The 462811-nt window shown below is 35.1% G+C and overlaps 33 protein-coding genes and 2 long non-coding RNA genes across 45 annotated transcripts; 20 read left to right on the forward strand and 15 right to left on the reverse strand.

Annotated features, from left to right (window-relative positions):
• The first annotated feature begins 2848 nt into the window (after window positions 1–2848).
• Window positions 2849–11968, forward strand: LOC123307385 (sensory neuron membrane protein 2-like). Its single transcript, XM_044889669.1, has 9 exons — window positions 2849–3172; window positions 5478–5635; window positions 5696–5837; window positions 6669–6929; window positions 7485–7699; window positions 10098–10294; window positions 10619–10737; window positions 10837–10962; window positions 11758–11968. Exons 1-9 carry the CDS (start codon window positions 3047–3049, stop codon window positions 11905–11907), a joined length of 1494 nt encoding a protein of 497 aa, XP_044745604.1. The 5' UTR covers window positions 2849–3046; the 3' UTR covers window positions 11908–11968.
• A 518-nt stretch (window positions 11969–12486) lies between these two features.
• LOC123312687 (oxysterol-binding protein-related protein 11) lies at window positions 12487–13595 on the reverse strand. Its single transcript, XM_044897172.1, has 3 exons — window positions 13414–13595; window positions 12980–13315; window positions 12487–12892 (listed from the first exon to the last, which is right to left on the reverse strand). Exons 1-3 carry the CDS (start codon window positions 13432–13434, stop codon window positions 12608–12610), a joined length of 642 nt encoding a protein of 213 aa, XP_044753107.1. The 5' UTR covers window positions 13435–13595; the 3' UTR covers window positions 12487–12607.
• Window positions 13596–14079: 484 nt separating this feature from the next.
• LOC123308629 (pyruvate dehydrogenase phosphatase regulatory subunit, mitochondrial) lies at window positions 14080–18768 on the forward strand. The gene is made up of 14 exons (XM_044891381.1): window positions 14080–14446; window positions 14560–14772; window positions 15261–15424; window positions 15478–15714; window positions 15809–15919; window positions 16101–16270; window positions 16397–16748; window positions 16893–17062; window positions 17142–17290; window positions 17368–17659; window positions 17709–17888; window positions 17949–18152; window positions 18246–18352; window positions 18566–18768. The coding sequence occupies exons 1-14, from the start codon at window positions 14214–14216 to the stop codon at window positions 18672–18674; spliced, it is 2691 nt and encodes an 896-aa protein (XP_044747316.1). The 5' UTR covers window positions 14080–14213; the 3' UTR covers window positions 18675–18768.
• LOC123307396 lies at window positions 18766–20082 on the reverse strand (the record flags this gene model as incomplete). The annotated part of the gene is made up of 1 exon (XM_044889681.1): window positions 18766–20082. A coding segment is annotated over one exon (1311 nt), but the record flags the coding sequence as incomplete, so codon positions are not given.
• Window positions 20083–20202: 120 nt separating this feature from the next.
• Window positions 20203–25336, forward strand: LOC123308606 (valine--tRNA ligase). 4 transcript variants are annotated; one of them, XM_044891343.1, is made up of 15 exons: window positions 20203–20475; window positions 20529–20702; window positions 20807–20934; window positions 21136–21300; window positions 21359–21560; window positions 21615–21805; window positions 21968–22190; window positions 22242–22586; window positions 23032–23055; window positions 23336–23634; window positions 23694–23990; window positions 24079–24319; window positions 24408–24735; window positions 24785–25065; window positions 25141–25336. In XM_044891343.1, the coding sequence occupies exons 1-15, from the start codon at window positions 20314–20316 to the stop codon at window positions 25243–25245; spliced, it is 3165 nt and encodes a 1054-aa protein (XP_044747278.1). In that variant the 5' UTR covers window positions 20203–20313; the 3' UTR covers window positions 25246–25336. The 4 variants fall into 4 exon arrangements, with proteins under 4 accessions (XP_044747278.1, XP_044747285.1, XP_044747295.1 ...); XM_044891350.1 differs by having other exon boundaries at window positions 20203–20472; XM_044891360.1 differs by lacking the exon at window positions 23032–23055 and having other exon boundaries at window positions 20204–20475.
• Window positions 25337–25588: 252 nt separating this feature from the next.
• LOC123314034 (prefoldin subunit 6) lies at window positions 25589–26354 on the reverse strand. The gene is made up of 2 exons (XM_044899149.1): window positions 26176–26354; window positions 25589–26122 (listed from the first exon to the last, which is right to left on the reverse strand). Exons 1-2 carry the CDS (start codon window positions 26237–26239, stop codon window positions 25806–25808), a joined length of 381 nt encoding a protein of 126 aa, XP_044755084.1. The 5' UTR covers window positions 26240–26354; the 3' UTR covers window positions 25589–25805.
• Window positions 26355–39074: 12720 nt separating this feature from the next.
• On the forward strand, window positions 39075–74353 carry LOC123319395 (dynein axonemal heavy chain 5). The gene is made up of 59 exons (XM_044906333.1): window positions 39075–39355; window positions 40735–40924; window positions 41006–41209; window positions 41533–41777; window positions 41892–41999; window positions 42293–42617; window positions 42689–42912; window positions 43628–43775; window positions 44027–44208; window positions 44286–44492; window positions 44547–44735; window positions 47461–47734; window positions 47794–48042; window positions 48093–48259; window positions 50474–50761; window positions 52798–53039; window positions 53217–53403; window positions 53481–53762; window positions 53911–54169; window positions 54420–54640; window positions 54817–55016; window positions 55102–55346; window positions 55503–55945; window positions 56158–56382; window positions 56442–56614; window positions 56921–57099; window positions 57908–58095; window positions 58304–58498; window positions 58681–58977; window positions 61003–61121; window positions 61175–61302; window positions 61381–61782; window positions 61838–62106; window positions 62165–62599; window positions 64260–64661; window positions 64768–64976; window positions 65029–65267; window positions 65543–65946; window positions 66010–66236; window positions 66292–66526; window positions 66585–66771; window positions 66944–67089; window positions 67165–67413; window positions 67470–67698; window positions 67763–67956; window positions 68698–68890; window positions 69078–69311; window positions 69423–69892; window positions 70246–70494; window positions 70571–70739; window positions 70932–71084; window positions 71196–71389; window positions 71957–72170; window positions 72280–72473; window positions 72685–72868; window positions 72925–73151; window positions 73211–73330; window positions 73709–73861; window positions 73929–74353. The coding sequence occupies exons 1-59, from the start codon at window positions 39101–39103 to the stop codon at window positions 74313–74315; spliced, it is 13806 nt and encodes a 4601-aa protein (XP_044762268.1). The 5' UTR covers window positions 39075–39100; the 3' UTR covers window positions 74316–74353.
• Window positions 74354–75342: 989 nt separating this feature from the next.
• On the forward strand, window positions 75343–76706 carry LOC123312812 (THO complex subunit 3). Its single transcript, XM_044897317.1, has 4 exons — window positions 75343–75624; window positions 75677–76038; window positions 76130–76291; window positions 76403–76706. The coding sequence occupies exons 1-4, from the start codon at window positions 75445–75447 to the stop codon at window positions 76659–76661; spliced, it is 963 nt and encodes a 320-aa protein (XP_044753252.1). The 5' UTR covers window positions 75343–75444; the 3' UTR covers window positions 76662–76706.
• Window positions 76707–77051: 345 nt separating this feature from the next.
• On the reverse strand, window positions 77052–86070 carry LOC123316752 (structural maintenance of chromosomes protein 4). Its single transcript, XM_044902971.1, has 18 exons — window positions 85706–86070; window positions 85457–85648; window positions 85228–85404; window positions 84873–85165; window positions 84129–84269; window positions 83856–84045; window positions 83624–83806; window positions 82627–82989; window positions 81058–81260; window positions 80784–80968; window positions 80335–80570; window positions 78960–79276; window positions 78711–78889; window positions 78513–78652; window positions 78281–78445; window positions 77918–78165; window positions 77679–77862; window positions 77052–77613 (listed from the first exon to the last, which is right to left on the reverse strand). The coding sequence occupies exons 1-18, from the start codon at window positions 85943–85945 to the stop codon at window positions 77092–77094; spliced, it is 4158 nt and encodes a 1385-aa protein (XP_044758906.1). The 5' UTR covers window positions 85946–86070; the 3' UTR covers window positions 77052–77091.
• A 275-nt stretch (window positions 86071–86345) lies between these two features.
• On the forward strand, window positions 86346–91622 carry LOC123310297 (ribosomal protein S6 kinase delta-1). The gene is made up of 2 exons (XM_044893766.1): window positions 86346–87133; window positions 89916–91622. Exons 1-2 carry the CDS (start codon window positions 86572–86574, stop codon window positions 91370–91372), a joined length of 2019 nt encoding a protein of 672 aa, XP_044749701.1. The 5' UTR covers window positions 86346–86571; the 3' UTR covers window positions 91373–91622.
• Window positions 91623–92352: 730 nt separating this feature from the next.
• On the forward strand, window positions 92353–93561 carry LOC123310317. Its single transcript, XM_044893784.1, has 3 exons — window positions 92353–92540; window positions 92599–92720; window positions 93006–93561. The coding sequence occupies exons 1-3, from the start codon at window positions 92475–92477 to the stop codon at window positions 93346–93348; spliced, it is 531 nt and encodes a 176-aa protein (XP_044749719.1). The 5' UTR covers window positions 92353–92474; the 3' UTR covers window positions 93349–93561.
• Window positions 93337–96376, reverse strand: LOC123310307 (beta-parvin). Its single transcript, XM_044893776.1, has 7 exons — window positions 95715–96376; window positions 94955–95149; window positions 94752–94841; window positions 94398–94669; window positions 94038–94337; window positions 93653–93896; window positions 93337–93597 (listed from the first exon to the last, which is right to left on the reverse strand). The coding sequence occupies exons 1-7, from the start codon at window positions 96328–96330 to the stop codon at window positions 93521–93523; spliced, it is 1794 nt and encodes a 597-aa protein (XP_044749711.1). The 5' UTR covers window positions 96331–96376; the 3' UTR covers window positions 93337–93520.
• Window positions 96377–96944: 568 nt separating this feature from the next.
• Window positions 96945–97982, forward strand: LOC123316625 (omega-amidase NIT2). The gene has a single exon (XM_044902801.1). The coding sequence runs from the start codon at window positions 96997–96999 to the stop codon at window positions 97909–97911; it is 915 nt and encodes a 304-aa protein (XP_044758736.1). The 5' UTR covers window positions 96945–96996; the 3' UTR covers window positions 97912–97982.
• LOC123316615 lies at window positions 97983–101919 on the reverse strand. The gene is made up of 8 exons (XM_044902789.1): window positions 101391–101919; window positions 101228–101332; window positions 100528–100720; window positions 100151–100430; window positions 99851–100021; window positions 99567–99769; window positions 99339–99512; window positions 97983–98237 (listed from the first exon to the last, which is right to left on the reverse strand). The coding sequence occupies exons 1-8, from the start codon at window positions 101668–101670 to the stop codon at window positions 98225–98227; spliced, it is 1419 nt and encodes a 472-aa protein (XP_044758724.1). The 5' UTR covers window positions 101671–101919; the 3' UTR covers window positions 97983–98224.
• Window positions 101920–102205: 286 nt separating this feature from the next.
• On the forward strand, window positions 102206–104784 carry LOC123317123 (acyl-coenzyme A diphosphatase FITM2). The gene has a single exon (XM_044903511.1). The coding sequence runs from the start codon at window positions 102334–102336 to the stop codon at window positions 103435–103437; it is 1104 nt and encodes a 367-aa protein (XP_044759446.1). The 5' UTR covers window positions 102206–102333; the 3' UTR covers window positions 103438–104784.
• Window positions 104785–105261: 477 nt separating this feature from the next.
• Window positions 105262–153914, reverse strand: LOC123321266 (protein furry). The gene is made up of 37 exons (XM_044908715.1): window positions 153609–153914; window positions 153386–153550; window positions 151359–151573; window positions 150779–150969; window positions 150454–150663; window positions 149980–150325; window positions 149625–149859; window positions 148653–149561; window positions 147485–148046; window positions 146680–146871; window positions 145823–145993; window positions 145397–145716; window positions 145077–145339; window positions 142103–142257; window positions 141890–142047; window positions 133101–133226; window positions 130808–130929; window positions 130657–130755; window positions 130404–130538; window positions 130082–130292; window positions 128467–128597; window positions 128275–128408; window positions 127893–128179; window positions 127696–127803; window positions 126369–126824; window positions 125675–126279; window positions 122488–122685; window positions 121518–121995; window positions 119557–119738; window positions 119352–119426; window positions 118399–118578; window positions 118219–118338; window positions 110807–110991; window positions 110155–110335; window positions 108072–108533; window positions 106452–106746; window positions 105262–105880 (listed from the first exon to the last, which is right to left on the reverse strand). The coding sequence occupies exons 1-37, from the start codon at window positions 153637–153639 to the stop codon at window positions 105762–105764; spliced, it is 9012 nt and encodes a 3003-aa protein (XP_044764650.1). The 5' UTR covers window positions 153640–153914; the 3' UTR covers window positions 105262–105761.
• Window positions 134624–137540, forward strand: LOC123321274 (neuropeptides capa receptor). Its single transcript, XM_044908728.1, has 5 exons — window positions 134624–134734; window positions 135512–135811; window positions 136559–136996; window positions 137123–137321; window positions 137474–137540. Exons 1-5 carry the CDS (start codon window positions 134651–134653, stop codon window positions 137536–137538), a joined length of 1086 nt encoding a protein of 361 aa, XP_044764663.1. The 5' UTR covers window positions 134624–134650; the 3' UTR covers window positions 137539–137540.
• A 1457-nt stretch (window positions 153915–155371) lies between the features above and the next one.
• LOC123309533 lies at window positions 155372–310406 on the forward strand. Of its 6 annotated transcripts, none has more exons than XM_044892717.1 (16): window positions 155380–155615; window positions 231224–231605; window positions 241116–241176; window positions 280845–281044; window positions 281335–281494; window positions 288748–288848; window positions 288907–289038; window positions 290616–290786; window positions 290975–291230; window positions 295650–295902; window positions 297856–298139; window positions 298201–298446; window positions 303860–304161; window positions 305216–305360; window positions 307307–307660; window positions 310075–310406. In XM_044892717.1, exons 3-16 carry the CDS (start codon window positions 241158–241160, stop codon window positions 310080–310082), a joined length of 2631 nt encoding a protein of 876 aa, XP_044748652.1. In that variant the 5' UTR covers window positions 155380–155615; window positions 231224–231605; window positions 241116–241157; the 3' UTR covers window positions 310083–310406. The 6 variants fall into 6 exon arrangements, with proteins under 6 accessions (XP_044748634.1, XP_044748639.1, XP_044748652.1 ...); XM_044892712.1 differs by lacking the exon at window positions 155380–155615 and adding an exon at window positions 181115–181524; XM_044892699.1 differs by lacking the exon at window positions 231224–231605 and having other exon boundaries at window positions 155372–155615.
• A 4197-nt stretch (window positions 310407–314603) lies between these two features.
• LOC123314056 (40S ribosomal protein S5) lies at window positions 314604–316652 on the reverse strand. The gene is made up of 5 exons (XM_044899169.1): window positions 316553–316652; window positions 316107–316239; window positions 315359–315580; window positions 314964–315179; window positions 314604–314723 (listed from the first exon to the last, which is right to left on the reverse strand). Exons 2-5 carry the CDS (start codon window positions 316230–316232, stop codon window positions 314655–314657), a joined length of 633 nt encoding a protein of 210 aa, XP_044755104.1. The 5' UTR covers window positions 316233–316239; window positions 316553–316652; the 3' UTR covers window positions 314604–314654.
• A 444-nt stretch (window positions 316653–317096) lies between these two features.
• LOC123314048 (nucleolar protein 58) lies at window positions 317097–319621 on the forward strand. The gene is made up of 3 exons (XM_044899164.1): window positions 317097–317270; window positions 317398–317474; window positions 317898–319621. Exons 1-3 carry the CDS (start codon window positions 317226–317228, stop codon window positions 319519–319521), a joined length of 1746 nt encoding a protein of 581 aa, XP_044755099.1. The 5' UTR covers window positions 317097–317225; the 3' UTR covers window positions 319522–319621.
• A 1332-nt stretch (window positions 319622–320953) lies between these two features.
• Window positions 320954–321769, forward strand: LOC123322686. Its single transcript, XR_006539199.1, has 3 exons — window positions 320954–321059; window positions 321495–321534; window positions 321733–321769. It is a non-coding gene; the product is annotated as an uncharacterized LOC123322686 (long non-coding RNA).
• A 982-nt stretch (window positions 321770–322751) lies between these two features.
• LOC123312373 lies at window positions 322752–324024 on the forward strand. Its single transcript, XM_044896764.1, has 3 exons — window positions 322752–322787; window positions 322992–323087; window positions 323145–324024. Exons 2-3 carry the CDS (start codon window positions 323057–323059, stop codon window positions 323840–323842), a joined length of 729 nt encoding a protein of 242 aa, XP_044752699.1. The 5' UTR covers window positions 322752–322787; window positions 322992–323056; the 3' UTR covers window positions 323843–324024.
• Window positions 324025–324633: 609 nt separating this feature from the next.
• On the forward strand, window positions 324634–339661 carry LOC123319494 (zinc finger protein 62 homolog). Its single transcript, XM_044906508.1, has 10 exons — window positions 324634–324845; window positions 324898–325477; window positions 326616–326780; window positions 327169–327403; window positions 327503–327793; window positions 328198–328448; window positions 328507–328704; window positions 328848–328889; window positions 328972–329010; window positions 339365–339661. The coding sequence occupies exons 1-10, from the start codon at window positions 324678–324680 to the stop codon at window positions 339439–339441; spliced, it is 2046 nt and encodes a 681-aa protein (XP_044762443.1). The 5' UTR covers window positions 324634–324677; the 3' UTR covers window positions 339442–339661.
• LOC123319501 (dynein intermediate chain 3, ciliary) lies at window positions 329938–338912 on the reverse strand. The gene is made up of 7 exons (XM_044906521.1): window positions 338667–338912; window positions 337654–337867; window positions 336810–337071; window positions 335671–335932; window positions 333658–334047; window positions 332353–332590; window positions 329938–330376 (listed from the first exon to the last, which is right to left on the reverse strand). Exons 1-7 carry the CDS (start codon window positions 338795–338797, stop codon window positions 330005–330007), a joined length of 1869 nt encoding a protein of 622 aa, XP_044762456.1. The 5' UTR covers window positions 338798–338912; the 3' UTR covers window positions 329938–330004.
• A 1226-nt stretch (window positions 339662–340887) lies between the features above and the next one.
• LOC123321975 lies at window positions 340888–341973 on the reverse strand. Its single transcript, XR_006539005.1, has 3 exons — window positions 341685–341973; window positions 341331–341615; window positions 340888–341273 (listed from the first exon to the last, which is right to left on the reverse strand). It is a non-coding gene; the product is annotated as an uncharacterized LOC123321975 (long non-coding RNA).
• A 40-nt stretch (window positions 341974–342013) lies between these two features.
• On the forward strand, window positions 342014–345171 carry LOC123321983 (negative elongation factor D). Its single transcript, XM_044909793.1, has 11 exons — window positions 342014–342225; window positions 342286–342508; window positions 342589–342806; window positions 342963–343112; window positions 343174–343304; window positions 343410–343597; window positions 343804–344056; window positions 344141–344351; window positions 344447–344587; window positions 344744–344873; window positions 345012–345171. The coding sequence occupies exons 1-11, from the start codon at window positions 342172–342174 to the stop codon at window positions 345044–345046; spliced, it is 1734 nt and encodes a 577-aa protein (XP_044765728.1). The 5' UTR covers window positions 342014–342171; the 3' UTR covers window positions 345047–345171.
• A 541-nt stretch (window positions 345172–345712) lies between these two features.
• LOC123316996 (vacuolar protein sorting-associated protein 8 homolog) lies at window positions 345713–352972 on the forward strand. The gene is made up of 12 exons (XM_044903329.1): window positions 345713–346128; window positions 346190–346384; window positions 346435–346631; window positions 346696–347014; window positions 347559–347985; window positions 348123–348411; window positions 348540–348759; window positions 349100–349315; window positions 349372–349602; window positions 349883–350494; window positions 350642–351086; window positions 352545–352972. The coding sequence occupies exons 1-12, from the start codon at window positions 346072–346074 to the stop codon at window positions 352832–352834; spliced, it is 3498 nt and encodes a 1165-aa protein (XP_044759264.1). The 5' UTR covers window positions 345713–346071; the 3' UTR covers window positions 352835–352972.
• A 634-nt stretch (window positions 352973–353606) lies between these two features.
• On the reverse strand, window positions 353607–357223 carry LOC123313464 (rho GTPase-activating protein 8-like). Its single transcript, XM_044898362.1, has 8 exons — window positions 357028–357223; window positions 356848–356964; window positions 356293–356575; window positions 355753–356070; window positions 355520–355698; window positions 355269–355466; window positions 354678–354784; window positions 353607–354519 (listed from the first exon to the last, which is right to left on the reverse strand). The coding sequence occupies exons 1-8, from the start codon at window positions 357059–357061 to the stop codon at window positions 354349–354351; spliced, it is 1407 nt and encodes a 468-aa protein (XP_044754297.1). The 5' UTR covers window positions 357062–357223; the 3' UTR covers window positions 353607–354348.
• A 213-nt stretch (window positions 357224–357436) lies between these two features.
• LOC123313474 (lipid droplet-regulating VLDL assembly factor AUP1-like) lies at window positions 357437–361119 on the forward strand. 2 transcript variants are annotated; one of them, XM_044898374.1, is made up of 6 exons: window positions 357437–357567; window positions 358822–358966; window positions 359018–359306; window positions 359400–359816; window positions 360338–360527; window positions 360640–361119. In XM_044898374.1, exons 2-6 carry the CDS (start codon window positions 358926–358928, stop codon window positions 360945–360947), a joined length of 1245 nt encoding a protein of 414 aa, XP_044754309.1. In that variant the 5' UTR covers window positions 357437–357567; window positions 358822–358925; the 3' UTR covers window positions 360948–361119. The 2 variants fall into 2 exon arrangements, with proteins under 2 accessions (XP_044754309.1, XP_044754318.1); XM_044898383.1 differs by lacking the exon at window positions 357437–357567 and having other exon boundaries at window positions 358814–358966.
• A 1367-nt stretch (window positions 361120–362486) lies between these two features.
• On the reverse strand, window positions 362487–374055 carry LOC123312426 (peptide methionine sulfoxide reductase). The gene is made up of 5 exons (XM_044896856.1): window positions 373835–374055; window positions 368361–368527; window positions 367949–368069; window positions 365889–366025; window positions 362487–362873 (listed from the first exon to the last, which is right to left on the reverse strand). The coding sequence occupies exons 2-5, from the start codon at window positions 368522–368524 to the stop codon at window positions 362639–362641; spliced, it is 657 nt and encodes a 218-aa protein (XP_044752791.1). The 5' UTR covers window positions 368525–368527; window positions 373835–374055; the 3' UTR covers window positions 362487–362638.
• A 2521-nt stretch (window positions 374056–376576) lies between these two features.
• LOC123309965 (laminin subunit gamma-1) lies at window positions 376577–423013 on the reverse strand. Of its 2 annotated transcripts, XM_044893284.1 has the most exons (13): window positions 422544–423013; window positions 411830–412094; window positions 406649–406766; window positions 406308–406491; window positions 400070–400379; window positions 383273–384114; window positions 381559–381790; window positions 381275–381484; window positions 379464–379766; window positions 379114–379405; window positions 377742–378994; window positions 377301–377671; window positions 376577–377185 (listed from the first exon to the last, which is right to left on the reverse strand). In XM_044893284.1, the coding sequence occupies exons 1-13, from the start codon at window positions 422673–422675 to the stop codon at window positions 376844–376846; spliced, it is 4854 nt and encodes a 1617-aa protein (XP_044749219.1). In that variant the 5' UTR covers window positions 422676–423013; the 3' UTR covers window positions 376577–376843. The 2 variants fall into 2 exon arrangements, with proteins under 2 accessions (XP_044749219.1, XP_044749228.1); XM_044893293.1 differs by lacking the exons at window positions 400070–400379; window positions 406308–406491; window positions 406649–406766; window positions 411830–412094; window positions 422544–423013 and adding an exon at window positions 392872–393081.
• On the forward strand, window positions 403243–403759 carry LOC123309978 (dynein light chain Tctex-type 1-like). The gene has a single exon (XM_044893305.1). It carries the CDS (start codon window positions 403328–403330, stop codon window positions 403652–403654), a length of 327 nt encoding a protein of 108 aa, XP_044749240.1. The 5' UTR covers window positions 403243–403327; the 3' UTR covers window positions 403655–403759.
• A 4464-nt stretch (window positions 423014–427477) lies between the features above and the next one.
• On the reverse strand, window positions 427478–456579 carry LOC123307402 (transmembrane channel-like protein 3). Its single transcript, XM_044889693.1, has 12 exons — window positions 456566–456579; window positions 447520–447653; window positions 444815–445007; window positions 444368–444614; window positions 443937–444125; window positions 437406–437644; window positions 434981–435172; window positions 434650–434898; window positions 434467–434536; window positions 428875–430509; window positions 428598–428817; window positions 427478–428244 (listed from the first exon to the last, which is right to left on the reverse strand). Exons 1-12 carry the CDS (start codon window positions 456577–456579, stop codon window positions 427478–427480), a joined length of 4149 nt encoding a protein of 1382 aa, XP_044745628.1.
• On the reverse strand, window positions 437955–443022 carry LOC123322737 (pancreatic lipase-related protein 2-like). The gene is made up of 4 exons (XM_044910730.1): window positions 442819–443022; window positions 441841–441989; window positions 438492–438938; window positions 437955–438252 (listed from the first exon to the last, which is right to left on the reverse strand). Exons 1-4 carry the CDS (start codon window positions 442959–442961, stop codon window positions 438011–438013), a joined length of 981 nt encoding a protein of 326 aa, XP_044766665.1. The 5' UTR covers window positions 442962–443022; the 3' UTR covers window positions 437955–438010.
• Window positions 456580–456893: 314 nt separating the features above from the next.
• Window positions 456894–462039, forward strand: LOC123307413 (procathepsin L-like). Its single transcript, XM_044889704.1, has 3 exons — window positions 456894–456908; window positions 457914–458246; window positions 461438–462039. Exons 1-3 carry the CDS (start codon window positions 456894–456896, stop codon window positions 461984–461986), a joined length of 897 nt encoding a protein of 298 aa, XP_044745639.1. The 3' UTR covers window positions 461987–462039.
• The last annotated feature ends 772 nt before the right edge of the window (window positions 462040–462811 follow it).

Consider the following 462811-nt stretch of genomic DNA (forward strand, 5'->3'; position numbering starts at 1 on the left):
GTTCGACTTGACCTTCATCCTCTTTTTGGGCTCATTGCCAACACTCCTCCAAATGGAACAACAACAGCAGATAGAGTTTCATACATTGAATTTGAGAACGTAGATCTAGTTCGCGTATACCTTCCAAAGATCATCCGTGATCGAAATAATTACCATGAAATATGGAAGGTCAATTCGGCCAAAATTCCCACAGTTTTCGACGCTAGGATACTCTCGTCTCTCGCCCGTGATCTAATTTGAATACGGTGCCGACGGCGTGAATTGAAAAGAAGAACACACCATTTAAAAATCTGTTACAGTCCATATAATTGAATGAGTAAAGGGAAAATTTATCTCTCTACGCCAAATTAAAAATAAATAAATTAATTTCCCGAAGATAAAAATGACTCGATAATGAGAATTATTAGTTCCCCTGCTGATAATATATTTTTAAGTGTTCCGTTCGGATCACTAAATATTCATTATCATATATCAAACCGACTAATGAACGCATTTGGACAGCTGATATATTGTTAGTTTCACAGTAAAACTGAACGTGCCTATAATTCAATAAATTAGGCTCGGTATTGGAGCTTGAAAGTTATTGAAGTGTCTACAAGTGTAACATGTAATTTGGGAAAAGACAGAAAATGATCTATGTGGCTCTGAAAGGTCCATCTATCCGACTCTGGGATGAACATAACGAATGAAATCAAAAACGAAACAATTATTTATCAGAAGATTAAAATTGAAATCGTTGCATTTGGTTTAACTTCAATACGATTTTTATATCTCCATCATCAGGGTCAGTTAGACAAGCTGCATAATTTAGGTATTCGATAGAATTGTCCTCCTACAACAAAACTTTCGCTATTTTTGCATGTTTTCTTTTTTTCATGGTGGCACTGGCAGATATATAATAGTTGGGGAGCCGACGATGCTAAATCGTGATTTACTCGATCGTCGTGAAGACCTAGTGGATTTTCAAGATTGGATAGATCTATTATATATACACTGCGCAAAAAAATCAACGCACATTATGGAAATCTCAAATTTATTCTACAACTGAAGGTGTTCTCAATGATAATTATTTTTATCAGAATTATGCATGCATATGTTTTCCACTTTCAACGGTTTTCTTCAATACAGATGTTTTTTCTCAGCAGGAATAAAAAAAGATGATATTATCAGATTTTGAATGTATTGGCTCCATTCTAAAATCAGTTGTTCTCGATCAATTCTAGTGATCAATAGTTTTTCTTTCGTTTGATTTTCTACATGCACTCGATCGGTATGCAACGCGAAACACGCAATTTGACCCAAGAGGAATGTGCCCAAGCGGTAGTTTTGTGAGAAGAAGGGTGGACATACACAAGAATTGCAGAAAGGTTTGGAGTTTCCTATACAAGTGTGTCCAGAATGTTGCAGCGATTCAGGGAGACAGGTATGAATGTCCGAAGACCAGGACAGGGTAGACCACGGGTAACAACTGCCATTCAAGTTACTTGAGAATTTCTTCGTTGAGACAACGGTTTGGAACCGCTCGCCTCCTTCAAATTCAGCTTGAGCAAACTCATGAGGTGCAAATTAGCACTCAGACAATAAGAAATCGCCTCAGAGAATATGATTTAAGGCCTCGCGTCGCGGCAAGAGGCCCAGCTCTTACCCCAGCCCATCGAAGGGCGCGTTTGGATTTTGCGAGAGAGCATATCCATTGGAAAAAGGCCGATTGGGAAAGAGTTCTCTTCACAGATGAGTCTAGAGTCTGCCTCTACCATTGTGGTAGACGTTCCCTTGTATACAGACGTCCACATGAAACATATACTCAGTGCAATTTCCTGAATACTACAGGTTTCGGGGGAGGCTCGATTATGGTATGGGGTGGAATATCTTTGACTGCTCGCACAGACCTAGTGGTCGTTGATAATGGAGCTATGAATGCTGATAAGTATATAAGGAACATTCTTGAAGAGCATGTAGTGCCATTTGCCCCATACATTGGTGAAAATTTCATTTTTATAGACGATAATGTCAGACCCCATCATGCGCGCATCGTTCAAAAGTACCTTAAAGAGGTTGAAGTCTCTCGAATGGAATGGCCAGCAAGAAGTCCAGATCTCAATCCGATTGAGCAGGTTTGGGACAACCTCAATAAAAGGCTGAGTAGTTCAGAAAATCATCCAGCTACTCTTAATGACTTAGGAATCCAACTCGGAGAAATCTGGGAAGGATTAGATCAGAACATTTTTAGATCACTCATTTTGAGTATGAACCGTCGTTGCCGAGCTGTAATTAACGCAAGGGGTGGAAATACCAAGTATTAAATCACTTATCAGCATTTCAGTATTTTGAAAATTGTTCATTTCTCTTCTTTCACATAAGATTCGGTGAAATCCTGAATTTTTCTTCCATTTAATGTGTCTTGTTTCGTTCAAAACCTTCCCGAGAGAACATAAAAAATAAGTTATAAAGTCAATGTAGAGTTAACTTTCATTTAAATTGAGATTTTCAGAATGTGCGTTAATTTTTTTGCGCAGTGTATCTTAATCTTACACGCTCGAGTATGTACAATGATCGTTTTATTTTTACTATTCTGACAGGCTGTCCTAGGGACTTTACCCTTATATTAATCTGACAAGCTTGAGTAAATCCTTAATTTCCCTCTTCTTGGGTTCCCCAACTATAAAGGGTGGCACCTTTTCAAATTAAGGATCCAGCAAATATGCAAGTTGGGAAAACTAAAATTTCTCAACTTTAATCAAGTCCTAATACTTTGGCGTTTCAGTATGAGGGCATGCTTGTTCAGCAATAGACTAATTGTGAACATCACTTTGTAGTCGAACGATAAACATACTGTACATGCAGATAAGAATCACACACTGAATCGAATCAAGTATATATAACAGAGCAACATATTAAATATGAGGAAGATCACTCCATATGATACCCAACGTCATCAGTATAATGATGATGTGTTTTTGATGACTGATCTAATTTTTGAACATGAACGAAATGGATTGTTCAATCGAAAGTTCGAGACCTCCTATGTGTATGCTATAATTAAATCATGAAGCTGATTGTGGAGAAAAAGACACTCTTGTATATCGTATTCGGCGGCTTATTTCTTATCATTTTAGGTGTCATTCTAGGTTTCAAAGTTCTGCCGAAAGTGGTCGAGAAAAAAGTTTGGGAGGTAGGTCAAAATGTTATACAGGCTGCCTATGAAAGATTTCTTTAGAAACTAACCTGTCCAGATTAACTGATTTCAGTTAACTGGTTGTTAAACTAAAAACTGAATTACCTGATTTTCACCAGGATGGATTCAACCACTACTTCTGTTAGTGTAGTGGTTAACTTTTTAAATAACCAATTAACTAAATAACTAATTCTAGTGAAAATCAGGTGTAATTGTTATTGTTCAATAAAGGATTTTCATCAAGTATCAGCCTCATCAATTTAATAACCGGTTAACACGTCAATATAGGTACTTTTCACATCGATGTGGGCATAAATTTTGAAATTTTATGGTATTTAGTTATAGAGACTCTGTATAATACATACATAAGTAGGTACTCAGAGTTCATTTTTGTATATCTCTGTTTTCAAGGAGAAATAAGTAGGATAAGTCTTAGTATTCAATAGTTTCATGAGGAGAGAGGTCAAAGAGAAGTATACCTACTACATGGTGTAAACAGTAAAATGAATAGTTACGAAAAACTTAAGGGGTGATTCCTTGTCAAAAAATATCGTGGATCTTACATATAATTTTTTTCAGCAGTCCCTGCTTAGACATAGGGTCCTGAAGATCCTCAGAAACAGAGAAACCCCTTGCAATTTCAGGGAAACAACATCAAAGTGTTTTTGATTGCCTTCTCATTACCATAGAACGTCTACACAACTCCATTTCTATCAGTTTTCCAGTATCTGAAAAAAAAACCAGGAAAAATTGCTTTTCAGGTACCATCTTCAGGGAGGTGTCTCTAAGCAGGGGCTGTTCAAAAACAGAAAAAAGCTGTATGGAAGATCCACTTTATTTTTGAACTGGAATCCCCCTCAATTTTTCTTCCAACTGTGTGTTCATTTACACTCAGTATACAGGGTATTTCCTAATAGAGTGTCATTATTTATAGGGGTGATTTTTGGGCCCATTTCAAGAAAATAACTTCATATGAACATATGTCCTAAAGGTCTTACATTTGAGATACAGGGTGGTAATGTTTTCAAAAATAAATCATTTATTATTAATATCTACAATACCACTTCAGATATTTTAATGAAACTCGTCATACATGTACTATGAATCAAGAGGCATTTCTTGATGTATCACTTTTTTTTAAATTTCCACTAGTGGCGTTCGTACGTAATTCGACCTGCGTATTTTGGCAGATTGATGGTACTCCACAGATTTTTCCTGAAATAAAAATTAGTTTTGAAATTTTCAATCAATTCTCATTGAAGTTGATCACTTGATTTTTTTCATTCCGATGCAGGGTTTTCGCTTATAAAAATAAAAAACGTTTCTCTGCATTGAAATCTTAGAACATATATTCTAAGATTGAAATGAATTTCATTATGTATGTAAGTAAGAAAGAATTGTTACTTATCGTAGTGAGCTGTGGCCAAGAATTTGATATTTCTGTTGTCAAGGCGGTTGTCATTATTTCGTGTAACAGTCTTTAAATTCAGTTCTTCTCGTCTTATTTATTTTTGAAAACTTCACCACCCTGTATCTCAAAAGGTAAGACGTTTAGGACATATGTTCATATGAAGTTTTTTTCTTAAATTGGGCCCAAAAATCACTCCCATAAATATTGACATTCAATTAGGAAACACCCTGTATTTGTGAAAGTTATCATTGAAAATTTACAACAGTTGCCAATCTCTGTTTTGATGAGGAAATAGATTCATCAAAAAGGGTGTTTCATTGAGCGTTTCAACTACTTGAACTATAGAAATAGGATATTAGGGTAATCTGAATAACACATTGCTATTAGATTTATTATGGGTTCACACTAATTTACAGAGATATTTCTTATCGATTGTACCTATTGGTCTCAGATTTTCCAACCATATTTTTTTTTATTTTTACCTATAAAACGTAACCATACAAGTCATATCGGATAAGGCATCAGCATTAAGGTAATTCCAGGTGTGTCTGTCCAAAAAAAATTATATGGATACCCAAAATATTAACCTAGCACGGTTTTGAATCTGAACGTTCCAATTTTTTGTTTCATTTAAAAATAGGGTAATAATTTTAATTTTTAGTTTTGCACTGACTATTTTTACTAGTTATACTACTAGACAAATTCAATTGCTATTAATTTATATAGCTAACTCCTTCTTAGAAATTCAAAGGAATTATTAAAAATCTTTCCTCCTTATTTTTCGTTATAGATTATCAATGCCATACTAAAAAAATACCACTTTATGAAAAAATTCCTGATAAAGATAAAATTTAACCTCTTCGTTGCTCATGCATAGAATTTTCTCCTCAGAATGTTGTTCTCCAAGAGAACACTGAGCAATGGGAAATGTTCAAAGAAATGCCTTTTCCGTTCACATTCAAGGTTTATTTTTTCCACGTGGAAAATCCCCAGGGTATATTGAGTGGAGAAAAACCAGTTTTATCTGAAAAAGGCCCATATATTTATGAGTGAGTAAAGAAAATGTAACTGCGAGCGTAGAACATATTTCATTCGTTTAATTTTTCCAGTTTATTCCACTGGAAAACAGATATTTCTTGGGAAGATGAATACATCTCTTACTACGAATGGTCTAATTTCATCTTCAATTCCAAAGCTTCTGGAAAGTTGAAAGACGATGATGAAGTAACAGTACTTAATGCACCCTATAATGTGAGTAAGACATTGAAAATTAGGAAGTATGGTTGATGTCTAAAATTTTTGGAAATGTACGTCCTTTATCAACAAATTTATATACAGGGTCTTTCTAAATTGGAGGTGCAAACGAAAAGAGGAGATTTTTTTAGTGATTCTAAGAACAAAAAATCTGATAAACATAATCAACTGAAATTTTGCATAAATATTATAATTGATAGTTCACGCCATGTGACATGTCAACTTCGATTGCAAATCTACAGGGTGATATTTTTTCTGTCCCTTGTTTTCCTCCATATTTGATTTTTTTTTGTGGGGCACTGTTTATTTGGCAAAATGTAGAAAGAAGCTTTGTTGTTATACTAAATTTTATGGTCTCTTGTAATTTCGTCGTATCGTCTACCGATTTCTTGAAAAAAAGATTGGAAAAATTCCCTCGAAATCCTCAGAAAAATCCAAATTGTCTTAAAAATTCAGTGCATAAATTTATTGTTAGTTTTTACACATCAAATTAAACTCGGTATTTCTAATGATGGATGTGTTTTCACAACTTGTTTTGATATCTACCTATCCAAAAATTCAAACTTTAACACCCTGTAGCTCGAAACGAAACGCTTGCGGATCCCATGTTTATATGGGACTTTTTTTCTTAAAATTACTTAAGGAATCTACCCCTCTTCGTTTGTACCTCCAATTTAGGAACACCCTATATAGTTTCGAATGAAATATATAGAATACCCAAGGAACTAAATGGATCTCAAAAAAATTAAAAAAATTCTGGTATGGATCATTATTCAATACATTGTCCTGCAAAAGTGAATATTGAAATGCTGTCAATTCCAATTTCAGGGTTTGTTCATCAATGTTGAAGAGATTTCTCCAAATGCACTAGAAGCAGTCAGTGGAGTTACTGAAGGCATATTTGGCGATAAAGACAGCCTTTTCGTTAAGGTCAAAGTGAAGGATTACTTATTTAACGGATTTCCAGTTTGCGAGGATCCGAGTAAAAAAGGATTTCTAATCGATACAGTGTGCAAACAGATGAAAGCTAGAGCAGGAAAAGGCTTAAGAATTGACGGCAACAGGTTACTAGCTGCCCAGCTACATCACGTGAGTTTTTCCGAAAAAGTTTCAAATTTCGGGGGTTGATCAGAGTTTCATATTAAATTGTTGTACAGGGTGTAAATGAATAGGTGGAAAAATATTCAAGGTTAAAAATCTTGTAGGCCTTTCGATTTCGAAATATTTTAAGAAACAAGGAGCGAGAAGGAAATTGAAAAAAAAAAGTTGTTCGCCTATAACTTCGAGGGGTAGAAAAGGTCACCTCTAAAATTTATTCAGCAAAACACATTTTCTTTTATTCAGTTTATACCATTCGCAATACAAGTTCGGGAAGTAAACACAAAAATACAAGTGATATTAAGTATATTTAATATTAGGTAATAATTGTTATGACAATCTTGATAATAATACATTCAATGCAATTTTCATTTATACGCTATTTAAATGTTCTGGTGAATAAATTAGGGGGTGAAATTATCTTTATAGTGCCAAACGTGATACAAACTATTTTTAGTGAATAGTCGCACCTACCTACTATCCTACAATCCTATTAGAAAGGTCAACTAGAACTAATTCTTATTCAAGATTCAATTTTTTTTTCAGAAAAATATGACACATCTAGGAAAGTTCACAATAAATTCTGGATCCAAGGAGAAGGAAAAAGTAGCCACTTTAACAAAACACGATGACAAACTTTACCTGGATACATGGAGAGGCGGAAATAAATCAGACTGCAATCAAATCAGAGGGGTAGTTTCTTTTCCTGCGTTCATAAAAAAAGAAATGAAATTCGATACTTTCAGTGAGGATATATGCAGGTAATATTATCGATTTTGGATGGTGGTTGGTGGTCTTCCTTCCAAATTTGCCCATAGTCATTCTGAAAAGAAAAATTTAAATTGGATATATTTTTTAGGGCCCCATTCAAAAATATTTTGAGTTCGAACTGAAAAGTTATTTTAATCAAAATGGAAATTTACACAGGGCATAAATGATTAGTTGCAGGTTACAGAAATATTTAAGGGGTACCTAATTCCTTGTCAAAAAGGAGTTCCCTAAAGACGGCATCTAAAAAGCAATTTCAAATTTTTTTATAAGCCAGAAAAGAATTGAAATTGAGCAAATATTCTATGGGAGTGAGATTAATAGTTATTTATGCAACAAATGAGTTAAACCTTCGAGCTTGAAGGTCGAGTAGCAGTTGAGTGCTGGCAAAACAAATTTGATTTGTTCGGTGCATAGAGACATGACAGAATTTATTTTACTCTTTAACCTTTGCGTACCGGGAAAACCATTTCCAGGGGCGGATGGGCTACCTCGAACCGGCCCGGGAATTTTCTTCCAGACCGGCCCACTTCAAGAACGAAAAAAGTACTTTTAAAGTGGGGGTTCAGTGGAGTAGCATCAGTTGCCATGAAAAAAAAATTTTGATGAGCAGCCCCTAAAGATGGCACCTTAAAAGCAATTTTCTAATGTTTTTTCACAATTCAGAAAACTGTCAAAAAATTGAGCAGTCATTTTGTGGGAGCGAGAAGGCGATGAAAAATTGGGCCATGTTCCCATATAATTGCAAGGGATATTAAAAAACACCTCTGTAATCGTTTCGTCAGAATTTTTTTTTCTTATTCATATAATACTTTCGAGAAATTAATTTTTGATTTCCTGCTTTAAGTGAAAGTTTTCACCTAGTTGGCGGATAGCATGCAGACATTCTAGGGAAACACCAAAAATTTTTGTATTGCTCAATTTGATTTTTGTCCGCTTTCTGGTTTCTAAGAAAAAAATTGAACATTTCTTTTCATATGAGTTCTTCAGGAAGCTGTATATAAACATGGGCTGCTCAAAAAAAAAAAATTATATGAAAGACCCACTGTTTTTCGACTATAAATCGACCCTTAAATTAACTACTCCTTTACAATCTGCATTATATTAGTTTTATATTTATTTCAATCCATTTTATTCAAAACAACTCTGAGAAAATAGAATCAACGGAAAATGTATCTATGTTGTCTATAGGTATGGTTGAAAAAATGAAAATTTTCAGATTTTCTCACATTTGACATCAAGTATTTTTTGAACCATACACAACATGGATGAATAGTTTCCAAATTTCGATTTCAAATTTTTTCAGGGTAATTTTGAATGAAATTGGTGGAATCTTTAATGAAAAAAAAAAGGTTAGAAATAGTCTCTATGTACCATTAATTTCTAAGCCAGTCGACACTGAAGAATTTTTACTAATTTGAAAAATGGTTTTTTAGTTTTTTACCATATTACCTTTCCATGATTATGTTAGATAGTTTTTTCGATATCATATTTTTATATACCTTGAAATATCATCATATTAATTATTCACTTCAAGATTTTGCTAAACGAATAAGGTGCAATCCAGTGACCCACTTACGTAAGACATCCACTGTACCTACATAAATTTTGAAGAGACACTTATACATATTATTCAAAACTTAAATAAAATCTATAAACTATTGATACTGCAACTAATTAAATGGACATTAAGCTAAACACGCCTAATGTTTCGTGATGTGGAAAACACAAAAATTTATAATAATGATAATTTCGACTGTAGAAACAAGAAAATTGAGTTGTAGGAGTTTTTTGTTGAGAAATAAGAATACTTATATAACTCGTTTCAGTGTAGATTATATAAGGAGCTATATCTCAAAGAAGAGACCTGTCCTGTCAGAAAATATATATTTCCTCAATAACCTTAACCTTTTTTAGGAGATTTCAAAATGGTACGAACTGACCAGACCTATGGCCCAACAATCGACCGGCCCACCGGGAATCTTCCCGGTTTCCCGGTGGTCCCATCCGCCCCTGACCATTTCTTTCCTGCGCTCTTTGAGAAATTGACTCTTTGCAACTTAAAATGCGTGCAGAAAAAGGGTTTAACGCGCACGATTGTGGAAAAAAAAATTTTTTTGTTGCGTTTCTCTGAAAGGCACTTTTTTTCAACAAATAATCTCCCCTTGAATTTTTTCGCAATTTTTCATTCTCACTTATATTCAATATTACTGATATAACGATAATATTGCAAAAAATCCATTTATAAGGATATGTATACCTACGGTGAGAAATCGAATTTTCACTTTTCAAATCCCTTCTCAATATTAGATGCTTGTATCATTACATCATTAGAGATGTTTATACCGGGTTGTTATTTTAGTTCTGTTTTATAATTTGTTTTCGTTTCAGAGTGATGACCCTTTCTTTCAACAAGACAGAAAGGGTGAAAGGAATTCAGGGCTACAAATTCACATTGATGAATAATTCGATGGATTCTTCAAAACGTAACGAAGGAAACTTCTGTTATTGTATAAACCGTACGCGCACATTGAATGGAGAATTCGGTTGTTTGAAAGATGGTGTGCTCGATTTGACAAACTGTATCGGTAAGAAATATCAAGTAACAGAAATGAAAAAATTTTGTTGATATAATGTTGAATAAGTTGATATTCAATTAGGTAGGGGAGTAGGGCAGGGCATTATTTTATCTTTAGGTTAACTATTTCATTAATTAAAAATGTTATCTTTCGTTTGTCATTTGTCAACAGAATTTTTGATCCCATACATTTCGAAATCCGCCAACTCAACAAATTATAGGAAATATTTTTTGATGATTTCATTCTGATGCTCATCAGAAATAATTGGTATTCTTTTTGTTTTAAATTGGAGCTTCTAGGACTGGATGAATTTTATATATCTTTAAATTTTAGGAACCCAGATTTTGTTGTCATTTCCTCATTTCTTGTACGCCGACAAAGAATATCAGAATAGTGTTGAGGGATTATCACCAAATGCCGATTCACATGAAACTTTCGTCACGTTAGAACCGGTGAGAAAAGAAGTTTTGAGTTAGGGATTTTTTTTAATCACGAGTTATCAACTCTGGTACCTATAGAAAATATGAAAAAATAATTTAAATGTTTTTTAGACATCTGGAGTCCCATTGAAAGTGGCTAAAAGAGTTCAATTCAACATGTTTCTACGTGCCATAGAAGATGTTCCAATGATAGAGAACCTGACCAATGCTCTTTTACCATTATTTTGGGTCGAAGAGGTAATATTTTGTAATGTGTTAAACATACTGTACCGAGTAGTTACGAAAGCATTAGGTATATAAAGAAGTCCCAAATCAAAAGTTACTCAAACTACTCTCTATCTCCTCGTATAGTGCGTCGATTTCTGGAAAAAAGTCGGAAACAGTAAATTGAAATAGAACAAATATTATAGTTATGGATGGTATTATGATAATGGTTGCATAGAGCAGAAAAGCAATTTGTCAAAAATATCTCACTAAACTCCACTTTGCTATTTGAATTTCCCGAAGAGCGCATCCTATGAAAATAGATATTAAATTAGAAAAAATCGGTCACTCCTCTACTTAAAATTGAGCCATCCCCACAGATTATGTACAGAGAAATAATAAATCTTTCAATTTTGGTAGGACATCGTGGGGGATTGTGGGATGCAGTAAATTTCAGTTGGGGCATCCTGTATAAAGATGACGTTATATAATTATGATGTTTTTTGGTGTAAAATGATTCAAATATGACTATTTTTCCAGAACGAATAAACGATATTTGTTGTTTTATACAAGCAAATAATTTTATTTTGATAAAGGCGGCCATGCCTTTCCATTAATTGTTTAGAGATATGGAGCTTTTAGAGTTTATGCGCTTTATGATTATTCATTGAAATCGGCATTGTCCATACTACTTATTTACTACTTCCCGCCTCCATATTAATTCATGTATGAACAAAACTATGAACGGTGGAGTGGTGGACCCCCATAAACATGATTTGATTAAAAAAAAATACAATACAATAATACCATTTCAATATTTTTTCACAGAGTTTGATTTTACCGGATAAGTATACTGATAAAATAAAAAAGGAACTTCTCAACAAACTTCTCATTCTGGAGATATTCAAATATACCCTCATCATCACAGGATTAGCAGCAGTATTGATACCTGGATTTCTATTGATATACCTGCGTTAAAAATATTGTAAAAAGTGGATTTTTCTCAACACTCAAGATTTGGGTAAACAAAATAATCAATTTGAACCAATCTCAAATCTCTTCGGTTATATACTGTGATAATTGCATATTACTTAGTTTATGTAGTAGAGTTAATTATTCTGGTTATAGAGGAATAAAGGAAAAATTATTCCCTGAATTCATTTTGTTTATTATTTACATGCCTTAATATATGAAGGTGTGATCTTTTTTATGATTATTGCCAGCCTTCATCAGTCCATGAATTTCGAAGTGACATGCATGCATGCTCGTGACAGAAACTACTTCTGTGGAGTTTTAATTGTAATTCATCGTGGGAAGCCTGATGATGGTATAATATGCTGATAGCTGAATTAAAGCACATTTCTAGAAGTTTTGAAGTAGTTTTCGACATCCAGTTGAAACGAAATGTATACCTACTGGCTATCATTACTACTTCAAGAAAAAGAAATAGTAGACAATTTCCCATAGGAAAAACTTCTTAGGCCTTTTTTCTAGAAAACCACTCATACAAAAGGAGTTGAACCATATGTGATAAAAAATAAGATAATATAAAGATAATTATGTGTACATCTAGGTTTATTTATATATCACTTAAACAGTAATTTCAATCAGATAATATTTTTCTATTTCATGAATTTATAATATTAGATTCAACTTAAATTAATAATTTAAATATACATTAGTCTTCATCTATGGCAAATCCAAGCCTTGCCTGCTGAGCATGTTGATTTCTCTGTAGAATATTCGAACACTGTATTAGGCAATGCAAAGCTGCAGCAGAAGTAGCTTTCAGAAGTAGAAGATTAGGGTCGATGTATAGTTTAGGACCAGCAGCCTCAATTGACCTGCATAAAGCTAAATCAGCTTGTTCTGTTTGATGTAACTGTGATCTAACACATCCCATTGCATCTAAAACTGCCAACTGTTCCCTAGGTGGTAATGGTTGGCTGTTCCCTGAACTCGACTGAAACAGTGACAATGTTCTAATTGAATAACATGACAACACATTATAATCTTAAATCCCTTTTTGAAAACTTGAAAAAATACATACCTTAGTGTGAGATTCAGCAACAGCTCTTAATCCATTAACCCACTCTTGTCGAGCTCTAGCATCTGCTGCTCTCAACTTGAGCATATCACCTGATGCACAATTGACAGTGAACGTTTTTGAATCTTCATCACTAGGACATATAACTGCTCCTGAAAGATGAACTGAACCCCTCGGTACTGAGCCATCTGGTTTTTCTCCTTCGCAAAGATAATAGTGTAGTAATCCTGCATTGGCATCAACCATAAAATATCTATATTGCCAGCCCTTCATCACATTGGTATATTTGTACAGTTGACCAGAGAACTGCCTCTGCTTAGTATGCAGATCCATCACAGACTAAAATAATTTCCTTAATTAGCGAAAAAAAACTTCAAATTTCATCATAAATATTCATCGACTATGAATCGACCTTTGTTGACAAACATGACCCTAACCTCAACTATTTTGTTATTCATTAATTGTGAAGTTCAAAGATTATCTGATCAGCAGTTAGCCCGTAGGTTTGAGTGCATGTTTATTTATATCTAATTAAGTCAGCAGAGTCAGCTTTGAGATGATTTCTAGGAATTCGGAAAAATTTTGCTTCATTACTCGCAGTGCTGCCAATCCACTAAAGCAGGTAGCATGATAGGACAGGGCACAGGTGAAATTATATAAATAATTTGGACGACTGATGAGCTATCTAGAATTTTTATTGAGAACTATATTTAATGTTTCATTATGAGCATCACAAGAATCTATAACAAATGTGATCACTATTACAGATTACTTTGTAAACAATATTACAGGATGCTTCTGAAATTTTACAGATTACTTCTTGTAGATATTACAGATTACTTCTAAATATTTTTGGAAGTAATCTGTAGTATTTTACAGAATACTACTTGAAGACATTACAGATTTCTTCTTAAACATTACAGATTACTTCTAGGAGAGATATTACAGATAACTTCTATAAAACTATTACAGATTACTTCTTGAACATTACAGATTACTTTTTGAATATTACAGATTACTTCCTGAACACTACAGATTTCTTCTTAGTTATAGTACAGATGTGACTCTATCTACAGGAGAAATAAAAAAGCTGCTCCCAGCGCATACGAAAATAATTATGAAACTGAAATAACCTAAAAATAGAACAGAAAATATAAGAAAATGTAAATAAATATTGAACATTTTCCTGCTCGAAAGATTTTTTCCACGAATTCATACGTTAACACGAATCAACACGATGTTACAGCGAAAATATTTGGTTAGCCATATCCACACTTTCTTAGAGAAATACTCAGCATCTTTTCCATCAGTTTTAATTGTGGATAAAAAACAGTTTTCCAAGTCTAGCGAAAGCATACCCAAACATGCAAGAGTCATTATATGTGGTGGAGGAGTGATGGGGGCATCTGTGGCATATCACTTAGCAACATTAGGATGGGGATATGAAACAATTCTTTTTGAAAAGAATAGGTTCGTCTGAGTCAAGGATTTTAGGATATTATCGTTATACTCACCATTATGTCTTTGATATTATTATCATCTATTACTAGATAATCCATTGATGCATTATCATTTTTGTATAGGGTTGGAGGAGGAACAACATGGAATACTTCTGGATTAGTTGGTGTTTTTAAACCAAGCCTTGCTCAAGTTAAACTTACTAGATCAAGCGTGGAGCTTTATAAGACCTTAAATTCAAAAGGATTACAAACTGGATGGAAACAGTGTGGTAGTCTGAATATTGCTAGGACCAAAGATAGGATGACCATGTTTCGAAGAATGAAAGCTCAATCTGTGTGAGATTTTTATTATGACATAGTTGAATATTAGCTAGAATTTAATGAAGTAGGTCTTGTTTGTGTTTATCACATTTAAGTAGGGTATTCCATATGAATGTCCTCTTTTAAGGAATATTCAGAAGTGAACACAACCTCCTTAAGTTGAGGGTTTATAGAATTTTTCTTCCTCTCATTTCATATTTACTGCACCCTTAATTTTTGAAGACTATATTTCATTAATGGATTGCTTCTCACTGGCAAAATGAAGTCGCAAATTATGTACTTATAACAAATAAAAGAATACTAGAAGAAATGCTCTAAATTCCGGCCAAAAAATTGCACACTTTTCTAGTTGCAATCAGATTAATTCAAGCTACTGAAAAGGTCTGAAGTTGATGATAATGTTTAATTTGTCTAAATGCAATCTACTGATACGACATATTATTATGATGAAATAAATATATATAAAATATTTTCCAATAGTTGATATAAACAATCTCAAACAGTTCATGGAATATTGATTGTGAGCTACTGACACCTGCTCAATGCAAGGAAAAATGTCCATTATTGTATGTAGACGATTTAGTTGGTGGCATATGGATACCAGAAGATGGAATAGGTGATCCGTATAAAGTTTGCACTTCACTCTTGGAAGAGGCTATAAAAATGGGTAATTCAAGATAGCAACAAATAAATATTGTGTCATCATTAAAATACTTTTAGGAGTTACAGTTGTTGAAAACTGTCCTGTAACAAAGGTTATTCAAGAAAATGATCGTGTTACGGGTGTGGAAATAGAAAATGGAAAAATCGATTGTGAATTTTTTGTCAATTGCTCTGGATTTTGGGCAAGAGAGGTTGGGCACTTATCTGAGCCTTATGTGAAAGTTCCATTACATGCTGTGGAGCATTACTATCTCCATACAAAATATGTTCCTGATTTGAATCCTTTGACTCCAGGTAACTATCTACTAAATATTCATTGTTGTTTCGTTTTTGTGCCTTTACAATTTTAATAATTTCTATATTTTTTTTTTTTTTAATATTATTCAAGTTGTCCGCGATCAAGATGGATATATTTACTTCAGAGAAAATAATGGTAGGTTATTAGCTGGTGGTTTTGAGCCTGTTGCCAATCCGGCTTTTGAGAATGGAACCATGCCAGGTACGACAATGTTTAATTTGTTATTAATGATAAATTGTTATCTCAAATATTGCAGTGGCAAATAATTATGTCTTGTAACACACTTATAATATCTAATGCATATCCAGAGAAGTATCATATCACTTGTTTACAAAAAAAATTATATTTTTAATTACAATAATAAGTAAAGTAAATTTTTCAGATAGCAAACAGAAAAGTATTTTGGAAGCGAATTGGGATCATTTTCATATCCTTTTAGAACAGTTATTACACAGAGTACCTTGCTTGGAAAATGTTGTGTTAGATCGCCTTTGTAACGAACCGGAAGCTTTCAGCCCAGATTGTAAATGGATAGTTGGAGAGTCACCTGAGGTAAAAACTTTATTCAAGAGAAAATTTTGTAGGGACTGATGATCATCAGTTCGAACTGTATCTATCTTCAACTATAGCAGTAATCACAAAACAGTTCCATATTATTATCAATTCTAATAATTTCAGATTCAGAATTATTATGTGGCCGCTGGAATGAAAACAGTAGGTATAGCTGCAGCGGGTGGAGTTGGTCAAGCAACTGCTGAGATGATTGTTTACAATGATACTGGTTTCGATATGTACGAGTTGGAAGTATCACGTTTCTTGGGATTGCACAACAACAGAAAATTCTTGAGAGATCGAGTTAGAGAAGTTCCAAGTTTACATTATGCGATAAACTTTCCCTTTCATGAGTTTGTTACTGGTAGAAATTTAAGAATGTCTCCTGTTTACCCCAAATTGAAAGAGGCTGGTGCCGTTTTCGGTCAAACAATGGGGTATGAACGACCAACCTGGTTCGAAGAACCACACTCGGAAGGTAATTTAGGTTTTTTATACGAGATGAAATCAGTACTTGTACAAATGACATTGATCCTGTATACTAATCTACCAAATATATAATGGTATACTAAATGCTAAAACATTGCGAACCATCTTTATTTGGGAACAAATTGTTTTTTAGAGGATGCATCAAATAAGTCAATTGAAGATTGGGCGACTGACTTTCAACTTGCATCAGCAAAAAGCTTTGGAAAACCACATTGGTTCGATAGAGTAGGACTGGAATATGCTTGTTGTAGAGAAGGAATTGGTTTGAGTGATTATTCTTCTTTTACCAAGATTGATTTATGGGTAAGTTTTCTTTGTTCGGTAGAAAACTTCACATGTTGAAATGCAATCGCATAACAAAACAAACAAATCTTGCTTCCAGTCTAAAGGAGATGAAGTAGTTGATGCTCTTCAATATATATGTTCCAATGATGTAAATGTTCCTGTTGGGAGTATTATTCACACAGGAATGCAAAACAAAAATGGAGGTTATGAGAATGATTGTTCTCTAGCTCGAATATCCGAGAATCGGTGAGTGTTACAAATAGTTTTAAAATATCCATACAATTGGCAATTTTTCTCAGAAAATTGAACAAAATATTTTATAGGTACATGATGATTGCACCAACAATTCAGCAGACTAGATGTAAGGTTTGGCTTCAGCGCCATCTACCAAGAAATGTAGCAATGTCGGATGTAACCAGTATGTTCACAGCCCTCTGTATAATGGGTCCATTTACACGAATTTTGCTATCTGAAATGACTGAAACAGATTTAAATCCAAAAAATTTCCCATTTTTCACACACAAAACATTAGACATTGGACTTGCTACTGGAGTTAGAACAATGAATTTAACGCATACTGGAGAACTCGGTTATGTTTTGTACATTCCCAATGAGGTAAAAATATCTCCAAAATTAGATTTAGTTTTCAATATGCATTTTCTAGTTTGCTCTTCATGTTTATACAAGTCTTGTTGAGGCTGGAAAAAAATATGGTCTTCGCCATGCGGGTTATTATGCGACAAGAGCTCTGCGAGTAGAAAAATTCTATGCCTTCTGGGGACAAGATTTGGATACTAGAACAACACCTTTGGAATGTGGGAGAGTTTGGCGTGTGAAATTTGATGTAAGTACTCATGTCCTCAGTGTTATTCAAGTTTTGCATTTTGTGTTTATGAATCAACAGAAAAATATAGATTTCATCGGGAGAGATGCCTTATTACGTCAAAGAGATGAGGGAATTGAGCGTAAATATGTGCAGCTAATTTTGGATGACGATTTTTGTTCCGATACTGATCTCTGGCCATGGGGAGGAGAGCCTATATACAGAAATGGAAAATTTGCTGGAACTTGTACTACTACTGGTTATGGGTATACCTTCAAGAAACAGGTAGGTACAAAATATATGTATAATAATAATTTTGGTTATAAATTTGAAAAAAAAAATTTATTTTGACTAAGAAATGTCTTATAAAAATTTCAGGTTTGCTTAGGGTTCATTCAAAATATTGGTCCAAATGGTGTACCACTGAAAGTCACTAATGATTATGTTATGAGTGGTGAATATGAAATTGACATTGCAGGAATAAAGTAAGTGATCAATTTTTAGTGTTTCAGTTCTGAATAAAAGTCGATAAAAATATTAATATTTCTCGATGCATACTAAAAACTGAATTACCCAATCCAAGTGAAAATCAGATACATAATTCAATTTTAGTTCAATTATAGATTTTCATCAAGTATCTGTCACATCAATTCGATATTCCTTCATTTCACTATTTGTACAATGATACATTTTTCTAGGTTTCCGGCAAAAGTGAATATTCACTCGCCAATTCTACCAACCAAATATCCAGATCAAGAGCGTGATGTTTATAGGGCAACAAGAAACAAGGATAAATTTGATGCTTAATCGTGATATTCCAATTATGCAATGTAAATACCAGTATTTTGAATAAGGTTGTAAATAGATCACTCAACAAATAAATAAAATAATTTTGAAATAATTTTCACACTTTATTAGGAAGTTCAGTTTTTGTACTGAACTGTATAATCACAGGCTTATTTTTTACAATCAGACCATTGATTTGTTCTAAAGCTTGTTCAGCCAACTGGGCATTTTCAATTTCTACAAAAGCTTGACCTTTCATTCGTCCTTTCAAAATATTGATAGCTTTTGCTTCGAAATTAAATGATTTAAAAAGTTGTTCCAGATCATAACTAGATAAAGAATGAATATTTTTTAAATATAATATCTTTGAAGGTGAACCTTTTGTATATTGTGCAAACTTAGGAATACTTCTTAATTCTTCTTCACTAAGTTTTTTACACTGAGTGAAGTCTATCAGGTCTTTCAGATTAACAATATTTCCATTTCTTATTGTATAACGATTTCCTGCATCCTGAGTTTTGGATACAGCTGTTTCTGAATTTCCATTCCTACTCAAAGTAGGGACCTTTAATGTTTTTTCTGCTTTCTCTACAATATGTTGCTCTTCCTTCAAATTTGTTCTTGATTCATCACATTTAATATCCCACTTTGAGTTTTTTGACAATGAAGGTTCAGATAGCTCAAAAGTTTGTTTTACTGTTGGTAACGTTATTGAAGATACTTTTTTACTTAGTGCTCTTAACCTCCTTTGAACCTTTTTTTGCAACTTTGTTATATTAATGTATTGATCAGATTCATTGTTTAGGGAGCTCATGAAATCTTTCAAAGACTCAATTGCATCACAAGGTTCCTCCATTCTTTTGTTATTGTTGAGAGCGAACTTCAACAAATTTGTTTCAACACTATTTGGTTTTATAGAAAGCATGCATTCAGTTTGAAGCTTACCTATAGTACTAACAGAAGGTTCTTCAATTTTATTTGTTGTCCTATACTTATGAAGAATGTCTTTAATAAACTCTAATCTTTTTTCTATCATTTCAATGTTCAAATTTTTATGTTTCATTTTGAGATTATCAATTCCTCCTTCATTATCCAAATAAAAATTTAAGTCGTCTTCACTTAAACCAGCTGCAGTGAACTCTTCCAATTTCTGTACATATTGAGATGTGTTTTCTAATTCATTGAGTGAACTTATTCCAGAAACATAATCATTAACTGATTTATATTGAACTGAGGACACGAATATCTTTTTACGATGTAGTTCGGTTTGCAAATTACTTTGTGTAGATAGTTGTTTTTCAAGCAGATGTTTGACTAATAAATCCCCATCACTCGTCAATTTTTCTGTTGGTTGCAGCTCATCAGTGGCATTTTTCCTTTTTCGACTCATTTTCGATAGAAAAGAAATGTGAATTCTAACAGCGGAGAATCAGCTGATGTAAACAAAACATACGAAATGTTTTCTGTGTTCTGTGATAAAAAACTTGGGTTAAGTTCAAACCATAGAGAACGATGTCATTTTGACATATCAGCATGCTGCAACTTGTGATGCAACTTGTGATTTTTGTGACGTCTCAAAAAATTTAAACGGAACTTCCACCAGTTCCACCATTGTCTTATTGAGAAAACTTGTGGCAGTCTATTACCAGATTTTTTCAAAATGAGCGAAAAAGTCGAAGTTATCAAAGAAAATGGGAATGTTGCCCCAATAAAAACCGAAAAACAGCTGGAGAAAGAGGCTAAGAAACAAGCAAAACTCGATAAATTGAAACAGAAACTGGAAAAGAAGCAAACTGTTGCCCCAAAAAAAGAAAGTGAGGTAGTATAAAATGCCGAAAGTTTATGAAAATATGCTAGAGTGGATTTCATTTTCAGAAAAAAGAAAAGAAAAAGGAATTTAAAGAAACTGCTGTATATACAGCGAATACTCCTGAGGGTACAAAGAAGAATGTTTCAGACCCATTACCGGATGCTTACAGCCCAAAATATGTTGAAGCAGCGTGGTACTCTTGGTGGGAGAAGAGCGGATTTTTCAAACCAGAATATGGAGTAAGAGAATATATTTTTCAATTGAGTTGGTAATGTTTTCTTGCTGTGTTGTAGGAATTATCGCTCTTGATTCGAGTTTCTAATTAAATCATTTTTGATTGCAGAAAAAGTCTATTAGTGACCCATCTCCTAAAGGAAAATTCATTATAATTATTCCTCCACCTAATGTAACTGGGACCTTACATTTGGGTCATGCTTTAACTAATTCAATTCAAGATTGTATTGTCAGATGGTATGTTTGTGTGCTAATATTACTGATGAATACACTAAGTATGAAATCAGATTGATTCTTAAAAGAAACAGAGTCACACTTAAAGTTTAACCAATCATGCAACATTCCCATTCCTTAGCTCATCAGTTTGATTTTATATTATTGTGTATCTTTGATGGCTCAGAAGAAAATTACACTAATAGATCATTCCAAATGTTTCAGGCATAGAATGAAAGGACAAATGACATTGTGGAACCCCGGTTGTGATCATGCTGGTATCGCTACACAGGTTGTAGTAGAAAAAAAATTGTGGAGAGAGGAGAAAAAAACCAGGCATGATGTTGGAAGAGAAGATTTTATGAAGAAAATTTGGAAATGGAAGCAAGAGTAAGTGATGTTACACTTCATTGATTTGACGTTTTTACATTCTTGTTATAATTTTCAGGAAAGGTGATAGAATTTATCACCAGTTGAAAAAAATGGGCTCCTCATATGATTGGGATAGAGCAGCTTTCACAATGGATCCTAAGTTATGCAAAGCTGTTGTAGAGGCTTTTGTTAGATTGCATGATGAGAATATCATCTACAGAGCTAATCGCCTTGTAAATTGGTCTTGCACTTTGAAATCTGCAATTTCAGATATTGAGGTAATTTTTCTGTTTACACTTCCATCAGTGTTTCATTTATCATGTTTCTTGTAGGTAGATAAAGTTGAAATTCCTGGTAGAACATTCCTTTCTGTGCCTGGTTATGCCAATAAAATTGAATTTGGAGTTATAATATCATTTGCTTATCCAGTGGAAGGTTCTGATGAAAAATTGGTTGTGGCAACAACTCGTATCGAAACCATGCTGGGAGATACTGCTGTTGCTGTTCACCCAGAAGATGAAAGGTAGATCTTAAAATTATATTTCAACATATGGAGAAACTAAAAGGGCTCTCTAGTCAGCTAGGGTGCACCCAGTGACTTTCCGGTCACTTAATTTTGTACAATCTAAAATAAGGAGTGGTTTGTTTCACATTTTATCCTTGTAACTCATGGTTTTCGATTCAGATACAAGCATCTTCATGGAAAATTTGTAGTTCATCCATTCTGTGATCGAAAAATTCCAATTGTTGTCGACTCTTATGTGGAAAAAGATTTTGGTACTGGAGCTGTTAAAATTACTCCCGCTCATGATCCTAACGATTACGAGGTTGGAAAAAGGCATAATTTACCTTTTATAACAATCTTCAATGATCAGGGCGATATATGCGGTGATTATGGAAAATTCACTGTAAGTGGTTGAATATCAATTTAAAAAATATTTCAATCTATGTAATTGAAGGGCATGAAACGTTTCGATGCTAGAAAAGCTATTTTGGAGGCATTGAAAGAGAAAGGTCTCTACGTAGAAACCAAAAACAATCCTATGGTAGTACCCATTTGCAGTAGAAGCAAAGACATTGTAGAGCCAATGTTGAAGCCACAATGGTATGTCAAATGTGAAGAAATGGCCAGAAAGGCTGTTGAAGCTGTTAACTCTGGGGAATTAAAGATAATTCCTGAAATGCATATAAAAACTTGGCACCATTGGATGGAGGGAATTCGGGATTGGTGTATTTCCAGACAGCTGTGGTGGGGACATAGAATACCAGCCTACAAAGTTACTTTCAAGACAAAGCCAGAAAACGTAAGTGACATAGACTTAATCGTAAAATTGAAAAATATTCACGCAATAACAAAATTATGAACAAATTTGTTGAGTGATTTGTCGCATTAGTTAATTCACGAAATGTTGGGTGAATAAGAGAAACATAATATACAGAGTGAGTAACAAGTAACACATAAAATTCATATCTTCAGTATTCACTATTTCGTAGAAAGGTACTCACTCGATCAGGTCAATTTTTTCTTCAAATTACACAATTTTCCATGTAGAAATTGAGAAGTTCCTCATGCACTGAGTAGAAGTCCCATAATTTGAAATAAAAATTTATCTGAGCATTTTTCTATAAAATAGTAAGTACTAGAGATATAAACTGGGTGAGTTACTTTCTACCCATTATAAAAAAAATTTTAAAATTATTTTTACCATTGAATCTTGAATTTTGCATTTATTGTCATTCATTTTGTAGTTGAATCTGGATGATTTCAGAGCGGTGAGTAACTAATAGAAGTCATATATGCACTCCTACAAACTTTTCCACACACACTTCCATTCAGAGTAGTTTGGGCTGAATAGCTTGAGTCTAAATTCACAAAATTTCTCAAGTTTTTCAAGAAACTGATGGTACTATTTCAAAACCTCACTAAAAAAAGATTTGTTGATTTTGACTACCTTACTTGTTAAACGTATGATAGAGCTTATCTCCCAAATGAAATTTTTCAATTCCATAAATTCCTTTGGATATTCAATATTGGAAAACGGTGAATTTTTAGGTAGGTGAAACGGAGATCTGGGTATCTGGTAGAACAGAACAGGAAGCTTTGGAAAAAGCTCAAACAAAATTCTCAACAACAGTGGACAACATAACACTGACCCAAGATGAAGATGTATTGGATACTTGGTTCTCATCTGCTCTATTTCCATTTTCAATATTTGGATGGCCTGATCAAACTGAGGATCTTAATGTGTTTTACCCCACGTCCTTATTGGAAACTGGACATGATATCTTATTTTTCTGGGTGGCAAGAATGGTTTTCTTCGGACAGAAATTACTGGGCAAGTTACCTTTCAAGTAAGACTTCAATTTAAACGAAAATTCTTTCGTCCCTTATGCATAATTTAAATTTTCAGGGAAGTGTATCTTCATCCAATCATAAGAGATGCGCACGGTCGAAAAATGAGCAAGTCCCTTGGAAACGTGATTGATCCAATGGATGTGATCCATGGCATCACTCTTGAAGGTCTGCACAATCAACTTGCTGATGGCAATTTGGACTCCAAGGAGGTAGAAAAGGCCAAAGCTGGTCAGAAACAAGATTTTCCTGAGGGTATTCCTGAATGTGGCACAGACGCATTGAGATTTGCCCTTTGTGCTATGTGCAGAGGACGTGATATAAACTTGGATATTCTCAGAGTGCAAGGATACAGGTATTGATTGAGATATTTATTATTCAGTCTTTATTAAATGGTCGAATTCAATGAAGGTATTTGTTTTCCACTGATTGATGTTTTGTAGGTTTTTCTGTAACAAAATTTGGAACGCAACTCGTTTCGCTTTGACCTACCTAGGAAATGATTTCGAAGCTCCTGAAAACAATTCATTAATAGGCAATGAAAGTCTTATGGATCTGTGGATTTTGAGTCGACTCTCAGCGGCTGCACATGATGCAAACAAAGGTTTTGAAATTTATGACTTTTCCCTGGTTACCAATTCCTGCTACAATGTGTGGCTGTATGAAATTTGTGATGTTTATTTGGTGAGTAGAAAAATAATTTATTGAACAACTTTGTGAATTTTTTCAGTTGAGAGCATTTATTAAAGTACAATTTTTTTCAATTCCTAAGGAATACCTGAAACCGGTGTTCACTGGAGGAGATGAAACTGCCAAAAAAACGGCCCGTGTCACACTTTACCGAGCATTAGAAGTAGCTCTCCGTTTGCTTTCACCTTTTATGCCTTTTATTACCGAAGAACTCTATCAAAGGTTACCCAGATCTTCTGCATCTGCGGAAAAAATTCCCAGCATTTGCATTGCTTCTTATCCTGAAGCGGAAGAATTGGGATGGAGACAAGTAGCTATTGAAGAAGATGTTGATTTCATTCAAAAAGTAGCCAAAGCTATCAGGTCGGCTAGAAGTGATTACAACTTGCCCAATAAAACGAAAACCGAAGGTAGTAATTCAAGATGGTTTTTGCATTTTCTAGTTCTTTGTTGTTACAGCTTATGTAAAATGCTCGGATCCTACAATTTCGAATATTGTAACGAAATACAATTTTCCCCTGTGTACTTTGTCCTACTGTTCGAAAATAGCAACTAATGAGGAGGTACCTGTTGGTTGCACTATTATAACTGTTTCCGACAAGTGTGAAGTGCATTTGTTGCTGAAAGGGCTCATTGAGCCTACTAAGGAAATAGCGAAAATTGAAAAGAAGATGCAAATTTTACAAGGAACTCAAACTTCTTTGGCAAAAGCTATGAGTGCTGCAGACTACTCTGCAAAGGTAAAATTCTGACACTTTTTCGCAGAATTTAAGTTTGTTGCATCCATTCATGACTTAATTATTAAAATTTCTTAGGTACCTGTGGAAGTCCAAGAAGCAAACTCTGAAAAGCTTTCTCAAACTAAAATTGAACTGGAGAGACTAGAAGTGGCACTTGGAAACTTGAGATTGATGGAATAAATGTGGACTAGATTCAAATAAGCTTAAATTTTTTAATTTATTGATTTATTTTAGATATGATTTTCAATAAATGCCAATTCTTATCAAAATACTCTGCAGTTTTATTTTTCATTCAAACAAGAGTTAAATATATACCAATTCAAATTTCTTTCACTCTTGCTGTTATCTTCTCATGCTGTTTTGATTATTCAAAGAGTTCAAAACAGTGAATAAAAAACTCTTATATCTCAGTTAAGCAGGAACTATCAAACCTAAATCTTCATTTATATGAAAAAAATACAGAAATGGAAATAGTGAATATTTTTCCATAAATAGATAATAAGGATTCAGAATAAGTCATAAATATCTGTTTATTTTTTATTATTATAAAGTTATTCACCTTTCCATGAAAAATGGAAAAGTTAAGAATACACAAATCATTTGCAGCAAATCATACTAAAAATAAATAATCTAACCAGCTTGAATTATTTAATTGAATGATGTGAATCAGGTAAGTTAGTGAACATTTTTTTAGATTTCTGGCTTAGTTGAAACATCCAGTAGAAATACTGATAATAATTTCAAGCTTGCATTGCAGCTTTAACGTGGGCCTGTTGAAGCTGATGTTGCAACTTATTCAGAGCTTCTCTGTGGGTATCCTGCTTCTTCTCGAAAGATGTAATAAGTTCATCAACTCGCTTCAATTCCTTCGATATATAGTCAATTCTTTTCGATACATTTTGTTTAGCTTCTGTTAGATCGGTTTTGAGTAGGACAGGTCCAACAGACTTGAAAACTTTGGCATCACTAGTCAAAATATTTAATTCATCTCTAACTATTTCATTTTCAGTCAATTGCCCCTCTAGTTGTTGTCGGGTTAGTGCGACCCTCTGTATTTCTGCAAAAATAATTCAGAATAATGGATCTGAATGAAACTCTTCATAAAGTTACCTTTTTGGGCAATCTTGAAGTTGTCCAATTCGGATTGAAATTTTCTTTGAATTTCTTCTAGCATTTTGCAGATTTAATTATAATATTGAAAAAGGTTGTGTATTTGATATTTAATTCCTATTGTTTTATATTACTTGTTGACCAGGTGTTCTGCAAAATTCAATAAATTGAGGTTATAGTTTTTTCAGTGGTTGGAACCACAGAAAATATATGAAGCTTGAATCTTCTTTGTTTCCCCTCTTCCTAGGGGGAAACTTTGGGCTCGCCCTTTGGACATGTACCCAGCATCCATTTTGAAATCCTTTTTGTGCCATTCACATATTAGTGTTCTGTGGTTTATTCGTAGCAAAAGTAAAGCTTCAAACAACGCAGAGCAGATGCCACTACAATCGTTTTAAAAATAATGAAAAAAATTTTGACTCAAATGAAACAGAATTTCTTTTGGAAAATAAAAATACTTTTTACCTAAAAATTCGTGGACAGATAATTATTAGAACCTATATTTCTTCGGTAATTCGAATTCTTTGAATGTTTTTTTTTTGTAGTTTTTGCCAATACTTATTTATGTTCGATTTATCCTCAAGTATTGAACTCTAAAAGACCTTCATCATGTGGGCCGATGATGATTTCATGAATTTATCCCTAAAAAAATTGTACGAGTAATTATAATTATAATTGTATAGCTCCCTTGATAGCAAATTATTATTTTTTCGAGTTCTTGGACACTTCCGAGAAGGATGAACGGATTATAATGAAATTTCGACTCCAATCGTGCTCGGTTAATTGCATTCGTCTTCTGTGAGAATGCAACTGCTTACTGCACGCGAAGTCTCTTGACAATGCGGAAAGTAATTTTCATTCAGAGGGTGAATCACGAAATGGTACGAAAGGGTTACTTCGCAATTTCTCATCATGGTCTTGAATGTGAATTTGAGTATACAATTCATACTACTCTTTTGGGCTTCGATCGATATACTATATTCGATTTTAAAACACTTCTAATTTTCCAAATTCAAGACATGGACATGCAGTATATAATAATTTGAAAAAAATTCAATTGTTTTTACTTGAGCTGAAGAACTACTTGAAATAATGATTCTTTTTCCCTATTCCGAATATTTCAGATTTCTATAACATAGACAGAGGATTAAAATGATTGATTGCCCGATGATTGAAATTTGTTGCGAAACTTTTCGTTCCACCACCCCAGCTCATTGATTTCGCTGAAATAATAAACATAACAAGCCTTTTCGAATTTCTGGCAGTCGGTCATAAATCTGCCTAATTATATGCATAACGCAAGCCATACTGGGTAGACATGTCAGCCAATCATTAAACCTTAATTTCTTGAGCCATTAAACCGACGATGAAATTCAAACTCTGATAAACTATAACCGAGCACGAAAAAGGATTCCATAAGAAGGACTAGGGACATATTGCGTGTTGCCTCATCATAAGCCACATTATCTATTGGAAAATTGAGGCAAACTACGCTCGGACGACATGCCCCGTTCTGTTCTCCATAAGTTATCCAATGCAGAATGTCATTCTATATTGAAATGCTTCCCATAACGCGGCTTCCTGTTCATCCGATATGTGCTCGGAAAATCAAAGAAAAACTCACGGAAATTGATAGTGACTACCTAGTCTGATCTGTGCCCGTTGAAAGTTACAGAGTATGGCTGACGACGAGGAGTTGAATAGGGTAAGTTTATCTTAATGTCGGTTTGTCGCGAATGTTTTACCCCTTGTTTGCATATTTATTATTATAATTATTGTAATTTTCCGTACGATAGGACCGCACAACATTTCTTCGGAAGGAAATGGCTCGTAATTCATGTTGACTGCCAGGAAAATTCACAACTCGATTTAGAAATCCTATGAAAACATTGAAAATTTAAGCAAGGGTTCGTTACTTTTCTCCAAATTAACCATCTCTTGACTGCCCATTTATGGTCCTGCAGACCCTCTGCGTCAAACAAGAAGTTGTAATAAGTGAGAAAATGGCTCTTGAAATTTGGATTTGGAATTTCATTTTGTACATGGAAGCAACTTCAGCTAGATCGGGACAAGAACCACGTGGCTCTTGTTCGTGAGCTTTTAGTAGTGAGGAACCTACAAATTACACTTTCTGTAATCTGTGGAGGAACCATTAGACTGAATTTCTGTCTCTCCGTGGACCACCAACTGTTTAGGGGGGGAATTAAGTAAATATGAAGGAATAAAAGATTGTTCTAGCTATCAATTTTAAATCAAACACGCATACAATCGCTCAAAACCAGCTCAATTTGAAAATATGTACAAGGTGGGCAAAATTCGATAGGATTGAAATTATTGAATGGAAGCTCTGTTACCGTAAGAACTAGGCAAGATGGAAGAGATGGTAATGGCCAAAACCGTTTCCCTCTATGTTTTCAAGATATAAGTAAAAACTCTTTTTTCGGATCTTTGATTTAGTGCTTCTATTACGTAAGATTACAGTGATATCGAAAAACGAATGTAACATTCTATAGAAACTTTTTTATCTAGAATTCGGTGGCGTAGAGATTTTTTCAGCCCGGCATATCAGTGATATAGTAGTTACTTTAATTTTTTTTTTAATATAAACCGTGTGTTTTTTTGCATATTCCAGCCCCATATTTTTTCTTAAAAATCGTAAAGACCGAACGGTTGCACCGATCTCCGATGAAATTTCGAAATTGATCACTAAAAGGGATGCTTTTTTAGATGTCATATAATAATCTACGATTATTTTTCTAGGAGATACGTGTGTCGAAAATTGTTTTTGGAAAAATTCCCAGAAAGATGGAGTCGGTTAAATATTCGTCAAGAACGAACGGTTGCACCGAGATTCATTCTTAGACGAATTGCACTTCTACAATGTGTATCACATCAAGCTCTAAGACAATTTTTCTGGAAGATGCGTGTCTCGAAAGTCAGTCAAAACTTCCTCAAAACCGAACGGTTGCACCGTGATGGATGAAATCTTGAAAGTTGCTCCTTCACAACATTTAGATCTACGATAATTTTGAGTTGATCCCAAAAAGATGGGATCAGTAAAAACTTCCTCAAGATCGGAGGATTGTGCCGAGATGGATGAAATTCTCAGATTTATTACAAGAGTTACTCTTTCAGAATATGTATCACATTTCTATTTAGGGTTACTTTTATTGAGATATAAACGACTCGAAATCTGACCTTCGGAAAATCCTGAAAAAGATGGGTTCACTTAAAAATTCGTTAAGACCGAACGGTTGCGACGAGATGGATGAAATTCTCAGATTTATTACTAAAAGAGTTGCTCTTTCAGAATATGTATCACATTTCCATCATCTGTTACTTTTATTGAGAGATAAACGACTCGAAATCTGACCTTCGAAAAATCCTGAAAAACATGAGTTCAGTTAAAAATTCGTCAAGACCGAACGGTTGCGTCGAAAAGGATAAAATTTTCAGATTTATAACAAGAAGAGTTGCTATTTGAGAATATGTATCACATTTTCTCTACGTTTACTTTTATTGAGAGATAAACGACTCGAAGGGTGACCTTCGAAAAATCCTGAAAAACATGAGTTCAATTAAAACTTCCTCAAGATCGAACGGTTGCGCCGAGATGGATGAAATTCTCAGATTTATTACTAAAAGAGTTGCTCTTTCAGAATATGTATCACATTTCCATCAACTGTTACTTTTATTGAGAGATAAACGACTCGAAATCTGACCTTCGAAAAATCCTGAAAAACATGGGTTCAATTAAAAATTCGTCAAGACCGAACGGTAGTGCCGTGATGGATGAAATCTTGAGATTTATAACTAGAGGAGTTGCTCTTTGAGAATATGTATCACATTTCCATCTACGGTTACTTTTATTGAGAGATAAACGACTCGAAAGGTGACCTTCGAAAAATCCTGAAAAACATGGGTTCAATTAAAAATTCGTCAAGACCGAACGGTAGTGCCGTGATGGATGAAATCTTGAGATTTATAACTAGAGGAGTTGCTCTTTGAGAATATATATCACATTTCCATCTACGGTTACTTTTATTGAGAGATAAAGGACTCGAAAGGTGACCTTCGAAAAATCCTGAAAAACATGGGTTCGGTTAAAAACTCGTCAAGACCGAACGGTAGTGCCATGATGGATGAAATCTTGAGATTTATAACTAGAAAAGTTGCTCTTTCAGAATATGTATCACATTTCCATCTACGGCTACTTTTATTAAGAGATAAAAGACTTGAAAGCTGAGATGGGTTCAGTTAAAAATTCGTCAAGACCTAACGGTTGTGCCGAGATGGATGAAATCTTGAGATTTATCACAAGAAGAGTGAAATTTCTTTACAAAATTACTTAACGAGCTTAGGTTAATACAACCACCTGCGAACATACAAGAGGTTTTTTTACATACCGTATCTCAGACGTCTCATATATGAGACGTCTGAGATACGGTATGTAAAAAATTGCTCTCCAAAACTCCCTGGTATAAATTTTCAGCAGTATGTTTTTTCTAGTTCGGCCAGAAGAAGTTCTAGTGGACGGTCTACGTCAAATACCACTAATCTATATTAATAAAAGAGGATCTATGGTTTACTTCAAAATGCTTTATTGTTCAAACGATCGCACCAAATTGGACAATTCTTTTTTTGTTGTGTTTATTATTGTTAGGGCAAGGTTTATATAACAAAATATTCCCAAAAAAAATTGTACAGAACAGAAAAAAAAGGCATTCCTTTTTCTTACGACCAATCGAGCAATCACGATGAGTTAGTTATTATTATCTACCCTAGAAATAATTTAAATGGCAAAACTAGGTATGCCGGGTCAGCTAGTATATCATATTGCTCCAAAATTTCAACTTCATAAGTCGAATGTAGTCATAATTTACCAGTGACAAATATAAAATATGAACGAATTAAAGAAATATGGATGTCGCAAAATGGTTCACAGTAAAGCCATGACTTTTAGTTAAGTTCTGGTCATTTAGATCCAAGTAAGTCATATGAATATTTCACTGTGAAAATTTTGTGGAGGTTACAATTTTTCTCCATGCTCGATTCCAAATATTTATTACTGGAAGTATTAATGAAAAATAAGTACTCTTCTCCGGTTTAGTTATGAACTGTTTTCATCGTAAATGATACTTGAATTCCCGCAACTCCAATAAACTGTTTCGATGCCGTTCAATGAGGAATCAAAATATTATTTTTCAATTCTGTCAATCTTAATTCGATTCTTATTCCGCTTCCCAATAAATCCTATACGCATTCCCGAATCGATTAAACTCTATCGGTTACCGAGGTAATAACACACCCCCGAAATGATATTCGATAAAAATCTGCAAATTTGATACCTTGTCGAGTGCCAATTTACCGAAATCAAGTAAAAGAAAATAATGGGGGAACAGCGCGATAATAGAAAGAAGAAATTATCAAGTAGGCTGATCCTTCTGGAGGGTATAAGAAGGTTGGCCATGCCCAGCAGATCTCTAAGCGAGGGTACCGTAATGGTGAGTCCTTTCTTTCAAGTTGAAAAATACAATACACTATAATTCAGTAGTGCGGAACCCACAAAATAGGAGACTACCTATAATATAAGACAAAGAACCCCGACATAAATAAGAATTAAACCTCTATGATTTTAGCATTGATTGAATGATATTTTAATCAACTTTTTCCCAATTATAAAAACTGTAATAGAGTTCTCTCAGTAAACACCTCACCCATCAATGGACTATAAATTTGATGATATGAAGAATCTTTTATATTGGACTAAACACAAAATTGTTGATATTTTCAAAATGACCTTTCCTGTTTTGCAACATAACATTTTCAACATTACCATAAACTACTTAATCAATGCTATCTTAAAGTAGGTACAGTGTATCCCGAATTGCTAGATAGGTGAAAACGTTGAGAGGAGTCATGGGCTCAATTTTCGTGAAAAGTCTATTTTACGATATCCTCATTTGTCTTGAAGATATAACCAAATTTCGATATTATGTCGATTTCGAAAGTTTGCCATAACTTCTTTATTTTCGAAAATATCTGAAAACGATAAAAACATTCTACAGGAATACGACATTACATTCAACTTTTTTTTATCTCTTGTACTGAGGGTAGAAAAAAAATAACTTCTTTATATTACATGCGGATCCTTTTTTGATCTCACGTTATACAAAAAAATATCTCTTCGAAAAAATATACATATCGATATATTACTTCTAAATACTCAAGGCACAATTACAATTTTAGTGAAATTCCCATTTTTGATAGAATTATATGAAACCATTGACCACAAAAATGTCCACTCCTAAGAAATCTCCATTTGATAGGAATTAAAACTTCATTTATCAGCTGAAACATCTATCACTTCAATAAAATCATGTACTTCATGTTACACTCAATCTGAATAAATATCGAGCAGAATTGCTGACCAGGCAATAGGAATATGCCTTCCCATCTAGTGGTTGTCTATATCCAGGGCAATGCATCTTTTTGGAAATAATCTACAGCAAAAAATTCACTTTTATACTGATTTTGCGTTGAAGTTGTAAATAATAAATTGACATATATATGCAGGGTGAGTCTTTGACTCGTACAAATATTTCAATAGTTGATTCTTGAGGTCAAAAGAAACAATTTTTTCCTACACCATTTTGTGATTCGGCCCTGATAAAAAGATATAGCCATTTTAAGTTTTTATAATGAGCTGTGCCACTGCTGGAAAAACAAAATTACCTTCAGAATAACTAGGTAAATCTGTGACACTACACATCTGTGGATCTTTTAAAAAGAGTTGAATTCGGTCAAAGTATCGAATTTCTCGAATTTCACAGGTAATCTTAATTTCTGAATATCTAATTTGTATCCCAATAATTGCTCCGAACTGATGTCACGTGATCTCGGGGAGCTGTACTTATCACCTGACGTGGCAAGGCGAAGCATCGGTTTTATATTCGTCTTATCAATGACTGGTATCCAAGCGCTATGTATTTTTTCTTCTGTACAAAGTACAAAAGCGGTTGGTTACTAGTGTCATATAACACTTTGTCCGCGTCACCCTGTATTTCTCATTCATATTTCTTGAAGAATAATTGTTTTCGCGTTCTTTAAGCAAGCTCTATACACGGTGTATTTGAAGATGAGCCTTTTTTTCAACAGAAGATAGAACTGCTCAAAATAAAGCGTTTCACCAAAAATATATACAAAACTTTCAAAATGACAAAGTTGAAAAGAAAATTGAAAATGATTACTGAAATAGATCCTTTGTTAGCTGAATTATCGCAAAGCAGTGGGAAAAAAGTGATCTACTGATTCGACCATGTGATTTCGTTTAGGATATTGGCTCGTTCCATATTTACGTGGTTAAGAAAATGGAAACTTAGGATTGCCGAATTGTTCTCATTATTTTTTAGTAACTCACACGATTTTATGAAATGGCTTATTTCGATAACAACTGACAGAAGAAACTTAGGACGCAAGTGAAAAAAATAAAATAATACTTCAAAATCTCACCAATAAAATTCGTCTAAATTATTCACGAATTTTTTCACAGTGGGCATCACAGTCTTCTTGTTCGAACATTCCAACAATCGTGGAAAAATGGGATGAAATGGAGAAACATAATAGCATTTTTTCAGCATAACTAACATAAGCACTTTCAAGAAACTGACTCGATTTTCTACATTATTTTTTTCACCCTGAATTGCACGATACAACAATTATGATTCTCTCAAAAGTGACCTGATGCATCTAATCCGATGAACTTGGTACTGAACCATTCATTGTCCAGCCATATGTCTATGTTTTGTTTCGTTTTTGTGATGCCGGTGTTACCTTCCACAGTCCCGTACTTGAAATTCAATGAAAAACTTCTAGGAATTGTATCTCACCCATCTGAGACTTATTTGGATGAGTTCTACCTTCTATAAAAAAGCCTCACCTTTGAAAACACCCTGTATATACCCTAAACATCAGTAACATCACCTCACAATAACTGAAAAGGGTTATCACCATTCTTGCCTGAAGCTGTCAATTGACTACCAAATTACTTTAGAGCAACAGATGAAAAAGCTTGAGAAAGCAATACACGATGAAATACTACTGAAAATGGAGCCTCATGATTTAGGAGAATTTTATAGTAAATTGTAAATTTTTTCTTTTTTTTCAAATTTTTCCGACACTATCTTCTTTTTGGTATTTGTAGTGATTAGAAATAAAGATGCTTCCTATTCTATTCTAAGCTTTTGAATTGAAAAGTCCCTCTACCTACTTTTGAAAATAATGAGATATTCTAAAACTGAGCTGAAGGTAGGGAAGCCCTGGTTAACATTACAGACTACGCCTAACGAAATGACACTATTACCATAGTAGATTTTCATCGTCCCTTGGCGCTTTTCCTTTCAAGCTTATTAGCAAATCACGTCATTGAATAGACATGGCCTAAGATGTCTAAAAATATGGTGTATGCACTCGTCAATTTTTGAATGGAATGACATTAGACCAAATCGAAAATAAGAGATTCGTTTCGTGGCGGCGCCACCATGTTCTATCCTTGTTCTATGAAAGAAAATCTAATGATACTCTCTCGCTTTATTTTGTTCTGCGTTTATATCGTTCACAGATTACAGTCATCTCTGTGTTCCTGATCCATCAAAGAATCAGCTGTTAACGAATATTTGTGATTTACACTTGTATTTTCGTTGTAAAAATGAATCTGCAGATATTTCAACACTATAGAAGGATTCGAGTACTCCTATTTTTCTTCAAGATAATTTTTGTTTGACAAATTGTATTCGTGAGGAAGGCAATTCAATATGATTTCAATAAAACACAGTTGATTGGCGAAATATTCAATATATTCAGTTGACTGAAACGCAATTTTCACTATACTTGTGAAGAATATTTGAAGAACAGACTCGAACAGATTAACATATTTCTGTTTCTATGCTCACAATTCACATTACGTATTTTCAATACAGTTCCTTTATTGCTTAAATATTGCTGAAGTTGCCATAAAACTGTTAGCTCTATCCGTCCCGAATGTTCATCTGATTTGGCTCTGCCTCAATTTCCAACAACAAAGGGTGATAGTCCAACAACACCGAATTCTTAGCTGTAGTTCTTGATTGTCCATACAGAAAACTGAACGACATGTTCAATAAATGAATATTGTACGACCTTTCTCGAAAGTAATACATTTTCATACACCAATAATCGCTTATAAATACAGCACATTCGCAAGTCGTAGGAATGCATTCAAATTATTTTCAAATATCATTTGACAACTGTCAATTCCTAAACGGCGCTACCTATAGTGGGAAAAACGAAACTTATCTCTTATTTTCGAAGCGGGAAAAACAAAATCTAATCAGTGCATACACCATGTTTTTAGACATCTTAACATGGCCAATTTGTTAACGTCAAAACCGCTAATCAGGATCTGGGCTAATTTCAGGGCACATAAACTTCACACATGCTTTAATAGATCTTGTTCGTTAGATGGTGCCAAGCAGAAACCTCGCGAGCTATTTACCCAAGAAAAAAATCATTTCCACCACGACCAGAATGGAAATAATTCTCGGGCTTGATACGTGGAACGCGAGCGTCGCGTGTTTTAATTTTCGGCAACTTTCAGTTGTGAGAGGTGTCTCTCTGAGTCGAGTGGAGATCTTTGATTTTTTCTGACTTATCGGGGTTTTACATGTGATGTTCGTATCTGGAATACCGATCCACTCGGATTCCGATAGTGATTTGGACGATTCCGATCTCGATCCTTTGGAGTTGCTTGCGGTGAGGAACCTATAATTACATAATTGGCTTTTGGTGACATAAAAAAAATGTACAGGGTGTAAATGAATAGTTGCGAAACACTTCAGGCCGTGATTAATTGTGTGGGTCTTTCATACAATTATTTTCTTCTTTATTTGAGTAGCCCCTGCTCAGATACAGCTCCCTGAATATGGCACCTGAAAAGCAATCATAAATTTAAGAGATTTAAAGATACCAGAAAACTGACTGAAATTGGGCGATAAGGAGATAAGGCAATCAAAAAAAATTTGTGGAGTTCCCTTCTATAGTTGCATTTATATTATACCTTTGAGAAGTTAGTTTTTGTTAGTTTGTTTCATTTTGAACCAATTAAGGTCTCCTGCAATTTTTGCTGTAAGAAATGGTTTTGAAAAAGAATTATTTTATCACAATCACATAGCATGAGTCGTATAGGGTGGAATCATCTTCGAACTTACATTTATTTAGTACGCTAATACCATGCTGAAATCATTGGGGAAAACAACACAACAAAAAAAAATTTTTGTATGATCTTCTCGCTAACAATTTCCACTCAATTTCAGTTTTCTAGTTTCTAACTGAGATATTTTAGACATCTTTTTTGTAACAATAAGAAAATTCAAAATTTTGTTCAAATATTTCAACAGTACATTCTTGAGGTCAAAAGAGGAAACACGTTTTTCCCCTACCATTTTTTCCGAATCAGCTTAGTTTAAAAGATACAGGCTGATGAAAACCATTAAAAAATGTTATTTTTATTTCGTTTTCGAATGGCTGAATGCAACTCTGTTTGAAAGATCCACAGATGTGTACTGTCATAGATTTAGCTCGTTATTCTGAAGGGAATGCAGGGAATGCATATAGATAGATCATTATGAAAACTTAGAATGGCTATATCTTTCTTATCAGAGCTGAATCGGAAAAAATGGTATTGGAAAAAAGTATTTCTTTTGAGCTGAAGAACCTTCTGCTAAAATATTCGTCCTGTTTAACACAATTTCTTGAAAAAAAGGCTTTGATGAGTCGGTGCCTATAATACGTTCACTACTGTTTTGAGTTTTCTCATTATGACCATTACGTACCATAAAAATATCAAAAATAGAACAAAGAATCCAACTGTTAAAACTAAGTTGTACGCTATCTAATGAATACTTGAATGTCTTATAAAATAAAAGTATTCTTCATACTTTCTCGATTCCGATGTTCAAAAAAAGTCCCGGTGAAATTTTAAAAATTGGGTACTTTGGCTGAATACAACTATGTTTAAAAGATCCACAGATGTGTACTCTAACAGATTTAGCTTACTATTGGAAGGTTAGTTAGAAGCTAATCTTGTTTTTCAAGGGGTGGCACAGCTCATTTAAAAATTTAAAATGGCTACATCTTCTTATCAGGGTCGAATCGAAAAAAGTTGTATGGGAAAAAAGTGTTTCTTTTGACCTCAAGAAACTACTATTGAAATATTTGTACGAGTCAAAGACTTGCCCTGTATTTCATAACTCAGATTAAAATTTTTTTTCATCTGACATTTGCTGAATTTGAAGATTTAATAGGCAGTTTTGGTTTTGTTTTTCCAGGTTCATAATGAAGGTACTACATTGAACATTTTACATTTTCCTGTTCTATATTTGTTAGTGGAACTCAAGGTGGCATGCATAAATGTTGCATGAATTTTCTCGGTTTCAAAATATACAGAAAGATATACAAGGTGAATCGGAAAAGTCAAGCTCTTCTTACTGCCCTTACTATATTCGGCATTGCGTAAATGATGTTATCAATGGAAGTTTGAGGAATGTTTTGCCACATGTCCGTCGAAGCATTGGCTGTGGTAATGTCTGCAGTGGGTCAGATAAGCGGTGTAATTGCTGTGGCATAGCAGAACAGACATGTTTAAAACAATTTTTGTCTATACTCTCGAGAGGCAGCGTGCCAATCCATTCGGTTAGTACCTTGCATTTACCCTTTTCTGGGACTATTTTTTTGGTCCTTGCATTTTTAGATAATATGTATCAAATTAGTAGGTATTCTTTGCTGCCTTTTAACGAAAAAGGGACTTTTGATATATCATCCCAAAATCAACCTGTTCTGAATAATTCAAGTTTAAAGACATGTTCGTCTTTCACGAGTTTTTCTTCAGCAAGGTGAAACAAGATTGACTCAGCATTATTCAGAATCACTACACTAGTGTGTGGTGAATGAACTCACAACACAGACTTGACATCATTTACTGAATAAATTGGAAGATTGATAAATGTTGGTGGTTCATCATGATAGAGGAGAAAAATTCCTTTTTTCCCACAATCTTTAATAGGTGTTGAAGACGAGTACAGTTTCGAGACTTTTGAAGTCATAAAAAGATACAAGCTACAATGTTATAATACTGAAAAATTTCTGTTATATAAAGACCTATCTTCTTAAATCAGGATTCGGCTGATTTTTAAGATAGGTCTTTATATGACAGACATTTTTCAGTATTATAATATTGTAGCTTGTATCTTTTTATGACTTGAAAATGAGACTGTTTTGAAAACTATATACTTAGTCGTCATTAACACAAAGATTGTGGAGCAAAAGGACTTTTTCTCCCCATTCATCATTTACTGAAGTAAATGATGATAAAGTTTTTTTTTTAACATAACTTCCGAAATGGTTTAACCTAATGAATTCAAATTCTGCATTTTGAGGGTACCAAGATAAGTTACCCACATATTTTTCTATCACACGTTGGATTTCCGTATCGAAAAATAAGAATGGAAAATTATAGGCATATATTTAGAAAATTATTGATAATTACAGAGAAGGAGGGAAGAATGCGAACGAAAAGCCAGGCGGGGGGAAATGGACCCCCGTCTGGAATTCACGTTCCAGATGCTGATGGACGCAACAGGCCTTCCAAGAAGCGAAATTATGGACCACGTTTTCGAAGGGGATATGGTGAGTTAACAGAATATCTTGTCTAGCTAGAGTTAGAAACGAAATTATGTATTTAGATATAATGTTTTTCTTTAGATTCTTGAAACAGAATGTTGTTTAATTTTTTGTGGTATTTATTGGTTCTCATCTGCTGAATGATACCTTTGTCGATTCTACCCCAATAATTTCACAGTTGGATGAAATCAATCAGCTCTTCTTGCCGCACATGAAGACAAAGTTGATGTGGTATTATCAAGACATGGAGGAGCTAGAAGTGGTACCTGTTGTTGACATAAATAAGCCGAGCACAAGTAGACAGCTGCAACCTAGTACTAGCAGAGCAGCACAGCAGATCGTTCAGCCAACTCTCAAAAAGAAACTCTTTCTAACGAATGGTTGGGACGCCCCTCTAATTGGCGTTTGTGTTTATATTTTTAGGACGAATACAAGCAAGCAACTACCGGAGGAAGGCTTTCAAAAGGTGAGTTTGGTTGATAGATGCCATTAAATATACGAGGATATATTGAAAAAAAACTTCTTAGCCTACTATAGAACCAAACAAAATTTCAATGTCAAAATATTTTATTACTCAGCATATTCTCCTCTCAATTGGATACCTACATTTATTACAGCGAACCTACAAAGTCTTTAGACCATTCAAAAAAAAATCCTCCACAGCTTTTATTACCTCCTTGTTGGAAGAAAATTTACGACTTTTTAAACTTTTTTTAGTTGAGGAAAGAGATGATAGTCGGATGGAGCCAAATCTGGTGAATAAGGTGAATTTTAGGGGGGGCCCTAAATCAAGAATTTTTTGCATGGCAACATGAGATTTGTGTACAGGGGCGCTGTCCTGCGGATAGCTTTCCGCGTCTTTTCTCTTTAATTTTTTCCCGTAGAGTGGTCAGTAATGTCGAAGTGTTATCTCTGGTTAATGTTCTACCCTTATCCAAAAAATCAATCATGATTACTCTATGGCAATCAAGCAATCCCAAAAAACTGAAGGAAGAATTTTTCCAGCAGATTTTTGGACACGAAAATTCTTATGTCTTGGAGAACCAGAGTGTCGCCATTCCATCGATTGTTGCTTTGTTTCTGGATCGTAGAAAAGTACCCAAGTCTCATCTATAGTAACAATTCGGTTTAAGAAGTCTACATCGTTTTCAAATCGAGCACAGATCGAACGCGATGCTTCTACCCTTGCACGCTTTTGGTCAACAGTCAAACATTTGGGTATCTATTTTGCAGCAATTTTTCTCATGTTCAAATTGACGTGAATTATATGATGAACGCGTTCGTATGAAATATTCAGTGCTTCAGATATCCGTTTTAGCCCAATTCGACGGTCTGATAAAATCATGTCATGAACTGCATCGATAATTTCGGGGACTGACACAGAAACTGGCCTTCCCGATCGGTCATCATCTTCAATAGAAAATTTACCTCTTTTGAAGCTTGCAGTCCAATTTTTCACGGTCGCATACGAATGACTTTGATCACCAAGGGTATTAAGCATATCTGCGTCAATCTGCTTACCTCTTAACCCTTTTAAATACAGGTACTTGATGATGGCTCGATACTCCAATTTTTGGATTTTCACAATTTCGGTGGACATTTTTTTCTTTTAATTTATTGCGTAACTCTGGTTTACTTTTTTAACCTCAAACTTCATACTGACACTTATAATGAGTTATAGTTCGTTGCTATGGTAACGCAATATTTTTTTATGCATTGAACTGGTCTAGGATAACTAGATATCAATACATCCTCGTACTCCCAGCTATTATGTCCAAAATCTTTCAGAATCTTTGTTGTTGTGAAGGGAAACATTTTTTCCTTCATCAAACGCGTTTCTTTCAGGATCTCTTTTGTGGCATAATCGATGCTCAAAAAATTGGTTTGGTCACTACCATCGAGCGTATCATCGAGCATATTTTCATGGAAGTTTTGGCCCACCCCCCACTGGATTGTGAAGACGATGCTGCGAGTTGTCCAATGGTGAAAAACCAACTTCTGCCTGCCTTGAGGTCATTCTGTAGCGCTTTGAAAGGTGTGCTAATATTTAAGCGAATATTCGAAACTAGAAAAAGTTTTGTGATTTCATTCGTTTATTACCTCATCCTCATTTCAGTTTGCGAGGAAGTATGCGGACAAGGTCCAGTTTTCGAAAAGGATTCTATCTCGCTTTGTAACATGAAAGACGACGAATTGAAAGAATGGACCACGAATCCTGAGAAACTGAACGAGCTTGAAGGAAGGGTAAAAGGTTGGATAAAAAGGCTAGCCGAGATTTTGAAGGAAAGTGAACAGATCAGAAGAGAAGACGATTCATCTGGTGAGCTTAATCTCATATGATCCAAAAGTGTTAAAATTTTCTTCAATATTCTGTTAAAAATCTATTGTGTCCCTGTTACAAGCGAGCAAGTTCACATTTATAGAGATTATTTTTGTTCACACAAAGTTATGCGGTTTTTTTTCAATATGGCGCCGTTTTGTGAGGTTAAGATCCGAATGATCAAAAGTCTTTCAGTTGTACTTTGTATACCATGAAATACAATTGAAATACCTGCAGACTCGACTTCAGATGATAAACTAGATGAGATAGACTACAAATAGACAACAAAATAGTTGGATTAGTCAATTTGGATTCTTTTCTAGGTCCTCAGGGAGAACTAGAGTATTGGAAAAAACGAGGGGCTCAATTCTCACAAATAGCTTCCCAGCTCTACACGGACGAAGTACAAGCAACGGTATTGTGTTTGAGAATTGCCAGGCTGAAAATATTGAAGGAATGGCATGACACCGACAAGAGGGTTACTTTCTGTTACAACGAAGCCAAGGATAACGCAAAATTCATCCAAGCGTTGGAAAAAAATTGCCATTCCTTATATCTCGACGATCCAGTTAGTATTTTAAAGAAATTTAATTATAGTCGAAATTAATTTTTAGACGATCCGAGGTTGAGGCTTAACAGCTTCAACACTGCACTCAAGTAATTCTCACGGTATTTCTTTCAGGTCAAGATGAGAGAATCAATTCTTGGATTACTTCAGACAGTCCGTCTGATATACAACGTTTCTCAGTTCTACAATACATCTGAAAGAACTTCTGCTCTGATGGTTAAGGTGAATTTTTTATAATATGTGTTATTTAACCACGGTATTAAATTATGCCACCCCCAAAAATCACTCCTGGAGCCGCCACTGATAATAGTTGCATCTTCAGGTGGGTGAAGGTAAACTGAATTATTTGGTACCAAACGAAAAGATATATAATCAAGCAATGATAGTTTCCAGAACAATCAGAGCAGTTACAGAGTAGGTAAAATATATTCCTCCCTGACATTCAGTTTACCTTCACTCATGATTCAAATGGCGAGGATAAAAAAATCATCGGAATAGGGATGTATATTTTTCAGATAACCAATCAAATGATCGAAACTTGCAAAGACTACATCACCTGCAGAGGTCAAGAAAGTATATGGTCACAAGACAAAGACGTTATGAGGGAGAAACTAACGCACTGCATCATGTTGAATAGGGTTTATCGAAAAACTTACACACTTGTTAAAAGCCAGCCTGTTCTACCCGGTCAGAAGCAATTCAATTTTTCCGAGAACTACGTATTTGGAAAGTTCGATGTGTTTTGTAGAAGACTAACAAGAATTATTGCAACTTTTAATTTGATAGAGGACTACACCTCTTTGTTCAAAAAGAGAATGGAAGGATTACTATTGGGAGATGGTGAGTATATCTGCTAGAAAAATGAAATCCAGAATCGATACAAAGTTCAAGTATATACCTACTTTTTTCAGCTTTAGAGGAAGTTGTTCAAAATTTCAACGAAATACAATCTACGATAATCAATAAAAAGTACGATTATCTAGACCAAAGAAACACAGATTTTGATAACGACTTCAAGGCGTTCTTGGCCAAAACTGACGAATTGAAGGAGCATCTGAGTGAAATGATTGAGAGCAATTTTGAAAGCGTTTGGGAAACACCGCAAGGAATAAAATTTCTTGTGAGATTCGAAAAAGTAAGACTGGATTTTTTCTCTAGTCCGAATGCAACTTATTTTTCTCTTGCCACAAATTTGAAATTCTCTTCTTCACTTTGTTAGCCATAAAGGTTCAAAATTTTATATGATAACATCAGAGTGAATAGGTTGAAACTTTTTTGGGTTTTCTCTTACATTTGAAAGTCAAGGAATAAAAAAAAATTTACCTATCTATTGTATTCCCACTCCTTGTGAAAATAGGAGCAATAGCAATATAAATGCTATTAAAAGTGAGAAAATCCGAACATATCTATATATCCTCAACCGACAATAATTACATGATGAATTGAAATAATACAAATACCCTAATACTAATAACAGTGTCTAAGGTCTAGAAGAAAAGAGTTTGAAGATGTTAAGTGAGAAAACCCATAAAAATGTCAAAAATTCATGATCCTCTCGAAATATCAATTGATCTTCACAAATATGCTGATGTCCTCGTAACAAAAAATGCTTCTCAACTCCCAGTTCAATGAAGACATTTTCAAATAGTACACTTTATGTTCGAGTAGATAAAAATCATGGAAATTCCAATCTAGGAATATCATGTTCAAAAACTAAAGAATATTACTGGAATCGAATTGATTCTTTTCAAAAACTGATCAGTATTAAGCCTTTTCACAACAAAACTAATGTGATTTTGTAATCAATTTTTTATTGTAAAAAATTCTGACATTTCTTTTATTTATAAAAGGTGAGCGAAAAAATTCCTTTAGCGAAAATGGAAGATAAGTACGAAAGAATTCTGAAATATTGCGAGAAAGAAGTTGATCGAATTATAAAAATGTATAGAAAGGAAAAGGATGATCCACCCCTCCCATGTATGTTTCCTCCAATTGCAGGTGAGGATGGTTTTTATTTTCTTTTTTTTTAATTTTTACTCGGTTCTTTAAATAAAGGTTAATTTTTATGTTCACCTCATTGTAAACTTTTGAGACTACTAATGAAGGCATTTATTACTTCAACCCACTGAGAAATAATGCTATTTCAGCGTTTATTTACTTTCCTTGCTTCGTTCAGTATTTCGTTGGCCTCTCTGTGAAAAGCTATAGCTTTTTCAACCTACTATTCATTCACAATTCTGTTTATGCAGGACGCATCAAATGGGCTCGATCGTTAAAGAGCCACCTAGAAGAGCTCTTGACCAGTGTGACCAGTCACAATATACTGAAGAATCTACCAGCAACTCAAGAATTATCGAGAAGATACAACCAAGCTGAACAAACATTGAAGTCCTATGAAACAGACATGGTGGCAATATGGATGAATCAACAAGTGAGTGGCTTCTGTACCCTAAATGTCATTTTGTTCAACACTGTAATTATGTAAAGCTTCTTATTCAATTTTTCAAGGTGTGGGAAGTGGACAACTGCCTAAAAAGGAAACTAATAGCCGTGTGTCCCGAGCAACAAAAGCTGAAAGTCAACATGCATAACTCCATACCCCTCTTGATAAGAGAATCCGATCTCATGGCGAAGATGAGTTTACCCATACCCATAGTAGCGCTCACTCTGTACTCTAAAAAGGATTATTTCGCATCCATCCAGGATTCGTTGCAGGTTGTTCTTGTGAGGTCAATATGAAGCAGAAATTTCCAGGGTTTGTTTTTTCAGTACCTGATCGACGATTTGGTGAAGAATGTTAAAGGGGTGAAACAAGAAGTGAGGCCGTTATTCTTACCCCACCTGGTGAAGCTTATGCGAATCATTGAGCCAGGAATTAAGGAGCTGACATGGATTTCGTCCGACTGGAAGGAATTCACAGATAAAGCCAGCAATGCAATACTCAAGTTCAAAGTATTGGTGAGTAAAAATAATTCAAAAGAGAATCTGTTCTTCAAGCTTCAAACTATAAACTGGATGATTGGGGTGGAGGAAGGCAAGGCAGGAGAAATCATTCATTTATTCAATTCACAATTGAAGAGCCATCAGCTATTGTTTGACCCAGTCTGTATTCTATTACATATTGAAATCCTTCAAAAGCTAAAAACTTTTGCGAGTTAAGAGATGCATTATTATTAGTTCTTTCCAGTTTCATACTCCATAGATAGCAGCCTTACCAACTATGTTTGTGTGAAGGAATAGCACAAGATGGAGACGGTACGAAGTCAGCATGAGATCACCAATTTGCAACTACCCTTGTTGTCCAGTGCCTCTACCTTTCTCTAGGATTCTAAAACTAGAGGTTTCTTTTTTATGTATTTTTGTGTTTTCGGTGAAACTCACGTTATTTTAATCCCTAACTTGTCGAACTAACTTGTTCAACTAACTTATCTAAATAACTTGTTCAACTAACTTGTCCCACTAACTCGTTCAACTAGTTTATCTTACTAACTTGTTCTTTACAATTCCACAAGAAGGCATTCATTCATTCATTCATGCATTTATTCATTCATTAATTGCTGTATCCCGTTACCGGGAATAAATCTATAAAAAGACAATGAAAAATTAAAGGTGCGAGCAGACTTGTAATTTCTTAGGGCCAATTGCGAATGTGTGCCCTCCTGTGACTGAAGAGACCCAACCGTGACCTGCAGATCCTTCCACACTCAGGGCATGAATAGTCACCAACCAGATCTGGCCGCCGCTGTATCCTTCTCGAGTCTCCATTATGACTATACCAAAGAGCTCCATTGTGACCCATCCAACACTAGTTGTTGATTGGCATTAACTGATTTTAGGGATTGATGTAGTATATCCTTAAACCGCTGGCCTCCTGGTTTTCGGACTGCCTCTGTGAATTCGCCATACAGAGCTATTTTGCGGAGTGTTGTGTCTTGCATCCTCAGAATGTGGCCGCTCCATCTAAGTCGGGCCCTCGATATTTGTGTCTCAATTGTTGTACAACTCGCGCGTTGCAAGACTTCTGCATTCGAAACTTTGTGGAACCATTTGATGTGCATTATCTGTCTTAGATGACGTTGTTGCGTTTGTTCAAGCTGTTTAATATGTCGCCTGTAGGACGTCCAGCTTTCGCTTCCGCAAAGAAGCGTTGGGAGGATGACTGCTTTGTAAACAGCTGTCTTGGTCTTCAGATTGAGGTCGTGATTTTGAAACACTCTGACCTTTAGCTTCCGGAATGCCCGTGATGCCGAATTTATACGGTTGTGTATTTCCGTGTCTAAGTCTAGAGTTTCATTCTCCAGGCTGATATGTGTTTAAAGGCTTTCTGGTGGACTTACCAGGATTTTGGTATTGTCGATATTGAGTCTAAGGCCTAAAGCTTCGTATATATGTTTATAGGTGTCCAGCATTATCTGTAGATCCTCTGGGCTGCTAGCTATAAGTGCGCACTCGTCTGCATATTGAAGTTCCATGATAAACTTTGAACGGGTTTTTGCTCTGAGGCGCTTCAGGTTAGATAGGCCTCTATCAAATCTGAATCTTATTCCAAGACCTCTTACAGGCATACTCATGTCAGCAATTATCGAGACAGCTATGGCGAAAATATTGAACAGTAAAGGCGCTAACACGCAGCCTTGTTTTATTCCAGAGTTGGTGAAGAAATGGTCGGTTGTCGAGCCGTTACGCTGTATTCTAGCGGTGTTGTTGGTATGAAGGCTTTTACACACTGCTAAGAATTTTTGGGTACTCCAAGGCGTCCCATGATTTTCCACAGCGCTCTCCGATTCATCGAGTCGAAGGCCTTACTTAAATCGATGTAGGCTGTATAGATCCTTGATTGTTGTTCACGGGCCTTCTCTTGCAGCTGTCGCAGTCTGAAAATTAGGTCCACCGTACCTCGATTTGGTCGAAAGCCGCACTGGGATTCAGGTAAAAGCTTGTCTAAGAGTGGAATCAGACGATTAGCCATAATCTTCGAGAGAAGCAACGATATGCCCCTGTAATTGTTGCAATTTGACGTATCGCCTTTGTTCTTAAAGAGGTTGATAACCAAAGCGTCTCTGAAGTCTTGCGGCACATTTCCTTGTTCTCAGATCTTGCGGAATAGTGCTAGGAGACTATTGAAAATGTCTTCATCCAGAGCTTTGAATATCTCCGCTGGAACGCCGTCTAAACATGTTGACTTATCAATTTTCAATCGCACTTATGGTTTCCGACATTGATATTTCATTATCAAGCGATGTCATAGGACTATACGCAGGGAGCTGGTCTAAAATGGATAAATCCGAGTCGTTATTTTGATTCAAGACCTGTGAGTAATGCTCCTTCCATCTTTCGAGATTTTTTCTATCATCAGTTAGAATAGCTCCATGAGCATCTCTTACAGTCAAGTAAGCTTTTCTGCTTTGACCATAAACAGTTTTAATAGCTTCGAAAAAACGACCAAGAAGGCAACTATCCAACTAACTTGTTCTTTACAATTCTACAAGGAGGCAACCAACTTGTTCAACTTAATTGTCTAACTAACTCGTTCATCTAGTTTATACAACTAATTTTTTCTTTACACTTCCACAAGAAGGGGAGGTACTTCACAACGTCAGAGAAAATGTTACGAGCTGTCTCAGCATTGAAAAATTCTGGTTTTCACATCCAGTATGGCACTAAGTATACATTTCATTCACAGTCCTATAGAGTACATGACATCTACACCAATCGCGTACTAGAAGTTTTATCCACGATGCAGGCAGTTCAACTTCACGCACTCCCAGAACTGGACGAAAACCCATGGAACATTTCAGATTTCTGCGATAGGAGCGACGAGGCCTGTCGAGCTGCTGCTATCGAGTTGCATCGCAAAAGTTTGATGATTGAAGAGGCCGTCGAAGAGATCCTGTCGTTGATTAGAAGGTCAAGAATCGATATTCCTTCACAATCCGTAGACGAGATGTTCGTAGAAGGTTAACCCCCATCGAAGAAACTTTTTTCATTGAGATATGACGTTCTTTTTCTTATACAGATGAAAGTGGGAATCAATTAGAAGAAGGGACGCATCTATCGACGCAACCAACAGATTGGAGTTTGGTATGGGAATGTTTCGAGAAACCTCACCTTCTTCTAGGATCTGGGATGGCCAAGTCGATGCAAGATATGGTCAGAGGTGCCGTGAGTGAGATGAGGCGTTACTACAGCCGGAAAGTGATAGATGTTTTGGTTAAAGTCACTCGTCACTCTCTAGATGCTCTTATGAGGAGATTTTCTGTGAAGGGTAAGTTTGAGTTAGTTCAATTTATGCAATTATTGATCCTGTGGTTTTAGAGGAGCACAATCAGAAACCAATTTTCCTGCTGAATGCCATACTCATGATACCTAAAGTTTCCATTCAACCAAACTTAGATGAAGTGCAGGAGGTTCTTGCTCTGGCTGGAAAGAATATCACTTCAGTGTCCAAAGGGGTTGGTCAATGGTCAGGCGGCAAACTTCAGGTAGAGATTTCTTATGTTTGCATATCACAAAGTAAATGTAACATCCCCTCTGAACTTATGGTCAACCCCACACCAATGAAAGAGTACACTTGAGCTATAAATCCAAGAAATTGAACCAGATATCATGATAAAATACGAGTACCCGAAATATCTTATATTTAGAATATTCACTTTTCGATCGGCTAGCCCTTTTTAAGAACCAAAGCCAATAGGCTGTTCAAATACGATTGGATGAAGTTTTTACTCATTAGTTTCTTTTACTCTGAAAATTCCATTACTGACTAGTTAAAAACATTCAGGTGATTCCTTGCAGAATATAGTGTGGGTCTTCCATATCTATATTTAATTTAGCTTGATTTACTTAGAACAAATAAGGTCTCTTCTAATTCATCAGCAAAAAATACAAAGCGTGAGTCGTATAGACTGAAATCTTCGAACTTGAATTTACCTAGTACACGTTTTACATGCTGACATTAGTTTTTTGATTGCCTTCTTGCAGGAAATGACTGCTCATTCTTATTTCTGCCAATTTTCTTCTATCTAAAAAAATTGAGAATTGCTTTTCAAGAAGCATCTTTAGGGGGTTGTACTAAGCAGATGTTGTTCAAAAAAAAAAAGAAAGAAAGACCCACACAATTTTTCAGAAAGAATCACCCCTTCAATTTTTTCGCAACTATTCATTCGCAACCTATACAGGGTGAGTCTTTGACTCGTACGAATATTTTAACAGTGGATTCTGAAGGTCAAAAGAAAAACTTTCTTCCTTTACCATTTTTTCCGAATCTAAAAGATACAGGCTGTTGGAAAACTATTAAAAAAACGTTTTTATCGAATGAAATTTCGGAATATAGTTTTTTATTTATTTGATGAATCTTTTTCGAACACAAGATATCACCCACATCAAAATAAAATTCAAAGAATTCTTGAAACTAAGTTGGACGCAATCTAATGAATATTAGATGAACGTTTTTTAAAATGGAATTGTTCCTCATTTTTTCTTTTATAATGCGAGGTTTTCGAGTAATTCGATGTTAACACATTTAATATACATATTTATGAAATTCGAAAAATGGCTTTCACTTTGACCGAATGCAACTCTTCATAAAAAATCCACAGATGTGTAGTGTCAAAGATTTAGCTAAGTATTCTGAAGGAAATTTTGTTTTTCCAGGGGTGGCACAGCTTATTCAGAAACCTTAAAATGGCTATATCTTTTTATAAGGGGCGAATCGAAAAAAATTGTATAGACAAAAAGTGTTTCTTCTGACCACAAGAATCAACTGTTGAAATATTTGTACGAGTCAAAGACTCACCCTGTATATTAAAACTGTATACCTACATACAGGATGTGCCTTAATGATATTCGGATATTTAGGGGTGTGAATCTGCATGATCTACTTCATAAACTTGTATCTTTTAAAAAGATACGAAAAAACGAAAAACTTTATTGGATTTTCACACAAAAAAAATTGGAATCAAATATTTTCAACACTGCTTCAGATATCCCAGTGAAATTCGTAGAAGATCTTATACTTTTCAGGGTAATTCTATTTGTTCCAAAAATGTATTCTTCAATAATTAGGATGATATAGGACAATATCTTCGAAGATAGGGCCTGATGAGTCGGTGTCTATAATACGTTCGCTACTGTTCAGGCTGAAAAGTTTTTTGTTTGTGTTATAGAATATTCATTTTCACTAATTGATGGCACATACCAAATTTCACTATTATTGAGGAAATATCGAGGAAATATAGTGTACAAGTATCATAAGAGGAAGTTATTCTAGTGCTTAGATTGTTGTTGTAAAAGTAGATTCTCAACTGCCTTTGTAATTTATAGTGATGTCCATTCACGAACCATTTATTAATGAAATTTTCTTCTTTTTTTTCACACACTCACAACCTGTCACTATTCACAATAAACCACTGTCCTGCCCTGCAAACTCTGGACCGAACGATATTTTTTTCCAATAATTCGGGCAATATTGCCAATTTCCACCGTCACCAAATGACTCATTATTGGAATGACCAATAATTTTTGAATTCCAATTTTGCACGCACGTATCAATTTTTCGTTTTGAATTTTTTGATTTTTGGTCAATGATCGAACGATAATTCACTGAACCATCGTTCCACTCAAACATCCACAATACAACTCACTTACTCACACTTTCGGCACTACACACCACGCTTTGTACATTGCCCCAAGGGAAGAAGGTCGATGCAACCAAGAAGGGATGGAAAAAATTGGCGGGTCGCAGCTCAAACATAAGGGATATTGTAAATCAATCTCGTTTGCAACAGCGGACCCTGAAAGGAGTCGTTAAACTCAAGCAAGAAGACGACCTGAAGACCAGGAGGAGGAAATTCTACAGGCTGGCTAGTGAGGATAAACCCTCTTTCCCGCTGCAGCATAGGAACTTCTATAACCACGTCATGGAGAACAAGGAAGTTGTTAAAGCTTTGTCGCTATTGTCAACCTGTACTCAGGACTTGAAACAAGTGAGTAATAATTAACGTTTTCGAAAATATTCATATTTCCGCACGCCAACACTGATCATGATCGATCTGTGTTAACGATAATTGTTAAAATCATAAGAAAATTCGTTGGAAGGCTAGGAAAAACAAGCATATTGTATGGTGATTTTTGGAGAAATGTTCCATTCTACACTGCTCAAGAATTGGGGGGGAACATTGGCGTATCGGTTATGATATATGTGAAGAAAAATACGAAAAGGTGTTAGGTACAGGGTGGGCAAAATTCGTTGTCTACTGAGGGGATTTTTCACATTTTCATTTTAAAGTCAGAAAATCGAGGTTTTCGTTGGACCACCTTATAAATAGACACCTACTTCAATATGTACAGAGTGCGCAAAATTCGTTGTCGATCTCGAGAACTATAGCAGCTAGAAGAAAATGGATGATACATTTCCCAGATCTGGTGCCCATTCCAGCATTTATAATACACTTATCAGAAGAGTAAGAACTCTTCCACTATTTTACCTGTCAATTCGTTATCGATGGACATTTTGAAACGAAATTTCAGGATCAGATAGTTCTCGACGAGATCTTCAACATTAGGTATAGCAAAACCCTTCATCCCTATTCAAAATCAAGGGGTTGTGCTTACCCCCTTTAGGGGTTTCAGTTACGGGGATGCATAAAGCTGAAACGTTGCTCCCCCTCGAATCAGAAATTAACGGGTCCGAGCAATTTTCGTTGGACCACCCGGTGTACAGGGTGGGCAAATTTCGATTTTTTAGTACTACAGCTTTTAAACCAGTGGAGATAGACAAAATCTGATACCCCATTCTCGTTCTCTTTTTCTGAGAAACTAACAAGAGTAGTAGTCATTTTTGGGTACCTTCTTCTGTTTTCGAGTTATAAGCGAAAATTGGAAAAATTTCGATTTCGATATAAATTTATATCTCAGATAATACTGATGATAGAGCTCTGAAATTAAAAGATTTTATTCAGGCATTTTTTAAGTAGAATCCAGTTATGTTTTTTCAAATGGGAACTCTAGATTTCTGTGCAATGTTTTGAAAGCTTAATTTTTACTGATTTCAAAAATACATAACATCATATGGTTTGTTTCAATATAAATAATAGAAAATGGTCATAAATCTTTTTTTCTCAATATTTCTATGGTTTCAACTTCTGACGAGCACATAAAAATAGAGCTTACTATAACAAGAGCAGTCTCTTTCCGGCAATGTTATTCTTTCTATGCTTTTCACTAATGTTCACAAAATTTGAGATGTAAAAATGTATGAAATATATCTAGATTCAAATTTTGTGATAATCTGTGAAAAGCATAAAAAGAATGACATTTCCGGAAGGAGAATGCTCTTGTTATAGGAAGCTCTATTTTTCTGTGCTCGTCAAAAGTTGAAACCATAGAAATATTGAGAAAAAAGGTTTTTGACCATATTCTAGTATTTATATTGATACCAACCATATGATTTTATATATATAAACATAACTTTGGGTCATAGCTTCGTAATTAAAAATCCTGCTAAAAAGGCAAGCACGCCACTGGATTCTACATGAAAAGTGCCTGAATAATGTTTTAATTTCAAAGCTCTATCATCAGTATTAGCTGAGATATAAATTCATTTCGAAATCACCATTTTTTCAATTTTCGCTTATAATTCGAAAACAAAAGAAAGTGGCCAAAAATGACTACTACTCTTGTTAGTTTCTCAGAAAAAGAGAATGAGAATGGGGTATCAGATTTTGTCTATCTCCACTTGTTTAAAAGCTGTAGTGCTAAAACATCTAAATTTGCCCACCCTGTACAGTTAAAGGATAGGTAGGTTAGGTAGGGAAATGAAAAAAATAAAGTTTGCCACGAGGACCATATTTTGAGTGTGTAATAAGCGAACATACGTGTCTCCACATGGTATGTAGAGTAATACACTTCAAGTTTATAGTAATGTTTCTGTAGCAAGTACTCACTCCAGAACACATCTTGTGATCTTGTGTATCTTGGATATAATCGATATGTCTTATGCCTTTATTCAATCGCTACCTAGGAAATCACTCAATTCCTGCAAAAATGGAGACCTTACTACATATTATGGAGGAACGAAAAATCACACAGAGAACTACTGGGAGCTTGTCTAGCAGAATATGAAACTTCTCTTCGCAAGCATGAAGAGCTCAACACCAGGCTAGAAACAGAGCCGGAGGTAGTCTTCATCGGTATCAGTTTGGCCATCTCAACTGAAAAATTGAAATACGGACTGAGCACAGAAATTAAGAGCTGCACCCACAGGTATTTTGAACCCTACTTATTTTTTTATTTATTTCGAATTACAATACAAACTTCGAAAATAATTTCATCAAGAGATTGAGTTCTTTTTTTAAACTTCTATTCATTCTAATTTTTCAAGTTTCAATCATTCAGACCTTGAGGTAGATCAAAACGAAGCGAATATATGATTCTTAATAGAATAGGTCAAGCTATGAAGAAAAAATATAAGCGAGAAATGGACTACGTATATGCTGTCATCAACGAAATGGAAAGAAAACTGGAAAGGACAATAAGAGATTTGGATGACGTCAGAATGATAATGGATACCTTGAAAAAAATACGAGCACAGGAGGTGGATATGGAGTTGAAAATAGAACCAGTAGAGGTGGGAATTATTTCAATTTCCTTCCTGTCATACTTTAATGTATAACACCATGTAATTCGACAAATATTCTTTTACAGGAAGCTTTCAACGTTCTAAGCCGTTTCAACGTGATGGTTGAAAGAGAAATAATTGATCAGGTGGACAATTTAAGGTACACTTGGAATAAGCTACAGGCTAGAGCTCTCAAGGTTCAAGGTAACCTCCTGGATATGCAACCACAGTTCCAGAATGATTTGAAAAACAATCTCGAAAAATTCAGATTGGATAAGCTGGATTACTGCAACGAATACAGGGTTGCTGGTCCTATGCAGCCTGGTTTAACCCCCAGAGAAGCTTCAGACAGACTTATATCCTTCCAGGTATGAAATTATTTTGTGAAGTTAGGCCAAGCTCTTAGCCTCAACATTTGGGTCTTCTTTTCTCAAAAATTTTCGTCGATTAGTCAATCGATCATACTGCGAAGTGGGTTTAAACTACACGGACTTAACTGATGTTCTTTTTTCAAAGAATCGCTTCGAAGGTATGTGGAGGAAGCTTCAAACATACCAAAATGGAGAAGAGCTATTCGGCTTACCTACAACTGATTATCCAGACTTAGCACAGATCCGTAAAGAACTGAACCTACTCCAGAAGCTCTACAAATTGTATAACGATGTAATTGACAGGGTGAACAGTTACTATGATATACCCTGGGAAGACGTCAATATAGAGGAGATAAATAACGAGTTGATGGAATTCCAAAATAGATGCAGAAAACTACCGAAAGGTGAAATAATATTGAAACACCTTCGGTTAATTAATTAACCAAGCACTATTTATTTAGCAATATTTACCATTATGTAACAATTTGTATCCCTTTCTGCACTTTGATCACTAGTTCACTGTAACTGTAACACTATAACATAAAATGCATATTAAAAAAAAATGCCCTGTCTCTTACTTATTCGTATAATTTCAATACTTTCATTATAGAAATGTTTGAAAAAGTTCTTAGACTAAATTTTAAAAAATTGAAGGTTTGAAGGAATGGCCTGCCTTTTTTGCCCTCAAGAAAACGATTGACGACTTCAATGACATGTGTCCTCTTCTGGAACTAATGGCAAATAAGGCAATGAAACCAAGACACTGGCAAAGGATCATGGAATCACTCCACCATGTTTTCGAATTCGAAAGTGAAGGCTTCTGTTTAAAGAACATACTGGAGGCGCCATTACTATCTCATAAGGAAGATATTGAAGTAAGTTATTCTATCACTTCTCCTCATCAATATGAAATGCCCCTATCTTTTCTTTCCCACCCTTCACCCCCAAGAATATGTTCGCTGGAAGGTTTAGAATTTCAATGTTTCATGTATATCTAGGTACTTCTGCATAGAACATAACTACTATTATTAATGAAAATCGCAATTTTAAGGACATCTGTATATCCGCCATGAAAGAGAAAGACATTGAGGCAAAACTTCGACAAGTGACGAACGAATGGTCAGTCCATGAACTCACTTTCATGACATTCAACAATAGAGGCGAGCTCTTACTGAGAGGGGATACAACAGCGGAAACTATAGGACAACTGGAGGACAGCCTGATGATTTTGGGATCGCTTTTGTCGAACAGGTGACTAAGCTTTTACTATGAAATCAATTTCATCGACTATAAGTTTCTTCGTAGAAGAAAACTTGAAAGAACTTACTTCTTCTAGGTACAATGCTCCATTCAAGAAGCAAATCCAGCAATGGGTTCACGATCTATCCAACACCAACGAGATATTGGAACGTTGGTTGCTGGTTCAGAATATGTGGGTGTACTTGGAAGCTGTCTTTGTGGGTGGGGATATTGCCAAACAATTGCCTAAAGAAGCCAAGAGGTTCTCGAAAATAGACAAATCTTGGCAGAAGATTATGCAGAGAGCCCATGAGACACCAGGCGTCGTTTCCTGCTGCGTTGGTGAGTGAGTAGAAAATCCTTCAGCTATTGAAATAAATCTTAAATGGTATCCCGAAACATAGGAATAAATACAACAATATTTCAATAGGCTACAGATGAATATTTCTGAAAGGTTTACGACATAGTCAACAACAATAAAATTAATCTATCTTCTAGGTGACGATCTCTTGAAGCAGCTTCTACCACATCTCCAAGAACAACTGGAGCTCTGCCAAAAATCCCTGAGCGGTTATCTAGAGAAAAAACGTACGATGTTTCCAAGGTTCTTCTTTGTTTCGGATCCTGCACTACTGGAGATCCTGGGCCAAGCATCAGATTCCCACACCATACAGAACCATTTGCTGTCCATTTTTGACAACACTAGATGGGTGAAGTTCCACGATATAGAATACAACAAGATAACCGCCATTATATCGTCCGAAAACGAAATGATTCCACTGGAAAAGGCTGTTAGAGCTGAGGGAAGTGTTGAGCAATGGCTCACTCAGCTACTTATGATGTCACAGTCTTCATTGCATTCAATCATACGCCAGGCTTATGCAATGATCAACGATCCAAATTTCAATCTCCTTCAGTTCTTGGACAAAATGCCAGCTCAGGTAAATGTTAAGCCTCCCAGATTTGAATATTATTCGTGCAATGCGAAATAGATAGGCGTTAATTTACAAAAAAGAGCTCCACATTAGGCATTCATATGATCTCCAGGACTTTGAATAGAGTTGCAGCCTACTTTTGAGCTTAACTGTTGCTTTTGTGAACTTTTTTCAGCTTTGCAATGAAAGCGCAATAATCTTCTTTTGTTTCTTGTTAGATTGGATTGTTGGGCCTCCAGATGATATGGACCAGAGATGCAGAATTAGCATTGATGCAAGCAAGACATGACAAGAAGCAGATGCCCGACACCAACAACAAATTCTTAGAATTGCTGAATACACTGATAGACCAGACTACAAGAGATCTGACCAAAATAGAACGAACCAAATTCGAAACATTGATCACTATTCACGTTCATCAAAGAGATATATTCGATATATTGGTCAGTATTGCATCTGTTGAGCGCTTTAAATTTTTTGATGTATTGATGTTATTCCGTAGTGTCGACTGAATGTGAGGCATGTTAACGATTTCGAATGGTTGAAGCAATGTAGATTCTACTTCAAAGAAGACCAGGACAAAACCCTTATCGTAATCACTGATGTGACTTTCTCTTATCAGAATGAGTATTTGGGGTGTACGGACAGATTGGTTATTACACCTCTCACAGACAGGTCAGTTGAGTGTTAATGTCGCAAGAAAAACGAGATACATCTAGATACTACTTCCGTATAATTCAATCATTGAAAAATTCAATCTTGAATGTATTATTATTATCTTTCTGCCCGATAACGATGATAATCCTGACTTGGGGATGTATTTCTTAAGGAACTATAAGTTGGATACTTCAAAGATATTGTTCTCTCTAACGCCATCTCTCAGTTAAAGCAAGAATCCTGTCCCGCCACTCCACAGGTTCCTAGACGAATAGTTTAGAGCTACTAATTCCTGCATCTTGAATGTATTTCTTTCATTTTCAGATGCTATATAACCTTAGCTCAGGCGCTAGTTATGAGTATGGGAGGAGCCCCATGTGGTCCAGCTGGAACTGGAAAAACTGAGACAGTGAAGGACATGGGGAAGACTCTTGCGAAATATGTCGTAGTATTCAATTGCTCCGATCAGATGGATTACAGAGGATTAGGGAGAATATATAAAGGTTATTGGAATGGGGAATTCTCCTCAATTTGCATAGCAAGTTTAAACTGCATGAATTTTTCAAATGCACCGCGGAAACTATTCAAAATCATTCTTCAAACATGAGGTTTTAAAATTCAAATCGCTTAGTTTCTAGTACAAATAACAGCTGTTGATAAGTACTCACTGGCGAGCCTCAACAGCAACCGGCCATAAAAATCCCATTAAATTTTACGTCCTTCTCGTTCGTCGCAGACTTCATAGGCAGCCATCTATGTCTATCTCATCAAGATAGTGTATTTGTTGTCCTTCATTATCAACGCATATTTCAGTCGATATTGCCAACTTGTGCAATGGAAACAAAACGCTTTAAATTTTAAATACCAATTTTCATTTTTCATTTTTAAGTACTTAAAATATTTTTTTTGGGAATCGGTTGAAATGGTTATTTCAAAATGTGACGTTTCAAGGATATTTCATAAATAGTACATCATTTTCGTCAGAAGGAGTATTCCCTATTCAGATATAATATAACTGAACTACAAATCGCAATTTTTCAAAACAAACCTAGTACAAATATATATAAAAATCCACAAGGAAGAATGAAGGATTTTTTTCACCTGTATGGTTTTCGTTAGTTTCGTATGAATTTTTTTACACGCTGTGTTATATTTGGAGATGTATATGTTCTTCACAGTTCAAAAATTTTTCTTCGCTATGGGATTTTTAACATATAATCAATGGATACTTTTTACGAAATAATCGGTGGGATCTTTAATTTATGCAGAAATGTTTTTAGCTACACTGTTCAAGTGATTTTGATCATGTAGGTTTGGCCCAATCTGGATCATGGGGTTGCTTCGACGAGTTTAACAGGATAGAATTGCCAGTCTTGTCAGTAGCAGCACAACAGGTTGCTGTCGTTTTGGCCAGTAAAAGAGAGAAGAAAAAGTCATTCGTTTTCACTGATGGCGACATTATAGAAATGTGCCCAGAGTTCGGAATATTTATTACAATGGTGAGTGGAAGATACATTCTTGGATTTAATTTACTCCAAGAATGTCCAAGATGTTTAAAAATTGAATTGACCTCGTATGAAAAAGTTAAATAATTCAAAGAAGAAACTGTAGAAGAAAAATTCTTCGTTACTAAAGTATAAAACCTTGTGGCCTGAAATATAAACAGTAAATGGGTTGAAATAATCAATCAACTGCTCTCATTTTCAGAATCCTGGATATGCTGGACGCAAGGAATTGCCGGAAAATCTAAAAATTCAGTTCAGGACTGTCGCTATGATGGTGCCAGATAGACAGATTATTATTCGCGTTAAATTAGCGAGTTGCGGTTTTCTTGAAAATATCACCTTAGCCAGGAAATTCTATACTTTGTATAAATTATGCGAGGAACAGCTAACCAAACAGGTAACAAAAGTGATCAATAAATTTTTGGCAGTGCGATGAATTAGTTGAAAAGCATAATGTTGTCTGAATTGTCTGAAGGTTGAACAAAACAATATTCCATTTCCCATCAGAATTTCAAGGGCTGTAACTTCAAAAGCATGGCTTCGGGTAAATATTTGTACCTATATATCCTAAATTTTAAGGTCCATTACGATTTCGGCTTGAGGAACATCTTATCGGTCCTTAGAAGCCTCGGTGCAGCGAAGAGAGTAAACGATAAAGATTCAGAAAGTACAATTGTTATGAGAGTGCTCAGAGATATGAACCTATCCAAATTGATAGATGAAGATGAACCTCTGTTCACTTCGCTAGTTGCCGATCTATTTCCCAACCAAGTTCTGGAAAAGACTACGTATCAGGAGTTGGAAGAAGCGATAGATAAGCAAGTCGAATTGGCAGGTCTCATCAATCATCCACCATGGGCTTTGAAACTGATCCAGGTAAGAAAATTTCATTCTGAGAAGGATGTGACTTCCCTGAATTCAACGTCTAAAGCTTACCACAAACAGATTTTCGTATACAAAATGCTGATCGAGTGATGCATCATTTCAAAAGCCTTTTCAAGATTTGTCTTGTCACTCCAATTTGATGGGAAACAATAAATTTGTCTGAAAAAAATTATTGACTGAAATTTAAATCATCCTCGTTAATCTTCGCTCGATACGATATTTTTATTCAACTTTTTTGATAAACAAATATCTCCTTGACATTCAATTCTTAAACTGCCTGCATTATTTCATTGAGTTGAATCAGGTACGAATTAGTTTGTTGAACGTATCTTCTGAATTATACGAGGATATATTGAAAAATTCTTACCCCCGGTTTCATAAAGCTCGATCGGGGAATCAACGCTTGATTGACAGATAAACGTCAATTTGTTTTCAATCAATAATTCAGCCATAAGAATTCGGAATTCAATTCTCGAATCAAATTATGATCTATATACATCTATTCAATGATTCTAAATTGCTTCTTGTTCAATATATGTAGGAATGAATGAGTTTTAGTGATTTCGTTTTTGAAATCCAGTGACTGTCAAATCGTTGATCGGGCAGTAAGAGTTTTATGAAACCCGCTGTTAGCCTGCTATAGAACCAAACAAAATTTAAATGTCAAAATGCTCTATTACTCAACATATTCTCCTCTTAATTGGATACATTTATTACAGCGAACCTGCAACGTCTTTAGACCTTTCAAAAAAAATGTTTCTTCTTGCTCTGCAAACCAGATCTCCACAGCTTTTACGACCTTTTAAACTTTTTTTCAGTTGAGAAAAGAGATGATGGAGCCAAATCTGGAGAATAAGGGCACCCCCCTTAATCTATCTAGTAATCTAGTAATCCAAAACTTAAATCAAGAATTTTTTGAATTGCAACATGAGATTTGTGTGCATAGGCGTTGTCCTGCAAAAACAGAACACCTTTGGATAGATCCCGCGTCTTTTCTCTTAAATTTTTTCCAGTAGAGTGGTCAGTAATGTCGAATAGTAATCTCCGGTTATTGTTCTACCTTATCCAAAAAATCAATCATGATTACTCCAAGGCAATCCCAAAAAACTGAAGCAAGAACTTTTCCAGCAGATTTTTGGATACGAAACTTCTTAGGCCTTGGAGAACCAGAGTGTCGCCATTCCATCGATTGTTGCTTTGTTTCTGGATCGTAAAAATGTACCCAAGTCTCATCCATAGTAACAATTCGGTTTAAGAAATCTACATCGTTTTCAAATCGAGCACAGATCGAACGCGATGCTTCTACCCTTGCACTCTTTTGGTCAACATTCAAACATTTGGGGATCCATTTTGCATCAAATTTTCTCATGTCCAAATTGACGTGAACTATATGATGAACGCGTTCGTATGAAATATTCAGTGCTTTAGATATCCGTTTTAGCCCAATTCGACGGTCAGATAAAATCAACTCATGAACTGCATCGATATTTTCGGTGACACAGAAATTGGCCTTCCTGATCGGTCATCATCTTCAATGGAAAATTTACCTCTTTTGAAGCTTGCAGTCCAATTTTTCAAGGTCGCATACGAAGGACATTGATCACCAAGGGTATTAAGCATATCTTCGAAAATTTGCTCACCTCTTAACCCTTTTAAATACAGGTACTTGATGATGGCTCGATACTCCAATTTTTCGATTTTCACAATTTCGGTGGACATCTTCTTTCTTTTGATTTATTACGTAACTGTGTTTCACTTTTTTGACTTCAAACTCCACACTGACACTTCTAATGAGTTATTGTTCGTTGCTATGGCAACGCAATATTTTTTTTATGCATGGTCTAGGCTAACTAGATATCAATACATCCTCGTAGAAGATGCACAGTCCTCCCAGATTGAATTTCAATCGATATCTGTTAAATGTATCTTTTCAACGACAAGGAATAAGAGTTTGATATTTGTTTCGCATATGTAACTTGCGTCTCCCTTTGAGAGTATGTATTCTCTTCTTTACAGTTGTACGAAACCCAGGCTGTGCGGCATGGAATAATGACTTTGGGGCCCACAGGGGCCGGAAAGACAACCTGTATTCAAATACTGATGAAATCTCTCACTCAGATGGGGCAGTTTCATAGGTAATCTATCTGAATTAACCCATGCATCTTTTACTATCTCAGATGTATTCCAGGGAGATGAGGATGAATCCAAAAGCTATCACGGCTTCTCAGATGTTTGGCCGTCTTGACGTGGCTACAAACGACTGGACCGATGGAATATTCTCTGCTTTGTGGAGAAAAACTATGAAGGTCAAGCCAGGTTTGTTACTATTCATCATTTTTATTGAGTCAAAAGTAAGAAAATCACTGAATTAAATTTAAAAACTTCCTTTCACAGGGGAAAACGTATGGTTAGTTCTCGACGGTCCAGTGGACAGCATTTGGATAGAAAACTTAAACTCTGTACTCGACGACAACAAAACTTTAACGTTAGCGAATGGCGACAGACTTTCTATGGCACCAACATGCAAAATAATCTTTGAACCACACAATATCGATAACGCCTCACCAGCTACGGTATCCAGAAATGGTATGGTATACATGAGTTCATCTGGCCTTACCTGGAAACCTGTGGTGAAAGCTTGGCTGAAAACTAGGAGTGCAAAAGAACAGGAAATATTCCATCACCTCTTCTGGGAAACCCTCGCCCAGATTTATAGCTATGGCAACCAGAGTTTGAACCTAGTGCTAGATGTGCTCCCTTGCAACATAACCCTGCAGATGCTGAAACTTATGGAGGGTGAGTAAAAACACCAAACTATGGAGTATTCGAGCTCAATGTGCAATACCACCAGGTTTGATTCCACCACAAATTGAAAAAACGGAAGAGGAAACCGAAAAATCCGATCAGATGGATCTGGATGACGAACTTTCAGAGGAGCAGGAGAAACCAGAAGAAACGAAACTTCTCACTCCCGAACATTTGGCTAAGATTTTCGTATTCGTCTTGACCTGGGGACTGGGTGCATATTTGGAGAACGACGACAGGGCCAAGTTCGATGCTTTCGTGAAAGAGAACTTGAGCTTCTTGGATATTCCGAAAAATACCGAGAAGAATAGAGATGTAAGTGAAGAAAATTAACGATGTTATATCACAATAAGACCACATGTTCGAATTTCAGTGCACCCTTTTCGATTACATGGTGAATGACGACGGAAATTGGGTCCTCTGGAGCTCCTTAGTCACCAATTACTCATATCCAGAACTGGCAACGCCAGAATACGCCACTATTCTCATCCCAATCCCCGACAATGTTCGTATAAATTACCTGGTGGAAACCATAGCCAAGCAAGAAAAGGCAGTTCTTCTCATTGGCGAACAAGGGACAGCGAAAACCGTGATGATGAAAGCATACATGAAGAGGGCGAACCCAGAGCTGTACCTCCACAGGGCGTTCAATTTTTCCAGCGCCACCTCCCCCTATCAATTCCAGAAAACAATTGAGAGTTACGTGGAGAAGAGGATGGGGAATACGTTTGGAGCTCCGAACGGGAAGAAGATGATGATATTCATCGATGACATCAATTTGCCAGAGATAAACTGTTGGGGTGATCAGGTGAATGCTCATTTCCAGTTGAACTCTCGACTCTGTTAGTAATTTTCGTATTTTGCGCCGAAAATGATCTCAAATCATACGAGGATATATTGAAAAATTTTTAGCCTACTATAGAACCAAACAAAATTTCAATGTCAAAATATTTTATTAGTCAACATATTCTCCTCTTAATTGGATACATTTATTACAGCGAAACTGCAACGTCTCTACACCTCTCAAAAAAAATGTTTCTTCTTGCTCTGCAAACCAGATCTCCACAGCTTTTATTACCTCATCGTTGGAAGAAAATTTACGACCTTTTAAACTTTTTTTCAGTTGAAGAAAGAGATGATAGTAGGATGGAGCCAAATCTGGTGAATAAGAGGGGTGTTCTAGTAATGCAAACCCTAAATCAAGAATTTTTTGCATGACAACATGAGATTTGTGTGCAGAGGCGTTGTTCTTTAAAAACAAAACACCTTTGGATAGCTTTCCGCGTCTTTCCTCTTTAATTTTTCTCGTAGAGTGGTCAGTAATGTCGAATAGTAATCTCCGGTCATTGTTCTATCCTTATCCAAAAAATCAATCATGATTACTCCATGGCAATCGCAAAAAACTGAAGCAAGAACTTACTTTTCCAGCTGATTTTTGGACAAGAAATTTCTTAGGTCTTTGAGAATCAAAGTGTCGCCATTCCATCGATTGTTGCTTTGTTTCTGGATAGTAGAAATGTACCCAAGTCTCATCCATAGTGACAATTCGGTTCAAGAAGTCTACATTGTTTTCAAATCGAGCACACATCGAACGCGATGCTTCTACCCTTGCACGCTTCTGGTCAACATTCAAACATTTGGGGTTCAATTTTGCAGCAATTTTTCTCATGTCCAAATTGACGTGAACTATATGATGAACGCGTTCGTATGAAATATTCATGCAGTGCTTCAGATATTCGTTTTAGCCCAATTCGACGGTCTGATAAAATCATGTCATGAACTGCATCGATATTTTCGGTGACTGACACAGAAACTGGCCTTCCTGATCGATCATCATCTTCAATGGAAAATTTACCTCTTTTGAAGCTTGCAGTCCAATTTTTCACGGTCGCATACAAAGGACATTGATCACCAAGGGTATTTATCATATTTTCGTAAATCTGCTCACCTCTTAACCCTTTTAAATACAGGTACTTGATGATGGCTCGATACTCCAAGTTTTCGATTTTCACAATTTCGGTGGACATCTTCTTTCTTTTGATTTACTGCGTAACTCTGGTTTACCTTTCTGACCTCAAACTTCACACTAACTCTTCTAATGAGTTATTGTTCGTTGCTATGGCAACGCAATATTTTTTCATGCATGGAACTGGTCTAGGCTAACGAGATATCAATACATTCTCGTACGTTTAACCAACAAACTAATTTTTCAAGTTGGGTGGCTTCTAAACGATAGTACTGGAGATAATTACAACTCTGGAACTGGAGAGCGAGCTGTAGGTGGCACAGCTCTGATGAAGAGGCTACTACTAGAGGAATTGCCAAGAAAATTCTGGGCCTCCCTAACTATTCATTCGCCAGATGGCATTCAAACATTTGTTCGGAGTCAAGTACTGATTTTCAGATCCATTAGACCAAATCTGTATTCCGGAGATATCCAAGTTCCTGACTTCACATCATTTTTCCAGGTAACCAACGAAGTTGTCCGGCAAGTCATGGACATGGGAGGATTTTACAGCCTCGAAAAACCTGGAGAATTCGTTTCCATAGTGGACGTACAGTTTCTTGCGGCCATGGGACAGCCGGGTGGTGGAAGAAATGACATACCGTCGCGTTTGAAGAGGCAGTTCTGCATATTCAACTGTCCTCTACCTTTGGACACATCGATAGACAAAATATTCGGTGTGATTGCCCAAGGACACTATAATATTAAGAGGGGATTTCCATTGGAAGTTCGTAATTTGGTCAAGAAACTGATACCCCTCACGAGACTCCTATGGAGAAATACTAGATCGAAATTGCTGCCCACTCCAGCTAAATTTCATTATGTGTTTTCTCTGAGGGATTTGTCCAGAATTTGGCAAGGAATGGTTAGTTGTGAGACATGTGTTTTTGACAACAAAAAGCAATTACCTACCTTAATACATCTTTTCCACATATGGTCATAATTTTCTATTTTGCACCACTTTTTCACAGATTGGCACATTATCCACAGTGATAGATTCAGAAGCATGTCTCATGGTGCTGTGGAAGCACGAATGTACCAGAGTCTTCTCCGACCGCTTCACGATACAAGAAGATAAGGACTGGTTCGATCAAGAGCTTCTGGATCTCGTAGAGAGGGAACTAGGAACGAATCTAATGAACAAAACCAGGCCGAGCCCAGTTTTCGTGGATTTTATGAGGTAAATACATCATTTGAGGCCTTCAAAACACATTCATATCTTTAACTAACAGGGATGCTCCTGAGCCCACTGGGGAAGAAGGTGAAGATGCTGATATGGAACTCCCAAAGGTCTATGAGCCAGTAACTAACGAGAATGAGCTTAGGGAGCGACTGGATATGTTCCTGTCTCAGTTCAATGAGATGGTGAGAGGGTCTGGAATGGATCTTGTCTTCTTTCCGGATGCCATGTTGCACTTGGTGAAGATATCGAGGGTTATAAGGCATCCAAGAGGCAACGTTATGCTTGTTGGTGAGTGTATTCCTTTTTAGAATGAAGAAGAAACATCTGCGTTCATTTATTTTTGAATTTTTTTATGAATCCTATTGTACAGATTTTTGAAGTCATCCTTTGACAAACAACCACTGCATGGACAATGAATATTTGAAACATATCTTGCTCTAATGAGACAGTTTTAACTTTCCCACCTCATCTTTAGTGCAGAGGGCTTTCCATCAAATTATTTGAAAATATAAAAGGAGATTTTAGTGAACAAATATTTTGTGTACATTCAATTTCTGTTCCAGGTGTCGGAGGCAGTGGAAAACAGTCACTTACCAAGCTATCTTCATTCATAGCTGGCTACAAAAGCTTTCAAATAACTCTGACACGATCATACAATATAGGAAACTTCTTGGAAGATCTCAAAGTCTTGTACAGATCATGTGGTTGTCAGGGTAAAGGGACAACCTTCATATTCACAGATCTGGACATAAAGGAAGAAGGATTTTTGGAATATCTGAATAACATCCTGTCTGGCGGTGTCATATCGAATCTGTTCACTAAAGACGAGCAGACGGAAATAATCCAGGAGCTGACTCCCATAATGAGGAGAGAGAACATGAAACGCACCTTGAACGCTGAAGTTGTGATGGAATATTTCATGAATAGAACATGTCAGAACTTGCATGTTGTATTCTGTTTTTCCCCGGTAATTATTCTCGTCTAACGCAAAGTGTGGGTGTTTTGCCAAAACTATCCTTTTCATTGTAAGGTTGGAGAGAAATTCAGAACCAGGGCCCTGAGATTTCCCGCTTTGATTTCTGGTTGTACCATAGATTGGTTTCAACCTTGGCCCAAAGATGCCCTAGTTCTGGTGGCAAAGCATTTCCTGACTGAATTCAAGATAGCTTGTTCAACTGAAGTGAAAGAAGAACTGGTTACAGCTCTTGGATCCATACAAGATATAGTATCTCAGACATCCAGCGATTACTTCCAGAGGTGCGTGAAAGATCTAGTAGTTTTTTCCTATTATTTCGATTATTTCGCAAAACAGGTATAGAAGAGCCACTCACGTGACTCCAAAGTCTTATCTCAACTTCATTGCTGGCTACAAAAGTATTTACAAAAGCAAGCAAAAAGAACTCAGTGAAGGAGCCTCTAGGATGGATACTGGTCTGGAAAAACTGGCTGAAGCCTCATCCTCTGTCCTCATTTTGAAGAAGGAATTAGCAGTCATGGAACAGGAACTTGCCGAGGCGTCGCAGAGAGCAGAAACTGTTCTAACGGAGGTGGGCATACAGAAATTCCAAAAAACATTTTCAATTCCATCTCCGAACATTTTTCAAGGTCACTGAGAGGGCAATGCAAGCAGAAATAGTGAAAAATCAAGTACAAAAAGTTAAGGAAAAAGCTGAAATACTTGTTTCATCTATTGCAAATGAGAAAGCGTTAGCTGAAGAAAAATTAGAAGCCGCTAAGCCTGCTCTGGAAGAGGCGGAGGCTGCATTGAACACGATAAAACCAGCACATATTGGTGAGGCTACCACAATTTCTTCTTATTGCAATTTAAATCACCAACAACTATTTATTCCTTGACCATACCTTGACCAGCTTAAGAAATGGAAGATTAATAGATAGGTCATGGTGCACTAGATATTGATGGTATGATGATGGTATTGATAATTCACTATCATTTCAATTTTCAGCTACCGTACGAAAGTTGGGAAGACCACCTCATTTAATAATGAGGATCATGGACTGTGTGCTGATCTTATTTCAAAGAAAACTTCAACCAGTTTCTATTGATCCAGCTGCTAATTGTCCTAAGCCTTCTTGGGCTGAATCGCTCAAGGTATTCATTTTAATACAAGATAGTTTGTAAAAAAAATTTACTTGAACCGTAAAACATTGAACCATTTCTTTCCAGATGATGGCTTCTACAACATTCCTTCTACAACTTCAAAATTACCCGAAAGATATCATAAATAACGAGATGGTAGAATTTCTGGAGCCATATTTCGAAATGGAAGATTATAACATGGACACTGCGAAAAGAGTATGTGGAGATGTGGCTGGTCTATTATCTTGGACAAAAGCAATGGCTTTCTTCCATAGTGTGAATAGAGAGGTGCTTCCTCTAAAAGCTAATCTAACTCTTCAAGAAGCTCGACTGAAGGTGACAAATTCTCTCAGTCAACTCTGAGAATTTAGTCGAAATTTATATTTTCCTAGGTTGCAATGGAAGACCTGGCCGCTGCGCAGAATCAGTTAGAGGAACGAGAAGCTTCACTGAAGGAAGTCAAAGAGCAATACGACAAAGCTGTCATGGAAAAGCAGAGACTCACGGATGCAGCTAACGCTTGCCTGAGAAAGATGAATACAGCCACAACTCTCATCAATGGATTAGGAGGAGAAAAGATCAGATGGACTCAGCAGAGCAAAGAGTTCAAAGAACAATTGGGTATGTTTCGAAAATAATTAATTCAAAAGGCTTCGTAATTTCCAACAATTTTTTGAATTATCAGGGAGATTAGTCGGAGATGTCCTTTTGGCAACTGGATTCCTTTCATACTGTGGTCCGTACAATCAAGAATTTCGAACGAATTTAGTCAAACTCTGGATGGAAGTACTCGTTACAAAAAACATTCCCTTCACTCGTCAGCTGAACATTATCAATATGCTGGTAGAAAGTGCAACAATTTCAGAGTGGAACCTTCAGGTGAACCAGAATTAGTTAATAGTGTAACAAACCAAGGCCGGACCTTCTGCATTTGCATTCCATTCGTTTGCTTTGTCCGCTGCTTCAAATAGTCGGTGGTAATTTGCCCATGGAGGTTTTCCGTACAACTGAAATGGCTTAAGGCTAAGCTTCTCAATTTCCGAATTGACCTTGGCATCCTGTATGCTTTTTTAACTTCATCGAAGTACAAACTCAGGTCCAACATTGAATTTTTGTTGAACACTTTTGTGGTGTTTTTTCAGTTCATTAATTTTTTTTTCATTTTATCCATTTCTTCATCGAATTCATTTTCCATTTCACCTACATCTGTCTCTATTCTTTCTTCTAGAAGATTCGCCACACCACATACTCTTATTTTTAAGCCTTTTGTGTTTCGGTAGATTCTTTTCCAGGGTTTTCGCACTGGTTGCAGTTTTTCTTTCACATATCTTACATTTCCTAGAAACTTTTCTTCAAGGTTTCTAGAATTTTCCAGATCCGTATTCTAGCTAGAGTGTTCTGGACGCGAGCCGCAGAGTTGCACTGGCTCAAATGAGGCGCCAGGTCCGGCCTAGGTTCGTCGCAATATAATATTGTTTATTTTTCATTAGATTTCAGAGAATGTTAAGTTGTTGTTATCCTGTTGTGTATAAAAGCGCAAAAAATTGAAAAATGTAGCGGATTCACGAGAAAAATTTGGGACAACCTTCAGTATTAACTAAATTTTGTAATTTTTTGAAGGGCCTTCCAAATGATGAACTTTCAGTGCAAAATGCTCTTATTGTGACGAAATCTCGCTCCTACCCATTGCTCATCGATCCTCAAACGCAGGGAAAAATGTGGATAAAGAATAAAGAAGCTAACAACAACCTTCAGCTCACCACTTTGAATCACAAATATTTCAGGACACATTTGGAAGATTGTCTTTCCCTGGGTAAGGTATATGGTTTTCGAAGATCTCAATATTCATACTGTATGACTCTAGCTAAAGTAGATTTCAACCAAAGCCATTTCAAACTGCTGGCCGTGTTTGAGGGGTAGTTGGCAGGATCTTGTTGTAATATTTCGATTTCAGAAAAAAAAATTAATCTTTGTGTAAAATTCGGAGCTTTTTTTCACAGGTAGGCCGTTGCTCATTGAAGACGTTGGTATTGAACTAGATCCAGTCCTGGATAACGTTTTGGAAAAGAATTTCATCAAATCAGGATCTATTGAAAAGGTTGTCGTAGGCGATAAGGAATGCGATGTCCTTAAGGGTTTCATGCTTTATGTCACAACAAAATTGCCCAATCCGCCATATTCTCCTGAAATCAGCGCAAAAACTTCCATAATCGACTTCACTGTCACTATGCTAGGTGGGTAATTGAAAATTTTTAAACTGATCTCTTCCTAACACGATACGCTTGGATACATTTCACGATTGAAGATTGTGAAGTTTTGGTTGAAGTTTTACCTTTTTATCTCAGGTTTAGAAGATCAGCTACTTGGCCGCGTGATACTGATGGAAAAATCGGATTTGGAAGAAGAGCGAGTACTACTTTTCGAAAGTGTCATAAAAAACCAGCGTAAAATGAAAGAGTTGGAGAGCAATCTTTTGGGTCGACTAACCTCTACTCAAGGCTCCCTCGTAGACGACGAAGAACTGATAAACGTCCTGCAAACGACAAAAACAACCTCCGAAGAAGTGACCCAAAAATTATCCGTATCAGCAGTGACTGAGAAGAAGATAAATATTGCAAGGGAAGAATTCAGGGCCGTTGCGGCTAGAGGGTCCATCCTGTATTTCCTCATCGTGGAAATGAGCAATGTTAACGTTATGTACCAGAACTCACTGAAGCAGTTTTTGATACTGTTCGATAATTCCATCAATAAATCGGAGAAGAGCACCGACACCATGGAGAGGATCAGTATCATTCTGAGATATCTCACGAAAGAAGTAAGATCCAAACATTATAATACATATAATTTAAGGTTCCATTCGTGATTCCTAATAATGAACCTTCGGAATAGAAAACATCCCCTGAAGAAAATTTCACAGTTTATGTTTTGATAATTGCAATAGGTATACAAAAAAAGTTATCGTGAAGAAATCTTTCATTTGCTATTCAGACCGCATTGCAGTAAAATGGTAGTTTGAAGTGACGACGATAAATAATAATTCCTCGAATTTGGAACAAATAGTTCTTTTTGAATGCCAAGAAAACATATTTCCTGATCTCTCAGAGAAAAAAGCGATCTCCTTAATGTGAATGTCATACGTACCTATCTTGAGTTCATATATGTCTGTAGGTGTGGTCATTCACGCAAAGAAGCCTGTATGAGAGACACAAGGATCTATTCACCCTGATGATGGCCATGAAGATTGACTTACACAAAAATATCATATCCCACGACGAATTTATGGCTTTCATCAAGGGAGGCGCTTCTTTGGACCTGAACGCAGTTCAACCAAAACCTTTCAGATGGATCTTGGACATCACCTGGCTCAATTTGGTGGAGATTCAGAAATTGCCCATTTTCTCAGAGATACTCTCCAAAGTAAGCTCACACTTTTCATCACAAACTAATTTAGTTTTTTCAAGAGGTGATTCTATATTGATACTAACTAATGTAGATTGAGCAACATGAGAGGGATTGGAAGATTTGGTACGACAAAGAGAAACCAGAAGAAGAGGACCTGCCATGCGGATACCAGAAATCGCTGGATGTTTTCAGGAAACTATTGCTGATAAGATCCTGGAGTCCCGATAGAACCTTATCCCAAGCCAGAAAATACATCATAGGTTAGTTTTCTCAAATAACTGTTGAATTCAAGAAAATTAACTCGAATAACTATTGAAAACTTTGAACTTAATTTTTCAATCGAAGCCTACAACAAATCTTCTGAATCAATCAGAGAAGCTTTATAAGTAAAAAAACTCAATATTCTTAATGTTATTTTCAAAAAGATTTCTTAAATGGTTTCATCCTCTCAGATTCCTTGGGCAAGGAATACGGAGAACCCTGCATATTAGATCTGGAACAAACTTGGAACGAATCTGACAGCAGGACTCCTTTAATATGCCTGCTATCTATTGGATCAGACCCTTCTCCACAGATATCCTCGTTGGCCAAGACACAAGATATACGTGAGTAAATGCTTTAGACCTCAAAAACATCTCAAATTGATAATCGCCCAAGTAATGTATTGAAATTCATTCAATCATTCCTCAAACTAATTCAATGAAAACCACTAGCAGGGCTGAAAGCTGTTTCTATGGGTCAAGGACAAGAAATAGTAGCTAGAGACATGATAGAATCGTCTATGTCCCAAGGAGGATGGGTCTTGCTCCAAAATATTCACTTATCATTATCATTTGCTACCGAAGTTATGTCGATGATAATGGACACAGAAACGGTAGATGACACCTTCAGGATATGGCTTACCACTGAGGTAGGATGTTTAAATTTTCTGCATGGGTATAGCATTAGGAAAAATAAAAACATAAGATTTCCTTATGAGTGGTAAACTTTGAGTTTAAGTCTATTGTGTGTCCCCATCACTGCGATCTCTATAGCTCGCCCTCCATGCAAAGCTTCAATGAACTCCAGTATTTGGGTGGGTTTCAAGGAGGATAAGTCTTCGTTCCTCCTAATGTTTTCTCATTCAAGGCGTCTTTGCGTTGGCTTACAATGGCGAGGCACTCTATGGCCAGGTGAACAGGAGTTTCCTCTTCTTCCCCACAAAATCTACACTCATCAATGGGCTTATAGCCCATTCTCAGCCAGTGAAAAATCTTGGAAAATTTCGCCAGAATGTTTTTCTTTCAGTTTCTTCCTTCTCCAAAAACTCTTATTTCTTATAGGTGCATTTTCTTATACCAGACGACAGGGGAGAACTAGCCACTAGGTCGCTCGTAACTCTGTTATGATTGATGATAAAACTTTTGATGGAGTGACTGTAAACTGATAAAATTAATTATATTTGAAAGTCAATGTTGATAAATTTTCCGTAATTCAGGTCCACGAAGAATTTCCTATTGGGCTACTCCAAATGGCCATCAAGTTCACAAATGAACCACCTCAAGGTATAAGGGCAAGCATGAAGAGGACATACCAGAGTATAACCCAAGACTACCTGGACTATTCCGCACAGCCACAATGGCCTCCTTTGTTGTATGCAGTGGCTTTTCTGCACACTGTTGTTCAGGAAAGACGAAAGTTCGGGCCACTTGGTGAGAATTTACCCTTTTTCAAACAAAAATGACGAGATACCGAAAAATTTTAATCTTGATATGTTACTTTATCTATAAATGACCCTGATTATATTCCCTTTTCTGTAAGGCTGGAATGTACCATACGAGTTCAACCAATCGGATTTCGCAGCCAGTATACAATTTATCCAAAATCACTTGGACGATATGGACCCAAAAAAAGGGGTATCTTGGCCTACAGTGTGTTACATGCTCGGTGAAGTGAATTATGGAGGAAGAGTTACTGACGATTTCGATAAAAGGCTTCTCACAACATTCACACAGGTATTTTCCGCTATGTCCAAAGCCCCAGCACAAACTCTATTGGTAATCAAATGTAATATGCTGACTGTTGAAAAGATGGAGTAGTATTCATTTTTTACTGCCTCAACGAAGCAATGATCTCTGTTTCTGACTATACATCTATAAACTTAGACTCCAGATCCTGTCTGCTGTCTCTATTAATGAAATTTTGAATACCTTATCCTTGCCACAGGTTTGGTTTTGTGATGTTCTTCTGAGGCCAGGCTTCGAGTTTTATAAAGGCTACAAAGTACCACAGACGAGAAACCTTCAAGGATATCTGGATTATATATGCAGTCTACCAGCGACAGACAGTCCGGAAGTGTTTGGTCTCCATGGAAACGCTGATATAACTTACCAAATAAACACTATTAAAGGTAGGTAAATGAATAATAGTGGAAAATCCAGTTTTTGTTAACAAAATGAATTGCAGGTATCTTGGACACCATATTGAATGTTCAACCAAAAGAGGGTGGAAGTCAAGGAGGCGAGACCAGAGAGAGTATAGTATACTGTCTGGCGGAAGACATGTTGGAAAAACTTCCCAAGCAGTACAACCAATTCGAAGTCAGAGAAGCCCTGCAAAGGATGGGGGTTTTGTTGCCAATGAATATCTTCCTGCGTCAGGAAGTTGATAGAATCCAAAGAGTTCTGAAGGAGGTGAGCTCCTTATTCGAAAACCTGCAATTCACAGAATATACACTTTTTGGAACTTTCAGGTGAAATCGACACTATGTGACCTGAAACTAGCGATTGATGGTACTATAGTCATGAGCCAAGACCTACGCAAGGCTTTAGACTCAATGTATGACGCCAGAATTCCTGATCGATGGTTAAAGGTGAGTATGAGCTACTGCAACTCATTTGGTGTTGAGTAATATCGAGTACAGACTCCACCAGGGTGTTGTTCTTTCTATACCTACTATGTTTCCGGTATAAAGCAGTCTTGTTTACTGTTCTGTTACTGCCATTGCAGGCAGATTAACGCTAGAGTAGTAGACACCTAACTTAATTTTCATTGTGGAGTTATACTTCTGAGTAATTTATAGCGATGCCCTGCTTATCTCTGCCTAGCAGGACGCTTCGTTTCATTAGAATCTCTGTCGAAGCAAGGCTTATTTCCATTTGAACCAAGAATTTATTAGTGGAATGATACATGGCCTGTATGTAACACTGAATGAAACGTTGAGTACTAAAATCTCAATCTTAATCCTTAGATATCTTGGGAGTCGGCTACTTTAGGTTTTTGGTACACCGAACTGTTAGAAAGGGATGCACAATTCAGGAACTGGATCAACAATGGCAGACCAAACGTTTTCTGGATGACTGGTTTCTTCAATCCTCAGGGATTTCTTACGGCAATGAGACAGGTAAAATTAGGAATCATATCTGCATGTAACAAGAATCAGTTGAAACTGTCGACTCTTGACTTTACAGGATGTCACTAGAGCACATAAAGGTTGGGCTTTGGATTCGGTAGTTCTACAAAATCTAATAACCCGCTATAACAAAGAAGATTTGAAGGAGGGGCCAGCAGAGGGAGTGTATGTCCATGGATTGTTCTTGGAAGGCGCCAGTCTTGACAGGCGATCTAGTAAACTTATCGAGAGCAAACCCAAGGTTCTCTATGAACAGATGCCTGTTATATACATATACGCCATCAACACTACGGCTGGAAAAGATCCCAAATTGTACGAATGTCCGATTTACAGAAAACCGCAAAGAACAGATCAGAAGTATGTGGGGTCCATAGACTTCGAAACAGATCACAACCCTAGGCATTGGACACTCAGAGGAGTTGCCCTGTTATGTGATATTAAATAGAATGTTGAATGTAAAGAAGAAATATATTGTTGTTAGTGCATCCCTTCATTATTTCCTCTAAACTATGTTTTCTCTTCTTATAAATCTGATATAGCATAGGAGTAGTGAAGCAGGGGGTAGCTGGCAAGCCGATTAACCACTGTGAAAAAAAGGAAATAGTACCCTCGATTCTTCTGAAAGGGTTAATGAGGATTTTGTAGGGTGAGAAGTGGCATTCCATATTAAAATTGCCATAAAGATGATGCGAACACCTGAGATAATATCAGATGAGTGATAACAACTATTGATCGATGTAACTAAATTCGTATAAACTTTTACCTTCATGTCGTCGTCGTAATCGTCGTGGTTCTTTCTTGTTGTAATCTCTTAACCTCCCGTTAGCAACACCACTAGACAAGGGATGACAGAGATCTGTAGTCAACAGCAACAGTCATCACGCCGTGACAACCATTTTGGAACTCAACCTTAATGTTAGGAACTCATTATTTTTAAGTTCAAGATAACACACATCTTTTTATCGGATTGAAGGAATCCATGAAGGTAAAGGTTTTCTACCTCCATGGAGGAATCACAGCCCTTTTTCAGTTTTCATTAATTCAAAATGGCGCTTTCAAGATGGCGATTATGATCAGCTTTCCAAACTAGTAGGTTTTCAGGTTTTTTCGCACCAGATATGCATCTACTTTACAAATTTCAACTTTTCGAGAACGAAAATGAAAATAATACTTTGGTGTTAGCCTTGTTTATATAACAAAGGTGTTTATAAACAAGGGTGTTAGATAAGTAACTAGGTAAAAAATGAAAACTTACACTTGAACCCTGCACTCGCAACACGACTATTATTAGAGGTTCAGGGGTGTTAAAAATAGAAATGAATGAATAAAAAACATTAGAAATCAAGAATCAAGCACAATACGGCACACACTGTAGAATTGATTATTTCCATAGACTTATAAATATAATAATAATGTATTATAAGTCTATGATTATTTCTTATTTCATTTTTATTCTATGAATGAATGTATTTGATGATCTGTGTTCTGTGTTGATTTGGTTGGTTATGTTAAAAAAATAATAAACAATATTCAAATCAAAGATAGTGTAATATCTTTGATTCAAATAATTCAGAATGTATCAAGATAAAATAGAGGAGCTCCAAAGTTATTTCAAAACTCATTCCAAATCCAAAGAGTATTTAGGGCACTCAGCAAAAGTGCATTCAGTTGGATGGAGTTGTGATGGCAAGAGACTTGCTTCAGGATCCTTTGATAAATCAGTTTGTATTTATACATTAGATAGGGACAGACTGGTAGGTTGAAGAAATTACGTGTAATCATTCGTCTATAAAAGGATCATTTTAGAATAAAGAAGTTACTTTCAAAGGGCACAGCGGATCAGTCGATCAATTATGTTGGCATCAGTCGCATCCAGATCTATTAAGTACAGCAAGTGGTGACAAATCCATTAGAATATGGGACACGAGGGTTCAGAAGTGCGTGACTACAATAAATACCAAAGGGGAAAATATAAATATTGCTTGGTCCCCCAATGGGAATTGTATAGCCGTTGGAAATAAAGAAGATTTAGTCACATTCATTGATGCTAGAACTCATAAAATTGAAGCTGAGGAACAGTTTTATTTTGAAGTCAATGAAATATCGTGGAATAACACAAGTGATTTATTTTTCTTGACTAATGGGTTGGGATGTGTCCATATATTGAGGTAGGTCTGTTTTTTAAAAGTTCTGTAAATTGTAAACAAATATTGTTTGATAATCTGTTCTTTTCCTTCTGATTTTGAGTTTTTTTTACAGTTATCCTGAGTTAAAACGCCAACACATATTGAAAGCTCATCCCGGAACTTGTATTTGTATTGAATTCGATCCAACAGGAAAATATTTTGCCACTGGTAGTGCCGATGCTTTAGTTTCACTGTGGGATATTGAAGAGTTGGCATGCAAAAGAGTTTTCACAAGGTGAGTTAGAAAAACATTTTGAAATGCCTTAACTTCACATAATTAGAAATATCCTTCCATCCTTTCAACTTTACATGCCTCTCAGTTCTTCAGTTATATTTGTCTTTACAGAATGGACTGGCCAGTTCGCACCATATCATTCAGTCATGACGGTCAACTTTTGGCTTCCGCTTCTGAAGACCTTTTGATAGACATTGGGTTTGTGGAGACTGGTGATAAAATTGCAGATATTTCTGTTGAAGCTGCAACATTCACTGTTGCATGGCATCCCTCTATGTATCTTTTAGCTTATGCGTGTGATGATAAGGACACTTATGATCGTAAGCGTGATGCTGGCAGTTTGAAAGTCTGGGGATTTCAAGTTGACTGATTTCTGATTTGTAACTACTGTAAATAAATTTCAGATACTTTCTTACTTGCACACTTTTCTTATCCCTACAAAGACTTGCTAACTTGCATTTCAATGATGAATTATTACTGGAATAAATGAATTTTTTTTTAGAAGGTAGAAATGGTCTAAATGAAGCGTTTCTCCGAAAATCATTTCAATAGTGTACCAATTTTCCTACAAGATTCTTCTTTACCTCAAATTCAAAAATAAAATCCAATAAAAAAAAATTTCAGAAGCTTTTCAAGGTAGATTCATAAAATTCAAAATGTAGCACAATTTTTTGTACCACTCTGGTATTTGAACCTTTTAATTTTATTAATAAAAGTTGAAGCTGAAATATTTATGGGAATGATAAAATATAAAATAGCCTTCAAAAATAAAAATTTAATATATAAAAAATAAATGAAGATCAATCGGTATCCATTGCTTCAAAAGAATCTTCTATTATTCTCTGTGGGGACTCAGAATTGTCTTCTTCTAATTCTGAGCTGGTATCCATTTTCTCTAAATCACTAGAAGTATCTAATCTTCTTGATTGTTGAGTTTCTTCTAGTATTGATTGTTGTTCATTCTGTGTTTTCTTTTGCATTGGCTGTTGTGTTTCCTCTTGTGTTTCATTGTGTGTTTCCTCTTGTGCTCCATTTCGTGTTTCCTCTTGTGTTTCATTTTGTGTTTCCTCTTGCATTGGTTGTTGTGTTTCATTTTGTGTTCTAACAGTAGCAGAGTTCCTAGTCCCTTGAGAAGGTTGAAGTCTTTGATGTTGTGCTGTGGGAACCACCTGGTCTTCTTCTTTTTCATCATAAATCCTTGGATCAATGGCGATACTTTTTGTACAATTGTAGGTTTTGTAGATACCGATTAAATGATCACAGAGTTCAAACATTTGAGATCTCAAAGAGATAATTATAAATTGAGCATTCTTTGTACGATCCTGAAAAAAACATGAATTGGGATCATGGGTACTGATTTTTCTGAAAATTTGTATTAACTATTTACCTTTATATAATGTCCCACAATGGAAACATTCTTAAAATCTAAAGCAGCATCAATTTCATCCATGACATACAAAGGAGACGGTTTGTAATAGTGAAGAGCAAACACTAACGCTAAAGAAGACAAGGTCTTCTCTCCACCTGATAAATTTGAAATTTTTTTCCATGATTTTTTCGGTGGTCTCACGCTAAAAACAGATTCATTTATAGTTTTCAGGACCTAAAAAACATTTGTTTCCTTACTTGAACTGTATTCCTTCTGTAAATGGGTCGAATGTGTCCACCAACTCAAAATCGGCATCTCCACCTAACGTGATCATTTGGTACATCTCTTTGAGCTTCATTCGTATAGTTTGAAAGCCTGTTAAGAATTCCGTTTTCCTTTGTTCCCTCAAATTATCGTACACGTTTTTCACCTCTTGACGTTTTTGAGATATTTCGTCCAGTTCCTTTGCTCTTTCCATGTATCTATCCTGTTTTTTCCGATATTCCTGAAAAAAAATATTACGTTCATCTTACCATAAACTATTTACCCAGTCGAAAAGAATTAATCATATCTATGAACCATTTTTAGAAGTAGAGGAGGAACATTGAAATTGAACCTACCTGAATGACTCCAAGGTTGGGTTTTTCTGATTTGAGTTTATTTTCAGCAATCCGCAAGTCTTTCTCAACAATTTCCAAATTTTTTTCCTCAAGTTCTTCTTTGGTGTATTTTTTCAGTTCCTCCAAAGTCGTTTCAGGTATATCTTGAAGTTTTAACTGAGTAACCTGATGAAATAATTGAATAGAATGTTACTAATAAGAGATGGAACATTGGATTTAGGTTGATACTTACCTTCACATGCCACTGATGCATGGCAGATTTAACATTGTTAATTTTTTCGTTCGCTGTCTTTATTTTTTGATCAATATCCACTTCTTCTGATTTCAATTTGTTCAATTTTTTTTTGAGTGCTTCAACCTCAGCCTTGATACCTAAAAATGTTTACACTTCATTTTTGAGGGGACATGAAGAATAATCAGTACTCTGTACCTCCAAATTCATAGTCGCCACTATTGAGCTCAACTTCAATCTCTTCTAAGCACTTGAGTAGCTTTGCCCCATCTGATTCAATTTCATTCCGTTGAACACTCATTTCTTTTAGTCGAGTTTCACAGCTTTTGATATCTTGTTCCATGGTACTTATTTTTTCAGCTGATTTAATAGCATTCCTGCAAAGAATCGACACAAAAAAGCGGTTAAATAGTTCGATACAATAATAATTGACTCAAAGGTACCAACCTTTCAGCAGTTTTGACAGCCACTTTCAATTTATTAATCTCAGTTTTGAGTTTGTTCATTGTATCCACAACTTCGTTAATGGACTTATCCATTTTTTTCATCTTTCCAATGGTTTTCTCTTTTATTTCGCTGGTCAGTTTATCAACTTGTACCTGTAGCTTTCCTGCCACTTCAAAAGCTTCCTCATACTCTGCTTTTCTTGCCTCTACGATGGCTGTTAATTTTTTCACCTGAGCTTCATCAGATTTTGTAGCTCTTGCTTTGGCTTCTTGAGCTTTCAGTTGTTTCAGAAGATCTGGCTGTTGTTGTGTAAGTGACTGAAAAAACGATATTGAAAGTAGATCTATCTTCAAAAGGTATAAATCGAAAAATCAATTTTTTTGCAAAAAACATTTCTTTTTCGTAACCCAAAATGAAATTCGTTCGAAGAATTCCCATACCTGACAAGCAAGAAGTTTCTAAAAAGGGATCCGAAAATCCGGTAAATTTCAAAAAAACTGGAAAACGGCTGGATCGATTGCGACCAAAATCAATAGGCTTCGTCACCCTTTAAATGAGCACCAACGTTTAAAAATTGATATTGATAGATTAGAAATTGCAAACTGAAGCGTGTCTAAAAATTTGTAAAAAATTTCAATAACACAAGAACCGTTTCATCAGATTTTGTAGCTCTAGCTTTGGCCTCTTGAGCTTTCAGTTGTTTCAGAAGATCTGGCTATTGTTGTGTAAGTGACTGAAAAAACGATATTGAAAGTAGATCTATCTTCGAAGTGGATAAATCAAAAAATCAATTTTTTGCGAAAAACATTTCTTTTCCGTAACCCAAAATGAAATTCGTTCGAAGAATTCCCATACCTGACAAGCAAGAAGTTTCTAAAATGAGATCCGAAAATCCGGTAAATTTCAAAAAACTGGAAAACAGCTGGATCGATTGCGACCAAAATCAATAGGCTTCGTCACCCTTCAAATGAGCACCAACGTTTAAAAAATTGATATTGATAGATTAGAAATTGCAAACTGAAGGGTGCCGAAAAATTTGTAAAAAATTTCAATAACACAAGAACCGCTTTTTCGATTTCCATAAAAATCACCGTGGATCCCCGTGATCTTGCTGAAATTGAACAACTTTTAGCTGGCCTACAATGGATTACACACACACGCCAGAATATTTTTTTGCGGATTATGAATCCACGTTCTCTGAAACGATTTTAGTGATAGTATTTTTTGTATTTTTTTTTAAGTATGAGGGTGCATAACAGCGCCTATAAGCTCCACTTGTTGAAAATAACAATGAACATAATCTCTGATATATATTGTCGATGATTCATCACTTGAATCAATAGATAAATTCCTTCAATTCAATCAAAAATATTACCTTGATCTCTAAACTGAATTTTTCATAGTTCATCTTCATTTGTTTGAGTTCAGGCTCCAGGGCATTGATCTGATTTTCTAACGTTGCTTGACGTTCTCTGAGATATCTGAAACGTTCTTCCAAAACTTGAAGTTCTTTCTCCACTTTATCTAAATCGCTTTGGTTTGTTGTAGATACAGCTACAGATTGACCCATTCTTCCTCTCAATACTGATCTACCTCCACCACTCATTGTACCTGTTAATAATAACGAGATGTAAATCTTGGTAGGCAAAGAGGACCAAAAAGTATTGGAGAAATTTCGTTAAAATTGAATGAATAGAAAACTGATTGCCTATACTCATAAAACAACAAACGAAGTAACAGAGTATTAGAAATACCGATTTCCTTAGTTGATCACATTATTTCAGTTCAGCAAAAATGAGAGGAAAGAGAAATACATTTATTTACCAGTGGTTTCTATGAGGTCTCCTTTCAAAGTTACAACTCTGTATCTTTTGGAACCATAAGCAATCCTTGATGCTTGATCTAAGTCATTAGCCACCAATGTATCTCTCAGGGCATAATAAAATGCTGTCCTAACCCGATCATCTTGAACTCGAACAAGGTCGTATAAACGAGGAACATTTTCTGGTCTGCAAAAATTTTAACTTATATAGTAGTATAACGGATTTTTTACGGATTTCGAAGATCAAACAGGAAATAAATTCAGAATTCAACTCACGTTTGAATTCTGGAGGTAGCATAATGACGCAAATGCTCCTGTTTTTCAAGAGCTATAAAGGTAGCTCTCCCAATATCATATTGTTTCAAGAACTCAATACACCATTGTGCAGTTGATACACTGTCTACAACAATGTTATCCAAAGGACCACAAGCTGTTGAAATAGCAACATCATATTTTTGGTCGATTGCTCCAAGATCACCCTGAATTCAAGAATACATCAAATAAGGAACGAACTAATATTCAATATGATGAATTCACTTTGGTAATTGACATAAAACAACTTCTACTTAAAAATCTTGTAATCCAATGGACTAAAACTTAAATCACAACAGTGAAACTTCGATTTTTTGTTATAATTCCTAGTCTTGATGGACTTATGAACATAAAATACAGGGTGTTTCAAGCAAAGTATCCACTAATATCGGAGAACCTAATGAGTTTTTCTGAAAAGGGAGATATCATAATAAATGGCTGAGTTGAGCAGTGAGTTTTGAATAGATCCTGGCCAATAATTATGATCCACAAATTTCCAGAAAAAAATCTCATTTGGTTTTCTAGATACTTATTGTGGACACTTTGAGTGAAACACCCTGTATATTTACTGGTTCAGCTGCTTGAAGATGTGAATATTCTTGTCCCACGAAAAAGAAAGAAAGTTACCTTAAACTCAATGTACTTTCCCCTATAGTCGTGGATTATTATATACCTCCATTTTTACAGTAACAAGATTCAAGTCACTTGATACCAAGATTTTGGAGGTGAAAAATTATGAATGAAAATTTTTCTTCTTCTCATTCATTTATGACATTTAAATATTGATGCATAGTGATATCTCTAAGGTTCAGAGCCTTTCTCTCTGATCGTGACCATGAAGTTTGATATACCAGTGATTAAGGAATGTTTGGTAAACAATCATTGAATAATGGCTCATAAACCATAAGAGATTAATGAATATTTAGTCAACAATCAGTAAAGATTGGATCATTTATCACAAGTTATTTATGAATGTCATAGTGCTCTAGGAAAAGGATAGATTAGCCATAAGATATGAAATTACAGGGTTTGACTACTTGAGATATTGATATTCCTGTCCCACAAAAGATAAAGAAAAATACTAAACTAAACGTACTTTCCTCTTCAGCTGTGGACTGAACTATCAGTTATTATTTTATACCTCCGTTTTTACAGTAACAAGATTCAAGTCACTTGATACCAAGATTATGGAGGAGAAAAATGTTATGAATTAAATTTTGTCTACTTTATATTCGTTCAATGCATCTTACATTCATTATTTTTGAGAATATAAATAAGAAATTTATTTCAGGTACCTGTTTTTGCTGAACGAAATGAACAAAATGATAATACTCAACATCAAAACAATGATCAAAATATTTTTATTCAATTTCCTTCACAAAATTAATCAACAAACATACCTAATTTTATTTTGAGCTCAGTACATTTATGCATAAAAATAAAGGAAAACAACACGATATATAGTGTGCAAAAGACTTGAGTAATTCGCGCCAATTTGAAATCTAATATTGAACTTTCTAATAACCTACTCACCAATCTTCCAAATAGGCCTGGACAATTACCATCTTCCTTCTGTTTCATCAAGGAATCTAAAACTTTGGTCTTCGATTTCGAGGCGTTCATAGAAGATCGGGACTCTTCTAGATGGGCTCTTTTCTTATTTATTTCCATTCGGATTCGTGTTTCCTCATCTCTCACTGCATTTAATTCGGATGAAGCCCCTCTCAAAGATTTCTCAGTCAAGGGAATTTTAGTTTTAAGGGCGACTAGCTCATCTTGCCTCTGTCTGATCAAGGAATTGGCACTTTCATAACTGGATTTAAGGGTTTCATATTTGTTTTTCTCATTTTCCTCGTTGGTCATACAGAGTTTCAGTTCTGACTCCGCAAGAGCATACTGGAATTTTTAAATGAGAGAAAAATGTATAAACCAATGAAAGAAAGTTAATGTATGGTTCATGCAGAGTATCCAAGCAAGTACCCAATAGAATTGGAAGGTGGTGATCATAAGAAGGTCAGCCAGCCAGACAAGTTCTTTCTTGATCTTTTTTGATGGAAACTCACATCAAAATTTGGCATGTAAAAATTTTTCACCAAAATTTAAGTGAAAAAAATCCCTTCATCAATCATCCCCGAAAATTTCATCCTTCTAACATTAAAGGGCAAGTAACTATGTCTGAAAGCTCAAATCCCTCAATAAGCTTTGGGATATTATGGCAAATGCAGCAATTTGATAATTCATTGGGCATGTCATTTGGAAAAACCAAGTTGATAGCTACTTCCCTTACAATCGGAAGTGACAGAACCTTGAAAATATATTGGAATTTCATAACGTCCTAAATAATACACTGAAAATGAATTTCATGAAAATATCTTGAGTACTTCGCATTTTCTAATTTTGAGTAACATTAAGAAAGAAAGACTCTGTACAGTAAAAACAAATACCTAGGTGTCCAATTCTGTAATTAGATTAAAGGTAAAAAAAAATCTAAAAAGATATGCTATTCGCTCATAATGAAATGAAAACTCACCGCAGACTTGGTTTCATCCACACTTCTTTTCAATTCCACCAATTCATTTTCGAGAATTTCTTTTTTTTCTTGCAACGGTTTTGTTTCAGTCTTTATGGTAGCAAGCAGTTCAGTTTTTTCTGCATCCAGCGCTTGTTTTTTATGGGAAAGTTTTTCTTCCTTTTTCATACATTCTTCAATGCCCTATGAAAAGTCTATGCAAATTATTATTATAAAATTTTATGATACCTACCTTTTCACTCTCCTCTGGTGTCTTTTCATACTGCTGTAATTTCTTCTTTTCTTCTGCTAGAAGCTCCATAGTTTTTTTTCGGTTTTTATTTACTTGAACCATCTCAGCTTGTAACTCCACATCTTTATTGTTGGCTCTCTCAAATGCTTCTTTCAGTTTATTTTTTCTTTTTTGAAGTGAACTGTATTTTCTGAAAAGCAATGAACCCTTGTAATATGGAGCACTACTATTTTGGGCTGATTTGTACACATTATTAGCGATTACACAACTTACTCAGATTCTTTATTCAAAGCTTCTTCTTTTTCTACTTTAGATTTAGTAATACTTTCAATTTTTCCTGAAATTTCATTCTTCACAGTTTGGATCCCATTTTTCTCTTCCTCTGATGCTTGAAGTTCATCTTCCAAATCAAAACTAAAAAGTTAATTTCAGACATAAAAAAATAGTAGTAACATCGGAGATTAATGCCACTAGAAGATAATATATACAGGATGCTTCATGCAGTGTCAACCAGAATTATCAAGCAAACTTAATGAGATTCAGTATTTTCTAAGGATAGTACAATTTTCAACTCTACAACTTTTGTCAGTAGAAAGTTATCACATTCTCTATATTCTTTATATTTATATTCTCTATATATCTTTTAAGTGGACAGTTCATGTGAAACACCCTATATATGTATGTGTATTTTTTGCAGTATGAAAATGATTAACCCTCTAATACCCAATTCGGTCTTGAGACTGGTTGCATATAAGTGGATACAAAATTATTCCGTGAGCAGTTTAGTTCAACTGCCCATGTCCGCCTTTAGTATAGGTTCATTTTGTGAGAAGAGGTGTTAATGTAAATCAGTTAACTATTTGCGAAAAAAAGATGTAGATTATACATAAGCTAACTTGAAACTATACAGAAATAATTTTAAAAAAGAAAATAAAATTGGGCATTAGAGGGTTAAGTTGAATTTACTGAACGGGAAGTACTGAATGATAAGAAAAAAATTTTAAACATGGAACCTACATATTTTTTTGGTAAAGAATATTTTTGCAAGTAGCAACAGTATTTTCCGCTTTCAAGTAATCAACAGCCTCTGCCATAGGGCCTTGTAATTCCTCTAATTCTTTCTGTACAAGTTTTAAACGATTGACTTTTTCTGATCTTGCATCAGAAAGAGTTTCAACTCTTTCATTTAAAAGCTCTAAGGGTTTGATATATCTGGAAGTTCCAATAATATCTTCCAAATATTCTAACATTCCAGGTTCATTTGGATTATCTGCCTTACATTTCATCATGGCTATCTGTTCTACTTCACCCTGAAAAAGTATACTTGTAAGATAAAGAACTTATTCAAATGTTCTACAACATTTATTTTTACCTGAAGGATGAGAAACCTATTATGATCTAAATCAATTCCATGTTTCTTCAATAAAACAGCTACTTCTTTGAAATGTACTCTAGAACCATTCAATGTATAATACGAAGAATTATCTTTCATAGCAGTTCTAGTAACAACAAATTCACTTCCAGGAATGATATCATATTCATCACCTTCCTTAAAATTGAATTAACCAATAAACACACACTATGATATGGAATCAATTCACCTTATCAATTATTTGAGCAAAATGTACTTCCACTGTAGCTGATTGCACATTGGGATAATTCTCAGAATTGTGGAGCAAAACTGATACCTTTTTACACCGTATTTTTGTTGCTCGATAGCCAAATACAAATAACATAGAATCAATTACATTACTTTTACCACTACCATTTGGACCAATAATAGCATTGAAACACTAAAACATTCAAAAGTTTTAATTTAAATAAATCAATTGGAATACAGAAAAACCTACTTTATGGAATGGACCGAGAGTTTGCTCATTGGCATAACTTTTAAAGAAGTTATTTACAATTTTCGTTATTATCAATCTAGGTCCAGTAGGATCAAAAGAACAGACAGGTTTTGTTGGTGGAGGGATGTAAATTCCATCTACCCTTGTACCCTCCTCATCAGAAAAATTCACATCATCTTCTTCATCCACTGAAGTATTTAGAGCTGTGCTCTTTCGTTTATTATTTGAAGGTTGATTCATGATAACTATCAAAAAGTAAAACTTGCATTCGCTATAATAATTTAACTTAATTTCTTGTAAGCATTATTTTATAGATTACATTTTCAAAAGTCGTTAAATTCACAGACAAGTTGTGGTTAAATTTGAAATTTGCAGACAATCATAGAAGAATATTTTAATCAAAGAAAGTTGATTTGTGATCTTCTATATCCTCTTGGCCACAATTTAATAAATTCTATATATGGTACATATTTATGAAGGCAACATAATGTTTACTTGATTTATTCTATTCAATAATATCTTAACAATATATAATTATGAGCTTCATTATAATTTTTTTCAAATACAAGATGAATTTCTTAAAAAAATTTAGATAGTCTTCTGTGATACTAAATAATAATCAGTATTCTATGGCATTTATAAAATCAAAATAAACATTAATATATTCGAGAAAAATGAAAAACTTTGTATACTTGAGCCATGATAATTTATTTTTAAGTACTCTCTAAATTACCACAATATATTCATATTCTTATGTTTTGTGAACTAGCTCGGTTTTCTTACAGAGTATCATGTTCCTTCTGGGTTTTAGTATTGATTACCATCCTGAGAAATGATTTCTCTACCTAATTGTGTTCATAAAATTTATGATTAAAAGTATGGAAACGAATCATTTTGAATGGATTCAAATATTCGATATCACTGAAGTAAACAAACATCAAAGAGGCTTTATTATATACAAAGTAATTTCATTTTTATATCCAGAAAAATGTCCTGACGCAGTAACAAAGCTCACTGTGTGGAAACGCTATAATGACTTCAAAAAATTATATAAAGAAATAAAGATTCTACATGGAAAATATAACATACCTGAGAAATTGCCGTCTCTCTGTAGAGGATCGTTTTTGAAAAAATATGATGAACATTCAATTACAGAAAAAAAGGAAAGCGCCTTAAACTTCTTAGAATATGTAGGCAGTCATTATCAATTATTCACATCAAAGGAGTTTCTAAAGTTCTTTGAAACAAGTTACATGCCTGTGGAGCATGTGAATGGTAACATAAACAGTATTAAAGCTGATTTGAATTTACCAGATGATCCAGAATTTGTAAGGAACACTGATGATGAGATTAATAGCGATTCAGACTCGGTTTCCACACGAAGTAGTGTTAATATCCTCGAAACCTCATGTGCTTCTTTAATTTCAGGTAAGAAATAGATAAGAGCCTTTCTGAATCTAGAGCAAAAATCGAGTTTAGAAAACAATTTTGTTCTATATGAATGTTTTTTATTACATACTTCCTATGCCCACCCGCTTTGCAGTGGAATTTTCTGTTTTTACTTCATCTAAAATTATGGGGGAATGGTTGGGAGTTGAAAAGTAAAATGTAGTCATCTTCCAACAGTCACTCCAGTGAAAATCGGTTGGGTAATTTATTATTGATTTTACCATGAAGAAAACTCTTGACTTTTTTTATTACTATGTAACAAGCTTCTATCAATGTCGTCAAGAAAGCTATGGATTTGGGATTGGTGTTGCGAGTCCAAGTATATTGTGCTCAGCACATATACCACTACTGTTCTCAGGTTGAAAATAAATATGTCAATGCCTTACACCTCTAGTGTAATTTTCATTATAAACTAGCAATATAAGTGACAAGAATGTCCTCATACAAGACACGAGCTAAGCTGAGACAATTGGCCTTCTTGATTCGGTAACCTAATTTTGACTACAAATTTTTTCAATAACTGTTTTAATAAAAAGAGATTATTTGCCCTTGAACAACAAACCTAGGCCTAGGCTTCTATGATCTTCAGGAAACCTCCCTCATTTTGAGGTGAACTTCCTAAGCTAGTAAATGAAAAAATATATTGAAATCTAAGATAATGTGAGATTAATTTTTTTATTATATATTAAATATGGACCAAAATGTGAATTGTGAAAATTTTTATTGATGAATACTTTTGGGACCATATAATATGTGAATATTCAAAAATGCTTGCCTACCTGTCATCGATAAGACAGGTGTGAAACCAATTTTTTTAGGCAAATCTTAATTTTTGCAATCAATCTGAAAACGCTTCTTATTGCCGAAACAGCTGAAAGTACATATAGGTATAGTATAATACATGAAATATGTCTGGAATTTTTGTTACACAACACATTCTGTATAAAAAGATTTTGCAAAAAAAAATTGCTCTACTGAACATACCAATCGACGTATCCGCTTTTTTCCTGTCTCTGGGGGACTCTCTTGACGAAATAATTGATTTATTGTATTTTTAAAATAACCTTATTTCTGAATGAGAAATTTCGAATTTTGGTTTGAAATTGAACATTTTTTTTGACACCCTTTATCAGGGAACTCGAAAATTACTTGGTAAATTCCATATCAGCAAATAATGCAAGGGTGTAAACTAATCTAAAACCAATCAAATCACATTTCAAAACAAGCCCTAAATTGTGTGCGTACATTTTTGAACAAATCTCATCCAGTGTATGAATTAAAGTTAATGACTTTGAACGCTCTTCTACCTGACTGTAACGATTTTACTACCTGCAGAAAATTCACGAATATTGGGATTCATTCAATCGTGCAGACTCAATATGAATGTGCCATAATATGTGAGTTATTGATATGATTTTTCTTGCTGTATTTTTGATGTCTTCTACCGTACAAGCAGGAATAATTAGTGCGGCCTGTAAAACCGGATGTAAGTATAAAATAAACTTTTAGGCGGTCGAAATTCCGATTATCTAGAATCTTTGATTAGTCAATTTGAATTTTCAACACTTGAGCTACAAAAACGGTCATTACGGTAAAAAAATGTAAGACGGGTTCAGAAAATTAGATACCATATGGGGTTGTTTACTACGAAGCGAAAAAGAAATCACAAGAAGATATTATCCATATGAGTTTGTTGTTGTGAACATTTCAATCTGATATTTTGTCCTATTGGAAACGATTTTATTGTCTCAGTCTATGGTTTGAAAAGTAAAATAACAGTTATGGCCGGTTTCATAATCAAATTTAAAGTCACTTTAAGCTTAAAGCTTCCTTTAGTGTCATTTTTAGTAGGGTTAAAGGAAGCTTTAAAGTTAAAGCGCCTTTAGGTTTTATTATGAAACCGGCCGTTAGTCCTTTTAATTTGAAAGCTTCTCAACGTTTTTCTTTTGATGGGGCTAACAGAGGCTTCAAAATTGATTATGAAACTGGCCGTTAGAAAATCATATATATGTTGATTGAGTTCACTGTATTCTGTTTGTACACAAATCGAGTTCTAGCTACAATCTACTAAGCGGTCAGCCATCCATGTTAATGTATTGTCCATCGCGGCCTGCCTCAAATATGTATTTTTTTCAAGAACACGTTCCGATTGAGTAGGAAATTAGTAGTTTACTATGAAATAACGCATTGAAGGTTCTTACAAAATTTGAGATACAGAATTTTTTTGTATTATCTAGTCTACTTTTTGCAATGTAACTTCGTCAGTTTTTAATATTGAGGAATACTTATTCGAATATTTCATTGAGTCATTATTATAATTAATGTACCAATTCCGTTATACCCTGGTCACTAGTTCGAAGCTTAACTTGACTCAACATGTTCGGATAGTTTTTATTAGAAAATGAAAACTAATTTGCAGTGCGCAAAATTCTTCTAATCTGAACAGGTGAAACGCCAGATTACTTTGCGTTGTCCCCTCATTTTAATTTTTAAATTCGATTCCAATTCATTGATCAACAGTCTTGATTATTTCTATTCATAAAACATATATATAAATCCCGTTGATGAGATAAATATTTTATGCAAGTGGTTCCATGTTGAATTTATTCAACGAAACATAAAGTTACAGTTGGACGAAGTTGGAAAAAATGGATGGTTTGATATATCTCACTAGAACTGAAAGCCCATACTTGATGAGTAATATACTTAAACGAATCTGTGCCTACTTTTTCTCAATATTTATAAATAAATATCCTTACAGATCGGCTGGCAAAATCTTCATCACCCACAACGTCTCATTCTCAGTCTCCTAAATACTCAAATAGATTGCAAAACGGTACCTTTTCCCAAACTTGTGATGACGATGATGGTTACATGAAACGTGCAGAAAAACTTGAAAGCAATGGGCATTACGAAGAGGCATATGCAGCTTGCAAAGCTGCTTTAGACATTTTAAATGAACGTGAAAAAAATGAGACTGATTATGACGAAAGAAGGATACTTAAACATAAAATTGAAATTTGCTCCTTGAGAACAGAAAGGGTTTATAACATGTATCTAGCCCCAGAGGTTAAAGATCTCAGGATACAATCAGAGAGCGTAATCAAGAGAGATAGTATTCAAAAACAAGCCATTTCCGACATTTATAGATATAATGTCCTAAGAAAGGTGGATTCTGGAATGTTGGTATTATATGCAGATACCCAGAAAACTTTCTATGTAAAAGTAATTAATAAGACTACAACTTTTTCTGAGGAAGACTTCATCTTACCTGAAAGTATACCTTATATGGTTCAGTTGCACAATTTTTACAATTGTGAAAATTCAATATTCATCATATTAGAATATGTAAATGGTTTGAAACTATCTGATTACCTGAAGAAAATTAGATTAAAATTTGAGAATAACGAGACTTTAGAGAATTTGTACGACAAAGCAACTGATATAGACATTCCAGATGATGATTCAGAAAGTAGTTTCAGTGAACTTGTGACTAACTACACCAAAATAAAGAAAAATGATGCTGTTGATGATGATTTTGTGCATATTTCGAAAAATGATTTTTCCCTTAGTTTCTCTGATAAATGTGAGGCTGAACTACAAATACCAACAACTTCTGCATTCAAAGAACCAGTTTCCAATATGTCTAATAGCAGAAAAAGCTCATCAATATCTACTGTAGATACAGAAACCGAATATAATGTAGACATACCACAACATGAAGTTATAGTGACATGGGCTGCACAATTGATTTTAGCTCTCGAAAAACTCCACATGCTGGGAGTTATATGCAAAGATTTACGTTTGCATAATTTATTGATAAATGAAAATGGGGACCTCACTTTAACTTACATGTGCAATGCCAAAGAACCACATGGTATCTTTGTTAACAAAAGAGACTTGAACTTGGCTCCAGAAGTTCAAGGAATAGGTCCTGTAGGGGAAGAAGCTGATTGGTGGAGTTTGGGAGCCATATTTTATGAAATCTTGGTGGGTATGAATCTAAACGATTTGCATCCAGAATTTTTTCATCGAAGTACTATTCTGAGGGTCCCAAAATATGTATCACCTGAGGGGAGATCTCTACTGAGACAGTTACTGGTTTATGAACCAAAAAAACGTTTAGGATCAGGAACTCATGGTGTAGATAACTTGAAGTCGCATCCTTTCTTCAAAGGAATTGACTGGAATGTTTTACTTGAAAAAAGTATTAAGTGATATTTTTTCTGTGCACCTACTCATTACTTGAATATTTAGTTCTGTTGATTATTATTTTGTTTATATTGAGACTGTTGCAGACATACTTTACCACATAAAAGATATTCGATTATAGACATACAATTTATGACCAAAGTAGATAGTATTCCATTATTATATTTATGTATGTATGAAAAATATTCACGTCTTACAAAAAGTATTCATTTTTCATGTTCCTACTTATCCAATTAAAATATTTATTATTGACAAATTTTGTTCATAATTATTCTACCCACAATTCTGCTTTATAATGATATACACATGATATTAATTTCTAACTAACTAACTTACGCGCTGTATGTTTCAAAATTTTATTTATAGATATCTCCTGTTCGAGCCGAAACAATTTGAAACTGATTATTATTGATTATGATTATTATTATTTGTGTTCTGTGCTGATTATCAACGCGCTTAGGCTTCCACATCAAAATGTAAATTTTTGGGTCATTACTTTTTAGTAGGCAAAAAAATGAATAAGCAACGGTGGCGTTGGACTTTCCCACCCCAAACGAACCATTGCTCCAAAAATATGAAGGGTAGAGGTCTACCCCCATATCCTTGAACAATTAAGAAGAAGTTCTAAAACTGATTTAAGATATGAAAAAAATTTTTTTACTCCATTATCTGGAGTATTACTTAATGGAGGGTACCCTCCATTATCATATTCAAGGATTCATCCCCCAGAGAGTAACAACCTCAGATCAATAAAAAACATTGACCTGTGGTAACAACGTTGTTACTTTTTGATACCCCTATGACGACAGATTTAAGAAGAATTAATAAATAAGATTCATCGCCTATCGATTCGTCCACCCCTAGTAAGACTACTTTCGTACCGTAGGTCTATGATTCTTATACAGTGTTCTGAGTTTCTAGGTTCTATGGTTCAAAGAAAAATTTCATTCAAACCACAGAACACTGGTTCAGTCATAGAAATAATAACTTACTGTTAGGTTAGGTTCCATCTATAGACATTTCTCTATGACTGATTAGCCGGTTTCGTTTTCGCTTTTCCAATGAAACAGACAAAAAATGGCATAAAAGAGTGTTATTTGTGAAAGAAATGAACATTCAAACGGTTAAAAGTATATTAGTTATAGGGGAAAAGTTGGAATATGTGCTATTCAATGTAAGGAATAGGTTAGGTTAGGGTTTATTCGGAAAATAATACAATCAATTCTTTTCAGACAGCTATAAATTGCGCGAAGGCTGGTTTTCCAGTTTGGTACATATCAATTTTTCCGTTTGAAAAAATTCCAGAGAATATTGAAATTCCCGAGAAAGACGTTCTGAACTTGATAACCTTTATGTAAGCAATTTTATAAGGTTTATTATAGGGCCCTCATTTTTAAACTAAATTACATGATTTTCACTGAGATGGGTTCTTTGACCAGTATCTGGTAAAGGTAAACTGTATTACTTCACACCCAGCTGAGGATACTATTGTGATACAGAAACACGAGTCATTGTTGAATAACTCATGTTAGTGAAAATTATGTAATTCAGTTTAATTGCAGATTTTCATCAGGTATCGGTCACATCAATTCAATATTTTCCCATTTTTCCAAATTCATTTCACTACTCCACTTTGCAGATATTTGAAGGATTACCAGTGCCTTATATCACATTTGAATGGAATACATCTTTGGAGAAAAACACCTCATGTTATTTTGATAGATAAATTTGACTTGTACTGTAATATTAATGAAGAAAATTATGATCCACTAATAGCTGCTTTGCTATCTACCTCAGTTTTAGATGCTTCATGTTCTGCTTCAAGAAAGTCAAAAAGAGACATCTACCTTATAATAACCTGTAAAATACAGAATATGTTTGAGAGACGGTTGATCACATTGAGAAACCTTTATTTCCCAAAAATATTCTCACATTCAGTAGATCTGGATACTGTAGAGGCATTAAATGACTTCATTGTATAACAAATATATTTTTTTTATAAATTGAATTGTTAGATAATTAATGTTATTACATAAATATAATTCAACTAACACTACAAAGGCACATTTCTCTAGTCTATTCTATTAGAATGTAAATATATATTCCTGTATATAAATGTAAAATAAATATTAATAATTTTTATGGCAGTACATTTTAGAGAAGAGTTTTATACTTATTAAAGAGATTATACAAGACACGTAGTGTTGATTTCAAGTCCAAATTTACAACATCTGTAAGAACAAAAATGATCATTAAATGACTCATACAATCATTATTTTTTTTTACCTTCTGGTCTTGCTTTTGGTCTAGCCAACCCTACTTCCTCCATCAACTCGAAGGCAAAAGAAACATTATGTACCTTTTGATCATGGTCTTTTGGAGTTGGAAAGAAGCTATAGAGAGGAACGAAAAACCCTTCCAATAGTCCCATTAACATAATAAGATAAACACCATCATGAAACTGACTTTCGATTTCAGTAACCTCAAGATTTAGTTTATTCAAGTGTTTGTTAACAAAGGTCACCATAGACTGAAAAGAATATCCAAGTTGAAAATCACTACTTTTTCATTTGAAAACTTTGTAAGAATCATTCAAATGAGCATTAAAAAAACCTGGGCAGATAAGATCATACTAGAAGGGTATGGTCAGAAATCAATTTTAATAACTAACCTTTTTGACTACTTGTAGTTTATCAGGTGCATGATCAAATAGCGTATCGAAAGCATCTCTTTCACATCTCATTCCAACATCTGAATATTCAGAGGTAATAACCTCCCGTACTACACGGTGTGTTAATTGCCCTTGGGTTTTTTGTACTACTGTAACAGAGACTGAAACATTCTCTGGCAGACGAACTGGAGGTCTGAAATGTCTGGCTAAAGCAACCAACAGATGAAGAATTGGGACAATGCTTTTAGAATGGATTACTTCAACATTCCATTTGTTGTGGTTATGAGGAAGTCCCAGTACCTAAATCAAGTAGATGCTGTTAACTAAAATGTGGGATTTTATAAAATCATTAGTAATTACCCTGTTGAAATGTGATAAAACAACAGATAATTTTTGCTTTTGTCCTTCTTCAGATTGAGTAACTTCAGGAACATCTAATTTATTTCCTGTGAGCATCTCAAAAAGTTTTTGGAAAACTTGGCCATCATACAAATCTTCTGTGAGATCTTGCACAATTATTCTTTGAGACGCTAATTCATCATTAATCCAATCGATGAGAACTTGTATGAGTTCTCGTAATTTAGGATCTTCAAAGGCCTTAGGCATAATGACTGAACGTTCCTCATTTTCCTCTAAAAATGGCGAGAAACATAGAAAAAATAACAAATGCAGAAAACATAATCAAGAATTTTAAGATGTAGGGCAAGGATTTACCAAGGTCATAATCTTCTGGTGATATGGTTGGTATAACAGCAAATCCTGGGGAATCAATGGCATATTTTCCCTCCTCTTGAACTTCTTGTACTAAGGAAAGAGGAAAATATTTACATAAACATTGTTTCTAGGTGTAAACAATCATCACCATATATGGCAAACTGAAGAACCTGAATATTTCATTAATTTCAAATTTATCTCACCTTCCTTAATTCTTTTTTTGCGACCTAATGTTCCAATTTTATCCCAGAAAGATTCTTCTTTCTCATTCTTGGCAATTATGGGTTTTGGAGATTTTGGACGTAGGGTGGCCATATCTTCGTTGACATTTAAATAATTTGATTCCGATTCTGGACAAGAACTGTCACCAGACGAACTCTGTGATTTCATTTTCATAGCTTAAAATAGCACAAAGTACAAAGTTATTCTTTAATATTATAGCTTCACCAAAAAACTTTTAACAGTGAAAATAAAGATTCAAGTTTGTTAAACAGTTATTGACTTATATCATTTCCAAAATCATTCATCGTCTACTTTTTCATCATATTGCAAACAGAGATATAGAATATCTCTGATTGCAAATGAAAAATGCCGCCATCTGCCGAATAATTTCGAATTTCGGAGACAAAGATTTTTAATATTTTTCACGATTCGAATCCCCCAAAATGATTTTCGGCTCGAATAAATACGTATCTAGGAACACTGGATTCAGTTCCCTGGAAATATAAGACATTTAGGCAAAATGATAATGCACTTGTTTCTAAGAATAAGCGATCGAGAAGCTTACGATCTAGAAAGATTTCTGGGAATTTTGTACTCTTCGTTTTGTTTAATCATGAAAATAAGAAGCATAGGAATTTTGTCATCTTTTCTACAGTTGAGAGATGACTGAATATTCATGTCTCTCCCAATGATGACCAAATTGTTATTATTTGTTTCAAGAGTTCACTCAGAAATGCTTACCTTTGATCAAGGCGACAGGAGTATCCTTTTTTTCTCTTTTCACTGATAAATCTTCGTAAATAGGAGGTAAACGAGAGTTGAAGTTATCTATAATGTTATCACCAGATTGTATTACTTTTTCGCCATCATTTTCTTCATTGTATTTTACTGTTTCTTTAATGATTTTAAAGTTATCAGAGTTTTCATAAACAGGTGATCTCATTTCCACATAAAGAGATGTTTCTTCATCGCACTCCAATTTACTGGTCTGAAAGTTCTGAGCTGATACGGTCACTATTTCTGGAATTTTCACTTCGATATTCGAATTTCCGCTGTTACGATTAGGTTTTTTGGGAGGTATGGGCTTCGAAGATAATTTTTTTTGCAAATCCATCATAAACAGAGATTTTTCTATCTTACTAACCTGAGGTGAAATATCGCTTGTGTTTGGTGTAATAGCCAGTTTTTTGCCCGAATATTTTTCTTCTATCAAGTTTTTCATCTTCATGTCAACAATTTTAGGAGCTTGATTTTTCGAAACATCGGCCGTATCTAATACCATCAAACTACCAGTTTCATCTGTCGATAATTGTCTGAATAGAATCGTGGAACTAGGTTTTTCGTAAACTTCTTCCATTTTGGATTTCTAATATTCAGATGAAACAACATTAAAGTCAACTACCATACACCTTATCCATTGTTTTTGGTGATACATAAGTTAACAGTCTTTACTGAAGCGGAAACCGCATTGTGTAAGAATGATAAGGAAAATCTTCGCATGCATTCTAATTTCTCCGTTTGTCGCTGTGCGAAGCTTATTCAAAATTCAATTGATTCGTGGAATACAAGTTTTTGTGTTGAATACTTTGAATATTTTGAAACCACAATTTTTTATTTTAACATCCGTATCACAAAAAAATTATCGAACGCTTGATGAAATTTGTCCTCCGGGTGAATTAAACTGCTCTTCATAAGTTGAAGGATTTTTACGTCCAGTTTCATAATCAAATTAAAAGTCACTTTAAGCTTAAAGCTTCCTTTACTGTCATAGTAGGGTGAAAGGAAGCTTTAAAACTAAAAGTACTTTAGGTTTGATTATGAAACCGGCCGTTTATTAATTTGCGTTTTCGTTTTCTCTTCAGAAGAACCCTAGGAGGATTACCAATTACATACTTTTCAGTAGTTCTGTTATCTATTCGTAGTTGGCAATCTTGGACCAAAATAATGGGTTATCTTCAAATTTATCACAGCGACTTATTTTTGCACTTATCCACTTATCATTAATTCTCCTATATACATCCTCATGCTCATTTCTAAACTGTTTCGCAGTGCTGAAGTCACATTTAACAGGATATTCAAAAGAAACATTGAAACAATGAGTACAAAAATCAAAGTTGCCTTGATCCAATGCAATGTAGGTAAAAACAGAGAAGAAAATCTCAATAACGCGTCAGTTCTGATCGAGAGGGCTAAAAATAACGGAGCGGAACTTGTAGCATTACCAGAATGCTTCAATTCACCTTATGGAACAAATTTCTTTAAAGATTATGCGGAATCCATTCCAAACGGACCATCATGTGAAATGTTATCAAAGAATGCCAAAAAACACAACATATATCTAGTTGGGGGAACTATACCAGAAACAGATGATGGCAAAGTTTACAATACCTGTACAGTGTGGAATCCTGATGGTAAATTGATTGCGAAATATCGAAAAATGCATCTGTTCGATATTGATATACCTGGTGGTATAACATTCAAAGAATCTGACATATTAAGGCCTGGCAATAATTTGGAGACTTTCAATATCAAGGATATCAAGTTTGGCCTTGGAATTTGTTATGATATGAGATTTGAAGAACTCGCAAAATTATATAGGTTAGAAGGATGTAGAGTCCTTTTATACCCAGGAGCATTTAATATGACTACCGGTCCACTGCATTGGGAATTGATACAAAGAGCCAGAGCAAATGATAATCAGGTTTATGTTTTTGCTGTTAGTCCTGCTAGAGGAACAAAAGGTTATATCTGTTGGGGACACTCCCAAATTACAGATCCTTGGGGTAAAGTTATAGCAGCCGCAGGCCATGAAGAAGAAATTATTTATGCAGATATTGATGCTGATGAATGTGATAAGGTTAGGCAGCAAATACCGGTTGGTGTACAGAGGAGAGTAGATATTTACGACACTGTTAATATTTGTAAGAGTAAAATTTAAATGAAGACTTTCATTGATCAAATGCCATCTGTAAGTTACATGTGACAAAAATAAAAGAGATTTGACATAAATACAGGTTAAAACCTTTATTGAACACAGATTCAAAAAGTCTGATAAATTATTCACTGTAAAGTAGATACCTATAAAAATCAACAGAAATACATTTCATAATGAATCTATACAACAAATTTCCCACGAACTTCTTATCCTCCCTATCTTGTGAGGATAAGATAATATTTGAACAAAATAGTTAAATGAGAAAGCCGAACTTCTGGAGACACCTTGTAAAAACATTCACATCAACGTGTTTTGTTCACATGTCTAACCTAAAAAGATACAAAATTAGGGTGTTTTAATTATGTGGAAAGCACAGCAATAGTGTGACAAAAAAAGCAATAAGAGTATCTCCTAGAGGTGTGTAGTTCGTGAACGAACTAGTTCAATTGAACTATTCCGTGTAAGGAACGAAAGGAACTAGTTCACGAATAGTTCGAAGTATAGTTCACTCGTTCCCTGAATGACAGAAACGATCGATGAGTTCGCAACGTTTTCGTATCTCCCTCACCCTAAAAAGTTCATCGAATCTCACTGTATTTTTTATTTTATAACTATTGACCTCAATATATTTCGTTTTATTGATCTTTTTTCTTTTATTCTCGAAACAAATCCCAGAACCCAGCAAAAAGCATAAGGCTTGAAATAATGTACACTTCCACTTGTTTTCTCGTGAAACCCGTTAACCCGTATCAGAGTTCAGTTTCAATTCAACGTTAGTCCAGTTCCAGACATGAAAGAACGACTGCATATCACTAATTCATAGCATACCAATAACCGTCAATCGTTCCATGATTCATAATGGAAGTGAACGATTGTGAACTAGTGAACGATTCATGTGAACTATTCACCATCGTGAACGAGAACTAGTGAACTATATCCTCTGAGTGAACTAGAACTCCCACCTCTAGTATCTCCTCATTTTGAGAATTGTCGATTGTTTCCTCCCTATATATGAAATTCTATGGACACCCTGTATTAATTAAAAATAATAATAAGTTTATGTCCCCTGATGTATAAAACAATAAAATTTCTTCTGAAATCATTCAATTCTCCAAACAGTACAAAGTATACTAAAAAAAAACAATAAACCATAAAATATACACAATGTACCCATAAAGCTCAACACCATCTTTGGGAAAAGAAATGATTAAACATATAATGAAAAAAAGTATGGAGGAAAATTATATTGCTACTTCACCACATGTGTTTAGTGGAATAATGATATCACATTTTTTTAATTCTATATAATTATTTAGGACAACATAAAGTTTTCAGAAAAGATATCAGAAACAAGTGAGAAAATATTAGGGAAAAATGCAGGACTTGATGATTGTTTTTTGTACTTGATAAAGTAAATGATGAAAACTTACAGAGCAGCATTTGGTTGAAATACCATTTTATGTTTCTCGTCAGAATTAAGTTCTTGTATGGAAGAACATATTTTTGTTCCTGGTGTTGAAGTGTACAGGGACCTACTAAGCCTAGTGCTTCTTCGTACAGGGGTGACCAGCAGCCTATTCGATGCACCTGTGACATTAGTATCCCTATAAAATAGAAATAAATTCAAATGTTTCTCTTCCTCAATGGCATCAACTTACGTGGAAATTTTATTCTTTACCGAATTCTTTATAGTCTTTTCTTGAATTGCAAATTTGATAATCATAGAAGTGAAAACATTTTTGAAATCTTGCATTACTTTCACCCTTTCCTTCTGGGCCTCTTTTTGTTCAGCAGACGAATCAATATCTAGCAATTTGAATTTTTGTAGCAACTGATCAAGGGACTGTTCAACAGAAGTGACCTGTAATAAGTTTTTTACATACAGTTATAATCCCAAAATAATTATTATTCAGATGATGATAATTCTGATGATCTTTCTTACCTCTGCACCTTGAACAACGGCAGTTTTATAGCACTCTACTGCAGATCCAATATCCCCTCTTAATTGTTCTATTGTTGCTCTGCATTCCCAATATTGTGGGTCTTCAATAACTTCGGGACACTTATTTCGAATAACCTTCAACCATGCTTCACATTGTTCAATGGGATATCCCTACATTCAAAACCTTATTGTTTTTATTATGAAAATTTAAAAGTGATATTAAAATTACATTATATGCTGATGGAAACATATAATAAATAACTAAAGAATAAACTATAAACATTATGAGCAGACAATCACCTCAGAAATTAAACAATTCAAGTCCTTCACTGCACCCCTTGCTACTTTTTCTAAATCGGAGGGGGCAAACATTATTGATGTGTCATCAGGTCCTTTGCTGCTATATAGGGGATTATCAATTTTCAAATCTTCATAGCTGCCATCTCTTCTGATGCAGGAGGTTTCAAAATTTTCCTTGTTTTCTTCTTCTACTATATCAATTTTACGCACACCAAAACATTTTAGGTGTTTGAAAGAAGATATATTCTTTTCCTTTTTCACCAACCAATCAGTTAATTTCCTACAAAATTACTCTGCTTACAAATAAAGAAATATTTTATACATTTCATTATTTATGCAATAGATTTCAATACTTGATTACATCTTAAAATACTTACCTTCTTAAATCTACTGGAGCACATGGAGTTGAGTTGAAAAGGGACTTTCTAGGCCTAGATGGACACGCAAATAATGGTTGATTTTCTTGTGAAATAGGCTGCACTATGGCTTCAGTAACATTATGTGGAATATTCTCCACTGAAATTGACCTATCGATAACTTCTTGTGTTTCCTTTATTGCATTCATTACATCTAAAAGAGGTACATATGTACAGATTAATGAATATTTCTGACAGATCATCCTATGCAGAAAAAATACAGGGCCACTAGAAAGATCTACAGTCTAGACTCTAAAGTAATGAATTGACTTTTATTTTTATTGTACATTTATGAGATTTTTTTTTGAAAACTTGCAGATCATAATGAATGGCCAGAATCTATTTAACAAAAATAGGTAAAGGTGGTACTTTCTATTAACCCGGAAGTTGAGGCAAACTATGTTATTTAATTAAATATAGGATGTCTTATTTGAAAAAATGAATTTTGGATTCCGATATTATCAGAAGTATCACTGAGATGAGATGTTGAAATATCGGCAATACATTACAATCGACTAATCTTCAGAACAATATCTCATAATGAGACAACCTGTACAAATTCATTTCAAATAATAAAATAATTGCATTGCATGCAATTCGAAAACCAGGGCAATAATTAGAACATTGAAATCAACTATCAATATCTACAATAATTTTCAACCTTTTTTTGGATTCATACGAGGTGCTGAAACAGATCTTCTCACTAGCTTTCTCTTGTGTGAGCTAAACTTGTTAGGTTTCACTTTGGAGATTTTCGATTCTGGGCCTACAACAATATAATAGATGATGTATTTTGGTATACAGAAAGGAATCATAGATTCTACCTGCTTCAATTTTGGGAATCTGGTTGACTTTCTTCGAATCTTCCTTCTGATTATGTTTAACTTCTTGACAACTTGTTAGAGTGTGTGATTTGAGTTCACTCACAACCGACTTATTCATACTTATCATGGTATCCAAATCCAAATTTTTAGCCATATCCGTATTGTTTGTCTTTTCGATTTGATATTTTATAAGAGGATTTGATTTCAACATTCTCATGCGAGCCGTTTTAGTCATTTTCACTTCAGGAACTTTCTTGTTTCCCGTTTTATCTCTATTCATTTTGCGAGTTTTTAAAAGTTTTCGAAGGATTTGCAGATGAAACTATTTAAAATTTACACCACGAATGGTGACTGGAAATAAGAGCTACCGGTTTGAAGCACAATTCCAAATATTATAATCTTTGCACAATTCTTTACTGAAAGCAGAGTTGTCTTTAACTGGAAACAATGAAAAAATTAGATAAAGGATAAATCAGCAAAACTGAAAATTCAAAAGCGGGAGCCGATAACGTCAAAAAACGAAAAATAACGTTCTAAATTCGAATATTTCAGGGTTGGCAACATAGATATACCTACCTTCAAGGTTGGTAATAAACTATGGTCGAAAATAATGATAATAATAATAATAATCACTCATGAATATGGATATGATCATGAATATGAGAAGAAGAATATTTATTTCAATATATTTTCCGAACAACATCAAGAGTAATCTTTGCCAAGAGTGCCAAGCCCGAAAAGGATCTCTGTAGGTGGTAAGTAAAGTAGTGATAAGACTGACAGGAGGAGTTCAAATGATGGATAGTTCAAATCAATAAAAAATTTGAGGTTAATTCAGATTCCTCTGACCTTTGATTGATCATAATTTTATTCATTATTAGATTAATATCTGATATAAAATATGGATTTGTGAGATTATGCCTGATATTGTCTTACATAAGCAATGGCATCAAAAAGAAAAATAAATATGAATTTCAGACCAGCTACGACTGATGCGAATATTGAACAAAAAGGTACCAAACCAACTGGAGAAGCAACATCAGTATTTGAAATTTTGACTCTGATGTTATTATTTTTGTGCAAAAAAATTTTATTCCTAGAGAGAAGATTGAAAATAATTATTTACTTAGGATGTCTTTTTGGAATATCTCTTGTAGCAGATGTGATGCCCATACCAAAATGGTATTTTTCTAGATCTGATAACTTCATAAATAGAGTCTTTGTGAAGTTTGCCTGGGGATGGAATCTATTCTTGTTAATACCTTTTCTTCTCCTCACTTCGTACATCTACTGTTGTGGCCAAAAACAGAGAATTGCTAAACATCACCTTTTGAGGTTATTCATTGCAACCTTTTTCTGGTGGTTTTGGACTAAAATATTTAATGTGATTGAAGCAAATTTTGGCCGATGTATGGTGAAAGGATTCACAACTAAAGGAACTTGTTTACATGCTGGGCATGTTTGGAATGGCTTTGATATATCTGGGCATTCTTTTATATTAATATATGGTAGCTTGGTTCTCATTGAAGAAGCAAGATGTATGATCAATTGGGATGGAATAAAAGATAATATCCGTTTGGAAGATTATCAACGTTTAACAAAAGATTCATCTGTGAATAGCAATCCCTTAAAAAACTTATCAAACCAGGAGTTTATGGATTTACAAGTGAGTTATGAAAAATACACCCCCTTTATTAGGGGTCTTTTTATAGGAATAACTTGTTTACAAGTAATTTGGGATTTTATGCTGTTAACAACATTATTGTATTATCATGTAATGGTAGAGAAATTATTAGGTGGTGTTATTGCCATTGTGACTTGGTTTTTAACTTATCATGTATGGTATAATTATCCGAAGATTCCTCCTGGTCTCCCTGGGGAAGGTGTATTTAGGTATATTAAAAATCAGGCAACAAAGGAGTCTTTTCCAGCAGCAAGAAGAAGAGTAGGTAGTGTTATGAATAATCAAACTCCAACATTCATGGGAAGACCAATTTATCGTCAAAATCCAGACTCAAAACAAGAAAGTGATACTAATAACAGATAATAAAATTAGAGATCCGAGAACTTTACTAAGTGCCTCTACACAATGATGTGATAAATTCATTTTCCAGCTGAAATAAAAGCATGTAAACATAAATACTTCTAATTTGTTAAAAAAATTTGGTTTTAATTTCTTTCATAATTTCATTTATTTCTGAGCCATAGCTTTCTTTTATTTCGAAATTTTTCATCACAATTTTGCAAGGTATAGTAGTAGTGAAACGTTGTTCTGTTCTTTTCCTTGTGGATTTATTGAAATAAAATGTTGATAAGTGTCAAGCCACTTTAATCTCGCTAACTGTCTTTTGTAGTGATAAGATTTGAAAAGGAGTTTACAATCTAGATATTTGCTTTTTTTACTTGATTTATTTTATATTAAAATCATTTGATTTTACCAATTTTTTCTGTGAAATATTGTTTTATCTTTTGTTATGGGTTTACATAATGATGAAGAGTTTGAAAAATGAATGGAGGAGCATTTACATACCTACCTGCTCTTTTTTCTTTTGCATATCTATTTGTCAATAAATATATGAAGGAACTAGTGTAATAAGAGCAGAACAATAAATCTGTACAAAAACTTGTGTATTTATTGATACATGATGTTTCAGTCATGTAGTAATTATGCAGAAGGATTGTTATTTTTTCATTAAATACATATTTTCATTTGTATACATGATGTAACAGTGCAAAACTTCTTCTCTCAATACACTGGCTTTTTATTGCATTTTGTTTTCAATATATCAAACGTATTTGGTTATTCACTCTGTATATTCAAACAACATATAATATTGAAGGAAATTCACATGACTTCTTTTTGTATGATGGCATATCAAAACATTTTATTTTTTACTGAGTTGGGTTGACAATATGGTGTTCAGAACAATTTAATTATCATTCAAGTCTAAAATATTAGCTCATAGAATTCGTATTCTGATTGCTGATCAATAAATGCTTAAAAAAAACATTCAAAGGAATGGTGTATGGGTAGATTTAAAACATAAATTTGGTTCTGGAAACAAATTATGTTGAAATGTTATTGTTCAAATATAAACTGTAAGATTTATGATATTAGACAGTAAATAAAGGTTCAGTTGTGAATTTGCAAAATATTCTGGCAAAAAAATATTAATATATTTTCAATAATGGCATTATGATTTTCGGCCTTGTTTCAAATTGTTATTCTTCCGACTACTAACTGGTAACGATGATTTTGATGATGTTTGAAGTAAATTAATTTGATAATTTCTCTAAAAAGAGTACAAATATGTGTAATGAAATTTTTTCATACCCATTATATTTATTTGTTGTTTTGTCATAAATAAATGGTTTGTTGTCTTATGTGTTCAAATTTAGTTTTGGTATTTCATCCCAATCTGTTTCTCCAAAGTCCAAGCATAATATCTATTAGCGTGCAGGAGCCATAAATCCTTTTATCCATGATAAATGTATAAGGAGATCATAATCTTTCAGCTTCCTTGAGTAGTATGACATTAATGAATTACTCGTGATAAACAAGTCCATACTCACTGATTATCTATCATTCATTCATCACTTGTGAATCTTGTGATCATTGAGTTCAATGCTTGTGATTTATGAGCCTTCATTCTCTGGTCCATCAAATTTCAAGGTCACAATCATAGACAGAGGCTCTGAACATAGGATCATCCGCGTGAATAATGGCCATCATATGTTGAATATACTTTTTATCATTGAATTTTAAAGAAAAGAATCATTCTTATTTGGAAATGCATAATATGGTCTGAATTTTTTAACATTGTATTCTGTACTGCCATTGTGTAATCAATGAAAAAAAAAACCAAACGAAAATAGTGCATTGAATTTATTCATATAAACTTGAAGGTATAATTTATACTTTTATTACCCTTTTGAGATAAAAATAATTGTGATAATATTGAATTGTTCTCCCTGATAAAATTAACAATCAACAATAATTAAATATATGACAATAAAATTATAATAAATCATAAAAAGAATTAAATTGAAAAAATTATTAAAAAATATGTAAAAATTTATAAATATCAGTAACATCGAATATATTATTTTGTGAAAACTATTGTTGTGTATGCAATTAATTGAAGCGTAATTAATGATAGATTTCTTCTGTTTCTTAAAAAAGGATATAAGAAGGATATTATATAGTCTTATAAAAAATTGATATTACGACATACACCACAACATACATTATTCTAACCATAAAGACAGAATACATATCACTTAAACATAATTTAAAAAGTAATCGGAACATTCACTACACTGATACAAATAATATATGCTGAACTAAATTACCTTAAAATAAGCAGTCTTCTAAGAAGGTTGTTGGTCTTTAAATAAGTTTTCCAGTTCAGAGGCAGCAGATGAAAACTGGAATAATCTCCCGAAAATATCTGACGAATCTGGTTGTTGATTAGTATTGGTGGAATGGTCTGCAATAATAAAATATAATGTTTGGTATCAAAAACATTCTTGAGAAATGTTTACGATGCCAACGATTCATTTCAGGGCAAGAGTTCCTTATATTGGCAGAATTGAAACCAGCAGAAATTTAAAAAAAACTGTGATCTCCTCATTCTTCAATTTTTTCATAAGAATCCCAATAACTCATAAACAGTTTAGTTTTTAATCGTGGGGAATACCCTAACAATGCAAAGATATGACATTTGAAATGAGAAAGTAGTAGGCTGTCAGGCATAACCGGAAGTTGCAGAGGCCTGAAAACATTTTAGGGAGACAGTTAATTGTCGAAATCTCCAACTGGCAAATTTTCAGTGCAAAGTTGTGATTAGTTTTCCACAAACGTCCAATAGGCCATTGCGGTGAATCAACCTGTATATGAGTGAATCATTTCAGATACAAAACTTCCGTCGATATGAATATCAAGGAATCAGCCACATCATTCAAGTTAATCGAGGCCACTATTATCGAGGAAGCATAGATACTAACCATCTTGAGTGCCTATGATCAAGCTGTGAAACATAATTAATATCGTCTCCTTACCTGGTCGTTCAGCCATCTTTCTTTTACAATAAATGTTCAATATAGTGTGGATATCATCATCTCTGTCACAAATGTCTTCATATTCTCTGATTATTTCACTCCGGTGTTGTTTGAAGTATAAAACACATTGGGTCCATTCCTGCCTATCCAAGAGTCTTGTTATCCTCGATTCATAGCTTTCATCAGATTCTTCAGGAGCTGATGAAGAGGCAACCCCACCATCGGCCTCGGTATCTTCAAAAGTTCTAGCCAGAGCATTCCTTATGGTGATTACCTCCGGTGTCATGTCTTTGAACTGAAAAAGTAGCATGAAACTGTTACCAGATGGAAGTGAGATTGGAAAACTCATTACAAAGCTCTAAGCAGAGATTGGTAAAGTTCTAGAAGCGCTGAATTTTTCCACGGCCACTTGCTAACATAGAAAACGCCTATGACTGCTTTAATTTCAACAAATGAAAATGTGGTAATGGTCATATTGAAACAAATACAATGAAAGCCCGGATTCGGATCATTCAAGACAGACACAAACAACCAAAAAAGTATTGTACTCGAACACCAATTTATGAAAAAACTGTTTCTTCTATTCCCAGAAACGTGTCACAAACAAAACATAATCCCAATTTCAACGACATATTTTTAAAAAACTATAGCACATCAAGCAATGTACAGAAAGATTAAAAGGTCGTGCTTTTTGGATTATCGAAAAAACCATTTCACTTCAATCATTCAACGTTTGCTACGCCTTTCAATTACTTTGAAGAAGAGCACATTCATTCATAGCCTTCTCTCTCTAGTGAGGACAATAGGAAGGTTTTAGGGTTTTCCAAGGATAAAGAAAATGTATAATATAGTAATAATAAGTACCGCCCACTTTTCAATTTTGCATCTGCATATTACGAATACATTCAAATACTAGGAAACATACACTCGTTTCAACAATATATACTAAGTGACATAGAAAAAAAAATTCAATAATTTTTGGTATACAAGTTTGCTAGGGTGAGATTAATTTAGTTAATTCTCCTCAGAATCTCATCCTACGCTTATGGTTGCAACGTTAATCGACCACAGCTCGTTGATGCGAGAGAAGAACCAACGTTTGGTAATATTGTAGTCACCTATCAGACGAACGAGCCCTCTTATGGACTGAACCAAGCAGTGAAATGGAAGTTGATCCACAGATCAACGTAATAAACGAAGCATATGATGCAGGTCCAACCCATTACTGAATATTTTCGGGTTCTATTCATCTGCTTCTTTTTAAATGATAATTATATAAATAATAACTTCGTTACCTTTTCCTATGTCACTTAGTATTTCTACGCAGACATAAACAACGTAAGCAGAACAGAAAAAAAGCAATAATTTCATTTTTGTAGTTTGAGTTGAATTATACCTTTGAACATAAAGATTCTTCTGAATTCGAGCAACTAACGTGTAACAAAAATAGACTATATGCCATGGATTAGGAATAATGATAGGCGAATTATATGTTATTGAGCCACTCTGGCAAGACTTTCAGATTATCAACTCGAACATCAAAATGAATATGTGGAAATTTTCCTGTGTGGACGTGGAAAATTTGTTTTAAGCAAGAATTTTAATGGTTATTGTGCTTACGTCGGCAGCAAGTAGCGTGGTGTGCAAGAGGCACACTAATTTGTTGACAGCTTCGACTAAGAGTAATAATTGAAAATATAATTTAAATATCGATTTTCCCAAATCCATAAAGTATTGATCATGTCTATATTCGGACGGTTGACCGCTGAGCATTTCCAACTTCAAGGTGGTTTTAACTGCATCGCAATACATAGTGAGTTGTTGTTTTTTATCGCAGAATAATTCGAGGTGCTCTTGAACTTGCAATATAGCACATTTTAACGTTTCCCCCAGGTTGAGATGCGCTACAGCGTTCTGATTGAACCATACCAAATTGGGAACCATAATTCGGAAAGTGATGCAATCGATAACAGAATTTAATCTCGAATTTATTAGCTTGATTATTGGTTGGCTTGATATTGACGAATGTGATAAGTAGGAACAAGCTTCTCTAGATGATTCAAATGATGCCTGACAGACAGTCTGAAAAAAAGAGGAAATATTTTTTTGAGCGGACGTCGTCTCATAAATAAAGTACACTCAGTTTCATTATATTGGAGATTTGTAATGGGTAGATAAGACTGCCCTTTAGGGATATGTATTTTGAAGAGAAGTGATCATTCGATTCAGTGAAAAAAATAAGGATATGAACAGAACTTTTGATGACATATGGTAATAAAAAGCTTCTGTTGTTTGCAATGCCCAAGCCTATTTTAAGCAAATATTTCGCATCTCAAAAGGGTTTCAAGAATATTCTTGAACCTGTGATGTGATTATTGTTAGGAAGGTTAGTTGATGATTGAACTTAAAAAGCAGGGGAATCTATGTAAAGCTGTAGCTTATGATTCACCTGAATTGATCAAAACTATTACTAGATCGTAATAATTTTTCTTATTAAGAATATTGAAACTGCTGGAAGAACTGTTGGCTTATTAGATTGATGAATGACATCGAACTTTAGTATTTTGGTATCCATAATAATATAAATTTTTCAAAAATTTGAATTGCAGGTCAAAGTTTCTTCGGATTCACTACGGTATACTACAAAACTGTATGTATAGTGCAGTAAATTGACACCAGAGAAGATCCTTGTATAACTCATTTCCAATTAAATATTTACAGAGAAAGTTCGAAACATTAGATTGGAAAATTAGCTTGCACTTTCATCCATCCTCCTCAGAGAATGCAGCATGTCTTACGGTGTTTTTATTCAAATTAACGAAAAATATTTTAACATTAAACGATCTTAAGTGTGAGGCTAATAAGTTAAAGGTTAAAAAAGCAATTCTGGCGGTAATTCTATGAAAATGAATACAGCAGTGAAGACAATCCAATCCTACATGTAGATATCATATATTTTAACTATCACCATACTTTTCTCACCTCATAAGCTGTAATAGAGATTGAGGTTTCTGAACAGTATGTAAAGGAAAATAGAAAATATTAGTTCGAAACAGAGTTGTTCATCGAAACAAATATGTCGAAAACAAAAACAATGATATATTTTCACTGTTTTGGCAGACTATAAAGTTTAAAGATCCACTCCTTTTTGGTTTTTCATTTTAAATGATACGAAAATATTTATAAAACCTCCGAAAGGTTCCCCTCACGTGCATATGTACTTCAAAACGAATAAAATAAATCTGAAAGTACTCTTATTACATGTATATATGTACATATTTTCATTTTCTGAAAAACTTATCAAAGGAGCTTTCGTAAGTTACAAGACCTAATTGTATCCTGATGCTTACCCAGGCCTTCCCCCCACAATTGAAAGATAGTAGAACTAGATTTATTTTTACACTATAATATAAATCTCTAGAATCTACTACTGAAGGATTGAGAGAATTAGCGAAGTTGAAAATTCAGGAAACTCCCCATTTGCAAAAGCCACATTGACCAAATATTGCGATATTAACAATGAGCCCAACCTCCATGATTCAATATTTTAATGCAATTCAATTATGTAATGATACCTTAATGCCAAATTTTCGAAAGGTTATTTGTTATTTGATGAAATGTTCGAAGGAAATTTCTAGATCTGCCGTATCATTATTAGTGATATTGATGGAATCACGAGTGATATAAATACTAATTTCATTACCTTCACCAATTTATGGAGTTGCTGGAAGAAATGCGGACTGGTTGGTGGAGATTGTAAGAGATCCACATAAGATTGGTAGTTCTCCAGCGCATCTAACCTCATCTGGGGCCTCTGCATTCCGGCAATATTTGGAGAAGCATTGCAAGGTGTAACTTCACCCAAGTCACCCGCACTGGATCCACTGTAAAATTATCGAAAAAGATCTTTCCTCAAACACTCGGGGTTGTTTCGTTGGATGAGGGGATAAAGTGAAATCGAATCAAAACACATTTTCAAAGTTTCAGCCAACTCATATTTGAATGAGTGCTTAATAATGTTAGAAATAGATATCAATCAAAACGCATTTTTAAAGATTCTGCTAACTCATAATTGAAATAAATATAAATCACTTACACACCCATAATTACCAAGAAAAATAAGGGAAAAAAGATAAAAAAAGAAAAAATTAAAAAGGGGAAGAATTTGAAAAAGCACTGTTGAGTTGAGAGCTGGCCGTAAAATTTTCTGAGCTACAGTATTTTATAGTGATACCATACAAATAAAATTATGGGCAAGCCTTCCTATTGGTAGGTACTTTGCACTTATCGAGTTACAATTTCATTGAATGGGAATTTATTATCAGACAGGACAAACGTTCTCTTTCCAATTTTACCTGGTATCAGATCTACCACTTGATATTATCTGAGCTACTGGATCCCTCAAGTTCAACGAAGCAGGAGGAAACACACCGCTTGGACCCTCGCCAGGATTGTTTTCGAATTCCGGTCCAGCAACAATCTCATCTAACGGCGACTCCGACTCTATTTCCTCGTCCGACGACTCTCCTTCGACCATTTTCTTTAAATATAATCATATTACTACTATGTTTCAACATTGCATTTTCGAAATTTCACTGTATAAAACATTTTTGTAAAAAAAACAGGCGAGGCATCAACCCTTAAAATGACCACAACCTAATAGATAATTCGAGTGTTTTCCTATGTTTTCGAGGTAGCTGAACATGAATCCGATGTTATTTCGCACCATAAAATTTGGCGTCCATATCTAAAATGCATTTTTCACATTCACCTGAAATTGGAGACGTGTACAGAATCTTATCGGAAAGATTTCACCGATGACAGGGGCTGTGAAAAGGTGTTGGAATGAACGTAACCAAACATCAAAGATGCTGCTGTATGGTGGTTTTATTAAATCACAGTATTTGATTCTATGCTGCGCAATGCTCCTGATTACACTGCTCAAAAATTGTCGATAATTTGCGTACCTAAATGTAATAATGTATAAAGGGGCATAAAAATTATTTTGTATATATACTGATGTATTAAAATACGTGCCTATAATTAACGTTAACCTGCCTGAAATAAGAATGACTGATTTGAGCGACAATATAGTAGATAATAAAATAAGGACTCTACCTGGTGGAGTCTACAGGCGAGGAGTTGTAATAACTGCGGAGACTGCGGTGGGTCAGATAAGCGGTGTAATTGCTGTGACATTGCACATCAGACATGCTCAATAAAATTTTGTTTTAGAGAAGCAGCGTGCCAATTAATTCAGTCAAATAATTCAGTTAATGCCATGCATTTATATGCGGTCATTGACAATTCTGACCCAACGTAGAGCATTATCATCGATTTACATAAAATTGAGATCTGGAACAGGTTTTTAGGATCTGTACCTCGTTTCTTTACACCCGCTTCATTGCTTTATAGATTGTAAAAGTTTGTAACACTCTTTTTCAAAAGAATATATATATATATATATATATATATATATATATATATATATATATATATATATATATATATATATATATATATATATATATATATTTACATCCCCGCATCTATAGGTCCTCACCATATGATCCAGCAATAGGTCCTCTACCAGAACCCATGAATATATATCAGATTTCTCTGCGTATATTGGTTATTTGGCAAGGTTCGAATGTGAATCCGCCCTAATACTGGTCAAGAAAAAAAAAATTTCTTCGCATTTTGCTATGTTTGGGTCCTCCCACGAAAATGTTTACTTTGGCTCCTCCATGTGTATATATTTTTATCCATTTTACGATCCTTCAGTCTTCCGCTGTATATAGAATATCCAAAATGTGGTGGATAGTTCTTCCGATGTATAATTTTCTTTTCATTTCACAGTGGAACAGTCCTCCGACAGTGTTGCCGGAATTAATGATCATAAAATTGACGGTTTTTATTATTCGATTCGTTTCACCAGTAGTTTTGTCTGTAGTGAATCATCACGTGTTGTGGTAACAAGAATATTTCGAATGAAAGGGGGGTACAACTCTCGACTTTTTAATACAGAGGATTGTCCATATGATACATCATTTGAAAGCTCATTCTTTCAACTTTTCATAATTTGCAGCTTTTTGTACAATTGAATTGAATTTTAATAATTAATGGTTTTTCATCATATCCCCTAAGAATATTTCCTGATTCGTGCTCTTGCATGAATCTTTTCTCAAAGATGTCATATTTTGCGATTCTGTTTATTATTAAGTTTTTTGAGTAACTTGAATCAGCAAATATTTGCTTGCGGAAAAGTCAGAAAGTCTTTACGTCTGGAAAACCAACAGAAAGTTCAACTTCAGTTTGAAACAGATACTATGTGAATTAGTTTTCCAAAAGAACGTTGCCATAAGTATTTTTTAAGAGAGAGAATCTCGAGTAAGAAAATTAATTTAGTGAAAACTATAACTAATTATTGAAAACTATTAGTTTCACAAATGTTCGAACCGTTGAAGAACATTTTGTAACATCGCTGGGGTCATTTGTTGACATTCGTTTTCAATACGATGACGTAATTCTTCTGAGAATTCGGGATGAGTAGAATGAATTCTATTTTTTATATGAACCCGCAACAAACAACAAAAAAATCGAGTGGTGAAAGGTCCGACGATTGTGAGGGTCATTCTGAAGATCCTCTTCTTCCAATCCAACGATTTGGAAATCTATTGTTGAGTAACCCCATTCCGCTGAAATACCAACTCATCTTCTGAATACTGCTCATTATTCTCGATAATGTCAGTAAACATATTGAATCAATGTGGTTTTGAACGTATCTCCATTCAGATTTCCTGGTAAGAAAAAGGGCCACTTATGCGATCACCAAAGATTCCAGCCGTAACATTCAGTTTTTCTTGGTGATGTGTATGAATTTACAAAGTTAATTTGGGATTTTCATCAGCCCAACCGTTGAGGGAAAACGAACATTCATCTGTTAAACAAATATTAAAAACGAAATTTAGATCATTGGCCAATCGCTCACTCATCATTTCACATGATCCGAGAGCTGGCAATAAAAATGGTCCAGAGTTTTGTAATGACCCAAAATTAAATATTATTTAGTTTTGGGAGTGTACATGAGTCAGCACCCACTCGCAAGGTCAGGTAGTGGAATGCCTGGCGGCAAAGCGTTTTGATGTGGGTATGAAAAATTACAACATGTTCTGAAAATGTTTTATAATAATTGAAAATTTTCAGAAAACTAGTATATAGTGCAAAGAAGATGGAGAAAGTGGTAAGACCGCATTTTTTGTGGAACACGGCGGGTGAAAATTTTCAGAAAACTAGTATATAGTGCAAAGAAGATGGAGAAAGTGGTCGGACCGCATTTTTGTGTAATACAGCGGGTCAGCATCCCTCATAAGTTGTCGCCGAGTTTGTCGTCATAACGATGTCAGTGGAAGAGTTTTGTAATGGCTGAAAATGATTTTACTGTTTAATTATCATATATTATTTGAGAATAGAGGAGTCAGATGAATAGAACAGAGGCAGTCAGCATACGCTCAAAATGCGGATATTGTAATTGTTTATACAGCAATGCGCGTCGCTGACAGGTGTCTACCTACCTACCTACCTGAACTTGCGAGTGGTTTGTGACTCATGTACCAACACCCTCAACACTAAATCATATTCAATTGTGAGCCATTACAAAACTCTTGCCGATTTTACACCTAACAGAATTTGAGATGAGAGGGAAGGATGCGTTTTAAAGCCTCTCCACTCAAATGCCAAACTTACCTACTCGCAGTTTTTACAAACGAGGCTCTGGCGACCGAACACGAGCGGTATAACATCGACAGGTCGAGCAGTTCAAATACTTGGGAAGCTTCATTGACACTCTAGGGCTAACCTGAATACAGAGTGTTTCAAAATGACGACCTCAATCTGAAGACTAAAACAGCTGTTTAGTGGTCCTCCCAACGCTTCTTTAGGGAAGCAAAATCTGGAGGCTCAACAGGCGACATACTAAATAGTTTGAACAAAAAAAACAACGTCATATGAGACATTATGCATATGCATTATGCACATGGTTCCATAAAGTTTCAAATGCAGAAGTCTTGCAGCGCCCAAGTTGTATAACTATTGAGACTCAAGTAATGAGGTCCCGACTCAGATGGAGTGGCGACATTCTGAGGATGCAAGACACAAGACTCCACAAAAAAGCTCTGTGTGGCGAATTCACAGAGAGAGCTCGGAAAACAGGAGGCCAATATGAGCGGTTTAAGGATATACTGCATCAATCCTTAAAATCAGTTAATGCCAATCATAACTGGGAACAACTAGCGTTAGACAGATCATAGTGGAGGTCTCTGGTCCACAGTTATAATGAGAAATACAGCGGCGGCCAGATCTGGTCAGTTGCTATCCATGCCCGCAGTGTGGAAGGATCTATGGGTCACGGGTGAGTTTTTTCAGTCACAGGGGGGCACACAGTCGCAAGTAGCCCTAAGGAATTGTTGGTTTGATCGCACCGACAGTTTTTTTTTTTTTGAGTCTTTTTGAAGATATATTCTTGGTAACGGGATACAGCAATAAATGAATAAATGAACAGAATTTCAGATGGCACGGTGGTCAAAATCATCTGCAGGGTATGTACAAGATGGAATTTGTACAGTTGGAAAGTATGGCGCTTCGAAATGCTACGTTGAGAACCAGATTCTGTTGCAAGTTGCCTCGTACTCGATCTTGGATTGAGAACTACTGGACCAAGAACTGTCACATTCACCCCTTCATTCATTTTTACATTTCGCTCTTTACTACACACTGAACCAGTTTATCGGAACTTTGCCATGAACTCGAATACGTACTTTCGATTTACATTTCCATATAAATGAAGCTGATTGAATAGTTCAGCCGTTCTCTTAGCTTAGCACATAAGTTATTTTCGAAAGAAGTGAAAAAATTTCCAACCTCTCTTTAATCGTGTAAACCATGATTTCGACTGAACGCATTATAAACAATTGAACTAATCGACGGAAGAAATTAAGTAAAATGAAAATCGTGGTTTCATTGTTATTCGATTGCAATTAACGGCTGGAGGACACAAGAATAATCTTTATAAGATATAACAAAAAAGGAATTATCAACAGTTCTATTCCGAACACGAGGTAAATCAAGTGCCGATATTTGTAGCAGGAAATGGAAACTCTTCGCCTATAAATGTCGAAGTTACAGAAACAAGTACCAAATACAGAAGTTCGAAATAGAAGAATATGACATCTTTGAGAAGAATTTATGCAAGATCACGAATCAGGAAATATTCTTAGGTGTTTCGAGGAAAAACCATTAATTATTGAATTTTATTAAATAATTTTTCATATTAGATAGCTTAAGTGATGTGCTTACAAATGATGTATCACATGGCCAATTTTTTCCTATTGAAAATTCGAGAGGGATAACCACCCCGCTTAGGAGATGGCTGTTTCACTTCTCAAATGTCTTAGAACCTATAGTTTTTTCGCAATTTTAAGAAAATATTCTGTAATATTATGAACATCCATTAATTAGTCAAATTCAATCCGATTTTCGAAAAAAGTACAAAAATAGAAATCTGACTTCATAAGCTGTCATAATATGAGGTATCACACAACCTGTCTTCCCTATTAAAAATTTGAGGGTTGCAGCTGCCACGTTCAAGGGAAGGCTATTTTACTAATAAATAATTATGAAACAAAAAGTGTCCCCCTTCAAACAAAAATCGCCGTTTTCAAGGAATGTGGCCAATTCGCCGCATTCTGTTTCGTTTTCAAATGGCCCTCCTGTAAGTTCACCGTGACTTATACCCATACACCTGCGAACAAGATATTGAAAACAGAATCTCATGAAATAATCCAACATCTACACACAGCGTAATGTACGATTCACGAATGAATACAGTGTTGCCGAAAACACGGAAGACCTAAGTACGGTGACTCGAAAAATTTTGTATAATCGAGGAGGACCGATCCTATGTAGAACGCTCAAAAATATACAACTCAATATACGCGTGAAAGCGCCCTCCTGGTCCAACGCGGCAACTGCCGCAACTAAAGTATTCAAAATCGACAAAAATCAGCTCTAAGTCGTCCCGCTGAAATTTTGCCAGGTGGTTGCCTATGCCATGAGGAACCATTTAACACGCGATGTGTTAGGTCCTCCGTATACGGAGGACTTATCGCAGCCGGAGGACCAATACCATGAAATCGAGCTATTAGAAGAGGACCTATTTACCGCAGGATAAATATATATATATATATATGTATAATATATATATATATATATATATATATGTATAATATATATATATATATATATATATATATATATATATATATATATATATGTATAATATATATATATATATATATATGTATATATATATATATACATAAAATTGTCGTCGATGGCTGAAGTAGAGGGGGTAATAATATGTTCTACAATCAAATCAAGATACTTAACCGCTGTCATGGTTGCTTTAATGAGGATAATAAGATCTGTACGCCCATTGATTCCATAATTCGGGGAGCTGTAAAGAAAGTATTTCGTTGTGCAGTTAACCGTATTAGCCGATCTTGTGCAACGGTTGCAGCTCTTGCTCTTCCAGCCCCATGGGTAAGTAGCACTTCCACTAGTTCGACGATAATTTTTTTTTTGCGAAACTTATTTTGGAACGCCGTGCATTTCAATTAGCAATTATTATTATTTACAAGAACAATGTATGTATAGGATATAAGTACCCTTAAAATCGGGCTCCGCAATTAAAAAAAATTGGCGTATAATTGATAAACGTTTCCGGAATTATAAATATGTTTTGGTGCATGCCTCAAAGAATAAGTGGTAAAATTTCAGGAGCAAATATTAAAAATTGATGAAGTTATATCGAGCATGAAAAAACTTTAAACATGCATTTTATACAGGGTTCGTCTTTGACTCATATTTCAAAAGTCAATTCTTGGGGTCAAAAGAAACACTTTTTTTTTCTTTACAATTTATCGAATCGGCTCGGTTTAAAAGATACAGGCTGTTCAAAAGCCATAAAAAATGTTATTTTTAGTTCTCACAATCGGTTTTATCGAATGGAATGAATTTCGGAATATGGTTTTTCATTTATTTGATGAATCTTTTTCGAAGAAGATATCACCCACGTCTTCCAGTTTTCTCATTATGCCCATTACGTGCCATAAAAATACCCAATTCTTGAAACTAAGTTAGACGCTATCTAATGAATATTTGAACGTTTTGTAAAATACAAGGAATTCTTCATATTTTCTCGTATAATGCGCCGTTTCCGAGTAATTTGACGTTCAAAAATAAAAATTATAATAACTGTAAAATTCGAAAAATTGGGTACTCTGATCGAATGTAACTCTATTGGAAAGATCCACAGATGTGTAGTGTCGCAGATTTAGCTTGTTATTCTGAAGGTAATTTTGGTTTTCCAGGGGTTGCACAGCTCATTATGAAAACCTGAAATGGCTATATGTTTTTATCAGGGCCGAATCGAAAAAAAATAGTTTAGGAAAAAAGTGTTTCTTTTGACCCCAGGAATCTACTGTTAAAATATTTGTACGAGTCAAAGACTCACTCTGTACATGGGCGCCCTATTTTTTGCAGGAAAATAACATCGGATTTTCGTTCGGCAACCTAAAAAACATAAGACAACATTTGAATTAGCCATGAGGAGTCCGTGGTCACATATTGCCATTTCTAAGCCACTGTTTCGGTGTGTCCTGTTGTCCAAAAATGTTCAATACTTATGCGCTACTACAAGTTGACTCACCTTTCTAGAAGTAAGAACTGGGGTTAACTCACTGACACTATCTTCACCATGTCTTAGGTGATCGCCCTGACTAAGAGGTCGTCGTCTCACACCCCAATTGAAATTATCGGTACTCTCTCCCTGAAATCAACAAAAAATTTACATATGTGCCCGCCTTACATTATCGGATGCAGATCTTACCTCGATACTTTCACTTTCATATTCGAGAAAGTCAAAGTCTTTGAAAACACCGAAATCAGTGGCAGTTTCGTCTCTGCGAGAACCTCCACTGGCATCATTATTGCCCAGCGACACTTCTTCTGTACTCGAAGCCATACTAGATTGACGTTCAATGAGATCAGAAGTTTGACTGAATATAACCTAAAAAAGATTCACCTCATCAGGTTCACTTTTAGTACTTGAAAAACGACTTATAACGTCGGTATATGAATTATCATGCATGTTCGCCACACCACAGTTACAGAACTCTGAATGGTACAATAGATAGTGGTGAGATAAAGGTATCTTTATAGTTTCAAGTCATTCTCTAGCTAGAAATTAAAAACTGAACTACATTTTGTTCACTTAAATCGAATTAGTTGTCTTCTAATTGACCCACAGAAGCTCTGCAGGAATTTGTCCATATTGAACAAACCGAGACTTAGAAAGGACGTTCAAAATTAACTCCTATTTCAGACATAGTATCGCAGTTAATATGATGATATGATGTATCGATATTTGTTCCACTATTAGTATTGCACAAAGGTATAACTTGGTTTTCTTTCCATCTGTTGGTTAAATTCTTGTAAATTCTACAAAAACCGTAACGAATTCTGAACCATTTATAAGCCAATGACTGACATAGAGTTGATGTGAAGAATAAACCTTAGGCTCATGTATAAGTGACACAAGAAGCACACAAATGGTTTTGTGAAATGTGAACATGACTCTGGGTGAATTGCCGTGGTTTCAAATTTATAATAGTGCATATTTTGAATCTTACGTGTACTTAAGCAATTTGATTTTATACCATAACTTGATTACCTTACAAATGACATAAATATCTTCCTAGAACGTAAATAGAAAATACAGAAAATCATTATTAACTCGAATTCTGAACCCTTTTTGAAAAAGAGCTGAAAGGAAAAACTTACAGAAGGACTCTTAGGCAATCCAACCCGTTGTCCACATGTTGTTAAGAGATTAACCAAACATTCACGGACTCGGCCCTGAAAAAAAAGTATTACTTTAGTCTGATTCTCCTCCTAAATGGACATAAAGCACATTGATGAATAAAATCATCATGACAGGGATTTGGTAGATTAAAATCGTGGATGGGGATATTTTTCCAGATATTACCTGACACATCCACGGTCTCTTCCAACCTGATTGGGGTACAACGTCAGCAGGACTGAGCGAGCAAGAACGCCTAGGTGTGGCTACTACTTTGGAGCAATTAGCAGCTTCCTCTTTAGTGTTCAAATATTTTCTACCAATCACTGGGGTCTGTGATAAATCGAATGTGAAGTCCATTGTACGACCTGACAAACAAAACCGAAAAATAATTGTAATTATTTGGAGGAATAACAAGATTAAAGCCTTCGAAATGGATCCGATCGGTAGATTTAATAGACATGGGCATGGTATTCACCCTGTATATACAGGGTGATTCAACAGTAGTCGATCGGTCGATAACTCCTTGAAATTTTGGACTAGGAGAACGATTCAAACTTCAAAGGGATCTAATAAGCGCATAAGCTTAAATTATTTTTGACTGTTTAGGGTGGTCCACCCTTCTTTTCAAAAGAGAATAGCCAATATTATTTTCTTAATCTACATGAAATTCTGATTTCGAAATACTCCATTTGTCATAAATTTTCTGTGTACCTTTTTGAGGTAGGCCACTTTCTCAGACAAATTTCATGATTATGATGTTTTTAACTAGAGATCGTATCTTGAAAACCGTTAGAGATAACTGTATGTTTTTTTTATTTGAATTTCTAAAGAGTTTTCAAGTCGATTTCGCCAGAGTTTGGATTATTCTCCAAGTTCAAAATTTCCAAGAGTGATCGACCGATCGAGCACTGCTGACTCACCCTCTAGAGTGTAGTCGCATCGCGTTTTATTTGCACAAAGAATATTTCCTCTTTCACAACCTGGAATTTTGAAAAATCCCAATACCTGACGAGTATAACTCAACGTTTTTCCTATACAGGGTGACGATTTAAAAACTTGCCAGGCCAATTATGTCGCGACAATGATGTTCTCAGAGAAAATGCCGAAACAGGTCAATTTTTATTCGGAGGGGGACACATTTTGAGCAGAATTGTAAGCCGAAATCTCCTCAACCCTAGGTGTAGGGGCTATCACCCCTAAATTCTTAATAAGGATAGGGGGTGAGATTTACCTCAATTGAAAGATCACTTGTCTCTTTACATGATAATACTATGGTTTGCAAATTTTTATTGATTCCTTGAATTAGTTACAGGAGGTGACAATTTGAAAATTTGCCAGTACAATTATGTCTCGACAAGGATGTTTTCAAAGAAAAAGCCGACATATTTTGAGCAAAATTGTAAGCCAAAATCACCTCAATCTTAGGTGTAGGGGTTATTACCCCTAAATTCTTAATAGGGAATAGAGGGTGAGCTAAACCTCAATTGGAAGACAATAATTATGTAGAGGGACATATTGTCTTCCAATTGTGGTTTAGCTCATCCTCTATTCCCTATTAAGAATTTAGGGGTGATATCCCCTACACCTAAGATTGAGGAGATTTTGGCTCACAATTCTGCTAGAAACATATCCCCCTCTGAATAAAAATTGACCTGTTCTGGCATATTCTCTGAAAACATCCTTGTCGAGACATAATTGGCCTGGCAAGTTTTCAAACTGTCACCTCCTGTAAACACTTCAAGGACTCAATAAAATTTTGCTAACCATAGTATTCATGTAGAGGGTCAAGTGCTCTTTCAATTGAGGTATAGCTCACCCCCTATTCCCTTCTGAGAATTTAGGGGTGATATAGCTCCTACACCTAGGGTTGAGGAGATTACGGCTTACAATTCTGCGCAAAATATGCCCCCTACGAATAGAAATTGACCTGTTTCGGCATTTTCTCTGGAAACCATCTTATTTGCCGTGATATAATTGGACTGACAAGTTTTCAAATTGTCACCCTGTATGCAAAATGAAACAAGGTCAATTGAAAATTGTTCCATTCAAAAGAATATCATGAATCCGATCAACCAATAGGTTATCAATCATTCTCAAACTGAAATTTATAATTTCGTAACTCAACTGCAAGAAAATTGAATTACCTGGTAGTTCTTTCTTTGAAAAACTGTTGTCTTCCCCGAAATTGGCGTGTGATGTTGAGGATAAGGAGCTTTCCCACTGAGAATATGACGACGACGGAGGAGTGACCAAAGAGCTAGATCGACTAACGACCAGCTTCAGGATCTTGAGGGCTTCCTTCCAGTGAACGCCATCTATATATTTGACGATGACTCTCAATAGGTCCGCGTTTATTGGATGGCAAGCTGCTGACGCCAGATCCACATAATGCAACATGCAGTGAATAATATTTAAAACAGCCAGTTGTAGTGTACTTGGCCCCTTCTCCAATATTTCGACCAGAAAAGTAAGCATGTTCAGGCTGAGATATGAGTAGGTGTCATATAGATATTTTATCACGCATTTTGTCCATTGAAAACTTTCTTTACTGAATGTTCTCCTACTGTAGAGGTTCATCACAGTTCCAAGGTTTTCTAGTTTCTTACTCTTTTCAATGCTGACCTGGTTTGAAGAACAGATAATGAATTCAATAATTCAACCTGTTATCCGCCATATATACAGCATGAGACAGAAGACTACGAACTGAGATTAATATCTAAGCTTTTCAGGTAAAAGTTCCTAACAACTTAAATCTTAAAATTCTTCTGCCTTGAGAAAGATGTCGGCAATTTAAGGAGATTTAGATTCATTTCTATGTTCAGAAGGTTGAAAAATATTATGATGGTTCACAGCCTTTCTTTGACTCACTCTGTATATGTATAATAAGCAAAGTGGGGCAAAATATGTTATTTTTCTTGAAATATTTTAAGGCTTTTCCCTCCCAACTTCAGAAATACAGGGCAACAAAATAAAATATCGATGTTTGTAGGAATTGTCTACAATTTAAAAAGAAAAAACTGAACAAAACGTTCGTTTTGAAATATTTCGAAAATTGCAAGTATCATCCAAAAATCCTCACTCCTAACACCTGGAAATAAGCGGTGAATTTCTTACCTGAGCAATATTTTCAGCAGCACGTATGCACAACTCATTTGCGTCCTCATAATTCAATAAAAGATAAGGCAAGAGAGCTATAACGTTCATCGGGAACGCGATGTTTTGCGAAGGATCGATAACCGATAGATTGAGCAAAAGAGTTAGCTGGGATAGCAATTCCATAACTGGTTCATAAGTGTTAGGATGAGTACAACCCTGTAAATATAAAGCATAAATGATTTTTAAGGAGTTCAGTTCGAATCCTTGATTATATTGCTCTTTAATTACTGCGAATTAGAAAAGTGACTCAATAAATTCCTCATGGAATATACAGGATGGTCCACGAATAACCTTCGAAATACATGAACTTTTTTGTCAATATATTCGATTTCAAGAAGATACCATCATAAAATCAACCGTAAAATTTAAACTTCCAACGTTATAGTTGGGGAGCCCAAGAGGGAAATTCGGGATATGTCAGATTAATATAAGGGAAGGACAATTTAAGCGTGACGAAAATGTGTGGAAGGGCGCCAAACTTGCAGAAAAAAAAACTTCACGTGTATATTCCTTAGCGCGGTGGCTTTCTACCTTATTTTGAAGCTGATGATTCAAGGATAACGGAAAAAAATGTAACAGTTTCAGCAAGCCGATACAATAAAAATAAACCATAAAGGTCATAAAAAATCTGTTTTTTGAATTATCTCCTCTCCTAGGCTTCAAATTGTTTTCGCGTTCTTTAAAAAGTTGAAGAGCATAACATTTTCTACAAATTTTGTCCGAAGAAATTTTTTCTACGTTCGAACATTTTTGAGATATAAGGCGATTAATGTACACTCACTTTCAAAAGTTTTGCACCCCCCCTGTAGTGGAGATAAAATAATCAAGATTCACAACAAATTGTTACTGACAACAACAGAAACTTGTTGACCACCAAATAAAACGATAACATTACGAAACAAAAAATTTTCTTGTGTTTAAATATCGATTTTGTCAAATGTGTGCCTTTCTGCGGACCAGTAGTTTTTCGTTTTAAGTACCGGTTAGTTCAAAAACTGTGTAATATGCCCAGAAACGAGTTGTCTGAGTTTGACAGAACTAGAATTATTGCTCTCTGTCAAGAAGGGCTCTCACGCCATCAGATAGCCAATAGACTGAACATTATTCGAAGCACGGTTAGCAAAACGATTAGGCGTTTTGAGGAAACTGGTGGAGTGCATAGTAGACCTCGAAATGGTCGTCCTCGTGTTACCACGATTCGAGAAGATCGGTATATTGCCCAATCAGCCCGTAGAAATAGGTCAGTGACGGTACCAACACTCAGGTCGGAATTCCAAAAAGCCCACAACCGTGTAATTTCATGTGCTACAATTCGTAGAAGAATTTTAACATCAGGATTGCGGTCCAAAAGGCCTCTTAGAGTTCGTTTATTAACAGTTCGTCACCGAACCGCTCGTCTGCAGTGGTCGCGAGCTCATCAAAACTGGCATTTAGAAGAATGGAGGAATGTGCTATTTACAGATGAGTTCACGGTTTGGGTTAGTAAGTGATGACTACAGCTTAAGAGTTTGGAGGGAACCAGGATGTCGAAATAGACCTGAGAGAGCTATTCAAGTTGCTCCTTTTCGCGGTGGCACTGAAATGTTTTGGGGCGGCATAATGTTTGGAAGAAGAACGCCACTAATTCACATATTCGGGACGATGACTGGTGCATATTGCCTCGAAAATATCATAAATCCTGTAATTATACCCATGAGTAATGAATTAGGGGCTCAATTTATCTTTATGGACGATAATGCCAGGCCACATTGCAGTAGAGGTGTTCAAGAAGCCCTGGAAAACCAAAACATTATCAGATTAGAATGGCCCGCGATGTCTCCTGACATAAATCCTATAGTGCATATATGGGATCATGTCTCCAGAGCCGTTTTCCGTCGAAATAATCCACCACGAAATTCACAAGAACTTATTGTAGCTGTTACCGAGGAATGGATGAATATTCCGCAGGAAATAATCAATAATTTAATTTTTGGAATGCCTAGACGAGTGAATGCATTGCTAAGCAGCAGAGGCTCAAATACTGCATATTAGTTTGCTCTTTTATTAATTAACTTTTAATTTTCCGTTTAAATTTAATTTTTGTTTTTGCAATTTTTGATTCCTAATTTGTATTTGTTGTTTCAACTTCATAATTCTATGAAATGAAATTGATTTCATTTTATTTCTGTAAAAGCCTTCCATTATCCTTGAACCCGAGGGTATAATTTCTTTTTCAAAGTTTGAGATAGCCTTAATAATTAGGGGGTGCAGGACTTTTGAAAGTGAGTGTACATTAGACTGGGTTTCCACATCGACCTTGGCCTTTCGCATGTGTGGCTTAGCTCGCCCTTATCGCCTTCTAACTCGAAAACGGTTGAGGTATGTAAAATTGCTCCAGACAAAAGTTGTATAGAATTTTATTATTTACAACTTTCATAATGAATGCAGAAACGATTAGGGGTACAGGAAGGGAGATATTTTGAAAAATTGCCTTGTTATCATCTTCAAACTGTCAGATTAAGAAAACCCCTCCTAATAAGTGTCAGATTAATGGGTCAACACGTCTGAAACACCGAGATTCACCATCTGTATGAAAATCTGACATGCTCGAGTATGTCAAAGGACCGCTGTGACCTTGCGTCACGTCTGAATTGTCAGTCTCTTGAAAAGTAACTTCCTTTGGGTTCAATTAACATATCCTCCAAAAATCTGACACGCTTGAAATTTTTTTTTATCGTTTCTACTTCTTCCGTACGGCCAGCCCCACCACGCAAACTGTCAGATTTACATGAATTTATTATCAGAGACTCCTAGGGTATATACAGTATCTTAATCTGACACGCTCGAGTATGTACCTGACGATTTTTTGCAGTAAAATTTTCCACTGTGATTCACGGTGATGAAAAAATAGTGCTTCTGCAGCACATGGGTAAAAACCTCCCCTGGACTAAGCCCATATTCCGTTGCTATTTTCCCTCTATTGACCCTACAACCTTAAATCATCATTCGTGGACCATCCTGTATAATTTCACTTGAAAAATCATATTTCAATTTCTGTAAGATGTGAAAATCTAGGATATTCGTCAAAAAATATTATGAATCACTTTCGTCTCTGTTAATATGGAGCAAAGAAAACAAACAAAATTGAAAAAAATGCACAGCTCACCTTCAGCAAGAGAGCATGTACTCCTGGGAATGAATTCCAGCGAAGTTGCTGCTGAAGTTTCTCCACCTTATCTCTGGCGTCAGGTCTATCCAAAGGCAGTCGATGTAGAACTCTTTTCAGTAGACGGACGGCCAACAAGAACTCATGCTCGTAGTCAGATTCCAGAAGCGACACAGCTAGCCAGAACAGCTGAGCCAGAATGGTCATTTTATCGTCCTGAGTAGCCGAATCTCCTAACATCTTCAAACTTTGAGCTGATCTTGATCTAGCAAGGTTAGACGCGAATTTATTCAGTGGTATCTTATGATCCGGCTCATGGCTACTTCTACCCCTATCTTTGTTGTCGTTAGGGGAGGAAGTAGACTTTTTGAAACCGTATGAAACCGAGTAACTGGTGCTCCTAGCATGACCGCCCTGCAGTTGGTAACTTATCTGAGGTATTACATTAGATTGACCTTCGCCCATACCCTTTTTAGGGGCTGTCTCCTTGTTGTTCAAATTCGGAGTAGATTTGAAAAACTCTTTCATGCAATCTATGGGTCGGAAATCTGATTCTAAGGAATCCACTGCTGCTTCCAAAGTGAGAAGTAATTCAGTTACATAACCTAAAAATCAAATGGGACATCAAATGATGAAGATAAGGATTCATGGACTCAAACTCATAGAAAACAGAACACTCCGATTTTGTATTTACCTTGCATATCCTCTCCTTGTTCGGCAACCGTCTCCACCAATCTACTAAGAATATCAGAAAGCATTCGAGTCGTAATCGGTACCTTCAGAGCTCTGAAAATCTGCAAGGACCTGCCCGCGTAATGTCTCGAAGAGCAACTCAGACCCAGCTGCAACGCAGTTTGAGCCCATCTCTCGTTTATGTGCCCCAAAGGTAGGGATTCCCTGAACACCCTGACCACGTGCTGAAGCAAAGTTTCCATTTGTTCGGCACTCTTTATCGACCAAACTTTCGCGGTGATATCTTCGTAATTCCATAACGGACTATCGTCGTTACGTTTAGCCAGAAAAGCGATGAGGGATTTTATGATGTTCGGCGTGCTCTGTTCCAACTTTGGCGTGGCTGACGACGAAGTCGTATGAAGACTCACTTCAGGCGGCTTGGCCACTTGTTCGGATGTTTCTTCCTCGGATTCAGCTAAAAATTTGAACGTTTGATATCCGGAATTTAGAAAAAGTTCAATCTAAATTTGATTTCATTTCAATTTCCTTTAAGTTTGGAAGCACAAATGTACATGTAGGTCGAAACTAGTGGTTAATATGGTGGATATGGTGAATGGGATAGATATACCTAATAACCTTATCCTAGCAGACATGCTTTATAACATGCACGACGAAATAAAACGTATCAAGAATATTTCTAAAGTCGAATTAAATCAAGAAACTGACCCCAGAAAAAGATCCCGAGATTGGAAAGCAAAAACAGGAAAATCTTAAAATAATAGATCAGTTTCCTATTGGTGTTAAAACATAACAAATGACATGACGCATAGTGATCCTTGAATATTCAAGAAATTGAAATAATGATTCATGTAACTTTCAAACGGGCTTAGCTGTATAGGCTCTTTTTGCAAGTGAAATAGGATGCAAGTTCGTAGTATTAACTACTGAGGAAACCAAAACTGATTTGCTAGAAGGATGAAGATGATATTGTACTGTACTACCTAGTGTCTAATGCCAGTCTATCTGAAAACTAAAGAGCCTTGTAAGCTAGATATTCATTAAAATATTCAAGAACAATGATAATGGAAAAGACGTAAATTGATTAAATAAACAAGCATTCACATCGAAAAGAAGTGATGAGAAACTATTACTCACAGAGGAAGTTCAACAGAGAACAAGAAGCATTGAGAACAATACGCTGACAAAGACTTGTAGAGCTGCGCAAGCCAAAAACCTTATTGGCAAATTGCACTGGGAAAAATTTTTGGACATTAGTCAACCTACGCAAGTATCGCCTACAGTACTCTGCATGGAGAAAAGCGCCCGATAAAGGAAATTGTACTCACTAAGTTCTTCACTTTCGGACGGTGGATCAATACTGGGTAGTTTACTAGCATCTCCCTCAGGTTGATGAGTTGCAGAACTGAAGAAAGCATCGAAGACTGGGTCTGGCTCTGGAAAGAGAGGGAAGCTCAGTGTTGATTCAGCGATACTTCAAACAATGATGAATATTATTGCCTAAATTTAAAAAATATTGTCTCACCTGTGTAATTATGAGAAATCACAGGCAACGCAGGTATAGAGAGTCCTAACTCAAGTTCTTCTGTCTTAGTCGTCAGAAGTATCTGAGCCACTGTCAAATAGTCATTGTGTTGGGCAATAACAATCAGCAGATTGAGTAATAGTTGCTTGCAGTGGGTATGCACTAATGGTCTTGTATGATCTAGACCTAAGAATGCAACATGAAGCATGAGTGGTACGTGGATCGTCCAGTCCAATTCTAAACCATCAATTACCACATCACACAATAACATCACTCCTATATTACATCTGGAAAAACAATCATTTATCGAAAATAGTGTAAACTATTAACTTTTGAAAAGTATTTAGCTTTTACAAGACATGAAACAATGAATAGTATTTACCTGTGGAAGCTAGATATAGGTTGTGAACTATCTGGTAAATAGTCTGACAATGGAGCAAAGTATCCACCATATTCAGGCATAGGCAATGGGTGTGGTTGAGGTATAGGCATATCACATTTATCTTGATTAGGATTCTAGAGAATTAAATTGTTTTAGAGTAGGTACTTAATAGGTGAAATTTTGAATTATCACCTCATCAGATGACGAGTACATATCTTCTTGATTTTTGCATTTTTCCATGGCGAAGTCACCAAGAACATTGGACGCCTTGGATGGATCTTCCCCACTGTGCCTCTTTGTATGAATTGTACCCTTCTCAACACCTGAATAGCAATATCACACGTTATTATTTGATGCAAAAATCAAATGATTTTAATATAGCCAGGGTCAACTACCTACGACCAGTTTCATAATCAAATTTAAAGTCACTTTAAGCTTAAAGCTTCCTTTACTGTCCGTTATATTTTCAGCTGGTTCCAAACTGTTGCGTATGTAAAATTCATTAGCGTGCAAATTGCGACACCAAGTATTGCCGCCTCTATTCGGAGTACAAATTATTTTGGCCCGTTTTTTAATGGTCAAAAATGGAATTTCAGAACAGAATAAATGAACCGAGTATTATCCATCGCTGGATACTACTTTTTTCCACCTCTCATATTATTAAATAAGTGTTTCTGCTGTATATGTGGGCCAATATTTCATGAAAATTTTCCTGAATTGAAACAGTGAATTTTTTAAATATCCAAGATGGCTGAGTTACAACCCCTAGAAGTTCGACAAAATTTCATTGAATTTCAAGTACCGGACTGTGGAAGGTGACTCCGGCATCGCAAAAACGAAACAAAACAAAAACATATGGCTGGACAATGAATGATTCAGTACCAAGTTCATCAGATTAGATGCATCAGGTCACTTTTGAGAGAATCATAATTATTGTATCGTGCAATTTAGGGTAAAAAAAAATGTAAAAAATCGAGGCAGTTTCTTGATAGTGCTTATGTTAGTTATCTTGAAAAAGTGCCATGATGTTTCCCCATTTCATCCCATTTGGATGTTGGAATGTTCGAACAAGAAGATTGTGATGCCCACTGTGAATTCGTGAATAATTTAGACGAATTTTACTGGTGAGATTTTGAAGTATTATTCTATTTTTTACAGTTGTGTCCTAAGTCTCTTCTGTCAGTTGGTATCGAAATGAGCCATTTCATAAAATCGTGTAAGTTACTAAAAAACATGGGCGCCCGCAGGGGGGGCCAGGGGGAGCCACGGCCCCCCTGAGATTCTGATAGACACCGTTAGAGAAATTTTTCTTTCAGTAAAACTAGTCGTAGATGATATTTTGCCCCCCCTGAGAAAAATTTCTGCGGGCGCCCATGCTAAAAAATAATGAGAACAATTCGGCAATCCTAAGTTTCCATTTTCGTTACCACGTAAATATCGAACGAGCCAATATCCTAAACGAAACCATATGGTCGAATCAGGAGATGAGTTTTTTCCCACTGCTTTGCGATAATTCAGCAACAAACGGTCTAGGGTCGTATTAGGATCTATTTCAGTAATAATTTTAAATTTTTTTTCAACTTTGTCATTTTGAAAGTTTTGTATAGGTGATTTTTGGTGAAACGCTTCATTTTGACCAGTTCTACCTTCTGTTGAGAAAAAGCCCCAATATAACCTCTATAAATTTCAACAATCTGTTCGTAAGGGGATATATATGACTGTCACATCTTCGGATCAATCATTCACAATAATTCACATTAATTTCAACAAAAGTGAAGTGAAAATCCCCAATCCAATAGTGACTTACTCAAATCGTGCCTGCTGTTCGAATCAACTTGGCCAGTATTGCCGTCTGAATGGCTTGAAGTCTTCCTCATCATCGTCAGGCGGTAGAAAGGAGGTGTTTCGGTCCTCTCAATATTGAAATTCAAAGATTCCACCGTCTGCAGTTCCGTCATCATCTCGTCGAATAATTTAGTTGGCTGGACTCGTGCTAAATACAATACTACTCGTTTCGCCTACGAAATAATACAAAGAGCATCTTTCAGAATAAAACAATGCAATGTTCGGATTAACCTATTCAAACAAGGGTTTCACGGTGGGAGGCCATGATCTACCCCATTACTTACATAAGGTAGAAGTTCTGTAGGAGCCATTCCGGAAATGATAATAAGATATCGTATAATAACTCTCATATTATTTGGCCAGGAAGAACATAACGTTTTCCAAACAAGTTCTATTTCTTTAGGGTGGTAATCTCCAAACTAAAAAAGAATACATATTATGTATCGATCATTCCACATTCTACCAAATGAAAATACAAAATAATTCTCTTCCTTCGAATGCAGTAACACAGAAACCTTGTATCTTTTCATCCTTTACCTTTGCAGTAAGGTAGAACATATTATTCAGAACCATTTCTGTAGCTTCTGAAGAACCCCATCCATCTCTTTTGGTTCTTCCACTTTCACTGGAATAATACTGAAATGGACGATATCACTAATCGAGCTTCTGGATAGGTAATCTAACTCACCTGATAATATTGAGGAGGCACATTAGGATCGACCAATTCCATATTATGTAACCAGGGCAGGATATATTCTAGTAACATGGGTCTTATATCAGATCGGGCCGTATTGAATCGGTATGTTATTTCTGAAAGGAATATAGGTAAATTGCCTAGTAGAAAATTTGATCACAGATAATTTGGACCTCCTGACACAATAATTAGTGCTTAATTAGGTAGGGAAATTAAATCGGAAATAGTTTTGTCTTATGGTCTCATTGAAATAAACTGCTCCACAAGAGTTAGGGATATCGTATTCAATCGTTTTTAAAAGTATGTAATCTTCGAGAAAATCGCTGTAAAATCATTTAAAACTCAATAACAACCTGAATCGATCCAATAAAAATCAGTATGAGACATTTCGCCAATCTGGTCGCCTTTTTTCTGAAGTTTCATTGCATATGCTTCAATGTTCTTATTTTGAAATGAAGTCAGTTTATCAACGGCTTTGATGCCATGACGTAAATTAACAAACGCTGAGGCTAATAGGGCTATCGGAATGCTACAGGATGGCCTAACTAAGGTTGTTGTAGCGGAAAGGCTCCAAGTCAGCCAAAGTGTGATATCTCGACTTTGGAATAGGTTCAGGGAGACAGGTTCGGTGTTGGAAAGACCAAGGCTTGGTGGGCGACGAAAAACAACACCGGCTCAGGATCGTTTCATCACCGTTTCGGCGAGAAGAAATCCTACATGTACGTGTAGAATGCTACGGAATACTCTTCAAAATGCAGATGGGGTCCAAGTTTCCATCGAAACCATCAGACGACGTTTGAAAGAGGTGAATCTCGATTCCAGACGTCCATTAAGAGAAGTTCCATTAACACGTGATCATAAGCGTCAAAGACTGGAATGGGCAAGGCAACATATCCATTGGAATGATCAATGGCGTAGTGTACGTTTCACTGATGAATCCATGTATGGACAATCCCACGCATACCCCATAATCGTCGCTATGTCCAAGAAGTCCATCCATTCCGAGGGGGTAGTGTTATGGTATGGGCCGGGATATGTTTCAACGGGCGCACAGATCTACACATTTGTCCTGGGAATATGACCGTCTTACACTATAGGGAGCATGTCATTGACAATGTTGTGCCAAATGTTCACGCTGCTATTGGTGAAACTTTTCAATTTCTAGACGATAACGCTAGACCGCACCGTGCAGCCATAGTTGAGAATGCGCGTGTGGAGCTTGGTATTCCACAATACCTCCGCACTCACCAGATTTGAATTGCATAGAACATGCATGGGATATGCTCCAAAGAAGATTAGATAATCATCAACCTACCCCAGAAACCTTAAATGATCTGAGAGAGCTTCTGCCCCGTTTATGGAACCAAATTCCTCAAGAAATGTTCAACAACCTCTTGTGTAGTATGCAAAGAAGATGTCAAGCTGTTATTGATGCCCGTGGAGTCCATACATTGTATTGATAGTCTTGAAATGCTTGAATTCTCTGGGAATAAAATTTCGTTATTTTACTCGATTTTCCTTAACCACCCTCTATACGCTGCAGATCTACAGGCTAAAATTAATTTGCAACTTGAAATCATATTAATATCAATTTTCATCACAAAAATCTTATTTTAACTATATTTTCTTGCAATTTAAGTCAATATCCCTAACTCATGTGGAGCAGTTTATTTCAACAACCGAACAACCTCTCGCCGACAATAATTTGTATGTGACGTTTCTCGAATACCAATCACATCTTATGTAAGGTAAAATTAGGAAAATGCTTCGAAAATATAAACCTACCGATTTCCTTCCTTCTTACCTGGCCATACAGTTATTCCGAAACCGATACAATAAGGGTGACACATCCGAAATTTACGTCACCATTTGAAAGTTCATGGATTTGGAGGGATAGGCTTAGGAGTTGAGATGACGAAGTTTTATTATAGAATAATAAATTCCCCGCCAAAGTTCGCATAACTTTCGTGATTGAAACTTAGGGGATTCAATTTTGGATATCCAGTTATTTGTAATGTGGATTTGGGAGAGGAGAGTCAAAGGTTAATCCTTAATATACTTAGTGACGTAGGAATGAGTACACCCAGGAAGTATTGGAATATTTAAATCAATGCACGTTTTATTATCATGGTGAAGCACTAATGTGGAGAAGCATGTGGGGTATTGGCGAGGAAGGACGATGGTTTTCTTTTTTTGAGTTTTACATTTGATTTCATAAGACAACTGCGTGCACACCATAGAAGTTTTTTGAAACTGCGGTTTGTTGTTCATGTTGTTCAACACTTACCTGAAAACATGGGCATGGTTAATTCAGGGTGAAGATGGGCAAGTTGACTCGACAAATACACTTGAGACCTGCAGAATGTAGTGGCCAAAAGGGAGTCAAGTGTGCCTTTTCTTCTTGTTCCTTCACCTAGAAATCGAGAAGAATATTTCATATTTCTTAGTAGTTTACATATATGAAGAGGAATGCGAAAGAGATAATACGAAAAATTGATTCAATTAATTTATCAGGGAGATTGGAAATTCGGTTGACTCACATAGGCTGTGAAATTAAAAAAGGGACACCAAATATAAAATAAAAATGAAGAATGAGTTAAAAGTAATGCTTAAATTTCATATTTTTAAGGTATTCAGTATTTTGTAAAAAAATCTCGGAAAGTTCAATTTTTATTTTACCCCTTCATGCATAATTGGGGAAATTGTCATGGACCTCCTACAAGAGTGTAAGGTGTTCTTTTGAATGGCAACCATTACTTTGTGCCAGAAAAAGGGATAGAACTTTTGTTTCCGAGGATGGTTTGGTCGTTTTCATCGGAGTTTTTGTCAACCCTTTCTTGATAAAGGGGTGAAATGGGATGGTGTTAAACTTATCGTATTCAAATTTTTACTTGTTATTCATGTTTTTTGTGGTGATTGGTGTTTTTGAAGTAGTATTGAAAACATTCCTTTTTCGTAGGGTAGAAATTACTGAAAGATGACAGAACTCATCGATGTCCACTTATTTCTGTAATTATGATTCTCATTCATAATTCGTCAACTACTATCGTAGAAAAAAGGCATGTTTTCGATAACACTTCAAAAACATCTACTTCAATAACTCCTAAAGTTGATGTCATTGACCTAAAAATACATAAAAATGTAAGAATTCGATTTCAATAAGTTTAACCATTTGATCCCAAATAAAAAAGGGTCCATCAATGACCAAATCATAATCAGCAACAAAAGATCTATCCATTTCTGGCAAGTTAGGGTTGCCATTTAAAAAAATCATCTACCCTCCACCCTTCGTAGAGGATGCACGAAAAACTCCTCAATGATACATGAAAATTTGCGTCCTTTGAAATAAAAATTGACAAAATGGTAAATACCGAGGATATGCATTTTCTGCATTATTTTTTGTTACAACAAAGTCGGGTTCAGTTCGACTTCCACTTCAACTCCTACTTTTACCTATCGACAAGAAACAGAAAGAATTCTAAGCTATCCTCTGACGTACTTCCAGAAATCTCAATTATACAACTTTTATTGTAGTGATATGGAAAAATGCATCTTTTTCTTCAATAAAACCCACTCAGTCCACATTTATATCTCCCTTATCTAATTAATTTGTCTAATTGAAAAATTAATAAGCCCTTCATTGAGTTTTCGGATCCCTAGTTGAATTTATTTTCAGTTAAACTATGAAGAAGAGAATGCGGAAATCAATTTGAAAGTTGCGCGAAAATTTCAACACCCACGGAGTCTGTCCGATATAAGGCATGGGGCGGGAAATTCCCGAGAACACAAACCTATCCGAGGTTTCAGAAGTTGGTGCGGGGTTTTTGGAGAACTGTTATGGAAAGCACATTTTCGCCGGAAGACTTTTACTCGTGGACCTCCCTGGTTGAGACGTTCCAATTTTACTACATTCCCATTCTGGTGAGTTTTTCAATCGCTTCAGCAAACCTTCTGGGATGGGCGAAAAATATCGACATTTTTTCAGAAAATTATCGATAAATATCGTCGATATTTCAAATTCCGATAATATCGACTATCGATATTTTTTCGGAGTATCAAATTCGGTATTTTTGTGTGAAAGACGTTGATCTGATGTGTATTGTGTGTATAATGGAGGCGAGTTGTGTAATTGAGTTTCACTATGAATCTAAAGGTCAATCTGGTCAAACGAAAAATATATGAGTGTGTACCCATGCACGATCTAAAATTGGACCTTTTCATGCTTTCGGCTTACTCGGGATTACAGTGAATCAGCGATTTGGATTTTAGTCAATTACAAGTTGGCAGTTAGTTGAATGTAGTTGAATTGCATGTGGTATTGAATCTACCAATATATCGAAATATCGATATTTTTTCCCCGATGTATATCGATACTATTGAGAAATATCGATACAATATACCGATATTTTTTTCACCCTTGCCCATCCATAAACCTTCATGTAAATAAAAATGCGGTGATAAAGTGTGGTACCGCACTATAGTGCGTATTAAAAAGTTTTTAAAATACGGAGAACTTTATCATTATCCATTCCACAAAAAATTTTATTCCTGATGAAAATTGTTGTTTGGAGTGAAAGACATATTAAGATTTGAGTTCTGTCTGGCATCACCTGCGCCTCAACATTTTTCCCAACCCTGAGTGCATGTCATCGACTTACTCATATGAATCTAGTTTTAATATACGCACTACTTCCGCAGGTTTGTCTAGGGACTGTTGGTAATTCCATCTCCGTTTACGTGTTCTTCCACAGCAAAAAAATGAGACACCTTTCATCGTCTTACTATTTGTCCGCCTTGGCAGTAAGTGACACCTTATTCCTGCTATCGATTTTCATGGTTTGGCTTCGTTTTTTCGAAATAGACGTGTTCAACAACGAAGGCACATGTCAAGCCCTGATCTACATCAGTGCAGTTTGCAGTTTCTTGAGCGTATGGCTGGTGGTTGCCTTCACGCTGGAGAGATTCATTGCCGTCAAGTATCCTTTGAATCAACGTTCGGTAAGTTTTAATACTCAGAAATAAATACAAGAGTCTAACAACACTTCGAAGAGCATGATGAGGATACTACGTTGAAAAATAGGATAACAACTTCATAAGATCTTATAGCCAGAGAGGCTCTGTCTTCCAAACACAGGCAGTTGAAAACAAAAAATTTAATTTTTTTTCCGATAATGAGAGTTGTACTTTCCTGAGATTTTCAATTTCTAATTTAAAAATATATGATTCATTTTGATTTGAAAGATTCTATTTTGAATTGTTCGTTTATGTGACTTATACAAGGTATACCAAGTTCGAGGGCCTTTTAGACATTTCTGGAGAACTGGACTTCTTGAAATCTGAAAATTTGGATCAAGATATTGTTCGACATTATCAACTGAGCTGAAATCGAGGCTAAAATATTCTTGAAGCCTAAGCACTTTCAGTTATACAGGGATTGAACGTAAATTTTTCCAAAAAATTTTTTCTTACTTTTTCTTTCCTGATATAAGTGTACAAATCTCCACTTACTTTCCACTATCATCAGTTTAGGAAAAAAATGAAAATAACTGCCTTCAGAGAATTCACAGCCTGTAGTCGAAAACAAAGCGAAGTTTTCGTCTCATTTTTGGACGTAGTAAAATTTTTTAAGGAAGGAACCTGAAGAAAACATTCACTTCCATAGCAACGTTTCAGCGGATTTTGTCGCCTTCTTCAGTAGCACTCAAAATATGACTGAGACTAATTGATCAAAATTCTTTATTCCAGGTATGGACAGTGGCCAGAGCAAAATTAGTAATACTCAGCCTTGTAGTATTTGCTATTATCCTTTATATACCGCTCGTTTACTTGTCCGCAATAACCGACCATAGTGGTACAAGCATCTGCGGAATTCAACCCGAACTGGCCGATTTGGCAATCAAATTCAACTACATAGACACCTTTCTGACCTACGTGGCACCAGTCACAATAATCACGTTCCTAAATATATGGATAGGAAAGATCCTATTTCATTTCACCAAGATAAGAAGAGGAATGACTATGAGAGGAAGTAGATTCGGAAAGGCATCCGACTCGCTGAAATTGAAATACGCTAATACGATATCCCAGAAGAGTATCACCAAAATGCTGCTGATGGTGTCCACCGTCTTTCTATGCTTCAATTTTCCTAGTTACATTTTGAGAATAGTTGCTTATTTAATTGAGGTGAGTGATAATATAAAATTAGCTCAATGGTGCGTAGGCTCAAACTAAACTACTCAGTATTAAATGTTTTGCACAGTTCTACTTGTTAGCGTACGGAATAAAAACCTGATAAAAGCTTTTTTTCAGGTGAAAGCAGTGACAGTATATCCTTCGTATACTTTGCAGCAGTTACAGCAATGGTGTCAGCTGCTTTTTTATACAAATTTCGGTATAAACTTCATTCTTTATTGTGTGAGCGGTAAAAATTTTCGAAGAGCTCTCAAGAATTTGCTGAAAATTAAACGGCCACAGCGTTCTGGAAAAAGTGAAATTATCGTTCTAACTGGTAAGGAAAATGCAGAATTAATCTATACCCAATAGCAAAAAGAAGAATACATTTGTTTCCGACCTGCTCTTTATCTTCAGCTAATACCTCATACTGAGAAATAGAGAAAAAACAAAAGTACCTACTACACTTAACTTTTTTTTCTATTACAGATAGCAGAGTACAATCTAGTGGAAGCTCATTGGCATCTATAAGAAGAAAGCTGAATTTCCTTTGAAATAAAAAATTGAGACTTCATTGCAGCAGATAAGAATTTCCTTAATTGTTTCTGAAAATACGAAACATTTTCGAAAAAAGTAAAAATATTTCAGAATTACGAATAAAATGAGAGATTTATATCTCGTGTTATGAGTTCCTAGGAATGAAAAATTTTTATATACATAATACACCATGCATATGATTTGTAATTCATTGCTGATTATATGAATGATTTTTATTCGTGAGATATCAGCAATCTTCAATTGTATCGTGAACTCTTTTTTCTTGATCGAGATTATTTATTTATCTCTTCATCAGGAGAACTACAATGCAATTACAAGTAAGTATAAATAATCCATAAACACAACTCATCAGGAAACATTCAAGCAAATAACTGATCTCAAAGCAAAACAACCTACTTATCGAGTTTGTGAATTTCGCCACCAGGTGCCTTGAAATTAAATTGAATCACCATAGAATTTCATGTTTTTACGCTGCGTAATTGAAAACAAGAAAAAGAAAATTATAATTCAGTGATTCAACTGATAAATGACAACTGACATTCTTGTTTATGGACTCCAGGCGAAAATTTCATTGCGAAGGAAATTTTCTTTTCATGTTGTGAAGATTAGTGTCTAATTTTTGTTCTAGATTCTCTGTTGAAAGTGAAAGATTTTATCTTGGATAAAATAAAGTGGTGGGCAGAGTGAGGTTAAGACTAGAATCAGTTTTGACTCGGCTTCGAAATGGATATCAACAAGAAAAAGTGTTTCACTTGTGGAAAAATTGGGCATTTAGCGAAAATTTGCAGATTGAATCAATTCAACAAGTTAGATAAAGATGAACATTCCAAAAGTAATCTTATTTTGATAAAAAACAAAGTAACGCGATGTTTCGTTTGCAAAAAATTGGGGCACAAATCTAAGGAGTGCTACAAATATCCATCGAGGAGAAATGACGACCTTTCAGGGCCTTCCAATTTCGCTCAGCCTTACGTGGATGAGGCAAATGCTATAACACAAGCGTTTGACTCCATGGATGAGCATGAATGGGATTTCATGAAAAATGAAAATCAAAATGAGCCATCTCTATCAAAATCTCATGATACAGAACGAAGCACAAGAAGCTTTGTAAACAAACATGAAGAGTCCAAATATTATAAGACAGTAATTTTGAGTAAAATCAAGTTTACTGGTTATTTGGATACTTGTAGTGAAAAGTGTTTGATTAAATATTCCGCTGCTAAGAGGGCTCAACTCAATGTTCAGCTGGATGATACAGACGTCATGGCGAATTCTCCAACTTTCCAAGGAAAAATTGTTTCTATTGGAAAAGCTCTAACCACAATGAGCGTTGATTCTGTTGAACTACCCAACATGGAACTATTTGTAGTGAATGATAATGTTTTGAATATCGATATTGTTGTTGGAAGAAGTTGGTTGGATCACCCGAATATACTATTACTGAAGATTGAGAATGCAGTTCATGTAGGTGATATAACATTACATCCTTTCGATAAGTTTGCAAGTATTTTGAGTAGTTTTGATGTGAAACTTACAAATAAAAGAAATGAGATGGATCCCCGATTTGATGCCTTGAGTTCAGGTGATGAAGATTTTGGAAAGCCTTCTAATGCTGGGAAGAAACAAGATTATAATTTTTTGGATGATTATAGAGATGTGAAAAAAAATTTACATGATGTTGATTACGCTAGAGACAGGGAACGAGAGATGGGTAGAGAGAGATCAAGGAGTAGAGAAAGAATAAGATCATCTTTGAGAGATGGTAGATCTGGTAAAATGAGTGACAGGTTAAGGAGATCTAGATCAAGGGAGAGATCACCCCGTGAGAGATACATGGGTAGACATAGTGGGAGACGCTAAGGTTGATGCATATTAAATTATTCAATTTCATTTATTTTATTGAGGAATATTCTCAGTTTAGAATTTTTCCAAATGTACTTTCATGTGTCTGTTTCTTCAAAGTAATTTTCCATTAACTTCAATTCATACGTGTAGTTGATCAATAATAAAAAATGTCAGAATTTTGGAAGGAATTTTCTCATTGAAAAGACTTGATATTTTGAACATGATGAAAAGTTCTACCAAAGTGAGATTTCACCTTTTTGTACCTAATTCAGCAGGAATATTTTCATGGTTTTTACTGTTCAGCAGAAGATTGTGGCAATAATATTTTGAGAATTTTCTCAAGGTATGATAAATCGATTGATTAGTGGGTAAGTGAGATATAAATGCAGTTTTGATGAAAATCAATATTTCTGCTCGACACATATTGAAAGAGGATGATGTGTTGGTTCACTGAGGGGAGGGTGGTGGCGGTGTTGATAAGAACTATGGAACTCAATTGATAGCCTGAAGTAATCCAAACTCATAGAGGAATTTTCAGCTTTTCACTTGAAACCACAAGTTGCCATTTGAAGAAAGAGTCCATCAAAGGTGTAAAATGGATATGGAAATCAACCAGATGAAAAAGGAGAGCGGAGATAGTATGTCCAGAGACTATAGTGTTAAAGAAAATGTAATAATTTATGAATTATCAGTAAAAGAAGAAAATGGAGATGAGGAGAAGAGCAATTTGTGTTATGCCATCAAAATGGGACTGTAGCTTGTATAGATGTATATGTAGTTGGCGTACACAAAGATGCATTTGTGGCATTCTAATATCTTGTTAGAAGAATGATTCTATTTTCTAATGTTGAAGATTTTTTTCCAATTAACTGGGAAAATAGGTATAGAATAAAGAGAATTTTTCAAGAAACGCTCAGGAAAGCTTTCTGAAATTGCAACTGAAACCAACCAAATGATACTTTCTGATTTGGAAAGAGAAAACTCATTGAAAACTGATGACTTCATAGAGACACTTGTTGAGTACACAAATTAGATGGCAATCTGGTGAAATAAAATTATAAAAAAAACAACATGAGTCCATGGAGTTCTGATGATAATAAGCATTATTTCATAGAAAATGATCCAAAAGTGGTAAATCTTCTTGGCTTTTCCTTACAAAAATATGGAGCCTCTTATAGCATTTTCAAGTTTCATTCATTGTGAGGCTTCTTCTATCTGCCGTGTCTCTTCCGGGATGAACTGAGGCCTTATGGCCCATTGTTCATCGGCATGCAGTTGGAGTGACTCACACTTCAGGTACACCAACAAAAATGCCACAAGTCAACGGAGAGTCCCCCTCACTGTAGGAATAGTGGGTGTTGGGTTATGTACATGTGTTCAACAGTCTTATCACTGCTCCTGCACAAGCAGCACAAGGAACAACCAGTGGGTCCCATCTTCTTTAGATGTTTAAACCTGTTTATTAAACAGGTGGCCATTTACCAGACTGGCTGTTTCCTCCCAAGGGTTAGCCATTGAGCTCAGGCTTAGAGACTGAGAATTTTCTGTCATCTAATAAAGTTCCTGACAGATGGAAAGCGCCGGCTCATAGTGCGTTCAGCAAAAATGATGTGGAGTATGAGTAAGAAGATGACTTCATATCTGAAGGATTTGAAGTGAATTGCAATGTTTGCATTCATTCAAAGTCAGTGATGGTTAAGGAAAAAATGCTATGCATATGCAATTACAGTCAGAATTATTTATTCAATTACTGATTTAATGGTTGGTGTGAATGCATACTTTCTTTAAATGAATAAACTGACAGAAAACGTTCAAGAACAGGATATTCATTTTAGGAGATAAGGTAAGTACTGAATTTCAATAAACGTTTGGTGGGGCAAGCAATTGATTGGTGACAAGGAAGAGCAAATAAACAGAAATATCAACGATTTCAAATGAGAATGAAGATGTGTGTGAAGTTCACGAAAAGCATGTAATAATTTATTCAAATTAAATGAAGTTGCTATTTATTTGAAGTTATGTACTTCAAATGTCGACTGTTTAAAGTGGAGCTTTGACTAGTAGCAGAGATGATCAAAATGGTATTTCCACTTTTTGAAGCTTTGACATAATTTTTCTTGAACGGAACAACATGTAGAAACAGTTCAAATATATTGTGAAAATTCAAAATCTATCTGATGTATGTTCTTCATTCAAGTATAATTTTTGCAAGAGTTTGTATCTGCTGTTTGTTGGGAAGAAATTTCAATATCACTGATTGCAAAGGTAAGGGAACTTTAGTTATAAAACGCTGTTACAGTTGTTATACCTCAAGTATGATAAAAATAAACTTATTTTCCCTCTCGAAGAATGGCCTGGTGAATTTGAGAAAGTAATTAAGTGAACTAAATTTTCTAAATTGAGAAGATCTCAATTTGTATGTGCATATCTTTAAATGACGAAGACTTCCAAGTTGGAACATCCTGGAATCAAATAGCAATCCAACATGATAAAGGTACTCACCAGTTTCACTTTCAAGATGAGGACTAACACTTCCAAAGAACCTCTTGTCAAGAATTTGAAGAAGTTGCAATGCAGTGTCTCGGATGTGTGTTCTTGGACAACCAGTATTCATCAAGGTTACATTGATCACTGCATAGTAGTGGTCGCAAGGATATTCCCTGTAATTAATATTCCACAGTACTCGGGAAGTTGTGGATTGAAAATTGAACCTACCTTGTACTGAACATGTATGACAATGCAAGGAAACATTCGTCTGCAACCGGATAGCTGTATGTAAAGCACTTTTCTATAAGCCAATCCACAAGTAGACCAATGTCAGGATTGGCTTCCAGAAGTAAGATGACGGTTTCTTGGGCGAGTTTGAAGACCTTCAAAGAAACATACCATCATATTTGTGAATATGAATGAGTGGTGAAGTGAAAAATATTGACGATTTGCGAAGAGAGGGGCCAAAGAAGGAACTTGTATCCTTACATGAAGAGGTGGAACAGTAAAAGCTCACAAATGAATGGTCCCATCAAATAATTTCACGCAAGTTGGACCTAAATAGGTAGAGTACCGTGAATAAATGGAGTGTAGAAAGAGTAAGTTAATTAATACGCTCTGTACTAGATGTCCGAAATTCAACTGTGGGATTCAGCTGTTGGGCAAATGCTTTTAAAAGGTTCCTCAATTCATGGCATAATAGGTCAACCCCAAAGAACATTGGCCATGGAAGTATCTATAGAACAATGGAGGATCGGTATTTGCCACAAATACCAAACGCTGGGTAATATTGGAGTCAGCTGTCAGACGAATAGTGCTCTTCTGGACAAAGTCAAGCAGTGCTGTGGAAGCACATGAGAGTAGTATTCCAATCCTGGTCGTATTTGGCCTTCTAGAGTATTTGCGAGTTGGAGGGTGAAACATATTTGTGAAAAAAAAATCCCTTTCTTCTTTTCAGCAGCAATTGCCGAGTCCATTGTGCCAGACAAGGCTTCGTCTCCAACAAGTTCCAAGGAGTCTGTATGCTCCAGTGTCTGCTCTTTCATCAATATTAGCAGTGAAATAGTGTGAATTTTGTTGTATTGAAGCTCACGAGATTCCTGTGACACCAATCGATTATGATCTCGAGATCTCTGCAAGATATGGAGTCATATCTCTTATTATCCAGTCTCCATTGAGACTGGCTTGTCAAAACGAAATGAAGTGAAGTGAACAACACGCAATTTTGCGTGATTTCTTATGTGGAAGCATTCAAACCGTTGCATAATGCTCACAGTCATTCGACCTTATCGAAAAATGCGTGCCTATGAGAGGTAGTGTATTTGAAAGTGGTTGAGATGTAGTGAAAAATCCTCGCTCTGGACCGGCCCTCTACGTTCTCAACATTAAAAGGAAATTGTGACTAGAAATTGTAATTAAGAGTTAGTAGAGATTTTGAAAGAACTAAGGGCATAAAATAAGTTATCGATCAACTAGTACTGAAAGACAATTCATCGGAGATGGCCAGATTTGTAGAAAGAAAGTAGTTCATTTTGCATCACGATAACGCACCGTCGGTCGTACAAGGCCATTTCAGGACAAAAACTCAACAAATCAGGATCAAACAACTCCAAAACTCAAATTACCACTATAGCACTTCAAGGCACCTGTTTTTAGTTGATCGAAGAGATAAAAGAATTCACGGCGATTAAAGAAATCAATTCCTGAAAAGGCGTTCAAAGTGTGTTGTTGATTGGATTATAATTGTTGAAATCTATCGTTTCCAAATTTCTCAGAATTTTTTGTGCTTGTTAAATGATATGATGAAGGTTTAATTTCAATAGTCTCCCTCTAGAACATAACTGATTTGGCAGCGTGATTTTCCTCTTTGTAATCACTCCCTGAATTAAAGAAACTTCCTATCCTATTTCTCCTCAAGACTAGCTGAAAATTCATTTAATGAATAGATGATTCCCATACAGGGTGTGCCAGCCATAACTTTTTCCACCCCGAATTTTGAGCTTTCGGATGGAATAACAAAAAAACGCTCAGACAGGTCAAATTTTGTTGAAAGGGGGACAAATAAGGGTGTTCAAATGAGTTTGATATCACTACCCCTCTAGCCGCAACCCCTTACAGCTCTCATTTTTGAATAGGGAAAAGGGGTTGAGCAGCACCTTGTTGGAAAGGCAATTCAATTTCCAGCATGAGTGTATTTTTTTTCATCACTTTATTATTATACAGTGTGACTCAGTATTCCATCAATAACTTTCACACGCCGAATTTGGATCTTTGAAATGGAGAAAACGCTCGGACGGTTCAAAAAATGAATTCGATATCACTACCCCTCTAGTCGCTACCCTAACAGCAATTATTTCAATTTAAACGAAAGCGCACGATTTACGACCTATTATTATCTCTATTCAAAAATAATTGCTCTAGAGGTGTAGTGATATCAAATTAATTTTTTGACCCGTCCGAGCGTTTTTTCCATCTTAAAGATCCAAATTCGGCGTGTGAAAGTTATTGAATGCTGAGTCACTCTGTATAATAATAAAGCGATGAAAAAAAAATACACTCGTGCAGGAAATTGAATTGTCTTTCCAACAAGGTGCTATTTGACCCCTTTTCCCTATTAAGAAATGAGAGCTGTTAGGGGTTGCGGCCAGAGGGGTAGTCATATCAAACTCATTTGAACACCCATATTTGTCCCCCTTTCAACAAAATTTGACCTGTCTGAGCGTTTTTTCGTTATTCCATCCCAAAGCTCAAAATTCGGGGTGGAAAGTTATGGATGGACCACCCTGTATATTCAGGGAAATGATACCAAGCACGTAAATTTTAATGCGGAATTGTAACCTCGAAGCAAAAGAAGATTGAAGAAATGAAAAGGTTGCCAGCGGCGAGTCTGGAGGGCCTTTTGTTTCTCCAGGGGTGGCACAGCTCATTACGAAAATTTAAAATGGCTATATCTTTTTATCAGAGCCAAATTGGAAAAAATGGTATGGGAAAAAAGTGTTTGTTTTGACTTCAAGAATCTACTGATAAAATATTTGTACGAGTCAAAGACTCACCCTGTATAGATCAAAACCCTTTAAGTGAGCATAGAATATTTCAAAGCCAACTAGGATAATGTGCCAATGAGATTGTTCCTTTCTCAATTCTAAGGAACTCTGCGCAAAACGATCATTACAAATTACCAAAAAATTAAATACTGACTCACTTTTTCTTCACTGCTATTTAGCATAGTATCTAACCAAAGGTAGTAGGGCGAATCTTCCACCCAATCACTAGGACTGAAACAAGGACCACAGCACAAAACCGCGCTCATAGACTGAAGAACCGCATATTGAAAATCGCTTATTTTTTCTTGATCCCCATCACTTGTTGGGTTTGGTTTCAAACTGTATTTTCCAGCTGACTGGGAAAATAACAGGAATATTTTTTTACGAAGATCTCTTTTCAGTAAGTTCGCTCTTCGTTCCACTGAAAAAAAATTCTTTTAGTGTATCCAAAGCCATTTCTGCAAGTTTCAATACTTACGATCAAAATTCTCGAACATTTTCTTTATGAAGTTGCAGAAATGAAGTATCAATTCCTTGGCCCCGACGGAAGTTTTGTCTGGTTCAAGCTCCAAATAGTATCTTACAGCTTCTATAAACTCAGTTATTTGAGGAATCAATGTCAATCGGTTCCTATCGATGGCCCAAGAACTGACGCCCAATGTTCCTTTTTCCGCTAATTGTTCGAATAATTTTATTAGTGTCAATCGCAATGGGTTCTTCCTTCTGCGCCTCCTAACATTTTCTTGTTTCTTCTCCGTTATTTCCTTAATGTACGGGACTAATTCTTCTAGTAGATCCCTGAAAGTAAGTTGTTATAATATTTTTCTTCATAGGGAAGCACCAATGCTAATAGACAAATTCTTGTCATGTAAAGAAAGTTTATAATTCATAAAGAAAATCTCACCCTAAAGCATCATGATGGATGTGACCTAAGGCATATATCGTGGTATCTCTGACATCAGGACCTTCACAGCGTAAGAATGGTACTACCAGTTTGTAGAGACCAGTAGGAGATACACTTGCTAATTTATTTTCGATTTTTTCATTACTGCTTAGGCTGCTGTCTGTATTGGAACTGGAATATTGAATGCTAGTTATTAGAAAAGTTACAAATAAGTATGAAATTTGCAAGGCATGCATCTTCCTTTATTACTCTTCTAGATAAGAGTATCATTCCATTCGATTTGTACTCAAAAATTCTATCTAATATTAATTTCAATCTATGTAATACTGATAATATAATAAGTTCATTACTCCTCATTTTTACTACTGTATAACATCTAATTCATTTTGATCCACAAATTTTCATAAAAACTCAAGATCAAGTGGACACAGCATGAATAACCCTGTATATTCATGTAATACTTGATAGTGTTATTATTTTCTGATAATACCAGATTTTGTTAGTATCTAAGTTGCATTCTTCTAAGCTTTTCGAAAAAAAAAACTGTATTCCTTTGATTCCCACTACAAGTTCAACAATAGACTTAAAACTCTTAAAATTTTGGCAAAACCTGACTTCAAATTATGATCACTCAACTCAATCCCATGTTCGCTCTCATAAAATATTCCTTGAAATTTTGCCTTTTTAGGTAAGTCCTTTCCGAAAATATCTGAAAATCCAAACTGAGCAACTGAGAAAAAAGTCAAATAAATATGGTGTAAATTAAGAAAAATCTCAAAATATTCTTTGAATGTTACTGAAAACTTTAACAAGCGAATTGTCACGATTGCATTACACCTAATCCACTTATTTCTTACCCTGAACTGGAGTCAGGACTGACGCATCTTATCGGTTGTGGTACTGGAATATTTGGGGTTATTTTTGGAAGTACTCGAAAAGCTAATGTTACATAATTTTTCCATAGATGTAAGTATGCGTCTTTTTCACTTGGTGTTTTCTTGACAGCTGTGGAACTTCTCAATAGCGAAGCTCTGTTATCGCTTAACGGTCTGAAAACAACAAACACTCAAACTTATTCATAACTGCTACCCTTAATGGGTGAATTATTGTTGTATTATTGAATATACAGGGTGAGTCTTGGACTTGTACAAATATTTTAACAATAGATTCTTGAGGTCAAAAGAAACACTCCTTTCATTTACCATTTTTTCCGAATCGGCTTGGTTTGAAAGATACAGGCTGTTGAAGAACTATAAAAATTTTTTATTTTTAGTTCGATTTCAAAAACGAATAGAATGATTTTATGGATGTAGTTTTTCATTTATTTGATGAATCTTTTTCGAACACAAGATATCACCTATGTCTTCCAGTTTTCTCATTATTACCATTACGTACCATAAAAATACCAAAAATTCAAAGAAACCAACTCTTGGAACTAAGTTTGACGTTACCTAATGAATTTTTCAACGTTTTGTAAAATAAAAGTATTCTTCATATTTTCTCCTATAATGTGGCTTCATCTTTTTATCAGGGCCGAATTGGAAAAATGCTATAGAAAAAAAAGTTTGTTTTGACCTCAAGAATCTACCGTTAAACTATTTGTACGAGTCAAAGACTCACCCTGTAAAATTTTATTCAGGTCAAATAATATATGTTACTCACGTAAGATCTACTACTGTGTACAGTGTATTCAATCTAGAGAAAACGATAGGCCAGATATTCGATATGAGGGTCGGACATTGATCGATCAACCTTCCAGTATCAAAGAAATCAAACAAAATACTGCACCATGGGTCCACTACTGTAAACGACGAAGTATTTAGGCTCTTAATGGTACCATCTTCGCAAAGTCCCGCTGTCCACACGCTAGAATTCCTCTCGCTCAACCATTGCAAATCAATCGACGAAGTTGCTTGGACGGCAGATTTTTCAGCCGGAGGTAACAGATACAGATATTTACTAACAATTTCCGGACAGCACTTGTCCATAATTTCTATAGCGGCTTGTATATTGGTTATGTTCAGTAACTTGAATAGAGTTTTCACCTCTTTCAATATCAGAACTGAAACTCTTCTCGTTGTTAGACGGTTATTGCACAACATCACCATAGCTAAAGCTTCCACCAAATTCAGAGCGGAAGTCAAAGTTTCTATTTTAACGGTATCAGTCTTTTTGGTTAGAGTTGAATCAACTACGCTAGATTTGAATTCGTTATAATCTCTGCCTGGAAAAAGTTGTCGCAATAAGATTGATCTCCAATATAAAAAATAAAATTGTTATGGGATTTTCGAAGAGTGGATTCAATGCAAAAAATGACTCCAAACTGACGAAAACTGTGCCTCAAATGAAAATTTTCTAAAAATGAGGCTTAGTTTACTAGCATATATTGGATAGATGATGGTTAAAGGAGCATTTAACTTCACAGACCTACACTATTTGTTTCAAAGAACCATTATATCCAGAAAATCATGATTCTGATATGGCTTCATAATAAAAAGGACAAAAAAGCATAAAATTTTATGTTTTTCCAGTTTTATGCTTATAACCCTTGAATGACGCATTCTAGACAATAAATACACATCACCTAAGTGAAAGCTGATGAAAGTTAGCAAAAAAAGTGGTTAAAACCCACATTTTGGTTTTTCGCCATTGAACCTGGTTAATAACATGATTTCAGGGATTCGGCAACATGATCTATCTAGAAATTTTTTTTGGGAATTTTATCATTTCCAAACCACCAAATGAATATTATACTACATAAATCCACTCATTGAAAAGCTTGTTACTTGAGAGTAAAAAATTTCCATCAAATAAACATGGAAGTACTTACTCATCCTAGGAACCGTATTACTTCCGGTAATTGCATTTTTCCAAGTGATCAGTAAATTTAATACCATTTTCAAACCGTTATCCATCAATTGGGGGTAAGTATCTAAAATATCCTTCATCAAGAACTGGGTCAATCCCCAAATAACATCATGCCTCCAGTCGGGAAGATCGATCACCAGAGTTTGAAGGCTCTGATAAGCCAAAGCCCTGACTTCTTCATCCATGTGAACAGTCAATCTACTCAACAGATCGACTAGCTCTGCACTGGTCATATCATCTGGAATCAGTCTCGGAACTGCAGCTACACATGTTCTGAACAAGTCCATTTTCGGTTTGCGTTCACCCAACATTAGTTCCTCTGGTTTTAAAAGATTCTGGCTGTTGGTCATCAGAAAAGGTTTACCGAACGCCGAATCGAGAAGTACGAGGATTTCCGCAAAAGCCGTTCGAACAGGAGGAAAATATGAACTCATTCCAATTGTTCCAATGGTATCCTCAGTTAAAACTTTATTTTTGAATGTTTTTTTCACTCTCAAGGTATTGCCACTCGGCATCACCCCAACTGATCTAGGCATCGGTGGTTCTCCTTCCTTCTCCTGTAAACTATCAGCTACCACTAAGAATGCCCGCAGTCCGATACTCATTCTCTCAGGTGTCAATATTATTTTAATCGGTTTGCCCACAGAAAGAAGATCATAAACTATTTCTTTCATGGCAAAGTCTAGCCTTTCCTGAGCGATAAAGTGAATTATTTTCACAAATATATTCAGTGGGGTATCTCTTGGTACTACAACCTTGGATCCCTTCGGAAAGAGTGAATTAACAATGCTTTGGATTCTTGATTGGGTTACTGAATTACTTTCACATTTGAGCCTTATCACATAAACCCAAAGAAGACGATACATCGATTCTAAAATTGAATATTCGAAAATGAGTATGATAATCTGAATAATAACCTGTGGATTTCACTCACCCAAAGCAACTCGACACATTTTCAGATCCCTGTTTCTGAGATGTTGCAGGCAGATAGTGAGGAAGCAAGGCCAATTTTGCAGAAAGAATTGCTTTTGACTGACACATAATAAGCATGTGAGTAATGGAAAAAGTGCCAGCCTATGTTTTGACTTATTGATAGAATCCAGGCCTTGGAAATATAAAGTTTCCACGAAATGTTTCAAGCACGGTACATTCACTTCATTCTTAACTGCCTGGAAATTATGAAGTTATGTTAGATCTCAAAGAAATTATAAGTTTTGGATGAAATTGTCCAACAACAAAATGTCTCGATGAAAATGACTACAGCTCTATCCGCAAAAAATTATACTCACTGCGGCAACTGGCACCAATATTTCCACGAAAAGACCTGCCAAAGCATGCTTTATATCCTTATCTTTGACTTCCAGAAAATACTGAGCGCACTCCTGCATGAACTGAAAAGAAGCTTCAAATTCCTCAATCGGTACCATCTTGACTCTGAAGAATTTCATTCCCATCAATAAACTTATAATACTTTGGGTTGTGATGGGACCAGGTTCCCGTGATCTCAACTCTTTGAGTTCGTTCATGAATCTTGTTCTGACCGACATGAACCTGGATTGGGCCAGAACTCCAACTACCTCTGCATAGAGATCGGCAATTATGTGGATATTTGCTCCATTTGGATTATTCTGTATGCTGCAAGGACAATTTTTTTTTTTAGAAAAACTACATTGAGGGAATTTCTTAGAGTTATATCTTTTGAGTAATTACTCAAAGGTTATATGCAATGTATAACTTGTCTGCAATATTGAAATTCTCCTTACCCTTCTTTGTACTTAAAATGCTTAAATGCTAAATTTTCTATATACTGCACAAGGTCTTCATGCCCAGGATGGAAAGATAATTGTTTCAGAACCTCAATCAAGACTAAGCAGAATATAAACTCTACAGCTAAATCCCTCTTCTCTTTTTGTACTTCTGCTTCTGACCTTTCTACAGTTTCTGTTGTTCCACCTGATACAATGTAGATAATGCTGCAATAATATTCAAATAATGAAGGAAGACATATCACAATCATTATCATTTCGTCAAATAAAAATAAACAGATTGTAATCATAAATAAGCTTTTATCGTTTACGTCACACTTGCCTTTTCTGTTGTTTAGGGTCAGTTTTCTTATGTTCCGGGATTGTAACTTCAGACATCTGCCTTTCATACCAAGAGAAAAGGGCTCTTAGTAAAGATGGTAAGCAATGTTCAGCCACTGATCCGAAAGCACTAAGTAGTTGATCAAACTGGGCATCTTCACCTCTTTGTAAGGCTTTGGATAATGTTTTCTCCTGCAAGTTTACATTCCCTTGACTACACATAGCATAAGTAGCATTGCTATCGAGAGCAAATCCTACCACAATGAAATTTAAATAATATTCCAGTAATTTTTTTTTTGAATGATCAATCAATTACCTACTGAAATTTTTGGATCGATTAATGTGGTTGATCCCAATTATTGATAAAAGAATAATAAGCTTGATTTTTATTGGACTCATTGGAGTACAATTTAAATATATTTGTTCCTATATCAATTTTTGGTTTACAATTTTCTAATTGAGAACATTTCCTTCAATAAACTAGCATCACAATATATTAGAGGCCGAATTCAAGTAGTTAATAATAAATTGGAGACTGTTCTCATATCAGATGAAGAGGAGCATAATTTCTAAATGAATACCTTAACTTGGGAATCATTCAAGACAGAGTCGATTTTCTTCTCTGCTAGGACAGTGAATACTGCAAATAAACTCCTCATCACAAATTCCCCAGGTCTGATATCCATATCTACTGCCATTCCAGGAACTTGTGATGAAGCTCGTTCCTTTTGTGCACCCCAGGGCAAAAGAATATCTCTTGAATAGACATTTCGGTTGGCAGATTTGCTTTCGGAATCTGAAAAAGTGGAAGAGCAGGTATAGAAGTTTTGGATCAAGATTAGAAAATGGCGTTTTCATTTAAAATATGACATAGATGAACAATAGTTACAAAAATAGTAAAATATTTGGGATGAACCTCAACACACAAAAAATTGACAGGAACCATTTAGAAACATTCCTGCAGATATATCAGGATATATGTTGAGGAAAATTCAATAACTGCGATATATCACAGAAATTGAGAGATACATTAAAGAATTATCATTACACCTTTTCGGAAAAAAAAATCTGAGGATGAATTATCCAAAATATTTGCAACTCCAGACTACCTATCCCCAAATCACAGAAAATGCGGATGGGGGTCTTTTTTCTGCTGCTAATGAAAACTGAATTCCTTGAGAACATTTTTTCCCTGACTTAATAATTTTTTTTTATCGTAAAATAATTATTGCTTAGAAATTATAAGCTATACTATTCTGATGAGGTATAAGCATCCTTCAAATATTCTTCAATAATATAATAATAAGAAGTATACCCCTTAACGTTTTCGTAAAAAACCAACCACAGGGAATGTATTGAATTTTCAAAACTTTTCGTTTCCAAACTATTTCACTGACTGAAAGTAAACTGTATCTCTCCCAAGCAAAGGCTGAATGGAGTTGGCCATCAAAAATGTAAATTTAATAATACCAACTGACCAACTTTTCTAGAAATGTAACCTTTTGCAAACAAAAAAATCATCTGCAGTTATTGTTATATTGAGGAGTCAAATTGAAGATTTAAACTTTTCAATAAACATTTTGAACAATTTAAGTTAATAGAAGATATTCGTAAAAATGAAATGGCAACCAAAAATCAAAATAGTGATTACAGATCAGTTGGGTGTAAGTTTCTAGTATCAGATTCTAGAAAAAAGTAGTCAACAATTGTTTTTTACAGATGTTTAGAGGTTTATTCAAATATGAATACTTGAATATGGGTGTGATGTTCTCAGAAAGTTGAAAAACTTAATCATTATTGATATTTCATATACTTTTCAATAGCTCCAGAAACTCAATGCTCTCTGAAAAGGCTTTATCATATTCAAGCTATTACTCAACAGCAGTTTTTCGTTCTGAAATCATTCATTGCAATTTGAGAGGTCTAGATTGTCCTAGGGAAAGTTTTATAATTTTGATACCACGATTTCCATTTGACTCTACCATAATGAAATAAAACTTGTTATCTGCCTCATAATTAGAATGATCGAAGAAGTTAAACTACTTAAAAAGGACGAATTGGACACAACTGACTTCTCATCATTTCATTCTACTTGTGTCTAGTTTTTCAATTCTTATTGTATCAAAAATTAATTTTGCTCAAGAAATAGTATATCACTTAAACGCCCCTTCTATATTACCTTACTCATAAGGCAATTATTTTGGATTTACCTAATGATTGTATATAATTTTCAGTATAAACATACACATTTCGAAAATGGTTCAAGTCATTCAAGTGTTCTTTATTGTTGAGATGGTATCCTCAATTAATTTTCCAAGCAAATAGAGCAGCTTGAACTCACTCCCTTTCAATGGAAACAATCAGTATTTTACACCTCGTATCATTCCTAACAACTCAACACACCGAATGCTTTGAAAATAGAAAATTCTCAGTATAATTCCTAATGAAAACTCAACAAATACAAATATCGGTATGCCAAAACATTTCATGACAATGTGTTCAAATCAGATTACTTCTGAAATAATTCAAAGAATGAATTCTCTTTTCGAGTGACGATTACAACCCAGGACAGACACCGACACACAATTAGGTAAACTTTAGACTTTACCAGCTATCGAGGATGGATTAGTTGAGTTATCATCGTTCCCTAGGGATGCTTGGATGGTAGAACCAGATAAAGTACTTTTTTCTGTTATACCTGAGGCAGTATCACTATGAGTGTCTGAGCAAACACTTTGAGATCCTTCAGCATCTGAATCGTTTGATACAAGATCTGAAAATTCCGACATATCTCATTGGTATTCATTTCAATAAAACAGTCAAAAGCATACCCGTTTCGTGCTCTGTAAGGGAGTCTGACATAATGAATCAAAAAACAAAGGGACTGCCGTTTTCAATTAACTGATAAAATTTAGTTGTCTTTAGAATAAAAATTATTGGAGCTACATTTAAACATTACACTACTCATACTACTTGACGATATACAAATTTGGAAGCTGATTTATTTATTCTCTAGACTTCAGCTAATATTCAATAATTTTGTACCCAAGCACCGAAGCGAAATGAGTGACAGTTCGAATTAAAGTGAATTTGATAGAGGTTAGAAACAGTTCCTTTTTCAACTCCACCATCTTCTGTTTTTTTTTTTGTTAAAAATTCATAATATTTGCGCGCACGTCTTCTCATTCAACCAATAGGTCTCAAACGAATATTGTTGTATTTTTTCTGTTTGTTTTTCAATCAATTCCTTGATAGGAATTTAGTGACAGATTTCGTATCTTATCTGACCAGATGGAAAGATATGAATAAAATAATCGTATATAAAGGATCAAAAAACAAATCATTTGCAGGGAAAATTAATATCAAAGTAACTAAATGATATTCCATTGACGATATTTGTCTCCAGTGTCCTCATAGAGAAAGTCTATGAGTCTATGAGTGTCCTGCTAGTGAATAAGCCCTTCCCTGAAACTCCATTCTTCCAGCTGTTGTAATTTCTTGAGGGAAAGAAATCTCTGTAAGATTAGTTTCAGAAAAATATATGAACCTGAGTTGTTCTGATATGAACTCATTATCCCAGAGAGAAGTTCCACCTTTTTGCTTATCAGTTGGATGACCTGATTGAGTTCTAAATCCACGGATAATCATGAGATAATATAATGTCATAGATTTGATATTAATTTATTATTTATTATTATTAAGTCTATGGATAATATCTCGATTTCTCTAACTAAATAAAAAATTATAACTTTCCCGAGATTTCCCTCAAATTTTCAGCTGAGTCTGGAGCTGTGTTGATGAACTCATTTATTTTTTGAAGGCTCAGCAGCCCGAAAGTAAATTATCCTTACTTCGCAGGCAGTGCAGGAATTAATTAAAATTTGGGGTATTAGATCGTTCATGACGTCAAATATTTAATTGATGAGAATCCCATCCATATTTTGGTATCAGAAATGAATGGAACCATATTGATATGAAAAACCATAAAAAATAAATCTGTAAATATAAGGACAGCAAATATCAAAATATTTTGAAAATAAAAAACTTATCAAGAACAGATATTTGAAAAATATAACACTCAACTAATTCTCAGATGCAAATTTCATAAATTGATGATTATTATATTCTTATCCCTTCTTTATAAATACTACTTTTTCATTTTTCGATCATATCGAAATTCGAATCTGCGCCCCGCGGAATTTTATAGAATGTGATGAGCTTCAAACTTTCAGTACTCAAAAACTAAGTTAATGTCCAGTGGTAGAAATTAATAGAAGTTTTTAAAATGCCTTTCTATATTCATTCTATATAAAATTTTCTTTATTTAAATTATGGAGGATTAGTGTGTAGTACCCTCTATAATTCTGGTTGCCCAGCAGTCGAAAAAGTAGAATTCCTGAAAATTATCAATCATTGCGAATCTGATGATATTATATTTTCCCATATATTCGAAAAGAGAAAATAACACTTGTGCATTTAGAGAATTCAATATTGATCTGGAAAAACTGTAACACAAGAGAAGTGGGACAAGAGATCACGTCGAACGTTCATCGGCCTCTATAATCTGAAGTGGCGCCCTCTAACGGGAAACTGTCCCTACTCCCTGTTTTCGCACAAACGTCCTCGTTACCCCATTTGTTTATAAGCGGAAAAAACAGTTAGATATATTATGAAAGTGTTTTTCTTTTCCTGTTACTGTCGCGTATAGTTCGTGCATTTCTATCAATCGATTTCCGTCTGAAATGTTTCCCTTCACCACTTGTCCCAGTGTAAGTGATCCTCGAAAATGGTTTGTTGTCCCTCAAGACTGCTACGACCAATCACCGGCAGCGGAAAAGGTTTGTTTTATGATGTTTTGATATTTTACCCCTGTCCTGTCATTCTTTAGTTATTTGCTTTCGTTTTTCCGCTGAAAGTGCTTGGTTTTTACAGAAATCCTGATGGTTTTAGTCGTTTTGTTTTCTTTGTCATTTGGTTTTTCCTTCAACATCAAAAAACCCTTTTGAAATTAAGGTCATTGACTTTTTTGACCTGCAATAGTCACCTGTTGCAGATATAGGTTATTGATACTGCTCAGTTCATTCGTTTGATTTTGTGCTAGAAAAGGATTTTGAAATATTTTTGATGTTTTCCGCACTTATTTTAGAAAACACATTGTGCTCACATTCCGCAAAAATGTGAGATGAAAGTTCGGATATCAGATCGAAGAAAAAATCACTTATACTATTCAGTAGCCGCATTATGAAATGAATTGGGGGTTGCGAGGGTGAGAAGTGAGGTGAGAAGTATAGCACCAAGAAGATTTTACCCCCATTCCAAAGCCTACCTCTTTCATGGCAGCTACTAACGATACAGTCATGCTGAAGTGACTGTTTTTGCTGGTTTCAACAAGAATTTTTTTTTTAAGTGGCCTCATACAGGGTGTTTCATTGGTAAATGAACATGCGGTAATCTAAGCTAGAGCTACCCTAGGCGAGTCCAAAAAACCCATATTAGATAGGTCTTATCAATTCCATAACCGAGATACAGGGTGCTTCATGTATGCACCTAAAATTTCAATTTCTCATAACTTTTGAACCAATCAGTATAGTCGGTTGATATTCGGAATATATGATTCACTTACACAGGTCTTAGAACGATTTGTAACCAAAATAAGCAAAGAAAACATTTCTCACTTCGCTTTCCCTGGAGTTTCCTTTGAGCAAAATGACGTGCGGGAAAATAAAATCTACTGAATCTCATTGAAAATTTTCTACTCTTTTCAAATATCTCCATCACATCCAAAAATTTTCATATACAGGTTGTTGAATCCCAGCTTGGAAGATGTCCCATATTTTTCATTTACGGACCTGGAATTTTTTGTAAATTTAAATGTGAATCTATCGACTTGTGCAAGTGAATCATATATTCCAAATATCAACCGACTATACTGGTTGGTTCAAAAGTTATGAGAAATTGAAATTTTTGGTGAATACATGAAGCACCCTGTATCTCGGTAATGGAATTGATTAGACCTATCATATATGGGTTTTTTGGACTCGCCTAGGGTAGCTCTAGCTCATGTTACTGTATGTTCATTTACCAATGAAGTACCCTGTGTACATAATTGGTACCTCATCTTATTATTGGTACCTTACTGTTATTAGGAAATAAAATGTCTAAAGGACAGGTGTTGGATAACTAACTCTACATATAATAGTATTTATATAATAAAGATATTACGTTACCTATTTTCCATGGGATGTTCGTTTTATTTTCCCAATAATATTCTTTCAACTTTTCGAAGTTTATGTTTCATGTTTGTAGACGATATTTATATTATGTATTCTTAAACTAATCAAAAAAATCTTGTACTAATTCCATACGATTTCAGCTTTTCGCTATAGCGTAATTCAACTTGTATACAAATGATCAGAGTTACGAACATCCTCCAAAAAGATAAGTGTTCTGGAAAAATGGTGTAACTATTTATTCCACTATATTGGCAATTGCCGCTTTACAATTTTTTATTTTATTTAAAGTCGACAATTTTTCCAGCACTGGACTCAAAGATGATAAACATGTGGCCAAATTCGATTCTGCACAGTCGCAAACACATTCTATATAAAGCTAGGGGCAGAGACAACCTCTGTCTGTCTCTGGCTAGGGGCTTCAATCAGTTATAGGATAGGTTTACCGTCTGTTCCGATATTCCTGAACAGTACTGTCAGTATTTCAGAAACGATGCCTATTGGCCCAGTCGTTCGAGTTCTATTGTTATTCGATTGCGGGCCAGTACTAGCAGCAATATCGGAACAGGCCCTTAGTCTGCGAATGTGGAATCAAAATGCTACTTCCATATTTGCTGAACTAGAAGAAGGCTAGTCCACCGATAGGTGAACCCAATATTACCAAGCGTTCGATTCCTCCGTCCGTCGACTTCTCTTTTTATACTCCATTGATCCACGGTACTCCCCGTATTCAGGTCTAACCTGCCTAGATCAGTTTTCTTCTTCTTCTCTGGGCTGAACTGAGGCCTTGTTACCTATTGTGATTAATCTTCGCGAGTTTCGCCCTTCTTCAAGGTGAATCAAGTTCAAAAAAATTGATATTTCAATGGTATAATATGAATAGGGAATAAGTTTCTTGCGAAACAGATTTAAGTGGTGGCCTCGGTGGTGGCTCTTTCTACCCAAAATTTTTTTCTGATTAGCTTCTGGCTCGATTTCATTGTAGTTGCTGAGCCATGCTAAATCGGGATTTATTTGAGAGTCGTAGAGACCTAGTGGATCAGATGGTAGATAGTAAAAAAGGGAAAAGCGTCTGCAAGTTTTCAAACTTCTAACTAAACTAAAAAAACTTCGCCAGGTGTACATACTTGGGCGTGTTAGATTAAGATGCTATATATGCCCTACGTGTTTCTGATTATGAATTCATGTTAATCTGGCAGTTTGTGTGGTGTGGCTGGTCGTACGGGAGAGTTGGAAATGGTAAGAAATTTTTTCGAACGTGTCAAATTTTCAGAAGATATTGCAGGCAAAGGAAGCTAATTTCAAGAGACTGACAATTCGCACGTAACGCAAGGTCACAGCGGTCCTTTGAAAATGCCAACAAAATCGCCACTTGTACATAACTACTCGAGCGTGTCAGATTTTCATACAGGTGATTAATCTCGGTGTTGCGGACGTGTTGACCCATTAATCTGACACTAATCAGTAAGGGTTTTCTTAATCTGACAGTATGAAGATGATAACAATCAATTTTTGCAAATATCTTCCTTCCTGTGCCTCCAACCGTTTTTGTATTCATTATGAAAGTTGTAGATAATAAATTTCTATACAACTTTTCTCTGGAGCAATTTTACATAATCTAACAAGAGTAGTCATTTTTGGCCACCTTCTTTTGTTTTCGAGTTATAAGCGAAAATTGGAAAAATGGCGATTTCGAAATAAATTTATATCTCCGTTAATACTGATGAATAAAAACATTATACAGGCACTTTTTTAAGTAGAATCCTGTGGCGTGCTTGCCTTTTTGGCAGGATTTTTAATTACGAAGCTATGACCCAAAGTTGTGTTTTTTTAAATGGGAACACTAGATTTCTGTGCAATTTTTTGAAAGCTTAATTTTTAATGATTAAAATAAAAATATATAATATCATATGATATACTTCATTCAACTTTATTTTAGCAGTCGGTTGGCCATGGAAATTTGACACATTTCACTCTGTATAGTACGAAAATGTGGGGTTATGAAGCTTGTCAAAACATTTTTGGGTTTTAACCCTTAATAACCTGAGTTATGATCACTATTCTAATTGAATAAATATTCTTTATAGAGTGTACAAGACAAAAACAACTCAATTTCTGTTTGAAAATTGTATAGTTTTTGTTTGAGAAAAATGGTGTTTCATATATGTAACGCTAATAGCTACAGTTACGGAGAAATAAAATAGATTTGCCAGTGAAATTTGCGTTACATATGTGTAACACTAGGTTATTATGGGTTAAATCAACGCTATGTTGCCCGTTCTACGTAAAAGTTTCTGTTATTACGTAGTTTATCGCAGTGTCGAATATCTTGGGAAAATATGGGACGAACATAATTGAAGTTTATACAAACTGATTGAAGGCATACCAAATCCAGTTATTTGCATGGAAAATACAAGAGATCAGTATAATATCATAATATGCACTAGCTTGAGGAAAGTTAATGTTCGTTATCGTCTTTGGCTTACATCATTTGTAGATTTCAAAAATATTAACCCGAAGATGAAATGCATATGATGCAGTGGTTGGCAATGGGTATCTCCCGAAGGAATTAACAGATAATTACAAGAATGTTAAATTTTTCAATAAAAATCATCTTGCATCAATATAAGTAAAAGGAGTGGAAGGAAGTTTCAAGTTAAGATGCAACTTCACCGTTGAACAAAAATTTCACATGAATAAACAGTAACAGGGCAACTTGCGCGTATTTGTGGCTATTCATCTTAATACATTGATGTAATTATAATATTTAGGTATTTATTAGTACCTTAAGACATTTACATTGTATAGGACAAGTCAAATGAAAAACAGAAAAATCCATTTTAGGGAACTCATTCTCCGATGACATTTATCGAAAATCCTGTAGTTAACTTTTCGAATTAGTTCACTCAAACATAAAATTCTGAAATGCCACCACTTTTTTGGGTCTCCCAATAGAAGGAAATTCTTTGTCATACTCTTCATTCACAATCTTTCTGATTGTGGAAATATTCAGCTGAAATATAAGTCGTTTAGATTCAGATGAAACATTATATAAATTCTCTTACCTTGAATATGTTCGCTACCGTCTGACGTATTGTGGATTTTAGAATATCAGAGTATAACTATTTGAATGAGTGGACCTGAATTCTAAATAGCACTTCCTGAAACCCTGTCTCTTTTTTCAATCACTTTCGGCATTTTCGAATTTTCGTAATAAAAATTGATATTAGATTAGTTGTGGCAACGGCGTTATGACATTAACGACATTTCATGAGTGCCAACCTAACTTCGTTCTAGTTACAAAAACTTGAGAAAATTATTTCATGGCCAACCGACTGCTAAAATAAATTTGAATGAAGTATAGGTATCAATATAAATAATAGAAAATGGTCAAAAACTTTTTTTTCTCAATATTTCTATGGTTTCAACTTTTGACATCCACAGAAAAATAGAGCTTCCTATAACAACAAACCATATGATGCTATAATATATATTTCTGAAATTAGTAAAAATTAAGCTTTCAAAAAATTGCACAGAAATCTAGTGTTCGCATTTAAAAAAACATAACTTTTGGTCATAGCTTCGTGGCAAAAATAGCTTCCTGCCAAAAAGGCAAGCACGCCACAGGAATCTACTTAAAAAAGTGCCTGTATAATGTTTTAATTTCAGAGCTCTATCATCAGTATTAATGGAGATATAAAATTTATTTCGAAATCGCCATTTTTCCAATTTTGGCTTATAACTCGAAAACAAAAGAAGGGGGTCAAGAAGGACTACTTTTCTTGTTAGTTTCTCAGAAGAATTGAACGAAAATGGGGTATCAGATTTTGTCTATCTCCTCTGGTTTAAAAGCTGTAGTGCTAAAACATCGAAATTTGGCCATCCTGTACATTCATATATCTCAAAAACGTTTGAACGAAATTTATAGAAGATGTTATGCTCTACAACTTTCACAATGAATGCGAAAAGGATTTCAAGCCCAGGAGTGGAGGAATTTAAAAAAACTCATTTTTGTGACCTTCATGGCTTCAAAGCTTGCTGAACCTTGAGAGGAAATCATCGCGAGGGTCCAGCACATTATAAAATATTCCCTTTTTTCCTACAGTTGGATCTTCTCAAATTTTGTAGCTATAACACCTATCTACACTACATGTATCTACACGAAAAATTACTGTAATAAATTCATTGATACTGGGTGTTTAGTTTTCTATATGTCACTCAGTATACTTCACGTTCAAGTGAGAGTTATGATGGGAGAACGAATATTTCTGTGTAAGTTCGGTTGGTTGGGTGTATTGTACGGTTGGATCAGACAGGATGTCGGTTTTTCCGTAAACTGAGTATATGTGTATGAACAATGCCGTCCCAAGTTTAAATTAACGCACATAAGAAGCATAAGTGACTTAAACAGCTTTATCTATTATAAGTTTCAAAAGGGGGAAACCCTCCAGCGATTCCGGTACAGATAATTCGAACCTACAGCATATGATGGTCCGGAACTCCGACAAACTCCAGCCGTCCCGGATCAATATTTCCTCATTTGCCTCCATTCCGGGATTTTCCCCGGAGCTTCCCTAGAATTCCCAGTTCTCACTACTCGGTTTTTATGACGGTTCGAGTTTTAATAGATTTTGACATTTTCACGCTTACTGCCCCCGAGTACTCAATTATTAAGTTTCTCGTCAAGGGTTTCACGGAACGAAGGCGCTTTTTTCGATTAGATCGGTTCTTTCGTTATGAGGACGTTTTTCGCTCACGGTTTTTGCGGAAAATCCCGAAATTTTGAGTAGGGACGGGAGATACTTCATGAAGTTCCTGATTACCTAATACCTTGACTTGAAATGAGAATCGTTGAGGATTGGATTCGCGGGTTCAAAAACTGAGAATCGCTGAGATTTTTAGATAGAGTATTGTATGAAAATTCGATTGGTACCTACATGTCTGAACTTCGGGAGACTTGTACAGGGTGTCCGAGTTCAAGTGTCCCTATACCTTATTGTGGAAACTAAAGGAGCTAGAAGAAAAAGCTATATACAAAACTTGTCTGTAATCGATTGAACTTTTAGTTTTTATAACCCAACTTAATACAGGGTGCCCCGTTTTTTCCCTGTTAGTATTAACTTTCTTATTTTAAATGGAACATCCTGTATATTGTTGCATTTTTGAATTCCTTGTCAAATTTCAAGGTGACTTTAGTATGACAACTATGGTCCCATATAGCATCGATTCTGACATATTCGACTTTTTCCTAAAATTCTGACAGCTGTAGGTGCTCACTAACATAGCTGATCCTAGTTTTCTAATGAATGTATCGAAACTAAATTTTGCCCAGCTGTTGTCAACATATTGTATCATACGCTACACCTCTATTTTTAGCAATCTGATATACAGGGTCTTCAAAAATTAAAGTTAAAAATTCAAATAGAAGTTCAATCAAAACTTAATTTTCTCAAATGGCAACCTATTTTTTCTTCTTGTTCATCATGTAAAGCAGGTTAAAATGAACAAAAAATGTATTTAAAATTTTCCTGTAAAGTGAAAAGTTTCAGAAATATGGATGAAAAAGTGCAAACCAATGATAAAATTATTAATTAGTGTTGCTGCTTTGATTTTTTTGATAAATTTAATTAACTAGATTGACTAATGAAAAACAAAGAGACTCTTTTACTCATAATCAGTACTCGCTTCTAATAAAATTAAATTATTTCAATTTTAAAGGGGGACAAAACTAACAGATACATTTTTCTCAAATTAATCAAGTAATTGTCTGAAAACATAAGAAAAACTCAAAAATACATAATTAGATCAGTGCTAGTTTCCATAGTTACCATATTCTATCAGCTTAATTAATTAATTTCGTTATTTCTTACGGGAAAATGCACTTTTTCGTGAATATTTCTGAAACTTTTCACTTTGCAGAAAAAATTGAAATACATTTTTTTGCTCATTTTAATCGGCTCTACGTGATGAACAAGAAAAAAATATCGGTTGCCATTTGAAAAAATAAAGTTTTGATTGAATTTCTATTCAATTCTATTCTATCCAATTTTTGAAGATCCTGTATATCTGATTGCTAAAAATAGAGATGTAACGTATGATCCAATATGTTGATAAGAGCTGGGCAAAATTCGGTTTTGTTACATTCATTAAAAAACTAGTATCAGCTATTTTAGTGAGCACCTACAGCTGTCAAAATTTTAGGGAAAAGTCGAATATCTCAGAATCGGTGCTATATAGGACATGGTTGTCAGACCAAAGTTACCTTGCAATTTGACAAGGAATTCAAAAATGCAATAATATACTGGGTGTTCCATTTAAAATAAGAAAGTTGAAGTGGGTTACAAAAAATAAAAGTTCAATCGATTACAGACAAGTTTTGTATTTAACTTTTTCTTCTAGCTCCTTTAGTTTCCACAATAAGGAATAAGAACACTTTAACTCGGACACCCTGTACTTTTGGAAATATGATTTTTTATAGCATATATGAAAATAAATCAGTCGAATTGTAATATTTTCCCTTTTCAGCTCTTGAAGAACTCTAAATCCAATCGTTGATTCGTTTTATTAATATCATAAATAAATATGATTTTTCACTGTCCCAACTTAAACTAACCTAACCTAACCTCAAAGCCATCATTTATATCTTCTTCGAAACTTAATAAATTCCCAACATTTTTCAGAATAAACTTAGTGAAAACGTTAACACATCGAGTTCTCTTAAGGCTAACAAATTAATTTAAAATTGATGAAAAAATCGAAGACAAAAATCCAAGGTAGGCGCTAAAGTAAACAGAAGCCCAAATTTATTACCATTTAGGTACTGAACTGGCCAAGAAGCTCAGTCAAATGTATGCTGTTCTTGTCTTGACGCTGGACAATAGTGATTACAAGTGAAACAATAGTGTGGGTCTTTCATATAAATTTATTTTTGAGCAGCACCTGCCTAGGTACAGCCCCCTTTGAAAAGCAATTTCAGATTTTTTCTTAGATGCCAGAAAACTGACAGAAATAGTTGGGGAGCGCAAGAGGGAAATTCGGGATTTACTCGAGCGTGTCAGATTAATATAAGGGGAGATATCTTGGATCCTGTAGAGTACCTCTACCAAAAATTAGACCTATATATACATTCTCTCAATCTGACAATTGAAGCTTGTCGAAAACGTGTTAGAGGACTGCAAACTTGCAAAAAAAACGTTACGTTCACATTCTCGAGCGCGGTGTTTTTTTTTTCTATTTTTGAAGCTTATGACTTTCTTTTCTACATTGACCTTGGCCTTTCGCATGTGTGGCTAAGCTCCTCGCCCTCATCACCATCTAGCTCGAAAACGGTTGCGAGTATGTAAAATTGCCCCAGGCAAAAGTTTTATAGAATTTTATTATTTTCTTGTATTCTTCAGATACATCAAGAGGTCCATCCATTTTTGACTCAAAAAGTTAAGAGTGCCATTTGAAAAACTCAAAAATAAATATAGCATTTTTCTACACAGTAAACACCGCAGTTAATAATTACGTTATTTTTACTCAATTTGTAAGTTCCATTCGACAGAAAAAGCAGTGTAAATGCCATTACAATGCGTGTTGTGTTCTTCTGCCTTGTGAAAAATATTATTGGTTGGATTTCGTTTATCCTTTTCCGTTGGAAAAACTGACTGTCTGCGAATCTACGTGAGTGACACAGTTTAAATTTGGTACTTACACAGTGAGTTCCAAAAGGTTTGCAGTAAAACGTCAGGAAAATTTGTACTATGTGTTTTTTATTCATACATTTGTTCATTCTTTTTCTGTTATATTAGGAATTTATTTCGTTTTGTCAATTTTGATAATTATTTCTCTTCGCAATATGTTGAATTAATTTATTTTCTAAAACTGCCTCTCTGGAAAGATTAGAGGGATTTCGGGTCTGAGGTTTTTCCTGTATTTTTAAGTAATTATAATCAGTGTATAGTTCATATTTCATAATCCTCTCACATATGTTAGGCTGCCGGTAAAAGCGTCACTGTACAATGTATAAGCTATTTCATCCATTAAATTATTAAATGAATCTAGGATTACCATTAATCAATTACCATTTCGGTAATTAGTTCATGTTTTGTGAACGCAAATGCTGCGTCGTGTTGGTTGGAAATGATTTCGTTAGTAATCTCATACTTTGTGTTCCACTCTATTTTCAGAGATACGTAGATACAATTTTCGATGGCGTAAGTATTAGGGATGAGCTTGGAAATGGAAACATAATTTAATTGTTGAATAATTCGAAACTCCGTAGGAAGAAGTCGGCAACTTGTGCTGAAAATTCTCGTGATGCTCATTAATGAAGTTTTTTTTAACCTGTGCATTTAAAATTCAGGTTTGATATTTCCATCTGTCGACATGGAAATAAAAAGGCTAGGAAGGGATGGAAATCATATGACTGATACTTGAATGAAAGATTTCCCTACTAAGATAGCCAATTGATTAAAATTCCGAGGAAATATAATGAAGTAACTAAGATAATAACAAATATTCCTAAGGCACAGTTAACTCTAGCTGTTCAATTCTTATACACACACCGGCAAATTTCAAGGAACGGAGATAAACTTCCGTAAATGAAAGGTATTTTTGTTTTATTTGGTTTTTGTGCTGCCTAGGTCTAGAAGCCATGCCATTCTTACACAATTGTCATATATTTTGCACATTTTTAACAATTTAGTCAACGTCGAAGCCAAATCAAAGCGAAAATATCTGTCGATTGATACATTACATTTGAAACGCGTATTTTCTCCAAGTACACTGCACAATTAACGCACATTCTGAAAATCTCAATTTTAATGAAAGTTAACTCTACATTGACTTTATAACTAATTTTTTACGTTCTCTCGGGAAGGTTTTGAATGAAACAAGACAAATTAAATGGAAGAAAATTTCAGGATTCCACCGAATCTTATGTGAAAGAAGAGAAATGAACAATTTTCAAAATACTGAAATGCTGATAAGTGATTTAATACTTGGTATTTCCACCCCTTGCGTTAATTACAGCTCGGCAACGACGGTTCATACTCAAAATGAGTGATCTTGAAATGTTCTGATCTACTCCTTCCCAGATTTCTCCGAGTTGGATTCCTAAGTCATTAAGAGTAGCTGGATGATTTTCTGAACTTCTCAGCCTTCTATTGAGGTTGTCCCAAACCTGCTCAATCGGATTGAGATCTGGACTTCTTGCTGGCCATTCCATTCGAGAGACTTCAACCACTTCAAGGTACTCCTGAACGATGCGCGCACGATGGGGTCTGGCATTATCGTCCATAAAAATGAAATTTTCACCAATGTATGGGGCAAATGGCACTACATGCTCTTCAAGAATGTTCCTTATATACTTATCAGCATTCATAGCTCCATTATCAACGACCACTAGGTCTGTGCGAGCAGTCAAAGATATTCCACCCCATACCATAATCGATCCTCCCCCGAAACCAGTAGTATTCAGGAAATTGCACTGAGCACATCTTTCATGTGGACGTCTGATACGCCAGAATCTAGACTCATCTGTGAAGAGAACTCTTTCCCAATCGGCCTCTTCCCAATGGATATGCTCTCTCGCAAAATCCAAACGCGCCCTTCGATGGGCTGGGGTAAGAGCTGGGCCTCTTGCCGCGACACGAGGCCTTAAATCATATTCTCTGAGGCGATTTCTTATTGTCTGAGTGCTAATTTGCACCCCATCAGTTTGCTCAAGCTGAATTTGAAGGAGGCAAGCGGTTGCAAACCGTTGTCTCAACTAAGAAATTCTCAAGTAACGTTCTTGAATGGCAGTTGTTACCCGTGGTCTACCCTGTCCTGGTCTTCGGACATTCATACCTGTCTCCCTGAATGGCTGCAACATTCTGGACACATTTGTATGGGAAACTCCAAACCTTTCTGCAATTCTTGTGTATGTCCACCCTTCTTCTCGCAAAACTACCGCTTGGGCACATTCCTCTTGGGTCAAATTGCGTGTTTCGCGTTGCATAGCGATCGAGTGTAGAAAATGAAACGAAAGAAAAACTATTGATCACCAGAATTGATCGAGAACAACTGATTTTAGAATGGAGCCGATACATTCGCAATCTGATGATATCATCTTTTTTTATTTCTGCTGGGAAAAAACATCTGTATTGAAGAAAACCGTTGACAGTGGATAACATATGCATGCATAATTCTGATAAAAATAATTATCATTGAGAACGCGACTCATATAAATCTTTTGTCATGGCCGCACAGATCCCCCGATATTTCGCCCATAGAGCATGTTTGGGACATCATGGGTAGAAGGCTTGGAAATTTACCCCAGCCCCCATGGACTTTGACGGCTCTGAGACATGAAGTACAGGTAGCTTGGGATAGTATCCCTCAAGAAGAAATAGACCATCTTTTTGAATCAATGCCAAGACGTGTTGAGGGGTGCATAGATAACCCCGTAGGACAAACACAATATTAACAAATTTAATAAAAAAATTGTAAACCCTAAAATTTGAAATTTAAACAGCTTTTTCTGGGTGTTACAGTTTCTTTGTCAGTTAGTATATTTTCATCTGCGTACAGGGGATTCCTATAACTGGCGCATTCGCCACTTTGAATTTTCAATTGGAGCGAATACAAAATTCAGTTCTTTCATGTAGATTTTCGTTTTGACACAGTAACACGAAATTCTTTTTATTTTATGAGCTAGTGGAAGTCAATTTGTACCTTTGGGCTTTGGAGGCAAAGTTCCTCATGCTTTTTTACAATAAAATTTCACGTCTGTAAATCAACTGACATAGTCTCAAATCTGCCGTGCTGAATGAAAATGGTCCATTTTCTAGTGACAACGTTACCTCTCCATTCATTCTCCATGAAAACTTAATATTTAATCATCGTAAGTCTGCGACACATACTGCGGTGATAATTCAGTTATTATTTCATTATAGAATACCTAATATTCCACCTAGCGCTTCCATTCCTAACAACTTCCTGCGTTATTAATTTCCATCCGTTCCCAGATGAAAACGAGTTTTGTTGGTTATGAGTTTTCGCCTAAACCCAAAATAAGCAGCTTTTCAAATTATTTTCAATTTTCTAAAAATTTATCAGCTTATTCTCGTGTTGGTCCTTGCTCAACATTTTTCCGAACGTCAAGGAGTCAGGGGATATTTTATAATTCAATTTTTATTGTGTTAGTGAGTTCGGTACATACTACGTAATTCAGTTTCGAATGAAATACTTCGTTTCGAGCACAATGAAGTAGTATACCGGCCGGTATTAGTTTGGAAAATAGTCTAAATAGGTCATAATGACAAAAGATGAAGAATATTCTGAAAGAGCAACTCTTTTAGTAATAAATCTGAAAATTTCATCGAGCTCGGCGCAATTTTTAACTGAACCCTTCTTTTTCAGGATTTTTCGAAGGTCAGCTTTCGAGTCGTTAATTTCTCAATAAAAGTAACCGTGGATGGAAATGTGATACATATTCTGAAAGAACAACTCTTCTAGTAATAAATCTTGAAATTTCCCATACCTCTAAACAACCGTTAGGTCTTCACGAATTCTTAACCTTAGAACATAGATACATGGAATGGAAAATAAACATTTCAAAGACTGGAGTTAGATTGAGACAGTTGACTCGGACATCAGTGTCACATCAATTTTCAATACGAATAGATAGGAAGTTTGTAAATTTTTCCATATAACGCCACTGCCTGAGTGTCGCGCTAGACAGAGAAATATCGAATATGTGTACTACAAAACATTCATTTGTAGCACTGAATGTCGATTCCATGTATCTATGTTCTAAGTTCTTAACAGACCCCATCTTTTTCAGGGTTTTTTGAAGGACATTTGATTTAGAGCTGGCGAAGGTTGAAAATCTTCAAAATTTCGGCGTCATGTTCTTCCCAATCCGACAGAGGGTGCTGAGGTGCAGGAAGAGTTACAGTGACTTTATCAAACATTTTGTTTGGAAGTAGGAAGATTATGTCATGACAACCGTTTTTGACAGAGTGAGAAGAGAGAAGTACGGTTGGGGTCTTACCCTTAACATTCTTCTGAAAGTAGACGTTTTTCTGTGAACACTCTTTTGGAGTCTGGCAACTGAGACAGCAGTCTGTAACATCATCATATCAGCGTATCTATTGCTTTGCCTGCTTAACTCGGAGTCGTCGTTAAGAGAAATTTTGCATTCGTGATGCTGATTGAGGGTATCTTGGAGATCACAATTACACTTACATTACACTTCCTGGCATTTTTGACATTTTAGTGAATTCTTTCAACTTTCATCGTCCGTATATAGATTAATATTAGGTTCAAGAAAGGTTGTGTGCACAATGTTGTAGCAAATTTAATGCTTTACTATTTTGAAATAAACGTTTTGGTCGGAATCCGCTTAGTTGGAAAGTTATGAGCGAAAGACCGAAAAAAATCCTATAATTTTCAGGTTTTTCGGAGCCTCCAAGTTAACACAGGGCCCTCAGGGTGTCAAATTTGACACAGCCATTCTACAGCCCATATGAACATTCCTTCAAAGTTCTATCAACTTCTGGACACTATTACTCTATTAATCCAACTTGATGTCTCCTTAGCTTTGGAAGGGAATTTCTGGAATGATCCGGTCCTGTAAGATTTTTCTTTTGGTTTCTTCCTTCTCTCGACATTCTTTCTTGTTGGTGCATTTTAATTTTCCACAGAAAGGCTCCGGTCCCGCACAAGGAACCTGTGCTGGTGTTTTGACAACTGAATTGGGTGAAACGAGTAGCCTTTCTTGCCTATTTCATTATGTTTACTTGGGCAATTTCTTGACTGCCGGAATGGATAGCTATGTCACATCTCTGAGAGGTTCAATTCAATATATCCTTCAATTGCAAGTATTTCTGCCCTGAAGGGGCTCGAATAAGATAGTGAGCATCTCTTGCTAGTCCAGAATACCCAGCGTCGGTTCCTGTCATAGTTTTTCAATCATCTGCTGGGTGTTCTATTTCTACTAGCCATCGTAGTGAAGGTTACGAGGATGTATATTGATATCTAGTTAGCCTAAACCAGTTCCATGATAAAAAAAATTGCGTTACCATAGCAACGAACAATGACTCATTAGAACTGTCAATGTGAAGTTTGAGGTCAGAAAACTAAATCAGAGCTACGCAATAAATTAAAAGAAAGAATATGTCCACCGAAATTGTGAAAATCGAAAAATTGGAGTATCGAGCCATCATCAAGTACCTGTATTTAAAAGGATTAAGAGGTAAGCAGATTTACGAAGATATGCTTAATACCCTTGGTGATCAAAGTCCTTCGTACAGGACCGTGAAAAATTGGACTGCAAGCATCAAAAGAGGTATATTTTCCATTGAAGATGATGGCCGATCGGGAAGGCTAGAGTCATTCCCCGAAAATATCGATGCAGTTCATGACATGATTTTATCAGACCGTCGAATTGGGCTAAAACGGATATCTGAAGCACTGAATATTTCATACGAACGCGTTTATCATATAGTTCACGTCAATTTGGACATGAGAAAAATTGCTGCAAAATGGATCCCCAAATGTTTGAATGTTGACCAAAAGCTTGCAAGCATCGCGTTCGATCTGTGCTCGATTTGGAAACGATGTTGACTTCTTGAACCGAATTGTTACTATGATTGAGACTTGCGTACATTTCTACGATCCAGAAACAAAGCAACAATCGATGGAATAGCGACACTCTAGTTCTCTAAGACCTAAGAAATTTCGTGCCAAAAATCTGGTGGAAAAGTTCTTGCTTCAATTTTTTGGGATTGCCAATGAGTAAACATGATTGATTTTTTGGATAAGGGTAGAACAATAACCGGAGATTACTATTCGACATTACTGACCACTATACGGGAAAAAATTGAAGAGAAAAGACGCGGAAAGCTATCAAAAGGTGATTTGTTTTTGCAGTACAACGCCCCTGCACACAAATCTCATGTTGCCATGCAAAAAATTCGTGATTTAGGGTTTGAATTACAAGAACATCTCCCTTATTCACCAGATTTGGCACCATCCGACTATCACATAATATATAATAAAAGTTGCGGAGGTCTGGTTTGCAGAGCAAGAAGAAACCTTTTTCTTGAAAGGTCTAGAGACATTGCAGGTTCGCTGTAATAAATGTTTCCTTTTAAGAGGAGAATATGTTGAGTAATAAAATATTTGACATTGAAATTTTGTTTGGTTCTATAGTAGGCTAAGAAAATTTCAATATATCCTCGTATTTCTTTGATAGTTAGAATTTTAAGAGAAGAAGTAAGGAGACCAATCGATTCGAAGGATGTTATGGAGGAGAAAGCCGGCCTCAAATTGAGATGTGCAGGTCATATAGCCAGGAAAAAACCTAATGTGATTAACAGTGCAGATACTGCAATGGAGACCACGAGGTTTACCACAACTGAAATGAGTTTAGGCAAAAGGAAAATAGCTGGTAGAAACTGGAAACAAGGTATAGACTGAGATGCAGGATGCTTACATTCAGGAGTGGATGGTGGGAAGCTGAGAAGGAAGGAGCAGAAGATTAGCAGCAAGAAAAAGAATAATAAGAAGTAATTCATCATTTCATAATTTACTCCACGTAGTCTGGGATCCTTCGTTATTACGAACGAATAATAACTCGAGGACGATTTATGGAAAATGCGAATTTCCGCTCGGCTTTCTCCTAATCGAAATGGACCTGTAGTCGCGAGAGGAGGAATACAAGTGTTTCGAGGCGCACTCAGCTCTTCCGTGCAGCTCATAACACAAAAGAGCCTCTGATGATCCAATATACGCTGAAAGCATCAAACTACGTCGCCCAATTCAATGGTAAAGCAAGATATGTTCCTGTTCCTATGGACGTATTCTAAATTATTCCCTGGATACCACTTAATATTCATAAATTTGTTCATCTTTTATTCATGAGCGAGTTCAGTGAAATTCCCGAGGCATCCCGGAATTTCGGTAAATGAAATTTTCAGGGCATATCATTACGAGTTACTCGCGCCGACTGGCCCAATAAATATTATTATTATACGGAAGCTCGGCTAATTTTTTCATTGTTCGATAACAGGGATACTTATCGAAGTGAATAGAGGTGACCTATGCTTGATTGGTCGAGTCAGTGAGCGCTCAAAAGAGGGGTGTAGAAATGAAATAGAAGAAAATTGTCAAGGGTTTGGTAGATACATATACATATTGAAATAAGATATTAAATTGAAGCGCCTCAGAGCAAAAACCCGTTCAAAGTTTATCACGGAACTTCAATATGCAGACGACTGGGCACTTATCGCTAGCAGCCCAGAGGATCTACAGATAATGCTGGACACCTATAAACATATATACGAAGCTTTAAGCCTTAGACTCAATATCGACAAAACCAAAATCCTGGTAAGTCCGCCAGAAAGCCTTCAAACAGATATCAGACTGGAGAATGAAACACTAGAACAGGTCGAGCAGTTCAAATACTTGGAAAGCTTCATAAACACTAGGGCTAACCTAGACACGGAAATACACAACCGTATCAATTCGGCATCACGGGCATTCTGGAAGCTAAAGGACAGAGTGTTTCAAAATCACGACCTCAATCTGAAGACCAAGACAGCTGTTTACAAAGATGTCGTCCTCCCAACGCTTCTTTACGAAAGCGAAAGCTGGACGCCCTACAGGCGACACATTAAACAGCTGGAACAAACGCAACAACGTCATTTAAGACAAATAATGCACATCAGATGGTTCCACGAAGTTTCGAATGCAGAAGTTTTGCAACGCGCGAGTTGTACAACAATTGAGACTCAAGTAACGAGTGCCCGACTCAGATGGAGCGGCCATATTCTGAGGATGCAAGGCACAAGATTCCCCAAAATAGCTCTGTATGACGAATTCACAGAGGGAGCCCGGAAACCAGGAGGCCAGTATAAGCGGTTTAAGGCTATACTACATCAGTCCCTTAAATCAGTTGATGCCAATCATAACTGGGAATAACTAGCTTTGGTTCACAGTTATAATGGAGACTCGAGAAGGATACAGCGGCGGCCAGATCTGGTTGGTGACTATCCATGCCCGGAGTGTGGAAAGATCTGTAGGTCACGGTTGGGTCTCTTCAGTCACAGGAGGGCACACAGTCGCAATTAGCCCTAAGAGATTATAAGTCTGTTCTCATCGTTTGTTTTTTTTTCGTCTTTTTGTAGATTTATTCTCGGTAACGGGATGCAGCAATGATGATGATGAGATACATATACTCTAGTTCCTACCTCATAGGAGGTGAGTATATTATGAGCGTCGTATAGACTGAAATTATCTAGGCTGTGTTTACGTAGTAGCTGCATATCATGCTGACCAAAGATGATAGAGTAGAAAGATGGCAAACGAAGCGACTAAAGTGATGTGAGCGCCATCTGTGTTTCAAATGTGTTTCTAAAACCCTAAGACTGAATAAATAATAATTCGAGAACCGTATGTGCAGAAAAATATGAAATTTCGTAAGATTCCAGATGACCAATTTGATCAAAGAGGTTTTGAATGTCTTGATTCTCGTACCGTCGTTTGTTTACCTAAAAAATTCTGGTGACGTTCCTCTATGTCAGCATCAAAGATTATAGATTAGAAAGAATGGAAACGTCCTTATATCTGTAGTACTAAAAACTGACTACATTTTGGCCGCCAGTGAAAACACATTTGACAATGAGATGGCGTTGAAAACGTACTGTCAATTCAGAAAAACTGTTTCAGAACAGTTTTCTGTTTTATAATTGAGGGGCGCGAAATTCGATTCTATTCCTTGTATTGAAAATATCCATTTTGTTGAGACCAGAAAACAAACATCTTGAACGAAAAAACAAAAGTACGGTTTTGTTTTGTGACCAGGATATTAGTTTTCATCTGAATATTGTTTGGAATCAATTGATATCAATGAAATACGCTGTCGGATGTGCTATACAAAAGTATAAATGCAAATAAAAATTTGCAATTCATGAAAAATTTACAAAAATTTGATTTATGGACAACGAATAGAGCTTCGACTAGGACACAAGTGTATATGGTGATTTGCTATACGTCAAATATGTTATTTCTTTGCAATACATTGTTTTGAATTAATAAAACTCAGTTGAATTCATACAATTTATATCAGAAATTAATATGAACCAATATTCAATTTTCCAGCAAAGCATACACATTTCAGTTACTTACATATTATTTACAGAATTTTCAGAACCACAATTAAAAAAATCTTACAGAAGTATACAAGATCTGTATGTTAGCCTGTCAGTATACTTGCTTTATGCTTTTTTTATGATTTATTTATGATATGGTCTCTTTATGACACAATATTCAAATTGATTAATAATGAATGAACAAAACACTCACAGCAAGTTTCATAAAACTTTGACTTTCCAAACAAAAATTTGACAGTATCTCGATTAACAAATCGAAATCAATAAAACCTTCACATTTCTGAATATATTGAAGGAGTAGCAAATCCCCTAAATGGTCTCTTCATGCAAAGGATGCTTCCTGCATACAACAAATTACGTGGATGAACAGTTTTGAATTGACTTGCAGTAAAATGTTCATTGCACATGGTGTGCAATGAATGCAGGCCTCTACGCCCTGAAAATTTTATCCACTTCGGAGCGCTGAAAATAAAAATCAATGAATGACCGAGTCATATGTTACCAGTATTAATATTTATATTTCCATTTTCCAATTTCGGAAAATCCATTTTATTTGATCCACAGTTCTTCATCATGCAATCATTTTCGAACGATATTTAGAGGTTTTCACCAAGAAATTAGACAAAAATACAATAATCAGCAACTAGAACGAGCTAGATGAACAAAAGGGGTTAGAAAATCAAAACATTCAATATCTCTTTGATCAGAATGGCCATCTGAAATCTTACATAATTTCAATTGTTTCTGCAAATGCAAATTAATATTTTAACCAGTCTTAGGGACTTAGAAACACATTTGAAACACAGATGGCGCTCACATCACTTTAGTCGCTGCGTTTCCCATCTTTCTACTCTATAATGTTTGATTTGAACTTTTGTAAGGGGATATCATTCATTGATTTTGACAAAAATAAGTGTCATTGATACTTCTAAACATAAAAAGGTCGCTAAACCTATTCGGATTTTTTCTCAACACTTATTGATAAAAAACTTTGGTCCAGTTTCGGAGAAACATTTCCGAGGGAGAATTCGACCAGTGTTTCATTCAAATTGAAATGGAATCTTGCGTAGGAAAAGAAGAAATTTTCCTCATCGGTTCACCCTCTGCGGGTATTCACATGGGGATAAAGATATCATATGGAACTAGATAGAATCGTGGAGCCGAAGTAATCCGAGATCAAGTTCTATATGGGCTCATTCCCAAAGCATACGTTCCTTCCGAAAAGAGGATTATACCGGGGTTTTTGCATGTACGGGGAGGGTGAGGGGTGATGGATGACGTTCTTGACTACCTATTGGTTGTATACTGAGTGATTTTCAAAAAAGAACATTCAGGAACAAGTAACAAGAAGCTGGGTGATTGTGTATGGAAGATGTTTCAAATGTAGTTTTTGTTTCATTAAATAATGATAAAAACTCAGCATACCTTTTTGGAGAACTAAAATGAGGGCTACACATGAAACAATAAAGGTGTTACAACAATTAGGAGCAATTCAATTATGAACACCCTGTACAGGGTAGGTAAAATTCGATGGGATTGAATGGCAGCTTTTAAACAACTAGAACTAGGGAAAAATGTTCGACTTTCAAAAGATGGATATTGGACAAAACCACATCCCTTTATCTCTTTTGTTTTAAAGTTATTTGTTTTCAACTCAAAAGAAGATAGAGGTCTCAAATGTGCTATATCCATTTTTTCCTGGCACTTATAGGGTAACAGAGCTGGCCATTCAATTCCATCGAATTTTGTTCACCTTCTACAACAAAACTTCTATGTTTTCATCTCGATATGTCGATGTAATCCTTGAACAATGTACCTATTCCACCCCTCTGTATGTGACAAATTAATTAAAACAGCATTCAGCTTCCCTGAAAGAACAGGTGTGGTAGATGATGCTCAGCGTGAAGTAATTGTTTCTTGAACGTCCATCAGTTGCTAAACGCATGGAAAACCGTCGAAAAGGGCTGTAAATCTGAGGAAATGGCCAATAACGGAATTTCTAAGCACCGAAATTTCACCCCTGCTTTATCGCTAGAATATATTGTGTCACATTGAAAATAGCATGGGCTGCTCAATTGGTTCCTCAAAGGGTACGTTTTGTTAAATGAAGGCCATGAATCATATCACCATTTCGCACTGAAAATCTAGAATATTTCGAATTTGAATATGGAAGAGAGATTTTGGAATGAAATTTCAATAGATATAACGAAGTCAAAATTCTTGCATGAGAGATAGTTTTTATCTGCATGACGTTAATTTTTCAACTTTTAATAAGAATAATCCGTTAACCATTGAATTTATTATTGAAGAATGAGAACTACTCAAATACTTGAAAATGTGAAAATACACTGCGCCAAAAAATCAAGGCACATTCTGAAAATCTCAATTTTGATGAATGTTAACTCTACATTGACTTTATAACTTATTTTTTATGTTCTCTCGGGAAGGTTTTGAACGAAACAAGACACATTAAATGGAAGAAAAATTCAGGATTTCACCGAATCTTATGTGGAAGAAGAAAAATGAACAATTTTCAAAATACTGAAATGCTGATAAGTGATTTAATACTTGGTATTTCCACCCCTTGCGTTAATTACAGCTCGGCAACGACGGTTCATACTCAAAATGGGTGATATTGAAATGTTCTGATCTAATCCTTCCCAGATTTCTCCGAGTTGGATTCCTAAGTCATTAAGAGTAGCTGGATGATTTTCTGAACTTCTCAGCCTTCTATTGAGGTTGTCCCAAACCTGCTCAATCGGATTGAGATCTGGACTTCTTGCTCGCCATTCCATTCGAGAGACTTCAACCTCTTCAAGGTACTCCTGAACGATGCGCGCACGATGGGTCTGGCATTATCGTCCATAAAAATGAAATTTTCACCAATGTATGGGGCAAATGACACTACATGCTCTTCAAGAATGTTCCTTATATAATTATCAGCATTCATAGCTCCATTATCAACGACCACTAGGTCTGTGCGAGCAGTCAAAGATATTCCACCCCATACCATAATCGATCCTCCCCCGAAACCGGTAGTATTCAAGAAATTGCACTGAGCATATCTTTCATGTATACAAGAAAACGTCGATCACAATGGTAGAGGCAGAATCTAGACTCATCTGTGAAGAGAACTCTTTCCCAATCGGCCCCTTCCCAATGGATATGCTCTCTCGCAAAATCCAAACGCGCCCTTCGATGGGCTGGGGTAAAAGATGGGCCTGTTGCCGCGACACGAGGCCTTAAATCATATTCTCTGAGGCGATGATGAGCTTGCTCAAGCTGAATTTGAAGGAGGCGAGCGGTTGCAAACCGTTGTCTCAACGATGAAACTCTCAAGTAACGTTCTTGAATGGCAGTTGTTATACCCGTGGTCTACCCTGTCCTGGTCTTCGGACATTCATACCTGTCTTCCTGAATCGCTGCAACATTCTGGACACACTTGTATGGGAAACTCCAAACCTTTCTGCAATTCTTGTTTACGTCCACCCTTCTTCTCGCAAAACTATACCGCTTGGGCACATTCCTCTTGGGTCAAATTGCGTGTTTCGCGTTGCATAGCGATCGAGTGTAGAAAATCAAACGATAGAAAAACTATTGATCACTAGAATTGATCGAGAACAACTGATTTTAGAATGGAGCCAATACATTCAAAATCTGATAATATCATCATTTTTTATTCCTGCTGGGAAAAAACATCTGTATTGAAGAAAACCGTTGAAAGTGGATAACATATGCATGCATAATTCTGATAAAAATAATTATCATTGGGAACACCTTCAGTTGTAGAATAAATTTGAGATTTCCATAATGTTCGTTAATTTTTTTGCGCAGTGTATTATAATTTCATAAAAATTCTCGGACTTTGAATTTGAATTCAAAATTGTGATATCCCTTCTTGAATAATCTACTTTGGACGTGTAATGCTCTTTAATTCATCAGAAACTCGAGAAATAAGCAGAATCAGAAAAAAATTTAATCATATGAAGTGAAAAAGTTATGCTGAATACTTCAATTCAACATATCACATTGCAAATTTTTAACAAACTTTTGCGAAGGATTAATGAGTGCAAACCCAGTGAAATGTCTACTGAATATTTTCCATCACAAGATCCATTTTCAACCTGGGAAATTTGAAATATATGATTCTGTTTATCCAGGAAGTAATTGTTTATTTAAAAATAACGTGATAGAGCTCATGTAAATTATGCGGAATTGAAGGACGGTAAAGTAGCAGTCACATCTCTCCCAGGCACACATACAATATAGATCAGTTTCCTGACGTCAAATGTTAATGCAACCTGAGATTACATCGAATTCTTCTCTGTAATCCGTCATTACACGAAGATTCAACCCTCAACAAACTACGCTCACGTTATATTTGACGTCATACATAAGCGCCCACGAAAACTGTACCCATGGGGGGAGGAATTCGCCCCATGTCTGATTCTAACTTCTGAAATAACTACAACTGCAGAACTCTATTCCATCGACACAACTTAAGAAATATTCAAGATGGGGCAGATATCATCCCCCCAAGTCCAATGCGGAAATGAAAAGGATTACTGAGGCAAATATTATCCCTTGGGTGAACTGTCAACGGACAAAAAATGAGTTTAGCACCAATCAGACACCAAAAACAGTATTCATGGAATTCATTTCGTTATGTTTTTTGGAGGTAGGGATGGTTCTCCCAAAAGGTGAATAACCTGACCTAGTAGTGTAAGGTGCGGCACTGCGATTTTCGATGGGTCCTCGCTTAGGCTGTGGTGCTGAAGGGCTCTTTGTGTTCCTTAAGGTCTGTAGTTTTTAGTAGTGTGATCTCGACCAGGCGGGTGTTTCGGCGCCATTTCGCCATTCCTGTCATCTGTCTCCTCTGCAAACACAATCGTAACTTGGGCTCGCCATCTTGAGGAAACAGCCAGAATTGGAAAAGCTCTGTGAATAACACGATATGGGTGACATCCGGTACCATCAGGATGGGGCTGCAGACCACACAGCTCGAATTTCATTAGCTGCTGGTCTCAGTGGGAGGGGACGTGGGATGGCCAGCGCGCTCACCATATTCGAACGATTTCTTTCTTTTAATTGGGGAGCCAAGGATGCTGAATCCGGATTTACTCGAGCGTCGTTGAGGCCTAGTGGATTTTGAAGATAAGATGGTCGAAAGAAAAAAAGATACTATGATGTATGCACTTTCAGCGGTGGGGAAAGCGTCTGCAGGTTCTCAAAGGTGTAAAAAAATCGACAGGTGTACATACTCGAGCGTGTCAGATTAAGATACTGTATATGCCCTACGTCTAGTAAAAAAATTCGGACTTGGCGCAAGTTCACAGTGGTCCTTTAAAAATGCAAAAAAATCGTTACTTGTACATACTCGAGCGTGTCAGATTTTCATACAGATAGTTAATCTCGTTGTTGCAGACGTGTTGACCCATTAATCTGACACTAAGCAGGGGGCATATTCTTGATCTGATAGTTTGAAGATGATAACAACGTATTTTTTTTTAGATATCTTCCTTCGTGTACCTCTAATCGTTTCTGTATTCATTATAAAAGATGTAGATAATAAAATTCTATACAACTTTTGTCTGAAGCAATTTCACATACTCTTTACCGTTTTCGAGTTAGAGGGCGATAAGGGCCAGGAGCTTAGCCACACATGCGAAAGGCCAAGGTCAATGTAGAGACCCAGTCTGAGGTACATTCATCGCCATCTCGAAAACGTTCGAAAGTAGAAAAAATTGCTTCGGACAATATTTGTAGAAAATGTTATACCCTACAACTCTCATAATGAATGTGAAAACAAATTGAAGCCCAGGAGAGGAGATAAAAAAAATTGATTTTTGTCACCTCTATGGCCAATTCTTATTGTTTCGGCTTGCTAAAACTGTCTGATCATATTTTTCCGTTATTCTTGAATCCTTAGCTTCAATATAAGAAAAAAGTCACCGGCTCGAGAATGTACACGTGACGTTTTTTTTTGCAAGTTTGGCGCCCTCCCACACATTTTCGTCACGCTTAAATTGTCAGATCAAGAGGATATATATACTTTTCAACATGTAATTAACCACATATATCCTAATCTGACACGCTGGAATATGTACAATGATCGTTTTTTTTTTACTATTCTGACAGGCTGTCCTAGACAATTCCCCCTATATACAGATCCAATTTTTGGTAGAGGTACTCTACAGGATCCAAGGTATCTCTTATCCCTTATATTAATCTGCTCGAGTAAATCCCGAATTTCCCTCTTGGGCTCCCCAACTATTTGTGGCTATCTTGGAGATAAGGTCCTTAAACGTAGTCCACATATCCTGCCACAAGTCAAGCAGAGAAGAACCGAAGAAATCCGGGGCATACCTCTATTGTATACCGAAAAACTATCGAGAACATCCGAAATACGTAGACTACATCAGTATAACGCTGCTGATGGCCGCCATCTTGAAGATATCCTTTTCATAACTTGAGTACAAAAACTAAATTTCAAATTGATTCAAATAAATTAAATCATTTTCCCAACTTCGTCATTTTGAGGGTTTTATCTAGGTGGTTTTTCACTTCAACCAGTTTTCCCTTCTGGTGAAAAAGAATAATCTTAAAACTCCCTTTATACGTATTGTGCTTTTCCATCCGATGATTTAAAATTAGGAAGAAACATTTCCAGTTGATTGATTATTATTTTCTGGTGGAATTTCCACTGCTATTTGATGTTTGTAACAACTTCTTCAAACCAACGATCACCAAACAAACGACGCCTATAAACTTGTATATGGCGACGAACGCCGAAAATTCCAAATCCGACGTTTCGTTTCTGGCCCTTCTTCAGATAACGCACGGTATATCAGGAAAATCGCTGCGGAAGCAGCACAGCCAGACCACCTCACCTCGTTCTCAATTCCGCGGCGAACAAGAACCTCGCCGTAGATCGTGCTCGTTCGACCAGTGCCGAGCGTGCGTCCTAGCGGGTAATACGCGCTCGAGGAGTGTAGCAGGCCTAGAACCCCGGGCTTGGCTTCACATAGCTGCTCTCGACGACTAGTTACCAAGTTTTGTACGATTTTTGATGTCGAGATGATCTCTATATCATCCGGTTCATACGTCAATTGCCGGTCCTACATTCGTTCAATAAGTTCGAGCAGAAACGGAATCAGAGTCGGCAGGCAGCATCTGCTCCATTGAATAAACTCGGCAAGACGAGAACACCGTCTTACCATTGACTATTGACAGTTGCGTTACGTTCGTAGTAAACATTTATTATTGTGGTTTGCGTGAGTGCATACTACGCGATTCAGTTTCAGTGTCTGGTCACTTCGCATCGGATCCCTCAAGTGGCGTACGGCGGAGCCAGTAACCTTTCGAAAATATAGGTTAGTTGTAATGATTTCTTCCCTCTTATCGCTTCATTTGGGCTGTGTGTCAAACTTCCCTATCAGTTCTAATTCGGGTACTGCATCTATCTTATCTCCTATGTGTGTGTGTGTCTGTTATTTATATAAGTGCGCCAAAGTAATAGTTCATTGATCGAAAAAATTGCAACGATATGCTATATCCGAGCTGCATCCTTCATTATATTGCTGGTAATCCTCGAGCTATGATCGTAAATCACCATTCCCGTTTTTGCTTTTACGACCAGACCTATTTTGATTCATCTCACGTTATCAAATAAACAAGCTGCTGTACGAAGTTAACCCATTTTTTTCTCAATATTTGCATATGATGAACTTGGGTAAATAGAAATGTTGCGGTTGTACAAATATTTGCGGCTGAATTTCGATATGTGACACTGTTTTTCTGCCGCAGTTCAAATTTAATTCCTGTATTTTGATCCTTTCGTTTCGGGATCTCGAAAACAAAAAATAGCTACCTACGTGTTTCAGTATCTTCTTGGAAAAGAGAATTTTACATCATTTAAGAAAATGGAACAGAGCATTTTATCAGGAATTGCGTCAATATTTCATTAGACCGCTGGTATCAGCCTTTTTTGTTTGAAGGAGGATCTCTACAGCATCGTCGAATTGATAGGTTTTACTCACAAGCCAAGAAAAACCACTGAAAGATATTCTCCATAATCCCACTGCCAATATTGAGAATTTTGGGGTTATTGCCAGGCTGGTTGTTTAGTAGTCGAAAATACGCATTTTTTGTGATGAATTCTAAAACCATGTTAAGCCTATTATTGAGTACCAACCAATTCATAGGTCAAAAACTGTTGCACTAAAGGGTGATTTGTCTACCTTTTATTTTGCTCGTTCATATATCACACCTATATTTATGTTCAGTGAATATCTAGATTTGTTGCCTAATTTAGATAAAAAAATGTCGGTAGGTATACAGATGTAGTATTTACTAGAAGTACAGATAAAGACATTAAATTTTCATACTGATTTATTTTCTGAAACTTTTCATTTTATTCATTCCCATAGGTTCCTGTGTTGATTCCAAAGCCTTTTTATTGGAGATAATGAAATAGAATTACTATCAGCGAAGAAGCTAGATCATTTTATTCGAGATAATCATTCAATGAGCATTAATTTGATTTCGATGTAGTGTTCTTATGTCGTTAAGGTTCATTATTTAAAATATCACATATTTGGCACCAACCGAGCGAAGATAACAATCATATCGAATTCCAGAACACAACTGGTTCTTCAGACCTGCACCAGCTCTTTAAAGAGCTTCTAATAAGTACCACCTTGGTACCCAGGAGTATCAAGACAATATATATATAATACATGATCCGAAATAATTTAACGATAGGAAAAGTGCCTTGAAAACAATGAGCTTTGTTCATATTCCATAGAATACTAATTTATTGTTTTTCTCATAGATATTCAAGTTGTAATCAATACCTATTGATTAGTGAAAGTGTCGTTCGAAAGGAAAACACTCAATATTTTGCAAAAACATCGATTGAATGTAAATATTCCCGAATGACTCGCATTTTTTCGAATTCTCGCTTCTGTTTTCCTTCATAATTCCTCTCGCGCACTACTTGAAAACTGTTGAGTCGAGTGTTGAGCAGATTTCCATTTTACTTTCGATGCATTCACAGTCAGAATGCGAATTTGATTTGAATTCGAAATCCTTCATAATAATTAATCTCAGGTAGTCATACTGTGAATGCGCCAGAGGTAATCATTGATAAATAATCTGGAATGAGCTCAACATTCGTCTATAATTAGCAAATGGAAATCCTGCACAAAGTCAACCTAGTACTTGGAAGAGACCGATTGAAAGGTCATTCGATTGCCCAACCATCGAATTTGTTATTGGCAAATCTGATACAGCATTGGCATCTGTCCGTCCTTTCAAGTTGCTTGAGAATGGAAACCGACGGATAAAAGTAACTCGCGTGTTTTTCCCTTATAAGGTGTCAGAAGATGCTCACACATATGAACGTAGATGCATTAAATATTGAGGGAAATTCGAAATAATTGTCACATTTTGGCCTCGATTTGGGCACTGTATTTCTAAAAATTATCCAGAAATTTTGTGGTGTAGAGGGAAGGTATAATTAATATAAAAATGAGCGTTTGCTCAATATAGCAGCCACCCACCCAGTTATAGGACCCGCCTCGGAACCCGCCTATGAAGCTGTTCGAAAAAAAATTCCAAAAATACTGATGCGACCGATTGAAAACTAATGGTTAGAAGGGTCGTTTTAAATTGGAGCTCCGTATGATGGATATGTGAATGTTTCAGGGATAGGGTATACACCATTCACTTTTATTTTAGCAGTCGGTTGGCCATGGAAATTTGACACATATAACTGTATAGTACGAAAATATGGGGTTATGAAGCTTGTCAAAACATTTTTGGGTTTTAAATCAACGCTTTGTTGCCCGTTCTACGTAAAAGTTCCTGTTATTACGTATTTTATCACAATCACAGATCACACACTCTGTAATCTGTGATCACAATGTCGAATCTCTTCGGAAAATATGTGACGAACATAATTGAAGTTCATACAAACTGATTGAAGGCATACCAAATCCAGTTATTTGCATGGAAAATACAAGTGATCAGTATAATATCATAATATGCACTAGCTTGAGGAGAGTTAATGTTCGTTATCTTCTTTGGCTAAAGTTCGAATATGTTACATCAGTTATAGATTTCAAAAATATTAACCCGAAGATGAAATGCATATGTAGCAGTGGTTGGGAAAGGGTATCCCACGAAGGAATTAACAGATAACTACAAGAATGTTAAATTGTTCAACAAAAATCATCTTGCATCAATATAAGTAAAAGGAATTGAAAGGAAGTTTCAATCGAGATGAACTTCACCTTTGAACAAAAATTTCACATGAATAAACAATTAGCAGGACAACTGGCGCGTATTTGTGGCATTTCATCTTAATGCATTGATATAATAATAATAATTAGGTATTTATTGGTACCTTAAGACATTTACAAGGTATAGGACAAGTCAAATGAAAAATCAATTTTCGGAACTTATTCTACGACATTCATCGAAAATCCTGTAGTAAACTTTTCGCATTAATTAACTCAAACATAAAATTCTCAAATGCCAACACCTCGGCCAACACTTTTTTGGGTCTCCCAATAGAAGGAAATTCTTTGTGATCCTCTTCATTCACAATCTTTCTGATTGTGGAAATATTCAGCTGAAATATAAGTCGTTTAGATTCAGATGAAACATTATATAAATTCTCTTACATTGAATATGTTCGCCACCGTCTGACGTATTGTGGATATTAGAATATCAGGGTATAACTATTTGAATGAGCGGACCTGAAATCTAAATAGCACTTCCTGGAACCCTGTCTCTTTTTTCAATCACTTTCGGCATTTTCGTAATAAAAATTGATATTAGTTGTGGCAACGGCGTTATGACATTAACGACATTTCATGAGTGCCAACCTCACTCCGTTCTAGTTACAAAAACTTGAGAAAATTATTTCATGGCCAACCGAGTGGCCAACCGACTGCTAAAATAAATGTGAATGCAGTATAGTTACACTATCCTCACGAAATTTAGTATTAGTATTGGCCCCCTGTTTTCCTTTTATTTCCGGTTGAACGGGTTTCGAGACTGAAAGGACTTTATCCTTGCCTATTTGACTTAATTTTCTTGGGAACTCCCTTACCATCTTAGAATCGATGACATCAGAGCTCAGTACTTTGGTAGCTAGTTTCTTTCAACCCATCTCTCAGTTGCCTTGCCATTTATAGTATTTCTTTTGGATGGTGCATTTCTTCTGCCTACTCAGCATCGACGTTGAGATATTTTCGATGGACTGACGAAATGTACTTACTTGGTTGGAGAGCATCGGACTGTCATCGAATTGGGTAACTGTATAATTGATAGTCAAAAAATATAGGTATGCAGTTTTTTATTTGAATATTACTATCATTGGGAATTTCATCAATAAGTGCCATCTGACCGAAGTTTTTTAATTTTTATCTTCTGAAATATCGCTCTTCAGGTTGTTTATTTTGCCACTACATTTTTCATTCGGGAGCATAAACGTCCGACAAACTCACCTTAAAAGAAACAAATCTACAAATCACTTACTTTATTGCGAATTTATGAGATCCACTGTGACGTTAATCGTAAAAAGGGGAATATAAATTATACGAAAATAGATTTCTATTCGTCCGCTGAACAAATTTGGGGATGATATCGATAAATGCGTATTTTAGGAGATGGACTCGCTGAAATCCCTACTATTCGTTGATTCATAAATGATTAATAGAGTTATATTTCGAATTTCAACCGAAAATGCTTCCGTACCGATCTTTTTCTTTCTCATTATCAAAATTGATAATCATCATTGGTATGAGTCGATAATGACAAATATTCCCTATATTGTTTTCTGCAGCTTTGTATGATGTTAGTTTATTGACTATTTGTGCGTAAAGTCCGTTTGCAACACCCGAGAATTCTCTAGAATTTACTCGTGAATTCATGCGCAGTGAATTCTGTGCAGTTACATACGTACTTTCGGTAGAATTCAATTAGTTTTAGCGGCATACAGACAGGAATTGAATTATGAAAAAAGTACCACCCAGAGCAGGATTCGAACCTACGACCCCCTGATTACCGTTCAGGTACTCTCCCAACTGGGCTACCCAGGCAGACGTGAGGATCCATCTGCAATGCCTGAAAACCACTATCTTGTTAGTATTATCACTTCCAAACTGTGGCGTTCGAAAGCGATTGGAAAATGTTAGAGGGTGATCAACATTCGCTTTCACTGATTTTCGGGATATTTCAGACACTAAAACTATCATCACTATACAAAATAATCTCTGCCGTTTTCTTGCCAAAATTTTGTAGAGTATTCACCAGAGAATTCTCGGCTGTTACAAACGGGCTCAAAACTGTAAAAATTCACAAAATTTTTTTCAACCCATAATGAGAGTGTAGTCCAAGCTGGGAAACCATTAGGCCCATGTTTGTTTGTGATTTACCCTCGGGTTCACCTGATCTAGTCTCTGGAGCCTCGAAGTGAAAAGTGACTTACACCAGCCAAATCACCCTACCAATACCGAAAGCACACTACAATTTGCTAAATTTTTATTTCAGTTTATTACACCAGGTACTTGCCATTTCCCAGTTTTGCCTGTTTGGAGTATATACAGGGTATATGGGGCAGTGGTCGATTACTCTAATTCTGTTAATTTAAAAAAAAAGAGTTTCAAATAAAACTTTCCTCTTTTTGAGTAGAGCATCTAAAATTATTTGGAACTATGTATATCAACTTCGTTATTTTAAATGGAACACCCTTTATATTTTTACATTTTTGAATTCCTCGTTAAATTTGAATATAAGTTTGATAACCCAACTATGTCTGATTCCTCAACGGTTTTCGAGAAATTTGAATTTTCATCAATATTTTGACCGAGATTTTGACACTTTGAGGTACTTACATAAGGGATTATAGCACCGTCCCTATTCTATGTAATTGATTCAAATTTGGACAGTGTCTAGTTAATAAATGATGCACTAAAAATTTTCTTTGCAAATAACCATATAATATACAGGGTCCACGAAAACGTAGGTCCATTATCGAAACAGAAATTCATCGAAATCTTCATTTTTTTAAATGGCAACCCATATTTTTTTTCTGTTGATTATTTAAAACAACTTAAAGCGAACTAAAAATGTTTGAATAATGAACAGAAAAAAATATTGGTTGCCATTTAAAAAGTGAATGATTTTGAAGAATTTCTGTTTTTATAACTGATCTACGTTTTCGTGGACCCTGTATATAATATGGTTATTTACAAAGAAAATTTTTAGTGTATCATTTATTGACAAGACACAGTTCAAATGTGAATCAATTACATAGAATAGGGACGGATCTATAGTCCTTTATGTAAGTACCTCAAACTGTCAAAATATAAATAAAAAGTCAAATTTCTCGAAAACCGTTGAGAATTCAGACATAGTTGTGTTATCAAACTTATTTTCAAATTTTACAAGGAATTCAAAAATATAGAAATATATAGGGTGTTCCATTCAAAATAATGAAGTTGATAGCTGTGCAGAGGAAACAAAACACTTTGTATAGTTCTTAATAATTTTAGGAGATGCTCTACTCAAAAAGAGGAAAGTGTTATTTGAAATTTTTTTTTGTAAAGTTTATAGAATTAGAGTAATCGCCGCTGCCCCATAGCGCGGACACCCTGTATATTCATTCTAAAGCTACACCACCCACTCTTAACTTTTGATGTGATTGTGATACCGAAATATGATTTGGACTATACTTTATAACATATTTATTACAACCGACTCTAAATTCATCCATTTATAAGTTGTATATTTGCGATCATGTCCATGTCTCTGATGCCCAGTTTATTCCCGTCTTTATCCCCTTTCACTTCCTGGCCAGAAGGTCAAAGGCCCCAGGGAATGCGTTCCTCGGCCGTAAGTTTAGACCGTAATCACTTTTCTATGCGCATTGTGTCAAACCGCAAGAATAAATTAGCACGATGAAAGCTCCAATTTTCATTAGAGGTGATTGTTGTAGGATTTCGCTTGTTTACATATTTCCAACGGAGAGACCAGAATAGTCGGCCTTGTAAATGGCAAAAGTTGACGTATGAACTGAACAAGGTTTAGAATTCGATATGAACATCAGGGTGCTCCAATAACACGATACTGTAATGAAAATAGTCAATGTTCGTTTAAACTTATTTATTCACAGTTGTCAAATACACCACACTACTTATTTATTCACACAATAGGGAATACTCCTTCTGACGAAGATGATGTATTTTTTATGAAATATCTTTAAAACGTCACATTTTGAAATAACTTAAAAATGAAAAATAAAAATGGATATTTAAAATTTAAAGCGTTTCATTTCAATGGCACAAGCTGGCAACATCGACTGAAATATGCCTTGATAATAAAGGACAACAAATTCATTATCTCGATGAGATAGACATAGTGGCTGTCTATGAAGTCTGCGACGAACGAGGAAGGTCGTAACATTTTATGGGATTTTTATGGCCGGTTGCAGTTGAGGCTCGCCAGTAAGTACGCGCCTGTAAATCAACAGCTGTTATTTTATAAACAAGCTGATCGGACATTGTTTTTTTTATTTAATAGTAGGCGCTGTTGCCAAATCGTAAACTTGAAACCAAGCGATGTAAATTTTAAAACCCCATATTTGAAGAATGATTTTGAATAGTTTCCGCAGTGCATTTGGAAAAATCATAAATGAAACTCATGATTATTCAGTTTGAACTTGCATATGCAGTGATAACCCAAATTGAGGAGAATTCCCCATCAGTAGGCTAAGATATCCAACCTAGGATACACATTTTCGGCTTTTCAGACCGATTTGTCTTGAGAAACTATAATAGGGAATACTCCTTCTTACGGAAATGATGTATTTTTTATGAAATATCTTCGAAACGTCAAATTTTTAAATAACCATTTCAACCGTTTCCCAAAAAAATTATATTAAGTAGGTACTTGAAAATGAAAAATAAAAATGGGTATTTAAAATTTAAAGCGTTGGCAACATCGACTGAAATATGCGTTGATAATAAAGGACAACAAATACACTATCTTGATGAGATAGACAAAGATGGCTCTCTATGAAGTCTGCGACGAACGAGGAAGGTCGTAAAATTTTATGGGATTTTTATGGCCGGTTGCTGTTGAGGCTCGCCAGTGAGTACACGCCTTATGATGGCTGTACATCAACAGCTGTTATTTTATAAACACGCCATTGTTCTTTTTATTTTCTAGTAGGCGCTGTTGCCAGATCGTAGATTAGAAATGAAGCGATTTAAATTTTAAAACCTCATATTTGAAGGATGATTTTGAATAGTTTCCGCGGTGCATTTGAAAAATTCATGAATTAAACTCAAAATTATTAAGTTCATACTCGCATATGCTGTGATAACCCAAATTGAGGAGTTTTCCCAATTAAATTAGTTTCATATAATCAGTTCAAATGTACCTACAAGTAGGTTTTCAACTAAGAAGGAAAAAATATCAGTAATCTATAAAATAAAATTTGGGCAATGTTGAACTACAACTTTTTAACCCAGCGAGATGGAGGAAAATGAATGACAATTTACGTTCGTCTATTTTAGGAAAACTTATAATGCCATCACTTGCTTTCCTCCATCTTCTTTAGTTTTCGAGTTATAGGCGAAAATTGAAATTTGGGCGATTTCAACTTTGGTCATTATATCCGTTTCTGTTTGTGCTAGGATGTTGAAATAAAAACATTATGGAGGCACTTTTTTATAGCAATCCAGTGGCGTACTATGTTTTTTTCAACATGTTTATTTGCTGAGCTACAACATAAAGTTGTGTTTTATCGTATGAAAACAATAGTTTAAAATGACACTTTTTTCCCGTTTCAGAAATATATCATACATCACCCTCAGTCTTTCTAAGTCATTTTAAACTACTGTATTCATAAGAAAAAAATACTTGTTATGTTATAGCTCAGCAAATACACCTGTAGGAAAAAATCATAGTACGCCACTGGATTGCTATCAAAAAAGTGTATGTATAATCTTTTCACTTCAACATCCTAGCACAAAGAGAAACGGAGATAATGACCAAGGTTGAAATTTTAATTTTGGCCTATAACTCGAAAACAAAAGAAGATAGAGAAATGCAGTTGATGCCATTATTAGTTTCTCGAAAAAAGACGACTGTAATGTGCCATGCATTTTCCTCTATCTCGTTGGGTTGAAAAAGTTTGCCCACTCTGTTCAAGTATCACGAAAAGAACTGTGAATATTTGAGGATGGTTATAAAATTTCTTTGCGCACTGGACACTGTCATCCAATATAGATCTGCAGCAGCTCGAATTCCATCTCAGTCAATAGTGACATTCCTGAAAATATCTAGTTCCTTCAAAGATCGCAATCGTGCCATCGAAGAAGGCGCAGATGTTCATTGATCCATTAACGAACATAAAATCGATGGCTAAAATGAAAAGAATTCCACACTCTCAACAGAATTCCAATTTATTTCCGCCGTTTAGCAAACCTGCTTCCCCATAAGAGGAAATAAATGGGAGACCGAGCACGAACTTGGAGGAGAGAATTAGTCCAGCTGTATATAAATCCGAGGATAGATACGTCGGATAGATAAGAAAACGTTCTCTCTGAAAGTTCGCTTCCGTTCACCGAAACCCGATCTATCATCTGTGCATAAATATTGATCTCCCTAGTGGAAAATAAGGTCATCAGCTCCAGTGTTAGACCCTTTAACCTTTCCGAGAAATGGAAAGTTTCCCTCACACCGATTTGAATAAAGTTACCCTCGAATCTGGATCAAAATGGCACTCAACCATTCCACGTATTCGTCTTTCTATACATAAAAAAGTACAATCGATATGAAGAACTCAATCGTTTGAAGTTTTTTGATAGAATAATAGCATGGTTTCGTCTTCATCTACCTGGTGCTATTATAATGGCAAGACACGTGTATTGGCAGACTTTTACCTCAATGGCCTTCTCGCCCTCCAGACTTGTCTCCAATTGAACATTGATCGGCAATAAAACGGTTAAACGCCTCACCACCTTTAACGAATTTAACAAGTCAAGGACTACATCAGGTCAACATAAATCACTGAAATTCAAGCACGCCTCGAAGAGTTTGTTATCTATTGCTCAAGAAACCTTGACGGACCCACTCATTATTATGAAAACTATGTTTCTTCTCAGCAGAATGTTACCGTTTATTAACTGCATTGAAACGTTCTTAAGAAATTCTATAAAGAGATGAGAATAATACAATATGATTCATTGCTGGATGTTAGTGAAAAGGGTGTTAGGATTCAACGAATGGAGGTACCACAGAAAAAACTTTATGAAAAGCAACCCTGGATAGAGTTCTTCATCATGACCTCTAGAAACGTACATTTTCAAGATTATTCATTCAAAACTTAAAACACATGAATTAAACGTATGAAACGTATTATAGTCCATTCATTTTTATAAAACTTGTCGGTTGACCTTGAAAATTTGACACATTCCACACTATAAAGTACGAAAATGTGAGGTATGACGCTTGTCAAAACGTTTTGAACATTTATTTTTCATTTTATTTTATTTTATCTTTCTATCCATCATGTCATATTAACACAGAATATACAGATAACCCGTAAAAATTGAATGGACTCTTATACAGGGTATCCCAAAACTACTAACTCAAACGTCACACCACGATAGAGTAGATCAAATACACCAACATCAGCTCAGGGAAAATGTACCGTCTCCAAAAAAACCTAACCTTAAATTGCCGATTGCCAAATAATTTTTTTCAATTCACAGGGCCAATTTATGATTAAGGATAGTGTTTTTCGGCCATATTTATCCTAGATTATTGTATTATCACCCCTATAGGTCTATTCTGAGTAATAAAAATTATAAAGAAAAAAATGTTTTAATTTATATTTACTGAGGTTTTCGATTAACTATTTACTTAGAATAATTTTATTATAATTAAGGGTGATAATACAATAATCTATGATTAATAGGAGCTAAAATCGCTATCCTTTATCACAAACTGTCCCCAGCGATTGGAAAAAATAGTTGGTATTTTTATAAAATTATAATTATTTTGCTTCACCCGTTTTGGCACACCTTGTATACAGGGTGAGTATTATATATCATGTCATATTAACACAGAATATACAGATAACCCGTAAAAATTGAATGGACTCTTATACAGGGTATCCCAAAACTACTAACTCAAACGTCACACCACGATAGAGTAGATCAAATACACCAACATCAGCTCAGGGAAAATGTACCGTCTCCAAAAAAACCTAACCTTAAATTGCCGATTGCCAAATAATTTTTTTCAATCACAGGGCCAATTTATGATTAAGGATAGTGTTTTTCGGCCATATTTATCCTAGATTATTGTATTATCACCCCTATAGGTCTATTCTGAGTAATAAAAATTATAAAGAAAAAAATGTTTTAATTTATATTTACTGAGGTTTTCGATTAACTATTTACTTAGAATAATTTTAATTATTATCCATCATCTATCTATCCTTCATCACAAACTGTCCCCAGCGATTGGAAAAAATAGTTCGAAAATCGACAATTTTTGGTATTTTTATAAAATTATAATTATTTTGCTTCACCCGTTTTGGCACACCTTGTATACAGGGTGAGTCTTTGACTCGTACAAATATTTTAACAGTAGATACTTGAGGTCCAAAGAAACACTTTTTTCCCCCGCCATTTTTTCCGATTCAGCTCGGTTTAAAAGATACAGGGTGTTGAAAAACCATAAAAAATGTTATTTTTAGTTCTCACAAACGGTTTTATCGAGTGAAATGAATTTCGGAATATAGCTTTCCATTTATTTGATGAATCTTTTTCTAACACAAGATATCACCACGTCTTTCAGTTTTCTTATTATGACCATTACATACCATAAAAATACCAAAAATTCAAAGAAACCAACTCTTGAAACTAAGTGTTAATGTGCCGTTTTCGATTAATTTGACGTTCAAAAATTAAAAAATATCTGGAAATTTGAGAAATTGGGTACTTCGGATGAATATAACTTTGTTTAAAAGATCCACAGATGTGGAGTTTAACAGATTTGTCTAGTTATTCTGAAAGTAATTTTGCTCATTATGAAAACTTAAAAATGGCTATATCATTTGATCAGGGCCGAATCGGAAAAAAATGCTATAGGAAAAAAGTGTTCCTTTTGACCTCAAGTATCTACTGTTAAAATATTTGTACAAGTCAAAGGCTTAACTTGTATATGAAGTTGTGCTAAATATGTAATAACCACCTTTTTTTTATCGGGTAATCATTCAATTTTTACCTATAGCCTATACCACATAGAATAACCTCCGTTATTCAGAATGAAACTGTTCGAACATTTTTCTACAAAAAAGTGAAAACCTACTGAATATATGAATTCTGTGCGCTTCTTTTTCCCACCCTGTATATTATATCGATTCAGATAATTTGAAAATGTATTCGTTATTTCACAATATTTCACCGAAATTATTCATTTCGATGTCATCCACATTCTGTTGAAAAAGAACCATCGAATCACCACCCTGCTATATCGGCGCATACATACGTATGTAGCTCATTTGCTTTTCGTTTCCGGCGTCATAGAAACAGAAACCCACATCGAGGCACGAATGGCGCTGCTCACGGTCTTTGACCTCTCTTCGATCCCGTAAATGCGTTGGGGTTGAAAACCCCAAAGTCCCAAGGTGGTATGACGTTCTATTGACAAATGCTCGAAAGTGCTGAAAGCGTAATGCGAAATGCGGGCAAATTTGCGCCTAATATCTTTCAGCCTTGCAGCTCAGTTAATTCGGAGGTTCGTATCGAATTGTTCGATGGATTGAAATTCAGTTTCCGTGGAAAATTCTTCGGTTACATTCCAAATACATTGGGTATTGAACGTCAATCAAAACTCGTTGAACGATACTTCATCTCGTATACCTATAACATATGTGAAACATAAAACCCTTCATAATTTCTGCCAATTTGCCCACATGTGTATAAGTCTTTTACGAGCCCTTGATAGTTGGGGAGCCCAAGAGGGAAATTCGGGATTTACTCGACCGTGTCAGATTAATATAAGGGAGATACCTTGGATCCTGTAGAGTACCTCTACCAAAAATTAGACCTGTTTCTAGGACAGCCTGTGAGAATAGTAAACGATCATTCTACATACTCGATCGTGTTAGATTAAAGTATATATCGTTAATTACATGTTGAAAAAGTATATTTACTCTTAATCTGACAATTCAAGCGTGACGAAAATGCGTGGGAGGGCGCCAAACTTGCAAAAAAAAGCCACTTGTACAGGGTGGGCAAATTTCGATGTTTTAGCACTACAGCTTTTAAACCAGAGGAGATAGACAAAATCTGATACCCCATTTTCGTTCTCTTTTTCTGAGAAACTTACAATAGTAGTAGTGATTTTTGGCCACTTTCTTTTGTTTTCGAGTTATAAGCAAAAATTCGAAAAATGGCGATATCAAAATAAATTTATATCTCCGCTAATACTGATGATAGAGCTCTGAAATTGAAACATTATACAGGCACTTTTTTACGTAGAATCCAGTGGCGTGCTCGCCTTTTTAGCAGGATTTTTAATTACGAAGCTATGATCCAAAGTTATGTTTTCTTAAATGGGAACACTAGTTTTCTGTGCAATTTTTTGAAAGCTTAATTTTTACTGATTTCAAAAATATATAACATCATATGGTTTGTATCAATATAAATAATAGAAAATGGTCAAAAACACTTTTTCCCAATATTTCTATGGTTTCAACTTTTGACGAGCACAGAAAAATAGAGTTTCCTATAACAAAAGCAGTCTTCTTCCGGCAATGTCATTCTTTCTATGATTTTTACCAATTTTCACAAAATTTGAATCAAGATATATTTCACAAATTTTCATAATAATGAAAGGACTTATAGAAAGAGACATGGTAATCATACGATGCTATGTTTTTCTATGCTCATCAAAAGTTGAAACCATAGAAATATTGAGAAAAAAGGTTTTTGACCATTTTCTATTATTTATATTGATACAAACCATATGATGTTATATATTTTTGAAATCAGTAAAAATTAGGCTTTCAAAAAATTGCACAGAAAACTAGTGTTCCCATTTAAAAAAACAAAACTTTGGGTCATAGCTTCGTAATTAGAAATCCTGCTAAAAAGGCGAGCACGCCACTGGATTCTACGTAAAAAAGTGCCTGTATAATGTTTCAATTCCAGAGCTCTATCATCAATATTAGCGGAGATATAAATTTATTACGATTTCGCCATTTTTCAACTTTTTGCTTATAACTCGAAAACAGAAGAAAGTGGCCAAACATGACTACTACTATTGTTATTTTCTCAGAAAAAGAGAACGAGAAAGGGTATCAGATTTTGTGTATCTCCTCTGGTTTAAAAACTGTGGTGCTAAAATATCGGAATTTGCCCACCCTGTACATTTTCGAGCGCGGTGGCTTTTTTTCTTATTTTGACGCTAATGATCCAAGAGTAACGGAAAAAATATAATCTGACAGATTCAGCAAGCCGAAACAATAAAAATTGGTCATAAAGTTCACAAAAATCAGTTTTTTCGAATTATCTCCTCTCCTGGGCTTCAAATTGTTTTCGCATTCATTATTAAAGTTGTAGAGCATAACATTTTCTATAAATTTTGTTCGAAGCAATTATTTTTACGTTCAAAAGTTTTGGAGATATATGACGATGAACGTACATTAGACCGGGTTTCTACATTGACCTTGGCTTTTCGCATATGTGGCTAAGCTCCTCGCCCTTATCGCCCTCTAACCCGAAAACGGTTGAGAATATGTATAGAATGTCATTATCTACAACTTTCTTAAAGAAGACAGAAACGATTTGAGGTACAGGAAGGGAGATATTTAAAAAAAATACGTTATTATCATCTTCAAACTGCCAGATTAAGAAAACCCCCCTGATTAGTGTCAGATTAATGGGTCAACACGTCTGCAACACCGAGATTGACCATCTGTATGAAAATCTGACACGCTCGAGTATGAACTCCTAATCTTTTTTCTTTACATCTTTGAAAACCTGCAGACGTTTTCCTCACCGTTGAAAGTGCATACATCATAGAACCTTTTTTCTTTCTATCTAAGAGTAAATGCAGTTATTGACATTTTGAAAGGTCATTTTCGAAAAATCGTAGTGTTTTTCGCATTTACTGTATAGAGTGATCCGAAAGACTCAACAACTCTTCACTAATTCAACAAAAAGATCATACATTTATCTCGAACAGTTTTCAATGTATGATCTCTTTTTAAACCATCAGAACCATGAAATTTGACCGAAAAAGCGACCTACGTCGAAAACACAGATAAATTATGACAAGTTGGGTATTTCGAAATCAAAATTTCATCCAAATTCAGAATTTGATTTAAAAATTGAGTTCTCTCATTTGAAAAAGCAGGGTGGTATCATGTTTCTACACTTTCGGATCACCCTATAAAATCGAAAATAATTTTAGCTGACGGGCTAAGTTGAGTCGATTTTGCCGTTACAATCATTCTCCTAGTCCAAAATTTCCAAGAATTATTTTTCTCGGTTCTCTTTGTGTCTCGATATACGTTGTGGAATGTTAATTTATCGAAGACGTTATCGGTGGATAATTATAATTATGTCTATCATCATTTGCCTTCTCACTGTCTAGTCGTTTTTTTTTATGAATTTGTCATAGCTATTCGAAAGTCGAGGATGTAACAACCCGAGTAACAACCAAACTTCTCGATAAAAGCACACCAAACCGTGTGTTTTTGTGGATGTAGCGCCATCGTCAGAATTCCCACATTTTTATGGTAAAATAAAATAAAGACTACACGTTTTTTTCATGTTGTTTCCTTTGTCTGTTCAATTCTAGCATAATCGCACGACAGCTGTCAATTTATCACAAAATTAGTTTTGAATAATCTCGTATTACTCAGCGAGTTAAGTTATTCGGAATTTTTATCGATGTATGATTAAATTGTTCCTGTCATTATTCATTACTCTGAATAACTGACGTAACTGAAGGTCATTCCAACGTTCATTTCGCGATATATACATATGTATCTACAAAATCGATATATTCGATATTATGAACTATTCCGTTCACATACTATTATCAGCAATTTCGGTGGAATAAACAATTTAGTCAGTTAGACAATTTATTAATTGATCGCTGATGTCCTTTTTCAAATTTGAATATCTTTCTGATAAATTTTCTCTTCGATGTTTGTGTGCACCAAATGCTGCCGTATTTCTAACCGGATTCTGGAAATAGTTTGAAAATATACCTATAGCTTGACTCATTGTGATATCCATCAAATCTGAAAACTCTTATGACGCAAATTTAAATTTTTGTAGAAAATTTGGTCATTTTCGATAAAAGGACAAGTTTGTATGAAAGGTAAAAAATATTTGTTTTCGGAGAAATATTAAACGCTGGTTCAACGTATTGAGATGTTCATTTCAAATATTTGTAGAAATGATTGTCATAATTTGGCCAAATATATGCTAATCGTAAAATTCACAAATATCACATGTACCATAAGTGAAGTATAAATAAACCGGTACGTTTTAGAAAGTGTTGGACACGGTTAGTTATTGGCAATAAATAGTTGGAAATGTTATTTACCTACTACGTTTCCTATTAGTTGTTTGAATTTGAATGCTTGAACCTATTTTTAATATCATCAAGATGACCTATTTCTGACGGAAAATATATTGTTCTTGGGCATAATAGAAATGTTAAAAGTAAATCACAACTTTTTCATGTATTTCGATCCCATTTACCTCACTTTTGAAGCTTTTTATGCTATCGAAAACATACCTTTTCTTTGGCGTATTAATTGATGAACTATCTGAAGTATAATTCACAATTACACGAATAAATGAACATGTTATTGATTGAGCCATACCACCAAACCAACATCCGAAACTCAAGGAATAAAAATAAACAATTGTTGTTGTTGTTTGTTGTCTTTTATATATGTAAACATTTTTTAAGCATCCACTAATTAGATACAGCTCCTTAAAGATGGAACCTGAAAAGCAATTTTTTTTCTTAGAAACCAGGAAATGACAGAACTTTATTTGACCAGACATGTTATGGGAGAGAGAAGCCAATCAAAAAAAATTCTTGGTGTTCCTCTATAATTGCTAGGGGTAGAAAAAGCCACCCCTGAAATTTGTTTCTGAAGGAACATTCTTTCCTTATTCATATATTTAATTTACCATTGAAAAATTCATTTTTAATATCTTGATCAATTTTGAACAAATGTAATCCTGTGATTTACGGTTTTTGAGAAAAAAATAACTTATCAACAGGTATTTATAGTCGTATAGGAATTATCTTCGAACTTGAATTTACGTAATAGGCGGTTATCATGTTGACATTGGGAAATCGAAATTTTTTTAATTGCCTTCTCGCTCCCATAGAATATCTGCTCAATTTCATTTCTGTCTGTTTTGGCTACTAAGAAAATAATAAAAATTGTCTTTTCAGGTGTCATCTTTAGGCGGTTGTATCTAGGTAAGCAGGAGCTGCTAAAAAAAAAACGATTTTTCAACGAGAAATCTACCCTTAAAGTTTTTCGCAACTATTCATTTACTCTCTGTATAGTTGCTCTTGCGTTAGATATTCTAAGCTGTTTATTTGAAGCAACTGAAACTTCCTAACATACGAGGATGTATTGATATCTAGTTAGCCTAGACCAGTTCCACGCATAAAAAAAATATTGCGTTACCATAGCAACGAAGAATAACTCATTAGAAGTGTCAAGGAGAAGTTTGAGGTCAAAAAAGTAAACCAGAGTTTCGAAATAAATCAAAAGAAAGAAGATGACTACCGAAATTGTGAAAATAGAAAAATTGGAGTATCGAGCCATCATCAAGTCCCTGTACTTAAAAGGGTTAAGAGGTAAGAAGATTTACGAAGATATGCTTACCCTTGGTGATCAATGTACTTCGTATACGACCGTGAAAAATTGGATTGCAAGCTTCAAAAGAGGTAAATTTTTCATTGAAGATGATGATCGATCGGGAAGGCCAGTTTCTGTGTCAGTCCCAGAAAATATCGATGCAGTTCATGACATGATTTTATCGGACCGTCGAATTGGGCTAAAACGGATATCTGAAGCACTGAATATTTCATACGAACGCGTTCATCATATAGTTCACGTCATTTTGGACATGAGAAAAATTGCTACAAAATGGATCCCCAAATGTTTGAATGTTGACCAAATGCGTGCAAGGGTAGAAGCATCGCGTTCGATCTGTGCTCGATTTGAAAACGATGTAGACTTCTTAAACCGAATTGTTAGTATGGATGGGACTTGGGTACATTTCTACGATCCAGAAACAAAGCAACAATCGATGAAATGGTGTGTCTCTGTTTCTACAAGACCTGAGAAGTTTCGTGTCCAAAAATCTGCTGGAAGAGTTTTTGCTTCATTTTTTGGATAAGGGTAGAACAATAACCGGAGATTACTACTATTCGACACTATATGACCACTCTACGGAAAAAATTAAAGAGAAAAGACGCGGAAAGCTATCCAAAGGTGTTTTGTTTTTGCAAGACAACGTCCCTGCACACAAATCTCATGTTGCAATGCAAAAAATTCGTGATTTAGGGTTTCAATTACTAGAACACTTATTCACTAGATTTGTCTCCATCCGATTACCATCTTTCTCCTCAACTTAAAAAGATCGTAAATTATTTTCCAACGAGGAGGAAATGAAAGCTGTGGAGGTCTGGTTTGCAGAGCAAGAAGAAAAATTTTTTTTGAAAGGTCTAGAGACGTTGCAGGTTCGCTGTAATATAAATGTATTCAATTAAGAGCAGAATATATTGAGTAATAAAATATTTTGACATTGAAATTTTGTTTGGTTCTATAGTAGGCTAAGAATCTCTCAATATATCCTCGTATACCTCTGCTAGTTCCTGGACATTCTTAAGTAGCAATAATGTCGTCAGTCTATTACAGTTATTCCTCTGTACGTAAATCTAAACGTCCGAATACGTCGGGTTTAAAGACTCCTACTTCCTTCTGGAATATTCAGCGCAGACAACTTAATTTCCATGCAGGATGCCAGGCCAACTTCAGAAAACTTCGGAGCTTCAGCACAAATCTTAAAATCTCCCCCGCTTGTTTAGGAACTTTCCTCGATTATGCAGATTCCAATGCATTAGGATTCGGTTTGGATGTCGTTTGAAAAATTCCGAACGATATAGATATCCACTTTGCAAGTTATTTGGATTTCTGTCTTTGGAACGGACGCGTTTTGTAGTGAACGATGCTGATTTGTGCCTTTAAAAAAATTGAGTATATTTAGGATCAACGGTTGGAAGCAGTTTCGATTTTTAGCGTTCATCCTAGGTAGTATTGAATATCGGGTTTTAGTGTTCTCTATAATTAGAGCAATTTTGCTCCAAACTCTTCTTTGGCTGATCCATATTCTCATATTTTGAGAGTCCAGAAAGATAGCACCAAGCTTCATCAGAATTGGTTGGGAAACTACTGGTAGAATTCCTTCCTTTGGGGGTAATCAACATTTTCTGTTAACGCTTCAATCTGTTTGCAAACTAATGATGTCTTCTTTCAAAATCAACGTAGACTCCAGGCAGTTAAAATTAAACCTGAAGAGTGATTCGTGAAGCTTCTGTCCTCACATTTTCAACCTTGTCGGGTTTGTTCTGTTCTTTGTTCGACCATTTCTTTTTCTTTGAGCACTACCTATTTCACGAAAAACGCTGACACATCGCGAAACAGCAGTTTGGAAAGATTGATAATCTACAGCAACATCAGGATACTCGATCCTGAAGTGGCTGAAACATTTATCAATGGAATGTGTCTACTGGCCTTCTGTTATCTCTCATATGATTCAATAATAAATGCGTTTTGCACGTCGTCGGTGAAAACCATCTTTATAATTTGCTGACAATTTCAATAATCCAGACACTAACCAGACGGTTTATCTGGAAACTTGCTCAGCAGAAGCTAAGAACTGTAATGTCAGTCGAAGACGTACAGAAAAGTGGTATTTGCTTTCTGGAATAATGGTAACCGTACGAGGATATATTGAAATTCTTAGCCTACTATAGAACTAAACAAATTTCAATGTCAAAGTATTTTAATTCTCAACATATTCTCCTCTTAATTGGATACCTACATTTATTACAGCGAACCTGCAACGTTTCTAGACCTTTCAAAAAAAAAATGTTTCTTCTTGATCTGCAAAGCGGACCTCCACAGCTTTTATTACCTCCTCGTTGGAAGAAAATTTACGACTTTTTAAACTTTTTTTCAGTTGAGGAAAGAGATGATAGTCGGATGGAGCCAAATCTGGTGAATAGGGGAGTGTTCTAGTAATTCAAACCCTAAACCACAACATGCATGGCAACATGAGATTTGTGTGCAGGGGCGTTGTCCTGTAAAAACAAAACATCTTTGTATAGCTTTCCGAGTCTTTTCTCTTAAATTTTTTCCCGTATAGTAATGTCGAATAGTAATCTCCGGTTATTGTACTACCCTTATCCAAAAAAATCAATCATGATTACCCCATGGCAAGCTGAATGAAGAATTTTTCCATCAGATTTTTGGACACGAAACTACTAAGGTCTTGGAGAACCAGAGTGTCGCCATTCTATCGATTGTTGCTTTGTTTCTGGATCGTAGAAATGTACCCAAGTCTCATCCATAGTAACAATTCGGTTTAAGAAGTCTACATCGTTTTCAAATCGAGCACAGATCGAACGCGATGCTTCTACCCTTGCACGCTTTTGGCCAACATTCAAACGTTTGGGGATCCATTTTGCAGCAATTTTTCTCACGTCCAAATTGACGTGAACTATTTGATGAACGCGTTCGTATGAAATATTCAGTACTTCAAATATACGTTTTAGCCCAATTCGACGGTCTGATAAAATCATGTCATGAACTGCATCGATATTTTCGGTTACTGATACAGGAATTGGTCTTCCCGATCAGTCATCATCTGCAATGAAAAATTTACCTCATTTGAAGCTAGCAGTCCAATTTTCCACGCTCGCATACGAAGGACATTGTTCACCAAGGTTATTAAGCATATCTTCGTAAATCTGCTTACCTCGCAACCCTTTTAAATACAGGTACTTGATGATGGCTCGATACTCCAATTTTTCGATTTTCACAATTTCGGTGGACATCTTCTTTCTTTTAATTTATTTTGCGTAACTCTGGTTTACTTTTTTGACCTCAAACTTCACACTGACACTTATAATGAGTTATTGTTCGTTGCTATGGTAACGCAATATTTTTTTTATGCATGGAACTGGTCTAGGCTAACTAGATATCAATACATCCTCGTATGTGGCTTGTATAGCATTTTCTCAGTTTTTTTCCATAGGACAACAGTCTACCGATTGATATTGTCCAAACTTTTGAAATATGTAGTTTAAATTAAATGGTAAGCTCGAAAGACTATTTGTCATTCATAATCGAACATCACAAAAACATCAGAAAAAACTCGTCACGTCGTCAGATCGTAAATCATTTTAATGATGTACGTCGTGTCCCCGTAATTCCAGTAAGGTTACATAAAAATCCATGTTTACCGAATTAATAATTCGAAAACGTGCACCGAAATAGGTTCCGACACAAGCAACACATTTATAAGTGAATAAAAATAGCGCACGGAATATAATAAAGTCCCCTATGAATATCATATTTATGTTTCGCTCTAAATTTAACTCGGCGGTTTTGAAATTGTACAGTAAAATACCATTTCGGCCACTCTAATGACTAATTTTATTCGTCTTTCGTGTACTAACAACCCAATTCGACGGGATTATTGTTTCTTCTTATTTTTCGATCTATTTCCAGACAGAATACCGACGGTGAATTTCGGTTATTGATTTCCGGAAAAATATGTGAACAATCTTCGTTTTCTTTTAGCAAAACGATCCTACCTAGTTAGGGACCACGCCCACTCTTCTACCGGGCCCTAAATCCCTTGAACTCTAAAAGAAGAAAGAAGTTCAATGCCTAAATCAACAGTCCTCTTCAGGCGCGTACACACTGACTACCTGATCTGCAACGACAATAAAAATCCCATGAATTTTACGACGTTCGTCGTTGGTTTGTCAATAGGGAATTCTCCTCAATTTGGGTTATCACTGCATATGCAAGTTTAAACTGAACAATTATGAGTTTCATTCATGATTTTTTCAAATTCACCGCGGAAAATATTCAAAATCATCCTTCAAATATGGGGTTTTAAAATTTAAATCGCTTGGTTCCGAGTTTACGATTTGGCAACAGGGTCTACAAGACAATGAAAAGAACAATGTCCGATCAGCTTGTTTATAAAATAAAAGCTGTTGATCTACAGGCGCGTACTTACTGGCGAGCTTCAACTGCAACCGGCCATAAAAATCCCATAAAATTTTACGACCTTCCCCGTTCGTCGCAGACTTCATAGACAGCCATCTTTGTCTATCTCATCAAGATAATGCATTTGTTGTCCTTTATTAAGAAGGCATATTTCAGTCGATGTTGCCAGCTTGTGCAATTCTCACAAAACGCTTTAAACTTTAAATACCCATTTTTATTTTTCATTTTTAAGTGCTTAAAATGATTTTTTTTGGAAACGGTTGAAATGGTTATTTCAAAATGTGACGTTTCAAAGATATTTCATAAAAAATACATCATTTTCGTCAGAAGGAGTATTCCCTATTCTAGTCCCTGTTATCTTCTTGTAAACAATAACACACCGCTTCACACCCTTTCTTTTAATGATCTCAATTTGCCAAATTGACTACCGCTTAACAAATTTGTGTAATTCAATTCAATTTTCCGATTATTAAAGAATGCGAATTCCCCATCGAGGTCAGCTGTGCTATGCATGCAGTAATTCCAGGAAATAACAACAATTCCGCAGTACTATCATGGAATACTCATATTTCAATAAGGAAACCATATACAGGTTGCTCAATAAAGGTGCGGTAAAAATGCAGGTTGTTTCGTTTCCAAAAACGGTCAAAAATGGGTACTTTTCAAACACACCAAGGTTTCAGTGAAGGAGGTTTTCAGATTAAAATCCCATAAACTTAAACAAACAATTACTTTAATTTTATTAAGACCATTAGCAAATCGAAAATTTCAAAGAAATACCACATGCCTCTTCAATTTTATAAACGAAGTCTTAGAAACTTTCCCATTTTTTGCTCGAAAAAATACATCTTTCATTTTGTACCAGAGTGATATTTCTTGAATATTTCGAAAATTGTTAAGTTTTTGCATATACCTAGTTCATCATATTTTGATAAAAAATATAGTGAAATAGGTAGTTTTTGATGAAAACTCGAATCAAAATTTGGCATTTTTTTGTGAGAAAGTACCCTGCAAATTTATTTATCGAAATTAGGATACGTAAATAACGTACAACATAGTTTCAGTATAGGTACTATTTGATGAAAATTTCATCCTTAAAGGATAAAAATAATCGACTTTGCGATAACCTGCAAAATTTTTTCATCGAAATTCGATGAGGAACTCAAAAATGTGATAATTTATTGGGTAAGCTATTTGAAAAAACGAAGCTAATAGATACTTCCAGTATAACTGGAATAGACATCAACTCAAAAATATCTCATATTTATTCTCGTCATCACGGATAACCCAATGAATGAATTTCATGAAAATATCTTCTGTAATTTTCCGTGTAATTTCGATTCAGATATTTCCTTCCAAGAAACCATCAGTTGAAATTTATGAAAGTGAATTCTTATAATCTTGAATAATAGTACATTTTCGTTTATTCTCCTCCTGAAAAACAACGTTGTATCGAATTATACACAAGTTACTGGAACAAAAAAAGGATATAATCTATTTACACTCGGTTATAAAAATAAGTTGAGGTGTAAACAAGCAATGGAGGATTCAACGAAATTTATTTTCGCTCATGGCACAGCTCAATGGCCCGATGTTGATAAACGCGAATTGTTCTCAAACAACGTAGTATATTTAATCCAATATTCTCAATTGCTGACATAAAATACGGGATAAATTGTTACTGTTTTCCATTAAATTTATATCCCAATTTCGTCGAAAGTATAGGACTAGTAGGTCGTAATTGTTGGTGACGGTTTTTTAGTGCTCTTTTCTACATAACTTGAATTTTGCACGAACAGGGTCTTCATATTACTACAATAACTGATCAAGTTACCAGTATAAGTTTTTGAACCCATTATCAATTATTTTTTACACTAAGACAATTGATAATGAGTTTGAAATCCGCCCAGTCTTGCCCCACTAAAATGGGGTAAAAATACGGTTGCAATTATATCACTTCGACCACGAACAACTTCACAAGCTCATGACACAATTCCTCTACACTGTTTACCTCCTTTTCATAGTATAACATCCGCACCGAAGGTTATAGAGTAGAAAGATAGAAAACTCCCTCATATCTCTAGTACTAAAAACCGACTACATTTTGACCAGTGAAAACACATTTAACAACGAGATGGCGCTGAAAACGTACTGTCAATGCAGAAAAACTGTTTAATAACTGTTTTCTGTTTTATAATTGAGGGGCGCGAAATTCGAATTCTATTTCTTGTATTAAATTTCAATATCGATATTCTTGAGACCACAAAACAAACATCCTGTGCGACAAAACAAGAGTATGGTTTTGTTTTGTGACCAGGATGTTAGTTTTCATCTGAAGATTGTTTGGAATCAATTGACATCAATGAAATACGCTGTCGGATGTGCTATATTTTTATTTGCAATTTATAAAAACTTTACAAAAATTTTGCATTATGGACAACGAATAGAGCTTTGACAAGGATACAAGAGTATATGGTGATCTGCTATACGTCAGAGGAGTTATTTCTATGCAATACGTTGTTTTGAATTAATAAACTTAGTTTAATTTGTATAATTTATATTAGAAATTAATATGATCCAATATTCAATAAACCATCATAGCATACACATTTTAGTTACTTACGTCTTATTTACAGAATTTTCAGAACCCCAATTAAAAAAATCTATTACGAGCAATTTGGAAAGCCGATCTCCCTTCCTTGAGATTTTCATCTACGAAATGACATTTTTCAAAAATTGCTAATTTCACTTAAGAATTCGTCAAGACCGAAAGGTGGTACCGAAATACATGAAGTTCTCAGATTAATTACTAGAAGAGTTGCTCTTTCAGAATATGTATCACATTTAGATCTACGATAACTTCCCTGGAAGAAAATCTACTCGCAAGTTGACCATCGAAAAATTCCCAAAAATATGGGGTCAGTTGAAACTTTCTCAAGACCGAACGGTTGCGCCGGGGTGGATAAAAGATTATGTATCACGTTTAAATCTACCATTTTTTTGCTAGATACAACCTAACTCGAAAGTTGAATAATGGAAAAATTAAAAATTTGATTTCCTGGTAAACGTTGTTGGATATACGAAAGTTTGGTGAGCAAATGTAGGTTTTCGAACAAGCTGAACCTATTGCCAGTAATTTCGAAAGCCTATCTTTTTTCATTTAGATTTTCATCACGGAAATGGCATTTTTCAAAAATTGCCATTTTCAATCTGCGATATCTCCTGTTATATTCGTCCAATTAGGATTTCCGGTTTTATAATCAGCATTGCTAAGGCTTCCACCCAAGTACAAAAACTCTTTTTCAAAAATCTCGATTTTTTGTGTCAAAAATGAGCAAGGGGTTATTCCCACCAAAAATGACCTATTTTATACTCTGTGTGAGTATACAAGACCTGTGTGTTAGCCCGTCAGTATAGTTTCTTTATGCTTTTTTTTATGGTTTGTAGTTTGTTTATGGTATGGTCTCTTTATGTCACAATATACAAATTGATTAATGAATGAACAAAACACTCACAGCAGGTTTCATAAAACTTTGACTATCCAAACAACAATTTGACAGTAACTCGATTCCCAAATCGAAGTCAATAAAACCTTTGCATTTCTGAATGTAATGAAGGAGTATAGCAATTAAGAATCTTTGAATGTACGTATAAAAGTCATAAATTCCCCTAAATGGGCCCTTCATGCAAGGGATGCTTCCTGCATACAACAATTCACGTCGATGAACAGAATTGACTTGCAGTAAAATATTCACTGCACATGGTGTAGTCAGTAGTTTTTGCAGGCCTTCACGCCCTGGAAATTTTATCCACTTCGGAGCACTGAAAATAAAAATCAATGAACAACCGAGTCACATGTTACCAGTTTTAATTCTTACATTTCCGCTTTCCTCAGTAAAATAAAAAACTTAATTTTGCAAAACCAATTTGATTTGATCTACAGTTCTTCACTATGCAATAATTTTCGAACGATATTTAGAGGCTGACACCAAGAAATTAGAATAAAAAATTCAATAATCAGCAACTAGAATGAGCTGGATAAACAAAAGGCGGTACGAGAATCGAAACATTCAAAACCTCTCTTATGAAAATGACCAACTGAAATCTTAGAAAATTTCATATGTTTCTGTAAATGGCCCTCGAATTGATATATTAACCAGTCTTAGGGTCTTAGAAACACATTTGACACACAGATGGCGCTTACATCACTTTACTCGCTTCGTTTCCCATCTTTCTACTCTATAATATTTGATCTGCATTGATTCAGACCCAGGCTCACTTCGGAAACACATTGTATAGGGTGGGCAGAATTGGTGATACCTGAATTACAACTTTTTCAACCCAATGAGATAGGGGAAAATGCATGGCACATTACGGCCGTCTTTTTTCGAGAAACTAATAATGCCTTCAGCTGCATTACTCTATCTGCTTTTGTTTTCGAGTTACAGGTCAAAATTAAAATTTCAACTTTGGTCATTATCTCCGTTTCTGTTCAAGCTAGGATGTTGAAATGAAAACATTATAGAGACACTTTTTTGATAGCAAGCCAGTGGCGTACTATGATTTTTTCCAACAGGTATATTTGCTGAGCTATAACATAAAGATGTATTTTTTCTTATGAAAACAGTAGTTTAAAATGACTTAGAAAGACCGAGGGTGATGTATAATACATTTCTGAAACGGTAAAAAAATGGCGATTCTTTCTAAGTCATTTTAAACTCCTGTTTTCATAAGAAAACACACAACTTTATGTTATAGCTCAGCAAATGAACCTGTAGGAAAAAATCAAAGTACGCCACTGGATTGCTATCAAAAAAGTGGCTGTCTCACGTCTTCATTTCAATATCCTAGCACAAACAGAAACGGAAATAATGACCAAAATTGAAATCGCTCAAATTTGAATTTTGGCCTATAACTCAAAAACAAAAGAAGATGCAGTTGATGGCATTTTTAATTTCTCGATCTTTGAGATTGAGAGGGACAGTTTCGAGAAAATTCTTTTGAAGCAAATGTAGAAAATTTCTACATTCGTTATGGCAGAAATAACGTCCTGATAGGCATAACGCAGACTTGCCCAGTCCATGGAAAATTTTCGCTAAAAATTTGTTTTCCCATTGGAAAAGCACCATCGGACAATGCCTCTGCCTATTATAATATTACATTATCAGTAATCTCCGAGTGCGTCGGGCACCAAATGATAAAACGAAGCTGCTTGCTTACGCATCAACCCATTTCGTATTTGAAACAACAGGCTTACGTAATTAGTTATTCCTTGTAGACAAGACCGTGCGTTGAGCAATAACCGCGATTAAAAACATACCTAGAAGTCAGCTCGGGTGAACGTTAAACAGATATCGTCGAGATAAAGCTTTTGGCGTGCTGTCCAAGCCTTGGGTCGCGTGTTCTTTACAATATCTATCCAAGCAACCTGTTGTGTATACATAACTATTCATTGAATGTGTGTTTGTGTGTACTTCACAGAACAAACAACCTCCTCTCATTTCGGCTGTATTAACAACGAACGTTTTAACTCTGAACGATCGCCAATAAAATTCCGAACGAGTACACGCGCGTTTTATTCGGCAACTTAATTACCACGAAAAAAATTAATGTCCCCATTCCTGGTATTCCGGTGTTTTCCGCCAAGTTAGCGCCGTCTCCTATCGTTCGTAATCATGAAGATTGATGCGTTCGTAGGACCTTCGTCTGACGGAAATCCATAACTCACCGTCTCTTTCCATTTCGAGGTTCACCTACAATGGATTGGACTTCTTCACGTATGGCTTTTGAAAAGATACTGATCAAACATTGAAATGGATAATTCGCGTACATGTACCTAATAATAGGGTGTTCTTTAATTGGAGATACAAACAAAAATAGGGAATTCCTTGAGTAATTTCAAGTTTTTCTCTTATTGGTAACTGTACATTTCAAATTAGTTACGGAGATGAATCAACTCACCTGGATATATAACCACAAAAGAAGGATCTACACAAAGAACAAATCTGCTTCCCCTAGTAAGTTGAAATAAATGTGAATTTCGATAAAATTCACACAGACTTCATTCAGAAAATCATTTCTGATTTCCAGTTCAACTTCGACAAGTTTTCTTAGCATCAATGTTCCAATTTTAGCCATTGTATATAATGGAGAAGGCAGGATATCATAGTTGTGGCTCTCATATAATCAATTTCCCTCTATTGTGATCGTGTAAAGAGCCAAGCATTTCGGATTCAGAAAATATTACTCTGTTTCAGCTGATTCACAACATAGTGGGAATCATATAATCAATTTCCCTCTATTGTGAACGTGTAAAGAGCCAAGAATTTCGGATTCAGAAAATATTACTCTGTTTCAGCTGATTCACAACATAGTGGGAATTTTTTTCATGAATATGGGCAGTCCGGGAGAATTGAACCCCTTTTCACTCTGAAGCCACTTAAGTTATATCTGTAAATAGTACCAACTCATTTTTTTTGCATGAAGATGTCATGCCCGAATAGGTTACTATAGATAATAGTAGAGTGGTGGTGAGATGAACATTTTGAACACAGCAATTCTTTTTTTAGAAACCGAAAATTGGCTCATGTCCCCCTTACCCATGAGAGAGTTGAACAGGGGGTGAGATAGACTTGACCATAAGTTTGTTTATCAGGAAAAACATTGAAATAAAACAATTTCCAATGACCAACGATTGTCTATGTCTAGGTTTTCATCATCAGATGTATCAGCGTATGAAATACATACATATTTTCTATTTCAGAGTCACTTATATCCCAGATTTTTTTTACTTTTTTGGAAAAAGGATTTATTCTACGAAAATCTCAAAATCCCCTCCAAAAATGACAATGACTGAACAATTAACTTTTTAGTTCGAACTGTCATCACCATGTCGCTGCAATCTACATTTGAATGCCCAATAGTATCTACACAGATATCCAACACAAAAACTGATTTGTCAAAACTAACAATGAATTTATTCACCACAGCTTACTTACTGAATTTTTATGACAATGTGGATTATTCTGAGGATTTCGAGATGATTTTTTCTCGAAAATCGGTAACAGATAACACAAAACTTCGGGAGACCATAAAATTTAGTGTATAACAAAAGCTTTTTTCAAATAAACAAAGGTTCACCAAAAAAAAGTTCTGGAGGAAAATACAGGACAGTAGATTTGCTATCGAAATTGGCATGTCACATGGTGTGAACTATCAATTTTAATATTCATGCCAAATTTCAGTTGAATATCTTGTGAAGTGTAGATACTGCAAGAGATATCTATATATCGAAAACGAATAGTATGTGGACTCATTTTTATGAGACCTTTTTTCTTAGAATTACTCAAGGAATCTTCTTTTTTCGTTTGTACCTCCAATTTACGAACACCCTTCATAAAGGGAAATAAAGAAAGATTGTGTATAAGTACTGATGTATCAAGGTAGGTAACTACTTATACTGTTAACGTGTTTGAAATGGCAACAGTAAGCAAGACTGGTTTAGTAAATAAACGAATAAATTCCACCTGGTGGAGTCTGCAGGCTTAAAACAAAACTGAAAAGTTTATTCAAGTGCAAAAAGTGAGTTTTCCCTCGAAAATCCGCTTCAAGTTTTGCGCAGTGTATTACATAAGCAAAAATTACAATATGCAGAGTTTTCAACATATAGGACACTGAAACAGTGACGCGGTTTTCATTCAGGAAAGAGATAGGAATCTATTTTTGTATAATGTTACCTAATAGGTCGAGTTCAACAAAATAAAAATATTGTTGTTCAATTTTCGCTATGCGGATCCCGAAATTGTTTTTTTAATGGAAACCTGTATAAGGTTAAGTAAGGATTTTTTAAGGAAACCTGTACCGATAATCCTTTATAAGGTTAGGTTAGGAAGTAAGAAATTGAATAATTTTTGTTTGTTTCACTGCCCGCAAAGTTTAATAGGTGCATGGTGTTATTTAGTTATTTTGATTAATATTGTGTTACAAACGATGAGCCTTTTTAATAATAGTTGTAAAAGTTTCAAGAAAACATCTGTTGAATAGACTAAAAGGGAGTGCGGGAGACTTGACTCATGCTATGGTCGGGAGACATAATCCGGTCCAAGTTTCCCGCACTGAGCTTAGGTAATAGTTTGCTTCAAAAAAGGAAAATTGAATAATAGAAATAAATTTAAAAAATATGGAAATGTTAAAGAAAGTAAAAAACATAACAGAAATAATGTTTGTGGATAGTTCTCGTTCCTTCCAGAATTCAGTAATTGATAACTTCTCGGTTTAAGGAACTGGATGAAAACACTTTGGACTCTTAGAGCGACGTTTCGGCGTTATATTTCGCCTTCCTCAGGCTACAATTATAAAAGAAATCAAAAAAACATCAATACATGGACGACTATGTGGCTAGAACAAACTTATATCGATATCTACATAAACAGATTACAGGAACTATTACAAATTTTTTAATCAGAAATAAGTGAGAGTGATTCATATGTATTTCATACGCTGATACATCTGATGATAAAAACCTTGACATGGACAATCGTTGGTCATTGGAAATTGTTTTCTCTCAATGTTTCTCCTGATAAACAAACTTATGGTCAAGTCTCTCTCGTCCCCTGTTCAACTCTTCCATGGGTTAGGGAGACATGAGCCAATTTTCGGTTCCTAAAAAAAGAAAAGTTGTACACAAAATATTCATCTCACCATCTCTATACTATTATCTATGGTTACCTATTTGGGCATGATATCTTCACGCAAAAAAACGAGTGGCTACCATTTACAGATACAACTTAAGTGGTTTCAGAGTGAAAAGGGGTTCAACTCTCCCGGACTCCCCATACTCTCCCGAACTTAATCTCTAAAACCGACTTGTGATATAGTGGATACAATAAATAACTTTGAATTTGCAGAATCTTTTTTATTTCTAACGGAAGACCCTGTACAGGATGGGCAAAATTCGTTGTCTACTGAGGGGATCTCGAGAACTAGAGCAGCTAGAAGAAAACGGATGACACATTCTAGCTCTTTTTTCATGACTAATCCAAATCTAAAAACAGAATCGGCCTATCATTATTAGTTTTCGAGTTATAAACAAAAATTGGGATTTTGACGATTCCGAAAATTTCTCATAACTTTTTGGTCTCTGAAGTCACACATCTGAAACTCAAACCTTCTTAGGCACTTGCATACGTAGAATCTACTGACAAAAGTTTTTTTTTCAATTCAAAAATAAAAATTTAATAAAAGTTTGCATTTAAAAAGGTGAAAGTTCACCTAATGATTCGAAATGAAAAAATATTTTTAGCTCATCAGTGGATTCTACGTAAAAAAGTGCCTGTAAAAGATTCAAGTTTCAGGTTTGTAACTTCAAAGACAAAAAAGTGATGAGAACTTTACGAAATTGTCAAACTCACAAACGAAGTATCGTAGGAGGCTGTGGTTTTCACCATTCTTTGTTTCTCCGAAAATGAGCTCGGAAATGGGTCATCCGTCATCTTCTAGCTGCTGTAGTTCTCGAGGTCCTCTCAGTAGACAACGAATTTTGCCCAGCCTGTATATTATCGATCCATAAGTAGTGCCAACAAAGGCTCTGCAAATTTTACAAAGCTGTCCTTATATTGGAGTTTGCCGATTTTTCATAGAAGATAGAATCAAATAAAGGGTAGCAATTCTTTTCTCATCTCGAGATATCGACAATTATTTTATCTTTTTCTAAAGAGTTGTTCTAAAAATCAACGTCGTTGCTCATTTCCCTGAATTTGCCCTGTGTTCCGTAAAATAACGAGTGGGTGCTCTGTGAGATTCTGGCCGAAGAGAGAAAAAAATCGCACGTGGTAGGATATCTCTGCTTCTTCGACATTTTTCCTGTTTATGAGTTAAGGTTTCCGTGTTTCATCGAAGGATATTCCAATGCTGTATCGTACAAATTCTCGAGGCAATTTCGAAGCGCCACAAGGTCGATCATACGAAATTGTAAACAAAGTGCCATGGATCGTTTATGTTCCTACCTACCATTGCCGATTATGAATTATTCATGAGCTGTTAATCGAACTAAATCGAACGTAATAATAAAAGACAAATAAGACGGATTAGTTAGTAGTGGCTGGCTCAATGGAAATCCGACGAACATTTTCAGACGCTTCTTTCGAAATCTATTTCTGAAAATTGGAAAATTCCCATATCTCCTGGTAATTCCAAAGGTCATAAACCGACAATGTGTCAATACGTAAAGTAATGTACTGATTTGGGAGAAAAACTGAAACGCTTCTATAAACACCAAATTATGTTGAGGTCTTAAAGATACAGACTTTTGAAAAACCATAAAAAAATTTTATTTTTGCTTCTATCTGACAAACGTCTCTATCGAATGAAATAAGTTTCGGAATATTGTTTTCCATCTATATGATGAATCTTTTTCGAACACACGTCTTCCAGTTTTTTGATTATGACCATTACGTACCATAAAAATACCAAAAATTCAAGGAACCCAACTCTTGAAACTAAGTTTGACACTATCTAATCAATATTTGAACGTTTGCAAAATAAAAGTATTCCTCATATTTTCTCGTATAATGCACCGGTTTCGAGAAATTTCATGTTCATAAATATCTGTGATAATCGGAAAATTGGGTACTTTCGCTGAATGCAACTCTGTTTAAAAAAACCACAGATGTGTAGTGTCAGATACAGCCAGTTATTCTGAAGGTAATTTTGTTTTTTCAGGAGTGGAACAGCTCATTATGAAAACTTAAAATGGCTCTATCTTTTTATCAGGGTCGAATCGGAAAAATAGTATGGGAAAAGAGTGTTTCTTTTGACCTCGAGAATCTACTGTTGACATATTTGTACAGGGTGTCCGAGTTAAAGTGTCCCTATACCTTATTGTGGAAACTAAAGGAGCTAGAAGAAAAAGTTTAATACAAAACTTGTCTGTAATCGATCGAACTTTTATTTTTTATAACCCATCTTAATACAGGCTGGTCCGTTTTTTCCCTGTTGGTATAAATTTTCTTATTTTGAATGGAACATCCTGTATATTATTGCATTTTTGAATTCCTCGTCAAATTTTAAAGTAACTTTGGTTTGACAACCATGGTCCTATATAGTACCGATTCTGAGATATTCGACTTTTTCCTAAAATTTTGAAAGCTGTAGATCCTCACTAAAATAGCTGACACTAGTTTTCTAATGAAGGTATCAGAACCAAATTTTGCCCAGCTCTTGTCAACATATTGGATCATACGATACATCTTTATTATTAGCAATCTGATGTACAGGGTCTTCAAAAATTAAGGTTGAAAATTCAAATAGAAGTTCAATCAAAACTAAATTTGTTCAAATGGCAACCTACATTTTTTTCTTAGTCATCATGTAGAGCAGGTTAAATTGAGCAACAAGTGTATTTAAACTTTTTCTGTAATGTGAATAGTTTCAGAAATATGGACGAAAAAGTGCATTTTCCCGTAGGAACCAACAATAATTATTAATTAGTGTTGGTACTATGAAGTTGGCTTTGAGTTTTTGATAAATTTAATTAACCAGATTGACTGATGAAAGACAAAACACTCTTTTACTCATAATCAGTACTCGCTCCATTGAAATTAAATTATGTATTTCAATTTTAAAGGAAGAATCAACAGATACATTTTTCTCAAAATAGTCAAGTAGTCTGACAATACAAAAGAAAACTCAAAAATACACAATTCGATAAGTGCTTGTTTCCATAGCTACCATATTCTATCAGCTCAATTAATTAGTGATCGTTGGTTCTTACGGAAAAATGCAATTTTTCGTTCATATTTCTGAAACTATTCACATCACAGAAAAAGTTTAAATACAGTTTGAGCTCATTTTAACCTGCTCTTCATGATGACTAAGAAAAAAATATAGGTTGCCATTTGAAAAAATTAAGTTTTAATTGAACTTCTATTTGAATTTTTAACTTTAATTTTGGAAGACCCTGTACATTAGATTGCTAAAAATAGAGATGTAACGTATGATCCAATATGTTGACAAGAGCTGGGCAAAATTTGGTTTTGATACATTCATTAGAAAACTAGTATCACCAATTTTGATGAGCACCTACAGCTGTAAAAATTTTAGGAAAAAGTCGAATATTTCAGAATCGGTGCTATGTAGAACCATGGTTATCAGACCAAAGTTACCTTAAAATTTGATAAGGAATTAAAAATTTCAATAATATACAGGGTGTTCCATTCAAAATAAGAAAGTTGATACCAACAGGTAAAAACGGAACACCCTGTATTGAAGTGGATTATAAAAACTACAAGTTCAATCGATTACAGACAAGTTTTGTATTCATCTTTTTCTTCTAGCTCCTTTAGTTTCCACAATATGGTATAGCACTTTAACTCGAACATCCTGTACTAGTAAAAGACACAACTATATTTCACGTTATTCATCAATCATTTCTTTCGCAATACAAAAAATTCAAAGTGCTCGAAAATGAGAGAGAGAGAGAGAGAGAGAGAGAGAGAGAGAGAGAGAAACACAATTCATTTACAAAAGGTAAAAGAAAAAAAAACAAAATAGTGAGAAAATAAACTCTACAGTTCCTCATAATTTCTTTCATTTAGGAACTCGTTTAAACTGTAATAGCATTTCTTTACAAGAAAATTTTTAAGGCTACTTTTCTGTACACTGAGAGATCGTTTTTTGAATTTTTCAGGTAAATTATTCCATATTGACAACAAACTATATGTAACATTTCTCTGCAAGTATGAGAAGTTTGGCTTATCCTCAATTAAACAAGTTCCCAAGTTCATTTTTTTTAATGTATGACACACTCCACCTTCCTTTCTTCATACAATTTTTTGTATAAGTTCAATCGAATCCCTGAGTTTTTCATCTCTTATTATAATTAAGATTGGTAGGAAAGACAGCGGAGGCTCATTCCTGAATACGCCTCTGGATACGCGTAAGAAGTTGAAGTTTTTTTCAACTACATCCTCTCTAATTATCTTCATTCTCTCAAGCCTGAAATATTGTTTATTTCCCATTAAAGTATGGACGGTAGAATTCATGAGTAGTTGACTGCTGTCAGCACCAAAAAGCGACGGTGGTCCAGGGTGAAACATGCAAAACCACTCCTACTATATCACGCAAGATGCCGGATCTTGAATAGAGAGGTTCTCATTGACCGCTGTACTTTGAACCGATCGTTCCATTCAGTCTACTTCAATTTATCATCATAAAAATATTTATAGAGTTCGGAGGGTGTTGGACAATAACCCAGATATTTCAGCGGAACACTGTTTCGTGCTTATCAGACTATTCTAATGTGGCGTCTGCTTCCATTCAGCTTTCGGAATATCCGCATAATTCTTTCAAGATGTGTATTGGTTTTATGTTATCACGAGTAATTTTCTTCTGATCGACAAGCTGTTTATTACCTGACAATTCCCCCATGAAACCCGTAATCGACGGATAGAATGAAATCATCAATTCCGCGCTGAATTCCCTGACCATTGCCTCATTGATCGCACGTAAACAAACGTGCTATAAATTCATAAATGAATTTATTTATACACAAGATATTCGCTGGAGTAGGTACGGCGTCGTAAATAGAATATCTTGTGGGGATATGCGGAATTACTGCGAATCTCTTGCATAACTATGTTTTAATTTTCAAAATGTGAAAAATAGGCCTAGGTAATTCTTGCCACTCACTTGGGGTTCTTAGGCTGGCCCTGCCTTTTTACTCGAATTTAAACCAACTATTCTCATGCCTTTTTTTGTTATAGACCATCATAAAGTGAGATATCCAGAGTGACTCGTACAGGTCAAAAGAAATACTTTTTTCCTTTACCATTTTTTCCGAATCGGCTGGGTTTAAAATATACAGGATGTTGAAAAACCATAATGAAATGTTATTTTTAGTTTCATATCACAAACGGTTCTATCGGATGAAAATAATTTCGGAGTACAGTTTTTCATTTATTTGATGAATCTTTTTCGAACACAAGATATTATCCAATTCTTCCATTTTTCTCATTATGACCATTAGATGCGTATCATAAAAATACCAAAAATTCAAAGAACCCAACTCTTGAAACTGAGTTGGACGCTATCTAATGAATATTTATTCAAATATTCTCATATAAGGCGTCGTTCTCGAGTTATTCGATGTTTAATTATTATTAAAAAGTATCCGTGTACTTTGGCTGAATACTGCTTAAAAGATCCACAGATGTGTTGTGTTACAGATTTAGCTAGTTATTCTGAAGGCCATTTTTTTCCAAGGGTGCCACAGCTCATTATGAAAAACTATATATCGAATAGAAATAGAAAAATGGCATAGGAAAAGAGTGTTTTTATTTGATCTCAACAATCTACTGTTAAAATATTTGTACGAATCAAACCCTGTATAGAGTGAGTCTGACAGAGTATTAACTAAATCTGACTCAAAGATTCCTAATCTGGTATATACTGCTCCACAAAATTTAAGGAACTTAAATGTGTTTCTTTTGACCTCAAGAATCAACTGTTAAAATATTTGTACGAGTCAAATCCTGTATCGAGTGAGTCTGACAGAGTAACTAAATCTGACCCAAAGATTCCTAATCTCGTATATACTGCTCCGCAAAATTCAAGGAACTCAAATGGTATAGGAAAAAAAGTGTTTCTTTTGACCTCAAGAATTAACTGTTAAAATATTTGTATGAGTCAAACCCTGTATAGAGTGAGTCTGACAGAGTAACTAAATCTGACTCAAAGATTCCTAATCTCGTATATACTGCTCCACAAAATTTAAGGAACTTAAATATTCGCCGATTTTTGTCCACCAAAAAATGAACATTTATGAGAAATCAAATGCTTACTCTCTTATATCTGAATGTTTTTTTCTTCTCGTCTGATAACTTTTTAGCTTAAGGCAAGATCGTGTCGTTTGTGTTTCGAAGAATTTTGAATCAGTTATTGTTTTACAACCTTACAATCAACTTTGATTCAAAATCTGAAATTTTACTTTGCGTTAGGGTCTAGATCAGAGAGATGTTACGAATTTCTTTGAAATTCTTGAAAAATATATATCGATTGAAATTTATTGTGGGAGGATTCTGCATTTCTTGAAACTTTTTAGGGTTTTCACTCCCAATCTCTGGAACAAAATCCATTAAAAAAATTGAAATAAACGATATGTTCCTGCGTTAATTCTTGCACTAATTTGTCGGGTGTTATACAGGGTGTCCGGGGAGTAACTGTACATACTCATACCAGAGATAGAGTTGGACTAGCTGATTACGGATTGACTATAAAAAATTAATTTCTAGATTTCCCTAGAAAGCTACAGGGTGATTTTCCAACTTCATGGAAATACTTAGACTATCATAAAATCCAAACTTATTGACGGATATTATTGAAACTTAGGAGGTTATTGACACATGCTAAGGTTGAGTTAGAAAGATATCAATTATTCCATTATTCCAGGGCCGGACTCATTAATCTTCATTTAAAGTGTTCAGGGTAAAAAAAACACTTTGTATTTCAAATTACAAATAATTTATTTGCTTTTTAGAAAGAAGCTAAATTATGCTTCAATTTTTGGTACCGCTCAAAGTTGTCACATCAACAATTATTTTTTTATGAATTTTTTAATTTGAATAAAGTTCGAAAATTGCAATTTATTCACCTGAACAGGACTTCTACTCTTGTTAGTTCCTCAGAAAAAGAGAACGAGAATGGGGTATCAGATTTTGTCTATCTCCACTGGTTCAAAAACTGTAGCGCTAAAACATCGAAATTTGCCCACCCTGTACAGGCACTGGAAACTTCCTCGCGGCAACTCGCAGTTTCTAGAAGGAACAGGACCGGATTGGTTACAATATGATTCCTTCGTTTCATACTGCTAATGGGCAAAATTGTGTTTTTTTAGACGATAATGCGCTATCCCATTTTGCGCACATGGCAGCTTTTAAAATAGTCTGAAAATTTCTGAACTACCTTAACTTTCGTGAAGCTTTCATTGTTGATTTACAGTTGAAAATTCAGTTAATAAAATTCTCAAACTCGGTAATCTGCGACTCGCATGTCCTGGGCGTAAGAACATCCGGGAATTTTGAGGGGTATATACCTATACACTGCGTGTTGCATAATTCCTCCATTCCGATTTAGGTTTCGAGATCATGAGTACTTGAGCCCCTCAAATTAATTAAATTCTCCAAAGCAGATTAGTAATTCGTCAGCTACCCGCTTTCAAATAAATATACCGTAGATGTGGCAAAATGGAGTTTCAGCTATTTCGCTTTGTCAAGGTTCTTCCAGAACGGCCTCGGGAAACTCCCTTTTGATTCGCCTAAAAAAATATTTAAATTCCAAATCAAGATGTAGAAATTACCATTTCAGCTTTTACGGCGAAGTTTTAAGCCGAACTCCGTCGGAAGGGAAAATTAAATGAGGAAAGTAATCAATAAAAGCTCTCTTTTCACCGGAGGTGTATCGCGGATGAGTGTTCGGAATGAAATGTCCTAATTTCAGTTTCATTATTTCGAAATTAACGAATGGAGATTGTGCAGGAGAATGGGGCTAATCTTTGATTTGTACATACAGAGTGTTCCTAAATTCATGCGATAAAATTCAATTAAAAAAAAATTGTAAACAAAACAAGGACTTTTAATTTATAATTTCATTTCATGAAACTAAAAAAAATAAAGTAAGGGTTGCTTATTTCACCCCCGTATAATATGACAGGAATATTGAGAAAATACCCTTGGTTAGTCATTTACGAGTACACGAAAATTACAGAATTTCAAGTTTCTAGCGTTACTGGAATTTCAGAAAAAAATTAAATCTGAATTTTAGTCACCACCTTTTAGGGATAATATCTCGAAAAGGGATGGGCTGAGGAAATTTTGTTATAGGAAAGACCCATATTAATTTCATACAGGCATTCATCTCCTGAATTTTGTCGCATGAATTTACGAACAGCCTGTACAGGGTGGGCAAAATTCGTTGTCTACTGAAGGGATCTCGTGAACTATAGCAGCTAGAAGAAAACTGATAATACATTCTATTGCTATTTTTTCTTGGAAAAATCCAAAACTGAAAACAGATCTAGCCTAACGTTTATAGATTTTGAGTTATGAACGAAAATTGGGAAATTGTCATTTTCAATGAAGATGAATAACTCGCATATTTGAACTCGTATTCGAAATCTGTTGTTACATTGATGAGGAATTCGAATATGGTATTATTTAATTTTTTGATTCAGTCATTTTCGAGATACGACAGGGATTTCTCATTTTTCAAATGTAAACTATAGTTGAAAGTTCTTCCATCTTGTTGCAAATTTTTTGCTGATTTCAAAAATGTATCATATGTCGCTATTCACATGAATATAACATAAAAAAAAATTCAATATATATATACTTTTCTTGCTTTTCGATTCACTGTTGAATTTTCAATAAGCTGGCGTAACCATACCGACCGTTGAATATGCATTTTGGTTCATAAACTCCACATAATTCTATGTGAAGTCAACCTTCTGTGATATAACAGATTGTGTGGGAAACCACCCACAGTCAAATAATCATTTCTTTTATATATTGATATCGAGATCAATATCCTTAAGGGAGTAAAAGACTTTCATCTGATTATTAAAGAAAAACATTTATTCAATGATCGGTGTTTCTATTTATGAAAGAAACTTGAAGAGTCAGTAAAATGAAAAAATACGATAATAAACTATAATAATAGTTTTTACAAAAAGTAAGATGAATAAAAATAGGGACATCTATCAACGGTAGGGTTCATTTGTGAACCATTGTTATACCTATAAGCATGCCTAACTAACACTACGTATGGCATTGCCGATATGAATACTGGTGACTTTTCTCAGGACGTTTTCCGTTCTGTTTCTTAATTGTTCATAATTTTGTATTCTTGTTTCGTAAATTTTATTTTTCAATCAGTGATTCAAATCACAGAGGCTCGGGTTCACAAAAGATAAGGTATTCAACGGTAGCTGTGGTAATGCCAGCCTACTTATATTTCAGCAGGAAATAGTATTAAATTCTTTCTCGTGTAACATTCATGTAAAAAGCGACATATTATACATTTTTGAAATCAGCAAAAAAATTGCAGCAAGATGAAAGAACTTTCCACTATAGTTTGCATTTGAAAAATAAAAATTCCCTGTCGTATCTCGAAAATGACTGGATAAAAAAATTCAATAATATCATATTCGAATTCCTCATAAAAAAGTGTGTGTAGAATGTAACAACAGATTTCGAATACGAGTTCAAATAAGCGAGTTATTCAGGTTGTCTATGGTTATTCAGCTTAATTGAAAATGACGATTTCTCAATTTTCGTTCATAACTCAAAATCTATGAACGTTAGGCTAGATCTGTTTTCAGATTTGGATTAGTCAAGAAAAATGAGAATGCGTTATCAGTTTTCTTGTAGCTGCTATAGTTCTCGAGATCCCTTCAGTAGACAACGAATTTTGCCCATCCTGTACATATTAACAGTAGAATAGAATAGAATAATTTATTAATCCTGTATGTCATTTAACATGTATAGGACTAGTCAATCAATCAATAATCATAGTTTATCAAAAAAATATTCACAAACTAAGTAACAACATTTTTCCAAAAGTTTATCTTCAAATATTTTCTCAAATTCCTCAAAACTATAAGCGATTGTATCCTCTTGGAAAATGGTCGAAAAGCTTCTCTCATTGAATGACACACTCCTTTCATGCACATTTTTTCCATATTTGACTCCGTTGGAAATATATATGTTGTTGATAAAAAAAAAATTCTTATATCTACAGAAGGTTCATTTTAATGTATTCAATTTTATAGAGGAAGTACTTCAATTTGTGGTATTCTTCTCTCTGGTATTCAAAATATAATCCAACTGATTAGCAACTGATTAATTAATCAATGAGAAAGGTCAATACAGAGTTTGTCCCAAAATGACGTACTTGCGTCCCAAAATTTTTATTTTTCTTGCAAGTATATCTTCTTAACCAAGGCGATTTAGGGGAATCGATGAATAAAATTCCATTTTATTTGAGCAGAGGAACCTAGTTTTTAACGGAACTGCTCGTCAAAAGTCAAGGGTATTGAATTAATTTGTGATATTTGAATATTTATATCTAGAGTTATTCAGGTTAGAATAATAAGATTTCAAATAAATGATGGATTCGGAGTAGCAAAAGTACAATAGATATCAATAAACCAGCTGACCATGGTTTCGATCTTATTTTATCTCAATGAAAACAGATATCTATGGAATTTTCTGACTATATTAAACGCTTGCTCTACAGAGCATCCAAAAACTCAAGCTCCACACAACAGTTTATTTTCTTCCTCAATAGTCTATACAAAGTATGACCTCCAAGTTCATCAATAACAACTTGTTATCTTTTCTGCATGATTTCTATCAATTTTGAGTACCTATTACTATGGTATTTTAATTTTAATTTCAGTATCAATTAGTATATGTATTAGAAGATGAGCAATATTTCATATTTTCAACGCAATAAACACCTGAAATATAAATTTTCAAGATTAAAAACGACTTTGACCTCCCGATTAACATTCTTACATTGCGATCTGCTCGACCATAAAATTTGGCTAGTTCGTCAGACGAAATGAACACATATTTGTCAAAACATCGAGGTAAATATGTTTCTAAGAATTTGGCGTGAAGCTGCTGTAGATTAAGTAAAAGATACTGGTGTTTTGATGGCTTCTCAACAAACTGAATCACTCCGCTATATTTAGGTGTAACAGATACTGATGAATAGGACCGAGATGTCAGATGGGATTCATGTTCCTATTTCAGATATTGTTCCACAGTAATGTCTTATAAAGTCAAAATTTTTATGAAAATACAAATGACACTCTGCCTAGCTGTCTCGTTTATAAGCAGACAGCTTGATAAGAAACTCAAATCCCTTTTTTCCTTAGGAAAATTTGTGAAGCCTGGAAAAGTTTCTGTTGTTTTTGGTCAAATCATTTAAAAAATCCCTCGTCAAGTAGGTTATGGAATATCTACGGTTGATGTTCTGTGACTCATTGCTTAGCTTGTAGCACCACATGATGTGAATGAGGTTTTTAATGAAACTAACCAATCGGTGGACCTATGAAAAGCATTCATTCGTTGAGGTAGACTTCAGAAGCTATTAAATCCGAGGAAATTTTGTTGTTGTTGCAGTTCATAACTAATACCAATGAAAACAAAATTTGATATTTTAATAAAAATGCTTTATAATGAATTCAGAAGAATTTGATTTTCAATAATATGAGTGAATCTCAGTTGAAATCATAATATTCGAAGTTATCTATACAGGGTGGGTCATTGACTCCTACAAATATTTTAACAGTAGATTCTTGAGGTCAAAAGAAACACTTTTTTCCTATATCATTTTTTCCGAATACAGGCTGTTGAAAAACCATGAAATAATTTTATTTTTAGTTGTAACTCACAAACGGTTTTATCGAATGAAATGAATTTCGGAATATAGTTTTTCATTTATTTGATTAATCTTTTTCGAACACAAGATATCACCCACGTCTTCCAGTTTTCTGATTATGACCATTACGTGCCATAAAAATACCAATCTCTTGAAACTAAGTTGGACGCTATCTAATGAATACTTGAACGTTCTGTAAAATAAAAGTATTCTTCATATTTTCTCGTATAATGCGCCGTTTTCGAGTAATTTGAAAAATTGGGTACTTAGGCTGAATACAACTCTGTTTAAAAGAATAGTATCACAGATTTAGCTTGTTATTCTGAAGGTAATTTTGTTTTTCTTGGGGTGGCATTACTCATTAAGAAAACTTAAAATGGCTATAACTTTTTATCAGGGCCGAATCGGAAAAAATTGTATGAGAAAAAAGTGTTACTTTTGACCTCAAGAACCTATCAAAATATTTGGACCCGTCACCCCATATGGAATAGCCATTGTGTCCCAGTAAAAAGTATCTTAAAAGGGTATATCGCCGATATGAGATTCTGCATGTCATAACACTCCGATACACCAAATTCAGTGATTTTTGTATGACCGGATCCTGAGATAAAAAATAATATTTGTGAGGCGAAATTGGAGGTGCTGTATGTTCGAAATAGGGGACCTCCTGGCAAAAATCAAAAATAGGGGTCTCTTAATTTTGTTTTCAGAATCTGCCACCAAATTTTGTTACATTGATTCCGGGACCCCCTGTATATAGAAGAATTTTTCAAATGAAGGCTGATTCTCAGATTTGAGATGTTTCGTAATTTCATTATCTTCCACGTGCTAGTTTTCAAGTAGTAACCTAATTAGTCGGACAAATTCTTGGTAGCTAAGAGTCGGTCTATTCTTCTTGTTTAATTTATTCTAAGGTCTGAAAACTGAGCGATGAGATCACCATAAAACTAAGACATTTCTGGAACATTCAGATGAGATCTGTTTCACAAGAATAGTTGACACGAGTAATCTAATACTCGAGTCGGAGTGGATTCGTTGTTCAAACGCTAATTCCAATTCGTGACGAACAATTCTTTCCGCATTAAAAATCTAATATATGCGGATTCTTCGCAGATCCCGTATCCTTTCCTCGAACGTAAAAATCGAAAATAAAGCGCAGCGAATACGATTAAGCGTAGGAAATTGCCGATTTCCACGATATTTGCACAATTTTGCTTAACCGGTGACGAATAATGCCAGACTAGAAAATTTCCTGCAACCGTTACTCGGTAATTCAATCGTTTCCGACTAGCTGTAGCGAGTAGACAAACGTACATTTCTGACCTCGAAAACAGATTCCCTGTAAATGCACCAAAGTGCATTGTTATTGAGGAGCCGCTTATTTAACAACGTCGGGTCATTCAAGAATAGGCGGCTATCATAAATTTTATTGTTATGCATCATTAAAACAATCAATAGGAAAGTCATAAATTGCCATTCTCATTTGCGAAACAACAATCAATTTTGTTATGTCATCGGTCTAAAAAATTGTGATAAATATTTTTATTGACCATTTTCCTGGAGTTATTACTTTGGGGCACCTAAGGGGCCAGTTAATGGTGCGTTCCGATGGAATTGTGCGCAAAATATTTTATTGGAATTGAAAAAGTATTCGACAATCGAAATAACCACAGTTACAGTGGACTTCTTCAGAGGAATACCTGTGATCGGTTCAAATATATTTGGAATCTCAATCATCCTGAAAAGGGTTGAAACAGAAACTGACAAAGGGATTTTGGATAGTGAACTGTGTTGTAATTACTTTTGAAAAAGAGCAACATCAACTGTTTCATATAACTATTAGGATATCCGTAAGATAAACTCTGTATGTTTAATTGACTCCAATCAGCTCGTTTTCAATGAGCACTCGGTTGTGTTTCGAATGGAATGAGATTCATGCTTTCTTACTTTTACCATAAAAATATTTAAATTATTCAACTCTGTCCCCTTGACAAACGTTTCAACATGAATTCCTTTCCCTTTTGTAACGAGCGGTAAAATAAATCTGTCAAGTAGACTATGGAATTTTGACGTTGTTGTCTCATGTCCGAACCTAGCTTATTTTATCAAATAGTACTGTTATGGTCCGTTTATTTCTCTTTTATATACCGGGTGGCGCACCCCAGACGCGGCACTCATTTTGAGGGAGTAAATAAAGATATTTTGAAAATCCTTTCTTGTAGTGTGTGTAGGGTGTTCAAAAGCAAAATTTAAAATTATTGTCATATGTACAGGGTGTTCGAAAACAAAGATATAGAACAAAGCTACACTTTTCTAAATGTAACACCCTGTATTTGACCTCAAAAATGGAATGGCAATCTCAAATTATGATGAGTTTCTTCAAATCACTTTTTACCTTAGAAGCACCCTTTACGAGATAATGGCGAAAAATTTAAAAGATGGAGTTTTTTTAAATAGCAATTAATGAAGAAACTAGTTACGCCAGCGATACATTCAGTATTTTTTCGAGTAGACCAGTTGGCTACTCCTACACATAAAAAAAATTTCAACTCTGGAATATATAGAGTGATCATAATTTATTTTCAAACATCCAACTACAAATAATCGTCAAAAACTGCTGAGAAACTATCAGGTTTAAGTGAAGGAAAATCTTATGAAGATATTTTCGAAATTAATTTTTACGTTCAACGAGATAAAGAAATACCGGGTGTCCCATTTAAAATGAGAAAGTTTTTGACGATTATTTGTAGTTGATGTTTGAGAATTAATTATGATCACTCTGTATATTCCAGAGTTGAAATTTTTTGTGTGGGAGTAGGCAACTTGTCTACTCGAAAAAATACCGTCTGTATGGCTGGGGTAATAAGTTTCTTCATTATTTGCTATAAAAAAACTCCATATTTTCAATTTTTCGCCATTATCTTGTAAAGGGTGCTTCTAAGGTATAAAGTGATCTGAAGAAACTCATCATAATTTGAGCTTGGCATTCCATTTTTGAGATCAAATACAGGGGGTTAAATTTAAAAAGTGTAACTTTGGTCTATATCTTTGTTTTCGAACTTCCTGTACATATGACAATAATTTTAAATTGTGCCTTTGAACACCCTACACACACTACAAGAAAAGATTTTCAAAATATCTTAATTTACTCCTTCAAAATGAGTGGCTGCGTCTGGGGTGGGCCACCCGGTATACAGGGCGAGTCTTTGAGTCTTATGAATATTTCAACAGTAGATTCTTTGGGTCAAAAGAAACACTTTTCCTTTACCATTTTTTTCCGAATCTGCTCGGTTTAAAATATGTATACAGGATGTTGAGAAAACATAAAAAAATTTTATTTTTAGTTCTATCTCACAAACGCTTTTATCGAATGAGATGAATTTCGGAATATAGTTTTTCATTTATTTGATGAATCTTTTTCGAACACAAGATCTCATCCACGTCTTCCAGTTTTCTCGTTATGACCATAACGTACCATAAAAATACCAAAAACCCAAAGAAGCCAACTCTTGAAACTAAGTTGGACGTTATCTAATGAATATTTGGTGGATTAGAATCGGTAACTTTTGAATCGGTTACAAAATTTCTGAACTTCTGTATCTTTTTCTGGGCAGTATATTCCTATGGGTATAATAGATCTCCCTCTTAGTATACTCTAATTGGTTATCGCTTTATTAATATTTTCATTACAACGATTCATTTATCCATCTGTTGTTTTGTGTTTGGTTGATTCAAACCTATAATTGGGCCTCATATTTTCTAGAAGTGTTCAGAGATCAAATTAAAAATCTGCAGTTGAAACAGCCTGAATACTTACATTTCTCATTAACAAAATTATAATATCCACTCTCCTTGAATATGACTCACTGAATTTCCCCTACAACATTGATTTCTCAACTCCGAGATAATGGAATCGTTTCAAATAGAGTCCAGTTTAATATGGAAAGGCTGTTTTTTCATAAAATTTTAAAACTCGCATGTTGCCTCAGACAGAAATAACGAGAAAGGATCAGTCTTTTTCAAACTCGATTAGGCGACTCCATTTTATTCCAGACCTCAACATGAAATATAAATTCTCGTTTACCCAAACCAGGAGTTATAGGACAGGTGTAATTGGTTCTTGAAGAAGTGAATTAGGATCGAAAATGAGCAAGTCTATTTTAGGAATCATTATCCATTAAGTAATGTTCTTTGAACTCGATTCTCTGTCATTCTCTATCGTCTAAAAATAGAGGATATTATTCAGAAACGTCAGCAAAACACACTTTGTGATTAATTATTAACTTATGATAAATAGTCTTTAAGGAATGTCGCACCGGTGTGTAATACGTGAATAAAGGAGCTATTTTCAGTGGTCTGTGTTTATGTTGATTCGAACAAATATATTCATGAATACTGCCACTCTAGCGAACTCGTACCTTTTGGAAGGAATGAATAATTTATTCTTCCACAGGTGTCGAAATGATGCGTTCAAAACTTCTGGATAGCATAAGCTTGCCGATGGACAATTCAAAAGCGATTAGGTCTTCGGTCAAAATTTTACATTTTGTAACATCCCACTTACTCCTCATGAAGTGTATTTCGATTCATCTTGCCAGAAATGAACCATTTGGGTTCGATTCGAAATTACCACAGTTTACATCGCGAGACTTTCTGTGTTCCGTGAAACTGAAAATTATTAAATCGGGTGCTATGAAACGAAATGGCGAATGCGCTGAATACGTATCGTCAATAGAAACTCACATAAAAGGAATCTCAATAGTTAAAACCACTAGTGTTCGAAATAATATCGATAGTAATTCTGTCAGAAATAAACTAGATTAAATATTTTAGTAACACAATTCCACAGGACAAGTGCAAGATGATTCTGAGCGCAACTTGTATTTATTGGGACAATTTCACGATTCAAAAAAGTGATAAAATAGAAACCCTTCAAAAATTTTGGCAGGTCGCAGTTTAACAATCCTTATATTAGGCACTTCAAAACGTTATTGTGGGTTTATGCGGAGTTACCAAGAATCAGGTAGAACATGGGAAAAATTGCGTATACAGGATGAGTCTTTGACTTGTACAAATATTTTAACATTAGATTCTTGATGTCAAAAGAAATCCTATTTTCCTTTATCATTTCTCCCGAATCGGCTTAAAAGTTTACAAGTTTAAAAGATACAAGCTGTTGAAAAACCATAAAAAATGATATTTTTAGTTCTACCTCACAAACTGTTCTATCGAATTGAATGAATTTCGGAATATAGTTTTTCATTTATTTGATGAATCTTTTTCGAGCACAAGATGCCCCCCACGTCTTTCAGTTTTCTCATTATGACCATTAGGTACCATAAAAATTCCCAAAATTCAAAGAATCCAAGTCTTGAAACTAAGTTGGACGTTATCTCATGAATGTTTGAACGTTTTGTAAAATAAAAATATTCTTGATATTTCCTCGTGTAATGCGACGTTTTCGAGTAATTTGATGTTCAAAAATAAAAAATATCTGCAATATTCGAAAAATTGGGTACTCTAGCTGAATGCCACTCAGTTTAAAAAATCCACAGATGTGTAGTGTCATAGATTCAGCTTGCTATTCCTAAGGGTATTTTGTTTCTCTAGGGATGGCATAGCTCGTTATGAGAACTTAAAATGGATGTATTTTTTCATCAGGGTCAAACCGGAAAAAATGGCATAGGAAAAAAGATTCTTATGGTAAAAAGACTCGCCCTATATAGGGACAGAAATTATACACTCCAAGTCGCCGAGGGTATTGATGAATCAAAGTGATCATGGATCTCTTTCAGCGACATTCAGAGTAAAAGTCTGAATGACGCTGAAAGTTTCACACAAATCAAGCCAAAACTGTAATTTCGTTATTTCATCAGCCACAACATTTTCTTGTTTTCCGACCTTTTTGTTACAAAAAGAACCAAAATTCTTCAAGTTTTTGAGTATCTCTCGATAGTATAGTTTACAGTTTGACACGAAAATACGCCAAAACTGTGATTTCGTTATTTTCGTCACCCATAACATATTTCTCTGTTTTTTTTCACTATTTTGTTGAGAAAAATTCTTCATGTTTTTTATTATTTCATTGTTGGTATCTCCTGATGGTCTAGGTCGGTCAGGAAATCTCCCAATGTAGAGTCTAATTGTTTTATTCACAACTCAAACACACTCGCCATGAATAGGAAGTGGGCGAGTAGGTACTAAATACAGGTATACATGAGGGTGTATTTAAAGATGAGGCTTTTTTTCAATAGAAGATAGAACTAGTCAAAATGAAGAGTTTCACCAAAAATCACATAAACAAAACTATCAAAATGACAACGTTGAAAAAAAAATTGAAATGATAAATGAAATAGATTCTAATACGACCCTAGATCATTTGTTTTCTGAATTATTGCAAAGGAATGGGAAAAAACTTATCTCCTGATGTCTGAATCAACCATGTAGTTTCCTTTTGTCCGTTCGATTTTTACGTGGGAATGAAAATGGAAACTTACGATTGCCTAATTTTTCTCGTTATTCAGTAACTTACACGATTTTATGGAACGGCTTATTTGGATATCAACTAACAGAAAAAGACTTAGAACGCAAGTGTAGAAAAATTTAATATTAGTTCAAAATCTCAACAATAAAATTAGTCAAAATTATTCACAATGGGCATCACAATCTTCTTGTTCGTACACTCCAACAATCACTGTGAAAATGGGATAAAATAGGACAACTGCACTTTGTCAACATAAGTACTTTCAATAAACTGTCTCAATTTTCTACATTTTTTTTTACCCCAAATTGCGCGTTACAACAATTCTTTCAAGTGACCTGATGCAACTAAGCAGATATACTCGGAAGTACTGAACTATTAATTGTACAGCCATATGTTTATGTTTTTTTTCGTTTTTCCGATGGCGTAGTCACCATCTTTCACAGTCTCGTACTTGGAATTTGATGAAATTTGTCGACAATCTAGGGGTTGTAGCTCAGCCATGTTGAATATTTTATAGAGACAATTTTTGGTGAAATGACTTATTTTGATGACTTCTACCTTCTGTCAAACAAAAGCCTAACCTTTGACAACATCCTGTCTATTCAGCTATTCTCAGTACCAATGGACGTATGGATTGAAGGGTGAGCGTTCAACATGTCCAATCGAGTGGTCTTTCGCGGCGAAATTCAATGAACTATTACTGAAGGCGTGCGCCCACTGTTTTCTGAAGAGAAAAGTAAACAATTATCTATTTCAGGTTGTCACATATTGCACAAAAGGCAAAACGTTTAGTTAGAAGACACTGAGCACCTTTCACTCTAAACAGTAGTCGGTATGTGATCAACAACAATCTACGTGAAGTTCGCGGAAATTTCGCGAAAGGTGGCGATTAGCAGGTTTCCATCCAAGTCAGTCTTTCTACAGGCATTAGAAAAGCAGTGGCGTGTTGTAGCGATGGTAACGGTGGTCAGGAGCTAACGGTGGAACATGCGGGGGGGCGCAGGGGCGGCCGGCACTGCGGACTCTGCTCGCTGGTCGCCCGCGCCTTCCGCCGCGCGGTTTGTGGCGCCCCAAGCCGCAGGGGTAGCGGGGAGTCCTACCAGGAGCTGACGGCGCCCCAACCAGAAGAGGAGATTACTGTAAGTTTCATTTTCAGCACTTGATTTTGCCCGCGAGGATATTTTTTCAATAGGGGACAAAGGAACGGGTTATTTTTCCATAAAAGTGTAATTTTTTGTTTGTTCAATTTTTTGTTTGATTAAGTAACTACTTGGGTTTTTGTTTGAAATTTTATATACCATACTATGTGTGGGAAGTTGGCCCAGCACTTTTCGATTTTTGTGAAAAGAATTGTGCCGAATAGTGCTAGGTTTGTGCCACTTTGTGCCGTTGAAATTTTTCTTCAATTCCATACGTTTCTCAAGATATTCCACAAAATGTATGGAATGGGCCAGACCAGTTCTACTGGAAAAAATGGGTTTTTATGACTGAAATAGATTGTGCTATACAGTGTGAGTCCTTGACTCGTACAAATATTTCAACAGCAGATTCTTGTGGTCAAAAGAAACACTTTTTTCCCAATACATTTTGTCCGATTTGGCACTGATAAAAAGATATAGCCATTTTAAGTTTTCATAATGAGCTGTTCTATCCCTTAAAAAATAAAATTACCTTCAGAATAACTAGCTGAATCTGTGACACTACACATCTGTGGATCTTTTTAACAGAGTTGTATTCAGCCAAAGTACCCAATTTTTCAAATTTCATAGATACTTTTTAATTTTTGAACATTAAATATGAAGAATACTTTTATTTTACAAAACGTCCGAATATTCTTTAGATAGCATCCAACTTGATTTCAAGAGTTGGGTTCTTTGAATTTTTGGTATTTTTATGGTACATAATGATCATAATGAGAAAACTGGAAGAGGTGAGTGATATCTTGTTTTCGACAATGATTCTTCAAATGAATGAAAATTCGATAAAACCGTTTGTGAAATAACATTTTTTTATGGTTTTTTAACAGCCTGTATCTTTTAAACCGGGAGTATTCTGAAAAAATGGTAAATGAAAAAAGTGTTTTTTTTTTGACCTCAGGAAGCTACTATTGAAATATTTGTACAAGTTGAACGAATTTGAATACTCATCATGTATGTGTACTGAGCTATGCCATTCGAATTTTTGCGAAATTTCCTCTAATTTCCCAAAAAATCGAAAATGAAGAAAAAATTAGTCCTAAATCTTTCTTAAAATGGGTGATACACGTGTACTAACTTGTGCCGTTGAAATTTTCACGAAAATTCCTCTAGTTTGACGAAAAATACTTTTGTTTTTTATTGTTAAAATTTTTTTTTTATAGTAAAGCACAAATTATTCCTCTCACCAAAAAACAAAAGTGCTGGGCAAACTTTTTCTTCATTTTAGATTTTTCGGGAAATGTGAGGAAATATCACAAAAATTTGAACGGCACAACTTGGTACATGTAGGTATAGCATAATCTATTTCAGCCATGAAAACCCATTTTTTCTAAAAGTGCTGGGATGGCCTATTTCAAACATTTTATGGAATATCTTGAGAACCGTATGGAATTACAAAAATCTCCACGGCACAAAGCAGCATAAACCTAACACAATTCAGCACAAAAGTTTTCGTTCGAAAATCGAAAAGTGGTGGGCCAACTTCACACACATTTCCATACGATAAGAAGCGACATAAATATACTGCTCCACAAAAACTGAGGAAGTTCAGAAATTTTGTGACCGTTTCAAAAACTGCCGATACTTGTCCACCAAATTTTCATTTATGAGAAATCATATGTTCATATTTCTTTGAAGTTAGTGAAAGCGTAGTTTCCCGATTCGTCTATCGATATCGAGAAACTGGACACGTGACCAGAAGACCGATAAGTGAACGCCCAAGATCTACCAGTCCTGCACAAGATCGGTTCCTGACTGTGTCTAACCCTGGAGACACTTTGAGTACTTGTCGAATCATGAAGCAGCGGCTTTTTAACACTCTTCTGATCATTGTAAGAAAAATTTCGATGAAGTTCTGGAAATTTGGCTTTGCCCTCTGGGTGGCCAGACCTCAATCCCATCGAATACGCTCGGGATTAGCCACAAAGAGCTTTGGATTCTCATCAACCACCTCCACATACACTTCAAGATCTGATGCAGACGGCTTTTACCTCAACTCTGGTGATAAATTGATCAAAGCTACTTTAACAATCTGATTGAAAGTATGCAAAGGCTTTGTCAGGCTGTGGTTGATGTTCAAGCAGGCCATACTCTCCACTTGCCTTTATTTTTTCAATTTTCAAAAAGGTAAAAGAATGAGTTAGATAAGTGAGTAAACATAGATTCCTCATGATTTTTCAAATTTTCGTTCCAATATAAATATTAAGAATGTTGATATCGGTTGAAGGAACAATAAAAACCTAGATCTCTATGGCGACGTTTCGGTGGTTTATTTCTCACCTTCCTCAGGCCGAGAGATCAAAGCTCTATTCCAAAAATGGAAAACGTTTCTAATTTAGTCATTAGTACGAATGGATAATTAAGGTTATCTTCAAAATCGACAACAATCAACGTGATAAGATGTGCAAGCATATTGGCAAAGTCATAAACTGAGATCTAGGTTTTTATTGTTCCTTCAACCGATATCAACATTCTTAATAGATTCCTCATATTCGAAAAATTGGTAAAAAACATGGAAAATTGAAACAGTCTCAAAATTTCTGAATTCCTAAACTTTTGTGGGGGCAGAATATGTTTTTAGAGACTTTACACACATTTCCAAATGAACCTTGTGTCTTTGAAACGGCTTCTACTGTTCGGACGTAGAAAAATCCGCCACCAATTTTTCATTTCTAGACGTCCCCATTTCCTGAAGTTGATAGATTTTCTCGGACGGCAGTTTATTTCGTAAAAAGCACGACAAAAAATGTAGCGATGATCATTAATATTTATGAGCTCAGTTTGCTAATTTAGGAACCGTCCGTTTCTTTTCATTTAAATTAATTCGCTTCGTCTGGTACTGCAGAACGCTATAAAGCAAAGTGGCCACGTTGTATATTGTCTCCCTTATTTTGATGGCTTGACAGTTCGTTATGAAAGATGCCGGCGCCGTAAGTTTATGCAAAAAGGGCGAAAACTTGGGATTTTCACGAAGAAAAGTCGGACAAAGTGGAAGAGAAGCTCTCGGAAAAAGAAATGCACACAGAGATGAAGTAGGGTCCAGAATATTGTTCACTTTATATCGAATTAGTTCCTGAATGATTTATACTAGAGAAGTTTTCAGTGTTGATAGTTTGCATCGAGGTTTTCATTCTTCTGTTGGTATGGAAAATTTCCATGTTTCATCGGAATATTAGATATTTGCAGAAATATCCAGCAGATTTGAAGATGTTTATTGGAGTCGTGAACCTTGAATAGAAATACAACATACAGTGAGACACTTTGACGTGTACATGAATTTTAAAAGTAGATTGTTAAGGTCAAAAGAAACACTTTTTTTCAACCATTCTTCGGATTCGGCCAAGATAAAAAATATCTATTTTAAGTGAGGTATAACTTAAAATTAAATTTTTTTATGGATTTTCAACAACCTGTAACTTTTCAATCCAGTTACATTAGAAAAAAATGGTAAACGAAAAACTGTTTATTTTGACCTCTGGAATCTTCTGTTGAAATACATATACATGTCAAAAATGCACACTGTATAGTCAGTTTTGGCATTGTTTACAACATAATTTTGTTTTTTACATCCTTTTGATCTGGAATCATAATTTATCGGAAGTTTTTTCTCTGCATGTGATTTTTAGTTGAAATTATGGATTCCTGAATGGGATGAGTTTCTGAAATCACTTCTGAATTCAACGGTGTCTGAATTACTCCAACAAAAGTTAGAGGACTATACTATAATTACAATAACAATGACATCTATAGAAGAAACAGTGAAATGCTTAAAAGACTCATGCTAAAACTCGAAGCAACAAACAAAATATGTTAGGCAGGGGAGGGAGGTAGATGAAGAACTTCATAATTTTGGAATTTGTCGAGAGAACATCACGCCATCTGTCTTTACCATCACATAATCTTCGAAGTTTAGCATGTGTCTTTCACCATTTCACTCTTTCTTTTATAGATGTCATTGTCGTAATTCTAGATGTTAACTGTTGCACTTTCATTTTGTTCCACGCTTTTGACAGTTTTTGTTTGTTGACGTTTGTTTTTCTGGTAGGTTATTTATTCTATTATTTTGATTTTTGACGTGATTATATTTTATAACACCTAGCTTTTTAATGCCTGATAATGGCAACAATGAGTGGGGAGGACTTTCATTATTGATATACCTGTTTCTATTGAATTGGTTATTTCACCACTACACGTGTGGTATTTTTCACCCAACTGAAGATGATATCGTTATAGCTAAACACGTGTAGTGGTTAAATAATTAATCCTAATGAATATCGGGTACCTACTTCAGTTTTTAGTTCGATACTAGGTGTTTAGGTGGGATTTCGATTTTCTAATTTGAGGCTTAATTTAAATGTGTTGTTGCTGCCACTTGCTCTTGGATTATTTCTTATACATTTGTACTTTTTTAGAATACTGTTTTCTTTAATTACTGACGGGTTATAAATCAAGTAATAAATCTAATAATAACACATATCTAAAAAAAGTTGGAATTTTTGTAAAACACATTTACCCTTCACCCTATATGACTATAACTACTGGTGGAGTTCAACCTCTTATGTTAAGAGAAGAGAAAAAAGTGCAACCATCTCTTTCAAATTTGTTAATGGTCAAGTCGAAGTAACTGGTATCTTTGTTGAATATTAATACTCATTTCATCTTGAGTAAATTTAACTTTTGTGTAGTGTCTCCAATACTCAACACCATTTTCACAGCCGGGTAGCATCCATCTGCAGAGACTTGAATAGTTGAGGTGTTTTTCTTTATTTTAAGTCGGTTTAAGAAACAATTGTATTTTTTAATTATATACTCATTTTTTTTGTGCACTTTACAAGGCATATATGTTCCTGTATGTATTTGTTACCTGCTTATATCTCTTATTCGGCATTTGCTTGTTGGGTGTAAAAAGATAATCGGATAATTGTTGAGTCAACTTATGTTTTCTCAAGTATTGAAAGGCTTATACTCGTCAACAGAAAATAAATGGAAGATACATACACATAAATTCTTATACAGGGTGAGTCTTACTCGTTCAAATATGTCAACAATAGATTCTTGAGGTCAAAAGAAATGGCTATATCTAACTCAAACTGTTAACTTTTCATAATGAGCTTTGCCACACCTTGAAAAACAAAATTACCTCCAGAATAACTAGCCAAATCTGTGACACTACACATCTGTGGATCTTTTAAGCAGAATTGTATGCATCCAAAATACCGAATTTTTCAAATTCCACAGATACTTTCAAATTTTTCAATATCAAATTACTCGAAAATGGTATATTATTCTAGAAAATATGAAGAATACTTTTATTTTACAAATCGTTCAAATATTCATTAGATAGCGTCCAACTTAGTTTCAAGAGTTGGGTTCTTTGAATTTTTGGTATGCTTATGGTCATAATGAGAAAACTTCTGTTCGAAAAAGATTCATCAAATAAATGAAGAACTATATTCCGAAATTCATTTCATTTGATGAAACAGCTTGTGGGATAGAACTAAAAATGACAATTGTTTTATGATTTTTCAACAGCCTGTATCTTTTATACCGAGCCGAATCAGTAAAAATTGTAAAGGAAAAAAGTGTTTCTTTTGACCTCCAGAATCTACTGTTGAACTATTTCCACGGTCAAAGACTCACCTGTATAAGAGCTTTATTAAAAAAAATTAACAAGTACGACAATTTTATTTTTGCTATCCACTCAATTTCCATGAATCTTCAATGGGTCTGGTTCTTGTTCAGCATCACGTTGTTTTCAAGGTCGTTTTGACAGCTGTCAAAACAGGGTGTTGATTTAATGAATTAGGACCTGCTTCATCTAGCAGAAATATTGGTTCTTCCAAATATGGGGTTCCAGTTGATGGAATCAGTCCTCTTTTAACCCAAATCTCTGCGCAACTCTGTGTTAGCCTATTCCAAATATTATATAACTCATATCATTGTTCGAGTCATTTTGAGCTTCTACTCTAGCATGACTGGTACACTTTTCGTTTGTAATGTAGTAGTTTCATGTTGATTCTGACGGGCCTACATAGGGATGCCTCAAGGTGCCTACAGATTACTCTGACGTGACGTGAGACCAAGTCATAATGCGCATGATTCAAAAATCTAACGTAGGGTAGGGCGTGCATTTCCACGTCACGTCAGAACAATTTGAACACTTCCGCGCAAAATCGTAAGTTAGATTTTTGAATCATGCGCATTATGACGTGATCCCACGTCACGTCAGAGTAATCTTTAGGTTTATGCTGGCCGGTAACTTATACCCTGATCCTTTACTCAAGAAGTAAACTTGAAATATTCAGGATTTTCGTCATAAAATTGCAATAATGAACCCTCGTATTTCAACTTTCTCCTTTACTCCTTACCATGACTTCGTTTTCTGGTGAACTCTTTAAGAGGACCAGATTCCCATTCAATTCATTATTCTTCTCTGCTCGACATTACGCTACCGACATGACATTCCACCCACATAACAGTCATACAGAACTCGACGTATCTGGAGTATTTCTGGATGAAAAATGCCCCGGAATCGATTCCCTGTTGTTCCAGGATCAACTAAATGCGAAATTCCTCGCCCTGCGAGGGAGCGAACGTCAGGAATGCCATGAATAATAAGGGTCGGTTTTTTCGTTTCGCTAAAACAACTGCTCCAAAGTAGTCATCCAGCGCAACTAACGAGACTAAGGGCCACTCCAGGATTTTCCACGGGAATGTGCGGGCCTCATCGTCTGCAGTTCGGAGCTTCTGCATTCCGACGAATAGAGGGAGGATTCATTTGATACTACCGGAGCACACGAAAGGGTCTATCATTATTGTGCGCCATTATTCGTACTTCTATTTGGAGGGTATCTCGTATTTTGAGCGGTCGTTATACGGTACTTGCCAGTATAGGAGACCATCGTGATGTAACGATTTCGTCGAGAGTACTTACGATCCTGAGAATTGCTTTGCCATTTTTTGCGTATTGTCTACATAATTCACGTAATTTTTCTAAAAGCTGACGATCGAATATTTATCAAACGGTATCCAACATATTCGATGAAAATTTATATTTTGTTTCATCTGAAGATGAAATACGAGGATGTATTGATATCTAGTTAGCCTAGACCAGTTCCATGCATAAAAAAATATTGCGTTACCATAGCAACGAACAATAACTCATTAGAAGTGTCAGTGTGAAGTTTGAGGTCAACAAAGTTAGCCAGAGTTACGCAATAAATTAAAAGAATGAAGATGTCCACCGAAATTGTGAAAATCGAAAAATTGGAGTATCGAGCCATCATCAAGTACCTGTATTTAAAAGGGTTAAACGTTAAGAAGATTTACGAAGATATGCTTAATACCATTGGTGATCAATGTCCTTCGTATGCGACCGTGAAAAATTGGACTGCAAGCTTCAAAATAGGTGAATTTTCCGTTGAAGATGATGGCCGATCGGGAAGGCCAGTTTCTGTGTCAGTCCCCGAAAATATCGATGCAGTTCAGGACATGATTTTATCAGACCGTCCAATTGGGCTTAAACAGATATCTAAAGCACTGAATATTTAATACGAACGCGTTCATCATATAGTTCACATCAATTTAGACATGAGAAAAATTGCTGCAAAATGGATCCCCAAATGTTTGAATGTTGATCAAAAGCGTGCAAGGGTAGAAGCAAGGCCTTCGATCTGTGCTCGATTTGAAAACGATGTAGACTTCTTAAACCGAATTGTTAGTATGGATGAGACTTGGGTACATTTCTACGATCCAGAAACAAAGCAACAATCGATGAGAACTTTGGTTCTCCAACCTAAGAAGTTTCGTGTCCAAAAATCTGCTGTAAAAGTTCTTGCTTCAGTTTTTTGGGTATGCCATGGAGTAATCATGATTGATTTTTTGGATAAGGGTTGGACAATAACCGGAGATTACTATTCGACATTACTCACCAATTTTCGTGAAAAAATTAAAGAGAAAAGACGCGAAAAGTTATCCAAAGGTGTTTTGTGTTTGCAGGACAACGCCCCTGCACACAACTCTCATGTTGCCATGCAAAAAATTCGTGATTTAGAATTCTAGAATTACTAGGACACTCCCCTTATTCAACAGATTTGGCTCCATCCGAATATCTCCTCTTTCCTCAACTGAAAAAAAGTTTAAAAGGTCGTAAATTTTCTTCCAACGCGGAGGTAATAAAAGCTGTAGAGGTCTGGTTTGCAGAGCAAGAAGAAACATTTTTTTTAAAGGTCTAGAGACGTTGCAGGTTCGCTGTAATAAATGTATCCAATTGAGGAGAATATGTTGAGTAATAAAATATTTTGACATTGAAATTTCGTTTGGTTCTATAGTAGGCTAAGAATTTTTCAATATATCCTCGTATAGTCTATTTAATTTTTCTAAGAGCTGACAATCGAATATTCGTTTTTTCTCCTTTTCTCGAATTTCTTATCTAATAAAAGGAATATCGATATACAGGATGTTTTTTCATTAAACCTTATTGACAGTTTTTCCAATGCTGGACCTGAAAAAAAAAACCAGTTGCAGTTTCATTATATACTAGTTTTTGAAGAGAATAAACCTCGGAATAAACGTACCAAATATCATCAAAATCTATAGGGTGGTTCGTAATGGGTAATTGAAGAAACCTGCAAAATAAATTAAACACTCTGTATATTGATTATAAATAAATAAATTTATGTTATTCTGACTCACCTCAGTATCCTCTATCTACCCTTAGCTTCCGCCCATTAACCAATAAATAACCTTGTATATACTGCTTCACAAAACTTAAGTTCAGAAGTGTTGTGACCGTTTCAAAAAATTCTTGCCCACCAAATATTCATTTATGAGGAATCAATTGTTTACTCCCTTCCCTGCCTTCTCGGTCGCCAGATCTAAGTCCCATTGACACGCTGGGGATAAGCTACAAGGATCTTTGGACTCTCATCAAACACTCATCATCTAGACGGCTTTTACCGAAACTGTGCGGAAAAATTGATCAAGGCTACTACAACAGTTTGATCGAAAGAACACAAAGACGCTTTGGTTGATGTTCAAGCAGACCATACTCTTTACTGAATTTTATTTTTAAAATTTTTTGATTGAACTGATTCTGTACTACAAATACTGAGAATTTTCACCTTCAGCTGCGAAGCTTATGAAGAAATAGGCAAAATAATGTGTAAGATAAGTGAGTAAACATTTAGATTTCTTGTATCCAAAAAAAGGTTGCAAAAAATGGAAACCTTTGAAATGGTCTCAAAATTTCTGAACACAACCACATTTGCAGGTAATCTATCTATTTTCTTTAGTATCATTTATAGGTAACAGTTTGTTACACTCTGTCTAACATTTTATTGGTGGAACCTCGGTTATATAGAATATCCCAAAAGATTGGGGATTTTCCTGTTTGTTGATAGTCGAATACTGGAGTTTATCGAATTTTTTAACCGATTTGTTGAATTTTTGCAGAAAACTTCTGGCGTTACCATCGATATCACTGAACAGAACGCGATGTATATCAAGATGGTCGGTGAGTACAATTTTCTTAATTTTTTCGGCTAGTTATGAGTGTAGATACAAGAAAAATAAATAGTTTCTTCACAACGTAGATATATGTGTACATTTTACAGAAACGAATTATTGAAAGTTAGACATACAGTCCCTGGCCAATTTATTAGACGCACTAAGGATTTTTATCGATTTTTATATTTACTTGTAATACCCAAGAAAAAAGCAAAACATTTGAATTTAATATTTCCAGACTGTCACTTTCAACAAGGAATTTCATTATACTGTTCCGTTTATCATTTATTTTTTAAGTGCTGCATTACAATGCTGATGTATTGGTACCGGAGTATGAATCAATACATATCTTTTCTACTCGCTGCAAGTTCGGGCCTGATTACGATCACCCACGTATAAACTCATCATCCACAAATGCACCAAAACGTACAATCTTACAACTGATAGTATACCGCGAAGAATTAAAGCTCTCATGCACAGCGGCAAAAGGTGGCTCAACAAAATATTAGAATTTCATTTCCGACTACATATGTCGATACATTAATTAATCAATTTTTTTATTGAATATAACGTATTATTTGTGAAAACCATTGAAAGAAGAAGTATTTTGAACATATATGTATATTCAATTCAATAATTCAATATTCAAACACCAACTTTGAAGCGTTTCTACTTGAGATTTTGCATCGAATCACTGGTATGCTAATAATTTGGCCAGATGTATGGAAATATCTTCATAATTTCGTTCATATTGCCTTAGTGAAAGGGCAGCAGTAGTTCAACCTTTTTGATATTTTGGAAATTTGAGGTTCACGAAATTTTAAAAAGAATTGAAAATATTGATTGTTAATTTCGAATTTCCATGATATTTGTTAGTAGGTAAGCAGATAAAAGAAAGGCTCAAAGCTTAGAGTGGTATAGGGTCATATTAAATATAGTTCATCAATCACTAAACTACGAAAATGGCATTGATATTGATAATACGTCCAAAACACTCAAGTAGGTACACAAAAAAAGTGAATATTCGAATTCAATAAGTTCAACCGCTTGATCCCTTCAATAGAAAAGGGTTGACTAGAATGATTAGATCATCCTCAGCATTTTTCTACAAAATACTCAATACCAAAAATAGGAATTGCTTTTTACTCAATGTGTATTGAGCCAATTTTTTCAAGTGAACTCCCCTGTCTCTTTTCCAGCTTAAGGGATAGGTGGAACATGAAAAGAGACTGTAAAAACAACAAGGAACAAGACATGCGAACTTCTTCCAGAACAAAAGCTTGTTGCATCCTGAATATTTCATAGGATTAATTTTTACGAACCTTCAGATTAATATCGTTTTACAGAAAGTACTCTTCGCCTAATTGGTACATTTTATTGAATTATGTTATCCTTCTAACAAGCAGAATGATCTCGTCTTACATTACACCACGAAGAACTTACGATGTCTAGGTCTCATGTTAAATTTTGTTCAAGAAACAATTACCAATTCCGTTCTAACCTACATGCAAATTTCAGCGGTTACGAGCTCGTAATAGTGGGCGATGGTCCTAATTGGACAAACGTACAGCGTACTAGACTCATATAGGTAATCGTACTTAATAAGTAATAATATTATCAGCGCAGTAACTGTAAATGGTCTATTTGGAGTAAATGCGTTATCAGTTTCCTGTTTGCGGTATTGTTCGAATGGAGTATCATTTAAGTTTTTCCATCTATAGGAGGATTATTCTACTCTTCAGTCTCTATACAGGGTGTCTGTAAACAAATGCGAAGGACTTAAGGAGATGATTTCTCGAAGAAAATAGGCAGGGGTAGATCGAAATTGACCTCCCTTCCAAGATACAGCCTTTGGAAGGCGATTACGAGTTGACAGTTTTTATTTTTTTTACGGGTTCCAAAAAACACTGAGTCATAAAACTATACATAATATGAAACACTAAGTAGATGTTACTCACCCAATTTTTTTCAGATCTATAACTTTATTATTAGGGCTGGAACATAACAACCCCTTATGATATTGTTCTCGTGGAATAGATTTTCGAAAAATAAAATTCTCTTATGGTTTCCCATTCAATTCTGGAGAAAAAGTCTCTTGCAAAATTTCGATACAGTCGATACTTTTCTCGGAAAAAATTACAAGCAGTATACGAAGGTCTATGAGGCAGATAGTTGATGCATATATTTTAGAGGGATGCAGTCATTCTATGGAACACTTATGTATACAGGGTGACCCAGAACTCAACGTCAAGCCGAAAGGGGGTGACAGGATTGATTGTAACCATCATAAGAAAAATCAGAAAAAAATCTATCCCATGCAGTTCGAAAATTATGGGCATTTAAAAAATTTGGTCGAAGTGTAACCATTTTTCGGTTATTGTGGTTAATTTTTATTATTTTTGTTCATTTAAGCTTTGGAACCGTAACCCTAAATAACATTTCTAGAATCACAGTTAAAAATAATGACACAATTGCCCCAAGTTTCTCAGAATTAATACTATTTGTTAAACTATGAATTCAAAATTTTCAAAATTTGTCGATTTTGATAGGCCCTCCTTTAAAAAAATGTACTAGAGTGCCTTGGCAAATGCCATTAAAAGTTGGCGCATTTAATCAGGATTTAAATTGGTACAATACTTGTTATTTTCATCCTAAAAAAAAGAAGAAAAAAATGAAAACCTCAAGTAACCCGATTTATGCTAACCCATTCTACTCAGTCAAAATGTTTTTTATTCGCACAAGTTCTTGGTAGGTTCTTAATTTTGCGGCAAAATTATGAGAAAGATGGATAGTGGACATGTTCGCCATGAGCGAGCGAGACTATTTACGAAAACAATTTTAGAAGAAAAATCAGTTATGAGATCTAAAAAAATTGGGTGAGTAACATCTAGTTAGTGCTTCATATTATGTATAGTTGTATGACTCAGGGTTCTTTAGAACCCGTAAAAAAATCAAAAACTGTCAACTCTTCATCGCCTTCCTAAGGCTGTAGGTATCTTGGAAGGGAGGTCGATTTCGAAAAAAATTTATAGGAACTACAGCTGCTTATTTTCATCGAGGAATCATCTCCCCAAGTCCTTCTCATTTGTTTACAGACACCCTGTATACGTATACAGGGCGAGTCTCTGACGCTTGCAAATATTTTAACAGCAGATTCTTGAGGTCAAAAGAAACACTTTTTCCTATACAATTTTTTCCAAATCGGCTCGGTGTAAAAGATACACTCTGTTGATAAACCATAAAAAATGTTATTTTGAGTTTTTAGTATCTCACAAACAGTTTATCCAATGAAATGAATTTCGGAATATAGTTTTTCATTTATTTGATTAATCTTTTTCGAACACAAGATATCACCCACGTCTTCCAGTTTTCTCATTATGACCATCACGTACCATAAAAATACAAAAAATTCGAAGAACCCAACTCTTGAAACTAAGTTGGACGCCATCTAATGAATATTTATTCAAAAATAAAAAGTATCTGTGATATTCGGAAAATTGGGTACTTTGGCTGAATGCAACTCTGTTAAAAAGATCCTCAGATGCGTAGTGTCATAGATTTAGTTTGTTAGATTGAAGGGATGGCATAGCTCATTTCGAAAACTTAATAAAATGGCTTTATCTTTTTATCAGGGCCGAATAGGAAAAAATGGTATGAGAAAAAAGTTTCTCTTTTGACCTCAAGAATCTACTGTTAAAATTTTTGTACGAGTCAAAGACCCACCATGTATATGACATTTGTTAACAAAAAAGTTTTGGAGGTTTTTTCAAGAAAGTTCAGAAACTCACTAATATGATGTAATTGGCCTGAATTATTCATACAATTTGTTTGAAGTTGTCGTCGCTATTTTGAAGTCCATAGAGTCTCGCTTGACGAAAAAATGCGATAAAAAGCACATATAAAAGCAGACCTATCTTCATTCCCTCACACTGTTTACTTTTCTTTCACTATACACCTAGGCTATTTATTGAAATAGTTTCTCCTTTTCTGTCATTTGAGATGTTACACCTACATTTTTCACCACATACCAGTATCATGACAAGTTCAATATCTGAATGAATGCATCTTTCAACAAATTCACTTCCACATTGGTAGGATTTTGTAATTTCCGCTGTATGAAGTTTGCGTCACTTTCATCATACATTGGTAACATTTCGAAGAATCTCGTATAAAAGTGACTAGTGAAGTCAATGCCTCCATAGACATCGTTTTCTTCTTGCATGATTGATAAGGTTGAAAATGAACTGTGAAATCTAGGAAAATTCCATGTTTCCCTTCGTTGTCGCAACATCATTCCTGATTGAAAAACGTGAATGCTACAAGAAAGCATTATCCAATCATTCAGCGAGGCGCAAAATCCTTGTTGTTCGTGTGAAAAATGACTTCAATTCTCCAAGCATAAAAGAACTCAAGTTTCGTGCGCCGTCCCTTATTGAATTCTACGGGGAAAATTTCCAGCTCCACCATCAGCCTGAAATTGCCCACTGGAGAATCGATTACTGAAAATTTAATAAACTCTCCAAAACGCGACCGAAAACGTGTTAAACTGGAGCACATCCGTCGGGACTGGCAATTTTCTCCTATCAAATACTTTTTCTGGGCACATTTAGAATTTATCTGCAACGTTTGCCTTCCAAGTGTTTCTCCTATGTTTTTCCAAGATAATTTTAACTATTCAAGGGGGCTTAGCGTTTTTAGAGGTCTGAAGAAGAAGGAATTACATTAAAAATTAATCATATTCTTGAAACTCCCCAACTAGATAGAGTTATTGGTTGAATTCAGACCATACATTTTTCCACGAAAATTAGTGAAAACATTTTTATTTATTTATGTGACCAAATCGATCAGATCCACAACGATTTAGTTGGGCATCATCACTTCCAATAGAGCTTTCTCATTTTGTTTCATTTCAATTAATCCATTCAAACAAATTATGGAAATAATCGGGGATTAACCAATAACTATTACAAGGTCTATAGAGAATTGGAGTGGTCAAAGGGTGAAAAATAAATAGGGAGGGCAAGACTGTGCGCACTACAAACTAATGATGAAAAGATATCGAATGAAATTTAATCTGGGAGGACTCTGCATCTTCTGAAATTCTTTAGGATAAGTTTGATAATGTTAAAACCTTCGAGAAATTTTTGTGTTATAATCAATTTATATACCTACCACATATTTATTTAAAAACTCATTTACATTTTTTTCACAAGATACTGAGAAAGATATGGACATCCTATGTTAATTAATTCGGATTCCTAGTCAGAAAACGAAACCGTATATTTTATTCAGACATCATAGTTGGGGAGCTGACAATGCTGAATCGGGATTTACTCTAGCGTCGTGGATTTTGAAGATTAGATGGTAGAAAGAAAAACAAGGTTCCGTGATGTATGCACTTTCAACAGTGGGGAAAGCGTCTGCAGGGTTTCAAAGATATAAAAAAAATCGACAGGTGTACATACTCGAGCGGGTCAGATTAAGATACTGTATACGCCCTACGTGTCTCTGATGATAAATTCATGTTAATCTTATAGTTTGCGTGGTGGAGCTGGCCGTACGGAAGAGTTGAAAATGGTAAAAAAATTTCGAGTGTGTTAGATTTTTAGAGGATATGTTAATTGGACCCAAAGGAAGCTACTTTTCAAGGAACTGACAATTCGGACGCAAGGTCACAGCGGTCCTTTAAAAATGCAAAAAAAATCGTTACTTGTACATATTCGTGTCAGATTTTCTTATAAATGATTAATCTCGGTGTTGCAGACGTGTTGACCCATTATTCTGACAATAATCAGGGAGTGTTTTCTGAAGTTGACAGTTTGAAGATGATAACGAGGCATTTTTTTAAATATCTCCCTCCCTGTACCTCTAATCCTTGCTGTGTTCATCATGAAAGTTGTAGGTAATAAAATTCTATACAACTTCTGTCTGAAGCAATTTTACGTACTCTTAACCGTTTTCGAATTAGAGGGTGATAAGGGTGAGGAGCTTAGCCACACATGCGAAAGGCCAAGGTCAATGTAGAAACCCAGTCTAATGTACATTCATCGCTATATATCTCGCAAACGTTCAAACTTAGAAAAATTTTCTTCGGACAAAATTTGTAAAAAATGTTATGCCCTGAAACTTTCATAATGAATGCGAAAACAATTTGAAGCCCAGGAGAGGACATAATTAAAAAATACTGATTTTTGTGTCCTTTATGGCCAATTTTTGTTGTTTCAGCTTGCTGAAACTGTCAGATTATATTTTTTCTGTTAATCTTGAATCATTTGCTTCAATATAAGAAAAAAAGCCACCGCGTTCGAGAATGTACAGGGTTGACAAGAATCTACTATAAAAATATTTGTACGAGTCAAAGACTCACCCTGTATGTCTCATGAAGTAGATGATTCGGGTACAAGGTTTGCTCGGGAAGAAAATTCGTTCAATTTTAACTTGAATGGTTATTGAAATATTAATTATATTGAGAAAATACAAGGGAATTAATGAAATTCTGCACGTTTCATCGAATCAGTAGCCGCGTACAGAAAAATGGGGGGTAAACAAATTGAGAATCTAATATTTTCCATGGTTATTAAAATCGAATCTATTCCTGAAAAATTGTCGATTCGGAACACTGAATCCTGGAATGTATTTGGATTTCAATACGAGTGGCGACCCCTGCTCTGCGGCACTTTTTGCTTTATTGTTGTTCGTTCACAATATAATATCAATATTGAGCATCTCGTATTTTTAGAACGCTTATTGCAGCAGCAGCGTGCCTATCGGCTACAGCGGTACAATGAAATTGGAAAACGGTATTGTTCTTGGAATTCTCATTATGACGGATGAACTGTTTGAATTACCGGAGAAAATTGAAAATTGCGGGAAAAAATTGACGTTCGAATCGAAATGTGGAAAGTTCATATCTGATGGATAATGAAGTCCCGACTTGTCATCTGCAATCTGTTGACTTTGGTCCGAATCTATTGGGGATGAACGGATTCTTTTTCATTATTCGCAATAACGAAGCCGTCTAGGCTATTGAGGATAAATCGATAGCCAGAAAACCGAAAGCCATCTAGCAACCATCATCGAGCCTGTTGCTTCAATAGAATTTTCTTCAATGGAGAGAAAAGAAAGGGGAAGAACTATGTAAGCTTGACCCTCAAAACTTCTGGTATGTAACCGGTATATTCAACAGACCAAGTTGTTATTTGCGTGATGAAAAATCGGCCACTTACTGCAAGACCAGAATTGGCTGAATATGTAATAAGTACAACACTTGATAGTGGTATCTGCATTATCGTAAAGACATTACAGAGTCATCAAATCCAAAGGAATCTTACTTTGAGATAGTTGGGGAGCCCAAGAGGGAAATTCGGGATTAACTCGAGCGTGTCAGATAAATATAAAGGGAGATACCTTGGACCCTGAAGAGTACATACCTCCACCAAATTTCAGAACTGTTTATAGGGGAAATTGTCTAGGACAGCCTATCAGAATAGTAAAAGATCATTGTACATACTCGAGCGTATCAGATCGAGATATATGTGTATTAGGAAAAGTATACAATCTATTAATCTGACAATTTGAGCGTGACGAAAATGTGTGGGAAGGTGCCAAACTTGCAAAAAAACGTCACGTGTACAGGGTGGGCAAAATTGGTGATACTTGAACTACAACTTTTTAACCCAACGAGATAATGACATAAAAATTTGAAAACCATAGTATTCATGTAGAGGATCAAGTGATCTTTCAATCGAGGTATAGCTCACCCCCTATTCCCTATTGAGAATTTAGGGGTTATAGCTCCTTCACCTAGGAGGAGATTTCGGCTCACAATTCTGCTCAAAATATGTCCCTCTACGAAAAGAAATTGACCTGTTCTGGCATTTTCTCTGAAATCAACCTCGTCGTGACATAAGTGGACTGATAAGTTTTCAAATTGTCACCCTGTATTGCGAACCATTTATTCGATAAAACCGTTTGTGAGAATTTTTTTGGTTTTTCAACAGACTGTATCTTTTAAACAGAACCGATTAGGAAAAAATGTTTCTTTTGACCTCAAGAATCTACTGTTGAGATATTTGTACGAGTCAAATACACACTCAGTATATCTTGTGAGTACGTTTGCTAAAATTGATAAAAAGATGTAACGAATATTATTCACAGACATTAAACTCTTTTCTTGTTGTTTATTACATTTCGTACAAGAGTAACCAGATTCGAATATAACCCATTTAACCACAGAAAATCAAATATGAGAAGCTCTACTTCTGTATTGTCCATTCAAGAATGATTGACATCTCGGGTAACCTATAGACCCATTATTAAAATGTCTAAAAACATGGTGTATGCACTGATTAGATTTTGTTTTTCCCGCTTCGAAAATAAAAGATAAGTTTCGTTTTTCCCACTGTAGGTAGCGCAGTTTAGGAATTGACAGTTGTCAACAGATATTTGAAAATAATTTTAATGCATTCCTACGACTTGCGAATGTGCTGTGTTTATAAGCTATTATTGGTGTGTGAAAATGTATTACTTTGGAGAAAGGTCTTACAACATTCATTTATTGAACATGTTCAGTTTTCTGTATGAACAATCCAGAACTACAGCTAAGAATTCGGTGATGTTGGACTATCACTCTTTGTTGTTGGAAATTGTGGCAGAGCCAAATCAGATGAACATTCGGGATGGATAGAGCTAACAGTTTTATGGCAACTTCAGCAATATTTAAACAAAGGGACTGTATTGAAAATACGTTATGTGTATTGTGAGCATGTATTAAGGAACAGAAATACGTTAATCTGTTCGAGTCTGTTCTTCGAATATTCTTCACAAGTATAGTGAAAATTGCGTTTCTGTCAAGTGAATATATTGAATATTTCGTCAATCAACTGTGTTTTATTGAAATCATATTGAATTACCTTCCTCACGAATACAATTTGTCGAACAGAAATTATCTTGAAGAAAAATAGTAAGTACTCCTTCGAATCCTTCGATAATGTTGAAATATCTGGAGATTCGTTTTTACAACGAAAATTCAAGTGTAAATCACAAATATTCGTTAACAGCTGATTCTTTGATGGATCAGGAACACAGAGATGACTGTAATCTGTGATCGATATAAACGCAGAACAAAATAAAGCGAGAGAGTATCATTAGATTTTCTTTCATAAAACAAGGATAGAACATGGTGGCGCCGCCACGAAACGAATCTCTTATTTTCGATTTAGTCTAATGTCATTCCATTCAAAAATTGACGAGTGCATACACCATGTTTTTAGACATCTTACCCATTATATATGTGAATCTATGCACTGACCGACGATGAGAAGCCCAGAAAGCAAAGAGTAACCAACTCTTTGCAGAAAGTGGGTGTTTAGTTGTACTCTTTCCTCAGGATCAGAAGTGAATTAATCTCATAACTTCTTGATTTGGTCAATCAGATTTATAATACCTACGCTGAGTGATTCAATAATTTGCTGAAGAGCTTGAGACTTATCGGCAAGCCTCTAACTAGAATAATGATTAAAATATGAACTCCACCGTTCAATTTCCATATTTTTTTTCATTGTTCATTTGTTCAATCCGGATTCGACAAACTTGATGGAATAATCAGAAACTCAGGTTGACGTCCCTCAATGGGTGTTTTACTGTCGTTGAAAATCGAAAAGTTCTCTTTCGTCGGTTTGAACAACAGATTTTATTGTTAGTTAGGACAACTTCCAATAGCCATTAAAAGTTTCTAAGTCCGTGTAAAAGCTCCAATTTAACGAGTGGCGGAACACTGCTCCGCCATAACTTTCGAATAATAAAATTAGGTTAATCACGTCAAAAAACGACGAAAGTACCTAATGGCAATACTCGGTCGATTCGTTATCGCTTCAGTGGCTTATTGAGTATGATTGATTTGGATAATACGCACAGATTCTGGGCATTCTGAAACTAGGATGAAGTTCAGTGCACAAAAAAAAGGGTCAATCTACAACAAACATACCAGCTGGCTTAAATCGACCGATTTTTGAAACCAGGAATGAAAGCTCCAATTATAGAAAACTTCTCGTGTTTGCGGTTTGTTCATATAAATATACACGTGAAATTCGACAAATTGGATTGAAATAAACAACAGTTTTAAATGATTACATATTGGAGATGAATATCAAAGCTAATATGTGTGGTTGCATGCTGAATTAGTTATTATTATTGAAAATGAAGAAATATTAAATATTAATCGCCAACGAAATTGCTGTTACTGATTTATTCAGTTATAAATACTAATTCGTTCACCAAATGGAATGGAAGCAGTGAGTTTATGCTTGTTTTTCTGATATATTAGCCAGGTTTCCAAGGGTAGCATAGCATATTATGATAATTAAAATGGTTATATCTTGTTATCTAGGCCGAATCTAGAACCTCAAAAATCTACTGTTAAAATATTTGTACGAGTCAAACCCTGTTTAGAGCGAGTCTGACAGAGTAACTAAATCTGGCTCAAAGATTCATAATCTCGTATATACTGCTACACAAAATTTAAGGAACTTCAATATTCGCCGATTTTTGTCCAATATACAGGTTGAGTCTTTGACTCGTACAAATATTTTAACAGTAGATTCTTGAGGTAAAAAAAAAACACTTTTTTCCTATACCATTTTTCTGATTCGGCCCTGATAAAAAGATAGAGCCATTTTAAATTTTCATAATGGGCGGTGCCACCCCTGGAAAAACAAAATTACCTTCAGAAGAACTAGCTAAATCTGTGACATTACTCATCTGAGGATCTTTTAAGAAGAGTTCTATTCAGCCAAAGTACCCAATTTTTCAAATTTCACACTTTTTAATTTTTGAACATCAATTTACTCGAAAACGGTGCATTATTTTACAAAAACCTCAATTATTCATTAGATAGCGTCCAACTTAGTTTCAAGAGTTGGGTTCTTTGAATTTTTGGTATTTTCATGGTACGCAATGGTCATAATGAGAAAACTGGAAGACGTAGGTGATATCTTGTGTTCGAAACAGATTCATCAAATAAATGAAAAACTATATTTCGAAATTCATTTCAGTCGATGAAGTAGCTTGTGAGAACTAAAAATAACATTTTCTTAAGGTTTTTCAACAGCCTGTATATTTCAAACCGAGGAGATTCGGAAAAAACGGTAAGGAAAAAAAGTGTTTCTTTCCTCAAGACTCTACTGTTAAAATATTTGTAAGAGTCGAACACTTACCCTCTATGTACTAGTCGAAGACTCACACTGTATTCAGCCACAGTCACATTTTTATCCTCATTCTCCGTAGGTGGCCCTCAGAAGCTCTGTGAGCTTGTACGAGTTCGAATGTTTTAGCACTACAGCTTTCAAACCAGTGGAGATAGACAAAATCTGATACCCCATTCTCGTTTTCTTTTTCCGAGAAACTAACAAGAGTAGTAGTCATTTTTGGCCACCTTCTTTTGTTTTCGAGTTATAAGCGAAAATTGGAAAAATGGCGATTTCGAAATAAATTTATATCTCCGCTAATACTGATGATAGAGCTCTGAAATGAAAACATTATACAGGCACTTTTTTAAGTAGAATCCAGTGGCGTGCTTGCCTTTTTAGCAGGATTTTTAATTACGAAGCTATGACCCAAAGTTATGTTTTTTTTTTTGAAAGTTTAATTTTAACTGATTTCAAAAATATATATCATCATAAGGTTTGTATCAATATAAATAATAGAAAATGGTCAAAAACCTTTTTTCTCAATAATTCTATGGTTTCAACTTTTGATGAGAATAGAAAAATGTAGCATATTATGAAGAACTAATAGTAGTTCTTTCATTTCTATGCTTCTCACTCAACTTCTTCAAGATTCAAATTTTATGAAAATTGGTAAAAAGCATAGAAAGAATGACATTGCCGGAAGGAGACTGCTCTTGTTATGGGAAGTTATATTTTTCTGTGTTCGTCAAAAGATGAAAACATAGAAGTATTGAGAAAAAAGGTATTTGACCATTTTCTATTATTTATATTGATACAAACCATATGATGTTATATATTTTTGAAATCAGTGAAAATTAAGCTTTGAAAAAATTGCATAGAAATCTAGTGTTCCCATTTGAAAAAACATAACTTTGGGTCATACCTTCGTAATTAAAAATACTGCTAAAAAGGCAAGCACGCCACTGGATTCTACTCAAAAAAGTGCCTGTATAATGTTTTCATTTCAGAGCTCTATCATCCTTATTAGCAGAGATATAAATTTATTTCGAAATCGCCATTTTGTCAATTTTCTCTTATAACTCGAAAACAAAAGAAGGTGGCCAAAAATGACTCCTACTCTTGTTATTTTTTCAGAGAAAGAGAACGAGAATGGGGTATCAGATTTTGTCTATCTCCACTGGTTTGAAAGCTGTAGTGCTAAAACATCGAAATTTGCCCACCCTGTGCATTGAAAATAATGAAGTATTGTGTGAAATTTGGATCGTTTTTCACTTTCTCCATTGACTAGGAACTTTATCTGGTCCCACGGAGAGCACAAAGGCCGGTTCAGCATACATCCTCGATTCGACTTTTCAACCATTTAGTGAAATAGATAACGTCTTTACAGGAAGGCAATGAATACAATAATAAGAATTATGCATATACCAACCGCTGATATAAATATCAACAAGTTTAACTAGCCAAACTGTCATCAACGAAAGGGAGAACTTTCCACCGTAGAAGAGCTGATGCTGACCATGGTTTCGTTCTCATTTGACCTCCTCAGAGCAACACAACCCTCCTTCGATGAAAAACACTTGGAATTGACGGACCCCAATTGAATACCAGTAGTAGCTTCTGTGTATTTTAACCGTTCAATTTTAAACCTGTCCGTGGCAAGCTGCACGAATTGATAAGCCGAAATGAGCGGATGTGTAGGTCCGAATAACAATCGAAAACGAGGAGAACTTTCCTCCGTGTTAGCTTAATTGGGAAAGAATCCCGGACCGGAGAAAAAGGAAGAATTTGTTCTTTCGATTTCCAAACAACACACTGTAACCCGGGGATGAACGGGGATTCAAAGTTTCCTTTGTTTATACCAGTCCGTCCCGAGGAAATACGGGAGAATAAGGGACTGAATTTGACGGTCGATTCGACGGGAAAAAATTTCAGTTGTGTCGGTCTGAATAATTGGATTTTTCTAATGGGATGGCGATTCTTTCGAGCCACTGGCGGACTAATTAAATCCGAATTGACTGATGGGTATTGATTCAGAAAGGAAATAGAATTTTAGATTTTTTCCTGTTACGCTGATAATACAGGGTGTCTGTAAACAAATGCGAAGGACTTAGGGAGATGATTCCTCGATGAAAATAAAAGCAGGGGTAGTTCCAGGAAAATTATCGTAGATCTGAATGTGATACATATTCTGAAAGATCAACTCTTCTATACTGCATTCACATTTATTTTAGCAGTCGGTTGGCCACGACGATGGCCATGAAATAATTTTCTCAAGTTTTTGTAACTAGAACGGAATAAGGTTGGCACTCATAAAATGTCGTTTATGTCCATAGACATAGAGACATGGACTGAGCAATGCCAGCATGAAATTGGCTATTTATTAGAAAGAGAGAAAAGCTCGTCGGGATATACCTTTCTCTTTTTTGTTCACATAGAGGTGAGTGTAGACCAATCAAAATTCTAGAAAAAGACAACTGCATTCCCGACGTGTTTTTTTCTCTGTCACTTTTTTTGACCGTATTTCATGCATAGATATAAAGGGAAGGCACAGTCCATGTCTCTATGTCTATGTTTATGTCAATAACGCCGTTGCCCATAGACATAGAGACATGGACTGAGCAATGCCAGCATGAAATTGGCAATTTATTAGAAAGAGAGAAAAGCTCGTCGGGACATACCTTTCTCTTTTTTGTTCTCATAGAGGTGAGTGTGGACCAATCAAAATTCTAGAAAAAGACAACTGCATTCCCGACGTGTTTTTCTCTCTGTCACTTTTTTTGACCGTATTTCATGCATAGATATAAAGGGAAGGCACAGTCCATGTCTCTATGTCTATGCCGTTGCCACAACTTATATCAATTAATATTAGGTTATCTATGAAGAAAATGCCAAAAGTGATTGAAAAAAAAGACAGGGTTCCAGGAAGTGCTATTTAGAATTCAGGTCCACTCATTCAAATAGTTATACCCTGATATTCTAAAATCCACAATACGTCAGACTGTATATACATATTCAATGTAAGAGAATTTATATAATGTTTCATCTGAATCTAAACGACTTATATTTCAGTTGAATATTTCCGCAATCAGAAAGATTGTGAATGAAGAGGATGACAAAGAATTTCCTTCTATTGGGAGACCCAAAGAAGTGGTGGCATTTGAGAATTTTATGTTTGACTGAATTAATGCGAAAAGTTTACTACAGGATTTTCGATGAATGTCATCGTAGAATAAGTTCCCGAAAATTGATTTTTCTATTTTTCATTTGACTTGTCCTATACATTGTAAATGTCTTAAGGTACCAATAAATACCTAATTATTATTATTATCTCAATGCATTAAGATGAACAGCCACAAATACGCGCCAGTTGTCCTGCTAATTGTTTATTCATGTGAAATTTTTGTTCAAAGGTGAAGTTCATCTTGATTGAAACTTCCTTTAATGCCTTTCACTTATATTGATGCAAGATGATTTTTGTTGAAGAATTTAACATTCTTGTAATTATCTGTTAATTCCTTCGGGAGATACCCATTCCCAACCACTGCAACATATGCATTTTATCTTCGGGTTAATATTTTTGAAATCTACAACTGATGTAACGTATTCAAACTTTAGCCAAAGAAGATAACGAACATTAACTCTCCTCAAGCTAGTGCATATTATGATATTATACTGATCTCTTGTATTTTCCATGCAAATAACTGGATTTGGTATGTTTTCAATCAGTTTGTATAAACTGCAATTATGTTCGTCACATATTTTCCGAAGAGATTCGACATTGTGATAAAAAACGTAATAACAGAAACTTTTACGTAGAACGGGCATCAACATAGCGTTGATTTAAAACCCAAAAATGTTTTGACAAGCGTCATAACCTCACATTTTCCTACTATACAGAGTGAAATGCGACTGCTAAAATAAAAGTGAATGGAGTGTAGTAATAAATCTGACAATTTCAATCTCGGCGCAACCGTTCGGTCTTGAGGAAGTTTTACCCCATCTTTTTGGGAATTTTTTGAATGTCAAGTTGCGAGTAGTTTTTCTTCCAGGAAAATTATCGTAGATCTAAATATGATACATATTCTGAAAGATCAACTTTTCTAGTAATAAATCTGAAAATTTCATCCATCTCTGCGCAACCGTTCGGTCTTGACGAATTTTTATCTGAACCCTTCTTTTTCAGGATTTTTCGAAGGTCAGCTTTCGAGTCGTTTATCTTTCGATAAAAGAAATCGTAGATGGAAATGTGATACATGTTCTGAAAGAGCAACTCTTCTAGTAATAAATCTGAAAATTTCATCCATCTCAGCTCAACCGTTCGGTCTTGACGAATTTTTATCTGAACCCTTCTTTTTCAGGATTTTTCGAAGGTCAGCTTTCAAGTCGTTTATGTCTCATTAAAAGTAGCCGTAGATGGATATGTGATACATATCCTGAAATAGCAACTCTTTTAAAGTTATTCGAGTAATATAACTTGATTCAATTTTGTTACATTTTTTCTGTGACGTAATGTAGTCAATCGGTAGTAAATTAAAAGAAACAATGTAATAGTTTTCAATTGAAACGATAATATTTTCTGATACTCAAATATTTACGATAACGGAAACACTAGCATTATAATTGATACCAATTAATATAAACCTGAAGCTTATCGTATCAATTCCAGATAAGTGGATTTATATTGGGTCGAATACTGGAGTGAATTGTGTGAACATGACGAGTGCAAATAATCCAATCTTTTGCGATTTGAAGTGCTACAGTAATTTGTTTGAAGAACGAACGGATTAAATTTTATTGAATGTTATTGTGTATAATCTCGCATAAAGGAATCATTATACACCCTGAACTTTTGAATTAAGCTCTTGCGTTATGGAAACTCTAGAGAAGAACATGTATGTCCACTGCCCAGTCATCTCCTCAAGAATAAGATGAATTATATTTCACGCTCTGATTTGAAAGCCTGAAATAATTCTAGGATTAAATTCAGAATATTGACTGAAACTATATGGCATTGGCTCAATTCAGAATCACTTTATTGATCCTATCTCATTCAGATCGCTAACCCCAATGTAGCTATAGAATTTTCTCTTGTCTATGGTTTATAATATAACACTTCTGTTATATAGGGTGTTGATGAATCTTTGACAAAAAGTAGTGTGTCTTTCATATAAGACTTATTGAGCAGTCCCTGCTTAGATACAGCTCTCTAAAGATAGAACCTGAAAAGCAGTTTTTAATTTTTCATTGGAAATTACTTTTAAGGTTCCATCTTTAGGGAGCTGCATCTGAGGTCGGTTTGAAAAAAAAACTACATTAAAGTCCCAACACTATTTTTGACAAAGAATCACCCCATAAATTTTTCGCAATCATTCATTTTCACCCTGTATTTTCAACGTTGTTACATATCGTATCTCTCATTTATGATTTTACAAATAGTACATATAATATAGTACCATTTTCAGGTTCTAAAATATCTCCAATTTGATCCAGACTGTTCGTTCACCAGATAATTTTCTGTGCATTTTCCTTGAAAATGTGGAATCTGTAAATTATTACCTAACAAACCCTGGAATCTGTTACACCTAATGAAATAGCCTCATTATTGAGTGGTGAAGGTATTCCTCCATTCATTCTCCATTAAAACTCAATATTCTGTGATAAGTCTGTGACACATTTTGAGGCGATAATTAGGTTATTATTTCATTAAATTATACGTAATATTCTACCTAGCGCTTCCATTTCTAACAACTCCCCACATTATTAATTTTCATCAGATCAAAGGGGAAAATGGGTTCTGTTAGGGATGGCATATTCTTGAAATGGTTGGATCTAGACCAGTGAAACTCTGATTTGGATTTTTTTCGTTGCTCGAAAGAATATGTCTCCCTTCTGCAGATCTTTAACTCAACTAGTATTAATAGATTAAAAATAAGGATCCCATTTTGGTATGGAAATGTAGATTTTCAAACATGCTGGATCTTATGCCAGCAAAATCCTTGATTTAAATTTCCGATCATCGAGAAAGTTTCAAATTTCATTTTTAGGGGTGTAACAACCCCCCCCCCCTGAAATTACATAATTGTTCTTTCTTTCTGAAAATGAGGACATTCTTAATGTATGTTGTCTTTGGGCTCCATGAAAACTAATGTTGATGATTCAATGGCCAACTGCCATCTAGACAGCCAAATTGAACTGGAAAATGAAAAATTTGGGTTTTCTCCAAAAAAGTCTGTTTGGTATGATAATGTAGGTGTTCAAATATGTGGGATCTAATGCCAACAAAATCAACTTTTTCTCTCCATTTAGATTTTCATCTTCCGAAATGGCATTTTTTCGAAAATTCTAAAAATCAGTCTTAGAAATCTTCTGACATATTCGTCCGATCTTCTGACTTATAACCAGCATTTATTTGGCTTGCAATTACTCTGAAGATTTCGAAGTTACTACCAACCATTCTAAAAGGATGATTAGAATCTTCATAAATTTTGTATTATGTAAACATTTAAGAAAAACTCAAGGTTACTCATTAGAAAGTTCAATTTTGGTAGGAAACTTCTGCGATCAAATAATTATCCTTCTATGATAACATGAATTTGCATAAGACTAGAATTTCCCATCTCTCGTTTTCGGCATCATATTCTGGAGTGTTTACTAACTTCAAAGTAAAGTTTATTTTCCAGTACGGCTAGTTATCTAATGCATCTGTTTCATAAGACTGGAAAACTTTCATATTTCCTGGATGTTCAGCAGCGAGAATTCATTTCGCTTCAAAGCGCCGACGATAAATGGAAAAAAAAGATCAATTATAAGGAAATCAAAGTCGATAATACGTGGATAATCAATTGTTTACAATATCATGGCTAACATAGCTTTTTTTATTATCTCTATCATTTTATCTGATACCTCCTGTTATTTCCAATGATTTTTCTCATTCTACGTTGCTCATATCAGTGATATATTTTCTCAGAAAAGTTGTGTATTCATAAAAGTGTGTTGAGCTATGTTTCGTTCTGTTACGAAAATTTGTTCCAATTATGCAATTTCCAGGTGAGCATGATTTTGATCCACTGGGTGCTATTGAAAAGATGCGGTTGTCATGGTTTTGTAATTTCGCTCATTTTATTCTTCTTTAGGATTGGCACATTCTAGATACGATCACATCTTCGGAGAAAAATAAATTATCAGTACAGAGAACAGAGGCCTAATGAATCCCTTAGCATCTTTTGCTAATTTCTGTCAACTGTGGTTGCAAAATGTTTTTTTTTGTGTCCGATATCATTGGGATTCATAAAGTTCATGGCTGGTGCATCCGCCACTTTGTAACGTTCAATACTTGAAAGTTATTAAATACATTTTCTCAGTTTAGATTAACCGTTTTTGCATGAGCGTGTCTTCCTCAATTATACTACATTTTCTCAACCCCTACCGCACAAGACTCGGTAACCAAAACAACCCAAATCTGAATTATATGATTTTCATGTAATTCAGTGCTTAGTTTCATCATGGATTTGAATCAAGTATCAACCAACACAATCGATGATTCATAAAACTAAGATCAATGAATTATACAGTATGTCAATTTGAAATGTTACCACCCTCAATATCCCAGCCCCGGTGCAAAATCAGAAAAATGCAAAAACAGATGAACTTTGGTTCGTTGGAAGACATTTTGTACGGTTGGCTCCAATTGATTTGTATCAATCCTGTGAACGAGAGAGTTGTCAAATCTGGGGAGCATGGTGGTAATTCAATTGGCCCTTTTGTACTAATCCATTTCTCTTAGAAGTGATCTGAGAGCCATAACCTCACTAAATTTAAAATCATATTTCCAATCTTATTCTTTACAAGACCCATTCACTTCCAACTAGATGGTCCCTCCACCTCATTACTTTCATCTAGTGAGGAAGGGCCTCAAGAAGAAGCTGTGGCCAAGAGAAATAGATTGGTAGAAGCCAATTTAATAGCCACCACGCTCCCCATAATTAACACCTTTAGATTTTTTCTCTTGAGACATTTAAAGTTGTTTGTGTATAAAACACAGACCCTAGATGTAAAAAAATTGAAAGTAAGAATACGCACAGCATGCCGAGAAATTAAAGTTTTGTTTACAAAATAATGGACGACAATTTGAATCTCTTTTATAGCAAAAAATCGTTCATTTTTTTTATGTTTCATTGAAACACTGGCTATTGTACTAACAAGAAACGTCAAGTGTACGGAATTTTTGAAGAGGCAATCGAATTAGATACTTTTAAAACAAGGTGTCACTCAACCTGAGAGGTTGCTGTGATTGTCATCACGCTCGCAGGGTTGATACAAATTGATTGGAACCAACCGTACAAAATGCCTCTCTACGAATCAAAGATTACTTCTTTTTGGTTTTTTTTTATTTTTCGGGGGGTGGGGGTGAGATATTAAAGGTAATACCTTTTCCAATTGGCACACTGTATGAAATGCTGTTTTGATCATTGCTTGCAAAACAGCAATTTTCATTGGGCTGTCAACTAAACAGCCAAGTTCAAAATTTCACATCTTAGAAATTATATTTTTTATGATTTGGTTGGAAGTGTGTATTCTGGAAAAACAAGTGAAGGGTTATGGAAGAGAGTTGAGAATAAAGGAAAAATATCCCCAATAATAATGGTTCATTATCACAGACACCAATTCCAAAAACGTGGTCAACCTATGGGTTTCTTCAAATGAAATGGTCTCGTAGACAAAATCTTTAAGCTACGAATTCTCAACTGAATACCACCTAGCATTGTAATTTTGAGCGGTGATAATGAATTTGTGCTAAGGGTAAAGGTAGGTGACGCCAAGGATCACTTGTTGTGGCTTGATTAGCCTTTCGGGAACTGCGACCATGTAGTTCTTTTGTTCTCTACCCTACTCATTCATTGGAACCCAAGGTCAATGGTGTTGATAAAACCGACAACATCCTTAGGGACCTTGGCCGTTTCCTCTTGAGCATCCAGGACCGGTTTCCCCATGTATAAATGATATTTGTACCGACAGTGCCCTGTCAGTAGTGCTACCATGACCCGAAGCTCAGCTTGTGACAGCTTTAGCAGTGTAAGTCGATGGACCTACACCAGAAAATGATTTCACCAAATCATCACGAATTTTTTGACTGTGTAAGTCCAGGAGTTTTTCTCCAGAGACCGCTTTCTTATATTGGTATTATCCGAGCCCGCATAAAGACTCCGGTCCAGCAAGTGTTAACCTTGATGCTCTTTTTGCAAATTCATCGGCTATTTCATTTCCTTCAACACCACAATGCCCTGGTACCCGTAGTAGAGTCACTTTGTTGTCTCTGGCCAGTTGCTTTATGGTGTTACGGCACTCCCATGTCAGCAGAGATCCCCGGCCTGACAGTGTGATTCCATGGACCTCAGCGTGGCCTGGCTGTCCGTATAGATATGCGCCCTTTTGAGGTTCCCTGTAAGATACTCCTGAGCGCATACGTAAACAGACAGTGTCTTGGTCTGTAAAATAGAAGGTTCACTTCCTAGGGCTTTAGGGATCCTTAATTTAGGTCCCTATACGCCAATGGATCACTTAAATAGATGCTGTTGGTGGAAGCAGGCATTACGCAGGTTCTCTCAACTTAGTGATGCACACACTCACACGCTTGAACACGTCATAATCCAATTAGTTCTCTGGGACACCCCGTAGATACGTGACCGTCGACCTTACGATTTTTCCAGCGGGCAATTTCGTCGACCATTATAGAGATTATCCCATATGCTCGAGTCCTTATTTCATACCTATTCGACCCAGATTCGGCTCAAGGTTCGGCAGTTAATGTATGCACATACATCAGACCCGCTCTGTCGATCATTGTGCGGTGTTCCTTCTCGGCGAGCTAGTGTCGCGGGTTTCGTAATAACAAATGAAACGATTCCATGAACGTAGCACACTGCGGCGGTATGGTATAGACTCTAGTGTTGCCGTATAGAATAGAAGAAACAATGAGAGCATGCACCTTCATCTTCAATTTCTGAATGAAAGGTATTTTGATTGATATTAAACAGGATAACAGGAATGGATGTTAGCCTGAGTGGATTTGAACGATATTTTCCACGTGACAGCGACTTATTGCATTCAGAAAATAAGCCTCCCTATATTTAATGTCACCTCATCAAAGTACCCCCAAACGCGATGTCGAAAGTTAAGGTACATTTATGCTGCTACAAACAAAGTTGATATTGATATTTTGTGTCACCTTGATCTGTGAGCCGATTGAATAATTATTTGTTTATTTATATGTCGCGTCGTTTTATTGAAAAAAACTTTTTAATTGTTGCCAATAATTAAGCCATTTACAAATCGAGTTCACAATATTTAGAGGTTATTATTATTATTCATTCATAGTACCAATAACCTGACACACACAAGCTAGCAGCCCTTCTACTGGAGGGTATCTTCACTGCAGTGATGAAGCTATTTACCCCATTTCATTCGAAGTTATGGTCACTTTTTTCTTCAGGATGAAGGTTATAAAATACACTACAAGTTACAAACTATTTGTAGTACAATTAAGTTCGACAGAAGATGTCTTCGTCAAATGCTTACACTGAAATTGTCAGTCGTGAAATATAAAATTGTTGTTTCGGGCTGTGGTAACAACTTTCAATTCGTCTGAAATTTTTCCATTTGTAGGTAACTCTTGCTTCCTTTATATTGTACTTTCTTCCTGGTACAATTTTGAAAAAATTACCAGTGAAACAATATTGACCATGAGGAAACACTAGAATTGAAAGTATCTGCAGAGATTGAGTGCTCATTAGTGGACAGGAAGTTATACTCGAGACCCTCTGTATATTTTATTCATCATATAAACGGGTTTCCTTTCATGAAGCATTATAGATGCACTCTTAATTAATACTTATTTTGCTTGGAAAACCACTGTATTACATACTGTAATAATTTGTCAATATATTACAACAGAAAATTGCTCGGATAAATGAAAACAGTTTTTCTTTTCACCATTTTTCCAATTCGGCTCGGTTGTAAAGATATATGGAGTGTTGAAAATCCTTAAGAAAATGTAATTTTCAGTGATGTGATGTCTCTCATTGCAACACAAAATTCCACCAAAAGCTTTCAGTTTCTTTATTATGACCATTACATACCATAAACCTACCAGAAATTCAAAGAACCCAACTCTTGAGAGTAAGTTGAACGATCACTGATGAATATTTGACCATTCTGGAAAATTAAAGTTTTCTTTATATTCCGGCGTTTTCGAGTAATTTGGTATTCAAAAATAAAAAATGAAATTCTAAAAATCCGGCACTTTGGCTGAATGCAATCCTGTTCAAAAGATCAACAGAATTAACCTAACCTAACCTAACCTTCAAACATATACGGGAAGTGTAGTGTCATAGATTAAGCTTATTATACTGAATCATAGTAGTCATAGAGAAATGGACTGAGCATTCCCTTTCCTTCTGTGCATGACATACGGCCAGTAAAAGTGACAGGGAGAAACTAAACATAAGGCAGGTATTGGCCTGATAATCATTTCTCTCTTTCTATTAAATAGCCAATTTCATGCTGGTATGGCTCAGTCTGTACGGAATTTTGTCGTCATTATAGTGTTCTCTATGTAAACTTTACAAAGAGTTCTGTGGTGCTGGCTGATAGATTCCTTCAAAAATCAAGAACTGATATTAATAAATCACCCTCATTTCATTCTGTTTAAAGATGATTAAATTAAAAGGGCATTCTGTTTTTCGCTACATAACATGGCAAACGAACAAAAAAAATTCCATCCAAGCAATTATCCTCCAGGGACGTTATTTGAAATTTAAATTTGATTTCATTTTGGCTGGCACTGAATCCTAGTTGATATTTTTAATCGCCCCAAAACGTATGAGGAAGACTCAACTGATTTGTTAATGCAGCTGACTCGATCTGGAAAAAACTACACCAATCATATTGTTGACACCAAGAACTCCCACACTTTCGGCAATTACTCAGGAATATATGGAGTGGTACATATTTCATTTGCATTGCATAATGAAGGTGATTTGAATATTCATTCCACGTGTTAACGTTTTGATGGATTGAAAATTTTCATGAGTTCAAAAATAGCTTTCAGTACGTTTGTTAACAGATATTGTATAATTCGGACGTTCCATTTTTTCACTCATCGCATGATAACACGGGTGAAAATTTATCATCACTTACCTTGATAATTCAAGGGCAGGCCATAATGTTACAGGATGTCTCCTTCAAAAGTGCCATCATTTATAACCAGCCAAATAGAATTTTCCAAAACAAGTTATTTGGTAGTCGTGAATAAAATGTAAAATGTGGCAAATGAATATTTATCTTCGAACTCGAAAGTTAATGAAAAACATAAATGAAAGGACTTACAGCGGGTTTCATAAAACTCTTACTGCCCGATCAACGATTTGACAGACACTGGATTTCAAAAACGAAATCACTAAAACTTTTTCATTCCTACATATATTGAACAAGAAGCAATTTGGAATCATTGAATAGATGTAAATAGATCATAATTTGATTCGAGAATTGAATTCCGAATTCTTATGGCTGAATTATTGATTGAAAACAAATTGACGTTTATCTGTCAATCAAGCGTTGATTCCCCGATCGAGCTTTATGAAACCGAGGGTTAATGTTTTTGCGAAGTGAGGTAATTTTCTGAACTTAAAATTTGAAAAAAAGATCATCAATCAAAGCCTGACAACGCTTCTGTGTTCTTTGGATCAGACTGCTGATAAATTTCTCTCCACAGTTTCAATAAAAGCCGTCTGAGTTTTTAAATTGTATGTGGAGGTGATTGATGAGAATATAAGGGGTGCTTTCAGAGGTGAGGCTTTTTTTTGACAGAAGGTAGAAGTCATCAAAATAAGTCGTTTAACCAAAAATTGTCTTCGATTCGCAATCCAGGATATTATACGGATCATCAATTTGCTATCTGTTTGGGTACTGTCGATAATTCGAGACTCTACCGAGGACCCTACACACAAACCTCGAACGAGATTCATGTAGAAGATGCGGCAGGATTTACGTCCAGCGGATTTCGTTTCTCATCGAACAAACAGTCCGACTTCCTCAACGGCATGAGCCTTTTCCGCTTGGACGATGATGAATCTGCTGCAAGTTTCACTCTATTCTCGAAAGGGTAAATGATTAATGTTTCGAGACGTTGAATATGAATTGTATCTTGCCATGACTAGTCCGTTGTATCGCTTGTTCCGTTGGATAACTTCGTGAACGTTATTGGCAATTCGGTTTTGATTGAGTTTTGCCAGCTTTTGCTGCTTAATGAGCTAATCTGTTCAAGTTGCCCGAGCCAGATGATGATGATTCAACTCAACCGAAAGAATCTTATATTTGTATTTCCATGCATTATTTTAGAATCCAGTTTCCACAGTGAATACACTGCTCAAAAATTGAAGTGGATATTCGACAGAAATCAGCACTCTCATTATTGATGTACAGGTTGGGCAAAATTGGTGATACCTGAACTACAACTTTTTAACCTAACGAGATAGAGTAAAATGAATGACACATAACGTTCGTCTTTTTTTGAGAAACTACATTCTTCTATCTTCTTTCGTTTTCGGATTATGTATGGCCAAAATTTAAATTTGGGCGATTTCAACTTTGATCATTATCTCCGTTTCTGTTTGTGCTACGATGTTGAAATGCAATCATTATTGAGACACTTTTTTTATGGCAATCCAGTGGCGTAATATGATTTTTTCCAACAGGTTTATTTGCTGAGCTATAACATAAAGTTGTGTTTAAAATGACTAAGAATGTTTCAAGAGTTGGTTTGTTTGAATTTTTGGTATTTTTATGGTACGTAATGGCCATAATGAGAAAACTGGAAGACGTTGGAGATATCTTGTGTTCGAAAAAGATTCATCAAATAAATGAAAAACTATATTCCGAAATTCATTTCATTCGATGAAACCGTTTGTGAGATGGTTTTTCGACAGCCTGTATCTTAAAAACCAAGCCGATTCGGAAAAAAAGGTATAAAGGAAAAAGGTGTTTCTTTTGACCTCAAGTATCTACTGTTGAAATATTTGTACGAGTCAAGGACTAACACTGTATATTATTATACATGTACGTGAAATCTGATGTTACCTTCAAAATGAGCGAGTTGATATCCAATGTTTTGAAAAAAAGGTTAATTTCCCTTATGTGTTTATCAAAAATTTCAAATATTTCCAATATAGGATGTTTTCAAAGGTGAGGCTTTTTTTGACAGAAGGTAGAACTCATGAAAATAAGTCGTTCAACCAAAAATTGTCTATATAAAATATCCAAGATGGCTGAGATACAACCCCTAGAAGTTCGACAAATTTTCATTGAATTTCAAGTACGGGACTGTGGAAGGTGACTTCCGGCATCGGAAAAACGAAACAAAACATAAACATATGGATGGACAAAGAATGGTTCAGTACCAAGTTCATCGGATTAGATGCATCGGGTCACGTTTGAGAGAATCATAATTGTTGTATCGTGCAATTTAGGGTGAAAAAAATATGTAGAAAATCGAGGCTTGTGTTAGTTATGTAGAAAACGTGCTACGATGTTTCCCCATTTCATTCCATTTTTACGACGATTGTTGGAATGTTCGAACAAGAAAATTGTGATGCCCATTGTGAAAAATTTGGTGAATAATTAAGACGAATTTTATTGGTGGGATTATGATGTATTATTCTATTTTTTACACTTGGGTCCTAAGTCTCTTCTGTCAGTTGGTATCGAAATGAGAAGATAATTTTTTTCCCACTACTTTGAGATAATTCAGCTAACAAACGGTCTAGGGTCGTATTAGAATATATTCCAGTAATCATTTTCAATTGTTTTTTAACTTTGTCATTTTGAAAGTTTTGTATAGGTGATTTTTGGTGAAACGCTTCATTTTGACCAGTTCTACTTTCTGTTGAAAAAAAAACCTCACACCCTGTATATAGGCTGAGTCTTTGACCCGTACAAATAATTTAACAGTAGATTCTTGAGGTCAAAAGAAACACTTTTTCCTAAACCATTATTTTCGATTCGGCCCTGATAAAGAGACCAGTTCTACCTTCTGTTGAAAAAAAGCCTCACCTTCAAATACACCCTGTATAAACTTTTAATGGACACTCCCTGTATAACCTTTGGAACACCAAACAGAGTAAGCAGACCCGAACCTATAAAAATAAAATTCAGTCTGTTCTCCGCTCCAAATATCCGTATTAGCATAGGAAATGTGAAAGGGGACATGAGGTGAACACCTCAGCACAAAGACCCCGTATAATGTATACGGTATACCTCATATTAAGTTCGTCCAACGAAGGAGCTGGCATTTGTGTTAAACTGCATGGCACTTTTTTTTTCAGAAACCCGAAAATTTTCGTCAATGCTTCATTTTTAAAAAATAACTTATCTTCACCACTAATCTTAGTTAAGCTAATTTTTTTTTTATTCGGTCACTAATTAACAGAACAATACTTCCTCCATGAGAATAAAGAACTCTTAGGTACGCCAATGATGTCCACATAATTGATCCAATGCGTCCTCACTTATTCGATTCGTATTCGTTACAGTAATCGTCCTGAGCAATCGAATTCTGTTTCATTGACATATTAGCAATTTCTACTCCATTTGTGGTTATTACAATCGACTTGAATGAACACAATGGTCCCATCTTGTCCTCTATTAAGTCGAATTCATCATTAATTGTACGCTTTTTATATATCGATGGGAAATCTCAAGAACAGAAAATAGATGTACTTATGATTGTTCAACGTTATAGGAAGACATATTAAAACATTCAATTTGTGTATATGATAGAGTTAGTTATTTTACTAGGTGAGATGAAGAAAAAAGTATCTAGTTAACGAGTTCACTGTTTCATTGAAAGGTAAGTGAACGATCAAAATCTGGAAAAAGTTGAATGTCAGCAATACATTTTGAGTTATCAAACAATATAGCCTATTATAGTTGGGGAGCCGACTATGCTAAATCGGGATTTACTCAAGCGTCGTGGAGACCTATTCAGTGGATTTTAAAGATTAGATGGTAGAAAGAAAAAAGATTCTATGATGTATGCACTTTCAGCATTTCTTTTCACAAAGATGTAAAAAAAAATCTGACACTAATCTGGGGGATTTCCTTAATCTGACAGTTTGAAGATGATACCAAGGCAGTTTTTTAAAGTATCGCCCTTCCTGTACCTCTAATCGTTTCTGTATTTATTATGAAAGTTCTAGATGATAAAATTCTATATAACTTTTGTCTGAAGCAATTTTACATACTCTAAACCGTTTTAGAGTTAGAGGGCGATAAGGGCGAGGAGCGTAGCCACACATGTGAAAGGCCAAGGTCAATGTAGAAACCTAGTATAATGAACATTGACGTGACATAACGTAAGGACATTTTATAAGAATATAGGTTATACTCTTACATTGGTAAAGGTGTCATATGTCTAATAAATATGAGCAAGTTTCAGTAATGCAAGTAGTATTCAAATATAAAACAAATACGTTCAACGTTTAAATTAAAACAGATTATACGATTTTCACAAAATGAGTTTTTCAACCACGATACGTATTTCGCTATCACAACAGCATCTTCAAGTTAAACTCAGCTTTTCATAGAACGATGATGCAGGTATGATTTTTTTAAGATCCCGATTTAGTGATATCTCGATCAAATGCTAAATTCTTCATTACTCGTAGAATCATTTGAATCATTTTCATTTCTGGAACCGTCCATCTGGGAGATAAGTTTAGGAATATTTCTACTCGGTTAATCGTCGTCTATTATTTTGGGACATGACTACTCTTAAGCAATAAGACTATTTCTGTTCAGTAGAGTGTCCTAGATCCACGAAATTAATTTGTGGTGAACTTGGAACGTTTCGAAATTTCTCCAATGACCCTGAAATCATCATGGGTTTCAGATACTCCAGGTTAATTTCAATGTGCTTTATTGGAATAGTTCTCGCTGTTCGATATCTGTTGGTCTATATATTATGCTGCCATGGATTTTGTTTACTAACTATCTTAATATATACGTCTATAATGGTTCGGACTTGAGCTGACAGAACTTGCCAAACAACTAAATTGAAACAATCCAGGTGAAAATCTTTGCAACTCAGGATTCTGTTCCATATACGGTGAGAATGGAGAAATTGGAGGTAGTGGTTATCTGGGAGCCATGAGTTGGTGTAGGAGTCTGCAGAGAAAGTGAGTTTTGGTTCAGTCTTGTTGGTATAGATGGCGAGACACGAAATAATTTCTCAGGACGACGCCCTAGTTTCGTTTGAGATTCGGTTGGAATATTTAAACGCTACACTGTACTGATGAGTGGACAATGATACCGGAACCAGTCTACAGTTGCGTTTATAAGTTTCAACTGGGACTTCCTACGCTCGTACATGACTAGCTCGCATTATTGGAACGACAATTCTACTTGTTGTCTCCGGTTTTGATGTTTTCTGTTCCATATGTACCTACAAGGTATCCCAAATTGATTTCGGCTGTTTCTGGTACTTCTAGACTAGATAGGTAAAAACTTTGAAAGGAGTCCTGAGCTTGATTTTCGTGAAAAGTCCATAAAAGAAAAACCGTTTCACGATATCTTCATTTGTCTTGAAGATTTTACCAGATTTCAATATTTTGTCGATTTCGAAAACGTGCAGTAACTTCTTTATTTTCGAAAATATCTGAACACGGTGAAAACTTTCTATAAGCACTTCTTCATTGGAAATACGATATCTTATTTAGCTTTTTTTATCTCTTGTATTGAGGGTGGAAAAAAAAAACAACTTCGTTATTTTGAATACGAATGCATAGATTTTTTGGCCTTATATGATCCAAAAAAGATTAGTTTTTGAAAAACATATACAGGGTGTTCCTAAATTGAACGTACAAACGAAAAGGGGAGATTCCTTAAGTGAGTTTAAGAAAAAAAAGTCCCATAAACATGGGGTCGCAAACGTTTTGTGTTGAAGTTTGAATTTTTTTTCTTGAAATCGTTGGTAGATACGACAAAACTACAAGAGACCGAAAAGTTTAGTATAAGAATAAAGCTTCTTTTTACGTTTTTTCAAATCAACAGTTGCTCACCAAAAAAAAGTTCTGCAGAAGAACAGGTGGCAGTGTTCCAAAAAAAATATCACCCTGTAGATCTTCTATCGAAATTGCCATGTCACGTGGTGAGAACTCTAAAATGTAATATCTATGCCAAATTTCAGTTGAATATCTTGTGAAGTGTAGATACTATGAGAAAAAAACTTGAAAAAAATTCAAACTTCAACACTCTGTATCTCGAAAACGAAACGTTTGCGACCCCATGTTTATGGGACTTTTTTTTCTTAAACTCACTTAAGGAATCTCCCCTTTTCGTTTGTACGTTCAATTTAGGAACACCCTGTATATGTCTATATATTACTTCCTTACTCAAGGCAACATCACCATTTTAGTAAAATTTGCATTTTATATAGAATTCTATGAAACCACAAAATTGTCCACAACCAATAAATCTCCACTGTATGATACAAATTGAAACTTTCTGTTCATCTGGTACTACTAATTTCGTAATATAAGTACAATAGACATAATGAACACTATTGGTCAAACCAAAATGAAAATATTTGTAGACAAATATACAGTCAAGGACGGTTTGGATTCAATATATGGCTTGCAAACGAAAGATTTCTGGGACCTAAAATAAATGAAGAAAATTTGGATACGCGGGCTTATTTGAATATTTCAGAGAATTTTGTTGAGGAGTATATTGACAATATTCCTCTCAGTGAATCGAGGTTGCTTTCTTATCAACAGAATGGCGCACCTGCCCATAATTCGCAACGAACAAAAATCAAATTGAATAGTTTATTCGAGAATCAGTGGATGGGAACGCATGGTCATATTGCCTGGCCAGCAAGATCACCAGACCTCAATACTTTAGATTTCTTCGTGTGGGGCAAGGGCGGCTCGTCAGAGGAGGCAAGGGAGGCTAAGCCTCCTCATAAAGCTTAGAGCTAAAATACATTCACTTCGGGCATGTCCTCATTTTCAGAAAGTAATTTCTATATAAATTTTCCGAACACCTGAACTAGATATTCAGATAAAAATTAGTTCATTTTTCGGTCCTCCGCTCATAAAAATCCAGCATAACAATCATACAATCCACCGGCTGCGTACGCGTCCGCCGCGTCGAATGTGAATATTTCCTAGTACTGCCTATTCGGACGGAGGCTGTTTGCCTCCGTTGATAGTGTGACTCACGCATACGTTCTCTGGACTCGCATACTAACCGAACAAGAATTCAGCTGACTTACTGTACCATATTCGCCCGTAAAATGTACCAGAGGAGGCTCAGCTCCCCTGTTCTCCATTGATTCTTTCGTGCCGTCTTCGACTATATTCGCTTGATCTCCGACGGTAGGGGCGTCGTCCGGCGGTAGTTGTTATGATTTCAATTTTCAATTTGAATGTAACGACTTCGTGGAGAACTGGAACTTCGGGAAATTTGTGATATATTCTTGTTAAGATAGGTTGTTTTGTTAGGGCGTTAGGGGTAAGTACTGATACGGATCAAAAAATAAAATGGAATTGAATATTGAAAATTAACTGTACACGTTGTTAAAACCTTTACAAGACCTCCACCAAATTTAATTACACTAAAGTCTACCGAAAGCGCCAGAATAGAAGTTTCAATGTTGTTTGGTACGATAAATATGATTGGTTAACTGGATCGATCAAACGGGAAAAATTATTTTGCTGGCCATATTTATTTTCTCATCAAACAGAATATACTTCATGGTTCAAAACGGGGTTTTCACAATTGAAAAATTTACCGCGATCTATCGAAAGGCATAACAAGTAAAAGGAGCATATAGCATCCTCTTGCATTCAAAATTAATCTTAGAACTGACAACTTTTCATTATGTTGAAGAAGTATACTTTATTGACTGATAAGAGTTTGTTCCAACACTCCTCGAAAACTATTAGCCTCCTCAGCTCTCATGACCACGAGCCGCCACTGGTGTGGGGATATGTTAAAAATAAAATTTTCAACACTTCAGTCATCAATAGGGCTGATTTACAGCAGAGAGTCAGTTATGCTGTTTAATTCAGTGAATTCTGTCAGAAAAAGAAGTAGAATTTGTTTACAGAATAATGGAACTCAATTTGAGGACTTTTATAAGTTATATTAAAATTTATCATAGAAATTCTGTTCGATATTCATTATAATTGAGTTGAACATGATATTATTGATGTTATAGGTGTTTCAGCTAACAAATGAAATTATTTCGGAAAGTTTCAATTCGTATCATAGAGATGGAGATTTTTTGGGAGCGGACAATTTTGAGGTCAATAGTTACATAGAATTCTATCAAATATAAAAATTTTACTAAAATGGTGATTTTGCCATCAGAAAGTGAGGCCAAAAAAAGAATTACTTTTATTTAAAAAAGGAAATTGTTTTTTTTTCCACCCTTAGTACAATAGATAAAAAATAGTTGAATATGGTATCGTATTTCCAATGAAAAAGTGCCTGTAGAAAGTTTTTACCGTTATCAGATGTTTTCGTAAATAGAGAAGTTAGAAATCGACAAAATATCAAAATTTGATCATATCTTCAAGACAAATGAAGATATTGTGAAACGGTTTTCAGTTATGGACTTTTCATCGAACCCAGGACAGAAACAGCCAAAATCAAGCAATTTGGAATACCCTGTATATCTGAACCGTCGTTTTTTCCGGAGTTAATAATAAAAAAAAAAAATGCAAGACGTTAACCGACTGAAACCCGGGCGTCTCAAGTTATCTCATATTTTATTCATTTTCATTGCATTACACTTTTCCGATACAATTTCCCCTGCGACGCGCCTCGTTTTGCAATCATGGATCTCGTTATCTACATATAGAATCTATCCCCGTCAGTTTTTCCGCGTTAACCCCGGACTTTTATATATCGGCCTGAGCCCCAAAACGACAGATTGAAGTTCCCGAAAACCATTTTCCCCGAAAACGAAGCGGGCGGATGTTTGAGAGATTACTTCTTCCGGAACATGAGGCTTCTATTATTCGGTGTTTCTTGTTTATCGGGAATCTTTCTGGTTTTATATATTTCGAGTTCATAATGCCTTCGGGTGATTTATTTTTCATTTTTCGGGGTATCGAGTGTTTTGCCTGGATGGCGGATCGATGGGGGAGGGTTCGGGAAAATGGAAAATATTTTTCAGAGCATAAACGAGCCGACCTTTGCGGTTCATCGGGAATAAACATACGGCGTTATTCAAAAAACGCTTCAGGTTACAATAGATAGTCTGGAAAGTTTTACTTTTTCAATCTTCGAATTGGAGAGTTTCACAAAGCTTGATCGGGGATTCAACGCTGTATTGGCAGATCCAAAGATTATAGAGTAGAAAGATAGGGAAACGTTCTCATATCTCTAGTACTAAAAACCGACTACATTTTGTAGTCGTAATGTCAGTACAGAAAAACTGTTTGATAACAGTTTTCTGTTTTATAATTGAATAGCGCGAAATTCGAATTCTATTCTTCTTGTATTGAATTTCAATATTGACCTTGTTGAAACCAGAAAACAACTATCCTGAGCGACAAAACAAAAGGATGGTTTTGTTTTGTGACCAGGATGTGAGTTTCCATCTGAACATTGTTTGGAATCAATTGGTATCAATGAAATACGCTATTGGGTGTGATAAATTTTCATTTGCAATTTATAAAAAATTTACAAAAATTTGAAATTATGGACCGTTGTCCATCTCAAAGCTCTATTCGTTAATAGAGCTTTGACTAGGACTAGGTTATCTGCTATAGGTACGTCAAAGGTGTTTTTTCTGTGCAAAACGTTTTGAATCAATAAACTTAGTTGAATTCGTACAATTTATATCAGAAATTGATATGAACCAATATTCAATTAACCGTCATAGGATACACATTTCCGTTACTTACATATTATTTACAAAATTTTCAGAACCACAATTGAAAAAAAAACTTACAGAGGTTTTATACAAGACCTGTATTCAAACCCGTCAGTATAATTTCTTCATGCTATTTTATGATTTCTTCAGGGTATGGTCTCTTTATGACACAATATACAAATTGAATAATGAATGAAAAAACACTCACAGGTGGTTTCATAAAACTTTGACTTTCCAAACGACAATTTGACAGTCACTCGATTCCCAAATCGAAATCAATAAAACTTTTGCATTTCTGAATATATTGAAGGCAATGGGGTATTTTCCTAAATTTCAAAATATATGTCATAAAAATCCTTATAACTCAAATATCTCGAAATATATTTTTTTTGAATTTTAACATATTGCATTTTGTCTGTATTCGATTACGAAAATTCTGATTTCAGAAGTGCTCTTGTGAACATTCTACGACATTTTTACAATCCGGCAACGCCCATTTGTGTTATTAATGGTCATGAAAGTTTTCTGATCACCATAGATGTAATAAATATCAAGTTTGATGATCACATTATTCACATTTGACAAGAAAAACACACAAAGACACAAAATGTCATCGGTTTTAAGAAAGTAAAGACACAGATTACAGAAACAATTTTTTGTAATCTGTGGATATCTTCTTGATCGGTTCCAGTGTTGTCGAATTAACAAAAATTACTATATTTTAATAAAGGCATTTACGTCACAAGCTTTCACATAGTCGAAGTTTCGAAGGGTGTATTTCTGAAATGTCTGAATTTTGAAGCGAATCTTTTACGTGTTAACTAGTAGAAAAGGCTTTCCATAAATAATCTCAAATTCGGTTTTGGAGTTTTAGGAAACTTGCCCATTGAGAATGTTTGAATGGACGTATAAAAATCATAATTTGCCCTAAATGGGCCCTCCATGCAAGGGATGCTTCCTGCATACAATAATTTACGTGGATGAACAGTTCTCAATTGAATTGAAGTAAAATATTCATTACACATGGTGCAGTCACTAGTGTTTGCAGGTCTTTACGCCCTGAAAATTTTATCCACTTCGTAGCACTGAAAATAAAAATCAATGAATGACCGAGTCACATCTTACCAGTTTTAATACTTACATTCCCATTTTTCTAGTAAAATTCGTTTTATTTGATCCACAGTTCTTCACCATACAATGATTTTCGAACAAGATTTTGAGGTTTTCACCAAGAAATTAGACAAAAACTAAAAAAAAATAGTGAGGAACTAAAACGAGCTTGATAAACAAAAGGCGGTACGAGAATCGAAACATTCAAAACCTCTCTGAGCAAAATGGCCATCTGAAATCTCAGAAAATTTCATATGTTTCTGTAAATGTCCCTCGAATTGATATTTCAACCAGTCTTAAGGCCTTAAAAACACATTTGAAACACAGATGGCGCACACATCACTTTATTCGTACAGTGACTCTATCAAACACAGTGGCGACAATTGGAAATTTAGCAAGAATATGGCATATGTAGTCAGTTGTGTTTGCAGGCCCTGAAAATTTTATCCACTTCGTAGCACTGAAAATAAAAATCAATGAATGACCGAGTCACATGTTACCAATTTTAATACTTACATTCCCATTTTACTTTAGTAAAATTCGTTTTATTTGATCCACGGTTCTTCTCGATACAATAATTTTCGAACGATATTTTGAGGTTTTCACCAAGAAATTAGACAAAAATTTCAATAATCAGGAACTAGAACTAGCTTGATAAACAAAAGGCGATACGGAATCTCCCAGGGATGGATCACTCCAAAAAGTTCCCTCGGAACTTTGAAACTGCTAGATCCAAAAAATATCTGGATCTCAGTAAGAACCAACTACACCTACTCACTGGCTTTCCCACAGGACGTTGTCGCGTAAAGAAGCATCTGTTGAGAATGGGTTTGTCGGACACTGACGAGTGTAGATTTTGTGGGTAGGAGGAAGTAACTCCTATTCACCTGGTTACGAAATGCTATGCCATTACAAACCAAAGGAAACAGTGCTTTGGACAAACTTGTAGGAGTGAGGAATTATCCTCGTTGAAGCCGTCCCAGATGTTGGATTTCATCAGATCTCTGGAGCTGGAAGGCGAGCTGTTAGAGAACAGCTCTGTTAGGAGGCACAATAGACCTTAAGATCGCAGTGAACTGTAACCCCTTCTCACTATAGACTATAAGAATTCCAAATATCTTTCTCGCTCAGAATCATGATCGATGGTTGTTAACCCTCTAATGCCCAAGTTTTTTTTCTTTTATAAAATCATTTCCGTATAGTTTCAAATTAGCTTATGTAAACTACATCTTTTTTTCGCAAATAGTTAACTGATTTACATAACACCTGTATACTCACAAAATGAACCTATACTGAAGGCGGACATGGGCAGAATAATTTTGTATCCACTTATATGCAACCAGTCTCAAGGCGGACTTGGGTATTAGAGGGTTAAATAAACTTTTGCGAACGTTGCAAAATGGCGGATGCGCTGGTCAGGCATTCGCGAGGTATACAGATGGTTCAACAACTGCGACAGGGACTGACCTAGGAGTACTCGGAACTGGCACCAGATATTCACTTTCAAGCAGAAATATTTGTTATCGAATGAAATCTGGAAAGAAACTATCGGAAGCGTGACATCACGATACATTCTGACAGGCTGCGATCAAAGCATTGAGCTTGTATGTCATCGATTCTAAAATGATATGGGAGTGCTGAAGGAAGCTCAACGAATTAGGCAAGAATAACAAGATCTGTTCAGTCAGGGTTCCCAGACACTCGGGAATCAAAGGAAATGATGAGCTTAAAACAGATTTTACGATTTTCACACAATGAGTTTTCAACCACGACACACCTGTAGATGATATTGTGATAGCTAAACACGTGTATTGGTTTAAAAACTCATTTTGTGAAAATCTTTCAATATTTTTTAAGTCCAAATATGGATTTTCATCAAGTGTCGGACACATCAATCCAATAAAGGAAATGTTGAGGCCAATACACTTATCAGAAAAGCACAAGCTCCTTTCTGCAGTATACGAAAACGTACCTACGTGAAAGAGTATTACACTAGAGGAATCTTACGAGACCAAAACACCTTCCTTGGGAACTTTACTAGATCTAGCAAATACCTATCTTGATCTTAGGAAAATATGTTGCAGCTCCTTTACTGGATCTCTTACGAGGCACACCTCAGGAAGCACCTGATAAAAACTTGCAGGAGCGAGGGGTAGTCTGAAGCCATCATATATAGGGTGAGTTTTTGACTCGTACAAATATTTTAACAGTAGATTCTTTAAGTCAAAGCAAACACTTTTTTCCTTCATCATTTTTTTCGAATCGGCTCGCTTTACAAGATACAGCTTGTTGAAAAACCATTAAAAAATGTTAGTGTTAGTTCAATCTCACAAACGATTTCATCGAATGAAATGAATTTCGGAACATAGTTTTTTATTTATTTGATTATTTTTTTTCGAACACAAGATATCACTCACGTCTACCACTTTTCTTTTTATGACCATTACGTACCATAAAAATGCCAAAAATTCGAAGAAACCAAATCTTGAAACTAAGTTGGACGCTATTTAATGAATATTTGAACGATTTGCAAAATAAAAGTATTTCTCGTTTAATGCGCTGTTTTTGAGTAATTTGATGTTCAAAAATTGAAAAGTATCTGTTAAATTTGAAAAATTGGGCACTCTGGCTGTTTAAGATCCACAGATGTGTAGTGTCATAGCTCGTTATTCTGAAGGGAATTTTGTTTCCCCAGGGGTGGCTCATTATAAAAACTTAAAATGGCTATATCTTTTTATCAGGCCGAATGGAAAAAAAATGGTGTAGGAAAAAGTGTTTCTCTTGACTTCAAGAATCTACTGTTAAAATATTTGTACGAGTCGAAGACTCACCCTGTATAGGGATTTCATTAGAACTGTGGAACTGGACGGCAAACTGTAGATAGAATAGATAGGACGCAACTCCCTTTAAAGCTAGAAACAGGAATCTGGCACCGCAAACAAGAATAAACAAGCTTTTTTATATACAAGATGTTTTTATTCTTCTATGTAGCAAGAGATATTATCATTCGAAGCAAAGCCAGTGGTTAATAACCTAATTTTTTTTTATTGCCTTGCTATTGAAAATTGCTTTTCAGGTGCTATCTTTCGAGAGCTATATCTGAGCTGCGGCTGCTCAAAAAGTTATATGGAAGACCACACTTTTTTAACAAGGAATCGTCCCTTTAATTTTTTGCAACTATTCATTCACACCTTGTTTGAAATGAAGCGATTTTGAGGAAGAAACGGACGAAATCGTTTCATTGCATCCTAAAACTTTGTAATATATTGAATAAATTCAGATTGTTGTCTTATTAAACCTTGAACTTCAAATATAGTATGTTTTCATAGAAATTACTCCCACTTCGGTGGCAAAAAAACTAGGGGCATTCCTGCGATAACTTGGTTGTTTTGTTGAATATTTGATAAAGTAAGAAAGTAGCACCTGCATACCGAAATGGCTAGGTTGTATCTAGAACGAGATCTAGAAATTCGAAAAGAAGACATTTTCCAGTTAAAAATAGGTACCATTGTGACCCCGAATAATAATAATTCTTCGAATAGCACTGGCGCCTCCAGTTCTTGTTCTTTATCTGATCGAAAGCGAAAAAAATATTCAAATGAAGCATCTTGGCCGTTTATCCGAATTCCACAAATATTAATCGATGTATTATAAAATATTCGCCTGGCGACCTTCGACGTAAGAATTGTCGTCGACAAAATAGCTCTCTATCATTGATATCGAGGAATCTCAGACTCAGTTATCTTATTCTAGATACAGCAAAACAATAATTCGGCATTGAGAAGTCAAAATGTGACCGAAAATATTGATATTTGTGTCAAATGTATTGGCGTGTTCAGGTTTGTGAAGGTGAAACAGGACCAGAAGTGCATGGGTAAAAATGGAATTAGTGAGTTTGAAATATTTTTGTCGGAATTTCAGTTTTGGTGCCATCAGAGTTTGTGTTCGACCTCATGATTAAAGTGCGATTCTTGGATTCATCACGTAGGATATTTTTATTATTTGCTTGCTCCAAAATCGTTTGATATGTTAGAGGTGAAATGTTTGTATTTCATAGGTAAATAACAATTGTCAATAAATGTTCATCAATGTTTGAATGCATTCCGAAAAACATTTTAAATCGAGACAATTCTTCGATGCATTTTTTGGGTCAATCTTATTGCTTAGAGTCCTAGAGGATTATTGAAAATGAAAAGGTTTTCTCCCTTAAGAGGGGGGAATAACTCATATACAAATTCAAATTGTCTTGTACACAGAATTTATGGTTTGATATAGACTGGGGACTGTAATACTTGTCACTTACAACTTAGATATTACTGAATGAGCAGTCAGCTATCTTTCAAATCAAACTGTTAAATTTTTTGTTTCATTATAATATCAAAACCCTTCCTTGAAACAGGTACAGGGAGAGTCCAAAGTGTAGTCGATATTGTTAATTTACTTAGTATCTTCAAGAGTTCAATACTCTTGATTCAGGAGTAGTTATAACTTCGCCAAGTGATAATTGAAAACAACAATGAATATAATTTTCATTCTTGGATGAGTACGTGAGAAAAATAATACAAGGAACAGATATATTATTTCGATACCAATAAACTTTTTCGAAGAAATCTAGTGGGTTATCGAGGACGCCGTACAAAATGGTGGATGCACTGGTAGCACTTTCCAAGAATATATAGAAAGGAGGCGCAATAGGAGATGGAAATACTCTGATATTGCCACACGCTACATCACACATATGTTAGCGCAGCTATCATGAAATTTGTCCGTACCGTGCAATTGATTTAAAAAATGTTGTTTTTTATAATATTTTTGTATAGAAAATAAAAGAATATTTAATGTATGCCCAGCTGGCCTGATGATGGTCCATTGATCGATAGCCAATAGATTACTCCTGAATAAAGTATGTTTCAATTGTTCCTTATCTACGTTCACACAGTTATGGAGAATTCATAACCAAAATTGATTTAAATATTTCAAACCTCATCCACTAACTTGTGAACGTCTCTTCAGCACCTCCAATGACCCATTAACTAGATAATCGATTTTTCACACAAATTTTGAGTTATTTTGAATTATCTTCTTTATTACTTCACCCATTGTCTATGCTACGCCACTGCTACACCTTCTACGTAATCACTCATCCAGTCAGCTTTGAATTGAATCGCACCACCTTTCTTTATATCTTCTTGGCACTTTCTATTGACATTTTCGTCTTCATTATAACTAATGAGCCCATTTTCTATTAAACAATTCGAAATATTCTACGTCGAGATTATAAAGTAATGACCATCTTATATTGGTAAGCTGTTGGTTAATTGTCTGTTTACCTATTCCTTTCAGTGATCGATTTTGCGTTGTTAATTATCGATTTCTCTTTGTCCATTATTGAACTGCAATAAGTTAACTATTATCAATAACTCCAATCTTTTCTTACAGCTCCAGTGGAAACTCCAAGACTGCAAAAATATTTCTCCAAAGAAGACTGGATATTATTAGATGCCATGGGTTCGAGTTCCACCCAGAGGAGCTCTGGCCGATTTCTTACGATGCATAAACGACGTCGCAAGAAGCTTACAACACGCTCTCTATATCAGGACCATGCAATACTTGATGATATTCATCACGGTCTAGTTCAAGTGAGTCCAAATCTTCAAAAAACGAGATAAATTTCTTGTTGCTTTATTGAAACCATAAAATAGCTACAAAAATAAACTATCGAGCGCATATACCAGAATATGAACTTATACGAATTTTGTTATTCCGCGGATTTACTGAAAAAACTTTTTTTTTCATGTAACATTTTCTCAAATACTTTGTTGTAGTAATGAAAATTCATTCATTCAGATTTTTTTTTAATTTTTCATTCTTGGCAAATCATTGAAGATTCGAAGAATATTCATGCGTTAATTTTATCTTATTTTTTCAGAGAATGTTGGAATATTGTGGTAGATGGGCATTTAACGCTTTCACCTTAGAAACAGTGGCTGGTGGCCGGTCCTTACCAGTTCTCTGTGTTCATTTATTTCATTGGTACGGCCTTCTAGACTATTTCAATTTGGACGTTGTTCGCGTCTGGAAACTCTTCAGTAAGTATTTATTCCCAATATTGATTTTAATGAGGTGTAGTTTCAGAATTCAAATATCTAAATAAGTTTTTTACACGCTTTTATTCGGATTCATTCAAGTTGTGAATTGTCAAATTGGAAAGGGAAAGCTCATTTTATTCGAGTTTATGCACAGTCGTCATGACTGCATGAATGATTGGTTGAAGCTTGTTGTGTTATCTTGGTTCCACGCTAGAAAATAATTGAAAATTATAACAAGGGAGGAAGGAGGAAGTAGCAAATATTGAGATAGCTTTCAAAATCACACTTTATATATAAACAATGATTTGTTCATTTACATATTCATAATAAGTTTTTCTCTTCATTTAAATTGAAAGTATACATTTCATCAACAGTTGCCTATTTCTATAAAGAAACCCACGCAGCATCTTTTAAATGATTCCTTACTTTTGATTCACATTCCTGGCATGGCATATCTTGTTATTTCACTTGAAGAAGGCATCTTTTCAATTGAAAATAACATTATCTCTATGTCCCTACTTTTTTCTCAGATATCATCCATTACATATATTGGTACCTACCTTTGTTTACTACATTATATAATGCTGAACTAAAGAACCCAGAAGTAGAGCCGCCTTTCAAGTTGAAGAATAAAATTATGCCTCAATTATTCAACACCGTTCCCTTTGTATCTGAAATTAGTATTTTTCCTTCTCAAGATCCTTTTTTCTTCAAGATTCAATCCATTGATTTTTTGAGAAGAATAGTTTTTAAATATTATTAACTCCATAACGTTTCTTTCGATGCATTCAACAATGATATGTTCGTAAGGAAGGAAAACTATGAACCTCTTTAATATTCGGCTTCTGACTTTTTAATATTCTGATAGTGAAACACTAATTCAATCCTCATGTCTCGATTTCTTGTGATAAGATCGTCTGTATGATGACAAAAAAATTAGAGAATACCCTGACCTTTTTACATAAGTTAACAGTAACGATTTCTCCATGTTATTCCTATTTATCGAATGAAGGCTTATAGAGCAGCAGTGTCCGATCGAAACACACGTATAACGAGGGCCTAACAAACTGTTTTTATTATATTCTTCCGCTAGTTCAACCGTATCGAGATGAAGTGCGTTGCTAAAAACACCCTGCAGTTTACGATTATTGTCCGAAAGAAAGTTATGATATTCTCGGTCCCCAGCTGACAGACGTTGTTTTCCCATTTCCACAATGACGTATTGTCATTTTCGAGCCGTGAGTTCTTCTCTCCTTTCGCAATTCCTGGTTGCGAGGTTGCCAAGTCTGTGGAATTAAATCCCCAATAAAATAATGTCTGTTTAATCCCGGAACTGCTCAGTGAGGCAAAGATTATAGAGTAGAAAGATAGGAAACGCCCCGTTATCGCTGGTATCAAAAACCGACTACATTTTGGCCAGTGAAAACACCTTTGACAATGAGATGGCGCTGAAAACGTATTGTCAGTACAGAAAAACTGTTTAATAACAGTTTTCTGTTTTATAATTGAGGGGCGCGAAATTCGAATCCTATTCTTTGTATTGAATTTCAATATTGACTTTATTGAAACCAGAAAACAAACATCCTGAGCGACAAAACAAAAGGATGGTTTTGTTTCGTGACCAGGATGTTAGTTTTCATCTGAACATTGTTTGGAATTCAATTGGTATCAATAAAAAACGCTGTTGGATGTGATAAATTCTTATTTTCAATCTATAAAAATTTACAAAAATTAGAAATAGAGCGAATAGAGCTTTGACTAGGGCACAAGAGTATATAGTTATCTGCTATAGGTACGTCAAAGGTGTTTTTTCTGTGCAAAACGTTTTGAATTAATAAATCCTGTTGAATTTGTACAATTTATATCAGAAATTAATATGAACCAATACATACATATTATTTACAAAATTTTCAGAACCCCAATTGAAAAAACCTTACAGAGGTATTATAGAAAGAAGTCCGTCAGTATAATTTCTTCTTTCTTCATGCTTTTTTATGATTTCTTCATGGTATGGTCTCTTTATGACACAATATACAAATTGATTAATGAATGAAAAAACACTCACAGGTGGTTTCATAAAACTTTGACTTTCCAAACGACAATTTGACAGACACCCGATTCCCAAATCGAAATCAATAAAACTTTAGCATTTCTGAATATATTGAAGGCAATTGAGAATCTTTGAATGGACGTATAAAAGTCATAATTTCCCCTAAATGGGCCCTTCATGCAAGGGATGCTTCTTGCATACAACAATTTACGTGGATGAATAGTTCTTAATCGACTTGCAGTAAAATGTTCATTGCACATGGTGTACTCAGTAGTGTTTGCAGGCCTTTACGCCCTGAAAATTTTATCCACTTCGTAGCATTGAAAATAAAAATCAATGAATGACCGAGTCACATGTTACCAGTTTTAATACTTACATTCCCATTTTCCTTAGTAAAATTTGTTTTATTTTGTCCACAGTTCTTCACCATACAATAATTTTCGAACTATATTCTGTTTTCGCCAAAAAATTTGACAAAATTTCAATAATCAGCAACTAGAACGGGCTTGAAAAACAAAGGGCGATATGAGGTTGTCTATGGATACGGGAATTAAAACATTCTCTGACATCTCGCAAAATTTCATATGTCCCTCGAATTGAAATTTTAACCAGTCTTAGGGCCTCAACCCTTAATTTGGCAAGAACATTTATAAAAAACCAATATTACTAACCAATGATACTGTATTTTAACCAACTTGTATAGATGGCGGAAATAGTTGTGGGTTTGAATGAAATTAGGTTTATATATATAATATACTACATTATGCAACTTGATGCAGCCCTCTACACAGAATAATACTTGCGTGAATATAGCGTATCTCATAGGATACGGAATCAAATTAAGGGTTAAGAACACTTTTGAAACACAGATGGCGCTCACATCACTTTAGTCGTACAGTGACTCTAACGAGACAGTTGTGACAATTGTAGTCTCGTTTTTCATCGTTTTAGCAAGAATATGGCGGATTTTGTCGCGTGACGTGACGTGAGCCAATCCGCATTCCGAATTAGATATCATAGCATTGAAATCTGTGCTTCTAAGCCGCCATATTCTTGCTAAATTTCCAATTGTCGTCACTGTGTTTGATAGAGTCTCTGTATTTAGTCGCTTCGTTTCCTATCTTTCTTCTCTATAATATTTGCTATGAACTTTATACAATCCTGGAGCTGGTAATCAACAAAGTTCTAATTTCTTGAAACTTGAACATCCACCGCCTCATTTTGTGGACCATCCAAGACAAGTACTCATACTTTCTTGATGTTAAACCACCACATTACCTGGATCAAGTTGGAAAATTATTCCTTCAATAAAATCATTTTTCCAAGAGTTATTTTTGGGGAGATCCCATCGACCTGGCAACCCCGGCCGTTCCGGGTCGGCCCTTCTCCTGTGGGAAAATTTATATCTCGATTGGTCACGGACCATAGCTCTCCTGGAGGAACGAACTTCAATTCTTGTATAGTTGGCGCGGCACTTACGTCCATATGAAATACAGATAGTGCGCTATGAATTCCAATAGATGGCGGTCGTGACCCGAATATCGATATCCGTTCCGTATATGTACGTGTCCCATGAGTTCCACAAATTTTTCCTGTTTCCTGTACGATAATGATCCAGAAATGAAAAATTGTACATGTAGCCGGAAAGCTATATCGAACGAAAATTCATCCGAAGAAATTGTTCTGGCTGCGCACACGGCGCAAATACAAATGTTTGTGGTTATTTTTTTAACGAGAATTGACAATGCAATCATTGCTATTCGACAAAATGATTGTTATTCTTCTTCCCCTTCTATTCCCTCTGAAAAGGTGCATTGCCTGTTTTACATCGGAAATTTTCCATTTTCATTTCCATCATTTTTGTGGTCACTCCATCTCATCCTGGTTCATCTGATATTTCTTCCTAATGGTATACATAACACCTGCTGATATAAAATCAACATTCAACGATCTGAATCGAACTTATATTAAAAGTATCAAAAGAAATATAATTTTATCCAGATAGAGTAGATGCTGACCATGGTTTCGGTCGCATTTGACCTCGTCAGAACCACACAACTAATACCACAACACCTTCCTGTCAGATGGTTGTAATCCTTCACTATAAAAATGGGGTATTTTCCTAAATTTCAAAATATATGTTATTGAAATCTTTATACCTCAAATATATCGAAATATATTTTTTTCGAATTTTAACATATTGCATTTTGTCTGTATTCACTTTCGAAAATTCTGATTTCAGAAGTGCTCTCTCATGAACATTCTACGTCATTTTCACAATCCGGCAACGCCCATCGAGTCAATAATGGTCATGAAAGTTTTCTGATCAACATAGACGTAATAAATATCAAGTTTTGTGATCACATTTGTCAAAAAAAACAAACAATGACAGAAAATGTAATCGGTTTTAAGAAGGTATAGACACAGATTACAGAAACAATTTTATGCATAGCCTACTAGAAGTAACTCTAGTAGGCTATGTTTTATGCAATCTGTGGATATCTTCTTGATCGGTGCCACTGTTGTCGAATTAACAAAAATTACTAGATTTTAGTAAAGGCTTTCTACGTCACAAGCTTTCACATATTCGAATGTTTACTAAGTTTCGAAGGGTGTATTTCTGAAATTTCTAAATTTTGAAGCGAATCTTTCAGGTGTTGGATAACTAATTTTGGAGTTTTAGGAAACTTGCCCATTACTGTCATCGAATAAAGGGGGCATCAATTCGTCGAGGTATTAGGTGTGTTGCTGTGACGAGGTAGAATGACACCAAAACCATGGTCAGCATCTGCTATTTCTGTTAATACTTTGAGTGATGTTGCTTTTTTTGTTCGAAGTAGATTTTATATCTGCCAGAAGGCACGATCTATTTATGTTTCCATTATATCTACCTTAAAACCCTAAGTGGCCAACAATAACAGTCATCCAGTAGGAAACATGCTTTCTATGAATTACCCCCTAAAGTCTTTTGACGAGAATTGATGAGAAATGTTGATTGAGAATCGTATTATATACAGGGCGAGTCTTTGACTCGTATAAATATTTTAACAGTAGATTCTTGTAGTCAAAAGAAACACTTTTTTCTATACAATTTTTTCCGATTCGGTCCTGATAAAAAGATATAGCCATTTTAAGTTTTCATAATGAGCTATGCCACCCCTAGAAAAACAAAATTACTTTCAGAATAACTAGCTAAATCTGTGACCCTACACATCTGTGGATCTTTTAAGCAGAGTTGTATTCAGCCAATTTTCCAAATTTCATAGATACTTTTTAATTTTTGAACATCAATTACTCGAAAACGGCGCATTATGCGAGTAAGTATGATGAATAGTTTTATTTTACAAAACGTTCAAATATTCATTAGATAGCGTCCAAATTAGTTTCAAGATTTGGTTTTTTGGAATTTTTGGTTTTTTCATGGTGCTTAATGGTCCTAATGAGAAAACGAAGTGGGTGATATCTTGTGTTCGAAAAAGATTCATCAAATGAATGAAAAACCATATTCCGAAATTCATTTCATTCGATAAAACCGTTTGTGAGATAGAACTAAGAATAACATTTTTTATGGTTTTTCAACGGCCTGTATCTTTTAAACCGAGCAGATGGTGAAGGAAAAAAATGTTTCTTTTGGCCTCAAGAATCTACTCTTAAAATACTTGCACGAGTCAAAGACTCACCCTGTAGTTTTCACAGTTGAATGGAAAACTATAAAAATATTCTCTTGATGTCCCTAGACTAACTCAGTGTGCTCCCTAAATAAATGTATGCTCTGATTGCTCTGTTACAGTAAACGAACATCGCAAACACATTCACAACCAATTTGTCGGAGACAAAGGTTGAATAAACACAATTGTTGTCCAGTCAGAAACTAACCCTGGAAATACCTCGTTTGAAGTTAAACTTTCGAACCGAAACGAACTCAGCAGAGGTATTTTGCGATTCGTATATTGATCGTTACAAATCTTAACATAATATTCAGTACTCATACACAACGATTATGATCATGAATTAGCAGTGACAATAATTAGTCGGTCTGTACCGAAAATTATCACAAACTCCAGAAAAATTATGTTTAGATCACTGGTTTTTCCCACACACCAGTTATTTTTGTGCAAATATGCCTTGACGAGTTTCATTCTGGTCGTTGATCATACTCCGCAAATACGAAGGTTTTGAAATGATAAAAATTTCAATCTACCCCTACCAAAATTGGGGCATTCAAATCGGCATAGCAATTTTTTTCATTACTGAAGAGTGCCGTCATTTGGAAACATGAAAGTCGATTTTACAAGTATCCCAACGTCCGGTTTGACAAATATGCACGATAAGAGTTCGGTACACTTTTAAATATTTGTTTGGCCGAATTGGAAAAATGTAGGGAATTAATGAACACGAAGGTAAGAGTAGGGGTGAGTTCGCAGTGCGCTGTAATATTTGTTCTCTGTTTGAACTTTCGAATTTCCAAACCCACCACAAAAGAATACATTTCGGTACAGGCAGCGTATTTGATACCCCCAAAACTCGGATAAATTTGGAATTTTCTTCATGCGAAATATGGCTTCAACTCCAGGACTGCCACTTTATAGGCCTCAAGACTTTTCAAACTTATTAGTGGAAAAGGTTTTTCATTATGGAGTCGAAGCTGGTGGTGAAAACTTCTTGACTCGAGAACTGTCAGGGTAGTCTGTTTACAAAGAACGCTGATACATATTCTCCATTTTGATTCCTCTGTATCTATCGATTTTACAAGAAACTCATTTCTTGTACGTGTATCATTTTTTGTTGCCCATTAAATGCCTTAAAGGGCTATTGCAACTCATTTCTTGTTGTGTAGTATCAATTGTTGATTGATTGTGTTTGGAAGCCTTCCAAATTGAGCAATGGATGTGTCGATTAAGAAGATCAAGAGCTGTAACTGTTGCACAAGATAAGCTAATAAGGTTAACTACACTACTAAATTCGTTCCAGCAGTCCAAATTGATAGCTAATCTACGCCTGTGACTCGTTCATTGAGCAAAATTAAAAACTGAACCGTTATGTCAGTATGATACTATTTTTCAAGATTTATCTACCCGAAATACTTCACTTTGTGTATCGTTTATTATTGATGAATTCTGAAACCTCACGCTCATGCATCTCTCGACACTTATATCTAATCAGGAAGATGCAGAACACGTTTTGATCAAACCTCTATTTTCAGCACTTATCGAAGAAGGATATCATAGCACAAACCCCTACCATAACTCTATACATGCCACGGATATTACCCAAGCCATGCACTGTTTTCTACAGGAGGAAAAGGTATATATCCATTATCAATTTGATTCGAAAATTCCTATCGATTTTTTTCTTTTTTCAGATACGTCGGCACATTACGCCTTTAGAAATAATGGCCGCTCTGATTGGTGCAGTAGCTCATGACCTTGACCATCCGGGTGTCAACCAACATTTTCTCATATCTACTTCTAATCATCTCGCAATTTTGTATCAAGTAAGTTACAGAGGTAGACAGTAATGTAGGTTTACTTTCTTATGATTCATTTCAAGGAAGTGGTGGTTATGTGTGATATCCACCAAAAAAATTAATCAATGGGGATGTTTATAAATGACTGTATAACATCTCAGTGATTTATTTCTCGTTTTTATCCAATTTTAGGAAAAAAAATCGTTGCCATTAAATTTTGGTATCCGAAATAACGACAATGAGTAAACCCACTGCTCATAGTATGTGGCATTGCTAATGTAAAAAAAAATTAATATCCTTCAGTTGTTCAGCAGTGTATAGTTATTTTTAAACCTTGTAAAATCTAAGCGCATTATACAGCTATACGCTGAATTTTAGTAGGAAATTGGATTTTATCTAGCATTACAGCCCACTGGCGCATATGAAAGTGCCTCTTTGATGAGTGTGGGATATTCCTTTAACCTGAAATTGAAATATTGAGTGGATGCATAGAAAATTTCGTTGAAAGCAAGCATCAAAGTATTTTTCCCGCTAAACAAACTTTGAAAATTCTGAAGAGGTCAATATAAATTTCAGGAAATTACTTTCAACGTTCGGTCTATAGAAGTCGTATGTAATTGAACTTTGGTTTCAACGGTACTAAATTATCGATGGAAAATGGAAAACCCACGCATATTTGAACAAGAACAAATTTCATTCAGAAAGCTAATACTGGGCCGAAGCCAGAAAGGAATAAGTTCAAAGTGTCGTCTAGCTATGGACGAGGAATATCTACAAACTTTTCTAGCAACAAAAACTCAAATCGTCCGCATTTCTAGATCTAGGGTGTAAATGGATAGTTGGGAATAAATTCAATGGGTGATTCCTTGTCAAAAAATAGTGTGGGTTTCATTTACATTTTTTCAATAAAAAATAAATAAAATGCTTAAATACTGAAATTTTTTTCTGAAATTGGGCTGATATTCTATGGAAATGAGAAGACAATTAAAAAAATTGTGGTGGTGTTTCTCTACAGTTGCAAGGGCTAGAAAAAACCATCACTAAAATTTGTTCGGCAAGAAAGAAAAGAATTTTGAACAAATAATCACCAAAATTTTTTGCAATTGCCTTCTCCCTTCCATAGAATGTCTGCAGAATCGCCTTTCTGTCAGGTTTTTGGTTTGTAGGTTCAAGTTCACTCTTCAGGTGCCATCTTTAGGGAGCTGTTTCTAAGCAGCGGCTGCTCAAAAAAAATTATATGAAAGACCCACACTATTTTTTTATAAGGAATCACCCTTCGAATTTTTTCGCAACTATTCATTTGCAACCTGTATATGAAAGATCGACGATTACAGTTATAATTGTTGAACACTCATTATACCTGAAAATTTTGAGGAGGTACACATGAAATTCAAATATCCAACTCTTCAAGTTTCTCGATTACCCTAAGTTTCTCTTACTTTTACATTTAAGAAGTCAATGTTTTTTATCTTATATGTATATGAACACTGAGTTCATTTGAAATACGTGATTCAACACATAACATTTCATTTTCTATACTTCTATATTTCTTATCTAGATTTGGATCTACCTCTACGCATAGTTCATTAAATTTTGTATTTCAGAATAAGTCGGTGTTAGAAAACCATCATTGGAGATCAGCAGTTGGTTGTTTATTAGAAAGCGGTGTAGCAGAACAGCTGAAACCATACAGGGACGAATTAGAATTACTCATTCGGGATCTTATTCTTGCCACAGATATAAATAGACAACAGGAGTTCATTACTAGATTTAAAGTGAGTACAACAAAATTAACAAATAACCAAACATCTGCATCTCACAACAATTTATCTGCACATGAACTTACTTCTACACTTGTTGCACTATCAGCTCCGTCTCTTTATCGGTGATTACTTCTTCCAATCACTAAGTATATATCTCTGATTTATAAATTTCAAACAGAATCGAATTTCGAACTTTGCAGAAATATCTAGACGAAGACAGTTTAGACCTGACGAGGCCGGAAGACCGAAGTTTCATCCTTCAGATCGCTCTCAAGTGCGCTGATATTTCGAATCCCACAAGGCCGTGGGACATTTCGCAAAAATGGAGCATGAAGGTATGCGACGAATTCTTCAGACAGGGAGAGTACGAGAGAAAGCTCAATCTTCCAGTGACTTCCATTTGCGATCAGCAATCGACCTCAGTTGCCAAAATCCAAGTTGGTACGTTGCAAATACGTATGTATAACATTTTATGATTTCTAATAAGTAGTTGGCTTTGCTCACTTTTGACACGAATACCAAGATATGTCGACTGAACTGCTTCTATAGATAGGCTATAGAAAAGTAGCGACAGTATTGGGGTGGTGCTAAAATATGGGAAAAATTCCTGAAATTAAGGATTTATTTGGAGTACAGATTAGATCGTTCCGTTTTTGAAAAAATGGCATCACATAGTTTAGACAGCAGTTTGTGGCCATGGCCTCCCCTTTGAATCGTTAAAGAATATTTTTTTTGAATAACAACAAATGATTTTATTTTCCTTTTCAAATAAGAATAAGTTTCAAAGTAGTTTTCTTTCATACATATAGCTTATATTACAATTATAAAGATTATAAAGATATTTCGACTATAAAAAAGGGACTGAACTAATTTGTGCTCCCAATATAATATCTTCATCTGCTGAAATGTAATACAATTGAAGGCAAAACTCGGTATATGTAGTAATGGGACTCGTATTTTTGCACCATCCTGAAAAATATCACAGCAAATATCTGTAGGAAATACGCATGCTAAGAAACTAAAAGTACCTACATACTTGAAATATTCTCAAGAAAACATAAATGAATGAGTATGCATTTTGACCCGTCAAAACACTGTTGTCACAAGGAAATGGTGAAGCATCTTGGATCGCTTGAGTTATAGCGGAATGCATTATTTCATCTTGAAAAAATAAAAGATACCCGGAAAAATTCGAAGCCCAGAACTTTTTATTTTGAGAAATTCGCGTTGACGAATTTGAGATTCAATGTTTTGGTCTTCCACTAACCATCATCTAGTCGTCCTAATACACACAGACTCACCGAAATACCCGCGCAAGTACAATAACATATAGGGTGGGCCATCCATAAGTTTAAACCCCGAATTTTGAGCTTTGGGGTGGAATTACGAAAAAATGCTCAGACAGGTCAAATTTTGTTGAAAGGAGGACAAATAAGGGTGTTCAAATGAATTTGATATCACTACCCCTCTAGCCGCAACCCTTAACAGCTCTCATTTTTTAATAAGGAAAAGGGGTCGAGCGGCACCTTGTTGGAAAGGCAATTCAATTACCTTTTTGATTTTTTTTAATCGCTTTATTATTATACAGAGTGACTCAGTATTCCATCAATAACTTTCACATGCCGAATTTTGATCTTTGAGATAGAAAAAACGCTCGGACGGGTCGAAAAATGAATTCGATATCACTACCCCTCTAGCCGCTACCACTTAGAGAAATTTATTTTTGAATAGAGATAAACGGTCGTAAATCGTGCGCTTTCGTTTAAATTGAAATAATTGCTGTTAGGGTAGCGGCTAGAGGGGTAGTGATATCGAATTCATTTTTCGACCCGTCCGAGCGTTTTTTCTATCTCAAAGATCAAAATTCGGCATGTGAAAGTTATTGATGGAATACTGAGTCACTCTGTATAATAATAAAGCGATTAAAAAAAATCAAAAAGGTAATTGAATTGCCTTTCCAACAAGGTGCCGCTCGACCCCTTTTCCTTATTCAAAAATGAGAGCTGTTAAGGGTTGCGGCTAGAGGGGTAGTGATATCAAATTCATTTGAACACCCTTATTTGTCCCCCTTTCAACAAAATTTGACCTGTCTGAGCATTTTTTCGTTATTCCATCCCAAAGCTCAAAATTCGGGGTGGAAAGTTATGGATGGCCCACCCTGTATAGGTGACATATGTTCGGTTTCTAAGCTCGATCAATAACCATTTAGTTTGATTACTTTAACGAATGGATAAATTGCTAATTTTTTGTGAGTTTTCTGGGGTCACTAACAATGCTTCGAAAACTGTAAATCAGATAACTGGTGAATTTCACTTGAACTTCAACTAGATAATTCTCCTAAAAAAATTCATCACTACTAAAGAACGTCAAATAGTACGTCATCGTCGACGGGTTAGCTTAATCCAAGCTTATCGGTAGTTTTTCTTTCGAAGAAACTGAAAATACGAGATATCCGTCCATTAAGTTTATCTAATAGATAACTCCCGATAAATGAAACTCACTAACCGGGCACTAGACTACCTCAAGAATTTCGCTAAGTTTGTGGCAGCCTTGAATTAAAATCCACATCCATGTTGAGAAAAACTGATTTTGTCTTCTGATAACGTCGGTTTTCAAAACTGACAGTTAATCTTGTATAGGAGAAAGAGTTTTCCTGATACAATATTATTTATGTCATTTCGATTTTAGAATTTGAAAAAAATACTATGTTAAGAATACATATTATTTTTGGAAATTCGTTGTTAAGTGTTGGAAGCATCAACTAACCAAAAATCTGTGCTTAAAAACCGACTTATTCGTTGAAATTCACTTCGAAGAATTTTGTTTGTTGTAAACACAAGCACTTTCCACATCGTTGTTGCATTGGCTCGATTGGAATTTTAAATTTCGAATCCCAATACAGACAAAACTTCATCTTCCATCTTTATTTGTAGCTGGCACAGTTACAATTAGAAGAATGAAGTTTTTTCTCTGCTGTGGGTAAAATTGGTGATAACTGAATTACAACTTTTATATTCAAGAAATTAGGAAAATGAATGGCGTTAATCAACTGCATTCCTCCTGCGTTCTTCTTTTGTTTTTCAGTTATGAGTCAAAAGTGACATTTCACAACTTTCATCATTATCTTCGTTTCTGTTTGTACTTGAAATGAAAACATTTCAGGAGCACTTTCAGGTTTCAGGTTCAATTTAGTGTCATATTTCTTCTACACTGTTCACCTCTCTATTTCCAGAATTTGTTTCTCGCTTTCTTTCACTTGAGATGTGTGTTCGGCTTTTCCGAACATATCTTTTTTTTCTTCACTCTTTTAAACTTCTCAGTTGGCAAGAGTCAACGAGTCGAAAAATCTTTTGTTTTTTTCGGGAAACGCCTAATAATGTCGTCAAGTGCATTTCCCCATCTTGTTTTGTTTTGAGTTATGAACCGAAAAATGTCATTTGGACAATTTAATCTTCGGTAAATTGGTCGTTATCTACATTTTTGTTTGCATTGTGAACTTGAAATAAAAATATTATACGGATACTATTTTTATAGCAATTCAGTGGAAACCCTGTGGAAAAAATCGTTATAAGCTAGTGAGTTTCTATCAAAAAAGTGTCTATAATGTTTTTATTTCAAGTCCATAGCAAAAACATGAACGGAAATATAAATTATTATTCCATTATTCCAAATGTTCATTTCGACTAATATCTCGAAAACGAAAGAAGATGAAGGAGTGCTTGTGGCGGCATAATGCATTCCTTGAATAAATATTTGAGAACTTACTTATAGCTCAGGAACCTTGCACCAATTTTACCCACTCCACCCTGTATAATACCCCCAAACCGGCTAAACTTCACTAATATAACGGTGAACTTGAGATTCAGAAGAGCATTCTACAAGTTATAAAAATCTGCTATCCTATTTTAACCCTACACTGCCTACACAATTATAAAACAGAGAATTAAGCTAATTTCACTGATCTACATCAGTACACAAATAACTTGCATGTTCCGAATGTAAATTTCCCTATTTTTAAATTATTATGCATTTTTTCAAAAGCCAATTGCTTATTGAAATCTCCTAGTGATTGGAGTATGCACAGTAGAACAATATCGTATTGCTTCCATACTCAAATCACTCTCCTGGCATATGTAATTGTGTGAGTCACGAATAAAATTTTCACCTTAGTAATTAATTTTGAATAATCGCGAAGAGGAAAAAGGTTATATGAAAGCGAAAAAAATGTAATTCAAAGACCCTGTATAATAATAGTGGGAGACACGTTCTGCTATACCTGGTGTTTTCACAAAAATTATTTCCTCCATCAATAGTTTGATGTTTGATAATATCACTTCGCAAGAGCAATTTCACAAGCACTTTCAGTTTTAAAATACTAACCCAATCAATTTTTTCTTCACTAACCTTCCACGATGCACAAACACTATTTCTCCACTTGAGATCTGCGCTCTCTGGGATTCTCTTAAGCATATAATTCTTATATTTTTCTACTCAGCCGAACTTCTCAGTTGGCTATGTCCCTATGTCTGTGTTAAGGCTGACCCAAAATTTGCTACTGCCCAATCCTGCGAGACGAATAAAGCAATAAAATGGGTTGGCTGCTAGCGGTTGTGCGTATCCCATTCTTTAAATACAATCTAGAATATCCAAAATCTATAAAATATATCATTCGCCTGCACCTGTATCGAGGGTTTTCCTTGAGGAATGTGGAATTTCCAGCCTACTCTACCTCTATATGAACTTTGTTGATTCACATGAAAATTTTACTTGAGGCTAAGCAATTACTATGACACCCAAATCATCTCTGTGTGATACCCTTATAAAGCATGTGCGCCACAACTGAAAACCGCGATCATTTGTAAAACAACCTTTCAGGTTTCTTCAAGTTTGTTGCCGCACCCCTTTTCGCCGAATGGCACCGTTTCTTACAGAGCAGCCTGTCGACCAGGATGATGAATTTGCTCGAGTCCAATCGCAAGCGTTGGGAGAATCAGGAGAAGGTCGAGCAGGCCGAGGAGACGCAGACAGAGCTGTCGGACGCTGAACCTGAGATCAGCGAAGATGAGGAGGCTACCAAACATTCGTCGGAAATAACGAGCATCATGGATTTCATTCCTATACCGACCAGGTAAGGGACTGCTCACGAGTACACGAAAGAAGTAAAAGCCATCTCGGGCTAGATTTTACAAGGTCATTCTACAGGAAATTTGCAAAAAAAAGTCTATAGAGTATAGTCCCATTACCGCCCGTTGGGAAGTTATATTTTGTAACGATATAATGATAACGCCTCAACTGAAGGCAATGAAGCAATAATATTACGCTGATATGAATATCAACAAGTATTACGATCGGAATAGAACTAGCGTAATGGTCAAGAGATCGAAAGGGAGAACGTTCCACAGAAGAAGAGTTGATGCTGACCATGGTTTCAGTCTCATTTTACCTCGTCAGAGCAACACAAGTCCTTCTCCGATCCAAGCGTTTTCCATCGGAGAAGGAGTTGTATTGCTCTTACGAGGTCAAATGAGACCAAAACCATGGTCAGCATCTACTCTTCTTCTGTGGAACGTTCTCCCTTTCGTTGTCTTGACGATGACAAATTGGCTTTGGTTGATATTCATATCAGCGGTAGGTATGCATCTGATTTAATTCTTTTTATACAGGGTGTATTTGAAGGTTAGGCTTTTTTTCAACAGAAGGTAGAACTGGTCAAAATGAAGCGTTTCACCAAAAATCACCTATACATAACTTTCAAAATGACAAAGTTAAAAAAAAATGAAAATGATTACTGAAATAGATCTTTATACGACCCTAGACCGTTTGTTAGCTGAATTATCGCAAAGCAGTGAGAAAAAACTCATCTCCTGATTCGACCATGTGGTTTCCTTTATGATATTGGCTCGTTCGATTTACGTGGTAATGAAAAATGCAAACTTAGGATTGCCGAATTGTTCTCATTATTTTTTAGTAAATTACACGATTTCACGAAATGGCTCATTTTGATACCAAGTGACAGAAGAAATTTAGGACACAAGTGTATAAAATAAAATAATACTTCAAAATCTCACCAATCAAATTCGTCTGAATAATTCACGAATTTTTTCACAATGGACATCACAATCTTCTTGTTCGAACATTCCAACAATCGTCGTAAAAATGGGATGAAATGGGGAAACATATAGCACTTTTTCAACATAACTAACATAAGCACATTGTCCAGCCTTATGTTTATGTTTTGTTTCTTTTTTGCGATGCCGGAGTCCCGTACGTGAAATTCAATAAAATTTTGTCGAACTTCTATGGGTTGTATCTCAGCCATCTCGGATTTTTTATTATAGACAATTTTTATTTAAACGACTTATTTTGATGAGTTCTACCCTCTGTCAAAAAAAAGCCTCACCTTTGAAAACACTCTGAATTTTGTAACGTTTCACTATTTTCTCACTGAAAACAGTGAGGCATATCTTGAAAACTATAAACTGATCGGAAATCTTCCCTATGGTGTAAAACTAATTTTAATTAAGAAGATAGTTTTCAAGTTATGCTGTTGTTAGTAAAAAAATTGTGAAACGCTACAAAATGTAACTTTAAAACGTAGGATAATTTGATCATACTATTTAGGAATTTTTTTGTTGCGAATTGCCTGTACAATAACTCTGTAAAATTTGGCCAGAGAAAAAATGGGTGAAGTCAAGAAGATAATCGTCACACTTATACTGGTGCGCATTTGCGTAGCTATCATAAAATAACTAGATTAACTAGTGAAATTTAGTCTACTTCCAATGAGGTAGTCATTAGATGAAAATAACGTTTTCTCCCAAAAGTCGAAGGTATTTCAAGTTATCTTCTTCCTAACTTCACCCATTGTCTATGCTACGCGAGTGCTAACCAACTGAGTTGGTACTGTCAGTGAATATGACGTTGCCACCTTCTACGTCATCACCCTTGCAATCGGCTTTAAACTTAAATGCGATATCTTCTTAATCGAAGTTAAAAAATTAGTCCTGCGAAGCGAGCGAAAATTGATCTGTTCGATCATTCTTCCATATTTACTTCACTTATCACGAAGTTCGCTTTCCAGGGACAACAGAAGACAATCATTAGCCGTACCCACATTAGACGGTACCCTTGGCGTCCGGAGACATTCTGTGCCAGTAAACTTGGAACCAGCACTGCCGCGCACAATATACCGCAGAGAAAGTCTTCCTGTAGCTCGCAACGCCTCTTCTTCGTCTGGCCGTAACGCGATCAGCCCAATCCGTAGCGATTCCAGAGCATCCAAAACTTCGAGCGGGCTGAGGGAAGAAGACGAACTCTTCAGATTTGGATCGCAGTCTTCCTTCTCTAGTCCTAGGCTGTCTTCAGGTAAATCTTCCATCGATTCGTCGTACTGTGAGTTGAGGTTCAGTCTGTGATTATTATTTAGGTGGAGACGATGATCCAGAGAGGCCTCTGAGCGCAGAGAATCTCCTACCGGAACCCAGTATAGCATCCATGTCTAGCAGTTCAGCTTTGGGGAAACTTTCATCGGTGTTGCAGGGTAATGCGGTCGCACCTATATCGAAGTGCCTGACAAGGCAGCAAACATTCCCACCGCCTCAGCCTTACAGCAGAATGCGATATATGTCGGCCACTGTTGAGATGACCACCTGTCCTGAGACGGTACATGAAGGTGAGTATCTCAACTAAAAGAACTTGGTCAAATTCAAAACCACCCATCCAGGTACTGAACACACCCTCGCTGTTTGGATCCCCTAAGGAAAAATTCATTTTCTCATTATTATTTTAAATCATAGAGATACGATCAAGTTGATTATCTAGCGAATGTTTTTTGGAATTTTTTTTTGTGATTCGATACCCACGAAATCTTGTAGAGGGTGGGCAAAATTGGTGATACCTGAACTACAACTTTTTACCCAACGAGGTAAAGGAAAATGAATGTGCCATTCATGTCGTCTTTTTTCGAGAAACTAATGATGCGATCAACTGCATTCCTCTATCTTCTTTTGTTTTTGAGCTATAGGCCAAAATTTAAATTTGGGCGATTTCAACTTTGTTCATTATCTCCGATTCTGTTTAAACTAGGATGTTGAAATGAAAACATTTTACAGACACTTTTTTGATAGCAATCCAGTAGCTTACTATAATTTTTTCCAACAGGTATATTTGCTGAGCTATAACATAAAGATGTGTTTTTTCTTATGGAAACAGTAGTTTAAAATGATTCAGAAAGAATCGCCATTTTTTTTACCGTTTCAGAAATATATCATACATCGTCCTCAGTCTTTTTAAGTCATTTTAAACTACTATTTTCACAAGAAAAAACACATATTTATGTTAAAGCTCAGCAAATATACCTGTTGGAAAAAACCATAGTACGCCACTGGATTGCTATCAAAAAAGTGTCGCATAATGTTTTCATTTCAACATCCTAGCAAACAGAAACGCAGATAATGACCAAAGTTGAAATTTTTATTTTGGCCTATAACTCGAAAACAAAACAAAAGATAGAGTAATGCAGTTGATGGCATTTTTAGTTTCTCGAAAAAAGACGACCGTAATGTGCCATGCATTTTCCTCTATCTCGTTGGGTTGAAAAAGTTGTATTTCAGGTATCACCAATTTTGCCCACCCTGTACAGTTTGGTTCATCGAATTTTATAAACATATTAAACTCAGCCGGGCACCGGCATTGGCGTATGTGGACCTAAATTGAGGATCTCTAACGGCCGTTTTCAATAAACCTATCTTTCCATCGTTTCACTTACTGAAGATTAGTAACCATTGGTAACCATTCTAAAATATATCTACAGATAGATCACAGAAACGGAATCACATGCATTTTCTATCTTCAGTAACTGAAACAATGGATAGATAGAATTGAAAACGGCCGTAAAGCCCTGGGAAGCGAACCCTTTATTTTACAGACCGAGACACTGGCTGTTTACGTATGTATGCGCTCAGGAGTGTCTTAAAATGAATCTCAAAGGGGCGCATATCCATATCACCACGGACAGCCAGGCCACGCTGAGGTCCCTGGAATCACACTGCCAGGCCATGGATCTCTGCTGACATGGGAGTGCCGTAATACCGTAAAGCAACTGGCCAGAGGCAATGAAGTGACTCTACTATGGGTACCAGGGCATTGTGGTGTTGAAGGAAATGAAAAAGCCGATGAACTTGCAAAAAGAGCATCAAGGTTAACATCTGCTGGACCTGAGCCTTTCTGTGGGCTTGGGAAATACCAATATGAGGCAGGGGTCCAACAATGGGAGTGGAACTACAGAATAACCCTCTGGTGAAACTCTCCTGGACTTACAAAGTCAAAGAAATTCTTGATGATTTCACCGACCTACACCAAAAAACTGCTAAAGCTGTCACAAGCTGAGCTTCGGGTGTTGGTGGGACTGCTGACGGGGCACTGTCGGTACAAATATCATTTGTACCGACAGTGTATGGTAGAGTTAGAAGATGAGATTTGTAGGCTCTGTGGATCAGAAGCAGAAACAGCTGTAGTATGCTTGTGTCCAGAGCTGGCTGACCTAAGAACCATTCATATGGGGAAACCGGTCCTGGATACTCACGAGGTAACGGCCAAGGTCCCTAAGATGTTGTCGGTTTTATCAACACCTTGGGATTCACCGACCTACACCAAAAAACTGCTAAAGCTGTCTCAAGCTGAGCATCGGGTGGTGGTGGGACTGCTGACGGAGCACTGTCGCTACAAATATCATTTGTACCGACAGTGTATGGTAGAGTTAGAAGATGAGATTTGTAGGCTCTGTGGATCAGAAGCAGAAACAGCTGTAGTATGCTTGTGTCGAGAGCTGGCTGACCTAAGAATCATTCATATGGGGAAACCGGTCCTGGATACTCACGAGGTAACGGCCAAGGTCCCTAAGATGTTGTCGGTTTTATCAACACCTTGGGATTCACCGACCTACACAAAAAAACTGCTAAAGCTGTCACAAGCTGAGCTTCGGGTGGTGGTGGGACTGCTGACGGAGCACTGTCGCTACAAATATCATTTGTACCGACAGTGTATGGCAGAGTTAGAAGATGAGATTTGTAGGCTCTGTGGATCAGAAGCAGAAACAGAGCTGGCTGGCCTAAGAACCATTCATATGGGGAAACCGGTCCTGGATACTCAGGAGGTAACGGCCAAGGTCCCTAAGATGTTGTCGGTTTTATCAACACCTTGGGTTCCTATGAATGAGTAGGGTAGAGAACAAAAGATCTACATCGCAGTTCCCGAAAGGCTAATCGAACCACAACGACCCCGGTTCAAATAATAATAATGATAAACTCAGCTGGGATGGAATTCCTCGAAAAAAAGCCGCAATTATTACGTTTGCTTTGTGTGTGCAGATGCTCATGAAACTGAATTCTTCATCGTTTCCGACCTAATCGATTGGGGCCTTTGTCGTGTCTGTGTGAAGGAAATTCACATTTAGAATTTATTTCATTGGCGTTTTCTATTTTTGAGCGGAACTTCGCGGAAATTCTATCCACCAGCAATGCTTAGGAATCTGTTCATGAATATTTACTGACGTTAAAGTATATCAAAGTTCCTCGGAATTAAGTTTCGAGTACCAGATCAACTTCTTCCACTTTCTGGAAAATCGAACTTCCTCACAGTATCCAATATAAAGTTGGAAATTGCAGGAAATTATAAATGTTTTAAGTAAACCGAAACTGCATCCGAGTTGGAGAAAGCCCTTTCAGTGTTTCTAATCAGTAGAAGTTAAGTTTCTTATGTGATCAAAATGAAGAATGAACACAAGAGTTGTTGAAGTTATTTCAGGTTTTTATTTCTTAATTTTCGACCTCTTGCAGAACAACTCGGTAAAATAAAATTCGCAAGAATTATGCTCGAAATTAATAAAGTGGCGGATAATTCAAATTTGCTCTCGGTGGGATAATTGTTTAGATATACGATACCATATTCAGGTGGGTGGAGGTAAAGTAAGGTGTATTATATACTTTGTTATACACATTTATTTTAAACTGCTCCACAAGAGTTAGGGATATCGTATTCAATCGTTTTTAAAAGTATGTAATCTTCGAGAAAATCGCTGTAAAATCATTTAAAACACAATAACAACTTGAATCGATCCAATAAAAATCAGTATGAGACATTTCGTCAATCTGGTCGCCTTTTTTCTGAAGTTTGGTTCTTTGCATATGCTTCATGAATGTTCTCATTTTGAAATGAAGTTAGCTTATCAACGGCTGCGATTTGAAACGAGTTTTCTGAAAATGCCAAGACGTAAATTAACAAACGCTGAGGCTAATCGGGCTATCGGAATGCTACAGGCTGGCCTAACTCAGGTTGTTATAGCGGAAAGGCTCCAAGTCAGCCAAAGTGTGATATCTTGACTTTGGAATAGGTGCAGGGAGATAGTTTCCTTTTGGAAAGACCAAGGCTTGGTGGGCGACGAAAAACAACACGTGCTCAGGATCGTTTCATCACCGTTTCGGCGAGAAGAAATCCTACATATACGTGTAGAATGCTACGGAACACTCTTAAGAATGCAGATGGGGTCCAAGTTTCCATCGAAACCATCAGACGACGTTTGAGAGATGTGAATCTAGGTTCTAGACGTCCATTAAGAGGAGTTCCATTAACACGTGACCATAAGCGTCAAAGACTGGAATGGGCAAGGCAACATATCAATTGGAACGACCAATGGCGTAGTGTCCTTTTCACTGATGAATCCAGATATGGACAATTTTCAGATTCTCGAAGAATAAGGGTATGGACAATCCCACGCATACCCCGTAATCGTCGCTATGTCCAAGAAGTCCATCCATTCCGAGGGGGTAGTTTTATGGTATGGGCCGGGATATCTTTCAACGGGCGCACAGATCTACACATTTGTCCTGGGAATATGACCGCCTTACACTATGGGGAGGATGTCATTGACAATGTTGTGCCAAATTTTCACGCTGCTATTGGTGAAACTTTTCAATTTCTAGACGATAACGCTAGACTGCACCGTGCAGCCATAGTTGAGAATGCGCGCGAGGAGCTTGCTATTCCACATTTATCAATACCTCCGCACTCACCAGATTTGAATTGCATAGAATATGCATGGGATATGCTCCAAAGAAGATTAGATAAACATCAACCTACCCCAGAATCCTTAAATGATCTGAGGGAGCTTCTGCCCCGTTTATGGAACCAAATTCCTCAACAAATGTTCAACAACCTCGTGTGTAGTATGCAAAGAAGATGTCAAGATGTTATTGATGCCCGTGGAGGCCATACATTGTATTGATAGTCTTAAAATACTTGAATTCTCTGGGAATAAAATTTTACTCGATTTTTCTTAACCACCCTGTATACGCTGCAGACCTACAGGCTAAAATTAATTTGCAACTTGAAATCATATTAATTTGAATTTTCATAACAAAAATCTTATTTTAACTATATTTTTTTGCAATTTAAGTCAATATCCCTAACTCATGTGGAGCAGTTTATTATACTCATATAACCAAGTACTTTAGTTTACCTTCACTAACGTGAAGATACTTTCGTCATAGCGAAACATGGGTAAGGCCTTGTTTATTTTGGCCTTATTCCCTAATCCCTTACGGTTGTTGGCCAGTCCAAAAATATTTATTATTTTAAAAGGCTAGTTTATACTTTTCTTCAACTTCAACTTCCATACGCGAGTTAGGGACCAGCATATACTATACTTAAAATCTAAAATTTTTATATTTTTCGACTCACTAAAAACCGTCTAAGGGATCGGGGAATAAGTTAACAGCATAAACCAAGCCTAAGGCTAGCGAAAATTAGGTAGTTTTCAGTTGGATTTTCATCAAGTATCTGCCACCCTAATTCAATTTTGAAATATTCGTACACCTATTTAACGGCAGGCTTAACAAAACTTCGATTGCCAGGGGGAATCAACTGTAATATCCTCTGATTGAGGTTGATTTGAAAATCGATATGGCACTAATTTATGGACGGACATTAATCAGTCACAGTTTGATTCCTTCCTCATTTGCAAACCGATTAAAATCGAAATGTTTCCCTTCGTGTGAAACGTTGAAATTTAACGTATGTCAATTTTACAGGGGATAGCAACTCATCTCATGAAAACATATCATCTGGACTTCCACCGCAGTATCCAATACCGTCGATAGCTGTGCTGAGTCCGAATAACGGCAGGCCCCCGGATCTGATCGTACCCGAACCACCTCAGCAACAACAACAGCAGCAGCAACAGAAAGCACAAACAGCTATGCCAAAATCAATACTCGTGAGTAGAGAGACTGAAAGCAGTGACAAGGAAAAGGCTTGTAAGGCCTTGAAGTTGTTCGAGGCTGGGCAGAGGTACGAGAAGGAAAACGTGGACCCCAGAAAGCCGCCTACAGGGGTAGGTCAAAGAACTTCATATAATCCATGAAATTCATTTGGTTTCATATATCGAAAACGTGCCATTGAAAGGCAAAAAAGGCATTCTTCTTATTTGTGGATCTTCATCCAAGTATATCTAATTGAAATCTGTCTTATATTCTCAGATCAAAGTTTATGTCTGCAAGACGACTGATTTATCTGTTTGAGTATTTAAGTTCATGAAATTATACAGGGTGAATCTTTGACTCGTACAAATATTTTAACAGTAGGTTCTTGAGATAAAAAAAACACTTTTTTTCTTTACTATTTTTTCCGAATCGTCTCTGTTTAAAAGATACAGGCTGTTGAAAAAACATAAAAAATTGTTATTTCTTGTTATATATCATAAACGGTTTCATATCGAATGAAATGAATTTCGGAATATAGTTATTGATTTATTTGATGAATCTTTTTCGAACACAAGATATCACCCATGTCTTCCAGTTTTCTCATTACCACCATTACGTACCATAAAAATTCCAAAAATTCAAGGAACCCAACTCTTCAAACTAAGTTGGATGCTATCTAATGAATATTTGAACGTTTTGTAAAATAAATTCTTCATATTTTATCATATAATGCGCCGTTTTCGAGAAATTTGATATTCAAAAATTAAAAAGCATCTGGGAAATTTGAAAAATTGGGACTTCGGCTGAATACAACTCTGTTTAAATGATCCACAGATTTAGCTAGTTATAGTAACTGTAAATGGTCTATTTGGAGTAAATGCGTTATCAGTTTCCTGTTTGCAACTTTGTTTGAAGGATCCACAGATTTAGCTAGTTATTCTAAAAGTAATTTTGTTTTTTCAGAGGTGGCACAGCTCATATTATGAAAACATAAAATGGCTATGTCTTTGTATCAGGGCCAAATCGGAAAAATGGTATAGGAAAAAAACGTTTGTTTTGACCTTAAGAGTCAACTATTAAAACTATTTGTACGAGTCAAAAACTCATCCTGTATAATGAATATGGAGATGATGTTATTTGAGCTTATGTGTTCAATGTTGAAAATTTGAGAATTAATTTTTTCAGGTATCGAAGAGAAGAGGATCTGTTCCCGTTACATTGCCTCTTGGAAGAACGGATGATAATCAGTCTCCTGCTGGCAGGGGATCAGTTGTCGTGAATTCCCAGTCTTTACGAAGAGGTTCAGTACCTGTTGAAATTGCTCATTATTGTAAGTGAAATTCAGCTTGTTATTGATAGATATTCATTCAAAGTCATCGAAATATTTACATGACTAATCGGTATGTACTAATCTGCTGATTTAGAAGGCTGGGTAGTCACTTTGAAACAATACCTATTCTCCGTTCACTTTTATTTTACCACTCGGTTGGCCATGGAATTTTGACACATTTCACTCTGTATAGTACGAAAATGTGGGGTTATGGAGCTTGTCAAAACATTTTTGAGTTTTAAATCATCGCTATGTTGTCCGTTCTACGTAAAAGTTTCTGTTATTACGTATTTTATCACAATTTATCTCTTCGGAAAATTTGTGACGAACATAATTTAGTTTATACAAACTGATTGAAGGCATACCAAATCCAGTTATTTGCACGGAAAATACAAGAGATCAGTATAATATCATAATATGCACTATCTTGAGGAGAGTCACTGTTCGTTATCTTCTTTGGCTAAAGTTTGAATACGTTACATCAATTGTAGATTTCAAAAATATTAACCTGAAGATGAAATGCATATGATGCAGTGGTTAGGAATGGGTATCTCCCGAAGGAATTTACAGATAATTACAAGAATGTTGAATTCTTTAACAAAAATCATCTTGCATCAATATAAGTAAAAGGAATTAAAGGAAGTTTCAAGTCAAGATGAACTTCACCTTTGAACAAAAATTTCACATGAATCAACAATTAACAGGACAACTGGCGCGTATTTGTTCATCTGTTCATCTTAATAAATTGATAATTAGGTATTTATTGGTACCTTAACACATTTACAATGTATAGAACAAGTCAAATAAAAAATAGAAAAATCAATTTTCGGGAACTTATTCTACGATGACATTCATCGAAAATCCTGTAGTAAACTTTCCGCATTAATTCACTCAAACATAAAATTCTCAAATACCACAATTTTTTTGGGTCTCCATTGGGAGACCTTCTTTCTATTGAGAAGGAAATTCTTTATCATCCTCTTCATTCACAATCTTTCTGATTGTGGAAATATTCAGCTGAAATATGAGTCGTTTAGATTCAGATGAAACATTAAATAAATTCACTTACTACATTGAATATGTTCGCTACCGTCTGACGTATTGTGGATTTTAGAATATTAGGGTATAACTATTTTAATGAGCTGACCTGAATTCTAAATAGCACTTTGTGAAACCCTGTCTCTTTTTTCAATCACTTTCGGCATTTTCGTAATAAAAATTGATATTAGTAGTGGCAACGGCGTTATGAAATTAACAACATTTCATGAGTGCCAACCTTTCTCAGTTCTAGTTACAAAAACTTGAGAAAATTATTTCATGGCCAACCGACTGCTAAAATAAAGGTGAATGGAGTATATGTCATCAATTGAAAATAGATAAAAGAAAAAGGAAACATTGAATCCAAAAAGTTAAATCATTTCAGCTCTATAATACAAAGGGGTTGATAAGGAAACCAACAACGACCTAATCATCCTCAGCAATAAAAGATCTATCCATTTCTGGCACAATATAAGTTAGGGTTGCCATTCAAAGATTCAAAAGCCACCCTCGTAGAAAGTGCATGCATGAAAACTTGCGTAATTTGAAATGCAATTTAACTTTTTCTAACATTTCTCAATAAAATAGTGAATACCGAAGATATGAATTTTTTGCTTTAATTTTTAATCACCCTTTATAAGATGGCTCCTGGAACAGTCGGTTCCTCTCATCAAGTTTTACCATATTTTCATCTTCAGTCTGTCCGAATTCTGCTCTGTTGGAAAAAATGGTTTTAAGGGAAATTTTCGGCTCAGTACCCAAGCGACTAACCTAAACTATGTTTCTTTATACAAAAACGTCGGTGAATGTCCCTTGGTATTGAAATAGGTGAAATGATTCAGTAAATCTTCAGCTACATACTAAATTTATTCAAGTGAAAATTTAACTAGTTTTTTTTCCTTTTCCAGACACTTTCGAAGATGCAATCGAGTCTGTGGTGAACATAACACCGGTAGAAACAAGTCGGACGTTTTGGCAGTACCAGCGCCGCGGCTCAGCACCGATGGATCTACCCCCCAAAGGTGGCGAGCACAAGGGTGAAATGACGCTCACCAGGCACACCAGCCTCAACGGGAAGGGGGGTAGACGCAAACGTCAGTTGTACAGGCGGAGCTCGGGCGGGCCCGAGACCGTCCTGCTGCCCGACCTCGGGTCGGAATCCTTCTCTCGTCTTCTACTCCGCAAACCTGAAAATCCTGACACGCTGCTGGTTCGGCGAAGGGGATCACTGCCAATTGAAGTCCTGACTGTTGGGCATTCCGGTAAGTGGCGGGAATGAAGGTCAACACTGATCGGATTTCAGTTTATAGATTGTCACCGATCTTATTGAGAGAACTTGACTCAATAAAGTAAATGCAAGGTTTTCGAATAGAAATTTTTTCCCTACTTTCGCAGCTTTTTTATGCATAATGTAGTATTTTTAGAGGGGCAGGCCTCTATTATAGGCTTGAGCAGCGCTCATATATCAGCTAAAGACTTTTCTGCATGTGTGACGAAAAACTGTTTTTTGCCTGCTAGAGAAAACTAATAGGAAAATACACTGCCAAAATATTGAAATGGGTATTTGAGAGATGAGAGAAAACTTATTTACACTTGAATCAAAGTTTGTACATACGAGGATGTATTGATATCTAGTTAGCCTAGACCAGTTCCATGCATAAAAAAATATTGCGTTACCATAGCAACGAGCAATAACTCATTAGAAGTATCAGTGTGAAATTGTGAAAATCGGAGTATCGAGCCATCATCAAGTACCTGTATTTTAAGGGTTAAGAGGAAAGCAGATTTTCGAAGATGTGCTTAATACCCTTGGTGATCAATGTTCTTCGTATGCGATCGTTAAAAATTGGACTGCAAGCTTCAAAAGAGGTAAATTGTCCATTGAAGATGATGACCGATCGGGAAGGCCAGTTTCTGTGTCAGTCCCGAAAATATCGATTCAGTTCATGACATGATTTTATCAGACCGTCGTATTGGGCTAAAACGGATATCTGAAGCACTGAATATGAGAAAAATTTTTGCAAAATGGATCCCCAAATGTTTGAATATTGACCAAAAGCGTGCAAGGGTAGAAGCATCGCGTTCGATCTGTGCTCGATTTGAAAACGATGTAAACTTCTTAAACCAAATTGTTACTATGGATGAGACTTGGGTGCATTTCTACGATCCAAAGCAACAATCGATGGAATGGCGAATGGCGACGCTCTGGTTCTGCAAGACTTAAGAAAAATTCTTGCTTCAGTATTTTGGGATTGCCACGGAGTAATCATGATTGATTTTTTGGATAAGGGTAGAACAATAGCCGGAGATTACTATTCGACATTACTGACCACTCTACGGAAAAAAATTTAAGAGAAAAGACGTGGAAAGCTATCCAAAGGTGTTTTGTTTTTCAGGACAACGCCCCTGCACACAGATCTCATGTTGCCATGCAAAAAATTCGTCATTTAGGGTTTGAATTACTAGAACACTCCCCTTATTTAACAGATTTGGCTCCATCCGAATATCATCTCTTTCCTCAACTGAAAAAAAGTTTAAAAGGTCGTAAATTTTCTTCCGACGAGGAGCTAATAAAAGCTGTGGAGGTCTGGTTTGCAGAGCAAGAAGAAACATTTTTTTTGAAAGGTCTAGAGACGTTGCAGGTTCGCTGTAATAAATGTATACAATTAAGAGGAGAATATGTTGAATAATGAAATATTTTGACATTGAAAGTGTGTTAGGTTCTATAGTATTCTTAAAATTTTTCAATATATCCTCGTATCATGTAGACAGGCGTATGTATGTACATACACACAAAATATGGCCCTAATGACACTTAAAGGCTTAATTAAAAGAAATTACAAGAAACTCTTTTCTCGTGGATCAATTGCGTTCAGAAACATGCCACCTTGATTAATTAACGTGTTGGTTAAAGAAAGGTTTAACTCAACAAGAAATTGCTAACCGTTTCTGGGTTTCGCAAAGTGTAGAGCATGGAATAATTATATAGTACTAGTGGAATTGCTGCATATATTCATGAGGGTAGAAGAACAAGATCTACAACCGTCGCACAACATCGGCTAATACTACACGTTTACGTTAACTACATGACGAAATCCATTCTTCACAGCATCCTGAATCATTGGCTCATGCCGGCAAGCTACCGGTACGATAGTTTCAAACTATCGTAATAGGTTGCATAACTTCTATTCAATTTGAGGGCTAGGGATTAGCGACGTGTAAAATATCGTGGGGTTCTCTAAGTTGAGAACTGAAACATTCTAGATGGAGATCCCGCCTTTTCACAGATGATTTTATGTTTCGTCTGTATGAGTCTGATCTGCGATTGTTAGTTGATTTGGCAAGAACAGGGTCAACGGTTAATTGAATATTTCATGTCCCCAACATCTCTTTTCGATGGTGGCTCAGGTTTCGTTTTGGGAGGAATTTATTTTAATGGGCGCATAGATCTTATTATCCTCATTACGCAACCATGACAGCAGTTAGGTATCGTGAAAAAATTTAAATGATCAAAAATGAAAATGAAACTGACCCCTTAAAATCTAGAATCTAAAATAGCGTAGTGAAACAAATTTCGAAATAATATTCAGTGTGCATCAAATACAGGCTTGAAACGTTAGCATTATCTTTTATAACTATTCAAAATAAACGGCAAGTAACTATTTTTTTCTTTTAGTGTTTTGACGATTGCCCCTATGAGAAACAGAGCTTTGGACACGACCGTCCAACAAGCAATAAGGACCAACACTGACTGACATCCATCTTCACTAGATAGCTCATTATTTATTATTATCATTAAGAATAAGCCAAATAATCATGAATGTTCTAGTTGTCACTGTAATTGTTGAAATTTGTGTTGAAAAACAGTATGCAATTTGGATAGTTCTTCGTAGTGTAGTTAGAGAAATCATAAGTATGTTTATTTTACTTATGATGGCGCCCATGTTTGACTCAATACTTTGTATTGTATGTACAATTTATGAAGGTATTAAAATAATTGTAATTTTTTTTTTAGTGTTGTTGAGAATTTCGATAAGGTGCAATCTTCGATCAGGTAATTCATTGGCATTTCTTTTTTTCAAATGAAACGACTGTGAAAACCCCATTGTAGTATTATAATATTCTACTAGATAATACACTCACAAAAAAAAATCTGCCATCTCTGTATATAGTCTTTTGAATCATGAGAAACTTTGTTTCACCTATCACGCACATCTAATCAATTGATTTCAATTACAGACGTCTAAAAAGAAAGCCTGTTACATGAGAAATGCATTGTCACAGTCAAACTTCAAAATCACAACCCTAACAATAACTGTTTCTTGTTCGTTTCATTTTATAATATTTCTACATACGTGAGGACGTAAGAACAAATTTGACGAAGTAGTAGCTTAAAACATGAATGCCTTGGTGAGTCATATGCCAGCATTCTGATTTTATTACACTACGATAAAAACTCTTGAAGTTCTCTTTTTTCACCATGATATTCATTCTGCTTTTTTCGATTTTTAAAGAGTTGTGTTTTCAAGTACATATTTAAAAGGGGTGTGATGGAGGATTTTAAAAGTTGAAAAATGTTACTTCTTGAAAAATTAATTCCAGTTCAACGGTATACGTTCTTTTAGTTTTTCTCAAAATGAAAAAAATAATGATTGCAGTTTGAATATTTTTTTATTTGAACAATTTCGAGGAATTCGTAATTGAACTTATTGTACTCAATTCTATAGCAATTTCACATTGGATCCTTCATCACTTCCTAGACTTCACATCAAGAAATGTAGGCGCACATCTTCCATAGTTTTTGCTAAACAATATATTTAATAACAAAAACTACATTATCATGTTTAAGTGAAGTCACTGTGGTTCATTCTGAGCTGCGCTAGTGAGAAGACAATACAAATTGCCCAAATAGTAACTTGAAAAATTAATTCCAGTTCAACGGTATACGTTCTTTTAGTTTTTCTCAAAATGAAAAAAATAATGATTGCAGTTTGAATATTTTTTTATTTGAACAATTTCGAGGAATTCGTAATTGAACTTATTGTACTCAATTCTATAGCAATTTCACATTGGATCCTTCATCACTTCCTAGACTTCACATCAAGAAATGTAGGCGCACATCTTCCATAGTTTTTGCTAAACAATATATTTAATAACAAAAACTACATTATCATGTTTAAGTGAAGTCACTGTGGTTCATTCTGAGCTGCGCTAGTGAGAAGACAATACAAATTGCCCAAATAGTAACAACAGTTGTACTCTCCAGACCCATAAAAAAATAGAGCAAAGATACAAAAAACAGATATCCTAGTTTTTATTGGAGTGGGCTAGGACCTACACCACAACACAACTCTTGAAGTTTGTGGCATTGTAAAGTTATGTTACAGGCTTTCTCTATAGACGGCTTGCTTACATTAACAATCTTCAAGTGGGCCAAAGTTCACTTCATCATCGGACTATAAGATGAATGGAGAAACAGCTGATCCAATCTATGTTGTTTTTTCTATTTGCAAAATGATTAGGTTTTTCTTGTATTAAAAAGGACTATTTAAATACCTTTATTTCTATTGGAAGCAAATTTTTCTTCGAAAAGGCAAGTTGTTTATAATATGAATAAAAACCATGAATGTTTATCGTTTGTCTTTTAATCATTGGCATTTATTTGGTTGGGTAGACACCAAAAACTGATTTTTTCATATGGGTAGCTAATTTCATAATGTGGTTATTAATGATATTCAGAGATAATAGGATTTGTTAAGTGGATAGCCCAATTGTCCTCATCTTTTCTTGAAAACCAAATACCTATTGATTTCTTCTGTTTATTTAATTTTTTCTCTTTTTGTTATCTGATTTTATAGCCTCTAATTTGGTTACATCAGCTTTTCTGGATTCAAAAAAATCTAGCATGATACAGATATGCTATATCTTCTTGGTTTGAATTCTTGTGATTTTCAAAAATAAATAAAACTTTCCCAATGGCCTACACATTGCGTTTATTTTGGGCTTGAGTTGTTACAACGCGCTTTAATTTACTTATGTTGTGTAAATTCCTTTTTGAAAAATATTAGCTCATCTTTGGAGCATCGATTTTAAGGTAGGTATGCTTCAAGCTTTCTAAAATCATGTAGGGCTGCCAGTTTTTCAGAAATGAAAAGAGGAATTGTTCTGATATTTCTGAAGACACGTCAACTGCGAAGATCATCAGCGACAAACGAGACGGTCAACTGCCTCCTAAAAGTCACATCTAAGATGTCTAAAACTCTGGTGTATTCACTGATTCGATTTTGTTTTTAATTTCGTGGGGATATGGGATCAGTTTCGTTTTTTCCCACTGTAGGCAGCGGTGTTTAGAATTTGAGAGTACAGTGACTTTATATTCCATAGTAGGGAATACTCCTTCTGACGAAAATGATGTATTTTTTATGAAATATCTTTGAAACGCCACATTTTGAAATAGCCATTTCAACCGGTTCCCAAAAAAAATTATTTTAAGCACTTGAAAATGAGTTTTTAAAGTTTTAAGCGTTTTGTGAGAATTGCACAAGCTGGCAACATCGACTGAAATATGCCTTGATAATAAAGGAAAACAAATGCATTATCTTGATGAGATAGACAAAGATGGCTGTCTATGAAGTCTGCGACGAACGAGGAAGGTCGCTAAATTTTATGGGATTTTTATGGCCGGTTGCAGTTGAACATAGAAATACCAAACGAAAAGAAGTCCGACTTCCGTACTAAATTTATTGACACTGTTTGTAATCTATGATTTCTAGGCATTACAACAGCGCTGCTTCAAAATCGCACCGACGGAAATCGGAACTACTGCTCTACGGCATCGGTCGTAGGTGGCTGGCCAAAACCTATTCATTCGATTTGAAATTTCGAACCCCAGTAGACTTTGCGTCGTCTTACTTGTAATTCACAAATGAAACTATTTCATTCATTTGCAACAAAACTAAAGATACTACATTAGGTACAGATAAATCGATGACAAATTTGTTGATTGAAAAATGAATCGTGATTTTTTTTCAACTATTGAATTGTAGGTACAGAAACAATTAAAATGAAATGAAATTACCCACCGTGGAACTAAAAAGGTATACCACCTAATAAAACGACTGCATTGCAGGGGGTGTTGTAAAAGTATTCAAGTACAAATTATTGGAAAATAAAATAAGAGCAGTTTAGGAAAGAGCGGAATTTTTATTAAACCTTAAACCATATCTCTAAGGAGTTGTTCTGCAGAAAATGATATTGGTCAGGAATATAATGACATAACTATTACAGTAAACCAGAAATGAATTATAGTATTCTTGTAATTGCTCCTGTTAACTTGATATTCGAAGTCTTCTCTTCTTTAAACCATCTGTTTCTTCTGGTAAACCATTTTCGAGAAAAATTTGTTGAAGGAATGTTGAGTTTTCAAATACTGAAGAACTTATACTTTCTTCAGCCATCGGTGAGCCGACAAATTCCAAGCTTCATGATTACAGAAACATAATTATCAAAAAACCAATCACTTACCACTAAAGCAAGAAACGGAACTAGAAGAACGTATATGATTCCCACTAGTCAAACAAACTATTGAAAAAATAAGAACATTTCTTGGAAAAACTTCGCCAAAATAAATCTGTCATCAGAACAATATTTCATAGATTGAAAATCTATGTAGGATTTCTATCAAAGATATTATTTTTGATTTCTATAGTAACACGACTCGACTCTAGCGCCCCAAAGTAATCGCACCGGCTGAAGGGCGAACTAAAGCGGTTGCATTTCTGCCTAAGTAAGTTGGAAGGGGTTGCAGTTGAAGCTCACCAGTAAGTACGCGCCTATAGATCAACAGCTGTTATTTTATAAACAAGCTGATCGGACATTGTTCTTTTCATTCTTGTATGCGCTGTTGCCAAATCGTAAACTCCGCACAAAGCGATTTAAATTTTAAAACCCCATATTTGAAGGATGATTTTGAATAGTTTCCGAGGTGAATTTGAAAAAATCATGAATGAAACTCATAATTATTCAGTTCAAACTTGCATATGCAGTGATAACCCAAATTGAGGAGAATTCCCCGTTACGACAATAGTCGCTTTCGACCGTTAATGAGAGACATTTGTTTACGTTCGAGTGTGGTGCTGAAGCGTTTTGTTTTGGTTTCAAACAAACATAGGTTTGAAGCACAGGTATAATTGATATATAAAACAGTTTTTGGAATAACAACATTTTATTCCTTACATTATCATACAGATAAAAAAATTAACGGTTAGATTTGGCTACTCTTTCTAATTCATCTTTCTTTTTGATGGCATAGGAATTCGACGATCCCTGAAAAAAATATACACAATGAAATTCAATTTCCTGATTAATGAATGGAATAATATATTCAAACAGATAAATGTAGTATACCACACTTTGTGATACAAAGAATAGCATCAGGATACCACAAAATAAGCACAGTACACAGAATTATGTAGTCGTAAAGCGAAGCTGCCACGTAAATATATATACTAGACAGAATTAGAAAGGACAACTTGGCAATAAACAAAAAAACATAACGAAGATTACCTTTGCAGCATTGATCAATTCGTCGGCTAGGCATTCGCCAATTGTTTTGATATTTCTGAATGCAGCTTCTCTTGCACCTGTGCAGAGTAACCACAAAGCCTGGTTCACTCGTCTCAAAGGAGACACGTCAACTGCTTGTCTTCTAACTGTACCAGCTCTACCAATACGAGTGGAATCTTCCCTTGGTCCAGAGTTGATGATGGCAGAAACCAGAACCTGAAAAAACAAACATTTAATGAATTGAAAGAGAAAATTATTTACATACATTCAGTAATAGTGATTTCAGATTTTAAAAATTCAACAAGTATACTTTCTGTCAAGAGGTGTCAGAAATTTGATAATTCATCCATCATGTAAATAAAACTTGTAGATTCATTAGTCAGATGATATTTTACCTGTAATGGATTTTCACCAGTTAAGAGATGAATAATCTCAAATGAGTGTTTCACTATCCTAACAGCCATCAATTTCTTTCCATTATTTCTGCCATGCATCATGAGTGAATTTGTCAACCTTTCAACAATAGGGCATTGTGCTTTCCTAAAACGTTTAGCAGCATACCTTCCAGCCGAATGAGGAAGATATTTGGCATTTTTTTCCTTCACAGCAATGTAATCCTGAACAACAAAATTAGCAATTCAGAAGTGAATGTCACTGATTAATTGGGGAAATTATAAATATGTAATCAGATTCAAGATGTGATTATCACCAAAGACATTGTCTGAAGAGGTGTCAGAAAATTAAACAATCATCATACAGGAAAAACACAGAAATAAAAGTTAATATCAAAGGAGTAACCCCATAGGCAAAAATTCATTTCCTTGACTTTAACCCTCTAATGCCCAAGTTTTTTTTCCTTTTTTATAATTATTTCCGTAAAGTTTCAAATTAGCTTATGTAATCTACATCTTTTTTTCGCAAATATTTAACTGATTTACATTAACACCTGTTCTCACAAAATGAACCTATACTGAAGGCGGACATGGGCAGAATAATTTTGTATCCACTTAAATGCAACCAGTCTCAAGGCGGACTTGGCTATTAGAGGGTTAAATCATTTTTATTGAATGGAATTTCAGAAGAGTTCACTTTAAAAGCCCTTGTTTTCTAGTTCTATCATACTATAAGTGAAGAAAAACTTACCTGCAATGAGATATCATTGACTTGGACGTCTTCGCAATTCCATCTTCCAAATAACTTGATCTCAGGTAGTTCCGCAATTTGTAGACCTCCTACGTTACCTTGTACATCATCGAATTCATCAGCCATTTTTACCCTTTGAACAAAAACTATCAAGTAAAATGCATAACTTCTGAAGAATAATGTTCAGCATAAAATTAAATCAGACTGAGTTTTCACCAATAATCTATTCTGCCAAGAGGTGTCAGAAATTAATGTATTTCATCATAGCAGTTTGAATTTAGTATAGTTCCAATAGTATGTTAAACACGTGCTTTAGATTATGAAAGCATGAGTTAGCAACCGAACATAGGAAATATTGAAGCAATATTTATCTCAATTTATGATAATAATTTTACTTAAGATATTATATGCTTCCTATACCTAAAAATAATAATAAAAATACTTACGGTTACGTTTACACCACCATAAGCATTAACTTGAAAGGAGGCTGTCAAAACCGCCATTATTAGACAGGCCAAATCTTCGGAGAAGCAGAGGCCATCGACCGAGACATAGATTAATAGATTATAATTTTGAAAACTACTACTTCATTTACTTGTCAGTTCTCGTGGATGGACTTGGTTACATGCTAAAGAAATAAATAAAAGAAATAATAAAAGAGAAAAAAATTACACATTTCGTATGAATTATCAGCATTAGAGGGTAGAGTATAGATACAGAGATCAAGCTCGGTTTTAGTTGTATTTCGAGCACTGTCAATATATTTTGTATTGTTATATTGTATCTTTCAAGCATTCAATAATCGCAAAAAACACATTATAGACAATTGGTACAGATACTCAAACATTCGTGGGCTATTGGTTTATCATCATCAATTATTTTAATCCTTGAACATACTTTGGAAATATTGCCTCCAGGACACGAACTCAAAGAAAAAGATCGTCTTCTTTGAAAAAGGAACAATTTTCTGTGGATTGTAGAGGTTATGTTTATGCATGTTGCAAAACGTGCTCTCGGCTTGGAATGCGTGGTTGTGGCGTGTGTTATTTTAAGTTATTTGATTGTTGGAAAGATTTTAATTCATATATTTGATTTCCATTAGTAGTTATTCAAAACAAAATGTTTGCGTTATTTGAAAGTCCGGCCGGATACGCATTATTTAAGGTAAGATATTCTTATATTAATTTCCGGGGTAACGTTTGCTTTGGTACTATAGGTACTAATATTGACTTTAATTATACATTATTTAACTATCTTTGAAGTTTTATTAATTCTTTATTATATTCTGCAGCTGACTGATGAAAAGAAAATTGAAAAAGCCGAAAATATTCATTTGGATTTCGAAACTCCAGAGAAAGCAAATAAACTGTAAGTATTCTAAGGGTAATGAGAAGTGAAATTAATGTCTGTGAGTTATGATAAGTAAAGTAGTTTACGGCATGCAGACAATTATTGAATTCGATAATTGTCTGCATGCCGTAAACCTTTTTATCTAATGGTATTGTTGTAGTTTATCGTTCATTATGAGTTTTCTTGTATACTGATGATAATCTAAATTGAAGAACTAATGTAAAGCATCTGACTTTCTCATATATAATACTTTCATAGATTTTTTTCATGATAAACAAGGATGATTTCTTTAGGCGTCTATTTCATTTTCAATCTGCAATCCTCAAAATCTGGTCATTATATTATACCAACCTCCAAAATACGGAAGAAACTTTGTTATTGTTCAATGAGAAAAATGTAACAGAATTATAATTATTGATTCTAATGTTTTCACTTTTTCAGGTTGAAATTGAAGCATTTTGAAAAGTTCAATGATACCACAGAAGCTTTAGCCTCGACAACTGCCAGTGTTGAGGGTAAAATATCCAAAACTCTTAAAAAGGTATTGAAGAATTTTATTGATAAAAATGAACAAAACGTTCTACTCATTGGCGATTCCAAATTAGGAAGTGCCATAAAAGATAAATTTGAAATTCAGTGTTTGTCAAACAATGCTATACAAGAATTGATGAGATGTATAAGATCTCAGGTGGAAAGTTTGATTTCTGGTTTGAGCAAGAAGGAATTAACTGCAATGTCCCTAGGATTGGCTCATTCATTGTCTAGGTATAAACTGAAATTTTCCCCAGACAAAGTTGATACCATGATTGTTCAAGCAGTAAGTTTGTTAGATGACATAGATAAAGATCTTAATAACAACTATATGAGGGTTAAAGAATGGTATGGATGGCATTTTCCAGAACTATCTACAATAATCACTGACAATTTAACTTATGTCAAGGCTGTTACTGTTATTGGAACAAGAGATAATGCGGCTACTTCAGATTTATCAGATATCTTACCCGAAGATATTGAAGAGAAAATAAGACAGGCTGCAGAAATCTCAATGGGTAGTGAAATAGCACAAGATGATATATTGAACATCCAGAATTTATGTGAGCAAATAGTTGAAATGGCTAATCACAGAGATCAATTGAATAAATATTTAGAGAGTAGAATGATGGCTATGGCTCCCAATCTGTCAGTTTTGGTTGGTGAATTAGTTGGAGCCAGATTGATTTCCCACTCTGGATCCTTGATTAACTTGGCAAAACAACCTGCCTCTACCATTCAAATTCTTGGAGCAGAAAAGGCTCTATTCAGAGCATTGAAGACTAAAAAAGACACTCCTAAGTATGGATTGATCTACCACACGGCCCTTGTTGGAAAATCAAGTACGAAGAATAAAGGCAAGATATCCAGAATGTTAGCTGCAAAAGCTGCTCTAGCTATTCGTGTGGATGCACTAGGTGAAGATGGCATCGTTGATTTAGGTGCAGAACACAAAGCAAAATTGGAATATCGCCTTCGCATTCTGGAAGAGGGTAATATAAGAAGAATAAGTGGTACTGGAAAGGCCCAAGCGAAATTTGAAAAATATCATGGTGTTAGTCAAGTTGTACAATATCAATCAGCAGCTGATTCAACATTACCATCGTCTAGTAAAAGAAAGTTTTCTGATGCATTCAATACAACACAAGAAGATGATGAAGACATTAAACCTGACATGGTAAAGAAGGAGCCTACGAATTTGGATCAACAAGTAGAAGAAACTCCTAAGCAGAAGAAGAAGAAGAGGAAAGAAAATCTTGAGGAAATGCAAGCAGAAGAAAGCCCCAAGAAAAAAGTAAAACAAGAGAAGGTTGAAGAATCAAATGAAAATCAAACTGATGAAACCCCTAAGGAGAAGAAGAAAAAGAAGAAGAAGCAGGAAACTGATGTTGAAACTCAACCAGAAGAACCTGAAACTACTGGTGAAAGTAAGAAAAAGAAGAAGAAGCAGGTAACTGACACCTCACTAATTGAAGAAAATAGTGATGCTATCACTAAGAAGAAGAAAAAGAAGCAAGTTGAAAAAGATGATTGAATTATTCTACTATCTTTCGATGAAATCTGTTGATAACTTTTCCCCAATGTAAATTATATCAGCCCCATATTTTCAAATAAATATTTCTTTAGAGAATTAATTGATTATTTGGTTCTATTAGTACTAAAATGGTAATTTTGTCAAGTTCTGTACAATGACCTCAACTAATCGACAACTGGATGTAGCTGCTTGAAAACTCACTGTCGCAAAGCCACTTTTATTAGAGAGAAGTATTCAGGTTAGGTGTTAGGTTTGACTTACTTTATGGCTTGATGAGGTGGAGGTGACGCAGCGTGAGTTTTTGTAAAATATAGAAAAGAACAAGACCGCGAAAATTGATCGTGATGGTGACTTGATGCAGAACTACGTACAGCGCAGGAAAAAGCTGCGTTACTATTTGCGCCCTGCCTTATTCTTTTTCGAGATTTCACAACGTGATTTCTAAGAAAGTGTAAAATCAGTCATATTTCTGAGGTGAATATGAATCTCAAATCAATAAAATATGTTTTTTTGGTCCTTTTGGATGGAGGAAAACCTTCCCTGAACGGAAAGTGACAGCATGCTCATATTGCTGAAGCTAGAAGTAATAGTGTTTATTTATGGAAGTAATAATCTGAGGGAAACGCGTTCCCCAATTTTCCAGTTCTTTGGAAGAAAGGTGGTAAACAGAAACAACCTTTCTCTATGGTGGTAAATAGAAGTTCTTGGAAATGTAAAACACAGAACACTAATGTAAAATAAACAGCAGAACTTTAGTTCAATGTAAACAGCACGAATTTGCAACGCTAGTGCTGCGTGAAAATCTGGCAGCAGCTGGCATTTTTTCCTATTTCCCCTTAGGGGGGTGTAAAGGTTGTATATGGAGTGAAATTAAAGATGATTTATAAATTAATGGAAACAACAATTCCGAAGGAATTGTCGTTCCAATAGTGTGAGTTAGTCATGAACTATCATAGGAAATCCCAGAGAATTCGAAAAATTCAAGTACAACTGTATACTGTACTGACGAGGGAAAATGATCCCGAAACCGGTCTACAGTTGCACTTGAATTTTTCGAATTCTCTGGGATTTCCTATGATAGTTCATGACTAACTCACACTATTGGAACGACAATTCCTTCGGAATTGTTGTTTCCATTAATTTATCATTCTTCCGATGCGCCCGGTTAGGCGCTTGGAGTACACTATACAGTACTCTTTCTTTTTGTATTAAAGATGATTTGTTTGCTTTTTGTTGTTATGGTGGTTTTATGCCGTAGATAGAGGAAGAATTCCAAAAATAATCATAAGAACTCTCTCGGACTTCTGCTAGATTTATAACACAGAAGAGTAGACGAGTAAGAAAACTCCGTCTCTGCTTCTATCATTGAACTTTATGGGAGCATAGAGTTCAATGGCTTCTATTCGTCTGGTATTTCTATGGTCCCTTCTTGCTCCGAACTGTTTGAATGTTTGGTTAAGTTGTGAAAAGAAAAGTATGGTCAAACGATTTTTATCAAGACTTTTTATTTGTATGTGTTTAGAAGAATTGGTCAATAGGTAAAATTGATATAATTTCTATTTAAAACGACAATTGAAGCATCATTTCAACGAAAAAGAATAACCATTGTTAAAAACTCAATTCTGCAATTTATAATATTGGACAACTTATACAATGTTTTGAGGGTTCATCTTTGTGCACTGGAATATTACTGCAGTGTGCTCTTGTATAACATTAAGTGATGTAGTAATTTAACAGTAACTGTTTGGTGTAAAGGACGAACATCAAAGTTAGTTTTGCCAGGATATTTCCATGCTGTATAACATCAGTTTTTTCTTTTCTGTTGAGTTGAATCTCATATGATGAACATTTAATGATATTCTGACACCTCTTCAGAACACTACTGGTGATAATATATCATTCTGATAGCAAAATTGAACCAGATCAAATTGCCCTTTTCTTATATAGGTATTCTAATGAAATTTATTTTTCAGATAACTGAATATACAGAAAAAATAACAGGGGTGGAAAGAAGTAAGTATGTATTATCGAAATATGCCCATGTTGTATAACTTTTTTTTTTAAATCAACTTTCATGTGATGAAGATTCCATAATATATTCTGACACCTCTTCAGACCACTTCTGGTGATAAAATATCTTTCTGATAGGAAAAATTGAGCCAGTTTATATTTCCTTGTTTTTCTTATATTCTAATGAAATTTCTTTTGTAGGCAAAGTGAAGTTAAAGGAGAAAATAATTACCGAGGAGGAACAAAGTGAGTATTATCAGAATATTGCGATGCAAATTTTTGGCCTCAATTAAATCAAATTTAATGTGATGAACATTTCATAATATATTTCTGACACCTCTACAGACCACTACTGGTGATAAAATAACAATCTGATAATAAAAAAAGTCGGTATAATTTCTTCTTTTCTTGTTGTTGCCTTTATTCTAATTAAATGTTTTTTCAGACAAACTGAATGTGAAGAAGAAAGTGTAATTATCTTGGTGGAAAGAGGTGAGTATTATCAGCATATACTCATGTTACAAAACATGAGTATTTTGCCTCAATTGAATCTAATTTCATGTGATGAACATTTCATAATATATTTCTGACACCTCTTCAGACCCCTACTGGTGATAAAATACCATTCTGATAAATAAAAAGTATCAGTGTAATTTTTTTTGTTTTCTTGTTCCCATAATCTAATTAAATTTATTTTTCAGACAACCTGAAGGTGCAGAAGAAAAAATTGTAATCTTTATGGAAAGAAGTGAGTATTATCAGAATATTCCCATGCTGTAAAACTTGAATTTTTTGCCTCAATTGAATCAAATTTCGTGTGATGAACATTTCATAATATATTTCTGACACCTCTTCAGACCACTACTGGTGATAAAATGTCATTCTGATAAAAAATAGAATCGGTATAATTTTTTTGTTTTCTTGTTCTCATGATCTAATTAAATTTATTTTTCAGACAAACTGAAGGTGGAGAAGAGAAATTTATAATTTTCATGGAGAGAAGTGAGTATTATAAGAATATTCCCATGCTGTAAAACTTGAATTTTTTGCCTCAATTGAATCAAATTTCATGTGATGAACATTGTATAATCTATTTCTGACACCTCTTCAGACCACTACTGGTGATAAAATGCAATTCTGATAAAAAAAAGAATCAGTATAATTTTTTCGTATTCTTGTTCTCACAAACTAATTAAATTTATTTTTCAGACATACTGAAGGTGGGGAAGAAAAAATTATAATCTTGGAGGAAAGAAGTGAGTATTATCAAAATGTACCCATGCTGTAAAACTTGAAGTTTTTGCCTCAAGTGAATCAAATTTCATGTGATGAACATTTTATAATATATTTCTGACACCTCTTCAGACCACTACTGGTGATAAAAACAACATTCTGAAAAAAAATTACCCAGTTGAACTTTCCTTTCTTTTTCTTTTATTCTAATGGAATTCATCTTTCAGATACTCTGAAACTGATGCAAATCATTTGTGAATGAAAAGGTTCTAGTTTTAAAAATATTTCCAAAATGAGTATGGAGTTGCCCTGTGATATGAAGGGTGAGTGATTCTGATTAAACTATATTCATAAACTAATAATTATACCAACAATTTCAGCCATTTCTTACAGATTTGACTTGGAATATAGTCCGGATTTTATCAATGTCAAAGAATATTCTCCCAAAAGCTATGATGAAAAAAGACCTCTGGGACGAACAATTTTTGTGGCCAAAATTCCTTTATACCTAGATGAAAATGCAGTTAAGAAGTTATTTTCTGAAGTTGGGCCAGTTGTTTCTGTAAATCTCCACAGAGAAAAAACTTCTGATGATGATGAAGAAAATATGGATGCCTATGTACTAGGTTACCAATGTGCCTATATTGTTTATAAAACCAGAGAAAGTTTATTGAAAGTGTTGAACTTGGATGTTTTTAAAACTTTGACAGATGATAAATTCTCACCACTTAAAGGACTGGTAGAAGAGTATTATGATTCTATTCGAAATCGCTATGTGGTTACTGAAACGGCACAAACATTTCATAAACAAAAGGAAGACAAAGTATCAAAAGAAAATAATAATGTGGATGAAGATGGTTGGACTGTGGTTGCCTCGAAGAGTAAACATTCCAAGATGAATCCAAAGTTGAATGATAAACTAATTTATAAGAAAAAAAAGAAGTTGAACAAAAACTTCTACACTTTTCAAATCAAAGAATCAAAAATGAAAAATTTAGCTGCTTTGATGGAGGGATATGAAGAAGCAAAGCGAAAGGTTGCTAAAATGAAGAGGAATAGATTATTCAAACCACTCTAAAGGCCATGATATGTACATATTCAAAAGACTCTGAAATTAGGGATTTATGATTCACAAAAACTGTTTCTCTTTCTTTAAGGTATCCAGTTTTCTTTTTATTTATATTTCGCAGTGAGAAATACTTTGTTATTTAATATTCACTATTTGTAAATTGATTGATTTGATGAATAAAATGTTACAATTGAGTTAATGTATTGAATCCGGCATTGACAAAATAGAGTTTTATCGATTTCTAGCAAATAATTCTCGGTTGTTTCCCTTCGGCCCTTCACAACTTCTAACTTTGTAAGTTTACTTCAATAACCAGAAGTTTAACGCAGCAAATGATGACGTAGAGCTTATTCATGGCATCATGTGATCAAAAAGGTACAATCAGAGATATAGAAGGAGGTATATACCAAGAGGATCTTTGGTATATCTCTGGGTACAATACATAAGTAATGGTAATTATGCAAAAACATTTTGTCTTTTTATGTGGAGGTATGGAGGGTACCATCCATACGTAGAAGGAAAAGGTTATTTATGGAAGAAATCCTTTGTCAGTAAAATTGGTAAAATCAAAGATTAGAAAGAATCTAATCTTTGGGTAAAATCGAGAAGGGGAGGTTAATCTTTGGTAAAATCAAAGATTATTCTCTATCTTTGGGTAAAATATTACTTGCAGAATGATTTTTACACTACAGAGCACATTAGTATCCATAGATATTAATCAATGGATTCTCTGTGGTGTAAAACCAAAGAGAACACGAATAAATCAAACAACTGTCTCTGGTGTGAAACAAATGACAAATACAAATAAATCGCTTCCATAAGCAGTTTTCAGTAGTTGGATAAAATGGTAAACACAAATGATGTTAAAAAAAAACGGCCTAGATGGAAACCACTTAACCTCTGTAGAATTTGTTTAACTTATAGCCCCTCAATGATTGGAATGTATGAAAATTTCAGGGATTGTGAAACTATGAAAATACATGAAGTACTGCAAAAAGCTTTGTGTTGTGAGGTGCGCAAAAACAGTGTGTGTGGTAAATTTTATTTAACGTATTAAGTTTCAGATAATTATAACCCAAAAAACGCCTAATCAAATTTGTTCGGTTTGCTTGAGTATCCTCAAAATATTATATGACTTCAAAAAGCAGTTTGAAGAATCCCAAATCAAAATATTTGGAAACATAAATGAAATCAATCAAGATAATAGTAGAAAAACTGCAGTGGAAACTTCCACAGAAGTAGAAATAATTATTGGGAAAAATAATTTCAGTTTGGATGATGTTGTTGTTGTGGATAAGGACGAGAGAAAAGAGGATTACACACAGTTATTAAACAATTTAGGAAAAGCAGTAACAGTAGAATATTTGGGAAAGTCTTCAAGTAAAGACAATCCCATCCAGGAGGTGTATGATGAAGAACCTCAAAACCCTTCTGGAGACGTGTATGATCTACAAACATGTAATGATAACTTGAAAGATGAAGGTGATAGTGAAGAATATGAAACAATAATAATTGAATATATCTCTGATACGGAGGATGCCGTTATGGATCAAAATGAATGTAATGAAAGTAAGAAGAATGGAGATGTGAAAATATCGAAAGATTCATCTTTGTCAAAGATAATTCATTCCTATATTATTGAAGGTAATATGTAATATGAGTGATTTCTTTCATTTTATTTCATAGAGAGCGTCAATAACAACTGTATTCATTTCTGTGAATAAGAAGTTAATATTTTCTTATTTCATTAATTCTCAGAGAATTTTCAATTACACTTTCAAGCACTTATACAATGAAAAATCATTCTGCCATGGAAATATTAAAAACTCAAGCTGTATAACTTTCACTAGTTTTAAACGCTTCATTGCTTGTTCATTGGTCATTTTGAACTCTAATAGCGTTTTCTATTGGTAAAACTAGTGCACTGGATCACAGAACATCAAATGTGAATTAGGATATCTTGAACTTATTGATTGAAATTTATTTTGGGAGGATTTTGCATCTCTTCACAAACCTTTTAGGGCTTTCACTCCCAATCTCTGAAACAAAATCAATTAAAAATGAAATCAACGATTTGCTCCTGCGTAAATTCTTGCACTAATTTGTCATTTTTAATTGATTTTGTTTCAGAGATTGGGAGTGAAAGCCCTAAAAGGTTTGTGAAGAGTTGAACTTATTGCACTGTTTTTATAATATGCTCTCAATACGCACCAGTTTTACAAATGAAATTTGCTATTATAGCGAATTGCAGTGGTAAAACTAGCTTCATATGCATTGGAATGATGGTAGTGACATGAAAATATGCACTCGCACTGCACTAATTTTACCAATAGAAAACGCTATAAATGAAAATATTCACCTTTCTAAGATGTCGTCAAATTAATGATAGAAAGAACTTTATTGAATATAGAACTTGAATAATAATAATAACTGTTCATTAATGGCCATCGACTGAAGTCCTTCAACCTTCTTGAAAATACACAATCTAAAATTTAACAATATACATATAGGGTGCAAGTTGATATCCATTTCTGATATAATTGGAAGTCATAAATCATTGCACATATTTAAAAAATGATGTCACACTTATCTCCTTGTACAAAATTTTTAAGACATCAGACATATGTATATTTCCAAACTTCTAACAGGCACTTCTGGTGGGACATCCTGTATATAACACGGAATATTAAAAAAAGAATTGGAAATATTATAATTTTAAAATACTAGTCCTCTGTATGAAATTCCTGAAGTGTTGGTATCTTAAAGATATTTTTCTTTCAAGGTGATTATTCTAAAGAACTACAAAATGAAGTAATTGGGGAATCCGGAAAAAAAGAATGTAGAAATTTCAGCCCAGAACATATCAATAGAGTTAGACAAAAAAAAACAAAGAAACACAGATCAGCTGAAATGATGGAAATCGAAAAGTATATTATTTATGGAACAGGTAAAGTTCATTAAAATCAATATCTGTTTTTGGCTCAAAATCTTTTCAATTAATACTGACATGTTTCGGTTAAATATAAGAATAATCATCATCTTGAGATAATGAATGTGATTTTTTGATATTGACTTAGTTGGTTTCTTCTTTGTGCTGTTTATTATCAAGCTGATTATTATATGTATGAGCAATGGAAATTACCGCACACATTTTATGAAGTTTTTTGTGAAATGCTTAGTCAAGTGGCATTTTTTGAATATTCTTTGTAGTACAGTAGGATAAATAAGGATTATTGAATCAAGAACAGATGTTTGGGTTTCCGCACACCTTCTTCAATTTGTTGTTTTTTCAAAAGATATTTCTAAGGGAACCTTAAAATAGTATGGTGTTCCAGGACAAAGTGCAGAAGAAAGATCTGAAGAAATGAAAAATGAATTTACTATTGATAATAAAAATAATTTATCAGAAATCAACAGAGATGATGAAAAAGAATCAAATAAGGATTCCACTGTTCAATTGAATCAAGACAGTTCAGAAACAAATATTGACAAGTTGGAAGGAACTGGTACTAATCTGCACTTTTGTGACAAATGTTTCAAGTGTTTCAATAATAAAAGAATTCTGGATAGGTATGTATCATCTCCTCTGTATACTTTCTGAATAGATCTGATGTGAAAAAAATGCAATTTGAGTAAAATTCATGAAGGTATGTCTCCCTTAATCACTAGACACTTGGTTTTTGCACATGGTCAAAAAGGTGGGGCACCTAAAAGATGCAACCGTATAAAGACATCAAAAGAGGATAGAAGGATTAATCAGAGGGAAAGATGGAAAGAGAGATTCAAGAAGAATCCTATGCTGTGTCAAATTTGTGGACATGTGTCAAAGTCCGCAGGTGGAGCTAAATACCATTCGCTAACCCATGGTGAAAAGTCATATATGTGCGATTTTTGCCCGAAAAAATTTTTTACTCCTTCACATTTGAAAAACCATTTACAGTTCAAACATGAAAGGAAAACGTGAGTTATTATGAATCATTCTAATTCTCTTAGACAACAAGTAGGATCTAGAAAGTATTCTCTGAGAATAGTACAATTTTCTCTATAACTTTTGTCATTATGAAGTTATATTAATTAATTAATGCAAGACTAGATTTAAGCCAAAGTTGAGATATTGATTCTCAAACTTTGAGGTTTGGACAATTTTGTGGAGAATTGAAAAATTCAATGAAATATAGGATGTCCCATTTTAAATAACCAAGTTTGGTTCAGCTTACGATATAACCAGAAGTACAAATGATACAAGACCATTTCAGTCGACCAAATGCCGGCCATACACCATGATTCAAAAATTCTCAGAGAATAATCTGATAAGGTTCTCTAGAACCGCCCCGTATATATATTTTTTTTTTTCTCATTACCAGGATTAAACATCTCTGTTCCATTTGTGGTGAACATAAAAACTCATCTACCGCTCTGGCCTACCATATGAAATTACACACAAACAATCCTAAGAGATATCCGTGTCCAGTGTGCGGTCTTTCATTTTTAGTGAAAGGAGGCCTCAAGATGCATCTCAGAAGGCATATGGGGGACAGAAGATATCCTTGTAATATTTGTAATAAATCATTTTTTAGCGCCAATGAGAGAAAAAAACATGTGATGATACACACTGGTGAGCTTGTTTTGTTCTTTCAATATGCACTTAATCATAAACAAACAATGTCTTATAGGAGAGAGGCCGCACAATTGTAAATATTGTGACAGAAAATTTGTTAGTGCATTCAATCAGAAAATTCACATGATGACACATAGCGGACCTTATTTATGTGAACTCTGCTTCAGGGGATTCGCTGACAAAGATTTACTGAAGATGCATATAAAGTACAAACACAATTCAGAAAATGGAAATGAAAAAAAATTGCCTTCAAGTGAGTTATTAGTTTTAAAACATGGATATATTTACAATTGAAAAATAAGTTTACAAGGTTTGCTGTGAAAGATCAGCCTAAATCGTGAAATTTAAAAGAAATTATTGTACATATTTTGGTTTTTTCATAGTTCGTGTTTTCAGAGAACCCAATCCAACCAACGAAAGAAGATACAGAAATAATTGGTGAGTTAACTTTACCTCAGCTTTCAGTATCTTTGGTTATTAATATTTTATGAAATTTTTATTATTTGAATTTGTTTTTCAGATGATGCAATGGAGCCACTTCAATGTCCAGAATCATCTGGTGAGTTCATTAGCAATCAATTTGGGTTATCACTGCATATGCAAGTTTAAACTGAATAATTATGAGTTTCATTCATGATTTTTTCAAATGCACCGCGGAAACTATTCAAAATCATTCTTCAAATATGGAGTTTTAAAATTTAAATCGCTTAGTTTCAAGTTTACGATTTGGCAACAGCGCCTACTAGACAATAAAAAGAACAATGTCCGATCAGCTTGTTTATAAAATACTAGCTGTTGATTTACAGGCGCGTACTTACTGGCGAGCCTCAATCAAGATAATGTATTTGTTGTCCTTTATCATCAAGGCATATTTCAGTCGATGTTGCCAACTTGTTCAATTGAAATGAAACGCTTTAAATTTTAAATACCCATTTTTATTTTTCATTTTTAAGTCCTTAAAATAATTTGTTTGGGAAACGGTTGAAAAAGTTTTTTCAAAATGTGACGTTTCAAAGATATTTCATAAAAAAACATCATTTTCGTCAAGAGGATATTCCCTATTGATAAAAGTCCAGTTACTTTCGAAATCTCAAAAAAGCAACTCATAAAATTTCTCGAGAATATGAGAAAGCTCATATCACCTCTCAAACTAAACCTGCAATTTTTCAAACATTGAATTTGGATGAATATACTATCTCAGACTAAAGAGAGAAATCAATCAACACATATTGGTAGGTACTTTCATGGAAGCGTCATGGAAGATGCGTCTGAAAAATAATATAAAAATCAGTTATATCACCACCAGGTGCATAACTATTATACTTATATGAACAAGTTGTGGTAGCTGTATTTGTGCGTTTCTGTTTGAAGCTTCGCTATATAAAGAGGCATTATTGCATCTTTAGTCTATAGGAAACATGTGCAGAGTGCTATCAGTTTAAAAAAGTTCTTTGTGGAACAAACCCATTCGAAATAATCAACAGTGCAAGAACTAAAAAATATATATTTACACGTAAAAAACATGGTTAACATGGTGCTGATTCTACACTGTACTACTTTCCTTTTTTACCCTTCTTCTTACCTTTCCCCTTTTTCTTCGTTTCTGGCGGGGGCGGTGGTGGTGGAAGCGGTTCAGGCTCCGGTTCTGGTGGGGGAGGTTCTTCCTGCGGCGGTTCTTCAGGAATCGGCATGTCCTTCTGAAGCTCCTTGTTGATGATTTTGTAGAAGTCCTCTTCGGCCGCGACGACGTACTCGTCAGAGTAGGGATCCTTCTCGGCCTCTTCCTCGCCTTCCTTTACAGCCGTTTCGGCCTTTTCCGCCTCGTCCTCGATGACATGCGCAGAACTTTTCGTCCTCGCTTTGAGGCGTATTTCGCGGTTCCTAGCCTCCAGGATTTTCTCTCTTTTCGCCTCGCGTTCGAACATCTTTAAACAAAGGTGCAGTTATAATCGTTTTCGAGGGAAATGCAATCTGTATAGAGCACTGAGATCTTATATCATCGATTCTTAAATGGTATGGTCATATGTACTTGATTTGCCTCCCCTACCTACACCTACATGTGAGGAAATCTGGCCTGCTGGAAGCAATAAGAATATCCCTCAAGAGGAGTTTATATCAATGAACTTTCTCTCCATCCGTATAAGGCGTAAAGGAGGAAAGAAGACCAGAATGTGGGGTGTTGCCGAACACTTGAACTATAAGTAAAGGTTACGGATATAACAATAAAAAGGTGCACCGGCATTGGCGTAGGTCCATATGGACCTAAAATGATCTTTAAAGCCCTGGGTTGAACCCTCTATTTTACAGACCGAGAGATTGGCTGTTTACGTATGCGCTCAGGAGTGTCTTAAAATGAACCTCAAAGAGGTACACATTTATATCACCACGGACAACCAGGCCACGCTGAGGTCTCTGGAATCACACTGCCAGGGATCTCTGCTGACATAGGAGTACCGTAATACCATAAAGCAACTGGCCAAAGGCAGTGACTTTACTATGGGTACCAGGGCATTGTGGTGTTGAAGTAAATGAAAAAGTCGATGAACTTGCAAAATGAGTATCAAGGTTAACACCTGCTGGACCTGAGCCTTTCTGTGGGCTTGGAAATGGAATGAGGCAGCGGTCCAACAATGGGAGTTGAACACTTGAATAACCTTCTGGAGAAACACTCCTGGACTTACTCAGTCAAAGAAATTCGTGATGATTTCACTCACCCATACCACAAAACTGCTGAAGCTGTCACGAGCTGAGCTTTGGTGGCACCACATACAGGGCACTGTCGGTACAAATATCATTTGTACCGTATGGGGAAGTCAGCAGATGAGATTTGTAGGCTCTGGATCAGAAGCAGAAATAGCTGAACACATGGTACGCAAGTGTCCTGAGCTGGCAGACCTAAAAACCACTAATAAGGATAAATTCAGATGCATACCACCCGCCGATATGAATATCAACAAGTGTTACGATCTGAATTGAACTAGCCAATTTGCCATCGTCAAGGCCCCAAATGGAGTTCGCTCCATCGAAGAAAAGCAGATGCTGACCATGGTTTCGGTCTCATTTCATCAGAGCAACATAGCATTTTTCTCCGATGGAGAACGTTTGGAATTGATGGAACTTTATTCAATATTGGCACGTGCTACTGGGTACTATAATATATACTATACTGAATTTATCCTTATTATTGTATTCATTGTCACCCTGTTTAGGCGTGATCATTCTATTATTACTAAATACCACTCATATGGGGAAACCGGTCCTGGATACTGACGAGGTATCGGCCAAGGATGTTGGCAGTTTTATCAACACCATTGACGACCCCCTTGGGTTCCTATGAATGAGTACATTGAGAACAAAAGATCTACATGGTTGCAGTTCCCGAAAGGCTTATCGAGCCACAACGACCCCGGTTCAAATAAAAAGAATAAAATATATAGTATGATGGTAGAGGAAATTCAAGGAAATAGGTCACATTCCTCGGGTAGTATTATCCGCATTCACCTGAACAAGTTATTGTAATATCTAGCGAAAAACTTGTAGTGGTGAAAAACTAATCCTAGTGAAAATCTTGTAATCCAAGTTCTAACACCAATAGGTACTAACTATTGGTGCCCTACGTCAAATTCTGATATAGCGACTCTTGGTGTGAAACATCCAAAAATAATCTAACGATTTCAGTGATTTTCGCCACTCTCCCAGCTTTTGCGTCCTATGTCATGGCATCGGTTCGGTTTATGAGTAATCCAAGCCTATTTATAAAGTATAGGTAAATTGCAGGGTGTCCCAACTAAAACCTGCCATCCATCTGAGTTCTCGAAGATTTTGAAAGTGTAAGCTCAATTATGTTTTTGATCGAATATCCTGGATTATTGTTTTATTTACTATCAACCCTCCTACTTACCGCCGTAAGAAGCATTTTATCGTTTTTATTGCTCGAAGCTAGATTGTCAGAAAATTCCACCAGATAGACGGTCCCTTTTTGATTGCCTATTGCCACCATTTTACCACTGTCGTGTGTTCTGATTCGTGTCAAAGGTTCGTCGCAAACTTTAACAGACATAGAAGCCTCTCTTTGCTGCTGGAGAATATCCCAAACGTCTAATACGCCGTCACTTCTAGTGGTGAAGAAAGAGGATAACCTAAAATTTCACAACGCTTCGATTGAAATTGTTGATATCGAATCAAAATATGTCAGACAAGAAATCTTAATGGAATGAAAAAAATATACTTTAGTCAATAGCGTTTATACGAAATTCTGAGCGTATAGAATTGGCTGGTCCAAATAAAAAACAATCTAGATTCTAGAAGGTTGATCATTACTTTTGCTGCATCTACACTGCTCAAAAATTGAAGGGTATATTCGAGAGAAAACCAAATTCTCGGTATTGCAGTACATATTCTACCATGTGGAGAGGCTCATTTCGTATAGGTGTAATGTGGTATATATATCAGGGTGTATTTGAAGTTTTTTTCAAGAGAAGGTAGAACTGGTCAAAATGAAGCGTTTCACCATAAATCACCTATACAAAACTTTCAAAATGTCAAAGTTGAAAAAAAAATTTTTTATGATTACTGGAATAGATCCTAATACGACCCTGGACCGGTTGTCAGCTGAATTATCGCAAAGCAGTGGGAAAAAACTTATCTCCTCTTTCGACCATGTGGTTTCGTTTGGGATATTGGCTCGTTCCATATTTACGTGGTAATGAAGATAGAAACTTAGGATTGCCGAATTGTTCTCATTATTTTTTAGTAACTTGATGAGGAACATCATAGCACTTTTTTAAACATAACTAACATAAGCACTTTCAAGAAACTCGATTTTCAATATTTTTTTTTCACCCTAAATTGCACGATACAACAATTATGATTCTCTCAAAAGTGACCTGATGCATCTCATCCGATGAACTTGGTACTGAACTATTCATTGTTCAGCCATATGTTATGTTTTGTTTCGTTTTTGCGATGCCGGAGTCACCTTCCACAGTCCCGTACTTGAAATTAAATGAAATTTTGTCGAACATCTAGGGGTTGTATCTCAGCCATCTTGGATATTTTAAATAAACAATTTTTGGTTGAACGACTTATTATGAGGAGTTCTACCTTCTTTAAAAAAAAACCCTTACCTTTGAAAACACCCTGCATATATAGATAAATATTTTTGGCAGTCTTATTGGATTAGATAAAGACACCAAGAGTTCCTCACCTTGTCGGACTCCACGCACCGTCCGTCAGAAGGGCCTTGTGATAACAAGTCCACATGATGGAGCTCTCCTTGCAGTCTTCGGACCAGATCCTGGCCGTCCAGTCTCCGATCGTGAGGAAGTTCTTGATGAAATTGGGGTTCCTTTGGCAAGCCAAGACGGGTCCTAGGTGCGCGTAATACCTAGACGTCATCTTTTCGATGGCCGTCTTCCCCTTACGATTTCCGGAGATGACGTAACCCAATTCTGTGCCCACCATGAACCTAGTGGGTATCGTGGGTTCGTATTCCAGGCAGGACGCACCCGCTGCCATCGACAATGATTGATCCTCGTCTTTCGCATGGTGTAGGATCAGTGTTTCTGTCGGTTCCGTCAGATTGCGCGCGTCCCACCTGACAAATTGATGATTTTTGGATTTTTTGTGAATTGAAGATACTTCTGTTAACTCTTAAGAAAGTTGGTTATGGCAATTCATAATGCATAAATAGGTTACGTTATGAATTATTGACCTACGTAGCAGTATCCATCCCATTGAGAAAGATGCTTGTTCTCTTTTATGGTGAGTTCATGCAGAGATACTAAGAACTAATACATAAAAAAGGCAACAATTTCATGGCAGATAACCGACACATGCACGCTATCTGCAAATTAGATTGGCCCCTTTCTTAGGTATAAGTTCCTAGACCCGTTTGCACCAAACACACTTTGTTAAGTGTCCCTTAAAATGAACCCTTAACTTAAATTACGTTGCACCAACTGTTAACTGACATTTAAATGGCTGAAGCTAACCTTAAATTTAAGTACTCCTGTAACATAGACATAGAGACATGGACTGAGCAATGTCAGCATGAAAGTGGCTTTTTTTATAGAAAGAGAGAAATGATGGTCGGGCATTTACCTTCTCTTTTTTGTTCACATAGAGGTGAGTGTGGACCAATCAATATTCTAGAAAGAGACAACTGCATTCCCGACGTGCGTTTCTCTCTGTCACTTTTTTTGACCGTATTTGATGCATAGATATAAAGGGAAGGCACAGTCCATGTCTATATGTCTATGTCCTGTAATGACCACTTGAATATTTGAGGGCGGGACTCTAAAATAATTTGTTGAACTGTCTGCAGAACTTCGAACTTCCCATTTTTAATGGATTTTCAGAATTGAATGAATTCATTACTGAATACCAAGCCTTTTCTTTTGCCTTAATGTATTGCCATCAGTCATTTTATTTCCAATTTTGTGTCACAAATCATAAGTTAGCAACAAATTCTTTCCTTCTGTTGAGAACTTGAGTGCCCTTTGTAGATTAACACCACCTGCTTGGCAATCATTCACCGTATTCGTACTAACAAGGGCAATAAGAACATTTTCTTCACGTTCCTCTTCAACATGAATATAAACAAATTCACACAAGAACTTACAAAGAAAGTGTTGTACTTATATAAACTACCTGTACCTTTTATTTGACAATCATTATCAATATTAATGCTAATTCAACAATAAAAAGTTGTTACTCTTTGATAATAATTTACTTGAAACTCACTGACAGGATCATAAAGTTAGGTTAATGCACGGCCTTCTAAACCCCCTTTAGAAGGGCCCCTTACTTAAGATTCTGTTAAGCCACAGTCGTGCAACTGGGAATAAAATTAAGCGTCCATTAACTTTAAACGACACTTAGTTAACACGTTCGCGACATCGAGAGATTCACAGAGGAACCCGTGTGGACGTTATTTCACTTTTCTTTGAATTACGTATGTTTATTTTAAACATGAATATAACCTATTTTTATGTCGAACTTGTCTGTTTTTCAAGTTTTTGACCATTTTCCGTCGTGTCCACCGGTGACCCACCGGTTGGACACGCAAGGCCTCTAGCAATAACCAACGTGACCCACCGGTGGGTCATGACGTCGTGAACGTGTTAAGTACTCATTTTACGGGGTATTGGTGCAAACGGGCCTTTGTAACTCTGCATAAGCTCACCATTTATTCAAGTACCCTCTTAATTCTACATACCATTTGACCTGTCCATCTGTGGAACCGCTGAAAAAATCAGTACCCGATTTGGTGTAAATCCAGCAAACCCTCGATACCGGATCTCGAAAACTGGTCTCCATAATGCTGGTACCAACAGGATCGAAGCCTTTTCTGATGTCCCAAACGCTTACCTGTCCGTTCAGATGGCCGCTGATCAAGGAATGCGGATCTTTGGGATGATATTCCAAACATACCATCGGATGTACCGGTTTGAAAATGTGGTACGGTTTGTTTGGATTTTCTGTACAGAATTTGGTACTGATTAATTTTCATCGTTCTCGAATTTTATCAGCAACTGAATTATCAATAGATGAGTTCGCGGGGTAGTTCAGAACCGATTTCGAACTGGATAAAGCATGTGCAGGTTCCCTTGAAGGATCGACCAAGGAGGTGCAAGGTGCAATAGGAGATCGGAGAGGTTACCCGAGTAAACCTCGGTATCGCCACATGCGACGTCACACTAGCGCGCATTGGCGTAGCTTGTAAAAGTATCTGAGGCACTTCCAGTGACTTATTCATTCGTTTGATAGAAATGTTCTCGCAAAACAATTGAAGGTATTTTAAATTATCGTCTTTCTAAATTTACCCATTGTCTACCTAACGCACTGACTTCTGTCAGTGATCTTGACGTTGCCACCTACGTCATCACCCTTCCAATCGGTTTTGAACTGAATTGTTACTTTTTTGGCTCTTTTGCCAAAAATCTGCGCTTGCTCTGTCCAGTTCCGGATCGGTTCTCAAGTGTGATTCTAGGCCTGTTTTGGTTCGCTTTTAGGATGGTTCCAGAACGGTTCAAAACAGTCGCATATTTATTTATTCAGCGTAAGCTCGCGCGTAGCATGCGTGTAGCTTCCCACACCATTGCTGCTCCACTACTTTGAACCGATTCAGAACCGCCTCAAGTGCGAACCAAAACAAAGCTTCTATGTACTGCGAACAAAGCGTATATAATTGCTGTGGTCCGTATATACACTTTGGTTTCTTCTGGTTAGTAAGTGGGCGGTCCGTAAATGTCAAATTCCTGACAATTCAGTTCAATATCTGTCACCAGAGTAACCACTCTGGTAACTTTCGGTTACCAAATGTGTATATACGGACCATAAGCTCTGTTAACTGACCGATTTCCCAAATAAAGGAGTATGTTGAATCGCTGCTGATGGGGGCTTGAAAAATGAGATTGCAGTGCGAATTAGCAATCTTAGTTTGTCCATCTGGGGACCAAGAAATATGCGTTATCGGCCTCGTTGACGTTACTTGATCTTGAAACACGTTAACGGTTCTTGCTGTGCTCTTTTCCACTAAAGGCGTGGGCTCTACATCAGAGAAATACTGCTGATAGATGTTGATGGCGTTGTTCTGAAGGACGCAGTTCTCCATGCTCTAAAATATTTCAAACAATTCTATCGTTAAAATTTTCAAAACTAGCGTTTTTTTTTATTTCGAAATTGGGATCCATCCAGAATGAAAATAAACATTACTTTCGTATTGCATTTAAAACACTTTGATTGGTTAAAAGAAGCTATTAGTCGTATAGATCTATGAAAGTGTTTCGAAAAATTTTGACCCATATAGAAAACACTTTTACAAACGAATTTTTGAAGAAGGAAATGTCAGATTTTTTTAGTCTGGTGAAAGCTAAGACATATAAACGAAATTTATTCAGATACATAACACCCGCTGATATTAAATCAACAAATGTTACGATGAACTTTTTTAATGGAAATTTTAGTTCTATTTTAAACGCTTCATACACTTTTTTACGAAGGCTCGAATAAATTGGGATGAAAGTTGGGCAGTGCTCTACGGAGATAAATTATTTCATTGAATTTTACTTGCTCAAGGCGCTTTTTTATTTCCTTATCTTAAGCAATACGTCCAAAAACCATAGCCTACTTGACGACCAGACCTGATTCAGGTCGTTATTATTGGGGCAAAACATATGGAGCAACAATGAGTTATAACCTTGCAAAGACCCATGAGGGTATGGGCGTAGTTCTCTTCTTTTTCCACCTTTCGCCTGTACCTTTTGGTCTGTTCTTCGTCGGCAAGATTGACATCCTTTGGCCAGCCGCCTTCCACGTGGTTCATAAGGCCATTGGTAAATTCGGCTCTTGTGGTATTGAGCTCATGAGCTGCGAATTGTGGAACACCCTGTTGGGATTTGTTTACTGGATCTCTGTAATTTGATCGAACATTGTCTTGAAATACATTAAATGTAGTGTTTATCGTTTATTTTCAGTTTCGCCTACATCACTTTCTTCTTGCTTTTGCTGACAGTACGAAATAGTCCGCATATTAAAAGAAGGTGTTGATCGCAATGAAACTAAATTCAAAATTTTTTTATATGAGTGGCATACATGCAAAGGGATACAAGTAACAAAATGAACTGCGTGCATATAACCTAAAATTATAAACAATTTTGTGGCAAAGCGATAGTGTAATATTCCTTTAGGTGACGCCATCTATCGAGAAGAAATTTCTTGATGAAATGAAATTCTTTAAATTCATTAGAATTACAAAATTTAGGCCTTTACTCAAAAACGACGTTTCTCACTTGTACCCCTTTGCATCTAAACCACTCATATATAAAGTGTTATTTTTGTAATTTGAGCACATCTGGCACATCCTTCGAACAAGAAACAGACTGGGATGGCAAATTTGAAAACATTTTGTTTATAATTTAGACGAATTTTATTTTTCAATGAGTATTACGTATCGGAATCAACCATTCCAAGTAACAAGATGATGTGGAAAATATGGATATGCCAAGTTTATATTTCTTTTTAGGGTCGTATGTTATCAATGATTTTTCCATTTTCGGCATTTTTGAAGTTTTGTTAAAGTGATTTTTTTGTCATACTTGGTTTCATTTTGTTCTACCTTCTCTTGAAAAGATACTTACCTTTGAAAACGGCCTGAATTTCCTTATTATTGTCCAAGTCGAGAAAGAGTAAATATCCAAATTGTCGACTTACCTCAAGAGATATTCTCGAAGTAAATTGCGATCCGGTGGGAAATTGTCGATAAGCTCGGGTCCTTTGTCCGAAAACAAACATTGCCTACCAAATTCAGCCCTTTTCTTCTGATAAACGTATTGCACCTCCATATTTCAGTCCATGATCTGACAAAGTTCTAATAGCAATGTAATTCAAATGTAAGTTTGACAGCTGCGAGAAGATTATTGTGAAAGATTGATCAATAGAATTGCTGTGACAACATACATACATTCATTGACGGCCTTTCTGCTCGTTTGTTCCTTGATACAAGAGCATATTGAGCCGAAACGGATCTCAAAGGATTGGGTTGGACTCATTGATGAAAAATTCTGGGTCAAATGTAATTCTGTCTCAGTAGCCAGTTATATCTACTCTTGTTCCGAATTTTAACAAGCTCGCAGAAGCTTTTCTCCAAGTGTTATTTTTTAATTTTGTGAGATTATGAATATATTGAGGTGTACAGGATTTATCATTTATTATTTTCAAGAAAATACACAGTACATGAAATAATAGATATCACATCTGATGACCAGAAATAATTTTATCTGCTAAATGTTTCAAGAAATTTTTTTTGGATGCATTCACCTTTCCTTGCTGCAAACCGTGGATATAATCCTTGTACATATTAATTCTGCCCTTCAGTGATGCGTTATTAACTGCAGTTACATCTGTTCCAGATAATATGATACTTGAGGTTTTTAATTTACTGGATGGTACTGAAGAAGATGAGTTGAAGTACGATGACGTCGACTGAAATTGTGCTGATTTCATGGAGGTGGAGGTTGATTTGAACCTTTCATGTATATTCAAAAGTGCTAAATGGATTTGTTCTTTTTGTTTGCGGAGTTTTTCCGAATTTCTGTATTCTTTGAAGATTGTTTGCAATTCGCTATGACTAAAATGAAATATTCATTGGAGTTAGATTGAAATGTAAATATATGTACATACAACAAATATATATTCATACCTTTCCATTTTATGTCATACTTCATATATAGACAGAGAGACAGTCAATTATCTCAATACTTAACTCTGCCACAAATTTCGGGATTCATATTCAGTAGGAGCAGACTTGGAACCACTTGGAACAAAGTGAAATAATTAACTCTTCAGTTTATTCTACCAAATTCGAATCCAATATTAATATTCGATTCTAGAAAGTGGATTTTTTTACGAGATTGTATTGAAATCTTTTTATTCCCCGTAAAAGAAATCCCATTTTTAGGCTTTGCGAGCGTGGTTGAACTGTATCTACGGGTTTAACTTTGGTTTAACAAAAATACAAAAACACTTCTATATTAAAAAAAGAATTTTTCTGATTCTGTGTTTTATAATAAACCACAGAATATCATCAATGTGGTTAGTAAACACCAGAGATATAGAAGGGGGGAGATTGAGCTTCAAGCTGCGCGAACTGGCTAAAATTGAAGGCCGCCATTTGTCAGGAAATATATACAGCACCGCCTAAAAGTGATAGCATGTGGCAAGAGTTATATACAGGGGCACGTAAAATTCAGAATTTGAATGTTATGATTTCGTTGATAACAGTACTTGAAATTATGAGATTTCGGTCAATTCGTTTCTTATTTCTTCAGTACAATACAAAATGAATACCAAAAATGTCAACGAAGGAAAAAATTTTTTGTTTTATGTATTCTGGTGAATATAATGAGGTGTCCAAATATTGAACATATCATCTAAACCAATGAATCCTTTTGAATTATATTCAAGCGTTTGTAACCAACGATGAATTTTAATTTAATTGTCTTTTCTTCTTTTCGTCTTTTCTAAATAGGTAACGTTTTCAAAATAAAATCCATGATTTCGAAGATTCTAGCAATTTGGTCTTATGGGGTAGTTTGATATATATATATAGACTTCGAAGCGTCACCAATATTTGGTTTGTTCCAGAATCGCTTCTTTTCACTACTGTTCCCTAATTACGATCAGAGGAAAGTACCCTGAAAAATTGCTCGCCCACTTTCCTTCGAGATGCAATTCTGGAACTCTGCTTTTAAGTTTTAATTTTCTGTTTCTAAGGAAACACGATTTTGTCTATCTGAAGGACACTAAATTTTTTGCACAAAGTGGATAAATTGATCTGATATTTTTTATTGGAAGTAAGACATGATATGATGAAAGCTAACAAGTCGATAAATTTGTCAGTAGCTACTGGCATTAAATATATAAAAGAAAAAAACATTTTTCTATTCATTTTATTTATACAATATTGTATATCCAGTATCGATTGCTGCATAAAATCAACTGATGAAGTCTTCTAATTGCAGAACCTTGAATTTTTCAGTATAAACTTTTTACAGATTGAATATTCTAATTTTAAAATGAGATCTGGCAATAATTTTCACTGAAAGAAAGCCATAATGTCTTCCAATCACTGAAGAATATAAAAAATGTTCTTTCAAGGAAGGGAACAAATCATCAACTCGATCATAAAATTTTTGGGCTTGAATTATTGCAAATGCTTCGAGAAAATTTTCATCTCTTGAAACTCTATTTTCAGTTGAAATCATCAAATTCCTGATTGACATATTGTTATAATTCCATATGATGGTACATGAAGTCCCTCTGAAACAAACAAAAAATAAAATCATCTCAGTTTCATATTAAATTATCTCATCTTACCTTAATTTTTGAAGAATATTACAATTCCTTCAAGACTGGAACTTTTAGGGTCACAGTATCATTCTCTACATTTTTTAAATGTCTCTTCATCAATGTGGCACTGAATCAAAAGATTTCTCCCAATGATGGGCAGCATTTTCAGAAATACGTTGATCTTGTCTCAAAAAGTCCATCACTTCTTTCATGTGTTGTATTTTATTTTTAAGAGACTTAATTGTATAATTTCCTTCTATATGGAGTTTTTTCAATTCGATGAGTCTTTTCATCAATTTTGAAGGAGAAATACTGAAACAAGTTTAAAAAATTTGTAAATCTATCAAAGATATTCAAAAATTGATATAATTGGGAACTTACCTATAATTGTGAAGTAAGCCATCGTAAATATCCTGCTATTCAGCGAAAAAAGCTAATAAAACCACACGAATCCGCTGAATATCACCAAAAATACGTTCATATTTGTTATTATTGTTTACATTCTTTTGACTTGACAGCAGGCAATGGCAGCTAAATGACAAGAATATTCACTAAATTGTTAGACCGTGATCATAATACCGTGCTATGACCTGACAAATGGCGGACCCACTTTTGTCCCATGAAAATAGGATGCGCAGTGGTCGAAGCTCAATCTCCCCCCTTCTATATCTCTGGTAAACACATAGAACTATAAGAAGGCATAGAATTATATGAGTAAACAAATCGACATAACCTCATTGTTATTGTTTATTGGATGCAGAGACAACAACAAGTTGGTCTCCTGTTGGATGTTTGTTTTTAATTCAAGAATGCATATCGAACATTCTCGTTGAATTATTGAATTCGTTTATATATTTCAAGTGCGATAATGGAAGATGAATATGATGATCCCAACTGGGATGGAGACAGAATGGATACTGAAGTAGGCTATCAAACTGTTTGTATATAGTTCACACATAAATGTATCATTGATAACTTTTAGTCAGATCCAGGAGAAGAACTTGAGAATCCAGAAATGGTACTTCAAGAATGTGCTGAGAAATTTGCCACTCCTGATTATATCATGGAACCGGGTATATTCACTCAACTCAAGAGATATTTTCAATATAGAGGAAATCCGCTTCAGGTCATAGAAGAACTTTCTTCTAACTATACAGCTGTAGCTCAGATGGCCAATTTGATTGCGGAATGGCTTATAATTGGGGGTGAGCTAAGTTTTATCTTGTTATTAATTCGAACAAGTTGCAATAATGAATCATTTGATCATATGGTTAAATATGTTTAGGTGTGAAAGTTCAAGATGTGCAAGCCATGGTTGAGAATCATCTGAAAGATATGATCTTAAAAACCTTCGATCCTAAAAAAGCAGATACGATTTTTACCGAAGTAGGAGAAACACCTGCTTGGCTTACACAGCTGATTGATCATCCCACATGGAGATCTTTGATTTATCGCTTAGCTGAGGAATATCCGGATTGTTTGATGTTGAATTTCACTATAAAAGTAAGGAGTATTAACATTTTATGTATTTGCAATGAGCCAACACTATGTTGGATTCAAGTTGTGCATACCAGTTTAAAATTACTTTGCGTATTTTACTAGTAGTGCAGATTATTTTTCCCAATGCTCAAATAAACAAATTTCCTCTTCAATTTATAGCTAATATCAGATGCTGGTTTTCAAGGAGAGATAACAAGTATTTCAACAGCAGCTCAACAACTTGAAGTCTTTTCAAGGGTTCTCAAAACTTCAATCTCTAGTTTTCTGGGAAATCCAGAGAATTGGCAAAAAACAAGTAGGGAATGTGCTGTAGGTATCTACAAAAATTATTCAAATTAATCTTATCAAATAATTCTGTCTTATTTGCTAGAAAATGGTTTGCCATGGTCAACACACATATGTGTATAGTCAGGTAGTGATTCATGTGTTAGCAAAAGAACCAAAAGGAGGTAGCATAATGAAAAGGTTATCACAAGAAATCACCAAATGTGCACAGAAGAAGTAGGTTTCGTTTTAAATTCTGTTCCAAATCTTAAGCATCACTTTGAGTGCTTTTAACGAAATATTGTTTAAGGAACTTGAATAGATATGAATTTAAATTTTCAGTGGAAATGATGTTACTCCCATTACGATGGCTCTGAATGGAGCTGCAGCATTTCCCCAGGCTAGTCAAGCTTTGACTTCAATGTTGTCCAAAAATACCTTGAATCCTGCTGATATATCTGTATTGTATAGAAATTACAATAGTCCAGATCCTCCACCAATAGATCTCATTAGAACACCACAGTTCTTGGGTGAGTTCAATAAAAATTGAATCAGCATGAAAATTTTGAAATTTAAGAAGGCACCATCTTATGCGGAGCTAATGGGTGCTTGTTATGTTTACAGAATATATTCAATACTACTATTATCCCTTCTGAAACTTTTTCAATATCTATGTATTGATTTCGTTCCCTAGTTAATTTTGAATATGGAATTCATTTCCAAAAATATTTTCCAGAACTGCTAGTTGGTTCACTTTTTAAAGCAGGTGTAAAATTAAATCCTGACCATAAGCCAAAATACATCCATTTATTGGCTTATGCAGCAAGTGTGGTAGAAATACAAGCTAAGAAAGGACAAAAAAGAACCCAAGTGAAAGATGAACTTCAACCCACAATCAAAGCCATTGAAACCGTCCATAAAATCTGTAATACTAATAAGGGAAGTTCTGAACTTCTTGCCGATTTAGGTACAATATACCAGTGTTTGAAGTGAGTAGAAATTTAATGAATAAGAATATAATTTGACTATCCCTCATGAGTTTAATCCTACAATATCAATAATTTTGTTTTAAGATTTCCTGTAGTTTCAATTGGCATTATTAGATGGGTGGAATGTACAGTAACAGAGCCAAGTTATTTTAAGTTATCCACTGAACAAACTCCTATACATTTAGCACTTCTTGATGAAGTTGTTTCTTGTCATCCACTACTGCATGATCAAGTGTTGGAGTTGCTCATAAGATTATTTGAATCTAAACAGGATGAATTGGAAATATTGGTTCAGGTAAAAAACTTCAGCCAAAATTTCATATAGTTTCTTTGACTGTGAAGTTTTTCAAAAGTGAACACAAAATCCAAATATACAATATATAATTTCAGCTTGAAATGAGAAAAATGGTGCTAGATAGGATGGTTAATCTTTTGTGTTCTGGATGTGTCGTACCTGTTGTAAAGTACATTAAGCATTGCTGGCAGAAGGGGGATACAGATGTGTCATTGATCAGATATTTTGTAACTGAGGTGAGTGTGTATTCAGAAATACATCTCTTAACATTTGTGGACAAACTATAGTATTCTACTTGCATATTACTTGTTTAATGATAAACTATTATAATGCATTGCTCACAATGGAATTTTCATTTCAAGAAATTGCTGTACGGTGTACTGATGTTTCAGGTTTTGGAGACAATCGGTCCCCCTTACAGTTACGAATTTGTCAACTTGTTTATGCCAATGGTTGAAAATGACGAGATTACTGGAAGCATGAGAGCAGATGGAGAGAATGATAATGTCTCAGAATTTATAGGTAGGCAGACTTGGAGCAATAATTTTGTATTAATCATATTTGAAAGTTACTTGGTGCTGAAAATTTTCATTAAATTACATTGATTCACTTTGAGCAGTGTCTGGAAAAGATCTTTCTTGATGAATATTTTTGTTTCAGTTTACTGTAAGGCCCATTACACACCGTTGATTTAAAATAAGGAATTCAAACAAATCCATTATTTTGACGAATTGGAATATATCAAATGTGAATTTTTATTAATATAATGGATATAATTTATGTCAAACGTATTTCCAATAAAATTGCTAGAAAATCCAAATAGTTTCTATAATAAATTATTGGTAAGATATAATGCTGATTGATATTGAGGACATGTGGCTAATAATAATTGCCTCATGTCCTAACTGGCGGATTATACAGGAACAGATAACAAGAAATAACACAATTTGGTTGTACTGAGTACTAGATACTTCTAGTTTCTGTTCGTTACAAGACAAAGTCCAAATAATATCAAAGAAAATAAAACAAAAAGTTTTACTCATTGATATGCAAATACTTTTTGAGTCAGAGCCAGAGTATCAACGAAGAGGAACTCTGGTATTACAGCCCTCTTCACATAGTTAATAGGGCTGTGTATCAACAACTCTTCGGTATCAATGATACTCCAAAGATTATAGAGTTATCTAACTCTATAATCTTTGTGATACTCTTTGATACAGCACAGCCCAGTGACGCAAAGAAAGTATATTTTGTGTTACCGGGCTGTGTTTTTTTTCAACGAACTGTATTTTATCTTTCATTTTATCTCAGATTTTTTAGCCAAGAATAAGAGGAGTCTTTGGTTCCTCTTTGAATATTCTATGCGACAATTTATAACCAATTTGTGTTGTCAAAATATAATCAAAATTACTAAAAATTAGGGAGGCAAAATAACATGAATGTTAGGTACATGGAATGAGATTGTATGGGAAATGTTGGTGAATTCGCTAAGAAACGACTTTTAATTAGAAGTCTCAAGAGTTTAGTTTTGGATGAACCATCACGGAATTTGTAGAAGATGTCTCTGTTAATAATCCAAGTTGTTCAAGTTGAATTGAAACAATGAAATTCTCCAGTTGTAAAAGACCATGGAACCGTTATTCTAGGTATTGTTAATGAATTGAAAACTTCAAATTTTCATTCAGTTCAGGAAACTTGATTTTCTTTATAATCCAACAAAATGAGTACTGATTGTGAAGTTGAGGACGCAGATTCTGTGTTAGATATAAATTTAAAGGTAATGCAGCTTCAACATGTTTTCTGCAAGAATTATATTCACCTCATCCTTCTATTTTAAGATAAATGATTCAGAATTTGATATCCCCCGAATGGCTACACCCTCTTTAGAGAGTATATTATGGGACATGGAATCTGAGGAAGGAAGTATTGATAATGCCTCCCTTCATTCATTTCAAAGTATTGAAACTAAGTCCCATTCTGTACTTTCTTACTGCATTTTACAAGGTATCTCTTCTCAGATTGTATCAGCTGGGGTAAGTTCAGAAAATCCTTAAAAAAATTGGGATTAAAATTATTTTTTCAGGAAAGAGTTTCAGCAGGTATGCCCACTGTGATCACTAACAGCTCCAAGTTTATTGCTGTTGGAACATCCCATGGATTTATTTTGAATTTCAATCCTGAACAAAGCTTATGTTGGTGTTGCCATGATTTAAGTACTTCTGATCAAGGAGCAATTTCAGCACTTGCATTCAATTTAGATTCTACTAGGCTATTAGCAGGGTAAATTCTCTTCAGAAGCAATATATTCGTATCAATTATTTAAAGAAATCTTCCTTATTTGCAGATATGAGAGAGGTTATATACTGATGATAGATGCTAGTAACGGAGATGTATTGAGACGATTACCAGATGCACATGCACCTCAGTCAGCTGTACTTCACCTAAGGTTCACATTTATGAATAACTTGGCAATTTGTGGTGATTCTTCAGGATGTGTTTTTTCCTTGAACTTCAATAGAAGACTTGGAGTAAGGTCTTGGGATTCTAGGTGCTTGTTCTCAGGAGCTACTGGAGAAGTTTGTGTGTTTGAACCTTTAGTACATGGCTATGATTTACAGTTTCTTAGCAAGAATGTTTTAGTTGCTATGGCAACAATGTCAAAGGTTGGTTTATATTTGTTGGAACTTTGAGGACCCCTTCATAGATAGGATATCTGATGATAAGATGACTTGAAGTAATAAAGGCTTTTTTTTGGATCGTCTGATTTCATATCTATGAACAGAAGGCTTCAACCACAGCAATGTTATAGATAGAAGGCTCTTGTTATGAAAAGTATTTGAAAAAAATTATCATATCATATCATGCAATACGTTTTAGAACACATTAGATTCAGAATCCGTAAAAAAATGATTTCTATCTGCATGTAATCTATTGTAGAGACACTACATTTGTGGCAGTTTTCAATTTTAGTCTATTGATTTTGATGGAAATTGGAGAAACGGTTTTTGAGTTATTGAAACTGCCAAAATTAGAAATAGATTTGAGTTACTTAAAATAATAATATAGTAATCGCAGTTTCCTGAATATTTCCAATCAATATTTGGGCAGGTTGTTTTCCATTTCGGTTCATACTTCTAAACATCAACCAATTTTACAGTTATTTTTTACCATTGGTAACTTGATTATATTTTAGTTAATTATTTTTAGGTCATTGTAATTTCTGTTCGCCCTCAATTGAAATGCTTATTCAGTCAACCACTTCCAAAAATTTCTACCTCATTGCCACAGATTTCTTGGCAACTTGTATCAATAGGAAAAATGTATCAACCAGTTTTGGCATGGGGCAGAGGAAGTGAATTGAATTTTACTCGATTAATCATACAAGGATCAAAGAGTATTAAACTGATGTCTTTAAGAAACATCCAGCTCCCTTATTCGTCTATTGCCATTCAGTGGCTGGGATCTCAACATCTTGCTCTGATCGATACAAGTGAAATTCTTCATCTTTTAGATGTTCGATCTCAAAAAGAACTAGAAGTACTGGAATTGGGAAATGCTGAGTTAGTATATAATTCTGCACATTTTAAAGCTCTTGCTCTAGGAGGGGGGGTCAGTGAGGCATTCTCACTTGCTGGTAAGTGCAAATCAATTATTCTTGACTTTTCATTCCAACCATCAATATTATTGATTCTAAATTTCAATCTATTGGATTTGTTGGTGTTTTGAACACCTTGTAGCTTATAGAAGTTTGATTGAAGAATGAATTTTTAGGAGAAAGAGCATGCTATAATAGTGTTTCAACTAGAGGTGATCAATTACTTGTTCTTGGAACAAAGGGTGTTCATGTGGTCAAATTGAGAAGTTGGCCTGAAAGAATTATGTACCTCAGTGATAAAGGCAGATGGGCTGAAGCTCTGAATTTGGCTGCAGAGGATGGGACTAACAAAGAAAGATTCGCAAATTATCTTTTACTGAAATATTTTGAGAGTTTGAATCAGAATATTGTGGATAAGGAAAGTTTGGTGGCCGCTGTAAAATGTTGTGTCAAATTGAATAAGATGTATGTATATTCATGAAATTTCTCATTCGTCCCTCATATTTTCATGCTCATTTGAATTTGAGAGGATATGTTTGATATTGTCCAGTTTTTCAAATCTGATGGCCAAATTATATAATATTTTATTACAGCGATTTTTTGTGTAATGAACTATGGGAAGCCGTCTCAAATGATTATTGCAACCAAGACTGGTACTATTTTCTGATAACAGATCATATTGTTAATGGAAAACTCACTTCTCTAACGCCTTATATCGCTCAGTGTCTGGTATCCCATTTGGAAAAAAAAGATGTGCAAACTTTGGAAAATGTACTATTAATGCTGGAAATTACCTGCTTGGACCTTCATCAGGTAAAATGAATCAAGTGTTGTGTGAAAAATAATACAGGCTGTTACCTAAGTGCAAAAGTTTTTAGGGTGTGATTCTTTGTCGAAAATTGAGTTTCCTAATGTAGCCTACTTTGTGGTAGAACATGCCCTCAAAATGCCTTTTCTTCAACTCTTGAGAACTTTCAAGAAAAGAATTAGAACATTTCGGGGAAAGGTCTAAGAGCATGTATTTACATGAAAGACCATTTTTTATTTTGCCCAAAAATATACCCCTTAAAAACTTATTTGGTAACAACATGTATATCATGATTCTGATCTTTTGTATATTTTTCAAATTCTATTCATTCGATTATTTTTTCAGGTCCTTACCATATGTAAAAAATATAAATTATACAATGCCTGGATCCACATAACGACAAAAACACTCGGTGACTATACAAGTCCATTGACGGAGTTTTTATCTGAACTAACTTCAGCTAATCTAAGGTTGGGAAATACCATGTTAGTGTATGTCTCCTCTTGTTTGGCCGGCTTAGGTTATCCTAGTGGCAATATTCCGAAAGAAGATATAACAAGGGTATAAAAATTCCGAAATTTTCCGAAACAATGTTTTATTTCGAATATTTTCTTTAGGTCAAGTTTGATGTATTGCGATGTTTGGAAACCCTACATTCTATCAATGGTACAGAGAATGAGAAAACATACCCCTATTTGAGGAGCCTCTTGAAATTCAACATGAGAGAATGTCTTAATGTCATCGAGTTGGCGTTCACTGAAGTTGAATTTTCTGGAGAAATGGGTTTGTTGCATAGACAAAGATTAGTCAACATTTTGATGCAAATTGTGGCACCACCTGAGTTCACAGTAGGTTATTCATTTTTGTACAAATATTTTAAAAAAAAATTATTCATAGTGCACTACAGGATAAGCTGTTGGCTAAACTAGCCTAGCCTATATTTATGGACACTGTAACAAATTATCAAAATCGTACCAAAGGGTTGGCAAACTTTCACACACACCTCTTTTAGGAAACTCTTTGACTGTGTCTTATTGCCTAAACATACTGCAAGAAAGTTTCATTCTATCAAAAAGAAAAAAGATGTAGTACTTAAGTCTGCTCTAACTGGAACTCCTTTATTTTCAGGAAACCGAAGAAATAAATTTAGCTTGTTTCGTTTGTCGTCTAGTCATCACCAATAAGTTAAATTTAGAAGATAGTGTTTTAGAAAAAATATTCGAAATTCTTGTGAAAGAAACATCTGAATCAATCAAACTTAGAGATCACATGGAGAGAGAACAAGCCTGGTTAGATTTAATGTCCAGTAATAGACTGAAACATACATCTCCTGATGAGTTATTGAAAAGTTCTCTGAAATCTAAGTGCTTTCGAGTTGCAGAATATTTATATGAATTGAAGAATGATTATTCCGATATCCTCGGATGTTATTTGAACGATAGAGTCAGGAAAAATGAAGTGTTCAATTATATTCAGAAATATATAGATGATAAAGAAAGATGCATTCGAGAGCAGTTTTTGGTGCATTTCAGACATTTAGTGGAAATAGACTGTAAACAGACTACTGAAATAGTTATAGATAATTTTCCTGATCTGATTGAACAATTTTGCGAAATGCTGGAAGGAGAGAATGACCTGAGGTATTATTTTCTGAAAGAACTGATTAATTGTGATATAAAATTACCTTCCAAAATTGCTGAAATTTACCTGGATCTGCTGTCTGTGAAAGACAAAGACAAGGTTGGTATTATACTATTTTTTCTTACATAAATTCAAAAATTCACAAATTACAATTATCCTCAATAAGTGAATTGATAGTATTTCTTCATTTTTTCCACCATTCTCAATCTCCCAGTAAAAATTCATCTTGTTATTTTTCTTTATAAGGTTAGAGCCTTCCTGGAATTGGGACTCTGTAGAATGGAAGAAGCATTAGAGATAACCAGAAAACACAACGTCCATGCAGCCACAGCGTTACTTCTAGAACAAGGTGGCGAATGGCTTGAGGCCTTAGAATTGCTCCTCGAGCATAATCTGGTAGATTTTGCCCTCAGTTTATGTGTTCGTGGAGCTGAACACTTAGATTCAGAGGGAGCACAAAAACTGTGGATGGTCCTACTGCAGCACGAAAAAAGTAGTGAAAACATGTCACTACGTCAGTTACTTCATGCTACTGCACCTCATATTCCTCCGGCACAGCTGCTGGAGTTGGTTTCCAACATGAAATTTGGAGATATTAGAACTTCCCTTCAAGGTATACTTTCTGATTACAGACATGATATCCAGATGCATACCACAACTTTGAAGTTAATGAGCAGGGATTTACACAAGAGTAAGTAAAAAGAAAGCCATAAACAGAATTTTAAACCATTTTAAGAATTGGAGAAACACTAAGGTATTGTGGGAATAAGATTCCTTGATGATTCAAATTTTTCATTTGGTTCTCTGGAACACGAAGAAGATTTCAATTTGATTAATCTTAAATCAACCACAGTAAACTCTCTGATGAAAATTGAGGATTTGATGAATTCTTGAATGGACTATACAGGGTGCATTTTTGACTTGTACAAATATTTTAACAGTAGATTCTTGAGGTCGAAAGAAACACTTTTTCCTATACCATTTTTTCCGATTCGGCTCTGATAAGAATATACAGGGTGATTCATAACTATTGGAACATAGGCTAAGGGCAGATTGTTTGGACCAAAATATGGCGATAGGACCAAATATACCTCAATAAAATATTGCTGTGGAAAAAGATAGAGGGCGTTAAAGTTGAATTTTTTATAAGGGGACAGAATAATATTTTCTTCGAAGTTGGAAAGTCCTTTATTAAAAGAATTAGAAAAGGCATAGAAGTCGGAGGAGGCCACATAGAACATTTAATTAAAGTTTATTTTTTTATGTTTTATTGTTTTTAATTATGCTTTATCGTCGAAATAAATAAATTGTTACTTCAAATCCCCTTCCGGTGCTCTGAACTGTTCAATTGTGTTTTTCTTAAAAACGGATGAAAAAATATACAGTGAAATTATTAGCAAAAAACGAAAAAAAAATTCAACTCTATCTTTTTCCACAGCAACATTTTATTGAGGTATATTTGGTCCTATCGCCATATTTTGATCCAAACAATCTGCCCTTTTTTTTAGTCATTTTGAATTTTCATGATAAGCTGTGCAACCCCTGGAAAAACAAAATTACCTTCAGGATAACTAGTTGAGTCTGTGACACTTAACATCTGTGGATCTTTTAAACAGAGTTGTATTCAGCCAATGTACCCAATTTTTCAAATTTCACATACTTTTTATTTTTTGAACATCAAATTACTCGAAAACGACGCATTATACGAGAAAATATGAAGAATACTTTTATTTTACAAAACGTTCAAATATTTATTAGATATTATCGTCCAACTTGGGTTTCAAGAGTTGGGTTCTTTGAATTTTTGGTATTTTTTGGTACGTAATGGTCATAATGAGAAAACTGGAAGAGGTGGGTGATATCTTGTGTTCGAAAAAGATTAATCAAATAAATGAAAAACTATATTCCGAAATTTATTTCATTCAATAAAACTGTTTGTGAGATAAAACTAAAAGTGACATTTTTTATGGTTTTTCAACAGCCTGTATCTTTTAAACCGAGCCTAATTGGACAAAATGGTAAAGAAAAAACGTGTTTCTTTTGACATCAAGAATCTACTGTTAAAATATTTGTAGGAGTCAAAGACTCACCCTGTATACATATAGTCAAAACTTGACTTGAAGAATGATCAGGTTTTCCCCTTTTTTAGATTTGGCTCATACCATAGGAAAGAGCGGGAGAGGAGTGTTTTTCATGAACACCTGTAACATTTGTCATAATTCTTTGAGTTCTCTTGGAAATGGCGAGTCAAGTGCAGTATCAGTTTACGGATGTGGACATTCTTTTCACCAAAACTGTGTAGTGGGTTCGGAATCGATGGAATCAACATGCCCTCTATGTAAAACCAAATGTACACTTTTACCCAAATGTCAAAATAGAAATAGGCATACAATAGTTGCTAATACAAGAGTGAGGCCAGACTTGGAAGGCCACTTTTGAATTTCTAGTCCCGAGATTTTTACGAGTTTTTAATATATTTAAATTATTATGTTGAAGTGGTGGAATGCACTTGTGCTTGAAAGTCGTTGATTCGAAATCGATCAACAGGAAATATTTTTCAAAGTGAAAACATAAAAATTCATATTGTTTTATCAAATTTCAAGTTCAAGTAGACCCAATTATCGATTTTCCTATTCATTTTCTCTTTCTATTATTATTTTCTGTTTGTATGGTGTACGAAAATTCACAAAGAAAACGTTCAGCAGAAATATTCGGATTATCATGCTGATGGTATCCCCCAAATTATATTTGTATTTCATCAAAATTTTCTTTCAAGATGAATATATGTCAGAGTTGAAACATTCCATATTTTACGCAAATTGCTGAATATTGCCTTGGAATTATTCATATATAAAATGATTTTAACAAGCTATTTATTACGTAAATGTTTTAAGAATGTTGATTATTGTGATATTTTATGTAATCTAATTATAATAAAACCATAGTCACAAAATCTGAGCAATTTATTATGTCAACAATCTGGAAGATACATAGGACCTACCCCACTTTAGCATTTGGATTTCAGGCGCAGCGCAGCGCATGAACAACTTCAGATACATCAGGGCAAAATTAGATGTCCTGATGAAGACATCAAAGAAGTCGAAACGTCGTCCGAATTGTTTTCTTTGTCTCTCCTGCCCCTAATCATCCTCAACGTTACATTAAATATTTCTCTGGGATTTGGATAATTTGTTCAAATATATTTTGCAAATTTATTAACATTCATATATTTATTCTATTTTTCCAGTATAACAAAAAACTACGAGGTATTGATATATGTTTTTAGTATTATATTAATATTTAAGTATTTTCCAATTATAAGTGAACAGACTAATCAATCTAATGATTTATTAATTTTTTCTATTCGAAAAAAATTGTTAGTTTCTACAAGATCTACATCATAAATGATGATCTGCCCACTTATAAATTGGAAACATGTATAACAGGAATATCTGTAGTCGGTAAGTTTACGATAGAGTATATTTTTCTCATAAATTCTTGTTCACTAACCATCCTTTATGCGTTAAAGTCAGACTTTAGCTATTCCTGTTGACTCTTTGACTTATTAGTGATAATGTTATTACATATTTCAGTCAGTTAATTCGTTTCAATAAGGGATATCATTAACAACGAAAACATAAAACAAATAAGAAAATAAGTGATAAAACATAGATATGCAAGCATAATTTCTATAAATAAAACTAGTTTGCTGTACTATCAAAAATATGATTCTTTGGAATGATGAATTACATCTTAGTGATTCGATGATTGACGTGAAAACCTCACATAGAACATAAGTTTTGATCCCAATTACATAAATACAAACGAACAAATAGTATAAAATAAACAATTGTTTGATATACACATACTCCGGAAATATATAATTTTTTTATATCAACACAATATTACAAATGCAAATTAACATCACAGAGCATCATATCATATTTTCAGGCTTAAATCATGAAAATTTTGTTATGCTGCTGAAGTAAAAACTGGGTAAACATATTTATAGGCCCAATGGCCACCAGAGACATCGAAACATTATCGGACCACACTAAATTCGGACCAAATACGACTGCCAAATTTTGTGCGTTCATCTTATTTAAATCTTGACGTTCCATCACCTGAAAAGAATTACCATAATTGAACATGACAGCGTTTCATAATTTATGAATATTGCAGGTGTGTTGATTAAAATGAAATTAATTATTTCAAATTCACAGATTCACTATTGGTTCATAAGAAATATACACAGTTTTTTTACAGAACATTGAATACTCACTCTTGATAAAAAACTAATGATGTATTTTAGGACAATGTAATTATCTTCAGGTAATTTTTCCATGATTAAAACTTGTACCTGTTTCAGGACCTCATCTTTATTCCAGCCTGAAAAATGAAAATATTAATAAAATTTACTCAAATTAAATCAACACATTAATGATAATGATATTTGACGATTTCATTTTACTAATTGACTGAATGGTGTTATAATCCATATTAATTTTTTACATACTCTGAATATTTTCATCCATCCAACTTTTAAATAATGAATGAGATACTTCTCCTAATTGGATTTCTATAACATTCTTTCTTGACTCAATATTTTATGTAACTATTAATAATTACGCTCTAGGTATTCAAAGTTAGTTTTCAAGGATGTTCCATTAATAAATAATTATGCATGAATGAAAGTGTACTTTTTTAAGTGCGATTAAATCCTCTTTCCTTCTATGTATTAAATGAACGTAACAAACTGATCAACTTTGATACATTTCTGTCATAAACAGTTCTTTAGTAATTATTTCAAATTAACAAATAAGTTTAATGGAAGATAACTTCTTTTGATTTCTAAAGAAATATTGAAACTCACATTGGAATTGCATAACTTCATCGTACAACTCATAAGTTAAGAGTGGTTCTTTCAGTTCTCGAAGAAAAGTTTTCAACAATACGGCTGCTTCATGGGGATCCTCAAAGTTTAGGGGTTTTCCCAAGTTGGCCAGATCTTTCAAATGCTTCACTTTCACACCATTCGCTGATCTCCTGAACAAGCCCTCAGTTTCAAGAGCTTAAAATTAACATTAGTTAAGAGGGATTAAATCAAAGATTTCAAGTTTGTACCATCAGGTTGGTCCAAGAATTCGATGCATTGTCTAACAACGGGAGCGATAACCAAACCATAGTTTTTCTTGATATCAGAAAGGGATATACCAAATTGTTGAGTTGGTAGACTAGGAACAACATTCAAATTATCCAACGCTGAAGTAAGATCCCCTATTCCTCCTAATTTTCTATCATGCCTTGAAATTAGAATAATGATGTTTTTTTATAAGGCAGATTAAACATCCACTTACTCTTTGATTTCCTGTGGAATGTCCAATTTATCTAAGGGTATCTCTTCATTGAGTTCCGCTAACGTATTAATATAATTCAATTTCCTTCCAAATTTAGCTGATATTAATGGCCGGAATAATTGAGAAACAATTTTCAAAAAATTTGTTGGGTGTACTAAATATAATGCCTTGAGATTCTTCTTATACTTTCTATCAAATGCTTTGTAAACCTGGACTATCCAACTAAGTGATGGCTTATTTTTACTGCAGAGCCCATAATGGAAATAAATTAAACTGTAATCTTGTTCCACATATTGATCCAATGTATAAATTAAGTAACTGAAATATTAAACATACAAATATAAGTTTATATATAAATATCTAAGGCTTAGAGATTGGTATTTCACCTAATCAGATGTATGTATCATTTAAGCTTGACTCAATTATCAGATATGTTGTTATTTCCATTAATCTTCAAATGATATGATTCAATTTTCATATCCACCCATTTATAAAGGACTATTTTGGAATTCTTTTAATTCTATAATGAACAACACATACCTTAAGAGAAGACTATGATTGATTTCTTTAACTGGAGGCAATTTGCAAGCATATACAACAATTATTTTTCTTCCAACAGCATCATCCCCTTTGACATCTACTATACCATATTTTGCAATATCAGCATATTTGTCAACAGCAGAATCATCCACAGCAGGATATGAAGGACAGTACATTAAACTATATGAATTTTCTTCACATGCTTCTACTAATTCATCAAAATTCTCTTCTGGAAAATCTTCAACAGGGGATGTTTCACAGGACTCTATTTCAATGAATTCAACTAGAATATAACAATAAATATGATTATCAAAGAGTGACTGCAAAATGCGGTATAAAAAAGTTAGTTACAAGATCGGCAACCAAAATTTCATAATATCTAGATACAAAAAAACTAAGTAAATAATAGGAATTGAGAGAATATTTTCATGTCTTTCAGGAATTCAGTTTGAGAACTTTCTATAGGAAGTCAATAGAGTGAATTAATATTAGAATTAACTCAGTATGATAAAACTTATCAAAACTATTGTTATTCTGACAGGAAGTTCGACTCACTGCTTTGAGCAATATCATCAGGACTTTGTTGTAATTCTGTATCATCAAACTCTAGATTCGGTTCATAATCGTGATAATCTGACAAACTTGGATAAGGTTCATCTTCCAAATTCGCAGCTGAAAACAGAATGTATGCATGTAGGTAATCAGCCAAGTGAAACATGAAGAGAGAAATTTTACCCTGACTGGGTTTTGAAGTTTTGCTTGGGTCCATCGTTAAACAAGGATTTACATCATTATACTACAGTCTTTTTGGTATAATTTTAGTGTATTTGGCACTTATATAATGAAAAGTGTTTTTCTTATGAGAAAATTCAAAAAATAAACACTGTTTACGCACAAGGCTCTCAAATCAGTACACCAAATGTCAGACATAGAAGAGAGTTGACATTCAAGCGTTAAATTTTTTCTTGTTCGGTGATTTACATCTAACACGGGAAACGTTCCGTTCAATCGTCAAAAATTATTTCTCGACAAAATTTGGTAAAATGATATTCATCTTATGAAAAATGAAGTTGTATTGGATATCATAAAATAAGATTTTCATAATTTCATAGATTCCATACGGTTTTAGAACTATTTATTCCTCTATCGATTATGGAACAAACCCATTATCTTTAACATTTTTTGGTCAGTAGACAAAACAGGCAAAACATTGCTCATGTGAAAGTCATTTTTATATTTGAGACTTTTATTTTTTTTGGACTTCGAGTTGACTAGCACAGAACACACCGATATAGAAGGGAAACTCCCCTACTAAGAAGTGGGGTCAAGTTTCAGCGCCCCCATGCGGTGGTTCGAGAAAATAAAAGCGCCCTCTAGCGGTCGGAAATCGAAACAAATGAGCGGGAAAATTTGAAATGCTTCCTATTTAAAATCATTCGATTTGATTTTTGAAGTTCGGGATTGAAACAACGTACTGGAATGAGTTAATATAGCATGTCAAGATGCTATATTACCATTCCAGTACGAGTTGTTTCAAATCCAATGTTCTCAGAAGCTTGATGACTTGAATAAAAAAAAACACATATGTAGGCAATGATATAACTATATTTCTTCATAAATAAATCATATATACATCACAGTGTATGGCCTTATATGTAAAGAATAAAATAAAAATAATTCTAATGTCCATATAATATACGTCAAAGTGTATGGGTTAATAAGTAAAAAATAAAATAGAAATAATTCTAATATCCATATAATATACATCAAAGTGTATGGGTTTATGAGTACAAAATAAAATAGAAATAATTCTAATGTCCATATATACATCAAAGTGTATGGACTTGATAGGAAAAAAATAAAATAGAAATGATTCTAATGTCAATATATACATCAAAGTGTATGGGCATATATGTAAAAAATAAAATGGAAAATATGTAAAAAATAAAATAGAAATAATTATAATGTCCTATGGGAATTATTGGTTATAGGACTGAAGGAAAACACTGTTTTTTTTTTAACTTAGTCGACGTTTCATCAGTACTTTGCTGATTTTTTCAATTCAATTCAATTTGGGAAAACCCTTCATCATAAAGCACTAATATCCATGTAAAAATAAATTCACACTTTCACTCAAAATAGGATTTTCGTATTTGTTCAGTACTTTTAGTAGTCAACAAGGGATTACAAACTTTTTCCATCCAAAGTTTGATAATTTCCGGTTGTTTATTATCTGCTTCAGGAAACCGATGACGTCTACTAGTCTTATCACCACAGTTCGGCACACAAAATTTATTGCTTTTAATATTTCTATTTTCCGACATATTATTCAATTATCAGAAAAAACACTTAGGAATCACGATGCACTTCTCACTGCAGACAAAGACGAAAAGAATGAGGTTATGGAAATGTTTACAAACGTAAAATCGGCGATGGAAGCGACCCCATGCGGTGGTTCAACAAACTAAATAAGGGGTCCAGTTTTTCATCTCAGTTTCCCCTCTATCTTGACTTACTTTATGTTGACTAGTTCTTGTTTGCATTTTCCACCTGAAATTAGTCTCATATATAGCCATTGAAATTGTCAAGCTCTTGTGACCTTTTTCGTAATGCCATAAATTTAGAACAGAAAAATGTCAAATATAGAAGTTAAACATCTGCTAAGACGTAAAAGGTAGCAGAATTAAACTTTCTCTGAACATATTTTAATAGAAATATTCTGCAGGCTGAATGAAAACGAATGGAAATTCATATGCTTGTTATTCTACCTACCACTTGGACTAATCCTTTACTTGTTGAGATGTTTATTAGCCACAGTAGTTTTCCTATTGGGATATTTATTACCTGACACTCCATTTTCAAGGAATATTATTAACAAAATTACTTGTCTAAGCTTAGGTATAACTGTAACGGTTGAAAATATTGAGAAGCGAGAAAATGTTGAAGTATACATAGGTAATAGCCTATCTTTACTTGATGGTTTAGTTGTACATCAGGCAACGAAGGCGATATCTGTGAGTATTTGGATTGTATCATGTCTTCTTGCCAATCGGCTGAAATTGAGTTTTTCGTTTCTGGAGAGATAAATTTATTTCTGTGTCTTTCAGAATGGTCCTAAGTTAATACCACTTATTTCAAAAAGCCTTGGACTATTTGAATTTGGAAATACCTCCAATGCAGAAACCTTCAAGAAGAATATAATGCTGATTCAATCACATGAAAAATCACCTTTGTTTTTTTCTCCTGAGGGACAAGTTACAAATGGGAAAGCACTAATTAAATTTGAATCAAACCCATTTTCTCTCACAAATAAAGTGCAACCAATATGCATCTCAATTGAAAGACCGCTCTTGGATATATCAATCAGTTCTTTAGGATCTTCACCACTTGTTGACTTATTTTTCTATATGTTCTCACCTTTAACAAACTATAAGTTGAGGTTTTTGGATGTCTTGGAGAAAAAAAATCTTACTAATGAAGAGTTTGCAGAAATAGTTAGGCAGAATATTGCTACTGGCCTAAAAGTGAGTTAGATTTTATTCTCTTTTCGATTTGTATATGTTATTTTTACGGTGTATATTGTTAATTTCATGGTATGAATAATTTCGAACCTATCAATGTATGCAGGGTGTCTAGTGGGACATAAGGAGCTTACAGAGGAATATATGTTGAAATTGTTTAAAATTTTTTATAAAGGCATGAGGCAAATGCACCTTCCTTTTTAAAATATTTTCGAGAATTTATGACTTTTGGTTATACCGGAAATGGATATCAATTCGCCCATTTCAAATAGAGCATCCTGTATATCATTACATTATAAAATATGTTTTCATATTCTACGTCATTTCAACAGCTTTCTTTATGGTATGTAGAGTATTTTTCAAGTTCAAAAAATGAGGGCTTTCAAGAAACAGCATTTTTTTCTCAGGAGCTCGATGCACAACCTCAGATCTGTTTTGTGAATGATTGTTTCAAATTCCCGGTGGGACACCCTGTATAGTAGGAACTTCCATTTCATGTTGTGTATATGTATATTTAATTCAAGGTAGAAACCGTTAGTTATACAGCAAAAGATCTAATAGAACTGGAGAAACGTTTACTAATTGAACAAAAGAGGATTCGATCAGAGCAAGCCCTCTCGAATCCTGGAAATATTCCTGTAATCAGGAGAATGGCAAGGCAAGTCAAGGAAGTTTTACCTCACGTTCCTTATGATGCAATTTATTCGGATTTGTGTAAGTTTAGAAATGAAATACAAATTAGGTTCACCTTGAACAAAGAGATGTGGATGTTATTGATATTTCTTCTCAATTTACTTGTATCTTTCTTTGGCAAACTTTCTTGCAGATCGAACAAGAAATGTTGACAATACAATAACGAACATCTTGGAAGGCAGAGTAACCTTTCGGCCAGAAACTCCTAGTTCTGAAGGTCAAAGAAGTCAGTTACCATCAACCTCATCAATTTCTTCGTCTAACAGCAATATAGTGATTCCTACTGTGTCTGCTTCATCTAGTTCTTTGAATACAGCAGCCAGCAGTTTCTCAAAATCAGCTCAGGAACGGAGCAAGTCCTTTCAGGAAAGGAAGCAACAGCTTATTGCTAATGCTCGTAGAAGATACATTGAGAAACATAATTTAGACATCCCTCTGTAATTCATCATTTTTAGAATTAGTGCCAGAATCGCATGGCGGTTTCTTCACCCACAGAGTTCAACATTGAGTGCTCTATTTTTAAGGATAAATTTAGAAGAATAAAATTGATTTTGAATATCCTAGCATATTTATTTATATTATTGAAATGATGAATAAAATTATTTTTGTTTTTTATTTGTATTTACCTTGGTACTCCTGGAACATCTTCAAGATGTAATGCAAACTGCTGAACCTCAAAAAAGTATCAAGATATCAGATATGATACTCTTTGGTTACACGCCACGCTGAACCCTATTCCACTCGGGCCTTACCCTACAGCCAAAAATGCTCTAGAGAATTTACTCGTGAATTCATACGAACTTTCGGTAGAATTGCAGAGAATTCACCAGAGAATTTTCGGCTGTTACAAACAGACTTTAGCACTAGAGTCCTAGTAGCCAAGTTCTTGAAAATTTCAAAATCTTGTCTTGATTTCAAGAATGGAATGAATTTTAGAATTTCAAGACAAGAAATTTCATGTCAATATCATGATTTCTTGTCAAGAAATCTTGAAATATCTTGTCTAACCACGAACGCGCTAAATGAACCTACATAAGACCCTAAAACGTGTTTGTTTGTGATAAAGATAACATATTTTTGCATGAAATACCTATTTCTATTTATTGCACACATTTTTTGCTAGAAAAATGTAAATTGGAAATAATCAATTATCATCTTGTTGAAACTCCAATTGGAATCTGGTTTCGCAATTTTTACATACACTTTTTTATGTTTTATTAAAACATGGTATAATTTTGGCTTATTTATATAAATTATTATTTTCGCCGTTTGTATACATACTTGTGTCCACCTGAATTTCGAAAGAATAATAGAATTTCTTTCTGTCAGTATTGCTACTATAGTACCTACATTGAACTAAAACTAAAACTTTCTTTAGTTCAATGAGTACCTACGACAATCTTGCATTGGCTTAAATGCTGCTGCTTTTTCTTTTTACTGCCACTTTCGCAGCTACGGTTTCAGATTCAGATTTATTATTTTCACTCGCATTAGTCGAAAAAAATAGCTTCAGTTTCACTGATTATTTTATATTTTAATATTTTTACTATAACTTACGTTTCTCTCTACTGCTTGTTAAGCCCGTTTGCAACAGCCGAGAATTCTCTACAGAATTTACTCGAGAATTCATGCGCCGTGAATTCTTTACCGTTACCTACATAAGCACTTTCGGTAGAATTCACTGTTCAGTTGCATACAAAATAATCTCTGCCGTTTTCTTACCCAAATTTGGTAGAGAATTCTCGGTTGTTACAAACGCGCTTTAGTCAATATTCTGAATCGGAGCCGAACACGGCTCAGCAGACTAATGGAACTATGTAGGTACCCTTCATGTGTTAACTGAAGGGTCAATGTCACTTATGGTAAAATAAGGCTACCATGCACTTTTGTGATAATCAAAAGTAGGTATAGAGTAAGAAGTTGCAATTAGTTCAAAGCCGGTTGGAAGGGTATAATGACGTAGAAGGGGAAAAGTCAGAACTGAGTCCATTCGCAGTGACCATAATGTTACAATCATTTATTTTTTGTTCAGAAAGTTTATTTTTGAATTATATAGAATTTCTTATACGTATGAAAATATACAGGAGAGGAATAATAATCCATAGGACTCTCAAATTATTCGATAATACTGTTTAGCAATACAAACTCCCACCCTCGTTCTGTTGCCATTGTGTTCGCACGAAGCTGACAATTTTTTCCGGTAATCCTAATCTTGCAGAATCGTTTTCTAGGTCCTCCATTTTGCCAACTCCGACCAAGTAACCGTTCAACCGAGCTGCGAGGTGAGATTTTTGCAGGAGTTCTGAGGTGAGACCGAGTTCTTCAACAAGCCAGGCGTGCTGTTGCAGTCTATATTTTTGATGGTAACTGAAACAGAATGGATAAAAATTCACAATTTGTCGAGTAATCATCACATGGTGGTTTTCAGTAACAATAAAAACTCAACGAATATTATTAGACAATAAAGAGGCCAAGCAAGGGAGCAGAAGAGCACAAACCAGTCACAAACTCATCCTTTTATTGGCCCGCAAACTTTCTGTGGTATAGAAAAATGTACCTACAAGAAAGAAAAACCGAAAGTGAATGACACCCTGGAGCAGGAATTTTCCTGAGACTGATACAGGGTGTCCGCGCCATGGGGCAGCGGCCGATTACTCTAATTCTATCAACTTTACAAAAAAGAGTTTGAAATAAAACTTTCCTCTTTTCAAGTAGAGCATCTCCTAAAATTATTATATAACTATACAAAGTGTTTCGTTTCTTCTGCACAGCTATCATCAACTTCGTTATTTTAAATGGAGCACCCTATATATTTTTACATTTTTGAATTATTAAATTTGAATATGAGTTTGATAACACAACTATATGTCTGAATTCTCAAAGGTTTTCGAGAAATTTGACTTATTTTTATTAATATTTTGATAGTTTGAGGTACTTACATATATAAAGGACTAAAGCTTCGTCCCTTTTCTATGTAATTGATTCAAATTTAGACTGTGTCTATTCAATAAATGAAACACTAAACATTTTTTTTGTGAATAACCATATTATATACAGGGTCCACGAAAACGTAGATCCAGCATTATCAAAATTAAATGGCAACCCATATTTTTTTCTGTTCATTATTTAAAACAACTAAAAGCGAACAAAAATGTTTAAATAATGAATAGAAAAAATAAGGGTTGTCATTTAAAAAAATGAAGATTTTGATGAAATTCTGTTTTGATAATGGATCTACGTTTTCGTGGACCCTGTATATAATATGGTTATTTACAAAGAACATTTTTAGTGTTTCATTTATTGACTAGACACAGTCCAAATTTGAATCAATTACATATAGAATAGGGACGGAGCTTTAGTCCTTTGTAAGTACCTCGAAACTGATGTCAAAATATTAATAAAATATCGAGTTTCTCGAAAACCGTTGAGAATTCAGACATAGTTGTGTTATCAAACTTATATTCAAATTTAACAAAGAATTCAAAAATGTAAAAATATATGGGGTGTTCCATTTAAAAAAACGAAGTTGATTGCTGTGCAGAAGAAACGAAACACTTTGTATAGTTCTAAATAATTTTAGGAGATGCTCTACTCAAAAAGAGGAAAGTTTTATTTGAAACTGTTTTTCGTAGAGTTATTAGAATTAGAGTAACCGGCCGCTGCCCAATGGAGCGGACACCCTGTATAAGGTCGCAGTGCAACTGAATCATCCTCTTTAGAATCAACAATCAACAACAAGTGGTTCGTTCCAAAATCGCATCTTTTCAATACGTTCCTTTTTATTACTATCAGAGCAAAGTAACCTGAAAATCTGCTAGCTCATTTTCCTCCGAGATGCAATTCTGGAACACTAAGGTGAGTCTTTGACTCATACATATATTTTAACAGTAGATTATTGCGGTCAAAGAAGCACTTTTTTCCTGTAAGTACCATTTTTCCCGATTCGGCCCTGATAAAAAGATATAGCCAGTTTGAGTTTTCATAATGAGCTGTGCCACCCCTGAAAAACAAAATTATCATCACACTATACTACACATCTGTGAGACTGTGGATCTTTTAAACAGAGTTGTATATTCAGTATCCAATTTTTCGAATTTTACATGCAGATACCCTTTAATTTTTTAACATCAGTTTTAATCGAAACCAGCGCATTATACGAGAAAATATAAGGAATACTCTTATTTTACAAAACGTTCAAATATTTATTAGATAGCATCCAACTTTAGTTTCAAGAGTTGGGTTCTTTGAATTTTTTGGTATTTTTATGGTACGTAAAATGGCTATAATATGAGAAAACTGGAAGACGTGGGTGATATCTTGTGTTCGAAAAAGATTAATCAACTGAATGAAAAATTGTATTCCGAAATTCACATCATTAGATAAAAACGTTTGAACTAAAAATAACATTTTTTATGGTTTTTCTTCAGCCTGTATCTTTTCAACCGAACCGCTTCGAAAAAAATGGTACAGGATAAAAGTGTTTTTATTGACCTCAAGAATCTACTGAATATCGTTTATTATTCTGGTTTTTCCCCAAGATGTGCACGAATAAGGTTTCAATGAATGAGTTGTTTTCGATCCCATTCAGGCTATTTTCACAGAACACGTTTACATACAATTACTTAATGGCTGTTTTTTCTACTCCCCCCAACGCGATCGTATATTCCCTAATGAATATATTGCAATTGTGCAATCTTGGAAAATTCTGAATTTGAATTTATAATAAATTTCAACCTGAACCGGTTAGCAAATGTAAGAAATTTCTTCCTCGAATTAGGCAGACCTTAATTACTTCGCAAGAGTAATAAATTTTGCTACCAAATGGAAACAAAATAAAATATAGGGTGTACACAGTTTAAAATGATGAGCCCGATATGAAGTTTTTATGAATAGGTATGTCATTAATGGAATTGTCTTATCATTATGAACATCCTGTAGTGTTCTGAATAATTACAAGAACTTCCGCAGTACCTACTCATTTTCTATTTCTCTACTATTTACGCCATTTATAGTATTCACGGCTACAATCTTGTTTCAAAAATAGTACCTTATTTACGTAATAAGTTCCGTAAGTGATATTTTACGGGACTAATAGGAACTTTCCACGATGAACTGTATGGGCGAGTCCTGGAATCCTGATACCTGAGTCCCGTAAAATCCACTAAAAACTGTTGAATCGTGTTACGTACTATATTTTTTCTGCAGCCTTACTTTCGTTACTCGTTTCCATATTTTGATTTGAGAAGAGAAGAAATAAGAAATACACACCAATGTTACATGACGAGCACATGAATATTTCGAAATAATCAAGGGATATACAGTTTCAATAATCTTTTCAAAACGATAACAACCTCGAATTTTATATTCTTCATTTGTACTTACTCTTCAGCAGGGTAAAATGCTCCAGCTGGAAGGATTGTAGTGACCAACTTCTCGTTCCTTTTATGTGCCTCTTTTTTCAGAGATATCTCAGCGATCCTTTTCTGTTCATCGTCGTGATATAAGATGAGAGACATATACTGAAAATGATTACAAATTGAGAAGATTGTTTTTTATTCCCATCTCATTAATTCTTCGAATCGAATTAAACCACACATGGACACAATTATTTTAGCTATTTAGCAGCCTATAGATGAGAACTTGACGTTGCTTGAGGATTGATGAGTACATAATTATATCAGTTCTTTTTTTGAAGACTGGGAACTACAATGCTCAAACAATGAAGTGGATAATTTGCGTAGTAATATAAAGGGAAATAAAATCGATTTATGGTATATAGGTACATGTCTACATATACCTGCCTGAAATAGGAGCAGTAAGCAAGACTGCTTTAGAGCGACAACATATAGCTATGTGAAGGTATATGTTTGAGAGAAAAAGAAGTTGTTTCGGTGCATTTTCTGAAGCAGCCCCCCCAAATTGCAGAAACGTATTTTTAATGGTATAGATCGCTTGTCCAACGAAAGTCCACTTTTGTCCACCCAATTTTTTCATTTGTCTATCCACAGAACCATAGAAATCCATCTATGCAAATTTTGGAAAGTCTGAAGTTGGCACCCCAAAATGAGGATTTTTAAACCAAAATTTCAGGATCGTTTGTCCATCGTAGGTCCATGTTTGTCCACCTTTTTTTTGTCCAGGCATTGTTTGAGATATATGAAAAATAAGCTGGTTTCAGTTAAAAATTCGTCAAGACCGAACGTTTGCATCGAGATAAATGAAATTCTCAAATTTATTACTAGAAGAGTTGTTCTTTTAGAATATTTATCACATTTCCATCTACGGTTACTTTTATTGGTGGATAAACGACTCGAAACAAACCTTCGAAAAATCCTGAAAAAGATGGGTTCACTTAAAAATTCGTCAAGACCGAACGGTTGTGCCGAGATGAATAAAATTCTTAGATTTATTACTAGAAGAGTTGCTCTTTCAGAATATGTATCACACTTCCATCTACGGTTACTATTATTGAGAGAAAAAATTTGGTGGACAAAAGTGGACAAACGATCTGTACCATCCAAAATAAGTTTTTGCGATTTGGGGGTGCTGCTCAGAAAATGATCCGAAAAAAGTTCTTTCCGATATCTCTAGAACGGTGCCTGGACAAATGAAAAAAATAGTGGACAAACATGGACCTACGATAGACTAACGACCCTGAAATTTTTGTTTCAAAATTCGCATTTGGGGGTGCCAGCTTCACATAGGTACAAGAGAAATGAACATATACAGGCTGTCCCAAAACTAGTGAATCAAATGTCACACCGAGAAAAAGTAGATCAAATACTATCGAATGACACCAACATTAGTTTAGCGAAAATGTACCGTTTCTGAAAAAACCTAACCTAAAGTTGCAGATTTTCGAACTATTTTTTCAATCACAAGGCCAATTTGTTATTAAGGATATCGTTTTTCTCCCATATTATCATCCCTATAGAGGGGGTTTATTCTGAGTAATAAAAATCATGTAGAAAAAACAATTGTTTTAATTTACATTTACTTGGGTTATCGATTAACTACTTAAAATAATTTCAATTAGGGGAGATAAAACAATAATCTTAGTTCAATATAATTTAAAATCGATATCCTTTTTCACAAACTGGCCCTGTGATTAAGAAAACTTTAGGCATTTTAATGAAATTGTACTGTTGTAATGTCTGGAGTGGGCAGGCTAATTGTTTAAGAGGGAATTCTTGTAGGTAACTACTTACAACTTACAAGAAAAAAGTCTATTGTTATTTTTTTAAAAAGCATTATAAGTATAATCAAGACCATATTTTGTAAGGGGTGCGTGTACTACGCAAACAAACACCTCTTCACATTGGTATGGTAGCAATACAGAAGATTTGATTGTTTTCTCTCTAATATCCACTTCAATTTTTGAGCAGTTTATTTCAGAAAGCCAAAACAGTATGATAATATAGTTAATAAAAAATTATTTCAACCTGTTTTTTAACATTTGTTGTAAGGCCATACTCATGATTATCCCAGAACAGGTTGAGGAGTTCTTCATACGATATTTGTTTTGGATCGTAGTCAATCTCTATAACTTCTGTATGGTCCCCTCTGAAAAAAATAATGGTTGGTTATATAGTTGAAGATAAGGTTGATCTTAGTATTGAAATAGTACAAAAATGGATAAGGGAATTCAAATGATTTACATAGTTCAATTAGGAATAATTGTATTGTGAATTAACATTCGAATATTCTCAAAAAAAAATTGCAGATTGAGCAAATTGTTTAGGAATATTCGAAATGAAAGAATTAAATATCCATTTAGTCAATACTGCAGATGGAATAGAAGTTCCCATGAAAAAATCGAAAATGAAGTTCCACTTTTTATATTCTACGACTCACAATTTTCTGTATTCTGGATCAATCAGGGTTCCTCCAGCATAGCCGACTCTAGTTCTTAGCACACCTGGTTGTGCACCAAAAAGAGCATCGCAAGCCCAAAAGCATCCCATCCCGAAAGTAGCTTTTTTGAATGGAATATCGATGTCATGTTGTATTCCAGGCATTTTCTGCGAATTGAACGAAACAGGTGCAATATGATTAAAAAATTGTGGAGAATCGATACAATGATCTAAGAAAAATAATGATTCATTCCCGATGGAAGGACAGATCTATTTTGTCTTATTATTTCAGATAATTAACGTGTAATTTTAAAAGCTCACTTTTCAAGAGAATAATTTCATAATCAGTTCTAAAAACGAATTACTAAATGCTGCAAATTTACACAAAGGTTTATCATTTCCAAAGTATTTTCTATTCATTATAAGGAGTTGTGGAAACTTACACGTATAGAAACTATGAGTACCTACTGAGGGAAAAAACCACAAAGCAAAGTATTTAATTGCTGCTTCTTAGGTTTATCTGTATGCATGTGGGGTTTTAATTTTTTGTCCGGATTTCATGAAGGGAAAAAATGAACCAAAACGTTATCAGAAGTGAATTTGAGAATCCATGCGGTCAGTAGTACAAGTACAATCCTTGGCCCCGATAAAATTAATAGTTCGTCGTTCTCTCAGTAAGTAGGTAACGTATTTAGTCTAGCACATATCTCCACGTTCCATCATTTGCAGAATATTTTTGAGAGCAGTTGAATGTCGCTGTGCAAATTGGGGAAGCATGTGTGACATTCATTTATAATTAGACGAGTATCACGTAAAAAACACGTACGCAAGTAATACATTATATTAGAAAAGGTATACTTTATTATACAGAAATAGCTTTTCTATTTAGAACTTCTGAAAACGATGCTTGTTGTCGGAATTGCGTTGGATAAGAGATGATTAGTTATAATTTCCGTGAGCTGTTGACAAGTTTAATTTATTTAAATTTTCTAGTTTCTACACGTGAATCACATTAATTTTTGATTATACACCTTCTACTTATGTTTGCTACCTTCAACTGGGCGTCAAAAACATTATACTACCACTACCTACTGTCATAGTTAGATTTGTTCCAGGATGTACCTAGTACCTCTTCCGCTCTGAATTTGACTCTCTTTTTTCTAAATATAATATACCGGGTGGCCCGCCCCAGACGCTGCGCTCATTTTGAGGGAGTAAATGAAGATATTTTTAAAATATTTTCTTGTGGTGTGTGTAGGATGTCGCAAAGCACAATTTGAAATTATTGTCATATATACAGGGTGTTCGAAGACAATTATATAGACCAAAGTTACACTTTTCAAAATGTAACACCCTACATTCGACCTCAAAAATGGAATGGCGAGCTCAAGTTATGATGAGTTTCTACAAATTAATTTATGGCTCAGAAGCACCCTTTACGAGATAATGGCGAAAAATCGAAAATATGGAGTTTTTTTAAATGGCAATTAATAAAGAAACTAGTTACACCAGTGATACAGACAGAATTTTTTCGAGAAGACAAGTTGGCTACTCCTAAATATAAAAGAAAATTTCAACTCTGGAATATACAGAGTGATCATAATTAATTCTCAAACATCAACTACAAATAATAAACTTTCTTATTTCAAATGGCACACCCGGTATTTCTATATCTCGTTGAACGTAAAAATTTACATCTAAACCAGATAGTTTCTGAGCAATTTTCGATTTTTAATTCAAAACTAATAAACCATTTTCGCCATTATCTCCTTAATGGTCCTTCTAAGGTATAAAGTGATGTGACGAAAATCATAATTTGAGCTTGCCATTCTATTTTTGAGTTCAAATACAGAGTGTTACATCTAAAAAAGTGTAACTTTGGACTATATCTTTTTTTTCGAAGACCCTGTATATAGTCCTGTATATGACAATAATTTTAAATTGTGCTTTCGAACACCCTACACACACCACAAAAAAAGATTTTCAAAATATCTTTATTTACTGCCTCAAAATGGGCGCCGCGTCTGGGGCGGGTCACCCGGTATATATAACTCGATTTTACCATTATTTCAGAATGCAAACTCATGTAGATCACTCTGCGATCACTAATAATTTATTAATCAATTTCGGATTCACGTATTTGAAGATGGGCTAAACATTGATCTTGAACTTGATGGGCAAATTTTTAAAGAACCAGTCACTTATTATTTCAGAAGTGGTCCTAGTCTTGTTAACCTCGAGACTATTAGGAATTTATTATAGAATCTCTGGATTGAAAAAGAAGAATTTGAACGTGCTCTCACCAGTTTATACACCGGATTCAGTTTTTTTTACGCATTATTCCACAAGATAATAATTATACAGGGTGTTTCCAAATTTGACGTGAACCTTGGAGGAGGTGTTAGTATCACTCATGTGCTGTCGTTTGAACCATATTTATTGATAACCAAAAATCAACAGTTTCCGAGATATTTGAGTTCTTGTGTTTTTCAAAAAATTTCTCACCTTACTTCATTTTTCGGCAATTTTTTCTACGTTGACCAAGTTTGATTATAATTTTGGATTATTTTCATCAGAAAAAGATATGATATGTATGAAAAAGCACAAGTGTCAAGTCACAAAGTGACGCTTCAGGTTTTTTTTTCTGTTGCATTCCCTGAATACATTATTGATCTAGCAATTACAACAACTTGGACTACCATACGCACAGTGACAAGCTAAAAGTGAATACGTTTCTTATTCGGATATTGCATCAAAAGTCAAAATTGGGTTGATAATCCGGAGTAACTCGATCGAAAACTCAGATTGGAAACCATGCAAATACAAAGTACCTATTATCATTGAGTATTACTGTTGAATACTCAAAGATATCAATACAAATGTACTTGGACATCAAAAGATCAGAATCACATGTACCTATATCAAAAAGATAATTTTGTCAATCCATTTTCAATGCTAGCTGATGAATTAGGCATTGTTCTGATTAAATCAGCAGTCTAGACCGACTACTTCATACTAAGTAGATTACAACGATGTCATGATTCGCATTAGAAATGTATTCAATTGAAACTGATAGTGAATTATTTCTGACTCAGTGGAATTCCTCAGAAATTTTAATGGCATGAAGAATTTAGGGCTACTCATTATTATATTATTACTTGAAAGTTATTATTTTGAAACAGATATTTTGATATTTATCATTAAAACTATCATTTCGACAATATTCATTTTTTCTTTACGCGTTGATCTGAATAACGATTTGAGAGATTTCGAAAATTATACCCTTTTTGGATCGTCAGCTACATCTGCATCACCAACCTTTTGAACAGGTGGTTGTTATAGCACACTCAAGTTTATTTCTCGTTTTAATTAAATATAGCTAGGCAGCTGGGATTGTTTTTAGATGAAAATCAATGTTTTTTTCATAAATTTCATCGATTTTTATTCTACAGTCTAGAGTCTAGAAAGATAGACACAAGTAGGTATCTTCAAATTATTTTATGGAAAACTAAATGTTTCTTAGCTCAAGTTGCACGTTTCAGATTTGTTATGATTTTTCGTGGTAATATCATTGAAAATAATGAAGGTACCTATGATATTTCCGAGTCAGTCGTCGTATATTTGCAATAAAAAGTAGGTAGGTAGGTATATTGTTCATTTTTCCTTCCACTGAATTCTTGGGAATCTATAACTTTTTTTTCACTCAGGTAAGATTTGTAAACAAACTATTCGAAACGCAAAAAAACACAATTTAGTAAATGGAATGCTGGGACACTAAGTGATTATAAATTCTTTTCATTTTGTTCAGATATCGGAAAGGTTCATGAGTGCTATTCGCGCACTGATTTTTGGTCTTTGAACACGTGAAGGATTTCTTTTATTTTTTATTTTCAGTGTACCTATTATTTTATTAAATATATACTTTTTGTGACTCGTTAAATGCAAAAATTACTGGTATAGAGTACAGGAATGATATTGTTGCGTGAATAATATTTCCATGTTGCAATTTTTGAGGACCTTGATTTGAAATATAGGTATAGTTGTTCCAGTGAATATTGATTCGAGCGAATAATTAAGGAATATACGTTGAGCTTCCAATTGCAAATTGCAATATAGGTTGTAAAGGTCATGAAGTTTCGTTCATAATTTTGAATATCTATTGTCAAAAATTGAAAGCACGTGCGATCATCGGTGCAAAGAAATAATAGGCAATTTGCCTAGATATTTCGGATGACAAGCTGCATTAGGGGTCCCCAGTAATAATCATAAAATATTATCGAAAATGAACCTAATTGAAACAAGAGCATAAACAAACAGGTAATTAATTGCACTATTTGATGGACTGATAACAGAAATATTGTGAAATTTAATGAGCGAAATATTGATTGAATGACTACAAATTTGATTTCCTGGTTTATGATAAAACGAAGAATAATATTGGGGATTTCGAACGAATTTTAATTATTGATGAAAAATGAATCGACAGAAGGACTGCAAATTCCAACAATTCTACTTTATGATCTATATTTATATACAGTAAACAAGGTGAGTCTTTTATTTATTGACTCGTACAAATATTTTAACAGTAAATTCTTGAGGTCAAAAGAAACACTATTTTCCTTTACCTACCATTTTTTCCGAATCAGCTCTGGTTTAAAAGATACCGGCTGTTGAGAAACCATGAAAAGAATTTATTTTTAGTTCTATCTCACAAACGTCTTTATCGAATGAATTTAATTACGGAATATAGTTATTCATTTATTTGATGAATCTTTTTCGAATACAAAATATCACCCTCGTCTTCCAGTTTTCTGATTATGATGTACCTACCATAAAAATACCAAAAAACTCGAAGAACCCAACTCTTGAAACTAATTTGGACTATATCTTATGAATATTTAAACGGCTTCGTAAAATGATAGTATTCACGTATAATGCGCCGTTTTCGAGTATAGGTACCTAATTTGATGTTCAAAAATTAAAAATATCTGTGAAAATCAAAAATAAAAATTGAGTACTTTGACCGAAATCAACTCTTTCAAAAAGATCCACAGATGTGTATAGTGTCACAGATTTATCTAGTTATTTTGAAGGTAATTTTGGTTTTCTAGGGTCTCATTATGAAAACTTAAAACGGCTATATCTTTTTATCAGGGCCGAAACAAATGGTATAAGAAAATAGTGTTCCTTTTGACCTCAAGAATCTACTGTTAAAATATTTATACGAGTCAAAGACTCACCCTGTACAGTATGTACACACCTATTTAGTCAAGAAGAGATCACTTTCAAATTATGTTGATTTGGGAAAAAGAGTTCTTTCGCACACTTATTCTTGATACGATACTGAATTCGAAAAACATTTTTTCAACGGATGATACTTGTTGAAAAATTTTAATGGTATCGTTATAAATGTAATTTTTTTTTACAATTCCGTAACTATTGAGAAAACGGCAAGTATAAATCACTGAAATTTACCTTTGTTTATGTTGTGATCGGAGCTGAACTACACTGTCACCAACTCACTATAATCTTGTTCCTCCTTGGATGGGAGCGCTTTCTGAACTGAGCAAGACGAGAAGAGAACCTGATCTAAAGCGCGGCGTGATTAGTCCTAAAAAAAATCAGAATCGTTTCGAATTCTACCGCTTGCTATCTTTAAGTCGCATCACCACGCATTCTCTCACGCCAATTCGAGCTTATGATGGTAGGTAATGATTGACTCACGTCATAAACGCACCTTATTATATTTTCCTTTCTTATCATCTTAATGGACCAAGAGTTATTGTTATCTGAAATTGGTGTATTACTTATTGGACGATAAGAAATCTTCTTTCAAGTGGGAATTCCCCTTTCATAGACCACGTGAATGCCCATATTCATCTCTTACAATTATACCACATAGGGTGTATTTGAAGGGGAGGCTTTTTTCAAAAGAAAGTAGAACTGGTCAAAATGAAACGTTTCACCAAAAATCACCTTCACAAAACTTTCAAAATGACAAATTTGAAAAATAAGTTGAAAATGATTACTGAAATAGATCCTATAATAAGACCCTGGACCGTTTGTTAGCTGAATTATCGTAAAGCAGTGGGAAAAAACTTATCTCCTGATTCGACCATGCATGTGGTTTCGTTTAGGATATTGGCACGTTCGATATTTACGTGGTAATGAAAATGGAAACTTAGGATTGCCGAATTGTTCCCATTATTTTTTAGTAACTTACACGATTTCATCAAATAGATCATTTCGATACCAACTGACAGAAGATACTTAGGACACAAGTGTACAAAATAGAATAATACTTCAAAATCTCACCAATAAAATTCCTCTAAATTATTCACGAATTTTTTCACAAGGGGCATCACAATCTTCTTGTTCGAACATTCCAACAATCTTCGTAAAAATGGGATGAAATGGGGAAACATATCATAGCACGTTTTCAACATAACTAACATAAGCACTTTCGAGAAACTGCCTCGATTTTCTACTTTTTTTTCACCCTAAATTGCACGATACAACAATTATGATTCAAAATAAGTGACCTGATGCATCTAATTCGATGAACTTGGTACTGAATCATTCATTGTCCAGCCGAATGATTATGTTTTGTTTCATTTTTGCGATGCCGGAGTCACCTTCCACAGTCCCGTACTTGAAATTTTGTCGAACTTCTAGAGGTTGTATCTCAGCCATCTTGAATATGTTATACAGACAACGGTTGAACGAATTATTATGATGAGTTCTACCTTGGAAAACAGCCTGTAGATTTCAGATTTTCAATGAAATGATCCTTTCTAAGAAGTGACTCTAAACTTTCAAAAGTAAAAAGATGTCTGTTAATAATTTGACTGTCTTCATAAGGAATATTGAAATATGTTATAATTGTTTTTCAGGTGCCATCTCTATAGGAGGCTGCACCTGTATGAACACGGGCTGCACAAAAAAAACCTTATATGCGACAGGCCCCTTAATTTTTTTTTCAGTAACTCTTCAACTATTCGGTTACATCCTGTTTAATGGTAGGTTTATTAAAGTTTCCTATGATCTAAGGCCTACATAAACCACTATTATTGACAGATGGAGACCTAGTGATTTCCATCTACAAATAGGGCGAATCTGAGGTTGATCTCAGTGTGTTTATAAAGCCTAGGCTGCTTGAACTAACGAAGATGCTCCCGACTAAGAACATAAATACATGGAATGGACATTGACGTACTATGAATGTATTTGTTGTGGAACAAACATTCGATGCTTCTCTGTCTAGAGCGACACTATAAGGCAGTGGCGTAAAATAAATAAATTTATAAAGCTCCTACCTTTTTGTACGGAAAATTGACGAGACAATGATGTCAGATTCAACTATCTCAATTGTGATTGGCGACACTAAGCAACTATCTCATTCCAGTCTTTGGACAACAACAAATGTTTATTTTCCATTCCTTGTATCTATGTTCCAAGGCTCCCGATTGGCAGATCTCGCTCATGCAAAAAGGGATAATCACTTTTAGTTCAGTAGTTAAATCTGAGCTCTCGCCGTCTTTTGTTGATAATTTATTTTGGGTGCACTGACAGTACCTATAAATACAAAATTTGGGAGATGTTTGATATTTTTAAATACCACAGCACACTTTTCTATTGATGATCAAAACATCGAAAATTAAATGTTGGGTACAATGGGGGGTACAAAGAAAAAACTATCCTGACTATATTCGAAGTAGAATTTAATGCTCAACAATTTTTACTGACATCACTTTCATCATGAGAAGTGATTTTGAAGATATTTTCGAACAACTGTTGTTGAAACGAATATTTTTCATCATCCAGAGAAACCGGTCAAACTTCAAAAACGGAGTGTCCAAAATATATTAGGACTGGTCTCATTTGATGTAAAATTCAATTCTATATACATCTTCTCCATAGCCCATTTGTCGAACATTTTCAGTACCACGCGAAATATGAGCGAAAAACCCCTCTTCAGGGGGCACACATATTAGCTTCCCTATTTTTATGCCCAACCTAGCCGAGGAGGAAAATATATTCGAGGAGGAAATATTCATATTCGGACATATCTGAAACTACTCTACCAATAAATGAATTGGTTCCAATTTTTTCATAATTTGTATGCTTATTTTTCTGGTCTTCCACAATTTTTGGATAATATCGGAAAATTAGAGAACAATAAATTCAGTTCTCATACATTTCATAAAAAAACACACGTTACGAAGAAAATTTAATCAAAGTATATCTAGGTATAAACTCAGCGTGTCCTTATAAATGGAATATAAGAAAATATGGCCTCAAAATATTTAAAAAACATACTGCAAGATCCAACTGATTCTTTGGTATTTAATATACAACATACAATATTCTATAGCTATGCTTAAGGTAAAAAACTTCATTATCAAATTTTTCAAGGCGAAAAGCTTATGTACAAGCATACATTCAACTTATTCATCATCAGAAACTATGGAAGTATTTTTCGGTTCAAGGTTCAAGCTCAACCCTGTTGAAACATCCTTCTGGTAGAGCTCTAGCGATCTGTTCAATGTTGTCCACATCTTTCTGAAGCCTCTGTATTTCCTTTTCGTATTCAGCCATCATTGCGTTATGTGCATCTTGCTTCTTCTGCAGATCTGCTAGCTTTTCGTCCAGCTTTGCCTCCTTGACACGGTTCTCGGCTTGTTTGTATTTCAATTGGAGCTGATCCAGGGCTTCCTCATCGATGTCTGGAAGGTTTTCTAGCTCGTCGATTATAGCTTGCACATTAGCGAGTAAATCACTGACTTTGGCGGAAGCTTCTTGGGTTTCCTTTCCAGCTATTCCAACCTAGAATTGTGTCGTTTATGTAAATTAAGTAAGCAAGGATATGCAAAACACACGTTTACACTTCGTTACAACTTATATATACAGTATTCAGTTTCTAAGATCATCTTATACTCACTTTTTCCTTAGCTATGGCAATCAAAGTATCGTTGACTTGGTTCTGTTCGAATATGTGTTTGAATTCCGATTCAGTCCTCTGCAGTCTTTCTCCCATATAAATAGCCTCGTTATTCAGTTCTGTCGTATTCTGATACAAAAGATCTGCTTCGTTCTTGATTTTCTCCGCATCCGCCGAAGCATTTTGTGCCAGATCTAAAGCGTCAACTGCTTTCTTGAGGGCGTTGTTAGAATAAATTTTAGCATCTTCGAGGGTCTTGTGACCCTCGTCATACTTCCTAAAGGCGTCGTCGATCAATTTTTGAATTTCTGGAACCCTGCTCAGAGCCTCGAGTGCTTCCTGCTTTTTCTCTTGAGCTTGCTTGTCGAAATCTGATGACAGAATAGTTTAGTTAAGTTTAGAAGATGAATTTTTAATATCTACACCTAGTTTTAAACTTACCGCTCAAGATCTTATATGTTTCCATGGTCGAATTCAGCAACTTCTCAGCTTCTTCCACCGTTTTGGATGTTTGCAGGTCGTACAGATCGATATCGCTCAGTTGTTGTCCTAGAACAAGTTGCTGATCCTCCGCTTTCTGCAGCATTTCCTCGCCATTGAACAACTGCTCGTGTATGTCGATCAAAACCTCATCGTTATATTTACCCATTGTTTGAATCTCCAATAGAATTCTTTCGGCTTCTAGTTTGATCTGATCAGTTTTCACCTTTTCTTTCTCAACATCAATATCAGGGACCACTAAGTTGTTCACCTGGCTCAGTAAGGTTAGAGCTTCTGCTTTAGCTTCTCTGGCCTTCTGACTTGCAGTTTCACTTAGCTGTTTGGTTCTGTTCAGATTGGTTTCGATTTTAGACAGCTCATTCTTCAAATCCTTTATCTTACTTGGAACAATGTTCTCCTGCATGTTATAGGCTCTTTCCGCTAGTTTGTAGGCTTCTTCTGATTTGTTTTTAGCCTCGTTCGCCTTCTCGATGAGGCCTTGAGATTGCTTCTCCAGTTTTTCGGCAAGTTCCCTTGCTTCCTGAGCGATTTTTGTCATTTTTTCGGATTGCTGACCGACAATTTTAGCTCTATTGACTGCGTTATCCAGCGCCACTTTAGCTTCCGTTTCGAAGGCATAACTCAGATCATTCAGCTTTATTTCAGAGGTTTCCAGATCATCTTCGGTGTTAGAAATGTTTTGCGAGGCAAGATTCGATTTATCTATAGCCGATTCAACATCTTCCTCTATCTCAGACAATGTTCTGGTGATATCTTTTTCTCTATTCCTTATATCTTGCACCTGCTTTATGATACTATTCTCACCAGTCGCTTCCACAACTTTGGAATGGAATTCGTTGATGATCTCCTGAAGATTCTTGAGTTCTTCAGGAAACTCCTCGTCATTGATAACGGTCGGTCTATTCTCGATTTCTTCGAGTTCGTTCTTCAATTGGTCCAATTTCTCGTTGTGGGCTCTAGCTGCATTTTGCACTAGGTTGTAGCAATCAGGGCAGTCGATGCAACCTCTTTGGCGGTCGAATTTGTTCTCTTTGCAGCGGTCACATCTTCGTCCTTCGACGTTCTCCAAACAAGGACATTGTCCAGATGCATCGCACTGCAAGTCTTTCGAACCTATGGTGTCACACTCGCATTCTTTACAGCCTTCCAGTGAGAAGCCATACTTTCTTGGTTCACAGTGGTCGCACCGCAATCTGAAAACAACAAAAATTTTATTGGAACATTCTGACCGTTGGGTGTAGGAGGGCAGAATTATATTTAATCAGAATATGAAGTATTAGAGTGAATGTTATAAGATTCAATATCTTCTCACCCAGTAACTCCAGGCCTGCAGAAACATTGTCCAGTGAAAATGTCGCAGGTTTGGTTGAACGAGCCTATCGGATCACAGTTACATGCTTGACAACCTTGGCCGCTTTGCAAGTTGTAGTATCCGTCTTCACAGACGTCACAGTTTCGACCAACCACATGCGGTTTACAGTGACAAGCACCTGAAACCTGGTTGCATATTGGGAGTCCTGACGGGTTGAGTTCTGTACCGGGAGGATAGCATTCGCATTGTTGGCAATTACCTCGAGGCGATGCCAAAGGATTACCCCAGAACCCTACAAGAAAATGAACGGATGAAAATGATAACATTGTGAAATCTTGATGATGATTCACCTTCTAAACATTGGTCACATTTGGGGCCGCCAGTATTGTAGATACATTTGAGGCACTCCCCGCTAGTAGGATCGCAGTTTCCAATTGCGTTGGCGTCGATGTTCTGGTTACAATCGCAGAGGGTGCAATTCTTCTTGGGTCCGAACCTTCCCTGGGGATCGCCGAAGTACCCGTCTGAGCAAGAATCGCATCTGTGTCCGCTGTACCCTTCAGGACATTCGGTGCAAAGGATGATCTCGTCATCTATCTGGATGCAAGGTCCGTTGTCTGGACAACCGCAAGGCTGGCAATCATCTTTGGTTCCTGTCGAGAACGAAGATATGACATTAATTCGTCAAAGAGAAAAAAATTGGGGAAGCCGTACATGCTTCCCCAATTTTCTTTCTACTTTTAGTTAAGTAGCCCAAGAGGGAAATTAAGGAGTTACTCGAGCGTATCTAATTAATATAAGGGGAGAAACTTTGGACTCTGTAGAGTAGCTCTACCAAAAATTAGACCTGTATATAGGGGGAATTGTCTGTCAGAATAGTAAAAAAACGAGCATTGTACATAATCGAGCTTGTCAGATTAATATATATGTGGTTAATTACATGTTGAAAAGTATATATTTTCTTAATCTGACAATTTAAGTTTGACGAAAATGTGTGGGAGGGCGCCAAACTTGCAAAAAAAAAACGTCACGTGTACATTCTCGAGAACGGTGGCTTTTTCCATTAATTTAAAGCTTATGGTTCAAGGATAACGGGAAAAATATAATTTGACAGTTTCAACAAGCCGAAACAATAAAAATTGACCTTGAAGGTCACAAAAATCAGTTTTTTTGAATTATCTCCTCTCTTGGGCTTCAAATTGTTTTCGTTTTCATTATAAAAGTTGTAGAGCATAACATTTTCTACAAATTTTGTCCGAAGCAATTTTTTCTACGTTCAAACGTTTTTGAGATATATGGCGATGAATATACATTAGACCGTTTCTACCTTGACCTTGGCCTTTCACATGTGTGGCTACGCTCCTCGCTCTTATCACCCTCTAGCTCGAAAACGGTTGAGTGTGTGAAAAATTGCTTCAGACAAAATTTGTATAGAATTTTATTATCTATAACTTTCAAAATGAATACAGAAACGATTAGAAGTACGAAGTAGAGGAAAAGAGATATTTAAAAAATGCCTTTTGTCATCATCTTCAAACTGTCAGATTAAGGCCCCCCTGATTTGTGTCAGATTAATGAGTCAACACGACTACAACACCGAGATTAACTATCTGTATGAAAATTTGACACGCTGGAGTATGTACAAGTAATGATTTTTTTGCATTTTCCATGGACCGCTGTGACCTTGCGTCACGTTCGAATTGTCAGTTTCTCGAAAAAGTAGCTTCCTTTGCGTCCAATTAACATGTCCTCTAAAAACCTGACACGTTCAAAAAAAAATTTTTTTTACCATTTTCAACTCTTCCGTAGGGCCAGCCCCATCACGCAAGCAAACTGTCAGATTAACTTAAATTTATCATCAGAGACACGTAGGGCATATACAGTATCTTAATCTGACACGCTCGAGTATGTACACTTGACGATTTTTTGTTACATCTTTGAAAACCTGCAGACGCTTTCCCCACCACTGAAAGTGCATACATAATAGAACTTTTTTTTCTTTCTACCATCTAATTTTCAAAATCCACTAGGTCTCCACGTCGCTCGACTAAATCCCGATTTAGCATCGTCGGCTCCCCAACTATTTTCATTTCCTTCCACCTGAATTTTAATTAGATGTTTCTGGATACATAGACATCCTGTAAGGGGTTCAACGACTCACCTCCCAAAGCATTTCCATAAAAGCCCCTTGCACAAACCTCGCAGTTATCTCCAGCTGTATTATGTTGGCATCTACATTTTCCTGTGTCTGAATCGCATTCGTCAGTGTGCTTGTTACAGTCGCATGGCACGCAAGGTATGAAAGGACCTGATAGGGATTTTGTATGCTTGAACCCAGTCGCACAAGATTCGCAAAACTGCCCAACATATCCTGAAAGATAAAAATACGAAAATAATTGATACCCTGAGGCTGCCAATAACGACTTCATTTGAAAATAAACTCACCGTCAGGGCATTTACATTGTTCCACCCAGTATGCTGGCTGTGAGCTGGCTATACCTCGGGAGGCAGTTTCCAGGGCTACATCATCTAAGAACGTAACGTCTTGTGCTGAGTAGGAAGCCTTTATTTTGATGGCAGTGACGTTTGTAAGGATGGACATGAAGGCTCTTGCGGACAACCTTGGTTCCCATCCGTAGTCGGGGTGTTCATGGAGACGGAAGCGGTATAATTGAGGCTGGAATATAGATAGGATAAGTTACGATGAGTATACCTCAATCGGTGTGAAGTACAGAGTGTCCGAGTTGAAGTGTCCCTATACCTTATTGTGGAAACTAAAGAAGCTAGAAGAAAAAGATAAATACAAAACTTGTCTGTAATCAATTGAACTTTTATTTTTGATAACCCACCTTAATACAGGGTGCTACGTTTTTTCCCTCTTGGTATCAACTTTCTTATTTCAAATGGAACACCCTGTATATTATTGCATTTTTGAATTCCTTGTCAAATTTTAAGGTAACTTTGGTTTGACAACCATGGCCCTATATAGCACCGATTCTGAGATCTGTAGGTGCTCACTAAAATAGTTGATACTAGTTTTCTAACGCATGTATCAAAACCAAATTTTGCCCAGCTCTTGTCAACATATTGGATCATACGTTACATTTCTATTTTTAGCAATCTGATATACAGGGTCTCCAAAAATTTAAGTTTAAAATTCAAATGAAAGTTCAATAAAAATTTAATTTTTTCAAAAGGCAACCTATATTTTCTTCTTGTTCATCTTATAGAGTAGGCTGAAATGAGCAAAAAATGTAATTAAACCTTTTCTGTAATGTGAATAGTTTCAGAAATATAGACGAAAAAGTGCATTTTACCGTAAGAACCAACGATAATTAATTAATTAAGCTGATAGAATATGGTAACTATCGAAACTAGCACTTATCGAATAGTGTATTTTTGAGTTTTCTATTGTGTTGTCAGACAACTACTTAATTATGTTGAGAAAAAAGTAGTTAGTTGAGTCCCAGTTCAAAGATGAAATAATTTAATTTTATTGGGAGCGAGTACTGATTAGGAGTAAAAGAGTCTTTTGTCTTTCATTAGTCAATGTAGTTAATTAAATTTATCAAAAAAATTAAAGGCAACTATATAGTAGCAACACTGATTAATAATTATCGTTGGTTTTAATACATTTTTTGCTCATTTTAACCTGCTCTACATAATGAAAAAGAGAAAAATATAGGTTGCCATTTGAAAAAATCAAGTTTTGATTGAACTTTTATTTAAATTTTTAACTTTAATTTTTGAAGACCCTGTATATCAGATTGCTAAAAACAGAGATGTAACGTATGATCGAATATATTGACAAGAGCTGGGAAAAATTTGGTTTCGATACATTCATTAGAAACCTAGTTTCAGCTATTTTAGTGAGCACCTACAGCTGTCAAAATTTTAGGAAAAAGTCGAATATCTCAGAATCGGTGCTATATAGGACCATGGTTGTCGAACCAAAGTTACCTTAAAATTTGAGAAGGAATTCAAAAATGCAATAATATACATGGTGTTCCATTTAATTTAGAAAGTTGATACTAACAGGGAAAAAACGGAGCACCATATATTAAGGTGGGTTATAAAAAATAAAAGTTCAATTGATTACAGACAAGTATTTAACTTTTTGCAAAGCTTCGGTGAACGAGTATTCCAAAGAACCACTTACCTCTATAGTTGGAGTGGTGTGCTGTTGTGCGAATATAGTCAGAGCTATCCTCTCTCCAGCACCTTCGATTATGACATCTGCTGCTGAGGGTAGAGCCATGTTCTTGCCAATGCGTAAAGTGAACTGCAACACTTGATTGTACGAAGCCCTCTGATCGCCTAGGTACCTTTCAGGGGCCAAGAAGTACACAACCTCATTGTCCAAAGATCTGAAGCTGATGCTCTGCGACAAAGGGTCGAAATGCAGATCCATAGGTCTACCACTATTATCCACAACCCTCCAGCGATCCGAGCTCTTGTCGAACCTACTGGTGATTCTATGTTTGAAGTACCCACTGGCAGAAATACATTGCGAGGAGTGTCCGTAGCAGAAGCAAGGCGTACACCCGAAGGTGTTCTCCTTGTCCAGGTTGAAGAATCCCGGTTTGCACTCTCTACATCGTTTACCCTCGACGTTTTCCTTGCAGTAGCAAGTTCCGGTGTACGGATCGCAGCTGGGGGTGTTGTTGATGGATCCTATCTCCGAACATCCGCAGTTTTTGCATCCGTGAGGACCGAAATCGTAGTGGTTGGCCTCGCATCTGTCACATTTCTCGCCTGTCACTCCGGGTTTGCATTGACATTTGCCCTCGGAGTTGCACTGGAGCAGTTTTGAGCCTACAGGATTGCAGTCACAGGCTATGCAGTAGCCATCGTCCCTCATGTAGAAGTTCACCTTGCATTTCTCGCAGTTTGGACCGTCCCTGTTGGCAGTGCAGTCCAAACAGTGGCCTCCGTGTCCAGTTTGGTCGTATAGTTCTTGGTCGAAGTAGCATCGGTTGGAGTATCCGTTACAATTACATTCTGTAAAAAAGAACAAAGACACTTCTATTGAAGAACAATAAATTTTTGCAGAGGAAAAAACAAAAAGTAATTCATTAAAAATAATAAGGTTTTTATTATAATGAGTAACAAAAACAATAAACAGGGTGTCCCACGGTGGGTGGCCTATTAGACGTTTACGAAGAATGGATCATAGGATTATTCTGAAAATTGGTGTACTAGGGCTTACGGTTCTGACCTATCTGGCTAAAATATTATCAATGTTCCGACGTTGCCTCTTATGCGAAAAAATACTTGGTTATTTCAAATGGGACACCCTATTTATTGTAATTTTTTCGGTTCTCTATTCCCGTCAAGGGCTGTTCTAGTAGGGGGGCCATATGGGGATTTATTATCAGAAGAGTTGCTCTTGCAGAGTAAGTATAACATTCGAATATTTGGAATACGTTTCTTAGGGTGCAAAGATTTTTTCATATGGCAATTTTTGTTATGTTTGTAATAATTTTTTTGTTTATGTGTATTTATAGATTTATGATATTTGTGAAATTAAAAACTATATATGTGAATTCCTATACTCTTTACCTATTTGTAGATATGGATACTCTTTTTTTGACTATTAATTGTTTTATAATGTAAAATACTTTGTGAAATAAATACAATACAATTCAGATCTACGATGATTTTATAGGGAGATACGCATGTCGAAAATTGATTTTCGAAAATTTCCCAAATAGATGGGGTCAGTTGAAAATTCGTCAAGACCGAACGGCAAGAATGTTTTTATTTCCCTCTTCAAATAAGAAGTTACAAAATAGTTTTTTTTCAAACATATAGCTTATATTACAATTCTAAAGATATACTTATTTTATATCAAAAAATACCTTACAGAATTTGTAATATAAGATTATTCAATGATTTCAGAATCTCATGAAATTAACATGGTAGTAATTCTACGGTACCAACAGAAGACGTACGCTAAAAACTGCCAATAATAGAAATTTTCCTTTATTTTCGAAATCATGAGGCTTTCGTATGGGAAGGTATAGGAAGATGTTACATCATTAGATTTTTGATTTTCTCTGAAAATTACAGATAAAAAGTGGGGTGTTCTTTTTGAAAAAATTATGTTTTGGCAGTTTTGGTATCGAGTGACAGAACGAAGAAACATCCTATTTCCTATATATTACAAACCGAGTTTTTTCTACAAGACACTCATCCTCAATATTTCAGTGACCTACAGGGTGTTTCATGAGTCGTTGGCCATAGCCCAATGGTGAATGCAGGTCATCCAGGCCTTTCAGAAAACTTGCTTGTTTTGTATCCTAAGGCTATTAGTTTCGGGGATACGGGGTGATTCATGAATATTGAGCTAAATTTGCGAAAGCCATAACTCTGTAATGCGAGATCTGATTTCGATCAAATTTTATGAGTTTGTTCACTTCAGAAAGCTCTTCCAAACGTTTCTTGAAATATCAATACTTTCAGGCGGTACTCAGAATATCATGATTTTTCATTCAAGCCCCAAAATCTATATTTTTACATCCCCTACAGAAATTTCGATATTGCCATAAAAAACTACATCATTTTTTCTAAGGAATTCAGTTTTCACTTTGCATGGCACACTTGTCACAAGGGAATAAAACCCGGACGAATTCATATTTTATGTCATTTTTTCGAAATGCGGTCCTGTTTCTATTCCTTCGGTGATAATATTTATCGTACTTTGCCGAGATTCTGAATTTTTTTTAATTCTGTTCAATTCTTCTTCATTTTAAACCCTCAGCACATACTGAGTGTTCGTAAAAAAGTGTTTAAGAGTATGCAAAGTCGAGCTGTGAATTCTTTTGAAATTACATATTGGATTATATAAGATACAAATGATTGAAACCCTCTTGGAAAATGTAATCCGTAAGTGTATTTGCTTCATAACACACATAACTATTAAAATTTATTCATCCGAGAAACCTTAATCTTTTTATTTCTTTTCATAAAACAACAATGAAAACGGAACCGAACGAATTAATGTTTCATGTCATTTATTCAAAATCCGGTCCAGTTTTTATTCATATGGTGATACATATTATTCATTGTCTTCGGTCGAGATTTTAAATTTTTTCTTAATTATGTTCAAATCTTTTTCATTTTAAAGCCTCAGTTCCCACTGAGTGTGCGTATAGAATCAAGAAGGCAATCAAAAAAGTTTTTAGGTGGTCTTTGCCTAGGACCAAGGGTAGGAAGAGCCACCCATAAAATTTCTTTCGCAAGAAACATTATCAACAAGAAAAAATATGCTTCTTTCCAAAACAGAATATACTTATATGAGCGATTTTGCAAAATGAAATTTTTACATCCATCTCATTATACATCCAATGTATAATCCTGAATTTATAGTGTGGAATGGATGAAACTTATTTGAATAAAAGACTTTGACAAACACCAATGTTTGAAGTGATACTATTGGCTTCATCAATTAACTTCTCATAAATTCTTGTATACATTTTTACAGCAGTATAAGAAACTAACTGAATTCAATTCGTCTTCTTTATCACTCCCATGTTGAACCGTAAAATTGCTTCGTAACCTGTACTAACCGTGTCTACCATCATTTCAGATTGAAGGGCATTAAAAGCATGTTTCAGTACATTGTTTACCAGTAATCCAACGCTGTGGGAGTACACCCATTTCTTCCGTCCATGAATATTAAAGAACAGATTACCATCCGACACTTGTGCGTGGGTCGGTCACAACTTGTGGGAGATCTTTGCTCTCATCTCGAGCTCTTATAATTTTACGACCATTGGTCATGGGAGCTTTTTGAAGAATCCGACGCGGCACTTTGAATCTGGCACGGTTTCCAATTTCCAAAGTGACAATTGCATCGGAATAGATTAGAACATTTGAACAGCCTTCCGAAAAATTTTGTGTAACAATCTCAACATGTCCTCAAGTGAATATATATCTATACAGGGTGTGGCATAATGAATGGATATGATCCCTGCGGGTGTAGGAGGTTAGGGCGGTTCAGAAAAATATGTATTATGTCCAGTAAGAATTCCTTTAGGTGGAAAATGAAGAAATTTTTGAAATATTTCTGGATAGTATATATTCCTTGTTAGATGCGCTATCGAATGTGATTTGAGATTTGAAGAGCGTATGCATAGTTTTTTTCAAACAAAAATCTTTCATATGTTTTGCTCTTTTTTTCCAAAATTTTCTTTAGGAGGTGTAGAGCATCTAGTAGAACTCCTGATGGCCATTTTGAACACTTGAACTTAATTCAATGAAACGATATACATATATTAAAATTGTTATTTTCCTTCGTTTTCCTTCATTATTGGGGCTTAATAAGTTAATAGTTATGAAATTGATATTATTGAGTGAACTTCAAGTAGAGAAGTAAATTTGAGCACTTTTGTAATTGTGAAAAAAAGCTGAAAATAAATTCCTATTTCATTGAGTCAAGACCTTTTTTCCTGAGTTGAAAAAATGCTGAAATTCACTTAATTATTACTTGAAATTAACTTAAATATTGATTCCACAGCTGTGGGGTATAATAATGAAAGAAAACGTGACAAAATAACAATTTTAAAATATCGTTTTATTAAATTAAGTTTCACAAAAGATGTTTAAAGTGGCCAACATGAGCTCTAATACATGCTCTACATCTTCTGATGAATGATAACTTTATTCTGCTTGCATTTATCATTTCAGTTGCTAAAAATTTCAAAACCAAGGTTCAAATTATACTAGGCCACTACTGATTGTGATAGTCTGGAAATACAAAGGAATCTCAGTGAAACTGGCATTTTTTTTTGCTTTGGCACACAGGTAATCATATCATTCTTCACACCACGCTGGGTTAAACTTAGGGAAAATATAAGCAAAACAGAAAATTTGAGTTAGATCTTTGTTTGGAAAAAAATACGCATGACACCAAAAATTATATATTATATTCGATATCCTATCCAGAAAATAGATTGAAAGAATTCCGCTATTTGGAGTCTTGCCTCCAAAACGAGGGGCAAAGGGTGTAATTTTCTTGAATTTTCGAAACTCCAATATCTCGAAAAACCAAGAGACTTTTACAATAATATTTTTCTTACTACAACGTCTTTCACCCGCAGGCACCATAATCCATTCATTATGCCACAGCCTGTATATATTCTTTTGAAATAAAATGATACAAACTTTCACAATCTAAAAAAAATGAAGCGGGTGTAAAAGAAATGGCAACAAGAGACAGATCCTTGAAGTTGTTCCCCGTTCCAGAGCTCAGTGTTAGCAGAGGAAAAATGTTAACTGGGTACCATACATTTCTTCGTATCATACTCAAGTGAATATCGACTCATCTTATTGTCTGTTTTCCCTACAATGAGTAGATACTCTTTATTTAATCTGCTCCATAAGAGTTAGGGATATCGTATTCAATCGTTTTTAAAAGTATGTAATCTTCGAGAAAATCGCTGTGAAATCATTCAAAACTCAATAACAACTTGAATCGATCCAATAAAAATCAGTATGAGACTTTTAGTCAATCTGGTCGCCTTTTTTCTGAAGTTTGGTTTTTTGGATATGCTTCATGAATGTTCTTATTTTGAAATGAAGTCAGTTTATCAACGGCTTCGGTTTGAAACGAGTTTTCTAAAAATGCCAAGACGTAAATTAACAAACGCCGAGGCTAATAGGGCTATCGGAATGCTACAGGGTGGCCTAACTCAGGTTGTTGTAGCGGAAAGGCTCCAAGTCAGCCAAAGTGTGATATCTCGACTTTGGAATAGGTTCAGGGAGACAGGTTCCGTGTTGGAAAGACCAAGGCTTGGTGGGCGACGAAAAACAACACCTGCTCAGGATCCTTTCATCACCGTTTCGGCGAGAAGAAACCCTACATCTACGTGCTACGGAATACTCTTCAAAATGCAGATGGGGTCCAAGTTTCCATCGAAACCATCAGACGACGTTTTAGAGAGGTGAATCTAGGTTCTAGACGTCCATTAAGAGGAGTTCCATTAACACGTGACCATAAGCGTCAAAGATTGGAATTGGCAAGCCAACATATCAGTTGGAAGGATCAATGGCGTAGTGTCCTTCACCGATGAATCCAGATATGGACGATTTTCAGATTCTCGAAGAATAAGGGTATAGACAATCCCACGCATACCTCGTAATCGTCGCTATGTCCAAGAAGTCCATCCATTCCGAGGGGGTAGTGTTATGGTATGGGCCGGGATATGTTTCAACGGGCGCACAGATCTACACATTTGTCCTGGGAATATGACCGCCTTACACTATAGGGAGCATGTCATTGACAATGTTGTGCCAAATTTTCACGCTGCTATTGGTGAAACTTTTCAATTTCTACACGATAACGCTAGACCACACCGTGCAGCCATAGTTGAGAATGCGCGCGAGGTGCTTGGTATTCCACATTTATCAATACCACCGCACTCACCAGATTTGAATTGCATAGAAAATGCATAATAAGATACGCTGCAGACCTACAGGCTAAAATTAATTTGCAACTTGAAATCATATTAATATGAATTTTCATCACAAAAATCTTATTTTAACTATACTTTTTTGCAATTCAATTTTAGTCAATATCCCTAACTCATGTGGAGCAGTTTATTTGAAAGATATTGAAATAGATCACTAGCTCATTTTTGATGGTGAATCTGTTTTTCTTCCTAGTCTTCCGTCAAAATCAAGGAATCTTTTACAAAGTTATTCTACACATTTATCGAATAATACCAAAAATTCTTCTCAATTCTGTCATTTTCTTTGGAGAATTTGAATAATTTACTAATCTAAGCCAAAGTAAGTATTCTAAAACTTATAGAAATAATCTATGGATTATTTCTATACTTTGACTTAGATGATGAAGTTAACTCAGAATGTAAGACTCACTTGTAGCTGCAGCTACAAGTCTTTTTTTAATATTACTTTCTGAGTTAACTTCATATAGCAGCAGAGAATGATACTGAAGGTCCAAAAGTGGGCATAATGGGATGAAGAATTATTGTTTCTTCGAACTAAAGTCCATATTGGCTACAATCTCAAAAAATTCAGACGTTGATGACAAGAATCAATTACCGTATTCATTTCGAATAGTTCCAGTCGGGTCCAAAACGCCCTTTCAATTCCAGACGTCCACAACTTGTTGCTATATACGGATTATACAGATTGAACTGAGCCGTATATGGTAATGCCTTCGAAATGCCCGCTCATTAAGAAGAAGAAATGGCGAAATTCTACAAGGGAACAATAGATAATGATGGAAGAGTCCACCATCACCGCTAATAAGCTTGGTTCTCATGGTACTGACCACTCCCGCACTATTTACAGGGGCTGACCACTGAATTATAATGATTAATCGGTCGATATTTTTTACGGAAACCAGCAGGATTCCAATTAGGTTATTTTTAAATTAACGAGACTTGGTTTAGGATAACTACTAATAGTTCAATCTAAATATAAAGACCCTGATTATAGTTATTGATATTTGGATTCCTCAGCATATTCCCGTCGATATTTTTATGCGGATAGTATATATGGGAAAATTTTAATGTGAGATAGAAAACTCTTAGAGGATCACGAAAACACCCAAATGTAGTATCTAGTAGTTCTAGATTCGATTTGGTCCTGCAAATCGAATGATAGTTTGGCAGTTTTCTGAAATCTCGTGAAAGCTATCTTCATTCCAAATTTCGGATAAATCGGTGATTTCGTTCAGGATATAGAGTGGTTTTAATTAACATTCAAAATTGAAAAACACCCTGTAAATCAGAATCTAGAACCCCTAGATACTACATTTGGTGGTTTTTCTTGTTCCTCTAGGTGTTCTCTATATCACATTAATATGTTTCCCATCTTATCCGGGACACCTTGTATATCTTGAAGGAATACGTTCCTGGTTTTTGGAATCAATATACAGGGTGTTTCCAAATTAGACGTGAACCTTGGAGGAGGTGTTAATATAACTTATTTGCTGTCGTTTGAGCCATATTTATTGATAACCAAAAATCAACAGTTTCCCAGATATTTGAGTTCTTGTGTTTTTCAAAAACTTTGTCACCTTACTTAATTTTTCGTCAAATTTTTCTACGTTGACCTAGTTTAATTATAATTTTGAATTATTTTCATCAGAAGAAGATATCATACTTATGAAAATAGCAAAACTATCCGATAGAGTCATTCGGGGCAACTGTGCGCACTTTTGCCTTTCAAGCCATACCCTGTTTCGAATGTTGAGGTTAGGAAAATTAAAACATATTCATAAGATAGAGAATTTTCTAATCTATAAAAAAACATCAAAAAGCAAACAAACAAAAACGTTTTCTTTTCGCAAAGAGAAATTTAATGGTGAAAGTCGGAGTGCGTTCACATGCCCCGTATTGCGGGTAAGTGTGCGCACCCTCACGGGGTAAGTGAACGCAGTGCTTAGTGAACAACACAATCAAAACAAATTACAAAATAATGTCATCAAAATGTTATAATATTAGAGAAATGCTGTTTATTTGATAATAAACAGCATTTCTGTATTGATATACAGAAGTGCCTTTTACAAGCACTGCATTATTGTTCGTGCCACCATTCATGGTGAACACAACACTTGATACATTCCCCTGTTGGTGGCTCTTCCTATTTTTCTGAACAAATATTACAATATTGATAGAGTCTTAACCAAGATAATCAACAATGTCATAATTTATTCCTCACTGAACAAATGCCCATATAATGAATCTATGCGCACACTTACCCGCGCACACTTTCCCCAGTAATCCAAAATTTGAATTGACGTTCTTATAGAGTTGAGCAGCTAAGAGAACCTAAAATTTTGTATTATATATTTAGATTAATATGCGCATAATCGAATAAAATATTGTTTAACACTGTCGGACTCGGAACTTGGACCTGGCAGAATTTCCAGAGATGCTAAAAATTAACAAGAAAACTAGTGAATTTGATCGATTGCAGATAGAAAGTTAACCAAACGTCGCACGGCGCACTCCTATGAAAAACTAATTTGGCGATTCTGCGCCCTTGCTTCACCCAAATGAACCCCTCTTCCATACATTGCATAGTCGAGATATACGCACTGCGCACACTACTTACCCTCTGCGCTCAGTTACCCCGAATGACTCTATTAGATGTTGAAAAAGAATTAGTATGATTTAAAATTTGGTATATAAAGAGAAGAAAAATCAATTTCTGATATCAATTTGCCTGCAACTCTCGAATTCCACAATTCATGTATGAAAAAATAATTTCAAAAACTTGCCAAATTCCTTCTTCATTCCCTAAAAAAGTTTTCGTTAGAATGCAGTCACTAGTTTCGTTTCAGCAGATTTTTTTTGTAAACAATCTTTTGAATGTCCAATATGAAAAATAGTGAATGATAGTTTTGCTTTTTTCATACGTATCTATCTTTTTCTGATGAAAATGATCCAAAATTATAATCAAACTTGGTCAACGTAGAAAAAATTGACGAAAAATGAAGAAAGGTGACAAATTTTTTGAAGAACACAAGAGCTCAAATATCTCGGAAACTGTTGATTTTTGGTTATCAATAAATATGGCTCAAACGACAGCAAATGAGTGATACTAACACCTCCTCCAAGGTTCACGTCTAATTTGGAAACACCCTGGATACAGGGTGTTATGGAATAAGTGCTACAGTGGAACAATAATGACCATTTGCTATATGAATTTGGTCCGCATAGGCAGTTAATTTAATAATTGGTTAATAACTGGTACTTCGGCAATCAATAAAGGACTTACCACTTCCAGAAAACCAGGGGGTGATACCATCCCATTCGGTACAAGAACTTCGACCCAACACCATCAACAGTGGAAGCAGTGAAAAAAATGATGAAAACACTTCCATCTTCCCCACCACATACCTTCGTGTAAACTTCACAATGATCTCACAATTGTATTTTATGCACCATTCTACTATTTGAATTATTTTCACTCATACATTGCAACTTTGAAATCATAGATACATTATACCAATTTATTCTGAACCTATCTCCTTCACAAGCTATATCAGATATGTATATGATTCCAAACTGAAAGATATCAGGGCTAGTCATCAGGAGAACAGGAAAAAATGCTTCAAATCCGATTAAGATTATAGGTACAGTATAATATTGAATGGAAATGGTTGATATTCATAGGATGAAATTGATAGACCAGAGGGTTCTCAGCTGAAGAATACGGTAGGTAGAAATCAATGTTGGAATGCTGCATAAACTAATGCAATGGGGAAGGAAGGGCAATATATTTTACGTGATTCAATATTCTCTAACTCAGAAACTATTATGGTTACGATTTTGTATTATCATAATCTCTTCCTGATTACGGTTAATAATTTCAGCAGCTTGTTCAGTCTCTATAAGAAGATAATTTGGTGAATAATATGCCTCATGAATGTTTTTACGCAGGATGCATCGTTTTCGAGTAAAATAATTTAAAACCTTATATTATTATATGTTGTTCCAAAATCACTACCACCGAAAAAAAAAGCAATAATTGAGGAAGAATCAAAGTAGTGACTACATTTTTCTTTGAAGATGAAAGAAGCTCTTATATTCTCTCTAAACGCCACTGAATGAAGTTTTTATGTGGAATAAGAACCGTTGCTACCCCTACCTTACAAATCCTGCAAAATTTCATTGAAAGGCGTCAAGCTGTTGCCAAAATTTAAAAAAATTGGGATTTTCATTGAATATTCTCGTAGGGTGTATTTCCCTAGAGAAAACAATGTTGGGAAATAGCCTATATATCAAAATTATCTTATTTTAGCGAAGGGATATATGCTCCTGAGGTAATTTAAAGTACTTGTACTTAGGAATACTTTATATCAATTTTGGAAAAAAATAACATTATGTAGGTAATCTATCCTCAGATCTTTCAATTCTGGTTGAAAATACCAAATCGATCATACTTGGATAATTTTTCGGCAATTTATAATAATTATGAAGGAGCACATCAATGATCTCAAGTTTTTTAGTGAATATTCTTGAAACTTCATCCTAACACTTATTGAACAAGGAACAAAAATGTGAAATCATGCAGAAGAATCATAGAAATGATGTGGGTGATTCTTTGACTCGTACAAATATTTTAACAGTAGATTCTTGAGGTCAAAAGAAACACTTTTTTCTCTCAACATTTTTTCCGAATCGTCCCAGTCTGAAAGATACAGGCTGTTGAAAAAAAAAATCATTTTATCAAATGAAACGGTTTACGGAATATGGTTTTTCATTTATTTGATGAATCTTTTCCGAACACAAGATATCAGATACGTGTTCCAGTTTTCTTATTACGACCATTACGTAGTATAAAAATACCAAAAATTCAAAGGAACCAACTCTTGAAACTAAGTTGGGCGTCATATCTAATGAATATTTGGAATTTTTGTAAAATAAAAGTATTCTTCATATTTTCTCGTATAATGCGCCGTTTTCGATTAATTTCATGTTCAAAAATAAAAAATATCTGTGAGATTTGTTTCTTTGACCAAATGCAACTCCTTTTAATAGATCCACAGATGTGTAAGTTTGTTTTTCAGGGGTGGCACTGCTCATTAGAGAAACTCAAAATCGCTATATCTTCTTATCAGGGCCGATTCTGAAAAAATGGTATAGGAAGAAAGTGTTCCTTTTGACCTGAAGGATCTACTGTTAAAATATTTGTACGCATCAAAGACTCACCCTGTATAGGCACAGATAATCTATTTTTCCTTTTACGTTTAAATACAAACTCTTTTTTCAATCTTCAAAAGCTACCATAACAGGCATGAAAATATTCTCGAGAATTAACGATAGATAGGATCTCTCTGTGGTTAAATTCGTGCGTAGGGCTGACATATCAGAATCGTGCCAGATAAAAACGCAGCTCTCACTTCACAGCGGGATTCACCTCACTGGACACCTCACAGTATGGCCAGTAAGCCATACGAACGCGACAAGAGACTAGCACTGACTCACCATGGGAAAGATCCTCCGATGGGATGTAAAGTGGCATGGGGCCCCCTACTTAAGACCACACGACCAGCGATAAATGTCACCTCACTCTCAGGTGAAAACATGTGCAGTTATATGCATCGACCGCTTCATCTAACGACAATCAAGAAAACCAGGCGAAATGCCAGATTTACAGTTATGAAAAAATTTAATTGAAGTCATTACCGAGCTCTCAGATCCTTCGTGGAATCCGAACAGATTCCATAAGGCTGCATGGGCAAAAAGGTAATGGTTATAAGCCCCATTTGAGTATTCACGAGAGTGAAGTGAATATAGTTTAATGACCCTTTTTTCAGGTTAAGTTGTCGTTTAATGTTTGAAATGAATGGCATTATTCAGAAGAATAGTGGAAAAATTGAGTGACTGAATCAGCCAAATAACCCTGCCAAAACCGGAAGCATAGTACAATTTATTTAAATTTATTACACCAGCACCGAATTTTATTGCGTTTGTTATTTGTAATTTTTTGAGTAAATGTGATAGGGAAATGCGATTGGGGCTAGAATTCATAACAAACTAGCTTGTGCAATATTTCATATAGTAAATAGTAAAACTATACAAGAAATCATTAGAATAATTCAAGAAAGAAAATTAGCAGCAAATCAACGAATCTCACTATGAAAAATGGAATCTAAATGAAATAATAATGACCAAACAATTTTATAAGCAAAACCCCCACGATGAAGGAAACTAAAAACAAACTCCAATTACCGTAAGATTCGCGCAACCTTCCTGAAAAAAAACTTTTCAACTTTGCCAAACGGTGCGGGAAAAACGCATATAATATTATAAAGAAAATTAAATTCTGTCATGTTTCTATGTACCGAAGGCTAACAATGAGATAACCATGGTAACGGCATCCAGAATTACGTCTATCATTTTATATGACAGATTTTATATAAATAAAAAAAAAATAAAAAAAAAATAAAACATATTCTCATGCATGAAGAAATCGCCAAAATTTGATATGGTAGGTACATAATAGTGATAAGACTATTTTTGCTATATCAAATTTTGGCGATTTCTTCATGCATGAGAATGTGTTTTATTTTTTTAACCGGAAACGGTGCCTCGTACAGCAAAAAGTCAAGAGACCGAATTTGCTCCAAATTAAAAATGGATTTAAAAAGTAATTTTTATTGTCGGAAAAACCAACGGCGTAATATTTTTTATCTGAAAATATTCAGTCTCGCTGCAGTACGGACGCCAATGGTAGAATAAAAAAGAAATAATATTATGCAAAAAGTGCTCCTTTACGCTCAAAATCTATTTCCCAAATTTCATAAAAATATTTCAAGCAGTGTGAAAGTTATTTATAAAAAACATTTTTTTTTCTTTAATTTTAACACCCCGTATCTCGGAGAGGAAACATTTCTCGATATATGTTTATATGATAAACTAGGGCTTATTTTTGATGTAGAATACGTGCTTAAAATTTCTTGGTTACGATCTGGACCACCCTGTATAGGAAAACCTACTTGAATAAATTCTATACACTTGAGTGAAATTCCCAGCAAAATCGGACATTTGTATCCGGAGTTATGTGAAGATTCTCTTCAAAAGGAACATTTATTTTGGATTGAACTAAATATGTTTAAATTGGTTATCGTTGGATATCCCTGAAAGTTAGATACTTATGTGCAATCTATTTATAGAACTTCTGGTGCTCTACAAAATTGTACCTTCAGTTATAATGAATAAATTCATTTTTATCTCAAACTCAGGTGAAAATTCAAGATTTATAAACTGAATATATTGATCTCTACTTCCAAATGCTGTTTATGGAATTGTAAACACGATGATTCAACTTAAATTGTCGCTTATTGCAAGCTAAGCCCTTGAAATTTTTATAACGGGATTGTACAGAAATTCAGATGAAATGCATTTTACTATCTATGATTTCTTGAAAGGCTATTTGTCCAAATGAACATAAACGTAGGATTCTGTGAAAAGTGACCCATTTCTGGATTTTCCGAGTGGTAAATGGACTCATGAAAAAATATTTTTTTATTATAGCTTTTCTATTCTCTACAGAGGTACCGTTGATTTTGAAACCATTGATTCGATAGTTCTCAAAATATCCTCAAAACTTGAAACACAAAAAGTCTTTTCGAAATTTCAATATGTTGGCCAATATGTTAACAATGCACTTGCCAAAACAGCGATGTGTAGATTCTGTCCAGTGGAAAGAAATTTCGTTAGTATGCATTGCGGTCTTTGAGCGTTCAAAGACGTCCTCTCGTTAATTAGCGACGCAACGGAATTAAGAATTAACGCACGAGTTCAGGTGCAGGTACTTCCTAAGTGCGTTCGTCAAGAAAGATCATTTCAGTCCCAGACCGTTCGATGGATAGTTCACCATTTCCTTTTTGGGAGATGTAATTGACGCTCACTTGTATAAGCTTCTTTCTTCATGCGAAATACTTCGACTCTCCGTGCAAAAAATGATCAGGAATTTATGATCAGCAATGGTTGCACCAACAGACGAAAATTATGTTAAAAAAGTTAAATAACAAATGTATCAATAAGAAGAGGGAGATTGCGGATTGCTTTCTCTCATGTAGGAAATATTCTACATATCCTTTCTTTCACTTTTACAATTGAGTATTAAACCCAATGCTTTTACAGTTTTTGCGAAGCTTTTCTGTTTGTAACTTATGTTGACGATCATGACGAGTCTGCTAAGTGGAACGCTATCATCAGGCGAGAGAAATGATGGAAAGCATTTAAACCATTCCACAGAGCTTTTCGCTGAGGCGACGTTTGCATATGCTACAAAAAGTTTGTTTGGGATGTTCGTGACTATTAGTTATTACATGGAAAAGGCTGATGGCTGTTTGCACCATTTCAGTAACAAAAAAACTAAACGTGATTTAAGAATTCAATCAATGTTTACTGACACGGTGCGAACGACCATAAGGGGATAAATAGTTTACGAAGCTACTGAAAAATGAGGTTTGGTTCTCGCTAGCGATAAGAAAATATTTTACTCCATCTTCGCAACTATTGGTTGGGAAAAGTTAATAATCCAAATTGAAGGGAGTATGGCCATTCTGTTTACATATAGTTTCACCCAGTGAAACTTCAAGATCTATAGTAGTTGGGGAGCCCAAGAGGAAAACTCGGGATTTACTCGAGCGTGTCAGATTAATATAAGGGAGATACCTTAGAAGCTGTAGAGTACCTCTACCAAAAATAAGACCTGCATATAGGGGGAATTGTCTAGGATAGTAAAAAAAAACGATCAATGTACATATTCGGTCGTGTCAGATTAAGATATATATGGTTAATTGAGGGGTTCAGAGCTGAAGTGAACCAAGTCCATTCAACCTAGTTTTGAGATGAATGGTTCAGAAGTTGTTTATCACCAATTAATTCAAAAGTGACTTCTTTAGATTTTAAAAGATTAGAATGTAAGTCACTTTTGAATTGATTGGTGATAAACAACTTCTAAGCCAACCAATTAATTCAAAAGTGACTTCTTTAGATTTTAAAAGATTAGAATGTGAGTCACTTTTGAATTAATTGGTGATAAACAACTTCTAAGCCATTCATTTCAAAACTAGGCTGAATGAACTTGGTTCACTTCAGCTCTGAACCCCTCAATTACATGTTGAAAAATATACATTTTCTTAATCTGACAAAATGTGTGGGAGGGTGCCAAACTTGAAAATGTCATGTGCACATTCTCCAGCGAGGTGGCTTTTTTTCTTATTTGGAAGCTTCTCATTCAAGAATAACGGAAAACATATAATCTGACAGTTTCAGCGAGCCGAAATAATAAAAATTGGCCATACAGGTCACAAAAATCAGTTTTTTTGAATTATCTCCTTTCCTGGACTTCAAATTGTTTTCGCATTTATTATAAAAGTTGTAGAGCATGACATTTCCTACAAATTTTGTCCGAAGCAATTTTTTTCTGCGTTCGAACGTTTTTGAGATATATGGCGATGAATGTACATTAGACTGGGTTTCTACATTGACCTTGGCCTTTTGCATGTGTGGCTAAGCTCCCCGCCTTATCTCCTCTCCTGGGCTTCAAATTGTTTTTAGGTTTATCATTAAATTTGTAGAGCATAACATATCCTACAAATTTTGTCCGAAGCAATTTTTTCTACGTTTGAACGTTTTTCAGATATATGGCGATGAATGTACATTAGACTGGGTTTCTACATTGACCATGGCCTTATGCTAAGCTCCTCGCTCTTATCGCCCTTCTTAATCGAAAACGGTTAACACTATGCAAAATTGCTTCAGACAAAAGTTTTTTAGAATTTTATCAACTAAAAATTTCATGATGAATACAGAAACGATTAGGGGTACAGAATGGGAGATATTTAAAAATATTTCTTTGTTATCATCTTCAAACTGTCAGATTAAAGAAACCCTCCCTGATTAGTGTCAGATTAATGGGTCAACACGTCTGCAACACCGGGGTTAACCATCTGTATGAAAATCTGACACGCTCGAGTATGTACCAACAAGTACCTAACGATTTTTTTTGCATTTTCAAAAGAGCGCTGTGACTTTGCGTTACGTTCGAATTGTCATTCTCTTGAAAAATAGCTTCCTTTGGGCCCAATTAACATATCGTCCAAAAATTTGACATTCCCGAAATTTTTTTCCACCAACCATTTCCAACTCTTCCGTACGGCCAGTCCCACCACGCAAACTGTCAGATAAGCATGAATTTATTATCAGAGATACGTAGGGCATATACACTATCTTAATCTGACACGCTCGAGTATGTTAACCTTATGATATTTTTTTACATCTTCGAAAACCTGCAGACGCTTTCCCCACCGCTGAGAGTGCATACAACATAAACCTTTTTTTCTTCCTACCATTTAATCTCCAAAATCTACTAGGTCTTCACGTCGCTCGAGTAAATCCCGATTTAGCATCGTCGGTTCCCCAACTACTAATGATGAAATGTGAAAATTACTCACGTTTACATTCGTAGGCGTTTTTGGCAGTGGCTCTCCTCCAAGGGGCATCGTGGAAGAAGGGCAAACACTCATTACAATCTGGACCTGCTGTGTTGTGTTCGCACTTGCACACTCTTCTCCTTTTGCCATCCAGTCCAGTGGAAGATATGCAATCAGAGGCGTGACCATTACACTTGCATCTAGCACCGACAGCAACGTCCGCTATCGCGTAAAAATAGGACCGTAGTACCTGTTCGTCACCAAACACCTCTTCCCCAAAAGTGTTGAGCCTATCCAGGGTTATACGAATGTCTGTTGCGGTGACCCATTCCTAGAAAGAGCAGAAGGGATATGACAGTCAGTTGACAGTTCTGTGGTTTATGTTTTCCATCATCTTCCAGAAATTAACGCAAGATTGATTTGAATAGAGAACATGTGATCTGCGTCAAGCGAGCAGCATTCCAGAAGGCTCTAGAACATTTCTCTAGAATATGGGACCTGGAATGCTCGGCAGAAAATTGTCTAAAAATACAGGGTATTTTCAAAGATGAGGCTTTTTTTTTGACAGAAGGTAGAACTAATCAAAATAAGTCGTTTCTACAAAAAGTGTCTATATAAAATATCCAAGATGGCTGAGATACAACCTCTAGAAATGCGACAAAATTTCATTAAATTTCAAGTACGGGACTGTGGAAGGGGACTCCGGCATCGCAAAAACGAAACAAAACATAAACATATGGCTGGACAATGAAAGATTCAGTACCAAGTTCATCGGATTAGATGGCGTCAGGTCACTTTTGAATCATAATTGTTGTATCGTGCAATTTAGGGTGAAAAAAAAATGTAGAAAATCGAGGCAGTTTCTTGAAAGTACTTATGTTAGTTATGTTGAAAAAGTGCTATGATGTTTCCCCATTTCATTCCATGTGTACGACGATTGTTAGAATGTTCGAACAAGAAGATTGTGATGCCCACTGTGAAAAAAATCGTGAATAATTTAGACGAATTTTATTGGTGAGATTTTGAAGTACATAATATTCTTTTTTTCACACTTGTGCCCTGAGTCTCTTCTGTCAGTTGGTATCGAAATGAGCCATTTCATAAAACCGTGTGAGTTACTAAAAAATAATGAGAAAAATTGGGCAGTCCTAAGTTTCCATTTTCATTACCATAAATATCAAACGTGCCAATTTCCTAAACGAAACCACATGGTCGAATCCATAGATTAATCTATGGTCGAATCGATAAGTTTTTCCATTGCTTTGCGATAATTCATCTAACAAACGGTCTAGGGTCGTACTAGGATCTATTTTAGATTTTTATCATTTTAATTTTTTTTTAACTTTGTCATTTTGAAAATTTTGTATAGGTGATTTTCAGTGAAACGCTCCATTTTGACCAATTCTACCTTCTGTTAAAAAAAAGCCTCAGCTTTAAATACACCCTTTATACAGGGTGTCCCAAAACTAGAGAATCAAACGTCACACCACGATAGAGTAGACCAAATACTATTGAATGACACCAATATTAGTTCAGTGAAAATGTACCGTTTCCAAAATAATCAGAATTTCATGAAAATACCTAAAGTTGCCGATTTTCGAACTATTTTTTTCAATCACAGGGCCAGTTTGTGAAAAAGGATAGCGATTTTAAATCATATTAATCCTAGATTATTGTTTTATCACACCTAATCAAAATTATTTCAAGTATGTAGTTAATCGAAAACCTAAGTGAATGTAAATTAAAACAAATGTTTTTTCTACATAATTTTTATTACTCAGAATTAACCCCTCTATAGGGGTGATAATATGGGCGAAAAACGCTGTCCACAAATTGGCCCTGTGATTAGAAAAATAGACCGAAAATCGGCAATTTCGGGTTAGGGTTTTTTGGAAACGGTACATTTTCGCTCAACTAATGTTGGTGTCATTCGATAGTATTTGATCTACTCTATCGTGGTGTGACGTTTTATTCACACAATTTATTATTCAGTTTTGGGACACCCTGTAGATATGCACCGACGCAGAGTCAGTACAAGACGAGCGTGTGAAAATGAATAGCTGTGGAAATAAATTCACTGGTTTAATTGCATGAATAAATTGGCGGTTGTGTATTCTGCAACTGTGAATATATTAGTTAAGAAGAACTTAGATCTTCTTTTATGCATACATAAAGAATTTCCGGTGGAGATAAACTGAAATTCCAGTTCACATTCGCCCACCTGAAGATGCTACTGTGATAGCGAAACACGTGTCATGGTTGAATAACTCATCTTACGTTAGTGAGAATCATATAATTTTGTTTTCAATTCAATTATGGATTTTCATCAAGTATCGGCCACATCAATTATATAAATAAACAAAATTCGCATCCAAACAAATTCTGATTTCTGGATTCACAGTAACGTATATTGTACAGCACCATCGAACAGTTTCGTGCCAACTCGTCGTAATTTTTTTTGCCAAGAACGTCCAAAGTTATTCCGAAAAAAAAATTACCATATATGAAATCATCCCCATGCACAACCCCCCTATTCGATCAAACTGTTTGTGATTAATGGTAAGTCGAAAATGTTGCGTCTGACATGGTATATCTCATATGATTTATGGCAACAACGAATACTTACAGCAAGCTGGTTCTGGTCTGAAACTTTGCACATTCTGGGAATATTCGCGTGATAGGAAAGCTTTCAAAACAACCCCGAGCTGTATTTCATACGTGGTAGTTGACACGGAACGTTCAACAAAGCGAATTGTTGTGAGAGTGAGTTTGAGCGGACGAAGACTTCTTTTTTCGGTTTCTATGAAGACCCTGAATGATGCAAATCGACAGAAGCGAAGGGTTCGGTTGTGATTAATTGGTAAACTGGGGGTTGAAAACTGCAGGAAATTCGAATGTAAGTTTTTGTGGATGTAGAGAAAAATAAATATTGGTTACTGATGGAGATGAAAAATTGTGTTTAGAAAAGCTGATCACAGGGGGTGGCAGATTAGGTTTAATCCATTTATGGACAAGAAGAATATTCAGAGCTCCTCGACAGCATAACTGCTTCAAGTTCTTCATAAAAGTTGAGGTCTGCTCAGTAGCATTAGTCATTTTAAAAACCTTCCTGAAATGGATTTAGCGGTAGTGGATATATGAAAGAAGAAGTTTTTTTTTCTCTGTCCTTGGACAACTTTTCATTTCTATAGGAATAAGGGCTCCATTGACATACTTCAAATTGCGACAGTCCAACGCAAAATCATACAAGTGAATGGTGCATGTTTATAGAACCAAAAAATGGATGATGATTCACAATTCGTGGTCGAGGAGGTGAGCAAAATCGTCAAGGACATAATAGAAGCCACCCTCAGTGGAGCCTGCTATCAGCAGGACAAGGTGAACCAATGGAGTGCAACGATCTCGGAACAGAGCTTAGGAGCACTGAGCAAGCTGAAGAAATCGTTCAAGTATGTTGTAACCTGTTCCATAATGCAGAAAACAGGCGCCGGCCTGCACACAGCTAGTTCTTGCTACTGGGATTGCGCAACTGATGGGACTTGTACTGTTCGTTGGGAGAACAAATCAATGTATTGTATTGTCTCTGTTTTTGGACTAGCTATCTAAATTTTTACTCTCATTCACCGTATATCGATTACTTTTATCGTTTTAACTCTGTATGTGAAGAGCTTATATCTATACGTGTATTTTTATAAATTTTGATCAATTGAAGTGGTTTTTCTTTAAATCTCTCCTTCAACTAGCTCATGTCTACGGTTTCAACTGCTTTAGAAAACAATTTGATCAAATTCGTAATATTTTGATAAGGAAGCGTTGAAATATACAACATCATCAGCTCAACAATGATTGCATTGCATGCATTGATTCTAACATTAACGATCAAATATGTAAATACAGGGTGGGCAAAATTCGTTGTCCACTAAAGAGATCTCGCGAACTATAGCAGCAAGAAGAAAACGGACGACACATTCTCGAGCTCTTTTTTCTTGACTAATCCAAAACTGAAAACAGATCTACAGTCTAACGTCCATATAGATTTTGAATTATGAACGAAAATTAAGAAATTGCCATTTTCAATGAAGCTGAATAACTCGCTTATTTGAACTATAATTCAAAATCCGTTGTTACATTCTACAGGCACTTTTTTATGAGGAATTCGAATATGTATTATTGAATTTTTTGATCCAGTCAATTTCGAGATACGACAGGGATTTCTGATTCTTCAAATATAGTTGAAAGTTCTTTCATCTTCAATATAGTTGAAAGTTCTTTCATCTTGCTGCAATTTTTTTGCTGATTTCAAAAATGTATCATATGTCGCTATTCACATGAATATAACATAAGAAAAAAAAATTAATACTTTTTCCTGCTTTTCGAATCAGTGTTGAATTTTCAGTAGGCTGGCGTAACCATAGCCACCCTTGAAACTGTACATAATACTATGTGAACTCAACCTTCTGTGATAGGAATCACCGACTGTCGAATAATTATTTCTTTTTCCGCCGACCTATTAATAATAGCACTGTTTAACGTACACGAAATTAGCTGTTAATTAAACCTTTTATTGGTTAATTTCCTATTAATGCATTATTGTCATGGGTAATCGGACATAGAAGTATTCAGCAGCTTCCCAAATAATTATTTTCTTTGTATGTCGCATTGATTTTCGTAGTACCTAGCGGGTGAATTGAGAAGAGATGAATTGTGGACGTTGCAAATTATTATGATGATTAGAGAGTAATCAATATATATGTACCACAACTACAGCTTCCACCAGCTCCACACATTCTTTCAGATATTATAGGGAACGATATCAATGTGATTCACTCGAAATGTCACAACTCGAATATGCTTTCTATGGACTCCTAGAATTGTTCGATCGGCCGCATAAATATCAACATTCCGATATGAACATAGAACATTTATAAGGTGTCAAATTTGACTAGCTATCGATAGAAAATTTTTGCAATAAAGAATTCACATTCAATTCAAAATGTGGTCGACGGAAAAATCTTGTAATCAACTCGTTTATTAATTGAGCGATTAACGATCTCGAACATTAACGTGCGAGCGAAGCGAGCACGTTGAAATATCTCAATCATTAATCGCTTTCATTAATAACCTAGTCGATTAAATAACTATTATATATCGATATCGAGATCGATATCCTTTAAAAGAGAGTAAAAGACTTTCATCTGATTATTAGAAGAAAATTTATTCAATTATCGTTTTTCTGTTTAGGAAAGAAATATAATATATAAAGTAATATAAATAAAATACGATAGTTACCTATAATTATAATTTTTACAAGTTACAGTAAGATGATGAAAAGTAGGTACTTCTGTCAACGGTGTTCGAATTGTGAACCATTGTTAGATAAGCATGCCAGGAAAAAGTATTGAATATTTTTCTCATGTAACATTCATGTGAATTGCGACATATGATACATTTTTGAAATCAGCAAAACAGTTGCAGCAAGATGAAATAACTTTCAACTATAGTTTCCTTTGGAAAAACAGAAATCCCTGTTATTCTCGAGATCGACTTAATCAAAAAATGTGATAATATCATATTCAAATTCCTCATGAAAAAGTGCCAGTAGAATGTAACAACGGATTTCGAATATGAGTTTAAACGAGCAGTTATTCAGCTTCATTGTAAATAACAATTTCTCAATTTTCGTTCATAACTCAGAATCTATGAACGTTAGGCTGGATCTGTTTTCAGATTTGGAATAGTCAGGAAAAAAGAGCTCGAGAATGTGTCGTCCGTTTTCTTTTAGCTGCTATAGTTCTCGAGATCCCTTCAGTAGACAACCCACCCTGTACATATATAAAAAATTCATTCACTGCATTCACGAAGGTATTGAAATTTTTTTTTATAAACTGTTTTCGAGATTGAAACAAACAAAAACGATCATTTACGAAAAACAGTTTTGATAGAAAAGAGATTTAATCGAAGCAGAATTAAGAATTGTTCTTCCATTCATAAATCGCTTAAATACATGCGATTGTGTCTGTATGATGTCCAGGAAAAGACAAACAGAAAAAAGGTCAAACATATCACGCTTGAAAATTAACGTCATAAAATTGGTAAAAATGAATTAAAAAAAAATGCGTTTTACTGATTTTTTTATGCCTTCCAAACTTCTACTCTTTCTACTCATCTTTCAATAACAAAATCATCTATTCATCTCTCATCCCTTCCGTAATTTTGAAAACGCCCATCCATCGTTACGCCCATGCCTTTGAGAACATACCTGTAATTCAGGACTGGCATCGAAATTGTAGGCTGACGGTCTGCCCTCTAGAGTCGAGAATGCCGCATTACCACCAGTCAACGGAGATATATCGGAATATTCAGATTTACAGAGAGCTCTGGTCTCTTCGCCTCGGATAGTTCTAGTTGTGTCAGGCAGCCCATAGGTGTCTCGGCAACTCGCACTGTGAAAATAAAACAGTGGCGTAGAATAAGTGTCACCCATTCTTTTTTAAGGAAATAATGCTTAATCCTTGAGAAATGGCCATGAAATTGAGAAAAAGTACAAAAAAATCTATGTATTTGAATGAGAATGAACAATGAACTAAGATAGTTACATACCTATAATATTGGTATGGAATCCAAGGTCCATCTTCTCTAGTACGTTTGTAAATAGCAAAACTTTCTGGTCTGGGAGAGTAAAACCACAACCGAATATATGTTATGTCGAAAGCCTTCTCTGAAACAAATAATTTCATTTTTAGTATAGTGTACCTTCATCATTAAATGAAATCTATTCTAAAAATATTTAGTCGTATCTTGATGATAAGATTTCAAAATATACAGTGTTAGTCTTTGACTCGTACAAATATTTCAACAGTTAATACTTGAGGTCGAAAGAAACACTTTTTTCCTTTACCATTTTTTCCGAATCAACCCGGTTCAATAGATTGAAGCTGTTGAAAAACCATAAAAAATATTTTTAGTTATCTCACAAACGATTTTTTCGAATGAAGTGAGTTTCAGAGTATATACTCCATTCACTTTTTTTTAGCACACCTTAGGTTGGCCATGGAAATTTGATACATTTGACTCTGTATAGTACGAAAATGTGGGGGTATGAAGCTTGTCAAAACATTTTTGGGTTTTGAATCAACTCTTGCTGCCCGTTCTGCGTAAAAGTTTCTGTTAACGTATTTTATCACAATGTCGAATCTCTTCGGAAAATATGTGACGAACATAATTGAAGTTTATACAAACTGATTGAAGGCATACTTAATACAGATATTTGCATGGAAAATACGAGAGATTAGTATCATATCATAATATGCACTAGCTTGAGGAGAGTTAATGTTCGTTATCTTCTTTGGCTAAGGTTTGAATACGTTACACCAGTTGTAGATTACAAAAATATTAACCCGAAGATGAAATGCATATGATGCAGCGGTTGGGAATGGAATGGGTATCTCCCGAAGGAATCAACAGATAATTACAAGAATGTTAAATTCTTCAACAAAAATCATCTTGCATCAATATAAGTGAAATGAATTGAAGTTTCAAGTCAAGATGAACGTCACCTTTGAACAAAAATTTCACAAGAATAAACAATTAACAGGACAACTGGCTCGTATTTGTGTCTGTTCATTTTAATACATTGATATAATAATAATAATTAGGTATTTATTGGTACCTTGAGACATTTACAATGTATAGGACAAGTCAAATGAAAAATAGAACAATCAATTTTCGGGAACTTATTCTACGATGACATTTATCGAAAATCCTGTAGTAAACTTTTCGCATTAATTCACTCAAACATAAAATTCTCAAATGCCACCACTTTTTTGGGTCTCCTAATATAAGTAAATTCTTTGTCATCCTCTTCATTCACAATCTTTCTGATTGTGGAAATATTCAGCTGAAATATAAGTCGTTTAGATTCAGATGAAACATTATATAAATTCTCTTATATTGAATATGTTCGCTACCGCCTCACGTATTGTGGATTTTAGAATATCAGGGTATAACTATTTGAATGAGCGGACATGAATTCTAAATAGCACTTCCTGAAACCCTGTCTCTTTTTTCAATCACTTTCGGCATTTTCGTAATAAAAATTGATATTAGTTGTGGCAACGGCGTTATGACATTAACGACATTTCATGAGTGCCAACCTTACTCCGTTATAGTTACAAAAACTTGAGAAAATTATTTCATGGCCAACCGACTGCTAAAATAAATGTGAATGGAGTATAGTTTTTTATTTATTTGATGAATCTCTTTCGAACACAAGATATCACCCACGTCTTCCAGTTTTTTCAGTATGAGAAGTTGATCGTGAACTTTCTGATAGAAAACATTGAGAAGAGCACTGACATCATCGTCGAGAGCTTTTGCGCGTTGGTTCAAACAGATACAGATTTTTTTGTATTTCTAGTAATATCCAAATTTTGCAAAAATTTTCATATAAACATTCTACGATTGGTACTTGTATTGGGATTCAATTGGATCCGAATTCTTTCGAATATTAAAAAAAAATTTACATACGCTTTCAGAATAGCCTATGAATCTACAAACATATCTACTGATGTTCATTGGGAAAAGTTTCTAAGAATAAAATTCAAAACCTTTCTTCGAGCGCCAAACTTGAGAGGCTGTAGGTATCTTTTTTGCAATTTAGGGAAAAAATTTTACATCTTTTCAGTAATCAAACCAAATTCATAAACATCTAGTTTCTGTGAAAAAACATAAATAGGTATGCGAGTTATCTCATATGGGTTTGTTTTTCATCTGTTGAATATTCCCCATCGATAATCTCTTGCTTGGGGCCATAAAACGGCAATAAATCAGATTTTAGACGGATCTAATGAAGCAATACGGGAATAGATAACGCGAGTTGAGGGAGGACAATGGTTGGAAAGAACACCCACGCAACCTTTTACGGAAGATAAGTGAAAAGCGGTAGGAGGAAATGAGGATGTGTAAATCTGGTGTCGTGAAGTTGTCCGTGTGGGCGCTTATTGGTTAGATAAATTGAGCCGAGTAAAAGGACTCTGATTTTCTCGAAGCCGCAACATAATTAATCACCATATACAGGGTGGAGTCTTTGACTCGTACGAATATTTCAACAGTAGATTCTTTACGTCAAGATAAACACTTTTTTCCCTTATAATATTTTACGAATCGACTCAGTTGATAGATACAGGCTGTTGAAAAACCATGGAAAATTTTTATTTTTAGTTCTCACAAACGGTTTTATATATAGTTTTTCATTTATTTGATGAATCTTTTTTTATTACAAGATATCACTCACGTCTTCCAGTTTTCTCAGTATGACCATTACGTACCATAAAAATACCAAAAATTTAAAGAACCCAACTCTTGAAACTAAGTAGTGCCCTATCTAATGAATATTTGAATGTTCTGTAAAATAAAAGTATTCTTCATATTTTCTCGTATAATGAGCCGTTTTCGAGTAATAAGATCAAAAATGAAAAATATCTTTGAAATTTGAAAAATTGGGCAACTCTTTTTTAAAAGATCCACAGATGTGTAGTGTCACAGATTTAGCTAGTTTGTTTTTCCATGGGTGGCATAGCTCATTATGAAAATTTAAAATGGCTGTATCTTTTTATCAGGGCCGAATCGGAAAATATAGTATGGGAAAAGTGTGTTTCTGTTGACTTCAAGAATTTACTGTTAAAATATTTGTATGAGTCAAAGATCCACCCTGTAGAGTGTAGATCGAAATTTCGAAATATTTGGAGATCTCTGGCTTATAGAACATATCAGGAACTTGTATAATAAGTTTTTATGATCATCACCTAGAATTTCCAGTATTTCTGGAGTTTTAAATATAAGGAAATTTATGTACACATTTACAGGGTGTTCCAAAATGAAAGGACAACGATTTACCATCGTATTCTGAAATCGAAAGTGTTGTGGGATGTTCAAATAATTTTTATCCGAAAAATATTTTCAGACGGATTTTACTTATTTACAGCTGCACCGAAAATTATGAATTTAGAATGCCAAATTCATTGAGTTTCCTTCGATATTTTACCATATCATCTTAGAATCTATGCGACCTCAGTGAAAGCAGCCTGACTATCAGAATTTATGGCTATGTCACATTCCTGATATTTTTTTTCTAGGTGTACTTCCACACATCTTTCGATTCCAAATATTTCTGCCTGAAAGGCCCTTGAACAGCGGTGTAGCAATAGTGGGCATCACTAGGAGGAAGTGTGATACTAGGATGTATTGATATCCACTTACCCTAGACCAGTTCCATGCATAAAAAAATATTGCGTTACCATAGCAACGAACAATAACTCATTAGAAGTGTCTGTGTGAAGTTTGAGGTCAAAAAAGTAAACCAGAGTTACGCAATAAATTAAAAGAAAGAAGATGTCCACCGAAATTGTGAATCGAAAAATTGGAGTATCGAGCCATCATCAAGTACCTGTACTTAGAAGGGTTAAGAGGTAAGCAGATTCACGAAGATATGCTTGATACCCTTGGTGATCAATGTCCTTCGTAAGCGACCGTCAAATATTGCAAGCTTCAAAAGAGGTAAATTTTCCATTGAAAATGATAACCGATCGGGAAGGCCAGTTTCTGTGTCAGTCTCCGAAAATATCGATGCAGTTTATGACATGATTTTAACAGACCGTCGAATTGGGCTAAAACGGATATATGAAGCACTGAATATTTCATATGAACGCGTTCATCATATCGTTCACGTCAATTTGGACATGAGAAAAATTGCTGCAAAATGGATCCCCAAATGTTTGAATGTTGACCAAAAGCGTGCAAGGGTAGAAGGATCGCGTTCGATCTGTGCTCGATTGGAAAACGATGTAGACTTCTTGAACAGAATTGTTACTGTGGATGAGACTTGGGTACATTTCTACGATCCAGAAACAAAACAACAATCGATGGAATGGCGACAATTTGGTTCTACAAGACCTAAGAAGTTTCGTGTCCAAAAATCTGCTGGAAAATTTCTTGCTTCAGTTTTTTGGGATTGCCAAGGAGTAATCATGAATGATTTTTTGGATACGGGTAGAACAATAACCGGAGATTACTATTCGACATTACTGACCACTCTACTGGAAAAAAATAAAGAGAAAATACGAGGGACGCCATCCAAAGGTGTTTTGTTTTTGCAGGACAACGCCCTTGCACACAAATCTCATGTTGCCATGAAAAATTTGTGAGTAGGGTTTTACTAGAACACCAGAATTCATCAGATTTGGCTCCATCCGACTATCATATCTTTCCTCAACTGAACAAAAGTTTGAAAGGTGGTAAATTTCCTTTCAACGAGGAGGTAATAAAAGCTGTGGAGTTGTGGATGTCTGGTTTGCAGAGCAAGAAGAAACATTGAAAGGTCTAGAAATGTTGCAGGTTCGCTGTAATAAATGTAACCAATTCAGAGGAGAATATGTTGAGTAATGAAATATTTTGACATTGGAATTTTGTTTGGTTCTATAGTAGGCTAAGAATTTTTCAATATATCCTCGTAAATCTGTAATGATAACCAGTGACAGGCTAGACTTTCTATTATATCGAGCGTTTTTCTCGTACTGTTCGGACTTGCCTTGTCATGCCAGGTTTTTGCCCTTATAGGAGCTGGAATTAACTCTGTAAAGAAGCTATGAAAATTTCAATCAGGTTAGTCTAAAACCTATCCACAGAACGGTCAAAATCATTCAGTTATACCTAGGTACACTATAATTAATTTTGTTAGTGTTCAAATCAGTTTTTCTCGAGAACATTGCAGATGATGATTCTCACCTAAATTCAACGTCAAATTGACTTGATTGGGATATTGTATGTTTTCCATCATGGTCTCAGACTGCCACCACGTCGGTTCGTCCTGGTTGTGAAAATCAGTGAGAAACCGCGAATCATGCTGGTCCGGCCTGCATAGCTGACAGGATTTTTTCAGTTCGCTAATTTCCGTCTGTCTGCAGAATTCGATGGGCCCATTGTCACCGCAGGTGTTTGTCGCTTCCATCAACACGTTGAAGGCAGCGTTCTCGAACTCGGGGATACATCTCTGAAATAAGATATCATTGATAATTAAACTATACTCCATTCACATTTATTTTAGCACTCGGTTGGCCATGAAATAAATTTCTCAAGTTTTTGTAACTATAACGAAGTAAGGTTGGCACTCATGAAATGTCGTTAATGTCATAACGACGTTGCCACAACTAATATCAATTTTTATTACGGAAATGCCGAAAGTGATTGAAAAAAGAGACAGGGTTTCACGAAGTGCTATTTGGAATTCAGGTCCGCTCATTCAAACAGTTATACCCTGATATTCTAAAATCCACAATACGTCAGACGGTAGCGAACATATTCAATGTAAGAGAATTTATATAATGTTTCATCTGAATCTAAACGACTTATATTTCAGCTGAATATTTCCACAATCAGAAAGATTGTGAATGAAGAGGATGACAAAGAATTTCCTTCTATTGGAAGAACCAAAAAAGTGATGGCATTTGAGAATTTTATGTTTGTGTGAATTAATGCGACAAGTTTACTACAGGATTTTCGATGAATGTCATCGTAGAATAAGTTCCCGAAAATTGATTTATCTATTTCTCATTTGACTTGTCCTCTACATTGTAAATGTCTTAAGGTACCAATAAATACCTAATTATCATTATTATATTAGTGTATTAAGATGAACATCCACAAGTACGCGCCAGTTGTCCTGCTAATTGTTTATTCATGTGGAATTTTTGTTCAAAGGTGAAGTTCATCTTGATTGAAACTTCGTTTCATCCCTTTTACTTATATTGATGCAAGATGATTTTTGTTGAAGAATTTAACATCCTTGTAATTATCTGTTATTTCCTTCGTGAGATACCCATTCCCAACCACTGCAACATATGAGGGGTTAAGAGCTGAAGTGAACCAAGTCCATTCAGCCTAGTTTTGAGATGAATGGCTTAGAAGTTGTTTATCTCCGATTAATTCAAAAGTTACTTCTTCAGATTTTAAAAGGTTAGAATGTAAGCATATGCTTACATAAGAATAATAATAAATAAAGAAGTCACTTTTGAATTAATTGGAGATAAACAACTTCTAAGCCATTCATCTCAAAACTAGGCTGAATGGACTTGGTTCACTTCAGCTCTGAACCCCTCATATGCATTTCATTTTCGGGTTAATATTTTTGAAATCTACAACTGATGTAACGTATTCAAACTTTAGCTAAAGAAGATAACGAACATTAACTCTCCTCAAGCTAGTGCATATAATGATATACTGATCTCTTGTATTTTCCATGCAAATAACTGGATTTGGTATGGTATAAATATATTTTCCGAAGAGATTCGACATTGCGATAAAATACGTAATAAAAGAAACTTTTACGTAGAACGGCAACATCGAAAATCGAAATTTTCTGGGTACAACTCTGTAGTTGCAGAGCTTGAAGAATGCCGGAAACTGGTTGCACAACGTTCCATTTGTTTGATCGGATGTACCTTTCGTCTTCTTTCTGAAATACCGACCTGAAGACGCTGAGAGTGAACGTTATTGTTTGGTGGTACCGAGGTCACTCCAAAGGTTCACGAGTTTACGTTCAAAGTGGGAGGTCTAATCTGTGGCTGAAAATTGGCTCACCCAGTATCGTCATTCGTTCAACTAGTGAATGATATTTTCGATAATTCAGCTACGTATTATGTGTAAATTATTCAGTATGCTGGTGGGAAATAATTTTATTCCAAGTGGTATGATTTATTAATTCAATTTTCCATTTCTATCAGTTGCTATGTGAAGCTGGCACCCCCAAATGCGAAATTTCTGGGTCGTTTGTCCATCGTAGGTCCATGTTTGTCCACCCTTTTTTTTCATTCGCCAGGCACCGTTTTAGAGATATCGGGAAAGAACTTTTTTCGGTTCATTTTATGAGCAGCATCCCCAAATGGCAAAACTTATTTTTGATGGATTCAATCTTTGAAAGTGTGAAGTTGGCACCCCCAAATAAAATTGAACCAAAATTTCACGATCGTTTGTCCATCGTAGGTCCATGTTTATCCCCCATTTTTTTTTCATTTGTCCAGGCACCGTTTGAGAGATGTGGAAAAATAAGTTTTTGCGGTGCATTTTCTGAGCAGAAATTCGTCAAGACCGAACGGTTGCACCTAGATCCTAGATGGATGAAATTCTCAGATTTATTACTAGAAGAGTTGCTCATTCAGAATATGTATCACGTTTACATCTAAGTTTACTTTTATTGGGAGATAAACGACTCGAAAGCTGACCTACTAAAAATTAAAAATCCCGAAAAAGATGGACCCAGTTACAAATTTGTCAAGACCAAACGGTTGTGCCGAGATGGATGAAATTCTCAGATTTATTACTAGAAGAGTTGCTCCTTCAGAATATGTATCATTTTTCCATCTACGGTTACTTTTTTTGAGAGATAAACGACTCGAAAGCTGAGCTTGGAAAAATCCTGAGAAAGATGGGTTCAGTTGAAAATTCGTCAAGACCGAACGGTTGTGCCGAGATGAATGAAATTCTCAGATTTATTACAAGAAGAGTTGCATGGTTCTGTGGGTGGACGAATGAAGTAATTGGGTAGACAAACGTGGACTAATGTTGGACAAACGATATTTACCATCGTTTTCGCAATTTGGCTGTGCTGCTCAGAAAATGCACCGAAAAAACTTATTTTTCCATATCTCTCAAACGGTGCCTGGACAAATGAAAAAAATAGGTGGACAATCATGGACCTACGATGGACAAACGACTGAAATTTGGGTTTAAAAATTTTCATTTGGGGGTGCCAACTTCACACTTTACAAAATTTGCATAGATGGATTTCTATCTGCATTTGGGGGTGCCAGCTTCATATAGCTTCTCTGCATCAGTACTGCAGATTCCACACTTTGTATCTGGAGTCGTATTCTTAAAATTATATTTTTCCTTTCGTTCCAAATTATAAATAGTTTTATGACAAGAACATCATCCGAACCTGTTCAGCGGTACACTACAAAATGAGCCAAAACAATAAAAGTCCCAACCTGAATTACCTAAAGACTATTTGCATCAATTTCTGAAATCATTGAAGCATGCAAAAGGGTGAACACATTTTAATACTTTGAAAATATTTAATTCATACGACAATCCATCAAAAGTCAAGCAGTGTAAACGAATGCAGTACTTGGATTGGAAGGATGACCTCTCTGGCTATGAATTTGAACTCGCACATCAGTGCTTTCTATAAATTGTTGCCAGAAAGAGATCAAATTCTGGCATAGAGCCTTTCTATGGTACAGGAAGATGCACCTAAGAGGTTTAGCTGTTTTGGAACTTTGAAAAGGACCCAAAGAGTATCTGGATCTCAATAAAAACAAGTTATAACTACTCACTAGCTTCCTAATAGGACACTATCTCCCCAGAAAGCTTCTGATGAGAATGGGTTTAAAAAGTGACGAGTGAAGATTACGTGGAGAGAAAAAACTCCAGTTCAGCTGGTCATAGAATGCCTTGCATTGCAAGCCAATGCAAAAATGATTTGGAGAAGAAACCAGAAATTTGTTAGAGTGAAGCCTTCCCAGATACTTCAGTTCACTAGACCTTTGGAACTGGAAGGCGAGCTGTAGATGGAGCAGTGGTAAAAACAGCAACATCCTCAGCAACAAATGGTTTATCCATTTCTGGTAAACAAGTTAGTGTTGCTTTGAAAAGATTCAATCACCCTTTATCCCTCTTAGACCCGTTTGCAACAGCCGAGAATTTTCTAGAAAATTTACTCGAGAATTCGTGCGCCGTGAATTCTTTACCGTTACATACGCACTTTCGGTAGAATTCTCTGTTCAGTTGCATACAAAATAATCTCTGCCGTTTTCTTACCAAAATTTGGTAAAGAATTCTCCAGAGAATTCTCGGCTGTTACAAACGGGCTTTAGATGGCATTTTTCTACAAACTGAATTTTATGCGAGTCTTTCTACTGACTTTGTACAGGGTGGGCAAAATTCGTTGTCCACTGAGTGGATCTCGAGAACTATAAGGGGGTGGAAGAAAACGGATGACACATTTCCAAGCCCTTTTTCAGAGAAACAAAGAATGGTGGAAAACATAGCCTCCTGATTCTTCGTTTCTGAGTTATGCAAAGAATGATTTTGACGATTTCGAAAAGTTCTCATAATTTTTTCGTCTTTGAAGTTACAGATCTGAAACTTGAACCTTCTGCAGAAACTTTTTTTGAGTAGAATCTACTGACCAGCTCAAAATATTTCTTCATTTCGAACGGACTTTCTTTTTTCTAAATGCAAACTTTCATTGAATTTATTATTTTTGGATTGGTAAAAAATCTTTTGCCAGTAGATTCTACGTATAGAAGTGTCTAAGAAGGTTCAAGTTTAAGATCCGAAACCTCGAAGACAAAAAGTTATGAGAACTTTTCGAAATCGTCAAAATCTCATTTTTTTGCTAATAACTCAAAAACGAAGAACCGTAGGAGGCTACGGTTTTCACCATTCTTTGTTTCTCGGAAATGTGTCATCCGTTTTCGTCTAGTTCTTATACTTCTCGAGATCCTCTCAGTAGACAACTTATTTTGCCTATCCTGTACAATAGAACACAAGCTAGTGGTACACAATAACCTACTTCATAACTATCAACGTTGAACACTTGTGATGTTGTTGTCTTTTGTCTTTGATTGGTAGATTTGAGAGGTAATTCTCAATGTGCTAAAGATTTTAAAGGTTCATTCTATTTTTATATTATTTTTAGATTGATAAGAAAGGTGTGCTGATGTAACTTGCTTCTATTTTTCATTGCCTCATTTACCTCCAAAACCTCTGGCACTGGATATTCAAACATCAAGTTTCTTTTCTTCTTCGTATAAGACAAATTATCCACAAAGCATGAGATTGTGCCCACACTGCTCAATATAAATCAGGCGGTGGCTTCAAGAAGAATCAAGTTAAGAGCCCATATCGATAGTTTTACGACCGTAGACAGTTATGACTGACATGAAATGACATTCAAACTTCAAACATAGTTGCATTGAATTTATGTGCAGAAGGACCCGTTAGATGCACTTGTTCGTGGGTCCAATAACGATTTCAATTTGAGATAAGCTGGTTCAATACGAGAGTCTGGCTGGGTAATTTTCTATCCAACCGGTAGATTTTCGTACCGTTCTCGAGTTGAAACCAATCCAATCGAAAAAATGGAGGCAATTAAATTAATAATTTGATGCAGCACGAATTTATAGGGTGTTCACTGAACATCCGACAAGCCATGTACTGCACCACAAAAGTTTGTAGTGCAGTTGCCCAGTTTTGTCCACCAAATGTTGAATCAACTTTGATTCAAAATAAAAAAATGTAAAGTGGTTTGAATGGTTTCTTATCGGTTGTAAAGTCAGAGTGAAACCCACTTGACCATTCAATGTTTTGGTTTCATACCTGCTTCTTGTTGTTTAGGTGTCGGCATCAACATCCAAAATAAGAAAGGCGAACGAGAGGACATCAAGTGTACCATCAGGTCAAAAACCCTTATTACTTATTACCCAATAATTTTTGCAGAACCGTACTAATGTCTGGAAGTCGAATAGGAAGTGTGTTGGAAATTTCGAGCCGTAAATTGAAAATATCTTTTTTCGACCTCTTTTTCTCGCCTGAGAATGAGCAGGAGCAGGAAGAAGATAAATAATCAAGAAACATTGAAATAGATAAGGAGTACCTACGATATTTTATTTCTACTGTTTTTTGACAAACATTCCAAAATTTCAGGGAATGAGGTTTTAGCTGCAAATTTACAGCGTGCGGGAAGTTTGAGTGGTTTTGAGCAACCATTTCTTGCTTAGAATGATGAAAGGTAAGGGTTAGTAATCACCTCCTGCATTTTTGACGTCACTTTTGTAAACACCCTCTACAGGGTGGGCAAAATTGGTGATACCTGAACTACAACTTTTTAACCCAACGAGATAGAGCAAAATGAATGAACCATACGTCTTTTTTTGAGAAACTAATAATGCCATCAACTGCATTCCTCTATCTTCTTTTGTTTTTGAGCTATAGGCCAAAATTTAAATTTGGGCGATTTCAACTTTGGTCATTATCTCCGTTTCTGTTTGTGCTAGGATGTTGAAGTGAAGACATTATACAGACACTTTTTTGGTAGCAATCCAGTGGCGTATTATGATTTTTTCCTACAGGTTTATTTGCTGAGCTATAACATAAAGTTGTGTTTTTTCTTATGAAAACAGTAGTTTAAAATGACTTAAAAGAATGGCCATTTTTTTACCGTTTCAGAAATATATCATACATCGCCCTCAATCTTTCTGAGTCATTTTGAAATACTATTTTCATAAGAAAAAATACATCTTTATGTTATAGCTCAGCAAATATACCTGTTGGAAAAAATCATAGTAGGTACGCCACTGGATTGCTATCAAAATAGTGTCTGTATAATGTTTTCATTTCAACATCCTAGATCAAACAGAAACAGAGATAATGACCAAAGTTGAAATTTTAATTTTGACCTATAACTCGAAAACAAAAGAAGATAGTGTAATGCAGTTGATGGTATTATTATAGTTTCTCGAAAAAAGAAGACCGTAATGTGGAATGAAAATGTTGTAATTCAGGTATCACCAATTTTGCCCACCCTGTACATTACAAACTATTTGAGATGTTGAATCTCAAATCAGAGTCAAAACGAAGTGAGCTGAAGTTTGTCACTTTTGCTAATTTCATATAAATTATAAATACCCCATGGTTTGTTGGCTTGTTTTGATGTTATCTTCGATTCACTATTGGTCGGGCAAATTTAAATCCCATTGACTGGTTTAGTGCAAATACTCGATGAGTCATTCCATAAAACGAATCGTGGAATTTGTGTTGAGACTGCTTGACTTTCATCGATCAGAGCCGTATTCTTTTAAGTTCTCGTTGTCAAAAAAGTATCTTCACCTGACAACTGGTGCAGACATGGTGATGATCAACTTTGACTTTCAATTCATCTCTCTGTGAAAAATGTAAATTTTTAAGGTTTTCACTCCTTAAGTTAATGAGCATTGAATGCTCCCTGCAGAAAAAGTCCGGGGGAAATTGTCATGGCAAATTATCATGAAAATTTTACGAATTTTATTTTGTTATTACCTGATAAATTGAAATTCATTTGAAGAAAACGGGGATTTGTATTTAGAGCCAGAAATATGATTAATATGAACGATTTCAGAGGAAAATTTTCCAAGAAAGAATCTCTATAATCAAGCAATAAACACTGCTTACATTTTGTGTTGAAACACAAAAAACACTTAAATAATTGACAATATTTTGAATGAACCCTAATAATGAAAGAGTTTCATAATTTTTGATGAAAAAAAGCCCAAAACTTTTTTTTACTTTTAAAAGTAAGCTGTATCGAAACCTACTTTTTACTTCAGTTACTTAGTCTTCACAAAATTGTTCCAATGAAAACACAAATTTAGAACTGAACCTAAACATATAGTCACTACCCAATCATGATAACATCTCATCAATCCAAGCTTTTCGATCAATATATATTGTTCGAATGGGCACTAAATAAAGTTACAAAAATTGATTCTTTCTTTAATTTCATTTTCAGGATAAATAAACTCGCACAAAATTGTTGATAGAACCATGGAATATGTACATATTTAGTTGAATTCCGAACCATACAGCTTATTCTAACAACCGACTACTTGAAGACATTGAACTCCTGCAATTGCAAGCAGCTAAAAATATATCACCACCGTGCCTAACGCTATCTTGGAAACGAATGAAAGTTTAGTTGGTACACATTATATGTACATGGAAGATTTAAATTGAATCGGTGCTGAGCAGTGGCATTTCTATTAAATATGATACCCGATTTCCTGATAGGTTCGCATATTGGAAATGCACAACTAGGGTTTTAAAATGGCCCAGTTATACGGAATTTTATCGTATTTTTCCGTAAAAACAAACGTATGTAATTTTTGTAAATCTGCAAAAAATCATTTTTCATGAAGTTACCATCATATAGGAATATAATTGCAGTGGAAAAATTGCCATTAAAATTTTTAAGTCTTGTTGATATCTCCCACATTTTTTATTTTCAGTTTACGATACAGGATTATTTTTTAGAGAGCCTTTTTTTTGCATATGAATGCAACACAGAACCTTCAAAAATGCTCAAAAAAAGAATCAAAAATATTTAAAAACACAATGGAATAATGAAAAATAGTTATTTTTTTTTTTTTCAAATGGACAATTCACGTGCGTCAAAGGAAGGTCACCCAGAAGTCGAGCATGGGGAGATCAACTGTCAAACCTCAATTTCGAATGGGAATAGCATCCAAGTCAAACAGAAGCAAAGATTCCCAGAATCCCACATCTGGTTTCCATCTGGTTCAGCAGAGGACATAACCGGCATCATTTTCATCTATTTCAGTGAACGAAAATAGTCAATGATTTCAGTTGATGCTGGTTTTGAATATCGGAAATGATGGACCATAATTCTGCTTTTTATCGTGTTTGAGAGTGCGACTTTAATTCTCTTCGCATATTTAGTTGATCGGTTCAATCCAAACTGTAATTGCTTGACACTTGTCTCGATTCAATTCCAAATTCTGGAACCAATTGAATCTTATTCATGGTGTTGAGATGAGTTCTTATGAAAGAGTGTTATAACGAAAAGAAACTCCTGATTTTGAAGAGTGTAATGATGGCCCTACTGGTTTTTTGTTTTCAGTAATGAACCTTTGCATTCACTACCAAAATGTTTAAAATTCTCGTTGATATTAACAGATTACGATTTAGAAATTATGAAGAACAAAAAAAAAATTGATTTTATAGCTTCGCACGACCTTTCTGAAATTATTCTTGATAGATCGATGAATTTTATCTAACAAGACTTCTTCAGAACCTAATTTTCGATTATCGCGTGATTATATCGCGATGACTCAAGAAGGTTATCGAGTTTTTCTGGGTGCAACTCAGCCTCAGAGTTGCATTTTACTTTTTAGTCGTTAAAGTTTGGAATGTATTTTAGAAATATTTTTTCTTTCATTGATAACGATGTCAATAATTATTACTCTTGCTTCAATTTGGTAAAAGCTGTATTGTTTGAATAATAAGTAAGAAAAATTTCTGTCTGAAAATGAATCGATCAGATTTGATGTAAAAATTAACTTCGACAAAAATCGACTGAACTGGTTGGTTAATTTGACTCATTTTGAGGATTAAAACTCGACGAGAAAACATAACATCATATTTGACTTCGTTTTACCTCAATTATTATAATAAATAAAATATTTCTTCGAGTATTTCTTATTGAATCTCTTGCGTCCAGAAAGTCCTTGATGAGTATTGGAATTATATCTCAAAATTGGGATACACAACAAAATTAGTGTGCATATCCATATCCTTTTCCGAATTATTGTTGCATTACGATATCAATGAAAAACCCCTCTACAACTTATTAACAGATAAGGCCATTGTATACAAGGTACACTGTCCTTATACACTTTATAAACGATTGTAACTTCTTTGAATTATTGCTAGAACTACATTCCGAACATAAAATCATCATATAAAATTCTAAAATTGTCGCACACTGCGATTCTTCAATAATTTATAAACACCCTGTAGAATTTTACTGTATAAGCGTTAAACTGAAGGTGATAATTGGCTGGTGGGTTCGAATCTCGGTCAGGTCATGATTTTTTTTAACTGGCTTTGAAGGTAGTGAAAGTTAGAAGGTAGTTGTTTGAATACCTTTGAAACGATAATTATTTGTGGAATTTGCAGTGTTTTTAGTCTGATCACGTTGTATTATTAAGGTGGAGTTAATATGGTAATTAGGTTTGAGCACCCTTCCACTTGTGACATGCAGTGAAATTGAAGGGGTGAGGGTGGTAGTGACAATATCCGACGTGTCGTGATTTTGATTTCAAAAAACTTTCTTATGTCAACCTACTAGAATTCACATTCACCTCCAACGTTTTGAATTGAATTTTCGTGAAATAATGAGTAGTCATAAGCCTTTTCATCTAACACGAAAAAAGATCAGAACTCCCAATGGAATTCCCACAGTTTGGAAATAATATTTCCTTCAAAAATCATATTTGCACTGAAGACTTCCAAGTGTCCCAGTTGGTTACCATTTTTCCAATATATCTCCATTTTATTGTTATTTGCATTTTTTCAATCTAGTCTAAGGACTTGGATTTGTTATAAGTCACAAATTTCTGGTTGTTTCAACTTGAAGAGTTGACTCTGGTCAATACTAGGGGTTAAATTCTTGAAGTTAAAAATCTTACCCTCACCTCTTACCTAGTAAACAAGCTCTCGTATCACTATTTACAAGAAAACCATGACTTTTCTAAAGTTAATCTAAGATGAAGAGAATTTTTTTCGAAGACATCTTCTCCTAGCTATCAATGAACAACATTGTTCAACTTGGTATCAATTATTGAGTATGCTCGTAATCGCTCAGTTTATTGATGTTTGTGTTTACCTGCGCATTTCTAAATTTATCGTAGCACCTAGTCCCTCCCCATCCAGTGGCAGGCGTTTGATCAACGTCCTGTGTTAAACCTATTCTCAGCAGTCCTAAACTTATAATCGTCAGTGGCACTATTGAACACATTGTACACTATTTACTTAATTATCACATTCAAAAACTACAAAAACGTCTCACGGAACACGTTCGCATATTTTAAAAAGTCCGTATAATGTTTGTTTTCATTACTCAACGCGAGCCGGCTTAAGTAATGGATGCGTAAGCTTAGATTTGAGTAGGAACTAGAGGCATGGCTCGGAGTCAATTCTGGCACACATCATCGACTGCTCTCTCTTTACTCGCGCTACTGAACGCTGAACGTTCGCAAGTTGGTATAAAAAGTTAGAACCCGTAGTAGAGAGAATAGGGCCTGCTCTGTAGCCTCCGGTCTGTGCCCTAAAAGAAGCTGCGAGCTCCAGATAAGCACGCTGGAAACTGACGTCTACGCAAAGCACAATAGTGACTCTTCAGGAGATATGGTTTCTACACAGGGCAGTACTTAGGTTTGACTTCAAAGTCGTAGATATGCTACCAAAGATTACAGAGTTAACTCTATATGCTACCAAGGTACCGTAGATACGGGTGACGATTGTTGAATTCAACTTGTCATATTTTCAAAACGGTGACCTATTTTCATGTGAGAAAGAGGTTCGAATATGCTAAATGACTCAGACTGTTGATTAGGATATATACCATGCTTCAGAATTCGGATATAAATTCTGAAAAAAATAAAATATACTTGTCTCAAGTCACCCACTGATTTGAGAGGCTTGGGACACAAGTTTAAATCTATTGATTTCTCAACTCTCAAATGAAATAGGTGACTTGGGACGATGTATAGTTTTAAAAAATTAGAATTCGTGATTATATAGTTGAAATTCGGTAAGGAAATCAAATGATGAACCCCTATTACAGCGAAAATAAATATATTGCAACTCAAATGTAAAAAAACTGAACAAAACTAGGGAACTTTGATTTCCTTCATTATTTGGTGATTTCTTTGTGGAAATAACGTAAATAATAATATCCTGCGAAAAATCGGCATATTTCCTGCAGCCAATGCGCCGCTTGTATCTATTCGGTATTGTCTCAAGTCACCCTATGAAACAACAAAATAAATGAATGAGATCCGTGTTACCGTTTGACTTGTAAACAAACTTGTTTTATGGCATATCTAATATCCCAATATCAATATCCCACGTATCCGGAAACAAATTACACATGCACAAAGTGAAACACATGTACAGGACCCTAGTAAGTAAAAGGGCCATAAAAAACGCGCTTTTACTCTCCTCGTTTTTTTCCTGTCAACTCAAACGCTCTGGTCACGGCAAACTCAACAGGAAATAATTGTTAAACTAACCGAAAAGACGCTACAAAACCTTATAAGTCTGTCCTTTCACTCATAAATGGTAAAAAACAAAGAAATCTGCAAGGATGGTAATTTTCCCAAGTTACAGGACTGTCCCAAGTCACCCTGATGAAAATAATCTTTCATTGTGAAAATTTGGCTACCAATAAATTGGTAGTTTCCTTATTCAATTCTCAAAGATCCTAAGACGAACAGAAAATGAGGTTTTTGTAACTAGAACGAAGTAAGGTTGGCACTCATGGAATGTCGTTAATGTCATAACACCGTTGCCACAAATAGTATCAATTTTTATTACGAAAATGACGAAAGTGATTGAAAAAAGAGACAGGATTTCAAGAAGTGCTATTCAGAATTCAGGTCCGCTCATTCAAATAGTTATACCCTGATATTCTAAAATCGACAATACGTCAGACGGTAGCGAACATATTCAATGTAAGAGAATTTATATAATGTTTCATCTGATCTAAAATTCAGCTGAATATTTCCACAATCAGAAAGATTGTGAATGAAGAGGATGACAAAGAATTTCCTTCTATTGGGAGACCCAAAAAAGTGGTGGCATTTGAGAATTTTATGTTTGAGCGAATTAATGGGAAAAGTTTACCACAGGATTTTCGGTGAATGTCTTCGTAGAATAAGTTCCCGAAAATTGATTTTTCAATTTTTCATTTGACTTGTCCTATACATTGTGAATGTCTTAATAGTGTCAATAAATACAGCCACGAATACGCGCCAGTTGTGCTGTTAATTGTTTATTCATGTGAAATTTTTGTTGAAAGGTGAAGTACATCTTGACTTGAAACTTCCTTTAATTCCTTTCACTTATATTGATGCAAGATGATTTTTGTTGAAGAATTCAAAATTCATGTAATTATCTGTTAATTCCTTCGGGAGATGCCCATTCCCAACCACTGCATCATATGCATTTCATCTTCGGGTTAATATTTTTGAAATCTACAACAGATGTAACGTATTCAAACTTTATCCAGAAGATAACGAACATTAACTCACCTCAAGCTTGTGCATATTTTTATATAATACTGATCTCTCGTATTTTCGTCAAATAACTGGATTTGGTATGCCTTCAATCAGTTTGTATAAACTTCAATTATGGTCGTCACATATTTTCCGAAAATATTCGACATTGTGATAAAATACGTAATAACAGAAACTTTTACGTAGAACGGGCAACATAGCGTTGATTTAAAAGCAAAAAATGTTTTGACAAGCGTCAAAACCCCACATTTTCGTACTATACAGAGTGAAATGTGTCAAATTTCCATGGCCAACCGAGTGCTAAAATAAAAGTGAATGGAGTATACTTATGTGAAAGCACTGAAAATGTCTAGAGTTTATGATTCTCAAATGCCGTCTCATCAAACAAATCTTTCAAATGTGGCGCAAGATAACAAACATTTTAAAATTTCTTTTTTTGTGTGTATTTTGCTACATCTCCAAAAAAACACTGTTAAAGGCTATTTATTTTCGTTTAGCTACCAAGGCAAATGATTCATCCAAGTACCTATAGATCAAGACATTCTGTATTCTTAACAATATCTTCTTCTTCACCATTCAATTTAAATATGATAAGCTTGTATTTCAACTCTTTTGGTTTGAGGCAAATAAAATACAATACGTGTTTCGCTTTAAAACATCAGCATCACAGTGAGGGTCAACGTAAAGCTGAGTTTCCTTGGCTAAACTATCTTTATCTTCTCGAAGGTGCTTTTGTCATGGTTAGATACTAATAGGAGCTTAAAAACGTCTAGTTCAAATCATGTGAATTATTTCATGAAGAATGAAATCATGTTTTCAAGCTGTCTATTGAAATCAGTGAATTTTTTCTGTTTCCAATTCCATTTTTTATATCAGCTGAACGTATGTACATGCATCTCTGAAAGAAAAATGTTATAAATTGTTACCATTTAAAAAATATTGCTCGCTTAACTCAGAATATCTATCCAATAATCGATCGATATATGCATATAATTTACGTTATAAAGATTCTATGTGAGACTAACACCAATTTGGATTTTCATTGAAATTGAGTCGAATACTACACATATTCCGAAATTGGCAGGAAAGGAAATAAGATAAGATACCAACGCCTCCATTTAAATTATGGTTGACTTCACTCAATTAAAGCTCGAAGTTAATATGAATTATCTCGATTATCACTGAGTGAAGTGTTATTTCAGTTTAGTTTGAAAGGCCTTCTAAGAATGCATCATTTTTCTGGATGATAAAAAATGCGTTAAGACACTGTAGTAACAAAATTAACTGCTTGATTTTAAGGAGAAGGGGTCTTCTTCATATTTCTGAGCATATCCTTTTGAAAAACGCCATGGAAGATTGGAGGATCATTAACTATTTCTCATAGGTTGGGAACTTCAAATCATAGAATTGAGACTTAAAAACTCATTGAAGAAAAACATTTATATGATTCAAGTACAATAAAAATACCACAATTATATGGAAAGAGGATTTTCCAGTAGAAAACCGAAATGCTTCTTTTGGAAAAATCTATTGTTCTATTTGTCTTTATTGTACTTAGCCAAAGGTTCCAAATTCTGAAGTTTCCCAGAAAATTAGTTTCAATTCTGGTAACTTAAACGATACTTTTTTTTTACGTAAGTATTATTTATGAGAATTATCCGAATAATCTTTGATTTCTCATGTAATAGCCATTTCTTCTGGAAGTTCATTGTTACTAACTCGTTAAAGATAGAACTGACCAAATATATTCAGTGATAATATTGAAAATTGATATTTGTTGGAATAAGTAGTTCACTGACACAAGATAACGATGGAGATAAACGAGAATTGTTCTTGTACAATTAATAGTGACTTCATTGATTCGATAATGACGAGGAACTGAATTAAAAATTCTTCGATTCATACAACTTATCATTGAACCACATTATATTACGGTTAAAGTTTTTTTTTCATTTTCATCCAGTAAATGATAGAAAGATCTCTAAAGTGTTTCCGATTATTGTTCACAAAACGAAAGAGAATGTTTTGAAGAAGCAAAGCCTTAAAAAACTCTCAGAAAGAATCAGTTTAGCTTGAATTCTTTTCTTGATCTGGCAAATTATATTAGTGATGATTATGACCACAATGTTAAGATCCCTCACTGTCACTAGTATGGAATATAGGAATGTAAATGTACCTACCTACATATACATATATATTATCATTTTAGATGACGAAATGATGTACAAGAATTACCAAACACTTGTTTAATAAATTATTCAAATCTAAAAAGAACTTCCATCCAATAGAAAATACAAGGTTTTTATAAATGATTGTAACATCGTAGTGGTCGTTAATGTCATTTGATTCGAAACTCTTCAGTAGGGTAAGAAGTTACACAGAATAATTCAAAGCCAACTCCTATGTTACATAGCAATCAATTTCTCCCAACTTTGACTAAAAAAAAGAAAACTAAACTGCTGAATAAACTAAAACAGAGTAAGCAATAAAATACAGAATCCACTCAAGTTACAGCTACTTCTCAATAAAAAACAGAATCTTTCCTATCCAAACTAGATTGTTCTGATTCGGTAGTTTTAAATGTGACCCTACTTTCTTCATTTGATGGTTGATCTCTGTTGTTATCAGATCTGTGACTTTCCTCCATTTTGATAGGCTTTTCTAGCGACTTTAGTTCGAGTTCCTCTCGAAAAGTATCGTGAACTAGAGTCTGGGATCTCTGTTTCATGATCTCCCTATGGAAATGACGGATTGACTCTTCATCAATTTCTGTACTCTGTTTCTTCAGTGCATACTTAACTTTTGGCTTGATTTTTTCTTTGAACGAGACTCCCGTAGAGGCGTTAGGCTCACTGGGGTCTAGAATATTTGGGATTTTCTGTTTTTCTCTCAGTTCGACTTGCTCTATATCACTAATTGTGATTACTGGAATATTATCTGACCAATTGGAAGACACTGATCCTTGTCTTTTGGAATCTTCTTCTTTTGGTATGTTAGAGTTATCTTGGACGATATACTCTTCTGTGTTGTTTCTTTGTATTTCTGTTGTTGTTCCGTTGTTTTCCTTGTTTGTTGGTAATATTTTTACAAGTTGTCGTAAGTTAGTCGATGCTGAAGAGCTCGTTCTTCTTTTAGGTGTAGTGGTTCCATTGTTTTCGTTGTTTTTGTTCAAATCGTGTGGCAGTGAATCTTGTTGGTCTAGATCTGACGCATCATCTCTGTTGTAGTTATTATTATTTGAATTTGATGATTTTCCAAGAGCTCTCTTGATAAGCCTTGAGAAGAAATCTGTAAAAATATTTTTGTCTTCATTTAAATTGAAATCATAATAAAAAAATCAACATTGCCAAAAGAGAAACAGTGAAATGAGAACTTTCTATCCCGTTCGTAGGTGTGTGTCATTCATTACTTTCTTATGAAATCAGAGGAGGTTATTCTTGGAAGAAAGATTTCTCAAATACCATAACAGTAATAAACAGCGAGGAGGGGATAAAATTTATGTTAATAGTCATGAAAGCCAGTTTAGTGTTCATTTCAGTGTTCTTTGAAAATTCACCTTCATTTCATTTGACCACGAACTGCTACTGGTTCATGGTACCTACTATCTTGAGTAGCTAGTCACACTGAATGATTGATATTACCTTTCCCATCTTTGGCGCTGTCACTCTGCATCGACTGATCGAAAGATTCCAATTTTCCTGGATCATCAACGCTTTTATTCGAAGGAAAGGTATTCAGAAGTTTCTTCCATTTATGAAGAGGATTATTAGGATCTGAACCAGCAGAGCCAACTCGTCTTCTTCTGTCAACCAACTGAAAAACTTTTCTCCTTTCTTCAGTCCTTTCTCTCCTCAATTGGAGCTGAAATTAAGGAGTTTCAGCATGGAAAGAACACCTAATTTTCCTTTCAAAGCTCACCTTTAATTCTATGTTTGCTTCTCTTAGGGAACTTGTGAGAGATGTCAAGTAATATATGATGAGGATGAGGAGAACAAGAAGAGGTATGATACTGCCAGGGGAAACTATGTATTGGAGAGCATGATCGAAAGATCGTGGCGTTATCTTAGTTATTGTTTCAGTTAAAATGGTGTACATTCTTTTATAACCAGAAAAGGGGCCACAATACCAAGAGGGTTTTATGACAACCATTGCATACCCCACCGGAAGCACGCACAGAAAAAGCATCATCAGCAATAGGGCATAGTAAAAGTTGTTGGACTTGGATGCTCTGAAAATAACCTCTGGAGGAACGTTACAAGTGAGGACAGTCCAAGCTCTCAGATACATCAACATATACAATTTGACCACATTCACAACAGCCAGACCAGGAGAAAAGAACAACCCCATCCAAATCATCCCTTGATTGTTAACGAGATGAAGAATATTCTCAGCCACTTTGAAGTCGCTGTATTTCGGAAATACTTTCTCCAGATCCCAGCACCAACAATTGTTCATGACCCTTACAAATACTGCTCTGAAGAAGTCTACAGCCATAGTTGATAAGAAGGTCATGATGAGATCCATCACTGTTAGTTTGATCAGATCTTGACCAAACATGGTCTCCCAACATAGGCCCCGTAATTTTTTCCTGTCAGTATTGTTCATTTTACGAATGAGATAGCCCACTTCAGTCATGTTAATTGGTTTTTCTTCTTCACATACCCACTCACAAAGAGGAGCACTTTCGATAGGTTCAGATGGAGTTTCGCATGGTTGTTCTTTAGGTGCAACAGTCGTAGATGATAGATTTGAATTAGCTGTACTTGCTGACACTAAATCCTCTTCGGTTGCAGCTGTTTTTTGAGTATGGAAGTGTCGCTCATTGGCTATTGTATGAGTCACAGTGGAACTCACTGTTGAGTCTCCAAAATGTTCAGATGTTACTATTTCTTCGTTTAAAGAAGACGATTCGACGTCTAGAGTAGTTAATGAAGAATATATAGATTCTTCCGATATAGTCCAGGGTTTGTTTTCATATTTTAAATGAGTAGCATTTCTGTCAACAACAGATAAAATATAAGTTAAATAATCAGTATATTTGTTTTTCTCATCTTCTTCATTCAATTCATCATGAAAATAATGCTTGTTGTATATCGTGGAAGATGCACTTTCATCAATTTCTGTTGACCAGGTAGTATAATCTTCAGAAGTTTCCAAGCTATCGGTGGTTAAGAGCGTTGGGATCAATGGGTTAAGTCTATCATCTACAGAAGATCCTGTTTCCCCATCCTGAGCAAAATATTCATTGTAATTCGGATAATCATCCCCAGAATTGTCTTCTAGGAGTATGGATGGAGTAATACTAGGTGTTGACGATTCTTTGCTATAGTTGGGGGTGGACATATTATCTTGGTTGAGGATGGACGAGTTCAAAATTAGAGAAGCTATAAGTAAAGGTTTACTAGCTTTTGTGCTATTGATGTAGCATTTTCGAAAGCAATAGACAACATCTCTATCAATTGGGATGTTAGGAGGTCTCTCGAAATCACCATCGATGACTTCTAAGTTCTTGTGCGACGTGAGGTTGTTGAAGTAACCGGTCATTTCACCACTCTGGAAGATGGATAACATTAGAATACATTCACAGAATAAGTTTGTAAAGAGTGTCCAAGTTGAAGTGTCCCTATACCTTATTGTGGAAACTAAAGGAGCTAGAAGAAACATTTAAAAGCAAAACTTGTCTGTAATCGATTGAACTTTTATTTTTTATAACCCACTTCAGTACAGGGTGCTCCGTGTTTTCCTTGTTGGTATCAACTCTCTTATTTTGAATGGAACACCCTGTATATTATTGCATTTTTGAATTTCTTGTCAAATTTTAAGGTAACTTTGGTATGACAACTATGGTCTTATATAGCACCGATTCTGACATATTCGACTTTTTAATAAAATTTTGACAGCTGTAGGTGCTCACTAAAATAGCTGAAACTAGTTTTCTAATGATTGTATTAAAACCAATCTTTGCCCAGCTCTTGTCAACATAATGGATCATACGTTACATCTCTATTTTTGGCAATCTGATATTACAGGGTCTTCAAAAACTAAAGTTGAAAATTCAAATAGAAGTTCAATCAAAACTTAATTTTTTCAAATGGCAACCTATATTTTTATCTTTTTCATCATGAAGAGCAGGTTGAAATGAGCAAGAAATGTATTCAAACTTTTTCTGTAAAGTGAATAGTTTCAGGAATATAGACGAAAAAGTGCATTTTCCCGTAAGAACGAACGATAATTAATTAATTAAGCTGATAGAATATGGTAACTATGGAAACTAGCACTTATCTTATTGTGTACAAAGATTATAGAGTAGAAAGATAGGAAACGAAGCGACTAAAGCGATTTGAGCGCCATCTGTGTGTCACGAGTGTTTTTAAGACTCTAGGACTGGTTAAAATATTAATTTGAGTGCCATTTGCAGAAATATATGAAATTTTTTAAGATTTCAGACGTCAATTTTGATCAAAGAGGTTTTGAATGTTTTGATTCTCATTCCACTTTTTGTTTATCTGGCTCGTTCTATTTGCTGATTTTTGAATTTTTTGTCCTATTTCTTGCTGAAAACATCAAAATATTGTTCGAAAATTATTGAATGGTGAAGAACGGTGGATCAAATAATAAAATGTATTTTACGTGATTAAGTTTTTCACTCAACTAAGGAAAATGGAAGCGTAAGTATTAAAAGTCGTAACATGTGAATCGGTCATTCATTGATTCTAATTTTCAGTGCTCCGAAGTGGATAAAATTCTCAGAGCTTGAAGACAATTAATTCAGCAAACACTACTTACTACACCATGTGCAATGAACATTTTACTGCAGGTCAATTGAGAACTGTTCATCGACGTAAATTGTTGTTGTATGCAGAAAGCATCCCTTGCATGAACGGCCTATTAAGGGGAAATGATGATCTTGTAGGTCCATTCAATGATTCTCAATTGCTACTCTTTCCATATATTCAGAAATTCAGAGGTTTTATTGATTTCCATTTGGGAACCGAGTGACTGTCGAATTGTTGTTTAGAAAGTCAAAGTTTTATGAAACCTGCTGTGAGTGTTTTGTTCATTCATTAATCAATTAGTATATTGTGTCATGAAGAGAGCATATCATAAGGAAATCATAAAAAAAGCACCAAGAAACTATACTGACATACAGGTCTTTCATGTATCTGTAAAGTTTTTTTTAAGTGTGGTTCTGAAAATTCTTTAAATAATACCTAAATATGAAAGTAACTGGAATATGTATGCTATGATGGTATGTTGAATATTGGTTCATATTAATTTCTGATATATGCATATTTCACAAATTCAACTAAGTTCATTAATTCAGAACAACCTTTTGTACAGAAACAACACCTTCGACGTATAGCAGATCACCATATTCTTAGTGTCCTAGTTAAAGCTTCATTTATTGCCCACCATTTCAATTTTTGTAAATTTTTTATGAATTGCAAATAAACATTTAGCACATCCAACAGCGTATTTCGTTGATATCAATTGATTACAAACAATGTTTAGATGAAAACTAACATCCTGATCACAAAGCAAAACCATACTTTTGTTTTGTGGCTCAGGATGTTTGTTTTCTGATAGAAACAAAGTCAATATTGGAATGCAATACGAAAAATAGAATTCGAATTTCGCGCCCCTCAATTAAAAAACAGAAAACTGTTATCAAAAAGTTTTCCTGTATTGACAGTGCGTTTTTAGCGCCATCTCATTGTCACGCGTGTTTTCACTGGCCAAAATGTAGTCGGTTTTCAGTACTAGCGATATGAGGGCGTTTCCTATCTTTCTACTCTATAATCTTTGATTGTGTATTTTTGAGTTTTCTTTTGTGTTGTCAGACAACTACATACTTTAAAATTGAAATAATTTAATTTTATTGGGAACCATTACTGATTATGAGTAGAAGAGTCTTTTTGTCTTTCATCAGTCCCTCTAGTTAATTAAATTTATCAAAAAAACAAAGCCAAGTATATAACACCAACACTAATTAATAATAATCGTTGGATTTACAGGATTTATTTCTGAAACTATTCACTTCACAGAAAAAGTTTTTCCTCATTTTAACGTTCTAAGGTGGGTTATAAAAAATAAAAGTTCAATCGATTACAGACATGTTTTGTTTTTAACTTTTTCTTCTAGCTCCTTTAGTTTCCACAATGAGGTATAGGGATACTTTAACACCCTGTACCTGATTTGCTGATTTACTCTCATAGTTCAACATCGATATCAGGAACTGGTCAATTTGTAGATTTTTCAAAGAGGGGAATATGGGTTAATGGGTTTGTATAGGCCTGAATAGGATACACAGGAGTGAAAATTCATAAAAAACTTCTTTTAGGATCTGGATCTCGAATTTTTTGGCATCCTTAGAATAGTGGTCCTCATAAAATTGAACCTACCTCTGTTTGTCAAAGAATTGTGAACTCTGGTGATAACACACGAAATGTTACAATCGATTCGAATTCATGGAAAATTTTTATCTCAAATAATCTGAAGGAAGAGAAAAAACTATAGATTATACAGGGTGTCCCCCAAAACTAGTGAATCAAACGTCACACCACGATAGAGTAGACCAAATATTATTGAATGACACCGTTCCAAAATAATCAGAATTTTATGAAAATACCGATTTTCGAACTATTTTTTTCATTGTTTCAAAGTATAGCGATTTTAAATCATATTAATTCTAGATTACAGTTTTATCACACCTAATTAAAATTATTCCAAGTAGTTAATCGAAAACCCAAGTAAATGTAAATTAAGACAATTGTTTTTTCTACATAATTTTTATTACTCAGAATAAACCACAAACGCTGTCCTTAATCACAGATTGGCATTGTGGAAAATAGACCGAAAATCGGCAATTTCAGGTTAGGTTTTTTGGAAAAGGTACATTTTCGTTCAACTAATGTTGGTGTCATTCGATAGTATTTGATCTACTCTACCGTGGTGTGACGTTTGATTCACTAGTTTTGGGACACCTTTTATTATAATTGATATGATATCGATCACAGGTAAGTCCAAGAAAAATAAGCATGATACTTTCTGAAATGAATGTAATTTCACAGCTCTCATTCGAAAGACTTATGTTTATGACAGCATCTTGATTCGGTAGGTATAAATGAGGGGTTCAGAGCTGAAGTGAACCAAGTCCATTCAGCCTATTTTTGAGATGAATGGCTTAGAAGTTATTTATCACCCATATTAATTCAAAAGTGACTTCTTTAGATTTTGAAAGGTTAGAATGTAAGCATTTGCTTACATAAGAATAATAATAAATAAAGAAGTCACTTTTGAATTTATTGGTGATAAACAACTTCTAAGCCATTCATCTCAAAATTAGGCTGGATGGACTTGGTTCACTTCAGCTCTGAGCCCCTCAAATAATGTTTCGCTTTTTAGAGTCTAGAACGAATTATCCTTACACCAAAAACAGGGCAAGTAGAACCAGTAGAATATGACTAATTTTATATGTACATATGTAGGTAGTTTAAAAACTTGACTTACCATTCCGTGTATTTTGTCGAACTGCGAAATAATCAGGGAATACAAATTGAGAAGATTCAGAACCATGATTCTGAAATGAAACTGCTTGAATTGTCATAAATAGAAAAAATGAATCATTGATTCCTGCTTGATATGAATATTTTGATAGTATTGATGCTCCTTTCACGAAAACTTGTAGCTCACCTTGCTAACTGGATCCTCAATTGTTTCCTTGGATGATACCTCTCTAAATACCCCATAGCGTCGAAGAGCATGGGGAATATTAGCGATATGAGACTCATAACAATGGTCAATTCATTACTTCTCCAAAAAGTCCTCTGGCCGTCCTCTTCAGTGGAACGTTTCACAAGATATACCACACTACCAGCAGAACATGTGAATAACCCAAGAATGACGAAATTCACAAAAACTCTGGCAGAAGTTATTTTCCAACTGGAAATGAATACCACAGTTTTTGTCTTGTTTTAGAGGCCGGATGATCATTTTCGAGAGTTACTGAAGAAAGTTGACTTACTTTCTCACTTCTCTCTTTTTCTCAGCTTCTTCCAAGAGGGCCTCCTTGAAGCCCATAACAATTGAAGCAACCCTATTATGAGCTGCTTCTGAATTACCGATCATGTAATCCCAAGCAGTGAACAATTTCCAAGAGAAAATACATTCGTCGTCCTTTTCCGATAATTTGGACATCCTTGAATTTTTCGCCATTCTAAAATGAAAATATCTTATGAATTTGAATCATCATGAATGTAATATGTTGGCGTCACTGTGAAAATTTATTAGCACATAAGCAAAATAAATTTTTCAGATTTTTATTTCCATATTCCATATAAGTTGGAAAAAATTCAAATATTCGAACCAATTATTTGAAAATAGTGCGGGTCTTTCATAAAGTTTTTTTTTGAGCAGCCCCAGTCTAGGTACGGCCCCCTAAAGATGGCACATGAGAAGCAATTTTTAAATTTTTTTCACTAAAATCACAAAACTGACAAAAGTGAAATGGAGGTAGCATTCTATTGGAACTTGAATGCAATAAAAAAATTTTGGCGGTGTTCTCCTATAATAGCAGCATGATATCCGCCTGTTAGGTAAATTTTAGCTAGAAGATAATTCCTCCCTACACACCCGTTGATAAATTTTTTTTCTCAAAAACCAAGAAATTACAAGAGCCCCTATTTGTCCAAAATGATTTAATTTTTGAATGGTACAGCATGAATAAGAATAAAAGTTTCTTTCGAACAGAATTATACAAGTGGTTTTTCTAGCTCTTGCAATTATAAGGAAACTTCACCAAAATTTTTTCATTACCTTCTCGCTTCTCGCTCGCACATAAAGTCTGCTCAAAGAGGAATGACAACTATTCATTTGAGTACACAATGTGTAAAATACACTGCGCAAAAAAATTAACGCACATTATTGAAATCTCAAATTTATTCTACAACTGAAGGTGTTCTCAATGATAATTATTTTTATCAGAATTATGCATGCATATGTTATCCACTTTCAACGGTTTTCTTCAATACAGATGTTTTTTCCCAGCAGGAATAAAAAAAGATGATATTATCAGATTTTGAATGTATTGGCTCCATTCTAAAATCAGTTGTCCTCGATCAATTCTAGTGATCAATAATAATTTTTCTTTCGTTTGATTTTCTACACTCGATCGCTATGCAACGCCAAACACGCAATTTGACCCAAGAGGAATGTGCCTAAGCGGTAGTTTTGCGAGAAGAAGGGTGGACATATACAAGAATTGCAGAAAGGTTTGGAGTTTCCAGAAAGAGTGTGTCCAGAATGTTGCAGCGATTCAGGGAGACAGGTATGAATGTCCGAAGACCAGGACAGGGTAGACCACGGGTAACAACTGCCATTCAAGAACGTTACTTGAGTTTCTTCGTTGAGATAACGGTTTGCAACCACTCGCCTCCTTTAAATTCAGCTTGAGCAAACTCATGAGGTGCAAATTAGCAATCAGAAAATAAGAAATCGCTTCAGAGAATATGATTTAAGGCCTCGTGTCGCGGCAAGAGGCCCAGCTCTTACCCCAGCCCATCGAAGGGCGCGTTTGGATTTCGCGAGAGATCATATCCATTGGGAAGAGGCCGATTGGGAAAGAGTTCTCTCCACAGATGAGTCTAGATTCTGCCTCTACCATTGTGATCGACGTTCCCTTGTATACAGACGTCCACATGAAAGATATGCTTAGTGCAATTTCCTGAATACTACTGGTTTCGGGGGAGGATCGATTATGGTTTGAGGTGGAATATCTTTGACTGCTCGCACAGACCTAGTGGTCGTTGATAATGGAGCTATGAATGCTGATAAGTATATAAGGAACATTCTCGAAGAGCATGTAGCGCCATTTACCCCATACATTGGTGAAAATTTCATTTTTATGGACGATAATGCCAGACCCCATCGTGCGCGCATCATTCAGGGGTACCTTGAAGAGGTTGAAGTCTCTCGAATGGAATGGCCAGCAAGAAGTCCAGATCTCAATCCGATTGAGCAGGTTTGGGACAACCTCAATAGAAGGCTGAGAAGTTCAGAAAATCATCCAGCTACTCTTAATGACTTAGGAATCCAACTCGGAGAACACGGATTAGATCAGAACATTTTAAGATCACTCATTTTGTGTATGAACCGTCGTTGCCGAGCTGTAATTAACGTAAGGGGTGGAAATACCAAGTATTAAATCACTTATCAGCATTTCAGTATTTTGAAAATTGTTCATTTCTCTTCTTTCACATAAGATTCGGTGAAATCCTGAATTTTTCTTCCATTTAATGTGTCTTGTTTCGTTCAAAACCTTCCCGAGAGAACATAAAAAATAAGTTATAAAGTCAATGTAGAGTTAACTTTAAAAAAAATTGAAAATTGAGATTTTCAGAATGTGCGTTAATTTTTTTGCGCAGTGTAGTTGATATAAACTATCCCCTTACTTTCTCAGTGTTGCGAAAAAGCTGTAAGCATAAACTACCAATCCAGTTATAAAATACGCCAAGGGGAGTCTGTATCTTCTTTTACTATCATCATTATTCGTGTACCAGCCATAAAACAGTGGTGATATCTCAAAATACCCTTTGAAATCCCACAGAGTGAGGAAGTTGGTCGATGAGTATTTTTCTTCTGGTAGAATTACCTTTCTATCACCTGCTTCTTTTGGATCTGCAGTGAACAGCTGCAAATTTTTCGAATAAAAAATATGCTGAAACAACTAACACTAACAATGAAAGTAAGGTTCCAAGAAATTCACCTACAATAAAAGCCAATCAAAGTTATAAAAGGATTTCTTTTTCCTCATTTCTGTTTATGGATCAGAATATCGAAATTTTATGATATCCTGTTTAAAATCTTTTAACACAGTAAAAATCGAAGCCAACTGCGATGTTACAACCAGATATGAAGACCCTGTTATTGTGTATTTTGAATCGAGTGATCACCTGAATAAAGTGGGATTGATAGGTATATATTGTGAAAAAACAAACCAGAAATAACTAAAACTTTAATTTATCGATATAAAACTATAAAATCAATTAAATAATTGTCATAAGCTATCCATCATTGTAGTTTCAGTGTGAATGTATTGAACTTCATCTACAGTCTCTAAGAAGTATGCACCTTTCGGTATCTTAGGATTAGCAGCTATTCCCATTGGAAAACTATGCATACCATCTATCTCCCCTGTAACATATTGATTCCAAATACTGAATGGATAGGCTTTGAAGAGGAATGGATTCTTTATTGAAGCGGTCCAAAATTCGACGGCTCTCATATGACTGCAAAGCCCTAGAAATGAAAGGACACAATAAAAATGTTCCATAAGATCTTTCTCAAAACGTTAATTAGAGAATATCCCAGAAGGAAGAAAATCAAATGAGACTTTCATGTGTGAGCTAACTTAACCTTATCTAACCTGATAACCTAACCTATAGGGTAATCTACAGAACAATCATTTTTCAACTGCTCTATCTACATTTGAGCTCTTGGTTAAACATGAATTTCATTTTGGCAACTTTTTTACTCACAGAATGTACATCCAGGCTGATGCATGCCCCCATTCGGATAATAATCCACATGTCCACATGGAGAAATCATGCCCAAGTAGTTACCATTAGTGTGGATGACATCGACGAATATGGCATCGCCTGGATCAATAACCTCCTCTGAAGACTCCATGTGAGGCCACTCATACAGCGGAGCAGCTGGATCTAGGCCTGTTATCCTACCAACTTTCTCGCTCAAGTGCTGCCTGATGTATGCGGAAGTCATGGCTGAAATTTGGGCCCCCATGCTATGTCCAACGAAGTGTATGTCTGACATTCTCAGTCCCCTCATTTTGTTCAAGTAGAGACATAGATTTCCAACTAGCCTAGCTACGGTGGGACTGTGTACTCTGGCTTCAGTGTAGAGTGTTCTTGCAAGAGGGGCCCAGTCGACGATGATGATGTTCCAAACGGATTTATTTGCCATTGCTGCAATTGAGTGATCATGAACCATCGAAAATAATCATCGGCATTTTTGATTTTTACATTCCAAAATTTTAGAATGAAAATCTCTCAGGCAAGATTTCTGAATTGAAAAAGAAAGTTTCTGTTCTAGATATTTTTGGTTGGGGAGCCCAAGAGGGAAATTCGGGATTTACTCGAGCGTGTCTTTTGAATACAAGGGCAGATATCTTGCACCCTGAGATGTACTTCTGCCAAAAATTAGACCCGTATATCGGTGGAATTGTCTAGGACAGCCTATCAGATTAGAAAAAAAAAGATCATTGTACAGGGTGGGCAAAATTCGTTGTCCACTGAGGGGACCTCGAGAACTATAGCAGCTCGAAGAAAACGGGTGACACTTTCTCGAGCTCTTTTTCATGACTAATCCAAATCCGAAAACAGAATCGGCCTATCATTTTTAGATTTCGAGTTATAAACAAAAATTGAGATTTTGACGATTCCGAAAGGTTCTTATAACTCTTTTGTTTTTGAAGTTACAGATCTGAAACTTGAACCTTCTTAGGCACTTCCATACGTGGAATCTTCTGACAAAAGATTTTTCTCCAATTCGAAAAAGCAAATTCAATAAAAGTTTGCATTTAAAAAAAATTAAAGTTCACCTGATGATTCGAAATGAAACAATATTTCGAGCTCATCAGTGGATTCTACGTAAAAAAGTGCCTGCAGAAGGTTCAAGTTTCAGATTTGTGACTTCAAATACAAAAAAAATATGAGAACTTTACGAAATTGTCAAACGAAGTATCGTAGGAGGCTGCGGTTTTCACCATTCTTTGTTTCTCCGAAAATGAGCTCGGAAATGTGTCATCCGTTTTCTTCTAGATGTTATAGTCCTCGAGATCTTCTCAGTAGACAACGAATTTTACCCATCCTGTAAATACTCACTCGTCAGATTGAGATATACAGGGTGTTTCATGAGTAGTTGGCCATAGCCTAGTGGTGAATGCAGGTCATCCAGGTCTTTTAGAAAACTGGCTTGTTTTGTATCCTAAGGCTAAGTTTCGGAGATACGGGGTGACTCTGGACTGCAAGGTCCGATTTCGATCAAATTTTATGGGTTTGTTCACTTCAGAATGCTCTTTCAAGCGGCTCATGAAATATCAATATTTTCAGGGCAGTACTCAGAATATCATGATTTTTCTTTCAAGTCCCAAAATCTATATTTTTTACATCCCTTACAGAAATTTCGTTATTGCCATGAAAAACTATATAATTTATTCTAAGAAATTCAATTTTAACTTTGCATGGCACACTTGTCACAAGGGAATAGGAACCGGATGAATTCATATTTTACGTCATTTTTTCGAAATGCGGTCCTGCTTGAATTCCTTCGGTGATGAGATTTATTGTCTTTTGCAGAGATTTTGAATTATTTTGTATTCTGTTCAATTCTTCTTCATTTTTAACCCTCAGCAGATACTGAGTGTTAAAAAAAGTGTTTAAATGTATGCGAAGTCGAGCTGTGAATTCTTTTGAAATTACATATTGAATATAAATAATGATGTAAACCCTACATTGACCTTGGCCTTTCGCATGTGTTGCTTGGCTCCTCGAACTTATCGTCCTCTAACTCGAAAACGGTTGAGACTATGTAGAATTGCTTCAGAGAAAAGTTGTATAGAATTTTATTATCTACAACTTTCATAATGAATAACCCCCTGATTAGTGTAAGATTAATAGGTTAACACGTCTGCGACACCGAGATTAACCATCTGTATGAAAGTCTGAGACGCTCGAGTATGTACAAGTAACAAGTAAGTTGCATTTTCAAAGGACCGCTGTGACCTTGCATCACGTCAGTCCCTTGAAAAGTAGCTCACTTTGAGTCCAATCAACATATCCTCTAAAAATCTGACACGTTCGAAAAAAACTATTTTTTAACATTTTCAACTCTTCCGTACGGCCAGCCCCACCACGCAAACTATCAGATTAACATGAATTTATTATCAGAGACACGTAGGGCATAAACAGTATCTCAATCTGACACGCTCGAGTATGTACACCTGACGATAATTTTTTACATCTTTGAAAACCTGCAGACGCTTTTCCCACTGCTGAAAGTGAACTTTTTTTCTAATCTTCAAAACCCACTAGGTCTCCACGACGCTCGAGTAAATCCCGATTTAGCATCGTCGGCTCCCCAACTATTTGTAATCAACCAAACAGTACGTCTTTCGAAGACAAGTTTTCTGTCTGAAGTACTTTTTGGCGCTTCAATAGGATTAGAACGATGAATAACACGACTCTACAAAAAACTTTTTGTTCTTTGTCCTAACGTTTATACTAGTATTTTCCGGTTAATTATGCACAAAAACGAAAAGAAAATAACTTTTTTTGGTATAAAGTTTGCTTTTGTGATAGTTATAGTATCAATAGTCATTCTTCATTTTTTTTTATAATTTTTAATAATTCAAAAAGACCGTCCGATGAGAGTGGGGTGTTTACGTTCACAAGGTGTTGCTAGAGGGCACTCGAGTCATAAACAATGATTAGGTGTTGTTTACTAGCCCAGACAAACTTCAAATATCGTCAAGAAAGTGTAAATACGATGCTGATGCATTTTGTTTTATATGTGGTCAATTTATTATAATTCGTGACGTGAAATACGAATTAAAGACATCTCACGTTCTCTCTGGAGCCTATGAATCATATTTTGAATTTCCTGTTTGGAATCAAGACAAGTCATGGGCTCCACATGTTGCTTGTAGTTATTGAAAAGGCTATCGTTGAATCAGTGTCCTGAACACAGAAGCGAACTTTTTCATGCCATATATTTTTTTTTCGTCTAATTAGGATCTAAACTATCGAAATTTTATGCTTTGCAGTCAAAGTCAAATTTTGATGTTGACCCGTGTAATTTTTCGATTACCTTCTCGCATTTCCACCATCCACGGTGTATCTCTGCTGTGTGTCCATCCATGTATTAGGATTGTCGTGGGCCAATCAGCGTTATATCTCGACCTATTGAGTAGATCGTCATCCCCTGCCACTAATTCATCTGATGTATCGAAATTCGATCTGTATGGTATTGAAAAATGACACAAAATTCTCAAAAGCCAACCAAAAATCACTTGTGAATCAATGAAAACTAACCCAAGTGAGTCTTTGACTCGTAAAAACATTTTAACCGTAGATTCTTGAGGTCAAAAGAAAGACTTTTTTCCTGGACCTTTTTTTTCCGATTCGGTCCTGATAAAAAGATATAGCCATTTTGAGTTTTCATAATGAGCTGTGCCACCCCTGAAATAACATAAGTATCTTCAATATAACTAGCTAAATCTGTGACACTACACATCTGTGGATCTTTCAAAAAGGGTTGCATTCGGTCAAAGTACCCATTTTTTCGAATTTAACAGATTTTTTTTGTCAAATTACTCTAGAGAAAACTAGAAGACTTGAGTGATATCTTGTGTTCGAAAAAGATTAATCAAAGAAATGAAAAACTATATTCCGAAATTCATTTCATTCGAAAACCGTTTGTGTGATATAGATCTAAAAAATAACATTTTTCATGGTTTTTCAACAGTTTTTATATTTTGAACCGAGCCAATTCGGAAAAAATGGTATATAAAACATTTTTTGGTATAAACAAATAATGGGTCTACTCCACTATATTATTTAATTTATGCACTATGCATTTCGGCAAGGAAACCCACCATCATCAGGTGCTCAATGCACCATTTATTGAAAACTCCACCGATGGACTATTAACAGAAAAAACTTTTACTTTCAACCTCACGAATCTACTGTTAAAATACTTGTACGAGTCAAAGACTCACCCTGTATAGAAAAGCTTAGATAATCTAATCAATGAAATCTTTTTTTTTTATATGAAAAAAAAACTTACCTGTGGTAGAGAAAGAAATGTACAGAATTCTCAACCATGGACTGGTTGAATTTTTTCTCCTCGAATTCCGGTTCTGAATCCTTCAACGCTATCACTTCATAGATTATACTACAGCAACCCACTAGTATCCAGAATTTCGTCATTTTCTTCGAAAGAAATATGGATCGAACTGACGAAGCAAAACTGACTCGGTCAAGAATATTCCGTGTTTATTGTTACAAATCTAATGTTATTCTTCATAAATAAACAGATCAAGTGAAAACACATCGTATAATGTGCAATGGATTCACCTATGGATGTTTTGAATTATTGAATCTGAAAATTCGTCTCATGAAAATTGGACCTTGACACCGAAAAAAGAAAATTCCACTGGAAACATTCTCTGATCAGTTTTCAAGACGGGAAAAACTGCTTCAATTCAGAATAACTTTTGCTTTGGAAAAATAAGCTATTGAGATTCCACGACAATCAAAAATGTTAGAAGGGATATCAGGTATTGTCCTCATCCTTTTATTTGTATGAGATAATATCTTGTTTTGTTTTTCACAGAACCAAACATTCTCGAAATGCTCAAAGATTTCAGTGAATATAGGAGAGAATACTTAATTTTTTATATGGTCCCAATGACATGTATAATGGCTTTTGAAAAAAAATTACGAAAAAATTATATTTTGTAGGTGTTTGATATTATTTTTGTGGGTCGTATGTGCCATGGTGGGCTATTGCAAATTATGTGTAGTATCAATTGTGGGTTGATTTTCATGAGTTTACGATGTGTCCCAACTTTATGTAGTGGTTTGATTAAACGTTTAACACATCAAGTTGCTAAACGTCTCTACGGGTTTCGTAAATTAATGTTAGTAGTGCGTGGAACCACTATCATACTAGTGGAAGTGCTACATATACGCATGGAGGTAGATGAGCAAGAGCTACCACCGTCGCACAAGATCAGCTAATACTGTTTGGCGAAATTCCTTCAATTTTTGAACGGTGTGTTTGGAAGCATGTCCAGTACCTTAATTCGAATCACGGTAAAGAAGTGGAAGCATTTTTCTAATTTGAGTGCTGTGTGAGGCTGAGAAACATAAAAATTTCTTTTTATTTCTTGCTCCTCTTACCTCTGGTACTGTTACAAAACACAGCAGGATTCCAGCAATCACTATATTCACCCAGAAAAGCCATCGCAAAAATAGGAAATAGGATGCAACAACCGATCCAAAATGCGATTCGATTTCCTTGATTTTCTGTTCCCATGGGATGAACCAGTTCGATGTATTGCTCAATTCTCTGCGAAATTTCTGCCAATTCTGGAAAAATAATGTGTGGTAACCTGACTAATCCAATAAGAAGATGCATTGAAGAAATCAGATTCATTTTCACTTTTCCTTATAATATATTTATTCCCTCAAACTACAATGTTTTCGAATAATAACAATTCCAATCATTGGAAAGAAAAGTGAGCGCTACTGATTCAAGATAGTATTTTGCTTCATTCAGCATTATTTGATATCAGTAAATCAAAAATTGATTCAATTTCTGTTGCACAAACCTTCAAAAAATAGATGTAGAACCTTGCCAACCTATCTTTGGTCGATCCACTATTTGCTAGCCTTTCTTGAAGGGCACCCTCATGTCTCTTTATGTATGCTTTAGCCTGAATAACTAACTTCAGCTTTTTCCTCATATCCCAAGGCTGCATTTTGACATATTGCAGAACTTCTTTGTGAATTTTAATGTTCTCGAAAATTTGCTCTTGAGAAGCGGCTTGAACTGAATCTTCAACTGTTATTGCAGTGCTTGAAAAAATAACATTAATTTAGGAAATAGGTCGTTTTCAGCCTAATTTACACTCCGATTGTAAAATTTGGTCGAGTATGGCTCAACATTTTCAGAATGTATTAAGATTGATACATCAGATACGAGTCTAAAATCGTTGCTTCTAGGAGGGCCTATTTCTATTGTATCACTTCACTCAGCTTAAGCTTTACCAACTTACTCGCCAGAACTAGTTGTGAAAGCTGACGATCTTCTTCTGTCATTTTCTGTTGAGGGCAGTACGTCTGGTGTATAAGGCGAACTAGCTCTTCTACTATCCCTTCTTCTTTTGGATCTCCTAGTTGATGCTCTACGTTGTATGATGGCATTTACACTTGCTGAATAATCTTCTTCATCTGAGTCTTGCACAACCGCTGCAGAATGTGAATATTGAAAGCGACTTTAAACAATTATGAGATTACTTATTTTTATATTCATAAATTTAATTAGGTACCTATCCCTAAATCCTACAGACTTCGATAATAGTTATTTATACAACAAGTGAGTTGAATATTTGAACATTTATATAACTCACGTGTTGTATAACAAAATTTTATTCCATTTCGATTAGGATTCAAACGATAACATCTTCCAGAGAATTATCAAATTTATGAAATTACGTCAGAGGTTTCTCTTCCTTCGATTGTTGCTAGGGCATTTTTCAATTCATAGCAACAAGAGCAAGATGACGTTTATCCACTCATGTTCATGTTATTTTTTTTCACTTGTTAGTTAAATGTTTTTAATTCACTGACTTGATTAACGTTAACTTGACCTTGTTGCTAGAGTTTGAATGATGTTTTTTAACGTCAAAATGGAATAAATTTTTTTTTTTGAAATATGTGGTTCTTATGATTGATTGTTCTATCATTGTCACCGTTGAAAGGATCTTTTACTTATTCGAGAAATGCTTAAATGCAAGCAGTCTTGACTCGAATGCTAAACCAATCTAAAAAATCCTCGAAAAGAAATGACTTAACAATAATCTATTCATTTTGTAGCAGTTAAGGATTATTTGTCGTTTCTTGTTGAAATTGACTCCAACAAAATATCGGGACCAATTTTTCCATCATGCAGTATAACTCTTCCGTATGTTCCGCAACTGATGATATCTTCTAGGACACCGGTCATGACATTCTATTCTAAGTTGGAACACCCTTATTTTTATATCATACCAATGAAATTTTTGATAGCTTGATTCATTTTGAACAAACAATGTTTCTAGGAAATTTCTTGCTTTTTACTAATGCTTTTCGAAAAAAAAAATTATCAACAGGTACCTAGCGTGAGTCGTTTAGGCTGGAATTGTCTACGAACTTAAATTTACCTAGTTGGCGGTTATCATGATGATATTGTGTCTAGAGGGGCCATCTCTAGTGGGCTGGATCTAAATAGAGACTGCTAAGAAAAAAATTATTCGACCATTTTTTCACAAGGAATCACACTTTAATTCGCAACTATGCATTAGTATACTCCATTCACATTTATTTTAGCAGTCGGTTGGCCATGAAATAATTTTCTCAAGTTTTTGTAACTAGAACGGAGTAAGGCACTCATGAAATGTAGTTAATGTGATAACGCCGTTGCCACAACTAATATCAATTTTTATTACGAAAATGCCGAAAGTGATTGAAATAAGAAATTGGTTTCAGGAAGTGCTATTTAGAATTCAAGTCCGCTCATTCAAATAGTTATACCCTGATATTCTAAAATCAACAATACGTCAGACGGTAGCGAACATATTCAATGTAAGAGAATTTATATAATGTTTCATGAATCTGAACAACTAATATTTCAGCTGAGTATTTCCACTATCAGAAAGATTGTGAATGAAGAGGATGACAAAGAATTTCCTTCTATTGGGAGACCCAAAAAAGTGGTGGCATTTGAGAATTTTATGTTAGAGTGAATTAATTCGAATGTCCTGTTTACTACAGGATTTTCGGTGAATGTCATCGTAGAATAGGTCCCCAAGAATTAATTTTTCTATTTTTCATTTGACTTGTCCTATACATTGTAAATGTCTTAAGATACCAATAAATACCTTATTATTATAATTGTATCAATGTATTGAGATGAACAGCCACAAATACGCGCCAGTTGTCCTGTTAATTGTTTATTCATGTGAAATTTTTGTTCAAAGGTGAAGTTCATCTTTACTTGAAACTTCCTTCAATTCCTTTTACTAATAATTATGCAAGATGATTTTTGTTGAAGAATTCAACTTTCTTGTAATTATCTGTTTATTCCTTCGGGAGAAACCCATTCCCAACCACTGCATCATATGCATTTCATCTTCGGGTTAATATTTTTGAAATCTACAACTGATGAAACGTATTCAAATTTCAGCCAAAGAAGATAACGAAGATTAATTCTCCTCAAGCTAGTGCATATCATGATATTATACTGATCTCTACTATTTTACATCCAAATAACAGGATTTGGTATGAATTCAATCAGTTTGTATAAACTTCAATTGTGTTCGTCACATATTTTCCGGAGAGATTCGACATTGTGATAAAATACGTAATAACAGAAACTTTTACGTAGAACGAGCAACATAGCGTTGATTTAAAACCCAAAAATGTTTTGACAAGCTTCATAACCGCACATTTTCGTACTATACAGAGTGGAATATGTCAAATTTTCATGGCCAACCGAGTGCTAAAATAAAAGTGAATGGAATATATATTCGAATATTTTTGAGAGCTGGGATGAGATTCTACTCAGCTGCAGTGGCCAAGATATCACTTCAATTGAGAAAAACTCTATATTTTTCACTATTTTCTGGATGAGGATTGAATGGACAGAAGGTAGGAAAAGGATCAAAACGTATCTGGAGTCGTGGGAAGCTGAAGGCTGAACATACAACAAGATAAATCTCACCAGTCTCATTAGGCAACTGCATGTTTTCCATTATCGACAACCTTGATGAACTCCTTCTTGACACTACTCCCTCAACATCATCGGCAAAAGTCACCGACACCCTTTCAGTATTGGTCCTCGATGTTGAGGGTTTCCTTGAACATCAAATAAAAAAAAACAATTATCGATTTCGACCAATCTACACCAAATCTTTCAAAAATGAAATACCGGAAGTCGACTGTTAAAAGTCAATCACTTCTTGAGAGCAAATAAATCGGACTATCTCTCGGAAGGAACTGTTCGAATATGGTATCCACTTAGGCAGATTCGCACGAATGGAAGTATAATAATTCAATCTAAAATGTGAAAAAGCTGCCAAACACGCATTTGTTCAATCCGGACCGCACCTCCTAAACACACAGCTAATTCTTTCTGTTTTTCGATTAAAACCCACCACTGATTCACCCCTCGAAGAGCAATTCGATCATGATGCATGAACGTTACAAGGCGGAATTTCCTACGTTCCAGGATATGATTAATACAGGGTGTCTGTAAACAAAAGGAAGGACGAAGGACTTAGGGAGATGATTCCTCGAAGAAAATAAGCAGGGGTAGTTCCCATAAGTTTTTTTCGAAATCGACCTCCCTTTCAAGATACAGCCTTTGGAAGGCGATAGCGTGTTGACAGTTTTTAATTTTTTTTACGGGTTCTAAGAAACACTGAGTCATGAAAATATACATAATATGAAGCACTTAGTAGATGTTACTCACATATTTTTTTTTGATTTCATAACTTTATTTTTAGGGGTTGAAGATACCAACCCGTTATGATTTTCTTTCAAAAATTGTTTTCGTGGAATAGATTTTCGAAAAATAAAATTCTCCTATGGTTTCACATTCAATTCTGGAGAAAAAAAGTATCTTGCAAAATTTCGATACAGTTGATACTTTTCTCGGAATAAATGAAAACCTACAAGCAGTATACGAAGGTCTATGAGGCAGAGAGTTGATGCATGTATTTTAGCGGGGGTAGTCATTCTATGGAACACTTATACGATGAAATGGAATGAACAGTGATCAGAACTGCTTGTAAGTTTTAATTTATTCCGAAAAAAGTATCGACTGTATCGAAATTTTGCAAAAGACTTTTTTCTCCAGAATTGAATGAGAAACCATAAGAGAATATTATTTTTCAAAAATCTATCCCACGAAAACAATTTTTGAAGGAAAATCATAAGGGGTTGTTATTTTCAACCCCTAATAATAAAGTTATGAGATCTAAAAAAATTGTGTGTGTAACATCTACTTAGTGCTTCATATTATGTATAGTTTTATGACTCAGTGTTTCTTAGAACCTATAAAAGACATTAAAAACTGTCAACTTGTCATCGCCTTCCAAAGGCTGTACCTTGGTAGGGAGGTCGATTTCGAAAAAAAATTTATAGGAACTACCCCTGCTTATTTTCATCGAGGAATCATCTCCCTAAGTCACTCGCATTTTTTTACAGACAACCTGTATATATGTATAACTGTCCTTCCTTGTTATGGAAATGATTCTAAAAAGTATCAGATGATTTCTAAAATGATGTCCTCAAATGATCAGAAAACTTAAAAACTCTCAAATTAATAACGGAGAAGCAAAACAATTGAAACCATAATAACATGAATGAAGAAGAACGAAAAACTAGGTTTCACAATGAAAGAATATGCCCTTAAGAGGAGTCTACACTCCACACCATTTCAGTTAAAAAAGCGAAAAGGTATATCTTATGTAAGAAACAACTGATTTATATGGGGGTTATCATTAAAATTCAATTCACTCAGCTCGTCAGTTCAAAAAGCCAGAAATTTTTTTATTCGTCAAATGGAAAAAAAATTTGGAAAATGTTTTCAGTTCATTCAAGTTATTCACTTTCCTGGGTGAACCTTTTTTTCTATTGAATTTCCACATAAAAAATTTCTAAAAAACTCTCGCCATTCTATACAATTCGAGACCTGCTGATATTGAAAAAAGACGTTCGTGAAGTGCTGCCATCTTTTCTACGAAAGTGGAAACTATTGTGATATTCGCAACTTCTAATGATCGTTCGAGTGTTCTGGCAACTCCCCATATTTTGGTAGTCTTTTCCCAGCAAATCTGGCTGTTAGAAAAATCATAGTACGCCACTGGATTGCTATCGAAAAAGTGTCTCAATAATGTTTTCATTTCAACATCTTAGCACAAACGGAAATAACGACCAAAGTTGAAATTTAAATTTTGTCCTATAACTCGAGAACAAAAGAAGATAGAGGAAGGCAGATGATGGCATTATTAGTTTCTCGAAAAAGACGACAGTAAAGTGCCATTCATTTTCCTCTATCTTGTTGGGTTGAAAAAGTTGTTTTTCAGGTATCATCAATTCTGCCCATCCTGAACACGCAATTTTCCACAAAATAATCTGCTCCACAAGAGTTAGGGATATCGTATTCAATCTGAAGTTTGGTTCTTGCATATACTTCATGAATGTGACGTATTTCGAAATGAAGTCAGTTTATAAACGGCTTCGATTTGAAACGAGTTTTCTGAAAATGCCAAGACGTAAATTAACAAACGCTAAGGCTAATAGGGCTAAGGAATGCTACATGGTGGCCTAATGCAGGTTGATGTAGCGGAAAGGCTCCAAGTTAGCCAAAGTGTGATATCTCGACTTTGGAATAGGTTCAGGGAGACAGTTTCCGTGTTGGAAAGACCAAGGCTTGGTGGACGACGAAAAACAACACCTGCTCAGGATCGTTTCATCAACGTTTCGGCGAGAAGAAACCCTACATCTACGTGTAGAATGCTACGGAATACTCTTCAAAATGCAGATGGGGTCCAAGTTTCCATCGAAACCATCAGACGACGTTCGAGAGAGGTGAATCTAGGTTCTAGACGTCCATTAAGGTTCCATTAACACGTGACCATAAGCGTCAAAGACTTGAATGGGCTAGGCAACATATCAATTGGAACGATCAATGGCATAGTGTCCTTTTCACTGATGAATCCAGATATGGACGATTTTCAGATTCTCGAAGCATAAGGGTATGGACAATCCCACGCGTACCCCGTAATCGTCGCTATGTCCAACAAGTCCATCCATTCCGAGGGGGTAGTGTTATGGTATGGGCCGGGATATGTTTCAACGGGCGCACAGATCTACACATTTGACCTGGGAATATGACCGCCTCACACTATAGGGAGCATGTCATTGACAATGTTGTGCCAAATTTTCACGCTGCTATTGGTGAAACTTTTCAATTTCTAGACGATAACGCTAGACCGCACCGTGCAGCTATAGTTGAGAATGCGCGCGAGGAGCTTGGTATTCCACATTTACCAATACCTCCGCACTCACCAGATTTGAATTGCATAAAACATGCATGGGATATGCTCCAAAGAAGATTAGATAATCATCAATCTACCCCAGAATCCTTAAGTGATCTGAGAGAGCTTCTGCCCCGTTTATGGAACCAAAATCCTCAAGAAATGTTCAACAACCTCGTGTGTAGTATGCAAAGAAGATATCAAGCTGTTATTGATGCCCGTGAAGGCCATACATTGTATTAATAGTCTTAAAATGCTTGAATTCTCTGGGTATAAAATTTCGTTATTTTACTCGATTTTTCTTAACCACCCTGTATACGCTGCAGACCTACAGGCTAAAATTAATTTGCAACACGAAATCATATTAATATGAATTCTCATCGCAAAATTCTTATTTTCACTATATTTTTTTGCCATCTAGGTCAATATCCCTAACTCATGTGGAGCTGTTAGTTGGTAAATACTGAAGATATTAATTTGTCACTTATTATATAATCTGCATGGATAGTTTGCCACAGCCGAAAATATAAGCTTCACAAAATTTTTTGATATTCTTCGAGACATGATTGAAGAGGACCAGAAAAGTACTGTCCGAAACATTCAGCCAAATAGAAAAAACGACTGATAATTCACTGAAGAACTTTCCCCATTAAAACGATCTTCGAAGGAATCACACCAAATTATTAATTGGGTGTAGATATATCTACCATACCGCTGAGTACCAATTAAATTTTGGGAGATGTCAACATTAATTATGTAGGTACTCCAGGAAATTCCTTTGATGAGACAAACCATTTCGCAGACATTAGCGGTGTTGATATTTTCAGAACAATGCCATTTAATACCTAATGGACGATAATTACCAGAAACCACTCCCAGACGCGCAATATTAATAGATTAATGATTATTAATGTGTCGTGTAGCGTGTTTCAGACCAGATAAATTACAAGATTGCCGAAAGTATATGGGAATTTATTCGGAACACAATGAATTGAAACCTTTAATCAACAAATGGTGGCATGGGAGGATGTTCTGTATAACGAAGGGGGCAAATAAAGTTTTGCTTTTTGTTTACGAAACAAATATTCCAGTAATCGCCACTCCCCGGAGAATAATGAAATAATTCTGATTACTATATGTACAGGTGGACATAAATCACATCTCAATTTTGCGTGCTAGTGTCAGTCCACATTGAAATAACATTTTCAGCGATAGATCGACTAAAAGCATTGTGAAAATGGACGTTCAAAATTCCTAAAATGGACAGTAAATTCAAAATAATTCTGCTTTGATCAAAACATATTTGTAGGCACATCTTCTATACCTACATATTTATTATATCTGCCGAAATGCATGTAACATACGGTGCATTTAATTGACATTAGTGAAGAGTCATGCCATAACTTCTTTATTTCCGAAAATATATAAAAAGGATAAAAACTTTCTATAGACACTTTTTCACTGGGAATACGATACTATATTAAAAAAATTTTATGTCCTCTACTAAGGATGGAAGAAAAACAACTTGGTTATGTTTATTTGAATGCATAATTTTTTGATTTCATGTCATAAAAAAATATGTCGATATGTTACTTACATCGTCAAGGACAAATAAGCATAAAAGCGAAATAATCACTAACTGTTGAGTCTCACATTCCTACATTATTCCATGAATAAAATGGACATAGAATACTTCAATACAATAAATTGTAATAGTAAAGGTCAGAGAATGAGATGAATTTTCATAAATTTTTCGCTTTACATTCTTTCCAGAAAGAAGCATTCTAATAGATGGGCGCAATCAGTGGATGGGACCGCTTGGTCCTATTGCCTGGACAACAAGATTACCAGACCTCAATCGTTTCGATTTTTTCGTATGGAGATAGATTAAAAAAAAATTTCAAGACTCTAATCATAAATAAAACTGATTTAGACCAGAGGGTCAGGAACTCTATCAGAGACATTTCCCGCGTTATGCTATTGGATACAGTGAATTCTTTCAGAGAAAAGGTCGAATTTATTTACAGTATAATGATACTCAATTTGGGAACTTTTTATGAGTTATATGAAAATTGATTATGGGTAGAAATTCTGCTCGATATTTATTCGAATTTAGTGTAACAAAAATTACATGATTTTATTGAAGTTACAGATGTTTCAGCTAATAACAAATGAAATTCTATAGACAAAGTTCTAATTATTATCACAGGGATGGAGATTTATTGGGAGTGAACATTTTTGTGTTCAATCGTTAAATGGTATCATAGAATTTTGTCGAAAATGGGTATTTCACTAAAATTGAGATTTTGCCTTGACTATACCTCTAGAAGTAATAATATCTAAATATTATACAGGGTGTGGCGTAATGAATGGATAATATGGAGCCTGCAGGTAGAGGACTCTATGGCGGTTCAGAAAAATATATTTTACGTTTAGTAAAAGTGCCTTGGTTTTCGAGATATTCGAGATTTTCGAAAATTCAAGAAAATCACACCCTTCGCCACTCTTTTTGCAGGCAAGACTCCAAAGAAAGGAATTTTTTCAAACTGTTTTTTGGGTAGTATTCCTGGATAGATGCGCTATCGAATGTAAATTATTATTTTTGAGGCGCATGAATAGTTTTTTATAAATAAAAGAATTAACTCAAATTTTCCGTTTTGCTAATTTTTTTTCCTAAGTTCAACCCAGCGTGGTGTGAAAAATAATATGGTTACCTGAGTGCCAAAGCAAGAGAAAACATGCCTGTTTCACTGAGATTCTGAAATGGTATAGCTCACTCTATTTTCAGCATTAAATACAAAATAAATTTCTATTACAATGAGTCAAGGCAGAGTTTGACGTAAGCCTTTTTCTTTAATTTTTAGCAACTGAAATGAGACTTGCAAGCAGAATAAAGCAATTATTCATATGAAGTTGTAGAGCATCTAGTACAGCTCCTGATGCACACTTTGAACACTTTTTGTGGAACTAGATTCAATTAAACAATATTTTAAAATTGGTTTTTTTCCCTCGTATTCTTTCATTATTAAGCCCTATAGTTATAAAGTTAATAGTTGTTAAGCGAATTTCAAGTAACGAAGTGAATTTTAGTACTTTTGTAATTAAGAAAAAAAGCTGAAAATTGTAATTTTTATTACATAGAGTCAAGACCCTTGTTACAAATATGCTGAAATTTAATGCATAACTTGAAATAAACTTGAAAATATTGATTTCACAACGTTGGGGTTCAATAAAAAAAGAAAACGAGAAAAAATAACAATTTTAAAATATCGTTTCATTGAATAAAGTTTCACAAATCACAAATGATGCCACCATGAGTTCTGATGAATTCTAATGAATCATAGCTTTATTGTATTGATATCAACAATTCTAAAATGAGTATCGTTTCATTGAATTAAATATCACAAAAGATTCTCTAAGTGCCCACCATGAGCTTCAGTAATTGCTCTATACCTTCTTATAGACAATTGCTTCATTCTGCTTGCATTTCTCATTTTAGCTGATAAAATTTTAGAAACACTGTTTACATTAAACTGAGCCTCAACTGATTGCAATAGGAATTTATTTTGTATTAAATGCTGAGAATACAGAAAGTTATACCATTTCGGAATCTCAATGAAACTGGCATGTTTTTTCTTGCGTTGGCTCTCAGGTAACCATATTATTTTTTACACCGCGCTAGGTTGAACTTATGAAAAAAAATTAGCAAAACAGAAAAGTTGAGTTAGATCTTTTTTTCATGAAGAACTATTCATGCGCCTGAAAAATAATGTAATACATTCGATAGATCATCTATCCAGGAATACTATACAAAAAACAGTTTGAAAAAATTCCTTTCTTTGGAGTCTTGCCTGCAAAACGAGTGGCGAAGGGAGTAATTCTCTTGAATTTTCGTAAATCTCCAATATCTCGAAAACCAAGGCACTTTTACTAAACGTAAAATATATTTTTCTGAACCGCCATAGAGTCCTCTACCCCCAGGCTCAATATTATCCATTCATTACGCCACACCCTGTATATTATATAGTTATAGCTATTTTTTTGTATACCATGAGATGAAAAAAGATACCAAGCGTGTTTAAAATAACCCTTAGTACAATAGATGGAAAAAAATTCAATAAAAAGTACCGTATTCCCAGTGCCTATAAAAATTTAGATAAATTTTCTAGAATGAAGAAGTGAAAAAATATTAAAATTTGGTTATATCTTTGAGAAAAAAGAAGATATCGTGAAACGGTTCCCACTTTTCACGAAAATCGATCGCAGGACTCTTTTCAACTGTTTCACCTATCTAGTCCAGAAGTACCTACCAGAAACAGCCAAAATCATGCAATTTGGGATACCGCGTAAATCCCTTATTATGATTTTATCAATTCAGTCATCCATTGGCAGCGCAGCATTATATTGAATCCGAAAATAATCCGATTTGTTATGATAATAGGCTTGCTTGCATAACAAAAATTATTTTTTTAGCATTTAACATTTAGGATCTGATAAGGAATGAATGGATTCAAAAGCAAGAAATGCAAAAATGACAAAGTAGGTCCATTGAAAATTAAAATCAACATAGTAATATAAAAATCCTGAAAAATTTTGGATAATTATAACTTCATCTTCATACAGTCTGGTAGCAGCAAAATATTTGTAGTAAATAGTAAACTGACTGTGCTAAAATTGTTGTGCTATATCACCTAAAATATTTCTTACATGATATAAAAGAAAGGAAGAACAAGTGAAAAATTGCAAAAAAATTTAAGGCGTAAATCCTTGTCGGAATAGTATTGTGGATTATTCATATAAAAAAATTTCTAAACCGCCTTTACTTACGCCCCCTTAAGATGTCATCTGAAAGGCAATTTTTAATTTTTATCTCAGAAATCAGAGAACTGACTGTAAGCCAATTGAGTATAATATATTCCATTTTTTTGGTGCTGTTCCCCTAAATATCAGAATGATATCCCTACTACTATGGTTTGAGTTTTTTCCAATGTAATATTGTTTCATCATAGATGCTGTGTTAGGAAATTTTGCGTAGGCATGGAGACGATAAAAAAAGAGATAGATTGTCAGTCAGAATAAATTGGAGAAAAGTCACTCATTAGATAGTTGAGAATTTTTTCATTTTCAAGTTACGCTTTCGTTGATTGTGATAACAAATTAATTTATAATATAAAATAAAAATTTAATAAACGGATCGTAACAGTACTTACTCGTTCATAATTTATTTTTCTCAAAAACAGTTACTTCAAACAATAAATTACAAGATACCTTATTTTTTCAAAATGAAAGAAGCTACCAAGAACTAAGTATCCTTTCTGCCTGTTTAATTTCACTTTTGTCAAAGTTCTGGTTTCTAAGAGAAAGTTTAAAAATAGCTTTTCAGGTGCCATATTCAAGGAGCTGTATCTAAACAGGGTCTGCTCAGAAAAAAAATATATGAAAGACCCATATAATTTCCGCAACTATTCATTTACATCCTGTATATTATAGAAAAACTGTCCGGACAGATTCTAGTCTGAAAAATTTGAAAAACCTATTCAAAAATGTCGAATGAACTAATTATTCAATTGAATCTTATGAAAGTCTTCTAGATCTGAAGAAACCGACTTTCATAAATGATGCAATCAACGTCTTCAAGCGAAAATTAAACATTTAATACATGATGCACATAACAAAAATCCACAAAATTACCAAAATTATACTAATTAGTAATAATTGACTCACGTTAATTCTGTCATCATTGAATCTCCCAAGAATCGATCAAAAATAACACAGCTTTTCAGTCGCTCAGAAGAATGGATTGTCTGAATTTTCGAAAGATTTAAACGCACATAACGATTTGATTCTGGGGTAGTTTAGTTTACGTGGCATTGTTCACGCGATGACAGGGAAAATGATATGAGTAAACCCGTTTTATCATACACAATTTGAGCTTACCACCTGCGTTTATTTTATATTCCAATTAGTCAAGTGGAAATCGGACACCAGGGATGTTGAAACATTAATGAGTTCAACATCACCGTTAGGGATGAATTAAAACATCAATGTGAAGATGGACAATCGCGAGGTAATAAAATTTAAAAAAAATAGGTAAGAATTCACCGAATAAGGAGACGCTTTTTATATATACGACATAAACAAAGAGAGAATTCGGAATTCAACAGAATTGCTCAAATTAAAAATTCAAAAGGAGAATGTGGAATCTCCAACTATTTTGGAAGCTAAACCAATATTGCAACAGGATAAAACTTGTTTTTTCATTCATATCCAGAAAATGAGTTCAGTTAAATTGATAGTTCAGACATTCAGAGAATTATAGAAATCCCAAATTTGAAATGAGCAAATTTTTTTTGAATATTACATTCGATAAGGTATCTAGAAAAAAACAATCGAATCATGATAATGAAACGCAAAATTTTTTATATCACTACATAACAGATAAATCCAGATAATTTCTGTGCGTATAAATTCATAAATGTGTTGAGAGTGGAGACATATCTACTGCTTTGGATTAACTATTTTTGGTAAGTTACCAATCCTCAATAGCAGGTCATGATCGGAATGACTGAAATATTTTTCAGATTGCTATGAAGGTGCTCTTATATCTATTGGCTGTTCTCCTCAGTTGTCGAGCTATTTCAGAGGAGGAAGCTCTGAAACAATGGCAGCAATTCCAGGTAAAAATTTATCATTTTTCAACACTTATTCAGGCAATCAAACTCAGGACAAATATCCCATTGCAAAAGCTGAGTGAAATGAAATAAAATTCTTCATTACAATAATGGATGAGTAAGAGAAATAATTTTTTAAAAGCAATTTAATAACACTTTCCCTCACATCTGATAATCCTTACAAACTTCACTTAACACTGACGATTTTCTAAGAAATTAACAGCTGAAAAAACAACTGCATGTGAACATAAAATTATCGAACTTCTTCTGTGTTTTTGCTGAATTCTCGTTGATTCATTGAAGTCTTGTTGTTTCTACATTTAAACGTACAAGGACGGGTTTATCGACTACTCATTCCTCCTCAAAATTAACATCTAAGATCACTAGAATGAATCCCACAGGTAGAGTACGGAAAATCCTACAGATCTCCATTGGAGAGCCGTCAACGTTTCTTAATATTCAGAAAAAACCTAGACAAGATCGAGGAACACAACGATCTGTACATCCAAGGTAAAGTGAGCTGGTACCAAGGTGTCACAAAGTTCGCAGATTGGACTGAAGAGGAATTCGAGCAGTTCATCAACAAACATAAATTACAAGGATTCAATGACACCCTCGAACTTTTCGAAGACGATGGGGCTGCCCCACCTGACAGCATTGATTGGAGAGATCAGGGGGCTGTGACTGAGGTTAAGGACCAAGGTCATTGTGGATCCTGCTGGACTTTCGCTTCAGTAAGTATTGAATCCCTTTGTTGGTCTTTCCCTGACTCATTCTAAACACATAACAGCGTAGACACTAGAAAAATGTTCAAAAAGGATTCATTTACCTTCTTAGGGCTACAATGAAATTAATTTTAGGCCAAGCAGATGATGAAGAATTGATTAAAGCAGACCTGAAACAGCAGCAAAATTAAGATCTAAAGGGTAAAATGAATAGATAATACGGGGTGTTTCATGAGTCGTTGGCCATAGCCCAATGGTGAATGCAGGTGATCCAGGCCTTTCAGAAAACTTGCTTGTTTTGTATCCTGAGGCTATTAGCTTTTATATTGACCTAAATTTGAGATAGCTATAACTCTGGACTTCACTTCAGAAAGCTCTTCCAAACGGTTCTTGAAATATCAATATTTTCAGGGCAGTACTCAGAATATCATGATTTTTCATTCAATCCCTTAAATCTATATTTTTTACATCCCTTACAGAAATTTCGTTATTGTTATGAAAAACTACATAATTTATTCTAAGAAATTCAATTTTCACTTTGCATGGCACACTTATTGTTACAAGGGAATAGGAACCGGATGAATTCATATTTTATGTCATTTTTTTTTAATGCGGTTCTGTTTTTATTCCTTCGGTGATAATATTCAGTGTCCTTTGCCGAGATTCTGAATTATTTTAAATTCTGTTCAATTCTTCTTCATTTTAAATCCTCAGCACATACTGAGTGTTCGTAAAAAAGTGTTTAAAAGTATGCAAAGTCGAGTCGTGAATTCTTCTGAAATTACATATTGGATTTAGATACAAATTATGTAAACCCTCTTGGAAAATGTATTCCGTAAGTGTATTTGCTTCATAACACACATAGCTGTTAAAATTTATTTAAACACTTTTCAACGAACACTCAGTATGTGCTGAGGGTTTAAAATGAAGAAGAATTGAACAGAATTTAAAATAATTCAGAATCTCGGCAAAGGACAATAAATATTATCATCGAAGAAATAAAAACAGGACCGCATTACGAAAAAATTACATAAAATATGAATTCGTCCGGTTCCTATTCCCTTGTGACAAGTGTGCCATGCAAAGTGAAAAGTGAATTCCTTAGAATAAATTATGCAGTTTTTCATGGCAATAACGAAATTTCTGTAAGGGATGTAAAAAATGTAGATTTTGGGGCTTGAATGAAAAATCATGATATTCTGAGTACTGCCCTGAAAATATTGATATTTCATGAGCCGTTTGGAAGAGCATTCTGAAATGAACCAACCCATAAAGTTTGATCGGAATCGGACCTTGCAATCCAGAGTTATGGCTATCGCAAATTTAGGGCAATATGCATGAATCACCCCGTATCTCCGAAACTAATAGCCTTAGGATATAAAACAAGCAAGTTTTCTGAAAGGCCTGGATGATCTGCATTCACCATTAGGCTATGGCCAATGACTCATGAAACACCCTGTATATCGCAGAGTGCATAAGTTTTTACACAGTCATAAGGGTGATCGATGTCAATTTTCCTTTCAGCTGAGAAAAACGCGTTTTGAACTTCGAAATCCGTTCATATTATTTGAAATATGACAAATTAAATATTATTGTTCTCGGAATAATCATTACTAATATTATTATATTATACATAAAATGAGTGCATTATATGAAATGGCTTAGATTTTTTTCTTTCCGTGTATTGATCGAGGTCGTTAGTTCTTTCCCTGTACGGTGAATCTACGGCAGCGATTTAACGTAGGAACGAACTAGTTTCATGAAGGTTTTAATATACCATAAGATACTACTCTTCGTTCTGAATCGAATGGTGTATCTAACTCATTTTCGGACAAAAATTGACATTGATGGTTTTTTCCCTTTACCCTTCAACTGATATAAAATTACCTGAAACAGATTACACGATATTCACAAAGACGCAACACGTGTTTCGCTATCGCAATAACATCTTCAGGTGGGTGAAAGTGTTGTGAAAATCTTATAATCTGTTTTAAGTTCAATTTTATGGATTTTCATCAAGTCCATCAATCCAATATTTGATATGAAAATGTTTTACCTAATTCATTCCACTAATTAATTATCATATTGATTTTGGTTGCTAATAACTGCTCATGTTCTGATGATTTCAAGAGGCTTGAATTCACTTAAGAAGCCTTTATGAAGCGAACTATTTTTATAATAGCCAGTTTTATGATAAATTTTAAATGTTGTTTTAGTTCTACTGAAAAGAGGAACTGAAGAAAGCTAAAGGTTCTTTAAAATTTATTATAAAGTTGGGTGTTACTAAAACTAATTTCAATAATTACAAATGAAAATTCAATATCAATTGAATTGTGATACTCAAAAACTAAGAGAACTAATAATTGTCTAACCTGTATAAAGTATTTTAAAAAGATACATTGAGGCATCATACAAGTTATTGATGTTATTGTTGAATTGGTTTGGAATAAGAAACATATAATAAAGGTACCTGGTCATATTTTCGAAATACAGTATTTAAAAGTCTGAATTTTTCAGTGCTTTCTAATAGCATTTTCATGTATATTGAAATCAAACTTGGCAGAGATATTACACGATATTTTATTTCCATTTTCGATGGACACGGTGATTTCTGAAGGAATTTTTCCTTTTTTATTTTCGTGGTGCAACACTGATAGTATAAAAAATACAACGAAGCACAAAGCATCTGTTTTAATTTTAAAACTTCTTTCAAGCAGGTCCTAGTATATTTAGATAAATTCATGGTTTCATTGTCAGTTTTAGTTTAGTTATTAGTTTCCACATATATTATGTAGGAAATTCAATTGGCTAAAGAGTATCTGTGTATTATTCAATATTTTCAGGAATCTCTCAGAAATTGGATCTTTTTCAATCATTTAAAATATTTTTTACTTAAACGATCCATACAGGTCAATAGTGAAGAAAAATATCGATGGAATAAAATGAACTATTACACGAATGAAAGAAGCAGTTCTGAAAGAAATTAATAGTACGGTATCTAGAAAAAGTAGTGTTCAATTAAATATCATTCGTTTAGTTCTTTGGCTCATCTTGCGTGACCTTGATAACTTTCCATCGAGTCCAGGCACCTCAAGATCTGAGCATCAATTATTTTCAATGGTACCTAAACAGACTATTGCAAAAATTTTTTCATAAATATTATTCTTCACGGTTCAACATGTATATTATCGTACTTCCAGACTGGAGCACTGGAGGGAGCAGCCAAATTATTCACAGGCAAACTGATCTCTCTCAGCGAACAGAATCTCGTGGATTGCGCCACCAGCCAATACAATGGACGTGGATGCAATGGAGGCCCAGCAGCTGGAGCCTTTTTGTACGCCATGAAAAATGGAATAGCCAGCGAAAGCGAGTACCCTTATACCGCAGTGCAAGGAAGTTGTAAATCATTCACCCCGGTGTTGAAGGCTAAAGATTACAAAACAGTGGCTAGAACTGAGAAGGCGCTGAAGAAAGCTGTTGGAACTGTTGGTCCTGTTGCGGTTTCCATTGTGTCCACTGCTAACCTGAGCCTCTACAAGGGTGGCATACTGTATGACAGTTTGTGTGAGAATAAAGAGACCAATCACAGTGTGCTGGTCGTTGGATATGGTTCTGAAAACGGTGAGGATTATTGGATTATCAAGAATTCATGGGGACCAAAATGGGGAGAATCTGGATACTATAGGTTGGCGAGAGGATTCAAATTTTGTAGTATAGCTTTGTATGCCACATATCCAGTAGTCTGAATTTGATGTTATGATTTTATATTGAATAAATTGATGAATGGTAGAGAGTTTCATTGAAAATGAAACTTAGTGATTTTTGGATGGAGATTTTTTTGAAATATGGAATATATGTCAATTATATTTCCAAAAAAAAAAGAGATTTTGAAATACATATTTAGAACTCCTTTCCTCCTCCTATCTTACCTTCGATCTAAAATTTGTATTTCTAGGGAATATGTTATTCTTCGACAAAAAAAACACCAAAACACCAACCTCTCAATTAGCTCAAACTTTTAACATGAACACTCAGTAATGTTCTCTAGTGTAAGGTATAAGGATATTATTGATTAGGATTACGGATACAGGTAAAGAATTAACAAAAATTAGTTGAATCCTTCAAAAATACACTTCTCCAAAGATGAAAAAATGTATGGAATTATAAAAAATCTCAGTAATTTATTAATTTTTGTGAGAATAACATACACAAACTCTTCGTTAAAATATGTATGTTTGGACCTAACTACATGAGACACAAGATATCAAGAAAATGCAAATAAGGAAAGTTGAGACTTTCCAACTTTGACCTTTTTCTGAGTGAAAAAATAAATTAAAAACATGTTTTTCTGAATATTCAAATTTCAAGCTACAGCATTCAAGATGATCTCATTGCAAAATTATAAATAAATGTACTCTCATTAGAAAAATAATAGAACTTCATCAACTTAATTTTATTATTGGTCATAATGTAAAACATACAGGGTGTGAATGAATTGGTGCGAAAAATTTAAGGGGTGTTTCTAGGTCAAAAAATAGTGTGGATCTTCTATAAATATTTTGTTTGATCTG

Source organism: Coccinella septempunctata, chromosome 1 (assembly GCF_907165205.1).
Source record: "Coccinella septempunctata chromosome 1, icCocSept1.1, whole genome shotgun sequence".
In the NCBI taxonomy this organism is placed as follows: domain Eukaryota; kingdom Metazoa; phylum Arthropoda; class Insecta; order Coleoptera; family Coccinellidae; genus Coccinella; species Coccinella septempunctata.

Excerpts from the sequence above, each read along its gene's own strand:
- LOC123307385 (XM_044889669.1), top strand. The coding sequence starts at position 3,047 with ATGAAGCTGATTGTGGAGAAAAAGACACTCTTGTATATCGTATTCGGC. Across the intron at positions 5,838-6,668 it reads TACTTAATGCACCCTATAAT|GGTTTGTTCATCAATGTTGA; the intron begins GTGAGTAAGACA and ends TTCCAATTTCAG. Across the intron at positions 10,963-11,757 it reads CATTATTTTGGGTCGAAGAG|AGTTTGATTTTACCGGATAA; the intron begins GTAATATTTTGT and ends ATTTTTTCACAG.
- LOC123312687 (XM_044897172.1), bottom strand. The coding sequence starts at position 13,434 with ATGAATAACAAAATAGTTGAG. Across the intron at positions 13,316-13,413 it reads TGAATAACAAAATAGTTGAG|TCTGTGATGGATCTGCATAC; the intron begins GTTAGGGTCATG and ends AAATTATTTTAG. Across the intron at positions 12,893-12,979 it reads TTGCTGAATCTCACACTAAG|TCGAGTTCAGGGAACAGCCA; the intron begins GTATGTATTTTT and ends TCACTGTTTCAG.
- LOC123308629 (XM_044891381.1), top strand. The coding sequence starts at position 14,214 with ATGTTACAGCGAAAATATTTGGTTAGCCATATCCACACTTTCTTAGAG. Across the intron at positions 15,715-15,808 it reads TTTGAATCCTTTGACTCCAG|TTGTCCGCGATCAAGATGGA; the intron begins GTAACTATCTAC and ends ATATTATTCAAG. Across the intron at positions 17,291-17,367 it reads GCTCGAATATCCGAGAATCG|GTACATGATGATTGCACCAA; the intron begins GTGAGTGTTACA and ends AATATTTTATAG.
- LOC123308606 (XM_044891343.1), top strand. The coding sequence starts at position 20,314 with ATGAGCGAAAAAGTCGAAGTTATCAAAGAAAATGGGAATGTTGCCCCA. Across the intron at positions 23,635-23,693 it reads CTGGGCAAGTTACCTTTCAA|GGAAGTGTATCTTCATCCAA; the intron begins GTAAGACTTCAA and ends TTAAATTTTCAG. Across the intron at positions 24,320-24,407 it reads AAATTTGTGATGTTTATTTG|GAATACCTGAAACCGGTGTT; the intron begins GTGAGTAGAAAA and ends TCAATTCCTAAG.
- LOC123314034 (XM_044899149.1), bottom strand. The coding sequence starts at position 26,239 with ATGCTAGAAGAAATTCAAAGAAAATTTCAATCCGAATTGGACAACTTC. Across the intron at positions 26,123-26,175 it reads CTTCAAGATTGCCCAAAAAG|AAATACAGAGGGTCGCACTA; the intron begins GTAACTTTATGA and ends TTATTTTTGCAG.
- LOC123319395 (XM_044906333.1), top strand. The coding sequence starts at position 39,101 with ATGAAGACAAAGTTGATGTGGTATTATCAAGACATGGAGGAGCTAGAA. Across the intron at positions 69,893-70,245 it reads TGAGATATCTCACGAAAGAA|GTGTGGTCATTCACGCAAAG; the intron begins GTAAGATCCAAA and ends ATATGTCTGTAG. Across the intron at positions 70,495-70,570 it reads TCTCAGAGATACTCTCCAAA|ATTGAGCAACATGAGAGGGA; the intron begins GTAAGCTCACAC and ends TAACTAATGTAG.
- LOC123312812 (XM_044897317.1), top strand. The coding sequence starts at position 75,445 with ATGTATCAAGATAAAATAGAGGAGCTCCAAAGTTATTTCAAAACTCAT. Across the intron at positions 76,039-76,129 it reads GGATGTGTCCATATATTGAG|TTATCCTGAGTTAAAACGCC; the intron begins GTAGGTCTGTTT and ends TTTTTTTTACAG. Across the intron at positions 76,292-76,402 it reads TGCAAAAGAGTTTTCACAAG|AATGGACTGGCCAGTTCGCA; the intron begins GTGAGTTAGAAA and ends TTGTCTTTACAG.
- LOC123316752 (XM_044902971.1), bottom strand. The coding sequence starts at position 85,945 with ATGAATCAACCTTCAAATAATAAACGAAAGAGCACAGCTCTAAATACT. Across the intron at positions 80,969-81,057 it reads GCTACCTCCAGAATTCAAAC|ACCAGAAAATGTTCCTCGTT; the intron begins GTGAGTTGAATT and ends AAATTTTTGCAG. Across the intron at positions 78,166-78,280 it reads CCAACCTTGGAGTCATTCAG|GAATATCGGAAAAAACAGGA; the intron begins GTAGGTTCAATT and ends ATTTTTTTTCAG.
- LOC123310297 (XM_044893766.1), top strand. The coding sequence starts at position 86,572 with ATGATTAAAAGTATGGAAACGAATCATTTTGAATGGATTCAAATATTC. Across the intron at positions 87,134-89,915 it reads ATGTGCTTCTTTAATTTCAG|ATCGGCTGGCAAAATCTTCA; the intron begins GTAAGAAATAGA and ends ATATCCTTACAG.
- LOC123310317 (XM_044893784.1), top strand. The coding sequence starts at position 92,475 with ATGAACATTCAAACGGTTAAAAGTATATTAGTTATAGGGGAAAAGTTG. Across the intron at positions 92,541-92,598 it reads TGGAATATGTGCTATTCAAT|ACAGCTATAAATTGCGCGAA; the intron begins GTAAGGAATAGG and ends AATTCTTTTCAG. Across the intron at positions 92,721-93,005 it reads CTGAACTTGATAACCTTTAT|ATATTTGAAGGATTACCAGT; the intron begins GTAAGCAATTTT and ends TCCACTTTGCAG.
- LOC123310307 (XM_044893776.1), bottom strand. The coding sequence starts at position 96,330 with ATGGAAGAAGTTTACGAAAAACCTAGTTCCACGATTCTATTCAGACAA. Across the intron at positions 94,670-94,751 it reads ACCAGAAGATTATGACCTTG|AGGAAAATGAGGAACGTTCA; the intron begins GTAAATCCTTGC and ends CGCCATTTTTAG. Across the intron at positions 93,897-94,037 it reads AACTACAAGTAGTCAAAAAG|TCTATGGTGACCTTTGTTAA; the intron begins GTTAGTTATTAA and ends TATTCTTTTCAG.
- LOC123316625 (XM_044902801.1), top strand. The coding sequence starts at position 96,997 with ATGCTCATTTCTAAACTGTTTCGCAGTGCTGAAGTCACATTTAACAGG.
- LOC123316615 (XM_044902789.1), bottom strand. The coding sequence starts at position 101,670 with ATGAATAGAGATAAAACGGGAAACAAGAAAGTTCCTGAAGTGAAAATG. Across the intron at positions 100,721-101,227 it reads TCGTATGAATCCAAAAAAAG|ATGTAATGAATGCAATAAAG; the intron begins GTTGAAAATTAT and ends TACCTCTTTTAG. Across the intron at positions 99,513-99,566 it reads GTAAAGAATAAAATTTCCAC|GGATACTAATGTCACAGGTG; the intron begins GTAAGTTGATGC and ends TCTATTTTATAG.
- LOC123317123 (XM_044903511.1), top strand. The coding sequence starts at position 102,334 with ATGGCATCAAAAAGAAAAATAAATATGAATTTCAGACCAGCTACGACT.
- LOC123321274 (XM_044908728.1), top strand. The coding sequence starts at position 134,651 with ATGGAAAGCACATTTTCGCCGGAAGACTTTTACTCGTGGACCTCCCTG. Across the intron at positions 135,812-136,558 it reads ATCCTTTGAATCAACGTTCG|GTATGGACAGTGGCCAGAGC; the intron begins GTAAGTTTTAAT and ends TCTTTATTCCAG. Across the intron at positions 137,322-137,473 it reads TGAAATTATCGTTCTAACTG|ATAGCAGAGTACAATCTAGT; the intron begins GTAAGGAAAATG and ends TTTCTATTACAG.
- LOC123321266 (XM_044908715.1), bottom strand. The coding sequence starts at position 153,639 with ATGTCAGACTCCCTTACAGAGCACGAAACGG. Across the intron at positions 128,409-128,466 it reads TGTACTCGTCATCTGATGAG|AATCCTAATCAAGATAAATG; the intron begins GTGATAATTCAA and ends TTAATTCTCTAG. Across the intron at positions 128,180-128,274 it reads CCTATATCTAGCTTCCACAG|ATGTAATATAGGAGTGATGT; the intron begins GTAAATACTATT and ends TTGTTTTTCCAG.
- LOC123309533 (XM_044892699.1), top strand. The coding sequence starts at position 155,520 with ATGTTTCCCTTCACCACTTGTCCCAGTGTAAGTGATCCTCGAAAATGG. Across the intron at positions 155,616-241,115 it reads AATCACCGGCAGCGGAAAAG|AAAACTTCTGGCGTTACCAT; the intron begins GTTTGTTTTATG and ends GAATTTTTGCAG. Across the intron at positions 304,162-305,215 it reads CCAGAAAGCCGCCTACAGGG|GTATCGAAGAGAAGAGGATC; the intron begins GTAGGTCAAAGA and ends TAATTTTTTCAG.
- LOC123314056 (XM_044899169.1), bottom strand. The coding sequence starts at position 316,232 with ATGGCTGATGAATTCGATGATGTACAAGGTAACGTAGGAGGTCTACAA. Across the intron at positions 315,581-316,106 it reads TCAATGATATCTCATTGCAG|GATTACATTGCTGTGAAGGA; the intron begins GTAAGTTTTTCT and ends TTTGTTGTTCAG. Across the intron at positions 314,724-314,963 it reads AATTGATCAATGCTGCAAAG|GGATCGTCGAATTCCTATGC; the intron begins GTAATCTTCGTT and ends TATTTTTTTCAG.
- LOC123314048 (XM_044899164.1), top strand. The coding sequence starts at position 317,226 with ATGTTTGCGTTATTTGAAAGTCCGGCCGGATACGCATTATTTAAG. Across the intron at positions 317,271-317,397 it reads CCGGATACGCATTATTTAAG|CTGACTGATGAAAAGAAAAT; the intron begins GTAAGATATTCT and ends TATATTCTGCAG. Across the intron at positions 317,475-317,897 it reads CCAGAGAAAGCAAATAAACT|GTTGAAATTGAAGCATTTTG; the intron begins GTAAGTATTCTA and ends TCACTTTTTCAG.
- LOC123312373 (XM_044896764.1), top strand. The coding sequence starts at position 323,057 with ATGAGTATGGAGTTGCCCTGTGATATGAAGG. Across the intron at positions 323,088-323,144 it reads GTTGCCCTGTGATATGAAGG|CCATTTCTTACAGATTTGAC; the intron begins GTGAGTGATTCT and ends CAACAATTTCAG.
- LOC123319494 (XM_044906508.1), top strand. The coding sequence starts at position 324,678 with ATGGTAAACACAAATGATGTTAAAAAAAAACGGCCTAGATGGAAACCA. Across the intron at positions 325,478-326,615 it reads TCATTCCTATATTATTGAAG|GTGATTATTCTAAAGAACTA; the intron begins GTAATATGTAAT and ends TTTTCTTTCAAG. Across the intron at positions 327,794-328,197 it reads TTCAAACATGAAAGGAAAAC|GATTAAACATCTCTGTTCCA; the intron begins GTGAGTTATTAT and ends TCTCATTACCAG.
- LOC123319501 (XM_044906521.1), bottom strand. The coding sequence starts at position 338,797 with ATGGAGGTGCAATACGTTTATCAGAAGAAAAGGGCTGAATTTGGTAGG. Across the intron at positions 337,072-337,653 it reads CCCTCATGGGTCTTTGCAAG|AGCATGGAGAACTGCGTCCT; the intron begins GTTATAACTCAT and ends GAAATATTTTAG. Across the intron at positions 334,048-335,670 it reads ACAGATGGACAGGTCAAATG|GTGGGACGCGCGCAATCTGA; the intron begins GTATGTAGAATT and ends TCAATTTGTCAG.
- LOC123321983 (XM_044909793.1), top strand. The coding sequence starts at position 342,172 with ATGGAAGATGAATATGATGATCCCAACTGGGATGGAGACAGAATGGAT. Across the intron at positions 342,226-342,285 it reads GAGACAGAATGGATACTGAA|TCAGATCCAGGAGAAGAACT; the intron begins GTAGGCTATCAA and ends GATAACTTTTAG. Across the intron at positions 342,807-342,962 it reads TGTTGAATTTCACTATAAAA|CTAATATCAGATGCTGGTTT; the intron begins GTAAGGAGTATT and ends TTCAATTTATAG.
- LOC123316996 (XM_044903329.1), top strand. The coding sequence starts at position 346,072 with ATGAGTACTGATTGTGAAGTTGAGGACGCAGATTCTGTGTTAGATATA. Across the intron at positions 346,632-346,695 it reads TCTACTAGGCTATTAGCAGG|ATATGAGAGAGGTTATATAC; the intron begins GTAAATTCTCTT and ends CCTTATTTGCAG. Across the intron at positions 348,760-349,099 it reads CCTGCTTGGACCTTCATCAG|GTCCTTACCATATGTAAAAA; the intron begins GTAAAATGAATC and ends TTATTTTTTCAG.
- LOC123313464 (XM_044898362.1), bottom strand. The coding sequence starts at position 357,061 with ATGGACCCAAGCAAAACTTCAAAACCCAGTCAGG. Across the intron at positions 354,785-355,268 it reads TGAAGTTATGCAATTCCAAT|GCTGGAATAAAGATGAGGTC; the intron begins GTGAGTTTCAAT and ends TTCATTTTTCAG. Across the intron at positions 354,520-354,677 it reads TCATTAGTTTTTTATCAAGA|GTGATGGAACGTCAAGATTT; the intron begins GTGAGTATTCAA and ends AATTCTTTTCAG.
- LOC123313474 (XM_044898374.1), top strand. The coding sequence starts at position 358,926 with ATGTCAAATATAGAAGTTAAACATCTGCTAAGACGTAAAAG. Across the intron at positions 359,307-359,399 it reads AGGCAACGAAGGCGATATCT|AATGGTCCTAAGTTAATACC; the intron begins GTGAGTATTTGG and ends TGTGTCTTTCAG. Across the intron at positions 360,528-360,639 it reads TGCAATTTATTCGGATTTGT|ATCGAACAAGAAATGTTGAC; the intron begins GTAAGTTTAGAA and ends ACTTTCTTGCAG.
- LOC123312426 (XM_044896856.1), bottom strand. The coding sequence starts at position 368,524 with ATGCCTGGAATACAACATGACATCGATATTCCATTCAAAAAAGCTACT. Across the intron at positions 368,070-368,360 it reads GATCCAGAATACAGAAAATT|AGGGGACCATACAGAAGTTA; the intron begins GTGAGTCGTAGA and ends TATTTTTTTCAG. Across the intron at positions 366,026-367,948 it reads CAACAAATGTTAAAAAACAG|TATATGTCTCTCATCTTATA; the intron begins GTTGAAATAATT and ends AATCATTTTCAG.
- LOC123309978 (XM_044893305.1), top strand. The coding sequence starts at position 403,328 with ATGGATGATGATTCACAATTCGTGGTCGAGGAGGTGAGCAAAATCGTC.
- LOC123309965 (XM_044893284.1), bottom strand. The coding sequence starts at position 422,675 with ATGTGTTCAATAGTGCCACTGACGATTATAAGTTTAGGACTGCTGAGA. Across the intron at positions 406,767-411,829 it reads CAATTTGACGTTGAATTTAG|AGAAGGCTTTCGACATAACA; the intron begins GTGAGAATCATC and ends TATTTGTTTCAG. Across the intron at positions 400,380-406,307 it reads ATGCCAGTCCTGAATTACAG|GAATGGGTCACCGCAACAGA; the intron begins GTATGTTCTCAA and ends TGCTCTTTCTAG.
- LOC123322737 (XM_044910730.1), bottom strand. The coding sequence starts at position 442,961 with ATGACGAAATTCTGGATACTAGTGGGTTGCTGTAGTATAATCTATGAA. Across the intron at positions 441,990-442,818 it reads CATTTCTTTCTCTACCACAG|ATCGAATTTCGATACATCAG; the intron begins GTAAGTTTTTTT and ends AATACCATACAG. Across the intron at positions 438,939-441,840 it reads GATGGTGGAAATGCGAGAAG|CAATGGCAAATAAATCCGTT; the intron begins GTAATCGAAAAA and ends ACTCAATTGCAG.
- LOC123307402 (XM_044889693.1), bottom strand. Across the intron at positions 444,126-444,367 it reads TCTACATCTATTTTTTGAAG|AATTGGCAGAAATTTCGCAG; the intron begins GTTTGTGCAACA and ends TTATTTTTCCAG. Across the intron at positions 428,245-428,597 it reads CAGCGCCAAAGATGGGAAAG|ATTTCTTCTCAAGGCTTATC; the intron begins GTAATATCAATC and ends ATATTTTTACAG.
- LOC123307413 (XM_044889704.1), top strand. Across the intron at positions 458,247-461,437 it reads CCTGCTGGACTTTCGCTTCA|ACTGGAGCACTGGAGGGAGC; the intron begins GTAAGTATTGAA and ends TCGTACTTCCAG.